The sequence below is a fragment of the Pinus tabuliformis genome, chromosome 8 (genome assembly GCF_031772625.1).
Source record: "Pinus tabuliformis cultivar Carrire ecotype Pingquan chromosome 8, CPIR1, whole genome shotgun sequence".
In the NCBI taxonomy this organism is placed as follows: Eukaryota; Viridiplantae; Streptophyta; class Pinopsida; order Pinales; family Pinaceae; genus Pinus; species Pinus tabuliformis.
Window position 1 is genome coordinate 1,088,075,313 of NC_142294.1, and position 576,716 is coordinate 1,088,652,028.

A 576,716-nucleotide genomic window follows, 5' to 3' on the forward strand; every position below is an offset into this window, starting at 1 on the left:
TCAACACTAGTTAACCTCAAGCTGCAGAAGTTACAGTTGAGATTCCAACACTAGTACAACCTCAAGTTGTAGTTGAGTCTTCAAAGATCATGTCTCATGAAGGAGAACCTATCATGACAGAAGATGAGAAGACCTTCAGAAAGGATTTATTTGATATGACAAAGATGGTGAAGGTCCTCTATGAAGAGAGGAACATCAGACTAAAAGGAGAAAGTTCCAAGCCTCCCAATGTTGAAGGCTCTTTAGGAGGAGGTAATGGAAAAGAAGATAAGGGAAAAGGAAATAATGTGAATGGAGATAAGACTCCACCATCTCCACCATCTTCTTCATCTTCTTCTTCGAAAGAATCTTCAAACTCTTCCACCACTACCACCATTACTCATACTCATCATCATTCTTCAAAAGGGGTTGGTAAATCACCTTTTTCTAAAGCTTGATGTTAAATTTGAGTTGCCTATGTACAATGGAGAAGTTAATGCAGAGAAGTTGGATAACTGGATTCGTCAGTTGGAGGTGTATTGTAGAATTTAGAACCTTCAAGAGGATGATATCAAGATTCAGTTGGCTTCATTGAGAATGGAGGGTGCAACACTTGTATGGTGGGAAGCAAGGACTCAAGACGAGATCAAGAAACATGGTAAGATCTCTATTACTTGGTCTGATTTCATTGCTACTATAAAAAGACAGTTCTACCCTTTAGCTCATATGAAAAAATCCATTATGAATTGGCAAAATTTCAAACAGTTGAAAGGTCAAAATGTGCAAGAGTATACTCAAGAGTTTAGGAAAATAGCTCTTATTCTAGGAGTAGACTTACAGTCACAAGATACCTTGTTGAAATACATAGGAGGGTTGCATAGCTATCTTCGACATACCATTCTTATGTTCAGTCCCATGAATCTTGATGAGGTCTATGTTCAAGCTACACACCTTGAAGCAAGAGGGGAAAATATACAGGAAGAAGGTAAGAAGAAGCCATTTCAAAGTGTTGAAAAAGGGAATAAGTTTAAAGGAAAGCAGAAGAAAAATGTTTCTATTAAGAAAGAAGGGGAGAGACCCGTGTGCAAGAATTGTTCCAAGGAAGGACATGATGAAGTGCATTGTTGGAAGCTTCATCCAGAATTATGACCAAAGAAATTCAACAATAAATGGAAACAGAAGACCAATGCTGTTTCACAACAAGACTTGGGTTCAGACTCAGGGGATGAAACAAAAATTGCAGCCACAGTCACCAAAGGAAAAGTCGTGGAAAAAGAAAGAAAAGAGGCCAGTAAAGAGGCAGTCGTAGCAAGTACCAGCACAACAAATAATACCCATAATGTTTCAAATGAGGAAAACCGAATAGAGTTATTCCATATCCGAGTCATTTGCAAACATATGAAAATTGATACGCTATTTGACAGTGGATCGCAGGCCAACTTAATTTCTATGGATTTGGTTAAGAAAATGAATTTGAGAACCATGCCCCATCACAAACCATATCCGTTGGGATAGATAACCTAGGATGCTAATTTACATGTCACACAGAAATGTATTTTCAGGTAAATCACCGCTAATTTCATTGATGAATTTGAATTAGACATTGTGCCATTGGATATCTCAGGAATTGTGTTGGGAAGTCCGTATTTGTATGAAAGGAAGGTTGTTTTCCACATATTTGAGAGTAAATACCATTTGTTCAAAAATGGAGTGGAGTACATTGTGAGAGCCCATCGCAGGAAACTTAATCTATCTTTGGCAAGCATGGGTGAAATGAAATGACTGGTTAATTCCAGCAAGAGTCTCGTGCTCCTCATGATCAAGCAGAAAAAATGACATGGAGCAGGAATCCTTTGCAGGCTGTGATGTAAAGATGAAATCTGAATTGATTGATGTGGTCAATCAATATGGGGACATGTTTCAAGAACCAAAAGGACTGCCACCAAAAAGAGGAATTCAACATGAAATTCAGCTACAACAGGACTGTCCACTCCCAAACATTGGTATGTATCGAATGTCAATTCTATAAAGTTTATAAATTAAGAAACAAGTCCAGGAATTGTTAGATAAAGGATTAATTCATCCTTCTACTTCACGATGTGGTTCACCAATTGTATTGGTACCCATGAAAGATGGAACCTGGCACATGTGTGTAGATTATCGAGCTTTAAATAAGATCACAATAAAGAATCGATACCCACTGCCCAAAATATATGATTTGCTAGATTAGTTGAAAAATGCAAAGTATTTCACTAAATTAGACTTGAGAAGTGGATATCATCAAGTTAGAATAGCTGAGGAGGACATATGGAAGATTGCTTTTAAAACCAAATAGGGATTGTTTGAGTGGCTGGTTATTCCTTTCGGTCTTTGTAATGCTCTAGCTACATTCATGAGAGTTACGAATGATGTTTCAAGATCACTTATTGATCAGTTTGTAATTGTCTATTTAGATGATATTTTGATATTCAACAAATCATGAGAAGAGCATGTCAAGCATGTTAGGAAAGTTTTGGATATCATGAGAAAATAACAGTTATTTCTAAAGATTTCTAAATGTGAATTCCATAAAACTTCCTTAGTGTATTTGGGTCACATAGTTGGAGGAGGTGAGATGAATATTAATCCCTCTAAAGTTTCAGTCATTGTGAATTAGCCAATACCAAAATCAGTCACAGAAGTAAGGAGTTTTTTAGGAGCAGTGCAGTACTAGAGGAATTTTATTGCCAATTTTTCCTCCATAGCAGCTCCACTACATGCGTTGACCAACGTGAAGGTTTTCTTCTAGTGGGGAGACAAACAACAAAAAGCATTTGATGATTTGAAACAAAAGATCAGTTCAACCCCAATTTTGGCATTGTCAGATTTGAAACAACCATTTGAAATACAGACAAATGCAAGTGACTACGCCATGGGTGCAGTTACTTTACAGCATGGTAAGCCCATTTCATTTCATTCGAAAATTTTTAATGGTGTTGTTATTAATTATCCTATGTATGATAAAGAGCTTTACGCATTGGTACAAAGTGTGAAGAAATGGAAGCATTATTTGATGGGAAAAGAAACCATTATTCACACCGATCATCAGCCTCTGCAATGTCTGCAATATCAAACCAAATTGCATCAGTCAAGGAACTTTCATTAGATAGGATTTTTACAGCAATTCCACTTGGTAATCATGTACAAGAAAGGCATTTATAATAGAGTTTCTTATATGCTTTCTAGACCGGTTGTAAATGTAGCCATTTTACTCAAGAATAATTTTGTTTTGCCTGAATGTTATGCTGAACAATACGCATAGGATGTTGACTTTCAAGAGGTGTATTTAAACTTGATTCAAGGCCAACACGTTGAGGAATTAGACTACCATGTACATGATAATTTGTTATATAATTTCGGAAGACTTTGTGTTCCATAGGGAGAGAGAGTAAATGTGACAAGGGAAACACACACTTCTCTTATTGCAGGACATTTTAGTATAAGTAAAACAATGACAAATCTTCAGAGGTATTTTTATTGGCCTCGTATGCTTGAAAGTGCGTCACATTTTATAAGAGGTTGTTCATTGTGTGCAGTCACTAAGCCTATTAATAGGAAACTAGGATTGTACAAACCACTTCTAGTGCCTTTAAGACCATGGGAAAGTGTTTCTATGGATTTTGTAGGAGGTTTTCCTTTGCCAAGGAAAGGTCATGATTATTTGTATGTAGTTCTGGATAGGTTCAGCAAGATGTGCATGTTAATGCCTTATAAAAATAAAATTAAAGTTGAACAAACATCTCAACTTTTCTTTCAAAATGTATGGGTTCATTTTGGATTGCCTACTTCTATTGTAAGCGATCATGATTCTCAATTTATTGGGAATTTTTGGTCAATTTTATGGAACTTGATGGACACCAATTTGAAGAAAAGTATGGCCTTCCATCCACAAACAGATGGTCAAACAGAAGTAGTAACATGCTTACAACCGAGCAAAACACTCTTCTACTCTAACTTCATCTTTTGAGGCATGTCTCGGTTATTTTCCTAAAATGCCTTTGGATTTAATCTTTGAGAAAGATGTAGCTGTAGATTGATATAGTGACATAGACAAGGCAAAGAAATTCATTGAGAAAATTCAGTTGATTCACAAACAATTCAAGAACAACTAGACAAGAGTCAAGGCAAGTATAAGGAAAGGCATGATAAGCATTGTGTGGATCATCAGTTTCAAGTAGGTGATAAAGTTTGGCTATACATTAGCAAGGAAAGGCTTCAAGTTGAAGGTAAAAGGCTAAAACCAATTCGTTATGGTCCATTTAAAATTCTAGAAAAGATTGGTAATAATGCTTTGAGGCTTGATTTTCCTTCATATATGCAAATATATTCCATTGTTAATGTTGAAAATTTTGAGATTGTATGAACCTACTTTGATTGAAGATCAAGGAGAGAATGTTCAAATTCCATCTATTGAAGAATTTTCTCTAGAATACCTTGATGTGCTTCAGCAAGACACTATACTTGACAGAAGGACAAGGACAACTAAAAGGGGAAATATTGATTATCTTCGAGTGGGTCTCAAAGGTACACATCCATCAAAGTCCAAATGGATTGAAGTGGGGAAGGTGAGGGAACAATACCCTCATCTATTCAATAACTGAAAGTGATCCTTTTGGGGTCCAAAAGGCTTCCAGTGGGGAGGAGTGATTAGGTGCTCAAAATTATGCTAAAAAATCAAAGTGTCAGAATCTTCTCAAACTCAACTTCAGATTGAAGAGATCACCATTCTAAATCCAACAGTGTGAACATCACTCAAATCTGTGTTCGTATACAGACATTAGAGCAATTCAAAGCTCATGTTTGACTTTCCTACATGGCAAGATTGGGATGATGTGGCAAGGTCTTTAGTGAATGAGGAGGCGCCAAGTGGTAGCCTACCATTGGCCCTCGCAAATCACATATCACAGTGGTAGATGGATCGGCGAACAGGTTATCGAGCCCAACAAGGTTGAAGTTGTGATGCAATGTAATCACATCGACAACAAGAATCGGCCCTGACACAGTGGAGTTCCGATTGCGATAGACCCCAAACGTGATAGGTTTATATGCCATAGTGTAACACCCCAGCGGGTCTGTGAAATCATAATCATAGTGTTCTATCGGGTAAACAAGACCTTCTCCCCTATCCGATCACCGATTGCGATGAGCGGTGGATTTTAGACATAGGAGGTTATATATTCTAGTTTAATAAGCCGTCGAATCCACAACACCACATATCAATGTTTTGAAGTGTTAAGAGCCCACATCTTAGTCGATTGCGATTACGATAAGTCCAATAGGATTTAGCCTGCTAAACGATGAATTTTTCGTTCCATTAGCAGATTTTGGAGTGAAAAAAAGGGGTTTTTGGTCAGTTTTGGAGTATTTTGTGGAACAAATAGCGGGAGAACTAGGAGAAGTCATAACTCCTTTATTTCTTATCCAAATTGGATGCAAAAATAGTCAGTTCTAGAATTTTTTGGTCTTATGAACTCATTGAGATAGGTTTCAGAGGCATCTAAGCATTGTAAACACACTTTTGATTTAATTTGAGCATAATAGAGAGGCCCAAGCCACTGGAAGCTGGACCAAGGAGACATAGCCCAAGAGGAGTGAACTCCTTTATCATGTGCTTGTTGTGTTTTGTATATTGATGTTCATTTTTGTTATATTGTTGTTGTTAAACATACATTTTTATGTTAAATTTTTTCATGGGAATCTCTCAATTGCAAAATTAATTGAATCCTTAAGAACTTGAAAAAGAAAATGATAAGCATCTTGGGTTTATTTCTGAATGGGTAATTAGCACAGTATTACTAATCAGCTCCAATTCGAATCATAGGAGGAAGAGGCATTTGATTCTTTCATGAGCATTTTTGTTCCATAGCTGAGAAAAGATAACAACAAGAGATAAGAGGTAGAGAACACAGAGAGTATTTTTGCATTGTAGTAGCCCATGGGCCATGGACATTACTTCTTTATACCTGCAGCCATATTTCAAGATGGAGAAAGAGAGTGAAGCGGCCTCACCTTCCAACTGGGTTCTCTCCCGAAAGGGTTTCCCAAATAGAATATCTTGTGTCCTATGTGAGTGTGTTCTTATTTTTTCATTCTCTATTTTTCTGCATAATTTCCATTTGCATGCATGCACTATTTACAGTTAAATCCACAGATCTTAAATTTTATTAAACTGTAATAGTGTAGAATTTCGAGATTTTGAATATAATATTATTAGATCTATTGCGATGAACTATCTAGTGGAATATCCATCATAGTTTACATATCATTTGGTATTAGAGCAGGTTTCTTTGCGTATTTGTGGATATTTGCAGGGGATCTAGGTCAGCAAGCTCTAAAATTGTAAAACCCTAATCATGACCGACAAATCTATAAATGAACCTTGTGATCCTGCATAGGTGAGGTTTTCACACCTCGAACAACAAGTCATGGATATAAACCACAATGTAAACCTTCTCATGGCGGCCCTAAGAAATAAGATGGGGATATTTGGAGAAGATGGGGGTTCGAAAGGATAGTACAAATTAGAAGGGGGATTAGGATATTGAGAAGATATGAAGAACTAGCCGAAAAAAGAACCTGTAAAAGGTAAACTTAGTTCGAGTGTCATGAATCAATCCCTGTTCAAAATGGAAGAAAAATTTGAAATCAAGTTGTACCATGGTGCAATTGATGCTATGAAGATGAACCATTGGTTGCGGTAAGTGGAAGTTTATTTTAGTGTCCATTAGATCGAGGAAGGGAAAAATATCTCATTCACACGATTGAAATTAGAGGGTCATGCACTGACTTGGTGGGAGAGCCACAAGGAAACCTGAGGTAGGAGGGAGAACCTCCAGTGACTAAGTGGGAGGATTTCAAAACCCTCATTAAGTCATAGTTTTATCCCATTCTGCACATGGAGGACTAGTGGATCTGGTGGCATTACTTCAGGCAAAAGTCAGGCCAAAGCGTGTAGGAATACAACAAAAAATTCATAAAGATGGCTATAATGTTGGGTATCTCTCCAAAGAACTCAGATGTACTCCTCAAGTATTTTGGGGTTATACACCACCATATACGTGATCAAGTAATGTTGTTCAAGCCCAAATCGGTGGACGAGGCTTGTGTACAGGCACACTACCTAGAGAACATAGGTTTGAAAAGAGTGCAACCAAGTGGATCAAAGTAGAAGGAGAAACATGAAGCTTCTAAGGAGGGGGAGAAGAAGAAAAAAGGGGGAAAAGATAAAAAGAAGATAGCCACAACACACCAGTGCAAAGATCCTAGAAACCACTGGAATCTAGATGGCCATATAGAGGAGAAGTGTGGGAAGTTTCATCCAAAGATAAACCCGAATAACAAGAAGAAACATAAGAAGAAAAAGAATCTCATGGCCACTGATTCGAGCAACCAAGTTGAAAGCATCGCAGACGTGGATGAGAAGATCGTTTGTACATCAATGCAAAAGGAAGTGAATCTGAGTACCCTTCAACAATAGGAAGAGAAAGAAATGACCAAACTCTTCCATATAAAGATACATGTCAAGAAGACAAAGATTGATGCTCTGTTTGACTCAAGATTGCAGGTGAATCTCATTGCAACAGAGTTGGTCAAGAAGTTGGGGCTAGAATTTCGTGATCATCCAAACCCATATCCACTGGGATGGGTAAATAAGGATGCAGAGATGAAGGTAACAAAATAATGCAAAATTAGATTTGTTATCAGTGTTGATTTTATTGATGAAGTAGATCTGGATGTGGTTCCCCTTGATGTATGTGGAGTCGTGTTTGGGAGTCCATACTTATACATGTGTGATGAAATATTCATGAGGAGAGCTAACTAGTACCGACTCATCAAGGATGGTAAATCATTCATCATCAATGTGCACAAAGGCAAGTCAAAAATTTCATTGGTAAGTGCCAATCAAGCCAAGAAATTGATCAACTCCAGCAAGAAGTATGTTATATTATTTTTAAGAGAAAGTTAGTTTGAAGAGGAGTTAATAAGAGGAAAGGAATCCGTAGAGGGGTGTAGTAAGAAATAGAAACAACAATTGGAGGAGTTGTTACAGGCATATAAGGAGGTGTTCCAAGAACCTAAAGGGTTACCACCTAAGAGAGAAGTAGATCATTAGAACCAGTTATTGCCAGAATCCCCATTGCCAAATATAGGGTTGTACAAGTAGTCTACCATAGAAGCAAGTGACGTGAAGAAAAAATTGCAACAGCTGCTGGAATAGGGTGTCATTTTACTAAGTACATCACCATGTGGGTCACCCATAATCATTGTGCCAAAGAAGGATGGGACTTGGCAGATATGTATAAATTACAGGGCCTTGAATTAAATCACACTCAAGAATAGATACCCCCTGCCAAGGATAGATTATTTGCTGGAACAGTTGCAGCAAGAAAAATACTTCACCAAGATGGACTTGAAGTCTGGATATCAACAGGTTCGAGTCAAAGAACAAGATACATGGAAACACACCTTCAAAACTAGGAAAGGTTTGTATGAGTGGTTTGTTATGCCATTTGGCCTATGTAATGCACCAACTACATTTATGAGATTAATGAATAATGTACCGCGCCCTTTTATAGATTAATTTATTATTCTCTTTGGATGATATACTAGTATATAGTGCTACCTAGGAGGAGCATATTTCACATTTGAGGCAGGTGCTGGAGACATTGAAGAAGAACAAACTACTAGAAAATCTCAAGAAGTGTGAATTTGCATAGCAGTCTTTGGTGTATCTGGGTATGTGATTAGTGGAGGAGAACTGAAGATAGATCCTTCCAATATGGAGGCCATCATGAAATGGCCAGTGCCTACTAATGTTTATGAGGTCAAGAGTTTCATTGGGGTAGCATAGTACCTAAGGAAATTCATAGCTTCATTTTTAGTGGTAACAACGTCACTCCACGCCATAAAAACAAGTGGCAAGAGTTTCCAGTGGGGTAAAGGTTAGCAAAAGGCTTTTGAGGAGCTAAAGAAGAAGATCAGTCAAGCACCAATTTTGGCATTACCAAACTTGCAATGGCCCTTTGAAGTGGAGACAGATGTGAGTGGGTATGCTATGGGAGTTGTGTTGGGAACGGGATCCCCCAAGGATAGTTTTGGGGCTAAAAAACCATATTTTGGTCAAATTTTGTAATCCAAGTGTAAAGACCTGCATTTTGTGGTCGCGGAGCACATAGGTGTTAAAGAGTCATAGGGTTGTCTGCCCTTATTTTGGAAATGTAATGTCGGATGTAAAAGATCTACCCATGGTCCACGGACCATGGGATTGTATAAATAGAGCTAAGCTCTAAGTAGTTTTATAGAAAGAAAAGAAGATAAATACATGAAGATATGATGTATGAGAGATAGCTCTAAGGTGGAAGTCTAAGTTTGGGTCATAGCATAGGTAGAGGCTCTACAACTGATGAGACTCATAAATGGGTAATTATATGGGCTCATTTTACCTCCTAACCTAGTCAAATCAACCATTCTCTTAGCTTATTGTATGAGTTTATAATTATATTTATGCTTATAGAGTGAGTTGAGTTAGTTATGATGTCATGTGGTCTAATATGTGCTTAATGTAGAGTATTGATGAATTTTGTGGTCGAAGTCAAGGATCCAGTGGACAAATGGCAGAAATAACTCGAAGTGGAAAAAGGAGAGGACTTATAGGAGGGAGTCCCCCTCATTTATTAATCCTCACTTCGAATTCCCCTTCATTCATCCTAGAGTACAACCAGCCAAGTCATGCATTAGCAGGCAGCCGAGCAAGTGAAGGATGACTGATGACTATCTCAAGTTTTGGGAGCCAAGCCTCCCTGATTTTAAGGAAGATGTTGGTAGCTTCATTGGTATAAGTAGAGGGGCTAAGGGCCTCACTAGGGTCATATTTTTTGGATTTTTGTTTTACTTTTGCTTATGTAAACTCTGCTCAACTTCAAGCTTACTATTTTGACAGTTTCATGTAATCTTGTTATTATTTTGGAAATAAAGATGGAATCCATTTTGAGTTAGCACTGAGTTACCTTAGATGGTTGAAGCTCTTGGGCTAGGGCCCAATCCAAGTAGCCAAGCTCCTCTTTACTTGTATTTGTATGTTTTATTTCAGTTGTAGATTAGATTGCTGTTAGATGTATTTCTTTCATGACTAAGAATAGGTTGCTTTTGATGTTGCAGCAGTTAGCTTCCATTTGTACTTTCTATAGCAGGTTAAGAAGTGGTAAAGAAAAGATTCAAAAGGCTAGCAATAGTGCCTTGGCCTCTCTTCCTCCCTTTGGGACCATGATCTGAGGCAAAGGCCCTCTTGCTACCCAAAAAACACAGATTTTCCTCATTCATAGGACTTCTAGTGTTTACAGCTTTCTAGTTGGTTAATAGTCTAGTTTGCTTTGATTCAGAACTTATCCATCATGTTAACTTCTTTATTTACCATAGTCTTCTTCCATGCTTTCCTTTCTTGCAGCAGTTATCAACATTTCCTTTCATAGATCACAGTTTAGACTAGTTTGATGCAAAACTTTGTTTTTCTAGATGCACTTATTTCATTGCTTGCTTAATCTCATTGGTTGACTGTCAGTTGTTTATGTAGCAGATATCTTCTAGCAGCAGGCCAGCTTATCATCCATCCCATCCTCCATCTGATCCATGCCCTACAGGTTGCCCAAGTCTCCCCTCAATTCTGCCTTAGTTTCCTGCATTTTCCATAGAATTCCTTCCTCTCTCCTTGAGCAAATCCAATCATCTTTCTCTCTCCTAATGATTCTTGGTAGACCTTAGGTGCCCTAACACTTCATTCCAACCTTCATCCACCTTTTCCACCCACTCTCACACCCTCAAAATAGCCAAAACTTCTCTCGGCCTCCTCCTGTAGGCCTCCTGTAGAACGTTGTTTTTCCTCTTGTAGATTTCCTGTGTCCTCCTATAGATTTTCCTGTAGGCTTTCTTTTGAAGGCTGAGTGTGGGAAAAGCCTCTAGAAGGCCACCTAAGACCTCCTAGGACTCAACCACGCCATCCTACATCCTACCAAGCCCAAAAACCACCTTTCAACACCACCTATTCGCTGCCACATTCACAAACAATAAATCACATACATGTCAAATTCACATAAAAATACCTAAAAATCCAAAAAGATGTTTTTTTCTCATTTACTTCCAGAAATAGCTTAGTTAGATGTTGTTTACTTCTTTGAATAGATAGATGGAATTCTTTTCATGGTTTTCATAGTGCTTTCTGCAAAAGTAGGATTAGTTGGTTAAGTAGGATTTACTTGGTTTGCTTTACATTTCAGTCTTTCTCCTTTCTGCAGTTAGAGTAGTATATGTAGAGTAGTCTTTCTCTCCTTTCATCACATATAGAGCTTCTTTTGGAATCCATAGAAGTTGGCTTGAGCTCCTAGTGGTCTTGCGCCAGCTAACCAAGTGATAACCTGCAGTAAGAACTAGTACTTGTGCATACAACACCGTGGTTTCCAAGTTTGTTCCAAACTACCGGGTTGATAAGAGTAAAGAAGGCAGCCCAGGAGTTGTAGCATTATTGCTACAATAGTGGTGCTCACCATTCTTTTTGGCACCGTTGGCAGGGAAGCATCAAAGTATTTTGTGATTACTTCCTTCTTCTATTTTCTTCTTGCAACATTTTGCTAATAGTTTATTTAAGCAAAAGTAGAATAGTCATTTCCTTTCCTTTCAAGTTCTGCATTTCCTTGCTTTCCTTTTCAATTCTGCAAATTTCATTTCAACAAGTTCATTTCAGTTAGTTGCAATTTGTTTTGTTCAATCAATTTCAGTTTTGCATGTACTATCAGTGTGGGAAAAAGAAACAAAAACCAACCAAAAATATTTCCTTTCATGCCTCGTAGGAATAGAGATAATTCAGGAAAAGTTTTGCCCAACACCCCCACTGCTTCACACAACCAAATTTCTCTCTTCTTCGGTGCCTGTGATCAAGAAGAACCCTTAAGTGAACAACCAGACATATTTGAAGAACCTATAGGGGAAGAAGAAGAAGAAAAAATTCCTTTGGAGCCAATGGCTGAACACAGAAATTCTAGGGGGAATGGAGAGAGAATAGAAGTACCTTTCCCATTTGGGAGACTAATGGGGACACCAAAATGAAGAATATAAGCCCTTCCACCCTACCTCATTTCCATGGTCTGACTATAGAAGATCCTGACACCTTTTTGTTTGAGTTTGTTGTTATCTGTCGAACCTATGACTATGCGGAAGATGAGCAAAAGTTGAAACTGTTCCCTTCTACTCTCAAGGATCCAGCCTTGCCCTGGTTCATGGGATTACCTGGCAATAGCATCACAACTTGGGCTTAGATGCATCAAGCCTTTAACAACAAGTATCGAGACTATTGTAGGTCAAAAGATACTAAAGAAGAAATCTTTCAAATGACCATAGGAAGTGATGAGTCCTTGGAGGACTATGAGGAGAGGTTCCAACTCAGTTACAAAAGGGCCGAGTGTACACTTGACCCTGAGTCTCTAAAACTGGTCCTGCTCAAGGGAATTCGGGAAGACCTTTTAGACACCCTCCATCTACTGGCTGGGGGAGACATCTACCAGCTATGATATGAGAACATAAAGACTGTTTTTAGAAACCATTCTAGAGTAGCCAGAAAGAAAGGTAGGGGGAGTCAACCCATATCCAGTACCACTTCCTCTAGCTCATCCATTAAAGGAGAAATTGAAAACATGCTGGAAGAATTCAAGAGTGAGATGCTGCAGACTCTTTCCATGCAAATGGATACCTTACATATCAAAAGGAAACAAGAGGAAGCAGAGAGGACTTTGGCCATTTTTTGCCCTAGATGCACCAGGAGGCATCCTAGAAATGAATGCCCACTGAACTCTATAGAATTTTTTTTAGTCCGTGAAGAAAATCATTCTACAGACAAGTATCCTTCCTTACCCAGACTTAAAGTTGTATATCAAGGGGCTGAGGGACTCACTTAATAGCTTTATTACATAAACCAAAGGAGGCCGCATGGACCTAGACCATATTAACAGGGGATTCAAGGGATAGCTCAGGCATACTACAACCCCAACCAAGTCACTTCCATACCTCCTTGGGGCCCCCTGCTCATCCTTCCTGGTCCACACCTCCTCCTTGGTCCTTCACATCTCCATATCATGCCCAACCAACCACCCATTCATATTCAATTCTATGCTCTGCCACAGCCTCAGTGGAATGCATCTCATCAGGGGTGGAGGCCCCAATACAACTCTCCTCCAGCTCTTTTGCCTCCACCACCTGCCCAACCACAACCGTTATATCTTGCTCCACCAAAGTAACCCCAGATGCCTACCTAGCAAAATCCGAACCTGAATAACAGACAGGCTCAAGAAGTGTATAGTGGGGAACCATCATGCCCGACTTATGCTATGGAGATTCATGAACTTAACTTGCGATCTAGGAAATTTCTCCCAGATAGCTAGCCTCCACCTATGGAGGTTGAGGAAGATAAAGAGGAAATTGAACCTAAAGCAATTCCACCCTTTCCTAAGAGACTATTCGCAACAGTCCAGCCTACCCTAGAAGAAACTGAACTCCTGGGAGAATTGAAACATTTATGTGTGAAGATACCACTTCTCCAAGCCATAAAAGATGTGCCTATCTACAATAGGTTGATCAAAGAGAAGTGCTTTAGGCATCCAAGAAGGCGCAAGAGAGATGCCCCAACCATCAATGTCATAGGGCAACTGTCCAACCTGATGTTAGGGCAGGTAATCTGTCCAAAATATCTGGACCCTAGAAGCCCAGTAGTTGATGTCCACATCAATGGCACCATGATCCCACACACCTTGATTGATCTGGGAGCTACCATTAATGTGATGACAAAGGACACAATTCTCAAACTCAACCTCTAGGGCTCCTTGAGGAAGACCATGACCGTGCTACAGCTTGCAGACCGCTCCACCATGACCCCTGAGGGGATTGTGGAAGATGTGATGGTCTCCATTGATTCTTGGGAGTACCCTACTGATTTCTTAGTTCTCCAGCCAAAGGCAAAGCTCACTGGGTATCCTCTCATTCTGGGAAGACCCTGGTTGGCTACTGTCAATGCCTACATCAGCTGTTGAGCTAGGAACATGACCATAAAGAATGGGCATATGTCCAAGCAGTTAATCCTATATCCTCCTGCCCAACCCTTGCTAGAACATGATTTACCTCTCTGGTTGGAGGAGGAAGATGAGGATGAAGTCTATTTTGCACCACTTTGTGCATTAGGAATCACCATGGGGGGAAAACAACAAGATGAGGATGATATGATTGAAAATCTGATTCAGAATCCACCTCCCAGTGTATCACCATTAGAGGAAATAGTAAGAGAAACCCAAAACAACCCCTCAATTGATCTTTGTGTGGCCGACTCCACCTCTGTCCGTGTAAAGAATATAGAGTTTGGCCCAGAAAGAACTTTGAAAATTAATCCATCCCTATCCACTTCCCAGGAGAAGGAATTGTGTAGCTTGCTGAGAAAACACCTAGATGCCTTCACTTGGAGTTATAAGGAGATGAATGGAGTGCACCCTTCAGTATGTACTCATCATATATACATCAAGGAGGATTGCAAGCCAGTCAAGCAACCTCAAAGGAGGATGAATCCAACACTTAAAGATATTGTTAAGGAAGAACTACAAAAGTTGCTTGATGCAAGATTCATATATCCCATCTCTGACAGTGAATGGGTCTCTCCTTTGGTGCTAGTGCCAAAGAAAAATGGTAAGTGGAGAATCTGTGTTGACTATCGGGAATTGAACAAAGCCTCTAAAAGGGACCATTTTCCTTTACCTTTCATAGATCAAGTGTTAGACGGTCTGGCAAGGAAAAAGTTTTTCTCTTTCCTAGACGGGTTTAGCAGGTACAATCAGATTCAGATCAGCCTAGAAGACCAAGATAAGACCACTTTCACTTGCCCTTGGGGTACCTTTGCATACCGGGTCCTTCCTTTTGGTTTGTGTAATGCTCCTGCCACTTTCCAAAGAGCGGTATTGAGTATATTTTTTGAATTAGTTCATGATGCAGTAGAGATATACATGGATGACTTTACTCCTTATGGCTCTGACTTTCAGGAAGCCTTATCTAATCTAGGAAAAGTTCTAGACAAATGTATTGAGATGAACCTATCCCTCACTCCGGGAAAATGTGAATTTTTGATGACTGAAGGAACTATGCTAGGTCATGCAATATCTCATCAAGGATTGCAGGTGGACCCCAACAAAATTGCCATCATCCAAAGGGTCCCACCTCCTCAAAAGGTGAGAGATGTCAGAATTTTCCTAGGCTTAGCGGGGTATTACCAGAGATTAATTAAATGTTTCACCAAGCTAGCCTCTCCTTTGTTTGGCCTTTTAGGTAAAGATGTCGAGTTTATATGGTCAAAAAACTGTCAAGAAGCCCTAGATACATTGAAGAGCAAACTCGTGACTTCCCCAATTCTGAGAGGCCCAGACTGGGCCCTATCTTTCCACATTCATACAAATGCCTCGAACAAAGCAATAGCAGTAGCCTTGGGACAAATTGATGAAAAGTTGCCTTATGCCATATACTTTATAAGCAAAAACTTGTCAAAGGCAGAGTTAAACTATATGGTGTTCGAGAAGGAACTCCTAGCTATCGTGCATTCTCTAAACAAATTTAGACATTATATCACATGCTATCAAACTTTTATTCACACTAATCATGCCACAATTAGATATTTAATGAACAAACGGGATGTGAATGCTCGCATTATTAGATGGTTGATTTTACTGCAGCAGTTTGATTTGACCATTATTGATAAGCCTGGTAAAGAAAATGTTGTTGCTGACTTTTTTTCTACAGTAAATTTACTTGCAGGTGAAGAAGGAATGGTGGATGACCAAATTCCAAATGAACACCTGTTTGCTATCTCAGTACTCTCTCAATGGTTTGCTGATATAGCAAACTACTTGGTCTCAGCACAGTTTCCACTAAATCTGTCCTCAAAAGAGAAGAGCAAGATAGTGAGGAAAAGCACCCCTTTCACTTGGATTGGGAGAAATCTCTTCAAACTTGGCCCAGATCAGATCTTGAGAATATGTGTCAGGGAGGAGGAAGTCTTTGACATCCTCCTGACCTGTCATGATGGGCCTTGTGGAGGTCATTTTGCAGCAAAAAGAACCGCCTTCAAGATACTGCAAGTAGGCTACTACTGGCCCACTCTTCATCAGGATGTAAAGAGATATACCGGCCAGTGTGATCGGTGCCAGAGTATGGGGAAACCTACTCCAAAGGATGAGATGCCCATGCAACCTCAAGTGACCTTCAAGCCATTCGAGAAGTGGGGCATGGACTTTGTGGGTCCTATCAGCCCTCCTTCAAAGCAGAAGCAATACATCATTGTGTGCACTGATTACATGACAAAGTGGGCAGAGACAAGAGCAATCAAAGTAGCGACAAAGGAAAAAGTAGCTGAATTTTTTAGAGAGAACATATTCTACAAGTTTGGGTATCCAAGAGAATTGGTCACAAATCAAGCTATTAAGTTTACTTCCAATATGATTGAAGACTTGCTCACACATCATAGAATCAAGCACAGGACTTCAACCCCTTACTATCCACAAGCCAATGGAAGGTGGAGGTCACTAACAGAGCATTGGAAGGGATCCTAACAAAGGTAGTGAGCAACAACAAAAAAGACTGGGCGGATAGATTAGTTGAGGCCACTTGGGCCTACAATACAACATGGAAGACCACTACAGGGTTCACACCCTATGAGTTGGTCTATGGGAAGAAGGTTTTGTTGTCAATAGAATTTGAATTCAATACCCTGAGGATGGAAGCTCAGCTGGACCTAGACCTTAGCCATGCACAAAAAGAAAGATTACTTCAGCTCAATGGATTGGATGAACACAGAATGCAGGCCCTTCTCCATACAGAGGTAGTTCAACTTCAGAGAAAGATATGGCATGAAAAAAACATCAAGGAGAAGCAATTCCAAGAGGGAGATTGGGCACTACTCTATGATTCAAGATACAAAGATTTCAAGGGCAAGCTAAGGACAAGATGGCTGAGACCCTACACAGTGGAGAAGTGCAATGACAATGGTTCAATTCTAATCAGAACCATTGATGATGAAGCCATCCCCATGCTTGTTAATGGACATCGGTTGAAAGTCTATAAGAAACCCCTCTCCAAGTGAGAGTTCATTGAAAATTTGAATAAGACAATGATGGTAGTGGAGCATGTCTTGGCCTCCACTTCATCCACTCACTGAAGAAAAATAAAAAATAAAAAATAAGGACTCAAGTGAAAACCTCCATGAGGCGCTTGAGTCCCATCATTGGGTTGAAAACCTCTTCTGAGGCAGCCCAATGATGTCAAAAAGAAAAGAGAAAAATAAGATCCCTGGGTGAAAACCTCCCTTGGAGGCACCCAGAGGAATGAATTAGGGTGAAAACCTCCCTAAGGCGCCCTAGTTGTTTTCAAAAAAAAAAAGAGAAAAAGAAAAATGAATTTCCAGTTGCATTGCAGGTTTGCAGGAGGACTATAGGAAGCAGCAGAAGGTGCCAAGGGAGCCCTGAAACCAATACCAGCACCTATCCTACCTTCCCACACCTTTCTCCATCATTCTTGGCATTCTTTTCACCTCACTGTGCTTCTTTTTCAAAAACTGTGTTTTCTACAGGAGGCTCCTGTAGGAATTACAGAGAGCCAGAAATGGATATAAAAGGCAGTTTGAGGGACAGGGAAGCTTCATAAAAGATCTATAAATCCTCCTGCAGTCTTCAAACCTCCTTGCCATCATTTCCAAGCTTGCATCACATCCCAAGCATCATTCTTCTTCCTGCCCAAGGAAAACACAGAAAAAACAGTTTTTTAGGAAAAAGAAAAAAAACAAAAATAAGAAAGGAAACAGCACCATCCACCTCACCTGAAGCCTACCTATTACCTCTCCATCTCTATCTACATCTTTGGCATCATCCTCAAGCTCCAAGCATAGAAAGATGCTGAAGTTTCAAAGGGAGAAGCAGCTACAGGAGCTCCTGTAGGAATTCATGTAGCAACTGATCCCAATAAAATCCAGCATCTGTAGCAAGAGGGTGCAATTATGAAGGTTGAAGAAGACACCTGAAGATTAGATCTAGAGAGAGGAACCTATACCAAGCATAGCCACACATCAGCAAATAGATAGCATGCATCAAAAGAAACAAAGGCATGCAACAGAGAGAAAGAGCCACAAGCTTCACAACGAATACATTCGAATCTCAGGTAAGTATTTAACCCACTCCTTTGTTTGCATTTGTATAATTAGAAGGTATGCAACAACAACGAGATGGTTGAGGTTGAATGAGGGAAAGGTGGCTAGTTAACTTGGCCACCTTCAGCTAGTTGACTCCACTCATCCGAAGATGTCACCCACATGTGCGCACAATCAACTTAGGAAAGATGTCAAGGACAAGTAGTGGAGGAAGTGTGAACTCCAATGCAATCATGAGGGATGATTATGAGGAAAGGGCCATGATGACAAGGTAGGTGGGGACCAACAGTCCGAATATGGCCAACATACACTTGGCCAACTCACCCTCCATCACCGGAAATATCCATAAAAAGCAATAAGTACTCCTCCCCGAGCACTCTCACCACCTTTTCCTTCATTCTCTCCTCGAAACTTCGCTCCTGCAATCTCCTCGTGCCCCCACAGCCTCGAAACCATCATTTTCCATTGATCTCTCCCATATTCCTACGCTCAACGTTGTTTATAGGAGCACTTACAAGTTCTACAGGAGAACCTACAAGGAAATCTACAGGAGGGGCAACAGTGTTCTACAGGAGGGTCAGTGAGTTGTTTTGAAGGGAGAAAACATGGGTTTGAGCAAAATTCTCGGGCTAAGGAGGTAGGTTCTATGCATACCCCCATTGAATATCAAAATATGACAGCAGTGGTTAAATTTTGAGGAGGAAATAAAGCCTTTAGGTGGAGGAAATACATAAAAGAATTTCTGTTTTTTTGTTAAAAAAAAACACAATCTCTTTGTTTCTTTGTTTTTCTTCAAAAATTGTTGTCTCCTTCTCCTCATTTGGTTTTCCAAAGAAGCATAAACAAAACGACAGGAGGTTTTATGAGGAAAGAGCACACCAACTCCTCCAGGCTCCATGCACATCACCATAGCGGACATATTCACAAGAGCAAATTGGATGAACTTTTTTGAGAAATTCCGAGGGTTTGATGAGGAAATTGCTCAAGAATTTTCCCACTCTTTGGTCCCTCACACCAGAACACATGCCACTATCACCTCTAGAGGCCTTTCCATGGAGATAACTCCTAAATTTATCAGTAGGGTCACTACCCTTCCTCTTGGATTGCCTTGGAGTAAGGATGAGAAACCAATTGGCCAAGCTTCTAAGAAAAACTTCTTCCAAAACAATGAAACCCCTGTAGAAGGGCTAGCATACCATATCCTTGGGATGGGGTTAGCTACCAAATAATCAAGTATATTTCCTATGAGGGGAGGTACAACATTGTCTATGGTTACTACTTTAGAATCCTTCATGAATTAAGATATGGCATGGACACTCCAACCCGTCAGAAGCTCAACATCCCCTACTTCCTCCTCCAGTCCCTCATTGAATCCAATACTAAAGTAAAAGAAGGAAATCTAGAGAAACTAGCTCGCCATGAGTTAATCAAAATTTTAGTGGAAGAAGCCCTCCATACATTTACACTCCATATAACATTGGAAATCTTCCGAAACGTGACAGTTGAAGATGACATAAAGACCCTGACCTATGATATCAATCCTACTGGCAATGAGGAGGAAAAGCAGTAGGGGGGAGAAGGTGAAGCAACTAGTGAGTTAGAAGAACAAGAAGGGAAGAAGGAAGAAACCAAGATAGAGGAGGGGAAATATGAAGAAACAGAGTAGGAGGAACCAGAGCAAACAGAGACAGAAAAGACAGAAGTGTCCCCTGAGACTCTAGAAAGAGAGGCAACAGCTACTCTCACTACCCTCAACACACCAATTGAGCCAAAATAGAACAGGAAGAGGTAGACCTCAATGTATTTCAAGGCTAGGAAGAGCACAAGCATCAAAACAGGGAAACCCCAACCTTCTTCAAAAGTGCCAATTATTATTGAAGACTCACCCTCTGCCCAAGGAAAAGAATCCCCTTCCAAGGCACCTATCACATATGAAAGGGGGACTCCTAGATCCCCCACGTGGAAAGAAAAGGTAGAACTACAAGACCCAAAAACAATCCTACAGGAGGCACAGACAGTTCTACAGGAGACCCTGTCAAAACTACAAGAGACCCAAAAGCTTGAGAAAAGGGTAGAAGGACAGCTACAGGGAAAGGAGGAAGCAACAAAGCTACAAGAACATGATCCCTAGCCCAGTCTTGGTTCCTACTACAATCTTCTTGAGAGGGGAAGAATAATTCCACAAAAATTTGCAATTCAACTATTCTGTGAATTAGAAAAAGAAAGGATAAGGCCCCATAGGTGGATGCAAATAGCCAAATCCAAAGGGGTTGAGGATATTGGCCATATGGAGAAAAAACTAAGAGAAATGGGCAGAGAGTTAAGTGCTATCAAACACAGAGAAGAAATCACAATAAGCCCCTATGAAACTGAAAATAAATTGCTAAGAAGACAATTGTAAGAGAAAGAGACCCAACTGGCATGCATGGCTAGCTGGTCCATGGAGGCATTGCAATGTAGGACACCAACAAAATCCTATGGCCTGTATCTCAAGGACCAATGGTTGCAATTTCAGATAAAGACTTTGGCACAAAGAGGCACAATGCCTTTCCAAGATTACAGGCAGTTTATGGACCTGTGTGACCAAAGCACATTAGAAGATAAGGCAAAGATGGAAAATTCTACCTGCATAACATGGCCCTCACATACATGAATGTGTGGGACCCCAATGCTAGGCTAGGGGACCTACAACTAATGGTCATGGCCTCATGGATGAACCATGAAGAGTTAAGGGTAGCAAAAATAAGAAGGTTGATGACAAAGGAGCAGAATGAGCCATTAATGATTAGAGTTGAGCCATCAGAACCCATGGCACTCATCAGCACACATAACCTGCTTGCTCATAATCCTCAGATTGCCCCTAGATATATAAGTGATCAAGCACAAGCCATTGTACATTTTGAGGATATGGAAAGGTTACTTGGGGATGACTGTGTACATGCATGTACAAGGAGATGGAATACCTTACCACACAGTCTGCAGATCAGGGAATATCATTCCCCAATGAGGATGAGGGAGGCATTAAGGAGAGTGCCAATGTATAAGTGCTCCATGCAGAGGCTAAAGGTCAATTGGATTGGCCTCAAATTGAGTCCCCCACTGCTGCTAGGCATGCTGGAAGGAAGAAGAGAAGAAGAAGAGCAGGAGCAGTGGGAAGAAATAGACAGGAAGGCAGGATTCTATGACAAGGAAGAGGAGACCACATCAGAAGCATGGGATGCTAGGGAGGCCACCAGGGCCATAAAAGATGAGGAGATGGACTAAGTTGCTTAGAGGATGAGAAACACTTTTAGTAGGGGGTGATGATGAGCCTCATAAATGGGTAATTATATGGGCTCATTTTACCTCCTAACCTAGTCAAATCAACCATTCTCTTAGCTTATTGTATGATTTTCTAATTATATTTATGCTTATAGAGTGAGTTGAGTTAGTTATGACACCATGTGGTCTAATATGTGTTTAATGCAGAGTAAAGATGAATTTTGTGGTCAAAGTCAAGGCTCCAGTGGACAAATGGCAGCAATAACTCGAAGTGGACAAAGGAGAGGACTTAAAAGAAGGAGTTCCCCTCATTTATTACTCCTCACTTCGAATTCCCCTTCATTCAGATCGGAGTACAAGCAGCCAAGTCATGCATTAGCAGACAGCCGAGCAAGTGAAGGATGACTGATGACTATCTCGATTTTTGGGAGCCAAGCCTCCCTGATTTCAAGGAAGTTGTTGGTAGCTTCATTGGTATAAGTATAGGGGCCTCGGGCCTCACTAGGGTCGAATTTTTTGGATTTTTGTTGTACTTTTTCTTATGTAAACTCTGCTCAACTTCAAGCTTATTCTTTTGACAGTTTCATGTAATCTTGTTATTATTTTTGAAATAAAGATGGAATCCTTTTTGAGTTAGCACTGAGTTATCTCAAAGGGCTGAAGCTCTTGGGTTACCTCAGTTGTAGATTAGATTATTGTTAGATGTATTTCTTTCATGAATAAGAATAGGTTGCTTTTGATGTTGCAGTAGTTTGATTCCATTTGTGCTTTCTATATCAAGTTAAGTAGTGGTAAAGAAAAGATTCAAAAGGCTAGCAACAATGCCTTGGCCTCTCTTCCTCCCTTTGGGACCATGATCTGAGGCAAATACCCTCTTGCTACCCCAAAAACACAAATTTTCCTCATTCATAGGACTTCTAGTGTTTACAACTTTCTAGTTGGTCAATAGTCTAGTTTGCTTTTCTTTAGAAATTCTCCATCATGTTCACTTCTTTATTTACCATAGTCTTCTTCCATGCTTCCCTTTCTTGCAACAGATATCAGCATTTCCTGTCATAGATCACAATTTATACTAGTTTGATGCAAAACTCTGTTTTTCTAGATGCACTTATTTTATTGCTTTCTTAATCTCATTGGTTGACTGTCAGTTGTTCATGTAGTAGATATCTTCTAGCAACAGGCCAGCTTATCAGCCATCCCATCCTCCATCTGATCCATGCCCTACAGGTTTCCCAAGTCTCCCCTCAATTCTGCCTTAGTTTCCTGCATTTTCCATAGAATTCCTTCCTCTCTCCTTGAGCAAATCCAATCATCTTTCTCTCTCCTAATGATTCTTGGTAGACCCTAGGTTCCCTAACACTTCATTCCAACCTTCATCCACCTTTTCCACCCACTCTCACACCCTCAAAACATCCAAAACTTCTCTCGGCCTCCTCCTGTAGGCCTCCTGTAGAATGTTGTTTTCCCTCCTGTAGATTTCCTTTGTCCTCCTGTAGATTTTCCTGTAGGATTTCTTTTGAAGGATGAGTGTGGGAAAAGCCTCTGAAAGGCCACCTAAGACCTCCTAGGACCCAACCACACCATCCTACATCCTCCCAAGCACCAAAACTGCCTTTCAACACCACCTATTTGCTGCCACATTCAGAAACAATAAATCACATACATGTCAAACTCACATAAAAATACCTAAAAATCCAAAAAGATGTCTTTTCCTCATTTACTTCTAGAAATAGCTTAGTTATATATTGTTTACTTCTTTGAGTAGATAGATGGCATTCTTTTCATGGTTTTCATAGTGCTTTATTCAAAAGTAGGATTAGTTGGGTAAGTAGGATTTACTTGGTTTGCTTTACATTTTAGTCTTTCTCCTTTTTGTAGTTAGAGTAGTACTGTAGAGTAGTCTTTCTCTCCTTTCATCACATATATAGCTTCTTCTGGAATCCATAGAAGTTGGCTTGAGCTCCTAGTGATCTTGTGCCGACTGACCAAGTGACAACCTGCAGTAAGAAATAATACTTGTGCATACAGCACCGTCGCCTCCAAGTTTGTTACGAACTACCTGGTTGATAAGAGTAAAGAAGGTAGCCCAGGAGTTGCAACATTTTGCTGCAATACTGGTGCTCACCAGTAGCTGAGTGTGCAGAAGGCTAGGATAGAAGTCCCCAGTTGAGTGCATGGACCCCTGCAACTGAGTGCACAGGGCGGGTCGAGTTTGTAATAGTCCGGAATTATCAATAAAGAGAAGTATTCTACAATTTCTACGTCTTTATTTCCTGCTTATGCATCTTGTTATGTTGGGTATGAATTTCACTTATAATGCTTATATGATGCGCAAATGTATGTAAATGTGTTGGTTAAGTGAACGCGGGTAAGGACATATGTTTACGCGAAGCTAACTAGGATCGGTCAATAAGATAAGTAGGACACTTAGGCTAGTTTGGGAGATATTGTAGTTCATTGCCCTAGTAGTGCAGAAGTCCCTGAGCCGCAGGTTAGGGCTGCGCGAAAGCCAATTGTACCCTTTCACGAAGGTACTGAAGGATGGAATAGAGGGCTAAGCAACCTGCACGAAGGTAAGTATAGCCGAAATAAACCAATAACACAACCATCTATGGGTGCAGATACTTGGTTCCAGCATCCCCCCATACTGCTTCGGGTGAGACTTCAGTCTGTGCTCCGCGGGCTGATGCCGAAAGGGCTAGTAGTGTAGGGATTTGTTTGGCTAAACTAACGTTGAACCTAGGTCAGGTCCCCTCAAGCCAAAACATGGTTCCATTGCTGGGACTGGAATCTTCATAAGAGATGTGTGATGTCGTATCACTAGAATCCAACTAAGAAGGAGATTGGAGACTGGTTGGATAGAAAGGTGGAAACTTGATGGTCCTATTGTGCGGACCCTAGAGCTAGTGCGAAGGTTGGAAGCATCGTATGATAAAATCACCTGCGCTGTCGATCATTGGATCGATCGTGTCATAGGATGATTTGTTACTAAATTCGCGGTCGACACCTCAGTCAGCTATAGCAATGCAGAGCGACGCTTTTTCAAAGGACCGTGAGGTAAGGACGTAAAATCTTTGAATACTTGGATTAAAATGTTGTTGTGTGAAAAATAGGTTATGCAACTACCTTGATGTTCGGGACTACATGAAGCAGGAAAAATTACATATCGAAGGAAATAAGGGTCCAGAGTATAGCCCCTTGATTTCACCTCCGTGAAGGAACGAAGAAGTGATAACGAAGGTTTCTCCATGAAGCGCTATTCAGTTAATAAGACAAGGATTCCCGTGAATACCACCTCTGCCCACACCACCTCTAACTTCACCGCCATCGCCTCCAACTTCACCCATACCACCTCCACCTCCACCTCCACCGCGGTTCAGTATGGAAAATATAGTGAAATTTCCTTTGTTCAAAGGCGTTGGAAATGAGGACCCAGACCAATTCTGGCTCGTTGTGAGGGATGTATGGGAAGCTCAAGGTGTTACAGATGATCACATAAAGAAGGTGACACTGGTTAGTGCTCTGCAAGATTGCGCGCTAACCTAGTATATTAAGTACTCTAACGATAACCCGAATACTAGAGTAGAAGACATCCAAGCAACACTAAATAGGGAATTTAGCAGGCCTAAATCTAAGGTGCAGTCAATTGTGGGATTCAAAGAGATCACGATGCGACCAGACGAGACGCCTTGGGAACTAGATCAGAGGTTGAAATGTACAATCTGTGAAGCCAACATGAATTTGACAGATGGACAACATCGCGAGTGGTTTGTGGCTTCACTACTACCACACTTAAGAAGTGTGTTGTCGCAGCAGAAGATAACAACTCAGGCAGAAGCCTTGGAGATTTCCATGAGACTACATGAGACTCTGATGCAAGATCCTAATCTAGGAGTTCATCAGATACATGCGCAGCTGAAGAATCCGTGCCTTGAGATGCAAGGTCTGAAGCAGGACAGGAGGAAGTATAGTGCTTGAAATGCAAGAGTTAGGGTCATGACAAAGTCCATTTCCTGGTCTTTGCGAATCACCTTGCAAGTGGAGGATAGATGCCTTTAAGGCCAAAAGCTCAAGCAGGACCTAGCACGGGGCTTGCATTATGGTGTGCTATCTGTCAGGTAGCCGCAAAACATGCCACAGATAACTGTCACTTGCTACAGAAGTATGTACAAGCACCACAACATCTGTTCTACAACTTTTGTAGGTCGCTAGGACATGGTGAGCGTACTTGCAAGAGATATGAATTGATGATGGATAGAACTATCGCCTACAGGGTTCAAGACAAAATGTGGCCCCTCTACCAGACTGCATGAATGGTGCAGATGAGGCCGAGGCGGAGGAGGACCTGGTAGAGGTTGAGGATAGTTGATTTGCTACAATTGTGGAGGACCAAGACACTATGCCCCTGATTGCATTAATCCAATGTGTCCATCATGCAAGTATTGCATGTTGTTTGATCATGAAACAAAAGACTATCCTACACTGATAGCTAGGATACAAGACAAAGGGGCACTACCACCTCCACCGACTCAGAACCTACAGATGATGAGGTATGAGCCATGCGAGGAGGATCCGAACATAAACATAGTGCTCAGGAGTGGGATCACGACAGGGGATGACAAGGGGAAACAACTAGAAGATAGTACATGGGTTCACAAAGCCCTGGAAAAAGAGGTTGAATTTGACTTGGAGCACACTTATGAAGCCTTCATGGAAGCTAAGAAGAGCTTCACTGAGGCCTCCACCTCAGGAAGCAAGGATAAGCCTGAGCCAGAGATGGACCCTTCTATGCTCACAACTTTCCTGGAAACCTGTATGAAGTTACTACATGACAATAAGGCTGTGAAAGGGTTACAAGAACTCATCAATAGATGTGTTGGGACTATGCCAGGTAAGTTGCGCATAGTATGAAAAATTGGCAAGCATAAAATGAGGACAGGATGGGAGATGAGACTAACTGCACAAATAGGAGAGTATGAAATGGATCAGGTCATTTTGGACTTGGGATCAGATGCGAATGTCCTACAAAACTAGGCTTGGGAGCGAATAGGGAGACCTTTGCTACAATGGTCTTCGATGCAGCTAAGGATGGCGAATCAACATAAAATCATCCCCATGGGCCGGCTGCAGGGGGTGACTGTGGACATTGAGGGAGCGAGCGCACTGGCGGATTTTGAAGTAATAGAGATAGTGGATGATAAGGATCCCTACCCTGCACTGCTGGGAATTGACTGGGTTACTGATATGTTCGGAGTAATGAATCTGAAGAAGAAAAAGATGATCTTTGAGAAGAAATCACTGCGCGTAATAATACCCCTAGATCCTGTTGAAGGATCGTGCTATACGGAACCAGTCTGCGATTATGAGATTGATGATGATTCAGACTGCATCTATAAGATAATAGCACGAGACCAAGACTCAGTGAATCCCACCATAGATGGATGGATTACATGGGATCGTGAGACTTCCTGCACTTCGGATTCCGATGAAGGAATATAACGCTGGAAGAAGCTGTTACACGAAGTAACTATGCTAAATTGCAACACGATGATCCGGTCACTATGCTGTGTGTCATCAGAGGCAAGAAATATGCCTATTTATGATAGTCTAAATGAGGTAGATATCTTTTTGGATGCATTTGAAAGGGAGATACCAGAAAAGAAGCGCTTCCAGGCCTTGGACTGGGCACTGTGCTACACCAGCAAGATGGTGGGGTACGCACAAGGGAAGCTTTGATGATTGGCACAAATGTAGGAGGATGATGAGAACATGATTTGGGGAGCCTAAGATGTGACTAACAGATAAGTACGATGGGCAGAATGATCCGCACGTGTATCTAGCCAAATTGACGCAGGCTTATGGAGAAAAGCCCCAACCTGAGTGGGTGCACCTGTTCTGTCATACCCTGGATGTTATCCCAATGAATTGGTATATAGAAATAGAGCTCTACCATGGGACAAGCGACTGGGATATCCTACACGAAGGATTCATGATGACATTCAGTTTTGAGGACGGGTTTGACAGTATTGATGAGGCACTACAAGAGGTGAAAGCAACCATCTTTAGGATACCGCAGGATCCTTTAGACCTAATTCAGCCTAAATGGGCTACTCAGCTGAGTCACGCGCTTGAATGTTATAATGTAACTGCTGGAGATGAGGATGAGGATCCGTGGAATATTAACATTTTGGAAATAGAAGGCCACCGCGAGGTTCAAGGACCACAGATTGAGAACCTTGATATAACTGCGCCAGTGAAAACAAAACAAGTGAACATTGGTACGAAGGCAGAACCAAAATTCACAAAGATTGGAGACTACTGGGACGACGCGATGGTGGATAAGGTCGCTGAATTTCTCTATGAATACTAGGACTTATTCCCTACCAATTTTACGGATCTGAAAGGAATAACCGGAGACCTAGGAGTGATGAAGATCACGTTAAAACCCGATGTGAATCCAGTTAAATAGAGGCCTTACCGCCTCAATTTGAAAGACAAGGAGAAGGTCCACTCATAGATAGACAAGATGCTAGCGGCAGGAATCACTGAGCCTGTGGAAGAATCCGATTGGGTAAGCCCTATGGTGGTGCAAGAGAAAATGTAGAAGCATGAGATAAGGATATGTGTGGATCTCAGAAAACTGAATGATGCTTGTGTGCATGATCCTTTCCCGACTCCATTCATGGATGAAGTGTTGGGCAATGTAGGTGTCTAGGAAGCATATTCCTTCACTGATGGGTTCTCTGGGTACCGCCAAATCAAAATCACACTGAAGGATAGGAGCAAGGCAACCTTTGCGACTAAGTGGGGTTGTTTTCAATAGACCGTAATGCCATTTGGATTGAAGGATGTGCCCACAATCTTTTCGTGCGTGGTTGTTGCGGCATTTAAGGAATTTATTCATAAGTTCCTGGAGGTATATTTTGATGACTCGACTATATTTGGGCTAGTTAAGTGCCACGTAGCAAGCTTGCGCCTGATGCTGGATACCTGTCAAAGATACCAGATCATGCTCAATCTCAAGAAGTGTTTGTTTTGCATTCCTTTTGGGAACCTATTGGGGCATGTGGTTTGTAGACAAGGACTGATGGTAGACCCTGTGAAGATCGCGGTGACACTGAACTTGGAAGCGTCGAGGAGTGTGAAATAGCTGCGCGCTACTCTGGGACATACGGGCTGTTACAAAAAGTTTACCAAAGGCTGTGCCTAGATCACCATGCCGAATGAAAAATTGTTGAAGAAGGATGTCACGTTCTACTGGAATGATGACTGTAAGAAAATCTTGGATATATTGAAAGAAAATATGGTTACCGTGCCAATTCTAATCTTCCCGGACTGGAAGAAAGAGTTTCATGTAGATGTTGACGTGTCATGTATAGTGCTGGGGCAGTACTAACATAGGATGGAGGCGAAGGCTTGGACCATCCTATCACGTTCGCAAGCCGTAGAGAAGAACTATTCTACCACTGAATGTGAGGGGCTAGATATGGTGTATGTGCTCCAGAAGTACAGACTCTACTTGCTAGGAGGCCATTTTAAAATGTATACGAATCACTCCGCACTGAATTACCTGGTCAATAAGCCTGTGTTGGGGGAGAAAATTTGCAGATGGCTCTTATTGTTCCAATAGTACGATTTTGAAGTTGTTTTGAAGCCTGGATGATTGAATGCGAGACTAGATCATCTGTCGTGCATCGGAATAGGGGAGGAAACTACTAACTTGGAAGAAGGATTGCTTGACGCGCAACTATTTGCAGTACCTGTCGTGGATGGTCATTTTGAGGATTTAATACACTTGCTAACAATAGGAACTACATTAGAAGGATACTTTGTCTAGCAAAAGAATGAATTAGTGGTGTGCGTGGAAGATTTCTCTGTCATTGCTAGGCATCTATACAAGATGGGGAATAATGAGATATTGCGACGGTATGTACTTGAGTTCGAACGAAGCAGCATCCTCGTGGACGCTCATGGAGGCACCACGGGAGGACATTATGCAGGGAGAGCAACCACACAGAAGATTCTATGCGTAGGGTTGTGGTGGCCAACCCTTCATTAGGATTCAAAAGCATATTGCAAAGCATGTGATGTATGTCAAAGAACAGGTAGGCCATCACGAAGGGATGAAATTCCTTTGAATCCACAAATGACGTTGCAACCTTTCAAGAACAGAGGCGAGGTACATTATCATTGCAACGAAGTATTTGACTCGTTGGGAAGAAGCACAGCGAGTGAAGGATTGCACAGGAACGACGGCTGCGAAGTTCCTATTTTATCATGTACTAACACAATTTGGATGTCCAAGGATCTTTATGAGTGATTGTGGTACGCACTTCCTGAATGAGATGATCAACGCACTAACGGAGGAATTTCAGGTATATCACCAGAAGAGCACACCTTATCACCCACAGGCTAACAGGACAATGGAGGCATTCAACAAAGTGCTTGAAAACGCACTGACCAAGGTTTGTAATGCTCAGCGAAGTGATTGGGACCTATGCATACCTGCAGTATTGTGGGTTTATCGAACAACATGCAAAAAGTTGATGGGACAAACCCCTTTTAGGCTTGTCTATGATGTGGAAGCCATAATGCCTATGGAATAAATCGTGCCTATTCTGCACATAGCAGTGCTCATAGGTATGATGGATTGTGGAGCCCTTAAAGAAAGGCTCGTGCAGCTGGATGAGCTTGAAGAAGAAAGATTTTTGGCTGGGTTTCACCAACAGGTCTAAAAGCAACATGAAAAGGCATGGCATGATCAACACATCAAGTTGCGCACATTTAAGGTAAATGATCTTATTTTGTTGTATGATAGTAACTTTAATAAATTCCTCGGAAAATTCAAGATGCACTGGTTAGGGCCTTATGTTATTAAGAATATTATCAATGGAGGAGCGGTACAGCTGGTCAAATTAAATGGAGAACCCTTCCCAGGAAAGGTGAATGGCAGTCACTTGAAGCCATACACTGGTGGTCCAGCCATGTGACTAAATGAAAGTAGCACAGTCTTAGTGCTCCAGGCAACTGAAAGGAGGCATGGGACTATAAACTACATTGCCCGGGTTGGCGAGCTGCGTGATTTCAGGACTGCACGAAGCAGGGAAGTGTCATAGGGTCCACGACAGTGCGAAGGTAGCTGCACTACTCGTGGAAATAGCGCGCAAGTCCACCAGAAAGTGACCGTTAAAATCACTATTCACGATTTTATGATCGGATTGTGGCCAAATGGAGCGGGTGACATGCACTTAAGGTGAAATTTATGGATTAGATTCTTGAAAATCTACCGCCAATCTAGCATTAATGGGCCGAATGTGGGAGGGACGATCGGATTTGAATTAAAAAGGCCCTATAAATTACAAGTGGTTGTCCAGCGAAAAACACTTGGCATTTTGAAAATTCAATTGTCGCACTATCATGTGTGTATGGACCATGCGAATTTTGAGGCTTTGAGAGCAAGTTCAGCATTTGAGAGATTGCCGAAGGAGATGTAGGACCTCCTAAATAGAATGATTTCGACACCTGCAGAAGTGATGGACACAGAAGCGGTGACAGCTGAGGAAGCTGCACAGGCAATTGAGGTAGTAGAAGCTGCCCCAGAGAGTGCCAAAGTGGTATTCGAAGTCCCTAAATCACCCAGGACACCAAGACTAGAGAAGGATAAGCAGACTATGCTACCGGTGCGCATCTCACCAAGAAACCCACAGAGGACCAAGCTCACTTTACAATAAAAGGGGAAGGCCATTAATCTTGAGGCAAATGAGGAAGAATCTGAAGAAATCTTGGTGAATGAGGAGGATTTGAAAATGGAAGTTGAAACCTAGGGTGAAAATCCTATTACCAGGTTACCAGAATATGTTCCTCCATGCAAGGGCAAAGCCAAGGTGCCAAAGGAAATTGACGAGACAAATAGCTCTGTGCAAACTCCATTGCTCCCAAATGAAATTGTTTTTGAGGGGTCACGCTTAGAGCGGGTTCCTGTACTAAAGTTCGAAGATTGGGACCACGCAGATCACGAGAAATTCCCACATTTAGAGACTGGGAAGCTAATGCACCGGCTGATTGACATGACTACTGGAACGATCGAATTAGAACCGTGCACATGGCTCAAGGGTGTAGAGAAAGCTAGACTGCTCAACCTGCTCTAGATGCCGCATTACCGTCACGCCCCAATGACCGTCTTCTTTATCAAGCAGCTGCTCTACTTGGTGCATGATGGGTGTTTGTGGCTGGAGGAGCCCATTCCCATCACAAACCACTTGATCCATCGGATCACACGACTACCTTACTCATGGGAGGATCCAGCCAATATATCAGAAGGAAAAGGTGGTGAGTTGGCCCTCGCGGAAGCTATGAAGAAGAAATTCAAGTTGGAGAAGAAGAAGTGGGGATATGCCATCTACAACATTAACAACCCTATAGTCAAGGTAGCAACGCAAATACTAGTAGGGAAGGTGATGCAGATGTGTCGCGCAGATGAGGTGACCGCGCGTGTGATTACACTAGTAGCCTTATGCACTAAAGGAGTCCAGTTCAACTGGGTGAATTATCTATGCGATGAGTTCCTTGCAAACTATCGTGAGGCACAGGAGCAGGGCAAGACGTTCCACTATGTGTGGCTCTTTCTATCGATTGTACTGGTGGCATGGGAGCTTCTAGAAGATAGCCAATTCCCTTCAATCACGCCAGACCTTCCAGAGGCAGCAAAGTATGTTTTGTTGTGGGCAACCAAGGATGGGTAGCACGTAAAAAAAGCAAGATCTTTTGGATCTCGATGGAGATGAGTATCTGGATGGGGATCAATTGCAAGCCATGGTTGTTGCCCACTATATACGCTAGTTTGCAGAGCTTTGTAGAGTTCAAATTAGATTTCTACCATGTCTTTATCAGGGCATGGAAGGACCCCACGAAGACATGGCATAACTTACCTTATCTGGCAACATATGATGTTATCTTTGTAGTCCTTGAGTCTTGGCCACCGAAGTGGCGCGCTGCAACAGGCTCTACGGTGGAAACATACAATTTTGTCGTGCAACGTAAGAAGGAAGAAACAAAGCTCAGAATGGTGTAGGTGGCTAAGAAGTGCAGAAAAGAGGAAGCGGAGGCTAAGACATAGGCAGTGCACAACGCCATGAAATTGGCAGAACAATAGGAGACAGGAGGAGAAGAGTGCGAAGGACATAAGTCACCTTCGCCCAGGGCTGAGGCAGAAATAAAGGAGTAGATAGAACAAGTGGCATGGACCCGCAGACGACGTCCACCCAACTCAAGCGTCAGTGACAACAATAGAAGGCAGTGTCACAGAAGAAAACCAAGGCTTCAAAGACATCCTTGGACCCAATTACCCTCATTGAGGGGGATTTACATGATATTGGAGAAACGGTGAGGGATGTCACCACAGAGGCCCTCCAACAGTTCAAAGAGCAGTAGCAATTGGTATTAGCACCTATCTAGACAGAGCTGCAGGAGTTGCAGGCTCGCATTCCACAGGATGGCACAGTGTCCACCAGCCTCGCTATCGACACTTCAGCTACCACAGAGATGTTGTGCACAAGGGTTACCAATGCGATACTGCTACCAGATGGGGCACTTACTACAGAAAATGAGGTTGATAGGCCCACGGTCAGTAGCCTCAAAGGGGTGGGATTGAATATGGCCACGCTCCCTCGAGAGATGCTCCACCTCTTGCAAGATGGAGTCACCGCAGAACTTAGGGCCTGGGAGAGTCGTGCTCTGTAGGTGATGAGCGAGCAGCGCATCAATATCGAGCAGTTGGGCCTACAACGCAACAAGGTAGTGGAATAGAATAAGCAAATCATGCAGGTAGTGGAGGAAGCCTGCCGAATGGTCCCAGAGTTGGACATTCAGGCAAAAGAACCAGTTGAGGTGCGCATCTGCAAGTTGGCCACAGGGGTGCACGACGCTTAGACAGAGATGACTAGGATTCAGTTGGAGCTGAACTTGCAGATCGCAAAATTGCAGTTGAAGGCTCAGCCTTCAACTCCACCGGAAGTTAGAGAACAACGTGCCACCACTGTTACAACAACAATGGTGGCTGTAGACAATGCAGTAGTAGACTACACGCGACTTTTTGAACAATCATTCAAGGTCTTGACCACCCTGTAGGAGGACTCGAATGTAGAGTGCCTTGAGACAGAGGCACGTGAGCTATAACAAAGATATGACGAGGTCAAAGGGACCGCGCAGATGGTTTCCCTTACACAAAGGCTCACACGGATGTAGGAGGCAAAGGGTCTTAAGGAACAGGTGGATGCCTCTCGACATAAAGAAGTGGTCCTAAAAGGATGCCTACAGCCATGGATAAATGAAGCATATACTATCACAACTTCCATTAAAGGAAAGCTCACGACACTATAGGCAACTCAGCAGAAGATTCAGGGTGGCAGTTCAGTGGCAGTCACCGAGCAGAGAGTGGAAGAAGTCCAGTAGGCAGCCACTCAGTGCACTGCTGAGGTTGCGGTCATCTAAACAGATCTAGGAGGTCTTCACGCTAAGATCTTTGTGCCTACAGAGTGACTCGAGGGTGAGTCACGATGTTTGTGTTGGGGGCCTGTTGGGTGTGGGATCCCCCAAGGATAGTTTTGGGGCTAAAAGCCCATATTTTGGTCAAATTTTGTAATCCAAGTGTAAAGACTCCACATTTTGTGGTCGCGGAGCACGTAGGTGTTAAAGAGTCATAGTGTTGTCTACCCTTATTTTAGAAATGTAATGGTGTCTATAAAAGATCTACCCATGGTCCGCGGACCATGGGATTGTATAAATAGAGCTAAGCTCTAAGTAGTTTGATAGAAAGAAAAGAAGATAGACACACGAAGATATGATGTATGAGAGATAGCTTTGAGGTAGAAGTCTAAGTTTGGGTCGTAGCATAGGTAGAGGCTCTGCAGCTGAGTGTGCAGAGGCCTAGGGTAGAAGTCCGCAATTGAATGTGCGGACCCCTACAGCTAAGTGCGCAGGGCAAGTCGAGTCTGTAATCGTCCGAAATTATCAATAAAGAGAAGTATTCTACAATTTCTACGTCTTTATTTCCTGTTTATGCATCTTGTTATGTTGGGTATGAATTTCACTTATAATGCTTATATGATGCGCGAATGTATGTAAATGTGTTGGTTAAGTGAACACAAGTAAGAACATCTGTTTACGTAAAGCTAACTAAGATCAGTTAATAAGATAAGTAAGACACTTAGCCTAGTTTGGGAGATATCGCAGTTCGCTGCCCTAGCAATGCAAAAGTCCCTGAGCCGCAGGTTAGGGTTGCATGAAAGCCAATTATACCCTTTTGTGAAGGTACTGAAGGGTGGAACAGAGGGCTAAAAAACCTACACAAAGGTAGGTATAGCCGGAATAAACTAACATCACAACCATCTCTGGGTGCAGAAACTTGGTTCTAGCATCCCCCCATATTGCTTCCGGTGAGACTTCAGTTCGCGCTCCACGGGCTAATGCCGAAAGGTCCAGTAGTGTAGAGATTTGTTTGGCTAAACTAACGTTGAACTTGGGTCAGGCCCCCTCAAGCCAACAAGTTGTCTTGATGCAAGGATGAAGGCTTGCATGTTATCATTATGAAGTTTTTCATGGGGAAGTTCTTAACTACCCTACCTACGATAAGGAGCTCTATGCCATGGTGCAAGCTATGAAGAAGTGGAAGCACTATCTAATGGGAAAAGAGAAAATAATCCACACAGATCACCAACCATTATAGTACTTGCAGGCCCAAAGTAAGCTACAAAAGACTAGGCATTATAATTGGATGGGGTTTTTACAACAGTTTCATTTAGTGATCAAATATAAGAAGGACAACACAAATAATTTGGCTGATATGTTTTCAAGGCCACCCAGATAAAAGATTACAAATTTGGGGACTCTTATGCACATGGAGCCATTCACCCATGATGCATACAAATAGGCATATTCAAAATATGAGGACTTCAAGGAGGTGTATCAACAGCTGACGAGTCAGAGTCACATGCATGATGGAAAAAACATCATTGACTACCATCTTTAGGATGGGTCACTCTATAGGCTGGATAAGCTATGTGTTCCTAAAGGTGATCATTTGTAGATGATTAGAGAGGCTCACAACTCCAAGGTTGCAGAGCAATTTGGTGTAGGGAAAACCATGGCTAATTTGCAGAGGTATGTGTATTGATCCAAGATGCAAGAGCAGGTAGCTAGGTCCATAAGAGGATGCATGATTTGTTATACTAGCAAGCCTAGAAACATGAAACATGGTCTATATCATCCCTTATATGTACCTACTTGTCCTTGGGAAATAATTTTCATGGAATTCATGGCAGTTGATAGGTTCAGCAAGATGTGTGTTTTGATGCCCTGTAAAAAGACCATTAGTAGACAAGAAGCAACAAAATTTTTATTTGGACAGGTCTGGGTGCACTTTGGGATACCAAGGAGCATCGTTTTAGACATGGACATAAGATTTCTCAGTGCATTCTGGACTACAATGTGGGAGAATGTAACACCCTCCTCACACATCTACCCAAGTAACCAGCTAGCCAGGGGAAACATGTGACGAGAGGCTACTATGATTGGATTCGACCTCATATGCAACCTTAAGGAAGTGGAATCAATGGAACACATCGACCAACCTATCCACATCAACAACAGAACCCTTAGGAGACATATCATCCACTCATACATCCTATCCCTAGGTCCCACTGATGTTCTAGACATCTTAAGCCTCAGTCACTCTCATGCTATAGGCATGAAAATATCTAGAAACCCAAAGTTTCTCTCACAGGTTTTCCTGTCAACATCCAAAGACCTAATTTTCTAGTGTTATGCTAACGTCCCTGGGATTTGAGCCACTTTTTTCAAGCCTAGAGCGCAAGTCACTGCCCAGAATGTAATGATAACTTAGGAGCAGTGAAATAATAGGGAAACAATGATGCAAAAGAAATAAATTAAAAAAGGCCTTGATTAGACCCCTACTAGCCATGATAGGCATTTCATCAAACAGGTCACAAGCATGTAATCTATAGGTGTACCCAACATAATTAAACATAGGGATCTTATACTTATCTGAGAATCGCTAAGAAGCATTGTTCCCTCATGTCATTTGTTGCATTACCATTTGTTGTAGCGGCTACAACCACCCTCCAAACTTTTTCCTTAGCCTATTTTGGAGCCTCCCCTACCAACCTTACACAACACTTTGTCTTGCTTCGTCAAGTACTCAAGCTTCAGTGCATTCCTCACACAAAGGCAGCATGTCGATCACAGTTGATCCTTTTCCCTCATAGGCTGCTCATTCGTACTTGGTCCAGCTGTTGGCTTGTTGGGGCCTGACCCAGGTTCGGAGTTATTTAGCCAAAAAAATCCCTATACTATTGGCCCTTTCGGCAACAGTTCGTGGAGCATGGATTGAGGTCTCACCCAAAGCAGTATGGGGGGATGTTGGAACCAGGTTTCCACACCCTTGAGATGTCTAAGGGGCTTATTTAGTCCAACTGTGAATACCTTCGTGCAGGTTACTTCGTGCACTTCCCTGACCTGCGAGGCCTTCGCGTTCTGTTATATTCGCCTTCACACAACCCTAACCAGGGGCTGAGGAGCTTATGCGTTGCTAGAGCAGTGATCTACACTATTTCACCAAGTCACCCCGCGGATCTTACTTATCTTCTTATAGTAGTTAGTTATCTTCGCATAAATAGATACCTTATATTACATTCACTTATTCAACACATTCTTATAAGTTCACGCAGTGAATAAACAACAAAATTTCAATTCATACCCAATACACTTCAATGCATAAAACAAGAAAAGATACACAGAAATATGGTAAAACTTGTATTTATTATTGTTTCCAACATTTACAGACTCAACCTGCCCTGCGCACTCAGCTGCAGGGGTCCGCACACTCAACTGCGAACTACTAGGCTTCTACACACTCAACTGCAGAGCCTTCTCCTAATCTACGACCCAAAGACATGACTCTAGACTTAGACTCAATGCTCCCTCATTAGCTCTTCATTCATTCATTCTTCGATTCGTTAGATGTTTCTTTATACTTAGAACCTCGCTCTATTTATACAATCCCATGGTCCGCGGACCATGGGTAGATCTCTCAAACTGACATTACATTAAAAATGTAAGGGTGGACAACCCTATGACTCCATTACAACTTCGCACTTCGCTCCCACAAATCGCGGAGTCTTTACAATGGACTTAGTCAAAACTTGGGCTTTAAGCCCCAAAACTTGCCTTGGGGGGATTCCATGCTCAATAGGCCCCCAACACAAACATCGTGACTCACCCTCGAGTCACTCTATTGGTGCGGATATCTTCGCGTAGAGACCTCCCAACACTGCTCGGACGGCTGCAAGGTTAGCAGCGCACTGAGCGGCTGCCTGCTGTATCTGTTGTACTCATTGTTCCGACACCGCAGTGTCAGAACTACTCCCCTATATTTGTTCCTACATCCCCTGGATCTGCACGAACTTGCCTCCAATTGTTGCGATGATTACGAAGGCCTCGTCGATCCAAGGTGGAACATGCAACTTCAAAACCGCTTCTCCGTGTCGCGCTGCGTCTACATGCTCCTTAAGCGCTTTGGCCTATTGCATTTGCACGAGCCTCTGTGTGAGGGCCACCATCTGCATGGTCCCTTTGATGTTTTCATACTTCTGCTGTAGCTCACGTGCCTCTGTTTCTAAGCGTTGTATGTGCAGGTCCTCCTGTAGATTGGTGAGGACCTCGAATGATTCTTCCAACATTTTGGTGTAGTCCCTTACTGCACTACTGATCTCCTCCATCCCCAATGTAATGGCGCTAGTGCACTGTTCCCTAACCTCTGGAGGAGCTGAGGGCTACGCCTTCAACCGTAGCTCTGCTATCTGAAGGTTCAACTCCAGCTGAACCTTGGCCATTTCTTCTCGTGCCTTGTGCACCCCTGCTGCTAATCTCTGGATGCGCACCTCTGCTAGTGCTTCTATTGGGATGGCTAGCTCAGGGACCATCTGGTGGGCTTCTTCAATTACCTCTACCATTTTCCTGTTCTGAGACATGACCTCATTGCACTACAAGCTCAAGTGCTCCATGTTGATCCTCTGTTCACTCAACACCTACAATGCGCAGCTCTCCTTAGCCTACAGTTCTGTAGTAATCCCATCCTGCATAACATAGAGCATCTCCCGAGGGAGCGCAGCCATGTTGATCCCTATGCCTTTCAATGTACTGACCATAGGTCTGTCGACCTCATTTTCTATAACTGGTGCTCCTTCTGGCAGCACTATTATGTTGGTCGTCCGAGCGCGCAACATTTCCTCAGCTGCAGCTATTCCTACTACGAAGCTGGCCCAGAGAGTACCAGCCTGAGGAGTGCACACCTACAACTCTTGAATCTGTGCTTGGAGGGCCCCCAACACAATCTGATTCTCCTCCCCCAAATTTTTGGAGGGCCTATGTGGTGACGTCACGCACTGTCTCTCCTATATCATGCAGATCCCCCTCAATAAGGGTGATCGAGTCGATAGACAACTTAGACGCTTTTACGTTCTTGCACGATCCCATCCACGCTCTCGATTGCTGGCGCTTCAATTGTGTGGACATTGTGTGTGGGTTCGCGCTTCCCTCCTCTATCTATGTTTCCATCTCTTTCTCTTGCTCAGGTGAAGGTGACATCTGACCCTTGCCCTCCTTCTCTGCTACCTTCTGTGCTAGTACTGCGGCCTTTTGATGTTCTACTGCTGTATGCACAGCGTCCCGCACCTCCTGCACCTTTGCCACTGCTACTTCTTTTCTTCTCTTTTCCGCTAATTGTGCCACATGCAGTTTTTCCTCCTCCTTCTTTTTCTATGCAGCAAACGTTTCCACCGCAGATACGTCTGGAGCATGCCATTCTAACAGCCATGTCTCAAGTACGTCAAAGATCACATCATCTATGGCTATATAGGGTAGTTCGTTCCACTTCTTTGCAGGGTCCTTGCGTGCCCTGAGGTAGATGTGATGAAAGTCCACTTTAAACTCTGCGAAACTTTGCAGGCTATTGTAGACAGTGGGTGATAACCATGGATTGCAGTTAATCCCAATTTTGATGTTCATCTCCATGAACGCCCAGAATATTTTACTGTCACGGATCCGATTCGCGTCTTTAGTGGCCCAAAATGAAGAGTACTTCATGACCTCAAGGAGATCCCTTGCAATTGTGGGGAACTAGCTATCCTTAGGCAATTCCCCAGCCATCAGCATTATGGACAACAGAAGCCATGCATAGTGGAAGGTTTTCCCTTGTTCATATGCCTCGTGACAATTCTCCAAGAACTCCTTGCACAAGAATTCAGACCAGTTAAACTGGACCCCCCTTTGAACACTGTTAAGCAAGTGCAACCACCAGCGTGGGCACCTCATTCACGCAGGACTTACACATGTCCTTACTTGCCAGTATCTAAGTCACAACTCTGACTACCTTGTTCTTGATACTAGGATTGTGTAGCCCCTCTTTTTCTTTTCCAGCTTGTATTTCTTTTTCATGGCCTCCGCGATGGCCAAATCACTTCTTTTACCCTCTAAAAAGTATGCAAGGTATTCTCCTCTACACGGGAGTCGGTTAATTCAATGGATTAGGTGGTCTATGATGGGGATGGGTTCCTCCAGCCACAAACACCCACCATGCACCAGGCAGAGCAACTCCCTGATGATGAAGATAGTCACTGGGGCACGATGCTAATGCGGAACCCAGAGCAGGTTCAACAACCCTGCCTTTTCGACTCTGTGTAACCACTTTCACGGCTCTAACTCTATGAATCCAGCCATGGTGTTCTTCTTTGGCTTCATGAGCTATGGGATCACCAAGTGAGGGAATTCCTTGTGGTCAACGAGATCCCAGTCTTCGAATTTTAAGATCGGCACCCTTCCCAAGTGCATTCCTTCAAAGATAATATCATCCGATAAGAGCGGAGTCTGCAGAGAGCTCTTTCTCTCATCGAGGTCCTTGGGCACCTTTTCCTTCCCCTTCCATGGAGGGACATACGCAGGCAGCCTTATTAGACGGTGCGCAGCCTCGGTTTCTTCTTCCATGTCTTTGTCCTCATCTTTTTTTATCAAGATGTTCTCAAGATCTTCCTCCTCCTCATCGGATTCCAAATTAACCACTTTCCCTTTCTCCTCCATGGTCATTTTGGTTCTCAGTGGGTTTCGAGGGGACATGCACACTTGAATCATGGGCTGCTTATCCTTCTTTGGTTTTGATGTGTGCGGTGATTTAGGGATTTCCACAACAATATCAGTGCTCTCAGGGGCATCTCCTATGGTCATGGCCCGCGTGGCTTCTTCGGTGGTGATTTTTGCGATTTCCCTGGCTTCTTCAAACCCTGCCATTTTGTTTTCCTAGAACTCTCTCAACCGTTCAATTAGGTGCTCAAACAATGCTCTCCATAGGATACACAAGTCTCGGCTCAGAATACGTGGGGCACACGACAACTCAATTAGCAAATGACCAAGTGTTGTTTGCTGGGTATCCCTGTGCAATTTATAGCACCTTTTGAATTTGAATTCGACCATTCCCCAAAATCCAGTCCATTAATGCTCCCTTGGCGGTAGATTTTCCCAAATCTTGCCCATAAAGATCATCTTAAATGCCTATCGTCCACTCCATTTGGTCTCAAATCAGGCATCACATCGTTAATAGTGACTACAATGGTCACTTTCTAGTCAACCCACGCGACAACGCAACCCCCCTTGCACAGTCATGGACCTTGTGACACCATGCTCCTGCGTGCAACCGTGACATCGCGCAGCTCTCGGGTAGAGTATTTTATAGTCTCGTGCCTCCTTTCAATTGCCTAGAGTGCTAAGATTGTACTTCCCACGGCTAGTTAGGTGGTCGTGCCACCTATATAGGGTTTCAACCGGTCATCCAACACTTTTCCTGGAAAAAATATGCCTTTTATTTTTATTGTGTGCATCGAGTAATTTACCATCAGCATCGCGCCACCATGGGTGATCCCTCTAATAATATACAGCCCAATCCAAGTCATCAAGCTGATCAACTCTCAGCGGTAGTCCCAAAATTTGTCATTGTAGTCGTGCACACCCTGTTTTATCACCCCGTTTTCTTATCAAGAAAATCCTTCTTTATTTCTTCCTCAAGCTTCTTGACTTCTGCTTCCACCAAAGCACTTTTATCCCTTAACCACACTATTTCTTTCATAAGTTCTTGGAGCCTAAGATCACCTTGTCGTATTTCTTCCTCAGGTCCCAAGCATTCTTCTTCATTCAGCTGCGCTATTCCTTCTTCCAAGGCTCCGCGAACCGTCATATCTACCGGCGTTGCTATGCACGGACTAGGCATACTATACTCTATTGGGACTACAGTGTTTGCTCCATAGGCCAACCTAGAAGGCATCTGCCCCGTCAGTTTCTTGCACGTTGTCCTATAAGCCCATAGAACTGCTAGTACACACAGGTCCCAATCACTCCATTGTGCATTATATACCTTGTTCAGTGCTTCGCACACTTCGTTAAAGGCTTCTGCATGGGTAACCTTCTGCACACTCATTCTTTCCACACTTCGTTGTCCCAACTGGAGGGACCATTCACGCAATTGCCTCACCAACACCTACTTATTGACCGTGTTTCCAAACGCGAAGTCCATGTGCATCCGCGCAGGTTGTTTACCATATGCCTGTACCCACCTGGGTAGATGCATGCGCGGATAATCTTGTCCATCATTCTTGTCTGTTAGTTGCCTCTGAGGCTTCCCAAAATGTATGCACATCATTCTCCTACATTTGTGCCAGTCCTCAAAGATTCCTTGGTGTGTACCCCACCACCTTGTGGGCGTAGCGCGTAGTACCCATTTCAAAGCCTCGAAATGTTTTTGTTTCGGAACCTCTCTTTCAAATATTTTTAGGAAAGCATCTACCTCACTTAACCCATCATAAGTAGGCAGATCCCTCACTTTTGTCAATACACAATGAAATGATAATGTCATCATGTTGCAATTCAGCGTGGTTATCTCGTGTAACCGATTCTGCCATCGCTCTATCTCTTCATTTGAATCTGATGTACAGGAGATTTCGTGCTTCCATGAGATTCGTCCATCCGTGGTGGGATTTACCCAGTCTTGCTCTCGCGTTTAAGTCGTCAACGCTTTCAAAGTCATGCACTGGCTTAGTGTAGCGCGATCCCTCAGCAGGGTCCAAAGGTACGACTACGCACAAAGACTTTTTCTCAAAAATCAATTTTTTGCTTCTTCAGATTTATCACCCCGTTCATGTCAGTGGCCTAATCAATTCCTAATAGCGCAGGGTAGGGATTACTGTCATCCACAATATCTATCACTTCAAAGTCTGCTAGTGCGCTTGCCACTTCAATATCCATGGTGATTCACTATGATCTCCCCATAAGTATGATCGTTTGCTAGCTCTCCATTCACAGCTGGATAGGAGACCATTACAACATAGGCCTTCCCATGCATTCCCATGTCTGCTTCGGTAGAACGTTCATGTCTGACCCTAGGTGAAAAATTACTTGGTCAATCTCATATTCTCCAATCTGTGCGGTCAACCTCATTTCTCTTCCCATCCTTGTCGCATGCTTTCCAATCTTCCGGACTACATGTGGTTCTCTTGGCGCAATCCCAGCACATCTATTTATGAGTTCCTGCAATCCCTTTATAGCCTTATTGTCGCGTAGTAGCTTCATACATGTTTCTAGGAACGTCGTGAGCATTGATGGGTCCATTTATTACTCTGGTTTGTCTTTGCTTCTTGACCTGGAGGCATCATTGAAGCTCTTACGGCTTCTTGCCTTTATCATCCCCTGTCGTATTTCCACTTCAGAGCACAATGTTCACATTAGCGTCTTCCTCATGCAGCTCAGACCTCATCATCTGTAGGTTCTGAGTCGGGGGAGGTTGGAGTGCTCCCTTGTTGCACAACCTCGCTATTAGTGTGGGACAATCCTCTATCCCATGATCAAACAAGGTACAATATAGACATGATGAAGGCATTGGATTCATACAATCATGGGCATAATGTCCTAGCCCCCTGCAATTGTAACATATCAGCAGTCCGTGACCTCTTCCAGGTCTTCCTCCACCCCGGCCTCGTCCACGCCCCTGAAATCTGGTTCGCGCCACTCCTGTGTTCTGGTCAAGGGGCTTCATTTCAGCCTGAACTTCGTAGGTGGGAGTCCTATCCATCATCAGCTCATAGCTTCTACAAGTGTACTCATCATGTCTCACTAATCTACAAAAATTACTGAACAACTGTTGTGAATTCTACGTGTACTTTTGCAACAAACGGTAGTTGTCCATAGCATGCTTTCCTCCTATTTGACAAATCACGCACCATAAAGTAGGTGCCACATTAGGTACTTCTTGGGCATCTAGTCTTAATGGCATCAGTCCTCCTCCCATGAGGTAATTCATGAACAATGGGCAGTGGTCCTTATCATGACCCTGACCCTTACATTTAACACACCATACCTCCTCGCGCACTTCTGGGCAAGCTGTCCTGTCTTGTTTTAGACTCTGCAACTCCAGGCATAAGTTTTTCAACTACACGTGGATCTGCTGAACTCCCAAGTTAGGATCCTGTATCAGGGTCTCATGAAGCCTCATCACTATCTCCAAGGCCTCTTCTTGAGTTGTTAACCTCTGTTGTGATAGCGCGTTCCTTAAATGCGTCATTAGCAATGCTACAAACCATTCGCGGTGCTACCCATCCGTCAAAGTCATATTAGCTTCACGAATTGTGCACTTCAGTCTCTGATCCAACTCCCAAGGAGTCTCGCCAGGTAGCATTGTGATCTCCTTGAACCCAATGATCAACTCCACCTCTGACTTTGGCCTGTTAAATTCTTTGTTCAGTGCAATTTGGATATCCATGATCACCGAATTCAGATTGTCATTATAATGCTTAATATACTAGGGCAGTGTGCGATCCTATAGAGCACTGAATAGTATTTCCTTTTTTATATTATCATCTGTAACTCCCTGCATTTCCCATGTGAATTTTATCATGAAACAAAACTGGTTCAGATCTTCATTTCCTACTCCCTTGAACACTGGCAACTTTATCGCACTTGCCATATTGACTCGCGGTGGTGGCGGAGGTGGTACGGGCGAAGATAGGGGTGAAGGTGATGAAGCTGGTGGTGGTGTGGGTGGGGGTGGTATGCGCGGAATCCTGTTCCTTATCAAATTGATCACACTTCTTGGTGAGACCTTTGCGAGCTCTTCCTCATCCCCTTGTGGAGGTGAAATCAAGGGGCTAGTTTCTACTTCTACACTATATTCGTTTTTGTAAATTCTCCCACTTTGTGTAGCCCCGAACATTAATGTATTCACATAATCCACTTTTCACACAGTAGCATTTTAATCCAAGTGTTCAATGACTTAACGTAGTTACTTCACGGTCCTTTGAGAAAGCATCACTCGGCCTTGTTGTAGCTTACCGTAGTGTCTACTGCGAACTCAATAATGAACCCTCCTATAATCCGATCAAGTTAGTGATCCAAAAAGTGCACGATCTTATACTCTGATGCTTCCAATCTACGCACCAACTCTGGGGTCCACACAATAGGACTATCGAGCTTGCACCTTCCTTGGCTATCTGCTAGCTTCGTGATCCACTCATACAACTCAGTAGCGAAAGATGCGAAGAAAATTTTGTGGATCTCTATGTATAGGTAGCAATCTAACCACTCTTCCTTTGATAGTCATGGATTCCAATTCTCCTATGCTGCAAACTCGTGAATTCTCCTATCCAACCAACCTTCAATTTATTTCTTAGTTGGATTCTAATGATACGACATCAGACATCTCTATGCAGATTCCGGTCTAACAACGAAACCATTTGTTGGCTTGTTGGGGCCTAACCCAGGTTCAAAGTTATTTAGCCAAACAAATCCTTGTACTACTGGCACTTTCGGCAACAGTCCGTGGAGCACAGACTGAGGTCTCACCTGAAGCAGTATGGGGGGATGATAGAACCAAGATTCTGCACCCTTGAGATGTCTGAGGGGTTGATTTCGTCCAACAATGAATACCTTCACGTTGGTTACTCTGTGCACTTCCCTAACCTACGAGGCCTTCGCGCCCTATTATATTCACCTTCACGCAGCGCTAACTAGGGGTTGAGGAGCTTTCACACTGCTAGAGCAACAATCTGCACTATTTCCCCAAGTCACCCCGCAGATCTTACTTATCTTCTTACAGTAGTTAGTTATCTTTGCATAAACAGATACCTTATATTATATTCACTTATTCAGCACATTCATATAAGTTTGCGCAGTAAATAAACAATAAACTTGCAATTCATACCCAATATACTTCAATGCATAAAACAGGAAAAGATACACAGAAATATGATAAAACTTCTCTTTATTAATGCTTCTAACCGTTACAGACTCAACCTGCCCTTCACCCTCAGCTGCAGGGGTCCGCGCACTCAGCTGCGGACTACTGGGCCTCTGTGCACTCAGCTATAGAGCCTTCTCCTACTCTACGACCCAAAGACATGACTCTACACTTAGACTCAATGCTCCCTCATTAGCTCTTCATTCATTCATTCTTTGATTCCTTAAATGTCTCTTTATACTTAGAGCCTCGCTCTATTTATACAATCCCATGGTCTGCGGACCATCAGTAGATCTCTCAAACCGACATTACATTACAAAAGTAAGGGTAGACAACCCTATGACTCCATTACAACTTCACGCTCCACGCCCACAAATCGCGGAGTCTTTACAATGGACTTAGTCAAAACTTGGGCTTTAAGCCCCAAAACTTGCCTTGGGGGGATCCCACACCCAACACCAGCTGTAGGATGAGCAACTTCCCAGGGAAATTTGCACATTTTTGGAGGGAAACTAGCCTTCCCTCTAGGAATTATGCAATTCCCTCTGACATTCTGCTAGGCTCCAGGAGATGCGCAATCCTGCCAGCCAACCCTCCTAGCAGGATTTGCGCAATTTTTCCCATTAACAGACTGTTCAACCCAGGATTTGCGCAAATCTGGGTAGAAGTCGGCTGTTGGGCCTAGAAATTATGCAATCCCCTTGGGAAGTCAGCCTAGCTTGCAGTCAAGAATGTGCATTTTTCTCCAACAGTCAAGAAGTCTCTTGCATGTGTAGCTGAGTTGACCAGTTCCCTCTGGGACTGAGCAAAAGATACTTGCATGCATGGGCTATTTCTCCCAAGGCAGCATACAAAGGCATCCCTTATTTCATGGATATATGTTTAGCGGTTGAAGGTTACATGCAAGGAAAAATTCAGAAACCTCCCTCCAAGTGTCGCTTCCCCTAGATCTGTGGCATGCACGTCACAACCTCGATGTTATCAAAACTCATCAACTAGATGCTACAGAGTTCATTCCTCACATCAACCTTGTAGCTCTAACATCCCAGATCACATCTAGGATTAGTTGGCACATTCAGCTCAGTTGTTTTGGGGTAAGCTCGCTTCCCATGCCTTGTGCTGCATTTGTGTCGCCTTTTGTGTATTCGCTTGTTTGAGTGCTTTTTTCCTAATTTCTTTGAATGCCTGCTGTCGCTTACATATATTCTAGCTTGTCCTAGGTCTCTTTCAATTTTTGTTGCTATCTCACTGATGTCGCAGGCATGAAACTATTTTGCATGGACATTCGCCCAACCGGCGAACGGCCTCACCACATGCATGTTGATCTGTTTGTTAAATCCTCCATTCATGTTTTACATGCACTTTTTATCACTTCTGCTATCACTTAGTATCACCATGCATTTCATCAACTTACTTGCTTTCAGTTTCCTGTCAGCAAGTCGGGCCAACCTTGGCCCGGTCTCTACCTTCACCAAGGTTGCATTGCACAATCTGGAGAAGGAAGTCTCACCTTACTCTCCAGATTTGCACATTGTGGCCCAGGACTAGCCTCCTGGATTGAATTGCGCATTTCTGGAGATCAGTGGCTGCTTGGCCCAAAAATTTGTGCAAATCTGCCCCTGGGCCAGCAATCCTTCCTAGCTGGGATTTCTCATTGCGTAATCCAAACAACCAACTACTCGAATGGACTATGCATTGTGCAATTCCATCAGTCAATAAGTCTCCTAGCAGCCTAGATTGTGCCTTGTGCAGTCTTGGTGGTTGGCCTCCCAACCTCCTGGTTGAAATTGCGCAACCTTCATGATCATTCACCCAGGTATGTTGCAAGTTAGTTCTCATGTTCATTTTGGTATTCAACTGACATATTGCTTGCTATGAGTGTTTCCATGTCTCCAGGTATCACAGGTGTTCATCTGCCTCTCAGTAGTATAGCTACAATGGTTTCCCAGAGAGCAGAGACGAAGACACCATTCAGAGAATGCTTGGGGATGCAATCGATCAAGTGTCCATGGGATCACCTACTCATGAAGACATCAAATTGTTCGTGGACAAGGACATCAAACAACATCATGAATAGTAGTTGAAGGTATCATACCGAATTCAGTGAATGCAGCAAATGAAGCGAACACAACAAATGCAAGAGGAAGGTTGTTAACAACATAGAGGCGGAGCAAAGTTGCAAGTTCAAGTAGATCCACTAAAAATGAGATCAACTTTGGAGACTCAGGCTATGAAGTGACAGCGTGACATGAAGATCACGTGAGGGTATGAAATGGAACAAAGAAGGAGTTGCATGTGTTGAAGCAGCAACTCAGGAAGAACATGAAGCTACATAGACAGTCTAATGAGTTGCAGCAGGAACATGAATAACAGTGTGTGCAACATGCACTCATGGATGAAACTATGCTAATACAAGTTAAGGATCCATCCCAGTAGCTAACACACAACAAACATAGTGAGCAGTGTTGTCGATCGCATGCAAAGGATCAAGCAGCATGCATGTCATTGAGTGCATGCATGCAATCCAACCCATTCAACACACTCACCAAGGCGAAGACATGAAGCAAGTCCAACTGGGGCTTAACATGCACTTCAGCAAGTTGATGCGCATGACCACCAACACACACTTGAAGATCAGCACAGACACTATGCATCAGTGCATTACCGAGAAGACCATGTGCATGTTAGTAGACGAGTTGAATGAAGGGGCCGAACCAATGATCCAGTTGCAACGAAGGCAAGAGTTCGCTTCAACAAGATGTCACCATGAGGTGCATGCACACCATCACGAACGACCAAGCTTGGCATCAGATCACCAGCTTCACCATCACAAACATGTCAAAGATTTGGTCTCACCACAGCAGACCGAGTGTCAATGATGTCTTGCAAGGATTTCTCAAGCCATGTTGTCTCACATGAGTACATGTGCATTGTAATGTTGAGTCATGTCAAGTGTAAGTCGAGTGTCAACAGTTGGATGTAACAGTCATAGAGTAGGTGAAGAGTCATGAGGGTAGTTGAACTGTCACAAAGGGGAATGTCAAGGATCACCCCACCCTTTGCTATAAATAGTCCCTCATAACTCAGTGTAGAGTCTTTTACTCAGCCAAGCTTCTACTAAGACTATCTTGAAGAAGACTTGGATAGTATTGTAACACGCCTTGGCTTCTCCACTGCACATAGCTAGTTCATCTCTTTGGAGGAGCAGGCGTATGTCATTGTAATGTTCCACTGATGGGGCTAGCAGCTTTACATGGTGCACTATATGATTGTGACTTACACTTCTTTATATAATAAAATCCAACACATTTTCATGCACATGTTTTTATTGTAGTTGGACTGCTCCGGTTTCCTTAATGATATATGTTGTTTAACTTACGTACTTGTATATAAACTGATTTGTATGCAATTATATGAATCTTGTTGTTAATGTGTTGCATATGTTGTTGATTTTGTCACCGTTCGTGTCGACTACTCTACTAAACATCACACAAACCTTTCTATGAACCTTGTTATATCAACCATCACACTCATCTCGGATTGATCCGTAAGTGTTGTTTGTGTTATCTTACCTTGTATGTTGTGACTACTGCATCCATGTTGACTGCTCTGCCGGAAGCTATGCATGTACTTTGTGTTGTGTGTTCCTAGTTGCGTTGGGACTGATCCCTTTCAACCTGGAACTCACCTTCACCTTCCTCTCCCTTTGAAGTTTCGGAACCTCTCATACTCATTCCTTGACTCTCTGCATCAATCACACCCTTGCTACTAACAAAGTTATCTTACTTACCTCTGTGAAACATCGAGGTCAAGGCATTACCTTATGACCCACTGTTGGGAATCCTACACCAAACATTCTGAGTTCTAATTAGGACTTCTTACCAGGGAGATCCCTTTGACATGTTGGTGGGTCCAACACTGTCAACATTTCTGGTGCTAGAAGGAGGGCCTGATGACAAGCAGTGTCCTCTCATCCAGTTTTGAACCTTTTCATATATTTCATGGAGTCTTGCATTCTTCTTCCCCCAAGGCATTTTTCGAAACATGAACATGTATCCATCTCGAGGAATCTTTTCAATCTATTGTCCACTCACACGTATGATGGTGAAGGCGAAGTGGCCTGGCCTTACCACTTACATAACTTTCTTTCCATGATTTATGAGGAAGATGAGTTTACTGATGAACAAGCCAGTCTTTTTCTTGCATTCACACTTTGCAAATCTTCATTTTTTTGGGTGCCCAGCCTACCGGCTGACACTGTTCACTCATGCGAGAACTTCTGTGATCTTATTGAAGACACTTTCTATCATTTTGATCGAGATCATCTTGACCAGAAATTGTTATAGAAACAAAGGGCTCCACATGAATCTGTTATTGATTTTTGGCAGCACTTCCGTGACTTACAGTTTCAAGCTCCAAGGAGCCAAATGAAGTTTGCCTATCTTTGGGACTGATTCAAGTATTTTCCTAAGAAATTTGGCAGTCCCAAGAGAAAGCTTGAGATCAAGCCTTGCTCAACCTTCTTCGTTGATAGAACTATGCAATCTCATGTGGAAGCAGGAACTATCTCAACGGACTGTCTAGCTCCCTCTCATTCAACAGTTCCACCATCGCCTTGTGACGTTGAGGATCATGTTCACAAACTTGTTCAACCTTCACACCCTCCCAACATCACTTCACACAATTTTCTTGCAGATTTGGTTGTGATTCCTTTGAGTCCTCATATGCATTATTTTTTTGACCTCCGTCTTCTCACCCAGGTGTTCCTCCAAATGAAGTTGTCTTGTGTTCATCCATTCTGAACCCTTCACTTGTTGTGAATGAGGAACAACCTACTGACGGAGTTGGTGTTGCACAACCAACATGCGTTGTCATTCATGAAGATCATGAGTGGGAGCTTGAGCATGAACACTTGGTGAAGGATGACTCCCTTCCGTCTGAGCCCCCTTTGTTCTTTCCTAACATTGTTGGTGAACCTGCCATCCATGATTTTGCAAGTGTGTCTTCATCGACGGATGCACCCATTGTTGATATTTCGCAGGACACACTATATGTTAGCCCATCATCCAACAATGGAGAGGACCAATCATTCATTGAAAATCCACTTCATATTTCATCTACTCTTTCTAGAAACACAGAGGGTGAACATCCTTCCTTCTCATCTGCCCCTCTGTGTGATTCGTCAAATCATGAGGATGCCGACCAACATCCTAAATTTTTTGATCTTGGTTGTCATGATATCTTCACCTCATCATCTAATCACGATGTTGATTCACTCGTTGTTAATCTATCTAAGCCATTGGTCTATGAAGATCCATATGTCAATGAAGTCGAAACCCCACAGACTGTCAAGGCACTTCAGCTTGAGCTGATGGTTATGTCAGGCCCTCGTTGTCCTGAGGTTGGTTTCACTTCTGATCAGGAAATCATTCAAACACTCGAGGCTCACCATCACTCATCTGTATGCACTCAAGATCAATCTAACACTCAGATCACACTTCCTCCACTCGAACTGCACAATACCATTGCTCATGCATTGGTGGAGTCTTATATTGCAAGCACTCGTGCGTGACATAAGTTATCTTTGTTTCTTTCGTTTGCTTGCATGTCATATTCAAGAGTGTTCTTGTGCTTCAAAGTTGCACGTAGTGTCATACAGCACCATGATAAGTCCATGGACTGTCCATCATGCACATGCACTCACTTATGTCCCATGGGCACTTTGAAACACGAAGTGTGGCTATCTTCACTCTTATATCTTTCTTGTATGCTGGTCCGCATGACTAGGTTACTCATGAACCAAGCCTTCACCAACATGGGTCTACAAATGCACTGATGGTTGCATTGGAAGTATCGCTTCATGTGATCAAGCCCATGCATCGTTAGTGTAGGAGTAGGAGTAGTGTTTTCTTTGAGTTGTTTGCTTGCATGATTGTTTGCTTTCATGCTTTGATTGCTTGTTTGTTTGTTTGCTTGTTATTTTACTTGCTTCGCTTTCATTTTTGCTTCTACTCTTGCTTTGCTTTGTTGATTTTTAGTTCATTCGCTTGTTTTGTTCGTAGGTTAGTTCCCATGAAACCATGTGTGATTCATGAAACAAGCTGGGTAAAGTACAAGAGGGTTTGTAAAGATATCACAACTTGGTTATATGTCATCTTTCCTCTATATGATGAACTTGTTACTCTTAGTCCATGATATGTCGAAGGAAAATATGTACTCTTCAAATTTCTCGCCAAGTGAGGGAAATTCTCGTGGTCAACGAGATCCCAGTCTTCGAATTTTAAGCTCAGCACCCTTCCCAAGTGCATTCCTTCAAAGATGATATCATCCGGGAGGAGTGGTGTCTGCAAAGATCTCTTGCTCTCATCGAGTTCCTTGGGCACCTTCACCTTCCCCTTCCACAGAGGGGCATACGCGGGTAGCCTTACTGGAGGGTGCGCAGCCTCGATTTCTTCCTCCATGTCTTCATCCTCATCTTCTTTGATTAGGATGTCTTCAAGATCTTCCTCCTCCTCATCGGATTCCAAATTAACCACTTTCCCTTTCTCCTACATGGTAAATTTGGTTCTTAATGGGTTTCGAGGGGACATGCGTATTGGAATCATGGGCTACTTATCCTTCTTTGGTCTCGATATTGTGCAGTGATTTAGGGATTTCTGGAACAATCGCAACACTCTTAGGGGCATCTCCTATGGTCATGGCCTTTGCGGCTTCTTCAACAGTCATTTCTGTGATTTCCCTGGATTCTTCAGACGCTGCCATTTTGTTTGCCTAGAACTCTCTCAACTGTCCAATCAAGTGCTCAAACAATGCTCTCCATAGGACAAATAGGTCTCGGCTCAGAATACATGGGGCACATGACAGCTCAATTTGCAAATGACCAAGCATTGTTTTTTGGGCAGCCCTGTGCAATTTATAGCACCTTTTGAATTTCAATTCGACCGTTCCCCCCAAATCCGATCCATTAATGCTCCCTTGGCGGCAGATTTTCCAAAATCTTGCCCATAAAGCTCATCTTAAATGCCTGCTGCCTGCTCCATTTGGTCTCAAATCAGGCACCACATCATGAATAGTGACTACAACGATCACTTTCCAGTCAACCCACGAGGTAGCACTGCCCCCCTTGCGCAGTCGTGGACCTTGTGACACTTTGCTCCTGCACATAGCCCCGACATCGCGCAGCTCTTGGGCATAGTAGTTTACAGTCCCGTGCCTCCTTTTAACTGTCTAGAGCGCTAAGACTGTACTTCCCATGGCTAGTTAGGTGGACACACCACCTGTATAGGGTTTCAACCGGTCATCCAACACTTTTCCTGGAAAAAATCCACCTTTTATTTTTACTGTCTGCGTCGCGTACTTTACCATCAGCATCATGCCACCATGGGTGATCCCTCTAGGAATATATGGTCCAATCCATGTCATCAAGCTGATCAACTCTCGGTGGTAGTCCCCAAATTTGTCACGGTAGTCGTGCGCACCTTGTTTTATCACCCTGGTTTTCTTATCAAGAAAATCCTTCTTTGTTTCTTCCTCAAGCTTCTTGACTTCCGCTTCCACCAGAGCATTTTTATCCCTTAACCACACTCTTTCTTTCATGAGTTCTTGGAGCCTAAGATCACCCTGTCGGATTTCTTCCTCAGGTCCCAAGCATTCTTCTTCATTTAGTTGTGCTATTTCTTCTTCTAAGGCTCCGTGAACTGTCATATCTGTCATATCTACAGGCACTGCTATCCACGGACTGGGCATACTATACTCTATTGGGACTACAGCGTTGGATCCATGGGCCAATCTAGAAGGCGTCTACCCAGTCAGTTTCTTGCACGTTGTCCTATAAGCCCATAGAACTGCTGGTATGTGCAAGTCCCAATCACTTCGCCGTGCATTATATACCTTATTCAGTGCTTACCACACTTCGTTAAAGGCTTCTACATGGGTAACCTTCTTCACACTCATTATTTCCACACTTCATCGTCCCAACTGGAGGGACTATTTGCGCAATTTCCTTGCCAACACCTGCTTATTGACCATGTTCCTGAACGCGAAGTCCATGTGCATCCGCCCAGGTTGTTTACCATATGCCTGTACCCACCTAGGCAGATGCGTGCACGGCTCATCCCGTCCATCATTCTTGTCTGTTAGTTGCCTCTAAGGCTTCCTGTTACACAGCAATTTGTCACCGTTTATCACCGTCCCTGTTACCCCTCTCCTGCACGCTGGAGGACTCATTCCGAGACCTGTGAGAAGTGACATGACCTGAAACCACTTGCATCATATTCCTCTAAGTATGAGCTTCATTTTCCCTAAAGACATCTCCTACAAAATCTCCATGAAAACAGCTCTTTTTGCATTAGCGCGGGTCCTCAGTTCACTGCCCGCGCCAATGAGGGAAATCCTCTAAAAAGGGCGCGCCATTGGTGCTCTGTCTCAGAGTCGCACTCGCGCCAACCGAATTGAGTAAAGTTTTCAACCACCAAACTCCCGAAGGTTCTCTTCAACCCATTCACCAACTGAATCTATGTTGAGCTAGGATGGTTTGGCTTCGAATCTCCATAGAAAGGAAAGTGGTTTGCCACCTTTCATGGAAGTTTCCAAGTGATAAATCCAATCCCATGAATAATGTGGTTGATCCTATCTCTTTCTTCTCTATCTATAAAAGCTTGCCTTTATGCCTTGAGCAAGCTAGTTGCAGTCATAGTCATAGTCATAGTTACAGTAGTTCTGGTCCCAGCATAGTGATAGAGAGTCTGAAGCTGCAAGAGCCTTCTTTGCACCCATAAGGCCAAATCTATGTAAGGAGATTCTTGTCACCCAAAGAGAGAGAGGCTTGTTCCTCATCCCAACAAGCTTTGCAAGACTTGTGTAGCTGATCACCCAGCCAAAGGAGGATTTGACATCAGAACAATGGTTGTATTCTTCTTTGTTACTTATCAATAATATATGACTATCATTATGGTTCCACTCTCATTGTTTCATGTTCGATGTTGAGTTATATCTTTTCTGACTGATATATAATTGTATCTACTAGATTTTATGCATGTTTTCGTGTTGTTCTTTGCATGTGCAGGTGTCTAATCACGAAGATCATGGGGATCGTGACTGGCCAAAGCAAAATAACGAGGGCGACATCTCTTCTACGAACACTAGCGTTGGAATCCAAGTAGGTTATCACCATCTACTTTGTATTTGCAATTAGGAACTTGCGTGATAGCATTGTGTGATTGTTGCTAGACCCGGTCTGGGCTAGTAGGGATCGTCTCTGTCCGCAGAGAGGATTTACCTTGTACCTCATCTTGCGTCATTATGCTGGGGGCATGCGAACTCATAACAAGCATAGTTTTTCGTTTCAAGCTTGTGTAAACATGAAACCGAATCCAAGCAAAGTTCTCCATGGTTCAAGCTTGTGTAAAAATGAACCCATACCCATTTTACATCTCGTGATTGCTGTCTTTATCTGCTAAATTCTGCTAGATGAGCCTTGGTTGTTTTCATTCCATCGCCGCCATCTCTTTGGCCGATCATATGCTTTCACTTGGTTGTTTTCCTTTCCTGAGGAACCACAGCGATGAGTGGTTTTATTAGCCAGCCTCTTGACCATTACATGTTTTGAGTAGTTCCACCATTGCCAAAACCAGTTGCTACCTTTTATACCACTCGTTCCTCTAGGACGAGTCTCCTTTAAGCTCTTTTCTGACTCGTAAAAGATGAAAAGTTTGCCGAGTATTTTTCCCTTTTTGACTCGTTAAAGAGAATAAAAATGGAGGTCTGCTTTTAGCTCTTTTCTGACCGTTTAAAAATGAAAAGATCGCCGAGTTATTCCTCTTGACTCGTTAAACGTAAATAAGAGGCGGTCGTCTTTAAACCCTTTTCTGACCGTGTAAAAACCAAAAGATCGTCGGACCCTTGTCGTTTCGGGTTCGTTAATGGTTACGAAATGACGTGATGTTGATCGCTTTTTTACTTTGTCATATCGATATCACTACTCATGAAAAGTACTCCTCGATCGTAATGGTCGGGCGGTTCTTTCGAGCATTGTTTTATACTTTTTCAGGCTCGGGAGACACAACTTTACGAAAAAGGCCCCCCCTAGAGTTTACTTTTTTGCCGTCTTTTCAGACTCTCTAAATAGGAAAAGACGCCAAGTTCTTCCTTTGTCAGACTCGTTAAAACTTAATGACATCGGATTCCGCCATAATGACGCCCACAAGCATATGCTATCCCCATCAAGCTTGTTAAAAATAACTGGGGTACTCACCAGAAATGGCGGGGAAAATGGACCCATAATTATTGTCGTGTCGGCAGTATGTCGCTCTTGAACATGGCACTTGTCTACATTCGTGTCTGGGTGGGGACATCTCATCTTGTTTTTACACTTGCCTCCGTGGGTTTGGGTGATCCTATTTGACCTCTCATCTACTCATTGCCTCGTCACCATGACCTTTGATCCGTTTATGTCAAATACTGCCAAGTCCACTGTCGTGCCACCGATATGTTCAAGAGAAGTTGACCTCTGTGGCATTACAACCTCCCTCTGATACCTCACATAATTCTGAATCACCACAACATCTTTCCTCTGTCTGGTGTCAATGATGTGGGAAGCATTATGGCCCACCTTTGATCAAGGTCACTTCCTGTCGACTTCAGCTCATTATTCAGGAAGCTGATCTAGAGACTCCCTTCGGTGCCTTGGAGCCTGCATGCCTCAATGGCAGTTTCTTCGTTTTCGACGAGAGGTTTTCATCATTGGCCTTCGATCGAATGATTCTACGGGTGTTCGACGCCAGCTCATTAATTCACACGCCGTAGATTGTACCTATAGTACCTTGAGGACCATTGTCATTATTGGTGGTACCTCTCGCGTCTGATCATTGACTGGTAATCAGACGATGTTCATGCATGTTCGACTTCAACTCCTGTATTCACATGCTTGGACTTGTACTCTGTTCGGGTCGAGATGGAGCGCAAGACCCTGGATTTTGTTTGTTGGAATCCAGGCTGCGATTTGTGGTTTATTATGATCATTACATGACTCATTCACTGGATGGCTGCGACCATGCCTAAGTCTATTTATCGATCCTCTCTGGATGGCTGCGTCCATGCCTTGGATCTAGTTTATTATGTACTCTGTTATGGATGGCTGCGCCCATACCACATATATCATGTACTTGAGATATCAGTTGTACTTCTTTACGCAGGTTCTCCAGCGGCCGTGTTTTCAGTCACGCATGTTCTTGTAAAGCAGTTCACCCCTCTCTCTCTCGGGCCTCATGCTTTAGGGGGCATCTGTTACACAGCAATTTGTCACCACTTATCACCATCCCTATTACCCCTCTCCTGCACGCTGGAGGACTCATTCCGGGACCTGTGAGAAGTGACATGACCTGAAACCACTTGCATCATATTCCTCTAAGTATGAGCTTCATTTGCCCTGAAGACATCTCCTGCAAAATCTCCATGAAAACAGCTCTTTTTGCATTAGCACGAGTCCTCAGTTCACTGTCCGCGCCAATTAGGGAAATCCTCTAAAAAGGGCGCGCCATTAGCGCTCTGTCTCAGAGTCGCACTCGCACCAACCGAATTGAGTAAAGCTTTCAACCACCAAACTCCCGAAGGTTCTCTTCAACCCATTCACCAACTGAATCTATGTTGAGCTAGGATGGTTTTGCTTCGAATCTCCATAGAAAGGAAAGTGGTTTGCCACCTTTCATGGAAGTTTCCAAGTGATAAAGCCAATCCCATGAATAATGTGGTTGATCCTATCTCTTTCTTCTCTATCTATAAAAGCTTGCCTTTATGCCTTGAGCAAGCTAGTTGCAGTCATAGTCATAGTCATAGTTACAGTAGTTCTGGTCCCAGCATAGTGATAGAGAGTCTGAAGCTGCAAGAGCCTTCTTTGCACCCATAAGGCCAAATCTAAGTAAGGAGATTCTTTTCACCCAAAGAGAGAGAGGCTTGTTCCTCATCCCAACAAGCTTTGCAAGACTTGTGTAGCTGATCACCCAGCCAAAGGAGGATTTGACGTCAAAACAATGGTTGTATTCTTCTTTATTACTTATCAATAATAGATGACTATCATTATGGTTCCACTCTCATTGTTTCATGTTCGATGTTGAGTTATATCTTTTCTGACTGATATATAATTGTATCTACTAGATTTTATGCTTGTTTTCGTGTTGTTCTTTGCATGTGCAGGTGTCCAATCACGGAGATCGTGGGGATCGTGACTGGCCAAAGCAAAAGAACGAGGGCGACATCTCTTCTACGAACACTAGCGTTGGAATCCAAGTAGGCTCTCACCATCTACTTTGTATTTTCAATTAGGAACTTGCGTGATAGCATTGTGTGATTGTTGCTAGACCCGGTCTGGGCTAGTAGGGATCGTCTCTGTCCGCAGAGAGGATTTACCTCCACAACACTTCCCAAAACGTATGCGCATCATTCTCCTACATTTTCACTAGTCCTCAAAGCTTCCTTGGTTCACACCCCACCACCTCGGGGGCGTAGCCCGTAGTACCCATTTCAAAGCGTCGAAACATTGTTGTTCCAGCACCTCTCTTTCAAATCTATTCAGGAAAGCATCTACCTCACTTAACCCATCATAAGTAGGCAGACCCCTCACTTCTGTCGATACCTAGCGCAACAATATTGTCATCATGTTGCAGTTCAACGTGGTTACCTTGTGTAATTGGTTCTGCCATCACTCTATCTCTTCATTCGAATCCAATGTACAGGAGCTTTCGCACTCCCATGAGTTTTGTCCATCCGCAGTGGGATTTACCCAGTCTTGCTCTCACGCGGTTATCTTGTAGATGTAGTCTAAGTCATCTTCGCTTTCGTAGTCACACACTGACTCAATGTAGCGTGATCCCTCAGCAGGGTCCAAAAATATGACTGCGCGCAGAGAACTTTTCTAAAAAATCATCTTGGGCTTCTTCAGATTTATCACCCTGTTCATGTTAGTGGCCCAATCAATTCCTAATAGTGCAGGGTAGGGATTACTGTCATCCACAATATCTATCACTTCAAAGTCTGCTAGCATGCTTGCCCCTTCAATATCCATGGTGATTCCCTGCAATCTCCCCATAGGCATGATCTTTTGCTGGTTCACCATTTCGCAACTGGATAGGAGACCATTGTAGTGTAGGCCTTCCAATGCATTCCTTGTCTGCTTCAGTAGAACGTTTGCGTCCGACCCTAGGTCTAGAATTACTTAATTCATCTCATATTTTCCAATCTGCGTTGTCGACCTCATTTCTCTTCCCGTCCTTTTCGCATGCTTTCCAATCTTCCGAACTACGCGCGGTTCTCTTGGCGCAGTCCCAACGCATTTATTTATGAGTTCCTGCAATCCCTTTACAGAGTTACTATCGCGCAATAACTTCATGCATGTTTCTAGGAATGTCGTGAACATTTATGGGTCCATTTTTGGCTTTGGTCTGTCTTTGCTTCCTGAAGTGGAGGCATCAACGAAGCTCTTCCTAGATTCCATGAAGGTTTCCTTAGCACACTCCAAATCAAACTCTGGTTCTTTCGTCGGGGCCTTGTGAACCCAAGTATTATCTTTCGACTGCTTGCCTTTATCATCCCCTGTCGTAATTCCATTTCGAAGCACAATGTTTACATTAGGGTCTTCCTCGCATGGCTCAGACCTCATCATTTGTAGGTTCCGAGTCGAGGGAGGTTGGAGTGCTCCCTTGTCGTGCACCCTCGCTATCAGTGTGGGACAATCCTCTGTCTCATGATCAAACAAGGTACAATACAGATATGATGGACACGTTGGATTCATACAATCATAGGAATAATGTTCCGGCCCCTCGAAATTGCAACATATCAGCTTTCCATGACCTCTTCCAGGTCCTTTTCCACCCGGCCTCGTCTACGCCCCTGAAATCTAGTTCGCGCCACTCTTGCGTTCTAGTCAAGGGGTCGCATTTCGGCCTGAACTCTATAGGTGGGAGTCCTATCCATCATTAGCTCATAGATTCTACAGTTGCACTCATCATGTCCCACTGATCTACAGAAATTACAGAACAACTGTTGCGAAATCTGTGTGTACTTCTACAACAAATGGCAGTTGTTCATAGCATGCTTTCCTCCTATTTGAGAAATCGCGCACCACAAAGTAGGTGCTATGCTAGGTCTTGCTTGGGCCTCCAGTCTTAACGACATCAGCCCTCCTCCCGCGAGGTAATTCGTGAACACTAGGTAGTGGTCCTTGTCATGACCCTGACCCTTACATTTAACACACACCTCCTCGTGCACTTTTGGGAAAGTTGTCCTATCCTATTTCAGACTCTGCATCTCCAGCCATAAGTTTTTCAACTGTGCGTGGATTTGATGAACTCCCAAGTTAGGATCCTATATCGAGGTCTCATGTAGCCTCATCACTATCTCCAAGGCCTCTTCCTGAGCTTTTAACCTCTGTTGTTACAACGCATTCCTTAAATGCGGTGTTAGCGACGCTACAAACCATTCATGGTGTTGTCCATCCGTCAAAGTCATATTAGCTTCATGAATTGTGCACTTCAGTCTCTGATCCAACTCCCAAGGAGTCTCACCAAGTAGCATTGTGATCTCCTTGAAACCAATGATCACCTGCGCCTATTACTTTCGCCTGCTAAATTCTCTGTTCAGCGCAATTTGGATATTTGCGATCACCGTATTCAGGTTGTCATTAGAATGCTTAATATACCAGGTTAGCATGAGATCCTACAGAGTGCTAACCAGTGTCACCTTTTTTATATTGTCATCTGTAACTCCTTGCGCTTCCCATATAGATATTATCATGAACCAAAACTGGTCCGGATCTTCATTTCCTACTCCCTTGAACACAGGAAACTTTATCTTGATTTCCATATTGACTCGCGGTGGTGGCGAAGGTGGTACGGGAAAAGATGGGGGTGAAGACAATGAAGCTAGTGGTGGTGTGGGTGTGGGTGGTATGCGCGGAATCCTCTGCCTTATCAAATTGATTGCACTTCTTGGTGATACTTTCACGAGCTCTTCCTCGTCCCCTCACGGAGGTGAAATCAAGGGGCTAGTTTCTAGTTCTGCACTATCTTCGTTTCTGTAAATTCTCCCACTTCGCGTAGCCCAAAACATTAATGTATTCACATAATCCACTTTTCACATAGTAGCATTTTAATGCAAGTGTTCAAATACTTAACATACTTACCTCGTGGTCCTTTGAGAAAGCATCGCTTGGCCTCGTTGTAGCTTACTGTAGTGTCTACTGCGAACTCAGTAATGAACCCTCCTATAATCCAATCGAGCCAGTGATCCACAACACATGCGATCTTATCCTCTGATGCTTCCAATCTGCGCACCAACTCTAGGGTCCACATTATAGGACTATCGAGCTTGCACCTTCCTTGGCTATCTACTAGCTTCATGATCCACTCATACAACTTAGTAGCGAAAGATGCGAAGAAAATTTTGTGGATCTCCATGTACAGGTAGCAGTCTAACCACTCTTCTTTTGATAGTCACATATTCCTATTCTCCTATGCCACGAACTCATGAATTATCCTATCCAACTAACCTTCAATTTTATTTCTTAGTTGGATTCCAATGATACGACATTAGACATATATATGCAGATTCCTGTCTCGACAACGGAACCATTTGTTGGCTTGTTGGGGCCTGGCCCAGGTTCAAAGTTATTTAGCCAAACAAATCCTTGTACTACTAGCCCTTTCGCCAACAGTCCACGAAACATGGACTAAGGTCTCACCCGGAGTAGTATGGGGGGATGCTGGAACCAGGTTTCCGCACCCTTGAGATGTTTGAGGTGTTGATTTAGTCCAATTGTAAATACCTTTGCACATGCTACTTTGTGCACTTCCCTGACCTGCGAGGCCTTCATGCCCTGTTATATTCACCTTCACGCAGCCCTAACAAAGGGCTAAGGAGCTTTCACACTATTAGAGCAGTGATCGCCGCTATTTCCCCAAGTCACCCCACGGATCTTACTTATATTCTTATAATAGTTAGTTATCTTCGCATAAACAAATACCTTATATTATATTCACTTATTCAGCACATTCATATAATTTTGTGCAGTAAATAAATAGTAAACTTGAAATTCATACCCAATATATTCCAATGCATAAAACAAGAAAAGATACACAGAAATATGGTAAAACTTCTCTTTATTAATTCTTCCAACAGTTACAGACTCAACCTTCCCTGCGCACTCAGTTGAGAGGTCTGCGCATGCAGCTGCAGACTACTAGGCCTCTGCGCACTCAGCTACAGAGCCTTCTCCCAATCTACGACCCAAAGAAATGACTCTACACTTAGACTCAGTGCTCCCTCATTAGCTCTTCATTCATTCATTCTTCGATTCCTTAGATGTCTCTTTATACTTAGAGCCTTGCTCTATTTATACAATCCCATAGTCTTCGGACCATGGGTAGATCTCTCAAACTAACATTACATTACAAAAGTAAAGGCGGACAACCCTATGACTCCATTACAACTTCACGCTTCGCGCCCACAAATTGCAGAGTCTTTATAATGGACTTAGTCAAAACTTGGGCTTTAAGCCCCAAAACTTGCCTTAGGGTGATCCCACACACAACACCAGCTGCAGGCTGAGCAACTTCCCAATGAAATTTGTGCATTTCTAGAGGGAAACTTGCCTTCCCTCTAGGAATTGCACAATTCCCTCTGACAGCCTGCTAGGCTCCAGGATTGTGCAATCCTGCCATCCAACCCTCCCAGCAGGATTTGCGCAATTTACCCCATCAACAGGTTGTTCAACCTAGGATTTGCGCAAATCTGGGTAGCATTCGGCTACTGGGCCTATAAATTATGCAATCCCCTTGGGAAGTTAGCCCAACTTGCATTCAGGAATGTGCATTTTTCTCCAGCAGTCAAGAAGTCTCTTGCATGTGCAACTGAGTTGACCAGGTCCCTCCGGGACTGACCAAAACAGACTTGCATGCATGGGTTGTTTCTCCCAAGGAAACATGCAAAGGCATCCCTTATTTCACGGATATATGTTTAGCAATTGGAGGTTACATGCAAGGAACAATTCAGAAACCTCCCTCCAAGTGTCGCTTCCCCTAGATTTGTGGCATGCGTGTCACAACCTTGATGTTATCGAAACTCATCAACCGGACGCTGCATAGCTCATTCCTCACATCGACCTTGTAGCTCTTACATCCCAGATCACATCTAGGATCAGTTGACACATTCAGCTCAGTTGTTTTGGGGTAAGCTCGCTTCCCATGCCTTGTGCTGCATTTGTGTCACTTTTTGTGTATTCACTTGTGTGAGTACTATTTTCCTGATTTCTTTGAATGCCTGCAATCGCTTACATATATTCTAGCTTGTCCTAGCTCTGTTTCAATTTTCATTGCTATCTCACTACTGTTGCATGCATGAAACTGTTTTGCACAGACATTTGCCCAACCGGTGAACGACCTCACCCACATACATGTTGATCAGTTTTCTCAATCCTACATTCATGTTTTGCATGCACTTTTGATCACTTATGCTATCACTTAGTGTCGCCATGCATTTCATCGACTTACTTGATTTCAGTTGCCCGTCGGTAAGTTGGGCCAACCTTGGCCCAGTGTCTACCTTCACCAAGGCTGCATTGCTCAATATGGAGAAGGAAGGCTCACCTTCCTCTCCAGATTTGTGCATTGTGGCCCAGCACTAGCCTCCTGGATTGAATTGCGTGTTTCTGGAGGTCAGTGGCTGCTTGGCCCAAAAATTTGCGAAAATTTGCCCCTGGGCTAGTAAGCCTTCCCAGCTGGGATTACTAATTGCACAATCCCAGTAGCCAACTGCCTGACGAGACTATGCATTGTGCGATTCCAGCAGTTAGTAAGTCTCCCAGCAGCCTGGATTGTGCCTTCTAAAGTCTTGGCAGTTGGTCTCCCGACCTCTCGGCCGAAATTGCGCAACCTTCATGATCATTCACCCAGGTATGTTGCAAGTTAATTCTCATGTTCATTTTGGTTTTTGACTGACATATTTTTTGCTATGAGTGTTGCCATGTTTCCAGGTATCACAAGTGTTCATTTGCCTCTCAGCAGTACAAGTACAATGGTTTCCGAGAGAGTAGAGATGAATACACCATTCAGAGAATGCTTGGGGATGCAGTCGATCAAGCATCCACGGGATTACCTACTCACGAAGACATAAAGTTGTTCGTGGACAAGGACATCAAACAACATCATGAATAGTAGTTGAAGGCATCATACAGAACGCAGTGAACACAACAAATGAAGCGAATGCAACGAACACAAGAGGAATGATGTTAACAACATAGAGGCAGAGCAAAGTTGCAAGATCAAGCAAATCCACTGATAATGAAATCAACTTTGGAGACTCAGGCTATGAAGTGACGGCGTGACATGAAGATCGTGCGAAGGTAGGATATGGAAAAAAGAAGGAGTTGCATGTGTTGAAGTAGCAACTCAGGAAGAACATGAAGCTGCACAGATAGTGAATTGTAGCAAGATCAGGAATAACAGTGGGTGCAACATGCACTCACGGATGAAATTGTGCCAATACAAGTTAAGGATCCATCCCAGTAGCTGACACAGAGCAAACATGGTGAGCAGTGTTGTCGATCGCATGCAAAGGATCCAGCAGCATGCATGTCGTTGATCACACACATGCAATCCAACCCATTCAACACACTCACCAAGGTGAAGACATGAAGCAAGTCCAACTGGGGCTTAACATGCACTTTGGAAAGTTGATGCGCATGACCACCAACACACACTTGAAGATCAGCACGGACACTATGCATTAGGGCATTGCCAAGAATACCATGTGCATGTTAGTAGACAAGTTGAATGAAGGGTCCAAACCAATGGTATAGTTGCAACGAAGGCAAGAGTTTGCTTCAACAAGATGTCACCATGAGATGCATGCACACCATCACGGACGACCAAGCTTGGCATCAGCTCACCAACTTCACCATCACAAAAATGTCAAAGAGTTGGTCTCACCACAGTAGACCGAGTGTCAATGATGTCTAGCAACAATTGCTCAAGCCATGTTGTCTCGCATGAGTACATGTGCATTGTAATGTTGAGTCATGTCAAGTGTAATTCGAGTGTCAACAATTAGATGTAACAGTCATAGAGTAGGTGAGGAGTCATGAGGGTAGTTGAACTATCACAAAGGGGAATGTCAAGGATCACCCCACGCTTTGTTATAAATAGTCCCTCATAACTCACTGTAGAGGCTTTTGGTCAGCCAAGCTTCTACTAAGACTATCTTCAGGAAGACTTGGATAGTATTTTAACGCGCCTTGGCTTCTCCACTACACATAGCTAGTTCATATCTTTTGAGGCACGGGTGGATCTTGTTGTAACGTTCCACTGATGGGGCTAGCAAGTTTACATGGTGCACTATATGATTGTGACTTACACTTCTTTATATAATAAAATCCAACACATTTTCATGCATATGTTGTTATTGTAGTTGGACTGCTTTGGTTGCCTTAATGATATACGTTGTTCAACTTACGTACTTGTATATGAATTGATTTGTATGCAATTATATGAATCTTGTTGTTAATGTGTTGCATATGTTGTTGATGATGTCACCATCCGAGTCGACTACTCTGCCGAACATCAAACAGACGTTTCTATGAATCTTGTTATATCAACCGTCACACTCATCTCAGACTGATCCATGAGTGTTGTTCGTGTTATATTACCTTGTATGTTGTGACTGTTGCGTTTGTGTCCATTGCTCTGTTGGAAGCTATGCATGTACTTTGTGTTGTGTGTTCCTAGCCGAGTTTGGACTGATCCCTTTCAACCTGGAACTCACCTTCACCTTCCTCTCCCTTTGAAGTGTCGGAACCTCTCATACTCATTCCTTGACTCTCTACATCAGTCACACCCTTGCTACTGACAGAGTTATCTTACTTGCCTCTGTGCGACATCGCGGTCAAGGAATTCCCTTATGACCCATTGCTGGGACTCCTACACCAAACATTCTGAGGTATAATTAGGACTTCTTACCAGGGAGATCCCCTTGACATGTTGGTGGGTCCAGCACCAACATTCACTCTCATTCATGAAGAGTATGAGTGGGTCCTTGAGCATGAACACTCAGGCTGCGAGGTACGGGTAAGTGCGCGTAGCAACGTGCACGCAGGGTCAAACCACGGACCACTTGAACTCATCAAACATCTCCAGGGTGTATAAACTTGGTTCTAGCACCCTCCCATACTACTTTGGGTGAGATCTCAGTATGTGCTCCACGGACTGTTGCCCAAAGGGTCAGTAGTACCAGGATTTGTTTGGCTAAATCACCTCTGAACTTGGGTTAGGTCCCAACAAGCCAACAAATGGTTTCGTTGCCGGGACCGGGATCTACATAATAGATGTCTGATGTTGTGCCACTGGAATCTAACAAAGAAAGAAATTGAAGAGTGGTTGGACAGAAAGATTCACGAGTTCGCGGCACAGGAAAACAGGAATCTGCGAGTATCGAAGGAACAGTGGTTAGAGTGCTACTTATATACGGAAATCCATGAAATTTTCTTTGCATCCTTCCCCTCTGAGTTGTACGAGTGGATCACGAAGCTAGCAGACAGTCAAGGAAGGTGTAGGCTCGACAAACCTATTGTGTGGACTCCAGAGTTGGTGCACAGACTAGAAGCATCAGAAGATAAGATCACACGCATTGTGGACCATTGGCTCGATCAAATTATAGGAGGGTTTATCACCGAGTTTGCGGTAGATACTTTAGTCAGCTACAGCGAGGCAGAATGACGCTTCCTTAAAGGACCACGAGGTAAGTACATTAAATCTTTGAACACTTGGATTAAAATTCTATTGTGTGAAAAGCGGGTTATGCGAATAAATTGATGTTTGGGGCTACACGAAGTGGGAGGATCTATAGAAATGAAGGTAGCGCAAAGATAGAAACTAGCCCCTTGATTTTGCCTCGGCGTGAAAGCAAGGAAGAGCTCACTATCTTCACCCCCATCTCCGCCCATGCCACCTCGGCCACCACCACAGTTCAATACGGCAAGTTCAATAAACTTGCCGGTGTTCAAAGGAGTAGGGAACGAATATCTAGACCAATTTTGGTTTGTGATAAAGTTGTAGGGAAGCGCAAGGAGTCACGGATGACAACATAAAGAAGGAAATGCTGGTAAGCGCATTGCAGGATCGCGCACTGACGTGGTACATTAAGCATTCCAATGAAAATCCAAATGCAAGGATCGCAGATATCCAAGCTGCGCTAAATAGGGAATTTAGCAGGCCAAAATCGGAGACACAGTCGATTATCGGGTTTAAGGAAATCGTGATGCTTCCAGGCGAGACCCCCTGGGAGCTGGATCAGAGACTGAAGGGTATGATTCGCGAAGCCAACATGACTTTGATGGATGGGCAGCACCGTGCATGGTTTGTAGCATCACTAACATGGCATCTAAGGACCGCGCTGTCACAACAGAAGCTATCCACTCAGGCCGAAGATTTAGAGATCGCAATGAGACTGCACGAGACCTCGATACAAGATTCCAACCTGGGAGTGCAACAAATCCATGCACAGTTGAAAAATTTGTGTCTAGAGATGCATAATTTGAAGCAAGACAAGGCAACTCGCCCAGAAGTGCGTGAGGAGGTATGGTGCTTAAAGTGTAAAGGCCAAGGACATGACAAGGACCATTGTCCAGTCTTTGCGAACTACCTAGCGAGAGGAGGACCAATGCCATTGAGACCAGAGGCACAAGCAAGACCGAGTGTGGTGCCTGCATTATGGTGCGTGATTTTTCAGATAGGAGGGAAGCATGCTACAGATAACTACCACCTATTACAAAAGTATACGCAGACGTCCTAGCAGTTGTTCTATAATTTCTGTAGATCAGTAGGCCATGATGAGCGCACCTGTAGAAGTTACGAACTGATGATGGATCAAAATCCTACCTTCAGAGTTCAGACCGAAACACAAACCCTCGATCAAAATGCAGGAATGGCACACACTGGATTTCAGGGGCGCGGACGAGGTCGAGGTGGAATGGGACCAGGAAGGGGTCACGGACAGCTGATTTGTTACAATTGCAGAGGGTCGGGGCACCATGCCTGCGATTGTATAGATCCAACAAGAGCATCATGTTTATATTATACCCAGTTTGATCATGAGATGGAAGACTGCCCCACACTGATAGCGAGGTTGTGCGATAAAGGAACACTCCAGCCTCCACCGACCTAGAACCTACAAATGATCAGGTTTGAGCCGTGCGAAGAGGACCCTAATGTAAATATCATGCTCCGAAGTGGTATTACGGCAAGAGATGACAAAGGTAAGTAGCTAGAAGAGAGTGCTTAGGTTTGCAAGGCTCCAACAAAGGAACTAGATTTCGATTTGGAGCACGCGAAGGAGGCATTCATGGAAGCTAAGAAGAGATTCATGGAGGCCTCCACTTCAGGTAGTAAAGACAAACTAGAACTGGAGATGGACCCATCAATGCTCACTACCTTTCTAGAGACATGCATGAAGCTGCTACGCAACAACAAGGCTGTGAAGGGACTACAAGAACTCATCACTAGGTGCACTAGGTCAGGAGAACCGCGCGTAGTCCAGAAGCTCGGGAAGCACACAATGCGAACGGGAAGGGAGATGAGATTGATTGCACAAATCAGGGAGTATGAAATGGATCAAGTGATTCTGGATCTAGGATCAGACACGAATGTCTTGCCAAAGCAGACATGGGAGCGCATGGGCAGGCCTGCATTGTAATGGTCTCCTATTCAATTGTGAATGGCAAACCAGCGAAAGATCCTACTGATGGGAAGATTGCAGGGAATAATGATAGATATCAAAGGTGTGAGCGTTCTTGCAGATTTAGAAGTGATAGACATTGTCGATGACAGTAATCCCTATCCCACCCTACTAGGAATAGATTGGGTCACTGATATGAATGGAGTGATAAATCTAAAGAAGTGCAAGATGATTTTTGAGAAAACGTCACTACGCATAGTGGTACCTTTAGCCCCTACGGAAGGATCGTGCTACACAGAGCCAATTCACAACAATGAGAGAGACAATGATCTAGACTATATCTACAAGATAACCACGCAAAAGCAAGGCTGGGTGAATCCAATAGCAGATGGCAGGATTTCATGAGAGTGCAAAAGCTCCTGCACCTTAGATTCAGATGAGGAAATAGAACGATGGAAGAATCGGTTACACAAGGTAACCACGCTCAATTGCAACATGATGGTAAGATCAATGCACTGCGTGACAAAAGAGGTAAGAGATATGCCTATGTATGACGAGTTGATAGCAGTGGATGATTTCCTGAACAAATTTGAAAGAGAGGTGCCGGAATAGCAACGTTTTGACGCTCTGAAATGGGCACTGCGTGCTACGCCCCCAAGGTGGTGGGGTACACACCAACGGAATTTTAAGGACTGGTGGGGATGAAGAAGGATGATGCGCCTACGATTTGGGAAATTTTAGATGTGGCTAACAGAAAAATATGACACACGGGATGATCCACATGCACACCTCGGGAAATGGACCAAGGTCTACGAGGAAGAGCCACAACCTAAATGGGTGCATTTTTTCTGTCATACACTGGATGTCATACCCATGAATTGGTATACTGAGACAGAACTCCACCATCGCACGAGTGAATGGGATATCTTGTGTGAAGGATTCTTGTTAACCTTCACATTTGAAGATCGTTGGTGGCATACTGTTGACGATGCACTACAAGTAGTAAAAACAACTATCTTCAAAATACCCTAGGAGCCAATGGAAGTGCTTCAGTCGGAATGGGTGACCAGCTGAGCTATGCGCTGGAGTGTTACAATGTAAATATTGAGGAGGATGATGAGGATCCATGGAAAATTAACACTCCAAAAACTGAAGGCTGTCGCGAGGTTCGAGGACCATTGCTCGAAGATCCTAACATCACCGTGCTGCTAAAAACAAAATAGGTAAACATTGGAACGGATGTTGAACCAAAATACGCAATGCTCAGTGATTATTAAGATGATGCCACGTGGATAAGGTCGCTGAGTTACTCCACGAGTACCAAGACTTATTCCTGACCAAGATTACGGACTTAAAAGGGATCATTGGCGACTTAGGGATGATGAAGATCACCCTGAAACCTGATGCAAAGCCAGTTAAGCAGAGGCCTTACCACTTGAATCCGAAGTATAAGGAAAAGATCTGCATAGAACTAGACAAGATGCTCGTAGCCAGAATTATTGAGCCAGTGGAAGAATCCAACTGGGTGAGCCCTATGGTAGTATAGGAGAAAAAGTAGAAGGGCGAGATAAGAATATGTGTGGACCTTAGGAAGTTGAATGATGCCTGTGTACACGACCCATTCCTGACACCATTCACAGATGAAGTATTGGAAAATGTTGGCAAACAAGAAGCCTACTCTTTCACGGACGGGTTCTCAGAGTACCACCAGATCAAAATCACACCGGAAGATAGGAGCAAGACGACCTTCATGATGGAATGGGGATGCTTTCAATACACCGTTATGCCATTTGGCTTGAAGAATGTGCTAGGCATCTTTTCGCGCATCGTTGTTTCCGCATTCAAAGAATACATCCATAAGCTCCTGGAGGTCTATCTGGATGATTGGACTATCTTTGGATTGGTTAAGCACCACATAGCAAGTTTACGCTTGATGCTCGATACTTGCCGATGAAACCAGATTGCACTAAAACTTAAGAAGTGCACATTCCTCATTCCCTTTGGGACCCTGTTGGGACATGTGGTCTGCAAATAGGTACTGATGGTGGACCCGGAAAAGATTGCAGTGATTCTAAATTTGGAAGCACCACGAAGTGTTAAAAAACTGCGTGCTACCTTGGGACACATAGGGTACTACAAGAAGTTCATCAAAAGCTATGCCCAAATCACTGCGCCGATGGAGAAACTATTGAAAAAGGATGTCACATTTTGTTGGAATGATGATTGCATGAAGAGCCTGGATGTCCTAAAGGGGAAATTGGCCCCTACTGCAATCCTGGTCTTCCCAAAATGGGATGTGGAGTTTCATGTCCATGTTGATGCGTTGTGTATTGCCCTGGGAGCAGTCCTCACACAAGAGGGCAGAGAAGGCTTGGATCATCCTATCACGTTTGCAAGTCATAGATTATCCAAAGCTGAGAAGAACTATTCCACAACCGAGCACGAGGGGTTGGTGATGGTGTACACACTCCAAAAATACCGACACTATTTTCTAGGAGGACATTTCAAGATGTATACTGACCATTCCACGCAAAAGTACCTAGTCAATAAGCCTGTGTTGGGGGCGAGCACATGTAGGTGGCTCTTATTGTTCCAAGAATATGACTTTGAGGTCATGGTAAAACCTGGATGCCTAAACGCAGGACCAAATCACTTGTCGCGTATTGAGATGGGCGACGAATCTACTAGTTTAGAAGAAGGATTACCTAACGCACATCTCTTTGTTGTGCATTTCGCAGATGGACACTTCGAAGATATAATCCACTTTCTGACAACAGGGACTACGCTGAAGGAATACTCCATCGAACAAAAGAAGGAATTGGTGGTGTGTGTGGTAAACTTTTTTGTCATTGTGGGGCACCTATATAAAATGGAAAATGATGAGATATTTCAAAGGTACATACCTGAATCTGAACGAAGTCAGATCCTTGTGGAAGCACGTGGGGGCGCCGCAGGAGGACACTATGTAGGATGAGCGACCACACAAAAGATTATTCTCTCAGGGTTGTGGTAGATAGCCCTTCACCTCGATTCAAAAGCACACTATAAGGCCCGCGATATATGTCAAAGGAACAGAAAACCATCCCAGAGGGATGAGATGCTGTTGAATCCACAAATGACGCTACAACCATTCAAGAAATGGGAAATCGACATTGTGGGTCCTATCAAACCTCAGGGCAAGACAGGCGTGCACTACATCATCATAGCGACGGAGTACCTGACACGATGGGAAAAAGCACAACTGGTCAAAGATTGCACGACTGCTACAGCTATGAAGTTTTTGTTTGAAAACCTGTTGACCTGATTTGGCTGTCTGAAAATATCAATGAGTGATCACGGTACACATTTCTTGAATGAAACCATCAGTGCACTCATAGAAGAGTTCCAAGTGTATCATCAGAAAAGCACACCATATCACCCACCAGCCAATGGGACAGTAGAAGCATTCAACAAAATATTGGAGACTGTGTTAACCAAAGTGTGCAATGCGCAGCGAAGCGATTGGGACCTGCACGTACCTGCAGTGCTATGGGCTTGCTGAAAAATGTGCAAGAAACTGATAGGACAAACACCTTTTCGGTTAGTTTATGGTGTGGAAGCTGTCATGCCAATGGAATATATCATACCTAGTCTACGCATAGCAGTGCTCACAGGGATGATAGACCGTGAAGCTCTGGAGGAAAGGCCCGCGCAATTGGAAGAACATGAGGAGGAACAGTTCTTGGCTGGTTTTCATCAGCACATCCAAAAGTAGCATGAAAAGGCCTGGCATGACCGCCATATAAAGTTGCGCACCTTCAAGGTAAATGACTTCGTGTCGCTGTATGACAGTAAGTTTGAAAAATTTCTGGGAAAATTCAGAATGCATTGGCTGGGACCATACGTGGTTAAGGAGGTTACAGACAGAGGTGCGGTTTAGCTAGTCAAACTAAATGGAGAACCCTTCCTAGGCAAAGAGAATGGCAGCCGCTTGAAGCCCTACACGGGTGGGCTGACTATCTGACTAGTCGACGGAAGCATAGTCTTCATGCTCCAAGGTGCCTGACAAAGTCACGGGACTATAAACATATGCAGCACATACCGGTATAGATGTATGGAAACAGTTCAGACACAGAGGTCTCGGAACAACAGATGCAGTAGATTAAGCAAGGAGTAGCTCAGTGCACTGCTGACCTCAGCATGGTTCGAGAATAGTTGGAGGGACTCCACGCCAAGATCGTCGCACTGACAAAGTGACTCGAGGGCGAGTCATGATGTTTGTGTTGGGGGCTTGTTCGGCATGGAATATCCCCAAGGCATGTTTTGGGGCTCAAAGCCCAAGTTTTGACCCAATATTGTTGTAAAGACTCCGCGAATTGCGGGCATAGAGTGTGAAATGTATGATAGAGTCACAAAGTTGTCCACCCTAGTCTTGTAATGTAATGTTAGCCTACCCATGGTCCGCGGACCATGGGATTATATAAATAGAGCAAGGCTCTAAGTATAAAAGATAACTAACTAAGTAATAGATAGCGAAGTAGAAGAAAAGAGCAAGAGTCTAAGTGTGTCTTGGGTCGTAGAGTAGGAGAAGGCTTTGCAGCTAAGTGCACAGAGGCCTAGTAGTCCGCAGCTGAGTGCGCGACCCCTGTAGCTGAGTGTGCATGGTGGAGTCGAGTCTATAACCGAGGAAGAAAATAATATATAGAATTTTTATCTTAATTATGTGTATCTATTCTTGGGTTATTACATGTTTGATATAAATTGCAAATATACTATTTATTTACTGTGTGCACCTATATGAATAATTTATATTGCTACGTATAACTTAAAGCATGCAAGTAAGCTAATTTAATCAACTAACAATGGAATACTAGTAAAGGCCTGGGTAATAATAGCATTCAGCCCTCAAGTAGGGTTGTGTGAAGGCGGCATCTGAGGCTATTAGGTACAGGTAAGTGCACGTAGTGACGTGTGCGTAGGGTCGAACCGCGGACCACTTGAACTCATCAAACATCTCCAAGGTGTGGAAAATTGGTTCTAGCACCCTCCCACACTACTTCGGGTGAGACCTCAGTCCGCGCTTCGCGGACTATTGTTGAAAGGGCTAGTAGTACTAGGATTTGTTTGGCTAAATCACCTTTGAACCTAGGTCAAGCCCCAACAAGCCAACATCAGCACGATTGGGTTACTCGCGGACCAAGCCTTCACCAACATGAGTCTACCAATGCACCGGTGGTTGCATTGGAAGTATCACTTCACGTGATCAAGCCCATGCATCGTTAGTGTAGGAGTAGGAGTAGTGTTTGCTTTCAGTTGTTTGCTTGCATGATTGTTTGCTTTCATGCTTTGATTTCTTGTTTGTTTACTTGCTTTGCTTTCATTTTTTCTTTTGCTCTTGCTTTTCTTTGTTGATTTTTAGTTCATTCGTAGGTTAGTTCCCATGAAACCATGTGTGACGAATGAAACGAGTTGGGTAAAGTACAAGAGGGTTTGTAAAGCTATCACTACTTGGTTATCTGTCATCTTCCCTCTATATGATGAACTTGTTACTCTTAGTCCATGATACATCGAAGGAGAATACATACTCTTCAAAGTGAACCTTGGTGTAAACACAATGCTTGCACACTAACTAGGGTCACCTACTCTAGTCGGTTGTTTTTGGGTTAACCGTTGTTAGCTCATTCAAGTAGAGTAAGGTGAGGGGGAAAACCTTAACAAGCACGTCAAAGATACAATAAACTACTTCTCTGTTGGAACAACCTCTTCTTCTCTCAATAAGTTGAGATCCCTCTTCCACCTCTGAAATGAATAAGTGCTATGCACAGTGAAAAATGAAAAAAATGAAAAGTCAAAAAATTCAAACGAAAAATGAATAAGGCTGATACAGGTGGATCTTCAAACACAGTGGCATGGAAAAATCTCAAAATTCAAACTGGTGGAAAGGTGATTAACTTGACATCAGATTGAAGTGCTCGTCACCCTAATTCCAATGGTGCGAACGACACTCCAATCCGAGTCTGGATGAAGGAGATAGAGGCAGTAAAAGTTGGGTTGACTTTTGATGGCTGGGTAGGTTTAACAAAGACACAATTTGTACATTTTCGGTAGACGAAATCCAGCCAACTTTGGCCAGATTTTCGGCGAAATCATGGCCTAGTTAAAAGACTCCTTCGGTCCAAAACCAAATTTCCAAAAAAAATGTAATTTATTATATATATCTATATATATATATATATATATATATATATATATATATATATATATATATAATTGGGGTGGCGGGCCACTAACCTCGCCACCCCACCTCTATCCACATGATATAATTAGTGGAGGGGCGGGCCATGACCCCCGACCCCTCCCACAGAATGTTGAACAACACTAAATGGGAGCGGAGTGGGTGGGTCGACCCTTGGGGCACGGACCCAACCCAGAACCAACAACCCAACCCACATTAATAAACGACCCATTACCAAAAAGTTCGGAGCATGGAGGTATAGTGGGCGGGCCGCCCAAGGCAAGCCCAGCCCAACCAAAAATAAATTTTATTTAAAAAAAAAGAGGGTGGTTTATAATGTATAAAAAAAGGAGGCGGGGTTTGACCTCCCGACCTCCTCCCTATTAAACTGGATCATAACCAACTGCACTATAACCATTTTCTTGCAAAATCCGCCACCCAATTGTTATTTAAATGCAGTTTTCAATGCACTCAGGCAGAGGAGGCAGTGCACGCATTTTGACGCAGAATTTTGCAGGAGAGGCGAAATTTCACTTTGTCAGAATTTGACAAATTTTATACGGTTTCAGCACTTCTCGATGCCACGAACACAATGGCACTGTCTGTTTCTCCATAAGAGTTCTGCATTTTTCGGCCATTTTTTAGTATGGAGGTATAAGACTCCTTTTTATAACTGATTCTTGTACTCTTCTTTTTCATGCCACTTAATGAATGAAGGCCTCCCCATTGATCGAGTAGGGCCCAGAGATGTAGTCTAAGTCGGATGAACTCCGTTATCAAGTCTTGTTGTCTTCTTTCATGCTTTATGTGTTTCTCCTCTTGTCTCATGTGCACATTAAGTTTTCTTTGTTAAGCTACAATTTATGCATGTAATTCTTTAACACATCTATAAGCAAAAGATCTTGGATCAAGTGGTATCAGAGCAAGCTTTTTTAGATGTGAATTGCATGTTTGTATGCTAACAAGAAACAGGCTCCGAAGAGGCGAAGGGAAACTAAAGTCTTTCGATCCCGAAGCGGGGCGTACACATCAAAGGAGAAACATGGCAGATGAAGAGGCTCATCTTGAAGAGGAGCGCAATTTCTGCAAAACCTTCTATTCAATGGCAGAGAATGTCGGTCAGTTGCTTTGAAGGCTAGAGAAAGCAGAAGAGAGAAAACCAAGAGAACAAGGTTCAACGCATGGAAATGGTGGAGAAGAACCCCCTCCTTCTCCTTCCACGAGTGAAAGTTCTTCTTCCTCTCATCACCATAATTGTAGAAATTCAAGGGATGCATCTAAGAAACCTTTCTTTAAATTAGATGTCAAATTTGATCTTCCCATGTTTAACGGTGAAAGTAATGCAGAAAAGCTTAACAACTGGATTAGGTAGATTGAAATCTACTGCAGGATTCAGCAGATCAATGAGGATGAGGCAAAGATTCAGCTGGCCTCTCTTCGGCTGAGTAGCACCGCTCTCGTTTGGTGGGAGAGCAAATTGCGAAGCAGTAAGAGTGTGGGTAATCTTCTTTCCTCATGGCCTAGTTTCATTTCTGCATTAAAGGAACAATTCTATCCCTTGGGTTACAAACAAAAAGCCTTAATGGATTGGCAATACTTAAGGCAAGGCAGAGGTCAGGATGTTCAAAGCTTTACAGAGGAATTTAGAAAACAGGCACTTAATTTGGACATTGCACTTGACTCACCTGAAGTAGTAACTAAGTATATTGGATCATTACATAGTTACCTTAGACATTCATTATTATTTTTTGAACCAACTACTATTGACTCCGCCAGTGTGAAGGCAATCCATCTTGAGAACAAGGGAAAAAATGAAAGAGATGATCATTTCAAGAAACCACCTTTCAAACCTCCAAATGGCAAACCCAAAGTGAAAGGAAAAGGAAAGGAGAAGAGGACAACATCAACCAAGAAATATGAAGGAGAAATACCTTATTGCAATCACTACAAAAAGGAAGGTCATGACAACGATCATTGTTGGAAACAATACCTGGAAAAGAGACCAAAGAAGTATGGAGGAAAAGGCAAGCAAAAGATAGTGGCAACTGTGCAGCAAGACCTTGGATCTGATTCGGGAGATGAAGCATTGATCACAGCAGCATGAACAAAAGGTACTCTTACACCTCATGTTAATTTTGAATCACATGAAGGGACTAGTTCAATAGATGAGTCTCTTCCTAATGAACGAAAGAGAATTGAGCTATTTCATATTAGATTTATCATAAATCATACAAAAGTGGAAACTCTATTTGATACCGGATCCCAAGCAAACTTAATTTTAGAGTCCTTGGCAAAGAAGCTAGGCTTGGAAACTACACCACATCCAAAACCTTACCCACTTGGATGGATACATGATAAAGTAAAAATAAATGTAACTAAGTAGTGTAAGGTTAAATTTGTGATTGCTTCTAAGTTAGTGGATGATGCAAAACTTGATGTGATACCATTGGATATCTGTGGCATGGTGTTAGGGAGTCCATATCTATATGATAGAAAGGCAATCTTCTTCTGTCGTGAAAACAAATACCAAATCACAAAAGATGGGGTATAATATGTTGTAAGGGCTCATCAAACTAAAATCAACGCCAACCTTGTAAGTGCAGGTTAAATGAAGAGGTTGGTGAATTCCAGTAAGGGTTGCATGCTTATGATTGTAAGGGGAAAGGATGCAAAATTATCCGATGCTTTCTAGGGTTGTGATCATGTGCATAAAAAGGAATTATGTGAATTAATTTCTAACTATGATGAGATGTTTCAGGAACCAAGGGGATTACCTCCGAAGAGGGAAATCCAACATGAGATCCATTTGCAGCATGACGCTCCTTTACCGAATATTGGCATGTACAGGATGTCGACCATTGAGATGGAGGAGATCAAAAAGCAGGTGCAGGAACTATTGAACCAAGGGGTCATCAGACCGAGTACTTCTCCATGCAGCTCACTGATTATCTTAGTGCCAAAGAAATATGGCACATGGAGGATGTGCGTGGATTATCGAGCACTAAACAAAATCATGGTGAAAAATCATTACCCTCTTTCTCGCATTAATGACTTAATAGATCAGTTAAAGAATGTTATCTATTTCACCAAATTGGATTTGTGTAGTGGTTATCACCAGGTCCGAATTGCAGAGCAGGATGTGTGGAAAACCGCCTTCAAGACCAAACAGGGGTTGTTCGAATGGATGGTGATGCCATTCAGACTTTGCAATGCTCCAGCCACTTTCATGAGGGTCATGAATGATCTCTTTAGGCCTTTCATTGATGAATTTTTTCTTGTATATCTAGATGATATCCTTGCCTTCAGTAAAAGTTGGAATGTACATGTATGTCATGTGAAGAACATGTTTGATGTATTGAAAAATGAAAAACTCTATGTAAAATTGTCAAAGTGTGAGTTTGGGAAAACCTCTTTGGTTTACCTAGGTCATATTGTTGGTCAAAGTCAGTTAAAAATTGATCCTTCTAAAGTTGAAGCAATTGTAAATTGGCCTAAACCTACTAGTGTAATCGAGGTTCACAGCTTTTTGGGTGTAGTACAGTATTGGAGGAGATTTATTGCCAATTTCTCTATTATTGCAGCACCTTTACATGCATTGACAAGTGTAATGCAAGTCTTTCAATGGGGAGGAAAGCAGCAGAAGTCCTTCAAAACATTGAAAGAAAAGATCAGCACCGCACCAGTCTTGGCCTTACTAGATCTCCAATAGCCATTCAAGATCGAAACAGATGCCAGTGGATATGCCATGGGAGTTGTATTGATGTAGCAAAAGAAGCCGATATGTTACCATTCAGAGAAGTTCTCTCAGGCTGTGATAAACTATCCCACTTATGACAAGGAATTATATACCTTGGTCCAGAGTGTGGAAAAGTGGAAACACTACCTAATCAGCAAGGAGACCATCATCCATACGGATCATTAGCCCTTGCAGTATCTTCAGTCACAGACCAAGTTGCAGCAATATTTTCATTTCAGCTGGATGGGTTTTCCACAGAAGATTCATTTGGTAATAAATTATAAGAAGGGCACTAGAAACAAAGTGGTCGATATGCTATCTCACCCTCTGATTTCTGATTTTGTTATTTCGCGTAATGATTCTTTGTCTTTTGAAAGTTATGCTGAACAAGATGCTAATGATGATGACTTTAAGGAGATTTATGCAAAACTAACACATGGTTCACAGGTGGACAACTATCACTTGCAGGGGAAACTATTATATCACCTTAGTAAATTGTGCATACCCACAGGAGAAAGGGTACATGTAATCCGGGAGGCCCACACCTCCCTTGTGTCTGGTCATTTTGGTATTGAAAAAACTTTGTCATGTACAAAGATTTTGTTTTTGGCCTCATATGAAGAACATTGTGACTCGCTATGTAAAGGGATGTGTGATGTGTTCTGTTTCAAAGCCCTCTAATAGAAAACTTGGGCTCTACACACCACTCCCTATTTCGAGTCGTCCATGGGAAAGTGTGTCGATGGATTTTGTAGGAGGTTTGCCTTTGTCTAGAAAAAGTCACGACTATTTGTATGTCGTCATTGACCGTTTTAGTAAGATGTGTATTTTAATGCCTTGTAAAAGGAAGATCACTACAAAGCAGACTGCTCATATTTTCTTTTAGCATGTTTGGGTCCATTTTGGGTTGCCCACATCGATTGTGTTAAATTGGGACTCTCGCTTTCTCGGAGAGTTTTGGACCAGCTTGTGGAAGATGATGGACACCAAGTTGAAAAGAAGCATGACATTCCATCCACAGGCTGATGGACAGACAGAGGTTGTAAACTACACCGTGGTACACTTGTTGCGAGGTTGTTGTGGGAAACATCCTAAGTTGTGGGATGAGCATCTTCCATATGTGCAACATTCCTACAACTGAGCAGTGCACTCATCTACACAGCATTCACCATTTGAGACATATTTTGGTTACCTGCAAAAGGATCCTTTTCATATGGTATTTGGAAGGGAAGATGACTCCAGTGGACGTAATGACAAGGACAAAGTGCAGAAGTTCATCCAGTGGATCCAGTTGATTCACCAAGCAGTACAGGAGCAGTTGGAGAAGAGTCAAGCCCATTACAAGGCTCGACGCAAACATCGAGTCAACCATCAATTTCAAGTGGGCGACAAAGTGTGGTTCCATATCAGCAAGGACAGGATGAAGGGAGAAGGGAAGAAGTTGCGACCAATCCGGTATGGTCCATTCACCATTTTGGAGAAGATTGGAAACAATGCCTTTCGTCTCGATTTTTCGATATATATGCAGATGTATTTAGTAGTGAATGTGGAGAACTTAAATCTATATGAGCCACCATTGATTATGGACACCAAGGAGGTGGGCACAATTCCTACAGTTGATGATTTTGCACCAGAGTATCTCGATGAGTTACCTGAAGACATCATCCTTGACAGAAGAACCAAGACTTCACGATGGGGAGATGTGGAATACCTTCGAGTTGGTTTCAAGGGGATGCACCCTAGCAAGGAAAAATGGCTGGAGAAGGAAAGAGTGAGGGAACAATTCCCTCACTTTCCAATTGACTGATAAAGTTTTTGGCAGTCCAAAAGCTCCTCAATGGGGAGGATTGATCCAGGTGGATCTTCAGACATAGTGGCATGGAAAAAGCTCAAAATTCAAAGTGGTGGAAAGGCGATTAACTTGACATCAGATTGAAGTGCCCGTTGCCCTGATTACAACGGTGTGAATGACACTCTAATCTGAATCTGAATGAAGGAGATAGAGGTAGTCAAAGTTGGGTTGACTTTTGATGACTGGGTAGGTTTAAAAAGACATAATTTTCACTTTTCCAGCAGATGGAATCCGACCAACTCCGGCCAAATTCAGGGCGGAATCGTGGCCTAGTTAAAAAGATTCCTTCGGTCCAAAATCGAATTTCCAAAAAAAATGCAATTTGTTTTATATATATAAAAAAAGGGGGGTGGCAGGCCACGAACCCTGCCACCCCAACTCTATCCACATGATATAATTAGTGGAGGGGCAGGCCACGACCCCTAGCCCCTCCCACAGACTGTTGAACAACACTAAATGGGAGCAGAGTGGGTGGGCCAGCCCTTAGGGCGTGGACCAAACCCAAAACCAACAACCCAACCAACATTAATAAATGACCCATTACCAAAATGTTTGGAGCATGGAGGTACGGTGGGCGGGCCACCCAAGGTAGGCCTGACCCAACCAAAAACAAATTTTATTAAAAAAAAAGAGAGGGTGGTTTATAATGTATAAAAAAAGGAGGAGGCGAGGTTTGACCTCCCGACCTCCTCCCTATTAAACCGGATCACAACCAACTGCACTATAACCATTTTCTTGCAGAATCTGCCACCCAATTTTTATTTAAACGCAGTTTTCAATGCGTTCAGGAAGAGGAGGCAGTGCACGCATTTCGAGGCAAAATTTTGCAGGAGGGGCGAAATTTCACTTTGTCAGAATTTGACAAATTTTATATGGTTTCAGCACTTCTCAATGCCCCAAACACAATGGTGTTGTCCGTTTCTCCATCAGAGTTCTGAATTTTTTGGCCATTTTTCAGTATGGAGGTATACGACTCCTTTTTGTAACTGATGCTTGTACTCTTCTTTTTCATGCCACTTAATGAATGAAGGCCTCCCCATTGATTGAGCATGGCCCAGAGATGTAGTCCAAGTCGGACGAACTCTGTTATCAAGTCTTGTTGTCTTCTTTCATGCTTTATGTGTTTCCCCTCTTGTCTCATGTGCACATTAAGTTTTCTCTATTAAGCTACAATTTATGCATGTAATTCTTTAACACATCTATAAGCAAAAGATCTTGGATCAAAGGCGAAAGAAGAGAAAGGCTTCCTGCACATGGAGGTGATGCAAGTAACTCTGTCGGGGTACTAACTAGGTTTGATGGTAGCAGAGCCATGCTTGTGTTCCTATGTGACTCCACTGGGGTACTGTCTAGGCCTGCTGGTAGTGGAGCAACACTAGAGATGAAAATAAGACTCTGACGACTATACTTCTTGTGCACCTATATATCTATCAACCCCAATTGAAACAACTATGTTTCCTTGGCTTGGAATGTGTGTCAATTGACCAATATTTTGGCAGATGCTACATCTTACATCAAGCTAGTGTGAAGCCAAGATGAGCTAAGCACTGAACAATACTTTTGTAGGTGTTAGACTCGTTTTTCACGAACAAGGTCTATTTAGAGAGTTGGAGCTATGCTAGTGTGTTGCCAAGTGTTGTAGCAGTTACAACCACCCTCCAAAAATTTTCCTTAGCCTATTTTGGAGCCTCCCCTACCAACCTTACACAACACTTTGTATTGCTTCGTCAAGTACTCAAGCTTCAGTGCTTTCCTTGCACAAAGGCAACCTGTCGATCACAGTTGATCCATTTCCCTCACAGGTTGCTCATCCGGAATTGGTCCAGCTATAGGTTGAGCATCTTCCCAGTGAAATTTCTGCATATCTAGAGCGCAACTAGCCTTCCCTCTAGGAATTGTTCAATTCCCTCTAACAGCCTGCTGAGCTCCAAGATTGCGCAATCCTGCCAACCAAACCTCCCAGCAGGATTTGCGTAATTTTTCCCATCAATAGGCTATTAAGCCTAGGATTTGCACAAATATGGGTAGCAGTTGGCTGCTGGGCCCAGAAATTACACAATCCCCTTAGGCAGTCAGCCCAACTTATAGTCAGGAATGCACATTTTTCTCCAGCAGTCATGCAGTCTCTTACATCTGCAGCTAAGTTGACCGGTTCCCTCTGGGACTAAGCAAAACAGACTTGCATGCATGGGTTGTTTCTCCCAAAGAAAAATGCAAAGGCATCCCTTATTTCAAGGATCTATGTTTAGCAGTTGGAGGTTACATGCAAGAAACAATTCAGAAACCTCCCTCTAAGTGTCGTTTCCCCTAGATTTGTGGCATGCGCGTCACAACCTCGATGTTATCAAAACTCATCAACCGGAGGCTGCATAGCTCATTCCTCACACCAACCTTGTAGCGTTGACATCCCACATCACATCTAGGAGCAGTTGGCACATTCAGCTCAATTTTTTTGGGGTAAGCTCACTTCCCATGCCTTGTGCTGCATTTCTGTCTCTTTTTGTGTATTCACTTGTGTGAGTGTTTTTTTCTTGATTTCTTTGTACAACTGTTGTCGTTTATAGATATTATAGCTTGTCCTAGCTCTATTTCAATTTTCGTTGCTATCTCACTATTGTCGCATGCATGAAACTGTTTTGCACATACGTTCGCCCAATCGGCGAACGACCTCACCCACATGCATGTTGATCTGTTTGCTCAATCCTCCATTCATGTTTTGCATGCAATGTTTATCACTTCTATTATCACTTAGTGTCGCCATACATTTCATCGACTTACTTACTTTCAGTTACTCGTCGGCGAGTCGGGCCAACCTCTGCCTTCATCAAGGCTGCATCGCGCAATCTGGAGAGGGAATTCTCACCTTCCTCTCCATATTTGCGCATTTTGGCCTAGCACTGGCCTCCTGGACTAAATTGCACATTTCTAGAGCTCAGTGGCTGCTTGGTCCAAAAAATTTTGCAAATATGCCCCTGGGCCAACAGTCCTTCCCAGCTGGGATTGCTCATTGTGTAATCCCAACAGCCAACTGCCCGATTGGATGGTGCATTGCGCAGTTCCAGTAGTCATTAAGTCTCCCAATAGCCTGGATTGTGCCTTGTGCATTCTTGGCAGTCGGTCTCCTGACCTCCCGGCCGAAATTGCAAAACCTTCATGATCATTCACCCAGGTATGTTGCAAGTCAGTTCTCATGTTCATTTTGTTTTCCAATTGACAGATTGCTTGTTATGAGTGTTTCCATGTCTCCAAGTATCATAGGTGTTCATCTGACTCTCAATAGTACAGGTACAATGGTTTCCCAGAGAGCAGAGATGAAGACACCATTCAAAGCACGCTTGGGGATGCAGTCTATCAAGTTTCCATGGGCTTACCTACTCACGAAGACATCAAATTGTTCATGGACAAGGAGATCAAGTAGCATCATGAACAGTAGTTGGAGGCAGCATACCGAATGCAGTGAACGTAGCAAATGAAGCAAATGCAACAGGAAGGTTGTTAACAACATAGAGGCAAAGCAAAGTTGCAAGATCAAGCAGATCCATTGATAATGAAAGTAACTTTGGAGACTCGCGCTATGAAGTGATGGCGTGACACGAAGATCGCACGAAGGTAGGAGATGGAACAAAGAAGGAATTTCATGTGCTAAAGCAGCAACTCAGGAAGAACATGAAGCTACATAGACATTCCAATGAGTTGCAGAAGTAACAGGAACAGTAGTGGAAGCAACATGCACTCACGAATTAAACTGCAACAGTACAAGTTAAGGATTCATCCCAACAACTACCACAGAGCAAACATGGTGAGCAGTGTTGTTGATCACATGGAAAGGATCCATTAGAATGCATGTTGTTGAGCACACACATGCAATCCAACCCCTTCAACACACTCGCCAAGGCAAAGACAAGAAGCAAGTCCAACTGGGGCTGAACATGCACTTCGGCAAGTTGATGCACATGACCACCAGCACACACTTGAAGATCAACATGGACACTATGCATTAGTACGTTGCTGAGAATACCATGCGCATGTTAGCAGATGAGTTGGATGAAGGAGCCGAACCAATGTACCGGTTGCAACAGAGGCAAGAGTTTGTTTCAGCAAGATGTCACCATGACGTGCATACATACCATCACGGACGACCAAGCTTGGCATCAGCTCACCAGTTTCACCATCACAAGCATGTCAAAGAGTTGGTCTCACCACAACAGACCAAGTGTCAGTGATGTCTTGCAAGGCTTGCTCAAGCCATGTTGTCTCACGTGAGTACATGTGCATTGTAATGTTGAGTCATGTCAAGTGTAAGTCGAGTGTCAACATTTGGTGTAGGAACTTACAGGGTAAGTTCCAAGGAAGGTATTAGTGAACTTCGCCTCTGTGATAGCCTTTGTAAAGATGTCTGCAACTTGATCATCTGTTGAACAATATTGCACTTCAAGAACATGGTCATGAATGAGATTTCTAATGAAGTGCATGTGCAGTTCAATGTGTTTGCTGCACTGATGTTGGACTGGATCTTTGCATAGTTGAATGGAACTTTGATTATCACACCAAAGTGTAGTCGGATGCTGCTGCTGAAAGCCAAACTCTGATAGGATCTGACGAAGCCACAAGGCTTCCTTACTAGCTTCTACGGCACCACGATACTCTGCTTCTGCTGAAGAAAGAGAAATGGCACCTTGTTTCTTGCAAGCCCATGTAATAGGTCCTGAACCAAGAGTGAACACATAACCTGCAGTAGACTTCCAATCATCAGGCTCACCAGCCCAATCGGAATCAGTGAAACCAACCAATAGAGGAGATGCTTCGGCACTGTAATGAATCCCAAACTGAAATGTACCTAGAACATAACGAAGTATTCTTTTAGCTGCTTTCCAATGACTTTCACGTGGGTTTTGCATAAACCGAGCAATAAGGCCAACAACAAAGGAAAGGTTAGGATGAGTATGGGTTAGATACAAAAGTTTTCCTACAAGTTGACGGTATAAGGTAGCATCAACTTCAGGAGAAGTACAAGTGACTGAAAGTTTGACTCCAGACTGAAAGGGAGAAGGGGTTGGCTTACAGTCTTCCATGTGAAAATGGCGTAGAATATCACATGCATACTTGGATTGGGAAAGGGAAATACCTTTCTTGGATTGCAAGACTTGAAGACCAAGAAAATAATGTAAGTGTCCTAAGTCTGTCATTTCAAACTTCCTTTTAAGGCTAGACTTCACATGGTTTATAAGGTTGGGATCACTACCAGTCATGATAAGATCATCAACATAAAGAACAAGAACGATAAGAGACTTGACCACTTTCTTGGTGTAGACAGTATTGTCAGAATGACACCTAGAAAAGCCATTTTCTAAAAGAAAGTTATCCATTTTGGCATACCAAGTTTGAGGAGCTTGCTTGAGACCATAAAGGGATTTCTTAAGCCGACACACAAGGCTGGAGTTTGTTTGTATAAAGCCAATAGGTTGTTCCATATATATTTCTTCATGCAAGTCCCCATGCAAGAAGGCAGATTTAACATCCATCTAATGGACTTCCCATTTGAAAGAGGCAGCAAGGGAAAGAACAAGGCGGATAGAGTTCATTTTGGCAATAGGGGAGAAGGTTTCAGTATAGTCAATGCCTTCAACTTGTGAAAAACAAGATGAGATTTATGTTTATCAACTTTCCCATCTGGTCCATACTTGGTTCTGTAAACCAATTTGCATCTAACAAGTTTTCGTCCCTTTGGTAGAGGAACAAGAGCCCATATATCATTTGCCAATAATGAATGATATTCTTCATTCATAGCTGCTTCCCAATCTGGATGGCCTGAAGCTTCTGCAAAGGTGTCAGGATCATAATTCACTGAAGCTTGAGTCAGTAAAGAAGAGGCTCTCTCGAACTGAGAACGTGTACGTCGCTGATCTGTAGGATCACTGGCAAGATCACTTGCTCCATCCCGAGTAGCATGGACCCATTTTGGAAGCTGAGGAGCTGAAGGAGGATACTGAGAAGGTGGGGGAGGATTTTCATCCTCGCTTTCATCATCTGAAGAAGAAATATTTTCAAAAGTAGAAGAGATAGGGAGAGGTGGTACATCCGCCAAACTAGGCTCGCAGGCAGATAATTTTTCAACAAACTTTACATCTCTTCTAATGATAACATTTTTGGACTTTAAGTGGAATAAGTCTATATCCTTTGACATCTTCAGAATATCCAACAAAAATACATTTTTCACTCTTAGGTTCTAAAGCTTTATGTTTCTCATCTGGAATATGGGCCCATGCTTCACTTCCAAAAACACGAAAGTGACTTACATCTGGTTTGATTGAGCTCCATGCTTCTTCTGGAGTGATATTCTTTAAAACCTTAGTAGGAGTGTGATTTATTATGTAATTTGCACAGTTAATTGCTGCTACCCAATAATTAAGACTAAGTCCTTTAGATTGAAGCATACACTTAGCCATTTCCTTTAAGGTGTGATTCTTCCTTTCAGCTACACCATTTTGTTGTGGAGTATATGGAACAGTATGTTGCATTTGAATTCCATTCTTAGTGCAAAAGTTGATGAATGTGTTTTTAACATATTCTCCGCCATTATCAGATCTTAGCTTAAGAATTTGATGTCCAGATTGTTTTTCAACAAAGGCCTTAAAGGCCAAGAACATGTTAAATACTTCACTCTTGAGTTTTAAGAAGTATACCCAAGTGCGTTTCGAAAAATCATCAATGAAAGTTAAGAAATACTTGTAGCCAGAGAATGAAGCAACTAGAAGTGGACCACATAAATCACTATGCACGAGCTGTAAAGGGGCTGAGGCGTGCCAAGAGGCACGTTTTTGAAAACTATCCCAATGATGTTTTCCGAGTATACATCCGGAACGAACACCATCTCTGCAAGATACCATTGGAAGACCTGTCACCATATTTTCTTTACATAGATTCTGAAGAGAGTGATAGTTTAAGTGACCAAATCGCTCATGCCAAAGTTTTCTCACTTCATCATTATGAGCAACAAATACTGAGGGAAGATTTGATGACCCAAAGTTGTGAAACTTATACAACCTTGTAGAATCATCAGCAATGCCAATAGCTAAAATCTGTCTAGGATCACTTAGGTCCTTAGTTACAACATCCTGAGGTGAAAATTCAACGATTTTACCTTCACCTGAATGGGTTATCTGATATACAGATAGAAGGTTGCAGGATAAGGTTGGAACACATAATACATCATTAAACTGACCATTGTCTAGATGAACAGTTCCAGTCCCTACAACACTAAGAGATTTATCATCACCAACATATATATTTTTGGTGTTACAATCATTTAAAGAAGAAAACATGGCTTTGTTTTTGGCCATGTGATAAGAAGCTCCAAAATCAATGAGCCACTCATGAGAACGAGAAGAAGAAGATACATTTAGTGCATAGCCAGACCGAGATGCTTGACAACCACATGCAGAAAGTGCTATTCCTGAAGATGAAGTTGAAGTTGAAGATTGCTCCAAATGGATGTTATGCTTCTTCATTGCTGCTTCCAAGGCTTCCATCTTCTTAAAGCATTTGGATTCTAAGTGGCCATCTCGATTACAAAAGTTGCAATGTCTATCAGTCTTCTTCCATTTGTTTTTATTTGTCTTATCATTTTGTTGAAATGATTTTTCATTTTGAGGTGGAAATTGCTTAGGACCCTTGTTTGGTTTAGGACCATTCCTTTTAGGATACGACTTCTTAGGATTCTTTGAATTTGGTTGCTGTTGGGCGGCTAACGCTTTCTTAGAAGAGTTTCCAAGATGAAGAAGACCAAGGTGTAAGAGTTTTTCTTGTTCTCTTATTAAAGAATCACAAAAGGAATCAAAGGAAGGGGACTTGTAGGCTTGTCCTTGAGAAATGAAGGCTTCTCTTGTAGAATGGAAGGTGGAAACAAACACAGAATAGGTTGGTCCCAACTTAGTAAGAATGGAGTAGATAAGGCTACTATCTTCTTTCTTAACCTTAACACCTTCCAAGAGAAGTCTAAGGGTCTTGAACTTGGACAAAAAATATTCAATGCAAGAAAAATTATTAGGGTCCAATGTAAGAAATTCATTTTCAAGTTGATAGGCTTTAAGTTCATTTTTAATTCCAAAGACTTTAGTAATCTGTTTCATTGCTTCATCAGGAGTATCAAGTTCTGCAATATGGAATCTAAGATCTGGAGAAATAGACATCCCTATCAACCCACGTGCTTGGTCCTGCCTATTTTCCCATTTAGCTACCTTGTCTTCATCTTTCGGTTTGGTCTCTTGGCCTGTAGCTATTCTGTAAAGACCTTTACTTCTAAGTAAATCCACAATGTAGGACCACCATTGGAAGTAGTTGGTGCTGTCAAGAATAACTTGGCATGGACTTTCCATTTTTTTTAAAAACCGAAGCTATAGATGCTAAAACTAAGTGTTTCAATGGAAAGATATCAAAAAATTAGGCTGTTTAAAAAAAAACGGTTCTGAAAACGGCTTCCGAATGAAGAAGTTATGGCTTTTTGAAGAAACTTTGATGAAGTCACTGACGAAGTGCGGGAATGTGCAGAAATGAAAAATCCGTCCTCACAAAATGGAGACTTGAACCCAAGACCTCTACTCTCATAAATTAGCTTTGCACCAAGTGAGCTATACAAAAAGTTTGAGAGAGAGAGGGGGGGGGGGTTGATGCTTTGGGTTGCGTGCTTGCTTTGAGAAAGCTCTTTTTCCCTACAAAACAAAAAAAACAAAACCCAACACGGATATACAAAAAAAAACGAACCTTGCGGCTCGAAGTTAGCTTTAGCCGGAAACTAAATATTTTCCTCAATGTTTCTGATTTTCCAAGATCACACTAAGGCGCAGCGGAAAAGAGCATACGCATGAGAAAAATCCTTCCTTTCTGTTTCTGATTTGCCCAGATTGCACAGAGTCGCAGGGAAAAGAGCATACACAGAAATGAAAGGTATAGATCCGGTAATAGAAAAAGCTAAATAAACCTAAAACCAAAATAAACAGAGAGAAAATAACTGTGAACTGCAAATAAACACTGTATACCTCCAGATCTTAAAAATGACGCAACTAGGGCTACCGGAAACCTTTTCGCGTGAAAGGAAAGGGGTTCCTCACTGGAACAGATGCTCCCAACACAACAGAGCAGTCCTCTCGGCCCGAAAGCAGTCAGAAATAGTATATCTAGGAAACGGTAGTCGGATGCAGTTTTACCGGCTTCAGATTTGGATCACCAACGGACGCGGCCCTCAAATAGCTCTGATATCACAGATCAATACACCAGTACTTTTGACGTGGTTAAAACCCTCAAAGAGGGAAACAGTCCACGACCTGAGCCAATGCGGCCACTTCAGGCAATTTATTAATAAAAGAATGAAAATTTACATAAGCTTCTCTCATGAACAGTTAACCTACAAATGACTCTCCATGCTCTTTAAATAGAGATCATGGACCAATCGGGTGTTAAGCCACGGATCAAGTGTCGGTAATACTGAGGAGAGAATGAACCGTCGGATCACTACATATCGTGACCGTCGGATTGTAAGTTACAAAATGTACATAGTAAAGAAACACACTTTACCTAACTCTATACCTAACTCTACCAAGTTGTACTTAACTATTTCCTATGTGTTGAAATATCCTAACAGTTGGATGTAACAACCATAGAGTAAGTGAAGAGTCATGAGGGTAGTTGAACTGTCACAAAGGGGAATGTCAAGGGTCACCCCACCCTTCGCTATAAATAGTGCCTCATAACTCACTGTAGAGGCTTTTGGTAAGCCAATATTCTCCTAAGACTATCTTGAAGAAGACTTGGATAGTATTGTAATGCACCTCGGCTTCTCCACTGCACAGAGCTAGTTCATCTCTTTGGAGGAGCAGGTGGATGTGATTGTAACGTTCCACTGACGGGGCTAGCATGTTTACATGGTGCATTGTATGATTGTGACTTACAGTTATTTATATAATAAAAGCCAACAAATTTTCATGCATATGTTTTTATTGTAGTTGGACTACTCCGGTTGCCTTAATGATATATGTTGTTTAAATTACATACTTGTATATCAACTGATTTGTATGCAATTATATGAATCTTGTTGTTAATGTGTTGCATATTTTGTTGATGTTGTCGCCATCCGTGTCGATTGCTCTGTCGGAAATCATACAGACCTTTCTCTAAACCTTGTTATATCAACTGTCACACTCCTATCAGACTGATCCATGAGTGTTGTTCATGTTTTCTTATCTTGTATGTTGTGACTGCCGCATCCATGTCGACTGCTCTGCCGGAAGCTGCGCATGTCCTTTGTGTTGTGTGTTCCTAGCCGAGTTGGGACTGATCCCTTTCAATCTATAACTCACCTTCACCTTCCTGTCCCTTTGAAGTGTTGAAACCTCTCATACTCATTCCTTGACTCTTTGCATCAGTCACACCCTTGCTACTGACAGAGTTATCTTACTTGCCTCTGTGTGATATCGCGGTCAAGGCATTACCTTATGACCCATTGTTGGGACCCCTACACCAAATGGTCTAAGGTCTAATTGGGACTTCTTATCGAGGATATCCCCTTGACATGTTGGTAGGCCCAGCACTGTCAACACCATCTATTAGGCCATAGATACATTATCCATTCATTTATAAGTAAAAACATGATGAGAGCCATACATAGTTGTTGTCATAAACCATACATATAACGAGTATAATAACAACATAAATACTAATGAAAGTACAACCATACAAACCACATATAATCCATCAAGATGCTCATATAAATACAAGGAGAAATAGCCTTTCATTAATGATGCAAAAAACAAACCCGGGATGGGACTTCCACGTTCCACCCGACCATAGAATGACTGAGCCAAATCTCTCTTCATCCATTCACCCCCGTTCCATATTCCAAGCATGAATGTGGGACTCAAACGAAATGTACCAACCAGGGCATACTGAGGCTAAACCACCTCACCCTTGTCAATAGAAACCAGGCTTTACTGTAATCCATCTCGAATCACTAGACCAACATAATGAACATATCATAACAGGCTTTGCCATGATCTCCACCCAACCACTAAGAAAAACAAGCATGGATGCCATCGATTTCTCCACCTACACCATGAGGAATTTTCCTATATCCTAGTCTCTCAGGCTTTACCGCAATCCAAACCCGAATCACTAGGCCCTAAACCGAGACCCACTCTCCAGGCTTTACTACATATCTCAATCCCAATATTACTAGGCCCAACAGAGAGAAAACCACCCATTGGCTTTACCGTATATCCTGCCATTCACCGGCAAGGATTCCTAGGCCCACCAAGGAAAGCAATCTTGTTGCTACCGCAACCCACAGTCTAGCTCAGGGGATACTAGGCCAGTGGGGTTACCGTGATCCATAGTCTGGTTCAGGGACCACTAGGCCATGTGCTCTATCATTCAGAGATCCACCTCACTCAGCTTCGAATCCATCTGACAATCCAGCTCAACCAAAACATGAGAACCCCATCAGACCATGGTTATCCGGAAATGGAATGGCTAGGCTAAAAACATTGTTACACCTGGAAAAACCCATGCCACAACAACAAAAGAACCACATGAAATACCATGCATTCCAAATTTAATAAGGAAAATATATATGCAAATCGGTACCTGCAATGAATCCTATTGTAGCTACTCGATACTGACTTTCCCTACTTGCTCCTTCCTTCCTCTTGCCTTCTTTACCTTTCTTGATCCCATGCATAACCAAAGAAAAATATTGAGCTAAGAGGTTACACTGAATAAGAGATTTCCAACTAATCCTCAGAAGCCTTTTTATCAATGAGGCCTCTATTTTCTTCATTTTCCCTTATTTTCCTTCAATTTCCTCTTCACATGCAACCTGTGACCTCTCACCTTCCTTTTCTCCTATTTTCCATTATTTTTATAAATAAATGCCAATTAAATGCCTCATACATTTTCAAAGCCTTGGCCATTACCTTTTCCAATTTCCGTAGCCATAAAAAACCAAATGAACACACCTTAGGATGTATTGCCCAACATTCAGCTTAGAATACATGTCCCGTCACCGTGGCCTTCTATATATGTATGTATGTATGTATGTATGTATGTATGTATATATATATATATATATATATATATATATATATATATATATAGATATATATATATATATACATGGAATTTTCACCACGACTGTTACAAAACCATCCCCCTTGGGGGAACACCGTCCTCGGTGTTCAATTCCACCTATAACCAATAAGACTGATGAAAACAAAACATACTGCCAATGGAGCTTTATAACACATCTTGTTGCAGTATTTACAATGGATGACCATCTCAAAAGTAAAACATCATGACAACATGACAATATACCGCATACTGGAGCTTTATAACATAACTCATTACAATATTTACAATAACCACATATACACATATGCACATTTTCTAGACCAACAAATAACCAGATATGATGCTTGCATCTGCAACAAGGGAATCTAGAGGCTCACACCTACACCCTCAAAGTAATACCAGGATTCACCTCCTTCCAAAGAAATTTAGAATCCATTGCAAAGTCAAATCTACATCCAGTATCCAGCATTATAATCTAGTGCCACTTGTCCTCTCAGTGAACAGTTATCAATTCATTGTTCCAAGGAACACTCCCAATGTGCATCTGATTCATCTGGAAGTGCTAATGACCAAAACAAACATATCCATAACCTTCCCTTCTCTGCTACACAATCCCTTGGGAAATCCAGTCACCCCCTTCTGTGCAGTCACTCACCTTCCAAGTTGCCCGACATCCCCTATCCCAGGCAATCCATCCCTTGGTAAGGCTTCCTCGCTTCGGAAGGTCAACAACCAAGGCATATACCTTCTTGAAAACCATCATATTGGTCATAGCATGCTCATGGATATAAATTGACACTATTGGGTACTAGTGTCCCACAATGGCCTTGACCCTGAAGTACTCTACTAGCATACTACTGCATGTTCCAATTTCCTTCACTGCTCCTACTAATTCTTGCAGTCGATTTTAATCACTCAACTAGGCATGTCAATGCATCCCTGTTCCAAGCACATAATTTCCATTAGATTCAAAATAAATTGAAACAGCTTCAAATCATACCTCATTAGTAGCTCGTTAATAAGGTACACTTGCAATCTTGTTTGCTTCCTGTCATAAAAAGTCAAACTAACTGTTTGATCAAAATATCATGTATAAACATATCACATCAGGTTAGATTAAAACATAACCATCATAGATCAACATCATAAATCACATGTAATCATCATACACCAGAATCATAGATCACATATAATCATCATATACCATAGTCATAAATCACATGCATAAATAAAACTAAATCAAAATGTTCATACTTTTCCTTTCATCAATCCTTAGCTTCTACCTTTGTCTTTATTTTGTACACACTCTAAATCAGTTGCCACACCAGAAAAAACACCCAGTGCCTACTCCTCAACCATGTGCACATACACATAGTGTGTATAACACACCTACAGCTACACATGTCATACAACACCATGCAATACATGCATCTACCTAGTACCATATGTACCACATGTACACATTACCATCTGTACACTGCAACCACCCGCACAACGTGTGCACAACATCACATGTACATGACACCACCTGCACAATGTGTACACAATGCCACATGTACACTGCACCACTTTACAACATGTACACAATATCACAAGTACACAGTACCACACCCACGACATGTATGCGACACCATATGCACACAACACCACATGCACGACATGTACATGGGACCATGTGCACATAGCGCCACTTGTACAACATGTACACAACACCACATGCACACATCACCACTTGTACAATCATCCACACAACACCACATGTACACAGTGCCACATGTACAACATGCATGTAACACCACCTGTACATAGCACTGCATATCCAACATGTACATAGCATCATCTATACACATCACTGCATATGCAATATCCACACAACACTACATGCACATAACATCACATATGAAACATGTGCACAACAATAGTACCACACATCCAAAACCACACTGTCTTTACCAAGAAACCTTGCTTCCAATGTCTTATCCATGCTTGTCCCAGCATGTTGCAAACCACACTGCTTTCATTTCGCTGTTGTATCCCTCGGTATAACTTGTCCATAACATATACATAATATAATCACATAATATCAACTCATAACCATATGATACTGACCTTGTATATTTTTCATGACTACTCTTCTCAATTGATTCCTCGTAATACTAGGAACCTCTTCATGCCATTCTCCTATGTAAGCAATCATTCCTCCATAATGATGATTCCTGATGACCTTGTCTGATAGTGACATAGATACGTAAATACATACATATATAATCATTAACATAAAACAATCATCATTATGGCAGACAATGACATACTTACATACATGTATACATATATAAACATCAACATGATCATAGCATAATTACCAGATAACATAAGGCCTAGGTTAGAAAGCTTCCTTATTTGTGCACAACATGCACAACATTGAAAACAATTGTTCCCAACATAGCCAAGACATCTGATGCCTCAAATCCATTTACTTTACCTTTTCTGGTTACCTTTCTCATGTCTTTCATGTCATCGTTAAGGTTAAACCACATATAATCCATATGAGCATTTAAAGTACAACCATATAAACCACATATAATCCATCAAAATTCTCATATAAATACAAGGAGAAATAACCTTTCATCAATGATGCAAAAACCAAACCCAGGATGGGACTTCCACTTTCCACCCGACCATAGAATGGTTGAGCCAAATCTCTCTTCAACCATTCACCCTCATGCCATATTCTAAACATGAAAGTGGGACTCAAACCAAAAGAACCGACCAAGGCATACTGAGGCTAAACCACCTCACCCTCATTAATAGAAACCAGGCTTTACCATAATACATCCCAGATCACTAGGCGAACACAATGAACACATCATAATAGGATTTGCCATGATCTCCACCTGATCACTAGGCCAATCAAGCATGGATGCCACCGGATTTATCCACATACACCGTGAGGAATTTTCCTGCCTCCTAGTCTCTCAAGATTTATCACAATCAAAACCCGGATCATTAGGCCCTAAATTGAGCCCCACTCTCCAAGATTTACCACATATCCCAAACCCAATATTACTAGGCCCAATGGAGAGAAAACCACATCTTGGCTTTACCATTCACCAGAAAGGATTCCTAGGCCCACCGAGGCAACACAATCCTGGCTTTACCGCAACCCACAATTCGGATCAGGGGTCACTAGGTCAATGGATTTACATGATCCACAGTCTATTTTAGGGACCACTAAGCCATGTGCTCTATCATTCAGAGATCCACCTCACTGAGCTTTGAATCCATTCAACAATCCAGCTCAACTAAAACATGAGAACCCCATCACACCATGGCTATCCGGAAATGGAAAGCCTAGGCTAAAAACACTGTTACACCTAGCAAAACCCATGACACAACAGTAAAAGAACCAATGCAATACCATGCATGCCAAATCTAGAAAGGAAACTACACATGCAAATTGATGCTTGCAATGAATCCCATTGTAGCTACTTGATCCTGCCTTTCCCTGCTTGTTCCTTCCTTCCTCTTTCCTTCTTTGCCTTTCTTGATCCTATGCATAACCAAAGAAAAATCTTGAGCCAAGAGCTTACACTAACTAAGAGCTTTCAAATTGATCCTCATAAGCCTTTTGATGAATGAGGCCTCTATTTTCTTCATTTTCCCTTATTTTCCTTCAATTTCCTCCTCACATGCAACATGTGACCTTTCACCTTCATTTTCTCCTATTTTCCATTATTTTTATAAATAAATGCCAATTAAATGCCTCATGCCTTTCCAAATATTTAGCCATTTCCTTTGTCAATTTCTTTAGCCATAAACAACCAAATGAACACCCCCTAGAATGTATTTCCCAACATTCATCTTGGAATACGTGTCCCATCATTGTGGCCTTATATATATATATATATATATATATATATATATATATATATATATATATATATATATATATATATATATATATATATATATATATATATATATATATATATATATATATATATGGAATTTTCACCAGGGCTATTACAGAGAAGATGGACACAAAGTTGAAGAGATCTACAACATTCCATTCAGAGACAAATGGGTAGACGGAAGTAGTCAATGAGACTTTGGTGCAACTTCTGAGGGGATACAACCATAAGCATCTGAAGACCTGGGATCAAAACCTAGTATATATACAACATTCTTATAACGGAGAACTCCACACTTCTATAGGAAAGTCCCCATTTTAGACTTGTTTTGGAAATTTTCCACCTTCACCTTTGGGTATTACATATGGGCAACAAGGAGGAGTGAGGGAAGATCTTACATGATATGCTTTGAGGGCTAAAAAAATTATAGAGAATATCATGCAGATCCATCTACAGATACAGGAAACACTGCGGAAGTCACAAGAGAAGTATAAGGCCATGCATGATCAACACGGAACAAAGAAATAATTCAAGGTGGTAGACAGAGTGTGACTACAGTTGAACAGGGAGAGGTTGTAGGGGCCTAGTAAGAAAATCAAGGCTCTAAGGTATGGTACCTTTGAGATATTGCAAAAGGTGGGTGACAATGCCTATGAACTTAGTTTACCACCATATATGCGCATTTATTTAGTTGTGAATGTAGATAATTTGAAACTCTATGCGCCTTCCATGTTAGATCAAGAAGAGGAATAGGTCCTACCTTCTATGGAGGATTTGCCACCAGACGCTCAGGTAAAGTTGACAAAAGATACAATTTTGCAGAAGAGGTCCAGAACTACAAGACAAGGGCAGCATGACTTTTGGAAAATTAGGTTGAAGGGACCACTTCCAGGAAAAGCTAAATGGTACATCAAAGAGAAGGTGGAGAAACAATTTCCTCACTTCATTCAGTAAAAGATTTTGGGGACAAAAAGCCTCCCAAAATGGGGAGATGTGATCCAAACTAGATCATTATATTGTTTTTCATCCATCTCGATGCATTTAGAGTTGGAAAGAGGATGAATCATCTCACGAGATCGTTTTTACCAGCGAGACCCAGTTTGGTGAAACAGGGTTTGAAACCTTCCGGGAGCGTTTTGAGGCATCAAATGGAATTTTTTGGGGGTAAAACTTTGCTGCTTTTGCATAGCACATTTTCATGTTATTCTAATGTTATGCAACCGGCCCACAAAATAGAAGAAAAGATATATCAATGCCTTCAAAATTAGCCTCTTTGAGGGGGAAACCTACTTTATATTACACAAATGAACAATTCTTGGACGATAAAAATGAGAAAACCTCATTTATATATATAGGAGTCTAAGGGGTCACAATATAATCAAATCCGACATAACAATAATAATAAATGGCACAATAACAGCAATAGTGGGCTTCTATGGGGCACAATAATAACAATATGGGGACAATAGGGGCACAACAATAACAATAAGGGTTACAATGACAATATTAATGGGGGAATCAATAGTATTATAGGGACCCAACATCTACACACAGAGATCTTTCCAATGATGTAAGAAATGCGTGAATTGGAGTCTATATGCAAACGTTATGCCACTCAAAAGTTGACCTTCCTGTTTTCACACCAATAGTTCGGGAGGATGTTGTGTCAGCCCCCATTATTCATGGAAAAGGGGCTAGTGACATGTTTGTGATATAAAAAACTCCAGAAGAGTCTATTTTGTAACTCTAGTTAAGAGTTGATGTAGTCAAACTCAACCACTAGTAGACTATCAGGTTGTGTTATAACCGAGCCACTAGGAAGAAGATGCATTCAATTCTTTCGAGAGAATTTTTCTTCTATAGCTGAGTAAAGATAGGCAGGAGAGATAGGAGGTACAGTACACATAGAGGATATGTGCATTGTAGCAACCCATGGGTCACATGCATTACTTCTTTGTACCTATGGCCATATTTCCAAACAAAGAAATAAAGCAAAGTGGCCTCACGTTCCAGCTAGGCTTTCTCCCAAAAGGGTTTCCCAAAGAGCATATCTTATGTCCTGTGTGTGTGTGTGTGTGTGCTTATTTTTTCATTCTATATTTTTATACATAATTTCCATTTGCATGCATGCACTATTTACAATTAAAGCCACAGATATCTAAAGTTTAATAAAAGGTAATAGTGTATAATTTTCAGAGGTTTAATATAATATTGTTAGATCTGTTGTGATGAACTATCCAATGGAATATCCACGTCAATTTAAAAATCATTTCATTTGGACTTTGCTGATGTGGAGCCACACTTTGTCTCCAACCTGAAACTGGTGATCGAATCTGTGCTTGTCATGTTAGGCTTTGTATTGGTTTGGAATCTTCTCCAACTGCTCCTGCACTTCCTGGTGAATCATCTGAATTCGCTGAATGAACTTTTGCACTTTGTCCCTATCATCTTACCCACTAGAATTTTTGTCTCTCCTAAAGACCATGTCTAAGGGATCCTTTGGAAAATATCCAAAGCATGTCTCAAACGGTGAGATTTGAGTGGATGAATACACTACCCAGTTGTATGCATGTTGTGCATAAGGAAGCTACTTGTCCCACAACTTGGGATGCTTGCCACAATAGCCTTGGAGTAAGTGTATCATTGTGTGGTTGAAAGCCTCTATTTTTTTGTCGGTCTGCAGATGAAATGTCGTTCTCTTATTCAAATTGGTGTTCATCATTCTCCACAAACTCATCCAAAACTCTCCAATAAAGTGAGAGTATCAATTATAAATAATGGATGTGGGCAACCCAAAGTGGACCCATAGAAATTGGAAAAAGAGGTGAGTAGTCTGCTCTGTAATAACCTTCTTTTTACAAGGAATTAATACACACATTTTGTGAAATTGACCCACAACGACATACAAATAGTCATGACCTCTCCTAGACAAAGGAAAAGCGCCTACAAAATTCATCGACACACTTTCATATGGACGAATCAAAACATTGATTGGTGTGTAGAGCCCTAATTTTCTATTAATGGGTTTGCTAACTAAACACAACACACATCCCTTTACATATCGAGACACAACATTTTTCATGTGAGGCCAAAAACACAACCTTTGCAAATGACACAAATTTTTCCCTACACAAAAATGACCTGACACAAGAGAGATATGTGCCTCTCTGATTACATGAATTTGTTCATTGGTGGGGATACAAAGTTTTCCAAGGAGGTACAACAACTTTCTCTACAAATGGTAATTGTCCACCTACGATCCATGAGTTAGCTTTGCATAAATATCCTTAAAATCATCATCATCAAAACTATAGATGCAGAAATAGGAGGGCAAAAAGCATATCTGCCACTTTATTGTTTCCATTCTTGTACTTTATTACCAAGTGAAACTGTTGAAGGCATCCCATCCATATGAAATGATGTTCTTGTTGAATCTTGGTTTGTGACTAGAGGTACTGCAAGGGTTGATGATCTATGTGAATGATGGTCTCATTACCGATCAAGTAGTGCTTCCACTTTTTCATGCTTTAAACCAAGGCATACAACTCCTTGTCATATGTGGGATAGTTCACAACAACTTGGGAAAATGTCTCACAATGGTAACATACAGGTTTCCTTTGTTGCATCAATATTTCTCCCATGGCATATCCACTGGAATTTATCGCAATCTTAGAAGGTTGTTGGAGGTTAGGTAAGGATAAAACTGGTGTGGTGTTGATCTTCTCTTTCAGTGCATCAAAGTATTTATGTTGCTCTCCTCCCCACTAAAAGGTTTTCTTCACACTCATCAATGCATGTAATGGGTATGAAATGAAGGATAAGTTGGAAATGAACCTTCTCTAGTATTGTACTACACCCAAAAAGTTGTGAACCTTTGTAACATTGGTGGGTTTAGGCCACTTTACAATCACATCAGTTTTAGAAGGATCTATTTTCAATTGTCCCCCACTGATAATGTGACCCAAGTAAACCAAAGAGGTCTTACCAAATTCACACTTTGACATTTTGACATACAAATTTTCTTTTTGCAAAACATCAAGCACATTTTTAACACTACTCACATGATCATTCCATTTCCTACTGTAAACAAGAATATCATCAATATACACAAGTATAAAATCATCAAGAAAAGGCCTGGAAATATCATTCATCGCCCTCATGAATGTGGCCGAAGCATTGCATACTTTGAATGGAATCACCATCCATTCAAACAACCCATGTTTAAGCTTGAATTCAGTATTCAATACATCCTATTCTGCAATCTCGACCTGATGATAACCACTGTCAAAGTTCATTTTTTTGAAATAGAAACATTTTTGAATTGATCTAACAAATCATCAATGCGAGAGAGAGGGTAACGATTATTCACCGTTATTTTGGTGAGTGCCCTATATTCTAGGCACATCCTCCATGTGCCATCTTTTTTCGGTAACAACATGATAGGTGAGTTGCATGGAGAAGAACGTGGCCTTATGACCCCTTGGTTCATAAATTCCTATACCTGCTTCTTAATCTGTTCCATCTCAATAGCTGACAACCTGTACATACCAATGTTGGGTAAAGGAGCATCCTGCTACACGTGAATCTCATATAAGATCTCACATTTTGGAGGCAACCCACTTGGTTCCTAAAAAATCCCATCATAGTTAGAAACAATTTCATAGAATTCCTTTTTATGAGTGGGATCACAACCTTGGAAAGCTTCAGATGTCTCGACATCTTTTTCTCTCACAACCATGAGCATGCACCCTTTTATGGAATTAATCAATCTCTTCATCTGAATTGCACTTACAAGACTGGCACTTATTTTGGCGCGATGAGCTCTAACAATGTATTCCACCTCATATTTCATGAGATGATACTTGTTTTCATGTCTTTCCCTACTTGCTCCTTCCTTCCTCTTGCCTTCTTTTCCTTTCTTGATCCCATGCATAACCAAAGTAAAATCTTGAGCCAAGTTCTTACACTAACTAAGATCTTTCCAACTGATCCTCATAAGCCTTTTTATGAATGAGGCCCCTATTTTCTTCATTTTCCCTTATTTTCCTTCAATTTCCTCCTCACATGCAACATGTGACCTTTCACCTTCACTTTCTCCTATTTTCCATTATTTTTATAAATAAATGCCAATTAAATGCCTCATGCCTTTCCAAATATTTATCCATTTCCTTTGTCAATTTCTTTAGCCATAAACAACCAAATGAACACCCCCTAGAATGTATTTCCCAACATTCATCTTGGAATACGTGTCCCATCACCGTGGCCTTATATATATATATATATATATATATATATATATATATATATATATATATATATATATATATATATATATATATATATATATATATATATATATATATATATATATATATATATATTTACATGGAATTTTCACGAGGGCTATTACAGAGAAGATGGAAACAAAGTTGAAGAGATCTACAACATTCCATTCAGAGACAAATGGGTAGATGGAAGTAGTCAATGAGACTTTGGTGCAACTTCTGAGGGGATACAACCAGGAGCATTTGAAGACCTGAGATCAAAACCTAGTATATATACAACGTTCTTATAACAGAGAACTCCACACTTCTATAGTAAAGTCCGCATTTTAGACCTGTTTTGGAAATTTTCCACCTTCACCTTTGGATATTGCATATGGGAAACAAGGAGTGAGGAAAGATCTTACAGGAGATGCTTTGAGGGCTGAAAAAATTATAGAGAATATCATGCAGATCCATCTATAGATATAGGAAACACTGCGGAAGTCACAAGAGAAGTGTAAGGCCATGTATTATCAACACAGAACAAAGAAATCATTCAAGGTGGGAGACAGAGTGTGACTATAGTTAAACAGGGAGAGGTTGTAGGGGCCTAGTAAGAAAATCAAGGCTCTAAGGTATGGTGCCTTTGAGATATTGGAAAAGGTGGGTGATAATGCCTATGAACTTAGTTTACCACCATATATGTGCATTTACTCAGTTGTGAATGTAGATAATTCGAAACTCTATGAGCCTTCCATGTTAGATCAAGAAGAGGAATAGGTCCTACCTTCTATGGAGGATTTGCCACCAGATTCTCAGGCAGAGTTGACAAAAGATACAATTTTGCAGAAGAGGTCCAGAACTACAAGACAAGAGCAACATGACCTTTGGAAAATTAGGTTGAAGGGACCACTTCCAGGAAAAGCTAAATGGTACACCAGAGAGAAGGTGGAGAAACAATTTCCTCACTTCATTCAGTAAAATATTTTGGGGACCAAAAGCCTCCCAAAATGGGGAGATGTGATCCAAACTATATCATTATATTGTTTTTCATCCATCTTGATGCATTTGGAGTTGAAAAGAGGATGAACCAACTCATGAGACCATTTTTACCAGCGAGACCCAGTTTGGTGAAATGAGGTTTGAAGTCTGGAGTTCTCCGTTATAAGAATGTTGTATATATACTAGGTTTCGATCCCAAGTCTTCAGATGCTTCTAAGGAAGAAATAGAGTACTGGGTGAAAATAAAATAACACGAAATCACTACAGAAAAAACCATTAATCAACAAATCAATCCAGAAAAATGGATGCAAAGCTATGTTTTTATATATGTTCATGAAATTTTCTTCACTGAATTCCAAATCATTTTGGAACAGTGGATGCAAAGGTTGGAAGAAGAAAATGAAAATTGGCACCATGTTGAACTGCACAATTGGACTCTGGAATTAATCTAGAGGGAAAATATCTTAAGTAACAAGAATTCTCACGATGTTGAATTTTGGCTGAATAATGTATTGTAGAATTATATGGTTGAGTTTTCTATAGAACGTAATCACTCATACAACATAGCCAAAAGAGAATTATTTAGGGGCCTACATGAAAGATACTTGAGATCATTCTTTACCTAGATAAAAATTCTATTGTGTGACAAAAAAATCATGATGTTGGAGTCTAATACCATGAGTGGCTAAATTTCTTTGAGTTTGATGGGAGACTAAGGGTTGACTAGAAGGTAGTCTAAGGGAATGGTTGGTCATCATAAATGCCTTATTTTTAACCTCCATTTTACCCAAAACACACTACCTAAGCACTATGTTTTACCCGTGGAACCTATTTATTCCTGCACTTTTTCTAACCCTTGCACTTATTCCTACACTTCTTTCATGATTTTTGTTATTAAGGGTTAAATGAACTTAATTACTAATTAAAAAGATTAAATAGCCTATTTGCCTTTTCAACTTACATATTTTCTTTCCTAAGGTATTTTGATAGAGCGAAAGTATTAGTCGTTGTGTAAGATGGGGTTGGTGCAAGAACATTCTTGTACCATCTGTGTTCTTGTACCCACGATAGCTAGCAGCATCAACACGGTTCACCGCCAAAGGCCACTAAAGCTTAGTAATCCACGAACATTCCTCGCCAAAAGATCAACAACACTCTGTTGGGCTCGGAGCGTTGGGAAAATACGGGATATGGAGGCCAGGGTTTCAACTGAATACGCCTAACGAATGATAGTGAGTTTTTTAAGATAAAACTTGCGCCTTTTGACTTTCACAAGGGTCCGCACCTACACCGTTAGGGACAGAGCGGGCAGGTCCGCAGCTTTTGTACACAGAAGATGCGGGACCGCAGGTGACCATGAGAGAAAGTGTGGAACCAGAGTTACATTGATTTTTAATGTCTTTCTCTCATTTCCAAAGCTTGATTTGAAGATCTGAGGTCTGAGACTTGCTTAGGAGGACAGTACAAGTGATGATAGACCCATACTGACTGCAAACAATCATGGTGACGATATTTTTGTGTAACACAGCTATCACACCTTAGTGGGATAGAGCAGTTCTATATAGACACTTTTCCCTGTAACAAAATGGCGACTCCGCTGGGGAAGAATTAGTTTGTTTGTTTATCATTCTTTGTTGTCTGTTTCATAAACTTACAAGTAGCATTCGAACTGCATTTTCCATAACAAATGCAAAGTAGATAAATGCTACTTCAATCCATCTACTGGATCTGTTTATGATTTAAACAACTGATTCACAAACTATCTGATTTCCCTTGTGATAGCTCTTAGATCCTCCTTAGATCTACCCCCGATTGTTGCATTACTGGTTGCTTTTTGCTCGGCCAAAACCCAAGAACTGAACTGCAAATTGTGACCCGGAACCCAAACAGAATCTCGTTTCTGGCCCAGCGTAGGTACTGTTCAAAGAATCTGAACTTCAGCTCACTTCCTGAGTAGACAAGGTGCGCTGCATTTCAAATTCTCTTTGTTACAGGTGCGCTGATCAGACTAGGCTCTGTGCAGTTTTGGTTTCTGTGATTCATTCTTTCCAGTTCTATTCCTGAATTTTGCTGCCTGTGATCAGTATATGTCTGTTTGAAACCCCTTTTCCTTGTTGTTATTCCGCCTCCTTTGTACAAAATAACTGTAGATGTTTTTGTGTGTTTGTTGAGTCATTTTCAGTTCTCCTTTGCAAAAGTAGCATAATCGTACTGTCGTCCTTTGATTTGAAACTGTCGCAAGTGTCAATTTCAATAGTAGGAAAGAGTTTGATTGTTGTTGATGGTCGATTATCCTGTTACTATTGTTTTTGGTCTGAATTTGTAATTTTCTAGTGTCAAGAACAAGTATTCATTTCAAAATCGTAAGGTGTTGTGATCGTCTCCATTTTTTATTTCGAAAGGAAACTTGTTGATATTTGTCGCTTGAAAAGAAATTCAGATTTGTGCATCAACTTTCCTTTTAGCATTCATATACTAAGAAAGTCGAAAACAAATACATGCATGTGCATTTGCATATAGACAGTCTGATTGGTTTGATTTAGGAAAGTGCATTTAGAGTGTGCTCTTTGCTCTTTGTGAAAAGATTCTGTCTTTCTTTCCTTAGTAGCTAGGATTTTCATTGCACAAAGAAGATAAAAATTTTGTTTATCATCTTAGATTGCATTTTAGGAATTACATCTACATCTCGCGGTGAACCTGAAAGGCAAACTTCATAAACAAGATCAACTATAAAATAAATTCAATGAATCTAACAACGCTTTGGAACTTAATGCACAACATTTAGAAGTCTAGGCTAGAGACGTATTCCGGCGTCGTAAAGCCTGGTAACTGTTGTTCTCACTGATGGTTGGGTGATTCCTCCACTTTGAGGTGATAAGTGCCAGTACGGACTTGTGCTCCCACGTACCGTCGAGTATATTTTGGGAGACCCTAATAGGCTTAATCCTTTATCCATAGGAAGCCGTGTCTGTCGCCCTATCAATCGCAATGAACTGAATACAGCATCGGGAAGATTGACTACCATACCGTAAAAATTATTCTGCAGTTTTGTGATTGGTTTGGTAATCCCTCTACCTAGATTTCCAGAGCAGTCCCTTTCGTTCCTTCTCAGACTCCTTAACAGAAAAGGTCCATCTGAGCACTTGTCACTTTAGGCTCATTAAAAATCGAAGGAGACTAGAGTCATCTTTTGTTTTTTCTCGACTCTCAAAAATTGAAAAAACAAGTTGTGTCAAAGCGTCTAAAATTTATTTTAAACGGAATACTCATTACCCTTTCCTACGTTGATCTTGGGTTGAGAAAATGGAATCCACCAACCAAGGAATTCCCCTTGGAGGAAATCTTAGTCCCTTCTCCTCTTGGGGAGATGTTGGTGCACCCCATATGGCCACATTGTCGCTTCCAGGACTGACAATCGGCTTGCCTGTATGGCTCTTCTCAACCTCTGTCGTTCAGAACACCGCAATTCCTGAACAATCGAACCAGCAACTAGACGAGTCCAGAGTTACCCACCAACCTTCTACTTCCTCTAATTCTTCCTCTCCTCCCTCCTCTTCGCTTGATGGGGCTGGTAAAGCCAAAAGTCAAGTACCTGAGAAGAAGAAGGAAAAGAAGAAGAAAGAGAAGAAGAAGAAGGAGCCAAAAGCGAATGAGGGCAAAAGAGTGTCGTCTAGGGAAAATCCACACACTGCACCGACCAGGCCTAAATTGCCATGTGTCATTTGCAAAGGAGACCACTATCATAGATATTGTCCTTGCATCCCTTGGATCTTAAGGGACTGGTCTCCTCGTTTGCACAACCCAGTGTCGTCAACCTCTGATGATCATGTTGAAAACACACCGTCGACTAGTGAAAGTGAAGCCCCAGGACAAAAAGGAAAATATAGATTTCCTTGTAAATTGTGCAAAGGCGATCATGCCATCCACCGTTGTCCCTTCTTAGACAAGGCTAAAAGAGTTTTGGACGATCATCCGGTTTCACCGCTACGACTTCCTCCTGGATATAAAAAACTCTTGCCGAGTCTGTCACTAGTTGAAAATCCGGCTGGCCCGCTCAGGTGGTCGGCTGAAGCATCTATCATTGAAGATAAACGATCTGAACCCATACCAAACGAAAGTCAAAAGGTCGAGGCGGCAGTTGAACCGGTCTTGCCTTCAGAGGTTCCATCTTCAGATGATGCTGTCACCGAAGAGAACAAGGATGACACCGTCCAAATTCTTTTCATAAGCACAGACTCCAGTGAACATGGGGGCAATTTACCCGTTCCTTTACCGCAGGAAGGAAGTTCGTCAGAGTCGTACCCGGCCGTCTATTCGATCCCACCTCCAAGCAACCTAGTTGTCTCCTTCGACTGGAATCAACTAGGCAGACCTCGTTTACCAGCTAGTGTACCATTCCGAATCATTGTTCAAATATATAGAATGGTTATGGCTGGTACCATCATAGATGAGGGGGCCTCTTTGAGTATCCTTTCCTCTACTGCTTGGAAAGTGCTTGGTTCGCCATCGCTTTTGCCTGAGATGAGAAATCTAACAGGCTTTGATAAAGGAACCAGTCGACCGTTAGGGATCCTTCCCAATGTGCCCATAACATTGAGGGGGAAAACCGTTCACATGAACGTAATGGTAGTTCAAGGACCCCTAGATTATAATCTACTCCTTGGACGAGACTATATTTATTGCATGGGAGCAATTGTCTCCTCACTCTTTAGAGTAATGTGTTTTCCGCACGAAGGAAGAGTGGTCAAGCTCGTAGACTAGCTTTCATTTCCCGGATCATACAGAGCAAATAGTCATATACCATCCCTGAATGGTATTTTCACGCAAGAAATGTCTCAATCTCCAGTCCGCCCACCTGATGAGCGCGAGTGATTCGGGGGACATGACTGAAACCCAAGGGGCATGCACCCTGGTCTGCTTCGGCAGGAAAACTTCGGGTATAGGGTAGGTTTCCGCGAGAAAATATGACTAGTTTGTACTCTCGTCCGTGATTGGAAGAGGGGGTTATTCTAGAACAAGATTCTCTTGTCAAAGTTACGTGAGTGGAGTAGCCTCCTTCACTCACCTTTCTCTATTTCGGTAAACATCGCCGAAGAAGTGTTTTGTTTGCGCTGTGAATAAAACAATCTTTGGGTAACCTGTAAGAGGTAAGCCTCTCCCGGTAAAACAAATGTTTTAACGGAAGAAAGAAGGGGTAACCTTGAAACTCTGTTTTATACCTGGGGGCATGCAAACCTTTTGGAGTGCAAGCAAAGAGTGATCATTTATCTGTTTTTGGGATTGATCATTTCCTAACTTGCATAAAGAAAGGATGTGGGGAAAAACTCTAAAAGTTTCCGTTTTTATATGAGACATTCTTATCACATGACTGGATTAAACGAGAAGTGTTACCGCAGGGTTCAAGCTCGTTAAAAAATAAACCCGCATCGAGCAGTTTTAGCACATAGTTCAAGCTTGTTAAAAAATAAACATAAGACATGAGCAAATGTTTCCCCCCGCATTTAAGCTCACTAAAAAATGAACTATTCACCGGTAAATAACCATCGTGAATGTAGTACTTCAACCATTAAATCCTTGGTCGTGTTTGCACCATCACCTCCACTTTTGCATTGGCCGATCATTCACCTGCATTTGATTGTTTACCCATTTTGAGGAACAGCTGTGAAGAGTGATTTCACTATCCATCCTTGTAACACTGCCATGATTGGAAAATTCCAAACCTTACCTGGAATCAGTTGCTATCCATTTTATCACTCGTTCCTCAAAAGACGAGTCTCCTTTAAGCTCTTTTCAACTGACTCATAAAATATGAAAAGATTGCCGAGCCATTGGCCTCTCCAGCTCGTTAAAGGGACCGGAAGTGCTATCTCTCCTCTAAATTTTAATCTTTTTGGACCTGAGAGATTATTACACAAAAAGATCGAGCGCTTGTTTTGTTCGGCTCGTTAAAAGTATCGAAAATTCATCCCTTCTGTATTGTTTTATAATTTTTCGGACTTAAGGGATTAGATGACGAAAAAGGAATTTTGGAGTTACCTTTACGTTCCTTTTCAGACTCTCTAAAATTGAAAAGGACCGAGTTATCTTTGTCGTTAAACTCGTTAAAAGTTTAATAGCGACAAACTTGTCTATAGACGAGAACGAGTTTCACTATCGCTAGGCTCGTTAAAACATAGCGATGGGTTTGCCCGAAGGGCAAATTATAGAACAAGCATATGTTATCCTCCTCAATATTGACAAAAATAAAGAGGTACTGGTCAGCAGTGACTGGGGAAAATTGGGAAGAAAACTTGAAGAAACTTTGTTGGTAGCAAGTCGCTCTTGAACATGACACTTCCACTCCGCGTCCGAGTCGGGTTGGGTTGTTTCATTCACCGGTCACATCACCATGGTCCCATCATACCATCCACATTTGGGGTTAATGCTACCAATCCATCACATCAGTGTCACCGATATGTTCAAGAGAAGTCATTCAGAGAATTCACCTATGTCTCACCCACTACCATACATTTATACTCCATTCTTTCATGACCGCCACCCTGAACCTTATATCACCAGATCGTTTTCACCTCCATTAAAATCATTTGCTCCGTTCCATGTCATTGATGTGGGATTCATTAAGGCCCTCCTGTGATGGATCGCTTCTTGTCGACATCAGCTCATTATCCAAGAAGTTGATCTAGGAACACCCCATTCAGTACTTTGAAGCTTGCATGCCTCAATGGCAAGTTTCTCACTTCCAGCGACAGGTTTACATCAATGGCCTTCGACCAAAAGATTTTGCGTGGTGTTCGACGCCAAGTCCTTTATTCACACCACGTGAATTGTACTGTAGTACCTTGAGGGTCATTATCATTATCGGTGATTCCTCTCGCGCCTGTTAACAGCTTACATCATTGGCTGGTAATCAGGCAATGTCTTTCCATGATCGAATCCAGAACAGCTTTCACATGGATCGACTTGTACTTCGAGTGAAGATCGAACGAGATTGAAGACCCCGGATCTAGTTTCATCCATCCGGGCTGCGATATATATTCAGGGAAATAAAGACATCAAATGTACATCATTCCTGCACAGATAATCATCCAATCAAAAGGATGATGGCTCTATCAGAATCATCAGTCTACACTCAGACGATTGTCTGTCCTATGTACATGAAAATGAATTTATAGAGCTGAGCATGGGAATTCCTTCCTCAGCTAGATCATGAAAATATTATGAAGATAATGTATTGTATTGTATCTTATTACAGGTCTCCTCCCAGCTTGAAAGAACTTCGGATCCTCATAATAAAGCATTTCACCCGACATCAAAAGATTAACGACCTCATGCTTTAGGGGGCAACTGTTATAGAAATTTTTGGGCACTACAACCCCAAGCATGAAATGTCCATAAACCAAGGGCTCCTAAGTCCCTAAAAGTGTTGTTCTAACCCCTAAAGGAACAAGGTCAACAGATTACAGCTTCTCCCAAAAGTTCTCCATGAAAAACTGCTCAGAATTGGTCAAAACAGGATCATTTCAGCTGCTCCACTGGCTAAGTGCGTTGCATCTCACCTAAATACACTGTGTGGGTGCGTTGCATTTCAAAAATCCCTTCTATGGGGTGCGATGGGCGAGAAATGACAAATGGCAGTGTCATTCCGCAAGGTGGAGAGGCAATGGAAGCTTCCAGAATCTTCTCCTGTGACACTTGCCTCTCTGAATTCGACCAAGGATGAGTAAGAGATCATCAATCTCCAAGTGGAAACAAGAACTATCGGAGGGAAGACACTAATCAAATCATAAGCTGACTCATCTCCATTACAGATATCTATATATGGATCCCTCATCCCAGAGATCCAGGGGCTGGAATTTTGCATATTGTAAGGAATTGATGTTGGTTTCTTGAGACAAACATCAGATTGTTGGGTGATATAAGCTTTGTATGAGGTGAAGAGGGGCTTCCTTGCTGAGAGGTTGATGTTGGGTCAGAACAACTGGTTGTAACTCCTCTTGGCTCTTTCTTTTTTATCAATAAAAGCTATTCAAGTTTTCCTCCATGCTCTTGTGTCATTGATGTTTGCTACATTTGTATGGCCAATTTACATCTGATCCTAGATTGTTTATGATTATAGATCCATGTCTTTGTATAGTGCTATGCTACTGTGATCTTATAGGTACTTGGTGAAGCTGGGCGTGCAAGGGAGCAGGTAGCTAAAGACTATCAAAGAAGAGAGGAATCAAATCAGGAGATTAGCGCAAGATAGAGGTTGGTCTTTCTGTTCCTCTCTATCTATAATTCATAAAGGAAAAACGAAAGTAGCTTTTCTCTGTTTGTTTCTAAGGCAGTTGTCACACCTTAGTGGGATAGAGCAGTTCTATATAGACACTTTTCCCTGTAACAGTTATTCATTTCATGTTCTAATTTTTTATGTGATGCACTATTTGAGCATTTGATTTGTTGAAAAATGGCAACAAGAAATTGCTAAAAATAGTAATTTTTGGGCATCAGTGCTAGATTGGGCAATAGGGAATGAAAAATGGAATTGCTAAAAATAGAAGTTCTACTTTTAGTAGTTCAAGTTGGATTCCTATTTTTGGACAGTCCCTGGTCTAAAATAGGAAGTAAAATTCGAACTTGGTCTTACCAGCAGTTTGAATATTAATTAATTAATTCTCCATGAGCTAATTAGTTATGGAAAATCAAACTTGAAGTCTTTGTGAAAACATGCAATAATTTCTCCACTGATTGGGGAATGTGTCCTTGATTTGCTCCACTAATTGAGGAATTAAGGATGAGTTCTATATTGAGAGGATCAGTTGACTTAGTTTAACTTAGTCAAGTTTAGCTAGATTAATTTAAAAAGTTGTTAAATTAATGAGATACAGTTTGTTGATGCTTGCATGCATGTGACAACTGTTATTTTCAGATAATTGAGTATTCTCTCATGGATAACCGATGCATGTCAGTTCAGACAGAGACCCAATTGAGATCAGATGAGGGACAGTGTACTATCAAATGCTAGGGTATTCCTTGCATGAGGAAGGAATCTTCTTCCTTCTATGACTACGTAGTTGGATCTGAGGTGATAGTAGGTGTGATTTGGGCCAATTCACACATATTATGTAATTGGACCCCAATCAAAACTGAGCAAGGAAATAGGGGCTTGGAGGACTTGTGGAGCCTATATATTCAGGCCTAGATAGTCCATGAGCTACGTCATCAGAGTACAGAGAGAGCAGGATAGCTTTTGAGTTGATTCTTTTTGTATGTTGTTGAGGATTTCCACTTGATTGATAATACAGAGATGGAGTTTTGGGCTAGTGCTTTCCCCAGGTTAAATCTTCTATGTTATGGTTGATTACTTCTCATTATTAGTTATATATGTTCATGCTTGATGTTGCTCATGTTTAATTAAGCTTCCACTAAGTTTATCGTAGATGTAGATATAGTATTATGCTTTAGTACATTGCATATATCAGTTTGATCTATAGGTGGTGAAATTTCTACATGGTATCAGAGCTAGCTGATTTGTAGAAAAATTCTACATGGTATCAGAGCTAGCTGATGTGTAGAAAAATTCTACATGGTATCAGAGCAGCTGATTTGTAGAAAAATTCTACATGGTATCAGAGCTAGCTGATGTGTAGAAAAATTCTACAAAATTTTACATGGTAGCGGAGCATAGGTGATCAAGGAAGAACAATATACAAGAAAGAGAAATTCGAAGTTTATTATTCGGGATACAGATCTCAAGTTCTTATCGCATCTATTTCACCGATCTCATTGTATGGTTTGAGGCTTGAGTATGCTCTTGATGGCAGCTCAAACTACATAGCTTGGAAGGATCGCATGGAGGCAATATTGGAAGATAATGGCCTTAAGGACTTCGTTGATCAAGAAGTCCAGAAGCTGACTGATGCTACTCAACTAGCGGAATGGAAGAAGTGTGTGGCTAGAGCTAGGAGAATCCTCTTGGAGGGAGTTCGAGATCACATTGTCTCGAGCCTCCATGGGAAGGAGACTCCATTTTCGATGTGGAAAACATTGAAAGATATTTATCAGAATAACAGTGATCAGAGGAAGCTGGAACTGAAGGACAAACTTCGAAAGATCAAGTGTGAAAGTGGGGACACGATCTCTATGTATCTGAACAAGCTCACCTCATGCAGGGATGAGCTTGCAAGTGTAGGGGTTGTGACATATGATGATGACATGGTGAGTCTAGCACTCCTTGGCCTTCCTAAGAGCTGACACAACTACCAAGACTCAGTTAATGGAAGGGAGAGACTACCAGATTGGGAATGACTATGGTCGGATTTGATGCAGGAGGAGATCAGACGGAGCACCAGAGACGGCTCTTCATCCATGGAGGATGAAGAGAACTGTGCCTTAGCGAGTAAGGCGAAGAAGGGGAAGGAGAAGCTTTCTCTTTCCAAATCCAGTTCTTCCCATGGTGGGAAGAAGGTTGACAAATCGAAAGTGTGATGCTTTTGTTGTCATAAGGTGGGCCATTTTGTTACAAATTGTCCACAAAGGAAATCCAAGAAGGGATCCAGGGAAGGATCTGAAGGTGAGGCACTTGCTTCACAGTTCGAGTTGGATTTCACACTCTTTGCATGCATGGTTTCATCCATGGTGGGAAGTGGTTGGTTTCTTGACAGTGGAGCTTCTTTTCACATGACCGGTGATAATATTTTGTTTAGTACTTCGGAGGAGAAAGATATCCAAATACTCATAGCGATGGGTAATGATGAAAAGTATAGTGTCTCAGGTGTAGGCATGGTTATTTTTCAAAGGGAGCATGGAGCTCGCCTTACCTTGATCGATGTCAAGTATGTACCAGGACTGAAGAGAAACTTGGTGTCGATCGCGATGTTGGAAGACAGAGGCTATGATGTAGTCTTCAGTAAGGGAAAGGTTTTCCTTAGACACATCATCACTAGACAGGTGAAGCAGATTGGTTCATGGGTCAAGAACCTGTATTCTCTTGACGTTCAAGATGCATGCAAAGCCTTGAGAAACAAGGAAACTAATGGAGACTTGGTGGTTGAGAGGGAGAGTATATTACCTCTCAACATGCAGCGCCAGAAGAAGTCTAAGACCATTGTGGAGGAGCCACGATTGGTGCAGCAGCTTCACGAGGTTGTGGAGCAGCCATAACAGGGGAAGCTGAGTGGAGATTGAGTAGAGACATCTACTCATGCAGAGACCTCCAGTAGGGGGAAACTTCGATCCAGGTGGGCAAAGGGATCACATGCATCCATACCTCTAAGTAGGAGGTGGTGCGATGTGAAGTGATTGTCCCAAGGAGGAGGGGCAGGATCCTTGAGGTACCCAACCTCTTAGATGAGACCTTGCTACGAGAGCCCCGATGTGGAGTAGCAGTAACTGACTGATTGGGTAGAGACAGATGCGGATGGAGCGGCAGAGAGAGCTACAGTGCACGGAATCCCAGGATAGCGCAGAGCATGCAGGCTACAGCAATGCGAGAGGCACAAGTGTGTTGCATAGTGTAGGGTAGCACAGAGAAGGGTGCAACGGTGCGAGATGCATGGAGATGTTGCAGTAGCGCAGAGGTCAGAGAGGGAGAACTTGTCAGCAGCAGGTAGAGCTTCAGCATCAAAGTATGTTTCTATCCCAACAGAGAGGTCAGTTGGGAGTTTTTTTTTTGTTTCGAGAGTTGTTAGAGCAACCACACTTGGTAGATGTGTGGCATGCAGAACATTCTAGAGGTACAGGATTGGGTTCGAGAGGAAGCCTTTCTTGTTGAGAGGGAGTGTTGAAAAATGGCAACAAGAAATTGTTAAAAATAGAAGTTCTAAAAATAGCAGTTTGGGCATCAGTGCTGGATTGGGCAACAGGGAATGAAAAATGGAAGTGCTAAAAATAGAAGTTCTATTTTTAGAAGTTCAAGTTGGATTCTTATTTTTAGACAATCCCTTGTCTAAAATAGGAAGTAAAATTCGAATTTGGTCTTACTAGCAGTTTGAATATTAATTAATTAATTCTCCATGAGTTAATTAGTTATGGAAAATCAAACTTGAAGTCTTTGTGAGAACATGTAATAATTTCTCCACTGATTGGGGAATGTGTCCTTGATTTGATCCATTGATTGAGGAATAAGGATGAGTTCTATATTGAGAGGATCAGTTGACTTAGTTTAACTTAGTCAAGTTCAGTTAGATTAATTTAACAAGCTGTTAAATTAATGAGACACAATTTGTTGATGCTTGCATGCATGTGACAACTATTATTTTCAGATAACTGAGTGTTCTCTCATGGATAACTGATGCATGTCAGTTCAGACAAACACCCAGTTGAGATCAGATGAGGGATAGTGTACTATCAGATGCTAGGGTATTCCTAGTGAATATTCCTTGCATGAGGAAGGAATCTTCTTCCTTCTATGACTGCATAGTTGGACCTGAGGTGACAGTAGGTATGATTTGGGCCAATTCACACATGTTATGTAATTGGACCCCAATCAAAACTGCGCAAGGAAATAGGGCTTGGAGGACTTGTGGAGCCTATATATTCAGGCCTAGATAGTCCATGAGCTACATCATCAGAGTACAGAGAGAGCAGGATAGCTTTTGAGCTGATTCTTTTTGTATGTTGTTGAGGATTTCCACTTGATTGATAATACAGAGATGGGGTTTTAGGCTGGTGCTTTCCCCAGGTTATATCTTCTATGTTATGGTTGATTACTTCTCATTATTAGTTATATCTATTCATGCTTGATGTTGCTCATGTTCAATTAAGCTTCCACTAAGTTTATGGTAGATGTAGATCTAGTATTATGATTTAGTACATTGCATATATCAGTTGGATCTACAAGTGAGAATTTCTACATGATTTTCCAGATCTTGTAAAAGGGAAACAAGTTGGTTGGCTAGGGCCCAGCCAACCCAGCTTGTTCTCAGAAAATTTTCACAAGGATTCTTAAGAATGAAGAGTTTAAAGAAGTAGCAAAAAATATCCAAACAATGCAATAAAAGGCGAAGAAGCTTAAAGACAATCTAAACACATTTCCACTAAATGAGTGCAAGGCCACAATGTTGGAGAGTGCACAACTGACTAGACAAATCAATCAGATGAGCTCTGACCAACATAAATTGGCACAAAGAATTGTATTATTGCAATACAAAGCATTGAAGGTGACATACGAGATTGAGACTACACATCAAATTGTCAAGCACATAGTGCAGGTAGGAGAAGAGAAGCTAAATACCCCCATTATAGTGGAGGTAACATATCAAATAGTGGGGAAATTACAGGAAGTTAAGAAAAAGGTTGAGACTATGAGATAGACCTTCAAAAAATTTGTCACAATGACGAAGGGCACAATGCCTTTGGTATAACAATAGAAAGACTGAGTGGCTCGAGGAAAAGCCACATGTGAGTGTTGGGGGCCTCTTCGAGTGGTGTTTTGGGTACAAGTTTTGGGAATTACGCAAAGGAGCACCACATAGAAGGGTATCATACAAGAAGGCAAGCTAAGGATTAGCGTGCAGGGATACATAGAATAAGGAAAGTCGTTAAGCTTATTTGTATGTTTTTCCCATAGTAATGTTTACTGCTCGTAGTAATATCTCACTACAAAATGGTTTTCGTCGGCTTGTGCCCAAATGTAAATCTATAAATAAATCAAAACAAAAAAATAAAGGAGATAACTTAGGCTTCTGGTATGTTTTATGTTTTCGATAATCTTACTCTATAATGAGAATTAATATGGGTTGGTGAGCCACGATGGAAGAAATTGTAAAGGAAAAGTCACGGTATTAATGAAAATATATGTTTCAAATTATATTGTGTCTTTTGCACATTATGTGATGATTTTTTTGTTGGTTATGTTATGGTTATTTTAAATATAAATGAATGATGGGTTTACTATGTAGAATAGGGATATATCTCAATTTATTTTTCTAAATAATAAGAAGTAATAATATGTTGAATAGAATAATGGTATTGTAAGATCTACATTTCCTTCATCACTATAGAACTGTACAGGTTCCTACATCCCCCCATAGATGCCTCAGGTGAGACTTTACTTGCTCACAGATGTTTCTAAAAGGGCTAATATCTAAGGTGTTTTGTTTGAAAATCATTCCAAAATTGGGTCTGCCCTTTATGCTACAACAAGTTGCTACCTACAAAGAAGTAAAGGAGATTTGTGTCTCCTATAGGTTAGTGCCTACAAAGATGTCAAGGGGATTGGTATATCCTATACGTTAGTTCCTACAAAGTAGTAGAGGAAAATGGTGTCTCTTTTATGTAATAAACCCCTCTAAACACATTTATTTGTTTTTAAATATTCATTTATACATCAAGTCCCAAGTTCCAACTTTTAGAACAAAGTTTTTTGTTCAATCTATTTTATTTATTTTTGTCTTTTTTTAGTTATATTCTCTAATAAATAAAGACAAAAGTAGCATACTATGTTTCCCTTGTTGTTAAAATCATTTCAGAGTTATCTTTGTTTACCTTAACTAGGTCTTCATCATGAATGTTAGAGTATTAAGTTGGGCTTGAATATATGTATGTATGTATGTGTGTATGTATGTATGTTCACATTCCAATAATACTCTTACCTTTGTTTAGTAAGAAACATATATTGATATGCATTAAAAATGTATATCAAAACTATTGTGATATTTACGCAACCCTTATGGTTTTACCCTTTCCCCTGTTCATATATACCAAGATTTACTTTCTCTTTAATTTTGTTATTTCTATATTTTAAACTTTTGGGTTTTCATGCATATTTGATTTACACTTTCATGTTTTTTTAAGTACTTTCTAAGGTTTGGGTCAAGCCTGAACACCACTCTCACACAACTCTTACACTTATGTTTAGGAAACATAACTCTTAAACTTACATTTTAATCCTTGGTATGAGTGTACATATATATTATTTATGGTCATGTGTACCTGAACTCATTCGACGTTTAATGTGTTCATCATATAAGTGTTAAATGGGGTTCCTTTTGTATTCATGTCACATTCTTGTTAAACCATGATGGTGGTTCCACCTACCTACACACAGTGTAATTGGAAAACGTGTGAACCCTAAATTCAATGGCTATGATGAAGGTTTGGATGATCAACAATACATGGTGTTAGAGTTTCATTTTTTTCAATGACTATGATTTCTGACATTCCATCCACTATCCATTTTTAACTCCGCCATCCTTTGTAAGCATAAATAAATAAATTTCATGCCCTTTGAATCTCATTTAGTCCTTTTAAGTGAAACTACATCACAAATCGAATGACCAGATATATATCTTACAGGTAAGGGTTCAGTTTGACTGCAATTTGTAATTATTTTCTTCTAGATTTTACTAAATCTCTGATATGTGGTTCTTTACCTAGATTACACCAAGTGTGAGGAGAATTTTCTCTTTCACTCCTTTATTTGGCCAAGCTATCACATTTTAAACATATTTTCGCCATTTCTGGATTCAAGTTTTTCTGCATTTGTGTATACAAGGGTTATAACATTTTCCTCTTCTTTTGTTTCTGTGTAGCTTCATTGGCGGATTTTCCAATATAAATTTTTATTTTTCCTTGGTCAAATTTTCTCACAGTGAAAGTTTTTTCTGGGAAGGATTCACTCTATTGACTGGTAAGATAATTCTCTTTTAGGGAATTTTTTATTTCCTTGCAAATTATAATATTATCTCTATCTTTTACAAGTTAGGGTTTGTTATTAAAATCCCTAACCAAAATGTTTTAGCACATTTTCGACTTGTATTGAAATTTTACCTGACGTTTGTTTTTATTTGCTCACGGTTAAGCCAATCATATCAAACTTAAGTTCACACAGAGAAAACTAATCTTTAATTTAGTATCCCTACTTGAATTAGTTATTTTTACACTTATTTGCATTTTGCATTGATTAAAATTTTAATATTGTTCCTTGGTAAATCAATTGGGCTTTCTAATGAAAATATTATCTCAGGTAAATCATTCACCTTGGAGTTTTCTTTTCTTTTAAAGGATTTCAAAATTCTACATGAAATCCCAAAAGATATCCTTTTTCAAAATTCTACATGAAATCCTAAAAGATATCCTTTTTCAAAATTCTACATGAAATCCCAAAAGATATCCTATTGATAAAATAGACTCCCACTCATGGTTGGTTTCTAATTTATATATTGAATTTTATATATATCAAGGGTTTTAACCCTACAGGAAAATATTACCTGGAATATTTTTGTTATTTTTTTTCTTCTGAAATTTCAAACCCTTGTCTATTGGGCTCATTTAGTCATTGGTCACCCTTAGCCTAAATATTTAGGTTATGGCCATGTTTGTACAAATTGTATTTAGTTATTTCCTTTTCATAACAATTATAGACGTTGGCAAAGTTTTATATATGTTAATTAAACTCTGTTAAAATTGTATTTTTCCTTCTGATTGCAACCATACTAATCCAGTTATGGTTTGTTGTAGACTTACAACATGGGTTTCTAACATAGTTATTTTATTAGGTGAATTTTGAAAAATAAACATTTTAATTTATTCCCTCTTAAGATTTAATTTTATTTTATTACCAAACTTAATTTAGACTCTATTTTTCTGGCTTTTCCACAAGTACAACACGACTTGAGAAAATTTTGAAACTTTTTCCTTTGAAAGCATAATACAAAGCTCATTGTATTTAATGGATTTTTGACCCTTCTCTCCAAGTCAGGGGTCCCTTAACTCTTGGTTGCTACTTTGATTGTAAGTGACTCTTTGGTCAAAAACACGATATCAGGGTTCTATTTTTTTTTTTCATTTAGTTGTCAAGATAATTTTGTTTTAATACTTCCTAAAAGAAAGTTTATAACTTAAAGAGTTCTATTCCTTACATGTAACCATATAAAGGATGACTCTAGCCAAAAACTTTGATCAATTGAAATTGTTTTGATCAGAGCTGGAATTCCAATAGTATAAATATTTTTATAAAATGTAATAGATGTTATTATTTTGCATTATAGTTCATATAAAGTTGGTCCAATAATTTTGTTCTTTTTGTCTTAACTTAATATTCTCAAAAGTTTTTTTTGTGTTTATTTGTAAAATTTTCCATCTCTCTCTCTCTCTCTCTATATATATAGATATATATATATATATATATATATATATATATATATATATATATATATATATATATATATATATATATATATATATAATTTCTCCAACATTTGTGGCTTGGACTTTGCTCGTCTCTACTAATTTAGGTCTTGTAGACCTTATATACACTTATATTCATTATTTTCTCTATCAAATATTTCCTTAAATGTGTCTCCATATGTAATATAGTTATCTCAGACAATATGTTATTTATGAGCTTAATATCCTTGCATATAAATCACTATTTAAGTTATTTTTCTATCTTGTTAGACTGGTCTAAGTCATATTTTAGTTTTCTCTTTTTAGTTTGGTTTTATAATTATATAACCAAACTTACACATAGAGGAAGATAAATTTACCATTTCTAATCTAACAATATCTTACTCTACTTTCATTACACAATATTTCAATATAAAACATTTTAACCAGTCAACTCTTATAAGAGAAGAGTATTTAAGACTGAATTACAAATGATGTTCTGGAAATTAAAAATCGAGCTACCAAGCTTCACTCAACCATGACTTATTTTTCTCAATGTCTCCCCCCAAGCTCCAAGGTCTACTAGTTAAGACTGAATTACAAATGATGTTCTGGAAATTAAAAATGGAGCTACCATGCTTCACTCAACCATGACTTATTTTTCTCAATGTCCCCCCTGTTAGCACCTAAATCTGCCTTAGGCTGAAGGAAGGCAAAAATTAGGGTAACCACAAACCACGCTCAGTCTGGTAGCTAGCCCTACCAGAGCAGGAGAGGGCTCTCTCCAAGTCACGCTCAGTGAATGGATAAGCAAAAATGGTCTGAGATGACTTACAATGCAATATTTACCTTAGGCTAGTAAGTGAAAAGGGATTTTGAAAACAATTTTTTGAATGACCGAGCTTCTGGGATGTATATGGGACTGGCGCTCAGCAAAGAACAGAGAATTGAATATGAAGGCACAGATTATTCCGTGAGGCAAGGTAGGCGGAAAGAGCAACAATTTCGGTTTAAGGTGACGCGGAATGGAAAGATTTCTGAAGAAAGTGAAAAGGGCATAGTCGCATGAATCCTTTTCAACAGAAGAATGACACTACACATGAAATTTTCCCACAGGAAGAGCAATATAAATTGAATTCTACCTAATCTCACTTAGAAAATTTCACTGAAATGAAACGTGAATTGAATTATAAAACATAACAAGATACATATGGAACATAAGAACACATTTGCTACACTCACAACCACAAGAATCTCATGAAACAGAGCCCTTGCCTTTCATTAATTCTCTGTCAAAAATACACAGTGCAAAAACAGAGTTTCTTTCCCACAGTCTCCCAGAAGTTACAAGCCAGTCAACCCTTTACAAATAACTTGCATACAATATATAGAATGTGTGAGGAAGAGATAGAATGCCCAGGAGTTGGTAAGTTACTCAAATCATTACGAAAAGGAGATGGAGAGCCAACCATCAGCTACATGTGCAGCGCTCTCAATCATGACATTTGGCTGGGGTGACCCTTTGCATTCTTTTGCCACTTGGATAGATGCCCATTTGGAGAGAAAACTCTTTAAATGCCGCCTTTGGTGCCAAAAAACCGAAGTGTAGATGAGCGGGCCCACTTGGAGAAGTCACGAACCGAAATTTCACGAAACGGAAGCAAATTGGTAATTTTTCCTCTGTGCGTCGTGCCATTTTTTCTGTGCATCGCGCTACTTTGGGGCCTATTTTGGGGCACTTTCAGGTGTCCAAAATGTGCCCAAGTGGGCTTGTTGGAAAGCCTGTCCTGTCTACTTTCTAACCCCAATGAAATTTTTTTAATTTGGTGCTCATTTGCCCCTCCAAATCTTCATTCTCCCAAGACTGCTTCCTGTGTGTCAAAAAAGTGGCAAAGAGGCCATTTTTGGGTGTTTTTTAACCTTTTGGAGACTCATACCTTGCCAAAATTTCTTGCCCGGACACCAGTAGTTGTAATTTTCCATGCTGAATCCAAAACCACAAGCCATTCCTTATTTGGAGCTCTAGAATTTTAGCGTCGCGCCAATGGCGCAGCATACAGGGAGAAAATCCCTTTTTTTTGCCCAAAAAATTACCATGTGACCAAAAATTCCCCAAATTTTTTGAAATTTGGGTTGGAGGTTCCCTATGGGGTGTTATGATGGGCTAAGGATTGCCTCGGCCAATATCTGGATTTGATCATGCTCTTTTTTCCTCTTTTGCCTTTTTGATGCCTTCCTTAGGTTTGCCTTCAAATTCCTTATTTGTGCCTTGAAAACCTTGTTCCGTGCCCAATAGTGGTTTTTCATGTTCTTGAGCATGTCCCTATCCTTGTGTGCTTTTGCTGAAAACTTCTCTAAGTGGATGTGGATCCTCTCAAGCCAAATCTCTCAATCAGCCTCTATCTCCTGCTGAATAGGTGTTTCCTCATTTAGGCTTCTTTGGGCAGCCTGCTGGTCTTCACGGATGTTTTGCAACTCCATGATCTCATGCTGGTCCTCAAGCCGCTTGTTTCTCTGCTCCAAATACTTGATGATCCATTTAGCCCTCTCCACATTGAGTGACAAGTCTTGGATCTTCGTGTTATGCTCCTGAATAGTCATCCTAAGTCGGGCGCTCTCCACATCTGCATCATCATCCTGAATGAGGATGAAATCGGCCTCCTGTTTCACCTGATGGCCTCTCGTCATGCATAGGCTTTCTTGTCCTTGTCCTGTATTTCTCTGAGGGAAGCATCAGCAAGCAAATCCAACTTAACCTTCTCTTTTTGCCTGATTAGGGTTTCCTGGAGTATTTTCTTCAACTGCTTGATTTTGACTTTGGAGACCTGATTCCTTGTGTAGCAATGAGTAGCCATGTGTCTTTGAAATTTGTTGTCTCTTTTGGCCTTCTTAAGAAGATTGTTTAAATGGAAATTTACTTTGTCAAGCCAAAACTCCCAATTTTCATTGATTTCTCCTGCAATTAGGTCAAATGAGGACATCTGCTCCCTTTGTTGCTAAAGTTTCCTTTTGAGTCCTCTAGTCTTTGGACTCTTCCTTGTCACTTGTTCTTGATGCTCATCTGAATCATCTGTGTCAACTAATTATTTTCCCTGTCAAAAATCAAATCTCCCATATACATCCCAGAAGCTCGGTCACTTCATAAAATCTTTTCCAAAATCCCTTTTCACTTACTAGCCTAAGGTAAATATTGCATAGTAAGTCATCTCAGACCATTTTGCCTATCCATTAGCTGAGCGTGACTCGGAGAGAGCCCTCTCCTACTCTGGTAGGGCTAGTTACCAGACTGAGCGTGGTTTGTGTTTACCCTAATTTCTGCCTTCTTTCAGCCTAAGGCAGATTTAGGTGCTAACACCCCCCGAGCTCCAAGGTCTACTAGTTCAATCTTCGATCTTTTTCATTTTCTATTCTTAAGCTTCTCTCATAGTTTGCATTGTGTGAGTCATTAGTCAACAAAGGACAAGAAACATCCCCATTTTCCAAAAGAGTTGGTAGTTAGTAACTACCTCCAACTCATCCAGCAAGTGGAAAGTGGTTACTTGCTCATTAATGAGATCCACTTCCCCAAATACCAAAGACAATGTCTTACCTTTTTAGGGAATTTATTGATCCATAAATTTCCATCATTATTAATAATCTAATCCTTATATTAGATTCCTAGGCATTACTCAGCAAGGGTAATTGATTTCCATCATTAACTTGGAGCCATAGTTGTAGCATCAACATTGTTTTTTTATTTTTTTATTAACATCATAACAAAATAGATTTACATTCAATATTTATCAGTGATATAACACCAATAAAATAGTTTCAAATAAGTATTTCAAGTCAAAAAAATAAACACACTTAACATATACAAGTTTACAATGTAAACTCTAAGTTAGAAGATATCACATCCTCCCTTGCTTGAGTTTGACAATCTCCCTATTTCTGCTCTAGAAATCTAGAATTCAACCCAGTCCTCAAAATAAGCATGGATATGCATATTTAAAAGTAGCTTCCAATTCCCAAGTTGCATCTTCTGGGATGAAGTGTTTTCACTAAATTTTAACTTGGGCTATAATTCTATTCCAGAGCGTGACTTCCTCCAGTCTAGTATGCATAGAGGTTATGCTAGGAACTCTCCATAAAATTCTACCTGTACAACATTCCAATCAATTATGTGAGTTGGGTCATGTACATATTTATTTAACAAAGACACATGAAACATATCTTGAAATTTTATGCTTGCAAGCAGAGCAAGTTGATAAGAAATTGAGCCTCTCGTTTTTATTACTTCAAAAGGTCTACAATATATGGGTGACAGATTAGTGCAACTACCAAGTCTAAGAGTACTTTTCTTAGGTTTCACTCTCAGATAAACATGATCATGCACATTAAATTATTTTTGAACTCTCTTAAAATTTGCATAACTCTTTTTTCGATCCTCATCTATTTTCAAATTCTATTTCATCGCTTTAGCTATTTCTTCCATTTCTTTCAACATATTTGGTCCTAAAATCAACCTATATTCAGGATGATCCCAACTCAAGGGAACTTTCTACTATATCCTATACATCATCTCGAAAGGACTCACTTTTAGTAAAGTCTAAAAACCATTACTATAGGAAAATTCAGTTGACTGTAGATAATCTTCCCACTTAGTGGGCCTATCCATGACATACATTCCTAGCATGTCCTCCATAATTTGATTGGTCCTTTCTATTTGACCATTAGTCTAAGGATGATAAGTTGTGCTAAAGTTTATTTTTGTACCCATGCCCTCAAATAAACCCTTCCAAAACTTAGAAGTAAATTTTGCATCTCGATATGAGATTACAGTCTTAGGCATACCATGTAATCTAAATATTTATTTCATGAATAGTTCAACTATATTGATGCCTTTGAAAGTATATTTTATAGGTATAAAGTGTGTTTCCTTACTAATTTTTTCTACCACAACCATTATAGATTCATGTTGTCTACATTTTTTTGTAAACTAGTGATGAAATCCATAGATATTACCTCCCATTTCCATTCTGGAATGAGTAAAGGTTGTAATAATCCAATTGGGTGTTGATGGGAAGCTTTAACCTGTTGACATTCTAAACATTTTTCTACATATTATGTTGTTTCTAATTTCATATTAGGCCAATAGAAATCTTTCCTCAACATGATTATTAGCTTATAATAATGAGGATGTCTAGTTGTAAGTCTTTTATGCAGCTCATCAAGGACAAAAAAATTATATTTGAATCATTGGGTATATAAATTATGTCCCTATATATCGGAAAATCCTTATCATTTACTAAAAAATAATTCTCTTCCTTAGCTTGTGAGTCTAATTCCTAAATTTTATTTTTTAATTTTAGCATATTCGCGATCAAAAACTACAATTATTCCTACTTTTTTCAATCAAATCTGTTTTCCAACTACTTGCAAAAATAACACAAATCTAATTTAGGTTTCTACTAAGAGAATCTCCTATTCTATTCTTTTTCCTTTAATGTGTATTATTTTGAAATCATACTCACTAAGGGATGCCAACCACCAAGCTTTCCTAGCATTTAAATTTGGATACTCAAAAATATATTTGAAACTGACATTACTAGTTTTTAGCTATAATTTCCTTCGTATAAGATAGTGCCTCCACATTTTTAAAGCATCAATGATTTTTGCTAGTCCTAGATCATGTGTAGCATAGTTCCTTTCATGGACTTTAATATTTTTAGTTTCATAACATATCACATGGCCTTCTTGCATTAATACTTCCCTCAAACCTTCTTTACAAGCATCAGTACATACTACAAAGTCTTTTTCTCGGATTGGCTAGTTCCAAAATTAGAGCAATAGTTAACAATTGCTTCAATTTTTCAAAGTTGTCTTAACATTTTTTATTCCAATTAAATTTAGTTCCCTTCTCCTGTAAAGAACTTATTGGGTAGGCTAATTCTGAAAATCCCTTTATGAACCTTTTGTAATAACCTGTAATTCCCATGAAAGACCTTATATCAACCACATCCTTATGCCCTAGCCACTCCATAATGGCCTTTATCTTTTCTTGGTCCACAACAATCCCTTCTTCACATCTAACATGCCCTAAATAATGAATTTATGTTTGATAAAATGCACATTTTCTAAACATAGCATATAGTTCATTTTCTTTAAGTGTTTGGAGGACCATTTGCAAATATTGGTCATGATCCTCCTTATTCTATGAATATACTAAGATGTCATCTATAAATGCAATGAAAAATGTGTCTAAATAAGGGTTATTACACTATTCATCAGACAAATAAAAGTGATCGGTGCATTGGTGAGTTTGAATGGAAGTATAACGAACTCATAATGCCCATATGGAGTCCTAAAAGTTGTTTTGTGAATGTCTTTATCTTTGATCCTAATTTGATGATATCTAGATATTATGTCAGTCATTAAAAAGATGGTATCTCCTTCAACCTGATCAAACAAGTCATTAATCGTGGGAAATGGATACTTGTTCTTGATTTTCATTTTTTTGAGTTGTCAGTAATCTGTAAAAAGTCTAAGGGTTCCATATTTCTTTTTAACAAATAATATTGGTGCACCCCAAGGTGACACACAAGGTCTTATATATTTATTGTCCAACCTCTCTTTTAATTTTATATTTAATTCCATTAATTATACAATACTCATCTTGTATAGAGCTTTAGATGATGGAACTACTCCAGGAATAAGATCTATCGTGACATTTGTCCCTTCTTGGAGGTAGTCCTAGAATTTCCTCAGGAAAGACATCTTTAAAGTTTTCTAGAATGGGATAATCTTCCATTGAATTTTTTTTATTGCTATTAGAAATATATTCAATCGAAATTGCAAACAATTTGCATCCCTTTCAAGTGCATTTATTTAACTATAAGGCTGATATTTTCCTCACCAAAATGAATCTTGGAACCCCTTTTACTGTACAATTCTCCCCCTCATCGTTGATATGTGTGAAAGATTTTATAAAAAATTCAAGACTACCCTTTATTGTTCTAGCTAATCCATGACAATAAGCACATCATAAGATCCCAAACGTAGAATATTCAAATCTAATTTGGTGTGCAATCCATTCAAGTCTATTGAACTGTTTTTACTAATTTTAATAATTCTTCTTTTAGTTCTTGTGGAAAATTGCACTAGCCAAGGTTTAATTCATTTTTCCTTTTTAAGTCTACATTTTTCAATCACATTAGGAAAAATATAACTTAAATTAGAACCATGCTCAATTAACATAGATACAACCTTTCCAAATATTTTATCTTGGATCTTGTCGACATAGGTGTTATACACCTAAGTCAACAAGGGAGGAGTAACCCGGACCGAGGCTCTATAATATCCCAAGCCATTTGTTATAGCTACCCTCGATAAGTTTATAGGCTCTGTTAGCCTTGGATAATTTCTTCTTAAGAAGGATTAAATCCTAGAAAAATAATCCTAATCTAAACTACAATTATTCTATGTTAATCTAAATTAATTCTACACTAAAATATGACTAAAAATATATACTAAAATTAAATTATTAAGTTAGCTCTCTAAATGAAATCATGGAAATCAAACAACCTAGCTATATATATATATATATATTAAACAAGGGTTGAATGTTTCAAATTAATATAAACTAAATAATTCTAATTTATATATTTCATTTAGAAATAAGAATTAAATGATGAATATAATACAATATTTTATACTACAATATCATGTTATGATACAAAATGTACAAAACAATGTTACAACAAATAACAGATACCAGATCATAAAGAAAATGGCTCAAAAGAAGGATGATATTAGACAAACTTATAAAAAGGTATTCAGAAAAATGAAATAAAATAATATTTCTACATGCGGCTATATATTAAACTTATTCTCAATGTAAATAACATAAAGAACAGGTAACTGTAAAAATACATGTCTCTTTTTCTCATAGACAAACACAAAATTGTTATGTTCACTTTAATATTTCACATCAAGAACATATGCAAAGCCAACTAATATATTAATATCACTTGGCCAAGACAGATAAAAGGGCTAGTTGTAAATGATTGTCTGTAAGATTCATTTACTTCAATCCTTTGGCTTATGAATATAATAAATAAACCATCAGCAGAAGAGATGATATAATTAAGCAAATCTATTACAACTGCATCATTAATTCAACTTGTAAAGAAGACATTTTACATGGACTTGAACATCTGTAACACAATCACAGACATTCAAATCAATCAAACGCCTAGAAGGATATCACTCTCAGGACATAGGTCACTGGAGAAGGATATCAATCTAATTGAGCAATAATAAACTAAAATAATTCTTAATAACAAAGAAATGCAATAGTAACAATCTTTTTTTAAGAAATCAAATCATTAAACAATAGAGACATTTATCTTATAAACCTCAGAAAAATAATTTACTAGAGAATAGAGAAGATATCAATATGACCATGGAACATAAAGATATAAGAAACAAATTGAACAAAATCAAGTTAATTAAATTTATTTGAAAGTATTCCACTGTCAAAATTTGAGCAGCATTCCCTTGTCCAGAGTCCCCTTTCCCGGATCCCTCTTTTCAATCAAGATAAAGGGTATATATAATCCTAGGCCTTCATCCTTTCAACAAAGTAAAACTAAAAGTTATATTTAAATCATTTAGTTAGAGAAAATAAAGAGAGTTTTTGCATTTGCAGGCCTCTCGAATGAATGAACAAATTAAAATAAAACATGTGGTAGATAAGATTCCCATACGGGTTAAGAATGAGCACACAATAACTGAAAGCATATCAGGTCGTAATATCCAAGAAGACTATATCGCTAGCAAGGAAAACCTTTTTTTAGGGGTATTTCATGGAAATTGAGTGGCTGCTACATCCACGGGAAAATCCAAGTAGATCAACCCAAAGGGATATACCTACCGACCAAACTAGCAAGGCCTAACCCCAATAGCGTCAAGGAGATTTGACCTCGTGAACTCTGGATAGGTGAGGTACTTAGCAACAATGACTCAACCAATTGAGATATCCCTTGGGGATGATAGAAAGGAAAACCTATTAAAAGAACAAATTCAAATTAGTCATTCTAATAATGATACTTTAATGGGGGATACTACAAAATCTATGATTCTGTAGCGACCCTTTTATTCTAAAATAAAAAACTAAATAAAAAAAAGATTACCTATAACAATTCTCATACATAGATAAAGACAAATTGATTATTTTCCTGCATCAGATCCCTCTAATTCTGAGGAAATGGAAACCTTATGATTCAGTGAAATTAACATAATGCGAGTATCGTTGGATCAGATTTTATCTTTGACACTGGGCGATTTTCATTCATTAGACTTATGTTTTTTTAGAATGGAGATCTAAGTTGATTATTTTCATAAATGAGTTGGCTAATTTTGTGTTCAGATGAGGGACGGTGAGAAAATACTGCTACTTCCAATACATCTTAGTGATTAAACCATCTGAAATGGAGTTACCCAAGGATGAATTATCACGCTTGGCAGTGTTGTCATGACTATGAGGAACATCCTGCAAATGAGGCTTATTTTTAGTGATGGCTCAAGATTAGTTTATGATTCAACCAAGGAAACAATAATAGGGAGACTCTTATGCCTGTTTATTCGAGCTCTAGCAATTTTCCTTTGTAATTGTTTTACCTTTGCTATATCCTATTCATTTTGATGTGTTTGACCCTTTTTCTATTTTTGTGTAGGTTGAATAGACTAAGGTTGAGTCCAAGGAGATTCAACAAAGGGCTTTGGATTGTGAGCTTTCGTTGCACTCCTAGTAGCTCGGAGAGAGGCTAGGATTTTCGAAACCTTAACCAGACTATTCTCTGAAGAGGGTGACACTAGTGTTTGGATATATGCCTCACACTCATCTTGTTGTAATTCCTCAATCAATGATGGAGTTGAATCAAGAGGAGAAGGGTCAGAAGACATGGTGGTAGAGGACTGATCAGGGTCAAAATCCAAAGGTTTACCATAACCATTATGAGAGAGAAAGGACTCCCAACTATCACCAATATAAGCCAAGTGATGTCTAACTAACATGCAGATCACACTGTGGTGAAATAGGGACCTTTCGGGGTTCGTATGGTTGGCTTGTAAGCCCTAGACATCCTAGTTAAACCTTACAGTAAAGAATAAGCCAGGTTAAGTTTTCAACCCAAGAAAGCCATCAAAAACGAATTTGATACATGAAAAAGATACTATAACAACCCTCACAAGTTATGTATCTATGAGTCAAATATAACAACTCATGCCATTGTGGTTTAAGGAGCGATACTGGCATACCTTTTACAAAGTATTTATAGTCCTTGTTAGCTAGTAATTTTATTCATGGAACGTTATGGACAACAACATTTTTGGACTAGCATTTTCCTTCTAACGGTAAATGTGTTATTGTTACCACAAATTCGATATTGACCTTAATTTCCAAGTCTCCCATATAAGCTCTCCTTCCATTTAATGAATCAGCAAAGGCCTTGAATACCTCATTAATTTTTCCCTGAAACAGTTGCAAAAACTCCAACCAATCAACTTGGTGAAACAAAGCCAAGCATTCCTCATTAGCCTCAACAAGTTATGCTTTGACAAGCTCAGTTCAAACTACTAGTGGCATATTGCAAAGGAAAAGATATAGGTTGGGATGAAACAAGGTTCAGGAAACTAAAGACCAAACATAAAACCCTAGGTTGCGAAAACCCTTAGAACGTTAACGAAAAGGATCGAAATGAAGTGATTCAATGAAACCCTCTCGAGAAAATTATGAAGATCTAATTGAAAATCGGCAAGTACTGGCTTGGGACACAACGATGATAGCCTTGGAATATGAGTAACTCTAGGTGGTTGTGGTATCACTATTTGTTTGAAAATTCACATTAATTAAGATCAACACTCAAGACTCATAGTTCCATTTCAGTGGATGACTAAGCATAATAGCATAACACATTAGCTCAAAGTAGTATTTACCATAAGTGCAAGTTTATAATACAAATCATTAAAAATCATGAATTTGATCTGGAATCAAACAACCATAAATGAGTGCAAATCAAGGTTAGATGCAACATAATTACATGATATGAATAAGACATTGAAACATACAATGCCATCCATATAGGTTATACATTTTAGGTTAGGACTCTTTGATCCGAACATGGAAAAATTGAACTCACGGATCACATTAAAACACAAGGATAAACATAGGAATTAATGATAGTTAAAGAAAATTCTCTTATTTTCATTATAAACTCAATTTTGGGCTGCTATAGAATCTATGATTATGTAGTAGCCCTTGACTTTCTATTAGGAGCAATATCAATTGATACTAATCATAACAAATGAAGAAAATAATCTTTGTATAAAAATGAATGGAGGAATAAACCCTACAGTGAATCATCTGGCCATGAAAGCCAAAACGATGATTAGAGGAAAGAATGCACAAGTCAAACCAGTGCAAATACAATCAAATCAAAACTAGCAAAATAGTAAATTTTTAGGAAGGGCATTTTATTTTTGTGCAAAAATAAAAGGGAGTAGGTTGGCCTACCAGCATTGGCAATTCACAAGAATGAACCAGTTTTCTTTGCCAGAAAAATATAATGCAAAGAGAAAGAGTTAGATGCAATTATCATCATGTATCACATACTAAAATTTAGTCTCTTCCAATTCAATAATAAATAAATAAAATGTATTCATAAATGCATTTATTAAAAGAACTAGCAATTTACAAAAATTAAAATAAAACCTCACTAAATATTTAAAAGGATCCATAAATATAATAGATTGAAGAGATAACAACAAATTATGGAAGCTGGTATAATCATAACTTCAATACTACAGGTAGAGCCATTGCTTCTAGCAGGTGTCGATAGCCTCGATAGGGGTACCTTTTAACCTATTAATATGCATGTATCCCATCTATTTGTTATGAATTCAAGGTTATTAAGAGCATTCATTTTCCTTAAAAAATTTAGTAATTAACTGAAAGTTGTTGCCCTGGCTTGGTAGCTAGATAGTGACAGTGCCACTCACAAAAACTAACAAGATTGAGTAATCCATCTTGTGATGAGATCTATTGTCTTTCAGTTCTATGATTAGAAGAAATTACCCTAGCTTATGACCAACAACGATAATGTCACTTCTGTTAGGACCCATGATCCTGGTAGGCCAACTCATAATGAGACCTCCTATCTTTCAGTGTATATATAATTTATTTTTTTATTTTTGTATTGCACTCTAATAAATATTAATATTTGACGAATTACTTAGCAGATAGGGAGGAAAATTTTCTCCTTAAGAACTAGGGATTGCGTGAAAATTTTACCTTTCCAACTTCCGATTAATAATGTTGTTAAAAGTAATCTGTGTTTTTCAAAATGTGAATTATTTTTGAATAATAGTGGATTGAAATAATTTATGTAAATAGGACCAAACCCATAGATAATCATAACAGAGGGTTTTTTTCTTCTAAATTCAGACTGAAAGAAATTGATTTAGCAACTAATACATGAATTAATAGGTTTATGATAAAGATCCTATTTAAAAAATGTTGAAATTTGTCTTCCGGATTAATCACATTATTAGGATTTGGTCGACGTTTCGAACCAACTAATGTGGTTCATCCTCAAGACAAGGTGAAAAAATCATACAATCTTTAAGAATAAATAGCAAGCAAATATTTTCTATCGAATAAATTTTCTTCCAATAGGGCCAAAGTGGAGTTCATGAAGTATTTTTGAAGCATCTTCCTACTCTAAACAACAGAGTAGGACTCCATAATACTTTTTTCCAAAAAGAACATTATTAATAAGTTAGTAAGGTGATGATTTTAATATTAATGCTCTTTTCTAGGTTGAATTGAGATGAGAGGGGGTTGTACCTTTTTCCAAATAAAATCTAATGTCTAAATACCATGAATAATAACTAAATTCTTGACACAAGACTTCATTTTGTATTAAAGTTACTTCATTGTTTAGAGAGGAATAATATGGAAAAGTGGCATGGTCAATAGAGGAAGAAACAGATTCAACTAATTTACAAAGACCCCGACGTTTGATGATTTGTGTAGATTTAATTTCCAGGTCAAATTCTTGCAAGGTTGTCATCCAATGAGCCATTTTCTCACCAAGTTCCTTTTGTATTAAAATATTTCTAACTCTTGGGTAAGGAACTAAAACTTTTATCTTAGATTTAAGCATGTAGAAAATAAAATTCTTAACTACTTTGTACACCGCAAAGGCTTGTTTCTCCACTAGTGCATAATTTAACTATGATCCCTTAAAAGTGGAGCTCATGAAAGCAACAAGGATTTCAATATTAAGATTATCCCTTTGCATAAGCACAACAACATAGGTAGAGTCCAAAGCAAAAGTGTACAAAAGAAATTATTTTGAGAAATCAAGACTTATTAAGGTTAGAGCATATGTGATTGCTTGTTTAGTAATGCAGAAATCTTGTTTTTGTGATTCTCTCCATTTAAAAACAACAATTTTCTTCACTAAATATTGAATAGGTTTTACAATTTTAGAAAAGCTAGGAAAATATCATCTCACAAAATTAATATTTCCCATAAAAGATTGTATGTCCTTTTTGGAATTGGGTGGGGTTAAAGTTTTAATGGCTTGCGTCCTAATGGAATCAACTCCAATTCCATCCTTAGAGACAATAAATCATAGTAATTTACCTTTTTTTAATGCAAAAATAGATTTTTTAGGATTAAGCGAACTTCCAAATTTTCACCATCTTTCAAACAATTTTTTAAAGTGTAATAAATGGTCACATCTATAGTTTAGGAAAACAACAATATCATCCTAGTATACAACCAAGGATTCATTGATAAAACCTCTAAAAACGATATTGATCACACGTTGGAAAGTTTCCCCTGCGCTTATCAACCCGAAGGGAATTTTCCTATAGGAAAAGGTAGCCCAAGGAGTTCGAAATGTAGTCTTCAACTGGTCAGTAGGCACTACCATAATTTGATTATAACCGAAGAAACCATCCAATAATGATAGCATCTCGGAGCTTGAGACATGCTAGAGAATTTGTTCCATGGGTGGTATTGAGTATTGGTATTTTTCAAAGGCTTTGTTTAAATTCCTAAAATCAACACAAAGATGGATGTCACCATTTTTCTTCCTAACATGTACTAAGTTAGAAACCCATTGACTCTGTCACACAGGAAAATGATCTTAGCTTCCAGGAGTTTATTTAATTCTTCTTTAACTAAAGACTCAAGACTTGGGTGCATTTTCATAAGTTTCTGCTGAAAATATTTGGTTTGGGGTTTCATAGGAATAACATGTTGCATAGTATTTGGATCAAAGGGCTTGAGATAATTATAAGTCCAAGCAAATAAAACTTTGTACTTATTGAACAAGTTAATGAAATTTGACCTTCCTTTGGGTGATCAATTTATTCCTAAGTTTATACATTGTGGATTATATTTTAATCCCAAATTAATAACTTCAACTTCCATGGTAGAGCTATTAGTTTTACAATTCTTCACTCTCTTAAATCTATCATGCAAGTCATATACATTCTCCAATCTAACAACAAATTTAGGGATTGGTTTTACCATGTCAAAGAGTTCATTTGATGACCATTGTTTGTTAATCCGATAAAAGTCCTGCAGATTATCCTTATGAGTGGCCTCATCAATGATTGAATCATCAAACACACACTAATTAGTGATGTTGTCAGGTATGGATGGTATAAAAAGAAATTTTATTGTAAAATAATCAGGTTCAAAATTTTCAGCTGGAATCAATCTAGAAGCTACATTAGCTAACAAATTTGCTTCTTGATTTACAGTTCTAGAAATTGAATCAATATTAAAAGCTAAAAATATTGATATTAAATCCCATAACTGAGCTTGATAAGCTTGTAAATGTGTCGAAAGGCAATGAATAGAATTATTTACCTATCTAACAATTATTTTAGAGTCACCATAAGCTCTTAAACATTCAACTCCAAGGTCCCAAGATTTGTGAAGTCCTTGAATAAGGGCTTTGTACTCTACAACGTTGTTAGTACATTGAAATTGTAATCTACTCCAAGGTCCAAATATTTGTCAAGCCCTTGAATAAGGATTTTTTACTCTGCAACATTGTTAGTACATTGAAAATTAATCTACATGCAATAAAATTTTTATTTCCATGAGGATCTAAAACCATACATCCAACACCAACTCCTTCTTTGGACTTAGAACCATTGAAATACAATGACCATATTTGAGTTTTCTCAAGATTTGACACATTGCTAATATCAATAATCCTATGATAAATTATAAATAATGTATTGATTGTTTGCAAATCATATTGTTGTTCTAAATTTAAAGTAGGTGAAAAATCAGCAACAAAATTTCCAAAGAAAGAGTCAATATCCAAGAAATCTTTAGTCTTTACTGGTTCATTTGAACCATTTAAATGAGTAATTATATGTTTCATGTATGGCTCTTTATTAATATTTATTTTAGTTGGATCCCCTTTCTAGGGTAGCCACAATTGAGTCAAATCGGTCTCCATAAATCCTTTAAGGTGTTGCAGCCAATCCCTACTAAAAAATAGTCCATATACTTCAAGAATGTCAGCAATCACAATATCTATAATCTGATGGACTCTATGGTCTTATGAAAATATAATTAGAACATCATTCAATTACCCTACTACTTCAACGTACGTTCTGTTAAATTGTACGATTATTTTATCATAAGGTTTCATATTTGCATTAATCTTCTTACAAATGGAAAGTGGCTTTACATCGAAGAAGCACTCGTATCGATTATACCATTATGGACATTATGGTTAAATATTTCCAGAGTTAACAAGAAAGGTGGGGGTTTCCTTTTCTTGGTAGAAGTGTGTTTTAAGATATGAACATTTTCAAAATAATTCTTATAAAAAAACTATATATTTACTTGTAGGGCCTTTTAATCCAGCAATATGTTGCTGAACTTTTTTCCGAATTACAAGAATTTTCCAAAGTTCATACAAGGATATATTAGCTTTTATTTTCTTAAGATCATATATTGGATCATATTCAATATTTAAATTTGTATATTTCTAAGTGTTAGGCGATGGTTTTTTTACACTTTTATCTAATGTAGGTGGCGTTTGATTTTTAGCTAAAGTTTTTCTATGGGTAAAAACAGGGCTAATGTCCTCTTCAAATAAATTCAGTGAAAAATTAGGAGGCCGAATTTCATCTTGATTTTTACAATCTAATCTAGCTTCCTTTTCTTCAATGTTATTAAGGTTTAATTCATGATTTGTTGTTAAAGCCTGTAAAATATTTTCTAATCCTTCAACATTCAATCCTTCATATAGGGGAGGTGATTTTTGAGGAGATGGTCTCCTAAATGGTTGCTTAAAGTTTCCCTTGTTAGTTGGTCATTCAAATTTTCCATTTTTTAGGTCAATTATTTCTTTGGATAATTTATTTATGACCTTTTGGAGTCTCTCTAAATCTAAGGATGACTTGTCCTTTTTTACTGTAGGTTGTTTTGATGTTTCTAGTTTTTTTCTAGAAGAGGAGAAATCCTCTAGTTGTTTATCAATAACAGGTTTCAGACTAAGAATGTCTTTTTCAACTTGTAAGGCTTCCTCAAAGGTTGCCTGGTTTTTTGTGCCCTTTTTACCCACATTGTTATATCATGAGGTAAATCTTTGACATAGTAAGTAACTATGAGATTTTGAGCCGACAATGATTAAGCATGTAACTTACTTTTCAATGACAAAAATATAACATTGAAGTCCTTTACCTTTTATTTATTTTACATTTTCATGTTGGACAATTCATTGGATAGAACCTCGGGTGGCTTGTCATATAGGAACTTTTGCAAAAAATCATATTCAAATTATACCCAAGAAACGATTCTCTAGGGAGGTTGTGCAAAATACAATGTAGTGGTATTTCCCTCAAAGGTATACGGGAACAGACTGCAGACTACATCCTCATGACAAACACTTTTTTATTTGATGGAAAGCATGAACACTTTGATGTGATCCTCAACAAATTTCTTCGAATCAGGTTCAAACTTTAGTAAGAACTTGTGGGGATTCCTTGGAAGGGGATGTTGTATGCCAGAAATAGCCATAGCATCCCTGTCTAACTAAGGGGATATATGATCATTTTGTGGGTTACCTTGATTATCACCCTGATTATCTGCCATCCTAGGAGATCCTTATGATTCTGAGGACTCATAAGAGCCTTCTTCACCAGAGGAATTTCCCAAGGTCGAAGGTGAACTAGGTCGAGAAGGAGGAGAATTAGGTCCTCCTAACAAGTTTATTCTATTGGTCTCACCAATGGGTAACTCAAACAGGTTAATCAATTTACTAGTAAGAATGTCATGCAACATATCATTTGTTGTGACGGTATTCTAATGAATTCCTTCATGTGACCCAAGAATTGTAGGTTCTTGTAGGTGAACATCAAGATATGTAACTAAGTGGTGAGACAATATCCTTTCAGTAGAAGAAGTCATTTTGAATCTCTCTTGAGTTTGAATAATAAGTTCTCGAGATCTTTAAAAGACCTTGTTAAGTTCAACTTGTGAATATAGTTGAGTTGGGGTAGTAGACTCACAGTTTGTTTCTTTAAGTTGTGGTTGAGAGTTAGATGAAGTCTCAGCAAGGGGAGGGTTGGTGTGACTCCTAGTGATGATCGATGACCTAACGTTTTGGTTTTTATGAGTTCCCTTTTCCATCTATAGTCAGTTTGGCTCTCCTTCAAGTGCAATTTTGTTGACGCAGACATTGTACACCTAATTCATTAAGGGAGGAGTAACTCGAACCGAGGCTCTTTAACTACCCTTGACAAGTTTATAGGCTATGTTAGCCTTGTATCCTTTCTTCTTACGAAGGATTGAATCTAGGAAAACTAATCCTAATCTAAACTAATCTAAATTATAGTTATTCTATGTTAATATAACCTAATTCTACACTAAAATATGATTAAAAAAATTCAAAAATTAAATTATTGAGTTAGCTCTATAAACAAAATTATTGAAATCAAACAACCTAGGTTTGATATATATATATATATATATATATATATATATATATACAAAGGTTGAATGTTTCAAATTAGGATAAACTAAATAATTATAATTTATATATTTCATTTCGAAATTAGAATTAAATGATGAATATAATACAAGACTTTATACTAAAATATCATTTTATGATACAAAATATACAAAACTATGTTACAAAAGATAACAAAGAACATATCATAAAGAGAATGATTCAAAAGAAGGATGACTTGTCAAATAATATAAAGAACATGTAACTTTAGAAATACAATTTGTTCTTTCTCATAGACAAACATGACATAGCTTTATTTACTTCAAGATTTCACATCAGGAACATATGCAAAGCTAACTAATATATTAATATCGCTTGGCCAAGACATAAAAGGGATAACTATAAACGATCGTTTGTAAGATTCATTTACTTCAATCCTTTGGCTTATGAATTCAATAAATAAACCATTAGTGGAAGAGATGATATAATTTATCCAATCCATTATAGGTACAACATTATTTCAACTTGTAAAGAAGACATTTTACATGGACTTGAACATCTGTAACACAGTCACAGACATTCAAATCAATCAAATTCCTAGAAGGATATCGCTCTCAGGATATAGGTCACTGGAGAAGGATATCAATCTAATTAAGCAGTAATAAACTAAAATAATTCTTAACAACAAAGAAATGCAGTAGTAACAATCTTTTGTTTATGAAATTAAATCATTAAATAAAAGAGTCATTTATCTTCTAAACCTCAAAAAATAATTTACAAGAGAATAAAGAAGATATCAATATGACCATGGAACATAAATATATAAGAAACAAACAAAATAAAATCAAGTCAATTAAGTTTATTTGAAAGTATTCGAAAATCAAAATTTGAGCATCATTCCCTTGTCTAGAGTTCCCTTTCATGGATCCCTCTTTTCAATTAAAATAAAGGGTATATATAACCATAGGCCTTCATCCCTTCAAAAAAGTATAACTAAAAATTGTCTTTAAATCAGTCAATTAAATAAAATAAAGAGAGTTGTTGCATTTTCAGGCCTCTCATCCAAATGATCAAATTAAAATAAAACATGTGGCAGACAAGATTCCCATATGGGTTAAAAACAAGCACATGATAACTGAAGACATCTCGGGCCATTATATCTAAGAGGAATGTCTCACCAACAAGGAAAACCTACTAAAAGAACAAAATGAAATTATTCAATTTGATAATGATACTCGAATGGGGGCTGCTATAGAATCAATGATTGTGTAGCAGCCCACTTATTCTAAAATAGAAAACTAAATAAAACAAATATTACTTGTAACACTTCTCATGCATAGATAAAGACATATTTATTATTTTCATGCATTAGATCCCTCTAATTCTGAGGAAATGGTAACCTTGAGATTTAGTGAATTTATCATTGGAATGGGTTTTACCTTTGACACTGGGTGATTTCCGCTCATTAGACTTATCTTTTGTCTGAAACACAACTCTGAGTTGATTATTTTCATAAATGAGTTGGTTGATTCGGTGTTCTGGATGAGGGACAGTGAGAAAATACTATTGCTTCCAAAACATATTAGTGATTAAAACATTTGAATGGGAGTTACCAAAGGAGGAACTATCAAGCTTGGTAGTGTTGTCGTGACTATGAGGAGCATCCTGCGAATGAGACTTTTTTCTTTTTAGTGATGGCTTAGGATTAGTTTCTGATTCAACCAAGAAAATAGTCACAGGGGGACCCTTATGCCTGGTTCTTCAGGCTATAACAATTTTCCTTTGTAATTGTTTTACCTTAGCCACATCCTATTCGTTTTGATGTGTTTGAACCATTTTATGTTTTTATGCAAGTTGAACAGACTGAGGTTCGGATTGAGGAGATTCAACAAAGGGCTTCAAATTGTGAGCTTTCAGTAACTCGTGGTAGCTTGGAGAGAGGCCTGAATTTTTGCAACCTTAACCTGACTATCCTTTGAAGAAGGTGACCTTGATGCTTGGATAGATTCCTTGCACTCAATTTTTTGTAATTCCTCAGTCAATGATGGAGTCAAATCAACAGGATAAGGGTTAGAATCCATTTGGTAGAGGACTGATCAGGTTCAAACTCTGGAGGTTTACCATAACCATTATGAGAGAGAAAAGACTCCCAATTGTCACTAATTTGATCCAAGTGATGTCTGACTAAAATGCAAATAAAAATGTGGTGAAACAGGGACCTTTTAGGGTTCTTATGGTCAGGTTGGTAAGCCCTTGACATCCTAGTTAAACTTTTCAGTAAATAATAAGGCATGTTAAGTTTTTAGCCCAAGAAAGCCATCAAAATATGAACTTGATACATGAAAACAGAACTATACCGACCCTCGTAAGTGATGTGTCTCCAAATCAAATAAAACAACTCATACCATTTTGGTTTAAGGAATGATACTGGCATACCTTTGACAGAGTATTCATAATCCTTATTAGCTAGCCATTTTCTCCATGGAACGTTATGGACTGCAAAATTTTTGGACCAACATTTTCCTTCCAAAGCTAAATACATATTTTCTGCCACAAATTTGAGATTGACCTTAATTTCCAAGTCTCCCATACAGGCTCTCCTTCCATTGAATGAATTGGCAAAGGACTTGACTACCTCATTGTTGCGTCCCCAAAATAGTTGCAAAAACTCCCACCAACCAAGTTGGTGAAACAAAGCCAAGCATTCCTCATTAGCCTAAACAATTTCTTCTCCAACAAGTTCAGTTCAAACTATTTGTGGCATATTGTAGAGGAAAATTTATAGGTTAAGATGAAACAAGGTTCGGGAAATCAAAGACTAGATTTGAAACCCTAGGTTGCAGAAACCATCAAAATGAAAACAAGAAGGATCAAAATGAAGTTATTCAATGAAACCCTCTCAAGAAAATTTCGAAATTTAAATTGACTATTGTCAAGTACTGGCTTGGGAGAGAGCTATGATAGCCTTGGAATATGAGTAATGAGGGTTGGTAATGGTATAATGAGTTGTTTGATAATTCGAATTACTATAGATCGATACTCAAGAATCACAGTTCGAGATCAATGGATGACTAGGCATGATAGCAAAACACATCAACTGAAAGCAATATTTACCATAAGTGTAAGTCTGTAATTCAAATCATTAAAAAACATGAATTCGATTCAGAATCATACAACCATAAATGAGTGCAAATCAAGGGGGATGTGACATAATTACATGATATGAATAATACATTAAAATATACAACACAATCCAAACATCTTATGAACTTTAGGTTAGGACTTTTTGATATGAACATGAAACAATTGAACTTGCAGATCGCATTGAAACATAAGGATAAACATAGGAATTAATATGACAGTTAAAGACAATTCTTCAATTTTCATTAGAAACTCAATTTTGGGCTACTACAGAATCTATGATTATGTAGTGGCCCTTCAATTGAAATATTTGCTTGCTATTAGGAGCAATAGTAATTGATATTAAACATTAAAATTGAATAAAATAATCCTTATATTCCAATGAATGGAGGAATAGACCCTGTAGTGAATCATCATGCCATGAAAACCAAAATTATGATTAGATGAAAGAATTCAAGAGCCTAACCAATACAAATCCAGTCAAATAAAAACCAACAAAATAGTAAAGTTTTAGCAGGGGCCCTTTATTTTTGTGTAAAAGTAAAAGAGAGTAGGTTGGCTTGCCAACAAATCTCCACCATGGTGGACTGATGATTAACCCTTCTACCATCCAACACTGCACTAATCCTTGAAATATTGTGAGAAACATCATTAATTGTAGATGCTTCTTGAATATTACATATTTTTTCTTTTCTATTTAAAAAGTTTTGTGGACAGTCCCTCCACAAATGGTTTTCACTACAGCCCCAACACTTGATTGGTGGCATAGTTGATTCCCCAAAGTTTCGGTTTCCTGTTCCTGCTACCTGCCCACTTCTTTGACTCATTTTTTTATATTGATTTACATTTCTACTCTAATTTCCCCCTTTAGCACATTAAAAGTACCAGGAAAATTAGGTTTCTTAAATCCTTTATATTTAGCATTGAATTTTTCATTTTTCTTTACCATCCAACATTTACAATTATCACTTTTCTGCTTGTTGTGGCTATAACATAGTTTTGATTTTCTTATTTTTTAATCCATTGTTTTTGGATTTTAAAATTCAATCCTCTCCTTGTAGGAAAAATGTTGACAATTGATAAGCCTTTGATTTTTTGTCTTTTCTTCTTTTAGATATGACACATACTGCAACAGACTCAAATTTGTTCACAAATTCATCCATGATTAATTTTCCAAGTCCCAACTCATGGAACTCCCTGGATTTATCATCGAATTACCTTTATGTTAAATAATTATTTTTGAATTCCTTTTTGAATAATTTCCAGGCCAATTTTTTTCCTTTTATTTCCTTTATCACTTTGTTTTCCTCCCTCCAAAAAGTTTATTTTCCAGTTAGTTGATATGTAACCAATATGGCCTTCAAGTTACTAGGGTAATGATAAACCTCAAAATATTTTGACATATTCAAAAGCCAAGCTTCTTATCCTTCTTCAAATTCCCCGTCAAAGTTTGGAGTTCTCATCTTATTAAAATCACCTTATAATTGAGATACAACCATTTTCTGATTTGACTCAAAAACACTACTCCCAAACTTTTGTTCTTCCATTTCATCATCAAACTTAAGTGTTTGACTCCCACTGAAAGTTATAGATTTAGTTCTATCTCTAGGCTCACATCTAAATCATTTCCTATTAGTTATTTCAACTTTCGTACTGCCTCTGTTTATTTCTAGCCTCTTGAGTATGTACCCATTTATATCTTCTCCATCATCTCTCGCCTTAGACAATTTTTCCTGATTAGCTTTAACACTGCCTAAATATGCTTTTAGACTACGAACTACTTGCAAAATCTCATATTCATGGTTATCTTGATTTCTAGTTTCTCCTCCCATCATTCCTAGTGCAGTATCATGCTCTCCAACTACTCCAAGTGATCCAACAAAAGTATTTCTGTTATTATCTCCAACAATTATTCCATTGTGTAGAATTTGTTTCCAAATCCATTGCACAAGTATTGGTAGTTTCATTGATATTTCGAACCATCATATGTGGCTCATCATCGGGATTCAAAGAGAGTTGTGAAGGTATGATCAAAAGGATATATATATATATATATATATCTATATATATATATATATATATATATGTGTAGTGATGAGAAATCTAACCAGAAAAAGAAAATGAGAATTCTAGAAACCCTAAAAATGATCATGAAAATTTAATGACATGTATAAATAACTAAAAGATTATTAATGTTTAATATTTGAAATAAAATAAAAGTAAATTAAATATACTAATAAATAAATAATAATGTAGTTAAGATAGAGAAGGAGAAAGGAGTGGAAAAGAAGTATGAATGTAACTCATAAATATTGATTAAAATAAAATAAAAGAATGAAATAGTGAAAATAGATATATTTATTTTTAATATAAGGAACCATTAATGTAAAGTAATATATTAAAAAATAAAATTTATTAATGTAAAGTAATATATTAAAAGTGAATATATATATATATATATATATATATATATATATATATATATATATATATATATATAGATAAAAGGATTAATCCAGAAAAGTAATATATTAAAAAGTAAAGTTAAAATAAAAGTTCCAATAAAATAATATAATTAAGTGAACTTAGTAGGTTAATAATTATTATTATAAATCATTAATTTGGAAGAACTAATCATGTTTTAAGTAAAATAGTATGGTAATAATTATCGTTACGTATGAACAATTTTCTTTTCTTTTTTTTAATTTGTTATGTAATTGGATCATAAGGAAGTTAGTTAGAGATAGACTTTGAGGTCAAGGTGGGAATCTAATTCTATCTTATTTTTCAGCCTTCATTTCTATTAAGGTTGTTAAGATGCTTACCTATTTCTATAGCTTCCCTAAAATTTCTACGGTGGTAGTGATCAATTTTAGCAAGGATGCAGGTTTTTTCAATGCAAATTTGATGTTTCGTATTATTAGTATGTTCATCCAAAGCAGAAGTTTTAGAACAATTATGCTTTATATCTCTTGAGTGTTTTTGAATCCTAGTCAAAATAGATTGGCGAGTTTCAACAACATAGAGTCTCCCATGTGAACAAGGAATAAGATAAACACCTTTTTGACATTTGGGATCAATGGGATCTTTAATAGATTTCAATCAATTGTGAATGATGTTCATAGGTTTGAAGGTAGACTTAATATTGTTCTTTCGTAGAATGTGAGCAATGATTTTGTTTGTAGTTACCATGATGTAGGGGAGGTGTACTTTACAAACAATATTGTCATATTTTTCTTTATTTATAGGTCATTTATCGACATTTTCGAAAGGTCTGTAGTCCCCATGATGTAGGGAAGGTGTACTTTACCAACAATATTGTAATATTATTCTTTATTTCTAGGTCCTTTATCAACATCTTTGAAAGGTTTGTAGTTCTCATGATGTAGGAGAGGTGTAATTTACTGAAAATATTGTCATATTGTTCTTTATTTCTACGTCCTTTATTGGAATTTTCGAAAGATCTATAGTTACCATGATGTAGGGGAGGTGTACTTTATTGACAAAATTGTCATATTGTTCTTTATTTCTAGGTCCTTTATTGGCATTTTTGAAAGGTATGTAGTTCCCATGATGTAGGGGAGGTGTACTTTACCGACAATATTGTCATACTGTTTTTTATTTCTATGTCCTTTATCGGAATTTTCGATGTAGTTCTCGTGATGCAGGGGAGGTGTACTTTACCGACAATATTGTCATATTGTTATTTATTTCTAGGTCCTTTATCAACATTTTCGATGTAGTTCTCGTGATGTAGGGGAGGTGTACTTTACCGGAAATATTGTTATATGTTCTTTATTTCTAAGTCCTTTATCAACATTTTTTATGTAGTTCCCATGATGTAGGGGAGGTGTAATTTATCGAAAATATTGTCATAATTTTCTTTATTTTTAGGTCCTTTATCAACATTTTTTATGTAGTTCCCCATGATCTAGGGGAGGTGTACTCTACCGACAATATTTCCGTATTGTTCTTTATTTTTAGGTCCTTTATTGACATTTCCAATGTAGTTCCCATGATGTAGGGAAGGTGTACTCTACCAAAATATTTCCATATTGTTCTAATTATATCTAGGTCCTTTATCGACATTTTCGATGTAGTTCCCATGGTGCAGAGGAGTCGTATTTTTCTTTATTTCTAGGTCCTTTATCAGCATTTTCGATGTAGTTCCCATGATGTATGGGAGGTGTACTTTACTGATAATATTGTCATATTGTTCTTTATTTCTAGGTCCTTTATTGACATTTTCAATGTAGTTCCCATGATGTAGGAGAGGTGTACTTTACAAACAATATTGTAATATTTTTCTTTATTTCTAGGTCCTTTATCGACATTTTCAATGTAGTTCCCATGATGTAGGGGAGGTGTACTTTACCAACAATATTATCATATTGTTCTTTATTTCTTGGTCTTTTATCGCCATTTTGAATGTAGTTCCCATGATGTAGGGGAGGTGTAATTTACCAAAAATATTGTCATATTATTCTTTATTTCTAGGTCCTTTATCGACATTTTCAATGTAGTTCCCATGACGCAAGGGAGGTGTACTTTACCAACAATATTATCACATTGTTCTTTATTTCTAGGTCCTTTATCGACATTTTCGATGTAGTTCCCATGATGTAGGGTAGGTGTACTTTACCGATTATTTTTTCATAATGTTCTTTATTTCTAGGTCCCTTATCGTCATTTTCGATGTAGTTCCCATGACGTAGGGAAGGTATAATTTATCGACAATAGTGTCATATTGTTCTTTATTTATAGGTCCTTTATCGGCATTTTCGATGTAGTTCCCATGTTATAGGAGAGGTGTACTTTAATAACAATATTGTGATATTTTTCTTTATTTCTAAGTCCATATCAACATTTTTTATGTAGTTCCCATGATGTATGGGAGGTGTACTTTACCGACAACATTGTCATATTGATATTTATTTCTAGGTCATTTATCGAAATTTTCAATGTAGTTCCCGTGATGTAGGGGAGGTGTACTTTACCTCCCATTGATCCCAAACCTTCAAACCTAAGAACATCATTCAAAACTACCTTAAATTTGTTGAATATCCCATTGATCCCAAACCTTCAAACCTATGTATACAATTCGCCACAGCCTGGAATCTATTAAAAATCCCATTGATCCCAAACCGTCAAACCTATGAATGCCATTCGCCACTACCTAGGATCTATTAAAGATCCCATTGATCCCAAACCTTCAAACATATGAATGTCATTCACCACTACTTGGAATATGTTAAAGGTCCCATTGATCCCAAAGCTTCAAACCTATTAATGTCATTCGCCACTGCCCGGAATCTGTTAAATATCCCTTTGATCCCAAACCTTCAAACCTATGAATTCCATTCACCACTTCTTGGAATCTGTTAAAGATCCCATTGAACCCAAAACTTCAAACATACAAATTACATTCGCCACTTCCTAGAATTTGTTAAAGATCCCATTGATCGCAAACCTTTAAACCTATGAACATCATTCACCATTGCCTCCAATATGTTAAAGATTGCATTGATCTCAAACCTTCAAACCTATGAACACCATTCGCCACTACCTAGAATCTGTTAAATATCCCATTGATCCCAAACCTTCAAACTATTGAACGCCATTCACCACTGCCTAGAATCTATTAAATATCCAGTTTATCCCAAACCCTCAAACCTATGAACACCATTCACTACTACTTGAAATCTATTAAAGATCCCATTGATGTCAAACCTTCAAACCTATGAACAACATTCGCCACTACCTGAAATATGTTAAATGCCCCATTAATCCCCAACCTTCAAACCTATGAACACCATTCACCACTGCATGAAATCTTTTAAAAGTCCCATTGATCCCAAACCTTCAAACCTATGAGCACCATTCACCACTTCTTGAAATTTGTTAAAGGTCCCATTTATCCCCAACCTTCAAACCTATGAGAAACATTCACAACTGCGTGAAATATGTTAAATGTCCCATTGATCCTGTCATTTCCCCAGAGACAGTTCCTCACTATGCGGGAACCAGTGCCTGCAACATCTAAATATTGATGAAAACCTTAAAGTAAATTGACCAGTGGAAGAGACGTTATGAGAGATGTAATGATGGATCTAATTCCAAAACATATATTTCAGAACTAGAATTTCCATGAGCCAATGAGGGTTGCAGAGACCTTGAATTAAAGACGTGTAGAGAAAAATAAAAGAAGACGAGGTTTCAACACAAGCAATTAAGAATTTGGGCCTCAACTCTGTAGAAAGAATAGTGAGCAAAACAAAAAAGTGTGGGTGATTTTGTGGAAGAGCACTTCATTAAGTGTTTTTAAATTAAAAAATTGAGTACCAGTAAGTAAATTCAAGTCATTAACTTAAATAACCTAGTTGCATCGTACACTCTTCCAACAGAAGAAAAATATAGATGAATTAAAAACATAGAAGATAAAAATAGATCTCCAACTTGCCCAGAGATGGAAAATATTATGGTCTTTATTCTTCGGTTTTAGAGAGATTAGATTACATTTCTCTTCATTTATAGGCTCTCCACTTTTAGAGTTTGAACCTTCAAACCCTTACAATGTCAATGTTTCAGCCTTTTATTTCCGTCCCCTTCGACTAACTATTACAATTAGTTTCAAAAATGATTTTAAAATAATTATGAAACTACTTTGAAAAGAGATTTAATTAGATAGACAATAATAGGTCATAAAAATGTTTGCTTGGGGTAGCTCAATTAGCAATGGTCATGGAAATGAAGTCTCACCGAACCGAAATTCTTAGGTTCAAATCTTGTGCTACCCCCAATCGGGGCGAGAAGATGGACATGATGAAGGTCTAGTCCTACCAAACTTACAAAAAAAAGTCATAAACAAATAAAATAACCTATTATTATAAATACATGGTTCTATAATATATATAAAAATATTAATTATCAAATCCCTTTACTGCAAATAAAGTCTCCCATGAACTTTATAATATATGTGGCATTATACAATTAAGCGGAGAAACAAAAATGTGCTCTCCATTTTTGACACATCAAAATTTTAATATAAGCTTTGAAATATGGTGAAGATATAGGTGGGCCCTTGTTTTCCTCATGTGTTCATCATCAACCATGGATGGTTTTGAAAAAACCTTTTCTGCCCTTGGGACTTCATCTAATGGTTTCTGGAAATACGAGAGTTGCTCCCATGATTAATTATGGTCGTAGATCACTTGATGGACAATTTCAAAATACCACTCCTTGTCCAATGTTTAACCACTAAGCACTTTGGTCTGAAGAGACTCCATTAATTTGGGGCAGGTGCATTGTAGGTCGTCCATTTCTTTAACGGTTCATCCATATTAATTTCAGTTTGTGAGTGCTTGCAGGTTATTTGATGTCCAATCTCTACAATGGATCGTGGCGTTCAGTTGTAATACCCACAAATTTCCCATCGATTTTCCTTCCAATATAGGGCAAAACAAATATACAACTATTTCTTACGATGCATGTTGCAGAGATAATAATAATATAAATGTATCTAACAACAAAAAAACCATCATGTCATGGCACTCATGAAATTATTCACAAATTTATTTTCATAGCACCTACTCGTTCACTGGTGCAGATTTTCCTCTTAAATTATTGTTAAACCTTCCTTTGTACTGAAAGTTATTATTATGTGGATTTGTTAAATTTAATGTTAAACCTTCCTTTGTACTGAAAGTTATTATTATGTGGATTTGTTTTTAGCCAGCGACCCCTCACAATATCTTCATTTCGCTTAACATTATCCCTTACAAAAGAGATGGCACCAATCGCTGAAAGGTGCAAAATGTCTCTCATAAACTACGATGCTCGTTTTTTTATATTTTTCTTTCACTGTCATCACCAAACCTTCATCTTTATTATAGATTTGTTCTCTTTGCAAACCACACACAACTTTCATGGCATTTTTACGAAAGCTAGTGTTGAAGGAACTAAATAAATCTTTTAAATTACTCTCAATTTTTGGAAACTATGCACGTTAGAGTCAAGTTGGGTCCTTCTGAAAAAAAGGCAGATTGCAGATTTTTTGAAAAAAAAAATTTTCCTACAATAAGCAGCCGGAATTTACTTAAAATAAATGGTGACTGGTTTGCATTTCAACCTTCTCCACAAATTCTAGATTTATATATTAAATGGTGACTGGTTTGCATTTCAACCTTCTCCACAAATTCTAGATTTATATAGAAAGAAAGAAAGAAAATTATTTTAACATCCATGAGGCTAAAGATAGACTATGGGACAGATTGTTTCTTCATCTGGTTGACATATTCAGCCCTTTTCCCATGAAGCCTCACAATAAATGCTCCCAACTTTTTGACAAACCCCTCGTTAAATAGATTATCCCAAGAACTAGCTCCGAGAGTATCTACATAATTTGTTGTGTTGTCTTTGAAGGCCTTGCATTCTAAAATAAAATGTTTTTTGTTTCCACTTTTCTGGAAGAACAAAAAATACATACTCTTTCCTCTCACACTTGATTTGGCATTTCTAGCACCATGTTTAACAATGAAGTTGATAATAATTAGTCTTTAAGTGAGCAATAAGAATTTTGACTCTCTAGGAAATATTGGCCTTTATGTATGCTTTTTGTTGATGCTCATGAGTGGAACTAAACACTTCAATATCGTACTTTTTCTTTCTCCCTAGCTCCTTATCCCAAATACGCTTGTGGAACTTATCCATAACAAAAGCTTTTATCTCTTTACTATTTATGGGACAGGTTTTCAAGCAAATAACCATTTGTTATTTTGATGCATCCAAGTCTTATTTCTTTTGTACAATATGTCATTAAATGTGAAGACCCAACTACAGGTCGTCTAACTACTACTACACTCATTCAAATAAATTTCGCTAGTTTTCATAACAAGGAAAATTTCAGGTTTATAAAACATCATAAGCATGAACATAAATTAATTTAGTATACAACACGTATAACTTGTAACAATTTATCTGCAACATGTATAACTTGTAATAATTTAGATAACTAAAATAAATGATTGATAATCCATGTTCCAATAGCTTAGTTGAGATGCTCTTGAGCTCCATGCTCCTCTTGACTACCTGACTAGATTTGTCTCCCAGCCAACTAGGAAGTAATTCCTAGCCCAGGGAACCTCCACAGGTTCCCTAGCCCTCCGAGCCCAAGTCCAACCAGATGTAGTGTGTCCAAGTTTCACAAACACTCTCCAACATTCCTTCCCCAAACACAAGCCTCCAAAACAAAATCAAACCAAGGATCCCCCTCTCCTCTCATCATCCTTCCCCTTATATGCCTCTTCCTCCCATCCACCTCAACCACCTATCATTAATGTCATGACTACCCCCTCATCCTTTCATTTAACTTTTCTTACCATATCTTCTCCCAAGTAAATTTGAGAGGACATTTTGGAGTTAAGATATGGATATTTAATTTGGTAATTAATTGGGAGGACCATATCTTATCCCAAGTAAATTTGAGAGGACAGTTTGGGGATAAGATATGGATATTTAATTTGGTAATTAACTGGAGGACCATAGCTTCTCTCAAGTAAATTTGAGAGGACATTTTGGGGATAAGATATGGATATTTAATTTGGTAATTAATTTGTGAGGACCATATCTTCTCCCAAATAAATTTGAGAGGACATTTTGGGGATAAGATATGGATATTTAATTTGGTACTTAATTGGGGAAGACCATATCTTCTCCCAAGTAAATTTGAGAGGACATTTTGGGGATAAGATATTGATATTTAAATTGGAATAATGGAAGGAGACCATATCCTATCCAAGATTAAATTTAAGAAGATAAGTTGGGAATTGAATAATAAAAATAATAAATTTTATATCAATAAATAAAAACTACAGTTTCCCAAATGAAGGTATTTACCAATTATAAGTAAATATTTTCGAGTAATTTAAAAACTAATAAAATTTGCATGATAAGATTAAGTTGGGCATTACATACACCTTTCCTTAAGAAAAACTTCATCCCAAAGTTAGAGTGAAAAGATACAAGGAGTTCGAAGGCATTAAAAAATAGAGAGAGTTATAGACTTCCCTTCAAGAGTCTCCAACTAATCTATATCCTCCTATCCTTCCTAACCTACTTCTATTCCCACGCTACCCATCCTCTGTTGTTATATACTGTGGCATCGACTATACCAATCTAACCACTCATAAAATCAATATGGCAGAAGTGTCGACTATATCGACCTAACTTCCCCAACAGGCAACTGGAAATCATCATCACACATCTAGGGGAGCATGTTCATCACTTCCCTCCCACGATTCCAAGTTTCGAGGTTACACGGTGGGAAATACCTCCACCCTTCCTTACAACTAGGGTCAACACCAACTAGCAATCGTCATCGCACGTCTAGGCGAGCGTGTCCATCATTACCCTCCCACGATTCTAGGTTTGGAGGTTACACGGTGGTAAATACCTCCACCCCTCCTTACAACTAGGGTCAACACCCTAATATGGACCACACTACAGCACTGGTTGGATACTTGTCATCGAATAATCCAGTCTGGTAGTCCTGCCACTTGTCATTTACATTTTACCCATGTCATAAGAGTGCATATCAAGTAGATACCAAATGTAATAGAAAAATGTACATCATACCTTTCCTCATTGGATGTCTCGACCTTCCCCAATGGAAGAGTAAATCTTGGTTATCATATAGTTCTTTCCAATTTGCGGGTTAGTTCTCATCCATGCATATATATAACAACAAAATAGATATAGATATGTGATCTTAAACATCATATTATTAATTCTAGCATCCACGTATCAATTTTGTAGTTCATACTGGAAATAAATCTTACATTGGATAAATCATAATTTCACTAAGTCATTCATTAGATAAGTCATATCCACTTAAGCCACACATGAAACAACAATAACTATGATAAGTCATGCACTAGATAAACAATAACCAAGTAAGTCATACATTAGATCATACATCAAACATTTCCATCATCAATACCTAATCCATCTAATGATTTATATAAGTAGTTTCACCTATGCAACTAAATGCATGAATATGACATAGCGTTCATAAATAAATAACATGGAACTGCAAAATAGAGCCTTAGCATAGGTAGCTATCTAAGTCAAAATGGACATCATAAATGGTCAAAAGTGAGGGGTAATTGCGACATATAGTCTTTGCATCCTTTCGTCGACTCAATGGTGTCCTGCATGGCCTCCCATATAGAGCTTGATAAGGAGGCATCCTAATTGAATTGTGGTTATTGTTATCATAGGAAAACTCTACCAATGGTAAGTACCTTTCCCACCGAGTCTAATTATCCATGTCATACATTATAGGCATATATTCTATAACCTGATTTACTCTTTCATTCTTTCCATCTATTTATAGACGATATGCAATGCTAAGGTTTAACTAAGTCCCCAACACTAACTGCAAACTTGTCCAAAATGTATATGTAAAGTGAGAGTCCCTATCAAAATGATCTTGTGGGTAACCCGTGTAGCTAGATAACTTCACCTATAAATACTCAAGCCAAAATGGGAGTAGTCTCTTAGACAAGGTAGTTAGCCACCTATAGATACCAAATAAATGGCCAAAATAGAATATGTTAAGGTTGTTTCTCCAAGAAGAGAGCAACTCATCCTTCAAGAGTAATCCAAAAAAATATTTGAAAATAATGGTCATGACCACCTTTGCAAGTGGAGTGAATTCAAAGAATATGCCAAGGTAATTAGGGTATTGTAGACAAGCAACGTAACTCCTCCAAATGGAAATAGTATAAAGATGTTAGGGAATTATCTCCTAGGATCAACCAAATTGGCCATAAATAGTAATCCCATAAAAACATGTGCCACAATTTTCCATAAAGTTGTTATAACCTCCTCAAAGAAGTGCGGTGTCTTCAATCTATGTGCCAAAGTGGTTAAATGCACATGTACCGACACCTCTCCCCAAGGAATATGATAAATAGTTCACCCTAAGAGATTGTGTAATGAGGCTAGGACATTCTCCAATAAAGTAATAAAGGATCTTCCCAAACCAAGAGAATCTATATGATACAATGTGAAAATAACAACCAAGAGAAACTATATGATACAATGTGAAAATAACATACCAAGTCACCAAAACCATGGGTGTTAATGTAGAAGACCCCCCAAGCAAGGTCTGAATGCCTCCAAATGCATGAGAAGATGCCAAATAAGGGGAGTGATTTCCTCTATCAAGAAAATAACTACTCACAACATGCCACATCATAGCCAAACTATAAATATCCATTGGCATTCTTCTAACAACCCACAACCACTTTTCCATGTCATCAAGACATCCACCAAAAGGGGCATCAATTATGCAACAAAGGGTGGGTGTACTACTTCAAGGTTCATCAATCAAAATCGTGAAACAATAATCCAAGTGAAACCCTATGAACACATGCAAACATGTTTACAAAACCAATGTTGTTAGAGAAACTACAGTGGTGTTTGGCTTCTCTTGGCATGATGAAAGGGCTTGGGCAAGGTATCAGGTAAACAGTTGTCAAAGTGGAAATTGTTAGAATGTGACAACCACTGATTAAAATAAAATGTAAAAACCAAAATTTACTGAATTAAATATTTGGTAATTTATTTAATGATATTGATTTACAAAACCAGTCACAATTTATGTAACATACATAATGATGTGTACTTCAATATATCTATGAAACCCAAAAGATTGAGGAGGTTGTAAGCTTGATTGTAATTATTCATCTTGGGTAATAAAATACTTTACCTGGCCCCATGAATATTTCCTTGATACACTATCATAGTTTTACCACATTTGGTGTATTATTCTCAATGATCATTATTTCTCTGCTAGTTATATTTATTGTTCAATCTTTCTAATACCAACAAGGTTTTGATTTATACACTTCTTTAACTATAAGGTTGTTGGGAAAAAAATTTTAACTTTTAAACAAGAGGCAACCCGGTAACCATCCCAGAAGCAAATCTTGTAGTCAAAAGCAACATGTGCATAGTATAGATGCAACCATTAAAGTCTTATATGGTTTCATTCATGAAGACCGTTGGTCAAATTGGTTTCAATGCAAATTTAAGCACAAGGAAAAGTTTGAAAAGTTGTCATCCATAAAGCCAAGGAAATTAAGCTTACCAAAGTATTCCTAGTGATAGTAAAGGAGTTATAATCAAACTATTCATCTAACACCATGAAGAAAATCCTTGTTCAAGATACTCTTCAATGAAATGAGTTGATAACTTGGTTTATTTTTGTACAGATTGGGTCTTCGCTGAAAAGGCATGTCTACAAAGGTAGCCCCAGCTCTGTTAAGTAAAACAGTAGCATGAAATGACAAAGAAATTACCAAAAAGTAGTAAGAAATAAGAGCAATGTCCTATATCAAAAGGCATATATCAATACAAACAATCATCTGCCCCATCAAACAACTAAAGCAGGCATGGTAAATTACAACTAGACTACTCATCTAACACAATGATTAAATCCCTGTTCTCGATGTTCTTCACTGAAATGAGTGGATAACTTGGTTTGTTTCTTCAAAGATCAGGTTTTTGTGAAAAGGCAAGTGTGTCTTCAAAGGCAGCCTTAACTCTGTTAAGTAAAATAGAAAGTTGCCTATATAAATGCTTCAAGGGTAGAGAAAAGAAGATGTTGTGCCAACAACAATTCAACGTAATATATCTTTCTTGTGCTAGTACAAGAAATCTGATTACACATTCAGAGGCAATGGACAACATGAAGAAGCAGAGCAAGAACGGAACACGTGATACCTGGACATGAAACGAAACAATACTGTCACAACTCCTATTTTTGGCAGCTGCGTGACTTTGATGTTGCAAGCACTTTTTGGGACTTCTTGTCCAAAGTAGGCCATAGAACCATTACAAAAAGAAGCATTCATGTATATCACTTCAATGCAAACCTCCTTTACTAGGGATCCTCTAGGAAAATAAAACAACATTAGAAGGAAAAATAGTGCACAAAAAAAGTCATATTGAAGCAGTTGACGAGCTCCCACATCTATCCTGAATCATTTTCATTGAAACATGCTCACTCGTGGTTTCCTTAACAATGGCTAACTTTCCAGATTTCTCTCCACTGTAAATATCCTGCAGAACTGAGGAGGACTCTGCATTTGAATTAACATATTCTTCCAAGAAACATTTTTCTGACAGATGAAAAATAATTTGAATTCTAAGTCTTCTTTTCAACTTTTTAACTTGCATGGATTTCAATGCCTCCAGCACTCTATAGCGAGGAATCAACCTTGTCTCCAAGTTGTATGCAAATAGTTTTGGATACTTCACAAGGTTAGCCGATGGAAGCCCCACAATTTTAAGCAGAAAATCTAAATTACGCTTTATTTATTTATTTTTATTTTCTGAAAGGTCAAGAATCAATGTCCTTTTCCTTAATAATTCCGAAATTTGTTTTTCAGAGAAACCTAAACTGCTCAAATCGTTGTTTTTGACCTAAGTTTTATTTTCCTGTTATCAAAATTGAACGCAAGCCCCATGAAAACATTTTTGATCCCTTCTTTAACCCGATATCCTCAGCAAGTTTAAATGATTCCACAACCTTTTCCTCTGACACGATGATCAAGCCAGGCTGCCTTGCTAGTAAGTGTGACAATGCTTCACCCTCAAAGCCCAGTTTTTGCAACAGAGAAATTCCAGATTTCATCCTCCCCTCGCTGGAATTGAAAGTCCTTGCACTAGTTTGAACAAGTTTGGTGATATCCTTTTCCTTCATGAAATTCTTCAAAAGACTGAGCTTAGACTTCAAGTTTCTTTCAGAGTTATAATAGAGAAAGGTAGGGTTGGAAAGGACCACCTTCCGAAACTGGGTCGGGGTTGTCAAACCACAACCATTTAACAACTCTAGAACTTCATCCATATTCTGGACCGATGTTCGATGAAGAAAATACTTGTAATGCCTGAAGGCTTTTGTAATTTCTTCGTTGGTTAGACCGCATTTGTTGATTAAAAATTCTTTGGCAACACCCTCATTAGGTGGAGGTAAGGAAGGGTGGAGGTAATAAACTGCAGCTCAGTTTTGTGTTTCGGTTTCTATTTTGTAAATTAGGAACATAGTCTATTATGTAAACATTATTCTATCCATGTCATAACTCTTTGGTCATGATGGCCTATTTCATTCATATTCTATTTCTTTACATCTATTTTATAACTTTCTAACTGCTTGATGGATGATGCCATCTAGTTCAACTTGATTTCCTATTCTGCTTCATGTTATCTGATTTTAACTTTGTAACTACCAAATGATCTTGAGACTTGTACTTGATGGTTGATGCTTCAGTCTAGTATGAATTACATTTATAACTTTTTAGTAATGTACTATTTGTCTTACTAGTAGCACTCAAAGCTATCCTGTTAGCAACTAATTTTCATGCTGCATCTTTTTTTTAATATTATATGCATTGTAACTATAATTAATAAAAATATATATTAATATATGTGCATAGAATGTTTTTGGGACTGCTTCGCTCCCAACATTTTTCTGGGGAGGGCCTCTTCCTGCTCCCATTTTGTTCTGAGCTGCCGACAACACTGCTTCAAGCAATTCACTATAATTCACTTCATTTTATGTAGATGGAAAATACTTAATTGAACATTCGTTGACAGAAGTTACTTTTAGGCTTTAGTTTATTTCTGTAGAACCTTACCTAGATTTATCTAAAATTCAAAGTGGCCCTTCAGACCAGCTTGTGAGTGGTAATGCACTGAATGATTGGAATATTTTTTCTTTAGATGTTTACATGGATTTCAATGCATTGAGTTGATGTTACATAAATCTTAACCGATTGAAATCTATGCTGAAGTACAGTTTCAAATGTCAGTTTTTTTGTGAAGTTAATCTAATTTATTTACCAATGCCAAGTGACCATTTTTCTCTACTACTCAAATTTATGAAACAGTTTGTAGACAGATTAACTATTTTTTTCTGCTAACTAAGGTCCTTTTTATGATGAAGCGGTTTAACTACTGGCAATTACACGGAACTTTCACATATATATGAGAAATACAAAACCCAAGGTCTGTTCAAACCTAACTTAGAATTTTGTGATACATTATAAGCAAGATGTAAAGGGTTAACCATGGTTGACCAAGCTCTTCAAATTCCTGAGGCCTAATCCTTGTTTGTTATCAAGTCTATTGTTTATCATGCACTATGGGCTTTAACAACCTGCACACTCAAAGTGTCCATCTTGTTTTGGTTTCAGATGACAAACCACTGGAAACTTAAGAAACATAATTGTTAGCCCTCTAAATTGCTCTCTTTTGACCATTTTTCCCTTCCTAAATCATAACCATTTACCGTTGTTTTACCTCTCTTATACACCCTCATCTTGCACTAGTCCAAGAACGATGATATATTTCGCATGAACTTTATATTTCATATTTTTAACTTAACTTAGCATTAATTAATTATTTATTACATGATTTCTTGCTTATAATCACTCTTGTAACTTATCGATATCTCCAATGTTTTTTTGGGAGTCAAGTGCTTACCGTGACCACTGATCCTAGTGCAAGATCAGATCTTACACCGATGCCAGCACAGCGAATCTTTGCAGCAGATCCGGACCTCCTTGATCACCGCCTTGTTTTGCACTGCTTCAGCCACAATAGCAAGATAGATCTGAAGGTAGCCGAGCTTCAGCCATGACAACAGGGTCGATCAAAGGTAGCTGAGATCGGATTTATGAAGAACAAATAGTTGGAGATTGGCTATGGCCAGTTTTGTTAAACTGCCTAATTTTGAAGGCCAAAAGCTAAATTCTGCATATCAGTTATGTAATTGGTTAAACGATCTTTTTGGCCTTCGGCCAAAGATCTATATAACGAGGAATGTAAATAGGACGAGATAGTTTTTCGATAGAGTTTGTATAGAACAAAGATATAACTAGGGAGGCGGTAACAGGCTTGTATTTTGTTATCACCCAAATCTGGGCTGGACTATGTATTCATGCATGTATTTGCCTTTATGAATTAATAAGAAAGGGAGCTCCACCTTATGTTTTACAAATCATATTTCTGTGTTTGAAAGCTGATGAATTGATAAAGTACTGAGTAGCATTTCTATTTGAAAGGGAAATGCGTTGATTGGCTAGGGCCCAGCCAACCCAGCACGTTTACCCTATTTTTTGTTCTTGTAATTTATGTTTATACTGCCAAGTGTGATTTAATTTACAGCACATGTATTCTTGTTGAGTGAAAGCGGATCCGCAGTGTGAAGTAGTTAAATTTCCTTTTCCTGCATCTGATTTCGGATTGGTTTTCTCGCCTAGTCCAAGCAGGAGAAATAACCCTGCACCAGTGCACGTTGGTGTGCTATTCATTTCCTGCACCTGATTTCAGATTGGTTTTCTCGCCTGGTCCAAGCAGGAGAAATAACCCTGCACCAGTGCACGTTGGTGTGCTATTCATTTTCTGCAGTTTTGTTTGATTTGGTTTTCCCCGCCTGGTCCAAGCAGGAGAAATAAACCTGCACCAGTGCACGTTGGTGTGCTATTCACTTTCTGCAGTTCTGTTTGATTTGGTTTTCCCGCCTGGTCCAAGCAGGAGAAATGAACCTGCACCAGTGCACGTTGGTGTGATGCAGCAAACCTTTTTAGTTTACTTCTAGTAGTTTTCTTGCTTTCATTAATACTTCATGACAGGATAAATGATATGGATTGTTTCTTTATTTCTGCACTCTGTTAAAATCAAGAACATTCATTTTTCTATGTGTGTGGTTTGATTTCACAGTATATTAACACTTGCAGTAACTAAGCACTTATTTCAAGAATTAAATGCTAAGTGTAAGAAGCTCTAATCTGGTGCAAGAACTAGTTTCTTGCCATGGGAACTGAGTGCTCTAAACCCAAGAAAGTTCAAGCCCTTGCACGGAGTAAAACACTTTTATTACAGACACCATTTATACCCTCTGCATAAATCTATGTTCCTACACTAGTGCAAGCAGACTGCACTAGTGCAAGATAGATTAGTGCAAGAAGGAAATATTTACATAAGAAGGTTTGAAGGGCCCATCTGTTAAGACTGATAAAGTGTCTTTGCTAAAAAAAACACACACTCAGTAGTTAATCAATAGTTAGCTAGAGTGATTGCCCCTTTATTTCTAAATTTCTTTTGCAAATGCATTTTTCCTTGTTCCAGTCTTAGATTATTTTGATGGTTCAAGTTGCCTTTTTCTCTCTTTAGTTTGATTCTGCAATATTTCCTTTAAAGAAAGTATGGATTGACATTAGAAATATTCATACCATCTTTGGCATTGCCTGTGCTTCGCCTCTAAGTTTACGAATCCCCCGGGTTGACAATTTAAGTGTTGAGGAGTTTGCTTAAGTGCAATTCCTACACCCAACAATAACAATATTACACTCGTCTTGGGCCTCAAACAGTAATCAATATGCATGCATGCCCTCTTATTTTTAACTTCTTCCAAATGAAATTTTTTAGAACCCAGTGGTTCAAAACAAATGGAAAATTTCTACTTGATAAAGGTTGATCAAAAGGTTAAATGTTTTGTGTAAAGCATGTTGAATCACTGGTATTAGTTAAATTTCTTGCTTATAACTCCCGTATTAGAGCAAGTATATTAATTATATTGGGAGAAACCTCTTGATACCTCGTGAATGATACAGACAACAAAATGTACATGCTACACATTGGAGCATTTGGATCAAACAAATGTATCTGGTCCATTGTGCATCTAACAAGATTGGTAGATGTAGGAGTGACACAAATAACATTATTGCAAGTGGAAGTTACCTCAAGAACCGAATAAGATTTTCTGAACATAATCCTTTATCCCATAAGAGGACAGTCTTATCCATTTTTCAAATATTTGGATACTCTTAAGCTTTTTGTGGGGGAGATTTGCATGGTGGAAAGGGTTGTCTTAAGCTAGGTATCAAGTATAGGTTCTTTTCAACATTAAGTAGGTTTTGGTATATCGTGGCCAAATGTGTATAATAGATCAACAAAGTGTCCCTTTTCCTTGTTTTTGAAAGTTCCAGTTAAAGTTTTGCTCCCAGTATCCGCCACAATTGGCTGAAAACTTGAAACCTTTATTTGTTATTACAAACTTGATGCCTTTCCTACACTAATTATAAATCTTGAAGGCTTGGTGACAAAATAGAAAGATAATATTGTTTTGGATAAATGTGCTTGTCAGTGTTTAGTTTTGTGTCACTGTCACTCCTAATATGATGCTTATTCAGGACAACTTTAACTGAACCAATTTTGTAAGCATGAGACAACTTGTCTTAGTTGTGACATCTCTTGCTGTGACATCTACAAGCATTTGTAAATGAAATATGTACATGATTGGCAGTGTGCTCTAGGAAATTTATTTGGATGAACACAAAGATAGTGAAATTTATTTTTGGGGAATTGTAATGTGCAGAAATAGGCAGATCTTATGTGGGATTTTCCCTTGAATGGAGGAAGCCAAAAAAAAAGACCTAGCCAATAACAATCGGGCATCGTTCTTTTTGAGTTGTTTCCACATTAACTGGATAGACATGGTCTATTCAACAGAAAAGGGGAAAAAATAACTTTGCTCTGCTTTCAATATAATAATAACTCAGGATTTCAATCTCACTATTTGTAGTAAAATACAAACAATATAAATGACTATTTATGAGAACCCACCTACAGAGCTTCATACATATAGAAAGCGTATAGCAAATAACAGGGCTTTGTATCCCACATACGGATTTTTTTGTGGGTGTTTAAGCTACATTATATTACAGCATGAATCATGGGATCTTGGTTTAAAACTGGAGAATATTACAGATATTTCTCTGATATCGGATCCAATGTTAAATGACTGAATTGATATTGTGAAGGCATGCCTGCACCTCAAGGAATGCTCGAGGGAGTATAAAATGGTGTCTGCCTATGGAAATATTCGTTATATCCACCGAGACTTTATGAGCGACAGGGACACTCAGCTTCTAATTCTTCGGATGCGCCATGTGAGAAAATGAAGGACTACACCCTTGATAAGGCAGATTCAAGCAAAGTCAAATGGATCAAGTGGAAGATTGGGAAAGTGCAGCGCTTAGCATAGAGAAGCAAGAAGCAAAGGCCCATGCAAAGGATATGTCAACGTTCTGTGGCAGCTAGCTATTAAGATCAAGAGTGATGCAGTTAAGGATACACAGGGCAGTGATAAAAGAAGTTCTAAATTTCCGGTAAAATGGAGAAAAAAATCATTAAATTAGTCTTAAATGAAATCAGTTCCACATAATTTTTATAAAAAAAATGCTTACAAGTAATTATGAGGGTTATAAACTCTTTTAGCGAAGATTTGGGTCTAGTGGGTCTTGGGTCCAGATTTTGAATCTGGGCTCTGATACCACATGTGAGGACCCAACTATAGGTCCTCTAACTACTACTACTCTCATTCAAATAAATTTCACTAATTTTCATAACAAAGAAAATTTCAGGTTTATAAAACATCATAAGCATGAACATAAATTAATTTAGTATACAACATGTATAACTTGTAACAATTTATCTGCAACATCTATAACTTGTAATAATTTACATACCTAAATTAAATGACTGATAATACCTATTCCAATAGCTTAGTTGAGGTGCTCCTGAGCTCCATGCTCCTCTTGACTACCCAACTGGATTTTCCTCCCAGCCAACTAGGAAGTAATTCCTAGCCCAGGGAACCTCCACAGGTTCCCTAGCCCTCCGAGCCCAAGTCCAACCAGATGTAGTGTGTCCAAGTTTCACAAACACTCTCCAACATTCCTTCCCCAAACACAAGCCTCCAAAACAAAATCAAACCAAGGATCCCCCTCTCCTCTCATCATCTTTCCCCTTATATGCCTCTTCCTCCCATCCACCTCAACCACCTATCATTAATTTCATGACTACCCTATCCTCTCATCATCCTTCCCCTTATATGCCCCTTCCTTCCATCTACCTCAACCACCTATTATTAATTTCATGACTACCCTCTCCTGTCATCATCCTTACCCTTATATGCCCCTTCCTCCCATCCACCTCAACCACCTATCATTAATGTCATGAATACCTCCTCATCCTTTAATTTGACTTTTCTTACCATATCTTCTCCCAAGTAAAATTGAGAGGACATTTTGGGGATAAGATATGGATATTTAATTTGGTAATTAATTGGGAGGACCATATCTTCTCCCAAGTAAATTTGAGAAGACATTTTGGGGATAAGATATGGATATTTAATTTGGTAATTAATTTTTGAGGACTGTATCTTCTCCCAAGTAAATTTGAGAGGACATTTTGGGGATAAGATATGGATATTTAAATTGGAATAATGGAAGAAGACCATATCCTATCCAAGATTAAATTTGAAAAGACAAGTTGGGTTAAATAATAAATTTTATATCAGTAAATAAAAATTACAGTTTCCCAAATGAAGGTATTTACCAATATTTCTTGATACTTATAAGTCAATATTTTCAGGTCATTTAAACATTAATAAAATTTGCATGATAAGATTAAGTGGGGCATTACATTAAATACAACCTTAGGTCATCTGCCCTCTTCCATTTTCTCATTTTTTTTAAATACCTTATGACTTGCACCATAGCAATTGCTTCAATAGGAGTTGTTAGTGTCTGTTAGTCCTGTCAGTCACCAGTGATCAAATTATGCTCTTTTAAGGTTTTTGTTAGGGTCCTAGGTCAATTTTTTATGGTTTCAAATAGGTTTTCAATAAAATTTTGGTCACTAGTTAGTTGTATAGGTTTATTACTACCCCTTTCAGCCTTCATGGTCAATGGACATCAGCATGTGTTACACTAAAATTTGTCACCATGACTATTTGCAATTAGTATGGCTCCATCAACTGTCATACTATCCTCCTTGGCAAGTCTCATACCTCTGCTCCTCATGTCAAACTCCAAGAAAGAGAGAAAGTCCTTAAAAAGTCAATTAACTCTGGTTACGCAGTTTCTCTTAACCTTACCTGCGTGTACGCACCCCAAGTTCACAATACCTGCATACTTGTACGCTCTGTCTGTAAAGGGGTGGGTGCGTACTCCTGTAAAGGTCAAAAGGCGCGAGTTTTACTTCAAAAAAGTTACTTGTGGTCGATTCTAGAGCTTTCTAGAAGATGGTTTGACGTGTATTGAGCGCCTCCAGATGGTTCATGTATCCCTATGAAAGAGGAACTTATCCCATCAAGAGGGGAGCTATCCCATTCAAAGAGGGGCTTATCCCATTGATGGTGGACCTGATTAACTTCCTCCAAAGCATTATAAATACAGGCATTGGGCCAGAGGGAGGGGAGGTTGAAAGCTGAACATTCCTAAGGGTAGATGTTGCTGAAATTAGGACTCCCTTATAGAGCTTGAGAGGAGAGATTCCCATCCTTTCTTAGCTTTATTTGGAAGTGGGTGAGTTGATCAAAGTAAAGGAGAACTCTTGCTGGACCCTGGGAGGGACCTGCACAACACCAAGGCACTGGTTGTAATGGTTTCTTTTCTTTCCACTTAATACAATTAAGTTCATTTTTCTCAACAAGTTGTCATATATAATTTGTTTCATATACTCCTTGGTCTTTATGATGAATATGTTTTATTTTATGAGTTATTCAGGTGCTATGTAATCTTTTGCTTGTTAGTGAATGCAGGTTTCGAAGAGAAGGAGGAGCTCATCTGGATCGGAGAGGCTGGACTGCTACAAACAGCGTGGGACTAAAGGTATGTTTTAAACACCTGATTACTTGTATTCTAAATGCATGTTTAGGGAAAGATAGTACTTAATTGTCTTGTTTGTCACTAGAAAGCCTTAGCTTCTAGGGAGGTCGGTTTTGTCAGCAAAATTGACTCTTTCCGCATGACAAAATGGCGACCATACTGGGGAATCCATGGATTTGATTGATTTCTCTTTTGATTGATACTTTGATTTGAGAAAAGTCGATTTCTTTCTGGTTTTTGGCTGATTGACTGTGAATTTGGGTGGAATAGCTTAGGGTTAAGTTAGATTTTATTTTTCTTGGTTTTGCTAGCAGTACGCACCCTCTGCGTTAAGCACAGTGCGTACTTGTACGCACTGCAGCTTTGTACACAGAGCGTACACGCACCTGTGCAAACAGGCTGCCTGCGTACCCTGTCAAAAGTTGAGAAAATTTCAATTTTTTCCTTTTTGCCTCTTAGATTTTGTTTATAATTTGTTTTTACTGCCCAGATCCACTGGTTACCTGTCAGAAGTCTTCATCTAAGCTTGTTTCATTAGTATCAAGGGTTTTAGTGAAATTCATAGAAGTTCTAGCCCTAGGGTTTGATTTTTGCATTGGTCCTGTAGTGACTTTGGCTTTAGAAGTTGTAAAACCTTGGATCTCCCTGGTCTTTTCAGTCTTCTTAGGAGTCGGACCTTTCATAAAATCCACCTGTGTGAGAAACCTACCTTTGTGTTGTCTCTTTGCGGAATTTCGAGAAAGCTTGTTTGTTAAAGCTGTGAATTTCATTCTTAAGAAAAAGAACAAAAGATTTTGATTTTTGTTTTTGACTGGTTTATGATTCTGCATGAACGAGTCCTTGGTTGAATTGTAACTGAGTAAAACATCCTGGAATTATACTTTGTAGGCTTTTGCCTCATTAGATTTTCTTTTAGGTGAATTTCTCTTAGATTTGCTTTTAGGTAAAGTTGATTTGATTGTCATAGATTTTTTAAATTTGATTTTTGTTAAGTAGTTTTACGTGCTTTGTTAATATAGGAAAAAATACAAAAATCTCTTTTGAAGGAAAGTTTGTTTTAGTAGCATTTGAAGTCTTTGAAAAGAGAAAGGAATTTTCGTGAAATAATTAGTGGTCATGAGTTGTATGCTTTGGAAAAAATAAAGAGATTATTTCTTTGATTTTCATTGCCAAGAAAGTTGTCTTTATATCAATTTTGCATTCTCCAACTCTCTTAGCTAGGGAATTCATTGAAAAAATAAAAATAGTATAAATCATCTTAGGTGCATCTTTTTAGTGGATTTGATTCGAGTCTACACACCATGAGTTTCATCTCCACTACCTTTTGTCCTAAAGAAAAGCCATAAAAATTAACGCTTAAAGTCAAATTTACTTAGTAACTTTTTATTTACTAGGGCTCTGAAACACCAATATAGATCAGGCTAGTGTCTTGGAGTAGGAGAGTAATTAACTCTCCAAGACAGCAAAACCAAACAAGTAGCTCACCTTGTGGTAGGATAAATCCAACTGTTTCATCTATGCTCTGGGAAAGCTACTCTTAAAGGAGAAGCACGAGATCGTGTCCGAACCAGTGAGGGGATCAATCCTCCTTCATTGGGAACGACGCCAGATACGCACGTACTACAAACGGTAAACCTCGGATTATTGTCGAGGAGCCTGGGGTCACTTGTCGGTAAACCTTGGATTATTGTTAAGGAGCCGGCAAGGGGATTGAGCTTGATACTCTGCCCTTGCGTGCTATCGGATCGTAGACTGTTCCCCCAGGTGTATTTGTTGCTGTTGGTGACCTTAGTGACCATTATCTTTAGGGTTCTACCCAAGGTGACGGTGGAGGGAAGATCCCACTGTACCTGGAGCAGACGTCGGCTAGACTCACTTGGATTTTCCGGGGGGTTCACTTCACTCGAGACGGTTAAAGTGGAGGAACTTGTGCCAGTCTATTCATTAAGCAGGTTGCCGGGGTAACTGTTCCACCCGCCACTTCTGTACTGAATTCGGCGATGTTGGGCTTCATCACCAACTAGTGTTTTCGGTCCGGAAGGCTATTGTTTGTGTATGGTTTGATGCCCTAGATTCTTTAGGTGTGTGATTCGAATTTGTTTGGTTCTTTAGAGACTTTAGGTGGTTTGCTTCGAGATTTTACTTTGTTTGCGTGTGCAGTAGTTAAAAGTTTCTAACTGTGGCTGAATTACCGAGACAGTCCCGTAGACTTCGGGGCCAGTCTCCTAAGATTGTAACTGTGGCCGATTTGTTGACGAATTCCCGTAGACTTCGGGGCCAACCTCATGAAGACGTCCCGAGTCATTACGAAGGTTTGAAAGTCCTTGTAACTCCTAGTGGCAGTAAAGTAGGTTCACCTGAAGAAGGAGAGTCGTCGTTGGTAGTCCATCCAGATTACCAAAGTCTAGAAACATGTTATAATCCCGAAGCTATTGCAGTGTCTGAGCTTGCTGGTAGTTTTTCATCTACTAGTGATATAGGTGAAGAACCTAAGATATCTGAACCTGTTACTCCAACCTCTAGTGCTCCTGATTCACCTAGGGTAGAAAGAGTCATCACCGAAAATCTCCCTTCTGGTTTGATAGCTATTGAAGAACTTGTTCCAGAAGAAGAAATAGGCGTCCCTATCCCTGAAAATCAACCTACTATTGATCTAAGGGAGTGTGAATCCATTTTTTACAGTCCACCTAGAAGTACTACTTGGTATCTTTCGTTAACTAATTATTTGGACAACTTAGGGTCAAGTTTTTCTCCACCTCGTACTCCTTATCCACTTGGAGGTATTTATACTCCCGTAAATATGTCTGGTCAGTCGTCCATGTTTACTCAATCGCCTGAATATTTCTTGTACGGTGGTCCTTCTGTTCCCTCTGGGTATCAGTCACTTTCTGGTACCTTTGCGGGAGCATCTCCTCAACCCATTGAACATGGGTTATTAACTGGAAACAATGGTAATAAACCGTTGGGTGTAGGAGACATTTACATGATGTCAGGTTCAATTCCCAGTTCTCAACCTCAAGGTGGCCAGTTACCGCCTGGGGGGCAGCCTCAATTAACGCCTGGGGGGCAACCTCAAGGTACACAAATTGCGTCTGGGGGGCAACCTCAAGGACAGTATGTACCTGTGGTGCAATACATTCCTCAAGGTCAAACCCAGCCTCAATATGTACCCCAAGGTCAACCTCAGTATCAATTTATACCTCAAGGTCAACCCCAGTATCAGTATTTACCTCAAGGGTATCTACCCCAAGGTCAGTACTCGAGTCAAGGTTATCAACCACCCCAAGGTCAATCTTATGTTCAAGGTACGGGAAATGTACCTTTCAATTATCAATCCTACCCTCAATCCGGTTATGGATCTCAATATTCTCAACCTGTCATGGGTCAATACCCCGGAATGAGCATAGTGTGGGATCCATCGCAAGTTCAACAGGTATTGCAGCCAAGTGTACAGTTGTCATCTCAAGCTGGACAACCCTTAGTTCTGGTTCACCCCAGCAACCAGTCCAGTCTAATGTTCAAACTTCTGTACCTTCGGTAGTTTCTCAGTCTGGGCCTATTGCCCCTAGTACTCCATCTCAAATGACTGCTGCAACTGCCGCAACATTTGTTCAGTCTACCACACTTACTTCTGGAGTATCGACAGCTCCGGTTTCTACTGTCTCTGTAACTTCTCCTTAGACATCTTTACCATTGTCTGGATCCACGATTCAAACTACGATTCAGATTCCTGTAGGACAACCTGGTTTAAGTACGGTTGTCACTAGTCAACCACAATTCACTTATCAACCGTACCAGGGGCAGTACCAATACGGGCCTACTGTCCAGCAGCCAGTTTACCAGTATCAACCGTATCCTGGGTACACTTATCAACAACCACAACAACCCCAGTACGGTCCGGTTAATCCTGGTTTTCCGAGAGGATACAATATCCCGAACGCGATTCCTATTCCTAGTTATCCTGGATATCCTCCTCCTGGGACTGGTCTCGTGACCCAGAGTTTTAGGGATCCTAATCGGCAATTACCGTTTATCGCAACTTTGGATTTACCAGACTTGTCGCGCCTAATGAACGATCCAATAAATTATCTTCCGTTTTGGCCGCCAATGCCAAATAAGTTGCCCAGTGACATACCCAAGTTCGAAGGTAAGTCTGGAGAGGACCCGTCGAATCATGTGATGACTTACCACCTCTGGTGTGCCTCTAATTCCATCTCAGATGATTCAATCCGCTTACGTCTTTTCCAGCGTACTCTCATTGGTCTCGCGGCCAAGTGGTACATTGAGTTACCACGGGCCTCTTTTTATAATTTTATCCAGTTAGCTACCTCGTTCCTAACTCATTTTCAGTTGTCGGTTAGATATGATAATGGCACGGAGTTACTAACTTCATTAAAACAATCGACGTCTACTTATATTTCCGATCATATTCATGAATGGAGACGTCGAAGGCGGTTAGTGAAAGTTTTTATCCCGGACCAAATCTTAGCTGAATGGTTTGTTAAATCATTGTTACCGAAGATTACTGAAGACGTAGCTAAGGCCGGAGTAGTTACTGAGGAGCAAGTGATTGCTCAAGCGCAGTACCTTGACTTAGTTTACACTCAGTCAGGTACATTACACGAAAAGATCCCAGATCTTCCTAAGTCAAATCAAATCGCTGCTGCTCCTTCGGGGTCTCATGCCGCTGATGGCATGATTGGTACGATGAATACTAAAAGCAAGAAGAAGTCTTCAAAGAATTCTTCGCCTATTATAACCTTACCAGACTCCCCGACGGGAGAATCTTTTGCTGAAGTTTCCGCTGATATTCACGTTGTAGAGTCATCCAGCGGGAAAAAGAAAGGTAAGAAGAAGAATAAAGCAGACAAAACTCCAAAGGAGAAGACTAAAAAGTCAGAAACCAATGACGAAAAGCGCAAACCTCGATATCCTTGTCTTATTTGTGAAGAGGATCATTTTACAAGAGATTGCCCTCATCGGGCCGAGGTTGTGAAAATCGTCAAGGGTTCCCCAACTCCTGCTGTTTTGAAAGATCCATTTCCAAAGCAGGAGAGTAAGATGATAGGTTCTTCCTCGAGTGCCAGTGAAGAACCCATATTGATGATGTCTCATGTAAGGATTGCGACTTGATCGCAAGATTATGGTAGTAAGAGTCCTGTTGATGGCAAAGAAGCAGAATCTTCTCATTCTAATCCATCAACCTCAGCTCCCGGTTCCGATCCACTACAGATCGAGAAACCTAACCCGGACTTAGTAATCAAACCGCCCGCCAAGGGTGTACTTCGAAGGTCTGCTTTCAATCCACATGCGAGAGCAGCCTAGAATTACAACATTGTTGAGGAATGTCGGCTTTGGAAGTGCTGCAATCATGCCCAGCACAACGCAAATTACTTTTGTCGGCTATAGGAGCTGTTGATGTTCAGGACCCAAACCTAATAATCTTTGATCTAGAAAATAGTACACCGCGTTTACCTCATCAAATGGCTTTCCAGATCCCAGTGATAGTCAAAAACAGGCCTATTCATCGGACTGTAATTGATGAGGGAGCTTCCACGTGTATTATGTCGATACAGTGTTGGAGATCGCTTGGTTCTCCTTCACTAAATCAATCCCCGACAATTCTTAAGGCCTTTGATGGCCGTGGGTTCCATCTGTTTGGCATTCTACAGGATTTTCCTATAGGGGTTGAAGGAAAAACCGTTAGTCTAGATGTGGAGGTGGTTGATGCCCCTCTAGACCACAACCTTCTACTGGGTCGAATTTGGTCTTACGCTATGACAGCGGTCGTTTCATCGGTCTTCAGAGTAATAAAGTTTCCATTTAATGGCAAGATCGTAACAATAGACCAGCTGGCTTACTTTTCATCCAACCCAGCCTCTTCAGAGAGTATCCAGCATGTCGGTAAAACGACTATCCCTTATAAGGATGTTGGAGTACGATTAGTAAAAGATGCCGGTTTACTGGGAACTTTTCCTTTTCCTCCAATCAACACCTTGTCTTCGTTTGCATCCATTCATATGATTACTTCAGACACTGTTGTTTATGACGATCCTTGGATCGTTCCTACTGAATCTGAGATAGACTCATTTGGTGATGCTATGCCTTTAAGTCCATATGAAATTGCCTATGAAGCCGTGTAGTCTTTTACCGACCCGCGTTCAACCCAAATCAACCAAATGAATGTGGTCTGTGAGGAATCACTTTTCACGTCAACCACGGAGTTAATAGCGTTTCCCGAAGTTGTGTCATCTGACGAACAACTTTGTGAAGTCCTGTGTGTAGACGATTTACCATGGGAAGATCTCCATCATAGATCTTCGTTTTTACCTGAGGATGATCGTTTTGAAAACAATTTCTCATCAATCTTTACAGCTGAATATGTCAAAGAAGCTCAGAATCCAATGAAACATCCTGATTCAGAGCTAAATTTGGGGAACATTTCTCGCACTATTCCCATTGAAATTCCAGTCAAGCCTGGAATTGTTGAGCACATTCATATAGGTGCCTCGTGTTCAGATGATGAAATTCAGACATACAAGGCCCTATTTCAAGAATTCTGCGACGTGTTTGCCTGGTCCTATGAGGAAATGCCAGTAATTGATCCCGCGATTGTTGTCCATGAGATCAAGACTTACCCGAACGCTAAACCCGTCCGGCAACGTTTGCGTCAGATTCACCCACGAAAAGCGGCTGCCATTAAAGCAGGAGTTGAGAAGCTGTTGAAAGCAGGTTTCATTTATCTGATCCCGTTAACGGATTGGGTATCGAATATTGTTCCGGTGAACAAAAAACAGGGAACAATAAGAATATGCATCGACTATAGGGATATCAATCGAGCTTGTCCCAAGGGAAACTACCCAACACCCTATATCGATCAAATAATTGACGATTGTGCCGGCAGTGAAATATTTTCCTTTATGGACGGTTTTTCCGGTTACAATCAAATCAATATTCTACCTGCCGATCAACCAAAAACGGCTTTCATTTGTCCATGGGGGACATTTGCTTATTGCAAATTACCTTTTGGGTTTAAGAATGCCAGAGCCACTTTTCAAAGGGCGATGTCTTATGCGTTTCATGACATCAAACACATTGTGCAACCGTATCTCGATGATTTGCCCACTCATGCATTACGTCGAGCTGATCACCTTGTCCATTTACGCGCAATCTTCATGAGGTGTAGGCATTATCGTATTCGGTTGAACCCACACAAATGTGTCTTCTGCATAGAAGTGGGATGATTGCTGGGATTTGTAGTTTCAAATGCCAGCATTCGCGTCGATCCCTCGAAGGTAGAAGCTATCATCAAATTGCCTCCTCCTTTGAGTCTTCACCAACTCCAAAGTTTGCAGGGGAAAGCAAACTTTTTACGCCGATTCATTCCTAACTACGCCAAGATTACAAAGGGTTTTACCCGGTTGTTGAAACAAAATGCTCAATTCTCTTGGGATGAGATAGCTCAGAAATATTTTGATGCACTTAAGCACGCGTTGACCCATGCGCCGTTGCTGCATCCTCCCAACTACAACCAGGATTACTTTTTGTACCTCGCCGCCGCTCATTCCACCATCAGAATGGTCTTAGTTCAGGAAGACGAATTCGGAACGGAACATGTGATATGTTACCTTAGTCGGACGTTAAACCCAACTGAGCTCAAATATTCACATGTGGAGAAATTGGCATTGGCAGCCGTTCAAGCTGTCCAACGTTTTCGTCACTACATTCTACTCCGTAAAACTACAGTCATTTCGGATTGCAACCCTATGATCTACATTTTGACTAAACAATTGCTAGGGGGCAAGTACTCGAAATGGATTGTTATCCTGCAGGAGTTCGACTTGGAGTTTGAGAAATCTAAGTCTAAGAAATCCTTAGTTTTTGCAGAGTTAATGTGTGATTTCCCACGTGCTGACACAGAAACTGTGGCAGAGGAGCCCATTGCGGACGAATCTTTATTTCTCATCAGCACTTTAGATCCGTGGTATGGAGATATCATCGTCTATCTCCAGACCCAATCCTTTCGGTCTGAAGTTTCAAAGTCGGAACGTCGGAAAATTCGGTTCCAGTCCCAACAGTACAAAATTATTGGAGATACTCTTTATCGCCATGGGGCAGACTTGGTTTTTCACCGTTGTTTAACTCACGAGGAAGCTGAAAGGGTTCTGAATGACTGTCACTCTGGAGCGTGTGGCCGTCATATGTCTGGGTATGCCACAGCCCAAAAGATATTGCGCACTGGCTACTTCTGGCCGTCCTTGTTTAAAGACTGTATTACTGCGGTCCAGAAATTCCACAACTGTCAAGTGTTTGATCGCAAGATGCACGCTCCACCTGCTCCTCTCCACCCTATAATTGTCGTTGGTCCTTTTGCCAAATGGGGTATCGATTTTATTACATGTAACCCTCACTCGGCCGGGGGGCATGCGTATATCATCCTTGCGGTTGATTATTTTACTAAGTGGGCCGAGGCGATGCCTACATTCGAGGCAGACGGCAAGACAGCTGCAATTTTCGTATTCAATCACATTATTGCTAGGTTTGGTGTCCCACAAGCGATAATCATTGACCATGGGAGCCATTTTCGAAACGTTATGATGACAGAACTTACAGGCCAGCTTGGTTTGCGTCACGATAGCTCAACTCCTTATTATCCACAAGTGAATGGTCTGGTTGAGTCCATCAACAAAGTTTTAGTTATCATGGTCCGACGAATCATTGGTATTCATCGGTCGAATTGGCACAACATGTTATTTTCCGCGCTTTGGGCATACCGAACCTCAGTGAAAACATCAACAGGGTTCACTCCTTTCCAACTAGTTTATGGTTTGGAAGCTATGTTGCCCATTGAATGCGAAATCCCGTCACTTCAAATGGCCATCGAATTACTTCCAGCTACTTCCGAAGAGGAGAAGCGTTTATTATACTTAGCTCAATTAGATGAGACTCGACGTGATGCTGCATTGGTGATCGAGACTCACGCAAAACGTATGAAAGCTCAGTATGATCAAAATGTGACCCCTCGAAATTTTTCGGAAGGAGACCTAGTGCTATTATATGATCAATCCAACGATAAATTAGGTGCTGGAAAATTCGTTCCTATGTGGCATGGGCCCTATATTGTCAAGCGAAAGCTAGCAAAAGGGGCCTATGAGCTGGTAGATTTTGACGGGGACTCTTTAGGTAAACCCAGAAATGGACTTTACCTAAAGAGGTATTATGCTTAAATGATGGGTATGGAGATTTTAGTTAGGTTAGATTTTTCTTTCTAGCTAGTGTGTTTGTTAGTTTAGACAGTGTGCTTAGCTTAGAGAGTGTGTTTTTTGTCGTTATTCTGCTTATCTTGGTTTTACGCTTGATGTTTGCAGATGTCAATGCCTCTCCAAACATATATTGGATTTGCTGATGGTGCTTGTCGTAGTACACGGAACATCTCTTCCGCAGCTTGGGTTATCTATTCGCCCTCTAACGAGTTAGTTTCTATGCATGGGGTGAGCCTCGGTCAAACAACAAACAACATTGCAGAATACAGTGCAGTGATTGAGTTATTGTCTGAATCTATTTCATTTGGGATTCGGAGTTTGATAGTGAGGTTAGATTCTGAACTCGTTGTATTACAGCTTAATAGAGTGTATGCCATTAGAAATCCAATGTTATTAAGGTTATTTTTGAGAGTGCGTCTCTTGGAACGTGGATTTGATTACATTGAATATCAGAATATTCCAAGGTCTTTAAATACATTAGCAGATGCAATTGCTTCTCGAATGTTAGACAGACATTTGCAATAATTATACATGTAAATTTAAAAACATTTCATCACACATGTTTAACAAGATAAGCCGGTAATAATGATATATATAGATAGGAGTGTGTCAAAAAATACATCGTCTTCGATCATAGGTTGAAAAACACCTTATGATCGGCAAAAATGATAAGTACAAAAAACCAAAATGTCACATGTGCCTACAAAAACGACCATCCAATCACTGGTGATGCTCTCTATACGACACCACTGCACGAGCCACCCTACACAAGAACCTCCTAAAAGGTCCTGGGACTGCGACTACATAGCGCTGAAGCCTGATAGGAATATCATCTATAGTAGTCTCTGGTATGTCTGCCATTAGACGCTCTAGGTCTTGTTCCAACTCAGCTAGGGTCTCTGTGGCCTCGTCCCGTGGGGCCGGTGCCGCTGCAACTGGTAGTCTCCTCTCGAAAGGCCGGAGATTGGCTGGACGATGTGGGCCTACATCTGCATTTTGAAAATTATTACTGTCAGTTTTGAGACGATATAAAAAATAAAAAATATAGATAATTTAAAAAACTTGTGAAAAATGAAGTACCTGTGTCATCCCATTGTTCTCCCGGTGGAAGAACCATGTCTGGATCTCCACGAAAATCAACTCCGGCATAAGGAAAATCCTGTATAGAAAAGATCTGGTCCTCCAACCAGTGAAAATACTCCGGAGTAAATCGGACAACCTCCGTGCCCTCGTCAGGATGACGGGCCATCACCATAACCCATCGCACCAACTTAGGCTCTCGGGGAGGCCCAACCTCAACAGTGAGCTGCTGCGGGATCAGCATCGGAACCCTCTCTAGGGAAAAACTCACAACTAAAGGCCCATAACCAAAAGTCTTTAGCTGCCCGTTTTTTGTCCTAGTCAGTTGGCCCTTTAAATTGGCCAACACAGCATCACACCAGTTGAAAATGGTGCCCCGATAGCAATCAATCGCCATCCGCATCTGGGATCCAGTGGCAATGTGTAAAGCGGCAGCCCCACAAATTCTGGTAACTATAAAAGCAATCACCATAAGTTCAGGTCGGGATATAGTTTTGATCTCTATCCCCTTCTCCTGAGACTGAGTGTTACACCACTCTTGTCGAAGACTAGCGATGGATTGGCCACCCGGCCTAGTCCCGAACAGAGTCAAGTGTTCGCCCCTCTTGGGCAAACCAGTGAGAAAGTAAATATCTGAGGGCTCTATCTCGAGCTGGTGCCCTCCAATATAAAAGCACTGGTCCTGGACGTTCCATCTCTCTACCAGCCACTCTAGAAAGCGCACCTGGGCCCTCATGCCAGGTATGGCCCAATATTTGTAAAGGCTGCATGCCTTCAAAGCATCAATGGACGGTTGATGATTAATGGCGGCCAAATCAACATCTTCATGTTCTCTCTCGCACCAATCAAGCATGGTGGGCAATCTACACACCAAAAAACATCTGTTAGATTCAATGAAATAAAAAAAAATTGGTCCTTTTTGAAGAAATTGGGGTTTGAAAACTCGTTTTGCGGGGTACGCACCCCGCCTTTAGGAACAGGGCGTGGGTACGCGGGTTCCCTTAAGGCAAGGTGCGTACGCCCGGCATTTTCCCAACTGAGAAAATGTCGGGGTACGCGGGTCACCAGTGGAGCACCTGCGTACCCCGAAAGGCGGACCTTGAAACCCCAAAGCTTCCAAAAAATGAAACTAGGGCCTAAAATCAAATTCTAAACGGATGAAAATGAAGAGGAGGATGTTGTAGAATACCTGATGAGACGGCGTTCGATTTCGACGGTCGGATTCTCTGCAATGTCCACGGGAAGTTTCTTGCCAAAAGCCCTTTTTCTCTCCTCAACAGTAAAATGGTAAAAATGAATTGGTAAAAGCCCTTTTTATAGGTTTTTTGGGTAAATAAATGGTAAATTTGTTTATTTTTCACCATGAAAAGGTATTTTTCAAAGTATTTTTATCTATCTTTAAACAGGTATGAGTAATGTGTTGGTTTTTGTGCAGGATAAAGGATTTTTAGGGAAAATTGTCCTTTTTCACAAACAAAAACATCAGAGTCATCTTTAAGCCCTTTTTCTGACTCCTAAAACATGAAAAGATTGCCGAGCGTTTCTTTTACACTCGTTAAAACGGAATTAAAAGACGGTCCCCTTATAGCCCTTTTCTGACCATAAAAACAGGAAAAGATTGCCGGATTTTTGTCGTTTCAAATTCGATATTGGAAATAAAACGACATGTCCTTGATTGCTTTTTACTTTTCAGGTCAAAGACACTAATTATGAAAGTACTCCTTGGTCATAAAAGATCAAGCGGTTCTCTCAAGTATTATTTTATACTTTTTTGGGCTTGGGAGACACAAATTTATGAAAAATTTCAACCCTGGAGTCTTCTTAAGTTTTTTCAGACTCTCTAAAATTGAAAAACGCCGAGTTTCTCCTATACTGGACTCATTAAAATTTCACAGTAAAGGACCTGTTCGATTACAAACAGGAACGGACCACTCCTTCTTAGGGTTCGCATCTAAACTAAGTTGGACTCATCCGAAGGATGAGCTTATAATCAAGCATATGTTATCCTCCTCAAGCTTGTAAAAAATAAAGAGGTACTTGCCAGAAATGGTGGGGGAAAAGAAAGAAAAATGAGCCTATTTGTTATCCTTTGTCTCAGAAGAAACCTTATCACCACTCTTGAACACGACACTTTTCATTCACCTGGGTTGGGAAATCCTTTGCCTAACAGTTGATCAAACCACATTGAAAATCTTCAACCGGTTCCGGGTATTAACTTTGGGTCAATTGTCACCAAGCCATCTGTCGTGTCATTACGTGTTCAAGAGGTCACTGCAAATAAACCATTCATCTGCAAAATACCTATCATCCATCTCGACCATCCCTGAGTCAGTACTTACAGCTACATTTCTTCAACTTGATTTATGATTTCGTGTTGTGGGCTTGCCTGCAATGGGTCGCTTTCTATCGACATCAGCACATTATCTAGAAAGATGACCTAGAAATCGTCAGTACCTTGAGATCTGCATGCATCAATGGCAGGTTTCTCGCCTTTGATGACAGTTTACATCATTGACTTTCGATCGAAGGATTCCGTGACATGTTCGACATCAACACATTCATTCACATCTCATGGATTGTACTGGGTACTTTGAGAACCATTGACATCACTGGTGGTCTCTCTCACACTTGTTAACAGTTTACATCATCGACTGGTAATCAAGTGGTTTCTACCATGTTCAACATCAACTCATTTATTCGCATGGATAGAATCGTACTATTTCTGGAAGTAGAAATGAAGACCCTGGATCTAATTTCCACCATCCAAGCTGCGAGGAGTTTTGTATTCATTATACAGTAGACTAATCATAAATAGATGGCTGCGTCCATACTGTGTCTACAAAAGTCTATGATTATGATGTATTGCGAAATCATTCCTATATCAGAGCAGTAGTTAGTTTGTTAGTTAAAGTTTTCAATCAGAGCACGGGAATGCCTACCTCAGTGATGATATGATCTTACATATGTATTTTGTGTTGAATATTTGCAGGTTCCAACTGGGCTCTCCACAAGATAATCCTTGAAATGATAAAGTACTTCACCCTTCCTAGATGATATGAAACCCTAATCTACTACAGGCTTTGCACTTTAGGGGGCAATCTGTTACACTAAAATTTGTCACCATGACTATTTGCAGTTAGTATGGCTCCATCAACTGTCATACTATCCTCCTTGGCAAGTCTCATACCTCTGCTCCTCATGTCAAACTCCAAGAAAGAGAGAAAGTCCTTAAAAAGTCAATTAACTCTGGTTACGCAGTTTCTCTTAACCTTACCTGCGTGTACGCACCCCAAGTTCACAATACCTGCATACTTGTACGCTCTGTCTGTAAAGTGGTGGGTGCATACTCCTGTAAAGGTCAAAAGGCACGAGTTTTACTTCAAAAAAGTTACTTGTGGTCGATTCTAGAGCTTTCTAGAAGATGGTTTGACGTGTATTGAGTGCCTCCAGATGGTTCATGTATCCCTATGAAAGAGGAACTTATCCCATCAAGCGGGGAGCTATCACATTCAAAGAGGGGCTTATCCCATTGATGGTGGACCTGATTAACTTCCTCCAAAGCATTATAAATACAGGCATTGGGCCAGAGGGAGGGGAGGTTGAAAGCTGAACATTCCTAAGGGTAGATGCTGCTGAAATTAGGACTCCCTTATAGAGCTTGAGAGGGGAGATTCCCATCCTTTCTTAGCTTCATTTGGAAGTGGGGTGAGCTGATCAAAGTAAAGGAGAACTCTTGCTGGACCCTGGGAGGGACCTGCACAACACCAAGGCACTGGTTGTAATGGTTTCTTTTGTTTCCACTTAATACAATTAAGTTCATTTTTCTCAACAAGTTGTCATATATAATTTGTTTCATATACTCCTTGGTCTTTATGATGAATATGTTTTATTTTATGATTTATTCAGGTGCTATGTAATTGTTTGCTTGTTAGTGAATGCAGGTTTCGAAGAGAAGGAGGAGCTCATCTGGATCGGAGAGGCTGGACTGCTACAAACAGCGTGGGACTAAAGGTATGTTTTAAACACCTGATTACTTGTATTCTAAATGCATGTTTAGGGAAAGATAGTACTTAATTGTCTTGTTTGTCACTAGAAAGCCTTAGCTTCTAGGGAGGTCGGTTTTGTCCCCAAAATTGACTCTTTCCGCATGACAGCATGGTTAGGCCATTCCTTTTTGAAAGAGTGTCATGGTCATCATTCAACTCATTCTTCCATGTTGTGTCATCATTAGGTCATAGGGTCAAAATCATGAAAATGGGTCATTTCACCATCAAAGTCATCACTTGAAGGAGTAGTAATAGTGAAAATTCTTTAATAAAGGTTTATAAAGTGTGTTTTTATCTTCATCAAGATGTAATATATGCAAAAAAGTTCTAAGGTTGCAGTTCATTAGCAAATCAAATCAGAATGTGAAAGGACATGGTGGAGCCACTACATCACCAAAAGAGAAAATCAATTTCCACGCTATAAAAGACCAAAAAGAGCTTCTCATTTTCTCATCCCAAGTTTTAAAGACATCTTTCCAGCACGAAAACTCAGTTTCACTCACAAATGATTCCTTGCCACCATCAATTCATGCTTAGAAATATCATATTTCCCTCTCCCAGGGTTTTCCTGGTTTCATAATCTCTTTGGTGGAATTATTGAGAAAAACCCTAAAAAATAAGCTTAATTACCCTCCCCAACCTTCCATATACCTCCATAGACATTTTCCCTCACTCCTATCACTCAAAATCATCATTTGCCCACAAATACCAGCCTAGACTATACTTTCCTAGGCTAGGACCGTATTTTGACATTTGGACTCCTTCCCCTCACTCCTTCCCTGAAATTTCACTTTCCCCCACTTCCTAACATCCATCCCTACCTCCCCAAATTTTCCTAAAAAATTATAAACCACCTAACCCCTTCATCTCCCTTCATTTCTAAAACTGCCCAAATCCCCTATTTTTCCTTACACTAAACCTTAATTTCCCCTCCCATTGAGTTAGTTTTTACTATGGAGTTAGAGACTACTGATCAGAAGAGGTATAAGGGAGGTCAAAGCAGCAGGTATGAGACCACTTCAGACATGAGATCATGTCTTCACCATTTCTCAAGAAATCATTCCAAGAGACAAATCATTTGCCACATATAGGGACAGTCTTACTTCAAAATTGGTTTATGACGTAAGGAAGATGAACTTGAAAAAATTGAAAGGATATTTTGCCAATAGTACACTGAGGAACAAAAACCTCCTTCATTTTATACACAGGTATTATGATTTGGGAAAAGTGCCAAAAATATAGTTGTTACAGGAGTGTTGTTGCACTTCTAGAGTAGCCTTGGGAGATTGAATTTTTAGGTTCCTTAAAGCAAGTTTTTGCAGTGTTGGATGACTCTATTGTGTACTATACATCCTAAGCTTTCCACTGGTACCTTCATATCAAAATTTGGAGCAAAGGAAGGCATTCAAATCTCTCCTCCAAGTTGGCATTGCGCTTTTCCCAAATGGCGATGCGTTTTTAGTTACCAACTTCAAACTTGGATTTGTAACAAATGGGAAAGTATTTTTGAAAACTAGAGGGGGTGTTTGTTAATATTATTCCAAATATGAAAAACCTCTCACATTTTTGGAAAAAACCGTATGGTTAGTGAGATATATTTCTGCCTTTGATCCCTATTTTTGCAGACATTTTGAGAAAATTTTGAAATTGTTTCAGATTTTTGAAATGTCTCAGTGCTATAAGGCGTTGCACTTTTTCCTCAAACCTCCAAATGCCAAAAAGTTTATATGGATGGATAGATAATGACTTATATATTCAAGCTATCTACTTTTGGTGTCTTGTCAACAAACAACTTGGGAGAAAATGCCCAAAAACAGGTCAAAAAACCACCTTCTGCCACTTTTCTGGACTAAGCACTACGCTTTCGGAGTAGTTGTGGGTGAATGAGTTTTTCTTGGTCTTGGATTGTCCATTTTTCTTGTTTGAGGTATCTAATGACAACTAGACATCCCAAACTTTCCATTGGTATATTCAGAGTTGAATTTGAAGTAGTGGAAGGCCTTCAAAAACCTCCTCAAAGTTGGCATTGCGCTTATGCCTAATGGTGCTATGCTTTTGCCTGTTACTTTAAATTTTGAGTTTTCTTCAGTTAAACTTGGTTTTTATGATGTAAATCCTCATGTTGTGAGTTGAAATAATGTAATGATGGTAAATATGTCTTGTTAGAGTCATTTTTATGTAGATTCATCATCATTAATGGTGGTTAAAAGTCAAATGTATCATTTTTTCTATTTTGAGGAGAGTTTGTTAACCTCCCTAGTCATTAGGTCTTGTTGGAGATATTCTTGTGATCAATTCCTATACTGAGGGATTCGACCCCTGAGAGTGGGGAAGTTGTTTTTTGGTCTATATGTATCTAGTTTTCAGTCAGATTCAAGGTTGGACATCAGAGAGTGGAAATCTTGTAGCTTGTACTTCATCATATTTTTACAGGAAATCAAAGGCCAAGTTGCAGCTATTATTCAGGAATTCTTGTGGTGTGAGTTTGTGGTATTTTTTTTCTCCTGTTAAACATTTATATGAATGATAAATTAGTTTCCTTTCCATATCTATGCTTTTCAGTGATTTTCCTAAGAGGTATTAAACAAAATTCTTGTAATTAAGCTCTATTTTGTTAGGAATCTCATTTTATGTGCTTAGTCTTCTGATAGATGAATTCATGGTTCACATGCTCATTTTGATTTTCTTACCTATTCAACCCTACACTACATCGACCAACTCCTAATCTATCACAAAAGCATGCCTACCTTGCTCCTTTATATCTCATGCAACTAAACCTTTGAAGACCTGACCTAGTTCCCTTATTTGTACCTCTGATCCAGGAAACCCTAAATCTGCAAAACCCTAGTGTTGTCATAACTAGCCTAACATATTTTCCCACTCCAGTCATCATTGGCTGTGAGCTCATAGAGAAAGCCCTCTCTGGTTTAGCAGGGCTAGCTGCTGAACCCTAAGTGGTTTGAGGTTACCTTCGTCGATCTCCTTTCTCAGCCTTGGGACATTATGGAGGATAACATTTTGTCGTCGTTGTCGAGGATCGAAAGATCACATTTTCCTTGGTTATGAATGACAAGGATCAGATTTGATTGTTGATGGTGGACAGTGATCAGACACTGGAAGGCTGAAATTATCCACCTGGCGACTCCAAATTAGTTTTGAAATCAAATCCAAGACTCCATTGGAGGATGAACCTTACCAACAGAAACATGAAAAGACAACATGGGAAGATCAGGTATTCAACTTGGACTTTCATTCAAGACATCATGTTCTTTGTCATGAATTATTTCTTCTCTTTTCCTGAGAATGTCAAGAAGGTTTTCCAATGTATATTGTATTTGAGAAAATATCACAAACCTGCATTTGATTCCTTTCCTTTAAAAATTGTGAATTCAAATTCTCCTTACGCCTTTGATCTTGGTCATGACCCTTCTTCTGAATCTTATGATGACCATCTTCAACTTGATGAGCCTCAAGTGATCAAGACTAATCTTATAGCTTCTGTACATACTCCTACACCTTGTAAAATTACAGATAGATACAAGACACTCATGTTACCTCCTATACTCCATGATTTCCCTGAAAAATATTACAAATATATTCCCAGGTTTGATGGAGAATGTGGTAACATCACTGCTGAAAAACACATTCAGAATTTTGAAAATTTTCTTGACCTTTTTGAGGTTGAAGAAGATGATGTCAGTATCAAGATTTTTGTTTTATCTTTGCAAGGAAAAGCCAAGGAATGGTTCAAGAACTTGCCACTTGCAACCATTTTCGATTTCCATCAGTTTGTGAAAGTCTTTCTTGATAAATGGGTGATCAAGAGTAATCCTTTTCTGATTTTAGAAGAATATAATCATTTGAAAAGACAACCAGGAGAAACAATGCAACACTTTTTAGCGAGGTTCAATCAAGTATACCATTCAATGCCTGCTAATATAAAATTGCCTCTTGGTTTAGCTCTCTTACACTACCCAGATGCCTTTGATCCGGAAATGGAGTTTCAATTGAGAGAAAGGAATGCTACAACACTCGAAGAAATGCAGGACAGTGCAATAGTTGTGGAAGCTAATATGCTGGTCAAAAGGTCAAAGTTGAAGGCAAAAGAAAGGGAGAGCATAGAGAAGGATTACTTGACATCTTTAGAAGTGAAGCTTGACATTTTGGTAAGTACATAGGAGAAATGATGCAAAAGGATCATCATTAGAGATGAATTTGTTGTTCAAAAACACCATGTCCCACTTATTGGAGAAGAAGAAGAGGTTGTTGGCCCTAACCATTTTCTTATTAATCCCAGTTACCATAGATCAGAAAATATAGATTTTTGTATTAATTTATGGATAGTCATGAAAATGGATTTGTAAATCAACATGTGGAGAACAAATATGCTAATCTAATGTGTATGCTTGATGACATTATGATCTAGGAGGATGTTGTCAAATCAGTTGCACAGGTCATCGTTAGTGTTCAGTGTCGTCGTCAACATTCATTTCAGTGTCATTCAATTTCGACATTGTTGTATATGGTTCAGGTTGTTCAGGTAATGTCTATGGTTGATATGGTTTAGCAACTGGTTGTCGACATGAGTTTGTCGTCAGTTCCGTCAGGATTTGGTCAACGACATGTGTTTGTCGTTCGCCTCGCAGGATTTGGTTTTTGACAAAGGTTGTCTTCTGCCTTCGCAAGATTTGGGTGTCGACAAAGGGTTGTCATCGCAAATGTAGCTTGTGTCAACGATATGCATGTGGGTTTTTTGTCACATTGTGACAATGTGTTGTACATAGGTTTTTAAAAACAAAATAATGTAATCCTAAAACCTAAAATACCTAAACCTAACTCATTGCATCTAAAACCTATTACCTAAGTCCTAAACACCATTGGACATATTACAACATTGTTATGTGTCAAAATAATTCCAACGTATGACATACAACCTAAAACTATGTATAAAACCTAATTTCCTAAGTCTAAAAACCCTTGTTATACCTCTCGGGCCATGTTAAAACATTAATACATTACAAACAATACATATCAGGTCCTAAATGCCAACTCTAACCATGCAGGGTTCCAAGCTGCATAGACTACATGTGATCAGATGTGTAAATAGGTGTTTGGGTATGTAGACCGTCGGGTTATGTAACCGTGCGGGGAAGTTAACTGGAACTGTTGTAATGTGAACAACAGTCAGGTAGTCAGGTTACAAATGGTGGATTCCTCCTAACCGTAACCGCATCGGAAGTTGTAGTCAGCATTGCCATGAGATTAGATGTGAAAAACGTCGATGTTTGTATAACTATTAGGCCTGACCGCATCGGAGTTATCGCATGTGAATGCTTGCTACTAGAACCCTCGACCGCAACCATCGGGATAGACGCCAACAGTTAGAGATTTAATATATGGTTATTTGTGGGTTTTTGCTAGAGTTTTGTAAAACAATTAATTCGAAGACCATGCAAACCTATCTTAAGGTGTCTAGCCATGACAAGACCAGACCAATTCAAACCCTGTTTTGAGCTTGTGCATTCCAAATTCAGCCTAAGGTGGTTTGAATGCACCTGTTCAGTTTTAAAAGGAGGTTTTGGTTCATTGAAGGGGATATTGGTGGTTTTGGATTTTGTATGCAGGTTCTGGAGGTCATAGGCAGTTTTGTTTTCAGTGTAACAGGGGCATTCGGAGTCGGAATTGGGAACCATGATAGGCGTTGGAAAGTTGGTTCAGAAAGATTCCTTTTGACAGTGATCAAAAGTGCCTGCGTGCACATTCAGTCTGGTCTATTCTCTGTGTAATCGAACTCCTTGGTTTCAATCCTAATAAAGCGGTCGCCCATCTTGAAAGCAGACCTGGAGACGTAGTCCATCAGGGACGAACTCCGTAATCAACTTTGTTGTCTAGTATCACTGTGTTTTTATTGTTTTCACTTATGTTATGCATCTTACTTATGTTTAATCAGTTGTCGTAAAGTCTTCTTCTCAAGCAGTTTTCTCTCGATTTCCGCACTTTCAGCTAACATTCAATTCATTAATGGCTAATCAATTCTACATCAATTTTAACATATGATCATTTCAGATCATATAATTTGGTATCAGAGCAGGTTGCGTTTGTAGAATTTTCCATTGAATGTTAACCAGGTCAAATTCGCAACAAGGAGAAGGAATCCTTGAGCAGATTGATCCAGAGATTGGAAAGTGATGATTCGTTCATAAGTCGACCATGACAGGATCTGATGCAGGTGAAAACACTGAAACTAAGATGAGTGATGAATAGTTTCAGCAAGCATTCTTGACTATGTAGCAGATGTTGGGAGAACTGTACGAAGACAAGAAGGCAAGAGATGCATCTTCTTCTTAAAAGACATCGAAGAAGCAAAAAGGTAAAGGAAAGGTTGATAAACCACCTTCACCTCCATCATCTCCATCATCATATTATTCTTCTCTTTCTGCCACTGAAAAATCTGAAACAGAAAAGAAACCGAAGAAAACATCTCTTTTGAAACTTGATGTGAAATTTGAGTTACCTATTTATGATGGCGAAATGAATCCTCAAAAGTTAGATAATTGGATTAAGCAGTTAGAAGTGTATTGTCGTATTCAGAACATTTCTGATGATAAAACTAAAATTCAGTTAGCTACACTTAGAATGGGGGGAACAACTTTAATCTAGTGGGAAAGTAAAACTCAGATAGATGTAAAGCGGAAAGGAAAATTCATATCTTCATGGTCTAAGTTTTTAAAAGCTCTTAGGAAACAATTATATCCTTTAGGATACATGCAGAAAGTCGTTATTGATTGGTAGCATATGAGGCAAGGTAAAGGGTAGAGTGTTCAGGAGTTTACTCAGGAGTTCAGAAAGAAATCATTGGTGCTTGGTATTTCATTGGATACACATGAAACTTTTTTAAAATACATCGGCAGTTTACATTCATATTTGCAGCATACTTTATTGATGTTTAATCCTGATGATTTTGATGAAGTGTGTGTTCGGGCCATACATATTGAATCAGGTGGTAGACCATTCAAGTTTTCATCGTAATCATCCAAAGAGTTGGAAATAAAAGATTGCAATGACAGTATGGGGAAGAACAATTCGAAGAGAAAGAAATCAGTGATAGCTCAGAAGGAAAGACCTACTTGTTCTCATTGCCAAAGAACCAGTCATTATGAATTAAAGTCTTGGAAACTTCATCTAGAATTTAAGCCCAAAAAGTTCCTTAAGGAGAAGGATGAAAAGAAGGCAATTGCAGCAATCCAGCAAGATCTAGGTTTAGATTGAGGTGATGAAAGGAGGATAACAGCTATGGTTACGACAGGTAAAACTTCTGACACTGGTTCAAGTTCGAAAACTATTGCATCTTCATCAAACATAAATCCTTCAAATGAGGATAAAAGAGTTGAATTGTTTAACATAAGGATAACTTCTAAGCATACAAAGATAGATACAATGTTTGAAAGTGGATCACAGGCGAATTTAATATCTCTGAATATTTATTTAAAAGTTTGGGTTTGGAACCACGGAATCATCCAAGACCTTACCCATTAGGATGGCTAAATAAATCAACTCAGATAAAAGTCACCAAACAGTGTCGATTAAGATTTTCCATAACAACTAATTACATTGATGAAGTGGAATTAGATGTGGTTCCAGTAGACATATGTGGAGTTGTCTTAGGAAGTCCTTATCTTTATGATTGTGATCAAGTATTTTACAGGAGAGAACATAAATATCACCTTAAGAAAGATGGGTTTGAATTTATTGTCAGGGCACATCAAAGTAAAAATCACTTGAACTTAATTGTTGCTAATCAGATTAAGTTATTAACAAGTTCAAATAAAATATTTGTAATCATGTGTGTAAAGGAACAAGATAACAATCAACATGATGCTTGTTTAAGTTATGGGACTCAGCTTAAAGATAGTTTGATCCAAGAGATAGAAACTATTCCAGTTCTATGTAAAACCAAACATCTTACTCATAAACACGGAATACAACATGAATTGCAGTTTGTGCCTAAAGCTCCTCCTCCTAATTTCAAAATGAATCAATTCAGTCCATGTTTGGAAATTAACAGTTACAGGGATACAGGTCAGTATTAGGGAAAGTCAGTGTTCAATTTCTCTTATATTGTGTCACCATTTCTTGTTTCGAACAGTTTGTAAACCTCTTTTCAAGTGGAGAGGAAACCTATTTGTTTTCATATCAAAGCCTTTTCTAAAGCAGTGTCAAAGTGTATAAGGGAAACTTGTGCATCAGGGGAAAGTGCTAATCAATGGAAACATCAGTTAATGAATAAGGAAAAAGTGATTCAAACAAATCAACAGCTAATTCAATACTTTCAAAATCAAACTAATTTGCATCAGTTTTTACCTTACATTTTGATGGGTTTATGGCAACAAGTTCACTTAGTAAACAGGAATCAGGAAAGTATAGCTAGTTTGATGACAAGAATATCTTTTATTGTCTCTATTATTCCGCAAAATAGATTGTTAATACATTTTGATGGTATTGAAAAATATCCTGTAGAGACTGTTTTCAAAGATGATTATGAATCACTAATTCATGTTTCTTCATGGAAAGAATTCAATTCCCATGTTCATAACAGGTGGTTTGACCATCGTCGCAAGTTGTACATCTTGCAGATGGATGGAACAAGTCACCAATCCAAAAATTGCCATGGTCAAAATCATCAGGGTCATCACTTGCAGGTGATTGATCGAATGTATTGGTACATCATCAGGTCAAGGTGGAGAATGAGGGAGCTCTACCCTCATCGACTATTTGTTTGGTCAAAATTTTGTGGTTCAAAAGCTTTCAAGTGGAGAGGATTGATCTAGGAGGATCTCATCAGATTAGTTGCACAGGTCATCGTCAGTGTTCAGTGTCATCATCAGAATTCAATTCTGTGTCATTCAGTTTCGACAGTGTTGTATATGGTTTAGGTTTTTCAGGTAATGTCTATGGTTGATATGGTTTAGCACCTGGTTGTCGACATGAGTTTGTCATCAGTTCCGCCAGGATTTGGTCGACGACATGTATTTGTCGTTCGCCTCGTAGAATTTGGTTTTTGACAAAGGTTGTCTTCCGCCTTCGCAGGATTTGGGTGTTGGCAAAGGGTTTTCGTCGCAAATGTAGCTTGCATCGACAATATGCATGTGGGTTTTTTGTCACATTGTGACAATGCGTTGTACATAGGTCTCTAAAAACAAAATAATGTAATCCTAAAACCTAAAACACCTAAACCTAACTCATTGCATCTAAAACCTATTACCTAAGTCCTAAACACCATTGAACATATTACAACAATGTTATGTGTCAAAATAATTCCAACCTATGACATACAACCTAAAACTATGTATAAAACCTAATTTCCTAAGTCTAAAAACATTTGTTATACCTCTCGGGCCATGTTAAAACATTAATACATTACAAACAATACATATCAGGTCCTAACCGCCACCTCTGACCGCGCTTCCAAACCACAGAGACTACAGGTGATCAGATGTGTAAACAGCTGTCGGGGTATGTAGACTGTCGGGTTATGTAACCGAGCAGGGAAGTTAACCGGAATTGTTGTAATGTGAACAAAATTTGGGCAGTTAGGTTACAAATGATGGAGTCCTCCAAATCGTAATTGCGTCGGAAGCTGCAGTCATCATTGCCATGAGATCAGATGTGAAAACCATCAGGGTTTGTATAACCATTAGGCCTAACCACAGCGGAGTTATCACATGTGAACGCTTGCTACCAGAACCGTCAATCGCAACCGTCGAGATAGCTACCAGATGTCAAACAATGGTTAGAACGCCCCATTCACATGCGGGAGGTCAAAATCCTTTGCCTGGTCAACAAGCCACCAACAGTTAGAGATTTAATATATGGTTATTTGTGGGTTTTTGTTAGATTTTTGTTATACAATTAATTCAAAGACCATGCAAACGTATCTTAAGGTGTCCAGCCATGACAAGACCGAACCAATTCAAAACCTGTTTTGAGCTTGTGAATTCCAAATTTAGCCTGAGGTGGTTTGAATGCATCTGTTGGGTTTTAAAAGGAGGTTTTGGTTCATTGAAGGGGATATTGGTAGTTTTGGATTTTGTATGCAGGTTCTGGAGGTCATAGGCAGTTTTGTTTTCAGTGTAACAGGAGCATTCAGAGTCGGAATTGGGAACCGTGAGAGGCGTTGGAAAGTTGGTTCAGAGAGCTTACTTTTGACAGTGATCAGAAGTTCCTGTGTGCATATTTAGTCTGGTCTATTCTCTGTGTAATCAAACTCCTTGGTTTCAATCCTAATAAAGTGGTCGCCCGTCTTGAAAGTAGACCAGGAGACGTAGTCCATCAGGGACGAACTTCGTAATCAACTTTGTTGACTGGTATCGCTGTGTTTTTACTGTTTTCACTTCTGTTATGCATCTTACTTATGTTTAATCAATTGTCATATAGTCTTCTTCTCAAGAAGTTTTCTCTCGATTTCCGCACTTTCATCTAACATTCAATTCATTAATGGCTAATCAATTCTACATCAGTTTTAACTTATGATCATTTCAGGTCACATTACTTATATTTATGATTTACCCAAGTATGATCAGTATGATGATGACTATGTTGTCGAAATCGAGGCTGACTCTTCAAGGCAATCAGCGGCATGTTTTTGGGAGGAGGAAGTTCAACTGCAACAACTCAAATGTAGCACTCAGCCTATACATATTAACCATGATATCAATGAAGAAAGTGTAGAAAATTTCAAAGTAGGTGAAAGGTCTTTGCCTTTATGTTTTACTTCATTTCAATTACTCAGAGAAAAAATTCCTAAGATTAGAAATCAACGGTCTTTCAGTTTTGATATTGAGCATGAAGAAGACAATGAAATTCTTGATCAGGACTCCTTACCTTTGTGTTTCTCCTCATTTGAAAAAATAAGAGAAAACTATAAGCAAGCAGATAAGCAAGTTGTCAACAACATAAATGGGCAACGTTATCATGAATTGGTTGAGGAGGTCACTTGTGATATGGAAGCTTACTTCTCTCCAGAATCCTAGCCATTGAGTTACATTGAGTTTCAAATCACAGATGAAAGTTTAGAATATAAAACATATTGTGAATTGATGCAAGATAATTATGTACGATTAAGTTTTTATTCATTTCAGTTTTTGAAGAAATTTTTTGGTAATATCTCTGAAGCAAAGAATGATAAGCTTATAGAAAATCATGTAGTCTCATTGGAACCAATGTATGAAAAATTGCAGCAGTCCTCTCAAGTTCTCCATGATCTGATAACTGATTTTTTGGATGATATTTGTAATCAAAGTCCTTCTCCATTAGTTAACTATGAGCTTCAAAACAAATATGAAATGAATTTGATCAGGAAAATGGCTTCTTTGTCTTCTTCAGTAGGAGTCTCTTTACAAAGCTCATACAAAAATTTGCAGTCATATCAGGAGAGTAATGAAGAATATTCTTGTCTGGAGCTTGATCATCAAGAAAAATTAGTCATTCACAAGTTTCAAGATCCTTTTGCTAATTTTCTTCAGTCATCAAGGGATATGAGTTTTATTGTATTTACGAATCATGAACACATCTTCAGTGGACATTCAGAGTTGCCTAGCTTTTGTTTTTCTACTTTCTTGAGGAAAGAGTGAGAAAGAATCAAGTAAGTAGCCACTTGTTGGATTGGTTACACTAGAAGGATCATTTCACATGATTGTATATATATATCTATATATATATATATATATATATATATATATATATATATATATATATATATATATATATATATATATATATATATATATATATATATATATATATATATATATTTCTTTAGCAAGTGGGAGGTTATCATCAAAAATTGAAGCCCGAGGTGACGGCCCTAAGATCCCGATGGCCTAATGCTATGTGTAAGTAAGTTCAGTTAGTAGTCAAGTTTTTGAGTTAAGTCAAGTCGGTTTCAGTTTTTCTTAAGTTTTTCAGTCAGTATCTTTAGTATTGAGTTTAGCTTTTTTGTTTTTGACTCCATGCCCAATGGATAAGGCTACTTGGTCTACGGTGTTCTTGACACCTCCTAAAGGAGCTTCCATCCCCAGTTGGAGCCAATGTTAGTGTCTGTCAGTCCTGTCAGTCACCAATGATCAAATTATGCTCTTTTAAAGTTTTTGTTAGGGTCCTAGGTCAAATTTTTATGGTTTCAAATAGGTTTTCAATAAAAAATTGGTCACTGGTTAGTTGTCTAGGTTTATTACTACCCCTTTCAGCCTTCATGGTCAATGGACATCAGCATGGTCAGGTCATTCCTTTTTGAAAGAGTGTCATGGTCATCATTCAACTCATTCTTCCATGTTGTGTCATCATTAGGTCATAGGGTCAAAATCATGAAAATGGGTCATTTCACCATCAAAGTCATCTTTTGAAGGAGTAGTAATAGTGAAAAATCTTCAATAAAGGTTTCTAAAGTGTGTTTTTATCTTCATCAAGATGTAATATATGAAAAAAAGTTCTAAGGTTGTAGTTCATTAGCAAATCAAATCAGAATGTGAAAGGACATGGTGGGGCCACTACATCACCAAAGGATAAAATCAATTTCCAAGAAAAATTTGAATTGTTTTTGGATTTTTGAAATGTCTCACTGCTATGGCGCTACGCTTTTTCCTCGGACCTACAAATGAAAAAAAAAATTATATTGATGGATAGATAATGACCTATACATGCCATATATCTACTTTTAGTGTCTTGTCAGCAAACAGGTTGGGCGAAAATGCCCAAAAACAGGTCAAAAAACCACCTTCTGCCACCTTTCTGGACTAGGCACTACGCTTTTGGAGTAGTTGTGGGAGAATGAGTTTTTCTTGGTCTTGGAGTGTCCATTTTGCTTTCTTGAGTTATCTAATGACAACTAAACATCCTAAGATTTCCATTGGTCTATTCAGAGCTGAATTTGGAGAAGTGTAAGGTCTTCAAAAACTTCCTCAAAGTTGGCACTACGCTTTTGCTTGTTACTCCAAATTTCGAGTTTTCTTCAGTTAAACTTGGTTTTTATGATGTAAATCCTCATGTTGTGAGTTGAATTAATGTAATGATGGTAAATATGTCTTGTTAGAGTCATTTTTATGTAGATTCATCATCATTAATGGTGGTTAAAAGTCAAATGTATCAGTTTTTCTATTTTGAGGAGAGTTTGTTAACCTCCCTAGTCATTAGGTCTTGTTGGAGATATTCTTGTGATCAGTTCCTATATTGAGGGATTCGACCCCTAAGAGTGGGGAAGTTTTTTTGGTCTATATATATATATATATATATATATATATATATATATATATATATAATATATATATATATATATATATATATATATATAGAGAGAGAGAGAGAGAGAGAGAGTTTTCACTCAGATTCAAGGTTGGATATCAGAGTGGAAACCTTGTAGCTTGTACTTCATCATATTTTTATAGGAAATCAAAGGCCAAGTTGCAGCTATTATTCGGGAATTCTTGTGGTGTGAGTTTGTGGTATTATTTTTCTCCTGTTAAACATTTATATGAATGATAAATTAGTTTCCTTTCCATATCTATGCTTTTCAGTGATTTTCCTAAGATGTATTAAACATAATTCTTGTAATTAAGCTCTGTTTTGTTAGGAATCTCATTTTATGTTCTCAGTCTTCTGATAGATGAATTCATGGTTCATATGCTCATCTTGATTTTCTTACCTATTCAACCCTACACTACATCGAACAACTCCTAAGCTATCACAAAAACATGCCTACATTTCTCCTTTATATCTCATGCAACTGAACCTTTGAAGACCTGACCTAGTTCCTTGATTTGTACCTCTGATCCAGCAAACCCTAAATCTAAAAAACCCTAGTGTTGTAATAACTAGCCTAACATATTTTCCCACTCCAGTCATAATTGGTTGTGAGCTCATAGAGAGATCCCTCTCTGGTTTAGCAGGGATAGTTGTTGAACCCTAAGTGGTTTGAGGTTACCTCCGTTGATCTCCTTTCTCAACCTTGGGACATTGTGTTGGATAATAGGAGCAACCCATGTTTCACTTAACAAGATAGCATAAGGAACTGCGCTTTCAATTTTGAATTTGTTTGTAATCAAACACTTTTGAATTTTCTCAATTTGTTTCCACTGCATGTCTAATGTATTGCTGGCCCACAATTCACAACCATAGAGAATCACCAGAATAACTAGAAGAGTATGCAGATCAACTTCTTGATACCCATCTCTACCTCTTTCACTATGAAGAGTTCAGTATCAGTGTTGACCAAGGGGGAAGGGTCAACCTTGGGATCATGCTCATAGAGTTGTCTTGCATAGTCAAACCATTTAGAAGTTGTAATATTATTTTCATTTTTCATCTTTCTCGATTAGAGCTCCTTCCAAAAGGCTTCTTCCTTTTTCTCCCAAAAATTTTCAATGATGTGCCTTAAATTTATACAATGATCAACATTTGTGGAATGTTTAGGTTTAAAACCTGCTTGCCCTTTAACACACTTATCTCTTTCTTCTTCCCACGTGCTGATTTTATTTTCTAGCATGATTCCAAATAACTTTGAAAACAAGGGGTTTATCATTATAGTCATATAATTGGAGAGATTATTGACGTCACCACTCTTGAAAAAAGGTATTACTAGACTAGTTGTCCAATCTGTGGGGAACCCCTGTTGTATGATGTTATTGAAAAATTTTGTAATGTGAGGTGCAAGAATCTTTAAGCCCAACTTTAGATACTCTACTTAGATTTCAGCTAAGTCTTTTGCTTTTCCAACACCCAACTTCTTGATACCCATCTCTACCTCGTGCACCGTGAAGAGTTCAGTATCAGTGTTGACCAAGGTGGAAGGGTCAACCTTGGGATCATGCTCAAAGAGTTGTCTTACATAGTCAAACCATTTAGAAGTTGTAATGTTATTTTCAGTTTGCATCTTTCTCAGTTAGAGCTCCTTCCAAAATAATTTTGGGTTGTTTTTCCCAAGGAATATTAGTTCTTCCCTCCTTGAAACCATGAAATCAGACTTCTTCTTTCTTAATATATGCTTGTAAGCTTTGAGCTTTATGTTATCCTTGTTTGAATCTTTCCACATTCTCCTTTCCTTTTTGCATTCCTCGTCAAACCAAACATTAACTGGAAAGAAAATTGTTTAAGACTTCTTAATTTTTGCTCTTTTACACTCTGCAAGTGCGCTTTGAATTAAAATGTCTTAATTCGTGACTATGAAGGGCGTGAATTGGTATTTTCTCCTTCTTGAAGAGCCTCTCTAGCGTCATTTTCAAGGTATTACAATTTTCTGGAGTCAAAATAATTCTTCCCTTTGGGAGAATTTTGTTGAACACACTGAATTTTTTACTCTAATTGCTTCTTTATAGTCCAAGATAAACTTAAATAAATTGGATTGTGGTCTGATTTGAAGTCCCAAAGTTGATATCCAATCAACACTTCTCCATTTTCTCACACAAACCATGCGAGAAAATTACATAATCTAGTACACTTCCTCCATTGTAATTATTGCAAGTGAAATTAACGAACGTTGCCCATCTAGTCAAACCATTAAAAATGAATAAATTGAAGGCCCCACATAGAGTAAGCAATTTTTCACCGAAGATATTACAACCCTTATCCTCTAAAATTCTTTCACATTGATGATTACTCTCTTTTGTAAGCCAAATAAGGTTGCAATATTCTTTACAACAAAGAATGCTATCTTGCTCACTTGCAGTCCTAACATTGAAATCACCCACTATAAGGACTTCACCTGGCTGAGAATATGTTGCAATATCTTATTTTAAGGTTGCAAAGGGATATTTTTGTTCAAGCCCTCTACTTTTGTAGATTTTTTAAACTTGCGACGCAAAATAGCATGCTGTAATTCTGATGTGATTTCCATATTTTGATATTTTAAACCAAATGAATTGTTTATTTGAGTCGTATCTTTCTAACTAAATGAGATGACCTTATTTTTCCCTCACTAATACCATGATACCCCTGTGTCCTTTTCCATTCCTTGCTTCCTTTTTCCACACTGCCATATTCTAGTATCCTTCAAACAAAGGTGTCTCGCACCCTTCATGCTCATGTGTTTCTATGAGGCAAACTATGTCTCTATCTTCTGCAATAGGCCCTAACCTAGGTCCTCATCTCCATGGGTAACCTCCGCAGTTCCAATAGAATAAACTTAATGAAACATGGGTATGACTTGATTGCTATTTTTTTGACATGCAAGACTCACATTTGAGTCTTTCTCTCTGCTTTCCCATACTGACCTTGCTTTCTAATTTCTTGTTGAAGAATTTGTTGCCTCTTATTTATTACCATCTTGTTGATATGTTTTGGAAGGAGGTCCAAATCGCGCTATCACAGCTTTACCTTTATAAATCCATGCTCTCTTGCATTCACCTCTTGTTGCCCTAACCTTTGACATTTCCTCCCTCTTTTCCTCATGTTGTCTTACAGTTAAATCTTCTTCTAGAAAAAAGTGAGAACACCTCAAGAGATGCTTCTTTCATAGAATGATATATTTATCACGCAAGCTAGCATGATGACTTTTATGGGTCTAGCTCTCTAACCATTAAAATTACCCACCCTCCATGCTTGGCATATTTGTCCTTGTCATAGCAACATGTCTTTCAAGAAGTCCATTGCAAGGTCAAGAGTACATTCATGTTTCCCATAGTCTTTCACCCCTTTAATAGTTATGTTTGTTGCTCTATTTTGTCTTTCCTTGCTATCTCTATCTTGCATGTTTCCAACCCGAATGTTTGTTTCTACTTCCGTATTAGTATAATTACTAATAAAGTGAGCCCAAGTTTTGGAAACTTTTGTTGACTCTTGAATACTTTGTCTTTCTTCTATAATATACCCTGTGCAAAGTGGAAACCTTGAATTTCTCTCTTTTTACAAATTATATGCCCATAATCTTGGGCTTGTAAATCAACTTATGGATTTCAGCCACAGATAAAATTCCTTGTTTCAACGTTTACGGGGATTTTAAATCCACGTCTCTACAATCCATTTACTTTCACCAATCCTTTCTAAACCTTTCTTGAGATAAGTTGTCAAAAAAAATATCTCAGCCTTTAAAAAGAAATGGAGAATATGATTGTCACCAGGACCCATCAACTTTGGCTTTGTATAACCAAATGAAAGCATGATACCAAACTCAAGTGGATGCATATTCCATGTAGTGATTATGTTAATCAAATTTTTCGAACATTAATTTTGGCTATCGAACTCTCATCCAACACTACTTATTTTATTTGTTCACCAATTTTCCCAAGTCTCACATGTATTGCCTTGTCACTTTGTCCACCTATGCCAATAATAATAGGAATATCTATACAAAAGCCCATAATCTTATTAAATGATAACATTTGTTGTTAATTTTTACGAATCTTATTTATAATTGACCACTCTACCCGATGATAAAAACTTTAGGAATTGCTCTGACCTGTAACCCAATTACATGTGGAAGTACTTTGACATTTATAGAAACAACAACACAATTGGGGAAATTTTTGCAAGGAAATGTTGAAACTTAGCTTGTGGTCTTACACTTAAGTTGGATGCACTATGGGCAATATTTGTTTTGAAATAAATGACCTTCAATTTTTTTGTTAAATCTTCATATTTTGATCAATTTCTTTTTGTTCCACATTGTGGTCTTTGAAATACAAAACCTTCAAGACAAACCTTTGGCATTCCTTAATATTTGACATGTTTTGAGTGCAGAAGAAATGTGCTGGGATGTTCCATAAAGTTATTCTTATTTTTGTTTACTTGTTGGAGTCTATTGGAAAAAACCTTAAACTTTTTGGCCTTGCAAGATTTAGCTACAACAGATCCCAAACCTTCAAACCTATGAACACCATTCACAACTGCCTGAAATCTATTGAAGATCCCATTGATCCCAAACCTTCAAACCTATGAACATCATTCACCACTTCCTAGAATTTGTTAAAGATCCCACTGATCCCAAAACTTCAAAGCTATGAACATCATTCATAATTTCCTAAAATATGTTAAAGATCCATTTGATCCCAAATGTCAAAAATGTGTTTGTCTTATTCCTTGCTCATGTGGGAGACCCTATGTTGGTGAAACTGGTTGTTCCATTTTTACTAGGATTCACATACACTCGGAATATATAAATCATAATCGTTCTAAAATTTCTTCTTTGACTGAACATTCTAATAATACCAAACATCAAATTTGCATTGAAAAACATGCATTCTTGGTAAAATTGATCACTTAAATAATGAATCCATACAGGTGAGAATAGTTTTAGATAGAGGAGGAATGACCTGTTATAGAGTTTTATGAACCCAACGTTTCAGACTACCAAGTGAGTCCATCATCAAGGGATGCATCAATAGATATTCTAAAGATATTAATGATGTATCCATGAGCTATATTTTAGGGTCAGTTTAGCTCTGGATAATCTTAATTTCTCAAATTCTGATGCATGTCCCTTTCATGGTAGGACTTGATGTTGTTAAATAATGAATCCATACAGGTGAGGATAGTTTTAGATAGAGAAGGAATGACCTATTATAGAGTTTTATGAACCAAACGTTTCGGACTACCAAGTGACTTTATCATCAGGAGATGTGTCAATAGATATTCTAAAGATATTAATGATGTATCCATGAGCTATACTTTAGGGTCAATTTAGCTCTGGATAATCTTAATTTCTCAAATTCTGATGCGTTTTCCATCATGTCCCTTCCATTGTAGGCCTTGATGTTGTTAAATAATGAATCCATACAGGTGAAGATAGTTTTAGATAGAGGAGGAATGACCTGTTATAGAGTTTTATGAACCCAACATTTCGGACTACCAAGTGAGTCCATCATCAGGGGATGCGTCAATAGATATTCTAAAGATATATATATATATATATATATATATATCTATATATATATATATATAGTTTACAGAAATGGTTATGGGATTTCATTAAATGATTGGCAAAGAGCCACAAATTCGGTTACAAATAGTGAGGCAGATTTCTGCATGTCTCTCCAGCGAGAGGAGCATAGCGCCTACGCTTATCAGACTCCTCTTTTTACATTTTATATAGTGGACTTTTACTGTTGATTTCCTGAGCTTAGAAATACAAACAAACTGATTCAATAATATGCAGTAAATCATGGCTCTTTAGGGGATTGGGTCCCAAAAGGTTTCATTGTCTCTAAGAATAGTTCCAGCATCTAACTGGACTGCCTTGTTTGCCTCAATGTCTGCTTCTTTGTTATTTTCTCTCAAGACGTGAAAGAATTTCAATTTCAGGGACTTTGCCATGCCTTTGATCCTTGTAATTATCCTTGCAAGCTGCAGATCCGCTGGATTAGTATTGGTCGCCACTGCTTTGATGATAACCTGGGAATCCCCAAAGACATTTGCCTCCTTGAGACCCAGCTCTTTGAGAAGTTTGATTCCTTGAAAAAGGGCCATCGCTTCAGCTTGTATGCTTGAGGAATGGCCTAGTCCCCAAGCAAATCTGTGCGTAGATGTTTCTTCTCGGTTTATGATGAGCCCTCCTGCTCCAGCAATTCCTGGATTTCCTTTGGCTGCCCCATCAAAGAAGAGAGAGGGAAGTGTTAGTTTGGACATCCAAGATTGAAAATCTTCTTCGTTTTTCCTGATTTGCCAGTCTTTGAGAGATGTAGATGTGCTTTTCGATTTTTGAAATTTGAAATTGAGGGCAGCTCCCAAATCAATGTCCTGCTGGCTTAGATTTGAATCATCTCTTTTGTCTCCCAGCCACTCAACAAGCTGACATTTCACTGAATTTGCAACTAATCTGAAATCTTGTTCCTTATTTCGGAATATCCTTCTATTCCTTTCCAACCAGACTTGCCAGCTGATGAGTTTAGGCAGAGCACTCCAAGCTACCATGACTATTTTATTTTTTGGATTTGGGCCTGGATATCTGGCCATCCATCCCGCAAACAGGTCCGGGACAGAGTGGGGGAAGGTGAACTTATAATTCCAAGAACCAAGAAGCTCCTGCGAGATGAAAACTGCGAATTTGCACTCTATCATGAGGTGAAGGGCAGATTCCAAGCTTTCCTTACATAGCGAGCATCTTGAAGGTCCAGAAATGCCCCTTTTCTGTAGCCTGTCGTCTGTTAGAATTTTTTGGTGGCAAAGTAGCCAGCAGAAGTGATCGACTTTTGGTATTGAAGGGAGTTTCCAAATACCAACCCAGGGGGCAGGATTGGGAGGCACGTGAGGCTGCTCCAGACACTTAGTGTAGCCCTGAGCCACCATGTAACCTGCCAAATTCGAGCCCCATCCTCTCACATCTTGTCTGTGTGCGTGTATTGGAGCCAGCCCGTGCATCATCGTGGTGAACATAGCCAGTTTTGTTTGTAAGGCAGGTGGAACTGGGAGCTATTTCCATCCCGTCCAAATGTCACCATTCCAGTTCGAGAGGTCCCATAGCGTGTTGATGTTAGCCTCTATCATCCATCGATTCAGCTCTGTCATGGAACCCGAGTCTACCAGCGAGGGTCTATTCAATATTATTTCATTCCACATGTTAATGCGTTTCCAATTTCCCGGAATCCAAAAGGAATGGTTCCTTATCAGTGGGCCAATTTTGCTGTTGATAATGTTGAAAGGGGTTCTGAATTGATTTTTGGGTTGAACCAGGCATCTGAGTCTCGATCCTCTAAAGTATGTACTCCATAGAGCAATTTGGACCCAACTTGGATTTGGAGCTATGATTTTCCAAATCAATTTGGCTCCCATGGCTAAGTTTTGAACACTGAGGTCTTTGAAGTTCAGTCCTCCCTCCTGAATCGGTCTGGTGACAATTTCCCAGTTGACTAGGGGAATCCTCTTCTCGTTTTGTTTACCTCCTTTCCAGAAAAATTTTCTTATTAGCTCCTCCATCTTTTTAATGATTCCCACAGGCGCCAAGAGAACAGAGAATTTGAATAACGGAAGGTTGCTAAGCACTGCTTTGATGAGCACTGATTTTCCCGCAATGTTGAGCCAGGAGGATCCCCAGGCCTGCATTTTTGCTTTGAATTTATCTATCTGGGGATACCAGTCTTTGTTCAAGGCCCTCTTGTGAAAGATGGGCAGTCCAAGATATTTAAATGAGGACCAAGATGTAGAGGCTGCAAAGCCTAGACATCTGGCAATGGAGTTTGCGGTTGAAGCAGGTATATTCCAGCAGTAGATATGGCATTTGCCATTATTTAATATGCTGCCCGAAACCTTACAGTAGTCTTCCAGCACTTCTTTAAATTTAATTGCTGAAAGAGGAGTTGCAGCCCCCAGCAGCAAGGTATCATCAGCGAAGAGGGCGTGATTGATGCTCTTTACCCCTCTTGCAATGCACAGGCCAGCGATGTCTTGATCTTGCTGTTTCTTTTCTAAATAAAAGCTAAGGACAGAAGCCTGTAGCACAAAGAGGAGGGGTGAGAGGGGACACCCCTGCCTCAGCCCTCTAGAGGCTTTGAAAAACTCAACAGCCCTACCGTTCACCAGGGGGGCAATCCAGGGTTCCGAAATACAGGCTCTAATCCACTTGATGAAATTTTGACCGAACCCCAGTTTTTGCAGCACATCAAACAAAAAGCTATGTCTAACACGATCAAATGCATTTGCTAGATCTAGTTTAATAACCATACCTTTTTCTTTTCGGCGAAGGCTGGAATGAATTGCCTCTTGGACCAGGACGAAGTTGTCCACAAGCTGCCTGCCATGAATAAATCCACCTTGGTTCTCCGGGATGATTTTGGGGAGAATTTTCTTGAACTGATTAGCTATCACTTTGGTTATCACTTTGTACCCAATATTGCATAAGGATATTAGGCAAAATCTGTTGAAAGAGTTTGCCCCTTTTTCTTTAGGGATGAGGACGAGAAAAGCTGAATTTGTGCAACCTCTAATTTTCTGACATTCTTGGGACTTCTGAATCATTTTGAAGAACTCCTTCTCAACAATCTGCCAATAGGTCTGGAGAAACCTAGGTGTAAAACCGTCTGGTCCCAGGGCTTTATCGGGGTCCATTGCAAAAAGGGCTTCCCTGACTTCATTTTGATTGATTTTTCCTTCAAGTGCCTGATTCATTCTGGAAGTGATAAGGCTGGGGACAACGTCCAACAGATTATCGTTTTGACCAGCCTCTATGTCTTCCCTATACAGCTTCTCAAAATGTTCTGAGGCTGCCTTTTTTATGCTGGCAAAATCCTTCAGGGTGCAGTTATCTTCTTTGATTTCAGAGATGGAGTTATGGCATTTCCTGGCTTGGGCTTGTTTATGGAAAAAGGAGGAGTTTTTGTCACCGGATTTGAGCCAAAGACTCCTGGACTTGAGCCTCCAGTATTCTTCTTCTGCCAGACAGGCCTTGTGGAAATTATGCTGAAGCTGGGCCTCCTTTTCCAGCTCATCTTTAGTAATTTCAGCTGCTTCTAGATGGAGATGCTGATTCTCTAGAGCGCTTTGGATTTTTTTTCTTTCAGCAGCAGGGTTGGGCAAGGTCTTGACCCAATTTTTCAACATGGCTTTTACTCTTCTAAGTTTTTCCTCCCAAACAAAAAAAGCGGAGCCCTTGACTGGATCTTTCCAGTAGTCTCTGACCTTTTCCATGAAGTCTGCCTCTTTGGTCCAAAGTGAGCTGAATTTGAAAGGTATAGGCCCCAGATCCTTGGGGGTCAGCAGCTCTAGGCTAATGGGCTTGTGATCTGAAACATTGCTGTGAAGAATGCACATTCTAGCCTCTAACCCAAGAAGTAGGAAGGAACTTTGAACCAAAAATCTGTCAAGTCTTGCCGCTATGTAGCCCGGACCAACTCTCTTATTTGACCAAGTGAACTTACCAGTAATCGGCTTAATGTCTATCAGATCCCATTCTTGCATGAGGTCTTCCGCTAATTCTCTTGCCGGATCCCTGACGATGCTGCCTCCTCTTTTTTCTGACGAGAGGAGGGTGAGGTTGAGATCTCCGGCTATGATTATATTTTCCAGGTTCTCTAGATCTGCAGGCTTTTTATGGAGTCCCAGCATAATTTTTTCTCACCTACATTGTTAGGAGCATATACATTGAACAAGCACATCATTTCCTTAGATTCTAAATGCTGCACTTTTTAAAAAAATCCAATGAGTATTCAGGGACTCAGAGATTAATGAGAACTTATTAGGATTCTAGAGCGACCCAAGTCCTCCTGAAGCTCCACGGGCAGAGGTTGCATGCGCTCCGTCTTTATTCCAAAATTTTTTACTTGCTTGAAGGAAAGTTGAATCCTCCAATTTAGTCTCCTGGATGAGAAGGATGTCCGGGGCTTCCAGTCTTATTAAACTGTTCATTGCTTCTTCCTTGGCTTTGGTGCCCATTCCCCTACAATTCCAGGAGACTATCTTCATCATTTATTTTTGTTGGGGTGGGCTCCTTTGGAGCCCTGGGATTGGTTCCTCGTCATCTTCGGGGTTTTTGCCAGTAATTTCTCTAGTGTTGGCTGACTGCCCTGAAGTTTGTCTTTATAGGTTTCTTGCTCTCTTTTTTCCTTTGCAGACTTGCGTCCTCTTGTGGATCTTCTGGGAGATGATTGAGAGTCTCCTATTTCTCCTTCTTCCTCAGATTCCTCTGATTCTTGGGTTTCCTCCTCCTCTTCTAAAATCTTCCCTTTGGATCTCTCTGTTGCGCTTTTGGAGGAGGGGGAGGCTTTAGATGGAGTAACCTCCTTTGGAATTTCTGCCTCCTGAGAGATCATGATTACCGATCCAAGGATCTCGAATTTATTCCCTTGGTTTTCCGTGGGAGGTTTCTGAGCAGGACCCGTCTGTGGAACTTTGGCATTCACGTTTGCATTCTTCTTGTGCGAGGTTTTGGAGCGCTTTGCCTGGTTCCAGCCCTCTTCCTTCCCTTTTTCTTCCACACCCTTGGACGGACAATCTCTGGCGAAATGTCCATAGGCGTGGCACTTTCGGCATTTGAACGGCAGCTGCTCATAATCCAGTTTCTATATATGAGTCCAGGGGCCTACAATTATTTTGATGGCTTCCGGTAGTCCGATCTCTAGATCTACCTCCACGCAAATTCTGGTGCAGTCATACTGATCTTTGTTGTTCGCCTTATCTATAAATTTTCCAAGGGTATTTCCTATGTGCTTCAGAGAATCCCAATTCCAACAGTGTACTGGGAGGTTGGGGAGTCTCACCCACACCGGGACCGCTGTAGGCACATCCACTACCGGATCGAAGTCTGGCATCCATTTATTCAAATACAGGCCTTGGGGACCCATGAAGTAAGGGCCATTCCGGAAGATGAGATCTTTGTCCTCTTTTGTAGTAAACTCGAACAGAAAGTAGCCTCCCCCGAGGAAGAATGAGGTTACCTTGCCTTTGATCAATGGAGCCCAGTTCATGGCAACCCAGTTCTCTGTGGATTTCGGGGAAGGCCAGAGACCTGTGAACTGGCCAACAAGGGCACGGTCTGCCAGAGATAGAGCTACTTGGATCAGTCCTTCTGGCGGAAGGGCGATCTCAGGGATATCATCTAATTTCTTCACAAACTTTGCAGCTTCTGTGATCTTCTTCTTTGGCAGAGAGGCCAGCAAAGTTTTGAACGCCTCAGCGGCAGAGGGCGGAGGAGGGGAGGGAGGCCCCTGTGGGGGAGTCTGCGCCTCCATGTCGATCTAGCTTGGGAGCCCCAGCCAGGGCAAGCGGCCACGACCAGTAGCAAATCGGCGGGCGATCGATCCTCCAGACTGATGCAAAGCACGAGAGTGAAGATAATGATTGTTTGATAGATATTCTAAAGATATTAATGATGTATCCATGAGCTATATTTTAGGGTCAGTTTTGCTCTGGATAATCTTAATTTCTTGAATTCTGATGCGTTGTCCATCATGTCCCTTCCATGGTAGGACTTGATGTTGTTAAATAATGAATCCATACAGGTGAGGATAGTTTTAGATAGAGGAGGAATGACCTATTATAGAGTTTTATGAACCCAACGTTTCAGACTACCAAGTGAGTCCATCATCAGGGGATGCGTCAATAGATATTCTAAAGATATTAATGATGTATCCATGAGCTGTATTTTAGGGTCAGTTTTGCTCTAGATAATCTTAATTTCTCGAATTCTGATGCGTTGTCCATCATGTCCCTTCCATGGTAGGACTTGATGTTGTTAAATAATGAATCCATACAGGTGAGAATAGTTTTTGATCACTTTCACCACAGAAAATTTAAGGAAGCTATAGAAATAGGTAAACATCCTAACAACCTTAATAGAGTTGAAGGCTAAAAAATAACTGAGAATTAGATTCCCGCCTTGACCTCCAAGTCTATCTCTGACTAACTTCCTTATGACCCAATTACATAACAAATTAAAAAAGAACAATTGTTCATATTTAACGATAATTATTATCATAATATTTTGTTCGAACTTTTCTTATGAATTTAATTATATATATATATATATATATATATATATATATATATATATATATATATATATATATATATATATATATATACATACTTTCATTCTTTTATTTTATTTTAATCAACATATAATAGTTACATTTATAATTTGTCTTTACATCTTGTTCTACTTTTTAGCCTAATTACATTATTATTTATTTATTAATATATTTAACTTAATTTGGGCAGATCAACCCTAAAGGGAATCTTTTAAAGCCCGTCAGCCAAACTAGCAAGGCCTAACCGCAACGGCGTCGAGGAGAATTGACCCTGTGACCTCTCAATCGATGAGGTACTTAACAACAAGGACTTCACCAATTGAGCTAACCCTTGGGGCTATTAATAACCTTTTAGTTATTCATATATTTCATTAAAATTTCATGATCATTTTTAGGGTTTCTAGAATTCTCATTCTCATTTTCATTTTCTTGTGGGCTTTCCCATCAATATATATATATATATATATATATATAGATAGATAGATAGATATATATCGAACCTTCACATCTCTCTTTGAATCATGATGATGTGGTATATATATATATATATATATAGATGTATATGTATATGTATATGTATATGTATATGTATATGTATATATGTATATATATATGTATATATATATATATATGTATATATGTATATATATATATATATATATATATCGGACCTGCACATCTCTCTTTGAATCATGATGATGAACCACATATGCTGGAATGTCAATGAACCTACCAATACTTATGTGATGGACCGGGAAACAAATTCTACACACAAAAATAACCACAGAAGTCTAAATTCTCAAATTTTTCCATTTTTATTTTTGGTGTAATTTGGTTGTCTATATGTTAGTAACCTACAACTCTAATACCACTTATAATAAATCCCTCTAAACACACCTAATTATCTTTTAAATCTTCAATTGTACATCAAGTCCTAAATTCCAACTTTTAAAATATTTTTTCCTTCATTCTATTTCATTTATTTTATCTTTTTTCCATACCCTTCTCTACCCTTCTCTAATTAATAAAGACACACAGGTAGCATGCTATGTTTCCATTGTTTTTACCTCCACTAAGTCTTGATCATGAATGTTAAAATATTGACTTGGGCTTGAGTGCGTATATATATATATATATATACTCTTACATTGGTTTATTAATCAACATATATATATATACTCTTACATTGGTTTATTAATCAACATATATTTATATGTATTAAAAATGTATATCAAAACTATAATTGTGGTCATTACATGACCCGTAGGAGTTTTACCGTTTTCCTTGTTCATCTATGCTAAGTTTTAATTTCTCATTAATATTGATATTTTTGTCTTTTACAACTTGGGTTTCCATGTGTATTTGATTTACACTTTCTAAGGTTTGGGTCAAGCCCGAACACAACTCTTATACTTGTGTTTATGAAACATAACTCTTACGCTTGCATTTTCATCCTATATATATATAAACATTGATTTTAACATTTTATGGCCATGTGTACTGAATTCATTCGATGTTTAATATAGAAATCTTATAAACATTAAATGGGGTTTCTTTTGTATTCGTGGCACATTCTTGTTAAACCGCAATGGTGGTTCTACTTACCTACACACAGTTTAATTGGAAAATCTACGAACCCTAAAGTCAACGGTTATGATGAAGGTTTGATCAACAATACACAATGTTAGGGTTTCATTTTGTTTGCAATGACTATGTTTTCCGACATTCCATTTGGTATTATTTCACTTGGCTTTGCAGACACAGCGTGACTGTGCTCCACTATCCATTTTTAACTTTTCCATCCTCTGCAAACTAACTTTTCCATCCTCTGTAAACACGAATTAATGAAGTTTATGCCCGCCCTTTGAACCCGATTTTGTCTTTTTAAGTGAAATTATGTCATTGATCAAATGGTCGGACATATATCCTAGAATTTTCTCCAGTTTGTAATTATTTTTTTTTCTAGATTTTACTAAATTCAATCATATTGGTTTTAGCTAGCTCTTCTCTTGTTTTTACAGGCTCACACAAAGTATTATTCGCATGGTTTTCGAACTTCCCCAGGTTTTATTTCACTTACAAATGTAAATCTCTGATATGTGGTTCTTTACTTGGATTACACCAAATGTGAGGAGCATTTTCTGGTGAGTTGTCACATTTTAAATATATTTTCACCATTTTTAGATTCATGGTTCATCTGTATTTGTGTAGACCAGGGTTATAACATTTTCCTCTTCTTTTGTTTGTGTGCAGCTTCACTGGAGGATATTTCAATATAAATTCTGATTTTTCCTTCGTCAAATTTTCTCACACTGAAAGTTTGTTCTTACTCTTTCAATTAGTAAGATATATTTCTTTTAGGAAATTTGTGATTTCCTTACAAAACCTAACCAGAATGTTTTAGCTCTATTTCGACTTGTATTGAAATTTTATTTGATATTTGTTTGTATTTGCTCATGGATAGACTGGGCCGTAGAAAAATTTAAGTTCACACTGAGAAAACCAATCTTTATGTTAGTATCCCTAATTGAATTAGTTATTTTTATACTTCTCTGCATTTTGTATTGATTAAAATTTTAATAATTTTTTAGGTAAATCCTTCGCCTAGGATTTTTGTTTTCCTTTAAAGAATTTAGAAACTCTACATGAAATCCTAAAAGATAGACTATTGATAAGATAAATGAGACTATTGATAAAATAATAGACTCTCTCTTATTATGGTTGATTTCTCATTTATATACTAAATTTTCTATATAATTAGGGGTTTGATTTCTCATTTATATACTAAATTTTCTATATAATTAGGGGTTTGATCTGAAATATACTACCAGGAATATTTTTGTTATTTTTTTTGAAATATGAAACCCTAGTCAGTGGGTCTTATTTAGCCATTGATCACCTTTAGTCTAAATCTTTGGGTTATGATCGTGGTTGTACAAATTGTATTTATCAATTTACTTTGCATGCGTTGGTAAATATTTATATATGTTAATTAAACTCTATTAAAATTGCATTTTTCTTTCTGATTGCAATCAAACTAATCACAGTTATGATTTGTTTCAGAGTTACAACATGGATTTCCAACACACTTATTTTCTCAAGTGACTTTTGATAAATAAAGAATTTAATTGCTTCCCTCTCTTAAGATTTGTTTTTCTTTTATTATCATACTTAACTCGCACTCTATTTTCTTGGTTTTTTTTCTCAGAATTTTTTCCTTCGAAAACATACTACGGAGCTGAGAGTATTTAACGGATTTTCAACCCTTCTCTCCACGTCCGGTGTCCTTTAACTCTTGGTTTCTACTTTCATCGGAGCTTAGAGTGTTTAACGGATTTTCAACCCTTCTCTCCACGTCCGGTGTCCTTTAACTCCTGGTTTCTACTTTGATTGTATGTGACTCTTTCGTTGAAGACAAGATATCGGAGTTCTAATTTGTTTTTGCATTTAGATATCGGGATATTTTTTTTATAACTTAAAGACTTCTATGCCTTACATGTAACCGTATAAAGGATGTCAAACCTTCGGTCAGTTGAAACTGTTTGTTAATACTGTGGCCCTTTTCTACCAAGATTAGAATTACAACAATATAAATATTTTTATAAAATGTAATGGATGTTATTCTTTTCAATTATAGTTCATATAAAATTGTTCCAACAATTTTGTGCTTTTATCTTAAATTATTACTGTTATAAGGTTTTCCGCATTTATATATATATATATATATATGGTATAGTGGTTATATAGTTAGCAATACCCACTATGGCAAATTATTTAACTTTTTAATTATATTTAAAGGTTAATTACCTTTTTGTTATTGAAATACCAGACTAGCTTTTTCAAAAAAAAAATCTTATAAATAGTTCAATTATTTACTAGAGATAACTTAGACAATTATATTGTCTAAATATTTTTTATTAGATACTATTTCTCCTAAGTTTGTGGCTCGACCTTCGCTCGTTTCTACTACTTTAGGCCTTTTTGAACTTATATCTTATATACAATTATATTTGTTATTTATTCTATGAAATATTTCCTTAAATGTGTCATCATACTTAATATAGCTATCTCGGAAAATATATCATTTATGAGCTAATATCCTTGCATACAAAATGTTATTTAAGCCAATATGATTTGTTGTTACACTGCTCTAAGTCATGTTTTAGTTTTCTCTTTTCATTTTGGTTATATACTTATATAACCAAACTTACACATAGAGATAAATAAACTACTATTTCTAATCTAACAACATCTTATTAGATTTTCATTACATCAAAATTTTGTTTAAAATACTTACACTTTAGATTCTAGAAAATACTAGTTCACAATATAGGAATCCAAAATATGTTTTTTATTCTGACAACTATCTTATAATTTCAATATTCTAAATGTATAAGATATCTAAATTATATCAACTATTCCAAGAAAACAATTCAATTATCTTTCTTTTCATAGCATACTTATTCAATAACTTTCATTTACACAATATTTCAAGATAAAACATTATAACCAATCAACTCTTACAAGAACAGAGTATTGAAGATACCAAATTGCAAATGATGTTCTAGAAATTAAATCTAGAGATACCATGCTTTTATTTTTCTCAAAGAGTCCCCTCGAGCTTCAAGGTCTGCAAGTCCATTCTTCGATCTTTTTCATTTTATATTCCTAACCTTCTCTCAGAGCTCTTCATTGCGTGAGTCATTAGCAAACAACGGAGTCCAAGAAATACCCCCCTTTTCCAAAACAATTGGTAGTTAGTAACTACCTCCACCTCCTTTTTCTCAAAGAGTCCCCTCAAGCTCCAAAGTCTGCAAGTCCACTCTTTGATATTTTTCATTTTATATTCCTAAGCTTCTCTCACAGCTTCTCACTTCATGAGTCATTAGCCAACAAAGGAGTCCAATAAACACCCCTGTTTTCCAAAACAGTTTGTATTTAGTAACTACCTCCACCTCATCCATCAGGTGGCAGGTGTTTACTTGCTCATTAATGAGTTCCACTTCCCCGTCTCCCAAAGACAATGTCTTGTGTTTTTGTGGAAGTTATTGATCAATAGCTTTCCATCATTATTAATAATATAATCCTCATATTAGATGCCTAGGTCTTATTCATCAAGGGTAATTAATTTCCATCATTAACTTGCAGCCATAGTTCTCTTAAGCCAAATGTAGCTTCAATATTAATTTCCAGATTTTTTTATTAATAACATAACAAAATATATTTACATTCAATATTTATTAGTGACATAACACTAATAAACCATTCTCACATATGTCTTTCAAGTCAAAAAATAATCACACTTAACATATACAATTTATAATGTAAACTCTAAGTCGGGAGATATCACACTGAAGATTGGTGACTATAAAAAAACAGAGGGGATTGGTGTCTTCTATAGGTTGGTTCCTACAAAGTAGCAGAGGGGATTAGTCTCGCTTATAGGTTGTTGCCTAGAAATTGATGTAATAATAGGTTGGTGCCTACAAGGTTTTTCATATAAGGAATTTTTGTGGTTTTGTCCTGCAAGGGTTTCATGCATATCTTATGTTACTTGTTTAGTTTATGAGATTGATTTTTTATGTTGTTTGAAAGGAATTCAATAAGTAAACATTTTCATTATACCAATTCAACCCCCACTCAGTGTAATTGTGAAGTCCAACATTTCCATAGCCATTTTGAAGCTTATAGGGATATCCCAAAGATATCAGAACTATAGAAGAAAGTTGAAGAGCATAAAACCAACACTAAAATCACTTGTGCTTTTTATTTCTTAAGGTTTTTCCCTTTCTCTAATTACAACAATGGATTTTGACACAATGCGAAAGGTTGGAGGATGCATGCAAACCATTTCAAAATTCTTTTCCACATGTTGGAACAATTCTCCCCAACTATTTGATGAAATGGAAACCATAAAATGGTTCCCATTTCCTCTTCCTCTTTCATGGGGTCATAGCTCTTCTTCCTCTCTATCATATGTATTGTCTTTGTTTCCCTATAAAAATGCATTTACATGTATGAAATTGATTGAGTGTATTTGTATATAATACTTATATTACTTCACCAAATTATTTTGTAATATTTAATTACAATGCCATATATGCATTTAACCATTTAACAAACTGTTTATAAATGTTGGAAAGATGTTCCTAAACTATTTGACGAAATGGAAACCTTAAAATTGTTCCTCTTTTCTCTTCCTCTCTCATGGGGTCATAACTCCTCTTCTTGATTATGTGTATTATTTTTTTGGCCTATAGAAATGCATTTACATGTGAGAAATTCGTTGGATCTATTTGTATTTTATATTGTAGTTATATCATTTCATCGAATTTCGTTGTAATAGTTAATTACAATGTAATATAGCATTACTCTAAAGGAAAATGAAACAAGCCTTCAAAGGTTATTTCTGTCGTTGAATGAAAAGGGTGCTAGGAAATGTTATTTCCTTTGTACTCAATGCAAGGGCTCGAATAGAAAAAATAAAATTAATCACAATTGTTAAATACTGTAGGAATTTACAGGGTAAGTTCCTCAGACAGAACACCAAAAGGACACCGCTCACAACCAGATCGCAGATCAATACACCAGTATTTTGACGTGGTTAAAACCCTCAAAGAGGGAAACAGTCCACGGCCTGAGCCAACGCGGCCACTTCAGGCAATTTATTAATAAAAGAATGAAAATTTACATATGTTTCTCTCATGCACGGATTACCCTACAAATGACCCTCCATGCGCTTTAAATAGAATTCATGGACCAATCGGGTGTCAAGCCACGGATCAAGTGTCGGTAATACCAAGGAGAGAATGAACCGTCGGATCACTACATATCGTGACCGTCGGATTGTAAGTTACAAAATGTACAACGGTAAAGAAACACACTTTACCTAACTCTATACCTAACTCTATACTAGACCAAGTTGTACTTAACTATTTCCTATGTGTCGGAATATCCTAACATCCCCCCTTAAGAACAACTTGGGATAGGATTGAAGGATTTACAAATATGACACAATAGGAGAAGGAAGGAGGCACTAGAGCCTATTCCCCCTTAGTGACAACTTCCTGAACTCCAACCATAAATCGAAGTTTAGTGAACTTCGCCTCTGTGAGAGCCTTTGTGAAGATGTCTACAACTTGATCATCTGTTGAACAATATTGCACTTCAAGAACATGGTCGTGAATGAGCTTTCTAATGAAGTGCATGTGCAGTTCAATGTGTTTGCTGCGTTGATGTTGGACTGGATCTTTGCATAGCTGAATGGCACTTTGATTATCACACCAAAGTGTAGTCGGATGCTGCTGCTCAAAGCCAAACTCTGATAGGATCTGACGAAGCCACAAGGCTTCCTTACTAGCTTCTACGGCACCACGATACTCTGCTTCTGCTAATGAAAGAGAAATGGCACCTTGTTTCTTGCAAGCCCATGTAATAGGTCCTGAACCAAGAGTGAACACATAACCGGCAGTAGACTTCCGATCATCAGTGTCACCAGCCCAATCGGAATCAGTGAAACCAACCAATAGAGGAGATGCTTCGGCACTGTAATGAATCCCAAACTGAATTGTACCTCAAACATAACGAAGTATTCTTTTAGCTGCTTTCCAATGACTTTCACAGGGCTTTTGCATGAACTGAGCAACAAGGCCAATAGCAAAGGAAAGGTCAGGACGAGTATGGGTTAGATACAAAAGTTTTCCCACAAGTTGACGGTATAAGGTAGCATCAACTTCAGGAGAAGTACAAGTGACTGAAAGTTTGACTCCAGACTGAAAGGGAGAAGGGGCTGGCTTACAGTCTTCCATGTGAAAATGACGTAGAATATCACAAGCATACTTGGACTGGGAAAGGGAAATACCCTCCTTGGATTGCAAGACTTGAAGACCGAGAAAATAGTGTAAGTGTCCTAAGTCTGTCATTTCAAATTTCCTTTTAAGGCTAGACTTCACATGGTTTAAAAGGTTGGAATCACTACCAGTAAGGATAAGATCATCAACATAAAGAACAAGGATGATAAGAGAGTTGCCCACTTTCTTGGTGTAGATAGTATTGTCAGAATGACACCTAGAAAAGCCAGATTCTAAAAGAAAGCTATCCATTTTGGCATACCAAGCCCGAGGAGCTTGCTTGAGACCATAAAGGGATTTCTTAAGTCGACATACAAGGCTGGATTCTGTTTGTATGAAGCCAATGGGTTGTTCCATATAGATTTCTCCATGCAAGTCCCCATGCAAGAAGGCAGATTTAACATCCATCTGATGGAATTCCCATTTGAAAGAGGCAGCAAGGGAAAGAACAAGGCGGATAGAGTTCATTTTGGCAACAGGGGAGAAGGTTTCAGTGTAGTCAATTCCTTCAACCTGTGAAAAACCCTTAGCAACAAGACGAGCTTTATGTTTATCAACTTTCCCATCTGGTCCATACTTGGTTCTGTAAACCCATTTGCATCTAACAAGTTTTCGTCCCTTTGGTAGAGGAACAAGATCCCATGTATCATTTGCCAACAATGAATGATATTCTTCATTCATAGCTGCTTCCCAATCTGGATGGCCTGAAGCTTCTGCAAAGGTGTCAGGATCATAATTTACTAGAGCTTGAGCCAGTAAAGAAGAGGCTCTTTCGAACTGAGAACGTGTACGTCGCTGATCTGTAGGATCACCGGCAAGATCACCTGCTGCATCTCGAGTAGCACGAACCCATTTTGGAAGCTGAGGAGCTGAAGGAAGATCCTGAGATGGTGGGGGAGGATTGTCATCCTCACTTTCATCATCTGAAGAAGAAATGTTTTCAAAAGTAGAAGAGATAGGGAGAGGTGGCACAACCGCCGAACTAGGCTCGGAGGCCGATATATTTTCATCAAATTTTACATCTCTTCTAATGATAACATTTTTGGACTTAAATGGAATAAGTCTATAGCCTTTGACATCTTCAGAATATCCAACAAAAGTACATTTTTCACTCTTAGGTTCTAAAGCTTTATGCTTTTCATCTGGAATATGGGCCCACGCTTCACTTCCAAAAACACGAAAGTGACTTACATCTGGTTTGATTGAGCCCCATGCTTCTTCTGGAGTGATATTCTTTAAAGCCTTAGTAGGAGTGCGATTTATTATGTAATTTGCACAGTTAATTGCTTCTGCCCAAAAACTAAGACCAAGTCCTTTAGATTGTAGCATAAAATTAGCCATTTCCTTTAAGGTGTGATTCTTCCTTTCAGCTACACCATTTTGTTGTGGAGTATATGGAACAGTATGTTGCATTTGAATTCCATTCTCAGTGCAATAGTTGATGAATGTGTTTTTAACATATTCTCCGCCATTATCAGATCTTAACTTAAGAATTTGATGTCCAGATTGTTTTTCAACAAAGGCCTTGAAGGCCAAAAAGGTGTTAAATACTTCACTCTTGAGTTTTAAGAAGTATACCCAAGTGCGTCTGGAGAAATCATCAATGAAAGTTAAGAAATACTTGCAGCCATAGAATGGCACAACTGGAAGTGGACAACATAAATCACTATGCACAAGCTGTAAAGGGGCTGAGGCGTGCCAAGAGGCACTTTTTCAAAACTGTCCCGATGATGTTTTCCGAGCACACATCCAGAAAAAACACCATCTCTGCAAGATGCCATAGGAAGACCTGTCACCATATTTTCTTTACATAGATGTTGAAGGGAGCGATAGTTTAAGTGACCAAATCGCTCATGCCAAAGTTTGCTCACTTCATCGTTATGAGCAACAAATACTGAGGGAATATTTGATGACCCAAAGTTGTGAAACTTATACAACCTTGTAGAATCATCAGCAATGCCAGTAGCCAAAATCTGTTTAGGATCTCTTAAGTCCTTGATTACAACATCATGAGGTGAAAATTCAACGATTTTACCTTCACCTGAATGAGTTATCTGATATACAGATAGAAGGTTGCAGGATAAGGTTGGAACACATAATACATCATTAAACTGACCATTGTCTAGATGAACAGTTCCAGTCCCTACAACACTAAGAGATCTATCATCACCAACATATATATTTTTGGTGTTACAATCATTTAAAGAAGAAAACATGGCTTTGTTTTTGGCCATGTGATAAGAAGCTCCAGAATCAATGAGCCACTCATGAGAATGAGAAGAAGAAGATACATTTAATGCATAGCCAGACCGAGATGCTTGACAACCACATGCAGAAAGTGCCATTCCTGAAGATGAAGTTGAAGTTGAAGATTGCCCCAAATGGATGTTATGCTTCTTCATTGTTGCTTCCAAGGCTTCCATCTTCTTAAAGCATTTTGATTCTAAGTGGCCATCTCGATTACAAAAATTGCAATGTCTATCAGTCTTCTTCCCTTTGTTTTTATTTGTCTTATCATTTTGTTGAAATGATTTTTCATTTTGGGGCTGAAATTGCTTAGGACCCTTGTTTGGTTTAGGACCATTCTTTTTAGGATATGACTTCTTAGGATTCTTTGAATTTGGTTGCTGCTGGGCGGCTAACGCTTTCTTGGAAGAGTTTCCAAGATTAAGAAGACCAAGGTGTAAGAGTTTTTCTTGTTCTCTTATTAAAGAATCACAAAAAGAGTCAAAGGAAGGGGGCTTGTAGTCTGTTCCTTGAGAAATGAAGGCTTCTCTTGTAGAATGGAAGGTGGAAACAAACACAGAGTAGGCTAGTCCCAACTTTGTAAGAATGGAATAGATAAGGTTACTATCTTCTTTCTTAACTTTAACACCTTCCAAAAGATATCTAAGGGTCTTGAACTTGGACAAGAAATCTTCAATGCAAGAAAAATTATTAGGGTCCAATGTAAGCAACTCATTTTCAAGTTGATGGGCTCTAATTTCATTTTTAATCCCAAAAACTTTATTGATTTGTTTCATTGCTTCATCAGGAGTATCAATTTCTGCAATATGGAATCTAAGATCTGGAGAAATAGACATCCCTATCAATCCACGTGCTTGATCTTGTCTATTTTCCCATTTAGCAGCCTTATCTTCATCCTTCGGTTTCTTTTCTTGGCCTGAGGCTATTCTGTAGAGACCTTTACTTCTAAGTAAATCCTCAATGTAAGCCAACCATTGGAAGTAGTTGGTGTTGTCAAGGGTAACTTGGTATTGACTTTCCATTTCAATGGAAACTGAAGCTAAAGATGCTGAAAATAAGTGTTCCAATGGATAGATCTCGAAAAATTAGGCTGGTTTAAAAAAAACGGCTCTGAAAATGACTTCCGGATGAAGAAGTTATGGCTTTTTAAAAAAAAGTTGTTGAAGTTGCCGACGAAGTGCGGGAATGTGTGGAAATGAAAAAGTCCGCCCCCACAAAATGGAGACTTGAACCCAAGACCTCTACTCTCTTAAAATAGCTTTGAACCAATTGATCTATACAAAAAATTTGAGAGAGAGAGAGAGGGGGGGGGTGCTTTGGGTTGCGTGCTTGCTTTGAGAAAGCTCTTTTTCCCTACAAAACAAAAAACACAAAACCCAACACGGACATGCAAAGAAAACGAACCTTATGGCTCGATGTTAGCATTAGCCGAAAAACTAAATATTTTCAAAAATGAACCTTGCGGCTCAAAGTTAGCTTTGGCCAGAAACTAAATATTTTCCTCAATGTTTATGATTTTCCGAGATCACCCTAAGGCGCAGGGAAAAGAGCATACACATGAGAAAAATCCTTCCTTTCTGTTTCTGATTTGCCCAGATCGCACTGAGTCACAGGGAAAAGAGCATACGCAGAAATGAAAGGTATAGATCCAGTAATAAAAAAGCTAAATAAACCGAAACCGAAATAAACAGAGAGAAAATAACAGTAAACTACAAATAAACATTGTATACCTCCAGATCTTAAAAATGACACAGCTAGGGCTACCGGAAACCTTTTCGCGTGAAACGAAAGGGGTTCCTCACTGGAACAGATGCTCCCAACACAACAGAGCAATCCTCTCAGCCCGAAAGCAGTCAGAAACAGCAGATCTAGGAAACGGCAGTCGGATGCAGTTCTACCGGCTTCAGATTTGGATCACCAACGGACGCGGCCCTCAAATAGCTCTGATACCATGTAGGAATTTACAGGGTAAGTTCCTTAGACAGAACACCAAAAGGACACCACTCACAACCAGATCGCAGATCAATACACCAGTATTTTGACGTGGTTAAAACCCTCAAAGAGGGAAACAGTCCACGACCTGAGCCAACGCGGCCACTTCAGGCAATTTATTAATAAAAGAATGAAAATTTACATATGTTTCTCTCATGCACGGATTACCCTACAAATAACCCTCCATGCGCTTTAAATAGAATTCATGGACCAATCGGGTGTCAAGCCACGGATCAAGTGTCGGTAATACCGAGGAGAGAATGAACCGTCGGATCACTACATATCGTGACCGTCAGATTGTAAGTTACAAAATGTACAACGGTAAAGAAACACACTTTACCTAACTCTATACTAGACCAAGTTGTACTTAACTATTTGCTATGTGTCAGAATATCCTAACAAATACATTGTAAATAGTTTAGGTATGTTGAAGGAGGGGGTAGGGGGAAGGGAATGAATATTGTGCTGTGATAATTTATTCATTAAATGTTTTTGTATTGATTGTATTTGTAAAATTTTCTATCCTTTGAATGCTTTTTTACATACATTAATTTTATTTGATTTTTTGTAATTATAAAGTTAGGGCATACTAAGGGAAAGCTTGGTAATGTGCCAAGAAGTAGTAGAAATATTTTTGTACATGTTGAGGAAGATGGAGTAAATATTGGAGATCAAACTATTCATATGCAAGAAGATGACATTGATAATATAGTTGAGAATGAGAGTATATATGAATTGATCCAAGACAACTTTTCTCCAATGGATGAAAAATTTGATGATAGTCATGATGTACCTTTGATTGAGAATCCATAACAACCCCTTTATGAATGCTTGAGGACAAGTCTTCTCTCAACTATATTGTTTTTGGTGAACTTGAAGGTATTGAGTGGTTTTTCAAATACTTGTCCTAGCTAGATCCTAAGTTATGTAATATAATTAATCACACATACATAAAATTCTACTTTTTCCCCCTATTTTTAGATTTGATTAATGTTTAAATTAAGGACGCAATATTTATTATTAATATTCTACACATTATCTAGTTATTTTGTACATTTTAGATTGTTAGGTGAATTTCTCTTACCATCATAAAATAATCTACCTTGCACATGCGAAGATTTATCTGCGATTACGAAAAATATTAGAATGGAGTATCAAGCTATTGATGCATGCCCTAATGATCATATTATATATATTATGGACAAAATGCATAGAAAAAAATTTTGTAATGTTAAATCTGCAGATATTGAACTAATTAAATAACAAAAAAGGATCCTTGCAAGGTTCTTAGTCATATTCTCATAATTCCACATTTGCAACAGTTGTTCCGGTGCCAAAGCATAGCAAGGTTATGGATTACCATGGATGGAACATAAGTGAAGATGGTGCTCTTCAAATTCCTATAGATGGTTCTACATTTTGTTCAATGGGAAAGAAGAGAATGGAATAAAACAACAATGAATAAGACCTCCCCAATGGAAGTTGGAATATAATAGAAATCATCAATATAAGAAATTAGAGTATGTATATTATATAATATTTTACAAATTTTATTTGTATTGAACTATGTTTACTGTATCTAACAATTATTGTTGTAACTTCATTATCTTTCATAAAGGTCATCAAGGCATTAATGGGCTTCCATGAGGAATGAAAAGCTACCCTATATAATTCAATAGGTTTCCCTAGTATAAACACTTACAAATAATGCATGCATTTGATATAATGCATATGAGGAATTATGAAGAATCTTAGATGGAAGAAGTGACAAGGAAAAATATGTTAAAATTTATAGTGATATTGAGGAAGCCAATAATACAATGCAATGTGATCCATGGTCATTTATAGAGAAACAAAGTAATGTTGTAAAAAATATCATTCGAAAAAATAAATTTCCCATAGGATTTTTTTCAAACATAAATAGTATTTTAACCAAGAAAGTGAATTTTGTGGGGTAAAAACTCATTATTGACATACCTACGTTAAGGTAATTATTTTGTGATAGTTATGTAATGGTGTACATATTTTTAGTATACTTTTTCCTTACTTTTTCACTATAGTATGTTCTACTTTTAAGATTTATAATGATTCCTTTTTCATTATAGCATGTTCTACCGTTTTCTCTTTTAGACAACTTTGGCAACAACATAAACAATTTATATAAGGCAAATATATGAGGTAAATAAAAATTTATACGCCAAATTCTAGTTGGCAGAAGTTGTTGAGATGTGCTTTATTTTCAGTGTATATATATTTTTTGTCGAAACCTATGATTTGCTTGCATCAAGTGAAAATAGTTGTCGTCTAAAGAAATCCATAAAGAAAGAAACATATTTGAGTGAAATTACTAGGCTAATGTGTGAAATGCAGAAGTATCTAGCTCCAACATTTTTCAATGTGCAAGAAAACTAGCTCATACACCAAGTTGAGTATATTGAATGTGTGGATCTATACACACAAAGTCAATGTGGATGGTGGAGAGGCATTTGAAATCATTGAAGGCTTTTGTTAAAAAAATAGCACATCCTAAGCATTCTATCGAAGAGGACTATATGATATATCAATCCTTAGGATATATTAGTCAATACATTCCTAAATTAGTAGCAAATATGAATGTGCCTCTCATTTGGGATGTCAAATACATTAACAAATTTGAAGGGGATGTCTTTTTGGAGAAAGGTAGAATGAGGAAAGTGAAAGATAATTAGATGATAGAGATATATAATAATTATGGTTATTCATTTTTATCTATATCATACCTATTTAGTTTGTAATCTTCCATTAATTTAATGTTTACAATGGTATCTAATTATTGACGAATTGTTATTTTTCATACAACTAGATGTGAGTGGGGCACAATACATTTATACATTGCAAACAAGCTTTGATTGGATCAAGGTATGGATAGAATGATGTATAGAATGTTAAGGTAGGATCAAGGTATGGATAGAATGATGTATAGAATGTTAAGGTAGGTTATCATGGGAAGGAGTGGATACATTGGTTAAAGAGGCTCATTGTAATCAAGATATTAGTCTTACGCAGAGGCAAATTGTTTTAGCATATGGCTTAAAAGATAATTAGGAAAGCATATTCATTCACATTTTTTAATAATTTTCCATTATATTAATGTATCTGGTCTATTTTTTCTTAAAATATTTACTAAGTTTAAATGTGCTTATTAACTGACAATATTTTTTTATGTGTTGGGCATATAGTATTTGGAATAATACAAAGCTATGTGGTGTAATGGCCATAAATTTTGCATCAAAAAGTGGATGATGAGAAAAAAAACCTTTGTTTGTTGGATAACTATAGTCGTTCAGGTCATTGCGCACACTCTGCTCCCGCCTTGTCATTCTCAATCTCTGAGCGCAACCTTTTCCTTCGGCTCCTGAGGATTGCTTCCCTTGACTGGTTCACAATGGATAATGCGGAGCCTCCTCCTAAGGGTGCATCGATCCCTATCTCATCTGCTAGAGCTTCTGTTAGGCCCCTATATTACTAGTGTAACCCCTTATTGTTATTAGTACAAACCCCTTATTATATTGTTGTACCCATGTAGTCCCCATATTGTTACTATTGTGCCCCATAGAAGCCCACTATTGTTATTATTATGCCCTTACATTATTAGTGTTATGTCAACTCTGATTATATTATGACCCCTTAGACTCCTATATATAGAAAGGAGGTCTTTTCATTTGTATCATCTAAGAATTGTTCATTTATGTAATGTAAAGAAGGTTGCCCCTTCGAAGAGCCTGAATTCTAAGGCATTGATCTATCTTTTCTATCTTTTTGTGAGCTGGTTTCATAACATTTTGGTATCAGAGGTTTGGATTCTAGGGTTTTGCTTCTCCAAACAGGTCATCGTGGCATTTGTGCTATAACTTTTTTCTGCGGCGTTTCAGACGCTAAAAAAAAAACCATTTGGGCCGAAATCGTTCTAAACCACAGGTCCGAATTTCAGAGCTTTTCGTGCTATATTTGTGGAGATATGATCTGAGGAAGTTGGCCTTTTTGCAGACTCCCGAATTACATTCCAAACAGGTGACCTGGGGAAAATAGTCATAACTTTTATTTTGAGCATCACATTGAAATTTCGTAAAATGTTACAGAACGAGGGCGGACTGTAGTTTCTGGTATACATTTTTCAGATCTAAAGGTCATAACAGTGACACGTGGCACGTCGTACAAGTTCGCTCTACTGAACTAGTCTATAATCAGGTCACCGTGGGAGATTTGGCATAACTCTTCCTTGGAGAATCCAATTTGGATAAAATTGGTGGCATTGGAAAGAGGACACAAAGGGCTACTGTAGATCGCAATTTCAGAACTGGAAGATCCGAAATTACAGAGTTATAGTCGTTTCAAGATCGAGCTCCTAAAATCAAGAAGAAACAAGATGAGGAAGTTTGATGGCAAGGATCCGGTAGATTGGATACTACAGATGGAGAAATATTTTGATCTACATGGTGTACCATTGTTCCAAAAGGTATGTATTGCATCTTCATATTTAGAACCGGATCAATTTTTATGGTATAACTTGGGCTTTTTTCTCGTAAACAACTTGTTACGTGGTCAATTTTCACGGAGGAAATGATAGCACATTATAAGGATACAAAGAGAAACACCTTCTTTAGCCAATTGATAAATCTCAAACAAAAGTGTTCAATGGCAGAGCACATTGAGGACTTCCAAAAATTGAATATAAGGGTAAATGATATTCCAGAGAAGCAAAGGATTGATGTCTTCATAGGTACTTTAAAGGATAACATTCAACATGAGGTTCGTCTTTGGGAACCTGATTCATTAGAGAAGGCATTCAGGTGGGCAAGAAAAATTGAAAGCGAAATTATGGAAACAAGGAATCCCACCACTCACAACTATAATTATGAAAGTGTTTCTTCTCCTAGCCTTCCACAACCTACAAGGATTACACCACAACAATTGGAAGAAAAAAGAGAAAAGGGGCTTTGTTACAATTGTGATAGCAAATCCACTAAAGGTCATAAGTGTGCTGAGAAGAAATTATTTTACATAGAGTATGAAGAGGAGGAAGAAAAGGATCAAGAAACATCAAAAGAATAAGATATACACCAGGAACCAACCCCAAAGAAAGAAGAAATGAATCCGACCATATCTTGTAAAGCATTGGCAAGAATTACCACTCCTCAAACTCTCAAGATAGAAGGACATATCAAGAAGAAAAAGGTTCAAGAAGTGAAAGATCACATCGAGAAAGAAGAAATGAATCCAACCATATCTTGTAATGCATTGGCCGGAATTACCACTCCTCAAACTATCAAGATAGAAGGACATATAAAGAAGAAAAATGCTCAAGAAGTGAAAGATCACATCGAGCATCAAGAAATGAATCCGACCATATCTTGTAAAGCATTGGAAGAAATTACCACTCTTCAAACTCTAAAGAAAGAAGGACATATCAAGAAGAAAAAGGTTCAAGCAGTGAAAGATCACATCGAGCATCAACAACAAGTTCTCCAACTTTTAAAGGATAACGCCACTTTGGTGCAGAATCAAATGAAAAAACAGGTAGATCAACATCGCAGTGAAAAATGTTTTGATGTAGGTGATTGGGTATTTTTACGGCTACATCTCAGGCATGCTATTTATGAGAATGAAATGTTTGCAATACTACATGCACTTAAGGAATGGCGACCTTACCCAATGGGAAGACATATCAAGGTAAAAATGGATCATGATAGTCTTAAATACTTTTTAGAACAAATATTATCTTTAGAAGAATAGAAAAAATGGGTCACAAATATGTTGCGTTATGACTTTGACATCATCGATAGAAAAGGGAAGAAAAATTTTGTTGCAGATGCACTCTCAAGAAAGGATGAGGATGTGGAAGCATTGTTTTGTGCTATTTCTATTATCCAACCAGATTGGATAAACGAAGCAAGGGATGAATGGAAGAAGGACGAGGAATTATGGCCACTCATTCAAAAGTTACAGAAGATCCCAATTCAAACAATATTTCCAGAACTTGAAGAGGAAGGAAAAATCATATTGGAACCTGGAGTAGTCACAGAAGAAAGAACTTGACAGCTAAGAAATCGATCAATTTCAGAGTATCTCATCAAGTGGAAGAACTTACCCGCTAAAGATTCCACATGGGAGGACAAGAATTTTATACAGAAGCATCAAGTGCTACTCAAGCGTTGAGGACAACACTTTTTGAAGGAGAGGGGCATGTTAGGCCCCTATACTACTAGTGTAACCCCTTTTTGTTATTACTACAACCCCCTTATTATATTGATGTACCCATGTAGTCCCCATATTGTTACTATTGTGCCCCATAGAAGCCCACTATTGTTATTATTATGCCCTTACATTATTATTGTTATGTCAGCGCTGATTATATTATGACCCCTTAGACTCCTATATATAGAAAGGAGGTCTTTTCATTTGTATCATCCAAGAATTGTTCATTTATGTAATGTAAAGGAGTTTGCCCCCTCGAAGAGGCTGAATTCTAAGGCGTTGATCTATCTTTTCTATCTTTTTGTGCGCTGGTTTCATAACAGCTTCAACTTAGTTGGGAGAAAATGCGGAAGCCTTTGCCTCTTTTCTCTCCTCCTTGGGGCCGTCTCGTCCCAGATGAAATTCCTGAAATAATCATTCCTCCCTCCCTTCCTCGCCGCGTAGCTCTGTCCCTCTCTGAACGAGGTTTGGTGGGTCAATTTACTGGTCTCTAGACCTCACCCTGTTTGGTCCTAAAATGGGTAGAAAGAAATTGGGCCTCATCTATCATGGGGAAAATCTCCATCAGATTTTGTGGAAGAGGATATTTTACCTTCCACTTTGAAACGAAAGAGGACAGAGATTTAATCTTCAGAAATGGGCCATATTTCATGGATTCAAGAGGGCTTTATCTCAACAGATGGACTCCAGACTTCGATCCAGAGTTGGATGTGCCAAATGCAGTGCCAGTATGGGTGAGGCTTCCCCATCTCCCTCTACATTGCTGGGGAGATGAATCTGTGAAAGCAATAGGAAATTTTGTGGGGAAATATATCGACAGAAGTGAACCAAAGGAAAACATGCATGCCTACGTGAGAATATGTGTAGAAGTAGATCTAGGGAAAGGACTTCCGGAAGCAGTCAAGATCAAAGTGGATAGCTGGGTTCACATTCAATAGCTAGACTACGAAAAAATTCCGTTCAAATGCAAGGTATGTCATGAATATGGTCATTTTGCAAATAGATGTACTAAAAATCAGGAAACAGAAGAAGTAGAAAACCAAGAACCAAAATGGGAGCAGGTCAAGAAGAAAAAGACAACAACCAAACCCAAACCCTCTTTAGTTTCTATTCTCCCTCCCTCGTCCCTTCCCCCCCTCTCCCCCTCATCCTCTCCTTCCAGGCCTATTTCATCTAAAGACCCCCCCCTCTCCCTCTGCCCCCTCCCTCCGTCTCCTATCCCTCCCCCCTTATCAGATATTTTGGTTTCTAATCCCTTTGGCTCCCTTGCGGACCCTCATCTCCCCTCCCCTCCCCTCCCCTCCCCCTTCCTCCTCCCCTCTTCTTCCCTTCCCCTCTAACCCCTCCCCTTCATCGCCTATCCCCTCCCAAAGCCCTCTCCCTCCTCCTTCAACCGAATAATCACTCGTACCCTCTCCAAAGAGCTCCTCTCCTCTCTCAACCACCCTAAAAGGGCAGGCAAAAAAACCAATAAAGAAATTAGAGATGAAGTTGCGGCAAAGGAAATGGATTTGGGCACCCAACAACCTCTGGAGACTTTCTTGGAAAAGAATAATGATAAAATCACCCACCCTAACAGAGGGAAAGGTCCCTCTACCCATAACATCAAGTGATAATGAATATAGTCTCCTGGAATTGCAGAGGAATGGGAAGTATGCCAAAAATTAAGGAAATGAAAGATTTATTAATTTCAGAGAATCCAAATATGTTTTTGTTATAGGAGACAAAGAAAAATGAAAAGGAAATGGAAACAATAACACAAAAAAAAAAAAAATTATCAAGGAACCTCAATTTCAGCGACCGGAGCCTTAGGAGGAATATGCACACTATGGAAAACTGAAAATTGGGAGCTCATTCAACAAAAAAAAGAGTTGCACTAGATAAAAACAGAATTGGAAAACAAAACAAAAAAGAGAAATATTGTATTATAAATATATATGCCCCAAACCATTACAGGGATAAGGAAGTCTGTTGGTCCACCTTAAAAAATTATCTTATGCAGGACCAAAACAAAGACATAATTGTAGGAGGAGATCTCAATCTGGTATTGAGCACAAAGGAGAAATTCAAGGGAATATACAATGTTGATCCATATAGGGAAATGTTAGAATCTATTATGGAAGCATGCAAATTAATGGACATGCCTCCTAGCAATGGAAAGTATACATGGAGCAATAAAAGAATTGGGAAAAATAACATAAAGGAAAGGTTGGATAGATTTCTAATTCAAGACAAAGTTGTCAATGCCTTCAGTGAGATAAAATCCAAAATCATCCACAATATAGCATCAGATCACAAACCGGTGGCTCTCACCCTTGGGAAGCTAGAAAATCTTGGCCCAGTTCCTTTCAGATTCAGCTCCACTTGGAACGACAGTGAAGAAGTTAAAAAAATCATTGTTGAAGTATGGACAAAACCAATTACTAGTTCTCCTAGCTATGTTTGGGAAACTAAATTAAAAGCCCTAAGGAGAGAGCTACAACATTGGGCAAGGATTAACCAACTAGAAACACAAAAAAGAAAGCTAGAAATAGCAGAAAAAAATGATAGAATCCAAGTTGAAAAAGAGTGGGAAGAGGAATCGCAGGAGAGCATATGGCAGGAAAAACAAGCATATTGGGAGATGTATAGAAAAAACAGAAAGGAAGAAGAAGAGTGGCAGCTAAAATCACGAAGTCTATGGCTCAAAGTAGGAGACAAGAACACCGTGTTTTTCCATAATGCAGCTAGGATAAGAAGAAACCAAAACCAAATAGACAACATAAAAGATAACGAAGGCAAAGAAGTCAGAGGTCAAGAGGAAATAAAGAAGGAGGCTTACAGATACTATAAAAATATATTATCATCCCCAGCTTCAAATAACGAGTATGAAGATTATCTTCAACATATTCCCAGGAAAATCAGTGAAGCAGAAAACAATGAACTCACAAGAGCAGTTGAAGAAAAGGAAGTTGCAGCTGTTGTTTGGGATTTGCATCTGGATAAGGCCCCAGGCCCAGATGGGTTCCCTATCTCCTTCTATAAAAACAACTGGATCATTATTAAAAAAGATTTGATAAGAATGATCAGAAATGTTTTCGAGAAATTCAAGGTTGGAGGATTCACAAACTCTTCCTTCCTTGCCCTTGTTCCAAAAGAGTCAAATGCTAACTCCTTTAGTAGATTCAGGCCCATTTCTCTATGTAACTCCTCCTACAAAATCACAACAAAAATTCTGGCAAACAGAATAAAAGTTTTGCTTCCAGAAATAATATCAGAAAACCAAGGAGGATTTGTCCCAAAAAGACAAATCCTTGACAACATTCTAATAGTGCAGGAAGCTTTGCACTCTAGCCTTATGAAAAAATAAAAAAGGAATGATTGTCAAGCTCGACATGGCTAATGCATTTGATAGGGTCAACTTGGGTTTTCTTGTTGTTGTCCTACAGAGATTTGGTTTCTCAAAAAAGGCAATAGATATAATAAAAGCATGTATTGTGGGTCCTTGGATTGCACCATTGGTCAATGGAAGACCAAGTGAATATTTTCAGAGCTCAAGGGGGCTTCGCCAAGGTTGTCCTCTCTCTCCTTTCTTATATATAATAATGGCGGACTCACTGAGCAGAAGTCTTGAGAAATGCAGACAAGATAGGACTATCACAGGATTCTCAATCTCTCCTGAAGTTAAAAGCATAAACCACTCCCTATTTGCAGATGACACCTTGGTCATGGGAGGGGCCTCTTGCATAATGGCAAGAAGAATAAAAAAGGTACTAAACAATTTTTTTGGAAGCCTCTGGAAGACTACTAAATAATCAGAAATGCAGAATCTTTGGATGGAACACTCCCTCTCACACTTTCCAAAAAATATCAGAAATTCTAGAAATCCCATTTCAAGAAAAATGGAGCCATTTCCAATATCTTGGACTCCCAATCTCAAAAGAAAATTTGAAGACTGAAATATGGAATAAGTACATTGATAAAATGAAACAAAAAGTGCAGAATTGGGGTATGATCTGGCTCAATATGGCAGGAAGGGTGGTACTAATAAAGGCCCTACTCACAACTCTCCCAATTTACTAGTACGCAACAATACTAGCCCTAGAAAGTATACACAAACAAATTGAGCTAGTAATCAGGGGGTTCCTATGGAAAGGAGGTAAGGTGGAGACAAAGAAGCATAGCCTTGTGAAATGGGATGAAGTAACTCTGTCATATGAGAAAGGTGGGTTGGCAATAAGACTCCCAGGGATAATGAACTTGGCTCTAGGAGCAAAAATAACATGGAGATTTATAACAGGAGAGAGTAGCTGGTGGAAGCAAATCCTGGAAGAAAAATACATGAACCACAATAGAACCCTCTTATTGAGAAAAGGTTATCCAATCAGGCCCTGCTCCCAGCTCTGGAATCTGATTAAAAAAATTGTTTCCCTCATCAAAGAAAACTCTTCTAAGATCCTTGGTAATGGTAAACTCATAAAAATATGGAAGGATAGAATAATGGGAAATCAGCCTATAGCCTGCCAAGAAAGTCTTCAAGATCTGAGAAGATGGATGAAATCAAAAGGAATCATTACTCTGGATGACATATCTCTTTGGAGAGATGGAGAATGGGGAGATTGGAGGATTCTCAACCTCCCTCACGGCCTTGTCCCTTAGTGGAAGTCCCTAATCTCACATCTTAAGGGGGCTGCTCCACTAAGTCTAGACTCAAAATATTCCCTTCGATGGGATCCTGATGGAGGGGATTACTCAGTCAAATCTGGATATGCTACTTTACATCAGCATGGAAATTGAGACTGGGATTACTGGAGGGAGGCATGGAAAATTGAAACATTGCCAAAAATCAAAGTTTTCATGTGGACACTGCTCAAAGGTAAAATATTGACCGCTGATAATCTTAAAAAGAAAGGATATGAAGGCCCATCACGTTGTGCTATGTGTCAAGGAAGTGAAGAAAATATTCAACATCTTTTTGCAGGATGCCCCTTTGCTAGGGCCTGCTGGAAAGGGCTTGTTAGTCCCTTGGAGGTTAGTATCCTACAATCACTTCCTTTACATGAACTTCTATCAACCCGAGGAAAAAATACCCATATTCCTTCAAACATAAAGAAACAGTAAAAAGATATTGGTTGAGTTTGCCCTCATTTATGTGCTGGCAAATCTGGTTAGCAAGAAACCAGAGGATCTTTAAAGACCGCACCCCAAATACCAGAACGGTCCTGGCTAAAACTTGGAGCATGTCATTTGAATTTATCAACTCTAAAGGAGTTAAAGCAATAGATTTCAAACACATGCAGCACGAGGACAGAGACTGGGCAGAATTCGTAATGAGCAAGCAACACAAAATATACATCAACATATCTCCCAATAACATGCAGAATTGGAAAATAAGAATTAAAAAAGAGGAGTTCAAAACATGGACAGAAAATTTAAATAGGCCCTGCTTACTGTTTGATGGTGCTTCTAAGTCCAACCCAGGCAAGGCTGGAGCAGGAGGTATACTTTTTGACCCAGGAGGGAAAAATCCTATTACTTATGAATGGGGATTAGGAGAACTATCCAACAACATGGCAGAAGCATATGGCCTCCTCTTGGGAACAGAAATCTTAAGGCAGCGAACTATGAAGAATCTGGTCATAATGGGGAACTCTTCAATAATAATCCAATTGATGGTGGAAAGTAAAAGCCCCAAGAACAAGGCCCTGAGACAAATATAAAAAAGGGTGGGAAAAATTTGCAATTTCTAGGTGAAGTCACCTTCAAACATATCCTTAGAGAAAATAATCGTATGACTAACATGCAAGCGAATTGCAACTACTCAAGCTTCCCATGAAAATTTAATGTTCTCTTCCTTGATGTGGTAAGATGCGCAACAATATATTATTCCCCTCTGCCCATCTTATTTTATCTTTGTCATCTTCACCCTCCCTTTCCTCCCCCTCTGCCCATCTTATTTTATCTTTGTCATCTTCGCCCTCCCTTTCCTCCCCCTCTGTCTCGGAAGTTGTAATATTTTTTCTTGTATACGTCATTGTACCCCTTTGGGGATCGTGATTATCTTCTCTGTTTTAGCCTTACCCCTCTCCTTCGCGCAGCTCTGGTGGTTGTTTTCCAGATCCTTTTGCCTTCGTGCAGCTCTAGTGGTCCCCGCCCTCATGCAGCTCTGGAGGCGACTTCAAACATTTTGCCTTCACACAGCTCCTATTGCCCTCGCCACCGTGCAGCTCTGGTGCTCCCCGCCTCCCTGATTCTTTAGCCTTCGCGCAGCTCGTGTGGCTTCTGCTTTCGGAGCCCGATTTCCCTCTCTCTGGTAGTTGTGGGTCTTCGCGGGACTATCTATAGGTTGGTTTTGTTTCTTCACTATATTTCTTATTTCCCCTTTTATTCTTTGTTGGATCGGTCACCTTCTTCCTTTAGGAAAAATGGATCGGAACCCGCTTGTAGATGTCCCAAAGTGCGAAAACTGCGCAGTCTGTCAAGCTAACAAATTCATGATTGAGCAGGTTAGAGAAACGATCAAAGACTACAAATTTGAAGCAAAATATGAGAATTCCTTCCTAAAGAGACAAATGGAAGAGCAAAGGAAAGAAATGTCTGCGCTAAAACAAAAGTGCAGCCATTTGGAGGAAACGATCAATTATCTGAAAGGTTTACTTATCAATCAGACAGGAGAAAACTCTAATGTTCAAAGCAGCAAGAATTGGACTCAACCCTATCAAGAACCCTCAGTCAACAAAAATTAATCGTAATTGCCTTATTATCCTCTTTTCCAGCAAAGTCTTTCCACTACTAGTTTTTTATGTTATGTAGGTGTAAATTGATGTGAAATTAGTATGTAAGTATTTATAAGGATAATGCAATTAGTAACCTCAGAAACAAAAGGGGAAGAGCTTGGAAGATAGGGACTGTTTGCCCTCTGTTTCTCTTCTAGGATGCCTTCTCCCATTTTGGCTTGATGTAATGGGAGCATGTCTCCCTCTTTTTTATTTTTTTGGAATAGAAATCCAGTAACCGACTTTGTTAAAAAAACAGGTATAGTCGTTCAGGTCACTAATGTTTCCTAGAAATGAAACACATCTAGAGGTATCAAAATAGAGATATTATGGGCATTTGGTGATAAACTTGATTATGATTATAAATCCTTTAAATTAGTCCTATATAATTTTAAATAATATAGGTTATGGATGAATGAAATTAATCCTTCAAGAATTGTATTGAGCATGTTAATGGATTTACAATGGTTAATACAAGGATGATTGAGCCCAATACAAAGCCTTATGTTCTTCCAAGCCAATGTGAGCAAGTATTTTACTGATAGGTTCCAGGAAAAGTGGGTTGGTTATACGTTGTGAGATACAATCCAAGAGAAAGGCCTATAAAATATAATGTAGTAGAAGAAGATGATGTACAGGAGCATTTAGATATGTTAGATCAGGATATAAAATAAGTTGAGTTAGATGTAGATGATAATGTTCTCGATGATGATATTGGTGATGTATTATGAAAAATGACATTTATTATGATGTCGCTATGGCCAATGCTTTCAACATTGATTATGAACTAAATGATATAGATATGGAGTTGGAAAAAGAAGAATAAAAATGATATTGAATTGTTGAAATATAGGAGGTATGTGATTATATATTTTCTATGATTTATTATCTTTAAAATATTTTCTTATATGGGTTAATTATCTGTTGTTAAGTTTTATTCCATTTTGTATGTATCGTTGGTTGGTTAGAATTCATTGACCTTGATTTCTCTCATAACCCGCCAACCTATAACCTCCTAACCCATTGAGCATGTCTTGATTGATTTCAATCGTAATTAAATTTTTATAATCTAGTTAACCTTGCACCCACTATCCTTGGTAACTTTCTAACTCTCCACCCTCATCCACCACAAGAACGATGTTCTTGCTCCAAAACCACTACCCAAACCCTAAATGGAATCTTTGAGCTACAATAGTTGTGTGGTAGCCATTACAAGATTTAAAGAGTGATGTTTGGGGCTTTAGATGTTTTTTAGGATTTGGGGTTAGGAATTAGCTATTATGGAATTAGGGGGTTAGTGTGGTTTAAAGGTTCAGGGGGTTATATATAACTATAAAACACTTATTATATACAAATACAAAAATAAAATATATTACAGAATAATAAAAAAATTAAAAGTAAACAAAAATAAAAAAAATGAAGTTCAAACATAAAAAAAAAAAAAAAAAAAAAAAATTAAAAAAAAAAATAAAAAAAAAAATCTAGTGCCAAAACCCCAACTAAATAAATCCACACCCAAACCCATTGATCTATGCATTGCTTGACCCGACCTTCTAGTAAGTAGAGTGCATACTGGAGAATCCCACTGGAATTTTCCATGGATTGACCCCACCTTCTAGTATGGAAAATGTGGAGAGAAGGAACTCGTCGACATTTCTAGTAGATTGAACCCACCTACTAGTAGGAGAGAGCACAAATAAGCAAACCCTTCCACGGAGAGAAAAAACCCACCTGCTTATCCAAGGAGGGATCATTCCCACAATTTCATTGGTTTCTCTTCCACATAGTCACTTGTAATATTTCTCAAATTTCATGGTATACAATTCCACCTCACTCATATGTTTTGGGACTGGATAGAACTAAAACTCTAGTTCAAGAAATTTAACAAAAATTATAATCCTCTTACCATTGACCAAAAAAGAGAAAGTAGGGTTTTGGCTTAATGTTGGAGCAAGAAAACCTATGATATTTTTAGGATATATGTTTAATTGATATCAAACTAGGCTAGATGGGGTGAGTCTAGCATAGTGATGCCAACACTTCCTTTAACTCAACTTGTCAAAAACCCATACATTTAAGGCCAAATCAGAGTGAAAGTCATATTAAACAAAAAATAGTGACTTTGATTACCTGGAAACAAACATGTTGAGATCCTACAACACAATGCAGATCTTTCAATTTTACTTTTTGGGATTTGTTAAATCCTTGAGATTACATTAAACAACTTCCAATGAGAATTGGTTTAGGGTTTTCATGTTTGTGCAAAAACTAAAAAATGCTTAGTGTCCAAAATATGTTGTTGGATGGTTTCTAAAGGGTATATTTGGATTATATTTGTAAGTTATATTTATTTTTTGAAATGAATGATACCACAAGTATAAATTTGTGTATGTCAAGTGCTGTTATCCATAAACCTACACAATAGGGTATTTATGCAAGGGTAATTGCATGCTAGGTTTTAACACTATATGTATGTATAAAATGTAAACTTGGTAGAGATTTACTTAATGAACATGGCCTGACTACAATAATGTATATTTTATCCCTAATGTGGATTTTTTTTCCTTATGAAAAAATAACCCCATAATGTGGATTTTTACTAGCTATGGCATGAAAAACAACGGTAATTTTTTTGGGTAAAAGTTGCATTATTAGCATGCACAAATTTGGAATCGAATAGAACATGTTCTTGGAGTTATTTCTTTGGGAAAATATAGGGCCTCCTAACCAAAAGAATGACAATCATGCTAAAGAAAAGAAAATATTGTTTTTCAACTTTAAACTTTTCCTTGGTGTTAAGTTCACCCTAGGCTATACTAAAATGCCCATGCAGGTCTCAAAATACATTCAGTTTGAGTGTTTCATATTGTAAATGATTATTTAATTCATTTACTATCATCTTATTTACTCATTTTTTAATTTTCAATCATAAAATATTGTGTTGTGCAAAAATAGTTAAGAGATGTCTAATAAAACCCTAGAAATGCACATGTTTGTAAAAAGTATTATACCTTATGTTTGAGTTGTGAAACTTTTTGGTGGTGTGGTTTATCATATTAAGATTTTTTATGTTGCAATTTTGGCAATTGAAAGTTTAAAAGGGTTGTCGTGTGTAAAAGAGGCAAAGTTTTCCTTGGAATATGAAATGTCAAAATTGTACTAAGAGACCAAATTAAAATGCATAATCAAGCTTCCCTATAGCACCAAAAATTGTTTTATTAGTTGGAATATGAAGTTAGATATATAGTAAGTTTACCTATGTCAATTATGTGTGATTTTAGAACATGAGAGGTTCCATTCATGCATTTATACTTCACATTTCATGTAAATTTGAAGGAAAAACTACCTTAGAGTAAAATGCATACCCCAGTATCAATTTTGACCCAAATCCAGCATTTCAACTTGCAAAATGTGTAATTTGTGATTTTACAAATTTTTATAAACTTATAATTGCATTTTTAAACAAAAACTTACTTGTTATGAATACATGATAAAAATTGACATGTAAAACTAAAGGACTAAATTGTTGGGCTATATGAAATGCACACCAAAAATCAATTAAGCCTCTATAATTTTTCATTTAAGTTGTAAATTGATGGCTATGATATTTATAACATGTTTGTACAATTAGAAGTATATTTACTCTCCAAAAAATATGATTTCTATGCACAAAGATTTGTGACCTTTTGATGAATCAACGAATAAAAATAATAGAGAAAAAAATGCATGCCATAAGCTTTTTCACCTCCAAATTGATTGATTCAAACTGGACAATCTATCATTTATCTTTTAACATTTTCTAGTACCTTTGTTTTTGCATTTAGAGAAATAAAACTCTCTAATGTGAAAAAAAAAACCAAAAATTGTCTTATAAAATGAAACGGTCATTTTAATATCTCTTGGATCTTATATTATAAGGTAATATTTTAATATGCCATGCTTATTATATTGTGGCATGGTTATCGTGGAAAGGAATCAACCTTGGAGTAGATTTAAACAATCAACAATATCCATATGCGTTTAATACAAATATTATTATTGCTTTTATAATTAAATGATTTCCTTTTGTTGATATGTGTAGTTATCCACACCCTATGTTGAAAATGTGGATAAAGATGATGAATTGTTTGAATCCATGAACCCGACGGAGACAATTAAAAAGGATTTCATAAAGTAAAACATAAATTTTATAAAGGTGTGGTGCTTTGATGGTATATATACAACGATATGGGGTAAGAAACATATTTAAAATGATTATTTACCACATATAATCCTTTTTTATTTTAGTTTGCTACTTTTATATGATTTAAACAAAACAAAAAATTCTTGCTATAGGATTGCTAGTGAGGCCAATGTTGGTAGTAGTGATGCACCAATGCCACATCATCCTAGCACAAATCACATACTTCTGAAGCTATTTTCCCCTGCACCTATGAAATAAACGCAAACACCTTCTAGATCCCATAACACACCCTGACAATGGGCATCAGATCATGCACATGATGTGGAGATGATCCAATTGGTCATTCTACTTATTGCTTTCGCGACATACGTTGCCAAACAACGGAGCAATGTCATTTACCTAACTAGTGGATGGAAACATTTTTCCAATGAAGATACCAAACTCCCAGGAATTTATGAATATCTTAATCATTTCCTAATATATAAATGAAATGTATATCTCTCTGATTATTTTAATTTAATGATCATATAACTCTTTATTGTATAACGGTTTCTACATGTCTCTGTAATGGAAATGCAAGTAATGATTAGCATATGGGAAATGACATTGACACGAGTAGGTTTTTATACAACAAATCATTGATTTTTATATAATGATGCAAGCATGGTCAGATAAATGCTTAGATTTAAAGTATGATACCAATATTAAACAAACTCTATGCAAATCCATGCTACATTCTAGTAGAAAATATATACAGATGTCTTACAATTTTAGAGAAGATTTAGACATGTAAGGAGAAACGTATAGCCCCTGTCACTGATGAATGGTTGCTACGGGTGATAATAGGACTTTTTTTGTCCCTTAAGCACAACATTTGTTGGTATGTTCTAGCTGTGAAACCTTTGGAAATATAAATTAGTTTCCTACACTTTAGATGTTGTTATAATAGGAGGATTTTTTATAAATTTACCTTTGTTGTAATATATATGAGACTTGTATGTGTTGAGTGTGTTTATAACTTATAATTATTTTATGTAAATGATAAATGAAGAGTGTCTTTCTTTGTGTTTACTTTGAGCCACCTTGGTCCTATCTTAATCATGTAATTCTTTTTATATTCATTATATCATATTAAAGAGTACCACCTCTTTTAAAAACACAAAAGGATTACTCCTTATAATGTTATAAATGCTATATCCAAGGCCCTCAAAAATCCTAGAGATATCCAAACAAAGAGTAAAGTACAATGTTGGCCCGTGGGCATCTTCTTAAGGGCTGGAAAGTTATTTTGATCGTTGGGAATTCTGTTTGTCCCTATCAGCATGCATTTGTGGAATCCTTGTGGCACACATTTAATATGTTAGCCATGTGTATTGTGGGCATGGTAATTCCAGTGGGATTTTTCTCACGGGATGGGCATGCATTTTGTGCCTTGGGCATGTATTTTTGTGATTATGGGCATGCATTGATGGAATCCTTGTGGTGTGCATTTAGGATGCTAGGTGTGCATATTATGGGTATGGTAATCCTAGTGGGCATTTTTTGAGGGGCTAGGCATGCATTTACAACATGGCTCTGAAATGAATTTGTGTCTTGGATGCATATCTTCGTGCCTATGGGGTGTGCATTAGTGAAACCTTCTAAGATACATTTGGTGGGAATGGTTTCAAAAGGTTGCGAGCGTTTCAGAAGGGCACAATTTTGTGCCAAGAAATTTAAAGTAAACAAATCTGATACAATTTAAAATATCTTGATGAGAATTCTAATAGTGACCCTAAATTTGGGTCTTGAAATGAAGTGTGAAAGTGAAAAAAAACTGGGACCCCCCACATTTTCTTTAAGGTAACCTATCATAGCTAAGGTGAGGTCATTACAGTGTGTCTAATGCAACATACCCATGGCTTTCATTATAAAACAATTTTTTATTTTATTTATTTTTTAATTATAACAATGTAAACTTTGAAACGGGAACTATAAACTCAAAACGGGAACTCTGGCCAAAAAACCCCGTAAAAACATCAAAAACAGTGCTAAAAACGAAAAGTGTTGATGCTGGAATAACACCTTTTTTTTTCTAGGGTAAATTTTCAACATGTTTTAAAAATGGCGGTGAAAACCAATTTTTTGTGCAAAAATTGTCCAAAAAACACCCTCAAAACGAAAAGCGTCGATATTCGAATAACACTTTATTTTTTCAATGGTAAATTTTCTGCAAAAAGCACCATCAAAACAAAAAGTGTTGACGCTCAGATAACACTTTTTTTTCAAGGGTAATCAACATTTCAAAATAATGGCATAAAACCTTTTATCATGATCCCGAAAAACATTAAAATTTCAAAAAATTAATGAAAACATAAAATAAAATTAAAAATTAAAACAATGAAAAAACACAAAAGAAAAAGAAAAAGAAAAAAAAGAAGTAAAAATAGAAAAAATAAAAAAACATTAACAAAAAAAATTTGAAAATTAAAAACAAATTAGATTAAAAAAAAAAATAGAAAATTAACAAAAAAAAAAAATAAACTACTAAAATGTTGATTACTTAAAAAAACAAATATAAAAATATATATCAAAAAGGAAAAAAAAATTTAAAAAAATGTTAAAAGAAAAAAATTATCGCATAAACCATAAAAGAATTTGGAAAAAAAAAACAATAAAATAATATATATATATATATATATATATATATATATAAAATTAAGTAAGTAAAAAAAAAACATTAACAAAAACTAAAAAAAAAAAAATTAAAAATATATATGTTTTTTCAAATTAAAAAAATAAAAATAAAAATAAAAAAACATTTAAAATGTATAAAGAAATATGTATTTTTTATTAAAAAAAAAAAAAAAAACACATATCTTTTATTAAACTTATATTTTTTACTTAAAAAAAGTTAAAAAATTTTAAAATTTTGTTTTAAACAATTTTTTTATTTAAAAAAAAATTATTAAAAAAAAAAATCAAACAAGTTTTTTTTTATAAATATATATTATTAAAAAAAAAATTAAACAAGTTCTTTCTTTTTATTTAAAAAGAAATATTATTAAAAAAAAAATTAAACGATTTTTTTTATTTAAAAAAATTATTATAAAATTATTAAAATGTTTTTTTTTTTAATTTATTAAAAACAAAATTAAAAATTCTATGGCCGCCCGTGGTGGCGCAGCCCTGGGCGGAGGGCCTACATGCAAGCCCTCCGCCCAGGGCTGCGCCACCACAAACGGCCTGCGGAATTTTTTATTATTAAAAAAAAAAATGTTTAAAATTTTTTAATAATATTTCTTAAAAAAAAATTGTTTAAATTTTTTTATTTTATTTTTTAATAATATTTTTTTAAATTATTAAAGAAATGGTTTAAAACAAAATTTTTTATTTTTTTAATTTTGATTTTTTTTTAATAAAAAGTGTAAGTTTAATTTTATATATATATATATATATATATATATATATATATATATATATATATATAAAGAATTCATGTTTCTTTATAAACTTTAAATGTTTTTTAATTTTTTTGTTTTTTTAATTGGAAAAGACATATATTTTTAAAATTTTTATATTTTTTTAGTTTTTTTATAATTTGAGTTTATTTTTGTTTTTTTAGTTTTTTTTAAATGTTTTTAATATTAATTTTACTATTTTTTTCTTTTTATTTTCTTTTTGTTAATTTTCTATTTTTTTAAATCTAATTTGTTTTTATTTATTTTTTCTTGTTTTTGTTAATTTTATTTTAATTTTTCTATTTTTACACACACATATATATATATATATTACAAATTCTTTTATGGTTTATGAGATAATTTTTTTTTTAACATTTTTTTTTTGCCCTTTTTTTATATATATATTTTTATATTTATTTTTTTAAGTTGTCAACATTTAAAAAAATAAAAATAAAACAACTTGAAAATTCGTTAAGTAATCATAATTTGAAAAAAAAAAAAATTGGACATAATAAATTTTGAAGTGTGAAAAATAAGTCTTCTAAAAAAAAAGGTATGTTGCATAACACGTTTCAAAATCAACATGAAAATCACGAACATTTAAAAACAAATATTTATATTTGATACATAAGAAAATTTAAATTGTCAAAAATATGCTACCAAAAAAAAGGATTGTATTCTGCGTCACCACTTTTCAAAATCGGGTCACGTTTTTACTACCCCTACGAAACAGGTAATCGTATCAGTTATTTAAAGTGCCAAAAACTATGTTCTAGAAAATATATGTGTGCTTTGCATCGCCCCTTTTCAAAATCGAATCAATTTTTTGCTATCTCTACGAAACGGGTAACAGAATCAGTTCCCATTTCAAAGTTTATGTTGTTTTATCATTTGATCATTGGAACGCTAATGAATAAATTGTTATTGGATGTAAAATCTCTACAAAGTCTGTAGAAAATCCCCCAGTGCATCACCACTTTGAAAACCACCTTTGTCTGACTTTGCCTGCCCATGTTGACACTCCAACGGATAATGCACAATAGTTCATCACAAAATGGCCTACGACTGTAATTTTTATGTTAGAGTTGTGCCATCATATGTGTCAAACATGTAACAAATTCCTAACTTATTGAACCTATGTATAAATGCCACTTAGCAGTAATGAGCATCAAACATAAGGCTATACATTGCAACTACGATAGATGATTTCAACAAAAGTTCGGGGTGATTAAGTCTCACCATCTCCCATGTGGCCATATTTGTGCATCGAATGTGCGACATTGTGATTTGTATGTCTTAGGTTCAATGAAAGTATCCCACCGAATCATGCTAATTTGATTCATCAAACGTCCAACATGCCTTTGTCAAATCAAATTCAATGAAGAATGATAAACTATGCCAATTGTTCTAGTGTTTGTTTCTTCTTCTCTATCTTTTTCTCCAAAATGTATCTTGCTTGATGTCTACATGTTTTTGTTGGTTGAGTAGCTAAAAAGAAATCGTTGCATGTTCATACCTCATGGACTTATAATTCTCCATTTATCTTGGGATATAAACCAACAATATGCAATTATTACTGTAGCTATAGATTTCTGCTTTTATGGAGTTGGTCTAATAGCTTTTTTTTGGTAAGCTTGGCAGGACTACATCTTCATCATGTCGAATATATCACCCCGATCGGGGCGGGGAATTGAACCAATCACTTCACATCAAGGAGTGTCTTAACAGAGCACTCGATCATCGTCTATCCAAGACCCTGTGGACATAGTTGGTTTAATAGTTAATTAAATATTTCATCTTAATATCTCACTAACCCAAGGGGTTGCAACTAATTTCTTTAAATATTGTGCAATTAGCTGGTTTAAATAATGATTTCTAAAAGTATCAGAAAATCCTTATGTATATCAATTGTATTGAATTTCTTCTCAGTGGTGAGATTCATAACCATATTGGACCTTACTGCTCATTACATGATCAAACTATGACATTTACTTTTCATTTTGGGTTGCATCTATGGATTCCCATATATTCTCATAAGTAAACCAATGCCTTCTACAATATTTATCGCGCCCCAGTTTTCTATGGGATAAGGGCTCACAACTACTTTGATTTTCAAATATCATTCTTTATCTACCTATCAGGCGTGAGGTTTTTGGAATTTAACTCATTATATTTATCCGTTGGTGGAATTATGTTATCAACTTCCCCAATGTTACTTTCACAATAAATATTCATATACTCAATGATTATGAGACCATTTCTTTGTTCTTACTCAAATAGAGAATTGTTTCCTTTTCTAATATTAAAATAAAAAGTCCTCTATAATAGTTTCCTTTTATTCTAAATTTAATAGGGGATAGAACCTTATATTCTAGACTTGGATGATTATCTAATTTTCTCTCTATACAGTTAATATTCTTAAATCCTTTACATTTAGTTGTAGCCCAATTCTATCTATAATGTAACTATTTTCATCTTGTTCGCTCCAAAATGACGGTGCACCATGTAGTCTTCATTAAGTGCTTCATACAACTTCTTTATTGATCATTGATAAGATAGTATAGGAGGAGTGTGATGCCATTAAAACCCATCTCAATTAGAAATGTCAAGTCATCATATTTGATATATGATTCAAAGATGATTCCATGCATGGTCATTATTTTCTTGTATGAGGTAATGTTTTAATAGAGATATTATGGCACACAACATTAAGGTTCTTTATAAGATGATTTAATACAATCAGGGATATATTTTATGCCTAGACTCTATATGTCCCTTGGCGAGAGGAAAAAAACAAATTTAGCTAATCAATCAAGGTAGACCATTATTTTAGAGTAAATATGGGAAATTACCCCCATCCTTTGTTCATAAAGCTAGGATTGCAGTCTCCTAAAGTCTATTGGAAAGATTGGAATTGGAACAAGACCAACGCCTTTATAAAGTATAAACTTACTAATATCTACAAGTTGGTTTTTGTAATCCTATATTGGAAGGTTGATTAAATAATGTTCAATGACAATCATTTGAGAAAATGATCAAACATTGTTTTACCAAACAACATCTAGAAACTTTTGATCAAGCGCAAAAGGGTCTTTTTTTGTTTGTTCCCACATTCTTAGAGGATTGACTCATGGAAATTATTGATTTGTCGTGGCATCCTTCAACGTATGTATCCATTATGTGGTGATCTTGAAAAACTCAAACATCCCTTCTTGTATTATGTTTATTGCAAATTTGCTTGGAACTAGGCAATAAAATATTGTAGTAAGCTCTTTCTTGCTTCCATATTATGAAAAATTACTCTCTTAAGTGGAAAAAATACTTGAGATATCAAACCTTGTAAAAAAACACAACATATCATAAATTAAGTTTGTTATCTCACTTTTTGAAGCCTAATCATGCCATATTTAATAAGCACAACATGTTAACACTTTTCCTAGTGTGAAATCCCTCTAATTTTGTTTATGTGTATGTGTAGATTATTGTGTAATTCCAAAAAGGCACATTTATTGTGTTGCACCTATGATAGAAACTAAAGTATTGGTAGAGGGGGTTGCACTATGCACTAGGAGCCACATATAAACTCTCGAGCTTGTTTGATGTATAACAAACAACCCCAAAGGTCTGAAGGAAGCCCTTAACATAGAGTTGTACAAGTTGTTTGTGAATAGGAGGGAGCTCCACAACAACAAGCCTACAACCCTTTTTCGTATCACCCACATACCAAGTTACCATGTATCTCCTTGCTAAATCTAAGAATATATATGCCTCCTAAGGATCCTAAGCAAGGTAATGAAGGTTGGGTACATAGTTTTCCAATCTAAAGTGAATTGATCATGGACATGGCCCCACCACTAAGGAAAATAATGACCTCCCACCTAAAGTAAGATTCATCTTGTTGATTGGTTGGTTACTTATTTTTACGGAATTTCATTATTGTGGTCATGTGTCATGCAAATTTCAATTAATATTTTTTCAAATATTTATTGTATGCGCTCCAAGTGGTAGTTTTATTATGATACTATTGTTGGGAAATTTTGATAATAGAGTTTACCTAATCTTTTATTAGTTCATGGTGGATGCTACTAATCCGACATATTTTTGTAATTTCCCTAATATGCACATTATTGTTTACATTAATAGTCAAATAAAGCATTTTATATGAAAAAAACAAATTTAGTAATGATGTTATGATCATTTTTAGGAATGTAAAAAAGGCCTAATGTAATGGAAACATTCTGTATTATTATGCAATGTGATAAGCTCAATAAAATGTGTGATGGCTAATTAATTTTATGTGTTCAAATCATTAAATAGGATCCACTATATTAATTATTGTAATACAAATAATTCATTAAATAAAGTTTACAAGTGGTGCGAATAGGGTTAAAATTAAAAGGTATATAAATAAGGAGGGGAAGTCGTCATAGGGGAATTGAATATTTTACCTTATGTGCTTTTTATTATTTGGATTTGAAATGAAATTGGAATGTTACCTTCTCTCAAATAGGGAATGGTTATAATAAAAGTATCTCTTTTCATTTCCAATATTTTGAATATTTCAACTGATTCACTTGTTTCATTATACGTTTATCTATGTATTTATATTTTTGGTACTTTGGTTCATTACATGTACTATCAAAGCAAAAAATTAGTACAGTGGGAGAATTTGGCTTTATATATTTGAATCTATCTTTTTCTCCTAAGTTAGAAAATTACGAGTGGAATATCATTTTACTAGTATAGTTGTTTATCAATGTTATTAGAAGCATAATTCTGATACCATTTCCAACTTGGATTCATAATTGATATTCAGGTTGTTGCACCTTTTAGAAGTTAGCTTTCTTTTATCTTTCATTTCTTAAAAAAAATACAACCCTATATTGCAAAGTGATTTTTTCTCTACTTGGAAATGTCATTTTTTATTTGGCGTTAAAGTAGTGATTAAAAGAAATTTGAAGGAAGTATACTCCCAAGAAGTTGTCATTCTAAATATATCATTTCTTTACAAGATAGAGTCCTATCTTATGATACAATGTTTTATGTCCTTAAGATCTAGATTGAAGTTGCACCAATTCTAATAATATTGAATCTCTTTCCAAATTGAGGTTATAGTAGTGATTTTTAGGAGTGTTGCAGAAATTACAATTCATTTTAAATTGTGGTTATGTTGATCCTCAAAACATTAGGCAAAAATCTAATATTTTTTTAACCAAAATGAGTAGAGATTTTATTAAAATGTGTGCCCGGACGCAACAACTACACGAGAGAACCAGTACATTTCTTCTTTCAGAGGATCCTCAAAGGAGGTATTGTTTAGTGAAACAAAAAGACTATATTGAAAACAAACTACTACAACAAACCGACATACATAGACTTTACAAAAATGACTAAGTAGAAGGACACATTTACAATAGGAAACAATTAGTAAACAGGAGAGAACGTTGCATCTAGAGGCTTGTTAAGATCTAACTACAATTTTCACTTAAGCCGACTCGAAGAAGTGCTAGTAATATTATGGATATCATTTGCTTTTAATAGTTGTTTCAATTCCTCAATCTACCATCGAAGTGCATCAATTTCGTCATCTTGATAGGTTCTCTTATCTTTCAGGGACTGAATTTCCTCCATGAGGGAGATGGAAGAATTCATCTACCGGTGAAGTTTCCAGTTGATGTCCATATTCTCCAATTGAAGGGATTCAATTTGTTGATTGCATACTTTACATATATTATTGCCCTCAACATCTATTGAATTTCCTTTTCTAGTCAACATAATTGATGATGTGGAGAGAGGGGGCTAGGTGTCAAAGAGGAAAGGGCTTGGGGGATTCAGAGGTATGATGGTAGGGCAGTAAAAAGAAACATAGAAGACACCAATGGACACAGAGCAGTTAAAGGTCAGACAAAAGGAAGGAGTGATGCCATTGGCGGTCAGCCTATCTTCAAAGCTTTCTCATGGATTCACAAAATCAGGAACAAACATATTGAAGGGAGCTAAGAGTAGGGGAAGAATCCTGAGAATGTAAACAAGCAACCAAGAGCAACGAATTTCCGAGATAACATAAATTCCACACCTAGGAACAATAGAGACCTAAGAATAAGAGATCTTAGGTGGATAAAACAAACCTACCAAATGAGACGCCCATGAGCTTGGACTTCCTGGCCACTAAAGCAGAGACAAGCTCGATAACAACCGCTTACCCGAACAAACTGTGAGACATCACGAGCCCCTAAGATTAAATTGCACCAATTTATATTACCACTAGAATGTGAGAGTCAATTAACGAACTAATTATCATTGAGACAAGTGAACCCTGTAATTTTTCCAGAACGAGCATGCACATGACACCCTTGGGAGCAATTGAGTAGCAGGATTTGTTGTAAATGCAATTGGGCACAACTATGAAGGAGAAAGAAATAGTTCTTGGGTTTAACTTGAAACCCAGACACCTCACACACAGTGACCATCATTTCACCATTAATTCTCATGATGCCCAACTTCCTTGAATCCATCATTGAACTAGGTGTCAGGTCAGATTGAGGTTCACTGTGTCGTTCAATCTCAGAGGTTCCACCATGCAAATTTAATGGGATGGGTTCCCTTACATGGCCTGCATTCACTCCTAGAGCCACAACACCAAAAATAACATGCCTCTCCATTTGCATACAAAATATAATGCTTCCTTTATAATTCTACCAAGACTGTAATACAATGATCTTGACATTGGAAATATTTGTATCTTCTTCAAGCCCAAGGAATATTTCCCCATCCCATGGAGTCATTTATTTCCATCTGACACACTTTTAGGAGTCAGGCCAAATTAGCATGTCAATCAACTTCTATATTTTGTCCTCAAAGGATATGAAAGAAAGACTTCAAAAAAAGTGTTCTAAAGCACATTCAATTCTTTGAAGAAGAATTTTGAGGTGGTTCTCTTTAGGAGATGAACCTTTGTACAAATGTTGGATGGTGATCAGAGAGTCTCCTAAGATTACAATATCAGAGATTCCCATATCTTTGGCCAATATCAGTCCGAGCAAGAGGCCATACATTTCCACTTGATTATTGGTCTTCTTGCCAAGCCCCCAGGAATACTTAATGGCTATTTTTCCTTTCGGATTAATTATAACCCCTCCCACTCCTGCCACCCCTAGAAAAGAACTAACATTTACACATAATTGAAAGGGAAAACTTATAAGAAATCTTTTGCTAAAAGTGTTAACTCAACAATGAATTAACAAGAAATGCTTAATAAAGAAAAAATATTACAAGATTTCAAAAATATCCTCACCAAACACCCTTGAGAAAGGTGTTTACAGTGCATGCCTATAAATTTCCTCCCCATACATGCTTGGGATAGGTCCTGATATTCTTGGATCCATGAAAGCCCATATATGATATAATCACACTTTACATAAAAATGGTTACCTAATAAGCCACAACTTGATGTCCCAAAAGACATAACTCATTAAAAATAGCTCACAATTGTGAGGCTTTATTTCTTTGGGAATATATGGCCTTGCCTTTGTGGATGGGTCAATCTGTCATTTGACAATAGTGTGGAACATGACATCTATATATATAGTTATGCTCGAGCATCATGTGGGATCTTCTCTCTCATAATCAATCATACCATACTATTGTATAGATCCATCGAATATCTACTTTATTATTTGTTTTCTTATTGTTGATATTATTAGTTTAAAGAAAGACCAAGTTGTAGTTCATTTTCCATTTTAATTATATTCCTTTAAGCAAAGGGGGATTACGCATAGGGTTGGTCATTTTTTAGGGGCATTCTTCATTTTTCCAAATTTGAAGGGGCCCTTAGTTGCAATTTGTTTTCTACCTAAATTTTGGTAACTAAGGTATTAATAAGTATCATAAATGTTTGAACATTGAATCTGTAAATGTAAAGAGAAGAAGTCAAATTCCTTCCCTTCTTAGCCTCGTCTTTCGTCATAGGGAATAAATAAGTATATAACATATAACACCTAGGAGAGGACAAGCATACTCATTTCTCCCATCCAATCATCCTATTTATTGAGACAATGAACTTAATGCTCCAATATGGATTTATTAGCCCCTTCATTAAGGAATATCCAATTTTACCTAAAAAAAACTCCCCTAAAATTCTATAGGCTATGAAGACAATATCAAAATGTGCTTAATTGAATTTGAAATAATTTCCAAGGAAAACCAAGATCATCAAGACAATGAAGAAGCCATACAAAACAACTACTTATGGATCACCAACTAAAACAATTTAAGGAACCATGCATTCCCCTTCCCCACAACCTTGAAGGTGGCATTGGACAATAATCCATTTTGGCTCTAATGAAAAAGGAAAAGTTTAATGAGAGTTATCTTGTTGCACATATGCCTTCCATTTTGGCTATGGATGTAAACCTTATGATATCCATTGAAGCCGCAAATGGGAGTTAGTGGTTATTTTAATTCATATGAAAGAAGAGAAACCCAAAATCATGGCTTCAACATTTTAACGAAGGTTACTAACACATAACCCATAGTATCTAACACGTTTGATGCATTGACATTGTTATACCATTGTTGAATCTAGCTATTCAACTTTGTTAGAGATCACCTACTCATTCATGATACTTCGCAAGAATAATATGTCATGTTTCACCAGTTGGAATTCGAGGTTGGCACCTATATATGGCACCCTAGCTTATGGATGTGCCTAGTGGACCCTTTCAATGAAATCTTTGAGGGAAAGGCCTTTGAAAAAAGGAGATGGTATGTTATGAATATCTCTAATAAAGGTCCAATGTAATGTTAATGCCCCCCATGCCTACGTAATGTGATAAGACTAATGGGTAAATCCAAGAATATATATATATATATATATATATATATATATATATAGCTTGGCCTTGCAAATTTCTAAAAAAACTAAGTGACTTTTATTCTTATCAACTAAATCAATGTTATATATATGTGTGTATGTGTGTGTATTTCTCTCTCTCTCTCTCTCTCTCTCTCTCTCTCTCTCTCTCTCTCTCTATATATATATATATATATATATATATATATCCTTAAAATTTCAAGAAAATTTGTCTTTTGTTGCATTCAAATAATTCAATGTTTAATGAGTGTGTGTGTGTGTGATAGAGAGAGAGGGAAACCTACACATAATGCAGTAGATCCCATTTGTTTACTTATTTTAGAAAATTATTTTTCTTATTATTGTTTGAATCTTAGCAACTAATATTTGAATAACATTTTACCTTTCTGTTCACATTAACCTCTTTCTTACTATTTACAAAAGCTAAAAAATAAAATATACATTTTCAAAGAAGATACATCCATGAGAACCCTGAATATTTTTAATATTTTTTTGTTGTCAATTTTTTATGCTATTGATTTGTCTTTGAGCACCTTTGGACCTATGGAAAATATTTTAAGTTTTAAAATATATTATGGAGTTGAAACTATATAAATGATGCCACTGCATAGGGATTCATAGAGAAATCCATTGGGATTGACTCCATCCCCTAAAAGAGAAGAGATGAAGGGTTTTCACCCCTTAAATGTTGTAATTTTTTTTGCAACAAGGGGTTACATTTCTAGCTTTTGAACCCTTGCTTAAGCAATTTGTCTCAATCACAAGTTTTTATAAAGCTTGATTGAACACTTAACAAATATTTTTAAAATACTTTGATCAAGGGTTAACTAAACCCTCAATTGAGGTATTTGTGGGTTACAAAAAATAGCACCATTAAACCAAAGACCTCACAACTAAAAGTAAAAAGGATAGAAAACTAAATATAACCCTACGTAACCCAATAATTATAAAAAAAAAAAGATAATAATAATAATCACAAATATAAGTTGCTCATTGAAAATAAAAATAAAAGAAATAAATAAATAGAAAAAATTGAAGAGCTTATCACTAACTCCATTTAAAAAATCCATGAATAAATTCCTTATAAGCCACTAGGAAACTGGTTATAAAGCACCAAGAAAATACATAACATTAAATTTAATTGATTAATTATTGAGGAAGTAACATCCTAGAAAATATTTTAAAAATTTATTAAGTTTATAACTTTTATATTTTGTGTGGTTGGTTTCATTTCATTTAATTAAAATTAAAATATAAATGTAATAATGGTTTTATGTTTATATTGTACTTATAATATATATTTTTTATTTTTTATTTTTTAACCAAATCTTAAATACAAACATCATATTATTTGTTAGTGTTGAGATACATTTTATTTAAATTATTAATTATACATTTTACTAGAAAATTAAATTGTAACCATTTGTTTTCCATAAATATATAATAATATCTCTTTATAATTATGTATAAAGATATGTATATATGTAACTAAACATACATATATTTATCTTTTATTTCATAGAGAAATATATTTATATCAATTAAATGTTTTTTAAAATTTAAATTTCAAAATTAAATCATTATTTTTATTATAAATATTATTTTTAAAATATTTAAAATTTAAATTTAATATCATATACAAACATAAATGTCAATATATATGAATATGATCGTAGAACATTGAATGATCATTGAATACTAACATTTTTATTTTGCTCAATAACAATGCTAAGCATGAAGGAAATATATATATATATATATATATATATATATAAACATTAAATCATTAATACTTTTATTTTCTCTTGTTCCATGATATTTATGTTCTCTTTTTCAATGTTGGATTTCAGGCTCCTCCATTCGTATATAATCATACAAAATACCATTGAAAGGACCTGTGGCCTCCCTCTGTGTGAAAAATATCGTATTTTCCCCTTCTACTAATAAATTGGGGTTTACGTTTACAATAAAAATTCCATAATTTCCATGGATTCCGTGACGAGCTATTGCATTGTCTTGTCCAATTACATTCGTCTGGAAATGAGGTGGGACTACTTTCAAATCATTAAATCGAACCTTTATCATTAAAATAAACACTAATATCAGTCAATTAAAATAATACCAACATCAAATATTAAAATAATACTAACATCAGGTATAAAATTAAAAGGGAAGAAAAATAAAATAAAATTAGATGTTTGTGTTCCGAGAGCTACCTGAAGGATAGAACGTGTTGAGGATGCAATTGCTATGTACAATGTATAAGATCCACTTTGTTCAACATTATTAAGGCTAAATTTGATTTGCCATGTTGTTCCTTGATATGTCCCATCGTGTCTCTTCCTACACAGATATTTCTTTATTAAGATTAAATTCATAAATAAAAATAGAGATAATTAAATAAAATGTTGAAATTCTAAGGTATAATTATTAGAATGATATATTAGAACTTAAAAATGATACAAGATATGTTAATTAGTCTGGAAAATAGAATGTTAAGGTTGAAATATAATTAGTCTGGAAAATAGAATGTTAAGGTTGAAATATATTATTCGCGTTTTATTATGCATTTTTGTCTACTTGCATTATGTCATGTATCTTGTTTTACTCTTACCTATTGTATTGTTTATTTCCTAATCTTTTTGAAGATTGTTTTAGGAAGATTTTTTATGATTCAGTTATCCATGAAGTTTTTTTTTTCTTTTTCTAATGCAGTTTTTTAAATGGAGGGATTGTTCTCGGAGAAATATTTGGTAAATGGGTAATGGGGTTCATTCACATTTTTGTTTAGTAAGGTAATTATGGGGAAGTATTACCTCCTACTTGTACTAGTTTTTTCTTTCCCTAAGAGCTAGAGAACTTAGCTAATATAATGAATTATGTAATATAGGCACTAAAACTAGGTAATAATGAGGTAACTTAGATCTATTTCCTTGGTCATTGTTTCTATCAATATCAATTAATAACTATATATGGATCATAATGATTATTTGTAGCTACTAATGGTGTTGTTTAATGTTCTAGTGTACCCCACCCTTAACAAGAAAAACATAAGGCTAAGTGGTAATGATTCCTGAACAATCTATCTATATGCGTGCTTGCTTCCTTACATGCCTAATCTCATATTAATCTTTGTTTCCTATGAATGCTTTAGTGAGCAAGTTATGAGTGGGTGGTTTCATTAAGAAAATGAACCTTCGACTTCTAGAATCCTTTTAAAAGGCAAAGCTAAAGAGGAGATAAGCCTTATGACAATAAAATGGACCTTGATAAATTAAGTAATTAGTGGAGGAAACTAGAAGTCTATCTCAGTTGTTGTGGGTTTACTTCAGTTGATGAACTAATTAAATGGTCGACGCCATTACAACTCTATTTTAGTTCATTGTAATCAAATTGCAACAATAAGTGAAGAAGCATGACTAACATTTCAAAGTTGTCCTATTGTATAAGAATGATAAATTTTGTATAACAATTGGAGAATGTAGAACCATGTTCTTGAGAGAAGTCCATACTTCCAAAGTTGTTGGATATTTAGGAGCTAGAAAGAGCTTATTAAAATTACAAGGGTGTGCATATTGGCTACCATGTAAGCCAATGTTGCTAAATTTATCTAGGCATGTGCATTTTGTCATACATCAAAGCCTACGAATAGGAAATTCATTTTGTTTACATATTCCTTTGCCTATATTGAGCCAACCATTGGAGAGCATTTCAATGGATTTTCCTAGAGGGCTACAGAAGACCAAATTGTAGTGTCATTACTATTTGCAATAACTAACAAATTCAACAAGACAAGGTAGTTAATTCCTTGTAACAAGAGTACGACTAGAGAATGAGATAAGTTGTTTTCCAAAAGATATACATATATTTTGGATACCTAAATCCATTAATTTTGACAAATGTAGCAAATTTGTAAGTCAATTTTGGAACACATAATGCGGTATGGTGGATACTAAGTTGAAAAGGAGTACATCCTTTCACCCACATACTATTGGACAAAAGTAGTCAACAAGTTAGTGGTTCATTTGCTAGGGGGATTAAACAAAAGGAGATCTAAGTCATGGGATGAGATCCTATCCTATACATCACTATTATAACCACTAATTTTATAATTCTAATAGTGAGTCACCATTTGAGACATGTTTGGGATTTTTTCCTCGAGTACTCTTTCAATTTTTCTTCTCAAACCGTTAGAAAGAAATCAATATAGCAAGATGATGATAAAAAAAAAAAGCCATACAATTCATTGAAATTATTCATGCATACATGGGAAACGGGGAACAATAAATGTAAAGAACATAGCTAAGGTATAAGGAGATGTAGGATTAACACAAAGTATCTCATCAATTTTAGGTCGTTGAGATGGTGTGGTTACATCTCAATAATTAGCATATACTTGGCCCAAGGAAGAAGCTAAAACCCATTATGTATGGTCCCTCTCAGATTGTGTAATGAGTAGGGGGGAATCTCTTTCAACTAGAGTTGCCACCATATAAGAGCATCTATTCTATTATCAAGCAAATAAATTAAATCTTTTTTAACATTCCATGCCCGATAAGAGGGCGTGAGAATTTCCATTATCATGGGATGCACAAGTTGAGTTCAAACATGACATTGATTTGCAGATAAAGTTGAAAGAAAGTTTCGTAAAACTCATAGGGGTAAACAAGATCCACTTATAATTGGTGTAAAGGGACAAGATCATATACAAAAAAATAGTATCTATTAGAGGAGATGAATGACAAATTTCCTCATCTTCTTCAAAACTAATAAGTTTTGGCACCAAAACACTCCCAAAAACGAGAGGTTTAATTCAAAATTGGATCAACTAGAAGAAGTTTAGAACCTTGGAGGATTGATAGAAAAATTTGATTGAACCAAGTCCACTCACTAAAAAAAAATGCTCTAGAAGATCTATGACGAAATCAACCAATTTATTGAATTGATTGTATCAACTAGTGTGCATATGTTGATGACCAAAAGAGGGGATATGTTAAGATTTGATGAAGACTTGGATTGAAGGATTGACGAAAACATTGTTAGTAGTGATATGATAGTTGGACAAATGTCAACAACAAGGGGATGTTTATGTGGCATTTGATTATCGAGATGAGTGGATAGTGGCATCAATTACCAAAAAGAGGTTGAACGATTTGATACCTAAAGGGACACATGGGAAATGAAAACCGATCTAAATGATTATTGGAAATGACATGTAAGAAATATTGCAAGAAGATAGAAGTTGGATGAGAGAGTTGGATATTAGACACTCTGAATGTGGAAGTCAATTGAAGGACCAACATCACATAGAGTTTTTGTATTTCCAATGCAGAAGGGAGATCCTTATGCAAAGCACAGGCCTCAACTTTGTTACTAGGAATACCAAAGATCTGAAGCAAAACCCTATAAATGTGGAATCCTAAAGGTGGGGAAAGTTTACGATCACAAAATGCTCATTATTTGGTTTTCTCTAAGATTTTGATAATGGATTTTATTTCTTGCAAGGATTCTCCTTAAAAATATTGTGTAAAATGTGATGAATGCTTATGTGCTTCTTATCTTACTCGATACCTAATAAGCAAAGAAACCTAAGCCATAATATTCATTAGACATAGTCACTTTTGTTTCAATAAATCCAAGATGTATATATTCTCGGTGATATCAACTTTCTCACTAAAAATTAGAGAAACATTGTATAAACTTAATATGATTCATGGATTACCATAGAAACAACATTGTTTTGATGTTTGAAAAAGACGCAAACTTGGAAAGCATGCACAATTTCCAAAGAGAAAAGCATTGTGCATTATATAAGTTTTTTTGGTAGTGCACATTGATTTATGTGGAATCAATATTCAACCATGAAGAAGATGGTAGTTGTCCCTAATGACATATATAAATGACTACAATAGAAAAGTATGGGCATAGGTCTTAAGCCAAAATTCCAAATACATTTAAATGTTTTCTTCAATTTATGCTCTACCAAAGAAACACAATGGAAATCCTTAATATCATATATCATTCTTGATTATACGTCTGCAAAGTTTTAGAACTATTATAAGAATAAAAAAATTCACCAACAACTGACAATTATTTGTACTCATGAGTAGAATGGTCTCACAGAAAGGAAGAATAAAGTTATACAAGATATGACACAAAGTATGTTAGGGCATAAGAACTGAAGCCATGTGTAGAGCACAATAAATTGACCAAGTGTTTGGGATGAAGTTGTGAATGACAAAGTATATTTCATTAATTGCAGTCCTACAAAGGCCATGTCGAATAAGATTCGAAAGGAATCTTAGATGGGCACAAGCCTATAGTAAAAGCATTTTAGAAATTTAGGAGCATAACATATATGCACATACTAAAGGAACATTGAAATTCCAAGTAAGAAAAATATATGTTGTTGTTATATGATAAGAAAAAAAAGCTATAAAGTTTTATGTACATTAGATAGGACTTAGCACACCCCCTTTCCTGCACATGGAATGAGCGTCTTCATAACTTTTACATGGGTTTTTCCACTTTTTCCACAAAATCGGCTAGCAAAAAGCTCTATCATTCCTTAACCATAGTGCATACATCAAGGTCCTCTACTTCCCACTTGAAATACTTCACTCTCTCATTCAATGAAGGTTATCATCATCGATCACTTTCTAGTTGGATCAATGGAAAGATTATGTTCTCACTATTATAGTGTTTCCTACTAGCTGTTAGGGTTTATATACAACTATTTTAGTATATTAGAGTGTTATGAATATTTTAGGTAATACAACACAAGTATTTTATTTCCAAGAAGAGAGAAATTTTTTCAAGGTTTTTTGTCAAAGACCTATGATGATGACATGCTGCAGAAAAAATGGTCACACAAGTTGCATTGTTGTAGCTATTAAAGGAGGTTTACCCATAGCTCATAATCCACCAAACACTAATAGTAATGATGTCTTTATTGCAAAAGAATAGCTTTCCACAATTTAAGAATCCCACTCTTTAAAGACAAGAAAGGATCCAATGTAGATAAACTTAGCATGAATGGCTATCTAGAGAATTCAAGAGTTTGTTGGTACAAGGTATTATACCCTTACTAGGGTCCTAAGATATTGAAATGAAGTACTTTGTATCTCAACATGGACGGTTCTCTAATAATTTGAGAGATCCATAATGCAAGAGTTCGAGGATGCGGTATTCAAGAACTTGGTATTAAAGTTGGGAGATATGTCAACTCTAAGAGGGTTATAGGACAACTTGATGGAGTTCTACGTAATCGAAGTACTATTTTTCAAAGAAGATTTTGAATAATGTTTGGTTCTTATTATTTCTGTAATTTTGTTTTTCAATATGAAATTTTGATCTTGAGTTTCATTTCGATAACTTTTTGCTTTCAACATTGTAAGCCTCAAGAGGGGGTGTTAGAATACAAGACTAATATGTCATAGAATCGCCTTATTGAATTAGGTTATAAAAGTTAGGGTTTTAGTCGTTATTGGCTTTTAAGGTTTTGGACAAATAAGACCTCTCAAACTCTAAGAGAAGTGAATCTCATGGTTGTTGTGTTTGTGTTATACACTTTGCATAATTAGCCTCACATGCAATCTATATGCATCGTTTGCAGTGGGGAAACGCCCCTGAAAAAAATTGGGTGGTTTTTCTGTTGAAATTTGGGACATCTTTGAGATGAATTTCCCCAAGAGAAACTCAATTACCCCCAAGAAAATCCATCTTTCCCCAAAAGAGAAACTAATTTGGATAAAGGAAAATTATTATTTGGCTCTCCTCTCATTATTATTTGATGTGACATAATTTAATTGGGAACGTATTTATGTTAGCTTCAAACTCAAGACATTTATTAGCAAATTTGAATTTATGTTTTCCCTCCAATTTGCAAGTCGGCCTACCCCAAAGGACATGACTCTTCATATGTGGGAACAACTATAAATAGGAACCTATACTCCACCATTTGCAATTCAATTCAATTTTCATTTGTGGCAGATTTTGGATGGTCTCTGGCTAGGTAGGAGGCAACTCACATGGTTGGAATATGAAGTAATATCTGGATCCTATTCTCCTTATTCTTTGTGGCCCACTCTTTGTCATCTCCACAACTCACTCTTTGTCTTCTATGCGGCCTATTTATGTGTATTGGCGGGGATAAGTCAGGGCTTCTTTATAACCAAACTAGAAGGGATATTTTCTATGTACATTACACGAAGGCCGAGCCTTTTTTCATGTTTGAACTGTGGTCATATGACCCATGATAAACGGTCAATACATCTAGAAGGAAAGAACAAGAGATAAGGGTTGGAAAGAAGAGATTATTGAAGGTTTTTGAGGGCTATTTTGGAGGCCACATTACGAGAGTCCTATAGCTATCTCATGAAGCATTAAAGAAGGTCAAGATCTCTGAGTTTTGTGCCTTAGACAATGTAGAATTTAAGGATAGTGGAGATGTCTTGAAGAGGTAGGTAGATTGGTATTCTAGTGAATGAATGTAAGGGTTTGGCTGGGACTATTTCATTTGTTGAACAACTGTGAGAATATCAGTGTATGTACAATGAATTGGAGGATTGTTTATGACAAGGGTTTATGTGCCTTATCCTTTGTGCGTATGTTAGTAACGATGGGTAGTGATATTTGATAACTTGACAATGATACTTGTTCCTATATGGCAGTAATTCGTTTCCCTAGTACAATGATGTAAGACAGTTGCTCTTATGAGAGTTATGAATGGAAATAAATCATGTCAGTGATATTTGACATCGATGAATGACAATGATGCTTGTTCTTTTGGAGAGAGATGTATGACATAAATTCTTGATCTTATAACATAGATATTGAGTTGTGGTTCTTGTTCTGGCTGTTATGACAATGAATATATGGCAATGATATGATAATGATATATAACATTGACACTTATACTTATCAGTGATATGATAACAATGACATGTGCTCCTATAGCATTAATTTGTATGCTACTTGAGACAAAGATACTTGCTACTTACAGTGATATGAAAGAAACCATATCAGAGGTCTTATGGTTGTCTCCTTATCTGTTGTTATCTTATGAAGATCCTATATGACCCAAGGTTGGCCCTAGGAGGCCTAATGTGTTTGATGTTGAAAGACTTATGTCTCATTATTATTGTACCTTGTTCCTCAGCTGAACATTTGATGAATATCTAAGAAGAAGAAGAATTGTTTTTTGGGTTTTCCCCCTTGTGGCGTTTTTCCCTGGTCTCTGACCTAAATCGGGTGTCTCTATTGTGTATGTTTTTCTTCTAATGTTCCTTATTGCTCTGTTACATTATTTATGTTGATGTTCTCTCTATATAGTTGCTTATGATGATAAGGGGTTAATGTAATGTGAAATTGTTGAAAAAGTTAAAAAATGCAATTATCTACGGCATATAACAATCTAAATCTAAAATTAACATGGTATCAGAGTTGGGTTGAAGAAAAGTCGTTGAGATCACCCCCTTGTAGACACCTATGATGGATTTCTTGATTAGGAAAAGTGAAAGAATATGAAAATGTTGGAGACCTAAGAGAATGATAGAGTTTGAAGGAAACCCATGGGAGCTTTTATTTTTGCAAATAAAGGTTAGGGTTTGAGATAAACCCATGGAATGGCCTTAGATATGGTAAAGGCCTGGTTTTTATAGCATTGAAAGCCTAGTGTTTTTTTTTTTATGATAAGATCAATGAGAAGCTATTGAGTTATTCAAGTGGTAGATTCAGGCTCCTGTGACAAATTTAGAGTAACCCTAGTTGGGCTTGCTTCCTATCCTAAAGGAGATGGTATGATGCAGATCTAGTGGCCATCATGTACATTGATAGTTGGGCATGGTTGCCCATGAAGGAGATTATGGATGAGAATACAGGCAGTGCTCAAGAGGAAGCATTTCTCCTTTTGAAGATGCCTTTGACATATGGTTGATGGATAGTGGTGTCTCATGACTAAGGAGGCGGGATCAAGAGGGAGTTGATAACTTCCTGTAATCCTCATTAAAGATAAGTACTTTCAATACTTTTGTTACTTCTTTGTGACATTGTTAATGTTTTGATTATTTTGTTTATTCTTCTTGCATGAGTAATTAGCTAACCAAATGCTTATTTCCTTGACCTATTGAATGAGAATGTGATCAAGGAAAGCAGATCCATCTTGAGTGCCATCAAGATGTTTAGTAATATAGGAAGATTTGGCTCCAAGAGGGAGATGGTGCAGGAAAATGAAGGATCCACTCTCATATCTAGAGAAGAAAGACAATCTTGCCTCATCGTCATGTACATTTTTATTATGCTTATTTACTTTATTGATCTTGCTCTTTTTCTGGGATCAACAAGTACGTCTGATGAATGTGAGGACCGAGTCCTCAATATCGAGATTGAGGATGATATAGAGCCACCCCATGATTAGAGTGGCAATGTAAAAGAGCCCAAACCTTGTAGGAAGGATTGCAGTCTCCCAATTTGATAACTATGACTAAAGATGCTTCCTATTAAGAGGGAGCCGACTATCAAATTGAATGCAACAGTTAGATGTGATGTTGGGAGCAATATGTCCTTCATGCAAGGACCTTTCTAGATGAAAAAGATGTTGCAGTGTCAAATCCTTCCATGAATATGCTCTTAGAGGGAGAGGACTATGATGAGATACTAGCACATTTTCTGGATGCTCTATTATGAGATACTAAAGAAAGCCCCATATGGACTCAAGTAAGTTCCCTGGGCTTGGCATGCTTGGATTGATGGAAATTTAATGCGAATACCAACCTCTATTCAAGGTTGAAGATATGCCTTTGATATTTGGTTTTAAATGCTAATATTTTATTTCTAATGAGATCAAATCATCTCATTGTTCAGTGAAAAAGGGAGTTGACGTCTGAGCCCAAGGTGATCCACTTCTTGAGATTAGAAGTGTAACCAAAACATGATGAGGACTTCCTTGTCAAGGGAATTATGATGTCAGAGACTTGGCATGATGAATTACACTGAAATAGTTGAGGGACTCCTCTTGAGATTCAGATTTGATGGATCATTGCTTTGCAATGTGTACCCTGAGCCAGATAGGTCCTGGACATGCATATTGAGATACTGTAAATTTAGTCATTCATTGAGACAATGTTGTGACTATAGAGATATTTCGATGTCAAGTGAACCAGGAGTGACGTGAATAGGAAGAACACATTGAGCTATTGCTTTAGAATGAGTCTTGCTTTGAATCCTTGGATGAGCAGGTAACATACTTCCATTGCACTCAGTCCAAGCAGTAGCTGACCATATTGCAAGTAGTGTGGCTTTTGATGGATTATTAAGGCTCTAGCACAGAGGGAGCGATGAGGCTCTAGCACAAAGGAAGCAATGAGGCCCCAACAATGACTTGTTGTTGGATTCAAGCAATGAGGCTTCAATATATGATCAGGTTGCAATGAGGCTTCAACAGAGTCAAGCCATTGAAGTTCATATTCTTCATAGAACAATTTGGAGTGAGGGAGAATGTATCCCTTCCCAAGTGGGAACATTGTTGATCGAGAACACTGAGCATATTCTTTCCCCCATATTTATGACTAGTCATGGACTTGGTGAAGGGGGTTGTACAACTAGACTCTTGGGTGTCAAGGTACTCTTTGAAGCCACAAACTTGGCAAAGTACATGCCCCAGTATGCATCCTACCCACAAGTCACCTTCGTGTCATTATTAACCAAGGGCCACGCTAATGTGGTTAAGCTTGCTCGGATTACCACCCATCTAGCCAGTGGGTGAGGAGACTTAGGCATGCATGATCTTCACCTAACGGCGGACGCACCTACCATGGACGCGATGATGGCAAATTGATCTCCGTAAGTATTGGATGTAGGTGTTCTACCACTTGATTGTTGAGGATCAAGTTGGATGAAGGTCAATCAGTGGACATAGGATGCGTGTGACCTTTAGCAAGGTCATTTATTACTGCCACGGACTTGGTTATGATAAATTTATCTCCCCTATTGTCGTGTGGATCATTCTTATTCTTCTATGGATCAAGTCATCATTATTTAGTTGAGATGAGGTCACGACACTTGATCTAGAGACCAGTAGCGTGTGTGTGATCTTTACCAAGGTCATTTGTGACAGTCATGGACTTGGTTGTGGTAAAGAGATCTCCTCTACCATCGGGAGTGGAATATTCTTCTTCTATGAGATGAGATGAACTTCTCTTATGTCGAGACATGTACATCTAAGATGAGACACATGGTACAACCAGAAATTCCTCCCTAGCTGAGAAGGAGTGTTGAAAATTGGGGCATCTTTGGGATATATTTTCCCAAGAGAAACTCAATTACCCCAAGGAAAATCCATTTTGCCCCAAAAGAGAATTTAATTTGAATAAAGGAAAATTGTTATTTGGCTCTCCTGTCATTATTATTTGATGTAACATAATTTAATTGGGCAAGTATCTATGTTAGCTTCAAAATCAAGACATGTATTAACAAATTTGAATTTATGATTTCCCTCCAATTTGCAAGTCGGCCTCATAATATTTCAAGTCGACCTACCCCAAAGGACGTGACTCTTCATAAGTTGAAACAACTATAAAGAAGCACCTATACTCCATTTGCAATTCAATTCAATCTTCATCTGTGGCAAATTTTGGATGGTTTGTGGCTAGGTTTTGTTAGTTTTTGTAGCATCGAATGTGTTCTAGCCATGAAATTTGGTGGAGAGGTTAGAATACATGAGATCTCCAAGACCTAGAAATAGTTTATGGAAATTCCACCTAGAAGTGACTTAATTAGATTATTAACCAATTTTTTAATGTTTCCTAAGTCTAAACATATGAAAACTGGTTAATTAATCAGTATTAATTAAGTCAAGGTGAGAATCATCTAGAAACTCACATGCATCGATTCCAAGATGATCCTAGACATTGATTAAGTTTGAATCTTGGTCGTTGGTGCTCCAACAATGGATTATAAGAGGAAGTTGATGGGAACTTGGAGAATACACTCGAGAACACCAGAAATTCAATTTCCTTAGCAGATCGATTTCTAGAGTAGCAACAATCATCTATCAGAGAGATAGACATCGAAGTAGTGAGTGAGGGATAGGGACAATGAGTCCAAAGGATATTTTCCATATCCAGAGAGGCAGCAACAAGAGGGCCAAGTTATTCCCAATGAGGCAGCGCAGAGGACTACGCAGTTGCTTCATATTGGCAATTCGATTTGCTGGAGAGAAATTTGTTCTCAACTCTAGAGGTCAGGCAGAGGTTTCAGAGTGTCAGAGAGACTATTTCCTCAATAGAGGCAGGCATAACAACTTCATCAAAGATTGGTTGGAGGCTTGATGTCATAGGGACTATGCAGAGTAGCGCAAAGGCTGCTGCAGAGAGTCCAGGACCCTGAGTTTTCTAAAGGCAATTTTTGTCGGGATTGCTTGTGGAAGAAGCGTAACTCCCTTCAATAATTTTGCCTAGATTTTCTTGCTGTGGATTTTCAATTTAAGGCATCAAGATTGTACTCATATTTTCACTACTACATAATAAAATAAAACCCTCATTTGTTGCATCGGTTTTCCTGCATTGAGTTTTTCCAGGGACTTTTTTCCAAAAACGACGTTAATTTTTATGTGTGTGCTACTATTTCCTCAGTTTCAACACTATTTATTTCCACTGTTTTTTTTGTTGTTGTGAAGGTTGCAGTGTGTTTATTTTGATGTTGTTGTAACAATAAACTGAATAATTAATTTATCAGTTAGAAGAAATAATACCAGTTGTTGCAATAGGATTTCAATTTTCAGAAATTTCACATGGTAGTAGAGCGTAAGTGATCAGCCAGAAGCTTTGAAGCGAAGCAAATAATTCTCTACTCAGAAGGAGAAACAGGTCGAAATTCTAGGGCAGCGCAATCCATCTCCAGGCAGGCCGAGTTGCTTGAGCAAGTTCGATTTTTCAGGGCAGAGAAGCAGAAAATTCGACTTTCTAGATTGAGTGATTCCAACACGTAGAGGGAGCAGATCAAATTTTCACTGAGCAGATTCCTTGGTTGGACACATAGGGTTTTGTAGCAGTTCGCTAGAGCAAAATCAGTGTTGGGTGGAAGAGAAAAGCACACACAACAGAGGGAAAATTCTCCTCAGGGAACTTCGAGTCTCGGAAGTTCAAATTTCCAGTTGCAAATTGGCAGTAGCAACTAACAGAGCCACGCATTCTAGAAGGGAGTGTGAATAGTAGAGCAGCAATCGAGCACATAGAAAGAGGGAGTTTTCGACATTATTATAGATGGCCATAGTTGGGATGAGAGATCAGGATAGGTTGGATCGCTCTTCTAACTATGTCATCTGGAAGGCCAGGATGTCTTTCCTGTTAATTGAATATGACCTGAAGCTTTATATATATAACATTGTGGAAGTTCCCCAAGATGCGAATCAACTGAAGGAATATAGAAAGGAAATGGCAAAGGCGAAGTGGTTGATCTTGGATGGAGTCCGAGACCATATAGTCACACACATAACTGCAAAGGATATTGCCAAAGAGATTTGGGATGCTCTCTCCATGCTATATCAGGGCACTTCCGAGCAGCGGAAGACGTTCCTAGAGAAAAAGATAAGATGCATCAAGATGTAGAAAGGGTAAGGCATAGATCCCTTCCTCACCAAGATTCAGGAAGTCTGAGACCAACTTGCAACTATTGGGGCAACGCCTCAACCAACAGAGCTAGTGAGGTTGGCACTGAATAGTGTCTCTAAGGAGTGGCAAGTATTTGGTCCAAATCATATTGGGTAGAGACAAGCTACCAGATTGGGACAAGATGTGGGCCGATTTGCAGCAAGAGGAGTTGAGGTGAGTTCTGCTAAAGAGCTCCATGAGTGGCAAGAATAACAGCGGACCAAAGGTGGTGAAGGAGGAGGAAATTGTGGCCCTTGCATCAAAGGGTCCCAATCAGCAGCAAGGGGAGTTGAGAAAGAAGAAGAAGGACTTATCAAAGTTCAAATGCTTCAGGTGTGGTGAGCTTGGTCACTACAACACGCAATGTCCTCTTAGGAAGAAGTACGGCTCAGAGAAGCAAGACCAGCAAGCAGCTTCTGCAAAAATTGATAGGTTGTCCTCCATATTGGAGGAAGACTTCACGATGTTTGTGGATATACCTCCAGGAGTGAGGTGGGAAGATTTGGCACAGTAGTCCCAGAGAACTACAGAGATTGGGCAAGGTCCTTGAGGAGTCCACCTCACAGATCAATACCTTGCCACAGGAACCCACAATATTTGGTAGCAGAATGGATCAATGGTAGTTGATGTAGTTAGAATTCTAGAGTGACAATTGCATAGTAGTAGCAGTCAGGTGTTGGGGAGCACAGTCCAAAGTGGCACAAAGCACATTCGACAACAACACAAATTCCTTGGTGGACAGTGCAGTCGCTAGTAGCAGTCAGGACTCGAGAGACATATGAATCATAATGAACACAGATGATTTAGTATTTTTTTGCTTTTCAGTTGTAGATGTTGCAGTTGCAGTAGCAAAAAATGAGAGTGAGTTGCAATGCAGATGTAGTGTTGGCAGCAGTATGGCAGTGTCAGAGGCAACACAGATGCAACATCAGAGTTAGGCAGTAGTTGGTGGGTAGAAATAGCCAGACATCAGCAGCGTGACAGGAGATGATACAAAGACAAAGTGTTGTGGCAGGTTGTGCAACACTAGAACACATTCCTCGCTAAGAGGGACTATTAGTTTTTGTAGCATCAGATGTGTTCTAGCCATGAAATTTGGTGGAGAGGATAGAATACATGAGATATCCAAGACCCATAAATCGTTTATGGAAATTCCACCTAGAAGTGACCTAATTAGATTATTAACCAGTTTTTTAATGTTTCCTAAGCTAAACATAGGAAAACTAGTTAATTAATTAGTATTAATTAAGTCAAGGTGGGAATCATCTAGAAACTCACACAGATCGATTCGAAGATGATCCTAGCCATCAAATAAGTTTTAAACTTGGTCGTTGGTGCTCCAACAGTGGATTATAAGAGGAAAACAATGGGCACTTGGAGAATACACTCGAGAACACCATAAGTTTGATTACCTTGGCAGATCGATTTCCGGAGTAGCAACAGTCAGCTGTCGGAAAGTCAGAGATTGAAGCAATGAGTGAGGGGCAGGGACAGTGAGTTCGAAGGAGATTTTCTAGATCTGGAGAGGCAGTAGTAAGAGGGCCATGTCATTCCTAGTGAAGCAGCACATAGGACTGCGCAGTTGCTTCAGATTGACAATTCGATTTGGTGGAGAGAAATTCGTTCTCAACTCCAAAGGCCAGGTAGAGGTTCCAAAGTGCTGGAGAGACGATTTCCTTAGCATAGGAAGGTAGAACGACTTCATCAGAGACTAGATGGAGGCTTGACATCATAGAGACTACATAAAGCAACATAGAGACTAACATAGAGTGTCCAGAAGGTTGAGTTTTCTGAAGGAAGGTCATGTCGAGATTGCTTGTGGAGGAAGGGTAATTCCCTTCAATAATTTTGCCCCAGATTTTCTTGTTGTGGATTTCCAATTTCAGGCATCCAAATTGTACTCAGGTTTTCATTGTAGCATAATGAAATAAAACCCTCATCTGCTGCACTGGTTTTCTCGCATTGGGTTTTTCGAGGACTTTTGCCCAAAAATAACAGTGTTAATTTTGTTATGTGTGTTAGTATTTTCTCAGTTCCAACGCTATTTATTTCCGCAAATTTTTATTTGTGAAGGTTGCAATGTGTTTATTTTTATGTTGTCATAGAATTAAACTGTATAATTACTTTATCAATTAGAAGAAATAATACCAGTTGCTGCAATAGGATTTTGGTTTCCGGAATTTTCACAGGTCTGAGGCAACTCACATGGTTGGCATATGAAGTAGTCTTTGTGGCCTATTATCCTTATTCTCTGCAGGCCACTCTCTTTCATTTCTACGGCCCACTCTTTGTCATCTCTTCAGCCTACTCTTTGTCATCTCCGCAACCCACTCTTTGTCGTCTATGCGACCTATTTTCATGTATTCACAGGGTTAAGTTAGGGCTTCTTTCTGGCCGAATTGGAAGGGATAGTTTATGTGTATGTTACATGAAATTCTAGCCTCTTTTCATGTTTGAACTATGGTCATATGACCTGGGTAAAGGGTCGATACATCTAAAAGGAAAGCACAGGAGACAAGGGCTAGAAAGAAGAGATCAACGAAGGTTTTTGAGGGCCAATTTGGAGGCCACATTAGGAGAGTCCTATAGCCATATCAGGAAGCCTTAAAGAGGGTCGATATCTCTGAGTTTTGTGCCTAGAATATTCAAGAATTTCAGGATAGTGGATACGTATTGAAGAGGTAAGTAGATTGATATTCTAGTGAATGAATGTAAGGGTTTGGTTGGGACTATTTCACGTGTTGAACAATTGTGAGAAGATCAACTTATGTACAATGAATTAGAGGATTATTTATGACAAGGTTTTATGTGCCCTATCCTCTGTGCTTAAGTTAGTGATGACGGGCAGTAATATTTGATCACTTCACAATGATACCTTTTCCTTTATGGCAGTAATTCTTGTCCCTAGTACAGTGATGTATGGTAGTTTCTCTTGTGACTGATATGAATGGAAATAAAACTTGTCAGTGATATTTGACATTGATGAATGACAATGATGCTTATTCTTATGGAGAGAGATGTATGGCAGAGATTTTTTATCTTAAAACAGAGATATTTGAGTTTTGGTTCTTATTCTTATGACAAAGATATTTGGGTTGTGGTTTTGGTTCTTATAACAAGATATATATGGCAGTGATATGATAATGATATATAAAATTGACACTTATAAGTGATATGATAACAGTTACATGTGCTCCTATAGCAGTAATTTGTATGCTACTTGAGATAGAGATATATGCTACTTACAACGATATGGAGTCAGCCCTATCAAAGGTCTTATGATTGTCTCCTTATTTGCTGCTATCTTATGAAGATCTTGTAAGATCCAGGGTTGGCCCTAGAATGCCTAATGTGTTTAATGTTGAAATACTTATGTCTCATTATTATTGTACCTTGTACCTTAGTTGAACATTTGATAAATATCTAAGAAGAAGAAGAAGAATTGATTTTTGGGATTTCCCCCTTGTGGGGTATTTCCCTAGTCTCTAACCTAAATCCTGATGTCTCTATTGTGCATGCTTTTCTTCTAAAGTCCCTTACTATTCCACTGCATTATTTATGTTGATGTTCTCTCTATATAATTACTTATGATGATACAAGGTGAATGTAAATTGAAATTATTGAAAATTAAAAAAATGCAATTATCTACAACAAAGAACAATCTACCCTAAAATTAACATTTTCGTGTCTATTTTTGGTAGTTTTCAGCACAAAATTTCCCCTTTTAGCAATTTTATCGTGCATGGATATTTAGATCATAGTTTTTTAATTTTTATTACGGAACTATGGATTTATTTTAATCCAAGATTTATGTTGAGAAACTAATATGCTAGCAAATTAGGGTTCATTTCTCTTTCACGATAATTACTAGTGAGAGTCTATTGGTTTTTTATTATTATGTTATGTTCTTATTCATTGTTGACACCTAATCCTCTGCGATTGGGTAAATTTGGAATGTGAACAGTCATCAAGAAGATGAACTGATCAGTCACACTCATGTATATAACAATAGCTACCTAATGAAATAAATGAATCAGTTTTTCTGCCAAGTCTGGAGTTACTCCTGGTCTGACATGGTATCAGAGCCAGTTCTTAAAATAGTCGTAACTCCCTTCATTTCTGCTGTTGTCCTCTGTCGTTCTGCCACTGCCTCTGTCCTGAAATGCTCTACCTCCATTGCATTGCATTCTCCTGAGCGTTGCTCTGCCTCTAGCCATCAATTGAGAGCTACGTGTTGCAATTTACGTGAACGGAGATTTGGAATCGATGGTATCAGATTTTGGAATCGAGTATCCATTGAAATCATTTCTACAACGTAAGGCCGCATCTCATTCTCAAGTGGTTCGACGGTTTGTGTTCCACGAGATCTCTACAGTTCAAGCCATTTGCTAGGCCCTAGATCCGAGCTTGTAGCAGCCAAGGTCGAGTTCACCCTCCTGTGGGACGAGTCTCATATTGGCCAGAGTCATTACCACTGTTGTATGTGGACTCTATTTCTACATATTCTGGACACAAGGAGAGAGGTCGCAGAGTTTTAAAGTTCGTTGAATATGCGAGAACCCGTGCATAGTATCTTTGCTGTGGAGGAGCGGCCGTGCGTGTCAACACAGGAGATGTAGCCAATTCTGTCACCATTTCTGTCGAAGTCTGCACGGAGGGATTATCTCGAGCCACCCTTTGCAGAAGTCTGTGCAGAGGAGTTGTTTGCAGAGCGTTCGAAGTTTGTGTGAGTTAAGATACCTGTTCGGGCGCCTCGAAGTCCTGGTTCGTGGAGTAGTATTTAAGTTTTTGGCGCAGTCAGAGTGTGAATTTTTGGAGTAGTCGGTGTGATTTTTTTGGAAATTTCTTCAAGTTCTTTTTTGAAATTAATATAGAAATGTATTTTTAGAGAAGAATAAAAGTAATTACGCATTTCTATGGCGTTAGAATGTCTTTTACCGTCAGTATGAACGCGCTCAAAGGAAAAGAAATTCAGTCCTCAGAAGCGTCCTTGCTTAATCCAAACATAAAAGAATATGGTTCCCTTTACCACTAGTGAAAACCGATGCATAACAGGTTGTTTGCCACGATAATCAGGTTGTTGGACCCGCAGATTTGGTTGTGTTCCCTAAGGGAATGAAATGCACTTGGGAGATGTCTGAAGCAGTTGATAAGCATTACAGCTTTGACTAGTTGCGTATTGTGTTAGTTATTGTATAATGTTCCTGCGTATTGTGTTGGTTATTATATATCTACCTGCATTTCACATTAAAGCCATGGAACTACTGCTGCTATACTCTTAGAAGAAAAACCAGCAAGTTGATTTCTTCATATGTTTTTTATAATGGCTAGTTTTATTTAAAGACGTAGATCAACCTCTGCATCCCAGCCCTTTGGTTCTAGTTGGAAACATCTGGTTGTTTATATGAGGATCCTTGAAGGGATTTGAAGAAACAGTATATAAAAGTATTTGAAATTTTTTGCCCTTTTGAGTACAATTTCACTGTATATCAGCAGAATTATTTTTTTTCTATCAGCAGAAGTTCTTTTACAGAATGCATTCAATCATCTCTATGGTAGGGATAGTTCTCACTGGCAAGGAGAACTATCCTGAATGGTCCCGGATGATAAAACACACCCTCATTTTCAATGAGTTGTGGAAGGGAGTGTGTGTCGGAGAAGGAGACAATGACCCAGTACAGCCTACATCAGACAAAGAGCTCGTCATTTGGGATAACAAGAACAGCAAAGCATATGCATTAATCGCAGCATCTGTAAATGAAGAAGTAAGTCGCCATATTTCATCATATTCAACTGCCTTTGAAGCTTTACAAAAGCTCAAAGAACTCTATGACTCACATTCTGCACTTGAAGTTGTTCAACTCATGATTAAACTCTTCACTCTTGAACTGAAAAATAATGATCCTCTTGCTCTTGCATCTGAAGTAAAAACCATAATGCATGATATCAAATCCACTAAGGTTGAGTTGGATATCCCTCTTATTGCTTTTCTCAAGGCACTCTATCCTACTTACTCCAATTATCTTGAGTCTTTACAAGCAAATGGAAATCTTAAAGATATAACCTTTGACTCTCTTGTGAAAATGTTTGCTGAAAGAGAGAAAGCCTTTGAAAAGAAGACAATCCCTGAATCTTCTGAAGAGACTGTTTGCCTTGCTCATAAAGAAAAGCATCCTGCTCAAGATTCTACAAGAGGAAGAGGTGGATGAAGAGGAAGAGGAAGATACTTCAGAGGCAGGGGGGGCAGACATTCTCAAGCAGAAAAAGCAGATCTGCATTGCATTCACTACAAACGAAATGGATCACATGATGCTTCTACATGCAAGCTACCATGGGACAAAATTGAGCAGAAAAGAAACCAGCAGAAAGGTAAAACTGATGATACAGACAAAGGTAAAGCACCTGAATCCGCTCACTATATTGAGGCACAATGTAACATTGGAGTAAATGAAGATTTGTTTAATGCTTCACTTGCTTCTTCAAAAAATGATTGGTTGCTTGATTTAGGAGCAACCTGTCATATGACTCATAGGAAAGATTTTTTTGAAGATTTCACTGACAATGTTGATGGAGCAGTATACTTTGCAGATCAGTCAAAAATCAAGCCATCATGGCTTGGCACAATCATGCTTAAACTGCCTGGTCTTCCAGACTTTCTTCTGGATCATGTTCTATATCTCCCACAGCTCAAGAGAAACTTGTTGTCCTTAGTCCACATCCGCCAGCAAGGTCACTCCATTTATATGTTTGATGGCAAGCTTGAGGTAAGAAAAGCATCTGACCACTCACTTGTCATGAGGGGAATAGAAGAAGAAAGGCTTCTCAAACTGCAAGGAACCTCTGCTCATGCACAACATTTCTCATATATTTCTCATCATGAAGAAGGTACACTTCCATCAAGTTTATTATGGCATGCTAGATTTGGACATTTAAACTATGACAGTCTCTGCTTATTGAAGAAAAATGGTGTTGCTGGTTTGCCTACAATTCCTAGGAAACATAAGCAATGTGATGCTTGCATTCTAGGAAAGCATAGCAAACAGTCTTTTCATGACTCACATTCAAGAGCACATAGGAAGCTTGAACTTATTCATTCAGATTTATGTGGTCCAATGCCTGTTTCTTCTGCAAATGGAAATAAATATATCATGACATTTATTGATGATTACACCAGAATGTGTTGGGTTTATTTATTGAAGAACAAATCTGATGCTTTTCAAACATTCAAGAATTTTCATAAATGGATTGAAAATGATGCACAATCTCATATTGGATCTATTCGCACTGATAATGGAAAAGAATATACATCAAATGAATTTGAACACTATCTTCGCCAACATGGGATTAAACATCAAACAATTGTGCCTTATAATCCCCAACAGAATGGTGTAGCTGAAAGAATGAATAGAACAATCTTGAATATGGTACGATCCATGCTCTTTGTCAAAAATGTAAAGATAATGTTTTGGGCTGATGCTGTTCTATGTGCTGCACATATAAAGAATAGATGTCTATCTAATGCTATAAGAAACAAGACTCCTTATGAATTGTGGTATAGACATGTTCCTTCGGTAAGACATCTCAGGATCTTTGGTTCCACCTGTTATGCTTTGATACCAAAGGTACATAGAAACAAACTTGGTGCTAGAAGTCGTAAGTGTATCTTCCTGGGGTATTCAAACACCTCCAAAGCATATTGTCTCTATGATGAAGTAAATAAAAAGTTTGTTGTATCTAGAGATGTCATTTTTCTTGAATCATCCAAATCTGACAATGTTGTTAAGCAGCAACTTGATCGCTTGGATAGATTCACAAAAACGAAATCATTTCAAGAGTTTGATAATCAGATTCCACATCTTGAAGGGGGGATTCCTATACTAGATCAACATGTGGAATCTTCTTCTGAAGAACAATATCCCCTGCATGAAACTCCAACAACGGATGATGCTTTAAGTGATGTAATTGATAGAATTGGGAGACTCAATCTTGATTCAGTCCCAACTCAATCAACAGAGCAGCCTGGACCATCTCAGAAAGGTCCCCCAAAGTGGCTGACAAAGACACTTGAAAGTGTTCATCCTGATGAAATTGGAAAAACAGGAACCAGAAATTCAAACTGACAAAATGGAGGTGATGTAGATGACTCTAATTCACCTATTGATATGGATGTTACTTATGATTGTGAATTGAACTTGTCTACAGATTTTGAACCAACTTCCTTCAAAGAAGCTGCTTCTCATGATGAATGGAAAGAAGCGATGAAAAAGGAGTATGATGCCCTCATAAAGAATGGCACTTGGAAGCTGGTTGATCCTCCATTTGGAACCAAACCAATTGGCTGCAAGTGGGTCTACAAGAACAAGTACAAAGCTGATGGCTCACTTGACAAGCACAAAGCTAGGCTTATGGCAAAAGGTTTTGCACAAAAGGAAGGGGTCGATTATGAGGAAACTTTTGCCCCCACAGCAAAATGGGCCACCATCCGGACACTCTTTGCACTAGCTGCTCAGAACGGTTGGAAAGTCCATCAAATGGATGTAAAAACTGCATTCTTGGATGGAGATTTAAAAGAGAATGTTTTTATGTCCCAGCCTGAAGGATTTGCTGTGAAAGGACATGAACATAAAGTGTGCAAACTTGTGAAGTCCTTGTATGGCCTCAAACAAGCACCGCGAGCCTGGTATGAAAAACTAACTGAGCATCTTCTGAAACTCAACTTCAATCATTTTGATCTTGATGATGCAACTTTATTTGTCAAGAAAATTGGCAAAACAGTTGTGTATCTTGTGGTATATGTAGATGATCTTTTAATGACAAGGAACAATGAAAGCTACATTGCATCCATAAAGAAGGAATTAGGGAAAAGTTTTGAAATGACTGATTTGGGCTATGTTCATTACTGTCTTGGCATTGAAGTAACCCAACATCCAAAATCCATATTTCTTTCACAAAAGAAATACATTGGAGATTTGTTAAACAGATTTGGCATGACAGAGTGCAATCCTCTTTCTACTCCAATGGAACAAAACTTAAAGCTCACATCTATTGAAGGAAAGGAATTTGAGGATGCAACAAAGTATAGACAGCTTGTAGGAAGTCTCATCTACCTCACTACTACCAGACCAAACATTTCATTTACTGTTGGAATCCTCTCCAGGTTCATGCAAAAGCCTTGTGAGGGACATTGGTCTGCTGCAAAAAGAGTTCTAAGGTACTTGAAGGGAACTCAAGACCTTGGAATCAAGTATACACAGGTGGACGACTTCAGCTTGATTGGATACTCTGATTCAGACTTCGATGGAGACAAAGAAACTGGGGTATCTACTTCAGGACATGCTATGAGTCTTGGATCAGGAGCTGTCTCCTGGAGATCACGCAAACAATCAGTTCCAGCAAATTCCACAACTAAAGCAGAATACGTGGCAGCAGCTGAAGCAACGAAAGAAATTGTGTGGCTCAGGAAAATTCTTGAAGATTTGCAGGTAAAACAAGTAAAATCAACTCCACTCATGATTGATAACACCTCTGCAATAAAGTTGGCCAAGAACCCAAAGTTCCATGATCGTACAAAGCACATTAATACTAAATATCATCTGATCCGACATCATGTTGAGGCCAAAACAATCCATCTCCGTCATTGTTCCACAAATGAGCAAATTGCAGACATCTTCACCAAAGCACTTGGAAGAGAAAGCTTGAAAGATTCAAAACGATGCTTGGACTCACCAACATCCCTTCAGATTAAGGGGGGAATGTTGACACCTAATCCTCTGCGATTGGGTAAATTTGGAATGTGAACAGTCATCAAGAAGATGAACTGATCAGTCACATTCATGTATATAACAATAGCTACCTAATGAAATAAATGAATCAGTTTTTCTGCCAAGTCTAGAGTTACTCCTGGTCTGACATTCATTAAGAAATTACCAAAATGTACATGAAGGTCACATAGAAACATAAAACACAAATAATTAGGCTTTCCAAGCCAACGTCAAAACCCCACAAGGGGGAAAACCCAGAAAATTCCTTTTCTTATAGAACTAGATCACAGTGAGATATGCAAGACCCAAGACAATACCGAAAGCCTCCACAAATGCCCCAAGTATGCCCTCCTTCCAAAACACTTCCGACCAAGTCAAAGTCAACCTAAGTCAATGGTGGTCAACTCCCTTTAAAACTAGTCAAACCTAAAATTTCAGACCTACAATAACTTATGAGGTTTTCGGCCCCTGCAGCATCTTCTGAAATTCACACGTGTGAGAGAATTAGGGCAAAAAAACAATTTTTTGATCTCCACTCTCTCTCCTTTGATTTCATTTGATTTTCAGTCTTTTTTCTTGACGTTTTCGTTGATTTTCTCTTTCTTCTTTCATAGAAATCAAATTGTGATGTGATACCAAATAAGGTCTAACTCTTCTTGCATTTATACACTTCCCATGAGGTCAAATAGGTGCCTCTTCAAGGCTGACTTGTATAGGAGGGCCGACTTAGTCTTGTGGAGGACAAATTTGACTTTTTGACTTATTTTAACTCATTACAAAATTTTATTTTTTTTCTTCCAAGCAGTCCAAATTACACTTTGACCCAAATACATTATATTGACTCAAGAAGAAATTATCTTTGACTCAATAAACCCTAGAAGCATGAAGCACATGCTTTGACAAGAATAATAAAAATTATTATTGTTTTTCTTCTTTTTGCTTTTACAAAATACATTTTGATACAAGTGTTGAGAAATCATTAGGGCAACTAGTTAGCGTTAGATTTCATGATAACTACTTATGAGTTTTTTGGCATTTTAATTATTATAAGTATCCCCTTAGTAGTTAATTAATGAATTTCCTAAGTCAATACTTTAGACGAATTTTTTTTTTAATTGTTGGGTACCTTTTTATAAAAGGGAAAATAAGTTAATGACAGATACTTATAGTCATTGATCTCAGTGAGTCGGGATCTAATCTCAACCGTTGGGATTAGGGATTTCGCTCGAGAGTAGGGTTTGATCTTTTTAATAGGGGGTTCGAGCTAAAGAAAATGTACATTCTATTTGGCACAAGTTGGGATTCAATGGAGCTTAGTGTTTGGCAACGAGAGTGAGAAAAGGCTAGATTGAGCTAGTTAGAGCAAGATCAACAGAGAGGCTGAGTTTCTTTGTACGTAGACGTTTTCTGCTATGTTGCATGTATGGGTCATACAAGATCTCGATAAGAGAAAGAGGGATGAGATCGTTTGGTGGGTATTTGCTGGAGAAAATTCTTGTGTAACTACTGTAAGAAAATATTTCTCCTGAAGTTGAATAAGAAGTCCAATGTTGGTTGGTTTTCCCACATTGGTGTTTCCAGGGTATATCTATGTTATTCTCTATTGCATGTGATTGGTTTTAAGTATTTTTTCTTCTGTTATTTATTTGGTTAAAAACTCATAATATTTAATGTTACAAATAAGATTAGAAAGTTTTGCTTATTTCAGATCTGTGATTATTTATTGAGATAGTAAATTTGTAACTCGGTTTAATGAAATTACCATGGTATCAGAGCTCTAAACTCTGAATACAAAGGCAACGATATTTGACATAGGTTTTAGGGAAAAAAAAATCAGAATTTAGTTTTAAATCTCTTCGAGGGTTTTATTCTACAATGGCTACTAGTGTTCAACATGAGGACATGTTTGAGGTTTCTTCGAACTATTTGCAATGGAAGTTTTGAATCTTAGTTGTTCTTAAGGAGAACAAGATGTGGAATTCCGTTAATACAACAATGGTTCCACCACCAAATGATCCAATTGCTATTGATTTGTATGAGGTCAAGGAGGCCAAGGCGCAGAGGATTATCTTTGATGGGGTCAAAGATCATCTTATACCCCATTTGTCAAAGAAGGATACTACGAAAAAGATATGGGATGTGCTCACGAAACTATATCAGAGTGACTATCGGAGTCAAAACATGATGCTTAAGAACAATTTGCATCAAGGCGCAGCATAGGCTGCTCTTTAAGGCCATAGGTGAGTGTTCGTACTATCGGATTTGTGCCGAATGGAAGGTTGTAAGTCCTAATTTCAAGGGCTGATTTGAGGTGATTTGTAAAAATGTACTATGATTATTCATAAAAATTTAAAACCCCTTAATTTCGCCAAAGGGCGAACATTCGCCCCTAAAATTATCTTGATTTGCATGGCACAAGAATGTCCAAGGGTGAGAGTGTGACAGCTTATTTGTCCAAACTGGCATAGGTCAAGGATGAATTAACTACTATTGGAGAGATAATTGTCGAGGAGGAGCTAGTGCGTATAGCCTTGAATGGACTTTTGAAGACATGGGGTGTTTTTGTTAAGTGTGTTATGGGCCAAGATCACCTACCCGACTGGGCAAGGCTTTGGGATGATTTCGTCCAAGAGGAGATTCGAGAAATTTTTCAACGGGGAGAACAAAGGAAGAGGTTCGAAGAAGAGAAAGAACATTGCTCTGGCAAGCAAGAGTAAGTAGAAGGTTAAGTAAGGGCCAAGCAAGGGGTCCTCTTCCAAGGGGGAGAAGAAGAGGGTTCCAAGCAAGTCTAAATTCTTTGCATGCCATCAGTAAGGTCACTACGCCAACTAGTGCCCAAATAAGAAGAAGGGTGAGCAGAAGCAGGTTGTTGCTACCACAGAGGTGGATGAGTTCGTAGCACAATTCGAGAACAAGTTTTCACTCATTGCATGTCTGTCGAATTCTAATTACTTATGAGTTTGTTATTTTGTTTTGAAGAGAGTAGAATTATCTCACATTTCTTCATATTTATAAGATAATCTTATAATGTGTTTTATGTTTTCTCATATAATCCATATTTGCATGCTCAAGTTATATAAGATTTCATTTATGTTTGTAATCTAAAATGTTTTGTGTATTTAATAACATTTTTCCTTCCTCCATATATAGAGTACTCAAAGTCTCACACAAGACTTGAATTTTAATAATTTCATAACAATTTCTATGTCTCTTCTATTATATATAATAATAAAAAATTACTTATACATATGTGAATAATATTCTAACTTTAACTTATGGTTTTGATAGGTATACTAATGAAATCTGACCAGAAAAAAATTCCCATTTTTCATTTGAGTTTCCTCATCCCTATAATACTACTACGACCTTATCTAAAGCTTCATCTGCACTTTTACTACGTCAAAGGTTCCAACATTGGTCTCTCATTGTTCCAAGATGTGACTGTTGCTTTTGAAAACAAACCTCTAAGTTATTTATCTTTGAAAATTTTATTGAATAAGATTTATATAGTATTTTTATTCAATGATATATATTTCACTTTGTATAGGGTTTTAGCATTTAACAATCTAAGTTATCTTCATAATACACACATTATTTTTTCTTTTCAAAACACTTCTTTCAATTCTTTAGTATACTCCATCTTTCTTTTAGAATGAAAAAATTAACATTTTAGTCTTTCACCTTTCATAGTTGTTATATCATTTACATATACATCCTTTTATTGAGGGTTATTTTTTTCCGTGGTTATTTTTAGAATATGCTGACTAAACATCAATTGTCTTATTAATATGCCATTAATGTACTAGTTAAAAAGTTCCTTAAATGATCCTTATTGTTATAGCAATTAAAATATAGAATTTCATAATTAATACAATTGTTAACTAAAGCTAATCACAAAGTGTGGGAGGAAAGGGTATGCATTTTTTGTTCTTCTGGAAAAGTGGAAACATAAAAACATTTTATTTTAGAATGTGAGGCCTTCAAAGATAACATGGAAAGTTATGCAAATACGCTGGCAGCTAGCTCTTGAGATAATCTATTTAGCGAGGGGTTTGTCAAGAAGCTGGGAGAATTTATTGTGAAGCTACACATAAAAAGGGCCGAATATATCAAGCAGATGAAGAAGCAATCTATCCCATAGGCTATCTTTAGCCTCGTGGACATTAAAATAATTTCTTTCTTCTTTCTTTCTAGAAGTCTTCATCCTCCATTGTAGTCACTCAAAATAATAAAGAAAATTTTGTTTAGAGTAGTGTTTAATATTTCTTCATTATACTTTTCATGTTTATTTTTAATATGATGTACAACATGTGAAATTATTTTCTAATAATTTGTTAACAACACAAAATCAACCTTTTTCTATTATTTCAATGTTATTTTATATTTTTTTTGGGCAATCACTTCTATTTAGTTTATTCTAATTTACAATGCTATGCACACAAAATATATATATATATATAGATTCCCATACAAAAGAGATTTTGATTTCTTTTTTCTTATTAACTTCTTTTTAAATTGGAAGGACTATATAAATAGTTTTTTCCCACCATTTCAACTTGTTTACATGCAAATATATATACATATACATATTTTTGAGTCGAGAGGCTTATTCTACAATCGAGTGTGAAGGCGATATGTAAGTATGTCAATGCTCAACTTAAAATTGACATGTTTCCCTCTTAAAATAAAAATAAAATATTATTATCTAAATAGAAACGAAATGTCTGCTATAATAAAAAGGAAAAAAGAATATGCAATGCATGTTTAATTAATTGTCCATATCCCCTAATATAATTTCATGTAAAGTAATTGGAAGTAAAAAAACATGTAAGATTGATTTCTAAACCTTATACTTTTCAAAAATATTTTAGCACGCGGTTTAAATAAACTATTTGAAGATCTATGTTAACTAATTATGTCGATATCAACTTCATATATATCTATATATACATTAAAAAAAATAATATATATATATATATATATATATATATATATATAATAAAATATCCAATGTGGGTTATGAATAAAATATTTTAATATGAATTAATATTGAAGTATACTTAAAAATATATTAATAACAAAAAAAATCATTTTAAAGTGCGTTGATAATTGACTCAATGCACGTGTTATGTAAAATATTTTATATATTGTTTTAAAAAATTATGTATATGCCATATAAAACTATTGAAAAACCAAGTTTTTTATTGTTAAAACATTTGAAGTGGTCTAGCATTTTACAATTTAATCATTTTTAAGGTATATGGTTTTTTATAAATCCAACAAAATTTTTTTGGCCTTACAAGTTTAAGTTATGTAATCTCTATAACATTCAAAAAAACAATTTAAATGATGAAAAATTACACATTATTTTTTGCACTTTAAAATAAGTTTCAATCTGAAAAAACTTGATCCCACTAGACTCATATTAAATTTGTGTTTAAGATGGATCTATGTTGGTATATAATAAAATATTTAAAATATTTTAATATGAATTAATATTGACATATACTTAAAAATATATTAATAACAAAAAAACCATATTAATATCGATAAAATGGCTCAATGTAAATGTTATGTAAAATATTTTATATATTGTTTTAAAAATTTATATATATGTCATATAAAACTATTGAAAAAAATAAGTTTTATGGTTAAAACATTTGAAATGGTTTTAGTATTTTACAATTTAATTTTTTTGAGGTATATGATTTTTTGGACTTACAATTTTGAGTTATGTAATCTCTATAACATTCAAAAATAAAATTTAAATAATGAAAAATTACCAATAACCTAAATTTTTTATTAAAAAATATAAAAGTCAATTTTCCTCTGTCATTTAAATATACAAACCCTTTTTATCATCCAATCAACAAATTCCTCCTCATTTGCCCTCCTACCGGGGAAAACTTTCGATAAATTTCAGTCATTTGGCCTCATATCGGGGAAAACTTTAGATAAATTTCAATAATTGCAAGATGGTCAATGCTAATGTACTAACCGCTATCCATAGCTTGGCATAGTTCTTAAACATTTTATGTAGAGGAATTTTCCATACTATGGCCTAAGTTCCATACATCGGCTAAGACTTGGTGCACGACCTTCCTTGCATGTGGCACGAAAATCTTCACAACTTCTACATGGGCTTTGTCACTATTGCGACAAACTCACATGGCCTAGAAGTAACCTCTACTGCCCAAAGCTCTCTCGTCCCTCAAACTTCGTACGTACCTCAAGGTCATCTGCTTCCCACTCAACATTCTTCATTAGCTCGCTTGATGAAGGTTATCAACGTCGGTCACTTTCTACTTGGGCAACTTGGCAACTTTCTACTTGGGCAAAGGGTCAAGCTCGTTACTTCTCTCGACCAACGTAGGTAAACAACACTCGCATTCTCTTTTATCTTATTTTCATTAAACTGATTCTATACCGTTTGAACAACATGGGCAACTTGGCTCGAGATGCAAGCAAAGGGTCAAGCTCGTTACTTCTCTCGACCAACGTAGGTAAACAACACTCGCATTCTCTTTTATCTTATTTTCATTAAACTGATTCTATACCGTTTGAACAACATGGGCAACTTGGCTCGAGATGCAAGCAAAGGGTCAAGCTTGTTCCTTCTCTCGACCAACGTAGGTAAACAACACTCGCATTCTCTTTTATCTTATTTCCATTAAACTGATTCTATACCGTTTGAACAACATGGGCAAATCATGTGTAATCTGGTTGAGGTAATTGCTACCCCAGCTGGGGTGGGAGAAATATGTATGTATGCCTGGTTATGGATTGGGCTGTCCTTAGCACGTGCATGGTATTTCCCATCCCCCGCCGCATTCAACCTTTTCCCATTCGGGAGCATCCCACCTTCTACTTCACTTATGCCCACCCATACCTGGCTTAGTTGAGATGCTCGGCCCACGCACCCCGCATCTGCACCCCAACCTCCCCTTCTGTAGTTAACCCGCGTAGTCATCCATACCTATAATCCCTCCGCCAGTCATCGCTTAGTTCTATCACCTAGCTTACTCGGTTGGGATTCATCACGGGTGGTCTACAGAAATAACAAAAAGAATCTGAAAACTACTTTTCTATCTATCTATATGCGCATTAATTACAATCACATAACACTTTTTTGTGGTGATCAATGTCCAAATGTTTGTTTAAGAGTGTTTTCTGGGACTGTTTAGTCTTTAATTCATCACCTACATTGATGCCTTCATTAACGTTAATTTGGTCTATAACCTGCCTAGTCGACCTAGAACTGTTGGTATTATTATCAGAAGCAACGTTACTAATTCTTGATGGTTGTATATAAGACATGGTAAAAGCTTACAAGATCTCTTGTGATTTCATCAATTGAACATGGCTCTTTGAAAAATAATCTTTATGTTTCATCAGTTGCAACAGTAGCTATTGCCTCTGATTGCTCAACTAGAGGCCAAAAGATGTTGAAGGGAAAAAGTAATATATTCATAATGGAATGTTGTTCATGTCATAAAATAAAATGCATTTGACAAATGGAAAAACTAGAAAAGGGAAAATGTGGTTTCTTATCTTTTCAAACTTCATGCTCCAATACTAAATATGGACCATGCATATGAACCAAATTTGCCACAAAGACAAACAAACCTAAAAGAAACTTGGAATATCATTAAAGAAAATTTTCATTTGGTATTTACCAGCTACAATAAAAATTTGCATATTTTTATCAAAATAAAATGCTTGCTATGTTAAGGGTCTTTGACCTAACTCTTCAATTTTTGCAATAAACAAAAGTGCATTGTAGTTTTGACAACACTGCATCTTTTTGGGATCTTTAATGGTAAGCAATTATTAACTATAATGCAGCAAGCTCGCCTAATCTTACTATGGTTTCATCCTAGTCGCCATTCCCACTATATATCTTGTTTTCAATGCAGACACCACATTTGAATTTACTATGAGAACAAGTCTCAACCTCAACCTTTGAGCAGCACTTTGTTCTAGAAATCAATGAAGTCATTTGATAGTGAAGCTTAAGAAATTATCCAAATTGGGTTATAGGCAACCTTCAATAAATCAATCAACATAGGATGTAGACATGTTAAAGAGGCATTGAACTTATCTTATAAATGTTGAAGTTCCTACAAGATGTATAGTAGAATACAATTTTCCTCCAGATAATTACTTCCTAATGATATCCAACCAATGTTTATGTCACTACTATCATTGAATAATTACACTTCAGAAAATCTCAACAATAAATGTAGCAAAAACCGTAAAGATCATAGAAAGACAACAATGCACAATAGAGACAATAATTTTACCCTAGGAAGCACAACCTTGGGAGAAAACCCAACAACATTTCTTTAGAGAAATTATTCTTCAGCAAGGTTTACAAATCATCGTTTTGCCTAAATGGTTGTACCAAATATACAAGTCCAAATACCAGCCAAACCTGGTCAAATTCTAGCAACTCAACACCAGTGAAATCGCCCAAAATAATCAAAAGTCAATGTTGGTCAAACTGTCCAAATCCACACGTGCAGCCTGTGGTTAAACCTACACATGCAGCCTCAGAAATTCGGTCAAACAAAACAGTCAACACTCGGTCAAATAGAATACTAAATGCTTGGTCAAACAGCTCACTCAAAAGCATCCTCCTCCACATGCGTGGCTTGTTACCCACCATTTTGTGGGTGATATAAATTCTCCACAACAATAGCCCCTTGCAACCACCAACTGGCTCGTTGTTCCATTTCTCCGCCACCTAAGCCAGCCATGTGGTCCCTCACCCATCTGTCATGATCGTATGTTTGAAGGTGGGCCTCCTAAACCTAAAGGTATGCCTTGTCATTTGGTAATTGAATATTGCAGTTTGATTATCATGGATACTTTTGGGCATGGATTAATGGGGTGATTCGGCGAAAAGAATGGGCTAGGTCTGTGCTCTTGTCCCGTGGGATCTCTTTTACTGACCTTTGGGCTTTAGGGATTATAATACATAGGAAACGTTGATTTTGGTTGCGTGATCTCGTTCCCTCATCCACATATATCACTCCTCTTTCACTTATTATAACCCCATTCATCATTTCTCCCACCTGGGTCCACATTCCTCCACTGGGTCCACATAGGGTTAGCCTTCCTCCTATCCTTTCCCACACCTTGGGTCGGGCATAGAATGATGCCCCGGAGGTTGATGCAACTGAAAAGAAAAGTAAAAGCATAATTGATCACATCCAACAAGAAAATGTACCACAAAATGCAAAATATGGTCGGGACAAACAAATTTAGCATGTGGGCAAAAGCCAATACATGCGCTCTACCCCATTAACGTGGCCATCACCCTGGTTCCTATAGGCCCTAGATTAGCCTCATGTATCATTCAGGAACCCATGATTTTCCCAACCCCTGGTGGGCAATGAACCACCCTACCTTAAAGGAGGTATCCACTGTTATACCTTACATATCATGCTCTTATCCTTTGAGCCCCGAGCAATTAATAAAAGAAAAATCATAAAAGGCAAAAGATATATAAAGAAGGGTGGAAACATCAAGGCAGTGGCACCTCATGCCCCATGATTGCTCCCTCCTATACATTATATACTCAAGTGTGGGCTTCCCTTTTACTATCTACCCTTGTACCCCAACATGTGGCCCAAGGTTTCCCCTTTCATTCCCTACTCCATTCATTTCTTTATCAAATGCCACCACCCTTCGAAGGATGTACCTTGAACATACTATCCCCTTTAAAGGTAGAAACCACCTAATAGGATACTTGGTTAACCCCATTTGCAGCTTGGAGACATTAGCACATGCCAAAGCCCACTATGGAAGGACATGCCATTATGGAGTGCCCACCTATTGTCCATGGTTTGTAAGCTCTTTAACTCGATTTCCTTAAATGACTTGTTGTACTGGAAGGCTAGGGGACGCATTGGACCTTATGCAAGATTGCAAATAGTCTCCATTTTGGGTGTGGTCTCCCTATACGGGGTCCTAACCCTCTAGAGGGCTACATTGGTACATGTAGAGTGTGTGTAGAGAGCCATGGGCCTCCATAGCAGTAGACAACACTCCATGGATCCACCAAGATGTTTAGAAATTGCTCGAGACTCGCTTATTGGACGAGGAAGATGCACCTGGTTCACCATGCCCAGTCGGCCGCACAGTTGTACTATGCACTTGGCAGATGATGCACAGTTAATTTTAGGTATGTTCTATGCTAAAGCAATTTATTTCAATTTTCACAGTTAGCTCAATATCTTTTCCAGATTAGCAATCACATCAGCATTAAAGTAAACTGCAGATAGAACATAAATATAAATCGCAGAAGACAAGCCAAGACAAGACACAAGATGTGGCGCTAACCAGGGACAAACCCCAATGTGGGGAAACCCTTGATCAATTCTTCTTATATGTTCTTCAATAGTTCAGTAGAGAGAGAGAGAGAGATAGTACATTTACAACAGAAGTCAACACTTTGACTTATCTAGATAAGAGCATAGATCATCTCTAAGAAGATGATACATGAGATCAATTGAAGACATGTTGCTTCAACTACTTCTCCAAGGTGACTCCTTCACCTATCATTGCGCTGCATTTCATCATCATGTTGCACCTCACCGCGTTGCACTGTGTTGCACCCATCATCACTATGCTACATCTCATCACGCTTCATTAATCATCACTGTATTGCATTATGTGCCATCGCTGCACCATGTTGCCATCCTGACCTATGTGTTGGCTGCACCTTGCTTGCTTGTTGTCCATTGCTTGTTGTCCCTAGCATGCTTGTTGTCCCTAGCATGCTTGTTGTTGCATGCTAGTTGTCTCTTGCATGCTAGCTGTAACATTGCATGCTTGGTGTATTTGCTGCTAAGTACCATACAACTGTCCCAATGTTAGTTAGTTGTCCCTTGCACGCTGCTCTCCTTTGGAGACAAATGCTCCGGCTGTTTCAGGCAGTTCCCAGCAGTTCTGGCAGTTCCGGCAGTTCCGATTGTTCCCGGCAGTTTCGACAGTCCCGGCAGTTCCGACTTTTCCGGCAGTTCCGGCATTTCCGGTTTCTCCGACATTTCTAGCTTTTCCGGCTTTTCCGGCTTTTTCGGCAATTCTGGCTTTTCCGACTTTTTTGGCTTTCATGACTGCATTTACATCTAGGGCATGTTATCTAGGGCAGCATATACCCTAGGGCACTCCCTCTAGCTCTCATTTTCATCCAACCCAAAACAGGATGAAGTGAGATCACAAAAGTGAGTGTGTGTGTGACAAATGACTTCAAGTCCTCTTCTATTTATACTAAAATGTAGAGGTTGAATAGACATGACTGCTGGGCTTCTGAGCCTACATAAGTTGCTGGCCGACTTGACAATTTGTCCATAATCAAAATAAATTTATATCTTCATAAATACTTATCGAAATCGAATGATCTTTAGATCAATCCTACACCTCTTGATGAAAGGGATCCAAGAAAAATATCAGCTGCCATAAATAAGATGACCCACATGGAGTTTTCCCTAGTTGCCAATTTTAACACTCCCTCTCAACTAGGGAGAACTCCATCCGCTGATCCATATATCCGACTGTACTATCTCTGCCATCAGTGCCCTGCACTGCTCTGCTCTGCTCTACTGAACCATGAATAAGAAGAATTGATCGAGAATGTTTCATACCATTCTCTACTGACCCGAAGTTAGTTTCATCTGAAGAGAGTGTGTCACATCACTCTTACTGACCCGAAGTCAGTTTTATTGATCCCATATCAATATCACAAGAGAGTGTCTCAAACCACTCATACTAATCCCAGATCAATATCACAAGAGAGTGTCTCAAACCACTCATACTAATCCCAGATCAATGGAGGTCATCCTAGCATAGGGAGTACGGTAGATACAACGATGCGTCCATCGATAGAACTACTATGGTCCCTATCCTCATTTCCCTGCTCATTGATCAGATGAGAGGTACTTCCCATGAGTCCCAAACTGCATGGGTAGGATGCCTCGACAGGAGAACGAATCATCCTGTCATTGGATTCCACAGAGAACGAATCATCCTCGCCCACAGTTGCCACGAAGAACGAATCATCCTAGCCCACAGGAGAACGAATCATCATGTTCCACAGTCGCCACGGAGAACGAATCATCATGTTCCACAGTCGCCACGTAGAACGAATCATCCTGGCCCACAGGAGAACAAATCATCCTATTCCACAATCGCCACGGAGAACGAATCATCCTGTTCTACAGTCGCCACAGAGAACAAATCATCCTGGCCCACAGGAGAACGAATCATCTTGTTCCACAGTCGCCACGGAGAACAAATCATCCTGGCCCACAGGAGAACGAATCATCCTGTTCCACAGTCGCCACGGAGAACGAATCATCCTGGCCCACAGGAGAACGAATCATCATGTTCCATAGCGCACCACCAGGGGAGGGTGAGTCGCCTTGTGGTCGTATGTTGCTCCAGTAAGTACCCAAAGCCCCCCAGAGCTCCCAGAGCTTAATGCATGCAACATGCAGGACCCTTATAAGAAGGTCTCTCAACGACTCCAAGTCGTTCGGGAAAGTTACAGACTTGACCTTTCCCCGGGGCTTTGAAAAAAATGTCTGCACCCTATACATCAGTCTCAATGTGATGGAGCCTCCTTGCTCATCGACTTACCATATCCCAAATAAGGCAGTATCTGATGTCTATCTACTAGAGCAATCATCGAATACGGGATTCCTCAATAATCGAATCCCACCTCTGGTTGTCACAGAGAATCACAGTGGTATTCATCATGTGTACAAACAGCTCACTTAAGAGCTTCTGCAACCATGCAGCTTCACACGAGATCATACTCGTAGCTGTGTATTTAGTCTCGGCGGTGCTTATAGCAACCGATTTATACTTCTTGCTCATCCATGATATTGAAGCAGAATCCAAAGAGAACCAGCACTGAGAAGTGCTCTAGTGATCCTCCACACTGCCTGCCCACTCAGCATTCGAATAATCATGCAGTTTCATATTTCCGGCAGTGTATCTCAATCCATGAGAGATTGCGCCCCGAAGATATCTCAGAAGATTCTTGGCACCAATCCAGCGAGGCTCAACCAAATATGAGCTCACCATGCTAACTGCAAAACATATGTCCAGACGGAAGTTCACCAAGAACATCAACGCGAATGAGTTTATGAAACTCAGAGGCATTTCCCAAATCTGGTCCGACATCAACACCATATAACTTTTGAAAGTTAATATCCTCGAGGTAGTCACAGGCTTGCAGTTTATCATTCCACATTCGGAATCCAACTCCCTCTTACTTCTGCAAATGAGAGGGTCTGCACCTGTCAGAAATAGGTCATCCTCATAAGGTGCTGGTATGAGAGGTCTATCATCCACAACCTTCGGGTAATGGTTTGGATCAGTTTCACTCCTAGTGAATCTCAGCTTCATCTGACAGCTATCAATTCTCTCATACTATGCCCGGGGAGTTTCCTCTCAATCAGAGGGCTTTCTTCCACCTGTATACATGAGATTCCCAATCATGAATCTCAAACCCCTCGGGTTGTTCCAGACCTGTGGACCTGCTACATGAGGCGAATGGTCCCCTTGTAAGATTTTCCTTTGGTACATCTTAGACATGTATTTTCATGCTCTTTTTGAATTCAAGCATCCTTGTCACCATCTGACTCACAGACCTTCGGTGCTATGTGTCAATGGACATGGTCCCCAGTGGACTTCCTGCAACTTGATACAACCCTGAACTCAAAAACATCTTTGAAAATTCTATTTTCAAACACGTACCTTTCCATCGATGAGTGCCACCCTGAAACCTTTGACTTCCATTGTTGAAATGGACACCAGGTTCTTCTTGTGATCAGGTACATAAAAGAGATTCTGTAAATGAATTGAGTTACCCTCATTCAATTGAGGGATAACATTCCCTACACCCTTTCCGGGATAGGTGGCATCGGCTCCAAGTATAATCCCACGATTGTTTCCATCTCTACCAAATTAGAGAGTGCACCCATCTATCCGATGAAGTGCCTTGAAGCACTACAATCAATAAGCCAGATTCCCAAAGAATCTGAAGGAGAGGGCCAATACAAGATAACGCTTCTTTATCTTATCAGAAACAACATTTGATTCTTCATACCTGGGGTTCCTTGCTTTCTTTGAAGAGTCGACCATTTCCTTGATGACTTGCATTACCTGTCATTCCTTTGATCATTGAAGATGTCCCTGGAATGATTGTTATCTTCATCAAGAGATGTGTCTCTGCCATTCGGACACTCCTTCGCATAATGGCCGAACTTATTGCAACCAAGGCATTCACCTTTCCTTCCACCCTTAGATCCGAACTTCCCAATGAAGTGATCTTTAGGTAGGCCATCAGAAACTTCCGCTGCGCCATTCTGATAATATTCTCTGCTTCGACTTCACCCTCAGTGAATTTGAAGAGGGATGAGGAATCCACTGATCCTTTTGTCCTTTCCCAACTATCTTCGGTGATTTCTCTTTCACTCTTGCTTGGGAATTGTCTTCACCTCAGCTCTGATACCATGTTAATTTTACGTATGTTCTATGCTAGAGCAATTTATTTCAATTTTCAAAGTCAGCTCAATATCTTTTCCAGATTAGCAATCACATCAACATTAAAGTAAACTGCAGATAGAACATAAATGTAAATCGCAGAAGACAAGGCAAGACAAGAGGACACAAGATGTGGTGCTAGCTAGGGACAAACCCCAATGTGGGGAAACCCTTGATCAATTCTTCTTATATGTTCTTCAATAGTTTAGCACAAAGAGAGAGAGAGATAGTACATTTACAACAGAAGTCAACACTTTGACTTATCTAGATAAGAGAATAGATCATCTCTAAGAAGATGATACATGAGATCAGTTGAAGACATGCTGCTTCAACTAATTCTCCAAGGTGACTCCTTCACCTATCATTGTGCTGCATTTCGTCATCATGTTGCACCTCACCGCGCTGCACCATGCTGCACCCATCATCACTATGCTGCATCTCATCACGCTTCATTAATCATCACTGTACCCATTACTGTATTGCATTATGTGCCATTGCTACACCATGTTGCCATCCTGACCTATGTGTTGGCTGCACCTTGCTTGCTTGTTGTCCCTTGCTTGCTTGTTGTCCCTAGCATGCTTGTTGTTGGATGCTAGTTGTCCCTTGCATGCTAGCTGTAACATTGCATGCATGGTGTATTTGCTGCTAAGTACCATACGACTGTCCCAATGTTAGTTAGTTGTCCCTTGCATGTTGCTCTCCTTTGGAGACAAATGCTCCGACTGTTTCGGCAATTCCTGGCAGTTCTGGCAGTTCCGGCTATTCCTGGCAGTTCCGGCTATTCCCGGCAATTCCGACAGTTCCGACTTTTCCGGCAATTTCGACTTTTCTAGCATTTCCGGCTTTTCCGGCATTTCCGGCTTTTCCGGCATTTCTGGCTTTTCCGACAGTTCCAACTTTTCCGGCAGTTCTGGCTTTTCTGTCTTTTCTGGCAGTTCCGTCTTTTCCGGCTTTTCTCGCAGTTCCATCTTTTCCGGCAGTTCTGGCAGTTTCGGCTTTTCCGGCTTTTCCGGCATTTCTGGCTTTTCCGGCAATTCCAGATTTTCCGGCAGATCCGGTAGTTCCACAGCAGTAGACAACACTCCATGGATCCGCCAAGATGTTTAGAAATTGCTCGAGACTCACTTGTTGGATGAGGAAGATGCACCTGGTTCACCATGCCTAGTCGGCCACACAATTGTACCATGCACTTGGTAGATGACCCAGGACTTGTATGCTGATGTGGCATCACTTACACCATCATCTGAGCCCTTACAAATGATCTACAGGCATCTTCGATCTACTTGGAGACCCGTGAGCTTACTTGTGTGCCCTCACACCCATTGGGAGCACCACGGGTTTATTATTTGGAGAACAAGGGGCCAACCCCTTGCCCGCTGCTTTTGGGAGTCCTATTCATCATTGTAGCACTTATGGACTTCAACGGGCTTCTTAAAAGGCCAAACGACATGCATTATTGATTATTCAACCTCTCAAGAGGCTTGTTCTTTTGTTTATGAGCTAGGTTGGTGGGCTTGTCACCAAAAGTTAGTTGTTTTGCACATTATTTTATTCTAGGTGCTAATGTAGGCCCAAGTAGCTAAATCGAACTCATTAGAAGTGTATAAATAGAAGTGATGAGGATTCATTTTAGCATGATGACTTGGATTAGACTTGTATCTCTCTTGAGAATTTCGCTATCCTTCTTGAAGGACAAATTTTGGAGCATGGAATAAATTTTGATGTTTGGATTATTTTAGCTTGTCTTGGAGCTTCTTGATTGATTGGAAAATTCTTGATGGTTGGATATACTCTTAATACATGTAAGCAAAATTTAATATTATTTTCTTTTCTATTCTTGTCACATACATTGTTGCTGGGATTTCGCTATACTAGGGCTAATTTACTGCATCCATTTATGCGAAGTTGTGGAAATTCAGTTTCTAGATAGTGATGCTTCATGTATGGGCCATGTATTATGAATGAATGTTCCTAGAGATGCTTCTTCATTGAAATTCATCTTGATAAGCCATCAATCTTGCAAAACGAAGTATAAAGTTCTTGAAGTTGCTTTTGTTGCTGCCCTAATGTTATGTGAAGTTGTCTTTGAGGCCTCCTTGACATAGAAAATTCAATGTCCATAGTCATAATTACTCTTGACTCCAAATCTCCCCAAAGGATTAGGCATTGGTCCACCATAAGGTGATCACCTTAAACCTATTTTCCTTCTCCCCTCTCCTCTTCTCTAGGTCTAGTCCTCTAGGTCACCTAGGGCATCAATTATCTCACAATCTAGCCATCCAAATACTTCGATTTTTGGTCCACAACTACGCTGGTGTGTCCTCAAGAAGCCCTCCAAATTTCATGAGATTCCGACGGTGGGATCTTGAGATATCGCAAGCCCTAGCTCGAAGACCAATTCTTATCCTTGGTTTCTGGTAGGCTAGAAACCTCACTGGGATCCATGCATTGCCTTTCATTGAAAATTCATTCCTTGATCCCTTTCCCCTCCCTAATTAGGTCAAGCATATCATTGGTTGCTAAATCTATCCCCTTGACCTAACCTCGGGTCCACTTGGTCCCGTGCGGTCCTATGCACTGTCAAGGTTAATTCTTCAAAGATCACTTGGAACCCAAATTTCCATAAGAATTCTAGGGCTTAGGGATCTCCTTTATAAGAGACATACTCAAAACCTAACCCTTGAAATTCTCCCCAAGCCCGTCCTTGAGAGCCTTCCATCCTGTTTTCCAAGACAAACAAGCTACATATTTGAGCCTCTCCTGTGAATAGGCTTCTAGGATCACCCCTTGCCTCATCATTAGTCCATCCATTTCGTGATCCTTATCATAATAGGTCTCCTCCCATCGGTGAAAGTCCATAAAAAATAGGAAGCCTTAGCTGAGGTGACAATGGGTTATCGCTCCATTGTTACCCTTAGCCTAGTAGTAACCATTCAAGGATACCCTTTTTAGGACCCCTACTAGTTTGAGCGATAACACAAATTTCCAAGAGAAAGAAATAGACCTCAAAAAATAAAATCATACATGCTCTTTGTTGGTTGAACAAATGAGGCATCACATCACATATTTATACTTGTTGAATGGGTGTGACAACCCAAGGGACACATCACTTCACTTCCCTAGGCTAACTTGATGCTCCAAAAACAAATTTTAATTTTAATTTTTTTAGGCCGACTGGGAAACCTCTTTAGCCATTTGGAAATACCTCTTGATACTACAAAAAATCAACACTCCCTCTTAGCAAGGGAGGTATTCTCCTGAGCTACACACGGATTTCCCCTTAGCTAAAATTTCTCCTTTAATAAGAAAATTTCATGAACTTGCTATGTTGATGTAGTGTCTTTTCACATGCATTACTATAAATCACTCCATCTTGGAGTAGGCAATGTTACTCCACACATGTACATCTATAGATCACTCCATCCCGGAGTAGGCAATGTGAGTATCTTGGGTCATTTACCCCTAGCCAAATCAACATGGCTCCTCAATTAAATGTATCAATCTCCTCTATCCAAATCAGCATGACCCAGCGAAAGTCCCTCATGGCTTCTCATGAGAGGATTTGCCCCTAGACCATTCACCCTTGGCCAAATCAGCATGGCCTGGTCAAAGTCCTTTATGGCTTCTCAGGTGAATTACATCAATCTCTTCTGGTCAAATTAGCATGACCCAACCAGAGTCCTTCATGGCTTCACAAGTGAAGATCTATCTAATCCTGCAGTAGCCCTAGGCCATTGACCTCTTGTCAAATTAGCATGACCCAACCAAATCAGCATGGCTACTCAGGTGAATGTATCCATCTCCCCTAGTCCAATCAGCATGACCCAGCGTAATCAGCATGGCTTCTCCGGAAAATGGTCTACTCGATCCTGCAAAGACATCAATACTCCCTCTCAACAAGGGAGACATTCTACATCATGCCAAGCTTGTCTCTGAAGTATACAAAATTCGCTCTAGACAAAGACATGGTGAGAATGTCCATAATCTACTCGTTTGTGGATATGTACTGGAGCTTCACTGCTGTCGATTTTTCTAGTAGAAACAAAATAGAACAATTTTTCTGTCAAGATAACTACTTCAAATAATTTGTTAGCATTAGATCTATATAGCATTCAATATCATCAAGTAGTTATACATGAGAAAAATTTCAACCATTAAAGCGCAATAGAAATCACAATGAGACAAGAGAGACAAGAGAGACAGAAAATTAGGCATGCGGCCAGGGAAAAACCCACAAGGGGAAAACCTAGTAATATTTCCTTATGAGAGAGAGTCAATGTTCATCAATTCAACTAGAAAGTAAAACATCTGAAAAACAAATAACCAATATAAGACCTCCACAAGTCATCCCCTCTTCTGCAATTTAGACCTCATACTCTTCCTTCTATCTTCGTTGGATCAGAGATAAACAAGCGATTTGATGAAATATCAAATCAGAGGGAGATATCTCATATTTATAGTCTTCCAAAGGGATCGAAAGGGTGCCTCAAAGGGGCCTAGCCGACTTAGGGACGACTTGATCAAGGAGGAGGGCAACTTGGCATTTGTTGAGTCATTAAATTCAAATTTAATTTTTCTTTTTCTTTTGATGAAAATACCGACCATGGCTACTCTAATTCCAACATTCCTTCTTAGCCAAGGAGGTACTTTTCATTCTAGCTCAAAATCAATCTCCCCGACCAATCCATAGGTCTCTCAGCAACTACCCAAGGGAGAGATCAAATGTATAAGTCTCTCTCTCTTTCAAGATCAATCTCCCCGACCAATCCATAGGTCTCTCAGCAACTTCCCAAGGGAGAGATCACAAGTCTCATCATAAGGAAAGATACATAGCATCAAACACATCCCATCAATCAATATCATTCATGAGGCCAAACTCTCCAACCATATGCAATGGTTACACAGGTTCCATCTCCCCAGCCATAAACAAAGTCTCTCAATCCATGACCCAAGGGAGGAATCCCTATCTCAATCCCTGAATATATAGTCTCTTGGTCCATGACCCAAAGGAGAGAACTCATAATTCCCGACCCAACTCATTGGCCTCTTAGTCAATGACCCAAGGAAGGGAATTCAAAATCAATCTCTACAACCAATCCATAGGTCTCTCAACAACTTCCTAAGGGAGAGATCACAAAAATTAGTGTCCCCAAAAAAACTCATTGGTATCTCAGTCAACTGACCTAAGGTATCACTTCATCCCTCATAACCAAGCTCCCTAACTAGACTCACTGGCCTCTCGGTCAACTGACCTAAGGGAGTGAAAATCTTCTTGACCATAATCTATGGTGTCTCAGCTACAACCCAAGGAAGATTCATGATGCTATACAATCAATGTTCCATCTCCAAGAGGAATTTTCAACCATTCCAAGCTAGAAGCAAACATCAACAACCTGCTCAATAGCAGAAAAGTATACCATTGTGGAATCCAACAAAAAACAATAGGCCAACTAGCTATTTATTCAGCTTCAGTTGTGGCTTCTCATAGAAGCAATCATCAGAATATGCAACAGATAGTTCAACGATCCAATCAGATAATCAACCAAGTCAACAATAGAGTCTTGTAGCTTCTTCAAATTTTTCATCATGGAGATGTCCATGGACTTGTAGTCCATTATGCCAAATCACAACAAAGATTTCACCAGGCTCATGCCTTTACGAAAACAACTCCCTCTTACATTGGACACATAAGTCCTTAGCCCTTGTCAGAAACATATCATCAATACATAGCAGAAAAATTACAAGCTCATCTTCAACATATTCAGATCAGCATCGTTCTTCAAAACTTCTAGCCATCTTCATCATGGAAGTCACATAGATCAAAAACATGTTTCAATCAGGTTGATCTTGTCTACTCACTCTGAATCCAGAGCTTCATTCAATACGAGTCTTCTTGTCACAAGATTTTTTCTTCCAATCTTTTCATTTATTGCAACAGCCTTGGCAGGCTTCATCATGTACTTGCAAACCTCACTAGGATGTCAAGGAAGAACAAGTACAACCAAACAATATATACAAGGACAAGACAAATAACAACATTAGTAATGATTTAAAATAAGAGAAATACAAGATACTTATCTTTTGAGAACATGTTGGCTCCCTCTAAATCTTTAGCCTTCTTCCATCCAACCTACAAATCCACCTTATCATCGAGATGTCATTTCTTCTAGGAGCTAGGGTTTCTACTTTCAAGCGGAAGAAATCAATCCATAAGCCCTAGGCTTTCATCCCCAATATTTTTTTTCTAGACAGGCTTAACAATTGTTTAGCTAGGGTGTTCACTCCAAACCCTAATAATTCGTCAAGTTTAGTCTATGGTTTACAAAGCATAGATGCATTCTTTTCCAACTTCATCATTCGTGTTTTCAATATCAGCAATTAGAAGGATCAGTCCTAGGGTTTAGTCCACAAACCCTAGGGATTTCTTGTTCAAACCCTTTCCAGGGTTTACAAATCCAAAACATTGCAATCTTCCAAACCCTAGATTTTGCAATCTCACCAAATCTTAAATCCTTAGCAGTAATCTAATCATACATTACACTTCGAAGGGAATCTTCGACCTCTTATTATTTCTACATTGCTTTTGGAATAAAATTCATCATTTAGGTCAAGGCTTATTCTCAAATATTCATGCCAACACTTAGTTATATAGGACTTCATAAAGAGAGACATTGGTCTTCAAGGCTTGAAGAGAAACAAGTAACATCTATAGATTTAGCAAACCTTTTGCTCAATACTAGAAATTCCAAAGTAGTGTCTTGACACTATTTTGCAGACTCGCAACTTGTTCGTCTTTTAATAATTCCAATTGAGATACTGTGGTACCCATTATTGTTTGATTGCTTTAAAGGTCTAAATAAAACTCAAAGGGAGATCATTAGTGAAACTTCAATAATCATTACAATAATCTTGATCATATTCTTGAAGACTTACAGAGGAGCATGGCTTTCAAATATATATAATAGACTTTCCAAGTGACACGGTCTTAGATCCTAGGACTTATAAGCGTTGGCTTCTTTGCTTCTAGATCAATCAGGTCAGCCTTTTTCAGTGTGATTTGTCCTTCTTTTATGTACAGATAAGTGTCTCCTTCAAGCACTCTTGGTGTTAGGGATATACCATAGATTTGAATCCTCCATAGACTTGTGTAACAGAGATAAGAGTACCTTAAGCCTCACATTGTTCACAGGGCTATTGAAGCCTCATATTCGCATTGTTTGCAAGGTTATTGGCCTCAGAACCACATTGTTTTCCATAAAGAATAATTGCCCCAGGACTTGCACCATTCCATAGTGATTTATGTTTTAAAGCTCGCATCATTCCAGGAGAATTTGCTTCATAAACTTCGCATGTTTCAACAAATATATAGTCTCGGATTTCACACTCCTTCCACACAGATAAAGTGCCTCAGGTCCGCATAGTTTCGACAAAGAATCAATGCCTTAGGTCCACAAATTTTTGATAGAGAATGAGTGCCTTAGGTCCACAAATTTCCACAGAAATAGAATTGCACAGTTCCACAAAGAATAAGTGTCTCAGATATGCATAAACAGAGATAGTCCAAATCATCATAACTCGAATCTTTAGAGAGAACATGGGTTATCAATAAACAGAGGAAGCTAGGATGCCTTGGAGAGTTTGGATGAGAGGTGCCATAAAGCTTGCATAAGAGGTGCCACAGAGCTCGCATAAAGGATCCATAATAGGGTTCGGATGCTACTAAGGTAGTAGATCAAATGCCATAAGAAACTCGCATAACATAGACTTTCGGTCCTTAATTACCTCAGGTTCAGATCCTTCTATAATTCGGATTATTTTTTCTTTTATAGAGGCTTGGTATTATTATAGTTCCACAAATGCCTCAGATTAGTCAAAAGATATCATAGGGAGGAGGCTAGGATTTCATCATTCAAAATCAGCTTATACATTAGCCTAGTTTATCAAACCTTTTCACAAATCATTGTATCAAGGATAAACTTATACTTTATCACAAAAGCAATTTCAATCTTGCAAAAATGTACAATTCAGACTCTACCATTACAAAGGTGGACCTTGGACTTCTCTACCACAGATAGTTCGGATGACTTACCTCAGTATGATGTATATGAGCCCAGAAATTCACTTAGATAAGATTACTTCGTGTCATTCCATAGTATAATGTGTCTCAGACTTCAAGAAGGTTGGATCACTTCATGGATAATTCGGATCCCAACAAAGAATTCGAACTTCACTTAGTTCGGTCCTTAATTTCAACACTTCAATTTGGATTTGTCTTACAAGGATACACTCGGTCCTTGGTCTTCTTCAAAACTATTGTTAAGGTCTTGATCATTCCAAAGATATGAGGGAGCTCGAACTAGGATCATTATTTCGAACTTATGCTTGCATTTTTAACTACCATAGAGATGAGGCTTAGATCTCTTCAGCAAAGACTTCAAACCCCTTCCATAAACCTCAGATGTATGTTACAGACTTCGGAATTTAATACAAGTTCAAACGTACTACCATCTTGCAAAACAAAGAGTCAGTCGAGAATACTTACCTTACTCGAATAGCACAAGCTTTTCAGTTTTTCTTCCACAAGGATAATGCAATTCTTTTATCATTGTTGCCCACAAAGATATAATACCTCAGTAACTCGCATATCCATAGAGAGATAGTGCCTCAAGAAAACTCAACTATCACAGAGGTAATGTGCCTCAAGAAATTAGATGATGATTCAAAGTGCCTTCCTCCCAAACCGCTCTTCAAATGGCTCTGATGCCATGTTGATTTTTCTAGTAGAAACAGACTAGAACGGTTTTTCTATCAAGATAACTACTTCAAATGATTTGTTAGCATTAGATGCATATAGCATTCAATATCATCAAGCAATTATACATAAGAAAAATTTCAACCATTAGCCATGAAAGACTAGTAGAAATCACAATGAGACAACGAGACAAGAGACAGAAAACTAAGCCTGCGGCCAGGGCAAAACCAGCAAGGGGAAAACCCAAAAATCTTTCCTTATGAGAGAGAGTCAATGTTCATCAATTCAACCAAAAAACAAAACATCAAAATAACAGATAACCAAAACAAGACCTCCACAAGTCATCTCCTGATCAACAATTCAAACCTCCTCTTTCTTATATCTTTGTTGGATCAGAGATAAACAAGATATTTTATGATATATCAAATGAGAGGGGGATCTCTCATATTTATAGTATTCCAAAGGGGTCGAAAGGATGCCTCAAAGGGGCCTAGCCGACTTGGGGCCGATTTGATCAAGGAGGAGGTCGACTTGACATTTGTTGAGTCATTAAATTCAAATTTAATTTTTCCTTTTCGTTTGATGAAAATACTGACCATGGCTACTATATATCCAACAACTACTCCCTTCTGCACCATGTCTCAGATGAAGTGACCCAATGAAATAGTCCTACAAGAAGCTTTTGAAGCCACACTGCTTCATGACTCGTGACATTGGCTGCAATATACTCTGCCTCTTTTGTACTGAGTGTAATAGAAGTCTGCTTCCTGCTAAACCAGGATATCATAGTTGATACCAAGTTGAAGCAGTACCCTGAGATGCTCTTTCTATACTCTGCACTCAACGACCAATCTGAATTTGTATATCCTCGCAGCCTCACTTCACCACCTGACACATATCTCAAACCATATCCAGTTGTACCATACAGGTACCTCCACACATGCTTCGATGCATGCCTTGGCTCAGCCATAAACTAGCTAGCTTCCTTCATTGGATCCACACCACCACTGCTTTCTGGTCACCTTGACTGAGTGCTCCGTCTGACACTGAAAGAGATCCTCCTATGGCAATCTTGGTTGCTCCCTCTACCACTGTTGCACCTTGTCACAGAAGCATATCCTATTGTCTAGCATGGTCCCCTCATAGAAGGCATATTGCTCCTAAATACCTCCCATCTCTAAGCATCTAGCCTAACTGTCTCGATCCCATGACCAGGGTTGTGGGGGAGTGCCCCCCTCCCCACGAACCCACTACTAGGGCACGCTCCGTTCAAGAGCAGTGTGGGAGAGACATCGGGAGCGCGCTCCCATAAAAAAATTCGCTCCCTGGTTTTTCGGGAGGGGTCAAGGAGCGCACGCTCCCTGATTGCCCATGTTCACTCCAAAGAGAATTTTTTTAGGCGAGAGCAGTCGGGGAGCAATCGCCCTCGAATTCTCCCACCTCAAAAAATTGCTTCCCGTGGGTTAAAAAGATGTGGTTGTTCAGGATAAATATCCCAACTTGTATGATATTATTCACAAATTTGTGTGCGCATGGTGGGATAAACTTAATGTTCCACTACATGCCTTGGCGTATATCCTTATGCCAAAATACTACTCTCCATATTGGTTGGGCAAACTTGCACCTAGGGGTGGGGTTAGGACCAAACCCCATACAAATCCAAAGGTACAAAATGGGTATATGACAACATTAGACAAGCTAGTCCCTGATAGGAAGGAGTGTGTTGGATTGCGTCTTGAAATAGGTAGATACTTCACTAGCACTAGAATGTTTGGTTCTTTGCATACAATGGAAGATAGGGATAGATTTGATGCTATCACATGGTGGGACACGTATGGCGGCCAGGGACTTTTGTCAAAATTGGCAAAAAACGTTCCTTCACAGGTTGTAAATACTTCTTCTGTAGAGAGGTGTTGGAGCACCTATAGCGTCATCCATAATGGGAGAAGAAACAAACTCAATGAAAACCGGGCAGAAAGCTTGGTTTATGTGCACTACAACTTGAGGTTGTTGAGTCATTATTGTGATCATGCTCGAGATGATACATCATATACAACTTGGGACAACAACCTAGAGGAAGATAATTTGGAGGATGGTGTTCTACATCTAGAAGAATTGGAAACAAAATTTATGAAAGATGATGAAGAAGCAACAACAACCATGCCACCCCCATCATCCAGTAGCAGTGCTCCACAATCTTTGCCTTTGCTACTGCCACCACCATCTAAATATACATCCTCATGTGGAGGTCATGTGCCTTATGGTTTTGGTCATCCGATTATGTGGGAGGAGACTCCCAGTAGACCACCAAGACCTTCTCAGAAATTAGACATTTCTCGTGGCTGCAAGAGGCCCAAGCATTAGCAATAGATAATAGATTTACTTGTCTTTTCTAGTTTCTAGTAGCTTTTATAACTGTTGACTCTTTCATATTTATTATGATTTTTTTGTAAACAATATATGACAATTTAAGTTTGAAGTTGGCAATTATAACTCATTGGTAATGAATTATGAATATATTATATGATGCTTCGTGAAAGTTGAAAGTTGAAACATTTCATTTCATGTTAGATATTGTTTGGTTACTTGGTAATGGTAATGGTTACAAGTACAACTTACAAATTTAGTGATCAATGATGATAAATGTTATATATTGAATTTTGAAAGCTTGAAACTTTAAGATTGATGAAACATGAGACTCGATATGTTGTATGTTACTAACTTGTTAATAACTTCTAGATGATTGATGTTATATATGTTTTTATGCTTTTTATATCTAATTCATCATTCTACATGCTTTTGTCGACATATATGCATCAAAATATATAAAAATTCACTCCCGAACCAGGAGCTTTTAAAAATGTCGCTCCTCGCTCCCACTCCGAAGTAACCTTGCCCATGACATCCTCTTGGAAGGATGCTCCTTCCACTTTTCTTGACTATCTGTACATTGCGGGATGCAACAAATTTGAATATGAAGCAGAATCACTCAACTTCTTCAAATTGGTCACCATACATGTAGCCATGGACTTGCAGTCCATCATGTCGAATCTACTAAAAAACTAAACAAGAAGATATTGTCTAATCTCTGCCACACCTCCAATCCCAAGAAATAATTCATCAAGCCAAGATCCTTCAACTCAAACTCTGAGGCCAACCCCCTCTTGCACCTAAAAATGAGCCTCTTTGACCCAGTGAAGAACTGATCATCCACAAACAACACCAAGATCAAGGGATCACCATCAACAATCATGAAATAAAGGTTAGGATCTACAACGCTCTTGGTGAAGCCCAAACTCATCAAGTATCCATCAATCCCGAAATACCAATCCCTGGGTGCCTACTTGAGTATGTACAAAGCCTTCTTCAATCTGCAAACATGAGACTCCTTCCCATGTACCTCAAAGCCTTGAGATTGCCATATGTACACTTCCTCCTCAATCACAACATTGAGGAATGTGGCCTTTACATCAATTGATGTATCTTCCAACCCATAGCATAAGCAAGAGAAACAACAGTTTTAATAGAAGTGTACTTGGTGACCGGAGAAAATATCTCGTCATAGTCTACTCCCTCTTTCTGGGAGAACCCTCTCGTCACAAACCTCGTTTTGTACTTCTCGATGTTGTTGTTTTTTGTATACTTGATCTTAAGATTCACTTGGAAGTCACCACCGACTTCCCCTATGGACTCGGAACTATTTCCCACACATCATTTTTCATGATGGATTGATACTCCTCCATCATGGCATCCTGCCAAACCTATTGGTCTATTGCCTCCTCATAATTAGACGACTTGTAATCAATCACGTGGCTCATCAATGCCATATAAATCGAGAACCTTTGTGGTCATCTATTTTGTTGAAATTCTATGGCAAGGGCAGTAGAATACAATTTTGTTTTTTGATAATTACTTCCTAATGATTTTCAACCAGTGTTTTTCAAGCCACTAATAAAATTGAATACTTACAAACATAAAATCTCAACAGTAAATGCAGCGAAAACAATAAAGGTCATAGAAAGATATCCATGAACAGTAGACACAATATTTTTACCCTGGAAAACCCAACCTTGGGAGAAAACCCAACAATCTTTTCTTGAGGAGAAATTGCCTTTTCAGCAATGTTTACAAATTAGAAATTTGTCTAGAAATTTGTGCCAATACACAAGTCAAACAATCAATCAAACTTGGTCAAATAGCTACTAGTCAACGTTGGTCAAACAATCAAAACACATAGAATTCAACGTTGGTCAAAAAATCAAAACACACAAAATTCAACGTTGGTCAAACAATCAAAACACACAGAAGTCAACATTGGTCAAACTCAACCCTACGGTCAATGGCTTACAATATTGTCAATGCCTAGTGAAATCACTCGATCAAACAACTGATAAACTTGGTCTTCTTCCTCCACATGTGCAGCTAAGAGAGAGAGATAAACGTAGAAAAGATAACCTCCAAAAACAGATCTCAGACTTGTTTTCGTCTATGAGAGAATGAGGCATCACATCATATATTAATATTTGTCGAATGGGGGTAAAATAACCCAAGGGAAACACCCTTTCATGAGTTGGGTCGACTTGTCTTCCTAGACCAACTTGATGCTCCAAAAATCAAATTTTATTTTATTTTTTCATAATTCTTCTAGGCCAACTTAGGCATGAGGGAATACCTGCCAATGCTACGCAAAAATCAACATATCCTCCTTATAGGGATCTGCATGCTCCTCTGCATCCTTCAAAGTGTCATGAAGCCATGTTGGCCTCTTCTTGGTTCCTGTAACATCTCTCGATGGGTCCATTGGTTCTATTGATTCTACTAACTCCTCTTGATCCTCTGAAGGATGAACAACTGGAATAGAAGGATATGCACCTGCATCTTTTGAAGCCTCTTGCTCCTCACTATCAATCTCCATGTGGGACTATCTAGACTTCCTAAAGGCTACCTCGTCATCAAAAGTAACATCCCCACTAACCTCGATCTGTCATTGTCCTAGAATGTAGATGTGCAAATCCAATGCCATAACTCACAGAAATTTATACCAATGCCTGGTTTTGTCATTCTATTAGTCTATATAGTCCTCCCTCTCGAACACCAATCAATTTTGCTAAGTCTATACTCAATCCCTTAGGCCATACAAGAACCTGACCATCAATGAATGCCACTCTATAACCTCTATCCTCCATTGTTGAGATAGAAAGCAGGTTCTTCTTCAATTCCGGTACAAACAAAACATCTCTCATGCGTAGAGAATCTCCAGACACTAATTGAAACAAAACTAACCCAACTCCTTTCACTACATACTTGGTATTATATCCATGTTCCACCTGCAATGTTGAATCCATCTCTGTCAAATTTGAGAGAGAATCTCGAAACCAATCATGTGCCTAGAAGCACCACTGTCCACCAACCAAACATTGTTGCCATCTATAATAGTGCCTGTAAGAGCGAAGACAATAAAATATTCCTTCGACTTCTTCTGCTTGGCTTTTCTCCCCAGGTCCCTCTGGCTCTGGAATAACTTCCTCTTCAATTGTGAAACTTGGTGCCATTTTCACAAGAGACCCAAAAACCAATCAAGCTATTGAATATTGGTCTTTAAGGATGACTTCAATGCCTAATCTTTCAACAATGCTTCGATATAATGTTCAATTTTCTACAAGATGTACAGTAGAATATGATTTTTTGCCATATAATTACTTCCTAACGATATCCAACCAATATTTATGCCACTACTATCATTGAATAATTACACTTCAGAACATATCAACAGTAAACGTAGTGGAAACAATAAAGACCATAAAAGGACAACCATGCACAATAGACAATATTTTTACCCTAGGAAACCAACCATGGGAGAAAACCCAACAACCTTTCTTTAGGAGAAATTATTCTTCAACAAGGTTTACAAATCAACAATTTGTCTAGAAATCTATGCCAAATATACAAGTCCCAATACCAATCAAACCTGGTCAAACTTAAGCAAGTCAACACTAGTCAAATTTCCCTAAATAATCAAAAGTCAATGCTAGTCACGTTGAAAAATGTAACTAGGTTCGGTCTTCATAATGACATATGTAAATGTGATTTTATGTAATTGATGTAAAGAAAAATAAAATTATTTTTGTAATGCTTGTCTCATGGGTTTCATGAGCAAGGAATTTTATTTTTAGTGATGGCTCCCATTGTGAGCCTTTAGGATTGGTCATAAAGTCAAAGAGAGTCAATGTCATGTATGAAGGACCCTTCTTGGGCATGTTACATTTTGTATGAGTCATTAGATAAGTATAAATAGCCCTCCAAGACCAAGCAAAGTCTCCTCCTACAAGTCGGCTTCAAAGGATAATAATATCTTCATAAAAGGACACGTCGGTTCACCACATGTCATGTCGGCTAATTAAGCATGGGCAACAACTATAAATAGGGCAGCTCGGCCCTATTTCAGAGACAAAATTTCAATGAGATTTTCGGTGAAGCATTCAGTTATGGTTTGCGGTGGAGGAAGTGCGAGAAGGGGAAATGGAAGCCTAATCATCAGCAAGGGTAGAAGGAAGAAAAGCAAAGCTCTTAGCTTCATTTTCTTGGGTATGTTTTCGGGTTTTTTTGTTGTCACATAAGCGTAGAAGGAGATTGTAATGTCCCTTCCTAAATTATTTTGTAACAGGATTAATTTCTACATTTTGGGGCCAATTTTGGAGGAGACAATGCCCATTTGATTCTTATTAGAAGACTTAGGAGTTAGAAGTAAGTTACTTTGAATTTTGTTAGTAGCATGTGGGGCCACCCACACAAGGAAATACACACTTCCTAAGCCAATGGTTCGAAATACATGAGAGGGAAAATCAAAGGCTTAGTGAGGGACCCACAAAGGAAGGAAAAAGGAAGGAAAAGGGCTCCATGAAAACTATAAAAGGGAGGCAACACTCTTCATTTGACATATTTGGGATATCGAATTTCTTCTTAGTTGCTCAAGCTGCTTAGCCGGCTCACTTGTTGTTTAGCACGAGTTTTACGGGCAAAGAACTCACCCTTTCTTCGAGGGACTTCGAGTGCCACCCTAGAGAGGTTCATCCATAATCTTCCGGAGGTGATTTTCAATGTGATTTCCAGCATTTGTATTCAGAGTTTTTCCGGTGGTGCGTATTCCTGGAGGACGCAGTGGGGAAATCGAGTTGAGGTCCTTTGCATTCTTCAGAGGAGCTATTGTTAGGAGAAATTCCGAGAAATAAGCTTTGGTGATTTGTTGTTGATTTGGGTGATTTTTTGGGCTGAAGGTGGTCGCTTTCTTCAGTGAGGATTTCATAGTTCCTGGGACCAGTGCAGAAGGAAGAGACTGGACACACGTAAGTGGTGGGGACTCAACCATTGGAGTTGTTCCTCGCTGGGAGAAATAAGGGAAGTATTAGTGGAGATGATTTCTACCTTTCCGGAGTGCTTGGGGAGGATTTTGCTGGTGTATTCACAGACAGTGTGCTTCAGCAGTTCTGGAGGGCGTAGGGCTTTTTGGGGGTCAATTTTGGAAGGTGAAAACCAAACCAAACCATTTATGGGTTTTTGTGAGGTTTGCTTGAGGAGCCTAGAAATAATTTTGCAGAATTTTCTAAGCAACGGAGGTGGGGTTTTCAACCATATCTTTGCAGCAGACAGTGCAGAATTGCTGGGGACTATGCATTGCAGTAGTTGGACAGCAGATTGTAGCTCCAGATTGTCATTGCTTCACCTGGGCTTTGCTCCGCTTGCCTTTGAGGCAAGCCTAGGTGCATTCCTTCCATATTTTGTATTCTTGCACCAGCTTATAATAAAATGGCTCAACATGCTTCCATATTTCTGATTGTTATGGGTGTATTCTAATTGCTTTGAAATTTTTGTGGTGAAAATTTTTGGGACATTACAGTGGTATTGGAGCTCAAATCTTGGCTCGGCTGTGGGGAACTTTCCTATGAGTGAGGAGGACAGACAGAATATTACCTATAGGAGGCAAAGGTACCAGAGCAGGGAGAGGGAGCTAGAGATCACTCCAGACACTGAGGACCGTGGGAAGGCAGTGATAGTAGAGGATATGGGGGAGCCCAAGAACAGAGAGGAGGTGGCCTTTGACAGTCTCTTGAAGGCTCTGAATGATTTCGCAAAAGGGCAGAAGGAAATGTTAGATGAGATCAAAATGCAGAACCGAGAATAGAACACTCACCGAGATTTTCTATTTGTAGAGACTTCGGGAGCCTCTCAACAGTTTGACCACACTTCACCTACTGCACAACCACCATCCTCTAGTGGGTCAACTAGAGCCATGCTACCTTTGGCACTGAGTGAACTAGGGGGAGTTAATGATCAAACGCCTATGGGAGAGGATTTCAGGGAGAGGCAGTCCATGGGAGAAACTTCAGAGAAGCACTATCTTTCAGAGATTATTGCCAGCTCAAGGAGAATGAGAAGGGGAGGAGCTATGGAGGCCATGGCACATAGAGCTATGAGTTGTAGCGCACCACTGGGAAGATGTACTTCCCCACGTACGATGGCACTACCAAGGGCACAACTTGCGCTTGGGTGGAGAAGTTGGACACCTACTTCCAGCTCAGTAGGATGACGGAGGTAGAGGCCATTAAAATGGCCACTTTGCATTTGGAGAGGGAGGCACATAACTAGTGGTTTCAAGGCTTGTCCACTCTAGGGCATGCCAACATGATATCTTATGAGGATTTCACACAGAGAGTAGTGGAGCATTTTGATCGAAGGGATCTAGAGGCTCACTTCAGGGAGTTGACCCAACTCAGGCAAACAGGACATCCAGAGCATTATATTTTGGAGTTCCTGAGGGTCTCGGTCATGGTACCAAATTTGTCAGATACTAGGCAAGTATACACATTTGTAGAGGGGCTGATGGAGCCATTGCATGGACTGGTGAAGTCACGTAGACCCTCTACTCTACTATAGGTCGTGACTTGTACAAGAGACTTGTAGGGGGCCATCCCCAAGACTCGAGCACCCTTTCCACCACGCACTCCTTACCCTCAAAAGGGGAGTGACACTAGACCACCCCCAACACAGAAAGCAGCCCAAATGCGTGGGCAGTTGGACGATGAAACCATGAGAGATCTCAGGAGGAGGAAGTTGTGTTTTACATGTCGAGAGCCATGGGCACTGGGCTATTGGTGCACTGCAGGCAAGGCCCATTATATCAAAGTCCTCTCGAACAACGATCAGGAGGATGAGGTGGAGTTGGAGTATGGTGGGGGAGACAGCGAGGGTCCAGTAGAGAGGGGACCACCATCACCACCACCACATGCGGGAGCATCTTTTGCACCATCTGGGGGAGTCCTAGCCTCTTTATGTGGCGTTCCCAAATTTTTGACCATGAGGATCAGAGGCACAGGGCAGGGGCAGTGTGTCTCATTCATAGTAGATAGTGGGGTCACCCACAATTATATTGATGCTCAGATGGTCCAGAGGAGAGGCATCACCACTGCATAGTTTGAGGCGTTTTCAGTTCTAGTACCAGGGGACAGAATTATGCAGTGCACTCTATATGTCCCCCTTTAACGGTGACCATGGGGAACTATTCGATGATAGACCATTTCTTCGTGGTGGACATACCAGACACCAATGTGGTGGTGGGTGTCCAATGGTTGTATTCCCTTGGCCAAGTTACCACCGACTGGAGGAAACTAAAGATGAAATTTATCGTGTCGGATGGTAAACTAGTATTTCTTTGAGGCATGCATTCATATCCTCCATAGACAGTCTCAGCCCATAGGATGGAGGCCGATTTGAGGCATGGGGACACAACATGAGCAATAGAGCTAAGGATTTTAGAGGCTAGGGGACAGACCAAGCCGCCACATCCAGACATACAGGTATACTGGACAGATATCCGGTAGTTTTTGGAGATATACCACTAGGGAAACCGCCTGAGAGGGGGTTTGAGCACACCATAGAGTTGGAGCCTGGTATGCAGGCAGTCAGTACTACACCCTATAGGCATCCCAAAGCCTATAAGGATGAGATTGAGAAGAACATCAGGGAGCTATTGGCGTTGGGCCACATCAAACCAAGTTCCAGTCCATTCACTTCTTCGGTCGTGCTAGTGAAGAAGAAGGATGGAACTCTACGCATGTGCATTGACTACAGGGCACTCAACAAGAAGACATTGAAGAATCGATATCCCATTCCGCGTATTGATGAGTTGATGGATGAGCTTAGAGGAGCCAAATACTTCTCTAAGATAGATTTGTGGTCTGGGTATCATCAGATTTGGGTGAGGGATCAGGATATCCCGAAGACAGCTTTCAGATGTCATTATGGGCATTTCAAGTTCTTGGTCATGCCCTTTGGGTTAACCAATGCACCTCCTACCTTTCAGTCATGCATGAACCATGTGTTTAGAGGTCAACTAAGGAGATTTGTGCTCGTATTCTTTGACGATATCTTGATCTACAACAAGGAGGCATCTGTGTTTGGCTACCATTTTGGTGAGTTTTGGAGCTAGAGGAGAGCTCCTATTCAATGTCACTTTCGCACTTCCTGGGCCAGCGCAGAGGAAGCATATTGTGCACACGTGGGAGGTGGATTCTCAGTTATTGAGGTCGATCTTTGTCGGGAGAGTTAAGGGAACCACTTGTGGAGGAGATTGCTACTTTTCTGGAGCCTTGGAGGAGGATTTTGTTGGTATCTTTGCAAGCCATGGGCTTCAACGATCTTGGAGGGCGTAGGGCCTCTAGGAGGTCGATTTTGGGAGGTTGGAATCAGACCAAACCCTCTCTGGGTTTTTTAGGGTTTTGGTCAAAGAGCTTGGGGTTAATTTTGCAGCATTTTCTAAGCACCGGAGGTGGGGTTTCTAGCAGTTCATTTCCAGTCAGCAGTGTAGTTTTCTGGGCAGCACAGAGCATTAGAGGAGCAGCCATTATCATCATTTGAGATCATTGTCTTACCACCTAGGTTATGTCACGCTTTCCATTGAGGCAAGCCCAAGTGCATTTCTCGGTACTATTGTACTTGCTCCACTGCATTAATAAAATGGCTTAGATGGTTCTTACTTCTGGAGTTTTTATGAGTATTTGTTGAATTTTTCAAAATTATGTGTTGTAAATCGATTTTGCTTTATATGTCACTGTTTATCCAAGTTTCGAACATTACATCTGGACCTGAAGTTGTCTTTCCCTCTTAGCAAATCGAACTTGCCTCTAGAAGTTGTTGCACTGCCCCTGTGTCAACTTCTCTGTGGCTCTTTTGCCTCTCTGCAAATGCGCTCATTGGATTTCGAATACTTCCTCCAACCTCACTATCTCTTCACCTCACTCACTACTTCGATCTCTAGCTCTCTCCGACAACTGACTGTTGCTACTTTGGAAATCGATCTGACAAGAAATCAAACTGCTTGAGTGCCTCGAGTGATCTCTTCATCGCGACATCGATCTCCTCTTATAATCCTCTGTTGGAGCACCAACGACCAAGATTAAAACTTAATCAATGGCTACGATCATCTCTGGATCGATCCATGTGTGTTTCTAGATGATTCTCGCCTTGATTTAATTAATATTGATTAATTAACCATATTCCCTAAGTTTAGACTTAGGAAATATTTAAAAACTGATTAATAATCTAATTAAGTCATTTCTACGCGAAATTTCCAGAAACAATTTCTGGGTTTTGGAGATCTCATGTACTTTGGTCTCTCCACCAAATTTCATGGCTAGAACACATCCAGCGCTACAAAAACTAACACTCCTTCATAGCGAGGAATGTGTTCTAGTGCTGCACATCCTGCCACAACACCCTGTCTCTGCATCATCTCCTTTCATGTTGTTGATATCTGGCTGTTGTAGCCCACCAACCACTGTGCAACTCTGATATACGCTGCATTTGTGCTTCTACTTACCCTGTTTTACTGCGGCCAACACTGCATCTGCACTGCAACTCGCTCTCATTTGTTGTTGCTGCAGCTGCAACTGCAACTGAAAAGCATCCAAAATACTAAATCAACTGTAATCAGTATGATGAATCTGTCTCCTGAGTCTCTGACTACTACTAGCGTTTGCACTGTCACTGAAGAATTTGCGTTGCTGCTAACTCTGCACTGTGCCAACTGCACTACTGCCAACTCTGCACTGCGCTCCCCAGCTTATGATTGGAACTAGTCTCTACAACTGTCACTCGATCTCTGACTACAACAACTACCACTGATCTATCCTGCTACTGAATACTCTGGGCCCCCATAGCCAGGTAATGATCCATGAGGTGGACTCCTCAAGGATCCCGCCCATATGTAGCGCTCGGGGCTACAACACCAAGTCACCCCACCTCACTCCTAGAGGTATATCGACAAACATAGCAAAGTCTTCCTCCAGCCTAGAGGAAAGCCTATCGATCTCTACTAAAGCTGCTTGTTGGTCTTTCTTCTCCTCCTTGTCTTTCTTCCCGAGAGGACTCTAGGTACTGTAGTGACCGAACTCACCACACCTGAAGCACTTGACCTTTGACAGGTCCTTCTTCTTCCTTTGTTCCCCTTGTCCTTGACTGGGACGCTTTGATGCAAGGGCCACATTCTCCCCCTCCTTCACCATCTTTAATCTGTCGCTGCTGTCACTGATGGAGCTCTTTAAAAGAGCTAGTCTCAACTCCTCCTGCTGCAAATCGACCCACATTTTATCCTAGTCTGGTAGCCTATCTCTGCCCAATTGCTTTGGATAAAGACCTGCCAATCCTCTGAGAGACTATTGAGTTTCAATCGCACCAGCTCCGTGGGTTGAGGCGTTGCCCCAACAGCTGACAGCTGGTCTTGGACCTCCTGAAGCCTGGTAAGGAAGGGGTCTATGCCTTCCCCTTTCCTCATCCGGATGAATCTCATCTTCTCCTCTAGGTACATCTTTCGTTGCTCGGAGGTACCCTGGTACAACATGGAGAGCATCCCACATTTGCTTGGCAGTATCTTTGCCAGCTATATGTGAGATAACATGATCCCTGACTCCATCTAGGATCAATCGCTTCGCCCACGCCATTTCCTTCTTGTATTCTTTCTACTGATCTGCATCTGTGGGAACTGGCACTACAACATCAATGTAGGCTTTCAGGCCATATTCATCTAGAAGGAAGGACTTCCTTTCCTTCCAGATGACGTAGTTGGAAGCTCCATCCAACCTGTCCTGGTAACGAAGTCCAGCAATGGCCATCTCAATAAATTGTCGAAAACGTCCTCTTTCCGTCTGCTCGATTGTTGCTCTGCTACTTGCACTCCCTTATGGAGTGAGAAGATCTGCTCAAAACTACTGCCAATCTGCAAGGAAAATCGAACTTCTTGAGACTAGAAGTTCCCTGAGGAAAATATTTCCCTCTGTGTGAGCTCCTCTCTCTTCCAACCCAACACTAGATCTACTTCAGCATACTACTGCAATACCCCTGCGTCCAACTAGAGATCTGCCCAAAGAAAGCACTGAGTTGCTCCCTCTGCCTCTGGAATCACTCGATCTGGAAGGATCGAATTTTTTTGCTCCTCTCAGAAAATTGAACTTGCCTTAAGCAACTCGGCCTCTTGGAAAAATATTGCATTGCCCTTGGGAATTTCGATCCGCTGCCCTTGCTGAGCAGCGAAATTCCTTTCCTTCATTTCTGAGCTCTCCAGCTGATCAACTGCGCTCTGATACCATGTGAAAATTCCAAAATGGAACCCTCTTGCAACAACTGGTATTATTTCTCCTCATTCTTAATTAATTAACAATTTATCTACTACAACAAATATCAAAATAAACACAATGCAACCTTCACAAATAAAAATTTTGCAGAAAAATAAAAAACTAGAAGTTGAGAAATGCTAGCACACACACATAAAATTAACACAATTATTTTTCGACGAAAGTCCCCGAAAAACCCAACTTGGCAAAATTGGTGCAGCAGCTGAGAGTTTTGTTATTATGCAGCAGCGAAAAACTATGAGTACAATTGGATGCCGAAATCTGGCAATCCTACAGAGAAAATTACTGGTAAAAATCTAGTGAGGAATTTCCTCACCGCATAGGAAATCCCCGACACAACTTGCCTTCAGAAACTCGGCACTCTGACCCTCTACGTCAGCCTCTGCGCAGCCTGCTTGACGTCAAGCCTCTAACTGGTCTTTGATGAAGTCGTTCTACCCTCTTTTGGCTGGAAATATGCTTCTTTGACACTCTGGGACTCCTTCCCGACCTTTGGACCTGAAGACATCTTTCCCTCTCAGCAAATCGAACTTGCCTCTTGAAGCTGTTGCACTGCCCCTGCATCAACTTCTGTGTGGCTCTTCTACCTCTCTGCAAATGCACTCACTGGATTTTGAATACTTCCTCCAACCTCACTGTCTCTACCCCTCACTCACTGCTTCGATATCTAGTTCTCTCTAGCAACTGACTGCTGCTACTCTGGAAATCGATCTGACAAGAAATCGAACTGCTCAAGTGTCTCGAGTGATCTCTCCATCACCACATCGATCTCCTCTTATAATCCTCTGTTGGAGGACCAACGGCCAAGATTAAAACTTAATCAATGGTTAGGATCATCTCTAGATCGATCCATGTGAGTTTCTAGATGATTTTCACCTTGATTTAATTAATACTGATTAATTAACCATATTCCCTAAGTTTAGACTTGAGAAATATTTAAAAATTGGTTAATAATCTAATTAAGTCATTTCTAGGCGGAATTTCCAATTTTCTAGAAACAATTTCTGGGTTTTCGAGATCTCATGTATTTTAGCCTCTCCACCAAATTCTGTGGCTAGAACACATCGATGCTACAAAAACTAACTTATCTGAGAGCAAAGCAATGCTTGATCCTAAACCTAGATTGCATAATTAAATTACAATTAGAGTTGCTTTACAAATAATAAAATTTTATTTTGATACAATTCTTCTAATTTGGCCTTCAAGGGAAACTGAGGTTCTCATCATATCCAACATTTAAAAATCATACTGAAACAGATTTAGAATTCAATCAACTGTTCTTGTCTTAATATAATAAGTCACTGTATTCTAATAGTTAAAGAATAAATATCCTTGAAGACCTATCAAAGGTCACACTGTGTGCTTACAGAACCTATTTATGATTTTATAGCTTCTCACTTGATTGGGAATCTTCATGCTCTTCTTTGTGGTTTTTCAATAGATAAAAGGAAAATCTGTTTAAATTATAACAGCCTTCAACAGGATCTCATCCTATATATGGTATTTTCATATTGCAGAGAAAGATAAACGACAGTACCTGGTAACATGAGCAAAAAACCAATCCTTTTTGTAGTCACTGACTCCAACAGTATACACTAGATCACCATCAGGATATATATCTGCATATCTGTCCCAAAGCCCATATTGGCGATACCTGTCCAGCAAACTCATTAAGTACACAATCAATGCAAAGTATGTTGCGTTAATTATAAACTAATGTATTTTGACGTTCACATAGTGGTATCATGAAGACATAACTAGAGACATTACAATCCAAGTATTTATCCATACAAAAACCATCCAAAAATCCTCAGTGTCTTTTGTGGTCTTTGAGTTCATTAACTAGGCTTTTGATGATGATCAGACTCCAAAGAAAACAACTTAGCCTCAGGAAAGTATTCTCAATTAATAGCAAGATGTTCTAGACGCCAACAAAGACTACTAAACACTACATGGTCAAAGTGTTAAAATTGGGAAGTATGTTAACAGGTGTTCTGACGGAGGGGCATTGGATTCTCACATGCATGTTGACTGGAGAGAGCCTAAGGTGCAACAAAATACTATGATATATATACCCTATTCTTCTCATTCTATCATTTTAGATTTGCACCTATTTTTGCATTTAGGAGGAAGATTTGACTGGATGACAGTTGGGACCTATTTGGCCCTGTTGTCCACATTGAAAGATCACCTTTTTAATTTTTGAGCATCATTTTTCCTGGATTTAGGCAAGATGAGGAAGCGACCAAACTAATAGCATAGGGACTAGGCTTGGAGAGGATAATCTGCAGTTTACGGTATCTATTCTCCATTTTCTATTCCCAGAAGATCAAAGGCCTTCATACAAACCACTATGGCTTGCACACAAGTCTATAAATCTGCAAAATGGGAGATTTTCGAGGTTTTGATCTCCTGGATTGTAACAATCTCAGCAAAAAAGAAAGTAACAAACGCTAGTTTGAAAATTTGGGCATTTTGACACACTTTAATGTGATTGACCACGTAGATGTAGTTTCCTAGTAATATCTTGTACAGAAGAGTTATTTTTGGGACGAAAGTCACTTGTCTTTCTACAGTGTTATGATGAATACATTGCCTTATTTCTAATTACATGTGGGTGCCTGATATTCATTATTGTATGCATGTCAATTACAAAATCACAAGCCACTGTGAAAAAACCCCTAGTGTGATGCTATGACTTGTATAATATTGTATAGCGTCGTGGGTCACAGTGGGCCATGCTAATCACATGGCACCTAGCTGCTGATATTGGTACAGCTATCTATTTCTGGTTCATCAACTACGATCGAGTAGCCACAGACTATTAGCCTATGTAACTCATTGCCATGCTTGCCAGATGTAACAGTAAATGAAACATAGCTAACAAAGAGAGGAATTGTTATATTGTGTGCAAGCCCCATTGGTTACCATATTCAATAAGCCTTAAGGATCTTCAAGGCATGTAGGAAGTACCATATCTTGTCCATAATTCCACTGAGGGAATGGGGCACATGATACTCATGATCTCACATCAAGAATATTACCAAACTATGCAGAAATAATTTTATTAGCCAAAGTAAACTACAATCTGCTTGAGCTTAGCTACAACATGTGCTAATTATGTAATTGTTTTAACTTTTATCACCACCTTAACATCAGAATAACAATGATAGAAGCAAAAAATTCTGGATTGGCTTTCCTACTGTAATCACATGCTAGATAAGCCATGTTTAACTAAAAGAACCTTAAATTACTGATACCGAATATTAACTTGCAGCACTTGAAGGAACCACTCCCACATGGCAACAAGGGGAAGGTGGGCCAAATATGAATATTTTTGTCCACCGAAAATGGTGGTCAGCAAGGGTTTCCTTTGGTTGCATGGGATGTGACATACTCTAACAATGTATAGATGGAATCCTACTTTAAATGTCAATCCAGGATTGTAAACTTTAAAAACACTGTGCACTATATATGCATTCCTGGAGTCTCAAATGGCTAGCCTTAATTAATTACAAAAGACTTTATACATTACTTACAAGTTTCTTTATACAGGCTTTACTGGAAACTTTAGATGCTATACTATGATCTAATCCTAACTAATTAGTAAGAAAATAAACTTCTGCCTGGAAACTATTGATAACAACTCTGAAACTAAATTAATCAGCTACAGAAAATAAATTCTGCAAATTGAAGTAAACTATCTACTGCGACGAAAATTCATTACAGCAATTCGAATTAATGAATCGCTACTCACATAAATGTAAGCTACAGCAACTAACTGCTATTATTGCAGAAATTAACTACAGCTACAGCAATAGAACTAACCACTGTGGTAAGAAATTAAGCTACAGCTACAACATTCAAAAGAAAACTAGTTACAGCTATTAAGATTATAACTAACTACAGGAATTCTATTCGGTCACTGCACAGTTCAATCAACTATTACCCACCAAGTTACCAACTAAGTAATGTCTCTGTTGACCACTTAGTATCAACTACCCTATAGCAGAGTACATTTATTTTCAAAGCATTCCATTATGTTTGAGCAGAAGACATCCAGAAGTCACCATCATCTGTCATGTCCCTTTTCAAACACATTTGTAACAGGGTGCTGCTACACAATTTTGCACAATTTTGGCCAAGTAAGAGAACCCATCATTTTCAACTTAGGGACTTAGGAGGCAATTCCACTTAATTTGGTTGCTAGTGGCATGTGGGGGCCATCCACATGGGAATTCGAATTGGCCCATTCGAATAGCTTGGAGGGAAAGTCAAATAGGTGGATGGAGGGGCCCACATGAGGCAAGGGAGGCCCAAGGAGTTATAAGGAGGGAGCAACTCTCATTTTGGGATTCATTCATACATCTTGTAAAGAAAATCACTTGATTGTTCACTCTGTTGTTTAGCTGAGTCAACCGACTGTTTAGCCACGAATCTCTCAAGCAGGAGATTCAACCTCTACTTCGGGGGACCATCCGTGCCCGCCCTAGAGAGGCAGTTCTACAAGGATTTCAGGAGTTCCAGGGAACTGACATAGCACCACCAACCAGCGCAGAGCAGTGAGTGCGTAGGGGCAGCCATAGAATACGCAGAAAGAGATAGAGGCCAGCAGAGATCAGATTGTTTGACGGAGAGTTGGAGAGCTGAGATAGCAGCAATAGACCAGCATTCTTGCTGAGTTTTACAGCCAGCAGAGCCAGCGTTCCAACAGTTCGAATTGTTGGGCTAGGAGACAGCACAAAGGCCACTCAACAGTTTTTCATGGAGCTTAGGAGCAGGTGTCTTAGGCCAAGAGCTCACCCAGTAAGTCAGGGATTGGATAGCAAGGGTCAGCCCAGCACTTTGGAGGCATTTCCGGGAGGATTTACAGGCAGCTTCCAGCAAACCGAGTTTTGCAGTTGCAACTGAGGTTGGGCTCCAAGGGAGTCGAATTTCAAAAGTCTAAACCAACGAAAATCCTTTCTGGGTTTTTCTGGGTTTTCTACAAAAATCCCAAATATAAAGTTTCATAATTTTCTAAGCACCGGAAGTGGGATTTTAAGCCATATCTTTGCATCATCCAGTGTAGAATTGCTAGGGATTGAATAGTGCCTTTGGGGGTCGATTTTGGGAAGTCCAAATCGGGCCAAAATTTTTGTGGGTTTTGGCCAAGGAGTTTGTGGCTGAAGTTTCATCATTTTCTGAGCACCGAAGGAGGAGTTTCTTGCAATGCCTTTCTAAGCAGCAGTGAAGTTTTTCTTGGCAGCGCAGAGCATTAGAGGAGCAATCATTTTCAGCATTTGAGATCATTGTATTATCCCCTGGGTTCTGTCACGCTTGCCATTGAAGCAAGCCCAGGGGAATTCCTCCATACTATTGTACTTGCTCCATTGATTAATAAAATGGCTCAGTTGGTTCTTAATTCCAATGTTTTTATGAGCATTTGTTGATTGTTTAAAATTTTGGTATTGTAAATCGTTTTTTCTTTGCATATCACTATTTATTTAAGTTTGGAACATAACAGTGGTATCAGAGCATGATCTTGGCCCAGCTGTGGGAAATTAGCCAGAAGATCATGGAAGCTTTGGGTATGAGTGTACAGTGACAGGTGAAACCGGAGACAAACCCATGGCTCAAGGGAAATCTAGTATGCATAAACTATGGGGTAGAATTCATTGGGACAATGAGAGGTTGGCCCAGTTGAGGAGGGTGACAGACCAAACCCATCTTCACCCTTATAACAAAGATGTTAGAGGTGAGCAGGTCGTGAGCATGTAACCATCTACATCGTGTGGGGTAAGTCGACTAGATCAGGGCACCAGATCTCCTAAAAAGGAGCAGACAGGACAAAGACGGTTAGAGGGTGAGACCAGGGGGCGTTTTTGTTGGTGAAGACCTGGCTTTAGATATTAGGAGCCTGAGGAGGAGGTTGAGCATGATGCTGAGAGTCCACTGGATGGTGAGGAGCACATCGATATACCCAGTGTGGCGCAGGCGTCACCTTTATTAGAGAACTCTTTGATAGCCCCAGTTGACACCCTGGTGGAGAGGATAGAGACTACTCGCATAGAGCCGTTTGTTGACGGGGTGCCATCCCTAGACGAGATGCCAATAGTTGCTGAGGTATCTAGATTCTGGAGCCATGACTGAGTTTACAAGTGATAGATGCCCACGACAGTTCCATCAGTTTTAGGCCGACCTTCTAGCATTAAAAAGGAAGGTCGTGTTAGTGCAAGAGGCGATTCTGCAGCAGAACGAGGAGCTGGAGGGCATGAGAGTGGTTTGTGCCGAGTCCACGGCCAAATTGACTCACGTTGGGGAGCAGTTGGATTCCCTACTGGTGCAGCTAGAGTGCACGTTGGAGCGTGAGAGTAGCCCTCTTCAGGCATACATAGACGAGGCTGGCAGCACTGTTAGGTTACCTTGGCCCATTGGACATAGGGAGACAAAGCTGCCTAGTCAGATTTTATGTATTAACCAGGATAGAGAGATGAGACGACCTGAATTGCACACGATGCAACACCCGCATGCTGGGGTTGTTCTATGTGCAAGAGTTCGTGCATTCGATCCCTCTCTTGGGGTTGGGTGGCGAGAGATTCTGAGTTGGTACTCGGTGGAGTGGACTATGGAGATGGTAGTGGACCCAGGTGGAGCTCAGCAAGAGTTTCGAGGCACTGGGGATGCTGGAAGCCGCGACTGACATTGGGATTCGAGAGGGACTACCTATCATTTCCCATGTATGTCGGTTGACTACAACCGGGATGGTGGAGTTGACCTAGCAATTGAGCATGCACATTCGCTAGGGGAGTCTCGATTAGCACCAATGGCCTACCAGTTTATGGACAGACTCTTTTGGTTTTCTTGGTATGGCATTTGTACACAGGATCACTGGGTGATCAGCATACTCTGGCAGGAATTTGTCAGAGGAGGTGGCATTGGCAGACCACCAGACGGTGCCTTGCATGGAGTTAGGGGCTCTTTAATTTTGTGTGGGCACAAAGGACACAGAGGAGCATAGCAGTGGTGGCATCACTGCTGACACATAGGGAGAGTCACTTCTCGGATCCCTCAGGGGGGATTTGGAGGGAAGATCCATTCATCGGCGGGGATAATGATGCGATGGTGGAGGTGATGATATTGATCGGGTGTGGCCTGACACGTAGAGACATAGCTCTAGGCCATCATATCCAGGGATGTGTGGGAGCATCTAGCGTTGAGCAGTGGTCTACAGGTGGGCATGGAGATGCATGGTGGTGTGTTGTAGTGTGTTGGACTGCATTGCGGAGTGGGAGTGCCTCACATCGCAGTGAGTACATGCGGGGAGTGACAGGTGCAGTGACACAGGTAGGAAGCAGGACGGTACAGGATGGCATAGCTACAACCGAGGGTATCCAACAGTGTACAGGGGTAGGCCGCAGTGTACAGTAGCATGTCTAGGAGTACTGGGATGATCGGTGGCATGCAGAGGCGTATGGTGCTGCACGACGAGGTCTTGGAGTATTGCCTGCAGGGACACCCATGGACGGAGATACCAGGCATACCTTTGGGTGTAGTTCACCCAGGATCGATGGGGACACAGATGAGCGATACTTGATGGTATCCGTGGGGACTCACACTCCTGACCCTCTTCTACGTCACTTACAGGAATGAGCGATCTGGTTGTTGTCCTTTGACACTCTGGGCACGAGAAGCAGGGGACGAGGAGCTTACCCAAGATATTTGGATGACAGTTGGTGTGATAGAGGGGAGACTTCTCAGTGGGGGGATCGAGTGGGTGTGCGAGTTGACAACCATAAGTCGAAGGATGAGGTGATCACCGACAAGGATGGCATCTCATTCATCACTGATCATATGCCTAGGGAGTTGGTCACAGGGGAGACATGTTTCACTCTTTCCACAGGGCATGTCTGGACCATGCATGAGCAAAGGATACCGTGTGCGGTTGAGATAGTTGTCCAGTATGTATGCAGGTACCCGACATTGTATCGACACATTCTCTAGGGGGCGGGTAGCCGAACCAGTGGCGATGGTTGGCAGGAGTAGGATGGATCCGCATACACTAAGTCGATTGCGCTTATCAGATACCCATCTATTAGCTGCATTCAGGGGGTAGCTATTTGGCACACGTGGTTTCTAGTGGTCATCAATACTACACGGTGGCAGGCATCAGACAGTTTAGCACGCCTCAGATTAGTTCATGATGCATGGAACCTATACATGGGTGGCATGCAGGGACTAGAGATGAGGGCCAAAGGGATTCCATCAGTTGTCAGGGCTATGCCACAACAGGCCTGCCTATGGGATGCAAGAATTCAGTTGATCGATAGATCACTCGTGATGAGAGGAGTCGTGGCAGAGAGTGATATAGTTCACTCTTGGGACGACACATGGGAGTTCACAGAGGGTTTCATCATATGGGAAGGTAGACATTCTCTATTCCTGCATAGGTTCGAAGTTAGATTTGGATGGGTAGGCCTTGGTGCCATGGAGATGCCCAAGCAGGATGTGTCTCGCCTCTTTCAGTATTCCACCATCGAGTTCCAGGAGAGGAGGATATTGTCTGTGCACGATGGGGAGTATGACATAGTCAGAGTAGCGCAGCGTCAGCATGGTGGCACCACTCTGGGACTAGCAGGGAACTGGGGCATCACAGCTCTTCATAACTCAATAACCTTTAGGGATAAACTGACAACTGCAGGGGGAGATCATACAGATCTTCCATTGGGCTTTAGCAAGTCACTGATGGAGCAAGGGACTTCTGGTACTTGCACCGAGCAGGATAGTGAGTGGAGCGAGGGGAGCTTCATGTTGGACAAGATGGCCTGGGATCTTGGTATTGAAGGATTCTTTCATATCAGGACAGTGCTGAGGTCAGGGATGATTCAGTGGCACATCTGGGACCCTGGCACATGTTACAGTGACAGTGGGGAGCAACAGTTAGAGAGGATGCTCGTTCAAGCATTGCTTGAGGACAAACAATTTTTGGAGCATAGGAAGAACTTGCCGGATGAGGATGCCACCTCAGAGGGTGAGCACATATTGGAGCACCTAGTTTTGAGATTGCTTGAGGGCAAGCAACATTTGGGAAAGGAGACTGTCATGTTCCTTCTCAAACACATTTGTAACAGGGTGCTGCTACACAATTTTGCACAATTTTGGCTAAGGAAGAGAACCCATCATTTTCGACTTAGGGACTTAGGAGGCAATTCGAATTAATTTGGTTGCTAGTGGAATGTGGGGGCCACCCACATGGGAATTCGAATTGGTGCATTCGAATAGCTTGGAGGGAAAATCGAATAGGTGGATGGAGGGGGCCACATGAGGCAAGGGAGGCCCAAGGAGTTATAAGGAGGGAGCAACTCTCATTTTAGGATTCATTCATACATCTTGCAAACAAAATCACTTGATTGTTCACTCTGTTGTTTAGCTGAGTCAACTGGCTGTTTAGCCACGAATCTCTCAAACGGGAGATTCAACCTCTACTTCGGGGGACCATCTGTGCCCGCCCTAGAAAGGTAGTTCTACAAGGATTTCAGGAGTTCTGGGGCAGTGACATAGCACCACCAACTAGCACAGAGCAGGGAATGCGTATTTTTGGGCAGCCATAGAATACGCAGAGGGAGATAAAGGCCAGCAGAGATCAGATTGTTTGCCGGAGAGTTAGAGAGTTGAGATAGCAGAAATAGACCAGCATTCTTGTTGAGTTTTACAGCGAGCAGAGCCATCATTCCAGTTGTTCGAATTGCTGGGCTAGGGGACAGCGCAGAGGCCACTCAGCAGTTTTTTGTGGAGCTTAGGAGCAGGTGTCTTAGGCCAAGAGCTCACCCGAGAAGTCAGGGATTGGATAGCAAGGGTCAGCCCAGCACTTTGGGGACATTTCCAGGAGGATTTACAGGCAGTTTCCACTAGGCCGAGTTTTGCAGTTGCAACTGAGGTTGGGCTTCAAAGGGGTCGAATTTCAAAATTCTAAACTAGCCAAAATCTTTTCTGGGTTTTTCTGAGTTTTTACAAGGATCCCAAATATAAAGTTTCATAATTTCTAAGCACCGGAGGTGGGGTTTTAAGCCATATCTTTGTAGCATATAGTATAGAATTGTTGGGGATTGAATAATGCCTTTGGGGGTCGATTTTGGGAAGTCCAAATCGGACCAAACCATTTCTAGGTTTTTGTGAGTTTTGGCCAAGGAGTTTGTGGCTTAAGTTTTATCATTTTCTGAGCACCGGAGGAGGAGTTTCTTGCAATCCCTTTCCAGGCAGCAGTGAAGTTTTCTTGGCAGCGTAAAGCATTAGAGAAGCAGTCATTTCCAACATTTGAGGTCATTGTATTATCACCTGGGTTCTGTCACTCTTGCCATTGAGGCATGCCCAGGTGAATTCCTCCATACTATTGTACTTGCTCCTTTGATTAATAAAATGGCTCAACTGGTTCTTAATTCCAAAGTTTTTATGAGCATTTGCTGATTGTTTAAAATTTTGGTGTTGTAAATCGTTTTTTCTTTGCATATCACTATTTATTTACTATGTTGCCAGGAAACGTGGGTGCGGGGACGGGGACGGGGACGGGGACGACATACTTGGAAACAGGGTGCGTGGGTTCGTCGGGTAATATAATAATATTAAATTTTAATAATTATATTTTATAAATTATAAATTTATAATTAATAATATATATGAAATTTGAATTTGTATATTTTTTCAACTTTAAATTTTAAACAAGAAAACTTTAATGATAATCATTTAAACATGCATATTATTAATTAATATTTCATATATATAATTAATAATATATATGAAATATATTAAAGTTGAAAAAATATAATTAATAATATATATGAAATATATTAAAGTTGAAAAAATATAATTAATAATATATATGAAATTTGAATTTGTATATTTTTTCCAAACCCATTCTGATAATGCATAAATGGACCTGCTTACCATTTTCATCTGATGGCAGTCTGGCACATGCCTTCAGAATAATAGTGAAGATCACCTGGTTTGGATTTATGCCAAACCAAAGCATTCTGACACAAATTGGAAAGCATCCATGCAACAGTTGTGGTCAGCATATCCTGCTGTCATTGAGTTCCACAAAACCGCATACCACGCAAGCATCCTATCAAATACAGTTTTGCAGGTCAAACTTGTTCCCTAACTCTATATTGCCATATTAACATTGCAGGCATCATTGTTTGTCTGATCACACTGCTATAATGTCCATCCTTTTCCATGCTTCCAATTTCTCTTCCTATGCTTATCTTTCATTTTATTTTCCAAATCCAACAGAATTTCAGACCTTTCTCAATTGTTATGTTACCTGTTTGACCCTCAAACACAAGTCCCCAGTATTAGCTACCATAAAAAAGAGTGAAGATATTAAATATTGTTTTATACAGATAAGCATAACATCTGTTGCTTGATGCAATTAACTTATTCAATTTAGAGTTGCACCATATTTTCATCCAAAAGTGAAACACATGAAATCAGTACAAAGTCAATTATACAGCTTGCTGGCAAGCGTCTTTTGTCAAGCCAACATATGGAATAATACATTACAGCTATAAACTATAATTCTTGTGTGCATCTCTCTATGTCCATTAATGTCTGTTCTCTCTATGTCCATTAATGTCTGTCTATGTGTATGCATCGATTTGTGTGCATACATCTACATCTTATATGTATTTATGTGAGATTTGAATTTCAACACTCCTCATCATGAGCAAAAATAGAACAAGAGTGTCTATGAAAATTCCTTTACTGCTATTTATAAGTCATTACCTGAAGCTCCAAGGAAAAAAAAAGTCTCTAACTGAAGCCCGATCCCTATTCTGCCCAGACAAGCTCTCTGCAATCATATATCCAAGGAGGTCGACAGTCCACTCACATCTTTTGTTCACTCGAATATCTTGATGTAACTTCAACCTAAAAATTTTGAAAATACCCATGCTACTTCAAACTTGTTGTATGGGCTCTTGTCCTTGAGAAATGCCCTAGGGAGATATAGCCTTTGGCATGATACATGAAAACAGTAAACAGTCCTCAAACCTCCACTCCCTTTGTAGAGACACCAACAGAATAATATAGCACTTCCAGCTAACTTATTTTACTTAAGCTTCAATATAAATCCCAAAAAAATAGAGTTGAGAAAATAATGAAGTGGATTAAATCACTCAGGACGGTTTCCTGCATGGTGACCTCATTTATGAACTTGGCATAATAGTGGCAATTATGACATATGCACTTCTTGCGCTTTTGATGAGACTTCAGTGGTCTTTACAACTTGCTGAAAAGCACAAACAAAATATAAGCTTCTTCCTCTTGTAAAACAATGCAGATTCCCACCACTCCTATTGCACATCATGTGATGATCACTACCACCTGCTCCTGTTTCTTATCATGCAGCATAAAGTGCACATCAGGTACATCCCCTGCTTCCTTCATCAACCCTGTCAGTCACTGCAATTCTGCATAGATCTCCTCTGTCTGTGGGTGTGATCTATCTCCTACAACAAATGTATGCACTTTGTTCTTAACCTCAATCCAACTATATATTATTAATTATATTTTTAATATAGTTTTTTTATGAAGAACCCGAAGAACCCAAAGAACCCAACCCGAAGAACCCGAAGAACCCAAGCACCCGAAGAACCCAAGAACCCATTAAAGGAAAAGAACCCAATTTTTTTTTTTGAAGAACCCGGTTCTTCTGGGTTCGTCTGGGAAGAACCCGTACCCGAATCCGGTACTTGGGTGCGGGAACCCGGGATGGGTTCGAGAACCCCACCCTCGGGTGCGGGTACCCGTGCAACACAGTTTATTTAAGTTTCGAACATTACATCATCCTTCAGCAGATTATCAAAGTTATGTAAATCCAGATTCTGCAACCCTATGGGCCATTGTAAAAATGATTCTAGTATGGTTATAAAGCCATGTAAAACACCTAGGTAAGCTTAAGAATTTTGAGCAAACAGTTTCACTCTAAGGAGTTTTTTAACCTCAACTAATTATTTGTTTTTTTCCTAAACATCAAATAATTAGTGGAATTTTTCAGCGTACCCCAAAGCTAGAGTTGGGACTCAATGGTGATGTCTTAGGTGAGTCCTAGTGTATAGAGTCCATGTAAATTATCATGCTAGATCATGAATTGAGTCTCACAGAATTTGGTTATGTCTAAATGTCATTTTTTAATTGTCAAATTTCTCCTTTTAGAAAGATTTTCATGTAAAAATTGATGTAAAAGATGTAAAATTTGTTGTCTATAGAAGTTATAGGTGGTATGAGTAATCATAATTAGACCTCATCGTCTAAAATTTATTTTTAGACACACTTTGAAGTTGGAAAATGTGTTTAAACCCCTCTAGAGTCATTATTTTTATTTTCTAGCAAAAAATGGCAAAACATTACCCTGAAAATGGTCAGAAAATTAAAAAGAGAAAATTATAATTCTCTCCAAGTGAAAAATTAAAAATGGTTGTGCACTTTCCCGAGGAAGGAATCAAGGAAAAAAGCTGGAGAATCTCCCTGATTTAAGCATGGAAAAATCCCACAAAAAAATTGATTGGTCCAAAAGGAATTTATTCCCAAGAAAAATCGAATTAGTGGACCAAAGTAGTTAAGTGAATGGGGATTTTTCGAAGAGAAAAATTCAGAAAGAAAACAGATTAAAAAAATAATAATTGGACCAAGATCAAAGGCATTTTCAAAGGAATTCGAATTTCCTCCTCCATATCATGGGATGAGATTATTTTGGGATGGGTCAAGCATTCAACTAGTCGAGATCAAGTCAAATTTGTGCAACTAGCCGTTTTCACTTGGAGAGAGATCTAGAATTCTCATTTTTTATATATAAGGAAGATTTTAGCTCCTCATTAGTAACTTTGATCTTCGGATCAAAAAGCAAGCTCTTGGCTAAGGAAGCTCTATGTATCATTTTATTTTCTAAGCAATAAATAAATAAATTTATGGGTGAAAGCTATGGTGTTGTTCTTCAGTTTTTATGGTAATGTTTTCTGAATAATGTTCTTAATGTTCAACTGAATTAAATCTTAACAGCTGTTATTTCATTAGCCAGTTGAGGATTAACTATTTGCACATTTATCTTGCATTAGTTATTGGGTTTAGAGAAACATTTTAATTCAATTGATCTGGCAGGTATCTCTAGATCTTGAGATTTATTTTGTTATCTAACCGCTATTGATCTAACAACTCGATCTTGAGTGTGTAGAAACCTCTCTAATATTCAGATCTTGGGTGTGAGGGGAAGTCTTTGGTTGGACCAGCCAGCTCCCAAGACATAGCACTGAAGAACCCATAGTTTGTGGGTCAAAGACTTATCTAACGATTACATTTTGCAGGGGTTTTCTTGGCCTTGGCTTGTGACTATATTAAAGTGTTTAATTGGATAGATCTGCTATCTAGAGCTACTATTTTGCTACCTGACGAATGGAGTTGGACTCATATTCCCTCAGGCTAGCTACTGTATATTTGTAAATAGACTCTCTCTTATAAATAGATCTAGCCATTGTATATATTTACATTCATCTTGTACATATATTTTGTTGGGTTTTATTTGCAGATCTGAGGGTTAGAATTCAATTTTTTTCTAAAAATTTGTTTGCAGATTGATCTAGTTTCAAAATAGGAGAGGACAAGTTTAATTTTTGAAGATAAACCCTCTCTCTTCTCTGCGGCTGGGGTTATTCATTTTCACTGGAAATTTTGAAAGCCGCAAACATATTTATAGCTTCTCTTAGCCGCAAGCCTTCCTAGGATTTTCTTTGCTGAAGAATTTACTTTTTGAAGATTTGAGGCATACAAAATTTTTGAGGTTGCTTGACAGTGATTTAATTTTGCAGATCTTGGAAAGAAATTGTGAGCGTTTTAAAAAAAAATTGAGGTCTTTTATTCATAACCACAGGGTTTTAAAAGCTTATTTTTATTGATTTTACTAACCCTTGTTTGCAGAGATATACAAATTTGTTTGAAAGGCTTTTCACAAAAAAAATTGGAGACAAATTGTCATATGATAGCCTTGATAAATTGCAAATTTTTTTTATAAAGCCGCAGGGATTTTTGAGACTATTTTCCCTAGGCCGCAAGCCTAGAAGGGTATAGTCCTTCTTGTATCAATTTTTCAGCTAACCCTTTGTCGTTTTACAGAGAAATCAAGTCATTTGGGAAGTGTTTCACATAATAATTTTGCATAAAATTTTATTGTTTAATAACTTGTGATTTTGGCAGGGATGAAAGTCTCTTTTGGAAGAGGCCTTGGGTCTGAAAAATATTAATTAACTGCAAATAATTCTTGAAAGGCTTCAAGCCTTGAAACCCTAAAGAAATTTCCCTCAACATTTTAATAAACATGAAGCTAAAGTTTGGATCAATTTTTCAGAGGTAGCCGAGAGGATCTGAAGCCTATTTTTCCTCTAGGCCATGAGCATTTTTATCTATGGTGTGATGTTTATTTGGAGGCTAACTTTGTGGTTTTGCAGGAGGCGTCTTTACTGAAGGTCGAGCCCTTCCTATTACAGAGACTCTTCACATCTTTTAGAGCTTAAAATTCAGAATTTTTCAGTGGTGTTTTTTGTTGATTTCTAGTAGCATCAGATGTGCTCTACGTCTCAAATTTTGCAGGGAGGCTTAGACAGATGTATTATCCAATACCCATAAATCGTTTTGGGAAATTTCACCCGGAGACAGTTTTATTAAAATAAATAATTATTTTTAATGGGACCCTAAGTCTAAACTTAGGAAATTAAAATAATTAAAGAGTATTAATCTAAACTGTGGGTGAAACTTCTAGAAAAAGGCGTAGATCAAATCAATACGATCCTAGCTATTGATTAGAATCTAATCTAGGTCGTTCATTGATTAACGAGAGGATTATAAGAGAAGGCTTGATGGGCACTTGGAGAACACACATATTGAGTTCAGAAGATCCAATTTCTGAAGCAGACTAGCTGCAAGTGAGAAATTCGAAGTGAGCTTTTATAATGAGGGGCAGGGATAGTTCTGGTTGGAGATTTCTCCTGATCTGGAAATACTCAGCAGAGGAGGCAGAGAGAGATCTGGGAGAGGCAGCGCTGAGCCAAAAGAGGCTGACGCAGACCTACGCAGGGCCATGCAGAGGCAGCGTATGGTGACGCAGAGGCAGCGTAGAAGCCTTGAGTGAGTCTGAAATTTGCTGGAGGGTTCGATTTTTGTAGCTGGAAGAAGGGGTGTGAGACCAGGAGAGCAGAAGTCTGAATCTCAAAGAAAATCGATTAGCCAGGAAGAGTGACGCAAGTCCTAGATAGTGTGACGTTGGGCTGACACAGACACTGTGCAAAGGCAGCGCAGAGGCAACCAGGTGCTATTCATTCAATTGCTGAATCAACCAAGACTTCCAGTGATAGTGTGCGGTAATCACACAGATCTCTCTGTCAGTGATATTCTCTGTAACTGGATTGCCAGGAAGGCATCCAGAAGTTTTATTCAGAAATTACTACTGCACAATAATAAAACCCACAGAGCTACTGCACCAGTTTTCACGCATTGGGTTTTTCCAGGGACATTTGTCCAAAAATAACTGTGTAGATGTGTGTTGTATCTCTTTCTTGTTCAGTTTCTTGTTTTGGCTTATTCTCTTTAAATAGTGAATAATGCAGTTGTATTTACTTCGATATTTACCATAGAACACATTGAATAACTTGTATGGATTAACAAGTACGAGACATAACATCAGTTTGTTGCAGTAGGGATTCCGGTTTAGGAATTTTCACAGTTTCTTCATTGCAATTATTTATTTTATTATCGATACCAGTCTCATTATCTAGTGCAAATTTTCTTTGAGGACTAATCTTTGATTTGCAGGAAAGGCTTCATTGAATTTTAGGACATCAACTTGAGCTTGAAGTTAAGAAATTTCAAAGGTTTTGCTTTGTTAAAATTGGCAACTAGAGTCAAACTCCATGTGGATCATCTTATTTATGGCCATTGATATTTTTCTTGGATCCCTCTCATCGAGAGGTGTAGGATTGATCTAAAGATCATCCGATTCCGATAACTATTCATGGAGTTATGAATTTATTTGTGTTATAAGACAATTCGTCAAGGTCGCCCAACGACCAAATAAACCCCACATGTGCTCAATGTTTTAGTATAAAAGGAGATGACTTGAGAGTCATGTCACACACACTTCTCTCTTAATTTCTCTCCACTTGTCTTGGGTTTTAGTGAGAGAGAAATCTAGGAGGAATAAGCCCTAGACGTTGGAGAAAAGGAGGTTGCCCTAGCCACAACAAAGAAGACAGGCTAGTGAAGCTATGGAAGGGATCTACGTTGACCTAAAGGAGCTCATGGAAGAAGTTTAATGCAGCTATAAGACGAGGCCTTAACAAGCCCTAGCTGCAGCCCTAACGTTGTCCTAAACAAGCCCTAGACGTAGTCCTAACACAGCCCTAGCAACCTAGAGGACGCAGTCAGGAAGGAGGGTTATAACCAACCGTAGACGCAGCAACCTAGCCGCAATCAAGGAGGGTAATGACATGGACTAAATTTGACACCCACGTCGAGTATCACACTCTATATATGATCCAAGCATCCAACATTTTTCTCAACTCCTTCTATATGAGAGGCTCAAGCGTTGGATGAACTTTCCTAAGTTTCTGTTGAAATGGCTTCGCCCCTTCCTTGATTGGTATTACATCCTGGATAATTCGTGTGTCATATGTCTTGAGTTCATCGTACGTCCACGCGAACACATCACAATACTACTTGAATAAGCAGATGAAGACTTGCCACTCCTGTGTTGTGCAACAAGAACCGAGATTGACATATTTCGAATCCTTCTCAATTCCCAACTTGATCTGCTCATGCGACATAGTGGAACTGTGGGTCTTGGCGTTGACGGGTCCCCTAAAGCGGTTTTGCAAATCATGCAGTTTTTCCAATGATACCACATCCTTGGGGATGAGGTTCCCTTTACTTCCATTGGTTGCATCCTGCAGTGCCTTTTCGTGCTCATCCTCATTGATCGTTGCGTCTTTGAATACGTCAGCATTCACCATAAAATACAGTATCTATTGGTTGTCATCAAAAATGCGTAAGTTAGTGATATTATCCAAGATGGAAGGTTTATAAAGAATTTCAATAGAAAATTTGTCCCTTAATGGTGACATTCTAGCAGCAACGTTTGCCAAGGCATCCGCAGCTGCATTACGCATTCTTGGAACAGAAATAATATTAAAAGCTTGGAAATGTGAGATAAGACGCCATACCTCTTGTTGATAACTTTTAAGATGAGGTGACACACAATGTATGGTGTTACATACTTGTCGCACCACGATTTCTGAGTCACCTACCACTTTCAGAATGGCAACGTTGAGGTCGATGGCCTTCTATAAGCCCAAGATGAGTGCTTCATACTCTATAGTGTTATTCGTGCACTCGAATTCCAAGCAGCTAGAGATCAAATGTTTTCTCTGCAGCGGGTCTATTAAAACGCAACCAGCTCTAGAGCCCTCCTGTGTTTTGGAACCATCAAAATACATAGTCCAAACATCATATGTACAAGGACTGCGTATTGCACTATTACTACTACTAACTGTACATAGTTCATTATCGCCAGTTGGACAAGGAAGGAGATCCAACTGTGTGTCTGGTGGAACTGGGGATGGCTCTGCAAGATAACACCCTAGCTATGTTTCTAGAAAGTAATTTCCAAATAATAATTCTGCGAAAGCCATTGGCTCATTATGTCCATTCAAGGGAGTAACCATGTGTTTCATATATATCTCTGATTCTACCCAGATCTGATTATTTTTTCCCTTGTACGGAAGCCATAAGTGTGACTAGTCTGTGGCAAAGTACCCTTGAAGCTTGCTAGACCAGTATTTGCTCAGTAACACTCCGTATGCTTCCAAAATGTCCACAATCACTATGTTGATACATTGGTGGACTCGTTCGTCAGATGATAAATGGATGATGACATCTCTGAGTTCACGAATTGCCTGGACATGAGTTCTGTCCAGCTGAATACTTTCTGCATCTGTCCTTTCCCATTTAGCATTGACATTCACCGATACCCCTGAAACAACCAAGAAATTGTGTACATTGAAATTGAAAATTTCGAATGTTAACAAGAACGGCGGGCAGAGTGTGTTTGCATCCATCGTGAGTGCATTAAGTACAAATGCAAGAGTATCAGGAGACTTACTAGATCCCTTGTCCGAAGAGGTAGCATTACCTGAAGAGGTTTGCCCAAGTGCCTGTAGAAGGATGTCCCGTTGGCTCGTGATCTTTGTGAGTTCAAACATAGAGATGTTTGCACGAACCTTCTTCATATCATCCACAATGTTATAATCCACAGCGGGAAGACTGACCGAGGTGTCCGGGGATGGAACTTGGTTTGTGGTTTCCGAAGGGATGGTTTTGTCCTTACTGTTGTCGGAAACACTTTTCGTTGAGACTGCTTTCCCGGACTTGCTCTGAGTGTTTTGTGCTAAGTTAGTCGGTGGGTTAATTTTCCTTAACAGGTTTTCTTTGAATTTCTTCTTTGGCAACTCAATTTTAGTGGTCGGCCCTTGGCTTCTTAGGTTGTATTGGTTGTTCTGCTTCTGGATCAGATTGTCATTCAGAGGTTACTTATTGGCAATACTCTTTTGGGCTATGGGAACGCAGTTAAACATGTTCACTGCATGCCCAACACTTGGAGCTTCATCAGCTATAGTAGCTTCTTCCTTCTCTTCATCAGGCTCAGTTTGCTCCTCAGCCATGACTGAATCAACAAGCTGCGCAACCATCCTGCTCATGAGTTGGTTCCACTGTGGGCATGTCTTTTCTAAATGATGCTCTTGATGAAATATGCAATATGAATTCGTGCCTATTTTCTCAATGTTCAGGACAGCATTGGAACTTTGCGCAGACTTTGCCGGTTGGTTACTGCTACTGCCAGAAGCTGTACTCCTTCTGAATAGGTACTTTGGGGGCTTGCTGCTCACGATAGTCTCGTTTCTCCTATGTTTGAGTTCAGCCATTTCAATGGTCAGGTAATGGACGAGACAAGTCAGGCTTTCAAGATCATTTGTTTCTTTCTCCTTAGCCTTGCTCACGGAGGCCTGAGACCTCTTACTCGTGTCCTTGGAGTCTTTTGTTGATTCATCATCTGAGATGACTCCAATAGCACACAAGTCCTTCTCAATGGCAATAGCCTCTTCGTAGTTTTCAATCAATGTTTGTTTCGCAATTTGCTTTACAAAGTTTGTAATATTTTCTGGCAAGGCAGAAGTGTAGTAATCTATGGTGATGGAGTCATGAGGTTTTGTATTGTCAGAAAATTTGTTCAAGATGCGATTGAACCTCTGATTGAAATCTTTCACTTTTTCCTTTTGCTCCATCTTAAGATTACCCAACTCCTTTAATAACATGGCAAGGGTCTTATCTTCGGTAAATTTTTCAAGAAAGATCTTCTTGAACCCCCTCCAATTCTGGATGGAGTTTGGAGGAAGGTTGTGATACCATACAATTGCTCTACCATCCAAGGTATATGGAAAAAGTTTGCATGCAACATCATCATAACGTAGCTCAAGTGTTTGCAGATGTAGGTAAAAGTTTCCAAATGATATCCAACCTTCACTGTCTTATTAGGGTCATACTTCGTCAAGAGCTTCTCCGAATGCATTGGCATCTTGTGCAGGACACCTGGAAGTGCAAGTGGGCCTTGAGTCATCCAGCCAAGATTTTGATCTGCCATGTCTTCCTCATCGTTGTCCTCCTCTTCCTCTCCACCTATCCTGCCAAAAGTTGAGCCCGAGAGTAAGATGTTGCATGTGTTACCACCGTGAAAGAGTGGAGGCTCTTCTTCCCGTTCCACAGAGTCTACTAATTCTTCAAGAGTGGCAAGAACCACTTCTTCAACGGACGAGACTACTATCCTTGTGGAGGTGGTCTTGTTCTTCTTTGGAGAATATGAAAGACTAATTACTCTTGAAATCAATCCAACAACTTTTGCAAACTAACGTGTGACGGGGCGGATGGCCCGAAGCTGATCATACGAGATTTCACGGTCAAGCCTGGGTTGGGAAGAGTTACCAACTTCAGAAGCACGAGTAGCGGAGGTGGAGTGAATGTTTTTTCCTTGACCAGAAGATGGAATGATGGGGTCAGTAGGTCTATCAACCATAAACTACTGGCGGCCCTCCTCCTAGCGCCAAAAATGTTGACGTGCTCGAAACGCCAACATTTAGGGGATCTCCCAGATATGAAGTCTCAATCAGACCTCACACCGTTTGGTGTAGGAGTCCCATCCGGTATAAAGGCTTGATTGCCAAATCCTTAAAGATTTGCCTTGGCTCTAGCTGTCAGCACAAGAGAGTGATGCAATGGTGTCTTCGAAAAGCAAGGAAAGTGTTCCTGGTGAGTGTGCAGTGAAACTATGTCGAGGTTCTTCTACTGCAAAGGGGGAAAAGAAAAGTGAGCCTCTAAGTGAGAGGTAATAGTACCACCCAGGAAGAGACACACATGAACCAAAAGGACCTATCTAACATCTAGTGGAATAGTCCACAGCAGATGCGACAATGATTACAACCAACAAACAAGGAAAGATTTGCCTAGTATCCCACGGAATAGTCCACAAGGATGGGACAACGATAACAACTATTACAACACATTCTCAATAAGATAAGCCCTAAAATAACCGAAATAGTTTAACTATTTTGGTATATGTGAAAGAAAACATGAAATACAAATGTCCACAGAATACTCTTACAAACATTCATAGTCCATGCATGAAGAACGTCCTAGCCTTAAAAGGATTTTGTTATTAAGAAAAAGTTCCAAGACACATGTTTACAATGTACATCACTAGACCCATTAGTGGGACATTGGAACCACTCCTTGCTCTTCAAAGAACTAGTTGATCTCTCTAATGCCTTGCGGCAAGAGCCAAGGTGAAAAGTCCCTTGCTCATACAATGAGGGGGTATATAAAACCAGGGGTTGATGCTTCCCCCTTGTGACTCTTTGACTTCCCTCATGACTATTCAACTTCCTATGACTTTTCAACTTACATGACTCTTCATATTCATGTGTGTCCTTTGGACTTCCACTTTACAATCATAGTATTCAAAACCGGCCCAGCTAACCGGTTACCGGTCTAATTGGCTGGTTAGCAGGCCCACCGGTTGAAACCGGCCAAAAAACCCGGTCAGAGAGGTGACTTCGCCAAATTTTGCAGTGAATTGGTCCTAACCGGCCGATTAGGAGGCACGCCCACCGTGAGCCCAAAAAGTGACTTTTTGACTGTGTTTTAAGGGTTTTGGAGGGAAACTAAGGGTGCTTTCCCTCCAAAAACACCCTCTCCAAACCTTTAAGAGGCCCCTCTCACTCTCATTTGTCTCACACATCTGATTTGGAGTGTTTATGAGTGTTCGTGAGTTTGTTTGTGAGCTTGGAGAGTGTTGAGTTTTTGCTGAAGTATTCATCTTGGAGTTGGAGTTGGAGCTATTTTGGAGATAGTGTGTAGCTGTCAGTGGAGTTGCCATCTTCAAGAGGAGGTTAAGGAAGCTAGTTTGCATTTCCAGATAGGGATTTTCACTTGAAAATTCCTCATTTGACTGTTGTCCATGAATTAAATTTTTTTATGTGTTATAAATTTATAAACTTCTCACTTCTATCATCTATGCTATGAACTCTCTAGCTCTATGCTATCAAATTTTGTAGCTTGCATGTGCATTTGTTTTCCTACATTTAGCTTTGGTTTTCCATGTTTCTTAGCTGCAATTTTTTTTTTAAATGGCAGATTTCTTTGCAAATTGTTATTATTTCAAGCAAACATGGCTCCAAAAGGAAAGGACAGTGCATGGACTCACTGTGATGTAATTGATGGAAAAATGATATGCAAATTATGCCATAAATCTATTGTAGGTGGGGGTATTCTTAGGTTGAAACAACACTTCGCTGGGATAAGAGGCCAAGTAAAGCCATGTGATGCACCAAATGCACTGTTAGGTCCTATTAGGGCAGAATACATTTCCAAGCTTGAAAAGTTTTATGAGGATAAAGCTAGGGAGAAGGCCATCCAAGATGACATTGCAAGGAAGAGGGAATTATTAGAAGCCACGAAAGAGAGTGGGTATGATGATTATGAGATTCAAGACTCCTCTTCGATCCCTTCCACCAATGACCCCGTTCACTATGTTCATCCTTCTTTTGGCCAACCATCAAAAGGAACAAAGAGAACAAACATCCAAAGTTATTTCTTATCTTCTGCCAACATTGCCTCTTCTAATCCCACTTCCACCCAGCCAAGTTCTCAACCCACTTTGGATCAACATTGGAAAAGACAATGCAAAGAAACTTCTCATCAATACATTGCTAGATGGTGGTATGATTCAGATATCCCATTTAATGCTACTCGCTCACCTTATTACCAAGCTATGTGGGACTCTGTTATAGCTGCAGGAAAAGGCTTCAAAGGCCCTAGTCTACATGACTTGAGGGGAGCTCTTTTGCAAAAAGAGATATCTTCCATTGATGAGTATTTGGTTGAGTTTAAAGATTCATGGCCCAAAACAGGTTGTTCCATCATGTCAGATGGATGGATCGATGGAAAGAACCGCACTATCATTAATTTCCTTGTTTCTTGCCCTCAAGGACCCATGTTTTTGAAATCAGTTGATGCATTTGATAAGGTGAAGGATGCAGCCCTTCTATTTGAGCTTTTGGATAACATTATTCAGGAAGTTGGGGAGCAGCATGTTGTGCAGGTCATCACCGATAATGCCTCAAACTATGTTCTAGCTGGAAAGATGCTTGACACCACATATAAGACCATATTTTGGACTCCAAGTGCTGCACATTGCATAGACCTCATGCTTGAGGATATAGGCAAAGTGGAGTGGGTAAAAAACATTGTAGAGCATGCCAAGTGCATTACAAAATACATTTACAACCACTCATGGGTATTGATCCTAATGAGGAAAAACACTGGGGGCAAAGAGCTTGTTAGGCCTGCAATTACGAGATTTGCAACTCACTTCCTCACGTTGCAATGTCTCAATGGTCAACATAAAAACTTGCAGAAAATGTTTTCCTCTGAAGAATGGTCTGAATCTCGGTGGGCTCGTAGACCAGATGGAAAAGACACCAAAAAGAAAGTGTTCGACACTTATTTTTGGAAAAGGTCTCTAGAGCTTGTGAAAATTACCGAGCCCCTTGTTAAGGTGCTAAGGATGGTGGATGGGGAAAGATTGGCCATGGGCTACATTTATGAGGCTATGGATCAGGCAAAGGAGCAGATACAGGCAGTTTACAAGGACAGGTTAGCTAAATATGGCCGTATATGGGAGATCATTGATAACAGATGGAACAATCAACTCCATCGTCCTGTACCTACAGCTGGGTATTTTTTGAACCCAAAGTATCATTATAAAAATCGGCTAGGAGATCTGCATGATGGGGAGGTCAGAGCTGGATTGATTGATTGCTTGGAGCGCATGGTCCCTAGCCATGCAGACCAGTTGGAAATACATAGACAACTTACTATTTTCACTATGGCAATGTAATATCCCTTATTAGGAATATTCCTCAAACACAAGCAAACTCCAACCAAAGATGGTCTGGGAGGGCATTTACCAGATATGTTGCCTCTGAAAAGAGGACAAGATCCGGAGGCTACCTGGCCCTTTCCAGACCTTGTCTAAGAGTATAGGAGAAAACTCACAAGTGGTATAATGGTCGAGAATGCTCAAAGAGATAAAAATAACAATGGTGCAGCATATAACAAAATAACCATAATAGATTCTCAGGAAATGCAGAGAGAAATGCTAAGCCATTTTATTATACTGAGTAATAGAATGAGTACAGGAGGTGATCAGAAAGATGGCACCTCGTCTTGCACAAGGCAAGTGAAGAAATACACTCAGAATAGCAAATGAATGACCCCTCTCTGAACTGCGTCCAAGCTGCTGGAGAACTGCCACACTGCTGCTACTGCCAGAAATCAAATGAGGATTTGGGGTTGCTCCCCTCGTCAGAAAAGGCTGAAACTCTGGAATCAGACTCTACTCAAGAAACCCAGAAAAGCCAAGAAAGCTTTTCTGAAATGGTCGACCCCCGAAAATCACCCCGTTGGGGTTCTGTGCAGTCCCTCAAGGCTCTGCACTACCACTGAATGAACCCCTCCAGAAATCTGCCTGAAACCCCTGCCAAAACTCTCCAATATGCAAGGGTTGATCCCCTGCTCTATCTCTCAGCGCAAATCCTCCTGCAAACCCTCAACCCAGCCTCCTGCCAGAAAGAACTGCGTCCCCCTCTCAATGTTGCGCAATCCTCCAAACGCTGATGAAACTGTTGCTGAAATGATGATGGAACTACTGTTGAAATGCCAATGGAAATACCTTGCCCGAGCAGGCACTCGAAGTCCCCCGGGGCTAAGGGTGAGATCTTCGAACGGAGACACTCAATGCACTAAACAGTGCTGCAGACTAGCTAAACAGCTAGCGTGCTCTAAGTCGAAATGAATATCACAAATGCTCATAACCGAATGATCCAAAATGAGGGGGTTCCTCTCTCCTTTATAGCCTTTGCCTCTCTCAATCCCAATGCTCACCTCCTCCTGCGTGATTCCTCTCTTGCCACGTGTTTCTTCCCTCTTGCGCAGTCCCTCCATGTGTCTGCGTGGGCTCCATTTCTGCGTCCCCCTTTGGCCCCCTTGGTTCCCCTTTAAGTCACAACGTTGTGCTACTAGGAAGTGGCTTTTTATTCTAAAAGTGATTTATGTCCCCCTTCCTCACTTTTTTATTTACAAATAACTATAAAAGGCAAAATTGAACAAAATCAAATATTCCAATTAGCCATGGCTAATTAGGAATATTACAGTCTCCCCCGGCAAAATGTTGCTTGTCCTCAAGCAACTGAAGTGATGGATGCTGTTAAATCTTCTCACTCTCCCAAGTGGCATCCTCATCCGGCAAATTATTCCATCTCACCAAGAATTCCCGGACCGTCCTGCTTCGCAGCTGCCTCTCCCTAGTATCAATGATAGCCTCGGCTGCAATACCAAATGCCCCTCATCGTCCATGGGTGGTAGCTCATCTATCACTGTCACCTGCTGCCCCAATGCCTTTTTGAGGCATGATACATGAAAAACGTTATGAATCTTGCTGCCTTGGCGCAGCTCCAACTCATATGCAACCTGTCCAATCCTGCGTATCACCCTGTATGGCCCATAAAAGCAGGGCTTGAGCTTCTCAGCCCCCTTCTACTTCAGTAACGACTGTCGGTATGGCTGTAATCGTAGGTAGACCATGTCCCCTACCTCGAACTGTCTCTCCACCCGACACCTGTCGGCATACAGCTTCTACTGGTTCTACGTTGTAACCATGTTATCCTTGAGAGCTCGGAGTATATCCTAACTCTCTTGGATCCAAATCTTCGCTCTAGGAGCCTTGCTATCACCAAACATCACGTCAGCAAAAGATAAAGGATGATACCCATATAAGGCATAGAATGGTGACATACCAATGGACATGTGATGTGAAGTATTGTAGCAATACTCCCCCAAATGTAGCCACTTCAGCCATGCTCGCTGCTTCCCACTCACATAGTTACGCAAGTAGCCCTCTAGCCGCTTGTTAACTATCTTTGTCTGCCCATCCGTCTGTGGGTGATAACTAGTACTCGGTGTCAACTCCGTCCCCACCAACCGGAAAAGCTCCTGCCAAAACCCGCCCATGAAACGGCTGTCCCTATCACTGACGATGGTCTTAGGAAGACCATGTAGCCTAAAGATCTCTCTGAAGAACAGCTCGGCCACCTGTGCTGCTATATAGTGTGCGGAAATGGCAAAAAAATGTGCATACTTCGTCAGTCGATCAACGACGACAAAGATACAATCCTTGCCCCATACCATGGGCAACCCTGTGATGAAGTCCATCAAAATACTCTCCCATTTCCCCTCCGGAATGGGAAGAGGCTGCAATAAACCCGCGGGATGGCTCATCTCTCCCTTGTTCCTCTGGCAAACATCGCACTCCTAGATGTGCTGGAGTACGTCCTCCTTGAGGCCCTTCCATAAGAACCTCTCTCTAATGGCCCTATAGGTTTTGGTAAACCCCTGATGGCCTGCCAATGGTGAATCATGTGATGCCTGGAGTATCTTCTTCTTGAGCTGAGACCCCTCAGTCAAGAAGATCCAGTCCCTGTAATAGATGATCTCATCGACCACCCTGTACCTATCATTTGCCACCTGCCCATCCAGAACCTCACATGCAAACCTGTCCTTGGAGTACTCTACTAAGAGTCGAGCCCTCCAGTCTATATCCAAGCTCATAAGAGACAACGTGGCCGGTCTACGTGAAAGGGCACCTGCTACCACGTTGTTCTTCCCCTTGACATACCCAATGTCAAAGTCATATGCTTGGATCTTACTGATCCACTTCTGCTGCCTCTCCTGCAGCTGCTTCTGCTCCAAAAAGAACTTGAGGTTGTTGTGATCAGTCCTCACCCTGAACCTGCTACCCACCAAATACTACCGGTACTTAGCCAATGCATGCATGATGGCCAGCATCTCCTTGTCGTATATAGAATACAACCTTTCGTGTGGAAGGAGCTTCCGGCTCTCAAAGGCTATAGGGTGACCTCCCTGCATCAACACTGCATCGATCCCCTCTCCCAACGCATCACACTCCAAAACAAATGGCTGCGTAAAATCTGGCAACACAAGCACTAGACAGCTGCTCATAACCTCCTTGAGCCTATCAAAGGCTCGTTGCACTGTATCCGTCCAACTGAATGCCCCCTTCCTCGTCAAATCTGTCAGGGGTGCAGCAAGCTGTGAGAAACCTTTGATGAACTTCCAGTAGTAAGTACAAATGCCAATGAATCCTCGAAGTTCCGTCACGTTTCTCGACTCCGGCCATTCTCTGATGGCCCTGATCTTCTCCTCGTGGACTCTCACTCCGTCCACCCCTATGATGTGTCCCAGATACAACATCTCCGTCAACCCAAACTTACACTTGGAGAGTTTCGCATAGAATTGCTACTTCTGTAAGATATGCAATACTGTCTCAATGTGCTGGAGATGCTCCTCCCAAGTCCTGCTGTAAATGAGAATATCATCAAAGAATACCTACATAAACTTCCTCAAGTGACTACGGAAGATGTGATTCATGCAGGACTGAAATGTAGCAGGGGCGTTGGTTAGCCCAAAAGGCATCACCAAGAACTCAAAGTGCCCATAGTGACACATGAAGGCGGTCTTGGGAATGTCCTGCCCCCTCACGTGAATCTGATGGTACCTAGATCTCAAATCGATCTTTGAGAAGAACCGTGCTCCCCTCAACTCGTCCATCAACTCATCGATCTTGGGTATGGGGTACCTGTTCTTCAGGGTCTTCTTGTTCAAGGCCCTGTAATCAATGCACATCCTCAATGTACCATCCTTCTTCTTCACCAACACCATGGAAGAAGCAAAAGGACTCGTGCTCGGTCGAATGTGCCCAAGAGCCAGCAACTCCTGGATAGCCCGCTCAATCTCATCCCGATAGGCCTTGGGGTGCCTATAGGGGGTGGTAATCACAGCCTGTATGCCCTGCTCAAGCTCGATGGTGTGCTCAAACCCCTGATCCGGTGGCTGTCCTGGTGGAATCTCCCCAAACACTATGGCATACTGATCAAGGATGGACTGTATCTCTGGATGTACCGTCTGCCCTGTAGTCCCTAACTCTAATGCATGCAGCTCCACTGCCCACTCTATGTCTCCCTTCCGGAACATTGCCTCCATCCGATGAGCCGAAACAATCTGAGGCGGATATGTGTGTGGTCCCCGTATCTTCTCATGCCTCCCTGTCTTCTCATCATCCCACTCCATCTCTAGGGTCTTCCAATTCGTCGTGACCTTCCCTAGAGTGATAAGCCACTGAACACCCAATATCATGTTGGTGTCCGGAATATCAGCCACGAAAAAGTGGTCAGTCAATATGTAGGTTCCCATCATCACTGAAAGCTCTAGAACATAACAAGCACACGTCATGGTCTGATCTCCTGGGACCAAGACTGAAAACCCATCGAAGCTCTATGTCTGTATACCTCTCCACTCAACCATCTGTGCATCGATGAAGTTGTGGGTCGCCCCACTATCAACCAAAACTGATACTAACTGGCCACGTACTGTCCCTCGTACGCGTAGTGTCAGATACTTGGGAACTCCTCGCAAGGCTGCAAGGGCCCCTCCAGTGGGTGCAAAAGGTGCACCACCTGCTGCTGCTGGTGGAGGTGGCAAAGGTCCCTATACGGCATGGCTATCTCCTGCCTCCACATCATCCTCGTCATCCTCTTCTCCACTGCTCTCGGAGAAGACCTCAATAAAATGTGCTTTTCCAGCAGCACATCTATGTCCCGGTGCCCACGGCTCCTGACATGTGAAGCACAACCGCTTCTTCTTCAGCTCCCTCCTGACATCGTCATCAATCTGTACTCGTCCTAGATTCCCCTTTGGAGGTGGAATCCTCACATCCTTCCCCTTAGACTGAAAAGTTTGTCTCTGGGGGTAAGGTGTCCGGGTCCTGGGTAAGACATCCTGTAAGTCCTGGGTCCTGCTGATAGCGTCCTGGAGTGTGGCTGGTCTAGTGGATCGGACTAGACCCCGAAGTGGCTCTGCTAACCCCTCAACATACATATAGACCCTCCGCGTCATGGATAGGTCTGGCACCATCACGGAGACCCTCAAGAAATCTGCAATGTAGGTCTCTGGGCTCCCTGTCTGTTTGAGCCTCGTCAACTCAACAAAATGCTGCTCTGGATCCCTCCGATCAAATTGCTCCATCAATCTCCTGGTAAACTCAGCATATGTCGTCACTGTAGAGTGCCCGAGTGTAACCATCCCATGAAACCACCAATCCTGGGCCTCACCATCCAAATGCAATGTTGCCACCTTGATGGCCTCTGTCTCCGACATCTGGTTAAGCTGGAAATAAATGTCCAGCTTCTCCACCCACGACTTTGTCGAACTGTTTGACGAACCATCAAACGTAGGCAAGTGGAATCTACTCGCTGCACGGTGGGTGTCACCATCATGGTAATGTCGGTACCCTCTGTGATGGTCGCAGGGTCTACTATCCCGTTGGAGCTGAACAAAATCTCTGAATGAGAGGGCTTCCCTGAACTCCTGCCCATAGGCCTGGTACTCTGCAAAATAATCGCCCATGTGTCCGGGCTCTACCTCCTACTGGGCTACGGCCCCCATGTCTGCTCCTAAGAAAGTGGGCATGGTAGAGCGTGTAGGGGCATGTGAGGCCACCTGCTGCGCAGTGTCACGCTGCTCTGGCAAATGGTGGGATGCGCGCGATCCCTCACCAACCTGGAAAACCTGTGGGCTCTCACGCTGTCTGGCCTCTATTGCCATGAATCTCTGCCACATCACCTCAATCTACCTCGACAGATCCTGCACTGATTTGAGGAGCATATCCACAAATCTCTTCCCGTCATCATCTGCCATTGGAGCCTCCTGCTCTGCGTCCACCACAGGCTCCTTCTGTTCTGCGTCCACCACAGGCTCCTCCTGTTCTGCGTCCACCACTGGAACACAGTCTCCCTCTCTGTAAGTGTTCTCCAACCTACGCCCAGTGTCTTTGTATCTCCGACCTCTATAACAGATGTAGGGTTTTTCCCCTGGTGTCATAGATTGCTAGCTCCACAGGCTGAGCCAGATCTATGCTCTGATACCACTGTAATATCCCTTATTAGGAATATTCCTCAAACACAAGCAAACTCCAACCAGAGATGGACTGGGAGGGCATTTACCAGATATGTCGCCTCTAAAAAGAGGACGAGATCTGGAGGCTACCTGGCCCTTTCCAGACTCTGTTTAAGAGTATAGGAGAAAACTCACAAGTGGTATAATGGTCGAGAATGCTCAAAGAGATAAAAATAACAATGGTGCAGCATATAACAAAATAACCATAACAGATACTCAGGAAATGCAGAGAGAAATGCTAAGCCATTTTATTACACTGAGTAATAGAATGAGTACAGGAGGTGATCAAAAAGATGGCACCTCGACTTGCACAAGGAAAGAGAAGAAATACACTCAGAATAACAAAGGAATGGCTCCTCTCTGAACTGCGTCCAAGCTACTGGAGAACTGCCATGCTACTGTTACTGCCAGAAATCAAATGAGGATTTGGGGCTGCTTCCCTCCTCAAAAAAGGCTGAAACTCTGGAATCGGACTCTACTCAAGAAACCCAAAAAAGCCGAGAAAGTTTTTCTGAAATGGCCGACCCCCGAAAATCACCCCCTTGGGGTTCTGTGCAGTCCCTCAAGGCTCTGCGCTGCCACTGAATGAACCCCTCCAGAAATCTGCCTGAAAACCCTGCCAAAACTCTCCAATATGCAAGGGCTGATCCCCTGCTCTATCTCTCAGCACAAATCCTCCTGCAAACCCTCAACCCAGCCTCCTGCCAGAAAGAACTGCGTCCCCCTCTCAGTGTTACGCAGTCCTCCAAAACGCTGATGAAACTGCTGCTGAAATGCTAATGAAACTACTGCTGAAATGCCAATGGAAAAACCTTGCCCGAGCAGGCACTCGAAGTCCCCCGCGGCTAAGAGTGAGATCTCCGAACGGAGACACTCAATGCACTAAACAGTGTTGCAGACTAGCTAAACAGTGAGCGTGCTCTAAGTCGAAATGACTATCACAAATGCTCATAACCGAATGGTCCAAAATGAGGGGGCTCCTCTCTCCTTTATAGCCTTTGCCTCTCTCAATCCCAAGGCTCACCTCCTCCTGCGTGATTCCTCTCTTGCCTCGTGTTTCTTCCCTCCTGCGCAGTCCCTCCATGTGTCTGCGTGGGCTCCATTTCTGCATCCCCCTTTGGCCCCCTTGGTTCCCCTTTAAGTCACAACATTGTGCTACTAGGAAGTGACTTTTTATTCTAAAAGTGAGTTATGTCCCCCTTCCTCGCTTTTTTATTTACAAATAATTGTAGAAGGCAAAATTGAACAAAATCGAATATTCCAATTAACCATGGCTAATTAGGAATATTACAGGCAGGTGGTACTTTTGGCAAAAACTTGGCAAAGATGGCAAGAGATGTGGACCAACCAGGTAAGCAATTCCAATTTCCAATTTGCTTTTCTTTTCAAGTTAAAATTGTTTATGTTCTTTACAATTCAAATTATAAACTAAGTTACTAATTAATGTCTTTTTCTTTGCAGCACATTGGTGGGAGTCATTTGGTGGCCAGTGTCCTCAATTGCAAAGGTTTGCAATTAGAGTCCTTAGTCAAACTTGCAGTGCTTCAGGTTGTGAGCGCAATTGGTCTATTTTTGAGCGCATACACACGAAGAAGAGAAACCATTTGGAACAAAAATGGTTAAATGATCTTGTTTTCGTGCAATACAACCTTCGACTAAGGAGGAACCAAATGATGAGCAAAACACCTGATCTAGATCCCATTCTGTTGGACGATATTGATCCAACATCAGAATGGGTGGAGGACACTGAAGATCCTGTGTTTGAGGCTGATTTTGATATCGACATGGCTTTAGCAGGGGATGAAGCAGATTATGTGGCGGCATCAGAACCAGGATCAGTAGCAGCATCAAGGAAAGGCAAAGAACCAATGGAAGGCAATAGTCGTGCAGGTCGACAAACTCGTGCTTCCATTAGGTCCACTTCTATTGTTATTGGTGGCATTGATACTGAGGTTGCAGATCAGGGTGAGGCATCCTTAGACTCTGAACCAGATGATGTCTATGTAGCTCCTGATGATGATCCTGTGGCTAGTAGTGGTGATGAACTTGATGATTGATCATGTGTACATTGTAGACTTGTAGTAGGCCAATGGCCTCATAGCTTGCAGCATTGTTTTTGGACTTTATAGGCCATTTAGAGCCTCATTGCTTATGTATTTTGCTATTTTGTCGATGATATGTATTGCACTCGGTGCCATTTTGATATATTCACCTTTGCATGGTATATAAATGAGCAAATTTTGCATATTTTGTCTCTATTGGCTTGGAATCATGGTTTTAAATCTTAAAAATAGTTTTGTTTTATTAAAAATTAATTATTTAATGTATTTTTTTAAAACCAGTTCGTTTATACCAAACCAGTGCCGATTAGACTGGTTCCGGTCGGTAAACCGGTTCATTAGGTGGACCGGTCCGATCACCGGTTCCGGTTTTAAAAACACTGTTTACAATACATTTGAATACAATACACATGGTCCACAATAGTAATGTGGCATATGACAACTCATGACACGATCTGACATGACACTGCTGACATGGACTGGCTTGATGATGCGGCAATGTAAAGTCATTGTTGTTGTTGAGTGCTAGATGTCTTCTTGGATATTCTCCTCCGCATTGCTTGGTGATGCGGGGTCTTCAATGATCTTAAGTATTGGATGGTAGTTGAAAACTTGTGTCCCTTTACTTTCTCTTGATAGATCCACTTGTCAGTTCAGCTACAAGAGAGTATTTAGGCATGCTTCCCTCCTACTTCTTCATTATGTCACCATGACTTAGTAGTGTACCTGTTCCTACAATTCACTCATGACGGGACAACATCAATCCGAAAACTCCCTAGTCTAAGATGATGCATTATTATCCATGAACTGAGCCCGGGACAAGTCACAGACTGGGAGAAAGGGCCCAGTGACTGGCATTGTAGAGTTCCAGTAGATAGGGAGAGAAATTGATCACTGAGACTGCGCAATGCACAGCTCGGGCTAGATTGAGGGATATTTCTGCACAATCCTCACTGAGGAGAAAAATTGCGCAGTGCCAACTAAGGGACAAAATTACGCAATCCAAGTAGGTACTGGAGGCTATGGGATGGAGCCCTACGAGGGTAGACTGCACAATTTCAGGAGGGAACGGGGGCTAGGCAGTTGGGAGGCTTGAGAGTAGAACTGCGCAGTTTCTGGAAGCAATGAGCTCCAGCTGAGAGAAGGACACTAGAGGAAGCATCTGCGCAATTTTGGAGACCAAGGGAGGCTGCACTTTTTGCGCACTACATAGTTCTAGGAAGAAAGGAAAAGGCTTGAGGGTTGAAGATGCGAAGTGCAGAGTTCAAGGCAAACTGGGAAGCACAACTGTGCAATTCTGGTGGTCAAGGGAGGTTGTTGGACTCGAGAATTGTGCAAAACAACAACCCTGAAAGGCAAGGACTACGCACTGTGCAGTTCCAGAGAGCAGGGTCACATCCAAGAGGGCTAAGATTGCGCAATGCACAATTCAGTTAGGGCCCAGTGACGCTAAGTTGCCTGATCGGGAAGATTTTCCGAAAATGGTTAAGTGCAAGAGGGGAGTGTTTAAATTTCTAAGTCTGACACGTCAGAAATTCTTCCTACATTATCTGGTTTATTTCACCTACTTGTTTATTTCTTCACAAGTTATTTAACCATATAAATACTGAAAATAAACACAAATGCAGTCTCAACCATCTACAGATCATCAACTGAAAATAACAAACAAACACACAAGGGACACTGTTATTTTTGGACAATCATCCCCGGAAAAACCCAAAGCAGGAAAACCGGTGCAACAATTCTGAGGGTTTATATTATTAAGCATCTTTCTTGAGTACAACTAGGGTGCCAAACAAGCTCACCCAATAGAGATATCTATCTGGCAATAATACCTCTCTTCGGAAGCAGATTTCAGCAAGTCTGCTCCACGAAAATATCTCCAACACTTCTCTAAGGCTTTGCGTCAGCCCTCCTGGACTTTGCGTCACTCGGAAACCCCCTGCATCAGCCTTTTATTGCTTTGTGCTGGCTCTCTGGCCTTCTGCGTCACCCACGCAACCCCTGCTAGCCTCTGTGCAATCACTCTAGCCCTCTGCGTGGCTCCTACTAGCCCTGCATAGCCTCCTCAATCTCTGCGCTGGTCCTTCAGCACTATCTTTGCCTCTCCGTTATGCACTCACTGCCCCTCACTGCACCTCTGATCACCTGTTCGAATTTTCTCAGCAAACCCTGCTCCAGAAAATCGAACTGACTAATCAATCTTGGTGTATCTCCAACTGACCCTCAAGCCTCCTCTTATACTTTTTCTGTTGAGTCTTCAACTGTCGAGATTAAATCTCTAATCAATGGCTAAGATTAGATTTGGCTTGATCCATGTCTTTTAGAACCTTCTCACCCAGTTTTATATTAATACCCATTAATATTTTAATTTTCTTAAGTTTAGACTTAGGAACTCCATTAAAACTATTAATTAATCTAATATCTCTCTAACCGGGTGGAATTTCCCCAAACCATTTCTGGGTCTTGGAGACCTCATGTGCTTTAGCCTCTCCACCAATTTTCATGGATAGAGCACATCCGATGCTACCCCAAATCAACACTCCCTCTTAGCGAGGAATGTGCTCTAGTAATGCTCCAACTCTGAGCATCACATTAATCCTCCAGCACCGGTACCTATGTTGATGCTTGGCCTGCTGCCCAACATCCATTGCACTGTTGCCCATGGCTCTGCCACATCCACTGCTACATTTGTACTGCAGCTCCCTCTCAACATGTTGCATCATGCTGCCCATAGCACTGCCATTGCTAACTGCTGCACTGCAACTCAGTTACCGAGAAGTAAGTAACTGATCTACCCAACTACTGACATCCTTGTCAGGCTAGAAGCCCCCCTGATGTTGAAGCTACCTCTGCTGCTATCCTGTGCTCCCTATGTTGGCTCTGCGCTGCTGAAACACGTCTGTGCCTCTCGCACTGTTGCAACCACCTTTGTGCCTTTTTGCACTGATGCAACCACCTTTGTGCTTCTTGCACTGCTGCAACCCTCACTGCGCTGCCAGAGACAATTGCACTACAGCACTGCCTTGTTGCTCCATTCACATCTTGCTTTTACCGACATTCGTCATCCTGCTACTGTCTCTCGGGGCTCTTGTAGCCAGATATGATCCAAGAGTTTGGGTATCTCAAGGATCCTGCCCCTCATCTTCTGTAGTCCTCCTGACTACAGCTCGATGTCACCCCACCTCTTCTCTAGAGGTGCATGATCACTCATGGCACAGCCGTCATCCGTCTCGACTTCTTTCTCTACCTTATCCGGAGTTGCCTTGGACTCAGAAGCCTCTCCCTTATTCTTCTTCCTGGGACACTGGGTTGCATAATGACCCAACTCCCCATAATGGAAGCACTTAACCTTGGAGATGTCCTTCTTCTTCCTCTTCCCCTGTTGTCCCGTAGATGCCAAAGCCGCATCCTCCTCCTCCTCTTTCTTGATTCGACCTCCTCTACTACTTCCCGCCTTGGTCAACCGTCTAATCTCTTCTTAGCAAAGAGTTGCCCACATCTCTTCCCATCCTGGAAGATCAGCTATGCCCAAAATGCTTTGGACAAATGTCTCCCAATCCTTAGAGTCTGCATTCAGGGTGATCCTCACCATCAACTCCTGATCCGGTGTGGCCCCTATGGAAGTAAGTTGGTCCCGAATCTCTTGCAACCTGCTGAGATATAGATCTATCTGCTCCCCCTTCTGCATCTGATACGTCCGCAGTTGATTCTCCAACAGCATCTTCCTCTGCATGGAAGTGCTCTAATACAATGTCGTTAAGGTATCCCACATATCCTTTGTCGTGTTCTTCTCGGCAATATGCAGTATCACACGATCCTTGACCCCATCAAGGATTATGCACTTTGCCTTCGCCGTTGCATCCTCATACCTTTCATTATCATCCAGGTCGACTAGGATAGCGACGGTTCTCAAGGCAAATCCCTTGATGCGATGTCTATCCAGAACAGACAAGATCCTGGCCTTCCATATGACAAAATTAGATGCCCCATCCAACCTGTCCTAATCCCTTAGTCTGTTCATTGCCATCACCGCTCTTCTCCTGGACTCCCTTTGAGTCTCGACTTCCCTCCTAGAAGATCTCTCCTAGACTCCCTTTGAGTCTCGATTTCCCTCCTAGAAATCCTCCTTCCAACTGTTGAACTGCTCCTCTCCAATCCTCTTTGCAACTGCAAAACTAGGATCTCGATTTCTTGGCTAGAAATCCCTCAAGGCAGCGGCTCCCTCTACCTTGGTTCTGTCCCGTTAGGTATTGTTCTGTTTCGACAACAACAGTACCCACCAGCATCCCAATCCACAACCTACCCACAGCTCCCTAGCCCCCAGTAGCTGAAGAAACTGAACCTCTTCACTCTGCGCAATCCCGGCACGCTGAATCGCTCATCTAGCCAACTGCGTCAAGCCTACCTGACTGAGTAGGATGACGTGGTTCTTTGCAAGCCTCTTCTGCCTCTCTCTGCCTCTACGCTGACCCTCTATCTGGCTCGAAATGATGACGTAGGCCCTCTGCGTCACTCCTTCTCTGCTGCTTTCTTCTTAGGAACAACTTCTGTCTCTCAGGACAACTATTTCTGCTACAAATTTTCTGATTTAGCTCGTGCCTTCAGCTCTCCTGTGAAATTTCTAAGTCTAACACGTCAGAAATTCTTCATGCATTATCTAGTTTATTTCACCTACTTGTTTAATTTTTAACAAGTTATTTAACCATATAAATACTAAAAATAAACACAAATGCAATCTCAACCATCTACAGATCATCAACTGAAAATAACAGACAAACACACAAGGGACACCGTTATTTTTGGACAATCATCCCCGGAAAAACCCAATGCGGGAAAACCGGTGCAACAATTCGAAGGGTTTATTTTGTTAAGCAACTTTCTCGAGTACAACTAGGGTGCCAAACCGGCTCACCCAACAGAGATATGTATCTGGCAGTAATACCTCTCTTCGAAAGCAGATATTCAGCAAGTTCGCTCCAATAAAATATCGCCAACGCTTCTCTGAGGCTCTGCGGCAGCCCTCCTGGACTCTGCATCACTCTGAAACCCCCTGTGTCAACCTTTTGCTGCTCTGTGTTGGCTCTCTAGCCTTCTGCGTCACCCACACAGGCCCTACTAGCCTCTATGCAGTCGCTTTGGCCCTCTGCGTGCTCTTGCTAGCTCTGCATAGCCTCCTCAATCTCTGCGCTAGTCCTTCAGCACTATCTCTACCTCTCTGCTATGCACTCACTGTTGAAGTTTCTAAGTTTACTTAGAAACCCTTCATGCACTTTATCTGATTTATTCCTACCTACTTGTTATTTTTTCCTTAACAAGTTATTTACAATGTAAATACTGAAAATAAACACCAATGCATGCTCAACATATTACAGATCAGCAACTAAAAGAAACAAGAACAAACACACCATATGACACCATTATTTTTGGACTAATATCCCCGGAAAAACCCAATGTGGGAAAACTGGTGCAGCTATCTGAGGGTTTTCTTATAAAGCAATATCAGAGTACAATCTGGATGCCGAAACTGGCCTACCCAACAGAGAATTTCCTTGGCAGTAATACCTCTCAATTTCTGAGAAATCTACTAGCTAAAACCCCGGATAATCCTTCCGGCAGCTACTCAACACCAATCTGCCCCAGAAACCCCAGCGTCTGTCCAATCTGGACTGCGTCAACCTCTCCTAGCATCAACTCTCTGAGCCTCTGCGTCAACTACGCTGGCCTCTCTGGTGCTCTGCACAGCACTTAGCTGCCTCTGCGTGGCCCTGCTTGAGCATTGGCTGCTCTTGCGTCTCTCTCTCTGGCTGCTCTGCTACTCTCCCAGCACTATCTCTATCTCTCTGTCTCTCTGTACTCAATGCCCTTCAGCTGCTCTCCGATCACTGATTCTATCTCTCTTAGCAGACCCCGCTCTAGAGACTAGAATGACTGATCACTCTGGTGTACTCTCCAAGTGACCCTCAAGCCTCCTCTTATACTTTTCCTGTTGACATATCAATAGCCGAGATTAAGTCCCTAATCAACGGCTAAGATTAGATCTGGCTTGATCCATGTCTTTTGGACCACTCTAACATAGATTCAAATAATACACATTAATATTTTATTTTCCCTAAGTTTAGACTTAGGGACTCCATTAAAAATATTAATTATTTTAATATCTCCTAATCTGTTTAGAATCTGCCCAAACCCTTTTTGGGTATTGGAGATCTCATGTGCCCCGACCTCTCCACCAAATTTCGTGGCTAGAGCACATCCGATGCTACCCCAAATCAACACTCCCTCTTAGCGATGACCGTGTTCTAGCAATACGCCTCCCTGAGTATTACTCTGATCATCCGGCATCGGTACCTGTGCTGATGCTAGGCCTTCCTGCCCAACATCCTCTGCACTACTACATCCTATACTGCTGCCCATGGTTCTGCCACTGCTGCATCTGTACGACAGCTCCCCTGCATCCGTGTTGCCGCTGGTCCTTTCTCCCAGCATTGCATCTGCACTGCACCTCCTCTCATCATGCTGCATCGTGTTGTCCACTGCTGCACTGCAACTCAGTTACTGAGAAGTAAGTAACTGATCTACCAGCTGACCTCCCTGTTGGGCTAGAGACACCCACTGATGATGAAGCTCCCTCTGCCACTAACAAGTGCTCACTCTCTGACCTCTGCGCTGCTGCAACAACTCCCTGCATCTCGCACCGTTGCACACCTCTTTGTGCCTTCCTGCAATGGTGCAACACTCCTGTGCCTCTCGCACTACTGCAGCCTGCTAGCTCTGCATTGTCTCGGGACTGCTGCAATGTATCTCTCTGCCGCTCCATATGCATCCGTCTCTACCCACTCAGCAGGTCCTACTACTCCTCAATGGGGCTCCTGTAGCAAGTTCTAATCCAAGAGGCTCGGTAAATCGAGGATCATGCCCCTCATCGCCTGTAGTCCATTTGACTACAACTCGATGTCTCCCCACTTCCGCTCAAGTGGCGTGTGTGCACTCATGGCACAATCATCGTTTGTCAAAACTTTCTTCTCTGCCCGTGTTGGCGCTGCCTTGGTCTCGGAAGACTCTCCCTTACTCTTCTTCCTTGGACACTGGGTCGCATAATGACCCAGCTCCCACAGTGGAAGCACTTGATCTTGGAGAGATCTTTCTTCTTCTGCTTTTCCTCTCTTCCCTCAGATGTTAGGGCCACATCTTCCTCCTCCTGCTTGACTTTGATCCCCTTGCTGCTGCTACCCATTTTTGACTACCGTCTAATCTCTTCCTGGCGAAGAGCTACCCACATCTCGTCCCATGGTGGAAGTATCCCTCTGCCCAATATACTCTGGAAAAATACTTCCCAGTCTTCTGAGACAGCATTCAGGGTTGTCCTCACCATTAGCTCCTGATCCAGTGTCGCTCCTATAGCAGTCAACTGGTCTCGGATCTCATTCAGCCCTCCGAGAAAGGCGTCAATCGATTGTCCCTTCTTCATTTAATACGACCTCGTCTGATTCTCAAGCAACATTCTTCTCTGCACATAAGTATGCTGGTACAGCTTCTTGAGAGCCTCCCACATCTCAAATGTCGTTTCCTTCTCGACAATATGTGGTACCACATGATCCTTGACTCCATCAAGGATAATGCACTTGGCCCTCGCCATCGCCTCCTCGTACCTATCATTATCACTAGGGTCGACTGGGAGAGCTATTACCTTCAAGGCAAAGTTCTTGACACGATTCCTGTCAAGCACGTATAAGATTCTGGCCTTCCAGACTGCGAAGTTCGATGCTCCATCCAATCTATCCTAGTCTCTTACCCCGTGTAGTGCCATGATGCTCCTCTACTTCCCTCCTGGAAGTTCTTTGTTCGACTCCTCTAAGTCTCTACTTCCCATCTGGAAGTTCTCTTCTGGACTCCCTCTGAGTCCTGATTTCCCTCCTGGAAATCCTTCTACCGCTTGTCGAGATGCCCCCTACTCTGATCGTCTTGTGCAACTGCACTGCTGATCCGGGTTCCTCGGCTAGAAACCCTCGGTAACAACTCCTCTGGCCCTGCTCTGTCAGGTATTGTTCTGACTACAGTACCTCACCAGCTCCACTCTGCAATATTCCTACAGCCTTCTAGACCCCAGCAATTGCCTATCTGTGAACTACATCAGCCCCTTTTTGCTTCACATAGGCTCTGCGTCAACCCGGATGGGTCTGCGTCAGCCCTCTGGCCCTCTTTGTCAACAACGCTAGCCTCTCTGGGGCTCTGCGCAGCTCCCGGCTTCCTCTGTGTGGCCTTGGCTGGCTCTGTGTCATACTCCTTGACTTCTGCGTTGCTAGAAACAACTTCTATCACCTCGAGACAATTGTTTTCTGCTGCGATTGCTCCGCTCGACTGATGTCTTTTAGTCCTCCTGTGATCTGCAATCACCCTCTGATACCATATTGAAGTTTCTAAGTTTACTTAGTTAGAAACCCTTCATGCACTTTATCTGATTTATTCCTACCTACTTGTTATTTTTTTCTTAACAAGTTATTTACAATGTAAATACTGAAAATAAACACCAGTGCATGCTCAACATATTACAGATCAGCAACTAAAAGAAACAAGAACAAACACACCATATGATACCATTATTTTTGGACTAATGTCCCCGGAAAAACCCAATGTGGGAAAATCGGTGCAACTATCTGAGGGTTTTCTTATTAAGCAATATCAAAGTACAATTTGGATGCCGAAACTGGCCTACCCAACAGAGAATTTCCTTGGCAGTAATACCTCTCAGTTTCTGACAAATCTACTGGTTGAAACCTCGGAATATCCTTCCGGTAGCTACTCAACACCAATCTGCCCCAGAAACCCCAACGTCTGTCCAATCTGGACTACGTCAACCTCTCCTAGCCCAGCGCTGGCCTTGCGTCAGCCACAGGAGGCCCTGCATCAACTCTCTGAGCCTCTGCGTCAGCTACGCTAGCCACTCTGGTGCTCTGCACAGCACTTAGTTGCCTTTGCGTGGCCCTACTTGAGCACTGGCTGCTCCTGCGTCTCTCTCTCTGGCTGCTCTCCAGGCACTATCGCTGCCTCTCTGTCTCTCTGTACTCAATGCCCCTCAGCTGCTCTCCGATCACTAATTCTATCTCTCTTAGCAAACTCGACTCTAGAGAATAGAATGATTGATCACTCTAGTGTACTCTCCAAGTGACCCTCAAGCTCCTCTTATACTTTTCCTGTTGACATATCAACGGCCGAGATTAAGTCCCTAATCAACGACTAAGATTAGATCTGGCTTGATCCGTGTCTTTTGGACCACTCTAACACAAATTCATATTAATACACATTAATATTTTATTTTCCTTAAGTTTAGACTTAGGGACTCCTATTAAAAATATTAATTATTTTAATATCTCCTGATTTGTTTAGAATCTGCCCAAACCCTTTCTGGGTATTGGAGATCTCATGTGCCCCAACTTCTCCACCAAATTTCGTGGCTAGAGCACATTCGATGCTACCCCAAATCAACACTCACTGCCCCTGACCGCAACTCTGATCACTTGTTCGAATTTTCTCAGCAAACCCCGCTCTAGAAAATCGAACTAACTAATCAATCTTGGTGTATATCCAATTGACCCTCAAGCCTCCTTTTATACTTTTTCTGTTGAGTCTTCAACGGCCGAAATTAAATCCCTAATCAACGGCTAAGATTAGATTTGGCTTGATCCGTGTCTTTTAGAACATTCTCACCCAGTTTTATATTAATACCCATTAATATTTGAAGAATTCTTCGGCGAAAATCACATGGAGAAATTTTTGTCGACGCGTTTCGAACCAACCAGTGTGGTTCATCGTTAGGACAAGTTGAATGAGCAGATCTAGCCTATGCACTTTAAATAGACCGGGCAAAATATCCAATGACTCAGATTTCTTGATAAGGTAACAGCTAAAAAGACAACAGCTCGATTTGGCCTGATAACGGCTAGCTTGACCATGATACGGGGTATTAATTTATATTATTTATTTATTTTATTTATATAACAGAAATTTTAGTTATTAATATAGAATAAATTAATATATAATAAGTAAATCATAAAATGAATTAATTACAAAAAAATTAATTTTAAATATATTAATAAACTTACATTAATTTAAATTTGTTAGAAATGTATAGTAGAATAAGTAAAATTAAAATATTATAATAAGTAGCAGTATCTTCATGCTAGTTCCCACCATTTCTCGGCCCAGAAATTGGGGGTTCTCAACACCCTTGCAACTCGTGCCTTAAGGATCTCTGATTATAAGAGCTTCGAGGAGGAGAAAGCCCACCTCCTAAATGTCTTTGTTGAAAACGGTTATAGTAGACACTTGGGACAAAAGGCTTTCCTCAAAGCAACTAAGAATTCATTAACCAAAAGAGGGCCTAAAGAGCGGATTCCTAGTGTCCATCTTCCATATGTTCAGGGGACCACGGATAAGATTGCGAGGGTTCTTAAGAAGCATAATGTCCCCACATCTTTTAGACCTCTCAACACCATTCGTAAATCCCTCAGATCTGTAAAGGATCCCATCGACCCTAAGGACATGAAAGGGGTTTATATTATTCCTTGTTCGTGTGGGACCCCCTATATTGGTGAGACTGGTCGCTCCATTAATCAAAGGATTAGTGAGCACGCAGCTGACCTCAAGCATATGAGAACTAAGTCTTCCGCTTTAGCAGAGCATGTGGAGAAAACCAATCATCATGTCTGCATTGAGGAGGCTAGTGTGATTGCTAGAGTGTCGCAATTCCATCATCGGAAATTTAGGGAAGCCCTGGAGATTGAAAAAAGACCGAACAATCTCAATAGAGAGGATGGCTGGAAGATCAGTAGTTGTTGGATCCCAGCCCTCTCCTCCTAGTCGTTTTCTTTCTTTTCCTCCCTTATTTCATCGACTAATTAATTTTTAATATGGTAATTTTTTAATTTTTTTTTTTAACTCTTTAACTATTAATTCTAAGAAAATTAATTTTATATCTATTTTAATTATTAATTTAAACTATTATTTAATTTTAATATGTTAAAATTATTATTATTAATTTATTATTATTATTTATTTATTTATTTATCTATTTATTTATTTATTTATTTTTATTTTTTTATAATCAATTTAAGCTTAATTTACATAAACTTAATTTTAAAATACTATTTTTACCATTAAATAGACCTTGAATTAATTTTTATATTTCCAGCCCTGGCGTTCTCTAATTTTTTACTAACTAATATTTTTATCTAACTATTTAAAATTAATTTTATTCTTATTAGTTAATATATTTGAAATTATTTATTTATTTATGTTATTATTATTATTATTACTTATTTTATTATATATTTCAAACAATTTTAAATTAATTTAAATTTATTAATATATTAATATATTTGAAATTAATGTATTTTATGATTTACTTATTATATTTTATTAATTTATTCTATATTAATAACCGAATTTTCTAAAAAACTAAATAAATAAATAAATTCACCTTATCAAACTAGCCCTTATCATGGTCAAACTAGCCGTTATAACTAACTAATATTTTTATTTAACAGTTCAAAATTAATTTTATTCTTATTCTTATTAATTAATATATTTGAAATTATTTATTTATTTTTAATAATTTACTTATTATAATATTTTAATTTTACTTATTCTAGTATACATTTCTAACAAATTTAAATTAATGTAAGTTTATTAATATATTTAAAATTAATTTTTTTGTAATTAATTCATTTTATGATTTACTTATTATATATTAATTTATTCTATATTAATAACTAGAATTTCTGTTATATAAATAATATAAATTAATATAATACCCCGTATCATGGTCAAGCTAGCCGTTATCAGGCCAAATCGAGTTGTTGTCTTTTTAGCTGTTACCTTATCAAGAAATCTGAGTCATTGGATATTTTGCCCGGTCTATTTAAAGTGCATAGGCCAGATCTGCTCATTCAACTTGTCCTGACGATGAACCACACTAGTTGGTTCGAAACGCGTCGACAAAAATTTCTCCATGTGATTTTCGCCGAAGAATTCTTCAAAAATTTGATATGGATCACAAAAGTCTCAATTCAATAACCCATTAATATTTTAATTTTCCTAAGTTTAGACTTAGGAACTCCATTAAAAATATTAATTATTTTAATATCTCTTAAACCGGGTGGAATTTCCCCAAACCATTTCTGGGTCTTGGAGATCTCATGTGCTTTAGCCTCTTCACCAATTTTCATGGCTAAAGCACATCCGATGCTACCCCAAATCAATAGGGAGATGGACTCATGATAACCTCAACTATGATCACACACTTAGCATACTTTGCCGACACAACAACATAAATAATCGAAACACACAAACAAAGCATTCCCCTGTATGTGACTGCCTCATGACAAGACCCGACAAGTGCAACACTTAAGGTAAACTTTAGGATGACTGTGATGACACTTGTGCGACAGTGCTCAAAACTTTGTGTATGAATGCAACAGATGTTTACATGGTTAGGACAACTCATATACACAAAGACCGACCTTTGAAACCACCAGAAAAGGGTCGCAAACATTGTACAACAGTGAAAACATGCCAAAAGAAAACAGTTAATCCAACAAGGAAAAGGGGCCAAAGAACTTCAAGAAAGTTCATGAGATGAGCTTGAGTGTTTGCAACAATCAAGGAAAAGACCAAGGAAGGCTCTGAAATTTGAGTGCAAGCCAAAATTTTGGAGGTGTTGCAGCGGCTACAACACCACCCTTCTTCATATGCCTTTTGCCTTTTATAGATTTTTCCTTTGTAACTACTCGTGGCTCTAGGGTATGAGAGCATCATATGTAAGATATAGCAGTGAATACCCCCTTCAAGTGGGGCAGTTCATCACCCACCAGGGATTGGGACAATCATGGATTCTTTAATGACATAAAGGGCCAATATGAGAGACCATAGGAACTAGGGTGATGGCCATAATGATAGTGGTAGAGCTCATGTTTAGCTTTTTTCCAGGTGCTAAATTTGTATGTCCCAACCATCTTTTGCATTTTATGGTACATTTCCTGTTGGGAGTTGCCAAATTATGTTGTTTTCTTTTCTTTTGGCTGCATCAACCTCTGCGGCATCCTTCTAGGCCCAACCCAAAGTGTGGATAAGGGGAAGGGGAGGCTAACTCTTTGTGGACACAATAGGAAAATGTGGACCTGTATGGAAAATATGGTGAATGGGGTTATAACGAGCAGAGGGGAGTGATGTGTATGGTGTCGGGAAGTGGGACCACGCAACCAAAATCAGGATTTCCCATGTAGTGCCACCCCTAAAACTAGTAGCCACTAAAGGAGATCCCACGAGACTAAGATACAAGGTTAACCATCAAATTGGATAGAGGAGACAAGAGTACAAACCAAGCCCACTCTTTTTGCCGAATCCCCCCACTAATCCGTGCTCAAAAGTGTCCATGATAAGTAAACAAAAATGCTCAACTACACAATGAAAGGTCATATCTTCGGGTTTGGAAGGTCCACCTTCAAACATATGATCATAACAGATGGGCGAGGGAGCATATGGCTAGCTCATGTGGCAGAGATAGTGGCACATCGAGCTATCTAGTGGTTGCAAGGTGCTGCTGGCTGCCAGCTAAGGACCATATAGGAGAAATTTTTTCTCGTATGGGTATCACCCAAAGGTGGTGGGTAACAAGTCAAAAAATAATGATGTCATTTTTATTTTGTGTGTGCATCTATTTTCTCAGTTCCAAATTATTTTCCGCAGCATAATTTTGTGAAGAATTACAGTGTGATTTATTCGTTATTTGTCATATCAAATAAACTGCATAATTAATCAGTTAGAAGAATAAATTTCCAGTTGTTGCAATTTAAGGAAATTTCACAGATAATAGACGTTCACGCATGTTTACTAGATTAAGGCTACAGTACATGTTCACACATGTTCACTAGACTAAGTCTCATCACCTACAAGTGTTATAACTTTCACATGAAAAAATGTACAATAAAAAATAGCATAAAACAAAACAATATTAGCACTTATTCAAAATAGCATTGTCAGTGCACCTAATGACTATTGAGAACAGTTTTCTTCATAGCTATAGGAAATCCTATGCAATTGCCAACTTAAAGCCAAGAATATGAAATGGGGCAACCAAAAGGTTCACTTATAGAAGTATCTTTTTATGTGTCTCATCTACATCAACCTGGTTATGATAATTTAAATTTAAACTTGTGTAAAAATTTACATCTTTGACCATCGGAGTGTAGTCCAGGGACAAGCAGTGAGGTAGTTGAGCTTGTATTCAACCAAAAGGTTCTCTTATAGAGGCATCCTTTTATGTGTCTCAACTACATCAACCTGGTTATGATAATTTAAATTTAAACTTGTGTAAAACTTTGCATCTTTGACCATTGGAGTGTACTCTAGGGAGAAGCAGTGAGGTGGTTGAGCTTGCATTGACATTCATGCCTGGATTCAAAACCCTCCCAAGTGGGTTTAAATGAGGCAACTTATGTGAAAAAGATTCTATAATAAGTATTTCAAAAAAATAAATTGCATCTTCGGATTATTAAATTCAATGAATATTGCATCATGAAATAGCATCATCTTACAGTGCCCCATGCAACATCAAAATTTCTTTTTCTTTAGAAATAACAGAAATGAGGACACACATCGAAATCTCATTTTCTTTTTTAAATAATGCAAATGAGGACATTGACAAAGATAAGAATAAAGATAAAAAAGAACGTGTTAATGAAAACACCAATGAAAGTGTTAATGAACATGCTAATGAAAATGCAATAAAAGACACAAATAAATGCATACCGAAATGAACCACATTTAAACTCTTATAACATGAAATTAACCCATACTCCACAGGTGCAAAAATATAATCTATCTGTCTTACAAACTCATACATTCGAAGAGTAAGGCTAGTAAAAACTTCTTTTAGAACTTCCTATATTGTGACCACCAAGGGTGATTTGATTTACTTGTCAAGGATTTAATGAAGACTGATTAGGTAGCAAGAAACGAATATGCTCAGAAAAGGATGGACTTAGTTCATGGCACCTCATATTTAAATTTTATAAAATACAAGGATAATGGGAAGAAAGGAACCACCAAGATTGCAACCTTTTGTATAGTTTTATCGAGAGCATCCTCTAACACTCAACATAGATCAACCAAATGAGAAATAAGTATGTGATTTATCCAGGCATGTACAAATGAAATCCAAACCAGAAATAAAATTGCCCAGCCAATAAAATAAATGGTGTAGGGTCCAGATCAAGAAGGATATGATACAGCATGAAGGCACTGCACGAAAATATCAACACCTATTCCAACCTTCACCAATTTTTGTAATCCACAAGATAAGAAGATCCATATGAAAGAGAATAACTTAAAGAGATAGAAAGCAAGACATGTTAAATAATAAACAGTTTTGAATCCACCTTAGATCTATGTTCACATGCAAAGACAACTGAGAACAAGGAATATTCTAAAGCTTTAGACAGAACAAATAAAAATACAGATAATAAAAGACAGATATAACAAGTGAGTACAGAGAACTATACTTTTCAGGATGATTTATATATAGTCTGTTGATATACTTTGGTACAGGGTCTGGAACGAAAAATTCTTCTGCAGTTCGGTCAGGAATGCCAATTTCCCATAATGTAGGTCCACTTTTTGGTGGTTCATATATGAGATCACCTAGATCAGTTGATGAACCTGCATACATAAAATCATTTATCTCAGTTTTGAAGCACTACAGAAGCCATACACAGAGGCTGATAATTTGCAATTATACAGAAAACATTTTACAGCAATACAAATGGACCATAAGAGGAAGAAGTAGAACAAACAGATATATAGCCAGACGTACAGGTTGATAAATTGCAATTATACAGAACATAAATTTACAATGATACAAATGGGCCATAAAAGGAAGAACAAACAGATATGTTAATCTTGAAAGAAACAGATCAAGGTTTTACAGTGTTTCAAATAGGAAATAAAAGGAAGAACCAAGTGAGAACTAATTAAACAATAAAGTTGTTGTTCCAGATGGGTGACACCTTGCTTTGAAGAGGACAGATGGCTAGAGGACAGTCGATGCAAGCCTGTCTTCAAATGATCAAAACAACATAGTTTGGAAGATGGAAGTACCATGCTAAGCTCTTCTCAGCAGACCCATCAAATCTGAGGATCTCTCCTCGTATGAGTTCTGGATGGTCGCCAATCAGCAAAATAATGGAAGATCGTGTCACGGAACTTCTCGTCCATTACAAGCTCTGAGAGAACCTCTATATAGTTTGTAAATTTTGCTTCTTTAATTGTTGGATTCAGATAGTTGGGAATCTCCAGCTTTGTTATAGGAAGGCCCTGCCTTGTCTCTCTACAAAACAATCTATTTAGCTTAAAGGCATTGGGAGGATGAATCATTTAAGCCCAATCCTCATTTGGGAGAAGCATGATGACCTCGGACGGTGTAATGTTCCGGAATAGGAAAAATAGTGATATACAAAGCAAATAACACATGCAAGCACAAAATTTCCAAAAATCAGTGAACACCCATGAAATCTCTACAAATACCACGCAGCTGAGCCGTTTTATTAAATATATGGAGCAAGAGTACAATGGTATGGATGTAGTGTACCTGGGCTTGCCTCAAGGGCAAGCTTGACAAGACCCAAGTGAGAAAATGCAACGCCCAAAAGAGAGAGTAAGCTACCACAAATAGGCCCTGCGCTGCCCCAGAAAACTGCACTGTCTGCTGGAGAGATGGAGCTGAAACTCAGTGTTTTAAAACTCCGACTCAGGTTCGGAAACAACGGAGGGTCGACTCTGACTCCGACTCCGACTCAATATCGACTCGGGCGGTTTGATTTCAATGACTCGGTCGTTGTAAAAAATACATTAAATATTTATTTTTTATAAAAAAACATAATTTTAAAGATTTTCATTCATGTTTCCAAACACAAAGCTTTAGAATATAGAGAGAAAACAACATATGATCAAAGTAGGCTCATGAATATATCCATTATATCAAAATGGCACCCAGTGCACTGTCCAAGACATACATGATATAGAAATCAAAACAAAAGCTCATAACCAAGGAGGCTCTAAATGGCCTCTACAACAAAAGTAAACTGTAAAACATCACTAGTCACCAGTACTACTGGCCACTGCTAGAGGAGCCAACATCATTTGGCTCAGACTCTGAATCAGAGTCAGACAGGGAAACCCATGGCTCCTCCTCATCATCATCTCCAATTGCAACTGTAGAAATGGTAGCACTAGCAGGCTATGCAGCAGCTGCACGCTGAGATAGACGAGATATGCACTTCCGTCATGGCTGAGCAGAGGAAGCGCCTGCAACTAGAGTACTTGGGGCTAAGCCTGAGGCTAGTACAAGTGGATATGCATTCAATTGAACATTTTGTTCAAGTGATGCCTCCATCTCTAAATCTAAATCAAGATCCTCATTAGAATCAAACTATGTTGGATGACTCTCCACTACCCAATCTGATGTTGGATCAATATCTTCCAACACAATGGGATTTGAATCAGGTCTTTTGTTCAGCAATTGGTTGCATTTGAGACGGAGGTTGTATTGGACATAGACTAGATCATTTAATCGTTTTTTATCCAAACGATTTCTTTTCTTCGTGTGAATCCTCTCAAAGACAGACCAATTGCGCTCACACCCAGTAGCACTACAAGTTTGACTCAAAATACGAATTGCAAACTTTTGCAATTGAGGATAATGGCTAACAAAAGCCTCCCACCATTGTGCTGCAAAAAACATAGTAGCGCAAAGAGTTAGCTCAACAAATTATATCCAACAATCAACTTTCAAATTATAAACAATTTAGCAAAATAAGAATTTGAAAATCGAAATTTTCGTTTACCTGGCTCATCTGCTTCCCTTGCAATCTTTGCTAGGTTCTTGCCAAAGGTACCTGTGGCTTTGCTGAAACAAGTGACCTGTTGGTGTATCTCCAACTGATCACTCTCCAATGGGATCATGCGATCAATGCAGTCAATCAATCCATCTCTAACCTCCCCACCCAAAGCTCCTACCTCCAGAGCTTTATAATGATACCTTGGGTTCAAAAAATACCCAGTTGCATGTATAGGGCGATGGAGTTGATTGTTCCATCTTTCATCAATGATTGCCCAAATGGACCCATACTTAGCCACTCTATCCTTGTATGTCCTCTTTATTTGCTCCTTTGCTTGATCCATAGCCTCATAAATGAAGCCCATAGCCAATCTTTCCTCATCCACCAACCGCAACACCTTAACCAGTGGCTCAGCAACCTTCACAATCTCTGCTACCTTTTTCCAAAATATTTCTTCATTAACTTTCTTTTTCAAATCTTTGCCATCCTATTTGTTAGACCACTGGCTTTGATTCCATTCATCACTGGAAAACATCTTTTGCAAGTTTCTATGTTGGGAAAGCATAGATTGCAATGTCAAAAAATGAGTTGCAAATCTAGTGATGGCGGTCCTAATAATATCTCTGCCCCCTGTGTGTCTCCTCATCAAGCTCAAAATCCATGAATGACCGTAGATACATTTTGTTATGCTTTTGGCATGATCTACAGTGTTCTTGACCCAATCTAATTTGCCAATATCCTAAAGCATGAGGTTTATCACTATGCAATGTGCAGCACATGGGGTCCAAAAGATGGTTTTATGTTTTTCCTCTAACAATTTACCAGCAAGAACATAGTTAGAGGCATTATCTGTGATGATTTGAACAACATTAGCCACCCCCACCTCCTCAACAACCTCATCCAATAGCTTAAACAACAATTGTCCATCTTTCACCCTATCAGATGCATCAACTGATTTTAGAAACATGGTTCCCTGTGGGAAAAAGATAAGAAAGTTTATGATGGGACGGTTCCTTTGATTAGTCCATCTATCTGACATGACGGTACATCCTGTTTTTGCCCATGAGTTTTTGAAATCTTTCAAATACTTATCAATGAAGGAAATTTATTTCTGCAAACGAAACCCCCTTAACTCATGCATAGTAGGGCCTTTGAAGCCCTTTCCAGCAATAAATATGGCAGCAACCATAGGCTCATAATATGGTGAACGAGAAGCATTGAAGGGGATATCCACATCTCGATCTCTTCCTGGCGAAGAGCTGCCCACATCTCGTCCCAAGGTGGGAGAGTCCCTCTGCCCAATATACTCTGGACAAATACCTCCCAGTCTTTTGAGACAGCATTCAGGGTTGTCCTCACCATCAACTCCTAATCCGGTGTCGCTTCTATAGCAGTCAACTGATCTCGGATCTCATTCAGTCCTCCAAGGAAGGTGTCAATCGGTTCTCCCTTCTTCATCTGATACGACCTCAACTGATTCTCAAGTAGCATTCTTCTCTACACAGAAGTATGCTGGTACAATTTCTTGAGAGCCTCCCACATCTCAAATGTCGTTTCCTTCTCGGCTATGTGTGGTACTACATGATCCTTGACCCCGTCAAGGATGATGCTCTTGGCCCTCACCATTGCCTCCTCGTACTTGTCGTTATCATTGGGGTCGATTGGGATAGCTATTACCTTCAAGGCGAAGTTCTTGACACGATTTCTGTCAAGTACGGATAAGATTTTGGCCTTCCAGACTGCGAAGTTCGACACTATGTCCAGTCTATCCTGGTCTCTTACTCCGTGTAGTGCCATGATGCTCCTCTACTTCCCTCCTGGAAGTTCTCTATTCGACTCCTCTGAGTCTCTACTTCTCGTCTGGAAGTTCTCTTCTGGACTCCCTCTGAGTCTTGATTTCCCTCCTGGAAATCCTTCTATTGTTGTCGAGATGCCCCCTACTCTGATCGTCTTGTGCAACCGCACCACTGATCCAGGTTCCTCGGCTAGAAACCCTCAAAAGCAACTCCTCTTGGCCTTGCTCTGTTAGGTACTATTCTAACTACAGTACCTCACTAGCTCCACTCTGCAATATTCCCACAGCCTTCTAAACCTCAGCAACCTGAAGGTGAGAGCTCCCAGGCACTGCGCAATCCCGGCACCAGCAACCCGACCTCCTTAGCCAACTCCGTCAACATTCCCAACTACTGCCTGGCTCTGCATGAGGCTCCCTTTTCCTTCCTTAGCCTCTGCGTTGCCTCTTCTTGGCTCACCCTTGATGACGCAAGCACTGCATCACCCTTCCCTTGTTGCTGCTCTACTAGAAACAGCTTCTGTCACCTCGGGACAGTTGTTTTTTGCTGCTATTGCTTCGCTCGACTGATGTCCTTAGTCCTCCTGTGATCTGCAATCACGCTCTGATACCATGTTGAAGTTTCTAAGTTTACTTAGTTAGAAACCCTCCATGCACTTTATCTGATTTATTCCTACCTACTTGTTATTTTACTTAACAAGTTATTTACAATGTAAATACTGAAAATAAACACTAGTGCATGCTCAACATATTACAGATCAGCAACTAAAGGAAACAGAAACAATCACACTATATGACACCATTATTTTTGGACCAATGTCCTCGGAAAAACCCAATGTGGGAAAACAGTGCAGCTATCTAAGGGTTTTCTTATTAAGCAATATCAAACTACAATTTGGGTGCCGAAACTAGCCTACCCAACAGAGAATTTCCTTGGCAATAATACCTCTCAGTTTTTGACAAATCTCCTGGCTGAAACCCCAGAAAATTCTTCCGGCAGCTACTCAGCACCAATCTGCCCCAGAAACCCCAGCGTCAGCCTCTCTCTGGACTACGTCAGGCCCACTCTGCCCAGCGCTGGCCCTACGTCACCCCAGATGGGTCTGCGTCAGCCTTAGGAGGCCCTACGTTAGCCATCTAGCCCTCTGCGTCAGCAATGCTAGCCTCTATGAGGCTCTGCGTAGCTCCCGGCTGCCTCTGTGTGGCCCTACATGAGCCCTGGCTAGCTCTGCGTCACTCTCCCCGGCTACTGCGTTGTTCTCTTGACACTATCTCTGCCTCTTTGTGTCTCTATACTCAATGCCCCTCAGCTGCAACTCCCGATCACTAAATCTATCTGTCTTAGCAAACCCCGCTCTAGAGAATACAATGACTGATCTCTCTGGTGTGTTCTCTCCAAGTGACCCTCAAGCCCCTTCCTATACTTTTCTCGTTGACATATCAACGACCGAGATTAAGTCCCTAATCAACAGCTAAGATTAGATTTGGCTTGATCCATGTCTTTTGGACCATTCTAATACAGTTTCATATTAATACACATTAATATTTTATTGTCCCTAAGTTTAGACTTAAGGACTCCATTATAAATATTAATTATTTTAATATCTCCTGAACTGTTTAGAATCTGCCCAAACCCTTTCTGGGTATTGGAGATCTCATGTGCCCTAACCTCTCCACCAAATTTCATGGCTAGAGCACATCCGATGCTACCCCAAATCAACATGCAGAAGAGATCAGACCACTGCAATTTATATCAGACCTCTGCAATGACCCAAGTTAGTCACAAGATTACATAAGATGATAATCAAATGCTTATAGTTAATGTGGGATTGATCTCGCAATTATTATGAGTTAAATTAGAGTGCTTTTATGTAATATCCCCAATTTTGATTTTCCACATTAGAGACGATTTTTGGAAGAGGAGGCAATTTCGGCATTGGGACTTAGGAGGAGAAAAGGGAAATTGCAGCTCTAGTGGAACGTGCAGCCCACAAGAGAGAGAATTTTGGCCCAAGAAGAGAACTCGCACTCTACGAGGAGAGAAAAGAGGAGGGGGTACGAATTAAGAGAGAGAGAGTGTGGGGACCACCAAGGGAGAGAAGGACGCCAGCAATTATAAGGAGAAGAGACCTTCATTTGGATCTTTTGACAATCTAACCTTTGAACACAAATTTCCTTGAGTTGTTTAGCCAAGCAAACTAGTGTTGTTTAGCACAAGGAATTCCAAAGCGGGAATTCCACCTCTACCTTCAACGAATTTCGAGTGTCACCCTAGGAGAGTAATTGGGAGCTGTTCCGAGCAATTGAGGTTCCAAACTTGCAGGTAATTCTTCAGCTAGTGTGCGCTTCTCCTAGGGCACAAAAGAAAATTCATGTGGGTGATAAGAGCCAGCAAACAAAGGAGCTTGGGCCGGAGATTTTGCAAATAATTTTTCCCACAAGGAGGACGAATTTCCCTTGGGGATTGGCAGGCTGAAAGTGTTGTAAATTGGAGGGTCGAATTTGTCTAACCTGGGTCTGCGTAGGGGTTTATTCGCAGCTTTTGCATACTCGTTGAGAGCAGTTGTTTTTAAGGCTTGGGGAGTTGGGAATCACTTTGAGATTGGGGGAGAAATTTCACAAGACTTGGGGAGAATTTCTTGAAGGAATTTTGGTCCATTTTGCAACAGTTTGATTTTTGTAGCTTCACTGGCAGACTTGTGGGAGAAACACGCAAATTTGGAGACACCAGTGACTTGTGAATCTAACCCAAACCCTTACTCAGCTTTTGTGGGTTTGGTGAGAGGAGGCTAGGATTAATTTTGCAAAATTTTCTGAGCACTTATGAGGGAAGAATCCCTAGTTCCTTCCAATAGCCAGCAGCAGAAATTGTTGGAGGGCGCAGTTCACCCTGCGACCACTTCCACTATTTGGGTTCGTGAGATATTTCTGGACCTTGCCAGGTATCTTGTGAGGAGGCCATCATCAAAGTTTCAGCTCATTTCAAGCAATCTTCAGAGCAGTTCCTCCCGTTTTCTTCCACCACTAACTAACAGTTCTCCATGGGCATGCGCAGTTCTTCACGGGGATCCTTCCAGCATCTAAGCATTGCAGTCACACCTGGGTTCCTGCCATAGCTTGCAGTAGCAAGCCCAAGTTCCTCTGGTCTCATTTATTGTACTCATATTTATCAAGATTAATGCAATGACTCAGAGTTTTTGCTCATATTTCCGTGTTCAAATTTGTATGGTTGTGCATTTTTTAATTTTGTAGTTGTAGTTAGTTCATTGATTTTGTTATCTACGGTATTTTTCCATTTTGAATATTACATTTGAGGCTCAAATTAGGTGTCAACATTAGTGATTAGGGTTTAAAATTGATTCAACTTTAGGTTTGATATGAGACAGTCAATAGACGAGCCAAGGATGAGAGCAACAAAGCCCTCAAGGGTTGCGGCTTGGTCTCAAGAGATGATGTGCTAGGAAGAGCACACAAACTACAAAGTTTGAGCCACAAACGAGGTGCCCAAAACTCCATGTTCCACCTGTAACCACAAGTATGTTAACCCTAGGATACAAACACAATAACTCGCCTTTTAATTTGGCAGCGCCAAGCGAGAAAAGCCCTCTACCCTTACGGCTAGGCCTAAATGGCTAATGTTAATGGAGAACGATGTCACCAAGCCCCAAAACAAAATATAAAACCCTTCCCAAGTGATATATCAACCTACAACAAAGGGTTAGTCCAAAAATTGTAGTGGATCAGACCTTATCCTTGTTAATTTCTCAATAAAAAACGATGCCAAAGCTTGACAAGAGCAACAATTAGGCCTGCAAACAAAGTTGGTGCCAAAATCCAATTGTAATAACTTCGTTGAGCCTCCCAGGACTTGAGTTTGGGCTATGAGCCACCTCCAAGATCTGTGCTAGGGCTTTGTGACTCAAAGAGGGTTGCGGCTAGGGTTTTGTTATGAATTAAAAATTACATAACTAAAATAATAAAAAAAAAATATGCATAATTAATTAAATCATTAAATAAATTTAATTAAGAATTAAATCCTTAGTAAGGAATGGACACCAGTCCCAAGGGACGTGTCTTATGGGGTTCATGGATAGTCAACTCCTATTTAAGGAGCACCGCCACAACCATGTAAATCATCCATTCATATTCTAATAAAAATATTTAATATCTACAAAATTCCTATTGTGTTTCAGTCTATTGACATCTAATAACGGAGCGTATAGAAACCTTGTGCAGCAGTGATATCAGAGTAGGTTCTTCTAGCAAGAACCACGCCCTCGGTGGGCCGTCGGCCCTGTCGACCTTCCACTCCAACGCAATTCTCATCCGCTGTCACTAAACTTTGTGTTGTCACTGCCATCGTCCACCCTAGCCACCACTATTATGCGTTCTATTCACTGCTCCGACCAGACATTTGACCGAGACGCAATACAGTCCGTCGAAACACCGTCCCGCACTTCGCGTCACCGTCTCAACAGCTCCACGCCCATTGGCACTGACATCGTTCTTCCCGTTAAGTTACATCTGTCTGCCGCATTACCAACACCGTAAACGCTGAAAATTTATGCACCTAGCAGTTACTGATCTGTATGATATTTTGATGTTGCGGGAGCCACGGGAGAGGTCACGATCAACGTACGTGACCAAACCAACCATCAGCTAAGACTTTTTAGGATCTTAATTAATATATAACGTTATAATAATTATATTATAAATTTTAATAATTTAATTAACGTTGATTGTGGTAGCATTGGAGGTGCTATAGACATGAAAATTGGTGGAGAGGCTAAAGCACATGAGATCTCCAAGACCTAAAAATGGTTAGGGGAAATAGCACCCAGTTAGAGAGATATTAAAATAATTAATATTTTTAATAGGGTTCCTAAGTCTAAACTTAGGAAAATTAAATATTAATGGGTATTAATATAAAATTGGGTGAGAATGTTTTAAATGACATGGATCAAGCCAAATCTAATCTTAGTCGTTGATTAAAGACTTAATCTCGTTCGTTGAAGACTCAACAGGAAAAGTATAAGTGGAGGCTTGAGGATCAGTTGGAGATACACCAAGATTGATCAGTCAGTTCAATTTTCTGGAGCAGGGTTTGCTGAGAAAATTCGAACAAGTGATTTGAGTTGGAGTGAGGGGCAATGAGTACATAGTAGAGAGGCAAAGATAGTGCCAGAGGGCTAGCGCAGTGATTGAGGAGGCTACGCAGAGCCAGTAGGAGCCACGCAAAAGGCCAGAGAGACTGCACAAAGGCTAGCAGGGCCTGCGTGGGTGACGCAGAAGGCCAGAGAGGCAAAGGGCTGACGCAGATCCTTGGAGAAGCGCTGGAAAGATTTTCGTGAGGCAGACATGCTGAATATCTGCTTCCGAAGAGAAGTATTACTGCCAGATAGAAATCTCTGTTGGGCAAACCAGTTTGGAACCCTAGCTATACTCAAGAAAGTTGCTTAATAATAAAACCCTTAGAACTGTTGCACCGGTTTTCCCGCATTGGGTTTTTCCGGGACAATTGTCCAAAAATAACGGTGTCCCTTGTGCGTTTGCCTATTATTTCAGTTGATGATCTATATATGTGTTGACACTGCATTTGTGTTTATTTTCAGTATTTATATGGTTAAATAACTTGTTAAGGAATAAACAAGTAGGTGAAATAAACCAGATAATGCAGGAAGAATTTCTGACGTGTTAGACTTAGAAATTTCAACATGGTATCAGAGGGTTGCAGATCACAGGAGAACTGAAGGCACCAGCTTAATCAGAGGCATTTGCAGCAGTAGCAGTTGTCCCGAGAGACAGAGTTGCTCCTAAGCAGAAAGCAGCAGAGAAGGAGTGACGCAGAGGATCTGCGTCATCATTTCGAGCCAGAGAGAGAGCCAACGCAGAGGCAAAGAGAGGCAGAAGAGGCTCGCGATGAGCCACATCATCCTACTCTGCCATGTAAGATTGACGCAGTTGGCCAGCAAAGCGATTCAGTCTTGCTGGGATTGCACAAAGCTAAGAGGCTCAGTTTCTTCCGTTGTTGGGGCATAGGGAGCTGTGGGCAGATTATGGATTGGGAAGCTGGTGGGGTGTTGTTGTTGTCGAGAGCCACTGCCTTGAGGGATTTCTAGCCAAGAAATCCAGATCCGAGTTGCAGTTGCAAAGAGGATCGGAGAGGAGCAGATCGACAGTTGGCGGGAAGATTTCCAGCAAGGAAATCAAGACTCAGAGGGAGTCTAAGAGAGAACGTCCAGGAGGGAAGCAGAGACTCAAAGCGAGTCTAGTAGTAGAGCAAAGATGGCAATGAACATACGGATGGATCAGGACAGGTTGGACGGGGCCTCCAATTTTGTCATCTGGAAGGTCGAGATCCTGTCTGTTCTGGACAGACATCGCATCAAGGGCTTCGCCTTGAGAACCATGGCTATCCCAGTCGACCCGGCTAATAATGAAAGGTATGAGGATGCAATGGCGAAGGCAAAGTGCATAATCCTTGATGGGGTCAAGGATCATGTAATACAACATATTGCCGAGAAGAACACAACAAAGGAGATGTGGGATACTTGGACGACATTATATCAGGGCACTTCCATGCAGAGGAAGATGTTACTAGAGAATCAACTGCGGTCGTATCAGAGGCAGAAGGGGGAGCAGATAGATCTATACCTCAGCAGATTGCAAGAGATTCAAGACCAACTTACTTCCATAGGGGCCACATCGGATTAGAAGTTCATGGTGAGGACCACCCTGAATGGAGTCTCCGAGGATTGGGAGACATTTGTCCAAAGCATTTTGGGCAAAGTTGATCTTCCAGGATGGGAAGAGATGTGTGCAGCTCTTCGCCAAGAAGAGATCAACCGGTTGACCAAGGAGGGAAGTAGCAGCAAAGTAGGTCGTATCAAGAAAGAGGAGGAGGAGGATGCGGCTTTGGCATCTGCAGGACAGCAGGGGAAGAGGAAGAAGAAGGACATCTCCAAGGTAAAGTGCTTCCATTGTGGGGAGCTGGGTCATTATGCAACCCAGTGTCCCAGGAAGAAGAATAAGGGAGAGGCTTCTGAGTCCAAGGAAACTCCGGCTAAGGCGGAGAAAGAAGTCGAGACTGATGACTACTATTCCATGAGTGCTCATGCACCTCTAGAGAAGAGGTGGGGAGACATCGAGTTGTAGTCAGAAGGACTATAGAAGATGAGGGGCAGGATCCTTGAGATACCCAAACTCTTGGATCATATCCAATTACGGGAGCCTCGAATAACAGTAGCAAGATGACGGATGTCGGTAGAAGCAAGATGTGAATGGAGCGACGAGGCAGTGCTAGAGTGCTAGGCTTTGTAGCAACACAATGGGGGTTGCAGCAGTGCGAGAGGTACAGAGGTAGTTGCAGCAGTGTAGAGAGGCACAGAGATAGTTGCAGCAGTGCGAGAGGCACAGAGGTGCTTGTAGCAGAGGGAGCACGGGATAGCAGCAGAGGTAGCTTCAACATCATGAGGCTTCTTCACTGACAAGGATGTCAGTAGTTGGGTAGATCAGTTACTTACTTCTCGGTAACTAAGTTGCAGTGCAACAATTAGCAGTCATAGTGCTATGGGCAGCATGATGCAGCATGTTGAGAGAGACTTGCAGTGCAAATGCAATGTTTGGAAGATGGACGAGCAGCGGCACGGATGGAGAGGGAGTTGCAGTACAGATGTAGAAATGCCAATGGCAAAGCCATGGGCAGCAGTACAGGAGGAAGCAGTGAAGTGGATGTAGGGCAACAGGCCCAACATCAGCACAGGTACTAGTGCTGGATGATCAGTGTGATGTTTCAGTGGTGGAGCATTACTAGAGCACATTCCTTGCGAAGAGGGAGTGTTGATTTGTGGTAGCATCAGATGTGCTCTAGTGATGAAAATTGGTGGAGAGGCTAAAGCACATGAGATCTCCAAGACCTTGAAATGGTTTGGGGAAATTCCACCCGGTTAGAGAGATATTAAAATAATTAATATTTTTAATTGGGTTCCTAAGTCGAAACTTAGGAAAATTAAAATATTAATGGGTATTAATATAAAACTGGGTAAGAATGTTCTAAATGACACTGATCAAGCCAAATATAATCTTATACGTTGATTAGAGACTTAATCTCGGCCGTTGAAGACTCAATAGGAAAAGTATAAGAGGAGACTTGAGGGTCAATTGGAAATACACCAAGATTGATCAGTCAGTTTGATTTTCTGGAGCGAGGTTTGCTAAAAAAATTCGAACAAGTGATTTGAGTTGCAACGAGGGGCAGTGAGTACATAGCAGAGAGGCAACGATAGTGCTAGAGAGCCAGGGCAGTTATTGAGGAGGCTACGAAGAGCCAACAGGAACCACGCAAAAGGCCAGAGAGACTGCGCAGAGGCTAGCAAGCCCTGGGTGGGTGACGCAAAAGGCCAGAGAGTTGACGTAGAGAGGCAAAGGGCTGATGTAGGGGGTTCCAGAGCTACACAGAGGCTAGCAGGGCTAACGCGGAGCCTTGGAGAAGCGCTGGAAGGATTTTCGTGGGGCAGACTTGTTGAATATCTGCTTCCGAAAGAGGTATTACTGCCAATTATAAATCTCTGTTGGGTGAACCAGTTTGGCACCCTAGTTGTACTCAAGAAAGTTGCTTAATAATAAAACCCTCAGAGCTGTTGCACTGGTTTTCCCGCATTGGGTTTTTCCGAAGACGATTGTCCAAAAATAACGGTGTCCCTTGTGTATTTGTCTATTATTTCAATTGATGATCTGTATATGAGTTGAGACTGCATTTGTGTTTATTTTCAGTATTTATATGGTTAAATAACTTTTTAAGGAATAAATAAGTAGGTGAAATAAACCAGATAATGCAGGAAGAATTTATGACGTGTTAGACTTAGAAATTTCAACAATATATATATATATATATATATATATATAATTAATAATTGGGTCCACTAGGAAAAAGAAAAACAAAATGGGAAGTAGCAACAGTGACGATATGAAAAAAATTCAAGAGGACATCAACAAGTTAAATAAAGACCTTGATAACGTCGAGAAGTCAGTTAGTAAGTAGGACCAAATAGCCAATGATATCTTCTTCTTTTTTAACTTTATGACCCAGCATTTCGGAAGGATTGATTCGCCCTTTAGCTACATAGAGTCCCAAGACTCCAAAAGGTGAGAATTCTCTAGAGCATGAGTTCACGATGCATGAGAAGTCACGAATATCACAAATTCACTTCGAAGGGAGCTAGTATTATACCAAATCTTCTGAAAAAAACCATCTTAAAATTAAAATCAAATTACCTAAGTATGATGGTAAGAACCATAAAGGCGTCGTCGTATGGGTAAATAAGATGGACGCCATCTTTTTAGCAAACCCTCCACTCAGCGAGCAAGAAAGGGTCATGACCGCATCCAACTACCTAGAAGAAGAAGCATACGATTGGTTTTTGTGGTGGTCTTCTAAATGTACAGGTTGCTCGTTCAATTGGCAAAACTTTAAAAACGCCCTACTGAAAAGATTTCATGACGAAGAAGAAGATGATGTATACGAGAGATTCGTTCACCTGAAACAAAAAGGATCAGTGAGTGAATACACTCATGAATGGGAAGTGTTGGCAGTAAGGCAAAGAGGGTTTTCAGATGAAGAGCTATTAAAAATGTATCGTTGTGGCCTTAAAGATTACATTCGCGAAGAATTAAAATTACATCAACCCAAAACCATTGAGGATGCCAGACATGCAGCTATAATTATCGAACGAAAATATAAGCTCCACAAGGCACCATATGCCAGTAACCAGAAAACAAACAGCTACTCCAAAGGGAAGTCAAGGAAATCATCATCGGAAAACACTAGCAAGTATGTTCTACCACCAATGCGCAATGAGGGGAAACAACACTCTAGAGTGAAAAGAAAAAAGGATGGCAAATGTTAGAAATGCGGAGACAAGTATTACGCAGGGCACAAATGCACAACGCAAAAACTTTACAACTGCGAAGCAAAACAAGAAGAAGAATCTTCAGAAGACAGCTCTGACGAAGAGAACAATGAAGAAAATGAAAACCCTAATCCAGAATCAGAAGAGGATATGCCACGAATTTCTCTGGCAGCCATCACAAGAATAGCTCAACCGCAGACACTAAAGCTTAAAGGTCACATCAAGAAGCAAAATGTTATCGTTCTAATAGACTCAGGGAATACGCACAACTTCGTGGATGTCAATGTTGCAAAAAGACTAAACATTTTTGCTTACCCTGTAGCAGATTTAAAAGTTATGGTCACAGATGGGAAACATATAGATGGAATAGGTAAATTCCATAAAGTTAAATTGCAGCTAAACGAATACGAAATAGAGTCCAATTTTTATACAGTCCCCCTAGGAGGAGTAGACATCGTTCTAGTGATACAATGGTTACAAACACTAGGCACGTATTCAGCTAATCACCAGAAGTAGTTCATTAAGTTCAAGTGGGATGGAAGGAAGTATAAGTTGTTTGGGTTCCAAGCTCCACCCACTCAAGTCATCTCTGCTCAACAGATGAAAAAACTTATCCGTAAGGGAGCCTCAACATTTTTCGCACAGTGTCAACAGTTAGAGTTATCATCTATAGAAGGGGCTTACCAACCATCAGAAATTTCATCCTTGATCCAAAAATACAAGGCGGTTTTTCAAGATCTACTAATGAAATTCCCCCCCTAAAAGGCAAAGTGTACATATCATAGAGGTCAAACCAAACTCGACACTAGTGAACGTTAAGCCATATCGTTACCCCCATCACCACAAGACAAAAATAGAACGATTGACACAAGACCTGCTGAAGCAAGGAATCATTACAAAAAGTAGAAGCCCATACGCTGCACACGTAGTATTGGTCAGGAAGAGGGATGGATCCTTCGGATTATGTATAGATTATAGAGGGTTAAACAAAATCACTATCAAACATAAGTTTCTGATTCCGTTCATTGATGAAATGCTAGATGAACTACACGGTCCAGAATATTTCTCAAAATTAGATCTAAGATTAGAGTTCTAGCAAATACGGGTAAGACTAGAAGACGTCAAAAAGAGAGCTTTCAGAACTCATGAAGGGCACTATGAGTTCAAGGTTATGCCTTTTGGATTAACAAACGCACCAGCCACTTTCCAAGCTACCATGAATGAACTCTTCCACCCATACTTGCGGAAGTTCGTGTTAGTCTTTTTTTACGATATCCTCGTTTATAGAAAGACATGGAAAGAACACCTCAAGCATGTGGAAGAAGTACTATCTGTATTAGAGAAGAATCAATTCTATGCCAAGATGTCGAAATGTACCTTTGGGCAAAAAGGAGTTGAATACCTAGGACATGTTATATCCAGAGAGGGAGTCAAAGTGGACCCCAACAAAGTTAAATAAATCAAAGAATGGCCTTGTTGACCACTGGAGTGGCACCTGATGATTATATGAAGACTCCATGCCCAAGGATGATCCAAAGAACACTTGTACCATCAGATATCATCAGTCAACAGAGTTTTTTAACTCTACCTCTATCTTCTCATCATCTTTCTTGTACCCAGATTCCACACCCTACGGGGAATTGTAATACGTGATACTAGTAATGATGAGTTTTGAGTCTGTAACAGGCCTAGAACGTTGGGACTCAATCAGCGAACGAGTACACCTTGGAGTGTTTTTTATCTTGTTAATTATCCCTTTTTTCAGAGGCGGATAATTTTCTGGATTTTTTCACTCACTTTTTACCCCAAAGCCGAAGTGACGGTTTGAAGGTTGAGCCTCGAACACATCTTAGTGTTTAGAGTCGATGTATATTACCATCCTAGATCACACAAAAAATTTCGTGGAATTTGGTTAAGTCTAGGTGGTTATTTTTTAATTTTTTAGATTTTTCGTACTACGGAAATTGCAATAGAAATTGTACTTGTAATGTAATAAGTGACGTCTAGAGAAGTTGTATGGAGTATGAGTAATGAAATTTACACTTCTCACCCTCAACTTTCTATGATGACACACTTTGAGGTGTTAAAAATATGTTTTTAACCCTCAAAACCCACTTTTCTTAAGTTTAGTGGGAAATCTGGCAATTAATTAAACCAGAAATTCAATAAATGGAAAAAAATAAATATCCACACATGCTAAATGTTGTGGAAATGAGGTGGAAAATTGTCGAGGAGTTAAAGTGAAGTTCCAAGGTAATGTGGACTCCTAAAATCAAGGAAAGGACATGTGCTCAAATAAAATCGAATTTATGGCATTAAAAGAGAAAATTGTTTACCTGGAAATTCGAATTTGTGAAGTTAATGCACATTTGGGAGGATTTGAGAGAATATTTGGTGGAGATTTTTGTGGGAAATTGTCCTCACATGGGTTACCATCCATATACACTTGTCATTCTATCATAAAAATCGAATTTGGCACATAAGGGAAGAAGAAAATGATGTCCACTTGCCAAAATTCGATCTTTACACTTGGCATTGAAGCTCCATTCAACAAATTCGAATATCTCTTTGGGATTGTCAACTCATGCCACTTGTTTAATCACTTCTACATTGTGATTTGCTCCCAACTCTCTATATAATAGAGCCATGGACTCTCATATTGTATCATGTAATAGACTATTGGGCTTGAGAAAACTCTGTCATTTTGTACTTGCATACTTTCTTAATACAATCAAGACTTTGGGGATATCTGGCTGGTATTATCTTGTCGTTGTGAGGTGATGTCATTTCATACTACTGTTATTGTGTTTAATTTCTTTCACATGTTGAAATAATATTAGTTTATGCTTGCCATCTTGCTTGGATTAATGTGTGCAAGCTATCTGGCACATATCATTGATTTAAAGTAGTATTCTAGAGACAAGATTGCCAATTCATTTTAGGAGGAATGCTTGGTTTATCTTATTCATTATATTGCTCTAATCTTGTGCAAACTAATATGTGTTCAAGTGTGTGGGAAAGATCTTTTGTATTGTGTGCAGGAATCCATCTGGGAGTGGGATAAATTTCAATTAGATCAACTCACTCCTAAAATCATAGCGATCCAAGACTCGGCCATTTTTTCGCTTCAAGTTTTCAATCCAACGAAGAGAAAAAGGGGGTTTTCTTAATCTATAGCTACTTAATCATCTATTTAAAATTTAAAATATTTCTTTGATTCTATTTCTTTCAAAGTTATATCTCCTATTCAAGAGTCATTTCTAAAGCTAGGCAAATATGGGGGTTCACTCCCATTACTTGAGCTCGTACTTTGTAAATTAAATTCTAAGTTTAGTTTTGGTTTTTTTTCCTAATTTTACACTGACAATTCATATTTTTTTTTGTGTTTTGCAGCCCATAGGCTTGAGCATTGGGCAGCAAAGAGTTTGAGGAGAAGTTTTGGAAAACTACTCACTCGTGTGTATGCAGGACCCCCTTACGCTATCCAAAGACTGATTTCTAGGGAGGCCATAAGCACTTGGGAGAGAGTTGCAAACTCATCGAGGCCGTGGGCCTTTTGAGCCTTGTGAATCTCTTTTGGAGAGTTTTTTCCATCTTCAAGTTTGTTGTTGTTATATTTTTTGGGGAGAGAGTCTAGCTTTGTTAGAGTCTCATCTTTGTAAAGATCTCTCTCGTATTGTGGGCTGCCCTCTTAGAGGCATTTTTACCCGGTTTAAGCGCTAATAAAAGATAAAAGAATTGTTGGAGGGAGCTTGGGATTTTTCCCATGGCATCCCCCTTCCTCATTTAGAGGAGGGATTCTTGTGGGTGGCCTAATCTTGCTTTTAGTTTTTTCTTATCTTTCTAACTTTTAAATTTCATATTGTGCATGCTTAAAATCAATACATTTCACTCCACATGAAAATTTTTACTAATCTTGTATTTAAATTCCCACATGCATACGCTCTCAAGTTTTTCAAACTATTTCTCTTCGAAGCATTAGTTTAATTTGGGGAATTAACACAATTTGCACTTCATCTAGGCATTTTAGTATAGGAAAGCCCCAAGTCTCATTAAAATTTTACCTCCAACATAAGTTGGTTGAAATAGACATCTTAGGGATCCTCTACTCCTCTATTGACTCCTCACTGTGAGATCCATATCTTTGGGCAAGAGTGAGATTTGAGGATTGAAGAGTTAAATTGTAATCTTGTTGTAGAGATAATTAATAAAATTAACCAAGAGCACTTTCCATTACATTTACTTGTCTCTTGATGGTTTGAGTTTTCATATGCAAAGTCTATTCCAAAAGCAAGTATTGTAATCCTTTCAAACAAGTACTTTCTTTTCATGCTTCAAATCTAATTGCATATTGATGTCTTGGTTTAACATTTCCTTTCTTTTACATTTCCAAGTTAATTATTAATTTTTGGGTTTTGGCAAGATATGTTTCACATGTTTTGCTTTATAAAGAGCATGGCTTTAAGAAACGGCCGTTTCGAAACCGAAACGGCCGGGTTGATCCGAGCCGGCACCTCAAACATTGAAACGGCCTTTGGAACGGTCCGGCTGGTCGAGTCAGCCATGACTCGGCCGAGTCATTGAATGACTCGGCCGAGTCATGGCTGACTCGGCCAACTCGGCCATTTCCATACTAACTCGGCCGAGTCACAAATAGTGGCCTGTAACACTAGTAAAACAGCAATTTAACAATTTTTTAGTGATTTTTTAAGGTGTTTGCTGATTGGTTTGGACTCCAATGTGTTGTATGAATTAGTTAAATGTTATTTAGGGTCCATTTCCCCCTCCCAAACCTATTTAACACACTGAAATGCTCTGTACTATTGATATGCTATTCAAATTTCATGGTAATGTTAAATTCTTAAAGTAAAAGTGACATTCTCCTTAATCTTCATTTTCATCCTTTTACTTAAATTTTTAGCATTACCATGAATGACTCAGGATGTTTGAGAGTGATTTCAGCCTCATTGGATTTCATACGGAGAAAGTAGAATTTTAGATTTCATTCAAAATCCAACAGACTTATCAATTTTTCAGGATTTCAGGATTGAAGGATTGCAATGTTTCCATTGACTTTTGTCATGTATTAGGGTATGGAACTTGTATATATTCAAGAGCACCAATCCCTCTATGTACTTTGATGTTAGTGACATTGGTTGTCGAACTCCTCTGGGATTCGCTCCCAAACCAGGAGCTTCTTAAAATGTCGCTCCCGCTCCCGTTTTCGCTCTCACTCCCCACTTTCGCTCCTACTCCCAAGTAATACTGAGCCAGTTGATGTTGGCAACTCTAGCAGTAGCCAATAGTACTGGTCACAGACTTTTGTCGTAGAGGCCATTTATAGCCTCCTTGGTTATGTGTTTTTGTTTTGATCTCTATATCATCATCGTGTATGTATTGGACAATGCACTGGGTGCCATTTTGATATAATGGATATATTCATGAGCCTACTTTGATCATATGTTGTCTTCTATCTATATTCTAATGCTGTGTGTTTGGAAACATGAATGAAAATCTTTAAAATTATATGTTTTTATAAAAAATAAATATTTAATGTATTTTTTACAATGACTGAGTCATTGAAATCGAGCCGGCCGAGTCGATACCGAGTCGGAGTCGACCCTCGGCCGAGTCGGAATTGGAGTCGGAGTTTTAAAACATTGATAAAGAGTATTATCTCAAAAACATTTTGTATCTTACATATCTTGTGCTAACAATTTTTGTTTATATTTTAGGGTTACTTTGCTTTCTCTTTTGAGAGAATTTCATTTTACTTTGAGCAAATATATCTTTAAATTGTTGAGAAAATTCCTTATAAGGCACTGGTTTTATGGTATTTGTCATGTTAATGATTGGCATTGTTATTTCAAGTTGCTCACTTCATATTTTCTCATAAATCCTTAAAAGTAATCCATTTTCACTATATAACTCTCCTAGAAACTCACATCTTTTAACTTAACTTTTCATTAGGGACCACCCCTCTTAGCTAACCTAGGAGATAGCTCAAACGGAGAGAGTCAGGATTAGTCTGACAACCCCTTCTTTGAGTTCCCTACCACCAACCACACCTTGTGGGGTTGAAAGCTTTTCTTACTAACTTGTAGGTAGGTGTAGGCGACAAGATCAACAAGCCCAAACTCAAGAATGTATCCAAGCTAAGAGGATTTCTAGGACTAACCGGGTATTACAGAAGATTTATAAAAAACTATGCACATTTGACAGTGCCCCTGACCAATTTGTTAAAGTAGAATGCTCTCCAGTGGAATGACCGAGCAGGCAAGTGTTTCGAGAATCTAAAGAAAGTAATGTCAACCACACCAATGCTAGCGACTCCTAACTTCTCCAAATCATTCGTAGTCGAATGTGATACTTCGGGATTCGGAATTGGAGCCGTATTAATGCAAGACAATCACCCTATAGCATTTGAGAGAAGGAAGCTTAATAAACGAGAAGGTTTGAAATCAACATACCAAAAGGAGATGCTTGCCATCATACATGCGTTAATGAAATGGCACCAATACTTGCTCGGGAGTAAATTCTCAATCCGAACCGACCACAACAGCCTTCAATTCTTACTTCAACAAAAGACATTATCAACCGAACAACAAAAGTGGATAGAAAAGCTGTCAGCTTTTGACCTGGAAATATTGCACAAGAAGGGAAGGAGGATGTTGTAGCTGATGCGCTCTCACATAAGGATGAAGACAACACAACATGTGCCGCCATGTAAGTTGTTCCAGAATGGTTGAACGAAATACGACCCGAATATGCCAAGGATGAGGATTGTGAATCTATGATTAAAAATATCAATCAATATACCAATTTCAAGTGGAAGAATGACATAATATGATACAAAGGTAGAATTTACCTAACACCAACATCAAAATTTCAGGTGAAAATTCTAAAAGAAACTCACAATTTGCCTACAGCCGGACATGTCGTATTCTACACGACTTACTACAACATTCGACAATCATTCTATTGGAAGGGCATGAACAAGGAAATTCAAAAATATGTTGCAGAGTGTGATATTTGTCAAAGGAATAAGAGTGAAAATATTCCCATCCCAAGGTTGTTACACCTGCGACACATTCCCAACCAGAAATGGGAAGAGATTTCGATGGACTTCATAGAAGGACTGCCTGCATCTGACAGTAATGATAAGATATTTGTAGTAGTCGACAGACTCACTAAATATGCCCATTTTATGGCTATCAAAAAAACCAACACAACTAAGCAAATTGCGGATATGTTTTGTAAAAACGTATACAAACTACATGGTTTCCCCAAGGTCATAGTAAGTGATAGAGACGCAAGGTTTAAAGGTAATTTTTGGAAGGATTTCTGCCAACAAGCGGGGATATCCCTCAACATGAGTTCAGCCTATCACCCTTAGACAAATGGTCAAACTAAAGTCGTAAATAAATGCTTGGAAACATATCTTCGTTGCTTCGTCACCGACAAACAAAATAGATGGACCCAATGGCTACACTTGGCGGAATGGTGGTATAATACCACCTACCACACGTCAACTAAGATGACACCTTTCCAGGCCTTATATGGTTATGAGCCACCCAGGTGGAAGGACTTTGCACTACTCAATTCTAAAGTTCCAGCAGTAAAAGACCACTTAGAAGAAAGCCAAAGAGTCATTAATTTATTAAAAGAAAATCTAACTATGGCACGTAATAGAATGAAACAACAAGCCGACCAACATCACACTGAAAGAGAGTTTGAGGAAGGAGATTGGGTCTTTGTTAGGCTCCAACCTTATAAGCAATTGTCATTAAAACAACAAGGGAAAAATAAACTATCACCTAAATATTATGGGCCATATCAAATAATCAAAAAAATAAGTAGCATGGCTTATAAACTTAAGTTGCTAGACAATTGTCGAATCCATAACACTTTTCATGTATCAGGTCTCAAGAAGGTACTAGGGAAAAACCAAATAGCTCAAACAGAAATACCGGAAACTGATGAAGAAGGAAGAATCGTCTTAGAACCGGAAGGTATACTCGCTACCTGAGAAAAAGTATTACGATCCAAGACAATTAAGGAGTTCCTCATCAAATGGAAGAAACTACTGGAGGAAGACTCATCTTGGGAGTTAGAACGTTTTCTTCAGCAACACCCCACCTTACCTATGCTTTGAGGACAAAGCATTTTAAGGGAGAGACAATGTTATGAATTAAAAATTACATAACTAAAATAATAATAAATATATGTATAATTAATTAAATCATTAAATAAATTTAATTAAGAATTAAATTCTTAGTAAGGAATGGACACCGGTCCCAAGGGACGTGTCTTATGGGGTTCGTGGCTAGTCAACTCCTATTTAAGGAGCACCTCCACAACCATGTAAATCATCCATTCATATTCTAATAAAAATAGTTAATATCTACATAATTCATATTATGTTTCAGTCTATTAACATCTAATAACGGAGCGTACAGAAACCTTGTGTAGCAGGTTTTAAGGCCCTCTAGGCTTGCGACCTTGGCTCCAAAGGCTACTTGGGCCTACGGCTAGGGCTACAAGCCCTTATTTCTTTTGCAACTAGCTTGAAATGGCTTCCAATCACACTCTTTGGCCCTCCAACGAATTTACAATGAATCTGCAAATGGGAAACAAGTGATTATGCTAAGAATCTCCAAATTATAACCAAAAAACTTGCTAATAAAAATTTAAGTGCTAAACCCTTATGAAAAACCCTTGATTTACAAAAAATAGGCCCTAAAGGGCTAGCGGCTGCCAAAATAGCTTGAGCGTTGATGGAGAAATAGGCTAAAATGATGGATTTATCCCTTCTAGGGCTAGATCAAGCCTTGAAATGCACTCAACCTTCCTTCTCTAGCTGGACGGGTTCCTTGAAGGGTGATTCAGTGCCCAAACCCTAGCCGTTAGGCTAGGTGAGGGCTTTCTCCTTCCACAAATTTGAATTAGCCTTTGATCTTATGATGGAACACCTCCAAAATCACAAAAGGCTAGGCTTCCTCCAATATTTATAGATAAAATTCAAATTTGAAAAATAAAACCCCTCTAATTATTTACACTATTAAAATAAAATACAAGGGTTAGTAAAATAATTTACAAAATTATCTACAAATATTCACAAGTAAAAATTACAAGCTCTAAATAAGCAGATCTAACTTTATTGCTCAATTTAATTTCGAAAATAATTTGAGGAAGATAAATTTTTAATGTAATTCCATGGCCAAGTTACTGCATACAACTCGTTAGATAAGCCTTGGGAAATTTAACATGATGGGCTTTTAAACTTCTTGTCTTGGGAGTTGGTTGGTCCAATCAAAGACTTCCCCTCACGCCCAATATCTGAATATCAAATAATCTCTACAGACTTGAAATGAAGTTATTAAATCATAGAGGGCTAGATACACATTAAAACCCTCAAGATATAGAGATAGTTGCTAGATTGAATGAGCTAGAATGCTTCTTTGAACCCAGTACCTAATGCAAGATACCTATGCAAATAGATAATCCAACTGCTGGAAAATGAAATAATAACTTAGAAATTATATTCAGTAGAGCATTAGAGCACGATTCAGAACAACATTACCACAAGAAGCAGAAAAGGAACACCATCGCAAGATAAACCCCCAAAGACTTCTGATATTATTATTGCAAAATAGAAATTACATCCAGCAGCTTGACTCACAACTTGCTTAAGATTTTTCGTTACAAGACCAGATCAAGATATCATAAAATGATCAAATGAGGAGCCTTAGGCTTGCTTATATAGAAAAATGAGAGTTTTGGATCCCCTCCAAGTGGAAAAATGACTAGTTTGACTTGATCCAAGGCTTGATCCTTGTCAAATTATTTTCATACCTTGATAATTGTTGCACAAATATCCAACAAATTCGATCTCCTTGAAAAATGAGTTGGATGGGTCAAAATAGAACTTCTTGATTCTTTTGGTCCATTGGAGAGTATTCAAAAAATATAATTGTCCTAACTTGTGAAATTTAATCAACCACCAGGTCCAAAAAATTCGTTTTGCTAGACAAATAGTCTTTCTGGTCCAACGAATTTCTGACTTGGGCCATTCTGCCTTGGAAATGAGGCCCTTTAATTTTGACTTGATTTTTCCTTTTGAAAAAGGTCCTCAATTATTTTTTGATGATTTTTTCCACTTGGAGAGAAATAAATTTTCTCATTTTTTTTGACAATTTCTGGCTAATTTATTTTTTATTTTTTCCAGAAAATTAAATAAAAGACTCGAGAGAGGATTACACATATTTTCCCCCCTCTAAGTGGGTCTAAAAAATATTTTGGCAATGGTGTCTAACTATGAGTAACCATTCACCAAAAATATTACAAGACAACACTTTTACATCAAGATATTACAATAATCCTCCATAGAAGGGGGAAACTACAATAGACATGACCTCTTTAGACTCAACCAAATTCTACGACACAAGAGACATGATGTAGTATGATAAAATACATTGACTCGATAACAATACACTGTAGGACTCACCTAAGACCTTACCAGAGGTTCCCACTCTAGCTTTGGGAGATGCTTGGGAGAAAAACTCTACTAATTATACGTGTTTAGAAACGCAAATAATTAGGGAGGTTGGAAAACTCCCTAGAGTGAAACCCTTTGTTAAGAATCACAGGGTTACCTAGGTGCTTTTATATGACTTCATAGTCATACTAGAATCATTTTTACAATTGCAGAATTTGGGATTACAATGATGACAATGACTTAAAAAAAATTTATACAATGTTGTGTACTCTGCTTATTTGAATTGTTGACATATACATGGTCAACAGAGCCCATATCTGGGGCAAACAGATAAGAATTGTATTCATATGGTTCTTGATACAACACTCTCAAAAACAAATTCATGCCAAGAAAATAGTTTGTACTAGATCATAGTATCTATGTTTTCCTATCCCCTTCTCATTTCAATGGTTTTCCACATTGGTTGTTACGACAAAATATCGCAGCCTAGTGCAATGCTTCACCAGGCAACCTAGGTCATAAGGGGCCAAATAATGATGTTAGGGCTAGTTGTTGCATTATCAAAATGTGGAATTCAGCATGTTTTAGCTAATTTAATGTATGGGCCAATGTTATATGAATGAAATTTCCTAGAGATTTATTTATCTCGAGAATCTTGCATCATTTTCTTTGAAGTATAAATGCTTGAAGGTCACGTTTCTTTTCTTTCTCTCAACATTGGACGAAGCTGACTTTCTGAGCATCCTTGATCAAGAAACCAAGTTCTTACTCATCATTATCCTTAACTCCATATCCCCAAGTGAACTAGGCACTGATCCCTCAAAAAAGGGTGATCATTTCAACCCTCGTTTAACCATTTTCCCCTTTTTCCCCAAGTCTAACCCCATTAGGTCACCTAGGGCATCAATTTCTCGGAAATTGACCAAAGGAAAAAATTCGATCTCTTATAGGCCACTGCGTTGGTGGGTCCCCTTCCTCTCTTCTCAATTTGAGGCAATTCTAATGGTATAATCTCCGGGAATCTCAAGCCCTAGCTCTAGGATCAAATTGTGCCTAGGCATCCCCAAGGCTAGACCTCAATAGGATCAATTCAACCTTTTGAAGAAAGTATTCTTGTTTGGTCCTTTCCCCTCACCTTGTCCAGGATAGGAACATCATTGGTTGCTACATTCCATCCCCGAACCTGCGCTGGGTCCACTTGGCCTCGTGTGGTCCCACTTCTCAATAAAGACTATTTGTCAAGGACCATTTCGGAATCCAAGTTTCCCAAGGATTATAGGGATTGAGAAACTTGTTCATAAGCCTATCCTTTCTCCCTCAACCCTCCAATTCTCACCCCTTATCCCTAGTGGACCAAGTCCCTTGCTTAAAGAGCAAGCAAGCTCCATTCTTCACTCCATCCTTGGGAAATGGTTTTCAAAGTCACTTCTCACCTATCCATTGACATATACTTTACAAGTGAATCCCTACACTACCGGGACTCCTCCCATCGGTGAATGTCCGTAAAGAGCAAGGAGACGTAGCTGTGTTGATAGTGGGCTAAGCCTCCACCGTTGCCCTTAACCTAGCAGTGTCCCTCTTAGGAACCCCTTTAGGTCCCCTACTGGTTCGAGTGGTAACATTTCTGGCGCTGTTGCCAGGGAACAAGACATGTGTTTTCTTCCTCTTTCGACATATCAACATATCATTATTGGCGACTCCATTGGAAGACGAAGCCCTAATTCTTCATTGAACTTTCAGGTCGATGCTTGATAGGTCAAGCAAGCATTTTCGAGGCATCTTTAATTTCACCCTAGCAACTCCTACATATGTTTTATGTATACCTCAAATAGGTCGTCATTCTTTCATAAATTTCCCGCTTTAGACATTGCTAGGATCCCTGGACATCCTAATCATGTCGCGGGAAGGATGCTACGTGGCATGCCTGTGTTTGATGGTGACCCAAGCTCCGCAATTGACCATGTGGAAAGAATTAATGCACATAATTCAAAAGATAAAGTGGTCCACCAGGATGTCCTTATGTCGTTATTCTTTAGTTCTCTCTATGGTCATAACTCATGATTGCAAAATCACGAACCTAGGAACATCTCATCTATTGAGAAGTTCGTTGATGGCTTTCTTAGGCATTTTTAAGTATGCCCCACATTGAGCATTCAAGAGTAAGGCCTCATCGAGCATCATCAAGACCTTGATAATCTAAGTGATGAATGGGAAGATGAGTCCTCCTTGGGTCCACATGATGAAAATAATGATTTTGAGAACACATGTGTTGGGAAGGATGAGTCCATGGAAAGTGAAGTTGAGACCAACCTTACCTTTCTCAAGGATATTACTCCTGATGAAACCTCTTTTGAAAACCTTCAGACAGATGATCCCATTAGCCCCTTGGAATATGACATTGAAGATTATTTCCACATTGAAAAGAAGAAATGGGAAATTGTTGTTCGTCAATTTGATTGTGCTCCCATTTACAACATCGACAAGGAGGATGAGGATGAGATTGATCTTCTTTTCCCCTTAGGCACTACTTATGATGACATACCCATTGATACCCTTGGGAAGGAGAATCTTCATTTTCCTTTGCATAAAGAGGAGCAGTTGGAAGTGATCAATTTTCCTTTTAGAAGAGACCTAATCTTTGGTACTAAGGACATTGATAGGGCTCCCACTTCTCTTGAGTATGATTCTATGTTCAAATCACTTGAGCCTTTAGATTATGATGTTGGGAAAGCACAACCCGTTGAATGCAATATTTCTTTCTCCCTTTTTCCTATTGGTCATCATCTTGGGTCTTCGTCAAGTGATTTTCTCACCCCTGGTCATATGATGTCAAGTAACTCTGAACCCTTCCCCCAGCTTGAGTATAGTGTTAAGGAAAATCCCTTCGTTGATTATACTTTTCATCCTTGGACGCACTCTCAGGGTTTTGATCACTCCATAGTCTCCCCTCTCCAATGTAATCATCATGTGCAACCTACTGGCGTTCCTCCATCTTGTTGGCCTCCCTTTCCCACTAATCATAACCCAATAAAGGCCATAAGCCATGACGTAAATAACAATGGTGGAAGTAATATACCAAAGGTTGCCATCCATCAAAAGTTTATGAGCTTGATTGTTGACATCTCTATATTTTGGTTACAAGAGAAGATCTCACGAACTAGATCACATCCTTCTCTCAACTCTTCTCACATAATTATCCATGTGTGGGCATCTTATTCTCCCACGCCCCGTTATTGATTTGGGGTAGCATCAGATGTGCTCTAGCCATGAAAATTGGTGGAGAGGCTAAAGCAAATGAGATCTCCAAGACCCAAAAATGGTTTGGGCAAATTTTACCCAGTTAAGGAGATATTTAAATAATTAATATTTTTAATGGAGTTCCTAAAAGTCTAAACTTAGGAAAAATAAAAATTAATGGGTATTAATATAACACTGGGTTAGAAGGTTCTAAATGACATGGATCAAGCCAAATCTAATCTTAGTCGTTGATTAGAGATGTAATCTCGGTCGTTGAAGACTCAACAGAAAAAGGATAAGAGGAGGCTTGAGGCTCAGTTGGAGATACACCAGAGTGATCAGTCATTTGATTTTCTAGAGCGCAGTTTGCTAAGAGAAATCGAATCAGTGATTAGTTGCAGTGATGGGCAATGAGTACGAAGCAGAGATAGTGTCGAGAGACCAGCACAGAAGGAGAGAGAGGCAGACGTTGAGCCAGAGCGAGCCACGCAGAGGCAGGAGAGACTGCGCAGAGGCCAGAAGGGCCTACATCATCCACGCAGGGGCTGCAGGAGTGACGCAGAGGGCCGTAGAGACTGCGCAGTGCCTTAGAGGGCTGACGCAGGGGGTTTCGGGCTAACGCTGAGGCTAGCAGGGCTGACACTGAGCTTCAGATTATGTCAGAGAGGGTTTCGTGGGGTAGACTTTCCGAATATCTGCTTCCGAATAGAGAGGTATTACTGTCGGATTATTTTCTCTATCAGGTGAGCCGGTTTGGCACCCAGTTGTACTCAGAAAGACTGCATAATAAAATAACCCTCAGAATTGCTGCACCGGTTTTCCCAAGTTGGGTTTTTCGGGGGACGAGTTGTCCAAAAATAACGGTGTCACTTGTGTGTTTGCTATTTCTTTCAGTTGTTGATCTATAGATGGTTGAGATTGTATTGTGTTTATTTCGATATTTATATGTTAAATAACTTGTTCGTAATTAACAAGTAGCAGAAATAAGCCAGATAATACAGATAAAATTTCTAACGGGTAATACTTAGGAATTTCAACATGGTATCAGAACCAGGTTGCAGATCACAGGAGAGCTGAAGGCATCAGCTGAATTAGAGCATTTGCAGCAGAAACAGTTGTCCCGAGTGACAAAGGTTGTTCCTAGCAGAAAGCAGCAGAGAAGGGTTGACGCAAAGGGACTGCATCATCAGAGAGAGACCAGGGCAGAGGCTGAGGAGGGCAGAAAAAGGCTCACGAAGAACCACGCAGAGACCAGGAGGGTTGACGCAGTTGGCTAGGGGAGCATTTCAGCAAGTGTCGGGATTGCGCAGAGCCTAGAGGTTCAATCCTTCAGTTGCTAGGGCATAGGAAGCTGTCGGCAGATTGCAGGAGTGAAGTTGGTGGGGTGCTGTTGCTGCAGAGTCAAAACAGTACCTAACGAGGCAAAATCAAGGTAGAGGGAGTCGGTACCTAGGCGGATTTCTAGCCAAGAAATCCAGATCAGTGTTGCAGGTGCATAGGAGATCGGAGAGGTGTGACTCGACGGTTGGTAGGCGAATTTCCAAGAGGGAAATTGAGACTAAGAGGGAGTCGAAGAGAGAACTTCTAGAGGGAAGTAGAGACTCAGAGGAGTCGAAAGGACGAGCAGAGAGATGGCCATGAATGGACTGAGGGATCAGGACAGGCTGGACGGGGCGTCCAACTTTGTGGTCTGGAAGGCCAGGATCCTGTCCATTCTAGACAGACATCACATCAAGGCCTTCGCCTTGAGAACAGTGGTTATCTCAGTTGACCCAGCTGACAATGAAAAGTACGAGGAGGCAATGGCCAAGGTGAAATGCATCGTCCTTGATGGGGTTAAGGATCATGTGGTCCAGTATATTGTCGAGAAGGAGACTACAAAGGAAATGTGGGACACCTTGAAGATGTTGTACCAGCATACTTCCATGTAGAGGAAGATGTTACTTGAGAATCAGCTGCGTCATACTAGATGCAGAAGGGGGAGCAGATAGATCACTTCCTCGGCAGATTGAAGGAGATCCGGGACCAACTAATTTCCATAGGGGCCACAACGAATCAGGTGTTGATGGTGAGGACCACCCTAAACACAGTCTCTGAGGAATGGGAGACATTTGTCCAGAGCATTCTAGGCAGGGTGAATCTTCCAGATTGAGAAGAATTATGGGTAGCTCTTCGCCAAGAAGAGATCAGACGACTGTCCAAGACGGGAAGTAGCAGCAAAGGAGTCCGGATCAAGAAGGAAGAGGAAGAGGATGTAACTCTGGCATCTGCAGGGAAGCAGGAGAAGAGGAAGAAAAAGGACCTCTCCAAGATAAAGTGCTTCATTCGTGGGGAACCGGGGCATTATGCGAACCAGTGTCCGAGGAAGAAGAATAAGGGAGAGGCGTCTGACTCCAAGGCAGCGCCAGCGAAGGCGGAAAAGGAGGTAGAGGAAGATGGTGATTGTGCCATGAGTGCTCATGTACCTCTAGAGAAGAGGTGGGGAGACATCGAGCTGTAGTCAGGAGGACTACTGGCGATAAAGGGCAGAATCATTGAGACACCCAAACTCTTGGATTATACCTGGCTATGGGAGCCCCGAAGTGAGAGTAGCAGGATGGCGGATGTCGGTAGAAATGAATGCGGATGAAGTGGCAGAGAGTGCTACAGTGCAGTAGTCCCGGGCAGCGCAAAGAGGGTTGCAGCAGTGCGAGAGGCACAGAGGAGGTTGCAGCAGTGCAAGATGGCACAGAGAGGTTTGCAGCGGTGCGAGAGGCAGGGAGTTGTTGCAGCAACGCAGAGGCAGTAGAGGGAGCACAAGATAGCGACAGAGAGAGCTTCAGCATCGGGAGTGTTTCTAGCTTGACAGAGATGTCAGTAGTTGGGTGGATCAGTTACTTACTTCTCCGTACCTAAGTTGCAATGCAGTAGTGGTTAGCAGTAGCACGATGCAGCATGATGAGAGGGGGTTGCAGTGCATATGCAGTGTTGGGAGAAAGGACCAACAGCAACACGGATGCAGAGCGAGTTGTCATACAGATGTAGCAGTGGCAATGGCAAGGCCATGGGCAACAGTACAGGATGCAATAGTGCAGAAGATGTTGGGCAGGGAGGCCTAGCATCAGCCCAGGTACCGATGTCGTATAATCAGGGTGATGCTCAGTGCAGAGTATTACTAGAGCACAGTCCTCGCTAAGAGGGAGTTTGATTTGGGGTAGCATCGGATGTGATCTAGCCATGAAAATTGGTGGAGAGGCTAAAGAACATGATATCTCCAAGACCCAGAAATGGTTTGCGCAGATTCTACCCGGTTAAGGTGATATTAAAATAATTAAGATTTTTAATGGAGTTCCTAAGTCTAAACATAGGAAAAATAAAATATTAATGGGTATTAATATAAAATTGGGTTAGAAGGTTCTAAATGACATGGATCAAGCCAAATCTAATCTTAGTCGTTGGTTAGAGATGTAATCTCGGTCGTTGAAGACTCAACAGAAAAAGTATAAGAGGAGGCTTGAGGTCAATTGGAGATACACCGGAGTGATCAGTCATTCGATTTTCTAGAGCGGGGTTTGCTAAGAGAAATCGAGTCAGTGATCAGTTGCAACGAGGGGCAGTAAGTACGAGGCAGAGAGGCGGAGATAGTGCCGAGATACTAGCACAGAAGCAGGGAGAGGCAGAGGCTGAGCCAGAGGGAGCCACACAGAGGTAGAAGAGAATGCGTAGAGGCTAGAAGGGCCTGCGTGATCCGCATAGGGGCTACAGGAGTGACATAGAGGGACATAGACGTTGCGCAGTGCCTCAGAGGGCTGACGCAGGGGGTTTTGGGCTGACGCTGAGCTTCAAATTGTGCCAGAGAGAGTTTTGTGGGGCAAACTATCCGAATATCTACTTCTAAATAGAAAGGTATTACTGCCGGATTATTTTCTCTGTCGGGTGGGCCTGTTTGGCACCCGGTTGTACTCAGAAAGACTGCATAATAAAATAACCCTCAGAATTGTTGCACCGGTTTTCCCAAGTTGGGTTTTTCCAGGGACGAGTTGTCCAAAAATAACTGTGTCACTTGTGTGTTTGTTATTCCTTTTAGTTGTTGATCTGTAGATGGTTGAGACTGTATTGTGTTTATTTCGATATTTATATGGTTAAATGACTCGTTCGTAATTAACAAGTAGGAGAAATAAACCAGAGAATACAGATAAAATTTCTAACTAGTAATACTTAGGAATTACAACACCCGCCCACAGCATCCTCCATGTGTTTGGGTTTCCATTCGCTTTGGCATTTGCTACATGAGTAATCATACTAGTAGGCATATGTATAGTGATACGATGATGTGTTGGTTGCATTGGCTTTATGATTACACTTAGCAATAGCTTCATCATATGCATTTTAGGGTAGGATGCATTACATGATGATTTTTGCATTATAACTAACTACATATGATGTTTCTCATGATAGATTAGATTGCATTTCAGCTAAAAAAAATTGCATATTTTATTTCTTGTTGGTTTATGGGCTAACATTAAGCATGGGTGATCATCAGACACCGTCAAAAACATGATGCCCCATGGTTTTCATCTTTGACGTGTGCATGTAACAGGTCTACAGTGACCAAGAGATTCTTGGAGCTCTCGTGACCTCCCGTTCGAGCAGGCTCGTCCACTTCTTCGAGCAATCACGTCCTAGTTGGAGCTAGATATTACCCACCACTTTGTGGGTGATATCCCCAGGAGAAATATTTCTCCATGATGAGCCTCAGCCGACAGCCAGCAACCCCTTGATGCCTCCTACTAGCTCGTTGTGCCATTTCTCTACCACCTGAGCCAGCCATGTGGTCCCTCACCCACCTGTATTGATCGTATGTTTGAAGGTGGGCCTCCTGAATCTAAAGGTATGTCTTGTCATTTGGTAATTGAGTATTGGGTTTACTTATCATGGATACTTATGGGTATGTATTGATGGGGGGATTTGACAGAAAGAGTGAGCTTAGTTTGTGCTCCTGTCCCCTTGATATATTTTGGTTGTTACCCTTGGATCTTAGTCCTGTGGGATCTCCTTTATTGACCATTTGGTTCTAGGGTGGTACTACTTGGGAAACCCCAACTTTGGGTGCGTGGTTCCGCTCATTTATCCGCACATATCACTCCCTGTCCACTCACTATACCCCCAATCATCTTTGTTCCCACCTGGGTCCACATAGGGCTAGCCTCCCTATCCCCTTGCCCCCACCTTGGGTCAGGCCTAGAATGATGCCCCAGAGGTTGAAGCAATTAAAAGAAAAAGTGAAAAGCATAAATGGCCACATTTAACAGGAAATTGTACCACAAAATGCAAAAGATGGTCGGGACAAAAATAATTAGCACGTGGGCAAAAGCCATTACATGTGCTCTACCCCAACCATGGCCATCACCCTGGTTCCATAGGCCCTAGATGAGCCTCCTCTATCATTTAGGAACCCATGATTGTCCCAACCCTTGGAGGGCAATGAACCGCCCTACCTCAAAAGGGGTAATCACTGCTATATTATACACATCATGCTCTTGTCCTTTGAACCCCGAGCATTTAATTAAAGAAAATTCATAAAAGGAAAAAGGCATATAAAGAAAGGTGGAAAAATCAATGTCGGGGCACAGCATATACCATGATTGCTCCCTCCTATACATTATACACCCAGGTATGGGCTTCCCTTTATCTAGCTACCCCTATGCCCCATTATGTGGCCCAGGGCTGCCCCTCTCATTCCCTATTCCATCTCACCTATTTGTCACTTGCCACCCCCATTAGAAGGGTGTACCTTGGACATACTATCCCCTCTAAGGGATGAAACCACCTAATAAGGTACTTGGCTAACCCCCTTTGGAGTTTGGAGACACTAGCACATGCCAAAGCCCACTATGGAAGGGCATCCCATTATGAATTGACCACTTTGTTACCCATGGTTTGTAAGCTCCTTTACCCGATTATTCTAATGACTGATTCTACTAGAAGCCTATGGGACGCATTGGATCTTATGCAGGACTACAGGTGGTTTCCATTTGGGTTTGGCCTCCCTATATGGGATCCTGACCCCCAGAGGTCCAGATTGGCACATGTCGAGAGTGCATAGAGAGCCATGGGCCTCCACAACAGCAAACAGTACTCCACGGATCTTCATGGATGTTCAGAGACTACTAGCGATCCACTTTTGGGATGATGGTGACATGATTGGTACACTATACCCAGCAGGCCCCCACAAGAGCCCCACACTCTTGGCAAGTGTCCCAGCACTTGTACGATGTCATGAAAGCATTCATTCCACCACCTAGACCATTGTAGAAGATCTACAGGTATCTCTGATTCATATGGAGACCCATGGGGTCATTGATGTGCCCTCAAACCCTCTGAGAGCACCACAAGTCTACTACTTGGAGAACACTGTGCTACCCCCTTGTCCATCATATTCCAAGGAATTTATTCCTCAATATGGCACTTCAGGATGTTATTGAGCCTTTAGAGCGCCCTACGACATGAATACATCATTATGTGGCCCCTTATGAGGCTTGGTTTTACATTATGAGCTAGTATGGTGGGCTTGTCACCATTAGGGGTTATTATTTGCACATTATTTTATCATTTGGGGGCCATAGGCTAATTCGTACTCCTTAGGAGGCTATATATTGATGTTAGATACATTCATTTGTATCATCACTTGACTTGGGATCTCTCTAATCATTGAGAATTTTCCCACTTTTTCCTTGGTAGATATTCTTGGAGATGGATGAATTTTCATGTATGGATTTGGGCTATCTCTCTTATCTTGGAGCTTTATTGAGCAAACGAAATGCTAGTTGGATATAATCTATAACGTTGTAAGTAAATTTTGATGCTATTATTCTTGTTGCTGCATACTGCTAAAATTAGGGCTAGTTGTTGCATTATCGAAATGTGGAATTGAGCATGTTTTAGCTAATTTAATGTATGGGCCAATGTTATATGAATGAAATGTCTTAAAAATTTATTTATCTTGAGAACCTTGCATCATTTTCTTTGAAGTATAAATGCTTGAAGGTCACTTTTCTTTTGTTTCTCTCAACATTGGACGAAGTTGACTTTCTAGGCCTCCTTGATCAAGAAACCAAGTTCTTACTCATCATTATCCTTGACTCCATATCCCCAAGTGAAATAGGAACTGATCCCTCAAAAAAGGGTGATCATTTCAACCCTCTTTTAACCATTTTTCCCTTTTTCCCCAAGTCTAGCCCCATTAGGTCACCTGAGGCATCAATTTCTCAGGAATTGACCCAAGGAAAAAATTCGATCTCCTATAGGCTACTTTGTTGGTGGGTACCCTCCCTCTCCTCCAAATTTGAGGCAATTCTAACGGTATAATCTGCGGGAATCTCAAGCCCTAGCTCTAGGATCAAATTGTGCCTAGTCATCCCCAAGGCTAGACCTTAATAGGATCAATTTAACCTTTTGAAGAAAGTATTCTTGTTTGTGTTGATTTGGGGTAGCATCGGATGTGCTCTAACCATGAAAATTGGTGGAAAGGCTAAAGCACATGAGATCTCCAAGACCCAGAAATGGTTTGGGCAGATTCTACCCGGTTAAGGAGATATTAAAACAATTAATATTTTTAATGGAGTTCCTAAGTCTAAACTTAGGAAAAATAAAATATTAATGGGTATTAATATAAAACTGGATTAGAAAGTTCTAAAGGACATGGATCAAGCCAAATCTAATCTTAGCCGTTGATTAGAGATGTAATCTCGGTCGTTGAAGGACAAACCGGGAAGTATAAGAGGAGGCTTGAGATTCAGTTGGAGAGTACACCAGAGTGATCAGTCATTTGATTTTCTAGAGCAGGGTTTTCTAAGAGAAATCGAATCAGTGATCAGAGTTGCAGGGAGGGGCAGTGAGTACGAGGCAAAGAGGCAGAGATAGTGCCAAAAGACCAGCGCAGAGGCAGAGAGGCAAACGCTGAGCTAGAGGGAGCCACGCAGAGGCAGAAGAGGTTGTGGAGAGGCCAGAAGGGCCTGCATCATCCACGCAGAGGCCAGGAGCGCTGACGTTGAGCTTCAGATTGTGTTGGAGAGGGTTTCGTGGGGCAGACTTTCCGAATATCTGCTTCCGAATAGAGAGGTATTACTGTCGGATTATTTTCTCTGTTGGGTGAGCCAGTTTGGCACCCAATTGTACTCAGAAAGATTGCATAATAATATAACCCTCAGAATTGTTGCACCGGTTTTCCCAAGTTGGGTTTTTCTGGGGATGATTGTCCAAAAATAACGGTGTCACTTGTGTGTTTGTCTATTTCTTTCAACTGTTGATCTATAGATGGTTGAGACTATATTGTGTTTATTTAAGTATTTATATGGTTAAATAACTTGTTCATAATTAACAAGTTGGTGAAATAAACCAGTAAATACAGATAAAATTTCTAACAGGTAATACTTAGAAATTTCAACATGGTATCGGAGCATTGCAGATCACAGGAGAGCTCAAGGCACCAGTTGAATCAGAGCACTTGTAGTAGAAACAGCTGTCCCGAGTGACAGAAGTTGTTCCTAGCAGAAAGCGACAAAGAAAGGTTGACACAGAGGGACTGCACCATCAGTTTGGGCCAGAGAGAAGCCAACGCAAAGGCTGAGGAGGGTAGAAAAGGCTCACGAAGAGACTAGGAGGGTTGACGTAGTTGGCTAGTGGAGCAATTCAGCCAGTGTCAGCATTGCACAGAGCCTAGAGGCTCAGTCCTTCAATTGTTGGGGCATAGGAAGCTGTGGGAAGTTTGTGGGGAGTGAAGCTGGTGGGGTGTTGTCGTTGCCGAGACAAAACAGTACCTAATGGGGAAAAACCAAGGTAGAGGGAGTTGCTACCTAGGTGAATTTCTAGCCAAGAAATCCAGATCAGTGTTGCAGGTGTATAGGAGATCGGAGAGTTGCAATTCGTCGGTCGGCAGGAGGATTTCGAGGAGGAAAATCGAGACTCAGAGGGAATCTAGCAGAGAATTTCCAGACGGGAAGTAGAGACTCAGTGAGAGTCGAAGAGAGAACTTCCAGAGGGAAGTAGAGACTCGGAGGAGTCGAAAGGAAGAGCAGAGAGATGGGCATGAATGGACTGAGGGATCAGGACAGGCTGGACAGGGCGTCCAACTTTGTCGTCTGGAAGGCTAGGATCTTGTTCATTCTAGATAGACATCGCATCAAGGTCTTCGCCTTGAGAACAGTGGTTATCCCAGTTGACCCAGCGGACAATGAAAAGTACGAGGAAGCAATAGCTAAGGCGAAATGCATAATCCTTGATGGGGTCAAGGATCATGTTGTCCAGCATATTTCCGAGAAGGAGACGGCAAAGGAAATGTGGGACAGCTTGAAGACGTTGTACCAGCATACTTTCGTGCAAAGGAAGATACTACTGAAGAATCAGCTGCGATCATACCAGATGCAGAACGGGGAGTAGCTAGATCACTTCCTCGACAGATTGAAGGAGATCCAAGACCAACTGACTTCCATAGGGGCCATGCTTGATCAGGAGTTGATGGTGAGGACCGCTCTAAACGCAGTTTCCGAGGAGTGGGAGACATTTGTCCAGAGTATTCTAGGTAGAGCGAATCTTCTAGATTGGGAAGAATTTTGGGCGGCTCTTCGCCAAGAAGAGATCAGATGGTTGTCCAAGACAGGAAGTAGCAGCAAAGGAGTCTGGGTCAAGAAAGAAGAGGAAGAGGATGCAGCTTTGGCATCTGCGAGGAAGCAGGAGAAGAGGAAGAAAAAGGGCCTATCCAAGATAAAGTGCTTCAACTGTGGGGAACTGGGGCATTATGTGAACCAATGTCCAAGGAAGAAGAATAAGGGAGAGGTGTCTGACTCCAAGGCAGCGCCAGCTAAGGCGGAAAAGGAGGTAGAGGAGGATGACAATCGTGCCATGAGTGCCCATGTACCTCTAAAGAAGAGGTGGGGAGACATTGAGCTGTAGTCAGGAAGACTACAAGCGATGAGGGGCAAGATCCTTGAGGTACCCAAACTCTTGGATTATACCTAGCTACGAGAGCCCCGAAGTGAGAGTAGCAGGATGGCGGATGTCGATAGAAACGAATGCGGATGAAGCGGCAGAGAGTGCTACAGTGCAGTAGTCCCGGGCAACGCAGAGAGGGTTGCAGCAGTGCGAGAGGCACAGAGGAGGTTGCAGCAGTGCAAGATGGCACAGAGAGGTTTGCAGCGGTGCGAGAGGCAGGGAGTTGTTGCAGCAACACAGAGGCAGTAGAGGGAGCACAAGTTAGCGACAGGGAGAGCTTCAGCATCGGGAGTGTTTGTAGCCTGACAGGGATGTCAGTAGTTGGGTGGATCAGTTACTTACTTCTCAGTAACTAAGTTGCAGTGCAGTAGCAGTAAGCAGTAGCATGATGCAGAATGATGAGAGGGGATTGCAGTGTAGATGCAGCGTTGGGAGAAAGGACCAGCAACAGCACGGATGTAGAGGTAGCTGTCGTACAGATGTAGCAGTGGCAGTGGCAGAGCCATGGGCAGCAGTACAGGATGCAGCAGTGCAGAGGATGTTGGGCAGGGAGGCCTAGCATCAGCACAGGTACCGGTGCCGTATAATTAGGGTGATGCTCAGTGTGGAGTATTACTAGAGCACAGTGCTCGCTAAGAGGGAGTATTGATTTGGGGTAGCATCGGATGTGATCTAGCCATGAAAATTGGTGGAGAGGCTAAAGCACATGAGATCTCCAAGACCCATAAATGGTTTTGGCAGATTCTATCCAGTTAAGGAAATATTAAAATAATTAATATTTTTAATGGAGTTCCTAAGTCTAAACTCAGGAAAATAAAATATTAATGGGTATTAATATAAAACTGGGTTAGAAGGTTCTAAAGGACATGGATCAAGCCAAATCTAATCTTAGTCATTGATTAGAGATGTAATCTCGACCGTTGAAGGACCAACAGGAAAAGTATAAGAGGAGGCTTGAGGGTCAGTTGGAGAGTAAACTAGAGTGATCAGTCATTCGATTTTTTAGAGCAGGGTTTGCTAAGAGAAATTGAATCAATGATCAGAGTTGCAACGAGGAGCAGTGAGTACAAGGTAGAGAGGCAAAGATAGTGTCGGAAGTCCAACGCGGAGGCAGAGAGGCAGACGTTGAGCCAGAGGGAGCCACCCAGAGGCAGAAGAGACTGCGCAAAGGCCAGAAGGGCATGCGTCATCCACGCAGAAGTTGCGGGAATGACGCAGAGGGCCGTAGAGGTTGCACAGTGCCTCAAAGGATTGAAGCAGAGGGTTTCAGGCTGACACAGAGGCCAGGAGCGCTAACGCTGAGCTTCAGATTATGCTGGAGAGGGTTTCGTGGGGCAGACTTTCTGAATATCTTCTTATGAATAGAGAGGTATTACTGCCGGATTATTTTCTCTATCGGGTGAACCAGTTTGGCACCCAGTTGTACTCATAAAGACTGCATAATAATATAACCCTCAAAATTGTTGCACCGGTTTTCCCAAGTTGGGTTTTTCCGGAGACGATTGTCCAAAAATAATGGTGTCACTTATGTGTTTGTCTATTTCTTTCAGTTGTTGATCTGTAGATGGTTGAGACTGTATTGTGTTTATTTCAATATGTATATGGTTAAATAACTTGTTCTTAATTAATAAGTAGGGGAAATGAACCAAAGAATATAGATAAAATTTCTAACGAGTAATACTTAGAAATTTCAACAGTTTGGTCTTTTCCCCTCACCTTGTCCAGGATAGGAACATCATTGGTTGCTACATTCCATCCCCAAACCTGGGTTGGGTCCACTTGGCCCTGTGTGGTCCCACTTCTCAATAAAGACTATTTGTCAAGGACCATTTGGGAATCCAAGTTTCCCAAGGATTATAGGGATTGAGAAACTTGTTCATAAGCCTATCCTTTCTCCCTCAACCCTCCAATCCTCACCCCTTATCCCTAGTGGACCAAGTCCCTTGCTTAAAGAGCAAGCAAGCTCCATTCTTCACTCCATCCTTGTGAAAGGGTTTTCAGGGTCACTTCTCACCTATCCATTGACATATACTTTACAAGTGAATCCCTACATTACCAGGAATCCTCCCATTGGTGAAATTCCATAAAGAACAGGGAGACTTAGTTGTGGTGACAGTGGGCTAAGCCTCCACCGTTGCCCTTAACCTAGCAATTGCCCTCTTAGGAACCCCTTTAGGTCCCCTGCTGGTTTGAGTGGTGACAGGCCCTAGATGAGCCCCCTTCACATTAAGGAACCCATAATTGTCCTAACCCTTGGTAGGCAATGAACTACTCACCTTAAAAGGGGGTATCTATTGCTATATACTACACATCATGCTCTCATCCCCTGGAGCCCTAAACATTTGTGAAGAAAAATCAATCATAAGGCAAAAGGCATATAAAGAAGGGTGGAAAAACAAAGTTTGGGGTAACTCATGTACCATGATTTTCTCCCTCCTGCACTCCTATACCCAAGTGTGGGCTTCCCTCATCATAGTTACCCTCATGCCATGACATGTGCCTTGGAATATTCACCTGATCCCCACCCTGTTCCATCACTATATCACATGCCACCTACCACTTGATGGATGTACCATGGACATGTCACTCCCTTTAAAGGCTAAAACCACCTAATAGGGTCCTTGATTAACCCCCCTTATTGAGCTCGAAAACACCTGCACATGTTGAAGCCCTCTATTGAAGGGCATGTCATTATGAAGTGCCCACTTGATTCCATGATTTGTAAACTCTTTTACTTGATTATTCTAATGATTTGTTGTATTGGAAAGCAAGAGGACGCATTGGATCTTATGCAGGATTGCAGGTGGGTCTCCATTTGGGTTTGGTCTCCCTATATAGGGTCTAAGCCCTCCAAAGGGTCACATTGGCACTTGTAGGGTGAGCATAGAGAGCCATCGGCCTCCACCATAGCAGAGAGCAATTCGTGGATCCCCAGTACCATTCAATGATTGCTCGTGTTCCACCTTTTAGGATGGGGATGATGCAGCTAGATCACCATGCCCAGTCGGCTTTACATTGCACCATACACTTAACAGATGTTCCAGGGTCCAGATGAGGATGTGTCTCACCACGGGAGACAAAGGGCTTATGTCATCATCCTAGCCCTTGCAAATGGTTTACAGACATTATCGATCCACTTGGAGACCCATGAGTATGTCATTGTGCCCCCACACCCACTTGGGAACACCACATGTGACATGCCTTGATATCAAGGGGCCAACCCCTTTTTCACTATGTTTGGAGCCTATTCTCACACATTGGCAAACTTTGGACTCCATTAGGCCTTCTCAATGGCCCAACGACTCATCATATTTAATATTTTGCCCACTTGAGAGGATTATTTTTCTATTTTTAGCTATCTTGGTGGGCTTGTCACCAAGGAATGTTATTGTTGCACATTATTTTATTATTTGGGGCTCAATTAGGCCAATTAGGCTATTCGAACTCCCTTATGGATTGTATAAATTGATGAGAGGCTCATTCATTCCTCTCATCATCACTTGGATTGGATTAGTATCTCTTGAGAGATTTTCGCACTTTTCGTTGGGGTGAACTTTTTGGAGTTTCTTGATGCACTATGATGTTTGGATTTTCGTTGTTGTCTTTGGAGCTTCTTTCTAATGCACGGTGTATGAATGGATATACTCTCTCTCTCTCATGTAAGTGAACTTTAAATGTTATTCTTGTTATCTTACTTGTCAAATGCATGTATATTGTTATCACTATACTTATATGGGTCAATGTAATGCGAAATTCTTCTGGGACCTTTGAATAAGTGATTTAATGCATTTGTTTCTCGAGGGATTGGGTGAATGTTCCTAGAGGCACCTCTTAGGTTGAAAGACCTTGAAACTTCATCTCTTTGGCATATTTGAAATATAAATCTTTAATAACCTAGTTGTTGCCCTTGAGTAGGCTATCAAAGGTGAATTAGGGCTCATTAGCTCACGAAATTCCTCGATCTAGGTGTATCTTGACTCCATTAAGCACCCTAAGCAAGGCACTGACTCTCGCATCCTCTTGGTGGTCAAATTTATCTTTCTTTTCTTCACTCTTCCCAATTCTATGCCTAACCCTAGTAGGACACCTAGAGTATCCAACGAATTTTATTGTAGCCATTCAAACCCCTCGATTTTTGGTCTCCTACTGTGCTAGGCTTTTCTCTAGAAGTACTCCAAGTTTCAAGCAAATCCGACAGTCGAATCCCGAGATATAGCAAGCCCTAGCCATAAGACCAATTCTTGCCCTAGGTTGATGTGGGTTAGTGTCCTCGCTTGGATCATTGCATTCAAATCTCAAAAGAAAAATTGTCCTTTGATCCTATTCTTTCCCCTAACGAAATCAAGTCCCTCCTTGGTTGATCAACTCCATACCCTTGACCTAGTTTGGGTCCACTTGGGTTCTTTGTGGTCCCACAACTCTACAACTCAAATTCCACAAGGATCGCATAGAATCCATTTCTCCACAAGGATCCTTAAGTCTAGGGAGCCCCTTGTCAAGGCATATCCTCTAAACCTAGGCTCAAGCATCCTCTTGGCCCTTCCTAGAGAGCCCATCACCTTGCTTTCAAAGCAAGAAAGCCATCTATTTCAGGCTCTCTTGTGAATAGGCTTTAGGAATCACCTCATAACTTATCATTGACCCATCCATTCTTGTGATTCCTCTGATAGCGGGGCTCCTCCCAACGGTGAAAGTCTGTAAATAGCAAGGATCCTTAGTTGAGGTGACAGTAGGCTATCGCTCCATTGTTGCCCCTTGACTGGATAGTTGCTCTATAGGATCCCTTCCTAGGACCCCTGCTAGTTTCAGCGGTAACAAGCCTAATGCAAAGCCTCACTAGGCAATTTAGGTCTTATGGAAACAAAGAGACCAACTGCCATTCTCACCTCAACAATCTCTCTGTTCAGTGGTTGGATGTTATCCCCACAAGGGAGGTTTCCCTAGCAAGTCTTATAGGTTTTATGACTAGGCTTCCAAACCAAATGGCTCTCTAAGGAGCTTGGAAATAAATCACCTGGAAAGGTCTTCAATAAAAGAGGGTTCAAAAGGTGATAAGAGTCTAATGGTTATGGGAGAAGGTACTAGAAAAGGATTGGAGGCCAAGATAAGAATTACAAGTGTTAAAGTACACTTTCCACCAATCCCAATAAACTAAAGAAAAGTTGTTATAAGCTAGGGTTTTTATGATATGCATATTTACAGCCTATAACAACATATAAATACAAAGAAATACATATAAATGATGAGATCGACAAAGGATTGAAGACAAGGAATAGGTTAAATTTAGGTCATTAATGGTTAAAAATGCATAGAACAACAATATAAACCATATATGTCAGCCCTAAATTTTGGGTGAAACATGCAATAAATTTTTATAAAAGCACTTTACTCCTAAGAGACAATAACATATAGGAAAAAATGCTATTAAATGCAAATTTAGACCAAACCCTAACCCTAGTTACCAAAAAAGAGAAATTTAAAAAAGTGATCCGACAACTAGACAATTGCATCTATTCAATTGGGAAATGGAGCCAATTAGGGTAAGGTCAATAATGGAAGGACTTGGATAGAGAGGATGGAAACTTAATTTGCTTTTCTTAGAAACCCTAGTGACTCTTTTCATAGGAGATTTAATAATCAATCATATATCGAAGGGATAACCTCTTGGCCTCTTAAGAGCCAGTCAAAAGTGAAAAGGAAGTTGTATGGAGGTGACAATGATACATGTTTAGTAAGGAAACGTGTTATATTAGATATATTATAATAGTCATATTCTATACATAGGAAATTAAGTTTAGGCTTTATTATAAAGTCAAGGCATGATATCATAATTTTGTTCAGTTATCAAATTATTACCTAGGTGTTGGAAGTTGGGGAATTACATAATATACACATACAATATGTCTCCCATCTTACCATCGAATCTTTATAATAAAAGTTTACACATTAGGATATGAATCAACCAAGCATCTCTCTCTCATCTGTATATACTATATTGTGTATCTACGATGGCACGCACAAAACTCTGACACCTTTTTTAAAACAAAGGACTTGATCATCTATATTTGGTTTTCTCTTATGTTATTTAATGGTTTTGTGTAGTTAGCCTCAAGGTTTAGCAGTCTAATAGACTGCCTACTTTTGTTATTTTGATACAAGTGACTTTCTGTTTTCTAAATCCTATCAACCAGCTTTGTTTCTCCATGTAATTACTTTAAGTAATGAAAGTAGAATTTCAACAGGCAGCTACATCATGTGTGCACGTAGGCACAAATATAGATGATGCAAGTTGTGTCCTATGTATATAATTTCTCAACTATTGCAATTAATATCTATTCTATCAATAGTATATACAAAAGGAAATATTCAAATCAGCACCATTATCTATCTATGATTATGTGAATAACATATAGAAAGAATGTTTCTAAATGCGATTATATATGGGAAACTGAACGAGAACCTGGAGAAAGATTTAAGATAATCTCATTCTTGTAGTCACCAAGTATGTTTGGTACCCATCCATAAATATTATATGTGCCAGGATGAACATGCCAAATTTGAAAGATGCCATCTGAATCTGTCTTGGTCCAAAACTGATAACCCTGAAAAGGAAAAGATTTCTAAGAAGAACTATTGATATTCTATATAATCTATTCAAACCTATATATGAATGGATAATCCATTATTTCTAACTGTTTTTTAAGTGATTAGAATATGTTCTTACTTGCTATGTAAACACTGTAATAATAAAGTAATAGCTATAATTAATCTATTAATAATAAGTATTGTACCAAATTCTTCCCTGGCAACAGAAAACTGAGGACAATGTACAACCCAAGTTACCTTACTTTCACTTTGCCAGGATCCCTTCTCCCCAGGAGCAGCTAGACCAATGTATGCAGAATCAGCAGGAAAGGCTTGTGCAGAAGCAAATCTGGGCACCGCCATTTGCGAACAAACATTACAGAATGTATCAATGTTATTAGGTATGGGAAAGTTTACTGGTCAACATGCAAAGCACGATTCATAACATTTTTATATCATCTACAGAAAATATTTAGTGCACACTGAATATTAGATGATAGGACAAACTATAATACACATTATGGTTGTTACACATCAAATAGTTAATATAAATCTACTACTGTTGGTTAACGAAAGCATTCTGTAATGTAATTACTATAGCTGTCATGTTGAAATTTCTAAGTATTACCTGTTAGAAATTTTATCTGTATTCTCTTGTTTATTTTGCCTACTTGTTTAATTACTAACAAGTTATTTACTTATATAAACACTGAAATAAACACAATACAGTCTCAACCATTTCCAGATCAACAGCTGAAAGAAATAGACAAACACACAAGTGACACCATTATTTTTGGACAATCATCCCCGGAAAAACCCAACTTAGGAAAACCGATGCAGCAATTCTGAGGGTTATAGTATTGTGCAGTCTTTCTGAGTAAAACTGGGTGCCAAACTAGCTCACCCGAAAAAGAAAATAATCCAGCAGTAATACCTCTCTATTCGGAAGCAGATATTTGGAAACTCAGCCCTCCTGGCCTCTGCGTCAGCACTCTGAGGCACTCCACAGCCTCTATGGCCCTCTGCATCATTCCTGCAGCCTTTGCGTGGATGACGCAAGCCCTTCTGGCCTCTGCGCAGTCTCTTCTGCCTCTGCGTGGCTCCCTCTGGCTCAGCGTCTGCGTCTCTGCCTCTGTGCTGGACTTCCAGCACTATCTCTGCCTCGTACTCATTGCCCCTGGCTGCAACTCTGGTCACTGATTCAATTTCTCTTAGCAAAGCCTGCTCTAGAAAATCGAATGACTGATCACTCTGGTGTGTCTCCAACTGACCCCCAAGCCTCCTCTTATACTTTTCCTGTTGGTCCTTCAATGGCCGAGATTACATCTCTAGTCAACAGCTATGATTAGATTTGGCTTGATCCATGTCATTTGGAACCTTCTAACCTAGTTTTATATTAATACCCATTAACATCTTATTTTTCTTAAGTTTAGACTTAGGATCTCCATTAAAAATATTAATTATTTTAATATCTCTTTAACCGGGTAGAATCTGCCCAAACCATTTCTGGGTCTTGGAGATCTCATGTGCTTTAGCCTCTCCACCAATTTTCATGGCTAGAGCACATCCGATGCTACCCCAAATCAACATGTTGCTCCAATATTTTGAGTGAAAAAGGTTTCTCTTAGATAACACTAATTCCAATTTGTAAAAGAAAGATATTTACACGAGGAATTTGTCGATTTCCAAGTCATCAGCATATTTGTTATACATTATGCATCATCAAATAAAACCACATAAGAAATTAACGTTGATGTTAATAGTATGAACTTGACTAAATAGGATGCATTACAAAATAATATATTTAAACTTGGGGTCACTAAACCGCCCATACAAATTAGTTGAAGGCTAAAAATAGATTGAAAAGTAATATTGTAAACAATGTAGCTTTTCATGCTAATATTATAGGACAACAAATTCTGACTAACAACAAATTCACAAGTTACTACATTGCATAGAGCATTCAGATGCAACAAATTGTTCGATATACTTTACAGTAAAATGGTGTTGTTAAGAGAAAGAAATACACATAAAAGGAAATAGTAAATTGTATGATCCAATCTATAGGATTGAATCCTCATTTTTTGGCGGAAGCCATTACTTATGCTAGTTACATACTTATTCGCACTGGCACAAAGGATTTATAAGATATAACACCAAAACAATCATGTAGTAGAATTAAACTAGTTGTAGGCCACTTCCAAGTGTTTGGCAGTGAAGCATGGGCTCACATTATTGATGAGAAATGGAAAGCATTATAGCCTAAGAATGAGAAGTGCATTTTTGTTGGTATTCTTAAGTGTCAAAGGTTGTATACTTCTTCAACTTCATTCTAGCCTCATTCTAATGAAATTATTATTAGGAGATATGTTTAGTTTGATGAAGATCTCTCAGCTTGCAAGCTTAATTCAACATTTGTGCCATCTTTGGCCTATTAAATTAATTCCACATTTGTGCCATCTTTGGCCTATTAGATTAATTCCACATTTGTGCCATCTTTAGCTTGTAAGTTATCTTAATTGATTGTACCATCTTCTATTCCCAACATTTTTTCTAGTGTTGCTATTCTCTTTTCTTCTTCAGATGATGATAATGAAGATTAAAATCCACCTATGCCTATTTACCTTTCCCGAGTTGGGTCTACTAAACATGAACCTACACCACCACAAATTACTAGATTGATTTGTACAATGCGAGAAGCAACTTGTGATATTTTCAATGGTCCTTCACAATGTTGCAAGAAATGCACTCCCCCCGGTCCGGAGGCCAAAATTTTTCTTCGTACAAAATCGCAGCAAAAGCACCTCAAAATCTACACTCCCTGTTTCCGAAATTGCACTTCCTCGATTTTTGTGCAATCTTGGCACTATGGAACTATGTCGATTTTTTACGTAGTCCCACACATCATATCACAGTTTCATACACAGTTTGATCATGGTTCCTGGAAACTTCCCGTGCAGTTCTAGCTAAACTCGCACGCTCTGTGAACTTTGACCTTTTATTTTTTTTTTTAATGTTTAACTTGTTAGTTTTTGTAAGCATCGGATGGTGTTCTAGTCTCGAGACATTATGGAGAGACCAAAACCAGTGTGGAAAAAGTCGCCACAAAGTTGCGATTAAATCGGCAAAGTCCTATTTTTTGGACTAGCCGATATAATCGACCAACATTTTGGCGATTTTTTCCCAATTGAAAAAATTGGGATTAAATCAAGAGTTTTTCCAAAAATCTTAAGTGAGGTAGTTTCTTTAACGACTTTTTAATTTTTTTTTGAAAAAGTTAGGATAAAATCGGGAGTTTTTCCAAAAAATCGAGTAAGGTAGTTTTTTTTACGACTTTTTTTTTTAAGAATATTTTTGTATTTTTTTAATTTTGCCGACTTTTTCAATTTCTAGACCATTTTCGATTTAATCCTGACTTCGACTTTTTCCACATTGGCTAAAACACAGGAGTTCTCCAAAACCCAGACAATTGTTTCTAGAAATTCCACCTAAAGATGGATCAATTAAATTAATTGATCGATAATTAAAAAATGCCTAAGTCTAACTTAGGGAAATCGATTAATTAAAAGAAATTAATTGAGAAAGGTGAGAATTCTCTAGAAACTCACACAGATCAACTTGGAAGTGATCTTAGCCATCAATTAAGTTTTAATCTTGACTGTTGGAGTCCCAATTGGAGATTATAAGAAGAGGTTTGTGATGTTCCTACTTAGCAATTTTGCTAGGTAGTCACAATTTCGCACAATTTTGAGTTTTGCTAAGGAGGACTTGAAAAAAGTGGGTTAGGAGGAACCCACTTGCAATTTTTGGCTAAGGGAGGCTCCAACTTAGGAGAAGGGAGACAAATCGAAAATTTGATGGATAATGGGGGACACCCCTAGAGGAATACACACCCTTTGAGTAACATGCACTTTTGGAGTGAGAAAGACGAAAGGGGGTCGATGCATGGGCCCTACAAGGAGAGAAATGAGCTCAATGATAAATAGGGGGAGCATGGATCATTTTGGGGCTTTTGGTCATTTGACAAACAAACTCTCTTGTACGCTTGAGTCATTGAGCCAAGTCTATGAAGTGTTGTTCAACAGAGGAGATTTCCGAGGGGATATCTCACCTCCTTCTTCGGTGGACTTCGAGTGCCACCTTAGGGGAGCCATTGCTACACTTGAAGAGTTGTTCCAGGAGATACTACAACGAAATTCAAGCTATTCTTCGAGTAGACTAGGCGTAGAAAGGGACCATGCATTCTTGTGGACAGATAGCTTCAAGGCGGAGCTAGTTACGAGTTTTTAGGAGCACGTTTCCTTGGCATTTGGCAGTGGTTTTGTAATGGTTTGGTGGGCTGATTGGGTGGCCATCCTTTAGGCTGAATTCTTTCTTTTTGGGCATGTGAACAGGTGGTTTGACTAGGCCTACGCAGTCACTTGAGGAGTGCACTTGTTGTGGAAGCCTTGACCAGGAGTTTGAGGTTGAGTTTTGCTAAGGATCATAAGGAGAATTGTTGGAGGGATTTCTCAGCATTTTGGAGGTCTTTTGGGCAGTAGATTCACAAGGGTACAAATACGCAGTTGAAGGAGGAACTTGCACTATTTGGGCATATTTTCGGGAGGTCGGAACGAGGCCAAACCCTTTCTGGGTCTTTGTGGATTTGTGTAACGACCAAAAGTCGTATACGCAACGGAAATTTTTAAAATACTTCAAAGACGAAAATGTCCATTATAAGACATCTAACTGTATATTGAATGTTGTATATTCAATTGATGTAAGATATCAGATAATTACAACTGAGAATGAGGGCCTACTTATATACCCTAGGCAAGTGCCCTTTCATGATTTGTCATGTCTCTAAGACATGCCTCTTCATTACTAACTAACTAACTATTAATTAATTAATTATTATTATATTTATATTTATTATTTTTATATGAATTATATTCATAACATTGCCCATCTTCAAAAAGTTTTGTCCTCAAAGCTTACTGATGAAAGGTTGGATCTCTTTTTCTGCTCGTCGCGGAACTGTCATCTTCATTGTTACAAGACGATATGATCCTTGGAGCAATAAATAAAATTGTCGAATTGAAAATGGATTTGACCATCCTAGATTAATCCTCTGTGAAATCTTCCGGTCACTGGAAATTTGAACTGAATTGTTATCATCGGACTGGATACTGCAAACTTCAGTATTATTGGGAACATAAAGCTGTTGTTTTCGTTCTGAGTGATACTGGAACGTAGATTGATTGGAAAGTTTGCTCATGTGATTCAGATGTTGATAAAAAGTTCTTCTGGTTGGACTCTCCCTTATTATGTTAGTGGTAGTTTCTTGAATTCCTTCAAGCGTTGTTGTTGTTGAGTTGGTTACTGAATCTTCACTTGGAATTTTCATTGTTTGAATTGCAACTTCTGAATAGGTTTTAACTTCTATAGGTTTCTCTTCTTCTTGAGTTGGGATATTGATTGAGTCGGTATTTGTTCCTTTAATTCAACTTGGACTGTTACAACTGGAGATTTCAATACTTCTTCTTGAAGTTATTCTAACTTGTCATTTAGTGACTTCTTGTCACTTTTAAGCTTCTTTATTTGTGTAAGGAGGTTTTGGTTATGATTCCTTAGACGTAAAAGCTCTTCGCCTTCTAGATCGTTGGCTTTATGTTTAGTATTCTCCTCATCTTGTAAACTTTCGATTTGTTCTAATAATGTTTGATTAAGGTTCTTTAAACGTGAATTTTCCTCTTCTTGTTCCGATAAACGATTTTTGAGTTCCTTCTTTGTGGCTTTAGCTTTCTTGACTTGTTCGAGTAGTTTTTCATTGTGCTCTCTGAGGCTCGAAATTTCTGTCTTTACTGGAGATGACTTCTTCAAGCTCCTTTTGTTTTTCTGATTGGATCTCTTGGAACACCAATTTTGAAATCTCCTTAAGGTTTTGTGATGAGCGTGTTGTTGATTCTTACTTTATGGTCATGTCTTGGAATGTGATCATCTTCTTCTTATAAGGGAACATCAGAATTATTTTTTCAATGTTTAAAAAAAACGTACCCAATTCTTTAAACCAAGGTAATCTGAAAATTATGTCAATCTCTTCTCTAAGCATACTTGCTACACCAAATTGAGATACATACTCATATTGTTTTTAATTTTGTATTCGGCATTGAAATAAGAGGCTTCTTTATTCTCAATTATATTTGATCCTGAAATTAATAATTGATTTGCTAAATTAACATTAATGTAATTTTCCTGATGATTCTCGTTGATAATGATATTAATATATTTTCCTTGGATATTCCCTTTTAATGTACATAATACATAACATGGAATCATGCCACGTTTACAAGAGAATCTTCCTTCCATCATTTTCGAATTATACTTCATTCTTTTCTCTTCAATGATTGACTCCACCAATGTAACCTTGTAATCTTTTATGTAGCCATGATTTTTATAATAATCCCTTGCACTTTGTACTTCAACTTGTCTTTTAACCAACGTTACAAACATCACGATTGGGATTAAATCGGCAAGGGTCCGAATTCGGGAAAAATCTGCTAAAAATCGGCAAATACAAAAATATTCATTTTTTTTCAATTTTTTTAATATCTAAAGCATCCACGACATAAAATAAATGCATTTATACATAAATATGAAAAGCGAACTAATATATAAGATGTGTAATATCATGTCTAGTGCTACATCACACATAACAGTGAATCATGTCCTAAATACTAAGTCCTGTGTCCCAACTCAGCCTCAAAATATCAACAAAAAATATAATAATGTATCTATTATCATGAGTCATAATGTCATATACAATGAAATGAACCAAATAACTAATACTATTGATTTCCTCTACCCCTCTTGCGAGAAAATGTAATAGTTTTCCCTCCAGATGAAGAAGGCGGTGGGACTGGCAGTGGACTCTATTGTGCTCTAGACGTTGAAGAACTAGGAGTTATAGGAGGCAGACCACAACCTCTACTAGTGATAGGAGTAGGTGGTGTCACCTCCTCCTCTTGTTGCTCCTCCTCCTCCTCCTCCTCCTCTTCCTCTACCCCCTCCACTACCTCCTGCTCTAACCAATCAGGGGTCGACTCCATGATAGGCCTCTCAGCCTCAACCCTCCATGCAACAGTGGTGTCAATCCCATCCAATGAGATGGCCTCCACATCAGGTGTCCTCTAAAGTTGCCTCACCCACAATCGAAGATTGTAGTAGACGTAGACCATGTCATTAAGTCATTGGGACTCCAACCTATACAAGGGTCATAAATTAATAAATTATAAATAATAAATTAATAATTATAAAAAATTATTATTTAATGAATTCAAAAAATTAATTGGAAATTAATTTGAATTTATAATGATTCAAATACTATTGCACTTGAGAAATTTTGGAATATTTTGAATTTATAAACATAACTTCTCCACCATGCATCTACAACAAATAAGATAAACATAAGAAAAAAATGAAATTCAAAAGTTGAACTTTTGAAGCAAAGTATGAACTTGAAGAGACAATAAAATTTGAAACAAACTACAGCTTACCTAGCACTTTAGTCTTCCTATCCACAACAGCCATGTCAAAGCTAAATGTGCCACCTTTCATCCTGTATATCTCCATTTCTTTGGATATTTCTGCACGTTTCGCTTGAGATAGCACCATCCTCTGAACACAAGTGAAGAATCCATCCATGACCTCAGCGTCAAATAAGAAACCACAGGAATAAGAAAATGCGGGGTTCAGGTAGACTCTTGCAACATGAATGGGAAGATGGAGTGTATTGTTCCATCGCTCATCAATCACTTCCCATAGGAGTTGTTGTTTCTCAAACCCCTCATCCCCCTATCATCATAGTAGCTTCGAATGGATTCTTTGGCCCTATCCATGGCCTCATACAAGTATCCCATTGTGGGCTTGTCTCCATCAACTAATCGAAGAACCTTTGCCAAAGGTTCAGTAATGCTACACACCTCTTGCACTCCCTCCTAAAAGATTTCCTCATATGAAACTAACCTGCATATGGCCTCTCTCTCTAGTTTGCGGCTATATGACAAAGCACACCACTCCTCTGAAAGAAACATTCTCTTCACATCCCACATAGAATTCAAGAGGGATTGAAGAGATATGAAACTGGTGGCAAACCGTGTAATGGCAGGGCGCACCAACTCCTTGTTGTTGGTGAATGTTCTCTTCAAATGAAGCACAGATGCATGATTATATATAAATTTTGTAATGTTTTTTCGATGATTCAACAATATTCTTGATAAAAAGAATTTTTCCTATGTCCTCCAACATCAAATCAAGGTAGTGTGCAGCACAACGTGTCCAAAATAAGCTAGGATACCTCTCCATAAGCATCTTGCCAGCAACAACATAATTTGCAGCATTGTCCGTTACGACTTGGCCAACATGTAGTGGACCCACCTCCTGAATGAACAAATCCAACAAATCACATAATAACCGTGCATCTTTGATATGTGCAGATACATCAACAGATTTCATAAACATTGTCCCCTTGAGACAATTAACCAAGAAGTTAATAAGGTTTCTACCCTTTTGATCCGTCCAACCATTTGACATCACGGTGCATCCTGTGTGTGCCCATGATTCACTAAACTCCCCCAATCTCTTAGTGCAGTCAACCTTTTCATTTTGACGAATGCACCCTCTAAAGCCATCATATAAAGGGGCTTTATACCATGGACCAACAATAGCAATAGCATCAACTGCGGGCTGGAAAATGGATTGTTCCTAGCAACGCTAAAAGGAATATCACTCTAAAGAATAAACTTGCCCAACAACTTGTCAGCTTCTTCCTTCTCCCTTTTTTTAATAACTGACGAGATAGATGGTTGTGCATCAGGTGTGGTTCTAGGAATAAACAATGATGAGGTAACTACAAGGTTGGGTGTAAATGTTGATGGTGAAGTAGAAAAAGTACCACTCTCATGGTCACCTCCCAATCCTGACACTCTACTCCCTGCTATTTGACTCTTCAAAGCTGCCTTGGACAATTTGGTTGTCTCTATTTCTTCCAATGATTTGAGGGCCCTTCGGATGATTTCTGGATTTGTATTTGAGCAAGGCCCGACTTCATGTCCAAGACCTTGTGCAAAGTGATAATTCAATCTGTATACCCCCCATGTCATATGATGCCCACATAACTTGCAAGTCAAATTTGATCTGCCAAACCCTCCATCAGGTGCACCAAATTCTCACAGAGGGTCCAATTTCCTTAGCATGTTTGTAACTCTATTGAATCTTCAGCTTTAATGTAAGATTGAAGTTTGAAGTTTGAACCTAGGGCACAAGAAGAATTGCAAGTTAAACAAATGAAATTAAAATTTACATACAACATTTTGAATTTTTAACCCAAAAAAAAACCCTCAACTCAATGAAACAATAGTGGAAAAAAATACACATTCAAACCCAAGCAAAATGATGGAAAAAAAACTAGGGCACAAAAAGAAATTAAACAAATAAAACTAACAATGAAGATTTTGCATTTTGACCAAAAAAACCCTCTCCACTAAATGCAACAAAAATGACAAAAAAACACTCAAATCCAAACAAAAATCATGGAAAATAAATGGGTGATAGAAACCCAAAGAAAAACAAGAAAAAAAAGGCCAAATTTGATGCCCAAAACTGAAAACCACGTTTTGCTGAAGAAACTTGGTCCAAACTTGAATTGTTTTTGCTTGGGATGCTAAATTCCTTCACTTTTATCCTCTCTTTCCCTTGTAGATGAGTTCTCCTTCTCCTTAGCTCTCACTCTTGCCCTTTGTCTAACTTAGATGAGCTGATGGACTAACTTAGAGGAGCTAAATACGTCTCTAAGATTTATTTGTGCTCAGGCTACCACCAGATCAGAGTTCGAGAGCAGGACATCTCGAAGACAGCATTTCAATGCCATCATGGGCACTTTGAGTTCTTAGTGATGCCCTTTGGGCTAACCAATGCCCCAACTACTTTCCAGTCTTGAATGAACCACGTGTTCCACAAGAAGCTTCGCAAGTTTGTGTTGGTGTTCTTTAATGACATCCTAATCTATAGCAAGACTTGTGAGGAGCACTTGAGGCATTTGGAGGACGTGCTCTGTATCCTTGGGGAGCAACAATTGTATGCCAAGGTGTCCAAATGTGAGTTTGAACTAACGTAGATGTTGTACCTTGGCCACGTGATTGGGGAGGATGGAGTGCGAGTGCACCAGGAGAGGATCAGGGCTATACTGGATTAGCCCACACCCACGAATGTGACTAAGCTAAATGGATTTTCGGGCATCTGCACCTATTACAGGAAGTTCGTGTAGGGGTTTTCGCAGCTTGCAGTACCCCTCACTGATTTGACCAAGAAAGGTGCATTCAAGTGGACTGATGTAGCGGAGGAGGCCTTTCAACGCCTCAAGAGGGTCATGAGTAGTTGCCCAGTGCTAGTGCTACCCGATTTCAGGCAGCTTTTTGTTTTGGAATGTGATGCGTCCGGTGAGGGTGTTGGGGTTGTTTTGATGCAGGGTGGGCACTCCATAGCGTTTGAGAGTTAAAAACTCCTTAGACTTGATAGGCTCTATTCTATATATGACAACGAGATGTTGGCCATCATGCATGCACTGGCCAAATTCCGACAGTATTTGTGATGAGAAATCTAGGGCATTCAATGTTAACAATTTCTCTGCTTGATAATTGCTTGTGATATGCTTGTTCTTCTTTTACTTATGATCTTTCACTTTGTTAGCTTATTAGTGTGTTCTTTTCATCAAGACAATTATCAAAATAAAGACAAGTGACACAAAATATAGGCTTCTCCAGCCAGGGCCAAAACCTCTCACCTCTTGAGAGGAAAACCCAATAAAATTCTTCTTCTAGATCTTCAATTGATAAGTACCAAGACCATGCCACTGAACCCTTGACTATAGTATCCTTTCAAGAGACTTGTCACCCACCTTGATCTATTTCTCCCTTCTAGAGAAACTTGGTCTCTATCTCATTGTAATGCACCTCCATAGCTTCCCTAGAGAATCTCGGTCTCTAGTTCTTCTAGAGAGAACCTCAACCTCTCTTGCTGCCCTAGAAGAATCTGTTGCCCAAACTTCGCACTGCCTAGAAGATTCTGTTGCCCAAACTTCGCACTTCCAGAAGATTCTGTTGCCCAGACTTCGCACTTCCCAGAAGAATCTTCATTGTCCCCAGTAGATGATGTCCTAGAAGACACTTCGTCCTTCCCTTTTGCTGCTCCTTCTTCATCCTTCTTCTAGCCCTCTTTCTTCTGCCTTCTCCTTCGCACTTTTCCAGTGAATGCTTGTACGAATTGTGTGTCTCCAAATGAGGTCGAGTAGGGCTATATATACCCTTCTTCGCTACCCTTTAGGCCGACTTGACAGCTGGAGTTTAGGCCGACTTCATCTTGCAGCTTCCTTATAGTTTGTAGGCTGACTTGAAGGGGTTTGGTGACAAGTTCTTGGAGGATACTTTACATAGACAATATTGACCTTTTGCCAAGTGTAACATGACTTCATTTACATGACAATGACTCTTTTATGACTAGATGAATAAACCCTAAAGAATCTCAATGGGAGTCTCGACTCAAAAAAAAAATTCCTTGCTCATGAAATCCATGAAGCAAGTCAATATAATAATTTCATTTTTCTTATTTACATCTCTTTACATAAAATCATAATTACATGTCATTATGAAGATCGAACCTAGTTACATTTTTCAACACTCCCTCTTAACTAGGGAGGTATTCATAATGGTACCTTGGACTTTCTCAATCTGAAGAATTTCTCTTAAGAAGAATTCGGATTTGTAACTCATTTGTATAGCATCATACCAACCAGCATTTATATAGCAAGGCCTTGACTAACAGCTCTATCCATAGAGAAAAATGTTGGTGAGACAAATGATTTATAGACATCTTCATCATTGTCTCTCTCAGAACATACCCCACCCGAGTTCTCTCAAGATATGCTCCATGAGGACTATTCCTTTCTTGGACTCCCCAGTCCCCAAAAGAATATCAGTCCCCCACGACTACTCTTCCATGGGATTCCCTAACTCATCCCACCAGAGCATCGGATGCCAAATGATTACACAATCCTCCATTCTGTCTTCTCAAGTGAAGCACAAAATAACATGTCTATCGCTCCTTCTTATACCAGGAGGTTTTATTCCTTTGATGTACCCATTCCTATCACAGAGGAATGTACCTAAGCTTACGGCTTAGAAATTTCTGAGTTTCTTCCAAGTAAGAAACTTCTTCTCAGGCTCCCTCTTAACCAAGGACCTATAGAACACTTAGCTGCATGAAGAGCTCCTTTCTTTGATGTCATGAATTTCTTTTAAGGAGTCTTCAACTTTTGGGAACTTCTGTATATAGGGCACAAATCATCCATCACTTTTGTCCATGAGTTAGTCATGTCCCTAACTCATCAGAAAGTGATCCATCAGATTTTCCATCTAGCTTTGCTTCATGTCATTCTTCTTTCATGCCATATTTCCAAAAGAAGATTACATCCTTCCATATGGTTTGCTTGGAAGTCATTCATAGATCTTCCCTTTCGAAGTTCGACATAAACCCAACCAGATGTTAGTTCAAAAATAATCAGTGTATACTTCAAATTAGAATTACCTTTGTGATGATCTTTCACCATGACATCTTCGTGTAAATATCGGCATCCTGTATGCAGATTGACACATCTTCCACAGATATTCAATGTCAAGGGTCTCTATCTTTTTCCAACTTCTTCCAGGAGATATTCTAGTCAAATCTTCTTGGACTTTGAATGCCTTCTATCATCATTGTATATTATCACGATCTCTTCCTTTCTTTTCACATACTTCATTTCCAAAAGCTTCCAATCTTGATTGTAGTTAGCTTCCTTATGTTGCATATATTATGTTGATTTCATCTAGTGTGACTTATGCTCTTCTGCAATACCTATAAGGAGGAGATCCTTTCTTCTCTAGATCATATTGTAACCATATGACTTTTATAATAATCCATGTGAGCATACCTTATTTTTCTTGTTGGCAACACCCTTGACTGACTTGTCCAAGAAAGGGGCCTTCAAATGGACTGAGGGAGCACAGACCGCTTTCGATCGCCACAAGAAGGCGATGAGTAGTTTCCCTGTCTTGGCACTCCTGGATTTTTCCGAGCCATTCACGGTGTAGTGTGATGCATCCGAGGTGGGAGTTGGAGCCGTTTTGTCACGGGAAGGACACCCCATAGCTTTCGAGAGTCGGAAGCTCCTACCACACGAGCTGTCATATTCCATATATGACAAGGAGATGCTAGCCATCATGCATTCATTGGCCAAGTTCCATTAGTACTTGGTGGGCAACCGATTCCGAGTGAAGACTGATCACAACAGTCTTCGACATTTCATGGGGCAGCAGGGCCTCAATGACAAGCAGCAGAGATGGGTCAGCAAGGTGCAGGCCTACGACTTTGATATTGAGTATGTGCAGGGCAAGCACAACGTGGTGGTCGATGCTCTATCCAAGAGACCAGCTAGGTTATCTCTTATGAGCATCTGCTAAGATTGGAAGGCTCAACTATTGGTTGAGTACTCCTAGGATAGGAAGGCATGCGAGGTGCTAGAGGGGACACATGCAGATGAGCATTAACATGTGATGGATGAGCTCATCTATTACAAGGGGCGCATTTACTTAGTACCCAGCTCGCAGTTGCAAGAGAGGGTACTCCAGGCAGCTCACGATTCACCACTGTTCGAACACTAGGGGTTCCGGAAGACTTACATGGCTATTAGGGAGAGATTCATGTGGAAAGGCCTCAAGGAGGACGTGCTGCAGCACGTAAGGGAGTGTGAGGCTTGCCAATGGAACAAAGGGGAGCTGACTCACCCTACAGGGCTATTACAGCGACTTCCCATTCCAGAGGGGAAATGGGAAAGTATCTCGATGGATTTCATCACTAGGCTCCCCATAGTACAGGGGAAAGATTGCATATATGTGGTAATCGATAGGCTAACCAAATTTTCCCATTTCTTTGCCATCCTTACTAGGTTCACAGTTGCCCAGGTTGCCGAGTTGTTCTTCTGGGAGGTTTTTCGACTGCATGGACTCCCCAAGAACATTGTTAAAGACAGAGACAACAAATTTATGGGTGGTTTCAGGCAAGAGCTCTTCAGGTTGGTTGGGGCGAAGCTTACTCCTAGCACCAGTTACCACCCTCAGACGGACGGCCAGACAGAGAGGGTCAACTAGTGGTTGGAGGGGTACCTGAGGAACTATGTGACGGGTCAGCAGAGGACGTGGATTCGGTGGTTGCACTTGGGCGAGTTCTGCTACAACACCATGCACCACATGTCTATTGGTATGACTCCTTTCCGTGCCCTTTATGGTTATGATGCTCTAACTTTTGCTGATATTATTTTTGGAGACAGTCGGGCCCCAAAGGCCAAAGACTGGGTCCAAGAGAGCCAAGATATCCTCAAAGCTCTCAAGGATAATCTAGTGACAGCCCAGAATCAGCAAAAATTATATGTAGATCGGCATAGGATAGAGAGGCACTTTGAGGAGGGGGACCTAGTGTACCTCCAGTTGCAGCCTTACAAATAGTCCACACTGAAACAAAAGGGGGCCGAGAAGCTACAGCCACGCTTCTATGGGCCCTACCAGGTGATCAGGCGGGTTGGGGAGGTGGCCTATGAGCTAGCACTACCTCCGGGGAGCAGGATCCACAACGTGTTTCATGTCTCATGCCTGAAGAAGGTGTTGGGACAACAGGTGACCGCAACAACTGATCTACCCCCATTAGATGATGAGGGCCATTTGGTGTTGGAACCAGAGGCCATATTGGAGAGCAGGGAGAGAAAACTGAGGAGCAGAACCATCAGGGAGTTCTTGGTATGTTGGAAGAACTTACCGGATGAGGATGCCACCTGGGAGGGTGAGCACATACTAGAGCACCCGGCTTTGAGGTTGCTTGAGGGAAAGCAACATTTGGGAGGGGAGGACTGTCATGTCCCTTCTCAAATGAATTAGTCACAGGATGCAGCAACACAATTTTGGCAGCAATTTTGGTTTAAGAGGAGGACCCCACACGCAGAAACTTAGGAACTATAGGCAGTTCAAATTATTTTTGGCAGCTAGTGGAATGTGGGGGCCACCCATGCATAATTCAAATATTGGCCAAGGAGGCCGTTGCAAGGAATTCGAGTTAGTGGAAGGAGGGGCCCACAAGAGGCTAAGGGAGCCCAACGCGATAAAAAGAGATGGAGCTCTCATTTTGGGGCATTTTGATTATTTGACAAAACAAACTCACTTGTACGCTCTGTTGTTCAGCGAGTCTATCGGCTGTTTAGCCACGAGTCTTCCGCAGGGAAGATTCAACCTCTTCTTCGAGGGACCATCCGTGCCCGCCCTAGGGAGGCTGTTACACAGGAGTTTCCAGGGAGTCTGGTACAGTCACACACTTCAGTCATCAGCGCAGGGAGGAACTGCGTATTCCTGGGCAGCCAGAGAACACGCAGGAGGGGTTAGAAATCAGCAAGGGGGATTCACAGCGTGCTGGGAGAGTCGGGAATAGACCAGCTAAGGGGATTCACAGCTTGCTAGGAGAGCCAGGAGTTGAGGAGGCAGCATAAAAGGCAACTCTGCTGGAGTAGCAACCAGCTAGACCAACGCAGCAGTTAGTCGAGATTCTGGACGGACGTGCTGCAGAAAGGCCATTGTAGCAGCAAACTCGTGGTGCTGGGAGAGCAGTCATCCGGACCAAGGGTCATTCAGGGATCAAGGACTTAGTTAGTACAGGTGAACCTAGCGTACTTGGGGTATTTTCAAAGGGCTTTGCAGGCTGTTTCCTGCAAGTCAAATTTGGTTGTAGTAGTTGGGGAGAGGCTCCAAGGAGGCCAAAAATCCAAAGTCAAAACCAGAGAAATTCCCTTCTGGGTTTTTCTAGGTTTTGGCCAAGGAGTCCGGGGTTAAAAGGATATAATTTTCTAGGCGGTTTTTGGGCACCTTCCAGCAGGTCAAAGTTAGCAGATCAGCAGTTTTGCTGGGACAGCGTAGTGCAAGTGGTGTAGCAGCTGAACGGCCATCATCTCAACTATTCCATCACCTGGGTTTAGTCTAGCTTGTGCTTGAGACAAGCCCAAGTGCACCACTACATTTATATTGTACCCATTGCTCTCAGATTTTATAATACATGGCTCAGCAGTTCCAGATTTTCAGTGTTTTGTGGGTGTTCAATGCATGTTTTTAATTTTATGTTGTTGCACTGTTTATTTGTTTAGAATATCACTTAAATCCCTACTTGGGAACATTACATCAGCGGTATGGTATGATAGCTAATGACAAAGGATGAGTATAAAAGACGAAGGAATAAAAATGGCAGTTGTATAGCGATGGAAGATGCGGTTGCAATCTATGGTTGTACAAAAATAATAGGTTGTGGTGGCAGTTGTTGATTGTACGATGAAATTGATAGGTAAGCAACTCACTTGACAACTCCAACAACATATTTCACAAGTACGAAATTGCTAACTTTGGCAGCATGCGGATTAACAGATTGAAGAATTCACTCACAAGTTTTGGCCAAATCATTGAATCTGATACTAATGTAACAAAAAGCACCTGTTTGTATTTTAAATAAAAAATTATTTTTGTAGATACAAGAGATATTTATTGATAAATGATGATAGAATGACCCTCATGACGGTTTACTTCTAGCATTGATGTTAGTTTCTGTAGCATCGGAGGTGTTCTAGTCTCGAAACTTTGTGGAGAGGCTAAAACCCATGAGCTCTCCATAACCTAGAAATCGTTTCTGGAAATTCCACCTAGAAGTGTTTCAATTAAATTATTAACCTATTTTTTAATGTTTCCTAAGTTTAAACTCAGTAAAATTGGTTAATTAATCAATATTAATTGAGATAAGGTGTGAATCATCTAGAAACTCACTCGAAACGACTGGAAATTTATCTGGGCCCTTGATTAAGTTTTAATCTTAGCCGTTGAAGGTCCAACAGAGAATTATAAGAAGAAATCGATGGATAGATGGAGAATACACTTGTGAGAACCACAGAGAGTTCGATTTCCTTGGAGAGTTCGATTTTCGAGAGAGCTAACAATGTTGGAAGAGATCGAGCTTCAGTAGGGAAGAAAAGGCAGTGAGGGGCAGAGACAGTGAGGCCAGAGGAAGTTTGCCAGATTCGACAAAGTGCATTGGAGAGAAAGGCCGAAATTTCTCCAAGAGGCTGCGTAGAGGCAACATAGACCCTCAAAGGGCAATTCGATTTTTATTGAGGGGAAGACGTCTTTAGTTCTAGAGATCAGGCAAAGGTTCCAAAGTGTAAAAGAAGCATTTTCCCAGTCAGCAACAACCAGGACGACTTGATTAGATTCGGGAAGCACGTGTGGAAAACAGCTTAAGGTTGACACAGAGCCTACGCAAGCCTAGTTGGATGGCTTGCTTTTCAGTAGTAGTCTGTGAAAATTCTACGCTGAAGGAACCCCTACTGCAGCAAATCTGAATCAACTTCACCTACTTGATTTTTAAATTACATTCATCAAGTTATTCTTCTGAATACTGAAGCAATTACTTCTGAAGCCTACACTAATTAAATATTTGATCTCATGAAACTGAAAACAAAGCAAAGAACAAGATACATAGAACACACTTATTTTTGGACACAATAGTCCCTAGAAAAACCCAATGCGGGAAAACTAGTGCAGCAGTTCTGAGGGTTTATTATTATACAGGAGAAATATCTGAATACAAATCTAGGATGCTCATCTAGCAATGCTCTATAGAGAAAATACTAGATAAAAGACAGGTGAAATGATCTCACCCTGTCACTGGAGAAATAGTGACTGATCCTTAGCTCTGGGAGGCTCTGTGTCACCCTCTGATGGCCTCTGCGTCAAACTGCGTCACCCTGGGCAGCTTCTACGTCACCCCTACTAGGTATTACGCTGCCTCTCTGCTCTGGATCTTCTGCTGGCTGAGAATTCGACTTTCTTGCCTCCAGTCTCACACCCTGGCTCCCGGCAACTGCAAATCGAATTCCCTCTGCAGAATTTCGAATTCCCCTCACTAACTGTGTTGCCTTTGCGTCAGCACTGCGTAGGCCAGTGTTAGCCCTCCTCTAGATGTCTTTCTGTCCTCTCTCTGCCTTGTATTCTCCGCAAAGTCCTTCTCTTGGATTCTCACTACCCCTCAGCTGCAGAATGATCACCTAGTTCGAATTTCTCAGCTTCCTAGCCCCAGAAATCGAACTCCATATCAATTTGTTATTTCCGTGTGTGTTTCCAAATGAACCCCAAGCCTCCATCTTATATTTTTCCTATTGAGTCTTCAACAGCCGAGATTAAGTCTATAATCAACGGCTAAGATTAAAACATGACTTGATCTACCTTCTAGATCATTCTCACCCATTTTTTATTAATACCCATTAATATTTTAATTTCCCTGAGTTTAGACTTAGGAACTCCATTAAAAATATTAATTATTTTAATAAAATACAATCCGGGTGGAATTTCACCAAACAGTTTTTGGGTTCTTTAGAACTCATGTGCCTTAGCCTCTCCACCAATTTTCAAGGCTATATCACTTCCGATGTTACCAAAAACTAACACTCCCTCTTAGCGAGGAAAGTGCTCTAGCAACAATGTCCACCTGAATGTTGCTATGTTTCTGAAGCACCTCCTTTTTGCACTGTTGTTGCCACCAACAATGTGTTGCTGCTGCTACTGTACTGCTGCCCATGACACTGCCACTGTTTCATCCGTACTACAACTCCCTCTCAAACGCTGCATCTGTTATAATGCTAGCACTGCCACTGCTAACATTGCATCCGTACTGCAACTCAGTTGCTGAGAGAAGTAATTGAAAAACATCCAAAATTAGCTGAACTTAATTGTCTTCAACATAATACAATGAATGTTGGAATCTAATTGCTACTAGTCTCTGACCCTCTGAATCTTTTGCGTTGCTGCTGACTTCTGTGATGCTGCCAACCTTGCTTTGTGCTGATCAGTCTCTGGTCCCAAGCTACTGCATCTGTCCTCCAAACAATCCACTGCATCATCTGACACTAAGTCCATCTCGCTACTGCTGAATCTTGGGCTCCCGTAGCAAGGAATTGATCCAAGAGGTGGACTCCTCAAGGATCCTGCCCACATGTAGTCTTCCTGACTACAGCTCAACATCGCCCCATTTCCCTCCTGGAGATGCATAGTCACTCATGGCAAACTCATCATCGTCTATCTTCACGGATGCAACCTTTGGATCATGCTTCTCATCCGTATCCTTTTGCTTCAAAGGACACTGAGATGCAAAGTGACCCATCTCGCCACATCTGAACCATTTCACCTTCAAAATGTCCTTCTTCTGCTTCTGCTTCTGTTGTCCCTTTGATGCTAGAGTTGTGTTTTCCTCCACCTCCTTCGTCTTTGTTCCACTCCCACTACTTCCATTGAGGTTGACCTTCACTAGGTCCCTCCTTAAATCCTCCCGTTGAAGAGCCACCCACATCTCCTCCCATGAAGGTAGTCTTTCCTTGCCCAATATGCTTTGGACGAAGACTTTCCATTCATCCAAGACTCCATTTAGGGCTATCCTCACCATCGTGGTTGACTGCGAAGTGGATCCCACTGCAGCAAGCTGGTCTCTAGTGTCCTGAAGATGTTGAAGATAGAGGTTAACCCCTTCTCCTTTCTGCATCAAAGTTCGTGCAACTTCTGCTCTAACTACATCTTTCGCTATTCGGAAGAGCCTTCATACAGAGAAGACAAGGCTTCCCACATCTCTCGGGTTGTATCCTTGCACTACAAGTGTGAGACCACATGATCTCGAACTCCATCGAGAATGAGCCTCTTTGCCTTCCCCTGCTCGGCCTTGTACTTCTTCCTTTGATCTTTGTCAGCAAGAACAGCCACAGTACTCTTGGCATAGGCCTCGAGATCGTATTATTCCAGAACAACTAAGATTCTGGTCTTCCATATGACATAGTTGGAGGCTTCGTCCAACCTGTCCTGATCTCTAAGCCCATGTGATGCCATCTCACCCAACTGTCAAACTGACTCCTCTAGTTACTGCTTAGCACTACCCAACTACTCAGCAAGTGAGAAATTCAAAGTTTCTGGAGGAAAGTTCTCTAAGGAGAAAATTCCCCTTCTACGTGTCTTCGTTCTTTTCCAGCATATTTCTACCCCAGCAGAAATTGCGCCCTTCAAGCACTATGTTGAGGCTCTGCGTTACTCCCGCTGCCACTGCAAACTCACGAACTGGAAATAGTACCTCTCTATTGTCTCACTCAGAGAGAGATTTCCTCGGATCTACTTCCCGGCAAGGACTGCGCAATCCCTTCAAGAGGATTTGAATTGTTGCCAAGTGCAGCTTTCAGCCTCACTGCTCAGCACTGGATCTGCTCTTCCCTGTTTCAAACTCAATGCTCTGATACCATGTGAAAATTCCTACGCTGAAGGAACCCCTACTGCAGCAAATTTGAATCAACTTCACCTACTTGATTTTTAAATTACATTCATCAAGTTATTCTTCTGAATATTGAAGCAAACTACTTCTGTAGCCTACACTAATTAAATATTTGATCTCGTGAAACTGAAAACAGAGCAAAGAACAAGATACATAGGACACACTTATTTTTGGACACAATAGTCCTCGGAAAAACCTAATGCGGGAAAACCAGTGCAACAGTTCTGAGGGTTTATTATTATGTAGGAGAAATATCTGAATACAAATCTAGGATGCTCATCTAGCAATCCTTTACAGGGAAAATACTGGACAAAAGACTGGTGAAATGATCGCACCCTGTCACTAGAGAAATAGTGATTGATCCTCAGCTTTGGGAGGCTATGCGTCACCCTTTGATGGCCTCTACGTCATACTGCGTCACCTTGGGCAGCGTCTGCATCACCCTTGTTGGGTATTACGCTGCCTCTCTGCTCTGGATCTTCTGCTGGCTGAGAATTCGACTTTCTTGCCTCGAGTCTCACACCCTGGCTCCCGGCAACTGCAAATCGAATTCCCCTCACTGATTGCGTTGCCTCTTCATCAGCACTGTGTAGGCCAGCGTCAGCCCTCCTTTGGACGTCTTTTTGTCCTCTCTCTGCCTTGTATTCTCCGAAAAGTCCTCTTGGATTCTCACTACCCCTCTGCTGCAGAATGATCACCTAGTTCGAATTTCTCAGCTTCCTAGCCCCAGAAATCGAACTCCAGATCAATTTGTTCTCTCCGTGTGTGTTTCAAAATGAACCCCAAGCCTCCATCTTATACTTTTCCTGTTGAGTCTTCAACGACCAAGATTAAGTCTCTAATCAATGGCTAAGATTAAAACATGACTTGATCTGCCTTCTAGATCATTCTCACCCATATTTTGATTAATACCCATTAATATTTTAATTTCCCTAAGTTTAGACTTAGGAACTCCATTAAAAATATTAATTATTTTAATGAAATACAATCCGAGTAGAATTTCACCAAACGGTTTCTGAGTTGTTTAGAACTCATGTGCCTTAGCCTCTCCACCAATCCTCAAGGCTAGAGCACTTCCAATGCTACCAAAAACTAACACAGTCAAGTGTCGAGATTGCTCGAAGTGAGGGTAATTTCCCTCAGATTATTTTTGCCAGTATATTCTCTGCAAGATAGCTAGTATTTGGCATCCAGATTGTACTCAGAATTTCTCATTGCTGCATAATAATATAAAACCCTCAACTGTTGCACTGGTTTTCCCAAGTTGGATTTTTCCAGGAACTTTTGTCCAAAAAATAACCGTGTTAATTTTTATGTGTTTGTGCTAGAATTTTCTCAGTTTCCAGTGCTATTTCCTTCCGTAGTTTTATTTGTGAAGGTTGCAGTGTGAATTATTTGGTATTTGTCGTAGCAGATAAATTGTTAAATTAATTAACAATTAGAAAAATGAATTCCAATTGTTGCAATAGCATTTCAGTATTGAAATTTTCACAATTGATTGGTCACTAGGTGAAGAAGTATGTACCCCTTGACTTTTCATTACTTAATTAAATTATTTTTATTTATTATTATTATGTTTATGATACAAGGACTAAAAGGACTTGCCCTGACCGTCCACCTAAGGGGATCTAGGATACCACATAGCCAACACTTGTGCATATCATCCCCCATGGCCTTACAAGGCAAAAAAATACACATTTGGGATTATAATGGTGTTGACTCTAACCAAAAAATGTAAGGTACACTGTAGAGGATCTGAAGCGTAACATGTTGCATATAATTCACAACCTTTCCTGAAACATCTTTTTGTTAGTTTTTGTAGCATCGTATGTGTTCTAGCCACGAAATTTTGTGGAGAGGCTAGAATACATGAGATCTCCAAAACCCAAAAATCGTTTCTGGAAATTCCACCTAGAAATGAATTAATTATATTATTAACCAGTGTTTTAATATTTCTTAAGTCTAAACTTAGGGAATATGGTTAATTAATCAGAATTAATTAAGTCAAGGTGTGAATGTTCTAGAAACTCACACGGATTGACTTCAAGATGATCCTAGCCATCGATTAAGATTTAATCTTGGTCGTTGGAGTCCCAATAGAGGATTATAAGAAGAAGTCGATGGGCACTTGGAGAGTACACTTGAGCAACAATTCCTTGTGCAAATCGAGCTAACACAATAGAGTTCGAGCCAGAGAGGGACATAGTGTCAGTGGGGGGCAGGGACAATGATCCGAAGGAAGATTTCCAGAACCGGAGATGCAGTAGCAAGATGTTGAGTTATTCCCAGTGCAGGAGCGCGAGTGCAGGAACGTGCGAATGTAGGAACGCGCGAGTACAGAAACGCGGATGCAAGAATGCACAAGTGCAGGAACACGCGAGTGTAGGAATGCAAGTACAGGTAGCACGAGTGCAGGAAGCGCGAGTGTCAAGGTTGCTTAGGTAATATCTCTGCCAAATTTTCTTGTTGTTTGGATTGCTAGTTTCAGCATCCATAGATGTACTCAGATTTCACTGCTGCATAATAAAATAAAACCCTCACTGCTACACCAGTTTTCCCAGGTTGGATTTTTCCGGGGACATTTGTCCAAAAATAAGTGTGTAAATTTATGTGTGTGTGTTGGCATTTCTTCCAACGTTTATTCTTCTGCAGTTTTATTTGTGTACGTTGCAGTGTGAGTTGTTTAGTATTTGTTGTAAGAAACATTAAATAAATTGTTAAATTTAATTAACAATTAGGAGAATAATTTCCAGTTGCTGCAATAGGATTCAGGTTTCCGAATTTTCACATGGTATCAGAGTGCAGATGATCAGCCAAAGAGTTTAGTAGCGAACAAATAAGGAATCTCATTGTTCAATGTGGGCAACAGATCGAAACCCCAAAGGGAAGCGCAGTCACTTTGTTAAGAGGTCGAATTTCTTGAGGAGATTCGATTTTTCTAAGAGAGGGACAGAAAAATTTGATCTCTCCAGATTGAGGGATTCCAGAGGCAGAGGGAGCAGCCCAGTATTTTCGCAGAGCAGATCTCTAGCTAGACGCAGTAGTTTTGCAACAGTTTGCTAGAGCAGAGCTAGTGTCAGGTGGAAGAAGAGCACACACTGAGGGAAAATTTTCCTCAAGGAACTTCTAGTCTCAAGAAGTTCGATTTCCCTTACAGATCAGTAGTCGTTGTGAGCAGAGTTTCTCACTCCAGAAGGGAGTGTGAATAGCTGAGCAGAAGGGAAGAGGAAATTTTCAACATTTGTTGAGATGGCCACTGCTAGGCTTTGAGATCAAGATAGGTTGGATGGTGCTTCCAACTATGTCATCTGGAAGGCAAGGATGTCCTTCCTTCTAGATGAATTTGGCCTGAAGACATATATTGATGTAGTGGTAGCAGTACCCCAGGATGCAGATCAGTTGAAGGAGTACAGAAAGGAGATGGCACGGGCGAAGAGGTTGATCCTAGACAGAGTCCGGGATCACATTGTTTCACATATAGCTTGGCAAAGGTACTGCCAGAGAGATGTGGGAGACTCTCTCCACGCTGTACCAGGGCACTTTCGAGCAGTAGAAGATGTGTTAGAGGAGAAGTTGAGGCTCATCCAGATGCAAAAGGAGGAAAGCATAGTCCCCTTCCTCACCGGGATTCAGGAGGTCTAGGACTAGTTGTCAGTTGTTGGGGCAGTGCCTCAACCCACAGATCTAGTGCGATTTTCACTAAATAGCGTCTCCGAGAGTGGTCAGTAATCATCCAAAGTATTTTGGGCAGAGATACCTTGCCAAGTGAGGACAAGATGTGGGTCGATTTGCAGTAGGAGGAGTTGAGACGAGCTCTGCTAAAGAGCTCCATCAGTGGCAGTAGCAGTGGATCGAAGCAGGTTAAGGAGGAGGAGAATGTCGCCCTCGCATCATAGGGTCCCAGTCAGGGACAAGGGAAGCAGAGAAAGAAGAAGAAGGACCTATCGAAGGTCAAGTGCTTCAGATGTGGTGAGCTCAGTCACTACATTACCCAGTGTCCTCTCAGGAAAAAGGACAAGGAGGAGAAGCAGGGAGCATCAGTAGAGATCGATAGGCTAGAGGAATACATTGCCATGTTTGTTGACATACCTCCAGCAGTGAGGTGGAGTGACTTGGAGTTGTAGCCCCAAAGCGCCACAGTTGGGCAAGATCCTTGAGGAGTCCACCTCTTGAATCAATACCTTGCTACGAGGGCCCACAGTATTCAGTAGCATGATGGATCAGTGATATTAGATGCAGTCAGATGTCATAGTGACAGATGCAGAGACTAGTAGTTGTCAGGTACTGGAGAGCAAAGTGAAGGGTTGGCAGCAGTGCAGTTGGCACAGTGCAGAGTCAACAGTAACGCAAATTCTTTAGTGACAGCGCAGATACTAGCAACAGTCAGATACTCGGGTGACAAATGCATCATATTGATCACAAATGATTCAGTATTTAGGATGCTTTTCAGTTGCAGATGTTGCAGTTGCAACAGCAACAGATGAGAGGGAGTTGTAGTGTTGGCAACAGTTCAACAGAGTCAGCAGCAGCACAGATGCAACATATATCAAAGTTGAGCAATGGTTGGTGGGCAGCAATTTCAGGCATCAGCAGCGTGACAGGAGATGATGCAGAGACAGGGTGTTGTCACAGGATGTGCAGTAGAGCACTAGAACACATTCCTCGCTAAGAGGGAGTGTTAGTTTTTGTAGCATCGGATGTGTTCTAGCCACGAAATTTTGTGGAGAGACTAGAATACATGAGATCTCCAAAACCCAAAAATCGTTTCTGGAAATTCTGCCTAGAAATGACTTAATTAGATAATTAACCAGTTTTTTAATATTTCCTAAGTCTAAACTTAGAGAATATGGTTAGTTAATCAGAATTAATTAAGTCAAGGTGTGAATATTCTAGAAACTCACACGGATTGACTTCAAGATGATCCCAGCCATTGATTAAGATTTAATCTTGGTCGTTGGAGTCCCAACCAGTGTTGCAGGAATCGCCCCCCCCCCCCGGATCCAAAGGCAGAATCGCGGATCGGAGCGAATCGATCCGGAATCCCCAGTGGAAGCGCGGATCCGTTTTTGAGGTGGCGCGATTCCGGGTTAAAAAAACGATTCCTGCCATTTGAGGTTGCGGCCCCCCGGAATCGCGCATCCCTGGACGCAACCTTGACGCAACCTGGACGCAACCTTGACGCAACCTGGACGCAACCTGGACGCAACCCACCAATATGACATCATTCTCATATAGGATTCCTAATACCATATAACTTGAGCATTGTAGCCTGAATATACGGTCTTACTGCTCTGAATACAATGTCAACTCAATGAATATACATTGAAAAAGGGCGGGTTGCGTGGCGCAACCGGAAGCGCAATCATCTACTGAACTGATGGATGCACTTCTATATATTCATATACTGTACCATCATACATAGGGATGCCATACATATTTGTGAGATTGATACACACACACACACATAAATATATACAACTGTTGAAGTTGAGGTCATGCATATACTGCTGTAATTAGAACATAGCAATACCATACTCAAGCTATTTGAGCAGTGATATCCATACATAATGCTAAGTGCATATAAGAATGAAGAAGTCTCTGCTTATAGGTTTATACCCATCATTGCCAATATTGGGAAGCCATACCAATATTGATCTATATGAGAAACGATAACATATATATGACTGAAGCAAGTGACATGTCCATATTGAATTGATGTCATGAACAAATGTCATAATGCAAAGAATCATACTGAAGCATATGCCAATGATCATATGACACTATTGGTAAATCATACCAGGAGCAAGAGCATAGCCATATAACGAACGTCCAATTATTCCAGAGGTGCAGTATCAAATTATCAATACACTGTGAGAGTAGATCTGAGAGACTTCCTTGTAAAGTCTGCAATTCTTGCTAATGTAGTTTGTTGCCCTTACCTTGCTTCAAATCACTGTGATCTTATGTCCAACTATGCTTCCACCTATGCTGATCTACTAGGTATTCAATGTACTGCTGGTGGGGCTTAAGGTTCCTCCTCAAGCCTCCTACAATTCACGGTTTTGCTACAGCAAGGTCTAGGTCTTCATATACATGAAAATATACTTGGTTATAACTGCACTGATCCTCAGGATGACTGTGGCCTGGGTAGAGGACCTTAACTAGGCCTTCACCCCCTCAAAACAGACCCCCCAAGCTGCTGTAGAAACAACCCTTCTTTGTGGCCTAGAGAAGAATGAGAATCTCCTTCGATGACAAGGAACCACCCCCCTTTACCTGTGCTGTTGCTTGAGATGACTGCAGCTAGGGCAGTAGGTCCCTTCTAGGCCTCTTGGCGCTCTCAAATCCTCCTCCTCATACAGCTGTAGCAGCACCTTCCTGCAGCCTTGTAAACAGAGACAAACCCTCCACAAAATAGCACAGAAAAAGCATCAATACTTCTTGACTTGTGGCCTGATCTAGCAAGTGAGATGCTGCCCTAAATAGTCTTGAATTAGCTCTCCAAGCCTCCTTGCTGGCTGCTTCCATTAAATGCTGAAGGAGGACTTTGCAATCATGGTTTGCATTTTCAAATTTGATTTGTGGCCTTCATGAGCAATTGAGCCCAGCTCTGACATATTCCCAAACTTGAATTCTAACAGTCCCTTGCTTGATAGAAACTTGATAACTTTCCTTGTGATTGCATTCCTTCTCTTGCTTGAGCTTGTCCTATGAAATTTTATAGGCATCAAGCAGTATCAAATTGATACTGATGTATGTTTGTAATAGCTAGAATATAGATGATTGTTGTACATACTAGTAACTACAATGGAATCATGGATGCCATATCTATCTTGATTTATGCAAAAATATGCATGTTTTCATGTCTTCTACAATTAATTTGGTATTTGGGATGTTTTTTTTGAGTATAAATGCAAAAAAATATAAAAAAATATATATATATAGCAGACGCTTCCGCGGACGCTTCGCTTCCTAGATTTTTGGAAAATGACGCTTCCGCGCTCCGCGCTTCCGCTTCGCTCCCGCTTCGTGCAACATTGGTCCCAACAGAAGATTATAAGAAGAAGTCGATGGCCACTTGGAGAGTACACTTGAGCAGCAGTTCCTTGTGCAGATCGAGCTAGTAGCAGTAGATTTCGAGCCAGAGACGGACGCAATGTCAGTGAGGGGCAGGGACATTGATCCGGAGGAAGATTTCCAGATACGGAGAAGCAATAGCAAGACGCTAAATTATTCCCAATGCAGAAACGCGAGTACAAGAACGCGAGTGCAGGAACACGCGAGTGTAGGAATGCGCAAGTGCAAGAACATGAGTGCAGGAATGCGAGTGCAAGAGCGTGCAAGTGTAGGAATGCGCGAGTGTAGGAATGTGAGTGCAGGAAGCGCGAGTGTCGGGGTTTCTTACGGAATATCTCTGCCAGATTTTCTTGCTGTTTGGATTGCTGGTTTTCAGCATCCTTAGATGTACTCAGATTTCACTGTTGCATAATAAAATAAAACTCTCACTGCTGCACAGGGTTTCCCAAGTTGGGTTTTTCCGGGGACATTTGTCCAAAAATACCTGTGTAAATTTATGTGTGTTTTGCTAGCATTTCTTCCAACGTTTATTCTTCCGCCGTTCTATTTGTGTAGGTTGCAGTGTGAATTGTTCAGTATTTGTTGTAGGAAACAGTAAATAAATTGTTAAATTCAATTAACAATTAGGAGAATAATTTCCAGTTGCTGCGATAGGATTTGGGTTTCCGAATTTTCACACTTTTCAATTGTAAGGCTGAAATATCCCTTATAAAAATGGGTTTTGGAATTCGTTGCACAAAACTCTGTTTTCCTTCTTCATCCAGGCATGTAAATGTCTTATTGTGGCAATCTAGAATGGAATGGTGCTTGTCCAACCAATCCATTCCAATTAGGATGTCATAAGATCCCAATGGAATGATATTAAAATTTGCGATTGTGTCCACTCTATTCAAACTTATGGGATAGCTCTTGACAATTTCATTGAAAATGCACTTTTCTCCACAGCACAAAAAGCAGACAAATCATCTCAAAGATGAGCATTGGCGTGCTTAAGGGAACCCCAATAGACCTGTATTTATAGATTAAGAGGTTAGATTCTATCGCTTCTTGTTATTTTACATATTTGATGATTTTTTTTAAGTTTCAGGTCAGAAACACCAGGCTCTGCACCAAATATATCTCTGGAAATGAGGGAAACATTTCCTGTCGGTGAAATGCAGTTTTCATGTTTCCAGATCTGGCAAATTCATTTCGAAATTCAAAAATGTATCCAAGGCTTTCCTGATATATTTTATACAGGTTTCCATATCAGACTGGTCAAATGGCATTTTGGGTGTACAGGAGTGTTTCCGGTAACTTAAGGATAACATTGAAGTGTAGAAATATACAATACAATGGAAACAATTTTTCCTTTTTCTTACAATGATTTTTTCTGTTTTTTCATGTAATTTGGTGTACAAAGCAAGAACTCATTAAAACCTTGTAAACCATTTTTTCTTGTAAACATCGATGTCTTAATATGTTGCCCATACCTCTGCTGCATGTTACACATTTGCAGTTGCGGGTTTTTTGAAGAGCTGACATACTAATATTTATGGAATACAACTGATTCACTGTGATAAGAAATTGAAAGAAAAAGACAAAAGCACTAACCTTTCAACATACTTGAACAGCACTCCAAGTAAAGTAGAAAAAAGCAAATGATGGCACATGAGGACAAGGAAAGGAAATGTGGAACAAATTAAAAAACATAAAAGACAATGGGGCCATAGTAGGCTTCAAATTGATGATGGCACATGAGCACGAGGAAAGGAAATGTGGAACAAATTAAAAAAACATAAAAGAAAATGGAGCCATATTAGGCTTCAACTTGATGAGGTTATAGAGGCCCAGCTTTCTTGATGCAATGTAATATACTTATGCTTTAGGGCTTTCTTCTGCTGTCTATACAAGAATATAAATATACAATATGAGATCACGAATACTGTTTGGAAACAGGCAGCTCGTCATGACAAAACAGAACCCACAGATTTTCTAGACCAGATTCTTATTGGCAGTCTCATTTTAAAGAGCTATGGTAGTACCGTGTGCAGAATGAATATGATCAAAATAATCGTACAAATCAAAAATTGAATATTTTGACCCGAAACTTTCATTTACCTACAAAACTACAAAAGTGATCCTCGTTTCAAGCATAGCTATAAAAAAAAGCAGTTCAGTATAAAGGTACATGTTTTCAACACGAACAGATCAAGGATTAAGTGAAAGGGAAAATAAATTCTGCAAACAAATTAGGTAGCCTGTACCACCAACAATCAATAATATAACATAGATGATCTTAGGAGTCCCTGGGAATCTAGTTGCATGAAATCAGGCTCTTAGCTTTTACGTTTACACCATTTTCACCCACATTCCTTTCAATCTATAGTGAAAACAAATCATGATTAAAAACATTAAATAATTTATTCACCTGTCATATACTAGCAATCTTCCAAAGACAGAGCACCGATCTTCTTCCTTTAGAAAATATTCAGAAGCTGGAAAACTGTATGGCCAACTTTGTTCCTGAACAAGTCTCTGGGCATGGGTGTATAAAATCATAAATAACTAAAGAAATAGGAGGAAATAATCAGTAGTCAGAATGTAACTGAATGAACTAACCAATCATAGACCCAGAAATTTTATCCTTTAGAATTCTTGCTGAAGTATGTTTCCTTGCAAATTAATTAAATATGACAACTAAAGTTTCTATATACTCTGATTTCCTAAAATTAGGTATAGCTTCACCTGCTGCTTTGCATCTTCCCAGAGGAGGTATGGATCTATTACTTCGTCTGCACGGTTCAGGTGCACATAAAATGGACCGAGAACCTTTTGCCATGCCTCCCCATTGCGGAATTTGCAAGCATTGTCACCCATGTAATGACCACTGTGGAACATCTGCCAACACAACATTATACGCCCAATCAACGAATTCATTCCATGACATGCATTTAGAGAGTTCAGGACAGTACTGATTGCTGTGAGAAGTGCACCATTCTGGAATAAACAAAATAGTTTTTCTCTGAGATTTTTTGTCCTTGAGCATTCTAATTATCAAGTTGATCTGAATTTAAAAGCTTGTAATTTATAGCTTAGTGATGCCATGTAATGTTCCAAACTAGGAAAAACAGTGATATGCAAAGCAAACAACAAATTCAACAGCAGAAAAAATTAAATTTTAGTGCACACCCATAAATAGACTGAAAGTGAGAAGCAGCCGGGCCATTTTATTATGAATCTGGAGCAATAATACAATAATGTGGGAGGAGTGCACCTAGGCTTGCCCCAAAGGCAAGCATAGCAAAGCCCAGGTGATTGTGGAAAATTGGTGACCCGGTTCCCTACTACAGCAAACTGATTAAATTTCTCCTACCTGTTAATTTCTAAATCAAGTTATTTACAGTGTTCCACAGTAAACATCGAAATAAAATCTACTGCAGCCTTCACAACATAAAATACTACGGAAACAAAATATTGCACAGGAGAGAAATAAACACACACACAAATACACCGTTGTTTTTGGACAAACATCCCCGGAAAAACCCAATGTGGGAAAACCGGTGCAACAGCTAAGGGTTTTAATTATTATGCAGTAGTTTATGAGTACAAATCTTTAGATGCCCAAACTAGCAATCTGATACAGAGAATAAACTGGCAAAGAGGTAGTGAGAAATATTCTCACACTATCACTGGCGATCCGAATCTAATCCAGGCTCTAGATGGCTAGCCCCACGCTGCCTCTGCGCAATCTTTGCATGGGCTCACACAGTCACTACGTCATAGCCTCTAAGAACTGCGTCACCCTTCTTGTTGATCGTTTTGCTGACTAGAACTCGACTCTCTGGCTCTCCGGTCTCACACCCCAGCTTCTGGCACTAGATCTCAACTGCTCCCAGCAAAATTACGGACTCCCTCTGAAGCACTGCGCTGCCTCTCTGGACCTCTCGCTACCTTGCACACTCCCGAACTGGAAAAATCTCCTCCGGTCTACTATCCCTGCCCCTCACTGCAAGAAGATCAGTCGATCTCTCTCCGAAAACTCAGCGTTGCTACTCTTAAGAACTTTGATATCTAGATCTCACTATCTCGGTGTGTTCTCCAAGTGCCCATCAAGCTCTTTCTTATAATCTCTCGTTAGAGCACCATCGGCCAAGATTAAAACATAATCAAGGGCTAACATTAACTGGGAGTTGATCCTCATCTTTATCTAGAAGATTCACACCAGATTTAATTAATATCCTTTAATTAGTCACATTTCCTAAGTTTAGACTTAAGAATACATTAAAAATGATTAATTATTTTAATTAAACCATCTCTAGGTGGAATTTTCCCAAACAATTTTAGGGTCTTGGAGAATGCATGTGTCTTATCCTATCTGCAAAATCTTGAGGCTAGAGCACATCCGATGCTACAAAAATCAACACTCCCTCTTAGCGAGGAATGTGCTCTAGTGTTGCAACCCACTGAAGCATCACTCTGTCTCTGCACCATCTCCTGTTGCACTGCTAATGTCTGGCTCTGCTACCCATCAACTACTGTGCAACTCTAATTGTTGCATCCGTGTTGTTGTTGGCCTTGCTGAACTGCTGCCAACACTGCATCTGCACTTCAACCCTCTCCAACCGTTGTTGCCGCAATTGCAACAACTGCAACGGAAAAGCATCCAAACTACTGAACCAACTGTGGTCAATATGATGCATCTATCACCTGAGTCCTAACTGCTGCCACACTTTGCGTTGTCACTGAAGCCTCTGTGTTGTTGCTAACTCTACTCTGTGCCATCTACACTGCCACCAACTCTGCACTGCTTTGCCCAATATCTGACTGCTACTATCCACTACATCTGTCACTTTGGCATCTGACTGCACCATCTGCCACTGATCCATCCCGCTACTACATGTTATGGCTCCCGTAGCAAGGTATTGATTCATGAGGTGGAGCTCCTCAAGAATCCTATCCATCCTGTATCTCTCGAGGGCTACAACTCCAAATCAACCCACCTCACTCCTAGAGGTATATCGGTGATCATGGCAAACTATTCCTCCAATCTAGAGGACAGCCTGTCGATCTCAGCAGATGTAGTCTACTGATCCTGCTTCTCCTCCTTGTCCTTCTTTCTGAGAGGACATTAAGTGTTATAGTGGCCAAGCTCACCACACCTGAAGCACTTGATCTTGGAAATGTCCTTCTTCCTCCTGGGCTGCTCCTACTACCCCTTTGATGTGAGGGCCACATCTTCCTCCTCCTTTACTTGCTTCATCCCACTGCTGCTACCACCACTGATGGTGTTCTTCACCAAATCTCGCCTCATCTCCTCCTGCTGCAGATCAGCCCACACACGTTCCCAATCTAGCACTTTTTCTCTGCCCAGGATACTCTGGACGAAAACTTGCCATTCTTCAGTTGTTCAGAGCTAATCGTATAAACTTTGTAGGTTGGGGCGTTGTCCCTACTGAAGCCAGTTGATCCCGGACATCTTGAAGCCTAGTAAGAAAGGGGTCTATATGCTCCCCTTTCTGCATCCTCGTGCATCTCAGCTTCTCCTCAAGATACATCTTTCGCTACTCGGAAGATCCTCCGCACAGCGTAGCTAGTGTTTCCCACATCTGTCAAGCAGTATCTTTGCCAACTATGTGAGACACCACGTGATCTCGAACAAAATCGAGAATCAGCCTCTTTGCCTTCGCCATCTCCTTCTTGTAGGCCTTAAGCAGATCTGCATCTGCGGGTACAGCTACCATGCCATTGATATAAGCTTTGAGATCATACTCATCTAGAAGACAGCAAATTCTTGCCTTCCAGATCACATAGTTGGAGGTTCCCTCCAATCGATCATGATCATCAAGCATCACTCTGTCTCTGCACCATCTCCTGTTGCACTGCTGATGTCTGGCTCTGCTACCCATCAACTACTGTGCAACTCTAATTGTTGCATCCGTGTTGTTGTTGGCCTTGCTGAATTGTTGCCAACACTGCATCTGCACTTCAACACTCTCCAACTGTTGTTGCCGCAATTGCAACAACTGCAACAGAAAAGCATCCAAACTACTAAACCAACTGTGGTCAGTATGATGCATCTGTCACCTAAGTCCTGACTGCTGCTACACTTTGCGTTGTCACTGAAGCCTCTGTGTTGTTGTTGACTCTGCTCTGTGCCATCTGCACTGCCACCAACTCTGCACTGCTTTGCCCAGTATCTGACTGCTACTATCCACTACATTTGTCACTCTGGTATCTGACTGCACCATCTGCCACTGATCCATCCTGCTACTACATGTTATGGCTCTCGTAGCAAGGTATTGATTCATGAAGTGGACCTCCTCAAGAATCCTGTCCATCCCGTATCTCTCGGGGGCTACAACTCCAAATCACCCCACCTCACTCCTGGAGGTATATTAGTGATCATGGCAAACTATTCCTCCAATCTAGAGGACAGCCTATCGATCTCAACGGATGTAGTCTACTAATCCTGCTTATCCCTGTCCTTCATTCTGAGAGGACATTAAGTGTTATAGTGGCCAAGCTCACCACACCTGAAGCACTTGATCTTGGAAATGTCCTTCTTCCTCCTGGGCTGCTCCTGCTACCCCTTTCATGTGAGGGCCACATCTTCCTCCTCCTTTACTTGCTTCATCCCACTGCTGCTACCACCACTGATGGTGTTCTTCACCAAATCTCGCCTCATCTCCTCCTGCTGTAGATCACCCCACACACATTCCCAATCTAGCACTTTTTCTCTGCCCAGGATACTCTGGACGAAAACTTGCCATTCTTCGGTTGTTCAGAGCTAATTGTACAAACTTTGTAGGTTGGGGTATTGTCCCTACTGAAGCCAGTTGATCCCGGACATCTTGAAGCCTAGTAAAAAAGGGTCTATACGCTCCCCTTTCTGCATCCTCATGCATCTCAGCTTCTCCTCGAGATACATCTTCCGTTGCTCGGAAGATCCTCTGTACAACGTAGCTAGTGTTTCCCACATCTGTCAAGCAGTATCTTTGCCAACTATGTGAGACACCACGTGATCTCGAACCCCATCGAGAATCAGCCTCTTTGCCTTCGCCATCTCCTTCTTGTAGGCCTTAAGCGGATCTGCATCTGCGGGTACAGCTACCACACCATTGATATAAGCTTTGAGATCATACTCATCTAGAAGACAAGAAATTCTTGCCTTCCAGATCACATAGTTGGAGGCTCCCTCCAATCGATCCTGATCTCTCAGCCCTGTTGATGCCATCTCTGCAAAAATGTCGAATTCCTCCTCTTCTCCTCTACGCAGCTATTGACTGGCTTTTCGCACTCCCTGTTGGAGTGTTCAAATCTGCTCACAGCTACTGCTGCTCTGCTAGGAAAATTCCAACTTCCTGGCTAGAAGTCCTCTGAGGAAAGAATTCCCTCAGTGTGTGCTCTTCCTTCCTCCTGACGCTATTTTCACTAGCAAACTACTGTAAAATCTATGTCCCAACTAAAGATCTTCTCTGCAAGGAAACTACTGCTACTCCCTCTACCTCTGGTACTCTTCGATCTGGAAAATTTTATTCTCTATCGACTCACTCAGAGAAGTAAAATTTCCATGAAAGCTGGCCCTCCTGGCCAAGGAAATATGCTGCCCCTAAGGGTTTTGAATTGCTGCCTACGCAGAAATTCAAATTGCCTCCTTCCTTCTGCTCTAAGCTCTTCAGCTTACAACCTGTGCTCTGATACCATGTGGAAAATCAGTGACCCGATTCCCTACTACAGCAAATTGATTAAATTTATCCTACTTATTAATTTTTGAATCAAGTTATTTACAGTGTTACACAGTAAACAATGAACATCGAAATAAAATCTACTGCAGCCTTCACAACATAAAATACTACATAAACAAAACTCTGCACAGGAGAGAAATAAACACACACAAATACATCGTTCTTTTTGGACAAATGTCCCCGGAAAAACCCAATGTGGGAAAACTGGTGCAGCAACCATTGTATGTGTATAAATACAAGGTGTATTGAGATCATTTAGAGCATCCATGTGTGTGCAATACATCTCTAAGGATCCTCTGAAATTTTCGGTGAAGCAAGAGAAGAAAAGGACAGCGTGGAGATGCCCTAGGAGCAGCGTGGAAGATTTCAGGTGGTTGTAGGTACAGCGTGGAAGTTTTAGGGCTGCTTGGGTGTGAATTTTGGTGTTGTTCTTGGGTGTTCTTGCAGGGAAGAAAGGCCGAGATTTTTGGGGGTGTTTGCGGATCTGTTTGGGGGCAGAAAAGAGGTGAGAAGTGATTGTTTTGGAGGGTTATTAGGGTGCCGCAAAAACTAAGGTAGGCCGCAGGCCTAGCCTCTCCAAAACAGGCCAGCGTTGGGGTGTTAAGGGTTGCCATTTGCCCAGAACAGCAGCCCACAAGGAGGCCATCTCACCTTGCCTAGGCCGCAGCAAAAAGGAGGCTGTTAGGGTGAATTTTGAAGGGTTTTTGCAGCATGCACTTGCCCTAACCAGAGACAGCAGAACAACAGTATGCAAGCAAACTTGGAGCAGCGTTTGGAGGTGTATTAGGTCAAGAAGTGACCAGTTTGGATCAGATAATAGTGCAGCCTATTGGAGCCAATTGGAGGACATTCTGAGGTGGTGTAATATCTTCCTAGGTGCAGATCCGGCAGTGACGAGATTGGTTGTCAAAGAGTTGGTTGGAGGGCAGCATGTTGGCTACCCAAAGCAGCGCTAGATGAGCCATCTTAAAGGACGAAGAGCAGCTGAAGGTTGGGTGAAGGACGGTGTTCAAGTGCAACACTTTGATGGACTAAAGTTGTTGCTAGCGTGGCAGATTGGAGCTCGAGAATTGGCCAACCCAGAGAGCATGAGCCCATGTTCATTGTAGCAAACGTGACTTGAAACAGTGATAGGAGGCAACCCTCTTGGAGTCTCGATGTGTAGATGCCTTGATGGACTAAGGCATTACTAATGAGCAGTACGGGAGCGACAGACCGGTAGGACAAGATACGACATAGAAGTGTTGCAGCCAAGTTTGTCATTGTATCTTGTAACCATAGACTGTTGTATTTATTAGATTTGGATTAATATAACAAAGATTGGTGATTGTACATTATTGTACAATTTTGTTTAAAACTGTGTATATTGTGCATATGTGATTTACTGCTTTATATTTTCGTTGTGCAAAGTAGTTTATGGTTGAGATTCTTGGTTTGGTAGTGTCAGTGATTTTAAAACTCTAACCTAGACCCAAGGTCGTGGAAAATCAACATCCCTCTGATTCGATTTTCTCTTGCCGAACTTCGACTAGTGAGAAAATCGAACTTACTCGAGTAACTGAGTGTCTGCCTCTGGTGTGTTTTCCAAATGCCCATCAATGTCCTTCTTATAATCCTTCAGTTGAGAACCAATGGCCCAGATTAGATTCTAATCAATGGCTTAGATCATTTAGACTCGATCTTTGTCTTCTTCTAGAAGTTACACCCATAGTTTAGATTAATACCCATTAATTATTTTAATAAAACTGTCTTCGGGTGGAATTCCCCAAAACGATTGTTTGGTATTGTGGAATACATGTGTCTAAGCCTCCCTGCAAAATTTGAGACTTAGAACACATCCGATGCTACTAGAAATCAACAGGACATACTATCCCCTTTAAGAGTTGAAACCACCTGATAAGGTACTTGGTTAACCCCCTTTGTAGCTTAGAGACACTAACACATGCCAAAGTCCACTATGGAAGGGCATGCCATTATGAAGTGCCCACTTTGTTATCCATGATTTGTAAAATCTTTTACCCAATTATTTTAATGACTAGTTGTACTGGAAGCCTAGGGGACGCATTGGATCTTATGCAAGATTACAGGTGGTTTCCATTTGGGTTTGGTATCTCTATATGGGATCCTAACCCCCAGGGATTTACATTGGCACATATAGGGTGTGCATAGAGAGCCATTGGCCTCCACAACAGCAAACAACACTCCATGGATCTTCATCGATGCTCACAAACTACTAGCGATCCACTTTTGGGAAGACGTTGATATGCTTGGTACATTTTGCCCAGCAGGCCTCCACAAGAGCCCCACACTCTTGGCAAGTGTCCCAGGACTTGTACGATGTCATGCAGTATTCATTCCACCACTCGGACCCTTGCAAAGGATCTTCAGGCATCTTCGATTCATGTGGATACCCATGGGGTCATTTATGTGCCCTCAGACCCACTGGGAGCACCACAGGTCTACTACTTGGAGAACAAGGGACCACCCTCTTGTCCATCATATTTCGAGGAATTTAGTCCTCTGTATGGCACTTCATGACATTATTAGGCCTTTGGAGGGCCCCACGACATGTACATATTATGAATTGGCCCCTTGTGAGGCTTATTTTTACACATGTGAGCTAGTTTGGTGGGCTTGTCACCAATAGGGGTTTTATTTGCACATTATTTATCATTAGGGGCTAATGTGGGCCCATAGGCTAATTCAAACTCCTTAGGAGGCTATATATTGGTGTTAGATACATTCATTTGGATCATCACTTGACATGGGATCTCTCCAATCATAAAGAACTTCGCACTTTTTCCTTGGAGGATATTTTTTGGAGATGGATGAATTTTGACGTATGGATTTGGGTTGTTTTTCTTGTCTTGGAGCTTTGTCTTGCAAACGAAATGTTGGTTGGATATATTCTATAACGTTGTAAGTAAATTTTGACATTGTTATTCTTGTTGCTACATATTGCTAAAATTAGGGCTAGTTGTTGCATAATTGAAATGTGGAATTAAGCATGTTTTAGCTAATTTAATGTATGGGCCAATGTTATAAGAATGAAATGTCCTATAGATCATTTGTCTCGATAATCTTGCATCATTTGCTTTGAAGTATAAATGCTTGAAGGTCACTTTTCTTTTCTTTCTGTCAACATTGGATGAAGTTGATTTTCCAGGCCTCCCTGATCAAGAAACCAAGTTCTTATTCATCATCATCCTTGACTCCATATCCACAGGTGAATTAGGCATTGATCCCTCAAAAGGGTGATCATTTTAACCCTCCTTTTACCCTTTTCCCATTTTTTCCCTAGGTCTAACCCCATTAGGTCACCTAGGGCATTAATTTCCCGAGAATTGACCCAAGGAAAAATTTTGAACTCCTACAGGCTACTGTGCTAGTGGGTCCCCTCCCTCTCCTCCAAATTTGAGGCAATTCCAACAGTGGAATCTCCGGGAATCCCAAGCCTTAGCTCTAGGATCGAATTTTGCCTAGGCATCCCCAAGGCTAGACCTCAACAGGATCAGTTCAACCTTTTGAAGTAAATATTCTTGTTTGGTCATTTCCTTTCACCTTGTCCAGGATAGGAACATCATTGGTTGCTACATTCCATCCCCAAACCTAGACTGGGTCCACTTAGCCCCATGTGGTCCCACTTCTCAATAAAGATTATTTGTCAAGGACCATTTGGGAATCCGAGTTTCCCAAGGATTATAGGGCTTGCGAACCTCATCTATAAGCCTATTCCTTCTCCCTCAACCCTCCAATCCTCACCCCTTACCCCTGGAGTACCAAGTCCCTTTCTTAAAGAGCAAGCAAGTTTCATTCTTCACTCCATCCTTGGGAAAGGGTTTCCATGGTCACTTTCCACCTATCCATTGACATATACTTTACAAGTGATCCCTACATTACCGGAACTCCTCCCATCGATGAAAGTCCGTAAATAGTAGGGAATCTTAGCTGTGGTGACAGTGGGCCAAGCCTCCACCGTTGCCCTTAACCTAGCAGTTGCCCTCTTAGGAACCCCTTTTATGTCCCCTGCTAGTTTGAGTGGTAACAAGGATCAAGTAGAAGTGAGGGAGGATCTTACAGGGGATGCCTTGAGGGCCGAAAAATCTGTTGAGAAGATCAAGTATATCCATATACAGGTACAAGAGACATTGCAGAAGTCACAGGAAAAACATAATGTTAAGCATGATCAACACAAAATAGAGAAGTCCTTTAAGGTGGGAAACAGAGTATAGTTACAGTTGAACAAGGAAAGGCTACAGGGTCCTCGAAAGAATATCAAGGCTCTGCAATATGGTCCCATTGAGAAATTGGAAAAGGTGGGAGATAACAACTATAGACTTAGTATAACCCCATACATGCACATTTACTTAGTGGCATACTTAGAGAATATAAAACTTTATGAGCCTTCCATGCTAGACCAAGAAGAGAAATAGGTCCTCCCTTCTCTAGAGGATTTGTTACCAAATGCTCAGGCAAAGTTGACAAAAGATACAGTTTTGCAAAAAGACATCCAAAACTACAAGACAAAGACAACATGACCTTTGGAAAATTGGGTTGAAAGGATAGCTTCCAGGCAAGGCTAAATGGTACACTGTTAAAATTGGCAACTACGGCCAAACTCCATGTGGATCACCTTATTTATGGCTTCTAATATTTTTCCTAGATTCCTCTCATCGAGAGGTGTAGGATTGATCTAAAGATCACCCAATTCCAATATATATTTATGGAGATATGAATTTATTTTGATTATGGACAAACTGTCAAGGTCGGCCAGCGAACTTATGTAGGCTCAGAGGCCCAACAGTCACATCTATTCACACTCAACATTTGCATATAAATACAAGGAGACTCCTCCTCATTTGGACAATTCATTCACTCATCTTCTCTCTCTCTCTCTTACGCATAAAAGGAGCCTCTCTCTCTCTCTCACTTGTGGCTGAAAGGAAGACGTCCTAGGGCAAGGAAGACGCAGAAAGGACGCTAGGGCAGCAGGTCATCTCTTTGACCAGCGTTGACCTTGCAGAAGTGTGGATTGGGTGTGGTTGCCTCTCCTAGGAAGGCCACAATTTTTGGCACGAAAACCGAGGTGATCTGACCTCTGGTTTGACCGGTGTTGACTGCCCTAGTTTAGGGCTGTAGTTGACTTCTGAAATCTGCAAATTGACTGTACTTTTGGGGTTATTCAAGGGTTGTTTCTTCAGGCTGTTCGAGGACAAGTTGACCAGAAATTGACCAAGTATTTTAGAGGTCAATTTCAACTAGTTTGACCAAGTTTGACTTTGCTGATCTAGGGTTTGCTGCTGCTGATATAAAATTACAGAATTCAGATTTTGTATTATTTCTCTCTGCTAAACTATTGAAGATAAAAGAATATTTGATCAAAGGGTTTCCCTGCATTGGGTTTTGTCCCTGGCTAGCCGCCACATCTTGTGTCTCTTGTCTTGGCTTGTTTTTTGTTGATCATTTAATGTTCTATCTACACTTTACTTAATGTATATGTGATTGCTAATCTGTGGGTAATAAGAAGAAAAATAAGTAAACTGCTCTAAGCATAGAACATACCATAATTTAACATGGTATCAGAGCTGAGGTGAAGACAAAGCCCAAGCAAGAGCAAGAGCAAGAGCAATCACCGAAGAGAAGGTTGGCAAGGCTATCTTAAAGAAATCATGGGGTCCTCAACACACTTCCCTGCTGAAGACAAACTCCGTGAGAAGTCTGACTATCACGGATGGAAGATGTCTCTCGATCTAACATTAGAAGAGCAAGAAGTGTTGGACCATGTGAGAGGCGGGATTGTTGAGCCTCCATCAAATGCATCCGCTGCTGCTAGGAACAAATGGACCAAGGGAGAAGTCAAAGCAAGGAAGATCATCCGGGACTCTATCGACAAGCGCTTGGTGGCCTATGTTTCCGCGCTGAACACCTCCAAGGAAATCTATGATAGACTGGTGAGTTTATTTAAAGTTAATGATGCAAATCAAGTCTTGTTTCTTAGAAATAAGTTTAAGGAAATTAAGAAGGGCAAAGATGAGAGTATGCAAGCATATTTCTTAAGGATCACCAAGATCAAGAACGATCTCCTATCTATTGGGGATGTAATTCCCGACAGGGAAATGACACTCACAACTCTTGGAGGACTGCCATCTAAATGGTATATATTCAGGACTACTCTTCTCAAAAATAACGTAATTCCTGGATTTGAGGAATTAATGGCCAGATGCATTCAAGAAGAAACAAGGATGGAAGAGCAAGAAATGCCCATACTTAAAGGTCATCCCTCTGCCTTTTCTTCTCATACTAAAAGAAGAAACAATTCCGGGGCTAAATTCAAAGGAAAGGCTGGACCAAAGGGTGGAAGAAAAGGACGATGTTACAATTGCAATAAAATTGGTCACTATGCAAGGGAGTGCCCTGATAAAAGGGAATCACACCGGGACGATGATCAAAATCCCTCTCAAGGCAATCAAAGGAATGGCAAGTCAAATGGCAGAGGTAAAAGAAGTGTCGGAAATCAAGGAAGAGGACAACCATTCAAGAAGGCAAGAAATTCCAGGTATGAATCTAACACTGTTAACAATAAGCAAGATGAATATTATCTACCAGCAGCTCTATCTACTACTGCTCCCCCGGACTTGCTGGGAAATTGGCTTATTGATAGTGGTGCCTCAAGGCACTTCACTGGTTACAAAGAAGCTCTCTATAATCTGATAGAGAAGGAAACCAACCTAGAAATTGTTCTTGGAGATAATTCAAAATATCCCGTGAAAGGCGTAGGAAATGTCACTCTTCAATTGAATCAGGGTAATACCATCCACTTACAAGATGTATTATATGTACCTGATCTCAAAAAGAACCTAGTGTCCATTTTGGCAATGGAAGACAAAGGCTACAAGGTGGCCTTCAGCGATGGCAAGGTACGTGTATGGAAAAAGAACTTTAAAGATGCTTTTACTCTTGGGTTTCGAGTTGATTCATTATATCAAGTCGGAGGAAGTCCGCTGGGTGTCATGTCTTGTGACACATCTCTTCAGTCCGAACTATGGCATTGGAGGTTTGCTCACCTTCATTATAAAGCTCTACCCGATGTAAGGAAAATGGTGACCGAGATGCCCGAGTTCAAATTAGAGCAAGAAGGTGTATGTCCAGGATGTGTCGAAGGAAAGCTCAAAAGGGGACCATTCCCCTCTAGCCAAAGCAAGACCTCTGATATATTGCAGTTGGTTCACTCAGACATATCCAGTATGATGCCTGTGAACTCCTTGGGAGGATATTTATATTACCTCACTTTTACAGATGATTATTCTCGCAAGACTTAGATATACTTCTTGAAAAAGAAGGATGAAGTGTTCTCCTGGTTTCGGCACTTCAAAGACTTGATCGAGAATCAAACTGAAAATAAGATCAAGACCTTAAGGACTGATAATGGGACTGAATATGAATCCAATGAGTTTCATGACTTTTGCAAAGAGGCTAGCATTAAGAGGGAGACTACTACACCATATACTCCTGAGCAGAATGGTGTGGCAGAAAGGAAGAATCGTACAATTGTGGAAGTTGTCCGTGCTATGCTCCATGATCAAAGACTTCCGAAGTTTCTATGGGCTGAAGCTGCAAATACCGCCGTATATGTACAAAACCGATGCCCTCATCAAGCATTGGGTTCCAAGACTCCCGAAGAAATGTTCACCGGTAAGAAACCTGACGTATCTCATTTTAGAATTTTTGGAAGCCCTGTATATTTTCATGTGCCGAAAGAGAAAAGGAATAAATTGGGTGCATCTGGAAAGAAAGGAATCTTCGTGGGCTATAGCAAAAATACTAAGGGCTATAGAATCTATGTAGCTGGTCAAAGGGAAGTCGAGATTAGTCATGATGTCACCTTTGATGAAGACATGCCTCTTAGCAAAGTAGACAATCTTCCTCCTTTAAGGGGATCTAAAGAAGCTGACACCAGGGAACTGAAGGAAAAGGAAGATGAGACAATGCCCGATGTGGAAGAACCTATGGATCCTATTGATCCTCCTCCGCAAGAGCCTTCCTCTTCTAGGAAGAGGCCTTCATGGCTTAGGGGGACACTTGATGATGCTGAAGGACACATTGCACCCAGAGGAACCTTCCGTGAAAGTAAGAAGCTGAACAAGTATCAAGGATACCTGACCATCATGAGCACGATCATCCAAAATGAGCCTTCGTCATTTACAGATGTTGTCAAGCATCAGGTATGGAAGGATGCTATGACCGAGGAATATGAGTCCATTATGAAAAACGATGTTTGGGATGTGGTCCCCAGACCCCAGGACAAAGCAGTTGTCACTTCAAAATGGCTTTACAAGATAAAGCATGCAGTTGATGGAAGTGCGGAAAAGTATAAGGCTCGTTTTGTCGCTCGTGGCTTCTCCCAGAAGGAAGGTATAGACTATGACGAGATATTTGCACCTGTTGCCCGATATACCACCATCCGCTCGATCATAGCCTTTGCTGCTTCACAAGGATGTAACCTACATCAGATGGATGTCAAGACTGCATTCTTACATGGTTCGATCAAAGAGGAGGTCTATGTGGACCAACCCAAAGGATTTGAAATTTATGATCAAAAAGCTCATGTGTGTAGGTTGAAGAAGGCCCTCTATGGGCTAAAGCAAGCACCCTGAGCATGGTATGAGAGGATCGATAGCTACTTGATGAAGCTGGGATTCACTAGGAGTGAAGCCGACCCTAACCTTTACTTTAAGGTTATAGATGATAAGCCTCTCATACTGGTGCTATAAGTTGACGACCTCTTTCTAACACGTGCAGACCCTCTCATTCACGAATATAAGAGGGAGCTGGCTTCTGAGTTCGAGATGAAAGACCTAGGACTTATGCACTATTTCCTAGAACAGGAAGTCTGGCAGAAACCAGGGGAGATTTTCCTATCTCAAGGAAAATATGTGGTGAAGATATTGGAGAGATTCGGCATGGTGGACTGCAAGCCCGTAACTACCCCGATGGAGCTTGACTTCAAGAAGTTAAGCGGTAGTGCTGCCGGACCTGTTTTACGAAATGCTACCGAGTATTGTCAACTCGTCGGAGCATTAATGTTCTTGGTGAACTCCCGTCCGAATATATGCTTTGCAGTCAACACATTGAGTCAACATATGGTTGAGCCTCACCACTCACATTGGATTGGTGCCAAGAATCTGTTGAGATATCTTCGTGGCACAATCACTCATGGGTTGAGATACACTGTCGGAAATGTGAGACTACTTGGGTATACTGATGCTGATTGGGCAAGCAATGTGGTGGACCGAAAGAGCACTTCCAAATGCAGTTTCTCTTTGGGATCTGCCTCAATATCCTGGATGAGCAGGAAGCAGAAGTCGGTGGCTTTGAGCACTGTCGAGGCAGAGTACATTGCTGCTAGCATGGCCTCCTGTGAGGCAGTCTGGTTGTGAAAGCTCTTCAGTGAGCTGTTTGGATTTACATTGGATACCACCGTGATTCTATGTGACAACCAGAGCGGGATCCGTTTATCAGAGAATCCCGTATTTCATGATCGCTCCAAGCATATCGATATCAGGTACCACTATATTCGAGATATGGTGCAGCGAGGAGCAATAAGGCTCCAACATATCGGTACAGATGAACAGGTCGCCGACATTTTGACAAAGCCCCTAAGAAAGGTCAAATTCCTGACTTTCCAAGAACGACTTGGTGTCGTTCAGAGACCCTCTTATGAGGGTCGAGTATGATGTATTGAGCTCTGGGAGCTCCAGGGGGGCACAGGGTACTTCTTGGAGCGACATGTGACCACAAGGTGACTCACCATCCCCTGGTGGTGCACTATGTACAGGGTAAAGGTTCAACCTTCCCCTGTGACACCCCATGGCGACTGTGGAACAGGATGATTAGTTCTCTTGTGGGCCAGGATGATTCGTTCTCCGTGGCGACTGTGGAACAGGATGATTAGTTCTCTGTGGTATCCACTGGACAGGATGATTCGTTCTCCTGTGGATAGGATGATTAGTTCTCCTGTCGAGGCATCCTACCCATGCAGTCTGGGACTCATGGGAAGTACCACTCATCTGATCAATGAGCAGGGAAATGAGGATAGGGACCATAGTAGAACTATCGATGGACGCATCGCTGTATCTACCGTACTCCCTATGCTAGGATGACCTCCATTGATCTAGGATCAATGATACTGATCTGGGATCAGTGAGAGTAGTTCACACTCTAAGACTGACTTCGGGTTAGTGGAGGATGGTATGATACATCCTCGATCATTTCTTCTTCTTCATAGTTCGAGCAGAGCAGAGTGGGGTCAAGCTGTATAGGACAGTACATTTGATGGATGGATAACAGCGACGTTCTGACGGATTGCAGATGAAGTTCTCCCTAGTTGAGAGGGAGTGTTAAAATTGGCAACTAGGGCCAAACTCCATGTGGATCACCTTATTTATGGCTTCTGATATTTTTCCTAGATTCCTCTCATCGAGAGGTGTAGGATTGATCTAAAGATCATCCGATTCCAATATATATTTATGGAGATATGAATTTATTTTGATTATGGACAAATTGTCAAGGTCGGCCAGCAAACTTATGTAGGCTCAGAAGCCCAACAGTCACATCTATTCACACTCAACGTTTGCATATAAATACAAGGAGACTCCTCCTCATTTGGACAATTCATTCACTCATCTTCTCTCTCTCTCTCTCTTACGCATAAAAGGAGCCTCTCTCTCTCTCACGTGTGGCTGAAAGGAAGACGTCCTTGGCCAAGGAAGACGCAGAAAGAAGGACGCTAGGGCAGCAGGTCATCTCTTTGACCAGCGTTGACCTTGCAGAAGTGCGGATTGGGTGTGGTTGCCTCTCCTAGGAAGGCCGCAATATTTGGCACGAAAACCGAGGTGATCTGACCTCTGGTTTGACCGGTGTTGATTGCCCTAGTTTAGGGCTGCAGTTGGCTTCAAAAATCTGCAAATTGACTGTACTTTTGGGGCTGTTCAAGGGTTGTTTATTCAGGCTGTTCGATGACAAGTTGACCAGAAATTGACCAAGTATTTTAGAGGTCAATTTCAACTAGTTTGACCAAGTTTGACTTTGCTGATCTAGGGTTTGCTTCTGCTAACATAAAATCACAGAATTCAGATTTTATACTATTTCTCTCTGCTGAACTATTGAAGATAAAAGAAGATTTGATCAAAGGGTTTCCCCGCATTGGGGTTTGTCCCTGGCTAGCTGCCACATCTTGTGTCTCTTGTCTTGGCTTTTTTTTGTTGATCATTTAATGTTCTATCTGCACTTTACTTAATGTATATGTGATTGCTAATCTATGGATAATAAGAAGAAAAAAATAAGTAAACTTCTCTAAGCATAGAACATACCATAATTTAACATACACCCGAGAGGTGGAGGAAAATTTTCCTCACCTCGTTTAGTAGATACTTTTGGGAACCAAAAGCCTCCCAAAATGGTAGGTGTGATCCAAATTGGATCATTATATTATTTGTCATCCACCTTGAAGCTTTCAGAGTGGGAAAAGTGGAGGAATCAGCTCACAAGACCATTTTTACCAAAAAAATCCTAGTTTTGCGAATTGGGATATGAAACATTTCGGGAGTCGTTCGAGGAATCAAACAACATTTTTTGGGGGGTAAAATTGTGACGCTTAAGCATCGCACCTTTTCATGTTATTATACACACAAAGACCTTTCCAACAATGCAAGAATCACCTCAATCGAAGTCTATTTGCAAAAGTTATGCCACTCAGAATTTGACCTTCCTGTTTCGACCACCATAATTCGAGAGCATGCCACGTCAGTTCCTATTATTCATGGAAAAGGGGCTAACCATGTGATCAAGATGAAGAAGACTCTAGAAACATATTGTGTCTCTAGTTAAGAGTTGGAGTCAAACTAAACCACCAGTAGGCCATCGGGTTATGTTATAACTAGGTAGGGGGAAAACAGGTTCCATTCTATTCGGATGCATTTTGTTCCATAGATGAACAGAGTAGCTTAGAGTGGATAGGGAGAGAGAAAACAAGAGGATTTGTGCACTATAGCAGGCAATGAGCCATAGTCCTCACTTCTTTGTACTAGCATCCATTTTCATTCAGAGAAAGAGAGCAGAGCAGCCTCATCTTCTAGCTAGGTTTTCTCTTGAAAGGGTTTCCCAAGCTATATCTTGCGTTAATTTGTGGTTTGTCAGTTTTATTTCATTGTTCTCTATTTTCTGCATAATTATAATTTGCATGCATACACAATAAACAGTAAGTTACAAATCCAAAAATCTAAGGAGAAATAAACCCTCATAGTGTAGAATTCAAATTTTCTAATATAATTTTATTAGATTTGTTGTGGAAAACTATAGAGTGGAATATCCACGGCAATTTACGAATCACGAGTGCTCATTTGTCTGATGGGAATTCATTCAACACCATTGCTTTGTTCTTCTTCAGGGTCAAATTCATTGCCATGTTGCATTGTTCAAACTTCGGTGGCTTCAACTATCTAGTCTGCTTCTCCTTCATTGGTATTTGGCAAATTGGCAGTGCTTACAAGTTTTTGCCTTTGTTCACACTCTAGAAGATTTATTGTAAATTTGTTTTTGAGATTCAGGGTAGCTCTATATCAACTTTTTGTGCTATGCATTGTGATGAGCACTGAGGTACATCACCATTATTGGCTATGGGAGTTTTGTTGATCAAAGATGCTCAAGTTTTAGACTTTAGCTTATTCATATTGTATTCCTGTGCTTATAGCTCTTTGGAATAGGATATAAAGTCCATTTCATATACCCTTCCAATGTCCACTTTTTGGTTTGTTGTTTGTAAGGGTAGGCCAAGTGGTTAAGAATCAAGATGGGACGTTAACTCCCTCTCCACCCAAGTTTGATTCCCCGACATGACATGTTAAGCCTGTTGTGATGAGGCTAGAGGACCCTTCCACTTTTTGGTTTGTTGTTTGTAAGGGTAGGCCGAGTGGTTAAGATGGGACGTTAACTCCCTCTCCATCCAAGTTTGATTCCCCGAAATGACATGTTAAGCCTATTGTGATGAGGCTAGAGGAATAGGTGGCCCCAGGCAGTCGCTCCGTTCGTAGTCAATATGAGATGTCTTGGTTCTTGTTAAGTCATATATTCCTAGTATATTCGTCTTACATGCAGATCAGATATACTCTTGGTGGTATAGTGGCAGCTGGACGGTTTGATCCCGGACCTAGCCCAGATCACTCCAATGAGTTACCAATCCACCATGGTTGAAAAATAAGACATTTTCTGTAAATATAAATATATATTTTCAAAAAAAATAGAAGAAGAAGAAGTAGTAGTGATAGCCTTGCTAACGGATTTTGAACACCCATGATCAAAGGAAATTTTAATTGATGTCAAACTTCACTATGACACAAGACTATCTAAATTCGTCATTTTAAAAATATTCTAATTGATTTTGCTTCTGCATCTGCTCCTGATTAGTTAGTACATCTTCCTATGGGTACGGAGTTCAACTAGTGACACTCTGCTTCAAAGGAAATTATAATTGATGACAAACTTCACTTTGACACAAGACTATATAAAGTCGTCATCTTAAAAATATTCTAATTGATTTTGCTTCTGCATTTGATCCAGATTAGTTAGCATATCTTCTTATGGTTACAGGGTTCAACTAACCACACTCTGCTTTAACCTTGGTTACTTCCTAAAATACTCATTTTTTACTTATGTTACAAATATGATAACAGAGGGAGGGACGTGAGATAGCATCCATAATAAATCAATATATTCATGATAGTATTGTAATTACTAATGGCAATAATTCAATTGATTATTGTGTCTCTTTCAGAGTTGAGAAAGTTATTAGCGTGTTTCTGTAAAACAATTAAACCTAAAAATGCAGATCACTTATCTTTCTCTAATTTCAGGGTACTGATCACATGCTAAGTAATCTAAGTTCACATGCAAATTCATTGATATAAATATGTCTCTAACGATGAAAAGCATTCAATGCACAGGAAAGATCCGAAAGGAAGAGTGCAAAACTATGTGTTGCAGTATGGCTGTAAATAAATGAATAGCAGCAAAGCAATAGAATTGAATAGTATAGCACTAATATTGAAAATACTTACAGCAAGACAAATGGGTCCAGCGTGAAGTGTCAAGTTCTGCTTGGTGGGGCCTCCATTTCGGTATTCATAACTTGGAAAATTAATCCAGAAGCCAACCATGGGATCGAAACTCACCCATCCATATACTCCACCTTCCTTGTTATCTAAGGAATACTGGTACTTGTCATCCACCTGCTCCCAACCATGCATCAATTAATTTCGGATTCGAATCAAAACAAAATTTAATGCACAGAAATCATCCAACAAATTAATTTCAACATGGCACAAAAAGAGCTTAGACTTATGAACCCAAATATGGAAAGGAAAGTAAGCACCTAGAATCCTCTAAAAATACACCCCAATAAGCAATTCCTACCCTAATGGCTCCCAAATTTGCGACAATACAAGGGAATGAATTTGACTACAAAGAACATTTTTTAGGAAATCCAAGATGGAAGATCAATCCTATATTGGGAGGACTAGTGGAATAAATTTCCTTCATTTAGAGAAATCAAAAACATTAATGCAGATCAATAAATGGAAGATAACTTGAGGAAGAGATATGTGCACCAATTATGAGAAACTCAATATCAAACAACCTCAACTCCTAATACCAATGCTTTTTAGGAATTTAATGTAAGTCCCCATAGTTGTGGGAGATATTATTGGCTAAAGATAAAAAGGAACAATTTTGAAAAGACAAATAATTGCCAAAGAGTGCCCAAATGTCCTAGCATGGAACAAGTAGGGTTTGGGGAATTCAATGTTAAACAAGGTTACAATTTATTTATTGATCATGAGCACCTAGGTAATTGGGAGCTAAATTGGAAAAAAAAATATGGAACTTGGACCAATGGCCCAAAATATCCACTTTTTGTGGCAATTGGCGCGGGAAAGAAATAAAACATGGGATAATATATAGAAAAGAGGATTTACTGGACTAAGCCCCAATGGCCCAAAATATCCACCTTTTTATTACAATGGGCATGGAAAAGAAATCAAACATGTGAAAATATCTAAAAAAGAGGATTTATGAGATCAACTCCCCAATGTATTATTTTCTATAGTGATGTAAAATCCCTATCTGTTCATTGAATGCCACTATACCCAATCATTCTAATGGATATAAAGAGGATGATAAGTAACATACTCATTTACAAAAATAGGAAGCAATATGTTGTATTTGATTGAAAGTCAATTTTAAATTCAATGTGGGAGATATGATGTGGGTAGCTATCCTAGAGGCAATGATATGGAATATTTGTATAGAGCACAATAGTGTGAATTTTTAAGATAAAAAACCCTTAAGCAAGCCCAAGGGAATATATCTAGAAACGTAATCAAGACCACATCAAACAAAAATTGGAAAGAAAAAAGGACCCAAAGGGTGTAGACGAAGAGAGGGAATCCAAATCCATGTTTCCAATATATCTTATTCCAACCCTAATATTGACCAAATATCATCTAATCTAACCAAATAGAAAGTACCAATACCCCAATGTTTTAAACTCAAGTTTGATGAAGCTTCAAGAGAAAATTTGGATAGTGCAAGGATCAAAGGGATCACCCTAAACAATATAAGGAACCTAACTAGATGCTATACCTAAAACATAGGAGACAATACCAATTACCTAGGAAAATTAATGGCTTTAACTTAAGGATTAGCCTAAACAAAAAGACAAAGATTAAATCCATGAGAAAGGAGACTCTCGCATGTTGAGAGAAAATATTATACTTTAGTGGAATTGTAAATTTGCACCCAACCAAATTGAGATTAATTCACCTTATTTGAGAGATCCAACTCTTTGGGCCTTCTAACTTAAGTCTTAAGACATACAAAAAGTAGGGATTTCTCATTAAACTATTTGGCACATAAATGAAGACCATTGTATTGGAACCAATTTTGTGTATCTAAACTAATCAAGAAAAGGATCAACAATGTTAAGAAGTAGGGCTCTCTGATTAAAATATTTGACACATAAATGAAGCCCATTGTATTGGAACCAAATTCGCTTATCCAAACTAATCAAGGATAGGATGAGCAATGTTATTAGAATTGGTTAGTTCTAATCAATTTTTTAATATATTGGTTTAAATTTGTTTCTGGCACTAATTTTGCACTAGTTTGGGGATGAACTAGTTAGTTCCAGTCAAAGCCAATGCAACCAACCTATTAAGGGACTACAAAGGGAGAAAATTGAAAGAATGAGTCATTTTATCGTCAATGAATGAATGTAAATGAGCTTTGACATTGTCGTGTCAGCCAATGGACCTCTTGTAAATGTGTTTAGATTTTAATAGTAATTGTTAATGTTAATGCTAATGTTATAAGTAAAGATAGTTGCTAACATTCACTTAAATTTTAATATTAAAAGTTAAAGTGGGACTCCATTTAAGATTGTTTAGTGATGGAGTCACACACATCTAACCTCACAAATAGAAGATAGAAATTGGGTTGTTTTTCAACATTCAACATATATGCAAAAGAAGGTCCTATACCTTTTTCTCTATAGTGAATGAATTAGGAATTTTGAAAATATGATATTCAAAAATAAAAAGGGGAATAGGCTTCTTCATAATGCCAAGTGTTGAGACCTATAGGCTAGCCCAATGGTTCCCATTGATTTAAATATCAAATTGCAACCAATGTTGATGCCATTCACTAAGAGAAAGCAAACTTCAAATTCTTAGACTTGACCTATCCGAGTTGGACCAATGATCCATAGTTCATGTATGTTTTTTATTGATTTGATTATAGTATGATGATTTTTGGATTCTATAGGCCACTTAGAGCCTCAATGTTTTTGTATGTCTTATTAAAATTTTAATTTTATGTGTCCTAATATTTATATATTGATGCTTTTTTGCTATCTGCAACCTTACATGAATAGAAATAAGCAAACTTTGCATATTTGACATTTTAAAACTTGGACTTACCATTTATGTATATAAATATATATAATTTGTAATATTTTGTATTATTTTATGTAATTTTTTATTCATCCTCTTCTGATAAAAATTATTGGCTCCATTTCAATTTGGTTTATATTTAGACGTGAATGTCCATTCACACTTCTATCAAGTTATGTGTCACTTGGAGCACCGATCATACATTTCAATTCCATATGCATAAAGGACATACATAACTATTTTGTTATGTTTTTTTGTGGACTTATATGTATAATGACGAATATTAATTCATAGAGTAGAATCCTTGTCATTCCTCTCCATAAAGATCTAAAAACAAAACAAGGTTGGAACTTTGACAATGATCGTGTTGTTATAAATTCTATTCCATACGATGGTATGATATAAATGTTTGGATTTTATTTATAAAAATAACAACAATAATAAAATAAAATAAAAATTAAAAGATGATTCTCTTTCTTCTTCTTTTTTATTGCAACTAAATTATCCATTGATAATACACGAAAAATAGTACATTTACTTTGGATTGTAGATTACTTTTGACGGAAGTTAAACTACAATGATAAAAAAATAATGGAGTTGCTCTATGTTTGTTTTTCCATCCATGGACTTAACAAAGTATCGATGGTTCAAAAATTTATCTATCTCATTCTAGACCAATACTTCTTATTGTTTGTAACAACATTGATATCATAACAAAAAGAAAATAAAAAAGAAGACTCAACAACATAACTTAGACTGTCAAAAGTTGATGCTCATATTTAGAGGTGTAAGTCAATAATAATGTAGGTGGGAGGGAGTTCCCCACTTAAATTGCTCAGAAACTTCTTGTGTTTTCTTTACACACATCATTGTCCTTCTATGGTCGTCTTCCTTTGTCATTCCAGTGCCTCCCTCGTCTTCTAGCTCCTCACTTCCAACATCAGACCCCATATAACATTGGTCAAGTTTTCATATTTCTTGTCAAGTTGATCTAATTTGTTAAGGATTTTAGTGCACTAAGTGCCTTTTAATTTTACAATCATAGCAATTAGAATCATAAGTGCATGTATTAGTACAAATCCACTGCCTTTAGGGATTTAGCCCTCTACTTCTTGTAAACTTGTATCAAGTACCCAAGGAATCATCTTCTAATATACTTTGTCACTAAATGTCAAGTCCCTTCTTTGTCTCTTACAATTTCTCAATTTCTTCCACTTCTTGCTTGACCTATACAAAAAACCCACCATCGTACCATTATAAATATTTTAGCCTTTTCCTTCAAAGGTTTTAAACCAAGATTTAAAGGAGCCCTGCATTTTGTAGTCCTTGCCCTATGTTGACCCTAGTTGGCTTCCCCTTGCTCAAACTCCCTATGGCTTGCCATCCCTTCCAAACATAGAATCCACAGACCAAAATCTAGAGTCCACAAACCAAAATCCAAAGTCCACGGATTATAATGTTGCATAGAATTCTAGATCACTAGATTTAGACTAGCCCCCAAGCTTCCTAAGAGAATGATAAACAAGTAGATAGAGAGTTGTCAAATAAAATACCCATACCTGCGTTGAGTTGGTGCAAACCACTTCTAGCATTGAATTCTCATTCTCTAACTCCATTCATCAATGCTTATATAGCAAGTCTCTTCCCCATTATTATATGCTGGCTCGAAGCATATCTAATGATAGGATGTTGTAAATCAATGTTCATGCAAGGAGGTCAAGTTATGATGGCATGAGGTCTTGTTTACCTCATAACTTGTCTTCTCTCCATGCTAACCCAAGAGAGACATCACCTCGGACAACTTACCTAACTAATATGCCACTTTATTCTCTTTTATCCTCACTAACACCTCTTTTGCTCTATTCACTAGCTCTTTAAGTCAGTCTTAGTAACATCATAATAATTTACTAATGCATGTTCTTTTATCCGTATTTCTTTAAAAAGATATCTATGTTAATTAGCTAGTTAAGTTACTAATTAAGTTACACTTAAAACTCAATTGAGAACTAATACATTATAATTAAATTTAATAATATAGAAAATAAAATTACCATAAATAAAAATTCCATTGAAAACTAGGATCATCATAATTTTCTTTAATAATATACAATAATAGATTTATCGTACTAAAATTTAATTATAATAGTGTAGTTGCAGAAAGATGAATACTAAAATTTAATTATGATAGTGTCCTTGTAAAAAGTTGGTTTAAAAAAATTGAATAGGATAATAAGTAAATAATTTAATTTTTTTAATTTAAAAACCTTCAAAATTAATGATCTAATATTTATCTAAACACATTATAAGATCTATTATGATTATATATTCTAATAACACTTTTTCTCATGTGTACGCGATGGTGTAGTGGACGCATACTGTTTTTGCAGTACCATAAAGGGTAAAGGGTAAAGTGGGTTTTTTTTTATCAGAGTCCCCCTGATGGAATTAAAAAAATAAACATAAAAATAAAGTCAATCTCCCATCAGGTGGAATCGGATAAAAATAACCACTTTAGCATCCCATCATGTTGCCCTTTATGGGACTGCAAAAAACAATATTCGTCTACTCCACCAATCGCGTACACATGAGAAAAAGTGCTATTCGCTGTGGACAGGGATGCGTGGCGACATTCCATTGCACGCAGGATGGAATTTGACGAGTAAATTGACTGTTACGAGGTATTTTATTTGTTGAATTTAGTCACAGCTCTCCGTTAGCTGTCACCAATCTTTGTTGAAACATAGTCACGGCGCTTTGTTAGCAGTAACCAATTATTTTTTGTGAAACGCTCTGTATGTCTCGTTAGCTTTATCTGGGCTGGGTTGGATCGGGTCGGGTTTGAAATTCCAAACCTGAACTTGCACGACCGTGACATATACTTTGATTTGACGATTTCTTTGAAATGACAGGGAACGGAAAAACTGAATTGAATGTGAATTGTGGGTTGGTAAAATATGAATTTGATGTGATGGCAGCATCGCCCTTGTGAATAAGCATTTTCGTCTGGCAAAACTGTTTCTAGAAAAGGAAATTGTATTCTAAGAGTGATACTAGAAATTAAGATTTTATATAAAAATAGCAATTTCCAAAAAAATTCTAGAACCTAACATTTATAGAGTAAACTACTGTTTACTAAAACAACTCAATTCTTCCCTTCAACTCGATTCTTCCGTTCAGATCGTTGGAATGAGGTGTAAAATTCTTGTAATCCAATTAATTCGTCTTTGAAACAGTTCTGTAAAATAAGTTGATTCAAAAACCATGATTTAAATTATCCTGATTTGGATTATCTGGAATTAGCCGAAATCTATGCTGTTAAGTCTAAATTTTGTCTTTCTGGGAAGTTTGTAATAAAATTATGGATTTTATTACTCGTAAATTATTTTAAACATATACTTATCCTTACATTATTTTAAATAAAATAAAATTAATTAAAACATGGATAAAATAGGTTTGGAGTATGTTTTAAAATTGTTTTTTGGCTAAGAGGTTGTATTCTTTAAAAACAGGTTAACACCCTAAGTCCCAGAGACAAAGTCTGCCCCTTATCGATACTGGTTATTCCAAGTGGCATAGTTTTCCTTGAATAAAGGTGATGAGTCTGAAACAGGTTAACTGCTCAAGACCCAGAGACATATGGTAGGAGTGAAAGTCTGCCCCTTAAGGACAGGTTATTCCAAGTGCCCTGGTTTTCCTTGAATCACTGTGATGAGTCACCCATTTGCTAATAACAGCCAGATATTATTGTCCTCACAACTAGTTTGACCACTAAATTATGATAAATTTTCTCAATACTGCTCATAAAAATAAAAACACTCATAAACCACTAAATTATGATAAATTTTCTCAATCCGGCTCATTAAAAATAAAATCATAAAAATAAAATAAAACATGCTTCAACATAATTCCGACGGATTTAATATCAAATTTACCCAGAAAAACAAGACAGTTTGATTGCTGTTTGTCTCATTCTGTCGAAGGTTCATTCCGTTGGGAAATTAGCCTACGCGCTGAGCGTAATGACTCTGTACCTACCTGCACTTTATGGAGCGAAGTACGCACAGCTGTACACAAAATTTCAATTCTTTCTGTTTTGGTAGTAAGTGAAACTCTGACATGAACTGTACACAGGTTTTCAAATGTTTTTTGTGTCATTTGTTTTGTTTAGAGAATAAGTGAAACTCTGACATCGCCTCGTCAACAGGATTCAAATATTTTGTGTCTTTGAGAAAAAGTGAAAGTCTGAATCGATAAAGACGCTATCGGCGCAATATCACGCGCTACAAGGGAACCATAAGAATAATTAATGATCGGTCATATCACGGGTTAAGATTAGGGTGAACTTTTTGGAAATAAACAAATCAAAAGAGTTGTAAAGCATTGCGGGGTAAATAACATAAGTATGTCTTCTATTATTGTTAATTTAACAGCCTGAATAGGTTGGAGTAGTAAAGGAAAACCAAGCGTAGTTGCTTGAATGTGTTGTGTCCCCATATTTTGAAATTTAAAAAATGTTATTTAATAAAAAAAAAAAAATCATTAAAAAACACTTGAATTTATCTACTCCCATGCTCATTAAAGTTTAGAGATTCTTCTGAGTTCGGAGAATGTTAGTTTAGAGATTGTTCTCAGTTCAGAGAATGTTCTTAGATTATATTGGACTATTAAAAGAAAATATTGAATTTTTCTTATAGTTTAAGTTTAGAGACTGTTCATATATTATATTAAAGTAATGAAATTTTTACGAACAAATGTTTTGTTTTAATGCAATTCATAGGATCCTTGGGGAGAATAAGTCTCAATTCTAATAGATTGAGGAGGAATATATCTCAAACTCTAACAAAATTAAGGAGTTCTTCCAAAAACCAGACCGGAACAAAATGACAAGGAAAGCAAACTCGAACAAAAATACACGGAATGCTACAATATGTAGAGAGATATGAGAGATGCGTGGTGCTTACCTCGCCCTTCAGAGCTGGGTTTCTTGGATTGGTGAGCAACACAGCTTCTGGATATGCTAGTGTTCTGCATCTTGCAGGGGATCGATCGTCTTCTATTGGCATCACCCTCTGTTTGTTGTCTGCTATTGCCATGTACTGAAATCTGTACCCACATCACATCTCACCTGTCTCAGTAAAACACGTCTAATTTCAATTTGGGCAATATTGCAGAGAAAATGCAGGAACCTGTGCATGGACTTTACTTGTCCTTGCGCAGCCTAAACACCATCCGCGTCTGTACAAGATCGCAGTCAGGGAATCCGGTAGGCCTCTGGTAAATGGCATATGCATAGAAACCTGAATACGCACGAAGTAAAACATACCTGCATCGTGATGATGACAACATATCCATTAGATGATCCAATGTACCTTATTCATTTCCTTTTCCAACCTTATTCAGACCAGGAAGGGTTTAAATAAATTTAGAAGTTTTCAGGCACTTGAAGCAGTCAATTCAAAAATTCAAACCCCAAATAGAACTAACGCAACAGGAACAGTAAATTCAAAAAATCAACCCCCAAAAGTAAAGCTAACTCACCAGGCTGAATGTTGAATAATTTTACCTACCTTAGGTCTATACTTAAGGGAATTTGTGTGGTGTTCTGGAATGAAGGGTCCCAGTTTCGAACAAATGATACTTCAACCTGGTCCTCTGTCTGCACGACCACAGTAAATTCTCTACCTTCAATCCTGCAATCATAGATTTTGAAGTTCTAATTACCATTTCCATAACCGGGGAACAACTTATTCAATCACAATTTTGGTTCAATGCTGTAAACTCACGAATCAGATAGCAGTGGACCTCCTGGTTCGCTCCAGTTGAGATCCCAGTACCTGCATTTGCATTGGTTTAAGGAAGACATTACATGAGAAACACAACTCCTGTAATTAAGAGAAAATCCGGTTGCAAATAAGATATTTTGGGGATTTGTGGACAATGATTGACATACCCTCTGTGGGCTTCCAAATTCAGAGTCTCCATCATGTTGTCTATGCCGCCATATTCAATCTCAGTCACAGCTCCTTGGGGTTTCGATAACGTGACCTTTACAATACCATTGTCCATAACTATCTGTACAAAACCAACCAAAATCTCTGCTTCAAAATTCCACCAAAATTCACCAAAGAAATGCAAATGTACATCAGTATAAGTTACAGAGAACAAGGGGATTACGTGGTCAGTGTAAATATTCAAAGTCACATCGCTCGGTTCCATCTTCAGCTAAATATGTGTAAACTGCAAAAGATTAACAGAAGTTATCTTCAAATCGATATATGACACTTGAAAAAAAATGTGTTTGCCCATGCTTAACGCAGACTTTTAACGGTTTACTAGCTCGGTATTTTCCTGTGGTCTGGACTTTAGCGTTGGAGCACAATATATGTCCAGGCCGTTACAGATTAGATTACATTGCAAAATATTAGTTGCAGAGTCCTAGAAGGAATAACTTTTGAGTAGGTATGCTATTTACATTTTGTTTCTATATGTTGTTCAAACACTCAGATATCAGTGATCATCATAGAATATTTATCACGGAGCTTGATAGTTTGATTTCGAGATAGCTTGATTTCGAAAGTGTCAATTATATAATCTGTAATCTCAACCTCTAATTTCTCTCTCAAAGATATAAAACTTATCCCCAAAATATTAAGAAAATTAAACCTATAACGTGTAATCTGAACCTATAATCTCTTAATAACAAATATTAAGAAAATTAAACCTATAACGTGTAATCTGAACCTATAATCTCTTAATAACAAAGATTCTTTAGTTGCTTATCCCCAAAATATTAAGAAAATTAAACCTATAACGTCTAATCTCAACCTATAATCTCTTAATAACAAAGATACTTTATCAACTAAGACTGACCAATTAAATTAACCCTCTGCTCTTAAATTATAAACAAACCACTCTTAAATTATAAACAAACCAGTATTCCTCCGGTCCTTCTTCCTCTGAATTGAATTGATATATCAGATGGATTCTGTAACTGCTACACGCTCTGATTGAGGCGTGAGATATGGGAAAATAATGTAAAGAAAACGACTGAGATTGAAGTATTACTTACGCTATATTTCTTCCAACCCACCCTCTACCGCTATATATATTTAAATACTGGCACGTTCCATCAGCATCCGTCCACCCCCCTGAAAACGTAATGTTTACCCCGACCCGACTTTCTGGTCACTGAGTGGCAGGCAACATCACTGGTTACCTGTTCATGCACCTTGCATGTGCGTGACCCGACTCGGCCATTTCAAATAGAACTGAAAAAATGGAGAAGACACTGTGATAAAAACAGATATCACGGAATGAGTTTGAATTTGGATCTGAATTTGATTTGACTGGATGCCTCATTTTCACTTTGTTAGTGATGCCACCCTGCCCCACACTCCTCGCCCACAGCTTGCATCCATTCAAAGTTTTGCCTCTTCCTTTCTTTAAGATCAAGTCTCCTTTAAAGGAACTAATCTGAAAACACCCATTTTTCTGCGCTTACCATTGAATAAAAGCGTGAAATGAGCATGACGACCACAGTCATTAAACGCCCATGGTTACGCAATGCCAATTTTTTCCCGGTCTAGTTTCACGATTATATTCACATTATAAAAACATAATCGATCTAGAAATTTAAACACACTTATTGAGTGTCCCAGCACCACATTCACCCCATTTTTAAAAACTTTTAATGAAATAATGTTCTTTGTACTTTCATTACAAACACAAAGTCTTATCTTTAATATAGAAGTTCCTTTGTGTGTTTTTTCTTTAAATAAATTTTTTATTATTTCAAAATAACATCATACAAAATCAAATCAGCGGATAGCATCGTTATTATTTCAAAATAACATCATACAAAATCAGATCAGAGGATAGCATCGTACAAAATTAGAGATCATGGTTTCAACTTAACACTTTTTCAGTAGTATGTCACAATGGAAATCAGAACTGTTGTCAGTGGTCTATTTTTTTAGTTAAAGCTATTCTAAAATATATTGGCTTGCAGTTCATGTTTCAAAGCTATTTTAAAATATATTAGCTTGCAGTTGTTGTTTATGACATGCTCTAGGCAAGATATAAAAAAAATCACATCCAGTTATTGCTAGCTACATAACTGCGTAAAGAAATTATTTTACTGAAAGGAAAAAATATTTGTCTAGAGGTTAAAAGAAAAAGAAGCATCAATTATCTGAGGAAGTGATTAGTACCTGATTTTAGGTGTTTGTTCCTGCTGGAGTTGGGGGCTTGATCTAAATCTTGGGGGCTAAGATCTACGAACCAAGAATGTTGAGAAAGGAGGGGAGAACCAAGCACAAAAACATCGATGAAAGAATGTATGAACTGAATACATCTCAAAAAAATATGAAAAGAGATAACAAGATACACCATAAAACCCATTTTTTTATTAAATGAGAAGGAAAACATTGTTACATCTACTTCATGTCGACAAATCTGTGTTTTACAAAGTGAGATTCATTATTTATAGCCTTCTTAAATTACAATACCATGGGTGGATGACACTTTCCATTTGTATCACTTCTTCTCCCTTAAGAAGTAATGGTCCCATTGCATCATATCCCTTCCTAGGAAGCGTTTGTTAAATATGAATCAATGAAGAGAAGGGTTATGTGGTTGACTCATAATTGTGGGTTTTTGGATGACTCAAAACCAAGTGTTGTTGAAAACAAGGTTTTTGTGTGGTTAACCCATAACCATGGGTTTGTAGATGACCGAAACCATGATGACCAAAGATCTTAAGATAGACATAATGCTTGTGGACCAACTGTGACACTTACAATGTGCGACCTAACAAATGGACTTCAATGAAAAAGTTTGGTGTACTTGTAACCGTGATGAATGAGAATTCAAAGATTGAGATACCTATAATGTTTGTGGGTCAATTGTGACGTTGACAATAGATAGTCTAGTAAAGAGACCTCGAAATAATTTGCTTACCAATCTCCAATGTAGGGTAGAAATTTGCAATATCCGATTAGATGTTGTAAAGGCTTCCTTCAAATACTCAAGTTTCATATTTTTGGCTGAATTTCTAGTGGCGGTAGTAGCAGCAAGAGCATGATGCCTTTTTGTTCTTACTGCCAAATTATTCTTTTCAGATTCCTTTTTAAATAGTGTCTACATGCCTAATCGGTGTTGCCTCTAGACTGTGCGGCAGATGATCCTCTCGTCAGTGAAAACAATCTTTCTTTAAATCTCATTTGCTCTGGCGTTTCAATAACCAGGTCTCCATCATTTCAAGGGCAGGACTGCTAAGGCAAGCAACACAACGCAGCAATTTCCCCATAAATATTGTAAGGTGAAAATTTCGAGCTGCCATACCACCAGCCACTCTGATGCTTTCGTTCGGTGATATACGGAATCGAAGATTATTTTTGTAATCATGAATTTTCCCGTCAGGTTCCTTGCATTCATCTTCAAAATTGCCACCTTCTACAGGTATTGGAAATAGTGAGGCATCAAAAGATGCTGCATTGGAAAGGAGTTGTTTTTAGTGTGATTTTTTTTGGAGATTTTGGTGACGGAATCCGCAGAAAAAATTGAGGTTAAATCTTGATTTGTATTATTTAAAATGATTTTTTAACTGCATATTTGGATTCAGCACCATAAAAACCCTGGGACGCTTTGATTTGAATGTGCAGAAATTAGCTATCAAACTTGCGATTCCAATAAATTGCTACTGGATTTTGACCAGAAAAACTTCCAAAAAGTCTTTTTAAAAACAACTCCCATTGGAAATGGAAATACCCAAACGGTCCTGCGCAAAAAGAGCTGTGAGAGGGTTCCTTGCATGCATCTTCAAGATTACCACCTTCTGCAACTTTGGGTAGAGGTATTGTAAGTAGTGGGGCATCAAAAGGTGCTGCATTGGAAATACCCAAAATGGTCCTGCACAAAAAGAGCTGTGAGAGGAAGTGGAGATGAAACTGAGACTGATGCCAGAGCAAGTGCTTCAGCCATTCGCTGAAATTCGCTTGAACGCAAGTCCTCCTCAACACCTTTTGAGCAGACCTGTGCAATAAAGATAACTTCTGCAAATTGGTTGTTCACTGCCTGAGTCAGACACCGCAGACCTGTGCAATAAACATAACTTTTGCAAGTTGGTTGTTCACTGCCTGAGTCAGACACCTGGTTTGGGACCGTCCTTCCCGAACAGTAAACAGTCGCCAGAATCCACTAGTCCCATATTTGTTCCACACTGGTAGTGGAGATGAGCGAATAAATTTTTGGAAAGCTGATGTATACTGGCAAGCTATAGCTAAAACATTTGGGCAATTTGTAGGTTCTTCTACTTCTGTCATTCCTTCCCTGAAATTACCCAGTAGGAAGCCTACTACTCTTTCACTATCTATTGTTTATAGTCTTTCCATTCAATTTCTCTGTAGTTAATGTAACATGTTCTTCAGTGGAAAAACAAACAAAACCTTCTCTCTTTTCAGGCGATCCATCAGAGTTTTCGGAACAGCAAAGCTCGGGCTCTTCTTCTGGTGCTTTTTGCGGCTTCCCGAGAAGCTTCTGCGCCCGTTATGAAGTAGGGTCCCATGAATCATTCGGCCGGGGCATCACCCGCTCTAGAGAGCTATGAGAGATGGGTGGTGGTTACCTCGTCCCTTCAGAGCTGGGTTTCTTGGATTGCTGAGCAGCACAGCTTCTGGATATGCGAGGGTTATGCATCTTGCAGGTCATCGATCGTCTTCTATTGGCATCACCCTCTGTTTGCTGTCTGTTTTGCCATATACTGAAATCTGTACCCACATCACATCTCACCTGTCTCTGTAGAACACGTCTAATTTGAATTTGGGCAGTATTGCAGGGAAAATGCAGGAACCTGTGCGTGGACTTTACTTGTCCTTGTGCAGCCTAAGCACCATGCCTATCTGGACAAGATCACAGTCAGGGAATCCGGTAGGCCTCTGGTAAATGGCATGTGCATAGAAACCTGAATACGCACGAAGTAAAACATACCTGCATAGTTATCATGAAACCATCCATTAGGTAATCCAATGTATCTATTAATTTCCTTTACCAACCTTATTCAGACAGCAAGGATTTAAATAAATTTAGAAGTTCTCAGGCACTTGAAGCAGTCAATTCAAAAATTCAACCGCCAAATTGAACTAACCCGCCAGGGACAGTAAATTAAAAAAATCAACCCCTCAAAATAAAGCTAACTCACCAGGCCGAATGTTAAATAATTTTACTTACCTTATGTCTATATTCAACGGAATTTGTGTGGTGCCCTGGAATGAAGGGCCCCAGTTTCGAACAAATGACACTTCAACCTGGTCCTCACTCTACACGACCACACTAAATTCTCTACCTTCAATCCTGCAATCATAAATTTTGAAGTTCTAATTACCATTTCCATAACCGGGATTCAATCATAATTCTGGTTCAATACTGTAAACTCACGAATCAGATAGCAGTGGACCTCCTGGTTAGCTCCAGTTGAGATCCCAGTACCTGCATTTACATTGGTTTAAGGAAGAGATTAAACAAGAAATACTTCTGTAACTAATAGAAAATCCAGTTGAAAGGGGATTTGTTGACAATGATTGACATACCCTCTGTGAGATTCCAAATTCAGAGTCTCCATCATGTTGTCCATGCCGCCATACTCAATGTCAGTCAGAGCTCCTTCGAGTTTCGATAACGTGACCTTACTATACCATTGTCCATAACTATCTGTACAAAACCAACCAAAATCTCTGCTTCAAAATTCAACCAAAAAAATGCAAATGTAGATCATCAATATAAGTGACAGAGAACTAGGGGATTCCGTGGTCAGTGCAAATACTCAAAGTTACATCCCTCGGTTCCATCTTCAGCTAAATATGTGTAAACTGCAAAAGATTAACGGAAGTTATCTTCAAATCGCTATATGACACTCCAAAAAAATTTCGGTATGACCGTGTTTGACTAGATGCAGACCTTTAACGGTTTAATAGCTCGGTATTCTCCTGTGGTCTGGACTTAAACATTGGAGCGCAATATATGTCCAGGCCGTTATGACCGTGTTTGACTAGATGCAAACCTTTAACGGTTTAATAGCTCGGTATTTTCCTGTGGTCTGGACTTAAACATTGGAGCGCAATATATGTCCAGGCCGTTACAGATTACATTGCAAAATGTTAGTTGCAGAGTATTAGAAGAATAGCTTTTGAGCAGGTACGCTACTTTTTACTTTTTGTCTATGTGGTTCACTAAGTCCAAAGATCAGTGATGGCTACTTTCATGGCATTGGTTTTTTTTTCCATGTGGTTTACTAAGTCTAAAGATTAACCAAGTCCAAACATTAGTGATCGCTACTTTCATGGAATATGGAATATTGCTATTTTTATGGACTGTGGAATATTTGTAGCATATTTACCTGAAGGATTTTAAGGGATGATTTTTTTCAAGCTCAGTCACCAAACCTGATCAAGAGTTTTGAAAGAATTGAATCAATGACCTTTCAATAACAAAAATATTAACCTTCTAAACAAACAAATATTTGTCCTGTCGTTCTTCTGAATTGAACCAAACACGTATTCCTCCCGTCTTTCCTTTGAATTGAATATCAGATGGATTCTGTAACTGCTACACGCTCTGATTGAGGTGTGAGATATGGAAAAATAATGTAAAGAAAACGACTGAGATTGATGTATAACTAAAAGGTATATTTCTTCCAACCCACTACACTCTACCGCTGCAACGAGTACTACACTCTAACGCTGCAATGAGTGGTTGTGTGTATATATTTAAGAAGTATTGGTATGTTCCATCAACATCCCTCACCCCACTGAAAACGGAATGTTTACCCGGACCAGACTTTCTGATCACTGAGTGGCAGGCAACATCATGGGATACATGTTCATGCACCTTGCGTGTGCGTGACCCGACTCTAAAACTGGAAAAAATAGAGAAGACTCGTGATAAAAACAAATATCACGGTATGCATTTGAATTTGGTTCTTAATTTGATTTGACTGCATGGCCCCCGGGTTCCACTTTGTTATTGATGCCACCCTGCCCCACACTCCTCGCCCACGGGTTGCACCAACTCAAAGTTTTGCCTCTTCCTTTCTTTAAGATCAAGTCTCCTGGTTAAAGTCTGCTTTAAAGGAACTTAATTTGAAAACACCCATATTTCTGTGCCTACCATTTGCATGAAAGTGTGAAATTATCATGACGGCCACAGTCATTCAACGCCCATGGTAACACAATGTCATTTTTGGCTGATCCAGTTTCAGTTTCAGGATTACATTCACATTAAAGCAACAAAATCAATCTAGAAATGTAAACACACACATTGAGTGTACCAGCAACACAATAACTCCATTTTTTTAACTTTTAATGACATAATGTTCTTTGTTCTTGCAATACAAACACAAAGTCCTCTATCTTTAATATATTATTTTATTTTATTTTTTTAATTTTTTCAAGTTTTTTTATCATTTCAAAATAAGTTCTATATCTTTAATATATTATTTTATTTTATTTTTTTAATTTTTTTCAAGTTTTTTATCATTTCAAAATAGTATGGGGATCACACTTTAAACTTAGAAATGTCACACTTTGTTATAAGGGAATTCAAAACTACTACTAGTGGTCTACTTGTTATTATTCAAAACCATCTTAAATAACAAAATCATTTTAAAATAAACTAGCTTACAATTCATATTTTTGACATGCCTTTAGCAAGATGTTATTTTCTGCTTAAAGGAAAAAAACATTTGTTTAGCAAGGTGAAAGAAGCATCAATTATGTCCATATGGTGTAGAATAAACGGTGATGGGGTGTAATGTTAAGGCACTCTGTGATGTGAAGGTCACCGATTTGAAACTCCATGGGAAAAAATCCAACAATGTTAAGGGTTGGTGTGACCTAGGCTGGGTGCGATCCCCGGGTGATTTTAATAGCATAGATGCCCCTGGGTCATGGTTTCTTTAGCCAAAGGTTGAGCGTGAAATCATCTCAGGACTCACACCACTAAGCGAACCAAAAAAAGAAAAGAAGCATCAATTATATGAGGAAGTGACTGGGGTCAGATCTTGGCCAATTGTGCCTGCTAGAGACGGGGGCTTGAGGCTACATTGAAGATGAACCTCTATGTGGGGCAATAAAGCATCTAGGCTAACAAGACATGAGCGTTGGTGGCATTCGACTTGTTGAATCTCGTTTAAACAAGCTATTATATGATTGTAGTTCGCGAGCTTTTTCTTAAGGACCCTACCCAAGAGTGCCTTCATTTGCCAATGGAAGGTGATGGAGTTGAAATATTGGCTCTCTCGTCCTCTGGTATGACTAGGGTATAGAACCCTACTAGTAACCTCATTTTGGATTTTAGAATATGAGTGGGCTTGATGATCATTAGTAATTAGGGCTTCCAACTGGCAGATTTCCTCTTAGATTTTTGGAGGAGTGGAGGAGTGGAATATGGCTATAACATTCTGAGCTTGGGAGTGGGCCCATGGTCGACCCTGAGGGCCTCGACTGTCAAACCCCTAACGATATCTCATTCATTGATAAGTCATACTACTCAATGAGGAGAAAGGCCTAGGTAAAGACACACCTAGTAGAAGGGAAAGTCAATTAAACATGTTAACAAAGTCTAGGAAAAGATTAGAAGGAATTTAGCACTTGGTTGCTAGGAATTATATTAATACTTTGTGAAGAGGATGAGCACATAGAGCATAGCTCTTGGTTGGATCCAATAGCCATAAAATCCCCAACACACCAATGAGATGCCCTGTAGACCGTAAACCAAATTCTACCATGCAAATACTAATAGACTTAGAATACCAAGATTGGACATAGAAAAAATTACTCCCCAAACTTTTGCCCACCAGGCGTGGAGTCGTTGCAGACGAAACCCAAATCCTCACCAATCGCTTCTCATCTTGGCATTGGCTCTAACTGCAACCGCTTCCCACGTCCCAAAGTTGTTTCCTTAGTCCTTATCACCCTGCCTCACATAAGAGAGATCAACATTGGGTGCTTATAGTGATGGTCAACCTCCTGGGGACTGAAGCCTTCATGTGACAAAGTTTTCACAGAGTCAACGTCGTGGAGGAGATATACCACCTGGAACGGGAGGTTGTCACAAGGGCTGTAGAAGAATAAAAAGCCATGACAAATGGAAAGAGTTTCGACAAAGCCAACACCCTAGGGGAAATATCCCACCTGCAGCAGGAGAACGCCACAAAGATTGCAAAAGAACATGGAGTCGTGACAGAAGGACGAAGAGCTTGCAGAGGGAATGGAGGCTTCCATCTTAATGCAAAGGGATGTATTATGGTGTACATGTGTGACTACATGGGGAGAGATGGCCATGCCATAACCCCATCTTAATCTGATGTGAGGCAGTGGGGTGGTGGGCTCCCTGCCCCTCCTCTATTGGCACATATCCTAACACCCCAATCAGGGACATTTTGTCTTGATCTATGATGAGTTGTTACTGATCCTTCCATTTTAACCATGCCTTATCTGTCCATGAGGCTTCCAGATGGATGTTTGGTTCCTCACAACCCACATTAGACAAAAAACCCACTACCTTGTTTTAAGAACGTCGAGAATGGGAGATAATTATGGAAGGAATAATGTGGATTAGGGATTGGATTTAAGATATGAAGATCTCTAATCGCCAACTTTTCCACAATTTCTCTAGAGGAGTCTCGTTTATAAGTCTCCTAATTATAGTTATTACCAGTTAGGAATCGTCATCCACCTGTAATTTTGGATACCTCTCATTTTGAGGAAGACACAGACCTATCTCTAGTGCCAAGAACTTAGCTACATTGTTGCTACTTATCCCACAACTGCATGTGTAGAGAACTAATGCATTTCCCTTGTTGTCACAGAATATCCCTCCATATCCCGATTGACCAGGGTTCCCCGTAGAAGTGCCATCAAAATTTAACTTTACAAAGCCCCTTTTGGGGGGGGGGGGCGTGAAGGTAAGAGGAGAACCCATTCTTCTACATGGAGGTGTGGCCTTTAGCTAAGTGACCATGGATGATGCAAGTTCCAACTTGTTTATAATCATTGACTCGTGTTGATTAGCTTCCTTTCTTCTTGAGTCCAATCATTAGCTAGGATAGTTTCCCTAACACTTTGCTTGATAAGCAGCCATATGTACCCTTCATCGATCTCAATTTGTTTAAATATCCTCTTATTTATGTTCTTCCAGATTAACCATAGTAGGAAGCATGGAATCAAGACCCAAGCTTGATTAAGGATCAGATTGTTGAAAATTTCTTGCCACCATTGCTCCATTGTTTCTATGAGGTTGTTGTACTATTCCAGTCTGAGTGCTCAGATAAAATTAAGATTTGATTCCATGGTCGCTTTACAAAGGGGCATACATTAAGTAAATGCTTCGTGTTCTCCCCTTGATTCTTGCATAAAGGGAAAATTGAGGGACCCTCAAACCCCTTTTTCTGAATTTTATCCCATGAGAGTATTTGATGTCTACCAATCAACCACAAGAAGTGGGCGACTTTGATCCAATGTCCTTATGTCCAAATTTTACGCCAAAGAGGCTCTTTTGACAAGTCATTGTGACCAGCTAACATAATATAAGCTTCCTTCAAGGTGAACATCCCTTTGGTTTATGTCACCAACATAGTTTTTGTCAACCTTGCTCTATTTGGATTTTGTGGTTTTTTCAACTCCCAGGCTACTCTTGGCCACGTTGTAGCTGGGTGTTCGGGCCACTCCTTAGAATTCTTCCACTCTCTCCATATAGTATATCTAAAGGAGGGTTTCCAAAAATCAAGAGTCATGCTACTTTTTTGTTCCATTGTAAAATTTACTAGCTCTCAAAACTTCTCTCAATCTCCTAGATGATGCATTTGTTAATAGGCATCTCTCTAGAATAGTGTCATGAAACTTTCCCTAATTTTCCAGAAGGCACAATTTTTTATTAAAATATGGTTTTCTTGTGCCATGTTCCATATTGAGGACCTTGAGGGTATTCTACTATTCTTATCTTGGTCAACTGAGATGGGTGTTGATTATATTTCTTGTTCCAAATTTGTTTCCATAGCTCAGTCCCACTCTGAAGCCATCTCCACCAAATCTTAGCTCCCATTTATTTGATAAGCGTATCAAGATCACGGATCCCCAAACCCCCTACCATATTTGGAGAGTAGGTTTTTGACCAGGAAACCAATGGCCATTTTCTTTCTTTCTTTGCCCATCTCCAAAAGAAGTTTCTATACATAGTTATAATGGCTCAAAAGACCACTTTAGGAGTTGACATTAGAAATAATTGGTATATCGGGAGTGCCTACAAAATAGATTTTACGAGGACCAGGTGTCCTGCCAAGTTGAGTGTTCTCAATGCCAATCTATCCAACTTTTGAGATATATTTTGCAAAATATCCTGCCAATGAACGACACGTAGGGAGTTCACCACCAAAGGAGATCCCAACTATTTAGAGGGGAGCTTGATGATTTGAAAAGCCATTACATGAGAAAGATGTTTATAAACAACAAAATTAATATTGAAAAAATATATATGCATTTTCTCTGCATTAATTACCATACCTGAGGCCTCCATAAATTCATTAAGGATCATTCATAGAGTATTAATCTCACCCACAATTGGTATTTCAAATAGCATGATGTCATCAACGAACTGTTGGTGAGTAATAGGGAGGTCTACGCCATATAAATGAAATCCACTGAGTTTTCTTTAGACTCCAACTGCTTTAATATATATACTCAGTCACTTTGTTGCTATGATGAAAAGAAATGTTGAGAGTAGATCCTCCAGTCGTAGCCCTTTGGATGGATTGAAGGTAGAGGTCGAAGAACCATTTAAAAAGATAAAAAAAATGGAGTAGAAAGAAATTAGGGATTTGGTCAAGACTATCATTGATTCGAAAATCCAAAATCATGAAGGGCTTGGAGTAGGTATTCCTAGTTTAATGGATCATAGGATTTTGAAAGACCAAGTTTTATCATCATTTATACCCGTTTGGAATTTTTTAGTGAATGAATGAAGTCATGGGAAACCATTATTCCATACATGATTTGACAACCTTCTAAAAAGCTAGTTTTTTAAAGGGAATATGATCTAGCTAAGGGGGGATGAATCATTATTTTAAAACTTACTTCAAATTTACTTTCCTTATTCCAATTTCTAGACGCAATTGTTATTCAGTGAACTCGTGTCTATACGCGACTATGATGAAAGAAAACTGTGTATATCGAATCAACTATCTTTACATATAATTCATCATATGTTATCTTTAACCAATGCGTCATTACTTCATTAAAACATATATTAATCATAAACTAATAGAGAGAAGATAGATCATCAACATATAAGAAACACATCAACACCAAGATTTTAGGAGGAAACCCAATGTGGGAAAAAACCACCATTGTTGTCGTCTCTGTCTTCTTTTAAAAATAAAATAATCTTCTTACAATCTTATACTAGTGCAGACTTTAACCAGTATGCAGGCTCCTACCTGAAGAAGGCTACAATCTTCTCTCATTTTCCAGCTACTAATGGAAGGGAACTACAACCCCCTTTCTAAATATTGTTATCCTCAACACTTTATGGATCAATTTTCAGAATGTTTCAAACTAGATCCACTTTCAACTATTCTAAAATCAATTACTCAAATACTGAACCAACTAAATCATCAAATCAACTGTTGTAACCAATCTAACTAGATCAAACTAGATCAGAACAAATCATAACAATGCATAGCTACTCATTAATATACCAAACCAAACATTGGTACCCATCACAAAAACCAACCGATGCCACTGCAAACTCTGATCAAGCATACATTAGATTGTATACACTATTGTTCTTAATCATACTTGTGTATGTACGCGCTTCTCCTGAAGAATACCCGCGTATAGATCTCAAAAATACTGATACCTGAAACCCAATCACTATCACACTCAAACAATCACTGTATCACATACTAAACCCATCACAGATCACAGAACCAAATACAGATCATTATACAGTAGCATCACCACTTAGTTAACATTTCATTCCATAATCAGTTCAACCCAACCAGTATTGTCAAACACAGATCATTATGAGAGAGACATCATTGATAGATAACAACAAACATATATGAACTGATCAACCATCATTAACAGTTCATGCTTCAAAACCCTAGCAGTTGTATGTGACTTTTATAAAGAACACCCGCGTATGTACGCGCTTTTAATATTTCACACCTGCGTATAGATTCTGAACTTTTATAGAATATACACGCGACCCCCATGAAGTAGATCCATGTATGTACGCGACCTTTTTGGAGAAAATTTGCGTACATATATGCAATTACTTAATCATTCCTTCGTTGCAACCACAAAACATATTTCACAACCCTTACTGTCACATGTTCATGTCAAAATATCATTACCATCACATATTTATCATTGTTAGTCATAATCATAAAGGATCAAGCAAGCATGTTTATTAGTCACTACAATGCTTTCAGATCTATCAAATTTGAACCTCCTTCATGCTCCTTGGTGCACACCTATTTCAGATCAAACCATTCATTAATAACCCATAACTTGCACACATAGCACTTTGATCTCCATCTCCTTATATAGCTTAGGCCTTAGCTAATACCTTAGGCCAATCACGTAGTAATGCAGATGGTATTCTTTGACGAGAGCAAACATTCGTTGTCACGCTCGTTACTATGGGCCAATACCATGGTAAAGACCCCTAGTATTGAGAATACTATGGTGCGGAAACTGTACACAACTTTGCTTCACCATACCCGCGTATGTACGCGATCTTTTTTCACAAGTCCTGTGTATATTTTCCTACACTTTACCTTTATCATTCCTTTGTCCCTAAACTGATATTCATTTTTCCAATCTCTTTGTCACATCTGTACTAACCTATAGACTCATTATGCTACCATCATGTTGACATTTCTATCAAGGAGGTTGCCATCAAGGACAACACATTAGTCATAATGCCAACAATCTCTCCCTTTGGACTTGATGGCAACCACTTTGGTGTTTGGTTACCACCACTTGTAAATACTTGTAAACACGTATGTAGACATGCCAAGCTTCTCTCCCCCTTTGACATCAACGGCAAAGGGCTGACCCATGTTGAATGAAGACTTCATTCTCCTTTTGGAGAGATGAGGATTGTAGATTTGATGTTGCTGAATATGAGCACTAACCATGCTCCCCCTGAGCATATGATGAAACTTCTAGAAGATATACAAAGAAGTAAATGATGCTATGACTTAGCCAAATATGGCTTTTCCTACCATCAAGGACTCATGCTGACATCAATCACCCAACATAGTTGAGTTACATATTTTACTCAATATTACATCAAGTGCCCAAAATAATGAGATTTGGCATACATAATTGACTTGACTCCAATAGTCCCAACATAAATGAGTATAACAATTTTACATCATGGGTCTTTATATGACCTTTACATCAAGAGACAAATATGACATTTATAACCAAAACCAAAGACATCAATAGAGAGGTAGCAAGACCATGATAATCATCAACAAACATCATTCACCATATAAGAATTTTCTTTATGAGCATCCGATAGCAACAATATTATCATCATTATGCAACAAGAATGGTCAAGAAGTCATAGTACAAGCAATGCACTATTAAAATATAGCAAATGCCCCCTTGAACATGTGTCATATGTTCACTGACATGACTGATCATATTCACAGTAAAGTCATCAAAGCAACTTCATCAATTAGTAAGACCATCAAAGTAGCAATGTCATATAGCAACCATCATAAGCCAATATTACTTCTAAGTTTCATTTGAGCAACAACAGACTGTAATTAGTCAACATCAGAAGCAGAAGGCCACATAACCACTGATTGAAATATACCAGAACCTCTCCTTGAGTATGTCCCATAGTTTCTTCTTTATAGAGAAACATGTGCTACTGTCTAGAACCAAACTTGCATATATACAGGACTATCCCTCATGTGATCCACGCGTGCGAAAAGTAAACTATAGTAATTTCATTCTCATCTCCCCCCTAAACATGAAAGATCTGTCTAAATAATTAAAAAAGTTATGAGGCAGTGACTCCTCCTACTTTTTGTTGGAGATATTCAAAGGAATCATGTAGAAATGGATTTGTAAATATATCCACAACTTGTTCCTTTGAGGGAACATATTCTAGTTTGACCTTTTGTTGAAGCACTTATTCTCTCAGAAAGTGATATTTTATTGGAATATTCTTGGCTTTTTAGTGCATGACAGGGTTTTTAGAAATACTTATGGCACTAGTATTTTCACACATAATAGGTATGGGTTGAAGACAATTGATTTGAATGTCTTGGAATTTGTGCATCATCCATAGAAGTTGAGTGTAACAAGATGCAACAACAACATATTCTACCTCAATAGTAGATAAAGAAATGGAGATTTGTTTTTTGTTGAACCGTGATACCAAGCAAGGTCCCAAATAAAATGCTCCTCCACTAGTACTCTTTCGATCATCAATATTACATGCCCAATCTGCATCTGTGTAAGCATGAAGTGCAAAATCTGCATCTTTGGGATACCATAGACCAAAATCTTGAGTTCCTTGTAAATACTTGAATATTCTCTTGACTGCATTAAGATGATTTTCCTTAGGATTTGCTTGAAATCGTCCAACAATCCTAACTGCATGCATAATATCTGGTCTTGTGCCTATAAGGTAGAGTAAGCTCCCGATCATAGATCTATATTCTGGTTGGTTTACTGTAGGAGAATCATCATGTGAACTAATATTACATCATGTTACCATAGGTGTGCATACCTGCTTGCATTCTTTGATCCAGGTGGCTCCAGACACATGCAAAAGTCCAAGAGGACTCAGAAAGGGTCAAATTCAAAGTGGTCAGAACATTCCCAAACCAACACCAAATCGAAGTGCTTGTCGCCCTGATGCCAAGGGTGTGAATGACACTTAAATCCGAGATAGTATGAGGGAGAAAGAGCCAGTCAAATTTTTGGTCAAAGTTGGGCTGTGGGCTAGGTTTAAGTGTCCTACAATTTGACCGACCCCGGGGCATGAAAACCTAGCTCCCAAAAGCAGGTGAATTTGTTGGATACTTAATTTTTCTAATATCCCTTATATTAGACAAAATCAAAACAATGATTATTGTTATTAAAAAAACCAAATATATATATATATATATATATATATATATATATATGTATAGGTGGCAGGCCATGACCCCCGCCACCTCCATCAGACCTCAAAAACCATGTATCGAAATTTATATTAAAAATAGGGTCAACAACCATGACCCCACCGGACCCCCAACCACCATACCACATAACATATTAACAAATGAAGAGCCTAGTGGGAGTTGGACCCACGACCGGAGGCTCTGCCAGCCCCACCCACGCGGCGGTCCCACATTACTTCGCCCACAACAAACCCATAAACGCGCCCAAACCGTTAATACATAACTGTTTAAGCGCATATGTAGAACAAACCTCCGCTGATATTTAATCAACGGTTACCAAAAATGAAACCACCCAAAAACATTTTGCCAAAAAAATGAAGTTGTTAAGGGGTTCGAACCTGTGACTTGTGAGTGGGCCTAACGACATACGATCAGGCGGACCAACCAATGCACCACGTGGTTTGTTTTTAAAATATCTGCCACACCTTTTATTATAAACCCTCATTTTCTCAGTGCGCCAAGGAGAAGGCAGAGCGCGAAGTTCGAGATAATATTTTTTTAATTAATTGCAGGTGGAACCATGAGCATGGAGAAGAGGCAGGGGGAACCATGATTGAGCCCAACTTTCAGGAGGGCGAAATTTTTTCAGTGTCCAAATTGGACAAACTTTATGTCGATCCTACACCTCTCAGTGACACGAACCTGATGGCGCAGACAAAATTTTGATCTGAGCATCAGATCTTCAGATGACCTGGAGGAGGGAATCTTTGAGGAATCTAGGGGGAATCTAAAATATCCCTGTAGCCCCAGATTTTCACTTTGTCAGAATTCAGAAATTTGACTGTCGATTTTACACTATTCGATGTCGCGAATCTGATGGTGTAATCAGATTTTCCATTTGTTCATTCCATTTTTCGGCCACTTTTCAAAGTGGAGTGCAGGTGTCAGCGTTCAATGTGCGAACAATCATTTCCATGATATTTGACGCCACGAGATTGATGGTACAACAAAATCCAGGAGTTTGTCATCCTCTTCTTCAGATAACTCCTTGATGTTAGGTCTATGCAGTGTGAACATGTACTTTTTTGTCTCTTTGCTTGAGATGCATTGTGTTGTATAGATCCTTGTTTGATGTTTGATGTGGGACCTTGTTTTGATCTTGATGTGAGATGTACTTATTGTCATGTTTTGATTGAGATCCCTTTGTCGCCATGTTGATGGGATACTCATGTGTTTCCATGTATGTTTGAATTGAGATCCCTTTGATTCCATGTTGGCGGGATGCTCATTATTATCATACGTGAAATTATGTCATGCTGATAGGAGTCCTTTTGTGAATGAGAGCTCCTGCAGCGGAACATCTCGTGGAGCCACTCCTATGTGAGGGCATATTCCTTGCATGATAGAGAAAACACATTCATGTACATCATCACTCTTTCCAGCACTTAATGCAGTGGCCAACACCATCTTGACAGCGGGCCCGGAGATGTAGTCGCTCCTGGACGAAATCCGTTATCAACGTCTTGTGTTTAAACTTTTATGTTATTGATTCTTCTCATGTTCCTTCTTCTTTATAGCATGCATATGTTCCTTTATGCTCTTTTAAATGCAATTATAATAACATCACGAAAGTAAAAGATCTTGGTTAAATCTGGGATTTGAGTTAACTCAGATCAAGTTTGGTATCAGAGCGATCTTTGCGTTGATGTGAAGTGCGAGCATGAAAAATGGAACATGAAACGGTGGAGGATGACAAAGTGATGAACGAGACCATGCTCAGAATTTCCCAAAAGGTGGAAATAATGTATGAAGCTCTACAAAAAGAGACAAAGGAAAAGCAATGAGTGCAGCTTCAGTTGCGAGCAATGGAAGAGGCCCTGGAAGAACTGAAACACAAAAACCAGAGTCTTCAAGCAGATAACGTTGAATTGAGGATGCTTCTACAAGAAGAGAAAGACGAGAAACAAAGGTTGCTACGACAGCTGCAAGCTAAGGACAAGGCCTTGGAAAACCTGCAGCGTGACACATGTGAGCTAAAAAGTAGTTCTTCGACTTCACGTATTTTTCTAGATGACGATTTCGTTATTTTTGAAAATCATACCACAGGAATTGGCTCCAAACTGTTGAAGAGAACAGGATATGAAGGAAAGGGCTTGGGTGTTAATGGCCAAGGTATTTTCAATCCCATCAAAGTAGAGGAATTTCCCGGTCAAGCGGGACTTGGGTATGTCGAGAAGGAAGTTGGGGAATGAGCCGAGACAACTAGCGAACCACCAAAAACAGATGATGAGAAGCCCTCATCAGTTCTTTCCAACTCGACAGTGGAGAGACCTTGATTTGCGGGCTTGGGATACACCGAAATAGAATGATCGAAGGTGTCAGATGCTTCCGAAACATTGTTGAAATCGTCAAGGAAAGAAAATGATGGGAACACATCCCCATCATCCCATGGCAATGCCCATTGCAGGGAAAGAGCTGACGTAAGATCTCATCGCCATAATGACACCAAAGATAGCAAGGAAAGGTATAGCCAGTCTCGATATTCGAACGTTCATTTCGATTATAATCATGTTTTTAATGATGAATGTAAAACATGGCATCGAAAAACATGTACCTTTTGTGAATTACATAACTATACATTTTCTAAGTGTTAGAAAAGAATAGCAACATAAAGAAGGATGAAGCGCGAAAGACCCTCTCAATAGCAGGCAAAGAAGAAGGTAAAGAAGATCTGGAGGAAAAATAATTATTGCAGTGATTGTAGTAGAAGTAGCCATCAAAGAGCTACGTGTTGGAGGCTCCATCGAGAGCATCGCCTTAAATACAAAACGTCAGTGCATGAACTAGATGAAACTGTTGTTCGATCAGCGAATGCGCCACAAGGAGGTGACCTGTTCACCTTGATAAGTGAGAAATGGTTCTTTTAAGAGTGATAGAATGTCACAGTATTATTTTTATTTCCAATCATGTGTTGCATTTTAAAATGTAAAAGTGATGATGTGTTTTCCATCACTTGTTAAGCAATAATGATGTCTGGTCTTAGTTTGTGTTGCATTTTAAACTGTGAAAGTAATGTTGTGTTTCCATTACTTGTCAAAGAAACAATAGTGTTTGGCCTCATTTTTGTAAATCATGTGTTGCAGTGATGATGTGTTTTCCATCACTTGTTGAAGCAACAATGATATGTTGCCCTTGTTTTCGTAGCTGGGTTATTGTTTCTATTTTGATGTAAACTTGACCACCGAGTATGTGTTATAAACTCATGCCAAGTATGCAATGCTTGGGTCATTAGTTGGTCTTGTAAATCAATCGTGTAATTTTCAAAATTGTACTACAGGTTTGTAGAGGTTGCAGGTGTCGTCTCATCGCTCATGGCTCCGAAGGACAAAGGTGAAGGAGAAGGAAGGGTGACATATAAGATAATTGTAAGTGTAGACAAGGTACAAATAAGTGGCATATTATTTTCATCCTTTTGGAGGACCAAAAGCTCCTCAGTGGGGAGGATTAATCCAGGTGGCTCCAGACACATGCAGAAGTCCAAGAGGACTCAGAAAGGGTCAAAATTCAAAGTGGTCAGAATGCTCCCAAACCAGCGCCAGATCGAAGTGCTTGTCGCCCTGATTCCAACAGTGTGAACGACACTCAAATCCAAACTCATATGAGGGAGAAAGACCCAGTCAAAGTTTTGGTCAAAGTTGGGTTGTGGGCGAGGTTTAAGTGTCCTACAATTTAACTGACCCTAGGGCATGAAAAACTAGCTCCTGAAAGCGGCCAAATTTGTTGGATACTTATTTTGTCTAATATCCCTTATATTAAACAAAATAAAAACAATGATTATTGTTATTAAAAAAATCAATATATATATATATATATAGGTGGTAGGCCATGATCCCCACCACCTCCATCGAACCCCAAAAACCATGTATCGAAATTGATATTAAAAATAAGGTTGGCGGCCATGACCCCGCTAAACCCCCAACCACCATACCACATAACGTATTAAATACGACGATGGGTGGGCCACCTCCGGTGGACCCGGCCCATGCCCCCACCCACTATACTATATACATTATAACAAATGAGGAGCTTGGTGGGAGTTGAACCCACGCCGGCCCCGCCCACGTGGCGGTCCCACATTACTCTGCCCATAAACGCGCCCAAAACATTAATACATAACCGTTTAAACACATATGTAAAACAAACCTCTGCCGATATTTAATCAACGGATACCACAAATGAAATCGCCCAAAAATAGTTTGCCAAAAAAAATGCAATTGTTAAGGGATTCGAACCCGTGACCCGCGGGATGGCCTAACGACATACGGTCAAGCGAACCAACCAATGCACCACATGGTTGGCTTTTGAAATCTCTACCACACCTGTTATTATAAACCCTCATTTTCTTAGTGAGCTAAGGAGAAGACAGAGCACAGAGTTCGAGACAATATTTTTTTAATTAATTGCAGGTGGAACCATGAGCGTGGAGAAGAGGCAAGCGGAACCATGATTGAGCCCAACTTTCAGGAGAGTGAAATTTTTCCAATGTCCAAATTGGACAAACTTTATGTTGATCCTACACCTCTCAGCAACACGAACGTGATGGTGCAGAAAAAATTTTGATCTGAGGAGCAAATATTCAAATGACCTGGAGGAGGGAATCTTTGAGGAATCTAGGGGGAATCTAAAAGATCCCTGTAGCCCCAGATTTTCACTTTGTCAGAATTCAGAAATTTGACAGTTGATTTTACACTATTCGATGCTGCGAATCTAATGGCGTAATCAGTTTTTCCATTTGATCATTCCATATTTAAGCTACTTTTCAAAGTGGAGTGCAGATGTCAGCATTCAATGTGCGAATAGTCATTTCCATGATATCAACACCACGAGCTTGATGGTACAGCCAGATCCAACAGTTTATCATCCTCTTCTTCAGATTACTCCTTGATGTTAGATATATGCAGTGTTAACATGTACTTCTTTGTCTCTTTGCTTTAGATGCATTATGTTGTATAGATCCCTGTTTGATGTTTGATGTGGGATCTTGTTTTGATCTTGATGTGAGATGTAATTATTGTCATGTTTTGATTGAGATCCCTTTGTCACCATGTTGATGGAATACTCATATGTTGCCATGTATGTTTGAATTGAGATCCCTTTGATGCCATGTTGGCGGTATGTTCATTATTAGCATATGTGAAATTATGTCATGCTGATAGGAGTCCTTTTGTGAATGAGAGTTCCTACAGTGGAACATCTCATGGAGCCACTCTTGCGTGAGGGCATATTCCTTGAATTATAGAGAAAACACATTCATGCACATCATCACTCTTTCCATCACTTAATGCAGTGATCAACACCATCTTGACACCAAGCCTAGAGACGTAGTCCCTCCTGGACGAAATCCGTTATCAACGTCTTGTGCTTTATGTTACTGATTCTTCTCATGTTCCTGCTTCTTAACAACATGCATATATCTTCCTTTATGCTCTTTTAAATGCAATTCTAATAACATCACAAAAGTAAAAGATCTTAGTTAAATATGAGATTTGAGTCAACTCAAATCAAATTTGGTATTAGAGTGGTCTTTGCGTGGATGTGAATTGCGAGCGTGAACAATGGAACGTGCAATGATGGAGGATGAAAAAGCGATGTACGAGACCATGCTCAGAATTTCCCAAAAGGTGGAAATAATATATGAAGCTCTACAAAAAGAGATAGAGGAAAAACAACGAGTGCAACTTCAGTTGCGAGCCACGAAAGAGGCCCTAGAAGAACTGAAGCACAACAACCAGAGTCTTCAAGTAGATAACACGGAATTTTGAACCCATTTTTTTTTCTCTTCTAAAGATAATTTTTGTTCCAATAAGTACTTCAAATTATCATGACCTATTTTTACTCTGGAGTGTCTTCTTATTAGGGATAGATGCCATTTATTAAGTGCATTCACTATGGCCACCGTTTTTTTCATATGTGTATATAAGTAAGTTCTTTCCTTTAAACTGGATAATTTCAAAGGCAAGGGATATTCCTTCTTGCATCATAAATTCACCAATGCCATGGCCTAAGGCATCCCACTCTATAACGAAGGTTTTGTGAAGTCAGGTGTTGCCAGGATGGGAGTTATACATATAACCTCTTTAAATTTTCACAATATTTGGTTGCTTATGAAGTCTAACAAAAAGCACGTGTCTTCAATAATATTGTTAGAGGTGTTGCTATTTGACCATAATTATTGACAAATTTGTGGTAATCTCATGTCAATCCTAAAATTCTTGTAATTCTCTTTAAGGTTTTGGGGATTTCCATTATATCATAGCTTTAATTTTGTTAAGGTCTAATTTGACACCCTCATGAGATACAATATGACCCAAAAATTTCATTTCTTCAACCCTAATGACACACTTGGAAGGATTTACATATAGTTGTTACTCTTCCAATAACGTAAAGAACCTGTCAACATGTTGTACATGCTCTTCCCAAGATTTACTATAGATTATTATGTCATCATAAACTACTACCACAAAATTTATAAGGAATGGTTTCAACATAGAATTCATCAAGATTTGAAATGTTGAAGGTGCATTAGTAAGTGTAAATTATAAATAAGAAAAATAAGAATTATAAATTAGATCCAAAAATTTATGGACCCTACAAGATGTTGGCAGACCAACCTACTCCCTTATTTTTTATCAAAAAAATAAAAATAATAAAGGGCCCCTTCCTAAAATTTTACTATTATTGCTTTTGTATTGGTTTGATTCCTGCATTCCTTCTTCTAATCGTCATTTTGAGTTTTATAACATTGATTCCTCTATGCATTGTAATGTAAGGATTTATTTTCCCTAATTGTTATGATTACTACCAATTAACATTTTCTCCCAACTACAAGCAAAATGTGTCAGTTTAAGGGTCGGTACAAAATCATAGATTTTGTTGCAACCCAAAATTGAGTTTATGATGCTAATGGGGTAATATTTTATGGAATATCATAGTGATTTCCTATGTTTATCCTTTATTTCAATGACATCTAATCTTTCTAATGTTTTATTTTTGGTCAGTGCTCCTAACCTAAGTGTATAGCCTATGACTAATGGTGTTCTATATTTATTTCTTCGATTAATATACATTAGTCATACCATATCTACCTCTAATATGCAACAATTAATGGTCCATTGGTTTTGACTTAAAATATATAATGATTTTGGTGATTTATTTATCATATTCACATTTATGGTTAGTAATGGTTTCGAGTACAATGTCATGTTAGTACGCCTAGTCAACCATTGACATGTAAGAATAATTCTCAAGTGTTAATATGTGGAAACGACAACTTTCATATGGCTTGACTATCACTTGTAAAATTTCCACTGTTCTGTGTTGTTACAATCACTTTAGCCCAATTCTCATCTTCAATTAGCAATCTTTCAAAAAAATTCAATCTTCCAATGCTTAATAGCAATTGTCGATAAAATAGTAAATGCAATGTACAGTGGAAGACAATCAAGAGAAATAACAAGAGAGACACCAAGTTTGGTCAAAGACTAGGGAAAAACTCCACAAGGGGGAAACCATTTCAAGTTCTTCTTCTTATTAGAATGTTATAAAATGTTAAGCAAAGAGAAAGTACAATGTTCCAATTCACCAATAAAAATTAAAATTCAACCCTTTGACTATCCAACAAAACTAACCAAACAATATCTAAGATATGAGCATCATAAACAAATATGATCAAAGTCAAAGTCTCCAAAAACTGATCCAAGTTTGCGGTCAATGGTCAAAGTATGCCATAAATGGTCAAATATATCTTAGTTCAGCCACAGAGACCTAGTGATCATTAGTGCGGCTCTAGCCCTTCATCTGCAAGAAGGACCCTGTCAACTGAGCATCTATAATTGAGTTTTCCTCAAACCAACCCTTTGGCAGTAGATTAGTTTCTTCTCCTCGCATGTGTGAGATTGAACCCTGCAATTTCAGACCTATATGAACTAGTTTGATACCTATACAAACCAATCCAAAGAAGAAAGAGAAAAATATGCTTGATGATGATTGTCCAAATGAGGTTGACTTGTCTTGTATTTATATGCTTCCAAGGTTACCCAATTTTTCTTTAAATCCAACCTTTACTTTTGTGCACATGTGGGTTTTCATATTAAAAAAACATTTTTCCTTAACCAAATTTAATTCTTCCAAGGGTAGGAGGGGTATTTCTTGATGTGGAAGGTTTTCCAAAGGAGGGAATTTGTCCTTGAGTTTACAAATTAACACTCCCTCTCAACTAGGGATAAATTATCGACTGCACCATATGTCCCATCTCAAATATCTTCTCATCGTTAAGTCAAATGTTGACACTGCTCATTTAAGCTCATCTATGCTCATCTCTATTGAACACTCTCAAATATAAAAGAAGAATAATTTGACATCATATGGGAGCTCAAGCTCCCACCCTCTATCCAAGGACAATAGGTAGGATATCAGTTACCGTGAGGTAAGGATCGCAAACTATCCTATTGACCTATGACAATAGGAAGGCTACCACTTACCATGATGTAAGGATCATAGACTATCCTATTGTATGCTTATCTTCCCAACTTAACCCTTAAGAGTTAGTGGTAGAACACCTACTTGCCATAACTTGAGCAAGATACTACTTACCATAAATGGAAAGGATCGTGCCTAACTTAAGTAGCCAACACCCATTGGCCATATGCGTGGGGAAAATAACCCCAACAAGCCCAGCTTATGGGTAGGATGCCAACTAGGGCTTACTCTGTCAACACCAAAGAGAGATAATAGGCAATATATGACTTACCAAGAGGTAAGGATCATAGACTATCCTATTGCTCGATAATAGGCAGGATATAAAAACTTACTAAGAGGTAAGGATCACAAAATATCCTATTGTCTAGAGTTCCCTCAATGCCAGGAGCTCTAAGGCTCAATTCTTCACACTGGGAGCTCATACAGGGCGGGAGAGCATAGCTCAGTGTCCTCAATCAACTGATACCCTTACTCAGGAGGGTCATATCCATCAGTCCAAGCTGCTCTCTGAAGACCAGGAACTTCACTTTCGGTAAAGCCTTGGTGAGTATATCCACTATCTACTCATCAATCGAAATTTGACGGAGTCTCATGGATCCTCTCGGCACCATGTCTCAAATGTAGCGATACTTGATCTCAATATGCTTAGACTTGTCATGAAATATAGGATTATCTGAAAATCAAATCCCACACTTTTTGCCATAGTATATCACAGTCGCATCCAAGACTTGCTTAAGCAACTCTCCAAAGATCTTCCTCAACCAAACTGCCTCACAGCTAGCCATGCTAGAAACAATATATTATTCCTCGATCATATTCAAAGCTATGGAATTTTGTTTCCTTCTCATCCAAGATATCATGGTGGACCCCAAAATAAATAAACATCTGGATGTTCTCTTCTTGTCAATAACTTTTCTAGTCTGGTCAACATCAACATAACCATGAAGTCATACATCTCTGACAATATATCTCATACCAAGGTTAATCATCCCATGCAAATGTATCAGAATGTGCTTGGCAACAACCTAGTGTGTATGAAGGGGCTCAGTCATGAATTGAGTCAAAGTGTTCATTGTAAAGCATATATCGGGATGGGTGTTCACAAGAACATCAATATCCCAATTAATTGTTGATACTCATAACAATTCAACAAATCAGGTCCAACAACATCTCCAAATAGCTTCTTGAAGTTCATCTCCATCGGTGTGGCAAGGGACTTACGTTATACCATTCCAAATTTTTCCAACAGCTTCACGACCTATTTTCATTAGGAAATGAAAATCTCTCCAGGTCTCTGCCATAGCTCTAGTCCCAAAAAGTAATGCATCATACCAATATCCTTCATTTCGAGCTCAGAGGCCAACGCCCTCTTACACTTGAGCATCAGGGGCTCACTACATGTCAAGAATAAATCATCAACATATACAACCAAAATCAGAGGCATAACTTGGACCACTTTGAAGTGGAGGTTTAGGTCAACACTGCTTCTCGAGGATCCAAGATTCCCTAGGTAACTATCAATGCGGGCACACTAGGATCTAGGGGCTTGCTTCAAACCATATAGTGTTTTCTTCAACTTGAAAACGTGAGTCGTCTTATCCTTCACTTCAAATCCTTGAGGTTGCTCAACATATACTTCTTCCTATAGTATTCCATGAAGAAATGGTGTCTTTAAATCCATCTAGTTAAGGGTCCATCCTTGAATAGCAACAAGGGAAACAATCGATATAATAGTAGTGTAACAGGAAACAAGAGAAAATATGTCATCATAGTCTTCTCCCTCTTTCTAGGAGAAACTTAGCCCATGAACCTTGCTTTTTACTTCTCAATGCTTCCATCAACTCCATGCTTGATCTTGTATAACCATTTTGATGTTATGACAAGCTTTCCTTTAAGCCTCGAAACAACATCCCATACATCATTATTCATAATTGATTCATTCTCTTCAGCCATTTCATCCTTTTGAACCTGTTCCTTCTCAACTTCTTCAAAAGTGGGAGGCTCAACCTAGATGGTAGTGCTCATAGTTGCAATGTATCCGTGGTATCAACATGGCTTATTTCTTTCTCTAAAGGTAATTTTGGAAAAGACATATCTATGAACACCCTGTAATATGTCATGAAGCCACAATGGTCTCTTCCTAGTAGGGGGATCACTTGGAGGAGTATCCAAGGTGTCCAGAGTCTCCATGGGATCATCAACAATATCCTTTTCATATTCTAGCACAAAAGGACCTACTAGTAGGTCCATGTCATCATCTCTCTTTTCAATAGGAGGAAGCAGAGGAAGATCCCTTGCTTTTCTAAGGGAAACATCTTCATCGAAAGTTACATCCCTGCTAAACTTGATCTTCCTTTGGCCAAATATATATATATATTTTAACTACTTTAGAATTTTCACAATATCCAACAAATGTACCTTTCTTTCTGGTGGCTTCCAACTTGTTCCTTTTGTCCTTTGGCACATGGAAATATATGGGGCAACCAACTATCCTAAGATGTCCAATGTCTGGCTTAACTCCTATGAAAACTTCTTCGGGAGTCTTGTTATCCATAGCTTGATGTGGAACTCTATTTTGTACATATATCATTGTATTTGTAGCTTCTCCCCAGAGGAACTTCGACAACTTTTGATCATGTAGAAAATCTTAGGAAACTTCCATGATGGACCTGTTCTTTCTTTCAATTACACCATTCTTCTTAGGATTATAACGTATGATATATTCCTTCTTTATTCCAACATTCTTGCTAAAATCAATGAACTCATTTGACGCATATTCTCCACCATTGTCGGAACTAAAGACTTTTTTTTTCTTCCCTGTTTGATTTTGTATTAGCGCCTTGAAGCCCTTGGACATATCAAAAGTATCATCCTTATGATTCAAGTAGTATATCCATGTATTCCATGAGAAATCATCAATAAAGATTATGTAATAGAGATTTCCACCAATAGAGTGCATAAGCATGGATTTTCATAAGTTAGAATGAATGAGTTGAAGAATATTCTTGCTAGAGGGGAATGGTCCCCTTGTGTTCTTTCCACTTGCACACCCTGGACATACTCCATCATGACTAGCTTGAACATAAGGCATCCCAAAGACTAACATCTTCAATTTTGGTAGGGCTTCATAATGTAGATGTGCCAACCTTCACTTTGTTTATTGGTGTTGTGGACCATTGCTAGAAAAGGTCTTCCATTAACTCTAGATCCCAAGGTAAAATCATCCCTTATGAGGGATTCCATAGGCCATGTGAGGAACTTTCCTTTGATTAAATCTAATCTCATCCATTTTCCTTTCAAAGAAGATATAGATACTAAGTTCTTCTTTCTTCCTAGAACATACATAACATAATGAAGAAGAATGGATTCACTAAAGTCCAAATGAAATTTGACAGAATCAAAACCCTTCACATGATGAGTAGAGTTATCTCCAAGGATGATTTTCAAATAAGTCTCCCTCTCAACCAAGTTAGAGAGGACATCCTTGTACCAATATAAATGTCCAGAAGCCTCACTATCGAACAACCATTTGTCATACGAATTTGAAGCAGAAGAACTAGAAAGAGTTGAAATAAGAATATATTCAGATTGACTAGCAACTGCATTATTTTCATACCTGGAGTTCCTTGACCTCTTTTGAGAATGATGTCCTTTTTTTTATCATTCGGAGTATCTCTTCTTCTTCTATCAACCCTTCTTCTTCTGTCATCTCCTCTTCTTTGATCATCACCTCTTCCTCTATTGCTTAACCTGTTGTTGTTGAAGCCATGATTGTTGTTGTAATTGGACCTTGGAGCATCTCTCTTCTTTGGGAAATCTCAGACATGGTGAAGATGCTTGTGGAAATTGTAGCATTCAATATCCCTTAATATTCTATTAGAGTCCTTTGATTCATGGGGGAGGTATTCTTGAACCATATGGTCTTCCTCTTCATTTTCTCTTTTTGTGTTGAGCAACAAATGGAGAGGGATCTCCTTCTTCATGATTTTGAATCCTTCCTTTGGAAATCATCCTGATCTTCTATTAAGTGCATTTACCAACGAGTTCATCAAATTTCAGGAAAAAAATTATCGTTTATTATAGTAGTAATGAAGGTTTCTAAAATAGGAGGAATACCTTAAAGAGACACTAGCAGTAGCTCCTTGTCAGATATTTGTTCACCAACAGATTGCAGTTGATCCCTTAGGAGGGATACTCTCATGATATAGGATTTCACAGATTCACCCTTATTCATCTTGATTTATTTTTGTTTATTTTTCAAGGAGAGGATGTGATTAAAGTTATTGACCTCATACATCCTGATCAACTTGTTATAAATATCCTTAGACTTCTTCAAGCTACAAACATAAACAAGAAAATGATCTTCCAAACCATCAATGAGAATTTTATTGGCTTTGAGCATACCTTTTTGGTACTTGGATTTGATAGTAGCATAAGCATTCATCAGAGGCTTAGCTTCCTTTCCTTGCACATATTCTGAAACATCGTTATTATATAGTATAACTTCCAACCTAATCTTCAAAGAAACAAAGTTAGATGAGTCACCCAACTTCTCATTATCCTTAAACAAAGAGGTAGACATCTTTTCCAAATCAAGTAGACTCCTTCAAATTATTTCAAAGATGATTTCTTTTGTCTCTTTGGGCTTGTATTTACCTTAGCTCTAATATCATGTCAATTTTCCATTGTTCAATGTTGTCACCATCACTTTAGCCCAATTCTTATATTCAATTAGCAATTTTTCAAAACAATTCAATCTTCTAATGATAATAATAGCAATTGTCGATAGAACAATAAATGCAATATAAAATATAAGTCAATCAAGAGAAATAACAAGAGAGACACCAAATTTGGTCAAATACCAGGGAAAAACCCCACAAGGGGGAAAAACCTTTCAAATTATTCTTCTTATTAGAGTGTCATAAAATGTTAAGGAAAGAGAGAGTACAATGTTCCAATTAACCAATCCAAATTCAATGAAAACATTTTGAATATCCAACAAAACCAACCAAACACATCCAAGATATTTTTCCAATAGGCAAATCTTATCAAAGTCAAAGTCTCAAAAAATTAATCCAAATTTGCGGTCAAATATTAAATCCTGCGGTCAATGGTCAAAGATATCTTAGGTCATAGCTCCAAGGACCTAGTGATCATAGCCCTTTAGCTGCAAATATCACCCTATCAACTGAGCGACTATAGCGAATTTTTCGTCGAACCAATCCTGTGGCTCCAAATTAATTTCTTCTTCTCGCACGTGTGAGCTCAGAACCTGCAATTTCGTACCGATATGAACCAATCCAAATAAGAGAGAGAAGAATATGCTTGATTATGATTGTCTAAATGAGGTTGAATAGTCTTTTATTTATATGCTTCCAAGGGTGCCCAATTTTTCTTTAAAGTCAACTTGTACTTTTATGCACATGTGGGTTTTCATATTAAAAATATAATTTTCCTTAACATAATTAAATGTTTCTAAGGGCTAGGAGGGGTCTTTATTGATGAGGAAGGTTGTACAAAGAGGGAATTTATCCTTAAGCTGCCAAATTAACATCACTCAATGTTCATATTCCAAGACCTTCCTTGCTTTGTCTTGATTCTATACTTAACACTTGTTGATTTGATCTTCAGGGTTTTCTTGAGAGGGTTACATCGAACCATTTCATTTTGATATTTGTTGTTTTCATCCCGAGGGTTCTGCAACCTTGGGTTTCATTTCTGATCCTTGGATTTTCAAGCCCTGTTCCATTTTGACCTACCACTTTTCCTCTGTAACATGCCACCAATAGTTCAAAATGAGCTCATCGAAGTAGAACTTGTTGAAGCAAATAAGGAATGCTTGGCTCAGATTCGCCAAGTTGGTTGGTGGGGGTTTTTGCAACTATAAGGGTCACAATGATGGAGTAGTCAAATATTTTTTTGGTTCTTTCAATGGAATAAGAGCCTATGTTAGATACTTGGAAATCAAAATCAATTTGGAGCTTGTGGCAGCAACCACCCATTTACCCCTGGAAGGTGAGTGATGGTCTAAAAATGTTGCAGTTAAGAACGTTCCATGGAGGAAACTATTAGCTAATAAGAACTGTGGATACTCTATCAAAGGTATGCTCATATCATTATTCAAACCAAAATGACATGAATTATTACATCTGATTCATAGATGCATAACCCATGAGGGTCAATATAGTGTCATTTTCATGTATCATATTCAACTTCTAATGGATTTTCTAGGTCGAAGTCTTAACTTTCCATATTATCTCCTGAAGAGTTTAACTTGGATGTCTTTGGCTTACCAAGCTGAGCATAAGAACCCTGAATGGTCCCTTTTCCACCATGTTTTAATTTGTATGATAGTTAGGCATCAACTGGCTCAAATTTGGGTTGATTGGGACTCTTTTCTCGCATGTAATGGTTATGGTAAACCTCGAACTTTTGATCTTGTTCAGTATTTTGCCACCATGGCTCTAGACCCCCCTCCTGTTGATTCAAATCCATAATTGGCTAAGTCGTTATGACAGGATGAGTGCGAGGTGTCTTTTCAAACACTAGGGTCACCCTCTTAAGAGGATATCCAACTTAAAATTTCCAAAATTAAAATGTCTCTCTAAGATACCAAGAGTGCAAATAAATCTCACATTCTAAAGCCTATTACTGAAACTTCTCAGCCTGATACCAGTCCTATTCAACCTGCACAGAAAAGGAAACTGTTTAGATGCATCAAGATGAACATGATATGGTGAAAATAAAACATTTTAAGGAAAAAATTGCTAGAGCCCAAAGGACTAGGCATAACCTAAGACTGTTTCCTTGGTCTACTTGGAAACTTGTCTTGAGCCTTCTTTGAAAATAAATAAGTTGCATTTATAGGATGCATATAGAAGTCATGACAATACTACTAATTATGGTGATTCTTCCTCATCAAACCCTCACTCAGATGATTTAATCGCTAATATGTATTGGAAACAAAAGTATTTTCTCACTGTTCGTTATATGGAACGTCGAATCAACCAAATCATTTATGAAAACAACCAGTTAAGAGCTTCATTCTAGTAAAAGGATAAGTCTAATGAAAAAAAATCATCTAGTTTTGAAGGTAAAACTAGTTCTGAAGATACTCACATTGTGATAAATTCTCTAAATCTCAAAGTTGCCATCTCCTTGGAATTAGAGGGATCTGATATAGGAAAATAGTGAATTTGTTTTTATATATGCATGGGAAAGTATTACATGTAATATTTTTTTATTTAGTTTTCTATTTTATAATAAAAGGGATCCTACAAAATCATAGATTCTGTAGTAGCACAATTCGAGTGTCATTGTTTTATTGTATAATCTTAGTTTGTTTCTTTAACGGGTTTTCCACATTGGCAAGACAAATCTCTTGGATATTACCACTGGGGATACTTTCATTCAGCCTGTGCCCATTCCTAACCTTGTATGGGAATCCTATTTGCCACATATTTTATTTTAATTTGCTCATTGGTTGAGATGGCGTTAACATCAAACAATTCTCTTTATTTTTTGTAACCGAATGATTTGAAGATAATTTTTAGTTTAGTTTTGAATTGTAAGGCTTAGGGACTTTGGTTATATATACTCCTCAATTTGACTATAAAAGGGGGAGACCTATGGTAATATAGGGGAGTTTTTTGGACAAATAATTGTTGTTAATGTTTTGGCTGCGGAATTATATTAATACAAGTGCATAAATTTGATTGTGTTCAATTTGGTTCTTCAACTTTTGTGTTCCATAATCGGATGACTATTCTCTTTATTTTCATATAATTATTTCCTGAAATTTGGAGGATAAATACTATTTGTTTAGTGGTTTATTCCTCAAGTAAACAATTATATTTACTACATTTCTTTGTTTGTTTCAACATTGATTTGATTTGCAAATTATTTCAGATCGATAGTCTTCTTTAGTGACCTATGTCCTAATATGGGTAATTAATTTACAAATTATTTTATTTTGGATTTCTATGAATGTTTTCCATATTTTCAAATTGATAGAAAATTTTAATCTTTACAAGAAAGTTAATGATAGCGTTGCTACTATAGATAATATTCTTATTTCTATCGTTACTTTTGTTAATGGTTGATTGATTATATTCATTAGCTAGTAATTAAAGTAATTTACTTTTAAAAAGGCATTTCATTTACAATTTTCCCTTCAATTAGTCTTTGATAAAAAGTAAGTGATTACTAGAATAATATATTTGTTAGCCTCTGCATCTATTTCTTAATGTAAAATCTTAATAGCAAACATAGTGATTTGTGTTTTCTTCTAGGATAAGGAACTTGTAAATCAACAATCACTTGTTCTGTGATTAATTGCATTAGGGAATAGTTTTAGTTTGATTCATAATTACATTTACGAATAAGTTTTCATTTCATTTTATAAGCACAATTTTTTAGAAGTCCTTAATAAGTGCATTCATTTTGAGCTCTTTATGCAATGTTATGGCCTTTTTCATTTATTATAATATAAAATTGTATATGTTGTATCATATTTCGTTTCATTAACACTAGTTATTGTACTATATTTCTTTTTCTTTTAATTCTAATTTCTAAATGAAATTTACAAATTAGAATTACTTAGCACATAATTTATTAACAATAATATAATCAACCTTTTATTTTCATGATTACATTAGACTCAGATTGTTTGATTTCTATTTGACTTGTAAAGCTAACTCAATAATTTAGTCATAGTTCTAGCATAGAAGTAATCTAGTTTATTATAACATAACCATAGTTTAGATTAGGAATTACCTTCCTTGGATTCAATCCTTTGTAAGAAGAAAGGATCCTAGACTAACGAAGCCTATAAACCCATGGATGGTAGCCATACCAAACGACTTGGGATATTAAAGAGTCTAAGTCCGGGCAATTCCTCCCTTGTTGACTTAGGTGTATAACACCCACGTCAACACAAGATTGTTCATAGGATTGGACAAGTGGCATATGATATTTCTCTTGTCACATTCATAAGGTTTTTCATGCCTAAAAAGGATTTCAAGAGAATATGTCACTGAAAATAAGAATTGCAAAATTAGATGAAAGGGATGTTGAATCTTGAACTAGAAAAAAATTAGATCAACATTATTGATATATTCATAATAGAAACATTTTGGAGTGCCTAATTAAGTGGAAGACTATTCCTCTAGAAGAATTCACATAGGAAAAAGATAAGTTCATGAAGAAACACCCTCAATTAGAAGCTTTGAGGGCAAAGGTTTTTTAAAAATGGGGGGCTACGTTAAGGCCATTAGGCCCATATATTAAGGCCATGATAAGAATTCATTATTATTTTATTTGTTATATTATTAAGTAGGCTAGAACCTTTCATTGTACCATTTCATTAAAATTGTACCCTTTGTTTCCTATACATACACAAACGAGACCTAGTCTTATGATCATCTCATTTGTCTTGCATATTGAATTTATTGTAAAAGGGTGTTTCCCATGAAAAATGGATTGTATTCATTGAATTCTTATCATTTTCAAGGTGCATGGTTAATAAAATGCAACTTGTGACACACAAGGCATGATGTAAATGGTTTTTGCAAACTATGATACAAAGCGCTCAATGGTTGATTCAAAATACATAAAAGAAGGTTGAGATGGGATCTTATAATCATTTGATGAAGGGACCATTTATTGAATATGGGTCATAAGAAGAATCACATAATGGTAGTAGCATTAGTAGAAAAAATAATTTTGAAGAAGCAACAAAGCAACATTAAGAGTTATAGAATGATCTTTCTAAGATGTTTGCTACACCTTGGGAAGAGTTACCATTCAACAAAATAGGCATGGATTAGTATATTATAAAAAAAAAAAAACATCTTTCATATCCCAAACTACTCCAAACTAGTTTAATTTGTGAGTGTGGGATTTCTTGAAAAGGTTACTAATCTTGGTATTAAGTGCCAACATTGTAATAAAATTGGGCATATGAACATATAATGTTTTGATACCCATCCTTTTATTTATTGTGGGAAGAAAAATCACCTCTCTCAAAGTGTCAAAAACACAAGAAAGTTAACAAAGCGATTTATTGTGGTTGAATAAATTCTTGGAGGTGGAATCAACAAGTAAATAAGCTACATGAGTTTTTATGTCTAGTTAAAAAAAAGGTAAAGGCATAGGAAAAATGAGGAATGACGAAATACAAGATTTTAAGCAATTATTCCAAATAATGTTGGGCATGATTCAATTCCAACTCTATATGTTTTTTTTTTTCCCATGGAAAAAGTCACACTTCCCTTATTAATAAAGAAATTGCATTTTGCAGATGCATTACATATACAATATTTCAGGCATAGCCTATCCATCATGCGCAGTCAAAAACTATTCCGGCTTCACCGAAACCAACATAGATGTGGAAAAATAAAAAAGTAATAAAATTGAAAAAACTATCGTTTTCTCCCTTTCTTCTTCTCCACCTTTCGCCATCCTCCAGTCTTGGGGGTTGCGGATACAATGGATAGCTGATTTTCTGTTGTAGTTATGGGAGAATCCTTATCCGACTCTGATCCTTCTGATCCATGTGCTCTCTTATTGTCGAGTGTTTCCTTCCCAGTTAGCTGGGAATCTTGTTGCTGCATGGGGTTTTGGGGGCTTCCTCTTCTTTTTGTGTGTTGTCCTGAACTATCTGTTCATCTTCTTCTACATTGTTTTCTGCAGTGTCTTCTTCCTTCACCAATGGCTCTGTATGTTGCCATCCTTTCGGTTTCCGTTGGTGCTACTTATTTCTGTTGGGAGTGTTCCTTGTCTGAGGGCATGCACTAAGCAGGTGGCCTGTTTTGAGGCATCCTCGACATCGGAACGTTGTGTTCTCATAATCCAAGGGTTGTGTCCACTATGTATTGTTGAAGTTCAGTATAATACTTTCTGGCAGTCCTTGGCTAAGATCTGCTTCGATACATATTTTGGCAAAAGTAAAAATTCCCTTTATGAGTCTCTCCTTATCCGTCTTTATGAATTTACCCAAGGTATTCCCGATAGCTATTAATACCTGGTGGTGTCAGAAATGTATTGGGAGATTATGCAACCTAACCCATATTGGCATCTTTGATACCACCATTGTGTTGGCATCAAATTCTGGGAACTAGGGGGTGATGAAGAGTCTAGCAGTGCCCCAGAACCATGGTCCCTCGTTGAGGATGACGTCCATTTCCTCTTTTATATTGAATCTTACTATGAAAAACCCCTTGGGGCATAGATAGATTTTGCATTGTGTTGTCTAGAATGTATGTATCCATTGATGCAATACATCAGATCTGGGCCAAAAACCATTAAATCAGCAAATGACTGCATTGGTATGTAGGTCTGAGTATATGGTATTTACCTCAGGTATATCGATGGTAAGAGTTGGGTTCTCAGGTTTTTGTTCTACTATGTAAGGCCCCGGAAGTTCAATGGCCACTGTGGGATTGATCTGTGCTTTCCCTTTTCCCTTGACTGCATCCTTGAATGTGCCCGTGTTCTGTGATCTGGTTCTAGGACATCCGCCCCGCAGACGGAGATTGACGATGATGGTTGAATCTGAAGTAATGTTGTAGGCCTGTAGAGTATGATGGTCCTGCAGACTATGTCCCATACAGATCAGGTGTTGTTCATGTGCAGGTATGCCAAGAAAACTCTGTATTCTATATCTCAGATCCCAGATCCGCGTCCTCTTGCTGAGCTGCATGCAGTGATTTCTGCCTCCTATTGATTTGACAAATATTTGTACCCGATCTTCCTTTTTTTCTCCATTAGCAGCTGAATGCCGGTAGACTAGGGTATTGTAGATGGTGGTCACGTCGGTGGCTTCCACGCTGCCTTTAGAAACTTCAGTAGCCCGCATGGTGGAGGCGGTTCTTTCAGATCTATGCTTTCCCAGTACCTTGAGTATTCCTTTCCAGAGCTCCATCTGTATTAGTGAGACTGTAGGGGGTTCTCTTGGGTACCTTAACAATAGGGGATAGTGGGGAGGGGGTACGAAATACGCAGAGGAGTCCTGAACCCTTCCATACTCCAGGCTGGGCAGATTTGGTGACCCGTGGCCTATTCCCCTTCGCTCCCACCGATCTCGTCCTTCTTGCTGAGAGCTTGCTTCCCTTGCCTTCTTTCCTTTGATGGGACAGGCTCTCTCCCATTCAAAATATGTTGAGGACGCAGCCAGCCACACTAACCAGTCTTGTATGTCCCGGTCCAGCCATTCCGCTTCTCCCATCTGATTTTTCTTGTGTGCGCCAGGCCAGACGGACACAGGGCAAGGTTGGTTTTTATTTGGCGGATCTAGTATATGATGGGGCCTGTCCCTCCTTCCATGTCCCGCTACTGTAGATCTGTGCCCCACGCTGTAAGGATTGCTCCAATTCAGGGTGAGAGAGTACACCCCTGGTCTAAGGAAGAAACTATCTGTAGCAGAGAGGATGTTTCTTGTTCCGAGCCCGAGCCAGCACGCTGTCAGAAGGCCAAGATTAGTTTGCCCTTCCACCGAGATCCTGTGTGGGCTTCGATCTGGTCCTGTATGACTCCCATCCATGGGTTGTACTGCGGTGGCGACGACGCTGTTTACTGATTCAAAAGCCCTAGCCATCTCTTTGCACTCTCGCAGCCCTTCAATAAGTCTTTCGATCAATTCCAAAATAAGCTCTCCAATTCTATATGTTATTTGAAATTAAAACATGAATACGAAATGGTAGTCTCCACTATGGTTAGTGCTAAACTAAAACCACCACATTGTTCAATCAAATTGGTCAAGTGGTCATCTAGGACCACCACATTGTTCAAGCGAAAATTATATGAGTGGTAAACCAAAAATCACTAGCATTAATGGAAGATGGTCAGTGGTCATCCAAGACGGATGACCACCCTATTGTTCAAGCGAAAATGATATGAGTGGTAAAACAAAAATCACTAGTATCAATGGAAAATAGTGAGTGGGCAACCAAAAACCATGAAATCAAGTGAATATGGTTAGTGCTCAACCAAAAAATCCACCTAATAAAGAATTCAAAGCTCAAGCTTAGATCCTTTTAGAAAAACAAAAGAATCCAAAGCTCAAGCAAATTCTTACCTTGCACCTCATGGGGGTTGGTAACATCATATATCAATGAAGAAAATCAAGCTTCAAGATTCTAATTCCTACCAATTATAAAATCGATCAACATATGAGAATTCCAACAAAACAACTTGTCCCTCATATCAATTAAATCAACTATTGGGATGTTAATAAGAATAATGGAAATGTTTAGATATGGTAGTTGTTCACTTCTAAGTGAATTATTCAACATCTAGATATTATAATTTTTTAGGCATATATTAATTAAAGCATAGTTCAATAATTTTAGATTGAAGATGATGCAAGTTAATATTAATGATACAATTATCCATACTTTTGATTGTGAAAGTGGATGTTAGACTTTGAATCCCTAGGTAATTGCAAGTTTGAGACAACATTGATATGATTTGTAAACCTTATCTATTGATGAGAAGTTGTCATGATCCATTGATGAGTTTTCAATGAGATCTAGATCTAAAAGTGGTCAAATCCATGCATTATTATTGATATCATGAAATGAAGACAATAGGAAGAATATGGCATAAAATATTTTCCACGAACAATTCTTGTTGTAACATGGTAACCAATCAAATGGGAATTGAACCGAGTTCTCATTTTTTTAGAGGTAGTAAAAAATCATCCGATTTTGCAGAGTGCTGATTCCGAATACACCTTTTTTTTGGGAGCATATTTTTGATACTTCACATCTTTTTTAAATGTTAGTGACTTTCATGTGAATTTTCAAAAGTGTTGATGCAACATTAACCTCCTTTTTGTTGGGCTTATTTTTGACACTTTAAAAGTTTCAATATATTAAGTATGGATATATTTTTTTAAATGTTGTTGATTTTCATGCTGATTTTGAAAAACATCAACCTTTATTTTTTGGAGACATATTTTTGACACTTTAATTTTTTTTTTGGTCTTAAGTATGCAATTTTTTTTTTTTTTTTATTACTTAACCATTTAAATTAAAAAAAAATCAAATATAACAAAATATATTTAAAAAAGATAAAAATTCAAACATAAAAATAAGAAAAAAATAAATTAAATTAAAAGAAAGAAAAAAGAAAATGAATGTCACATTAAAAAATAATAAATAAAATCGGCCTGACCTGTCTTGGCATGCAACCCCTTGGTGATTGGGTTGGGGTGGCAGGTCTATAGCAATGAGCCAATGCCAATTATATATATATATATATATATATATATATATATATATATATTTCTTTTATTCTTTTAATTTTCTTTATATATATATATATATATATATATATATTTGAATTTTCATGTTTTATAGGTTATTTTTAGTTGTTGTTGTTGTTGTTTTATTTTATTTTATTTTCTCTTCTTCAGTTTTTGGATTTTTCTTTGTATTTTTATACCTTTTTTATATTTGTTTTTTTTCCTTTTTTGTTCTTTTTTCAAATTTTCTTTTTATTTTATTTTATTATACCTGCCCACATGGTGTTACTCATTAGTTTTGCTTTGAGTGCATATTAATTTGTCTTTGACCAAAAATTTCTCTGCCTATCCATAATTTAACATTGGGAATCAATTTTTGTTACTTATTATTATTATTTAAATTTATTTATTTGTAAGGTCATTGGTTGAGGTCTCATTATGGGTTGTTTAGTAACTTCTATTTCTATTAGTTACTAATTTTTTGTTTTTTATTTTATTTCCTTTTTATTTAACTTTCTATTTTTATTTTTCTTTTTTCCACTATTTTCATTTTGATGAATTATAATTTTTTTTTTTTCAATTTAAGATGACTTATTATTATACTAAAAACATATTTTAATAAATTTAACTATAAAAAATAATATATATTAATAACAAATAAAATTATAAACTAAACATGTTTATATTAGCGAATCATATTTCTTAATTTTTGGTGATGGAATATTAATACAATATTTTACTAGCACAATCACATAAATAAATGTAATTAATATAAGTAGAAGGCCTCAATTTCCATCATTTATGTACCAATGAACTTTATAAATAAATCCAATGAAGATAATTTAATATATTTATTAATATTAGTATTAATATTAATATTATTTCTATTAAAAAATTTAATTTCAATTAATAGTTTTATTAATAAATTCATATTAAATAATATTCAAAATCATGAATATAATAATAATAATATTAAGCTTAATATTTATTATTTAATGTTATTATTTTTAATATTAATGTGGATGTTATTATTATTAATAAAATATGATATTATATAATAATGTTGGTATTTATTATAACTTTAACATTATTATAAAACTCCATGGAGCTAGTTATGTGCAAACACAATCCCCTCCACCTAAGAATATGTGATAACACGTATGCTGCAATCTATTGTCCTACACGTTTATGTTCATCCATCTTTGGAAGTTTTTGAATACTCTATGTACTTTACAATGCACCTCCAAGTTAACCTCAAAACAAATTTCACTCTTCACATTATCAAATAAGAAAAAATAAATAAATAACTTTTACGATATTGTCCAAACCATTAAGGTGATATTGATTTCAAAATTCTTTCTTGCTGTCGTTTGTGGAGAGATTTTACATTTGCATTAAGCCCGCACAACATTATAAAGATGCCATTATAAAAACATAATTACACATATCATAAATAAATTTTAAATAATATGTTTCACATATCTTTTTTAAATTAAAGGGAGAAGCAAATTTAAAAAACTTTCATATTTTTTTGGGATAATATATTAGATAGAATATTCCATTGGTTTGCAATCGCAATGATTCATTTTAATATCTTTTAGTTTAATTAAGTTATATTTAAATGTACTAGTCCTTGTTTTTTATTTACGTAATGATATTTTGTTTTGTTTTGTTTTATTTTTGAATTTTATTGATTGATTGATTTATTTTTGGTTGTTTATGATGTTTTGTTTTGTTTTATTTTTGAACTTTATTGATTGATTGATTTATTTTTGGTTGTAGGGGTTGTGTCGATATTCGACTAGCTACCCACCCCAATTTGTTTTGTTTTGTTTTATTTTTGAATTTTATTGATTGATTGATTTATTTTTGGTTGTTTATGATATTTTGTTTTGTTTTGTTTTATTTTTGAACTTTATTGATTGATTGATTTATTTTTGGTTGTAGGGGTTGTGTCGATATTCGACTAGCTACCCACCCCCAATATGTGTTAATTTGATAGTTGATTTTCCAGTTTTCATTACAATGAATCAAGTTTGCCTCTAATATGTGTTAATTTGATGGTTGATTTTTAAGTTTCAATTGTAATGGGTCAAGCATGCCTCTACTATGTGTCAATTTGATGATTAATTTTTACGCTTTCTATATTTTTAGCATTTAGTATAATGATTTTTTGATTTAAATTTTTATTTTTAAGGTTTAGTTTAGTCATGATATTTGATCTCGAAATATGTTGAAAACCTAAGGTTTGTTATAGTCATGATATTTGTTTTTAAATGTTGTAGTGATATTTTATCTTTAATGCCGTGATTGAAAATTATTGGAAATTTTAGGTGTTTGGAGTCCTGATATTTATCTTCAACCCATTGTTGAAAATTATTGGAATTTTAATGATGTTTAGAGTCATGCTATTTTATTTTTAATGTCATGGTTAAAACAAATTGAAATATTAATGAAAATAATAATAATAACATTTTTTTAATAATGTTTTTTGAGCCATTTTTTACTATTGTTATTTAAAAAATGCTGAAAATTTAGTTAAAAAAAAATTGTTCACTTTTCATTTTTAAGTTATTTTTTCATATTTTTTAAAGATTTTTTTGGATAGAGTTCTTGTTTTGAAATTATAAATTCCATTTAATTAATTACTCTGTTTTGTCATATACTTATTTTAAATCTTAACAATTACATATATAATTTCAATATTAAAATTTTACACACAATAATACTTTCAACCTCAAAAAAAATTGAAAATATAATATCAAGCTGTAAAATTTTATCCTCCAAAAAAACCTTCAAACTTAAAAGGAATTGTAATTATAATTTATAGCTTTAAAAGACTCTCAACGTTAGAAGACTTTCACTTAAAAAAATGGAAGTATAATGTTATAGCGCAAAATATACTTTTAAGTATAGGAAAAATTGGAAGCATAATCTCTACTTTCAACCAAATGTGAAATAATTTCAAGCCACAAACCAAGATTTAAAATTAATCTATTCACTAAATATATAAATACCACTCTCATGTGAGATGGAAGTATTTTTTTAGTTAATCTAGCCAACTATTTAACCTAGGGATCTTTAAATTTATCTTTCCTAATGAACATGATAGGTTCTAACGAAACATCAAATTTCCACATAACCTAACATTTACTTAAAAGAAATTAAAGAAAAATCAAATTTCCATTAAACCTAACATTTACTTTAAAAAAAATTAACGAGAAATCATTTACTTAAAAGAAATTAACATTGAGTCTGAACTATGAGTTCCAACCAAGATCTTATTAATAATAACAATAATATCCATTTTTAAGGTCACAGCCAAGCTAGACACCAAATTGGTGTATGAGACCCCCTTGTTTGTGGGACAAGGGACCCACCTCCGCGCAGCGATTTGACTGCTAAGTCTACGAAGGCATACATACTCTACCCCCTCTGGTTTTGAACCTGTGACCTCCAAATAACTATATAAAAACTCCAGTTTGAAAAGGAAAGAACTATATAAAATATTACAAATTTACAATCAAGCCTGTATTATTAGATTCAACATCAAATCGACTTTTCAGCCGAACATTTTTCTCCAATTTGGATACAGTTTGTTAATTTTAATTAATATTCTTTTAATATGTATTTATGTATCAGATTAAATACATCATTTTAATCCGGTTACAAATGAGCCAAATGAAAATTCAATATCCACTATTACAACTTAAAAAAATTAAAATTTTCTAATTCACACGCATGGATTTTCATCTTCAAGAGGATAATCTTAGGATTTGGTATTTAACTGAAAACAATTTAGTCAATTTAGTCTCCCAATACATGTTGGTTGGTTTAATCTAATAATTTTTATTTGCATTGGTTATATATATATGATCTATTAAATAAAAAAATCAATACATCAGTAGTTTGTGTATAGATTGTAGTAGAATATTTTATTTTTTACAAGTGAAACATTAAGTTGGAAAAATGGTTTTTTTTTTTAACCTGATTTATTATGAAATCTTGTATTTCTTAAAAACATATGGTTAATTTTTAAATTGAGCTATTTGATGTCTATAAAAAAACAATTACTACAAATCATGTTTTTACTATAAAGTGAATAAATACAAATATACATTTTGATTGTAGAAAGTTGAAAATTTACAAAGATGACATTTACATTTTCAAAAAACAAGAAAAATACTAATGGATATTCACATTTTCACTTAAAGTTCATATAATCAAGCATGACTTTATGAGCTAGTTTGCAATCATAATAAATAAGAGACGATCAAGACCTTGGGTCTTTTAGTGCCCTATTCGTACCGAGTTAGAAAATTGCAAAAAGGTCTTAATGGATTTTACCATAATTCTTCCAAATTTTGAAGAGGAAAATGCATTCGTGTTAGTGGTAGGTCAACTCAAAAAGTATGCTAATTTTATTTCTCTGTTTTTATCCTTTGAAATAAGGCACAACATCCACAACATTCATGAAAAAAATTTAAAAGTTACATGGCAAACCAAGTTTATTATAAGTAATAGAGATCCAATTTTCATTGGTAATTGTAAACTTGTTTTGAACATGTTTGGGTATTCAACTAGCTCATATGTCTCCTTAGCCCCCTTAATATCATAGGAAAACTAAGTTTGTGAATAAATTATTAGAATGATAAATAGCCACAGTTTCTCAAATAGCTACCTTTAACAAAATTTTAGTATAACACTTCCTTCCAAAATTCATCCAAATTTTCCTTGTTTATGTTTCTCTATATATATCATCCTTCATCCATCACATCATCATTGCTAGGGAAACCTAACCTTCAAGTTTTGGAGAATCACATCTAGCACTAGCAATAACTTCTCCAATTATTGTAGGAGAATTTACCTAGTTGAAGCCTAGATGGTCATCATTGTATCGCATATATCCATACCTCTATATTTCTACACCTCATCCTCAAACTTGGTCACAATGCCCTTCATGGCCTCAACAAAAACTATTTCTATCATTTTTGTGAATCTATTGAAGGTTTTGGTAGTATATCTAATGCATAAAATATTTTATGGATTGCAATATATTCTACCATTATGTGGCACTCCAACATGCATTGTGCATTCATTTTAAATATAATCAACTACTTCTTATTTTTCAAGTTATGAGGGTGATGCCATTCATAATCCATTCACAAATCTCACAAAAGTATTCATAGTTAATTTTACTCATGTCCTTTAATGTGTTAAGAAATTAAAATCTAAAGGGAATTCATCTTTCATATTTCCAAAAGCTCCATAATTTATGCATAAAATATCCTCTCATTTAGCTTATAGTGTCATTCTTTCAATGTTTGTTGCTTCTTCTCTATATGTTTCTCCAAGTGGCTTTGGTTTGATGTTTATATTAGTTTTTTGTTGGTGTTGAGTCACCCAAGATTTTTCATTGCATATCCATGTCTTTAGATCATGCACTCATAATGACCCTCTTATCTTGGGGCTTAAACCAACAAGTAGTCGAATAATTTTTGTCTTTATAGAATTCATCCTTTATGGAGTCAAATTAAGAGTTACTTAAACCTTGTATCATAATCTCTCACTGATTCAAGGAGTTCTTACTTCATTTTCTTTCAATATTGTACAACTAGTTCTTTTAAATCTCAGGTTCTAGAAATGTTAGGAAATTCTTCTTTAGATCATGTTTATTGAGTTTCCTTTCAATTGCGAGGCTCATAAACCATGCCAAACCTTACTTCTCATTACACCATCAAATCAAGATTTTTTTTTTTCTTTCTTAGTTGTCTATATGGATTTCCATATAGTTTCATGAATACACTAATTCCTTTTAAGGTATTTGTAGCCATCATTTATAGGTAGAGTTATCAAACAACTTTGGTTTTCAGTGATTATTCTTGCTTACCCACCATAATATTGCACACGATTCTAATAGAGGTAGAAAAATCCCCTAGCTCTAGGTTCATTAAGTGATCTCATCCTTATGATGTCATTGTGACTCATATATGTAGGTAAGACCACAATTCATCTTCTTAGTTAGTGAAAATTGTTTGTACCTTTCACATGCCAATCTTTATTAAAATATCAAAATCCTAAATACTTGAAGATAAACACATAAAATATCACTACACAACCACATAGCACCAAGAAAACACCGAAATGATTATCATGTCTACTTTTATTATCTTAAGAAAATCCTATTAGATATGGCTCCATTGCCTACAACACACAAGTTGGTAAAATTAACTTCACTCTTTTGACTCACATATACACCCACAACTCTCTAATGAATAACAAAGGTTTCAAAACCAAGATAGAAGACATGATATTTAACAACCCACAAAAGTCATATATAGTGTATGATGAAGGAAGAAGAATAGATGTTCCACTTTCTCTGTTTACATTACAACCCCTTTTTTCATTATGATCCCACTAACTAGTTAATGAAAGTTACAATGAGAAATTATTTAGAATGTGAACTCATATATGCAACTAGGGCCCAATAGGAGCCCCCACCACTATTTGTTGACTCATTCCCAAGTCAACTCTTCTAATGACAACTACCATTGAGAAGAAAAAGCAAAGCATTCACCATAACTATGCAAGAACTCTCCTATGCTTGAGCTTTAACTTTAGGGTGCAACTCACACATCTAGTCTTCATCACCAAAACTATTCAAAGATACTCTAAACAAAGCACAATTGAATGTTGTTTAGAATTGTTAGCCATGACTTTTGTCTACAATCACCTAAAAACAATCCAATCTTACCAATAACGATACTCTAAACAATCCTAATCTTACCGATAAAAATACTCTAAACAAAACATAATCAAATGTTGTTTAGAATTCTTAGTCGTGATGTTTATCTACAACCATCTAAAAACAATCCAATCTTACGAATAAAGATAATGTCACATTACTACTAAGATAGCTAAACCTAATATCCAAATTGGTTAAAATACATCCCAAATTAAAACATGTTAAGAGAAATATACAAATAAAATAAAAAGCATGAAATGCATGATAACCACCACACCAAAAAAAATCACCTCTCAATCACTATCAATTCACCAAATCCTTCTCAGCACAAAATCTAAACATACAACCAAACACATTAAACCATAATATCACATGTAAAATAATTCAGAACTACTCATCTTCACCCACTATATATATTAAATATTTGAATATTAATTAAATGTAAAGAAATTATAAGTAACAATAATATTAGACTTCCAATATTATTGCTGGCCACTAACTTCCTTACATTTAATTAATCTTCGAAAAATTTAATAATCAACTCTGATATATATATATATATATATATATATATATATATATATATATATATATATAAATTAATAAATGTAGAGAAGTTACACACCAACAATAACATTGGACTCCAAATCAACATAGACTGATCTAGACTAATCGGCAAGTCCTACAATGCACTAAATCATTGATTCTTCCATATCCAATTGGAGTTCATGAGCCCGTAGAGTCAAAGGAGAGGAGAAGTTCGAAACTCTTCCAATCAACCTTACCCGTTGCAAATATACCCCAACCACCCACTTCAAATCAACAACCTGAATATGGTATAGTAACTCATTTTTGCAGTTCTTCCAGACAAACTCAGCCCATCTATTTATTCGTAGATTCGAAAATATTCCAAAAATATATTGAATATGAGGAATTATCGGACTTAGTCTGTATTTATCAGATTCCTAGTTTGACTGATGACCTATGACATTTAATCTTGAATTTTATAATCTTAGAATCAATCAACAAGAATCAATGAGTTTTTAAGAGCTCTAACCCATTGAGCGACTACTTTTTAATTTAATTGGTTTATATTATATTATTTTTTAACTAGATTATCATTGTTTAAATTATGAAAAGAGTTATTAGTGATTATGATTTTTAATAAAATATATAAATATTTTTATGGGAGTAAATAAAGAGTTATTAGTGATTATGATTTTTAATAAAATATATAAATATTTTTATGGGAGTAAATTCCAAAGTGCATGTATGATAATGAGTTGGATTTTTCATATTTTATTATTTAATTTAATTGTTAAATATTTATTTATAAAAAATAAAATGTAAATTAAAAAAAATGATAAATGAAAATAGATTTATTTTATTTATTTATATATTTGATGTTATTAAATTTATAATTAACACTGCTAAATAATATTAGATTTATTTATTTATTTTAATATATAAACATGAATTAGTATTGATTTTTTAAATTATTAATTTTTTATTTTATAATATTAGTTATATATATATATATATATATATATATATATATATATATATCTATATATATATATATATATATATATATTACATTGAAGATTCTGGTCGACCCGTTTTGAACCAACAAGTGTGGTTCATCTTCACGACACGATCAAGAAACAGATCTAGGAAGAAGGTTAAATAGGGACACACGTCAACCTAACGGCTATGTTTGACTTGGGGAGGGAAAGGGGAAATATTTAATTATATATATATTATATATAGTTTATTATTTGAAATTTCATAGTAATTTTTTTTTTAATGATTTGGCCATTAAATATAATCACAAAAATTTCTTTGTTAGTCAAATTTTTTAATTAAAATAATTAACCGTTAAATTTGATATATAATTCAAACTTGCTCATAATTATGGTCAAACAATATTTACTTCAATTATTTCATTTTCTTTCTTTTCTCAATTAATTAATATAATTTTTTTTTACTTTTAAATATATAATTTTTTGCAAATGATTATTATTTAATTTATATTGACAAATTTTAAAATTGTATAACTTACTACAAAACTAACATAAATTACAGTGTTTTTGATATTGAATTGCATTGTAAATTTTAACAATATGATTGTTTAAACTAGCATTTGCACCTAATGTTGTAAAGGAAACGTCATAAGGCATAGAGTGTGGAAGAACGACATGTGAATGGGCATTGTTGAAAGCAAGGGTCAATGATACTGAGTTTCAATTGATTGTTAATTATGTGTATGCTGAATATGAGGAATTATTAGACTTAGTCTGTATTTATCAGATTCCTAGTTTGACTGATGACCTATGACATTTAATCTTGAATTTTATAATCTTAGAATCAATCAACAAGAATCAATGAGTTTTTAAGAGCTATAATGAGTTTTTAAGAGCTATACCCCCATTGAGCGACTACTTTTTAATTTAATTGGTTTATATTATATTATTTTTTAACTAGAGTATCGTCATTTAAATTATGAAAAGAGTTATTGGTGACTATGATTTTTTTTTATATTATATTATTTTTTAACTAGATAATCATCGTTTAAATTATGAAAAGAGTTATTAGTGATTATGATTTTTGATAAAATATATAATATTTTTATGGGAGTAAATTCCAAAGTGCATGTATGATAATGAGTTGGATTTTTAATATTTTATTATTTAATTTAATTGTTAAATATTTATTTAATTTTTTATTTATAAAAAATAAAATGTAAATTAAAAAAAAATGATAAATGAAGATAAATTTATTTTATTTATATATTTGATGTTATTAAATTTATAATTAAAATTGGTAAATAATATTAGATTTATTTATTTATTTTAAATATATAAACCTGAATTAGTGTTGATTTTTTAAATTATTAATTTAATTTTTTTATAATATTATATATATATATATATATATATATATATATATATATATTTTTTTTTTTTCTTTTCTTATTTTTAATATAATTGTATCACATTGAACCAACAAGTGTGGTTCATCTTAGGACACGATGAAGAAACAGATCTAGGAAGAAGGTTAAATAGGGAGACATGTCAATCTAACAACCAGAAGAAAACAATTATGTTTGACTCGGGGAGGGAAAGAGGAAATGTTTAATAATAATATATATATATATATATATATATATATATATATATATATATTATTTTTATATAGTTTATTATTTGGAATTTCATAATAATTTTTTTTAGTGATTTGGCCATTAAATATAGTCACAATGACATCACTAAACCATCATTCGAAAACAAAGAGGATAAGTTATTCGTTGAAAATATGCTTGATCTTTCATCCATCTTTTCCAGAAACACAAAGGATGAGTTTGTCCACTTTTCATCTACCCCTCTGTTTGATACATCTAATCACGAGGATGTCGATGAATTCATTGATTTTTCTAATCTTGGCAGTCGTGATCCATTTGTTTCCATTTTTTATCGTGATCATGAATTTATTGCAGTTGATCTTTCGAAGACACCGGTGTATGATGATCTACTCGATGATGAAGTTGAGACACCCAAGACTATCGAGGCACTTCATCTCGAGCTGATGGCTATGTCAGGTCCTCACTCTCTTAGGGTTAGTCTCACTTCTAGTCAGGAAACTCTTCAATCACCCAAGGCTCCTCATCACTCATCTGTATGCATTGAAGATCCATCTCACATACAGATCACATCTCCTCCACTCGAACTACATGATCCCATTGCTTATTCATTGGAGGAATCTTACATTGCGAGCACACGTGCACGACACAAGTCATCTTTGTTTCTTTCATTTGCTTACATGTCTCAGTCAAGAGTGTGCTTATGCTTCCATGTTGCACGTAGTGTCACACAACACCATGATAAGTCCACGGACTGCCCGTCATGCACTTGTACTCACTTATGTCCTATGGGAATTGTTAGTCACGAAGTGTGGTTGTCTTAATTGTTATATCTTTCTTGCTTACTAGTTCGCACAACTCGGTTGCTCACTGACCAAGCCTTCACCAACATGGGTCTACCAATGCACCAATGGATGCGTTGGAAATATCACTTCACATGATCAGGCCCATGCACCATTAGTGTAGGAGTAGGAGTAATGTTTTCTTTCAGTCAGTTTGCTTGCATGTTTATTTGCTTATTCACTTTGTTCGACTGTTTTTCTACTTTCTTGTTTACTTTATTTGATTTCACTTTTGCTTCCCCTTTTCTTTTCTTTGATGTTTGTAGTTCGCTTGTTTTGTTCGTAGATTAGTTTTACATGAAACCATGTATGGATCTTGAAATGAGTTGGGTGAAGTACAAGAGGGCTTGTACAACTATCGCTACTTAGTTATCTATCATATTGCCTACATATGAAGAACTTGTTACTTTTAGTCCATGATACATCGAAGGAAAATACGTACTGTTCAAAGTGAACCTTGGTGAAAACACAACGCTTGCGCGCTAACTAGTGTCAATTTCTCTAGTTGGTTGTTTTTGGGTTAACCCTTGTTAGCTCAGTCAAGTAGAGTAAGGTGAGGGGGAACACCTTAACGTGCACGTCAGAGATACATAAACCACTTCTCTGCTAGAACAACCTTTTCTGTTCTCAATAAGTCGGGATCCATCTTCTGCCTCTGAAATGAATAAGTGTTATGCATAGTTGAAAAATGAAAATAAAAAAATAAAAATAAAATATTCAAAATGAAAAATGAATAAGGTGAAATAAGAGAAAGGCTTTCTGCATAGGGAGGTGATGCAAGTAACTCCTTCGGGGTACTGACCAAGCTCGCCGGTAGCGGAGCCATGCTTGTGTTCCTATGTGACTCCATCGGGGTACTATCCAAGCCTGCTGGCAGTGGAGCAACACCAGAGATGAAACTAAGACTCTGACGACTATACTGCTTGTGCATCAATATACCCCTCAACCCCAATCGAAACAAATGTGTTGCCTTGGTTTGGAATGTGTGTCAATCGACCAAGAGCTTGGCAGATGCTACATCTTACAATCAAGCTAACATGAAACCAAGTTGAGCTGAGAACTGAACAATACTTCCGGAGGTGTTAGACTTGCTTTTCACGAACAAGGTCCATTAGGAGAGCTGGAGTTCTACTAGTGTGTCGCCAAGTGTTGTAGCGGCTACAACCACTGTCCAAAATTTTTCCTTAACCTGTTTCGGAGCCTCCCTACCAACCTTTCCCAGCAGCTTGCCTTGCTTCATCAAGTTCACAAGCTTCAATCTTTTTCATGCACAAAGACAACCTTTCGATCACAACTTGATGCATTTCCCTCACAAGATGTTCACCCGGACTTGGTCCAGCTGTAGGCTGAGAAACTTCCCCTAGAAATTTGCTCATTTCTGTAGGGAAACCAACCTTCCCTCCAGAAATTGCAATTCTGTCTGACAGTCTGCTGAGCTCCAGAATTGCGCAATTCTGCTAGCCAACACTCCCAGCAGAAATTGCGCAAATTTCCCTAGCAGGGCTACTCAGCCCAGAACAATGATAAACTCTCTTTGTCCTATATAACCCACCAAAACCTGTTCCATCTCCTCCTTTCCCTGTTTCATGATAATAGGAAATCAAAAGTTCCAGTGCACAATCAACCAAATAGAATCTACCCCAGAGCCTAACCAGTGATCCATGCCATGTTTATGACCAATCAACATAACCAATCACTGCAACCAGGTGCCTAGCCATCAATTTGCATCCAAATGCCAGTTTTCACCTATTTTTCCTGGCTAATTCTAAATTACCTGTTCTTTTCTCTTTTATCATGGCACCTAAAGGCAAATCCAAGGCCTCTGATGAAAATCCTATGTTGCCTCCTACCATAGACTTAGATTGCCAACCACTGGTAGACCAAGACTACAAAATTGCTGAAACTAGTTGTGAATTCGACCTGTTTGAGCTTCACAACTGGTTAAAACATCATTTCTTGGACTAGGGTGATGAACTGAGCCTCTGGGATTCTCTCCTACCACAATTCGTCTTTCCCTCGACATACCACTTCCCTGAAGTCGTCCCCTGGTGTTATTTTAGGTATATCCCTAGGGCAGTTGTGGCCCAAAACAGTGACATCCTCTTCACCATGGCTACATAATCCATCTCCCAGATGCTCCAATTGCCAAATTCCGACTCTATGCAATCATTTTTAGTATATTCTCTTATGGAATTCTACAAAACCCTAACGTTCCCACAGAGAGCCAAGATTTTTGAGATTTTTCTCCCCGAGGATGCCCAATTACCCAAGAAGAATCCCCCATACTTATCCTCTATGTTCCCTGAGATGACCAAACAATTGATTTCAATTATTACATGCATACTTGGCTATCACTCTGGTCAATGGGTTGATGAGGCCATTGTTGGTTTCCTATCAAATTTTGCAACTGGTGAGAAACTACATATTTTCAATTATGGTGAGTTCATTGCAGAATCAATTCATGACTAGTTCCTCAAGTTTTCTACTGAAAGAAATTTTAAATATGCTTCAGTGTTGGTTTATTTGTTTCTTTATCAACAGACAAATAACTTTTCATTCCCTTTGCAAAAAATTAGATGAGCAGGGTAATCCACAACCAGTGATCCATTGGACATCCTTGGTGAGGAAACAATCCACTGAGTACACCTTCTCTGATTATGTTGATCAATTTTTACACACAATATCCTATTTATTAAACATTAATATAGAGCCTAGGATAGGACCATAGATACAAAGAATTATACATCTCAGTGAGTAGACTAAGATAGGAGATTGGTACTTGTACCAAAATTATACCGAGATCATATTTTATGGGTGTGAATTGCCACCATAGAGGCTACCAAAATTTGTTCCTATGATGATCTTCTCATCGGAATACATAAGGCAGATGATTCATATGGACGATCTCCATTTTGTTGCAGTAAAAAAGAAGTTTCAGTTTAAAGTCAAGGCCCTAGTTGGACCATTTATTTGTAACACCAGAGCAGTAGGTAAGGAGGAAAATTTTGTCCTTAAGCATATGAACTTCAAGTTGAGTTTCACCTAGTCATATGACCCTTCTGGCATCATTTCTAAACTGAGAGTGGAGCAGAAAACCACTCCCTATGCTAACACTCCTAGACCAGAGATAGAAAAGTTAATGAATCAAAGTCAGTGGGAGGAGAATACACTAAAGGAGGCAGAAGTACAAGTGATATCCATGACTGCCTCACAGGCTCCAATACCTCAAGAAAAAAGGGACAAATGCCAGAGGAAGCTAACACTTTGATTAAAATTTTGAATTCCAAAACCAAGGATGAGTTAGCAGATTTTGAAATTGCAAACAGGATAGAGACTATCTTGGAAGTCAAGGGAGTCCTTACTAAAAGGAACTTACTAGTACAATTGGAAAACAAGTTCCAGCACTTGGAGACAAGCATCCAAAAGTTTCATAAGAAATTCAATACATTACATTTGAAAGGACTTCCACGGCTAAAGGGAATTGGAGACAATTTAGTGCCCCTACCAGATTATCGGCATAAATTATACTCAATAGCCCAGGACAAATCAAAGTTTTCAACTATCAAAGGCTCAATCACAGGAAAAGATTTCATGGAGGCTTTGGAATTTGATTTTCATATCAGAGCTGAAATCAAGCATTTATTTCTGGTCAAACCAAGTTTCTAGAAATACACCAAGGTAGATGAGACTTACAGAATTTTGGTTAAAATGCCAATTCCAGATGAAGACAGATGGGACCAACTATGTCAAATTTTGGAGTAAAAATTGTTTTATCTTTAGTAACAGAGCAACACTTTTTCAGGCCCAAACTTCCACAACAAGCCTCAAAGATAGTGCCATATCATCACAGCGATTTTAATTATCTATATTTTTGTTCTATTTTTACAATAATTTTAGGATATTTTGTAAAAAATCTTGAGGTTTTCACTCAAGATATTTTTTAATAAATTTTGTATACTTACTTCCCAAATTGAAGTACAAATGTTGGGATTTGTAGCAAGAAAGGACTACCATTTGATGTAAAGTTGTTCACTAGGATAAAGTGATCATTTTTCATTAATATGAACATTGTTCAAGGATTGATTTGTTAGGCTTAATTTGTGATGTTTGTTCTACTTGTAATTATGTAATATCTTTGTTTTTCATATGTGTCTCTTTCCTCTATTGTTCAAAAAAAATTATGGGTTGAACTTGTTTAATTACACTCTCACTTGGATTTTAAGAAATATATATGTTTTCCAACTGAAATTAAATATAGAATACTTGATTGCTCTATGTTTAATTGATTCTGAACCTTTTTCCTCCATATCACTCCATCAAGCTTTGAAGATCCAACAACTTGCCTACCTTGCCCTGTTATTTCTGGTCTAATATTCATGCACTTGATCACTCTAAGTCTTTGACTCCATTGCCCAATGGCCTTACCCTGCAGCCTCAACCAAACAATTCAAAAAACCAAACTCTGAACCTTACATCTAGCCTAAAATCCCACCCTAGCAAAGTTAAATCTGACAAAAGAGATCCCTCTCTAAGTTTGGAAGGGATAGCTTCTAAACTTAAAAGCGGTTTTGTGGTTACCTCTGGGTTTCTTTCACATCCTTAAGAAATTATGGAGTACTAACACCATTATTCATACAAGTTCAATCTAATTTATTTATAACTGGTGCTCCTCCTCCTGAGTCTTCTCATCCTTCCTCACCTCTACCACACTATTCAATATACCCAAATATGTTCAATAAGTTTGCTATCCTAGCAGTTCCTCCAAATCCTTTAGATCTTTATCCGGCTGGTCATGATTGTAATCAGGTATAGGATGGTGTGATCCTACAATCAGAGGATGACAAGGTTTAATCCATTATTCATGATATATTAAATTATAAATCTTTCATAAGTCGGGAGGAAGATGTTCCAACTCTATTTGACCAAAGGAGTTTTCTCATCAATGCATTTAAATTCTCTATCAATCAAAAGTATAATATGCCTAATCCTAAATATGATCAAAATAGTGGCACTAAAAATGTTTTCATTGATGCATATGTTGATAGTGGTGCACATCTACCTGTGGATATTTCTAAGCCACCAAAATTCGACAATCCACCGTCAGAAAATTCAGAGACCTGTCTGGAGATTAAGACACTTTAGCCCTTGCCGATGGTTATGTTAGGTTCTCACAATCCTACCGATATCTATGAAATAAGTTGGATCCATATTTTCATGCATGGTTCTTTTTTTAACTTCTATCCACTAGTTGTGAGTTCATACTTAAAGGACTTTCAATGTTTCGAAGTTAATCTTTCTAATCCTCAAGATAGACTTTATGATTAGATAAAGGATTCTTGTTTGGTTATCCCCTTTTCATGTGAATCCCTTGTATTGTACCAAGGGTTGGAGAGCATATATTTTGTGAGTCCTTACAGTTTCAAAGCATGCCATTCTGATTGTCAAGGTAAAGGTCATTTTGGTTTGGTGGATTTTTCCTACCCAAACGCTTCTAAGATTGATTATATTTTGATCTATTTTGTGTATGTCATGAAGTTAATCATCTTCCTGGCACAATATCTCTTCTTGAATGCTAGAAAATTCTTATGTCATGGAGCGGACCAAAACCCTTATGTTCGATAAAAATATTAGGTTTGATTTGGTACATGTTTCCAATCTGTTGTTGACTCAGTATCCTAATTGGTTGTTTGGATTTACAATGTAAACAATTGTTTTTAATGCCCTAAATTTTTACATTGTTGGTTTTTCATGTAATTGGATACAAAGGTAACCAATAGAGAATAAAGATCCTTATACGTTAATTGACCAATCTGATCATTATATGGGAGATTATTTTTGTGATTCAAATGTGTTAATTGAAAATTTATTTTCTCATGAGTCTCAGGGTTTTTAAATTGGTTGTTTTAAATATCAAGATCCAATTGTTGAATGGTTCATAGCGATCCTACTTGGAAAGCCCTTATGCTAATAATAATCTCTAATCTTTTCCGATGTTTGGTAAGCAGGACAACAAAAATGCATGTGCATTTGCAAGAAGCTTTGGAGGTTTGACCATTTATTCTTCTCAGCGGAAAGGTAAAGTTATGAAATGGTTAGAATTAGTAGTTATGGCACATCTTATGGCATTAGCCAAGACCCTCAATCTTTCGTGCAAGCTCTTCAAGTTGTTCTCTTTTCCTTTTCACATTTCTTGATATTGATTTTAATTGATCGTACCTTTGTGTTTGCAGGTCAGGAACTATGATGGCTACATTGAAAATTTCATTACACTTATATAGCCCCAACCTTATAGTTGGTTAGGTTAGGAAGAGGTCTAATTGCATGTTAGTTTTCCTTTTACACTCATCCTGCACTTGCTCCTTTAGTTTTTCTTTTGTTTTCTTATTGTTGACTTGGATGTTGCTTTCAGTTCAGTCTCCATTTTCTTTGCTTCTTTTTCCATTGTTTTGTTATGTCTTTTCTTTCATGTTTTGTTTAATATAAATACTTTCCATGAAACTACTTTCTTTTGGCTCAAAAGATAATGTGGCAAAACTTGAAAAGGACGATTATGATAATGAACAATGCTTGGCTAATATGTTACATATTCTCTTTTTGGGTTTATATATCTTTAAATTCAGTGATGTTTAAACATAAAATACGATCCATTCGAACAGAAAGCCTTTGGTCGAACTATGATACCCGTATTTGTTCTAAGATCTTCATTTTGTAACTCAGTATTGTAATTAAATGGTGTTATGCATGCTGATCCAATCAAGTAGAGTAGGTTTTGTTGTATCCAAAAATGGAATTTGTATTGATCCAAAAATAATTAATTAGACAGTCTTAGAAATTCCTTTACCACATACCAAAAAATCAATTTAATATATTCTTGGCCAAATTAGTTTTGTTAAGAGTTCCATTCTTGAGTTTTCTCAAATCGCCCTACAAGAAAAAATCACTTTTCAAATGGGGAGACAAGAAAGAGAATCATTTAAAGCAATCAAACAAGCTATTATTGATGCTCCCTCTCTATCAACTCCTAATTTTTCTGATCAATTCATTTTATATACTTTTGCCTATGAACTATCATATGCAACAATCTTAACACAACCAAAGGAATAGAAAATCGAAGCCCCCATTTCTTTATTCTACTCAAATTTTCAAGGAGCTAAATTAAATTATTCCGAAGTAGAAAAACAAGCCGTCACGGTCTACAAAGAAATCAAATAATTCAGACCTTTTCTCTTAAAAACTCATACTAAAGTCATTGTGCCTTTCTCAGTAGTTTGACAATTACTTATTCAAAAGGAATTAGGAGAAAAAAGGGCTAACTGGGATACTTCCCTGCAAGAATATGACCTAGAAATCAAACCTGCTAAAATTGTGAGAGGTCAAGGTTTTTGTAGATTGATGACAGGAATGAATGATACACCAGTTGATGAAGATATAGGTAATATTGATCAAATCATAGAGGTACTTCGTGTTGATACTATAACTCAATATGTTGACTTAATATTTTATTTAAAAAATGGTTATGCTCCATCCAAGCTTGATTATAAAAGAAAAAGGGCCTTAAGAATGAAATACAATCAATATAAACTCATCAATGATGTTTTTTTAGAAAGAATTATGATTATGTTTTATTAAGATGTTTGGAAAAAGTTGAAGCAAATAAGGTTTTACAGGAACTTCATGATGGGCTAGCTGGTGGGCACTATAGTGGAGATACAACTACTCGTAAAATCCTAGATGCTGGATATTACTAACCAACCCTGTTCAAAGACACTCACATATATGTGAGAAGATACAAAATTTGTCAAACTGCTTCAGGAAGAAAGAAGAAACCATCTATGCCTTTGTAGCCAGTCAACATTGAACAACCTTTCGAGTAGTGGGGACTGGACATAATAGGTGAGACCGTTCCTCATTCTCCTAAACAACATAAATACATTTTGACTGCAACAAATTACTTTACAAAATGGGTAGAAGCAATACCTCTGAAGCTAGCCAATTATGAGAGCCTAACTGAATTCATTGATCAATTTATCATTACTAGGTTTCGTATCCCTCTTGCTCTTATTTTTGACAATGCTTGTTATTTTTCTGGAAATGCAATGACTGAATTTTCTCTGAAAAGAGGATTTAAAATTAAGTATTATGCAAATTACTACCCCTAAGGGAATGGTTTAGCAGAATCCACTAATAATAACCTTATCAGAATTATTAAATGAACCACTGACCCAAATAAAAATAATTGGCACAAGGCTTTAACATTTTTTTTATGGGCTGATAGAATAACTGAGAAGACCTCAATAGATATTTCTCCTTTTCATCTGGTATATTGGAAAGAAGCTATCTTGCCTCCCAATTTAACACTCCCCTCATCAACCCTAGTAGAATTTATTGAAGAAAAGAATTCTTCCGCTCTACAATTGCGAATGTCTCAAATCCTTATATTGGAAGAAGAAAGAAACAAAGAAAAACAGGTCCATGCTCACCATCAACAGTTGGTCAAAGCTTCATTTGATATAAATTCAGGCAAAGATAAAAACTTTGAAATTGGAGACTTGGTTTTGAAATGCGATAAAGTGCATGAGGATAAAGAAAACATACTAAATTTCAAAAGCTCTGGCTTGGTCTCTTTCAGATTTTTGAGAAGGTAGGTCCATCAAATTTTATCTTGCAAGATTTACAAGGGAGAAAGGATATTCTTCCTGTCAATGGACTTATTAAAAATATTTTTCTTAAAAAGAATGAATTTTCTCTTGTAAAATATGTAAATAATCTTATAGGAAAAATAACGATTTTAGTTTTAAATAACATTAAGTAGTACACTTTTGAAGTTTACATTGGAAATTTCTCTTCATTATTAAGGTGTTTACTTACTCAAGAAAGAATTCAGAAAGAAAAATTATAAATTGAAATCTGGTATTGTATTTATTTAAAAATTTTGAAATATGATAGCCATTTAATTGTAAAATATTTTGGCTTGGAACTCTTAAAAAATTTGTTTGTTTGCAAATCGATTTTGAAAATTTATTTTTATAAAGTAGAAATTATTATGAAGCTTTAGCATCTTTTACTTAAATGGTCATCCAAAACTCTTAAGGAGTAAATGAAACCTCCCCATCCATTAATTTTAAATTTTTTAGAGTGTAATTCAAAAATATAAAAAACTTAAAAGATAAGAGGTCTCATCACGAGCCTACTTACCATGATCATAAGAAACTAATGACAATGACATTATCACTATCGACAACCAAACCAAGATGACGACTTATAGTTACAAGACTATAAGACAAGAAGTCACATTATGAGTTGGCTTGTTCAATTTTATTACAATTTGTGAGTGACATTATCATCATCTAGCCACCAAACCAGGATAATGTCTTTTGAGAAAAACAAAAAACAAAAAACAAAATAGGAAACTAATGACAATGACATTATCACTATCGACAACCAAACCAAGATGACGACTTATAGTTACAAGACTATAAGACAAGAAGTCTCATTATGAGTTGGCTTGTTCAATTTTATTGCAATTTGTGAGTGACATTATCATCATCTAGCCACCAAACCAGGATAATGTCTTTTGAGAAAAACAAAAAACAAAAAACAAAAAACAATATATATATATATATATATCTTTTTTTTTCAAAAAAAAAAAAAACATTCATTACCTCTAAAATGCTATTATAAAGTGGATGTCATTCTAGTTCATTTTTAGTTAAATGGTAACCCCGTCAAGGCTATGGATGCTTGCTGGCAGCAGTGGCTCTACCAATGACAAATAAGTTTATTCATTATGCTAACAAATAATTTTTACTTTAATTTTTCAACCTATTAGTGACTGATTTACACAATGAATATTTTCATCTATAACAAGCTCTAAGAAGCTTTACAATAAAATAAGTTGTTTCACTTCAAATTTATCTTTATCGATCTAAATTTCAATATTTTTTAAACTTTCTAAGATTTCTTGATAAGATCAAGATCTTATTTATTATTACAGAGATTACTGTTTCGTCCAATGTGTCGTCAATTGTTGTAGTTCTCAACAACCCCCATTATCCTTACACTTAGAAGAATAAATAATGGGGACCCTTTAAATTTTTAGGAAATAATCCTTTCCCGTTTTAATAAAATAGGACAAGTTTCATATTTTACCATTTTAATAAATAAAACAAGAAGTTCTTTCAAAAGCATATATAGCGAAATGTAATTTTTCTTTAGGCTTAAGAGCCTTTCCATAGTTTCTTAGGAAATAATATGCAAGTCTAAAAAATCTCGATAACTATGTTTCCATTATAAAACCTTTCAAAAAAATTATCAAAGTTTTAAAAGGATTTTTACACAAATAAACGGAAATATTATAAAAATTGGCCCCACTAAAAACCGCACATGAAGCGCTAATCGTCTTATTGGCATCGACGATTTCAAAGTAAGTACCATAAGCGATTTTCTGATAGCGATATCACATTCTGTCAAGTAACATCAACCGATATTGCATTCTATTAAGTGTTGGTTTCCGATATCGCATTCTGTCAAGTCCCGACACTCTGATATCGGACATCCCGCATTCCAATTTGCGAGAAATCAAATGAATTGCAATATCAGAGTTCACATATTGCAAGGTTCTATTCATATCACCCGATACCAAAACGCCGATAAAATTTTGCCGATACAGTGACACGTTTTAAAGCCACATGAACAAACATTCAAAAATTAAATGGCCACCCTGTGTGATTTATAGTTTTGAGGTTTTAAATGATTTGTTATGATTTTGATGTAATGTAGAAGGATTTCTTCATTAAAACTCACATTCAATTGAAAAGACTCTTTTCATTCATGAGTTCTTGCCGCTCATCCTTGTTTTCTTTTTAATAGGTAAATTCTGATAAACAACAGTTAAAGGAAATGTCAAGGATTATCAAGGCAAAGAAGAAGTCTATAATTTAGTCACAGATAATTTCGGCTCCTAAATAAGTTGTCGAGATGTCACCTTTATTTATGAATATTACATGAATGCCAGACGCAGGGTCCTACTCTTGGGAGGTCATATACAAACTATTCGAGGATGAAAACCCAAGGGTAATTGAGAAGCAAAGTGCTACTACAGATGCTCCCATTCTGGATGCTGGATATATATGGAATGATGTGGCTAATTCATTTTTGCATAGAATTTCTGCTCATCCCAAAATTTTTCCCTACACAAATATGGTGAGATGGGTCATTAACCATCTGGATATTACAGAAAAAGTTTTTATAACTCCGAAAAGGACAATCATCAGATCATTCAAGGCTGAGGATTTGAGGAAAATGTACCATTTTCTGCTACCACAAAAAAAGTATGACACTTAATTTGTCCATAAGTTTATGCATGAGAATCAGAACCTAGCAAAGCTTAAAGGAGAATGGAGAAGGAAGCCAAACAAGCACAAGTGCGAAGACGGGTATGTATTCATTAGCTTCTATTATTGGCCCTTTCTCTCATATTGTTGCTATGATGTGTCATTCATACGATTACCCTAATACACAAAATTTCTCAGAAGAATGGGTACCATTAATAGAGGCTGCTTTTGATGGTTATGTCATGGATTGGGAAAATATTTTGTCTAATAATTTAACTACTCAAATCTGTAGTTACACATAAAAGCACAATATCAATGACAAAACTCTTCCCCCTTTCTTTATGAGTGCCTATTTCATGGATGCTATTTACTTTTCATATGATTTTCCATCTATAGGATGGAAGTGGACAATCCAATACCCTACCCCCATTCATGTTTACCTTGATATCTTGTGGGAATACAAGTATCATTCTCATTTTTATAAAAAAATTCATTAAATTATCATCCCCATTCACCAAGAGGTCTTCGGTAGCAAAGCGCCCATACTCCCTACAGAAGCTAATAATGACTTAATGTCATTAGAAAGGTGGTTCAGGGAGGAGTCATTACTTATATTCTAGTGTTTGGTAGTGTTTCGAGTCCTCTTTTTGTCCCTGATAAATTATTGGCGAAATAAATTTCATACCAAACAATTGGGAATGGTTTGACTAAAGCGCTCAAGGATGCCAAGAAAAATACTTGGCCTTCTTTTCCTATTTCTTGTGGTATCTATACATTGGAAAATTTTAGACATGCTCTTGTTGAAATTGAGAAAATTAAAGCTTTAAGTTTTCCAACCATCCCAAACAGACAATACAATCCCAATGGGGTCGCAAAAGATGTCACGACACAAGAAAGAATCACGCAATTCGCAAGCGATCCTGATAAATTTGATGATTTATTTGAGATGGTTCTAGAGTATTCCATGGTTGAAAAGTTAACAACATATTGACTAAATCCTGAAGAATTGATTGAGTTCAATCAATATCGTAGTCGGAGAATAGCCCATTTTCCAGAAGTTTTGTTAAGACATTCTCGATAGAATCCTAAAGTTTTAAATACATCAACCTCCTCATCAAAGGATCCAATTATTTCTCAAGTCTGCGATATAGCTAATTCAACTGTTGAGCAAATGAAGAAAGTTCAAGAAGAAAATAAATTGGATGAAGTTTTAGAGGAACTTAACCACGTCTTATCAACTGAAGAAAGTTAGGATGTAAACACTATAATAAAAAAAAAAATAATGCAGATTCCACAAACTAAAGGGACAACCTCGTTCACTGTTGAGGCTCTCGATAAAACTACTATTAATGAAGATACAAATATTATGCCAGCATTCCCTACGTCGGAGATAGTTCTAAAAATTGAAGAAATCCCTCCTTTGGATGTGTTTTAAAGTCCAAAACACAAAGAAGTTATGAGCAGGTCAAGAAAGAAGAGAAAGGTGGAAAATGCATAGGCATTAGTTTCAAACAAGACTCCTTTTCAAGTTCTATGGAAAGGAGCCCAAACAGCCCCTGACGAAGAATTAAACAAACTTTAACAGTTTGAAGGAGCTTATGCGAGTGCTACTATTGATAAATCAACATAAATTCAACTGCTTATGAAGGAAAAGGACCAAAGGATTGTTTAATTAGAACAAAGTCTCCAGAATGAAAGGCAAGTGATTGAGCAACAATGGAAATCAAACCTTGCCGAATTACAGAAAACGACTTGAAACTACAATTTGAATTTGAAATCAAATATAAAGATGCACAGTTACAACAACTACAACAAAAAATTAACTAGTTGAAATAAAATCCATAAATTAATGAAGTTTGAAAAGAACCAGGAGAACTGGATACACTCCTTGCTAAACAACATGTTATATTTTTTCATAAATTAACTTTAATTCATTATTTGTGTAAGACTAGTGATTCTTTAGTTAACCAGTTGTCTGATCTGAGGACATTCTATGAAGAAGTTGATGAGAAAATATCTGAGCATATAGATTGTCAAGACAATATTGGAGGAAGATCAGCTAATCTTCCTCAAATTGAAGAATCTCAAAAAGATATCGTTTTTGGTGACTGGGACATAAATATGAATCAAGAAGAAATGGCTATCATCAGAGCCTGAAAGATTGCTTCTAATTTCACTGAAAGTATCAACAATAATTTATTGCAGGCCAATCTAATACAAGAATGACTAAAGGACACCTTACTAGATGTCAAAACTCTAAAGAAGTCATGGCAGGAAATCTCAAAGAAAAAGGTTAAAGACATCCGAAGTTTATCAAAAGTAAACCTCAAACGTTATTGGCATTTATTGATAAAGCCACATAGTCAATGGCTTGTGCTAAGGTGTCTTTCTAATGCAACAACTCAAGTTCTTCCAGAAATCAACGATGCGGTATTTACGGGGCAGATGCGCATGAAACTGATTCATCTCCCCCAACTGAAGCCAATGACAAACATATGTGGAGTCAGAGAACAAATGGAGAATCATTTTGCAACACAGTCATGAAATTCTTGTTACAAGATAATGCTATATTTATCTTTGCTTTATATTAGCTTAGTTTGTTGGAGCTTTTCTGAAGACATTTTTTTTATTTTACTATTTTTGTAAAATTAATAGACTATTTATACCCCTCTCATGTATTTAGAAAGGGGTTCTGAATTTTTGATAGACAACTTTGAACTTGCACTATTACTTATTCCAAAGTTATCTAATTGAAGAAGTTGAAATAGAAGTTATCTTTTTCATGAGCAGAGTATTGATGTATCGGGTACTCTTATCTTTATATTGTTGCGATGTTTCATTGATATAGATAGTGAATTTATTATAAGTTGTTTCATTATATATATTCTTTTGTAAACAATCAAACATTTTATCTATTGATGTGTAGGATTGTATCATTTGTGATTGTATATGAAATAACGAGATCTTATATGTGATTAGTTTTAACCAACTAAATTAGTTAACTATTTAATTAATTTAGTTTATCTTATCTGTTTTCTTTTCATAAAGTGTTTAATGATCTATATTGTTGCATGCTTTGTGAAATATTTTTATGAATCACATTCAAAGAGATATTCTCCCAGGAAATACATAGAATAAGTTTATTTATTAATATCATCTTTAGTTTTAAATCACTCCATTATTCTCATTTTATTTCCATTATTCATTTATATTTATTTAACAGGAAACTGGTCCCTTTATCCCCAGTTGGAGCCACCAATTCCAACAGAAATGGAGTTGTCTTAAGTTCCTAACTAAAAGGTATTCCCTGATGTTGAGGCAAAGATTTTTCAGTCTTCAACATGTATAGTGCAAGAATTTCACGATGGGCACATGGAAGTTTGTTTATTTTGACACGGGTAGGTCACACACACTGCTTGAGTTGGGTAACCGAGTGGGTGAGTCAGTTAAGAATTTTGTTGATCATGCATGAGGATGTTTAGTCGGTTTATTGGGCATGCACACAATGAAGGAGACATCTTCTCATCCCATCACATGAAATTTTGGTTTCTTGTTTAAATGTAGTGCATAGTGAACAAGGTAGCCCAATCCACATGAAACAACACGATCGTTCAGTGGAATGAGGTGATGCCTATGTATATCATGATGTGGTAGGAGGGAAATGATGGATGAAACAAAGACATAACACACTTTCATACTATAGAACGATGCACATTGCAGATCAAAAATGTGTGATAGAGGAGAGCATATGAGGATATTATTCACGGTATAGTGTGAGAGTCACATGACAAGCATAGAGAAAGTCTATTTACTTTGATATGATTGGTTGGAACACATCGTTTAAGTTGGGTAATTCGGTGGGTGTATGTCAAAGGAGTCTTTGTTATAGACATTTTTGTGCCTTACAGCATTGAGCATGAAATGTCCATAATCTAAGGGATCCAAAGTCCCTAAACATGTTGTTCCTACCCCTAGAGGAACAAGGCTAACAAACCACAGCAATTCACAAAAGTTCTCCACCTGAAACTGCTAAAAAACAAGTCAATTCAGGATCATGTCAACTGCTCCATTGACCATCTGCGCTGAATGTCAATGGCTCCACTGGCTACCTGCGCTGAATGTCAACTCCAACACTGGCTACCTGCGCTGAGCGAGATTGGACAAGTGGCAGACTCATTCCTCAAGGTGTCAAGACCCAGGAAGCTTCCAAAATGACACTTGCCTCAGGGAATTCGACTGGTGATGAGTAAGAGGTTCCAAATCTCCAAGTGGAAGCAAGAACCTCCAAGTGGACTCAAGAACTGATAGAGGGAGAGGACACTAGTCAGATCTCAAGCTGACTCATCCTCTCTCCAAACATCTATATATGGATCTCTTCTCCATGAGATCTAGAGGCTGGAATTTTGTTATTGCAAAGAATTGCTGTTGGTTTGAGACTGGAATCATTGGGTGCTTAATGCTTTGAAGGGGCTGAAGATAGGAATTCCATTTGCTGGGAAGGAGATGCTGGATTGGAGCCCTCTGGGTTGTATCTCTTCCTGAACCTTGTTATTCATCAATAAAGCTATCTTGGTTTCTCCTATATGCTGATGTATTTTGATGTATGAATGTATTAGTGTATTTGGTTTATTTCTAATCCTAAACTAGTTATGAATGTGAACATCTGTCTTTGTGTAGTGTTCTTCTCTTGTCTCAAGTAGCTGTTCTCTTGTTGCAAGTAGTTGTTCTCTTGTGATCTTGCAGGAAGTTGTAGCTGGATAAGCAAGAAGGCAAGTAGCTGTGAACACCCAAAGAGAAGGGAGATTAGATCGAGGGACAAACGGAAGACACCGGTAAGTCTATTGATCTCTCTTCTTTCACATTTCATAAAGGAAGAAACCAGTATAGCTGTACTCGTTTGTTGCTAAGGCATTGTCACACCTTAGGTGGATAGGATCGTCCTGCATAGGCATTTTTCCCCACAACAAATTGGCGACTCCACTGGGGAAGATTTGTTTAGTCATTTTATTTGTGTTTCTATCATTTGTTTGCATCATAGACTTGACAGCAACAGTCGAACTGCATCTTTCCCGGGTGCAAAGTAGAAAGTTGCTGCTTTGATCCAGTTGCTGGACTTGTCTATGATCTGAACAATGGGTTCACAAATGATTTGATGATCCTTGTGATAGATCTTAGTAGCTTTCAAAGCATCCCTTTGATTATACCTTGCTTGTGTTTCTGATTTGGCCTGAAACTGTTGATTTTTGAGCAATTTGTGACCCAGAACCCAGGAGAAACGAGAGTTTCTCCTTCAGCGCAACTGCTGTGAAGGCAGTCTGCATTTCAACGCAGGTCCCGTGAAGGCTACCTGCGCTGAATGTCAAATCCTCAGTGTTGAGGTTGCGCTGAACCAGTTTGGCCTTGTGCAGCTGGGGTTCTCTGCTCTCTGTTGCCCTGTTTTGATCTCTGTTTTTTGCAGCCTTTAACCAGCATAGGTACCAGTCAGATAACTCCTTTTCTTTGCTTAGATTCCGCCTCCTTTTGTACAAAAAGATTGTGAGTGTTTTTATGTGTTTGTGGCGTCATTTACAGTTTTCCTTTGCATGAGTAAAATAGTCATCCTGTAGCCTTTGATTCAGATCTGATTGATTGTGATCTTAGAAGAGAGTTCATTGGCTGTTTGCAGATTGATTATACATTTACTTTTGCTTATTGGTTTGAATTTGTCTCTTTTAAGTGTCGAAACAAGTCTTTATTTCGAAAATCGTTAAGTAGTGTAATCTCTTCTATCTTCTCTGATTTCGAAAAAGTGAACTTGTTTGTATTGATCATTTAAAAGCAAATTCAAAGTTGTACAAAAAGCTTTCTTTGTAGGCATCAATACTAAGAAAGCGGAAAACAAACACCTGCATTGTGCATTTTGCATTTGATAGTTTGCATGTTGGATTTAGGAAAAGTGCATTAGAGTGTGCTGATTGCTCTTTGAGAAAAGATGGTGTCTTTCTTTTCCCTTAGTAGCTAGGATTTTCAAAGTTGAAAAGATATAAAGCTTGCTTATCATCTTTAGACTGCATTTAGGAATTTGTATCATACATCTCGTGGTGAACCTTGAAAGGCAAACTTTAAAAAGATCAACCTAAAATAAACTGAATGAACCTAACAACGCTTTGTAACATAACGCACAACATAGAGGTCTAGGCTAGAGACATGTTCCGGCGTCGTTAAGCCTAGTGACTGTCGATCTCGTGGAAGGTGGGTGATTCCTCCTGAGGGACGATAGCGCTAGTACGGATTGTGCTCCCACGTACCGTCGCGTATATATTGGGAGACCCCTATAGGTATATATCCTTTATCCTTAGGAAGCCGTGTCGGCCGCCCTACTGATCGCAATGCAGTGAACACAGCATTCACGAAGATCGACCGCCCGTACCTTAAAAAGTATTCTGCGGTTTTGCGAAAAGTTTGGCACACTCTCTGCCTAGAACTCCAGAGCAGTTCCTTTTGGCCTTTTTCAGACTCTATAACGGAAAAAGTCCATCCGAGCATTTGTCACTTCGGGCTCGTTAAAACATCGAAGGAGACTAGAGTCATCTTTAGCTTTTTCTCGACTCTTTAAAACTGAAAAAGCAAGTTGTGTCTAAAGCGTCGTTAAAATTTATTTTAAACAGAACAATCACCCTTTAATTCCTGCGTTGATGTTTAGGTTGAAAGATGGAGCACACCAACCAAGGAATTCCCCTTGGTGGAAATCCTAGTCCTTGCTCCTCTTGGGGAGATGTTGGTGCGCCCCACATGGCCACATTGTCGCTTCCAGGACTGACAATTGGCCTGCCAGTCTGGCTCTTTTCAACCAATGTCGTTCAGAACGTCACCATTCCTGAACAGTCGAGTCAACAGTCAGACCAGACCAGAGTCGCCCACCAGCCTTCTACTTCATCTTCCTCTCCTCCTTCCTCTTCGCTTGACGGAATTGGTAAAACCAAAAACCAGGCTCCTAAGGAGAAGAAGGAGAAGAAGAAGAAAGAAAAGAAGAAGAAGGAGCCAAAGGCGATTGGGGGCAAACGAGAGTCGTCTGACAAAAATCCACACACAGCACTGACCAGGCCTAAATCGCCATGCGTCATATGCAAGGGAGACCACTTCCATAGAGATTGTCCCTGTATCCCTCGAATACTAAGGGACTGGTCTCCCCGTTTGCACAATTCGGTAGCATCAACCTCTGATAGCCATGTTGATTGCTCACCGTCAACTAGTGGGAGTGAAGCCCCAGGACAGAGAGGGAAAGCTAAATTTCCCTGCAGACTGTGTGAAGGCGATCATGCCATCCACCGTTGTCCCTTCTTAGACGAGGCAAAAAGAGTTCTGGAAGATCGCCCGATTTTACGAGCGCAACTTCCTCCTGGATATCAAAGACTCCTGCCAAGTCCTTCGCTAGTTGAGAACGCGACTGACCCGCCCAGGTGGTCAGCCGAAGCACCTATCATTGAAAATGAACCGTCTGAATCCATACCTGACGAAAGTCTAAAGGTTGAAACGGCAGTTGACCCGGTTTTGCCTTCAGATGCTCTATCTTCGAATGATACCATCACAGAGGAGAATAAAGACGACACCGTCCAAATTCTCTTCATTAGCACTGACTCTGATGAACAAGGGGGCAATGCCACCATTCCTTTATCGCAGGAAGGAAGTTCATCAGAGCGATATCCGGCCGTCTACTCGGTCCCACCACCAAGCAACCTAGTTGTCTCGTTCGACTGGAACCAACTAGGCAGACCCCGGTTGCCAGCCAGTATACCATTCAGAATTATTGTCCAAATATACAGAATGGTAATGGCTGGCACTATCATTGATGAAGGGGCATCTGTGAGTATCCTTTCCTCTATTGCTTGGAAAGCGCTTGGTTCGCCTGCGCTTTTGCCTGAGATGAGAATTCTATCAGGCTTTGATAAAGGAACCAGTCGACCTTTAGGGATCCTCCCCAATGTGCCTATAACATTGAAAGGGAAGACCATTCAAATGAACGTGATGGTCGTTCAAGGACCCTTGGATTATAACCTACTCCTTGGACGAGACTATATATATTGCATGAGAGCTATAGTCTCCTCACTCTTTAGAGTAATGTGTTTTCCGCATGAAGGAAGAATGGTCAAGCTCGTAGACCAACTTTCGTTTCCCGGATCACGCATCGCAAATAGTCATGTACCATCCCTAAATGGTCTATTCATGCAAGAAGTGTCTCAACCCACGGTCCGTCCTCCTGATGAGCGCGAGTAATCTGGGAAGATATGACTGGAACCCAGGGGGCATGCGTCCTGGCCTGCTTCGGCAGGGAAACTTTGGGTATAGAGTAGGTTTCCGCGGGAGAATATGACTAGTCTGTACCCCGTCCATAGAGGAAGAGGGGTTATTCTAGAATAGGATTCTTTTGTCAAAGTTATGTAAGTTGACAAGAGTCGTCACTCACCTTTGTCTATTTCGGTAGACACTGCCGAGGAAGTGTTTTGTTTGAAAGATTAACGAGACAATCTTTGGGTAACCTGAAAGAGGTAAGCCTCTCTCTTTAAAACAATTGTTTTGAAGGAAAAGAAGTAGAGGTAACCTTGAAATCGTACTTTATACCTGGGGGCATGCAAACCTTTTGGAGTGCAAGCGAGGGGCGGCTATTTATTTTTTAAATTTTTAGGACCTCTAACCCTTTAAACTCGTAGGACTAGTCGTTTCCGAGCTTGCATAAAGAAAGGATGCGGAGCAAAGCTTAGTGAGATGAAGCTCCATAAAAAATAGAATCTTGATGAGACACTCTTATCTTATGACTGGGTAATCGAGCAGTTTTAGCATAAAGTTCATGCTCGTTAAAAAATAAACGCAAGATCCGAGCAGTTTTAGCGCATAGTTCATGCTCGTTAAAAAATAAACATAAGATCGAGCAAATGTTTCCACCCGCGTTTAAGCTCGTTAAAAAATGAACTATCCTGGTAAATAACCACTGTGAATGTAATATCATCAGCCATTAAATCCTTGGTCGTGTTTGCACCTGTCACCTCCACTTTTCATTTGGCCGATCGTTCACCTCCATATGATTGTTTACCCATTTTGAGGAACAGCTGCGAACAGTGATTTCACCTAGCCATCCTTGTGACACTACCGTGATTGGAAAATTCCAACCTGTACCTGGAATCTGCTGCTATCCCTGTTTATCACTCGTTCCTCAAAAGACGAGTTTTCTTTCAGCTCGTTAAAACTATCGAAAACTCATCCCTTCTGTATTGTTTTATACTTTTTCGGACTTAAGGGATTAGATGACGAAAAAGGACTTTTGGAGTTAACTTTATGTACCTTTTCAGACTCTCTAAAAATGAAAAGGACCGAGTTATCCTTGTCGTTAGACTCGTTAAAATTATTAAATAGCGACAAACTTGTCTTTAGACGAGAACGAGTTTCACTATCGCTAGGCTCGTTAAAACATAGCGATGGGCTTGCCCGAAGGGCAGGTTATAGAACAAGCATATGTTATCCTCCTCAAGCTTGACAAAAATAAAGAGGTACTGGTCAGCAATGACTGGGGAAAAATTGGGAGAAACTAAAGAAAACTTTGATGGTAGCAAGTCGCTCTTGAACATGACACTTTTCCTCCGTACCACAATCGAGTTGGGTTGTTTCATTCACTGGTCACATCACCATGGTCTCGCCATACCATCCATATTTGGGGTAATGCTACCGATCCATCGCATAAGTGTCGCCATATGTTCAAGAGAAGTCGTTCAGAAAGAGTCAACCGTGTCCCATCCACTACCATACATTATCCTTCATCCATTCATGACCGCCACCCTGAATCATATGTCACAGATCGTTTTCACCTCCATTAAAATCATTAGCTCCGTTCCGTGTCACTGATGTGGGATTCATTAAGGCCCTCCTGTGACGGATCGCTTCTTGTCGACATCAGCTCATTATCCAAGAAGTTGATCTAGGAACAACCCCTTCAGTACTTTGAAGCTTGCATGCCACAATGGCAAGTTTCTCACTTCCGGCGACAGGTATAAATCAATGACCTTCGACCGAAAGATTTTGCGTAGTGTTCGACGCCAAGTCCTTTATTCACACCACGTGAATTGTACTGCAGTACCTTGAGGGTCATCATCATTATCGGTGATTCCTCTCACGCTTGTTAACGGTTTACATCATTGACCGGTAATCAAGCGATGTCTTTCCATGTTCGACTTCAGAACAATTCTCACATGGATCGACTTGTACTTAGAGTGAAGATCGAACGAGTTTGAAAACCCCGGATCTAGTTTCATCCATCCGAGCTGTGATATATATTCAGGAAAGATAAAGACATTGACATGTACATCATTGCAACAGATAATCATCCTACTCAAAGGATGATAATTTCATCAATTATCAGTCTACCATCAGACGATTGTCTGTTCTATGTACAGAAAAATGTATTTATAAAGCTGAGCATGGGAATGCCCGCCTCAGCTAGATCATGAAAGCAGTATGAAAAATAATGTATTGTATTGTATTGTATTACAGGTCTCCTCCCAGCATTGGATGAACTTCGGATCCCCCTGATAAAGCATTTCGCCCGATAAACAGCCTCATACTTTAGGGGGCAACTGTTATAGACATTTTTGTGCCTTACAGCATTGAGCATGAAATGTCCATAATCTAAGGGATCCAAAGTCCCTAAACATGTTGTTCCTACCCCTAGAGGAACAAGGCTAACAAACCACAGCAATTCACAAAAGTTCTCCACTTGAAACTGCTAAAAAACAAGTCAATTCAGGATCATGTCAACTGCTCCACTGACCATCTGCGCTGAATGTCAATGGCTCCACTGGCTACCTGCGCTGAGCGAGATTCAACAAGTGGCAGACTCATTCCTAAAGATGTCAAGACCCAGGAAGCTTCCAAAATGACACTTGCCTCAGGGAATTCGACTGGTGATGAGTAAGAGGTTCCAAATCTCCAAGTGGAAGCAAGAACCTCCAAGTGGACTCAAGAACTGATAGAGGGAGAGGACACTAGTCAGATCTCAAGCTGACTCATCCTCTCTCCAAACATCTATATATGGATCTCTTTTCCATGAGATCTAGAGGCTGGAATTTTGTTATTGCAAAGAATTGTTGTTGGTTTGAGACTGGAATAATTGGGTGCTTAATGCTTTGAAGGGGCTGAAGATAGGAATTCCATTTGCTGGGAAGGAGATGCTGGATTGGAGCCCTCTGGGTTGTATCTCTTCCTGAACCTTGTTATTCATCAATAAAGCTATCTTGGTTTCTCCTATATGCTGATGTATTTTGATGTATGAATGTATTAGTGTATTTGGTTTATTTCTAATCCTAAACTAGTTATGAATGTGAACATCTGTCTTTGTGTAGTGTTCTTCTCTTGTCTCAAGTAGCTGTTCTCTTGTTGCAAGTAGCTGTTCTCTTGTGATCTTGCAGGAAGTTGTAGCTGGATAAGCAAGAAGGCAAGTAGCTGTGAACACCCAAAGAGAAGGGAGATTAGATCGAGGGACAAATGGAAGACACCGGTAAGTCTATTGATCTCTCTTCTTTCACATTTCATAAAGGAAGAAACCAGTATAGTTGTACTCGTTTGTTGCTAAGGCACTGTCACACCTTAGGTGGATAGGATCGTCCTGCATAGGCATTTTTCCCCACAACAGTCTTGCATAACTATTGTGGTATAATTGTGCCGTAGGTCCTCGCATAACATGTGATTATAAATTTGGAGATTGATTGTATCTTGGGATATTGTAATATAATTGTAATCCATTCTACTATAATTGTTAGGGCATGGTGCTAGACACAATTGGTGTCACCCAAGCTAGGAAAGCATCTCGTGTCTATATTTGTGTAATGTGCACATTTGGAAAACTTGGTTAAATATTGTGACTATGTATGAATTACAGCTTAAGAAAAATTTAACAAGAGGGAAGTAAGTGAGGCATAGTCTAGGCCGAATACACTTAGTGTAGGAATAACGTTGAGTTGGAACAATCGTAGTACCACATGCCTAGAGGTTGATAGAGCATCAAAATCTATGTGATTCCTCTAGGGTCATGACACTAGTCCTGTGAGTATTAGACACACTAGAAGAAAAAATAGTAGTATAAACAATAATATGTGGAGAGAGAGAGCGAGAGTGAGAGAGAGAGAGAGAGGGGTAATTAAATTGTATTATAGTAACAATATAAAAAAATAGATATTTATATAATGAAAACATGGTAATGTGACATAACATTGAAGTCAACATTTTAATATTTCAATGTGATATGATATTATATAATATTTAACCCAACTGCTTCAATTCACAATGTGATGTAGTGTTATGCTCATTCATAATATCACATTGTGATACAATAATGTAGTCATTCATAAAATTCTTATTTCATTAAATTTGGATTAACTACATAAAATCTATACTAAAATCCATTCAATTTCAATTGTGAAAGTGCCAATATTAGTACTTTAGAAGTGTAAAATTTGATTTTAAAAGTAACATTATTTATTTCCAAAAGTGTAAATTTCAAATAATTTCAAACCCAAAAGGTGTGATTTTTTATTCCAATAGTGTGGTTTTTTTCCAAAATTGTAAATATTAAAGTACAAAAGTGTTTGTTTAAATTCCAATTGTGTAAATTGATTCCAAAAGCAACAATATCTAACTTTTACGATGTATAGTTAGATTTCAATACTTCGAACTTTTCTTTAATACATATATAATATCTAAATCCAAGGTTAATGTATAGTTGTCAACATATTATTTTTGTATGTACATGCATAATATCACTATGACACCCATTGCTAAATATATCAAAAAATAAGAGATGCTATAAAAAAGAAAAAATAAAGTGAGACAACTATAATTATATTCCATACTTGTAGGTTTTATTAAATATTTAAGAGAACATCAATCAAATAAAATCACATTTAGTGATATCACTCCTCTCGACACTATACTCCATCTATCCTTGTTGTGCCTTAATTGTTGCAAGGCCCTTCTTAGTTATTTTTATTTTCTCTCCTACATGTCTCCCCCTTGGTGACCACGCCCATATGATGTTATTAATAGTAATGGACATATTTTCTTCTAAACCAACATTCCATTGCTATTTTTTTATTTAAACAATTTCTATATAATTTGGTGTTAACATTTCATGTTCCAATTGGATTCCACCATTGAAACTCTATTTGTAAGACTTAAAAGTAGCATCTAAATCTCAAAAACCACTTCCCATTTGCCTAACTAGCCATATTACACAATCTTGATTTGGTGATTACACTACGAAAATTTGCTCCTCTACAACATCATCCTTTGGAGAAAATGAATCTCTAAGCTTGTTAAATAAATGTTTGATGTATAAATCCTCGATTGTGGGGATATTTTTTTGTCAAGTATGCTTCCATAACTTCATTTGATTACTTTATAAAATCATTGTTTCTTATTTTCTACATTTTGCATGGCTAGAAATTAGTTGTTGAGTGATAAATGCTTTGAAATGGAGTGTCCAAAGTTTTTTATATAGTTTACCAATAATTTTCTTTGGATTCTAATATTCCCCCTCTCTTATCGATCCCTTTCTTCTATAATGAAATATATGTTTCTAATCCTTTTGTCATTTCATCCATATTAGAAGGTCGCCTTACATATAGATTTAAAAATTGAGGATGCACAATTGGTAATTATGCATTACCATGAGGCAATGAACACCACATATTAATATGAGGTGACCAATTTTCATCCAAAAGCAAGGTGTTATATTCCATAATTGGCTCGTCATTAATGAGTTGAAATTATGAAGCACTGACATCCTTTAATATAAATGATCTTGGAGAGACCATCTAAAAGGTATGTTTCCATAAAGCTAGATCCCAAATAAAAAAGATCATCAACTAATATGGGGCATAATAATTATGATCTTCACATGTCTTATAATATCCATCATCTCTAGTAATGAAAATATGTCTTTTTCACATTAATCTAGTTGATAAGCTCCCATAAGTTCCATTTATGTCTTCCTCTGAGCGTCCTATAGGGAGGAATTTAGCTTTAAAAATGCCAAAAACCATTCTTGATGTTAAAAGAGATAAAAATGCAAACTCATTGTAATTTTTCTTATTGCTCACACGATTGTCCTTTTGCAAAGGTAATATTGGTGGCAATTTTCTATTTTCCCTATAAAATCTTGTCTTATCAACACTTATCTCATGTTCTTGCATATCATCTTGCCTATAGATAAAATTTTCCCAAAAGACTCGGGTTTTAATATCCCTTCATGCAGTGAGTGCTTATATGTTCCCCCTTTCAAAGAAAAACCCCATATTGATACAACACTTGTTCCCCAATATCCTTTATACATTTAGCCAATGAAATTAGAGTGAAATTTGAACCCATCTCTGGAAAGGAAAGAGTGAATTGGCCAAATTCCCTAGTAACGTGTCCATGTGTAAGCATACTACTCTAATAAATGAGAACATGCACAACATTATTAATAGTCTTTTCATTCTTACCTAACTTTGGTATAGAAGTCATGGACTTCTCCATATTGTCATACACATATCTCAAGTGCGTGCTTGGACTCCTCTCTAAAGATAATCTATGGGAATATTACATTTGGAAATGACTTACAATATAGTGATTATGGGTTATTTGAACTACTCACAAGGATTCTACTTTATAAGGATAAACAATGGTCCTAAGCTTGTTCATGATTGTAATAAAATCATTAGACCATGCAAATAATATTTTATTCATGATAGAACATATAGAAACCATCCTCTTCTTTCTTTGTTGAAATTATATCGAGACATCGAAGAAATACCAATACATTGGATGTCATCATTATCTTTCTTGAGGACTCTTTTTTGGGACATATTAGATTAAAGTAATTCAAGTGGTGCTCTTGTTCCATCTTGACTTATTAAGCATGTTATATGTGGAGCATTGTTTAGATTTTACTCCACAAAATTATTAACACTAAATATTATTGCAATATTAATTTAACCAAAATTTTCCAAGGCACTATTACCATTCATGACCTTCTAATCACCATTTATTAAAATATTTTTATAGTGGTAAAAAGTGTTTATTTTATTTCGTAACATGTAAAACATGGATTTTGATAGATAACCATTGTGTCAAATTTCATTGTAAGTAGAGGTCTTTTATTTTCTTCTCATTCTTAAGCAATAGGGGCATTTAATGCCAAGGAATGTAATACAAGGCATCTTTTTAAATTTTCATTTATCAGATGCACCTTCTTATTTCCCTAAACCAATGAATGAAATAGAATTTTAGAAATGCCAAGTTTTTACAATAAGATATAGTGTCAATTTTTACATAGAATGCACTTTCATCAATAAAGTTTCTATAGATATTGTGCTCGACTTCATCTTGGAATATGAATTCCTAATCTAGGATCTTATAAGATTATATGGCCTTGTTTTCAAAATATTTACATTGGAACAATTTACATTATATATTGGTGGATATATCATCTATAAAGGAAATGCTTCAAATACCTCAAAAAGTTGAAACTATGTTCCTTTCAATTTTTTTTTAATATCACATCTAAAGGGGCATTTTTATGTTCTAGAAAAGTATTTGTAGGCCATCTTCAAAGAGAACCTTCTAATATTCAAAATTTCTCACAATGCCTAAATACTTTAGGATTAAAACTCCAAAAATCATTACGATATTAGTAGTGCAATATGCACCATATCTTCTTCTAGAACATTTGAAATTATTACCTTGGAAATATAATTTGGTTCTCAAGAAAATTGATGCACTAGATTCAGATTTTCTCCCATGATATTAAGTTATGAGTTTGGTTCATTTGTTCCATTGATCTTTTAAACTGCTCAATGAGTTTAATATCTAATAATGAAATTGTGTAGAAATCCACCATTTCTTTTGGCTAAGATACAAGGCTACTAAGTTGTAGCTCAAAAGAGAAAATGCCACAAGGAAACATTAGTTCATTCACTACCACATTAAATAAGAAATATCCCAAAATATTCCCTTCAATAGAATCATTTTCATCTACAATTGTCACATGTCTTAAGACACTACGATCTCTATGATGTAAATTCTAGTGTAACAATCTAATATTAGAATAAAAAATAGTTATCTCCTTCAACTTAGCATGTTGTAGAGAGTGTTCTGAACCATGCACCTAAAAAATTATAAGAATCCAACAATTATAGTTCACTTGGAGGTGGAAACCTTTTTTTTTAATGAATGCAATATAAAATACAAGGTTTGGTGATCCTAAGACTAGGCTTCCTTTGTGTGTGTGTGTGTGACATAGGGTAAAATTATAATGAAAGTTTATGGCCTATATAATAATATAACAATAGAAATTTAATAACTTAATATCAAGGGCCTAATAATGGGCTTTAGGGTCAACATGGGGCTTGTTTAGGGCTTGACATGCTCCTCCCCTTCAAAAAAGTGTTGTCCTCCACACTTGACTAACTCCATGTGTTTCTACATGTACAACTCATCTTCCCATGTTGTCTCTTCCATTGGTAGGTTCTTCCATTTGATGAGGTAATCAATAGTTGTTTAATTTATCATGTGATTAATCCTTGTTTCTAGGATTGATTCATAATTTTCACTTCTTCATTAATCTTTGGTAAAAACATTTGGAGTGATATCTTGTCATCAATTATATTATTTAAGAAATAAACATGGAATATTGGATGTACATGTGAAACTGGAGGAAACTCCAATTTGTAAACCGTACTTCCAGTCCTTTACAACACCTTATAGGGGCCATAATACTTCTGTGCAAATTTACTTTCCTTTTGCTACTTAAGGGACATATATTTATATGGTTTTAGTCTCACAAATACCCAATGCCCCATTTAAAATTTCCTTTCACTGTAATGTTTATTTGCTTGTTGTTTCATATTATTTTGTGCTACAACCTAGTTTCCCTTCAATAGTTTAAGAACATTTTGTTGGTTCCCTATGTGGTCCTCCATTGCTTGAGCCTTTACAATCCATTTCAGATATGATGGATAGAGGATTATATCCATAAAGTGCCATAATTAGGGATATTTTGAGGAAGTACGAACATATGTGTTGTACCACCATTATACCAAGGGAAACCACTTGACCCATTATATTCGCTTATCACATGCAAAGAAAATAGATATCCTTCTAAACATTTGTTCACAATCCCAATTTTCCCATTGAATTGAGGATGGAAATATGAGTTGTGAGCCAACTGAATACTCAAATAAGAATATAATTCAATCCAAAAATTTCTAGTGAAAATTAGACCTTTATCACTTACAATTATCTTTAGGATTTCATACAGTTTTAGATTTTTTCCATGAATTATTTTTCCATTGTACTAGCTTTAAAAGGATGAAAAAGAGAGAAAACATAGGTAGACATTTCCAATCAATCTACCACCACCACAATGACATTATTTCCTTCAAATTTGGGTAACCATAATAAAATCCATTGAAACTTCTTCCCAATGTTGGCCTGGTATGGCTAATGGTTGTAGGAAACCAATGGTCTTGGTTGTTTCTCCCTTATTGTGTTTGAAAATCGCACATTCAACCACAAATTTTTTCACATCTACATTAATGCCTTCCAAAAATAAATTATTCATCCTATGGTATGATTTTAAGAACCCTAAATTTCCTCCTATAGGAGAAGCATGTAACTCCAAAAGGACCTTTTGTTTGAGTTAAGAATTCTTACATAAGTGATTATACCATAAAAAATCATTCTTCCACATAAACTTTTATACTACATCAGGGTCCTCCTCTAGGTGTTGAATGATCTTGCATACCTTCTCATCTTTCTTCCATTATATCCTTGATTCTTCCACCTAGTCAATTTGTGGAATGGAAATAGAACATGGTAAATACTTCATTTCTTCCTCTTTCCTTGAAAGTGCTTATGGCACGATATTTTGTTTTCCCTTTTGGTAGATAATTTTGAAGTCATAACCTAGCATATTTTGAACCCATTTTTTTTCTCTTCTAAAGATAATTTTTGTTCCAATAAGTACTTCAGACTATCATGACCTATTTTTACTCTGGAGTGTCTTCTTATTAGGGATAGATGCCATTTATTAAGTGCATTCACTATGGCCACCGTTTTTTTTCATATGTGTATATAAGTAAGTTCTTTCCTTTAAACTGGGTAATTTCAAAGGCAAGGGATATTCCTTCTTGCATCATAAATTCACCAATGCCATGGCCTAAGGCATCCCACTCTATAATTAAGGTTTTGTGAAGTCAGGTGTTGCTAGGATGGGAGTTATACATATAGCCTCTTTAACTTTTCAAAATATTTGGTTGCTTATGAAGTCTAATAAAAAGCACATGTCTTCAATAATATTGTTAGAGGTGTTGCTATTTGACCATAATTATTGACAAATTTGTGGTAATCTCATGTCAATCCTAAAATTCTTGTAATTCTCTTTGAGATTTTGGGGATTTCCATTATATCATAGCTTTAATTTTGTTAAGGTCTAATTTGACACCCTCATGAGATACAATATGACCCAAACATTTCATTTCTTCAACCCTAATGACACACTTGGAAGGATTTACATATAGTTGTTACTCTTCCAATAACGTAAAGAACCTGTCAACATGTTGTACATGCTCTTCCCAAGATTTACTATAGATTATTATGTCATCATAAACTACTACCACAAAATTTATAAGGAATGGTTTCAACATAGAATTCATCAAGTTTTGAAATGTTGAAGGTGCATTAGTAAGTGTAAATTAGAAATAAGAAAAATAAGAATTATAAATTAGATCCAAAAATTTATGGACCCTACAAGACCTTGGTAGACCAACCTACCCCCTTAATTTTTATCAAAAAAATAAAAATAATAAAGGGCCCCTTCCTAAAATTTTACTATTATTGCTTTTGTATTGGTTTGATTCCTGCATTCCTTCTTCTAATCGTCATTTTGAGTTTTATAACATTGATTCCTCTATGCATTGTAATGTAAGGATTTATTTTCCCTAATTGTTATGATTAGTACCAATTAACATTTTCTCCCAACTACAAGCAAAATGTGTCAGTTTAAGGGTCGGTACAAAATCATAGATTTTGTTGCAACCCAAAATTGAGTTTATGATGCTAATGGGGTAATATTTTATGGAATATCATAGTGATTTCCTATGTTTATCCTTTATTTCAATGACATCTAATCTTTCTAATGTTTTATTTTTGGTCGGTGCTCCTAACCTAAGTGTATAGCCTATGACTAATGGTGCTCTATATTTAATTCTTCGATTAATATACATTAATCATACCATATCTAACTCTAATATGCAACAATTAATGGTCCATTGATTTCGACTTAAAATATATAATGATTTTGGTGATTTATTTATCATATTCACATTTATGGTTAGTAATGGTTTCGAGTACAATGTCATGTTAGTACGCCTAGTCAACCACTGACATGTAAGAATAATTCTCAAGTGTAAATATATGGAAACGACAACTTTCATATGGCTTGACTATCACTTGTAAAATTTCCACTGTTCTGTGTTGTTACAATCACTTTAGCCCAATTCTCATCTTCAATTAGCAATCTTTCAAAAAAATTCAATCTTCCAATGCTTAATAGCAATTGTAGATAAAATAGTAAATGCAATGTACAATGGAAGACAATCAAGAGAAATAACAAGAGAGACACCAAGTTTGGTCAAAGACTAGGGAAAAACTCCACAAGGGGGAAACCCTTTCAAGTTATTCTTCTTATTAGAATGTTATAAAATGTTAAGCAAAGAGAAAGTACAATGTTCCAATTCACCAATAAAAATTAAAATTCAACCCTTTGACTATCCAACAAAACTAACCAAACACTATCTAAGAGATGAGCATAATAAACAAATATGATCAAAGTCAAAGTCTCCAAAAACTAATCCAAGTCTGCGGTCAATGGTCAAAGTATGCCATAAATGGTCAAATATATCTTAGTTCAACCACAAAGACCTAGTGATCATTAGTGCGGCTGTAGCCCTTCATCTGCAGGAAGGACCCTATCAACTGAGCATCTATAATTGAGTTTTCCTCAAACCAACCCTCTGGCACTAGATTAGTTTCTTCTTCTCGCATGTGTGAGATTGAACCCTGCAATTTCAGACCTATATGAACCAGTTTGATACCTATACAAACCAATCCAAAGAAGAAAGAGAAAGATATGCTTGATGATGATTGTCCAAATGAGGTTGACTTGTCTTGTATTTATATGCTTCCAAGGTTGCCCAATTTTTCTTTAAATCCAACCTTTACTTTTGTGCACATGTGGGTTTTCATATTAAAAAAACATTTTTCCTTAACCAAATTTAATTCTTCCAAGGGTAGGAGGGGTATTTCTTGATGTGGAAGGTTTTCCAAAGGAGGGAGTTTGTCCTTGAGTTGCCAAATTAACACTCCCTCTAAACTAGGGATAAATTATCGACTGCACCCTATGTCCCATCTCAAATATCTTCTCATCATTAAGTCAAATGTTGACACTGATCATTTAAGCTCATCTATGCTCATCTCTGTTGAACACTCTCAAATATAAAAGAAGAATAATTTGACATCATATGGGAGCTCAAGCTCTCACCCTCTATCCAAGGACAATAGGTAGGATAGCAGTTACCGTGAGGTAAGGATCACAAACTATCCTATTGACCTATGACAATAGGAAGGCTACCACTTACCATGATGTAAGGATCATAGAATATCCTATTGTATGCTTATCTTCCCAACTTAACCCTTAAGAGTTAGTGGTAGAACACCTACTTGCCATAACTTGAGCAAGATACTACTTACCATAAATGGAAAGGATCGTGCCTAACTTAAGTAGCCAACACCCATTGGCCATATGCGTGGGGAAAATAACCCCAACAAGCCCAGCTTATGGGTAGGATGCCAACTAGGGTTTACTCTGTCAACACCAAAGAGAGATAATAGGCAATATATGACTTACCAAGAGGTAAGGATCATAGACTATCCTATTGCTCGATAATAGGCAGGATATAAAAACTCACTAAGAGGTAAGGATCACAAACTATCCTATTGTCTAGAGTTCCCTCAATGCCAGGAGCTCTAAGGCTCAATTCTTCACACTGGGAGCTCATACAGGGCGGGAGAGCATAGCTCAGTGTCCTCAATCAACTGATACCCTTACTCAGGAGGGTCATATCCATCAGTCCAAGCTGCTCTCTGAAGACCAGGAACTTCACTTTTGGTAAATCCTTGGTGAGTATATCCACTATCTACTCATCAATCGAAATTTGACGGAGTCTCATGGATCCTCTCGGAACCATGTCTCAAACGTAGCGATACTTGATCTCAATATGCTTGGACTTGTCATGAAATATAGGATTATCTGAAAATCAGATCCCACAATTTTTGCCATAGTATATCACAATCGCATCCAAGACTTGCTTAAGCAACTCTCCAAAGAGCTTCCTCAACCAAACTGCCTCACAACTAGCCATGCTAGAAACAATATATTATTCCTTGGTCATACTCAAAGATATGGAATTTTGTTTCCTTCTCATCCAACATATCATGGTGGATCCCAAAATAAAGAAACATCTGGATGTTCTCTTCCTGTCAATAACATTTCTAGTCCGGTCAACATCAGCATAACCATGAAGTCATACATCTCTGACAATATATCTCATACCAAGGTTAATCATCCCATGCAAATGTATTAGAATGTGCTTGGCAACAACCTAGTGTGTATGAAGGGGCTCAGTCATGAATTGAGTCAAAGTGTTCATTGTAAAGCATATATCGGGATGGGTGTTCACAAGAACATCAATATCCCAATTAATTGTTGATACTCATAACAATTCAACAAATCAGGTCCAACAAGATCTCCAAATAGCTTCTTGAAGTTCATCTCCATCGGTGTCGTAAGGGACTTACATTATATCCGTCTCAATCCACATAAATGTGTCTTCTGCGTAGAATCTGGTCGGCTCTTAGGTTTTGTTGTGTCCAAAGAAGGTATCTTAATCGATCCTCTGAAATTTGAGGCGATTGTAAATCTACCCCCTCCATCGCTGCACCAATTGCAGAGTTTGCAAGGAAAGGCTAATTTTCTTCGTCGCTTTGTCCCAAATTACGCTGAGCTTGCCAAGGGATTTACTCGCTTGCTCAAAAATGGGATCCCATTCGTGTGGGATGAAATTGCCCAAAACTCCTTCGATGCTCTAAAGCAAACGCTCATTAGTGCTCCTTTATTGCATCCCCCTGATTATCATCGCAATTATTTCCTGTACTTGGCTGCAGCGAATAGTACCATTGCTATGGTGTTGGTACAAGATGACGATGATGGCAATGAACATGTGGTTTATTATTTGAGTCGAAATCTCATTGACATTGAACCTCGATATGATCATGTCAAGAAACTTCTCTTGGTAGCAGTCCATGTTGTTCAAAGATTTTTCCATTACATTCTTATACGGAAGACCACAAGGATTTCTAATTATAACCCCATGAATTATATTTTGACTCGTCAATTGCTTAGGGGCAAATATTCTAAATGGATTGTTATCCTGCAAGAGTTTGATTTGGATTTTACTGCTGCTAAATCAAAGAAATCACTTGTTTTTGCCAAATTGATCTGCGCCCTTCCTTTCGCAAACACCTCCACTGATTTTACTAAGCACATTCCTGATGAAACTTTGTTTCTTATCAGCACTCTCGACGTGTGGTACAAAAATATCATTGTTTATCTTCAGACCCGAACCTTTTGGTCCGAGTTGTCTCAATCTGACCAACGCCATATCCGGCACCAGTCTCAACCCTATCGGATTATTGGTGATACGTTGTACCGAGTCGGTGTTGATTATATTCTTTGCAAATGTCTAACACTTGAAAAGGTTGAACAAGTCTTGAATGATTGCCACTCTGGGGCATGTGGTGGTCACATGTCATGTTATGCCACTGCTTAGAAGATCCTTCGTGTCGGTTATTTTTGGCCTTCCATCTTCAAAGATTGTATTATGGATGTTCAAAAGTGTCATGAATGCCAGATTTATAACCGCAAAACAGCGCGCCCCACCAGCACCCTTACACCCAATCGTTACCATTGGCCCATTTGTTAAATGGGGCATAGATTTCATGATGTGTAACCCTCGCTCAGCCAAGGGGCATGGCTATATCATCGTCGTCGTCGACTACTTCACTAAATGGGCTGAGGCGATGCCTACATATAATGTTGACAGTATCACTGTTTCTCAATTCCTATTTAACCATGTCATAGCCCATTTTGGTGTCCCTCAAGCCATTATTGCTGATCATAGATCACAATTTCGTCAGTACATGATGGCGGAGCTGAGTACTCAGTTGGGTTTCCGCTACGATAGCTCGACTCCTTACTACCCGCAAGCCAATGACGAAGTTGAAGAAATTAACAAAGTTTTGATTACTATGCTTCAACGAACCATTGGAAAACATAAAAAGGATTGGCATCTCATGCTATTCTTGGCTCTTTGGGCTTACCAAACATCGGCTAAGACAACCACTGGTTTCACTCCATTCCAGTTGGTTTATGGTTTAGAGGCGACACTCCCGATCGAGTGTGAAATTCCTTCGTTAAAATTAGCTATCGAGCTACTCCCTGATACCTCACCTGAAGAGGAACAGTTACTTTATCTTGAGAGACTTGATGAGACCCGTCGTATTGCTGCAATGGTGATCGAGGCACAAAAAAAATGAGTTAAAGCTCATTTTGATCAAACTGTTTCTCCACGCATTTTCATTGAAGGTGACTTGGTCTTGCTGTATGATCAAGCCAACGATAAGTTGGGAGCTGGGAAGTTCGAACCTATGTGGCATGGGCCATATATCATTAAACGTGTCTTGCAAAAAGGCACACATGAGCTACTTGAATACGAAGGTAATTCATTATCACAACCCCGCAACGGGCTTTATCTTAAAAAGTATTATGCGTGAATTTCGTGTAATTACTTTTGTACATTAGTGTGTGAATTCATTGGTGTGCAGTTTTGATTTTTGGTGTGATTGTTTACTTTGCAAACATGTTCCTTCACTTACCTTGTGTTCCACTCGGTTTGTAGATGTCGTCAAACCATTATGTTGGTTTTGCTGATGGCGCTTGTCATAGCACACAAAATTTATCCTCCACAGCTTGGGCACTCTATGCCCCTGATGGCAAGTTGATCGATTTACAAGGTATTTGCCTGGGACGAACAACTAATAATATTGCCAAGTACAATGCAATTATTAAACTATTATCAGAAGCAGTTGCTCATTAGAAATTTAATTGTTAAGTTGGATTCACAACTCGTGTTACAATTAAATAATCATTATTCAGTAATAAATCCACAAATTTTGCGTATGTATCTATGTGTTCAATTACTGAAAAGAAATTTTGATTATATCACATATCAACACATTCCATGGAATTTGAATACATTAACAGATACATTAGCAAATTATGTTCTTGATAGACATTTGTGTAACTTATAAAATTGATCACATCATCATGATACATGAACACATAAGTAGAAGAATATATATATATATAGATATATATATATATATATCGCATCTGTCAAATTTTTTTCATCAAAATCTCAAAAAATAAGTGTTATGGGACACATGGCTTTCAAAGCCTACAATAGTGCAAAAAACACGACTAGAAAAGGTTATTCGCCCACATGATGCTCTCGATAGCATGAGACCACTCTGATCACTCGGCCTAAAAGCCGACACAGTCTCGCAGACACTCCTACTGTATGCCTTTGGTATCACAGTGGCACGTCATCTATAGTCACGTATTCTGGAATCCCTCGGGTGATCACTTCCAGATTTTGTTCCATCTCTACCATAGGATCTGCTCCTTCCTCGTATGGAGCATCCTTTATCTAACGTGCTACTCATTGTGCTATTGGCGACATGCCAAGAGGCCTTTCTGGTCCCATATCTACACATTTATCACAAGTAAACTCTCAGATGCACTTTAATTAAAAAAACTCATAAAACTTGAAAAAATTCCAAAAAACAAGTTTTACCTGCATTAGTCCATTGTTCACCCAGTGGTAGAGGCAGATCTGGATCCCATATAAAGTTTGTGCCTGCATAGGCATAGTCATCCACAACGATCAGTTGTCGGTGCAACCAACCGAAGAATTGTGGAGGAAAATGCATCCTCTGACCCCCTCCTCCACGAGGCATGAGCTCACTCCATCTGACCAGCCTCAGATCTTATGGAGTTGGATCTGAAACCTCTGTCCACTAATACCAAAATAGGGGCACGCGCTCCAAAAATAAAGTGACCAAAATCGAACCAAAGCCGAACTGCTTCAAGTTTCCCTGCTTGCCTTTGGTCAGTTGCCTCTTCATGTTGGCCAATAGTCCCTCGCACCAGTTGAACATTGTTGGAGTAAGGCAGTCTACTGCATACTGGAATTGAGATTTTGAAACCTTGTGCAAAGCCTGCGACCCAGCTATACGGGCCATGGTGTGTAGAATTGTCCTCAAGGGAAGATTGTCGACAGTTAATATCTTCACCTTCCCGCTCATTGTTGTCTCTGCACCCGGGCAATGCCTTTTGATTAGGGCATTGGTGCTCTCACCTCCAGCACGAGGTCCAAAGAGTTGAACCCTTTCCCCTCTTCTGGACAATCCAGTAATGAAGTAAATGTCTGCCACTTCTAGCTCCAATTCTTGGTCTCCAATGAGGAAGATCTCCCGATCGACATCCCATAAACTGATCAGATAGTGTAGCAGCTCGTTTTGGGCTCTAAGTCTTGTGGTTCGAAAGAATTTCAGTAGCCCGCAGTTCCTCAAAGCATTGATGCATTCAGGATCTTGGGCAGCCTGGTGATCTTCTACCTCATGGCCTCTTTCCTTCCATTCAATGACCATGTTGTCGAAATCTCCTGCAAAACAACCATTAACCATGATTAACTGCTTTTTCATGGGATAACAACAAAAGGTTTCTCTTCAATTTTTCCGCCCTACGGCTAGCGCAATTGTTTTAATCAATCCCACGCTAGCAGCGTGAGAACATTTCCGGCCCAAGGGCGATTAGTTCGAACCTGATGACAAAACCCACGTTGATCACCCCCGATTTAAAATTTTGAAATCCTCTCTTCTGGCAAAACCCTAAGAAATAGCATGAAATTAGAATGAAAAGTAGGGAAAAGGAACAACTCTTACCTGCAGCTAACGGTTCGCGAAATGATGCCCTAGATCTCCCAAACTGCTTGCTTGAAGAATCAAGGAAAATAGGGCAAAATGTGTTCTCCAATTTACTCCAAGTGAAAATGGCAAAAATGTTTTTACGTTTAATCTATTTATAAGTTTTAAATACATTTTTACCAATATTTTATTATTTTCCTCTATGTCAATGATGTGTGGTTGTCTTCGTGTAGTTACAGGTCTTTTTCAGTGGTTATAGTGCTTATTTTTTAATGATTCAATGAATTTTTGTTTTATCTCTTTTTCGGACTCGTTAAAAATAAATGAAAAAGGAACCCCCTGGAATCATCTTTAAGCTCTTTTATGACTCTCTAAATATGAAAAGATTGTCGAGCACTTATCTTTTCGAACTTGTTAAATTAAATGAATTGACGTCGTTTCAGTATACGTTTACCCCTTTTTCACGTTGGGATTGACTATTTATGAAAAAGGTACACCTTGGTCGACATGGTTAAGAGGTTCTCTCAAATTTTGTTTTCTACTTTTTCGAATTCGAGAGACAAATTATGAAAAGGAACATGATGGAGTTTTCTTTTTCGTCTCTTTTTCAAACTCTAAATATGAAAAAGACACCGAGTTATTCTTTCGTCAGACTTTTTAAAAATTAAACAGCAAAAGACTTGTCACTATGACGAGATCGAGTTTCTCCTTCCTAGGACTCATAAAACTTACTAGGATGGATTCATTCGAAGAATGAACTTATACGACAAGCATATGTTATCCCCTTCAAGCTTGTGATAAAAATAATTGGGGTACTCGCTAGAAATAGTGGGGAAAATGAAAGTGAAACATCTCTTGTATAGGCAGCATGTCGCTCTTGAACATGACACTCATTTGCATCTTGTGTCGGGTTTGGGATATTCTCGCTCCGTCACTTGTCTTTTCGGGTTTGGTTGATCCATTTTGCCTCTCATCTGACTATTATGCTTCGTTATCATGACCCTTAACCCTATGTTGAGTAAATGTTGCCACACTTTCTAGTCGTGCCGCCAATATGTTCAAGAAAAGTCCTATCTGCGGTTTGTTACCTATACATCATCTGACCTTTTGCTACAATCTTGATCATACTCATTCATTTCACTTTATTCCTTGTTTTGTGTCGATGATGGGGGAATTATCATGGCCCTCCTTCGACAGGTCACTTCCTGTCGACTTCAGCTCATTATCTAGGAAGATGACTTAGAAACTCTCTTTCAGTACCTTAGAGCCTGCATACCTTAATGGCAAGTTTTTCGCATCCGACGACAGGTTTTCACTATTGACCTTCGATCTAGTGATTCCATGAGTGTTTGACGTCAGCTTCATTTTCACATTCACAGATTGTATTGTTGTACCTTGAGGGCCATTGTCATTATTGGTAGTTTCTCTCGTGTCTGTTAACGGTCCACATCATTAGCCAGTAATCAGGTGGTTTTCTAGCATGTTCGATTTCAACACATTCGTTCACATGTTAGAATTTGTACTTTGATCAGGTTGGGATGGAGCACAAGACCCTGAGTTTTTGTCTGATATAACTCAGGCTGCGTGGAGTTATGTATTGTTCATGATTGTACACATGTTTCTTCTATACAGATGGTTGTGACCATACCGTGGGACTTTATATTTATGATGATGATCCTTCTATATCGGATGGTTGTGTCCATGCCTTGGATCTTAGATTTACAGATGATCCTTTTCATTTGGATGGTTGCACCCATACCATGGATCTTTTCATATAGTCCTTTATATTCGAATGGTTGCGTTCATACCGTGGATTCATGTTTTAATATCATATATGTATATGTGTATGTGTCCTTGATTTGTAGGTCTCCTGACATTGTTTGTTCTCGTCCTTGCAAAAGATCGTGAAGCATCTCAGCCATCACTCCCTGTTCTGCCTTCATGCTTTAGGGGGCATCTGTTACACAGTATTTTGTCATTCCTCCTTCACTTCCCTATGTCATACCCCGAAGTGCCCGAAACTTGGCAATCATGCAGTGTACCCATCTTGATATGCAGCTCAGATCCTCCCTGAAACATTGATGGAAACATGCCTTGAGCCTTCCCTGAAGAAGCAAGCTCTAAAACCCTAATTTCAGGACCAGCGCGACCCTGACACTGGAAACTCGTGTTGATCGCTAGTTGCACTATACTAGCCTCGCGATGCCAGTGCGCTTTTTTCTTGGATACCCGCGTTGATCCCTAAAAGGCAAGTTTTCCCAAAGAGGACAAGAAACTTCGTGATCTAGAGGCTTCCAAAACGACGAGCTGGAGGTTGTTCGGTGTGGATGTGGTCGAATTCTCCCAATATTTCCCTTTGATCTTATCTCTATGAGCTACCTCCTTGAAATGAGGGCCTTCTATCTTTAGAGAGATCCTAACTCCCTTTCCCTGCCTATATATTCATCCTCTCCCATTCCCAAATGTTTGGTCTTTGGCTATTTGCACCCTTACGCTGAGATAGTGCCTACATGCTACTCATTTGACTTGGAGAAGGAGTGCTTGGAGAGCTTGCGCTTGGACTTGGACATTCACTCAAGGAGAGCTTATTAACATCAAGCCTTGGTTGTATGCTTCCTTCTTTATTTTTATTAATATATACAACTGTTGGTTCACTTTCCATAAATATTTGTGTTAATGCATCATTTATCTTAATGCTCATTGATTTGTTAAGTGGATTACTTTTGATTATGCTATTTGTATTTATATGCTTTGTTGTGTCTTCGATCCCTTGTGCAGGTATTCGAACGATGTGAGCAGTAGAACTGAGCTTGAAGCACAGGTGATTTGAGAACTTCAACAAAGGAGTATGTTATAGCATCAAAACAAGGTAGACCATCTTCCCCTTCTCTCATTTTGATTGTAATTAAGGAAAGTGTTCTTGTAGATTGTCATGTAGGTTGCTAGTCCCACTCATTGGGCTAGAGGGATCATCTCTGTCCGCAAAGAGGATTTTCCTAGACAACAGGAAGCTCTCACTACACTATACCAGGGATCTTTCGAGCAGTGGAAGATGTATCTTGAAGAGAAGATGAGATGTACAAGGATGAAGAAAGGGAAGCGCATAGACCCCTTCCTCACTAGGATTCAGGATGTCTGAGACCAGCTGTCTGCAATAGGGTCAGCACCCCAACCTACAGAATTGGTACGGTTAGCTCTAAACAGCGTTTTCAAACACTGTCTTCGTCCAAAGTATTATGGGCAGAGACAAGTTGCCAGAGTGGGATCGAATGTGGATTGATCTGCAGCAGCAGGAGATGAGGCAAGAATTGGTGAAGAGCACCATCAGTGGCAGCAACAGCAGCAGTGGGACAAAGCAAGTGAAGGAAGAGGAGAATGTGACCCTCGCATCAAAGGAGCAGCACAGGAGGAAGAAGGACCTTTCCAAGGTCAAATGCTCCCGATGTGGTGAGCTTGGCCACTACAGCACCCAGTGTCCTCTCAGGAAGAAGGACAAGGAAGAGAAGTAGGACCAAGCGACAACTCATGCAGAGATCGACAAGTTGTCCTCTAGATTGGAGGAAGAGTTTGACATGATCACTAATATATCTCCAGGAGTGAGGTGGGGTTATTTGGTTTTGTAGCCCCAGAGACCTGCAAGATGGGCAGGATTCTTGAGGAAGTCCACCTCTTGAATTAGAACCTTGCTACGAGAGCCCACAATACTTCAGTAGCAGGATGGATCAGTGGCAGATGGTGCAGTCATGCCAAAGTGACAGATACAATGGCTAGTAGCGTTCAGATACTAAGCAACGTAGTGTAGTTGGCACAGAGCAGAGTCAGCAACGCAGAGGCTTCAGTGACAGCACAGAGAGTAGTAACAGATAGAGACTCGAGAGACATATGCATCATACTAATCACAGTTGATTCAATATTTTGGATGTTTTTCAGTTGCAATTATTGCAGTTGCACAGCAGCAGATGGAGGGGGAGTTGCAGTGCAGATGCAGTGTTGGCAATAGTTCAACGGGGCCAGTAGCAGCACAGATGCAGTGTATATCAGAGTTCTGCAGTAGTTGGTTGGCAGCAACAACCAAACATCAGCAGTGTGACAGGAGGTGGTGCACAGACAGGGTGTTGCTTAAGTGGGTTGCACCACTAGAACACATTCCTCACTAAGAGGGAGTGTTAGTTTTTGTAGCATTAGATGTGCTCTAGCCATGAAATTTCGTGGAGAGGCTAGAATACATGTATTCTCCAAAACCCAGAAATCGTTTCTGGAAATTCCACCTAGAAACGACTTAATTAAAATAATTAATTAGTTTTTTATATTTCCTAAGTTTAAACTTAGGAAATATGATTAATTAAAGGGTATTAATTAAGTTATGGTGAGAATCTTCTAGAAAAAGGCTTGGATCAAGTTCCAGTTAATCTTAGCCATCGATTAAGTTTTAATCGTGGTCGTTGATATCTCAACGAGAGATTATAAGAAGAAACTCGATGGGGCATGGAGAACACACACCAGCAGTTCGATTTCACTAGCAGATCGATTTCCAAAGTAGCAGTGTTGAGTTGCCAGAGAGAGCTAGTGAGCTCGAAGCAGTGAGAGAGGGGCAAGGACAGTAAGGCCAGAGGAAGTTTTTCCAATTCTGGTGAGTGCACTATAGAGAGGCAGCGCAATGCTTCAGAGGGGATTTCGTATTTTGTTGGGGAGAAGCAGTGATTCAGTGTTAGAAGTTGGAAAGAGACTCCGAAGGCCAGGAGGATCCATCTTCCAGACAACAGTTGATCAGATAGCAAGAGGGAAAGCAGTTCCGAGTGTGAAGACATAGTATTGCGTAGGTTGACACAGTGACTGCGCAAAGGCAACAAAGAGCAGCTCAACTTGAGCCAAGGTCAATGTCGGATCGCCTGTGGGAGTGAGATTTTTCTCACTAGATTTATTGTCAGTAATTTCTTTGCATGGATTGCTAGATTTGAGCATCCATAGTCTTGTACTTAGATTTACTACTGCATAATATTAAAACCCTCAGTTGTTGCACCGGTTTTCCCGAGTTGGGTTTTTCCGAGGACTTAGTCCAAAAATCACTGTGTATTTGTGTGTGTGTGCATCTATTCCTCCAACATTTTTATTTCTTCCGCAGTATTTATATTGTGAAGGTTGCAATGTAATTGTTTCGATATTTGTCGTAGCACACAACAAATAATTTGTTTAATTAAATTAACAAATAGAAGAAATAATATAAGTTGTTGCAATAGGATTCGGGGTTAGCTGAATTTTCACAAAATCTTGTCTCTCTTTTGTGCATCATGATCTCTATTGTTCTACTATTCTTTATTTTTGAATTTATGAAGTATAATTGTTGAATGATATATTGAAAAAATTAAAAGATCTACATCAAAAGTAATTATTACAATTTCAAAAACACTGTGCTAACCCTAATTGCACTAGAAAATCAACAAGTCTTGAGGTTTCCTACCCAAATTAGTAGTCAAAATCAAGATTTAGCATGTTCAAACATTCCAAAATGGACCGCTATTGAATTCATGTTCATTTGGGCATGAAATTTAGATGCCCTAGGGACCTCTGCTAGCCAGAAAGTAATAGCAAAGAACCCACCCACAAATCTACTCGATTTTCACTAGTGAGTGCTCTTTTCTCCCTGCAAACTCTTCCACAACTCATTCCAAGACTTCAGCAACCTCCCCAGACTCAATATATTGATTTGTGCCCCTTCTCCCTACATTTCTTTGTTCTATCCAAGGGAAAACCCGCATTTTCTAGGCTTTGATAGGGGCTTTCATGAGTCACCTCCCAAAACTCGAGATGGGTATTGGTTGCACCTATCTCTAACCATTTTCCCTGGCTACCCACTCCTCCATGCTTCCATAATTGTGGGTGGTTGGCTGCCCAACCACCCAACTTCCTTCATTAACTAACTTTTGGGGAAATGTGGAGGGAAATAATTTCAAATTCAAAATTTTGCAATTTGGCAATAGGATTTTGGCTATCGCTATATTTCTAATAGGCGAAGTGATTTCCCAACTCCCTCACTAACTGCCGCTAGTGGTATCATGGCTCATACCGGTGCTCCACCCATCTCTGACCATTTTCCCCAACTACCCACTCCATCTCCATGCTTCCATAACTGTGGGTGGTCAGCTTCTCAACTACCCAGCTTCCTTCGTTAACTAACTTTTGGGGAAATATGTAGGGAAATAATTTCATATTCAAAATTTGGCATTTTGGCAATATGGATTTTTGGCTATGGATATATTTATAACAGGCGGAGTGATTTCCCAACCCCCTCGCTAATTTCTGCTAGTGGTATCATGGCTCATACTGGCGCTCCACCCTTCAATGAGCTAGTCAGCACTTTTTCATTACTTAATGAAATACTTTACATAATTAAACATTTGCCTAGGACAATTTGAAAGTCATCAAAGCATCTGTGCCACAATTACAGAGACACTAAGTCATAATTTATGATTATAAAATGGAAGAAAACAGGGCGTTACAACCTTGGGGATCATATAAAGAACATTGCAAATAACTTTGACTTAATCACTTTTACAAGTGGTCAGAACAGAATAGAGACACACATTGACTCTCAAAGAAAGGTCAACAAATCACTGAAGAGTAGTAATATATGAAGAACTTGGAGGACTTTTGTCTAAAGCCAATTATTCCTGAAGCAGAATTGAGACTACTTGAAGATTGTTGGAGGTTTTCTAGGCCTGTAAGAAGTAGAATTTTCAATTTATATATGATTACAAATGAGTATAATTGATTATATGGATACATTCTTTTAAAGGTAGTTACAGGACTAGTTTCTAAGACTGCTATGAAGTTTACTGGACAGATTTTGTAAGGCTACATCTCAAGTTAGTAGAAATTAAAGATCTGCTTTGGGATCTACAGATGGTAGGAGGCAATTGAATGCCTTTCCTTTTTTACTACAAGTGCAATAGCACAATAGGAGCGTAATTTTTCATCTACTTGAATAGAAATGGTGACCTTTCCTCGGAAAAAAGTAGATAATACCAGTTTATCCTAAACACTAACCTATATGATGCACTAACCTAAAGTAAATACTAAATAATAACCTGATGCTGTATGTCGTAGCAGACTTGTTATGGCCCTATTACTATGACATGCCCTACAGGTGGGATTTTCATCACTCCAGGTCTGCAGATCATTGTCTTTGATTGATCAGAAAATGCTGAGAAATGCACTTATGCAGCAACAATCCGACAAGCCATAATTGTAAGAGATAATAATGGAATAGGGTAAAGACAAATCTGACAGCAGTTTTTCAAGATGGAGGAAGAGAAGGAGACTAGGGTGGATATGGAAGATTAATCGGCACAAACCTTGGAAGGGATTAAGATCTGGTCTTGTCCAAAGGTTTCTAGTGCAAGTTACATGATCACCTTTAGAAAGGATCTTGGTGGAGGTGGGTAAAGCAAGGATATAAATTATAGTACTTCGGTTTTGGGTCAAAGTACTTACAGTTATTCCAAATACTGTCAAGCGTTCAGCTTCAAGGCATGATTTTGGGTTTGGAGGGCTGGCTGATATGGTTCCTTTGTGGCAATATTTTGAGTTTTCTAGAACTCAGCAGTTTTACACTCTTTTGTAGGGGTTTCAGCAATTGGCAAGAGAATTCAGAGGTGAGGTGTCTGATTACTGGAGAAAGTGATCAAGCAAGTGAATAAAAAAAGTGAAGTGTATGGAAAAAGAAAAGGAAATGTGCTAAAAAAACAAATTCACCAGTAAAGTTGGTTCTAGGGGATGATATTAAGATGCATGAAGTAGTGTCAATGGCACAAATGGCTTTGGTAGGCAAGTTAAGGGGAAGATCGTTTGACGATAAAAGTTTAAAGGCTTGGATGACTAATAATTGACTTTCAGTTCTTGGTTATATCTCATTGGGTTTCATTTTGATGAGGGGTTGGTTTGCAGTGATCCTAAAATATGCTTAGGGCACCCAGAAATTAGTGAAGGGAATGTGGTGCTAGGATTCAGTGTTGAAAATTGTAGCCATGGTCGGCATTTCCATCAATAAAAATAAAAGAAAGATAAGGAAAAATTAAATTAGCAAATTTGAATTTATGTTTTCCTTCCAAAATTTACAAGTCGGCCTCATAGTATTTCAAGTCGGCTGGGTCCAATAAGGCACACCCATTTGACCCCCCTAAAAAGTCTATATAAAGGAGTATTTCCTCCATCATTTGTACACACATTGATTTGTATCTTGATATCCCTGTTGTAGCAAAGGAGGAAGAAGAAAAGAAGGCCAAATTTCAGAAGGAAGGCTTGGACGGTTTCTATTGCTCTTGGTGACTCGTTTCGTTATTCTATTGATGTTGCTTTTGATGTATTGATGTACAATGAACTCTCTCTCTCTCTCATATAAGGAAGAATTTTTGGAGTTTCCCCTTGTTGGTTTTGCCTTGGCCTCAGGTCTAATTGCTGTGTCTTTTGTCTCATGGTTTGTTGGTTATTTCTTTTGTTTCTACTGTTATTTACTACAGCTCTTTCATGCTTATGAATGGATTTTCTTATAACTAATTAATGATGGAAAATGTAAATGTTAATGAAGTTGTTATCTGCACAAGAAAATTTGTTCTAGCATTGACCAAAAAAAATCAGCATGGTATCAGAGCTGGGGGGCATCGAAGAGCAGTTTTAAGAAGACAAGAGCAGCTAAATTCTTTCCTGGACAGTCGAATTCTTCCTCAGACATACTGTGTGGTATCTAACCTCTGTTGCAAATACAAATTCTGTTTTGTGGATCAAACTATGGCAAAGAAACCGAAACTATGGTTGTGTGAGCTCCTGTACCACTTATGCAAGCTGTCTATGGCAAGAATCATCAATGAATAAAATTTCTATGTCCTATGCGAGCTTCACCTTACATATAATTTTTTGAAAAAATGCGAGGTTTGTGGATGTGCGAGATTTTTGAAGTGAAGTCTGAATCAATTATTGTGAAAAGGGTGACGTCCGAGCCTATTATGAAATAATTCTATGTTATGCAAAAGGATCAAATCACTGAGACGAGGTCTGCCTTTGGAGCTCCTTGATAGGTTAATCTGTGCACTGTAATCCGATTCAAAGGATTGTGATTTAGATCCGAGTTTTCTTCTGAGGAAAGGTCTGAAATATGCTTAAGATGTAGGTCCGAAAAACTATGACCCTTTGTTGTGGAGATTGATCCAAGTTCAGTTCCGTTGAGCATCTTCTCTGAGCAATCTCTGGGCTCTACTGTGATCCGATGACGTGATCTAGGCCAAGACTTAGATATGATGCAAGAAGCTGACGAATAAGGTTGCTATGTAAACCTGAATCTAGGCCAAAGACCTAGAAAGGAATGTGAGGGTTTATTGCTCTGTCTGTGTGTCATATGCCAAAATCTAAATATCTGTTGAATACAAGCCTGATCTGGTCCGAATTGGGTTGACCGAGACTTAGAGGAATGCAAAGGTTATTTTGAGCATGGATTGACTGTCATTACAGGTTGAGATCTAGTCCTATATTTGAAGACCGGAAAACCTAACAGTATACCTGAGATTTGAAGACCTAGTATGGAGACCTTCTTGCATTGAAAACTATCCAAGGAACTTAAACCACCTTCCTCTTGTATAATTCAGGAGGGACATGGTGGTTGAAGAATATGGTCGTAATATCCTAGTTGGCAAGCATTTGATGGCATTAATGATCCGAAGAAGCCTGTGGCAACAAGCATAATTCTAGCATCTGCATTGTAATTCAAGCCTCCTCTGTGGCATTCGAAGTCAAAAAAATGTGATTTCTGGTAAGAACCCGGATCCAAGCTATGATGAATTCTGTCCAAGTTTATATGGAAGGATTAGCCGCTCTCTGTAGAGAATACAAGTCCAAGTTTGAAACTTTTTTTGAGTTTTCATATCTCTGAGAAATCCGAGATTATTTAGAATCTGAGGTATGTCATCTAAATTAAGATCGTATCAAGTATGTAGCTTGTGGAATGAAAGTAGATCGGAGTCGAATTTCTAACACCATTCCTGCGACCTTGGTTTATCTTATACAACCTACCTGAGGCTCTTACCCTGTAAAATCTGAAGCACAATTGTCATGACTCATCTCTGCAATAAGTGTGAGTTTGAAGGAGTCTGCAAACTATGGAAAGGAGTGTTCTCCGAGAAATATCCTGGAGCTCAATCCCATTCAAAGTCTGCAAATTGATCTGAATTCCATTTCTCTGCAACACTAAGCAAATCTGAGATTGATGACATGTTTTGTGGTTCAAAGCTCATAAATCTAAGGGCATGGATGCTATATGAAGCAACCGCCCTAAGTAAGGTAATCAGGTCCAAGTTTGTTTTACCAAAGGATAAAGTCAAAATCTCTAAGAAAAGAATCCAAAACCATATCTCTGGAATATTCAAGAAGATCAAGTATGATTTAAAGTTCGATCCAAATCTGAGACTGAAATATATATATAACAGTGCAGCAAGCCGACCAGATCTGAAAGTCGACCTGAATATGTCACTGTGCATTTGGGTCAAGAATTAGTATTCAATTCTATGGCAAAAGGTCTATTTCCTCCCTCTGGAAGTCAACTTTTGAAGACTGTTGAATCAAGAAAATCTTGGAACAAGCCTTGTAGACATATTGGCTTGACTACTTGTTAAGGGATTTGAAATTAGCAAGGTGAATTCTGAGCTGAAGATCTTACTTATATGGACTAGACCGGATTAGTAATGTCTATTGCACTATGAAAAGGAAATCCTTCTACTTGATTGAGGATGAATATTGTTCAATTGATATCTGTCTAGATTCATGGGCTTGCAAAACCCTACAGAGGGTTTGATCGAAAAAACCCTAGGACTGATGTGGACATTGAGAACAAGGAAGACCTAGGGGTTGAGGACAAAACCCCAGGATTCTTGAATACAAGAATGAATGTCTAGGGTTTGTACACTCTAGACCAATTATCAAATTGCAAACCTTGCAAGTCAAAAGGGGTTGGACATGAAAGGTTAGGGGTTATGAATTAATTGCTTCCGCTTAAAAAGAGAAAACCTAGCTTCTAGAAAATTTGACATCTTGATGATGAGGTTGGCTTGCAGGTTGGACTCAAGAAGACTAAACATCAAGAGGGAACTGTCATAATCTCATGATAAGTATCTTGTATTGTGTTTTTAATCATTACTGACATTGGATTGTTTATGGTTTGTAAACCCTAGGTGTTGAAGTTTCTAATTTTACTTAGTTAGAAACCCTCCATTCACTTTATCTAATTTATTCCTACCTACTTGTTATTTTACTTAACAAGTTATTTACAATGTAAATACTGAAAATAAACACTAGTGCATGCTCAACATATTACAAATCAGCAACTAAAGGAAACAGAAAAAATCAGACCATATGACACCATTATTTTTGGACCAATGTCCCCAAAAAAACCCAATGTGGGAAAACTGGTGCAGCTATCTGAGGGTTTTCTTATTAAGCAATATCATAGTACAATCTGGGTGCCGAAACTGGCCTACCCAACAAAGAATTTCCTTGGCAGTAATACCTCTCAGTTTCTGACAAATCTCCTGGCTGAAACCCCAGATAATCCTACCGCCCGCTACTCAACTCCAATCTGCCCTAGAAACCCCAGCGTCAGCCTCTCTCTAGACTGCGTTAGCCCCTCTCTGCCCAGCATGGGCCCTGCGTCAACCTTAGGAGGCCCTGCGTCATCCCTCTAGCCCTTTGCGTCAGCAACGCTGGCCTCTCTGAGGCTCTGTACAGCTCCCGGCTGCCTCTGCGTGGCCCTGCATGAGTCCTGGTTAGCTCTACGTCACTCTCCCCGACTACTGCGCTGCTCTCCCGACACTATCACTGCCTCTTTGTCTCTCTGTACTCAATACCCCTCAGCTGCAACTCCCGATCACTAATTCTATCTCTCTTAGTAAACCCCGCTTTAGAGAATAGAATGACTGATCACTCTGGTGTATTCTCCAAGTGACCCTCAAGCCTCCTCTTATACTTTTCTTGTTGACATATCAACGGCCGAGATTAAGTCCCTAATCAACGACTAAGATTAGATCTGGCTTGATCCATGTCTTTTGGACCATTCTAACACAGTTTCATATTAATCCACATTAATATTTTATTTTCCCAAGTCTAGACTTAGGGACTCCATTAAAATATTAATTATTTTAATATCTCTTGAATTGTTTAGAATCTGCCCAAACCCTTTGTGGGTATTGGAGATCTCATGTGCCCCAACCTCTCCACCAAATTTCGTGGCTAGAGCACATCCGATGCTACCCCAAATCAACACTAGGTAGGGTTTGGAGAAGAAAATTTAAAGCCCATGGACCACATCCTAGATCTGATTTTGTCCGCTTGAAAGAGAAACCCTAATGATGAAGATGATGTGGACGAGATGATTTGTAGTCCTTGATTATGTGATTCTTGATGACATGGATCTCTTGAAGATGATATGTGGACTAATTGATAATGTCTACCTCCTAATGTTGATAATGTAATAATCAACTCCGCGATGATGTGTGTTGAAGAATGTAACTAGTGTCGGTCTTCATAATTATATTTGAGTCATGATGTAATGTATTTGTCAAAAGAAAGAAAAAGAAATTTTATTATAAGATAAATTGACTTATTAAAGCATGGGTTTCATGCTTGGGTCAATGGTTCTTAGGTCAAAGCCTCCATTGTACGCTTCTCGGTTTATGTCAAGTGACCTAGTCCATGTCATAATTTAAAAGACCCTTCTTGGGCTTCATCTATCAAGAAAGAAATTTATTTTAATGTAAAATAGGTATTTTAGGTCTCCTCCACCAAGTCGGCCTCAAGAAGGACAAGTCGGTCCAATCAAGGAATTTTGACCTCACACAAACACTATATAAAGGCAGCTATTCGACTCATTTGGAGCACACTCACTCAACAAGTTCGATCTGTAGTTGTTGGAGGCAGAAAAAGATAGCAGAGTTGCTCGAGAAGGATTGAAGAACCAGGAAGACAAAAATCGAGTTCTTGGGCAATCTATCTCTCACACGTGGGAAGTTTTTGGATTATAGCTGGGCCAAAATTTTGAAGTCACTGGGGTCAAAGTTCTGGATTGTAGCTGGGCCGAAATTTTGAAGTTGTTGGGGGTCAAAATTCTAGGTTGTTGTTGGGGTTGTACCTGCTGGACAAGAAGAGATTACTGAAGTTTGTTGAATCATCTTGGAAGGCTGACTTGGTAGAGGAGGAAGGTCTTTTGGGTCTAAGGTCTTGGTCTATCTCAATTTCATTTACTAGTGGAAGAGTTTGACTGAGTTTTCCCCTATAGAGGGGTTTTAGCCTTGGATGGGAGCCTACATCTGGTGTCGTTGATCTTCATGTTTTTGTTTTGATGATTGCTTGATGAAACAAAGATAAATGAAGAACATAAAAGTTAATAAGAACACAAAGATATCACAAGTAATTATCAACATAAGAAAATATTTTTGCCTTTCCAATTTTCTAAAATGGTATCAGATCTAAGGTGAAGAAGAAGTAAAAAGGAAAACTAAAGATCTATTGAAAGGAGATATATAAGAAAAGGGTTTCAAGGAGAAGTAGAGGATAGCAATATGACAAACTCAATGAAGGGAGAAAACAAACTAGAAGGAGCCTCCAACTAAAGGGCATGGAAAAAGAGGATAGATCTTATCCTCACAAAGCACAAAGTTTTGGACCTTGTTCAAGGAAAATTCAAGAAGCCTACAGATCAAGTAGAGAACGAGAAGCTTAGAGAAACCAAAATCTTGGCGATGAATCTAATAGTCGATGGAGTAAAGGAAAACCTAATTCCATACATATCCAACATAGACTCCACTCAAAAAATGTATGAGGCTCTCTCCCAATTATTCACCATCAAGAACATTGGTCAAATAGCAAACCTCAAGAATGAACTAAGGACAATAAGGATGACAAGAGACAATATTGTATCATCATATTTTGTAAGGATATCTAGAATAAGAGATGAACTCCAAGCAATTGATGAGGTTGTACTAGAAAAAGAACTAGTAAGTGTTACTCTTCTAGGTCTACCAAAATCTTGGAGTGCTTTTGCATCAGGAATTAGCAGTTAGAAGGATACTCCAACAATCGAACAAATGTGGAATGCATGCAGTCAAGAAGAAGCTCGAATACCATTAATAAACAACAAGGAGGAGGATGAAAAAAACAACAACTCTAGTGACTATTTTTCTCAACACAAGAAGAAGGGAACCTTCCAAAAGTTCAAAGGACCAAAGAAGAAAACTGACCTATCCAAGGTTGAATGCTACAACTGTCATAAGATGGGTCACTACAAAAGTCATTGTCTTGAAGATCCAAGGAATAAGAAAAGAGAAAGAGAACATGCAAATGTTGTTGATGAAGCTCCACCTAAGAAAAACAAGACTAAAGAATCTGAAATCAAACATCTATTTGCCAAAGACTCTTAGGGAATACTATCCCTTGCATATCCTTCTATCCTAAGTTTTGCATTATTTTTCTTTATGTTTTGATTTCTAAATTTTGTAGGTCTAACGTATCTTGTTAGAACATTTTTGAATTATTTTGATAAGTTGTAGGTATCCCTCAAAAGGATTGGATTAAGAGGGAGCCTTCACCATTTTACCAAAAGATAAGTATCTTGCTCCTTGTCTCCTCTTTTATGTTTTGTTTCCCTCTCATATCATGACTTGTTTGTATTATATGCTAATAACATTTTGTGTTTTCCTGGGTAGGAAAGATTGCAAAATACACGAAAGTTATGGAGGAGACTTCAAAGGATAAACTTGAAGCATGGAAGAAGATATGTTACAAAGGAAGCCCTTCAAGAATTGATGTCCTACAAGGCTTGTTAAAGAACAATTCAAGATATGTCTTAAACTACAAGTTTTGCTACAAGATTCTCTTCATAGAAAAGGTATGATCATTCTCTTTTGAAATTTGCTTTACATTATCAACATCATTATGTCTAAGATTTTGAATCTTAAAGATTCTTTTTAGAGTGATTAATCATTGGATTGAATCTACCCTCGTTATACTATCATTTTGATCATTCTTGTGAAACCCTAACCTTTAGGGTTCACTGTAAAACCCTAGCCTATTAATGTTAAGGGTATCTTTATGTTAATAATGAAACCCTAAGTCTTCTTAGGGTTTGTCTAGAACATATGATGAAATCCTATTCTTTTGAAATTTAGGGTTTTGGTATTGTTATGATAAAACCCTAGTCTTTTAGGGTTTGCAGTTAATGTCTAGGTAATATAATGAAACCCTAGATTTTTAGGGTTTGGTGATTTAAGGTTCGTGAACAAAACCTTTATAGTAAGATCCTAGGAATGAAACCCTTGGTGTATATTCGGCCATAAGATCAAAACCCTAATCTGGCTAAAATTGTTGTATATATAACTTTGATGCTTGTGTCTTGGGTTTACCTAGTAGATATCGATGTGAAATGCTAGTGCATCCTGGATATGTACACGCAAGTATGCTAACTTAATGATTTAGTTTGTGAAATCTAGGTTTGTAACAAAACCCTAGTAGAAATTGATATTCTAGGATTTTTTTCGATATGATTTAGTTTTGATGATAAAATCTAGGGTTTGTAACCAAACCCTAGTAGAAATTGATATTCTAGGATATTGTTTTCGATATGATTTAGTTTTGATGATAAAATCTAGGGATTTCAACAGACCCTAGTAGAGTTGACATGTAATTCTAAAAGCTTATTGTTGAAACCTTAGATATATTGTACTATGATTGGATTGTTCTTGAATTGCTAATATCCAAGGCTTTATGTCTCAAAGATGAAATCTAGGGTTTGTTACCCACCACCTGTGGTTAGTGTACATGGGAAAAAAAATCTCCTAGATGGTCCTCAACCAGAAGCCTCTTGAAGCCCCCAGATAGCTTGATGTGCCATTTTCTCTACCACCTGAGCAGCCATGTGGTCCCTTGCCCATCTGTTATGAATGTATGTTTAAACGTGGGCCTCCCAACCCCACAGGTATGAATTTTCATTGGCATAGTCGAGTAATTTTCCTTACTTGTCATGGGCACTTTTGGGCATGAATTGGTGGGGGGATTTGGCGGAAAGAGTGGGTTAGGTTTGTATTCTTGTCTCCATTACCCGATTTTGTGGTTACCCTCATATCCTAGACCTGTGCGATCTCCTTTACTGGCTATTAGCTTTAGGGTTGGCACTACATGGGAAATCTCGATTTTGGTTGCGTGGTCCCGCTTCCTGATACCACCTACATTACTCCCTTTCCACTCATTTGAGCCCCATTCATCTCTTTTCCCATCCGGGGCCACATGTGTCCATTAGGTCGACATAAGATTAGCCTCCCCCTCCCCTTGTCCATAGCTTGGGTTGGGCCTAGAACGATGCCCCAGAGGTTGATGTAGCTAAAAAAGAAAGTAAAAAGCATAATCTGGCCACTCAACAGGAAATGTACCACAAAATTCAAAAGATGGTCGGGACATACAAATTTAGCACGTGGGCAAAAGCTGAACATGAGCTCTACCCCTTATGCATGGCCATCACCCTGGTTCCTATGGACCCTATATGAGCCCCCTCCATCATTAAGGAACCCATGATTGTCCCAACCCCTAGTGGATGATGAACTGCCCCACCTCAAAGGAGTATCCACCGCTACATATTACACATCATGCTCTCATTCCCTTGAGCCCCAAGCAGTTAACCAAAAAAAAATCATAAAAGGTAAAAGGCATATGAACAAGGGTGGAAAAATCAAGGTCAGGGTAACTCAAGTACCACGATTGCTCCCTTCTACACATTCATATACCCAGGTGTGGGCTTCCCTTGTTATAGCTACCCAATGTACCTTGACATGTGGTCTGGATGTTTCCCTTCACACCCATTCCATTCCATCATTATATCATTTGCCGCCTAACAATTAAAGGATGTACTGTGGACATGCTATCCCCTTTAGAGGTTGAAACCACCTAATAGGATCCTTGGTTAACCCCCTTTTGAGCTTGGAGACACTTGTACTATGGATGAGCATGCCACCATGAAGTGCCCCCCCCATTAATCCCATAACTTGTAAGCATTATTACTTGATTATTCTAATGATTTGTTTTATTGGAGGGCAAGGGGATGCATTGGATCTTGTGTAGGATTGCAGGTGGGTCTTCATTTAGAGCTTGGTCTCCCTACACAGGGTCCTAGCTCTCCAAAGAGCCACATTGGTACTTGTAGGGTGAGCGTTGAGAGCCAGGGTGAGCGTTGAGAGCCATGGGTCCCACCATAATAGATATTACTTCATGGACCCCCAACAGTGTTCATCGATTGCTTGTGTTCCACCTTTTGGATGAGGATGATGCACTTGATCCACCATGCCCAACCAACTCCATAGTTGCACCATACACTTGGCAGATATTCTTGGATGCCTCCCGCTACAAATGGAGGGTTTATGTCATCACACCAACCCTTACAAATGGTTTACAGGCATATTTGATCCATTTGGAGACCCATGAGGTTGTCCTTGTGCCCTCACACCCACTTGGGAGCACCACGGGTTATTGATTGGATAAGGGACCAACCCCTTGTCCACTATGTTTGGAGTCATTTTCTTCATCATGGCACCCCTTGGACTTCATTGAGCCTCCTCAAAGGCCCAACGACATCACTTTGTTGATCATTCAACCCTCTTGAGAGGATTATCTTTACATTATTGAGCTATTTGGTGGGCTTGTCACCAAAATTTTTGTTATTATGCACATTATTTTATTTTAGGCGCTAAATTAGGCCTAATTAGCTAAATCGAATTCATTAGGAAGTGTATAAATAGATGAGAGGTGATTCATTTCTCTCATCACCATTTGGATTGGATCATATTCTCTTGCGAGATTTTCGCTACTTTTTGGAGGACGAAATTGGATGGATGGATGAATTTTGATGTATGGATTTCTTCATTTTTGTCTTGGAGCTTCTATATTGGCATATGATGATGACTAGATAAACTTGTTCTCACATGTAACTGCTCTTTTAATGCTAATTTTTCAGTCTTTTCTATGCCACATAAATGACACTAGAATTTTCATTATACTAGGCCGGAATTTTGCTCCTTTTCTTATGTGAAATGGTATAAATTTGTCTTTTATTAGCGTTGCAAAATGTTATGGGCCGTGTTTGAATAAGTGAATGTTCCTAGAGATATTTCATTGAAATTCATCTTGACAAGTCATCACATATTGCATATTGAAGTATAAAGACCTTGAAGCAGTTTTCTCATGCCCTAATTGCCATGAAAAATTGTTCTATAGGCCTCCTTGACTGAATGAATCCATCCTAAGCATTAGAATCATCTTGACTCCATTTCTCCCAAAGGATTAGGCACTGGTCCTCCATAGATGATCACCTTAAAACATATTTTTCTCACATTTCTCTCTTTCTCTGTTGATCTAACCTACATAGGTTACCTAGGGCATCTATTATCTCACAATCTAGCCATGCAATAACTTCGATTTTTGGTCCCCTACTGCACTGGAGTTTGCTCTAGAGGCCCTCTAAATTTGAAGCAAATATGATGGTGGGATCTCGAGATATTGCAAGCCCTAGTGCGGGAACCGTTTCTTGCCCTAGGTTTCCCTTGGCTAGTGACCACATTTGGATCATTGCATTCCACTCCAAAAATATTTGTCCATTGATTCTCTTCTCTTCCACAATTACGTCAAGCCCCTCCTTGAGTGATCAAATCCTCTTAACTTAATTTCGAGTCCACTTGGTCCTGGGTTGTCCTACAACCTTTTGAAGATAATCTCACAAAGACCATTTTGGAACCAAGTTTTCACAAAGGTTAATAGGACTAGGTCCCTCCTTCATAAGTCTTATTTGCAAACCCTATCCTTTGAAATCCCCTTGGCCCTTCTTAGACAACCTTACACCTTGTTTCTCAAGCAAGTAAACCATACATTTGAGTCTCTCTTGTGAATAGGCCTAAGGAATCACTCCTTACCTCTTCATTGACCTATTCATCTAGTGATTCCCTTAATACGGGTCTCCTCCCATCAGTGAAAGTCCATAAAGAGTAGGGCGCTTTAGCTGAGGTGATAATGGGCTATTTTTCCATTGTTGCCCTTGACCTAGCAGTTACCCCTCTAGGATCCCCTTCTAGGACCCCTGCTAGTTTGAGCATTAACAGGGTTTATGACAAAACCCTAGTAGGAAGTTGAAGACTAGTATATAAATATATGTGTCTCTTGTTGATTATGAACCTAACTAGGTTTAGGTATTTGATGTCTAAAGTTTGAAAGTTTTGATGCTTCCATTATAATGACATGATAGACATATTATAGTTGTCTTCATGCTTCTATATATTTGTATTTGGTTGTACTTGCTATTGAAAATTTGCAAGTACATAATCTTCAAGATATTCATAAGTTGAAGATGGTAATGAAGAGCATGATGAAGGAAGCTATAAGAATAATGATGATCAAGATGACCTTGATGCCATAAGAAAGAAATGAAGTCTTGAAAGAATGAAGTTTCTCCGAAGTTATGAAGTTGTTGACCTCCCCAAGTTGAGAGGGAGCCTGGATAGAAGAAAGGGTATATCTCTCCAGTTGAGAGGGAAGGCATATTATGACAATCATAATGAATAACTTGAAGTAAGAATGAAACTAAATGAATGAAAGTACTATAGTTGAATGTTTGTGATTCATTAAGTTATAAACAAAAGACTTGAGAAGCACTGAGACTGTATTTGGTGTTGCTGAAGAAATGGAAAAAGAAAACTTTTGATAAGATTGAAGATGATATAAGCAACATCAGAATGATTGAGGACGCCAAAGGTTTGTGTTTACTTGTATATAGACATTTGAAAGTTTAGTACTAATTGGGGTTGTGATTGTGCAAGATCTCTCCACAAAAGATTGAACGTTTGAAGAATACTTGGATTGGTAGATATCTCTGATTTAGTTGATTAGGAAAGATAAAGTATCTTATGGCAAGACGCTTGGGAGGACCTCTGGTCGGCCTATGTGTTGATGTCTAGATCCCGAAGTAGGGAGGGTGGCATTGGTCATGGAGCTCCGACCTTGGATACGCACCTAGATCCCTGGGTTGGTGGTAGAGCTTAAAAGCTTGATGGTACCTATAGTGGCTAAAGCTTGAGTCCACCTTAGTTCCACTCGATTAGAGTACCCTGGTCAGGTATCTAATCTGTAGCACTGCGTGTGTTGTGACTCTTCATAGAGTATATCATTTGAGATCTTCCATGTACCTTTGTATATATGTAATTAGGAATACCTCCATAGTTAAGAGGGTGTGTTGAAGAATGTAACTAGTGTCGGTCTTCATAACTGTATTTGAGTCATGATGTAATGTATTTGTCAAAAGAAAGAAATGAAAAGTGTGTTTTGTTCCCCATACGACATATTGACATATCATTATTGGCAACTCTGTTGGAAGAACAAAGCCCTAGTTCTTCATTAAGCTTTAAAGTTAATGCTTGTAGGGTGAAGCTAGCATCTATCAAGGCACTTTAATTCACTGTTGTTGACTCCATTTCAATCCTAATATGCAATATCATAGAAAATGGACTGTAGTAAAAGAGAGATTAATCTTGGTTCTACATTTGCAAAACTAACTGACCAAGACATTCATGAACCACAAAAGAATGGAAATTAATATGCAGAATCTTATCAAAATGTATTGGAAGGTATGGATATGGAACTCATGCTTCAATATTATAGATCACAACAAGTGCAACTCGACATAATGAGGGATTTTTATGAGGGGGATCCTAGTCACCTCTTTGACCTTGCTCGCCTAACCTATGCTTTGAATATTCTGACTGACCTAATCAATGATAAATGTTATAGTCAACCGCAAAGTCCCACAATGGGTAATCAATTGGATGACATTGAAAGCTCAAGTGTGAGTGAGGATGATGAGCAAATGTCAGTTATAGAATTGAAAGACAATGGTGATGAGGAGAGGAACATCTCCCCTGATGATGAAGAGTTGGATCCTCTAAGCCTCCAAATCACGCAAGAAAGAATGGATGAATATAGTAGGTCATGCAGGGGGTTAGTAAGGGAATGTAATTCTAATGAAGTATTCTTTCATTTGCATGAAGAAGAGGTGAAGCTTCATAAGATGAAATGTGAATATAAAGAAAACCCCACTAATGCTCTCCTCCTAGAAGCATATTACCAAAATCATGTAACAAATACCTTAGCAGTTGTTCTTCAAGAGAAGAGGGAAGAAGAGACGTCTCGCTTGTCAACCAACCAAGATGAAGATACCCTTGAGGATTTGTCTGATGAACAAGAAGATGAGTCCTTGTTGGTACACATGATGAACGGGATGATTTTGAGAACACGTGTATTGGGGATGATGAGGCTATGGAAAGTAAAGTTGAGGTTGACCCTACCTTTCTCAAGGATATCACTCCTAATGACTCTCCTTTCGAAAACCTTGAGGAAGGTGATCTCATGAGTTCCTTGAAAGATGACATTGGAGATTATTTCCGCATTGAAAGGGAGAAATGGGAAATTGTTGGACCTGAATTTGATTGTGCTCCCATTTATGATATCGACAATGAGGATGAGGCTGAGAGTAGTTTTCCCTTTCTCCCAGGCATTACTTATGATGACATATCCATCGATACCCCTAGGAAGGAGAATTATTATTTTCCCTTACATGAAGAAAGACAGTTGGAAATAATTGATTCTCCTTTTAAGGAGAACCCAACCTTTGATGCTTACAATGAGGAAAGCAATAAGGTTCCTACCTACCTTCCTTATGATTATGGGAGTATATTCAAATCACTTGAGCCTCTAGAGTTGGATTTTCAGGATCTCGTTGAAACTTCACCTTCCCCTTTGCCATTTTCTATTGTTCATCATCTTGAGTCTTCATCGAGTGATTCCCTCACCCCTTGTCATATGATCTCAAGTGACCGTGAGACCTTTCTCCCTTCCGAGTATAGTGTCGAGGAAGAGACCCTCATTGATTATACTTTACCTCCTTTGACACACCCTCAAGTTTTTGATCACTCCATGACCTCCCCTCTCTGATTTGACCATCATATTGAGCAACCTATTTGTTGCACTCCTTTTTTCCCTCACCCTTTGTTCCCCTCTCATCACAACCTTGTGACATCTTCAAAGCACAATATTATGAGCAATGATTGTGATAAGAGGTTCTTAAGGATAATCATTCATTCCACCATTGTGTACTTAGAGGGAAGGCTCCGCATTTCTAGATTGACTCGTGTTCCTTCTCTTAGGGATTCCTCTTACCTCACATGGAAACCATATTTTCCCACCTCCCACCCGCAACATCCTCCATGTGTTTGGGTTTGCATTCACTTTGGGATTTGCTGCATGAGTAATCATGTAGGCAGGCATATTTAAATTGATTTGTTGATTGCACTGGATTTATGATTACACTTAATATTAGCTTCATCGTATGCATGTTAGGGTAAGATGCATTGCATGATCATTTTGCGTTAGAACTAATGTCATATGATATTTTTGATGATAGATTAGTTGCATCTAGACCTAAAAACTAAATTTGAAATATTACTTCTATGAGTCGATTTTATGGGTTTAATCCAAGCATGTGCGATCATGAGACGTCGCGAAAGCATGTTGCCCCGTGTTTTTCATCTATTAAATGTGCAGGTAACAGTTCTACGGTAACCAAGAGATTGTTGGAGTTCTCGTGACCTCCCATTCGAGTAGCTTTGTCCACTTTTCCGAGAGATTACGTACCAGTTGGAGCCAGATGTTACCCACCATTTTGTGGGTGATATCCCTAGGAGAAATTTTTTTCCAAGCTGGCCCTCAACTAACAGCCACCAACTAACTTGTTGTGCCATTTCTTTGCCGCCTGAGCCAGCCATGTGGTCCCTCACCCATCTGTCATGATCGTATGTTTGAAAGTGGGCCTCACGAACCTAAAGGTATGTCTTGTCATTTGGTAATTGAGTGTTGTAGTTTGCTTATCATGGATACTTCTGGGCATGGATTAATCGGGGGATTCGGCGGAAAGAGTGGACTAGGTCTGTGCTCTTGTCCCCTACACCTCTTTTAGATGTTAACCTTGGACCCTAGTCTCGTGGGATCTCTTTTACTAACCTTTGGGCTTTAGGGATGGTACTACATGGGAAACCTTGATTTTGGTTGCGTGGTCCCACTCCCTCATCCACATATATCACTCCCCTTCCACTCATTATAACCCCATTCGTCATTTATCCCACTTGGGTCCACATTCCTCCACTAGGTCCACATAGGGTTAGCCTTCCCCCTCCCCTTGCCGACACCTTGGGTCGGGCCTAGAATGATGCCCCGGAGTTTGATCCAGCTGAAAATAAAAGTAAAAGCATAATTGGCTACATGCAACAGGAAGATATATCCACTACTATATCTTACACATCATGCTCTTATCCCTTGAGCCACGAGCAGTTAATTAAAGAAAAATCATAAAAAGCAAAATGCATATAAAGGGGTGGAAAAATCAAGGTCGGGGCACCTCATGAACCACGATTGCTCCCTCCTATACATTATATACCCAAGTGTGGGCTTCCCTTTTACTAGCTACCCTTGTACCCCAGCATGTGGCCCAGAGCTTCCCCTTTCACTCCCTACAACATTCATCTCTTTATCACATGCCACCACCTTTTGAAGGATGTAACTTGGACATACTATCCCCTTTAAAGGTAGAAACCACCTAATAGAGTACCCGGTTAACCCCATTTGGAGCTTGGAGACATTAGCACATGCCAAAGCCCACTATGGAAGGGCATGCCATTATGAAGTGCCCACCTATTGTCCATGGTTTGTGAGCTATTTAACTTGATTTCCTTAAATGACTTGTTGCACTGGAAGGCTAGGGGACACATTGGATCTTATGCAAGATTGCATATGGTCTCCATTTTCGGTTTGGTCTCCCTATACGGGGCCCTAACCCTCCGGAAGGCTACATTGGCACAAGTAGGGTGTGTGTAGAGAGCCATGGGCCTCCACAACAATAGACAGCACTCCATGGATCCCCAAAGATGTTCATAGATTGCTCGAGATTCACCTATTGGACGAGGAAGATGCACCTAGTTCACCATGCCCAGTCGGCCCCATAGTTGTACCATGCACTTGGCAGATGACCCAGGACTTGTATGTTGATGTGGCATCACTTACACCATCATTTGAGCCCTTACAGATGGTCTACAGGCATCTTCGATCTACTTGGAGACCCATGAGGTTACTTGTGTGCCCTCACACCCATTGGGAGCACCACAGGTTTATTATTTGGAGAACAAGGGGCCAACCCCTTGTCCACTACTGTTGAAAGTGATATTCATCATTGTGGCACTTATGGACTTCATCGGGCTTCTTAGAAGGCCCAACGACATGTATTATTGATCATTCGACCTCTTGAGAGGCTTATTCTTTTGTTTATGAGCTAGTTTGGTGGGTTTGTCACCAAAAGTTTGTTGTTTTGCACATTATTTTATTTTAGGGGCTAATGTAGGCCCAAGTAGCTAAATCAAACTCATTAGAAGTGTATAAATAGAAGTGATGAGGATTCATTTTAGCATCATCACTTGGATTTGGAACTAGTATCTCTTTAGAGATTTTCGTTATCCTTCTTGGAGGACGAATTTTTGGAGCATGGAATGAATTTTGATGTTTGGATAATTTTCATGTCTTGGAGCTTCTTAATGGCAAGTTTTTGGATGGTTGGATATATTCTTATACATAGTACATTTTAATGCTATTCATTCTTTCTAATTTTGTCACATACATTGTTGGTGGGATTTCGCTATGCTAGGGCTTATTTGTTGCATCTCTTATGAGAAGTTGTGGAAATTTTGTTTCTAGATAGTGAATGCTTCATGTATGGGCCATGTATAATGAATGAATGTTCCTAGGGATGTTTCATTACTAAAATTCATCTTGACAAGCTATTTATCTTGCAAAACGAAGTATAAAGTCTTTGAAGCTGCTTTTGTTACTGCCCTAGTGCCAAGCGAAGTTGTCTTTGAGGCCTCCTTAACCTAGAAAATTCAAAGGTCCGTAGTCATAATTCTACCTGACTCCAATCTCCCCAAAGGATTAGGCATTGGTACACCCAAAGGTGATCATCTTAAACCTATTTTCCTTCTCCCCTTTCCTCTTCTCTAGGTCTAGTCCTCTAGGTCACCTAGGGCATCAATTATCTCACGATCTAGCCATCCAAATACTTCGATTTTTGGTCCACAACTGCGCTGGTGTGTCCTCAAGAAGCCCTCCAAATTTCATGAGATTCTAATGATGGGATCTTGAGATATCGGAAGCCCTAGCTCGAAGACCAATTCTTGCCTTTGGTTTGCTTAGGCTAGAAACCTCATTGGGATCCTTGCATTGCCTTTAATTGAAAAGTCGTTCCTTGATCCTTTCCCATCCCTAATTACGTCAAGCATATCATTGGTTGCTAAATCCTATCCCCTTGACTGAACCTCGAGTCCACTAGGTCCCATGTGGTCCCATGCATTATCAAGGTTAATTCTTCAAAGATCACTTGAAACCCAAGTTTCCACAAGAATTCTAGGGCTTAGGGATCTCCTTTATAAGACACATACTCAAAACCTAACCCTAAAATTTTTCCCCAAGCCCTTCCTAGAGAGCCTTCCATTTTGTCTTCCAAGACAAGCAAGCTAGATATTTGAGCCTCTCTTGTCAATAGGCTTCCAGGATCACCCCTTGCCTTACCATTGGTCCATCCATTTCGTAATCCTTATAATAACGAGTCTCCTCCCATCGATCAAAATATGTAAAGAGTAGGGAGCCTTAGCCAAGGTGACAGTGGGCTATCGCTCTATTGTTGCCCTTAGCCTAGTAGTAACCCTTCAAGGATCCCCTTTTAGGACCCCTGCTAGTTTGAGCGGTAACAGGCATACATGGGATTGTAGGATGATCAGCATACTCTGGCAAGGGTTGGTCGGAGGAGGTGCCACCATCAGGCCATCAGTCAGGGCATTCTATGGAGACAGTGCTCTCTTATTATCATATTGGACACAAGAGCCACTGAGGCTAGGCACAATAGTATCATTTCCATTAGCATGTAGTGGATTCACTAACAGAGTAGCGGATGCATGGACGCATGTGGGGTGGCTAAGGATGCAGAGTGGTGCAACAGTTGGCGTAGGTATTCGATTGTGCGCAAAGTCGTGCCACAGAATTCAGTGTTCTGCAGAGGTGCACAGAGGAGTGTCATTTTGCAGAGGCCTGCACTGTGGAGTAGGAGGAGAAATTCATACCACCTCGAGGTTTTGCATGGAGTGATAGCTATATCGTCATAGGAGGGATACCAGATGATTCAGGATGATATGGTGGTTGGTAGTGGTGTCCAGCGGTGCAGAGAGGTGTGCAACTGGGTGCATTCGTGTGGCAAGGGGCACGAAGATACATGTTCTTATGCAGGGGAGCGCAGGTATGCTTGGTCATATGTAGTGATGTGTGATGCTTCCTATTGGGATTTTGGAGCATTGCCACTAGGGAGACCGCCTGATAGAGACGAAAAGCATGCCATTGGTTATCGATCACCCAGGATCGATGAGGACATGAATAAGCATCATTTGATGATATCCATGGGGACTCGCACGCCTCTCTCACTTCTACATTATTTGCAGGCATAGAGGAGTTGGGTGTTGTCCCTTGGTACCTTTATCATGAGCAACGGGACACGAGAAGCTCACTCAAGACAGTTAGTTGGGACACAAAGTATCCAGGGGGAGACTTCTCAGTGGTGTTATTTGGTCACGGCATGAACTGACGAGTGCATGCTTAGGGAGGTGACCGTGAGTGAGTTGCAGGGTGCATTATCGGTAGGACAGCTTGAGTGTTAAATTGGCAACTAGGGCCAAACTCCATGTGGGTCAACTTATTTATGGCAGCTGATATTTTTATTGGATCCCTCTCGTCGAGAGGTGTAGGATTGATCCAAAGATCATCCGATTCCGATAAGTATTTATGGAGATATGAATTTATTTTGTTTATGTAATTATTATCAAGCCGACCAGCTCTTACGTAGGCTCTAGAAGCCCAACCGACGTGTCTATTCAACCTCTACGTTTTTAGTATAAATAAGAGAGGATTTGGAGTCATTATAGGACACACTCTTTAGGTGATCTCCTCTCCACGTCTTGGGTTTTTGGAGAAGAGATACTAAAGAGTATGATGCCCTAGCTACAAGTACGATGCCCTAATCCAGCAACTATACGCACAGTTAAGTGTGGAAGTGAAACGGTGTTTATACGCTGGACATATTACGCTGTTTATGGTTCATGATATATACGCTCTCTACACAGTCAACGTAATGCTGGACATTGATACGCAGTCAACGTAATAGAATAATATACGCTGGCCTAATAAGCCCTAGCCGCAGTCAACTAAGGTCACTTAGCCGCAGTTGAAGGGAGAGACAACTGTACGCTGTAATGGACACAGGCCAAGCAATACGCATGAAATGAATTGTCATTCAAATGCGCAGAGCATTGGTAGTGCGGGTCCTCACGAAGTCCACCCAAGGTTAAAACGCATTACAAAGGACAAGCCAACGATATACGACAAAGGAGAGCGTGCATTACAGACTCAGAAATAGAACACAGTTCAACAATTGGGGTTTGTAGGGACACGCGTGGTCGAAAGCTCATGCGGTTTGCACGCAGATGATGCCCTAGACTATACGCTGGGCATTCATATAATATGCCACGCAGTCATAACATATATCTTGGAACGCAGTCTATACACGCACAATTGGAGAACTTAGCCGCTGTCCACATGGTAGCCGCATTGATATATTGACATGCTGTAACCGCAGTCATATATGGAACGCAATACATACACAGCTGAATCAAGAGCCGTAGTCAAAAGCTACAGCCAGATATGAACGCAGTTCATGTCATGTCATGACACGCTGTTCATAAGCTACAGCGAGATATGAGGGTATCTGGAATGAAGTATTAAGTGCAGTCACATTCGAATAACTGAAGTGTATAGGTAATCTCAGCATTCTAGTATTGGGTTAATCTCGCATGAATAAGAGCAGTCCTTCGGTGGCATAGAGATAAGAACGTTGTGTGATCTGGGCACATATATATAATGCAGTCTTGGGCAGCAACATGATATATTGTAGATGGGTTGTGAAACGAATACATGGAGCATGAGCAGCACATGATGGGAAGCACTATGAGATTATGTGCATGGGCAGCACAATGATACATTAGCAGGGGCAGCAGCATGATGATGATGCACATTAGTTTGAGCAAGATCATGGACATGGACAGCCGCATGATGTAGTATGCAGTGGTGCAACTAGAGAACCAGATGCAGCATGATGATAGGTATCAGTTGAAGCAAAATGTCTTCAACTGATCTCATCGTTATAGGAGATGATCTATGCTTAGATCTAGATAAAGTCAAAGTGTTGACTTCTGTTGTAAATGTACTCTCTCTCTCTCTCTGCTGAATTTTGAAGATAAAAGAAGATTTGATCAAAGGGTTTCCCCACACGTTGTGGGGTTTGTCCCTGGCTCGCGCCATATCTTGTGTCCTCTTGTCTTGGCTTGTCTTCTGCGTTTTATATTTATGTTCTATCTGCAGTTTATCATAATGCTGATGTGATTGCTAACTGTGAAAATTTAAATAAATTGCTCTAGCATAGAACATACCTAATCTTAACATTGAGGTGTTATGTGAGCACGAGGTACAAGGAATGGTAGACCTCATTAGCAAGAGGATGCCTAGGCTCCAGGCAGTGTCCGGGTACATCATCAGGAGTTGGGATAGCAAATTTCGCTGTGTGGTCTGGCAGGAGCAGAGCAGTTTGTCATATGCGGGACAAATCCTTGATGTTGGGTGCCCATCCATTGGATACATACAAGGGTCAAGGACGAGGCACTGAGGGGTCCCAACAGCCAGCAGCAGGGAGTGAGGATGGGGAGTCGTGGACCTCCAGTATGGGTATGGGATCCAGGGATCCAGTTGATCGGTGGGACACTCCACCACTTAGTGAGTACGGTCAAGATAGCAAGTGATCCGGTTCATTATCAGGTTGACATATGGGGGATCACCGAGGTCTTCATTATATGGTGAGGTAGGTGGTTGTTCAAGATTGGGGCCAGCCATGGAGTGATAGGTGCGGGCATTGCTGAGTCACCTTGGCAGGTTGGGCATAGCCTCAATCATCACATATATTATGGTCGAGAGTTACAGGAGAGGAGGTTTTGGTACGAGCATATTAGGTGGTCAGTCATGACCAGAGTGTTGCAGGGTCGGCAGGACAATTTCCTTCTGAGACTAGCATGGGACCCAGGCATCACAGTACTTGACAGCTCAGCGACCTTTAGGGATGAGCTAGCTGCTACAGGGGGAGTTCACTCAGATCTTCCATTAGGCTTTAGTGACTCACTGATGGCGTGGGGGACTTCATCAACATGGCAAGTTGGTCAGCAGGAGGATATTAGGAGGAGCTCATGCAGGAGACTCTTCCTTCATTTGCATAGGGATTGGGTTATATGTTCAGGGGTCCCCATCAGAGTGCATGAGATGGACTACACGGTAGGGTAGCTTTATGAGGATTTGGACAGAGTTTTACATTATTGGGATGCACTTATCGACAGTAGGTAGAGGGCTTCTAACGCCTATATCTGGCAGGATAGTGACTGGAGCAAGGGGTGCTTCACATTAATCAAGTTGGCTTGGGATCCTGGTATCAAGGGACTCCTTCACTACAGGACAACGCACAGATCAGAGACAATTCAGTGGCACATTTGAGACCCTGGTATAGTTTGTAGTGGCAGTGGGGATCCACAGTCAGAGAGGGCTCTTGTTCAAGCATTGCTTGAGGACAAGCAATTTTTAGTGGGGAGGACTGTAATATCCCCAATTTTGATTTTTCATTTGAGGGGATTAATGTAGTTAATTGGGGAGGTGCTAAGTATAGCACAATTTTGTAATTTGGGCATTCGAGACATTTTTGGCGTATGGGACTTGGGAGAAATAGAAAATTATAGCTCTAGTGGAATGTGGGGGCCACAAGAAAAGGAAATTCGACCCACTGGAGCAATTCACACTAGTGAGAAGAGAGAGAGGAAGGAAGGGGTGCCAATTAGTGGAAGGTGGGGACCACCAAGGGAGAGAGGGCCAACAATTATAAATAGAGCTTTGAGGCCTCCATTTGGTACTTTTGATCATTTGACAATTTAACATTAGTTCTCTTGAGCTACTTAGCCAAGACAACCATGTTGTTTAGCACAAGGAATTTCCAAGCAGGTATTCCACCCTCGTTTCAGAGAACTTCGAATGTCTCCCTAGTGAGACAATTGGGGAGCTCAGTTTAGAGTTTCCATTGGGCACATTTACAGTCATTTCCTTCAGTTGGAGCGAGTTTTCCTTTGACGTAGGAGAGAAATTTGTGGCTCTTGGGAGGGCCAGCAAAAAGGGGAATTTGGGCTAGCCAATTAGTAGAGAACCCTTCCACAAAGAGGGCTAGAGTTTCTTGTCAATTTGCAGGTCTGTTGGTGAGGTGTTTGGGAGTGCCCAGCTGCTCCAATTCTTGGTCTGTGCAAGGGCTCACTGAGCATTGTTACACAATCACTTGGGCAAGGAGAATCTATGGTGTAGCTACGGACGAATAAAGGAAAATTTGGGAGGAAGTAACCTGGTGAGAAGGTAATTTTCTGGGAGCGATTCGGAGCATTTTGTAGTAGATTTCATCTACAGCCAGTTTGCTAGCCAGTTAGACGTCCACGCCAGGGTTGCGGGGGAGCACCCCCCTCCCGAATCCGCTCCCAATTTGCGCTCTGCTCAGGAGCTACCTCGGGAGCGCGCTCCCTTTAAAAAAAATTGCTCCCTATTTTTGAAGGAGCGATTAGGGGAGCGATCGCTCCTTGACCACCCCCCTTCGCTCTGGGAGGGACTTTTTAAGAGGGGGAAGTGATCCCCCTTAAAAAAGCGCTCCCGTCGGCACCGAAAAAAGGTCGCGCGCAGCAAAGAGAGAGAGGTGACGATCGACAGACAAAGAGGGAGAGGAAAGCGAAGAGGGGAAAAGGTTAAAAATACCCTCTCCCCTCCCATTATTTACCCATTTGTCTAAGTTGGAGAGAGCAAGAGAGAGTTTGGAGCATGAAGAGAGCAAGAGAGAGGAGCTTGGAGGAGCTTGAGAAGCTTGTAAGTGAGATTGGAGCTTGGGATTGAAGGCCAAAGAGGTAAGATCTACACTGTAATCTAGCATTTTTGTTTTTTTATGTTCATTGCTAAATAAAATAAAATAAAATTCTCTATTTCCCATTCCCATTCCTCCATTTTGTTGCGGACTCAAAACTTCAAACATCATGGCTATAAGGCTTGGCATTTTCTTTGTGTTAGTTCCTTTTTTGGTTATTATGGTGTTGGAGAGTAGAAGAAGGAGGGTTGATCATGCTGAAGAAGAGGATGAAGAAATGGGTTATAGTGGATTTGATGAAAACCCTGGAGAGGAGTACCTTGGTGAGGAGGAAGAGAGTGGACATGAAAAGGCTCCAAAAACTAAACAAGACCAAATCCCATTGTGGAAATATGTTACTAGGTCTGAAGTAGGGAAAGGGGGTGGAACCACTAAATTTACATGCAACCATTGCAACAAAATATACACAGGTTCATACACCCGTGCCAAAAGGCACCTCTATGGGAAAAGTCCATGGGATGGAGATAAACCAATAGGAATCAAATCTTGTGTAAGTGTGTCAGCAACAGAAAGAGCCAAATACATAAGGGAAGAGGAGGAAACCCAATACAAATCTAAAAAATCAAAGGGTTTCTTTGAACATAGCTCACAATCACATGCATAAAGAACTCCTTCAGCATCCTCCCATGGCAGTGGATATGGACGCACAGGGACAAACATCTCTTTAAACCATATCAGATTTCCTTGAAGAAGGTTGTAGGAATGATGTGGATTCAAAAATTTACCAATTTCTCTATGCATACGGGATACCATTCAATGTTTTTCGCTCACCTTATTGGCATGAAATGGTTTTTGCCATAAATGATGCCCCCAAAAAATACAGGAGCCTTGAGTATGACAAGGCTAGAACCGTTGGACTTGATCATGAAAAAGCAAAAATATCACATTCTTTGAGTAGAGTGACAAATTCTTTGAC

At 39.0% G+C, this 576,716-nt stretch overlaps 1 protein-coding gene, 1 long non-coding RNA gene and 1 pseudogene across 4 annotated transcripts; all 3 read right to left on the bottom strand.

Moving 5' to 3' along the window:
• Positions 1-154,916: 154,916 nt before the first annotated feature.
• LOC149239138 (transcription termination factor MTERF8, chloroplastic-like) lies at positions 154,917-155,679 on the bottom strand (annotated as a pseudogene).
• Positions 155,680-246,820: 91,141 nt separating this feature from the next.
• On the bottom strand, positions 246,821-458,758 carry LOC149239139 (uncharacterized). 3 transcript variants are annotated; one of them, XM_089373321.1, is made up of 16 exons: positions 458,439-458,758; positions 457,544-457,606; positions 457,320-457,441; positions 457,153-457,203; positions 456,937-457,059; positions 456,573-456,692; positions 456,331-456,472; positions 448,481-448,651; positions 429,370-429,522; positions 429,053-429,159; positions 399,373-399,463; positions 398,990-399,131; positions 354,792-354,948; positions 307,995-308,111; positions 247,269-247,395; positions 246,821-247,128 (listed from the first exon to the last, which is right to left on the bottom strand). In XM_089373321.1, exons 2-16 carry the CDS (start codon positions 457,583-457,585, stop codon positions 246,886-246,888), a joined length of 1,908 nt encoding a protein of 635 aa, XP_089229447.1. In that variant the 5' UTR covers positions 457,586-457,606; positions 458,439-458,758; the 3' UTR covers positions 246,821-246,885. The 3 variants fall into 3 exon arrangements, with proteins under 3 accessions (XP_089229447.1, XP_089229448.1, XP_089229446.1); XM_089373322.1 differs by lacking the exon at positions 458,439-458,758 and adding an exon at positions 458,301-458,430; XM_089373320.1 differs by lacking the exon at positions 458,439-458,758 and adding an exon at positions 457,842-458,005.
• Positions 458,759-461,077: 2,319 nt separating this feature from the next.
• Positions 461,078-464,063, bottom strand: LOC149239140 (uncharacterized). The gene is made up of 5 exons (XR_016245434.1): positions 463,865-464,063; positions 462,955-463,075; positions 462,803-462,853; positions 462,596-462,718; positions 461,078-462,355 (listed from the first exon to the last, which is right to left on the bottom strand). It is a non-coding gene; the product is annotated as an uncharacterized LOC149239140 (long non-coding RNA).
• Between the last annotated feature and the right edge of the window lie 112,653 nt (positions 464,064-576,716).

Coding starts and splice junctions, on each gene's coding strand:
- LOC149239139 (XM_089373321.1), bottom strand. CDS start 457,585: ATGGAACCGAGCGATGTGACTTTGAATATTTACACTGACCAC. Junction 457,060..457,152: donor GGTCCACTGCTATCTGATTC/GTGAGTTTACAG, acceptor CTATGATTGCAG/GATTGAAGGTAGAGAATTTA. Junction 456,693..456,936: donor CCCTTAAGTATAGACCTAAG/GTAGGTAAAATT, acceptor ATCACGATGCAG/GTATGTTTTACTTCGTGCGT.